This window comes from Anolis carolinensis, chromosome 5, assembly GCF_035594765.1.
Source record: "Anolis carolinensis isolate JA03-04 chromosome 5, rAnoCar3.1.pri, whole genome shotgun sequence".
Taxonomy (NCBI): domain Eukaryota; kingdom Metazoa; phylum Chordata; class Lepidosauria; order Squamata; family Dactyloidae; genus Anolis; species Anolis carolinensis.
Window position 1 is genome coordinate 44,808,137 of NC_085845.1, and position 563,536 is coordinate 45,371,672.

A 563,536-nucleotide genomic window follows, 5' to 3' on the forward strand; every position below is an offset into this window, starting at 1 on the left:
CGGGTTGCTTAGGTAAACAGCAAGCTAGGCTATTTTAATGGTCGGCGGCTTAGCCTGACCAGGGTTTCGAACTCATGACATCTCGGTCAGTAGTGATTTATTGCAGCTGGTTACTAGCCAGCTGCGCCACAGCCCGGCCCTACAACTCCTAGCCGAAATAAAAGTAAAACCATCTGCATTGGGAAACTTTGACAAGCCATTAAGCCAATATTTGCTAAAGCGCAATGTGAATTTAGCTAAATTAAGATCCACAAAGTTGTTAGCGTGCTATTTTGATTGACGAGATGCAGGAGTAAATAGAAATTGTATAGCACCAGGGTCACAAATCACATCTATATATATAAAAGGGTAATGAAATTTCAGCCTAGGACAAAACAACAAAACTACACATCCCAGAAACACTAAACTTGGCAGCACAACCCCTCATCCATGCCTCTACGTTCATACAACAAAAAGAAAAGAAAACTGAAGTCCTAATTAGAGGGAGAGGAATAATAGTTTTTATCCAATTGCTGCCAGTTAGAAGGCTAAGCTCCGTCACGGGAAAACCTTTACCCTTTACCTTAACTACCACCAATACCTCAATACTTTATTTCCGATACCACCATACTTCGACACAGCAACGCGTGGCCAGGCACAGCTAGTTATCTAATAAAAATGCACACAGTTGCCCATCCTGACATTGAAATTGCCAGCCAGAATTATTTCCACAAGGGGAAAATTATTTTCTAAATCTTCAATATAGGTGGTAAAATTTCCCAAGTTCTTAACAACATGTTTTTGAGTTAAGCTGTGGTGCAGTGGGTTAAGATGCTGAACTGCTGAACTTGGTAGTAGTGCTCCATTCAGTCATGCCAGCCACATGACCTTGGCAGTGTCTAAGGACAACGCCGGCTCTTTGGCTTAGAAATTGAGTTAAGCACCAACCCCCAAAGTTAGACACGACTAGACTTAATGTCAGGGGAAAACCTTTACCTATGATGCAAGAGCTTTTCCCCAAGTGGATGCGAATTGCTTGTGCTATGGGGAAAACTTGGGAGCACTGTAAAATCAGTATGCCTAGAAACAAAGGTAGCTAGACCACCAGATATATGTCAGTTTAGCTCTAGAAGCCCTAAAACAATGTGGTAGGTAGGTAGCCATTAAGATTTATATCAATAGATGCCCATATATCCTGTAATTCTGGATTACTACTATCTCACAAAATGAGGATAGAAAATGTGAACCTATATTTTGCAGTCATGCTTCATCATCTGAAAAATGTCTGAAGGGTCATAGGCGCTGACTGAACACCCTTGTGAATTTTATCACCAAACTTGTCAGGATCCAGGGCTCTGCCAGTATGCAGGCAGAGGTTAACCAAACAACATCAGGCTTGTGTCAAAGCTATTTACTTAAAACAGTAATTTAAACACTTGACTGTTTCCAAGATCAAGTTCAAACATAAAGACAGCACACAGCTGAGGTCACAAAGCAAAGTCTCATTACATTGGGAGTACTACAAACACCAGTTCAGGATTAAGCATAAACAGAAGTCAAGGATGCAGTCCAAGAGTCAAACGCTGAGGGTTCACAGAGTAATATTCCAAGGTTCAAGAGTACAAAGCATAGTCGTAGTTCCAAAGGTCAAGCCAGATAATCCAGAGTTCAAGGGAGATCCAAAAAATCTATAGTCAAAAGTCAGTCCAGGTATTCAAGATACACCAATATCCACAAGGAGATACAAGCAACAGAGTTCACAACAAGATTATCACCACGGCTCAAAGTACAGCACAAGAGTTCAAGATACAGGTCAGGTTACCACAATCCACACAAGCAGAGGGACAAACCACTATCATCCACAGCCAAGTATAACAAATACTTTTCTCCCCAAAGCACAGCCCTTAGTCAAACTCTTTTTTTGCAAGCTTACTACAGCTGCATCCCATTTCAGCAGCCCCCCTCCAAATAATCAATACAGCCTGTGAATTCTTACATACAGATTACTCTGACCTTTAGAGCCAGGAGGGAGATTAACTCCTTCCATATCTTTTGCAGCATCAGCACACTGCTAATCATTATCATTTATTATCCACCACCAAACTGCCAAGCTTTACATATACTAACCACCAACAACTGCTGGGCATGCCACTATGCCAACCACCATCAACTGCTGGAGATTACAAAACTGGAAGTTCCAGCCATAAATTTCAGTTCAGTAGTATCTGTATTTTTCATTGGCTTTGTTCCTAGATCAGCCCCACTTTAAATAATAATAATAATAATAATAATAATAATAATAATAATAATAATAATAATAATAAAACTTTATACCCCGCCACCATCTCCCCAACGGGGACTCGGGGCGGCTTACATGGGGCCATGTAAATAATGCTGAGTTCATACTTTTTCCCAACTTCTTCGAGTTCTTATACTCAAACCAATTTTGTGAGGTTGGTGAAGGCTTTTATGTACCAGTATGTGTGGCAGCAACATGGGAAATATAATCTTAGATTGGTGGGACAGGTAACAGGTCAACATATGGGATAAAACAGTCTGCAATATCCTGACAGTGTATTCTTTATGTAAATCTCTTGTTTGCCAGATATTTGGAATTAATAGGAAGGAAGTCTTTGTGATGAGAATCTTGACCTCCAAAAAAGGTACAGGATGAATCATGACTAAACCTTCGAGAGGGACCCAGCTTTACTTTTGTGAACATTATCCAACCTGGCAGAACATAACTAAGAAGAATGCTAGGGAACGTGTTTTGCTATTGGTGATTTGCTTTCAAGTAATTGCTAACATATGGTGACCCTAAGGAGACCCTATCACAGTGTTTTCTTGGCAAGATGTGTTCAGAGAGGGTTTACCTTTGCCTTCCTCTGAGGCTATACTGACCTGTTATTAAATTGAGAAATGGACATAAAGAAAGAAGAAAGACAGCACTACACTTTGAGTGAGTGAATCCAACAATGAGATATAAGGTCTAAGAAAAAAGAGAAAAGGGCTAAATTGAACCTCAGATTGTTAGCCTATTCAATCATGCAAAAATATCGTGCTAGTTCCTCAATTTAATCACATAGCAAATCAAATATGTCCACTCAGTACATTGAATTTACTCCCCAGGTCAATATATAAAAGATCATAGCCCTAAACCTTTTAAGTCACTGGAAAAGGAAAAGGAAATCTCTTGCTGGATGTCTATGTGGGCATATGTATTAAAATTATTCTCCAATTAAATTCTGCATATCCCTGACAGGCCCTTCTTTAATGAGTTCTCTGAATTATTTCCCATGTTCTGCAAACTTTATGTGAAGGTGATTGCTGTGCCAGTGGACACTGAAACAGAGAACACTGTCAAATGGAAGGAATAATTTTTAAAAGAATTGTAATGACTTCATAAAGTGCCTTTCCTCTGAATTTTAAGCAACTGGGACATCTGTTTGATAGTTAATAATATCTGTTAAAAAAAACTTCGCATTTTTATGGTCACACCTGGATTAATAGTTTGTAAAAATATTATCTCCTTGTAAATGGAAAGATAAGTGAGGAATGTATTCCGTAATATTATTGTAGAATACAGGCATGGACTGTGTTGAGTTGCAAATGATCTCTCCTTGGTACTTAGCTCCCAACATGGCTAATTAAGCAAACTTGGCCACCGCGGAGAGCTGCGTTGTTTGCCCATTAAATCAGAGATCCGGTCATTCAGTAGTAGGCTGAAGGACAAACATGAATTCTTAACAACTTCAGCTCCTCCAAATTCTACCTGAAGCCTAATTATTACATGTCAGTCTTCTCATAATCAATTTTTAATTTATGGTAAGATAACTAGTTTGCAGACTTGGCAACTTTTCCAAAGAGGAAATGGTTATATAGTGTTTTTATATTTTGCAAGTATGGGTGCCCTTGAACACCATGTCTGCTGCTTATCAGAAAACACACTAACTTTACAGAGATGCAGAAGCTACATCTACAGTATTTCAGGCCAGAAGACTGCAGAAGATGCCGTTTCATGTAGATGAAAAATTTATGGTCCCTCTTTGTTTCTATATATTACACATTTCTGTAATGCAAGGCTACAATTCCACTTCTTTAAAAAACTTTTTCATATTTAACATCTACATGAAACTGTTGGGGGAGATCATTTGGGGGCATGTGAGGGTACCATTAGTATGTCAATGACACTCAAAAATAGCATCAGCTAAGGATAAGGTGCCTCCATTGAATTAATGCCTCGAGAAGGTAATGGCCTGGATGAGGAAAACAAACTAAAACTGAATCCAAACAGGATGAGGTACTCATGATCAAGGGCCTGAACCTGAAGTTGGAGGTGGATCATATTTCCCCTGAGACTGGTTTCACAGCTTGGCAGTGTTTCTAGACCCATCGCTCATAATGACAGTCCAGATAAATAGGATGGCTTATTTTCAGATCTAGCTGCTACGCCATCTGTACCCCTTCCTAGAGCTGGAGGACCTAAAGGTGGTAGTGCATGCATTGCTAACTTCAAGGCTGCAATGCGCTAGGCTATATCTGTACCTAGTTTGGAAATTTCAATTAGTGTAAAACTTGGCATCCAGATAGGTTACAGGTGTAGCTAGGAGTGTTCATATTCCTATAGTAAAATCATACCATTGGTTGCCAATTAGTTTCCAAGCAAGATACAATGTATTGGTTGGTTTTTTCAAGCCCTACGGGGTCAATAAGATGACCTTCTCCCCTATAATTCACCCCTTACAGACAGGTCTTTTGCAGGACAGTCACAGTCAGCCAGCACAAGGCTGGCAATGATCACCCAGAGGACATGTTTCTTTATCCACCTTTTTACTGTGGAATTACTGGCTAAAAGAGATTTGACATCTAGATATGGCTGTCTGCACTTAAAACAGCATTAAAGACATTTTTCTGGTAGGCCTATCCAAAAGATTTTAAATTGTGAATTGTTTTTAACATGCATGCTTTTTAACTGATGTTATGTTCCATTAATTGATTATGTATTTCTAATTGGTGCTTGTGTTTTAATTTGGCAATGCATATATTTATTGCTATTTTTAAATCGGTTCCTTCAGTATTTGCTGCTTGAGGCAGCTGCCTTACTTTGCCTAATGTGAGGTTCAGGCTTGCTATGAATTTGTCCTTGACCATAAGAGTGACTATGTAGATGAGTACTGCAGTTGGTGCCACATAGCTGTTAGCCAGTTAAGAATCTTTTCTGGTTGTGGAAGATAAGAGGCAAGAACTGAAATGTGTCAAAGATAGTCTAACAGATTCTTTAGATTTGCTGAAACATTCCAGCCTTTCTAGATGCCAAAGAAAAATAATAATTCTCTTTCAGATTGTTTTCTAAATCCTTCAGCAAAAATGACAGGTAAAGACACACACAACTCACAATATTGCTTTTAATGATACCAAAAGCTTATTCTTTATGTCTGGCAGTCTGATATGGCCAGATTATAGTGATATATCATTACACTGTAGATAACCTTAGATCCTGTCCCCCCCCCCCCCCCAAATTTGGTTCATCATTACCCATGCCTTACACACAGTAAAACACTTCTGAAGTTTGACAATGCAACTACACATTTTAAAGGGCATTCCGAACAAAGGTAAGTTAATAGATTCTGTAAAAATTGAGAACTAATCCAAGGGAAATGTATAGCTTTTGTGTTCATATACAACAGCTCTTCCTATTCAATTTCACCTGCATTGTTTTATTTATATTTCACTATTTTTCAAAGGGTCTCAGTGTGGACTAAATATTTTAAAGGCCATGAAGTCAATTAGGCTGAAAGAGATTGACTGCCTACCCCAAGGAAACAACCTTATTCCATTGGGCTTTGTGGGACCCAAAGGCAACTTCCCATCAAGTCATGAAACTCCACGGGCAATCATAAACTTTCTTGGTCTGACCAAGTTCATGAAATCATTATGAGCACAGTGGAGGAGGAGTGAGAACAAAAGAAATTACTTACCCATATGGAAAGTATAAATGTAACTAATTAATAGTCATTATGTGAGCTTAATTGCATAAAGTTTCTTCAATGGTCTCACCACTATTCTGCATTGATTATTAATACCAGACACACAATTAATTAATATTAATACCAGACCCACAACAACTGTATTTTTTCTTAGGATTAAGCATCACAGCATTCAGGTCTGAATACACTTTTCAGTCCCAATGAATTAGAACCCATAGAACAGTGGTTCTCAACTTGTGGGTCACCAGGTGTTTTGGCCTACAACTCCCAGAATCTCAGCCAGTTTACCAGCTGTTAGGATTTCTGGGAGTTGAAGGCCAAAACATCTAGGGATTCACAGGTTGAGAACCACTGCCATAAAAACCCATTGAATAAATAGCACATGCGCAAGTGCTGATGTAACAAGTTCTCATTGATTTAGAAATTCTGCCCAAATCACAGTCCTAGCTAACTGAACCAATGTATCAAAGCAATGACCCTAAATAAATCTGCATGAGCTTGTTAAAAAATATCTGGATCTGCCTTAGCACTTATTGTTATATTAGATCATTTCTCAGAAGTGCCAGGTGGTAATGTTTGTAATGCAGCTGAGGATTTTCATATACGAGAATCAAACATTTTCATGAAAATCTCGGGTTTATTTCTAGATGAATAAATAGAAATATTGCCACGATAGGAGCTGCTTGATATTCCCATTATGCCATTTCATCATCTGACAATATTTCATTTTATCTAAATATATAATTATCCACTGACCTAAATCCTGTTTCAAAAGTCATTTCTACTGGAAACAGATTTCAGCAGGACAAGCGCAGTCCTCTGAACTTTATGATTCTTTTCTAAAAGCTTGATTTCCCTAGTGTCTTTGTACACAACCCAGAATGATTTCATTTTCAACTTCTATTCAGAACTTTCTATTGGTGATTATGACATCTTCTGTCCTATTGTTCTTCATGCTGCTTCTTATGATAGTCATAGAAAATTGAGTGTGGATTAAAGCAGTAATAATATTCCAATCTACTTGCTTTTTAAAACTGTAAAGCTTTAATGGGGCACCAATATTTATCATGGAAGCACTCATAAAATTTGAAATTAAATATTACAAGCCAGGGCTGTGGAACATCCAGTTCCTATTAGACTCAACTAGCCCAGCCAATGGTAGAAGAATGATGGGATTGATTGTTCATTATCATCTGGAGGAATGCAGTTCCCTAGTCCTGTTGTAAACCAACTTGTGAATGCATTTCATAAGTCTTAACTTTCTGTCATGATTCCTACTAAAGAAGGTGTCAAAATTTCTAATCAAAAGTTCTCACCAGAACTGAAACCTAGGGTGCAGAGAAATGAACTTTGTGTAAGAGACAGAGGGTGTACTGTATATATTTACACTGTAGAATTCATGCTGTTTGATACTAACTGCCATGGCTCCAACCAGTCCATCCTCCAGGAAATAATGCCTGGCTGCTCACTGAAGGGAAGGATACTAGAGGCAAAGCTGAAGTATTTTGGCCACATCATGAGGAGACAGGAAAGCTTGGAAAACATCACGATGCTGGGGAAAATGGAAGGAAAAAGGAAGAGAGGCCGACCAAGGGCGAGATGGATGGACGGTATCCTTGAAGTGACTGGCTCGACCTTGAAGGAACTGGGGGCGGTGACGGCCGACAGGGAGCTCTGCCGTGGACTGGTCCATGAGGTCACGAAGAGTTGGAGACGACTAAACGAATGAGCTGCAGCAGCAGCCATGGCTCAACGCTATGGAATCATGAGAGTTGTAGTTTGGTGGGGCACTCTTTGGTAGAGAAGGCTAAAGACCTTGTGAAACCACAACTTCTCATGATTCCACAGTATTGAGTCATGGCAGTTAAAGTGCTGTCAAACTGCATTAATTCTGCAGTGTAGATGCATCCAGAGTCAGAAAAAACCCAGTCACATCTTTCAACTGTCCTGATTTATTGGGCTTCCCACATTTTTACTGCTTTAAAAATTTCACATTCTCTCTTTTGCCCCCAGTTTCATCATTTGTGCTCACTTTAATTCCTGCAGACTGTATTCAAAATGCAAAAGTAGTTTACACTCAGTTAACTCAGAGGAAAGGAGAAGAGAGATCTTGCCCTTCCCTGTAGGGCCAGGCAAAAGCAAATTGCTTTCAGCTTGTGTGTCTTTGCTCATTAATAACGTTTGCCACTTTGTCTAACATTAACATTACTTGACCTTATATCTTCCTCTGGCATATGCCCAAGTGGTTTCACACTACCTTGACCTAAAGTCAGTTCACGGTCTTGGGAAAAAACAGGACAGGAACAAATCTTCCCTTTTCCTTGCTTAAATCTTTTGTTCCCAGACTCAGGACATAGTAACCATAATCTAAAAAAATGTTCCAAGTACAGTGTTCCCTCACTTATTGCTGGGGTTAGGTTCCAGGACCACCCGCAATAAGTGAAAATCCACGAAGTAGGGATGCTATATTTATTTTAATATTTATACATTATTTTAGTAGTTATACACTATTTTAAGTCTTTATCAACCAATCGTGTGTTGATAAAATGCTTCCTTCTCCTCCCATTGCGCTTGGGCTCCTTTTCTCTCCCTTTGGCTTCTCCTTCCTCCTTTCCTTAGGCTGTAAATTGTAATTTTTTATGATTTATAATAGTCTTTTAGAGTTTATTGAAAAAAACATGAAACAGCGAATCCGCGAAAAGTGAACTGCGAAGTAGTGAGGGAACACTGTATTACCTCTTCATATAGTAACACCGGAAAGCATTTACATAAATAGATATCACAGTATCTATCTATCACAGTATAAAAGACAGAACAATGTAAAAGCTCAAAATTATTAAAGATACATCAGCAGCCATATGATTAAGCGCTAATAACAGAACTAAAGTACAACAGTCACATGGTTAATAACCAATAATATGATTAGCTGAGCTGCAGTAGATCCAGTCCTTACTGAAAGCCTCCATTATAAAAACTGATAACACTATATAACATTATTTTTATCCCTGGATTATAAACATTTTCTAATTAGCTCTATCATAAAAATATGGAAAAAGTTTATTAAAGTGCAAAAACTTTGTTTTATGGGACATCCTGCAGTTCATTTGGCTATAGTTTTTCAATGAATATTTTGTAAGAGTCTCAATCAATGCAACATAGCTTGTGGCAGCCATAAAAATGAAATTTCTGGAGTATAACAACTACTTTCAAAGTAAGTACTGCACAATTAAACAGGAAATAACACTTTCAAACCAGGAACAAAAATTATTTCAAATTTTGTTACATAGTGTAATCAGTTGATTGCTATAAACCAGTGCGTCCCAAACTTTTTTTGACCAGGGACCACTTTGACCAGGGACCACTCTCCAACATTAGTACCAAAAAGGTTATGAATAAGTTTAGATTCAGTTTCATTATTTGGAATGCTGCTTCAGAAAATTGCATTGGATAGACTACATTAGCTCTAGTTTCTGATACAGAACATATGCCATCCAGTAGTCGCCATCTGTTCAACTACAGAAAACCATATATAATAATCTAGAGCTGATGTGGTCTATCCAATAACCCCACATAGCCCAAGGAACAGGCCTAAAAATGAAGACACCAAGGCACCCCCACTTCTAGACATCACATGGAACAGCTCCACTCAGGGGGATGAGGGGGATGGGGCCGGGCTATGGCGCAGGCTGTTGAGCAGCTGCAATAAATCACTCTGACCATGAGGTCATGAGTTTGAGGCCAGCCCGTGGCGGGGTGAGCACCCGTCAATTAAAAATAAAAAATAGCCCCTGCTCGTTGCTGACCTAGCAACCTGAAAGATAGTTGCATCTATCAAGTAGGAAATAAGGTACCACTTATAAAAAAGTGGGGAGACAAGGTTAACTAATTTATGACCTGGAATGAGGAAGTGCCGTCAGAGTGGATGATGAAGCAGCTGCTCCCCCCGTGCCAGAATCGAACATCCCCTCAGGAGAAGGTTAATTTGCCTCTGCATCTGTCTGTCTTGGTCTCTGTTTGATGTGTTTATGGGCATTGAATGTTTGCCCTATGTGTGTATAATGTGAACCGCCCTGAGTCCCCTTCGGGGTGAGAAGGGCAGAATATAAATACTGTAAATAAAATGAGAAGGAGAAGCAGCAGTCAGGAGGCTTGTTGTCGTGCCTTTTGTGGGTAGTCAGCCTCTCCCCTCTTGACATCCCCGTTACTTTGGTACTATAAGAGGGTTTCGCGAGACCAGTCATTTTCATTGCAACGGTGTAGTAACGGTGGACCATATTTTAGTTCTTGGGGGACCACTGCTGGTTCAAGGACCACAGGCTGGGAACCACTGCTATTAACCAATGATGAGCAACCATCTGTTGAAAAAGAAAAAACTTCAATAAAGTCAAACATCACAATCATCCAGACAGAATAAAGTGGAGGTGAAATAAGGTGCTGCCAAGTTCAGCCAGTAATATAACACAGGGGCAAAATTACTAATGCTGAACAACTTGAAACCTGATAGCAGTGGGATTGTACTTAATCAGAATCCATCCAGTTCTGGTCTTATTTGTTACCTTGCCCACTCTGTGAGATATTTATAGGCCCTGGAATAATTAGACACATATTATTTGCTCTTGGTTGAATTTGCTACAGATAACTCTTTTACTTATTACTAAACATATATCAACGTTGCTCTTTAATGTCTTAAGACCTAGAAGCTTCATGGACTATCCTTGGTATTTTAAGCAGAAAAACCAACAGCAATAATTTTCCTCTAAAAAGGAAACAACACAGGTCAAAGCAAATAAACAAACAGACACTGTCATTACATAAGAAAAATGTTGTAGGGCACATTCCATTACTTCACTAATAAGCATTCAAGTGTAGTCAACTTGTATTTGAGATTTTCTAGGGTCAGTTTTAAATCCCCAACTTTACCAAATAACCTTCAAGTTCTTATGACTATGTAGTAAAGATTTCTCATATTGTCTTAGCTTCTCATGAAATAATCTTGGTTTCAGTATGGGTTTTTTTCCCCTCAATTGAATGTGTTCAGGATACAAATTATAAAGTTCAGTTTAATGGTGGTAACACTAAAAGTTTTCATTGTATTATTAGAGCAATCCTACCATAGTCAAATTGATTTTTTTTTATAGCTTTAAGACTTTCACAATGACCTAGGTCTAAATGCAGTAAAATCACTTTGACGTATATTCAAAATGAGAATTGCACCATTATTCCTATTTTCTTAAACATCTGATGCAGGATGTTGGTCACCTTCTTCCCACCCCAAATATGCACTTCCACATTTTCTCATGCACCAAATATATTCTGTCCTGATAATTGTGATGTTTGACTGTATTCAATATGCTCAATCCATAATATATTCCATCCCCAAGTAATAGGTGTTCCTCATTAGTCTGTCATCAAAATATCCAGTTTAAGGTTGTAATAACTTTATCAAACGTATTCCAAGCTGTACTTTTTATTCTTTGTTGTATTTATTATTTGCTGTGCTCTATTCTCAAATGTTACTAAAGAACAAAGCACTTTGTTTTCTTAATTCTACAACCTGTTTCTTGTCTGCCTTTTCCTCTATCTATGAAACATCTTCCCACTCATGACTGTCATTAATTAAAAAAAGCTTTTGGTCTTCAGAGACAGTATCATTAGATAGGACAATGTAATATAGTAATTCATTATATATTGGTGGCTTATGTCTGGATATCAATTATGTGATATTGGCACCATAATATTTTCTTATTAGAAAACTCTCCAGAAGTTTTGCCTTTTAATTTAATTGACATTAACAATGTTGGCGTAGGAAAACATCTAGCTCACAGATTTTGGAAGTAATTGTTGTTGCTGTTATATGATTATTATGATTATGATTATTATTATTGTCAAATTAAAGTACAGTGATTAAAACTGCTACAAACAATTCCTCATTATTCACATTTGGCACATTGCAACCTTAAGGAGACTTCTAAGCATTAGGGCGTTATGAAACATTTTATTAACTTTTTATTATATCAGAACAACTGGTATTCTTGAATATATTTGTCTTCTGAGGTTATCTCATTTGAACAATTTCAGTTTACTACTCTAAAAGGAATAGTGGCTTACAACTTTGAGGTGAATGAAATAATTGATGTAACTAACACAACACATATTCAGAATATGTTCTTCAGTGCTGAAAGAGTAATTATAAAATATTTTAGGTCATATAGTAGCAAACACTATCGCACTATCTAGTTACTTCTTTCTACATATTTTGTTTATTCAACAGACTTTATAGCATAGGTTTGACAGATGCCAGCTCCTGGATTTATTTTTGTTTTTAGCAAAATAGCAAGCTCCATCAACTAGAGATAGATTAAAAAATAGTCATGTGCACAGATTCCATTTTTCCCATTTCGTTCATTTCTTTTGTGTCTTTTGTTTCTTCAGGAGAACAAAACAGGAAACCCCCTCCCGCTATGGAAATTAGTTTGACAGAAAAGCAAGCAGGAGCAGGTCCCGATCTCTTACTCAGTATTTGGTTGCAGACCCTGTGTATAAATACACATTCACATAGAACAATAAAAAAATGGTCCAAGCACAAACTTGTGGCTAGGAAGCACCAAGTGAAGAGGCAGAAGCATCATTTTATTCATACTGTACTCATTACAGCCTCCCTTCCTCTCTGGCTCTCCCTCCCTCCCTCTCTTCATTAAGACAAACATATCAGGAATAAAAACCACACAAAATCAACCTACTCATAGTTCATCAAAGCAGACAAGAGCAAAGTGGATGACAGTTTCCCAAAGCAGACAAGAGCACAAGGCATGAGGCACGGAGGTTGCTCCCTTGAAGCCCTAAAGCCCGGTTCTCTTGTGCTAGCACTCGCTCTGGTGCTAGCTTTTAACTCAAAACACTGCTCTTATGTCAAAGCAAACCCTGGACTGAGCAACATCTCTGAACTCAAACACTTGTCAGTTGGGACACTCCTAAGTTGAGGTTCAACTGTACATGCAGTTCTTTCAATCAGTCTGAATCTGAAACCATGAAGAAGTAAACTCAAGAATAGGATTTTAAAACGTTTATTGCAGTAAGAGTTATTGTTAGAAATGTAATGTAAATTTAAATGCCAAGATGGGGTAAATGAAAACATGGGGAAATATCCCCTTTTCAACATGAACATAATCAACATAAGGTTTTTAAAAGTGTTTTAGTACAAACATAATGTAATTCCATTATATAATGTAATTCTACTTCTCATTAACTTCCTATTCTTTGTTTTTCAGCTAGCAAATTTGACTAATTTATTTTCTCTTTCAAGCAAGCAGTTGCCTCTATCATAACTTAAGACATTGTATTGGATGGAAAATTCAGGAGGAATCCTTGTCTTCACCTGCCAGCAAAAATAGTTACCAAGAAACAGAGCAAGTGAGAAGATTATTAATCCATAATAACTAAAGTGGAACAATTCCTTTGTGACTGATACCTGATAACATTTGCAGAGCAATTAACAGAATTGATTTTTTTTTAAAAAAAGTCAGATAACCTCACTGGCCATGACTGAATCTGCTGTAAGGGGAAAACACAGAATGGATAAAGTTTAGCAATTAACTTTCATTAAAACAAGCCAAGAGAATAAGTCTGTAAACCGAATTGAAATGCTAGTTAGGCATTTTCAGTCGATGTACAAGGTTTGGAGTTTGTTCTAAACGTTCTTTCTTCTTTTGTTGTTTCTAGCCTAAGGCCATCTTGGCTCAAACAATTACAGTTCATTCTGTGATCAAGAGTTTTGTCTTGTACAAACATCATACTATGCCATGTTTGAACAATACCATACATTATATTGGGGTTTGTTTTTTTTTACCAATGAGGTCGGCTGGAATGTCTGCATTTTAACATTTTGGACTACCTGATAGAGTGTCCTATGACACAACCCACATGGCTGAGAAAAGCCAGTGTGGTCCATGTAATGCTTCATACAAATCGCAATCTGAGGAGGCAGAGACAATATTACATCAACTGTCATGCATACATTAACCTGTATTGACCATCCTGAAATCAGTTTTCCCTTGCAGGGTCAATTATTTAAAATGTATTTAATTTTATTCTATCTTTGTTATTTGCTTATTTTAATATATTGCACTGCTTTAAACTTTCCTATCTGTTCTATTCTTCCCACACATGGAGGGAAACCAGACAGTTTTTATACTAGCAAAGGGTATATCTGTAGATTTAATGCAGTTTGAACCATTTTAACTGCCATGGTCCAATGCTATGGAATTGTGGAGATTGTAGTTTTACATGGTTTTTAGCCTCCTTTTCCAAAGACTGTAGGTGCCTAACCAAACGACAACTCCCAGGATTCATAAGACTGGACCATGGCAGTAAGTGGTGTCAGCTTCCATACACTTCAACTACCTTGACAGTGATTTTCCAAAAACAGGGATTTTGGAAGCTGAAGTCTAAAACACCTGGAAGACCAGAATATAGACGCACCTAAATTTGGTGCATCTATACTTCAAAACACCAAAATTCCAAAACACCTGGAAGACCACAGTATAGATACACCTAAAGTTGGAGATCATTTTAGATACAGTGTTCCCTCGCAAAGGGTTTTGGAAGGGGGAAAAGGGAGAAATAAGGGAGAAATAAAGAGAGGGGGGAGGGGGGGGAAGAGTTGGAAATAAAAAGGGTTATTTAGCTTCCATTCATCTTCTCTGCCGGTGTACAGTATATTATAACTGCTAAAATAAAGTACAGACTGCATTGTAGTAAGTGGTCTGAGGTTTGCTCTTCTCCACACATAGAATAAATATAGTGTTCCTACTTCGTGGACAACATGCAACTTTCCACATATTATTAGACCTCAAAACACATAATCCCAACTGAGCTGTGTAAGATTGATGAGAGTTGCAGTCAAACAACATCGAGGGGGATACAATTTTCCTGCTCTAGTACATAGGCTCAAAAGAACCCAAATTGTGTTGTTTTAATATGAGGTGGAGGTCATGCACCAGCAGCTGGGGTAATGTGTTAGTCTCGTATAGTATAGAATCATTTTCCTGCAGCGGACAATTTTGTTTCTCAATGATTTAATTTGGTATTATTGCGAAAAAGCCAAGATGAGATAGATCTGCTCATTTCATCAGCTATATCATCAAGTCAAGGAATTAGGTTGTATTCCTAAAAAGGCTCACTAGTTGAGCATAAATTACTGCTTCTGAGTAAATATGTATAAGACTGCTCTGTAGCTAGTTATGATTCTGAAGGTAAGATTTCATATTCAGTGGTAAAACCAGTGGCAGGCTTACAATGATACTGTATGATTATGTCTCTTTTTATCCTTGTCTGCTTTTCAAGACATTTCAGATCTGAATGAATAATGATCACTGAATAACAGTTAATCAAGAATAAGCGATCACTGTGAGAATTCGCCTTTGTTGTGGTAGTTACCCAACTTCTTCAATCTAAAGGCAAACTCTGACACAACCACAAAAGCATAGCTTTGGGGATTCTAGGAAAGTGATTCCTAAAATGAGCTACAATGAACAAATAATTTTGAAAAGCAAACAACAATTCATAAGAATATAAACAGTAGGGGGGAAAAATGAGTGCCCAAATCTCTTCATTAGATTTCAACAAAAGAACACTACAGATATACTTTCACAGCATGGAAAAGCCTTTCAACTAAATTGTGATGGACCAGCATATAATAAAAGCAATGAAGCAAGACAACAGAACAAGCATGTGAAGATTGCCAAGAAAAACATTATCGTTCTCCTATATGGCATTAAGAAAATTTGGAAAGCATCTAAAGCCATAGATGATAAACCCCATGCTGCCTTAGCTTTATACATTTCTATAGGGATAGTTAAGAAAAGTACATACAGTTCTATATCAAGATACGTATGCTTTCCATTAAGAAACCAGACCCCCACAAAGAAGCCAGCAGATGCTACTTCCATTCTCAGTAATACCAAATCTTTAGGATATGTGGAAACTTCTGGTATTTCATAAATTGGGGCATTCCAGAGAATTAATCTTTGGTGAGCTCATAGGTAGAACAAATAGTCTGCAGGCCAGGCCCGTAGCCAGGATTTTGATTTGGGAGGGGCTGGGATTTTGGTTGGGGGGGAGGGGGGCTGAGTCTGGATGAGAGCACGTTTACCCTAGCAAACCTTTTGTATTGTTATCCCAATACCCCCATGCATATTGGATCTATTGAGCATGGTGATCAGATCATGATATGAATAAACATAAGAGTTTAAATAATAAATGTAAGGCCTTCTCGCAGACCACCCTGAGAATTTGGGGGGGGGGGCTCAAACCCCCCCCCCCCAGCTACATGCCTGCTGCAGGCACAGAGTGACTACCTGTTTCAATAGCTGTATTTATCATTAGATACATGTTGCAAAGAGAGGTGAAAGACCTCTACCTGAAATCTTGGGTGTCACTGAGAACAAAGATATACAGACATTATATGGCAAATAGTATAAGGAAATTATATGGGAAGTAGTATAAGGTAGTGCAGCGGGTGAAACCGCTGAACTGCTGAACTTGTTGACCGAAAGATTGGCTATTCGAATCTGAGGAGTGTGGTCAGCTTCCGCTGTTAGTCCCAGCTTCTGCCAACCTAGCAGTTTAAAAACATGCAAATGTGAGTAGATCAATAGGTACCGCTTCAGCAGGAAGGTAATGGCGCTCCATGCAGTCATACCAGCCACATGACCTTGGAGGTGTCTATGGACATTGGACAACGTCAGCTTTTTGGCTCCATTTTTTTGAATGGAGATGGGCACCAACCCACAGAGTCGGACAAGACTAGACTTAATGTCAGGGAAAAACCTTTACCTTTACCTAGTATAAGGTTTGTTTGTTATGTAATACAGAGAACCATTCAATGATCACTGTGGTGGATAGGGTTTAGTGTTCTAGGTACAGTAGAGTCTCACTTATCCAACGTAAACGGGCCGGCAGAATGTTGGATAAGCAAATATGTTGGATAATAAGGAGGCATTAAGGAAAAGCCTATTAAACATCAAATTAGGTTATGATTTTACAAATTAAGCACAAAAACATCATGTTAGACAACAAATTTGACAGAAAAAGTAGTTCAATACGCAGTAATGCTATGTAGTAATTACTGTATTTACGAATTTAGCACCCAAATATCACGATGTATTGAAAACATTGACTACAAAAATGCGTTGGATAATCCAGAATGTTGGATAAGCGAGTGTTGGATAAGTGAGACTCTACTGTACTAGCCTTGAAATCCAACCACAGCTGCAACGCCCTGAAAGCCCAACATAATCACAACAGAATGGAGTGGGGGCAGGGGGGCAATTTAATATCTAAAGCAATTACTTTAAATTCATGTTTGAAAGAGAACAAATTCATGCTCAAGAACACTGGAATTATTTAAAATCTACATCAGTAAAAGCTCACATAAAAATGTGCATCACAAATGAGAAAGTGTATGAACAAACCCACACTGGTGCCAGAGTAATAGGAGCTGACAGTAATAGCTGACAGAATAATAGATACTATAAAAATTCCAAATGTTTCCTTTTTAAAGGAAGACCACAGATTCCAGCAAAAGGAATGGATACTTAAAATAAAGGTGAACAATTATTTTAAGGAGGAAATGACTAATGCCACACAAACAAATAACACGATTTAACTTAAACCTGATGCTCTTGGCTGTCTTTATCTCCAACTCTTACCATGAGAGATGTAATCGATCGCCTCTAGAAAGTGTCAAGTTGGAGAAAAATTATTTAAATGCTCCAGGAGTCAGATGTTAGCCTGTAGAACCAACGAGAAACAATTTGTGAGCATTTACATTATTTCCAAGTTATGATAACCCCTTTCTTGGCACAAGTTGTTGAGAGAGTGACTTGCCCAGGATCATCCATGGGTCTCTATGGTCTCTAGTTAAATCTAATGAGTTGAGTACCAAATAGTTATCCCCTTCTCCACATAGAACTCAAGGTGTTGTTTTGTGAGTTGGTGGCATTCACTGGTGCTGGAATCAATTAATTAAACTGAACTAGTTATATGCTAACTCATTTATCTCCTCTTGCTATGAGGTTTTACAAATTTAACAATTTTCATATCCATGGCACTATAAACAACAGCATATTCAGTCATCAATTAGGTTGTGAGTTTTGTAGTTTAAAAAGAACATTTTTAAAGAAACCCAGAACAAAATATGTGCATCAGGGACAACGAAATATGCCATTCTCTCTAAGTGCCAATTAATTAACCACTAATGATTTAATTATTGAAGTAATCATCAATAATGCATAAAGTTAAAATTCTGTCCTAATGTTAATAACAATTTCTCTCCTTTGCAATGATTAATGTTAATGAATTAATATTGCAATCTAATCTCCCCAAACTGTAGTTGTAGAGCCCTTTGTTGTGTATAAGGGAAACCAGAATCCACATATTACACTATGTAACAAAATTTGAAAAATTCTCTGTTCCTGGTTTGAAAGTGTTTTTTCCTGTTTAATTGTGTGGTACATACCTTTAAAGTAGTTGTTATACTTCAGAAACCTCATTTTTGTGGCTGCCACAAACTATGTTGAATTCGTTGAGACTCTTATGAGATATTCATTGAAAAACTATAACTAAATATGCTGCAGGATGTCCTGCAAAAACAAAGTTTTTGCAGTTTAATAAATGTTTTCCATCTTTTGATGATAGAACTAATTAGGAAATGATATTTATAACCCAGGGACAAAAACTGTGTTACATAGTGTTATCAGTTCTGCCTTTAATATGTCTACATTTTTTGGGGAGTGAATGGTCTTGTGGAATTTCCTTCTATCTACTACAGAGTTTAAGATGTTCCCTTCAAGAATGAATACAGTGACATGTTGAAGCCATTCAGAAGAGAGGAATGGAAGGATGATACTTCAGCATCAGCATGGTGTAGTGATTTGTGTAATGGAGACCAGTGTTTGGTTCCTTGCTTGGCCATGGTGAATTTGGGTGAGTCACACACTCTCAGTTGTAGAAAACCTGTTTTGTTGAGCAGCAGAGGCAGCTAGAGGAGAAGAACTCTATTTTACAACTTCTGCCTGGGGCCAGCCTCACCAAACATACTGGGCATGGCCCCACAGCTGTGCAATCTCACCTCAAGCCACCAGCAGATAAAAAAAGCCATCACTGGCCCTCTGTCACATCCTGTCTTGCAGATGTGCAGCAAGTGGTGTTCGTATTAGAGACTTATCATCACCTTTGTTAGTTATTTGAGTTCTGGGAGTTTTATCATCACCTTTGCAATGGGTTTTTTTTGGTCTTGGAGGTTCTTTTAGGGTTCAGGGTGGGTTGGGCTATTTTAGTTTGGGTCTGGGTTCTGGGTCAGGCAAGATCTGTGGACTAGACAAACTCGAGGGTCTGGGTTCATGTGCAATCCACCTGTGTTAAGCCAATCAATAAGATCTTGGCACTATAGGACTTTTACCAAAATAGAGACACCATGGCATGACAAGAAAAAACACACCCATCTGCCTCCACAAGGTCCTCATACCACAGTTTACACACACCCTCCCACATGACCTGGGCTGCATTTCTGTGCCTAAACAGTATCCAGAGGACTCCTGATTAGTGATGATCTGGGAATCTTTGGGAGGGCATAAAGACTGGGGGTGGACATTATGGGAAGGGAATCAGGAGGCATATGGGGGAGAGGAATGGTAACCAAACCCATATAGGTCCTTTTTAACTTGTGGAATTGTGCAAAATAATAATTCTAATTCAGTTTTAACTGTTTACTAATATTAGATCTGGAGCCTCTGGTGGCTCAGTGTGTTAAAGCGCTGAGCTGCTGAACTTGCAGACCGAAAGGTCCCAGGTTCAAATTCGGGGAGCGGAGTGAGCGCCCGCTGTTAAGCTCCAGCTTCTGCCAACCTAGCAGTTCGAAAACATGCAAATGTGAGTAGATCAATAGGTACCGCTCCGGCAGGAAGGTAACGGCACTTCATGCAGTCATGCCAGCCACATGACCTTGGAGGTGTCTACGGACAACGCCGGCTCTTTGGCTTAGAAATGGAGATGAGCACCAACCCCCATAGTCAGACACGACTGGACTTAACGTCAGGGGAAACCTTTACCTTTACTAATATTAGATCTATTAGTAAACATGTCCTAAATGTTTGATTCATTTGATATTTTTGAGTTGTTCTATAAGTACACCTGATGTTGTTCATTTTATTGTTTATGATTTGATCTGTTTGTTATGTTTTCAAATGTATGCTTGGCATTGAATTTTGCCATTATTATGTTGTAAACCTCTTTGAGTCCCCCCAGGGCTGAGAAAAGTGGTATATAAATGCAGTCAACAAATAAATAAATAAAACCCCATGGGTCACCATAAGTTGGCAATGACTCAAAGGTACACAACAATGACAAGGTTGATACTTTGTGTCCAAGAACATCATCCTACTGTGTTCAATCATAGTTGTTATGTTGATTCTGTTCAAAAGTAACTTTCCAAGCTTTGATCTAGTAGTCAAGAGACTTCAAGGACCATTTTGATTTAGTGCAACAGAGATGGTGTAGGAGTTGACTTTGGGAATAAAGGTCTCTATGTCACATAATATCTAATGTTCCCTGAAGAAGTTCACTGTGCTTAACCTTAAACCTTCCACAGCTGAAGATATTCCCTAAAGAATAGCAGTATATTCAGGGTAATTGGAAATGTCATTGCTACAATTTCCAGGGGGAAACAATAACACAGTGCTGAAATTCAGGAGAAAAGTTGTGAAGCTTTGGTCTTACTGATAGGTAGTATTCCTGATGAGTTATTCCAGGAGCACTCTGAAAAAGGCACCAGGGTATCTGTACTGTACATGCAGTTGCAAAAAATGGGTTTTAATGGATGATTATAACTGGGCCAGCAAAACTGTTTCACAGTGCATTTGCATTATCTGTTTTAAGGGGAAGGCCTCAAGCAACCATTATCTCTTGCTTGCATTTCCATCAGTGTCATCCTTAAAATGCAGCCTTGCTTAGAGCATGTAACTGCTCCAAAGCAGCCAGAAACAGAAGTCATTTTGGGCTCCCCTTATCTGAATCCAACAGACCCTTTAGATCATTTACTTAGCCAAACTACTTGAGGGTTTTTAGAGCAGTAAGTCCATGTTTCAAATCTCCTCAGTGTAGCTCTTGGACTTTAGGCCAGACCCCAACAGCTACTTTTGGCTCTTATGTTTTAAACCCATCAGCTAAATAAAACACTAATAAAAAGGATGAAGAAGAAAGTAAACAACTGTCCAGAACATTATATTCTGGAAAAGATAATGAAAAGTGTGTTATAGTTACGATACTGCTATTATGACTTAAAAGGCCAAAAACAGACTAATAGAAAAATCCTTCCCTGAAGCACAAAGGTTACTGATACCGAGACCTTAGGGAATGGAATTAACTAAAAACTTTGACAGGATGAGACATTACAACTCAACAGGCCCAATAGTGTAAAGACAGCAGCTGCTAAGGTGAAGAAGTGCCTCATTTTCACAGATGACTTTCCCAAATAACTTCCTTGATCTCCACACTCATACAGTTAACTCTACACTCCTTTGGAGAACATCATAGATGAGAGAAAATGTATGGTAGTGCTAGAGCCTGGGGAAAATATTGTATAGGGCAATCTAAATAGTAAAAACAAAATCAGGTGTGTGTGTGTGTGTGCATGCGTGCGTGCATGTGTTTGTATTTCTATGACTGTATCTCCTTCTACATGTTTCTATTGTGTTATCCAAAAAGATATGGAAGGATCTTTCATCCTGCTATTGTTGTCATCACCATCCGCTTACCTATTATTCCTGCTGATGACCTCAAAGACAGCACAGATAGATATCTCTCCACAAAAAGCCATATTTGCCCACCTCTGACTACAATTTAGGGACTGGAAACTTGGAAGTATTTCACAACTTCCATCATACTTCATTTTAGGCAATATTGGGTAGGATCCATAGGAGTCATATGGAACCCTGGTGGTGCAATGGATTAAACCTTTGTGCCAGCAGGACTGTTGAACAAAAGGATGGCAGTTCAAATCTGAGGGAGCGGGGTGAACTCCCATCTATTAGCTCCACCTTCCCATGCAGGAACATGAAAGAAGCCTCCCACAGAATGGTAAAACATCCGGGTGTCCCCTGGGCAACGTCCTTGCAGATGCCAATTCTCTGGCCAAGAAGCAACTTGTAGTTTCTCAAGTTGCTCCTGACATGAAAAAACAAAAGTCATAATCCAACAACATCTGGAGGGTTGTGATTTTCTCATCCCTGATTTAGCATCATCTTGAAATAGTAACCCCATCGAAGAAAAGGACAATATATAGGTGTGATTTGATTTCCCCTTCCTTGTGTTCTAACATATTGTCACACACAAGTAAAATTTGAACACTAGTCTTGATTGTCACAGCGTTGGCCAGAATTAGAAAAATCTCTCAACTACCCAGTATGTGCAAGCTTGCCAATTCAGGTTCTTTGAAGTCACTGAGTTTTCTAAATCAAAACCTGGAGCCTAGGGATATTTCCTGGTAATATCATTAAGTATTATACATAAAGTATCAACAACAGTTACACACAGTTTGTAATTCAAACACATAGAGAGAACATATCTTCTTATTTATAAATTAATAATTAGCTAAAGGGGACATTTCCAGATAAGGGTGAAATGAGGGGATTATTCCTTCTCACCTATTTTGGGAGAAGGAGCCTTCATTCTAGCATACTTGCTTCTAGGCAGAAGTTGGAAGGAAGAAGTTAACTATGCAAATACATAGATCACCCTGGAGAACTATGTATTAGCAATTAATTCTTGCCAGTTGTTACAAGCTGATGTTCCACTAGCTGGAGAACATTTTGTTGATTGGAAACCCAGGGCCAAGTCCTGAAATCTGGCAACTGTAAGTAGGTGATTTCATTGCTCCTGTTCTGAAAAAGACCCAGGACTACAGTCCCACATATTTCTTTTTCCTCCTTGTTATTAAGCACTGTCAAATTGGCTTTAACATGTGGCAACCCTATGAATGGGAAACCTGCATGTAACCCTATCATCAAATATCCTATCCAGGCATTGCAAATACAGAGCTGTAGCTTGCCTGATTGAATCGATCCTTCTGGAATTCAGTCTTCCCCTTTTTCTGCTTCCTTCTATCTTACCAAGTATTATTGAATTTTCTAGTGTCTTCTCATGGTATGTCCAAAATGTGACAGTCTCTGTTTAGTCATTTGGATTCTAGGAATAATTCAGGCTTGATTTGCTTTTAGGACTCATTTATTTGTCATTTTGGCAGTCCATGGTATCCACAGAACTCTCCTCTAGCACCACATTTTAAATGATATGATTCTCTTATCAGTTTTTTTTAATGTCCAACTTTCAAAACCGTACATATCATATATAATAAGGTATGCACAATTTTGACTTCGTTACTTATTGATGTACATTTCCACTACCTGCCAAGTTACAATACAATCATTAAGAAAGTAAGGTGTATTACGAGCCACTCACTCATGTGGATGAAAATAGAAGGTTAAATCTCTTTAAAGAACACATGAGACTACTATGGTTTGAGGCCTGCTTTTGTGAGTATCACGTTTTTAGTAGCTGCTCACTAGATGAGATTTTTACAGTGTTAATGAGGACCTCGGCCACACTCTTTATGATTGCTTGAAGTGCAGAAGAAAAACACAGAACTGATTAGGTCCTCGGTGTAAAATTAGCAACTGTGTGGTAGAGAAAGAGAAGAATGAGAATGAAGGTTTTGGTGAAAATTAATTGTTTCTCATAATACACTCACTGATCTTAGGCGTGAACTATATATTACCAGGTGACAGAAAAATCTATAGTGAGAGGGAGCAAAAAATATAATCACGATAAGTGCTAATGGCATGAGCTATCCTCTAAGAAAGAAAAAGCCACATAGCCAATACCAGAAATACCACAAATCCCAAGATATCATCAAGAGGTTTATTGGATCTCTAGTACTCTTGAACCATGGATGTGCCAGAACGCACAATATATTAGGATTTTTAACAATAGTTGCAATATCCACCACCTTGTGCAATATCCACCACTCTTTGCCTCAGCAAATCAGCTTGTCTGCTGTAGCTGCAAGTCTTGTCAAGTCTTGCAGGCTTATTTCTAGACTGTAAAATAACTCGAGAAGCTGTTCTAAAACTTCATTCCATTCTGACTATGGTGAGTGATAAATCTTTACTTTCTCATAGTTTATGGCTAAGAGAGGTAGCTTCCAGCCAACTGCCATTAGCTGCTCTCTGAAGGTTACTGAGCAACAGCCCATTGCATTGTGTGTATCGAATTGTAAGTGAGCTTGAAAAGAGGAGGCCAGCACTACCTTTGCAGAAATAGCCAGAACCAAGTCTTCCCTGGAGGAAACAAAATCCAAAGGTCAATTGACAAAAGTCACCTGCAAATAGTTTGCAAGGATGTACACAGCCTAATGTGACCTCAGGTGACAATGACTGCAATGCAAGCAGCAGGGTGGGTTTTAAATGTGACTCTGTGAAAGGATGTCTTGTCACCCAGCACCGATTACGGTTTGTATATAATTTTGACCCTCAATAAGTGTGTTTTAAAAGTGTCCATTGTTGTGCCTTTATGTAGTTTGAATATTAATTCAAGAAACTGGTATATCTTTCACTTTTAATCAGGAAGGGAGAGAGTGCAACCCATAGGCTGCATGTAGCTCCTAGAATATATGTGTGTGTGTGTGTGTGTGTGTGTGTGTGTATACACTCCTTTAGTTCCATGTCAGTTCCCTGAACCCATCATCACTGTTATCCATAGTTTCCTGTTTCCATGATAAATTCAGGAATCTATCCCTTGTAGATACAAGGGTTGTTCAATAAACACAAACAAATACTAACACCCAAGCCCACCGAATTATGAGTATGACACACACAAAATGGGGGCAATCATGTGCTGTAGCTGTTGCTATAAGTGAGAACAGGAACTATGTGAGAAAATGTAATGGCTTTCTCTCCAACTTTATCAGATTATTTGTTCATTGTTACCATGTAAACTCTGTTGCTTCAGCACAAGAAATAGTGCGAAGGGTCTTCAGAAACCGGCACTAATGTTCATAAATGGAAACTCTGGAGAACTGCCTGGCATTTGAGGAGGTCATAGGAGTGTTCTCACTTATAGCATACTCATAATTTGGTGGACTTGGGTGTTAGTATTTGTTTGTGTTTATTGAATGTTCCTTGTATCTACAGGGGATAGATTTCTGAATTTATCATGGAAACTGGAAACTATGGATAACGGTGAACTCTATCAAAATGAACACAAGATTGGGGTCCTGGGATAAAACCCAGAAAATATTTAGAGGACAAAAAATGATGTTTAATGTCTCATGTCTTTTGATCCTAACATTGGCATTACAGTGTTTGAGACAGATACCTTTTCTGATCTGGGGTACTATTTCCAAGTACCCTAAATTAACCATAGATTATACAATGCCATGACTTGTCTTTGATGAAAGGTCAAGAAAATTCTGAAAGGAATCTGTGGCTGTATACAATATGGTATCAAGAATATTAAATTTCACATATACTTCAAGATGCATCTCGCTAGAGCAGTGGTTTTCAACCTGTGGGTCCCCAGGTGTTTTGGCCTACAACTCCCCAAAATCCCAGCCAGTTTACCAGCTGTTAGGATTTCTGGGTGTTGAAGGCCAAAACATCTGGGGACCCACAGGTTGGGAAGCACTGCTCTAGAGGCCAAGGTCCTCTGAACACTAGTACAAATATGTACATCAGTCTGGGATTCCATCTCAGGGCACTGACATACTCAGAGTTGGTATTGAACAAGAGATCCTACTTTTATTAAGAAGGAAATGTTGAATGATGTAGAACTGATTCAACACCTCTGAACCGCAGGGAAAAACTAAAGATAAATTGTTAACTGCTTTAACTTTAGTGACGTCTTTACTTCATTTGCTTTTATATAAATATATGTCAATACTAGAATTCAAGAAGAGAGCAGTTTTTGATTGTACTCTAATCTTACTGAGTAAATGATCAGCAAGGGGATGGGAACAGGTGCTGAATTTCTATTCTATTTATAACTTAAATCACTATTTTCATTTAATGCAATGGATATTGAAGAGGAGATGCAAAGGGACAGGGACTGAGCCATTTATTAAATATTGATGGCTGACTACAGGTTACATTTGATTTGTCAGCTATGTATTCACCTGAGGCATGTGCTCAGTGAATGTGAAGGAATGGGGGTAATGGTGTTCAAAATTCAAATATTTCATCAGGCTTTGTTAACTCTGTAGACTAGAGCTCAGGGAATAGGGATTAGATGATATTTTCTTCTAGCAAAAAAGAGAAGAGTTTTCTAGTTCAGTTAGTGTAAAGAATATATATCTCAGAGCCATTTTCTGAGAACCTGCAATATTGGCCCCTCCAGATGTTGCTGGGCTGCAATACCCATTGACACTATAATAGACATTGGTGAGGGATGCTGGGATATGCAAACCAACTGCAGTCAGAGGATGACAAGTTGGCTACTATTTTTGGACTGGAAAAGTGTGTTTCAACGTGTTGGAGCAGTCTGTTATTATTCTGATTAGTAGAATCAGAAGAAACTAATGCCCTGTCTACTACCGCTAACTAATATGTCTTGTCCTTCTGTTCCAAGTTGTAATGTTATGGAAAAGCACCCTTACAACATGTGTGGCCATATTATGGGGGTCTATTGGGACACATTGGGACTATATTATTAAACTCTAAAGTCTATGTATTAGTTGATTTGGCCAGATCCAGAGTGTTATGTGCACTGAGATGTAATTATGGGACTGGCATAGGCAAAATATCCCATTTCTTTTCATTATGAGGGCAAATGTAGTTGGAAAGAAACCAACCTCCACCATTCACACAGATGAAATAGATGGAAGGCTTTCAAGACCGGATACTGCTGCAGTTGTAGATTTCAATGTCCATAAGAAATTATTTACTGCTTCTAGATTAACCAGGTCTGTAGTTGCTGGCAAGAAGTGACATAGAGACTTGGCCACTAAAATGCCCTTTTAGCCTCACATCCTTGAGCAGGAACAGGCTAGCCACATTATTTATATATTTATTCATTTTGTAAGCTACATTTCTGCCAACATGGAATCCAAGGTATCTTACAAAATGCTCAAACAAATGGTAGGCAAGGAAGTGATAGTAGTGGAATCTTTGCAAGCAGCTGGGGAAAGATTGACACTCCATAGCTCTGAGTGTGAGGACTTTATGTGGGTGGGGGAGCTACTGTTCTTCTGTCCAAGGGCAGGCTTTATAATACCAAAAGAAGGAAGTCCTGCATTCCAGACACATTCCTCCTTGATGGACCTTTTGCTACATGGTGTAAAAGGGATCCCCGGTTGGTGGAAAAGAAAGGCTTTGTAAGAAAAAAATACCAATCAGAATCAACCATGATTCACCTATCTGAATTAAACTAATTTATAGGACTTCGAAAAACACTGCTTTTCCAGATCTACACCAGGCAGCCATGCTCTTTTCATTAGACACCACTCTGTCTCATCTTTCCCATTTTCTATCTAGCTGGGGGTGGCGATGGCTGACACGGAGCTTTGGCGTGGGCTGGTCCCTGAGGTCACAAAAAGTCGGTAGCGACTGAACAAATAAACAACAAAACCCCTGTTCCACTCAATAAAGGTCAAAATTCTATGGTCATTTTGGCCTTCTTTCCTTCCCTTGATAATTCTGTGAAGACTTCCCTTAAGGCTTCTACTGGAGTTGGGATGAGTTTTGAGATGTAGACCATTTTGTTCACTGGACTGTGCAGGCTTCTTTCTGACACATACTACTGAGCACTCCGCTGTTTAACCTCGCTTTTGTGCTAATGCTCCTTTAGGCCCCCTCTAAGACGTGGTCCTTTGCTCCTGCTGCCAGGCCTTCAACTGAAGCTCTTGTTCTAAATCCTCTATGATGGCACTGCTGACACTGCACTGTGGGCTTGCCTTGTCTTTGGCGCATTGACCCCTTCAGGCAAATGTACAAAAATAGCTTGCCTTGCTGTTTGAAAAGAGTTGCACCTGCCTTTCTTTTTTCCTTGAGGGAAAAGTGTTGCGATGTGCAAAAGGAGAAGCCAAGGGAGTCTCTAATGAGCGAAAGAGGAGAGTCTCAACTCATCCTAATCTATGGAGTTCCACTTCAAGGCAGAAGAGAGATTAAATATAGCATGAATGAGAAGCACTGCAATTTTCAAAGAAGAGGAGGGGAAAACTTTCTCACTCATAGAAATAGCAGTACTTCTTTTCTTGTGACTTGAATATTTGAGTAGCCATTTCCTTCATGCTTTGATTTGTGCAGCCAGCCCCCAAATGCCAAAGCCCCAGGTTAGCGATGCTTATTCTTCGTTTGAGTGTTTTTTGTCAATGAAGCTCTTATTTCTGCACTACTGACCTGTTTGACATTTATAATACTCAGATATAGACAGATGCCTAGACAGAGTCAGCCTCCATTCTCTGTAGCTTAACTAGGACCAAACCCAATATATTTTGCTCTGCTTACTACCACAGAGATTAAACTTTCAACGGTCTTTAGAGGGATTTAAATTTGGAATATGTCTAACAGACCTCTGAAATCTAATGGTGATTAAACAGTGAAGTGCTTAACATCCATTGTGAGACACCCATCTGCTTGGATAGGCTGTTGAAATATAGTATGTTAAAAAAAAATGTGATAAGTGAATGAATCGATGAGTTGTCCGAAGATCTATACCGTGTCTGCACTGCAGACTTTCTTGGCTATCTTGATCCTTTGGATTGTTTGATCTGTTTGAGCCAGGAAAATTTGTATAACTATACATGCTAATTGATAGTTTGCATGTTGTATTTGTGCTGAATTCCTATTTTGGTTTTTCTTCTTCTGCATCATTCTAACATACAGCCAATTTACTTTCCCCTCTTTCCTTTAGAGCTGTGTGATCGATGAAAAAATGTTTTAAAACTCATTACAACATTAAGGAGTGCTGGCATTTCATTTCTAAAGTGTTTCTATAGTATCATTAATGAAAATTTCATTACTATAACGAGAGTAACAAAATTTTGTTACTTTTTCATTATAGTAATTGCGCAAGTGGAGGAACTTCAGGGGCGCCTATCTCTCTCATTCTTACAGTTATTGGGATGAAACTTGCTACAATGGTAGAAAACATGTATCACTGTTAAACCATCAAATTTCAGAACATGTCACTGATTTTTGGGGAAATTTCAAAGTTATCATAAACAACATTTCTTTTTTTAAAATTACAAGAGTGATGTCCTTGAATTTTCTATGCAATGACACAAGATAACAGGGGATAATTCCCTTAACCTTCAGAAATATTCATACATCTGCTGATTTAGGGAATTTTTATAATGTTTTAACACAAATGTATTTTAAAAAGCCACAACAGCTATCTCATTGAATGTGTCTCATATTAACCAGTTGAACTTCCATTTAAGGATTTCTTCCCAGCCCAGCACAGGGATTTACTTACTAGAAGTATCAGTCAATCATCCTCTTTGCAGATTCAACAATTTATTGGAACTCTGGCTGACTACTGCTACAGAGGGGCAAATCTCTCCCCTTTCCTCATTGGGGATTTCTGAGCAGAATTCTGGAAATGTAGTTTAGGGCAGGGCTTTTTGAATTCTCTGGCATGGGGCTCCTCACCTTCCCAAACTCCATTTCCTAGAATTCTGTGCTTTCTTGGTCTTTTTCCCAGTGAACTCTGCTTTCTCCCTTCTGCTTCCCCTCTCATAATGGTGAGAGGCCATTAATTTAAAGAAGAATGGCAGCCTTTTTGGCTTTGCTTGCTTGCTTGCACTGAAAATGAATCTGACTTTGGAAGGCTTCCAAGGATTACAAAAATTCAAACAAAAAAGAATTGGTTAAGTTTTAGTTCTTAGTTTTTTGGCGCAGGCCAAGCCCACATGGTGGATATCGTATCATAAGTACGAATTTAGAGTTGATTCTTACGAGGACTAACAATAATTTTCCTCTATTAGTCATATGTTACTTTATGAACAAGTACTTCATAGAGATACTTTTATATGTTTTTCCAAATACAACTAAGTGTGTTTCCTGCTAGATTTTTTGTGTATGGTCACATGGGACTGGTTGCTGTTCATTTTCTGTCTTGCCAATTTATTACTCTGCTTGAGAGATCACTCATATTTTTCAACATGATCCTCCTTTATTACAACATCATGAGCCTTTGCATGTCGGCCCAATTCATACAAAATAATATAGAGCCAAAATTTTGCATCACAAGACATAGCTTCATCTCCTGATGCCATTTCCCCAAATCCTATCTTTTAACCAATGCAGTTCACTAAATAAAGCAATTTCTAAGGTGCTGGAGAGTGGTGCAAAGCACCTAGCTCTCTTCGAGCAGTGGACAAGCTGCAATGAGCAGCTACAACACAACACTGTGATCGTGCAAATTCACCTTCAAAGTGAATTGTGATATCAGAGATTAATAAAACTAAGAATGAACTCACCTATTTTGCCCTTGATGTTTCTCCTCCTTCCATACATGTCTTGTTCTCTTTGGTACCTTTCTTGAGGCCTATAAAACTGCAGCTTTTCATGCATCCAAGTTTGAAAACTCTGCTTACCTTATATAATCATGTATATGTCTAGAAAATTTAGCCAATAAATCAACCCTAAAAACTGGATTGAGTTATATACAGGTAATAGTGAGGACAGCACCTTAACTTTTATTTTAAAAAAGGGACCATCTCCTCTGAGTAGAGTGGTGAAAGATGAAAAGTTAGTCCATCCTTGGGGAACCTAAAAGAAGCACCAACAACTTTTTCTTTCTTTACCACCACGCTGCCTCTGGACTTTTTGAGTGTCTGAGAGGGGGAAAAAGTGATGGTGGCAGCATGTTAACTCTCCATTCAAAGAATTATTCAATATTGCCATAATGCAAAGTTCTATGGAATTCTGGAGTTTGTGGTTTAGTGAGACTCAGCAGCTTCCAAAAATCAGAATTGTATTGGATGTTGCCATTGCAGTTAAAGTGAAACATAGTGTTATGACCATGTAGTGTGTTAAGGATATCAGTGAGTCCACTCTCACTGGGAACTAGCCAACAATACTGATAAATACCATAAAGGCATCATATCCCATCTTGATCTCTAAAACCCTTCTTTGTATTTAGATGGGAAATCATCAATGAATATTAGGAGCTTTAAGCTATATTTCTGAGGGAAGAACTGGCAAAAACACCTCTGAATATTCGTTACCTAAGAGGTGCAATGGTTTAAACTGCTGAGCTGCTGAACTTGCTGACCAAAAGGTCAGCAGTTCGAATCCAGGGAACGGAGTGAGCTCCCACTGTTAGCTCCAGCTTCTGCAAACCTAGCAGTTCCAAAACATGCAAATGTGTGTAGATCAATACGTCTACTCTGGTTTTTCACCTTAAAAATGGAGATGAGCACCAACCCCCAGAGTTGGACATGACTAGACTTAATGTCAGGGGGAAAATTTTAACTACCTAAGAAAACCCTATGAAATTCATGGGGTCACCATAAGTTGACAGGCAACTTTCACACACAAAGTAGTTACCTGTTTTCCTAAGTGTTATCTATCTATTCCTATATATCTCCCATGTAGTGAGATGAAGCAAAAATAAATCCTGCTTTAAAGGGACATGCCTGGGGATGGGAAGATAGTAAAAATGATGGGGGTCTTGGCTTATTCAATATGAGCAAAATATAGAAGGAGAACTTTGATCCTTCTTAAGGGAATTACCCAACAAGGAAATAATATATCTAGGGCTTCTCTCCTTAGTTCCAGGTACACATGCTGTGGTCAGCATTGCACAAAGTGACAAAACGTTCTGAAAGACTGACTGTTCAGCACTGCTCTTGTGTAAGTCCCCTTGACTCTGACAAGAAGTAGTTCTTGGTTGATTGCTCATTTATTGCTGGTGGGTTTGACAGTCATACTGAATCTATTGTAGGACAGGAGAGTAATAACTCAGGTAGAAAAGGAGTTCTGGGAAATCTAAAATAGGAAACTATTTATATTTGCATTTTATTTTACATAGCACAAGGGCTGTATTTAACATAAGTTGCTGCTGGGAGCAACTTTTCTATGGCAGGGGGCCATGGAAATTCATGCAGTGTAGTACTTTATTTGTATGATTGATGTATATGTAGGAAGTTTTCTTTAAAAAAATAAAGAGGTTGATGCTGCTGTTGGCTGGTAGTTTTTCTTCTTCTGACAAATCACAAAGAATATCAAGCAGTATAGTGAAAGAGACAAGACAGAACAAAATACTATGTAAGAAGAATGTTCTTTATCAATTTTGTTTTAATTTGAGCTACAGTCAATACAACCAATCCAATCAGATTTCACTTTTGGATGCAGTTAATATAATGATTTATTAGAAAATAATAGAACAGTGGTTCTCAACCTGTGGGTCCCCAGATGTTTTGACCTTCAACTCCCAGAGATCCTAACAGCTGGTAAATCGGCTGGGATTTCTGGGAGTTGTAGGCCAAAACACCTGGGGACCCACAAGTTGAGAACCAATGCCATAGAAGAATCTTTAAACCATTATAAAAATCACCAGAATAAAAGCAATGCTAATAACCCAGAAAGTATCGTAAATACAAACTGAGTTGTGATTAATAAGATGGTAGAGCCCAAAGCTTGGGTATATTGTCTTCACTGGCACCAACATTAAACTAGCATAAATGCAGGCCATCCTTCTAAGTCTAGGGGATTCTATACCTAGGGGAACACATTCCCAAAGTGACTTAACTGGAAGTATAAATTTTCTTGGCCTGACATCATTTTGTATGGAAAGAAACCCAGAAGTGTAGGGTTTCGAGAAAAGCTGATAGTGCATGCTAATCCATGAATGTATATGATACAACACAGTATCTTTCAAAATGATATGAGACCTCATGAATAATCAAAACTGTGAGTATGAAACTCATGAAAGTGGAGAAATGACTGTAATACCTTCTGTCATCTTCGCCACGTTCTGACGTTGCTTGGCCACAATTAGCCTCATCAGATGGGATGATTTTAGCATCCTGGGACACTTTCACCCCATCTGGGGGACGGAGACCCACCAATGTATGACATTTGGTGGAGGCCCCACCCCCAACTGGGGCAAAAGCATCACTGGACACTTCCGCCCCAACACAAGAGACTTCCAATGGAGCCAGTACGGGGCCTCCCTGCAATGGCAACACTTTCCCCATGTGATGAGGAAAGCATTTCCGAGAGGGAGCTTCATGTGAGGTGATGGATTCACCCTTCTGCTCCTTCTTTTCTTGTGGAAGCCTGGCAAAGCAGGACATTTCGTCAGAGCTTTCTGATGAAGTCCAATGTCTTAGATTTCCTCTGTGAAATGTTGGAAGGTATGTGATAGCGCAGTGTGTTAAAGCGCTGAGCTGCTGAACTTGCAGACTGAAAGGTCCCAGGTTCAAATCCCAGGAGCGGAATGAGCACCCGCTGTTAGCCCCAGCTCCTGCCAACCTAGCAGTTCGAAAACATGCAAATGTGAGTAGATCAATAGGTACCGCTCTGGCGGGAAGGTAACGGCGCTCCATGCAGTCATGCCAGCCACATGAACTTGGAGGTGTCTACGGACAATGCCAGCTCTTTGGCTTAGAAATGGAGATGAGCACCAACCCCCAGAGTCAGTCATGACTGGACTTAACGTAAGGGGAAAACCTTTACCTTAACCTATGTGATATACTGATTTGTATTTCCATTTTTAGTTGGTAATATTATTCCCAAATGATTAAGTCACTGAATGTGTGGTGGTAGTAGTGTGCCTTCAAGCCATTTCTGACTTGTGGGGATTGTAAGGCAAATATATCACAGGGATTTTTTCATCCCTTTCCACACTGCCCTATATCCCAGCATCTGATCCCAGATTATATACATTAAATTGGATTATATGAATCTCCACTGACAAATAATCTGGAATATGTTTTACATTATTTTTGTTTAGTCAGTGAATGAGATGAAAGCTCTGATGTATTTTCATGTGATGACCACATGTTCCCTGAATAGGGACAGGAAGCACGGTTGCTCTGATATTTCTCTCTTTTCTCTGTAATTTAATTTGATATCAGATTGAAGTCTATATTTGTATGCATGAACAGAAATCCTGCCTTTTTGCAAGAAAGCTTGTGCATGGACCATGGGACATGTGTGCACATTTTTTCCAGGATGTCAGGCATTGTTCTACTTTGCACCATATATGCAGTAAATATAGACTCATCTAGGCTAAGCCCTGGGAAAGCTAATTCAAATTTAGGTAAACCGTCGTTGATATTTCATCTTTGTATTTCTTTGATTTCTTCCAAAGATTTCTTGGTGGAAACTATGGCCCAAACAGTTACAATACAATATTATTCACACAATGAAAAACTGCATTATTTTCATTCTTCAGTAAATGGATTCTCTCTCTTTTTCTTTCATTCTTTGTCTCCATTGGGGAACCAGATTTGGACCCTGTGTCTTGCTTTTGCATTGAAAGGAAAGTTTCCATTGATACCAAGTGACATTTCCTTTCCAAAGAACAAGATAACACACATGAAAATGCAAAAACATCTGTCAACAACCCTGAAAGTAGTGCAATCTAGCTGTCCTGGTACCCTGCAATAAGTGAATTCGGGTTAATTTTTTTCTCTCTTCAGCTCTCTGTGGATATTTGTTTTTCAGTGCAATCTCTTTTTTCTTTTAGACATGTCCAGCAGTAGTCACATAGATATTTAATTGCTTTAAAACATGAAACAATGGCACTTTAGAGAGGCATTGTGAAGATTAAATGTTTGCAAAGGGCAGGATCCTTTGAGATAAAAGGTAGTGCTCATGAGAAGAATAACAATAAACAGCTTTTTGGACTTCATCAGATTATGCTGGGAAGTGTTCAGAAGTGTTCAGAAGAAGAGAGTTCAGTCTAACTCCATTTCGTAATAAAATGGAGTTTTCCCTACCTTTTAATCACTCATTTGTCTTGTGTATTTTTCAATGAAGAGGTTTCCACACTGCAGACATTTGGCCCCACCCACCATCCCTCTCCGTGCTTTTTGGTACTTCAACTCCCACAATTCCCAACAGCATGGAGGGAGAGAGAGAAAAGGGATGGGAGGGAAACCTATTTGGAAAGGCAACAGCAATGGCCCTCCCAACACAGGACACAGACAAATCATGGAAGGAAGGAATAAAGGTACCCTAAAAGGCTTTTTTTTTGGCAAAGTAGAAGCATTATGAGTTAGCTTACAACCAAACCTTCCTGCTTGAGGGGCAAAAGGAAATTTCCCCAAAAAGTTTGTTTTGATCCCTCCCCCAATTTCTCCTCCCACAAATTGGGTGAGCCTAACCAGAGAGCAACAAGTGCTACTTCACTCAAAATTTAGCAAAACATCTGGAGTTTTGAGAAAAATCCATTTTCTCACCTTTTCCTGATACGTTGGAAAAAATGCTGCCCTCAATATTTAAAAGACTCAAAAACTGCACTTTAGCCAAAACAAATGTGGTGAGCCCAGTCAAATACCAGATTTTAAGTGTAGAACTCAGTGGAATTTAAGTTATGTGATGAAGTGATAGGTGACAGATAAGGAAACAACTATTAGTAGGCACTCATTCTCAGAGTGAATTGGGGTGCAAGATAGCAGCAAGAAACCAAAGAACTTCCTGGAGTTGGACCAAAGCTAATAGTAAAAATAATGAATATTTTAGCTTGCATTTTCCTGGGCAAATAATTTTTTTCATCATTTGAGATGAATTATGGGGCCAGATCTGTAAGAGAATTGTAGTACATTTTGGTAAAATAATTTTAGACAAATTCTTAGTTTTGAAAAGTTAACATAATTAAAATGGATATCAAAAGTTGCAAAAATGGTCATGCAGAAATATGTTTGTTTTTTTTTTTAAAAAAAACCTTTTGAAAGTAAAGAACACCCAATCAATAAAACTGCGGATTCAAACAGATGCCTTAAATCAGTGGTTCTTAACCTGTGGGTCCCCAGGTGTTTTGGCCTACAACTCCCAGAAATCCCAGCCAGCTCACCAGTTCTTAGTTCTGGAAGTTGAAGGCCAAAACATCTGGGGACCCACAGGTTGAGAAACACTAGAAGAATGGCAAGATAAGAACTAAAATTTGGCGATTTCTATTTCTATTAACTAGAATCTTCACAATCAGATTATTTTTTGAGGTGTACAGTTTGAGTGTGGAAATCTGAACAAAACCTAGAATTGCAACATTTTTCTATTTTGAATGTTTCAGTATGCCTGGGCATGCCATTAATTAAGGCATGCCACCATCCAATTAAGTACATCATACTTATTATTCATATGTTTTAAATTTTCAGTCAACTAATATAACATTTCCTATTACTTGACAGCCATAACATTATTTTAGTAGTTGATGTATAGTTTGGAAAAGTTACTTTTCTGGACTACAGCTTTTAGAATCCACCTAGCATGGCTACTAGCCACAACAGCTCTTGAATTCTGGTATTGCTCCTCCACCTTTGTTCATTTCCCAAAGCAGTAGAAACAGGTGTACAAGGAAAGCAGTTCCAGGTATATGGCTTTTCTTGGGTTTCCCAGTTGCCAGCATGGGTCAGCATTTCATTATGTCTGAAAACTTGCTGCTGGCTTCTAAGCCTTGTTTTGTAAAAAGAGAAAGAAAGCATGACAGACAGCTTGGTGTCTTATTACCAGTAGAAGTCAGAGTATTTTCTTTTTAATGATGTCCAAACAAATTAACTGTTAAAAATAAACTGCAGGGGAGCGCTGTAGGAAATGAATTTCAACAGGATGAAGATCAGAAAGAATTAAGTGCCATGGCTCTGGCCCATGAGCCCGTAAAAATTGACTTGACTTGGGTTTAATGCAAAAGAGGGCTGTATTGCGCATCAGGTGCCCCCTGTTGCCTTCTATAAAGTGTGGGAGTACATCCTCCCTGCTGCTGCACATTAACATACCCATGAATATATAAATACAAATTGGTGTTTCAGGACCAGCTGTTCTTTGCAAGATTGTTTTAGGGGTGGATATTTTTTACACATAATTGTAGCCGGACATCAGCTTCAGAAAATGCCTAGGATTTTCACTTAGCCAAAATGATAACTCTTATCGTTTCCATGGTGGAAGCAGATATATTGAATATTTCCGCTGCAATGGTCTTCATTCTCAACATTTTTGAAATAGCTTGAATATATTACTTTTATGTCACAGGTAATGAGACAGTGGATAGGCGATCTGTATTGCGTGTAGAGCTTGGAAAAGCTCTGCACTACAACTTTCAGCCAGTATGCTCTCTCACTATTTGGGATTTGTCTTAAAACAAAGATATAATTTCTGTATCTTGATATGTAGTTTACATACACACATTTAGTATTTATGGATAGATGTGTGGAGAGGCAGAAATGTAAACTGTTGTACATGATTCCAAGAGGACGGAAAATCTGAAGGAAACAAATTGGGATCATAGTGCTATAACGTCTTTTATAAAATTAGAATTTCTTCCTTCTTCTACTTGCTAAATAATTTTTACATGCAGTAGATTCTCAGTTAACTGAATCTCTCAAGCAACCAGCAAAAAAATCAAAGAAATAATACTGTAAGAATAAAGCTGTTTTATAATACAGTAAAATAGTAAACCTGTGTTACATTAAGTTAGGTTTGTCTTTATTTGCATTTAATTATTGCATTTCAGTATTAATATCAAGTCAGCATAGGGTTTATGGTATAGTATGGGGTATAGCAGTCCTGCCCAACTTGTGGCCCTCCAGGTGTTTTGGACTTCATCTCCCAGAATTCCTGACCTTTGGACAAGCTAGCTAGGGCTTCTGGGGGTTGGATTCCCAAACAACTGGAGGGCAGCAGGTTCTGCAGACCTGGAGTATAATATTAGGCCTCAAGAAACCAGAAACCATATTTATTTGGCATTGGCCTATTGAATCAGTTCATGAATATAAGACAACAGAGATAGATCTTATTGATTTGATGAGTCCACTCTAATTTTGAATTGCACTGATCACTTCTTGAGTTGGTAGTACAGTAACTGCTTTGGAAGACGGTGATCAGGCATTCGGACAGTGTGGCCAGTCCAGTGGAGTTGATGGCATAGGAGCATCGCTTCAGTGCTGGTGGTCTTTGCTTCTTCCAGCACACTGACATTTGTCCGTCTGTCTTCCCAAGAGATTTGCAGGATTTTTTTTGAGGCAACACTGATGGAATCACTCCAGAAGTTGAATGTGATGTCTGTAGACGGTCCATATTTCATGCGAATATAACAGGGTTGGGAGGACAATATCTTTATAAATAAGCACCTTGGTATCCCTATAGACAGGCCTGTAGCGAGGGGGCGGTTTTAGGGGTTCAACCCCCCCCCCCAAATTTTCAGGTTATAAAAAAACCTGGTTTACTCATGAATTTTAACTGGTTAACCAAATCCCCATGCTAAGTCTATGAGACACAAAACATTAAGAGTTCCTCCAGGCACTATCTCAAGCAGATATTGACAGGTTTGTAGCGGGGAGGGGTGTGTGCTAGGGGTTAAACCCCCCCCCCCGAAATTTTCACCCCCCCCCCCCGAAATTTTTTTCTGGCTACGGCCCTGCCTACAGATGTCCCGATCCTCAAACATTCTCCTTCATTCGGAAAAATGCTGCACTCACAGAGCTCAGGCAGTGGTGTATTTCAGTGTCAATGTTGATTTTTGTGGAGAAGTGGCTGCCAAGGTAGCAGAAATGGACAACATTGTCTAAGGTTACACAATTAAGCATTGAAGAGGGATTGGCTGGTAACTGTTGAAAGAGCACTTTGATTTTCTCGGTGTTCAGTGAGAGGCTGAGCTACTCATTTGCTCCATGGCATCAAACCACAATGCCATGGAGGCTCTCTTCAATACACGTTAAAACTTGATTCTTCCAACAGGCTTTTGGGGAATGAATTTCTCATCCCTATGACAGACCCTGTCCCGGCGACCATTTCCTTATTTGTTGCACTTTACCTGCTCTATCAGTTTGATAAAGCCACATGGCCCACCCCATCCCAAGCCGTTCTCTCATTGATTGTAGCACTTTAGTCAACTATCTTAACCCCTGTGTTTACAAAACTCACTAAGTGCACTTTGCCCAGTTGTTTTTATGACGTTTATCTTGGTGCCTAAATCATGTTTTATTATAGTCACCTTTTCACTTTATTATGGTAATGTGTAAATTTTATATTTGTGTCTCTATTTTTCTTTGACGTATTGTATTTTGTTTACTGTAATTATTCGGGCTTGGCCCCATGTAAGCCGCCTGAGTCCCTTTGGGGAGATGGAGGTGGGGTACAAAAATAAAGTTATTATTATTATTATATCTTTTCCAGTGAGCTTTAACCATAATCACCAGAAGTTCGAGCTTGCATGAGAAGTCAATGCATGTAGATTCCCACTGAAGATGTCAGCACACAATACATGGGCTTAGGCAAGTCACATAACATTGGTGCAAGACTAAAAGTGTAACTCTATTTGACCTGAATCACACAAAGTCCACTTTCTCTAACTGATGTATGAAGAGTCTATTCAGTAGTGAAACAGCAAGAGGTTAACTCTGGGGCCAAGGCTGAGGACCCTGAAGACTGAGCCTCCCAGTAAACAATATTGGTGGAGAAAAGCATCAGACTCCCACAATAGGAAGCTCAGGTCTAGCATGGGGCTGCTGGACTCCACTGTTTACTACAGCAGCCTCACAATTTTCTTCTTATTTTTAAAAATAATATGTGAGCTGCAGCATACACAGTGACAGATGCTTGATTTATTATCTGTATGTTTTTTAAAAGCAGATGTCTATGGGAACTATGTTTTTTAAAGGCCAAATTTTCCAAGGATAATTAGATCATGCATTAAAAATGTTATTCAATATCAGCTACTTAAGTTGTGTGGAGCATAAATATTGAAAGCAGAGGAAAGACCTTTACCCTAAAATAACAATATCTGTGATAAAAAACAAATAGCAGTGCATTAAATGGGTGGGTTTTAAAAAAGTTTTCCTGACTGGCTTTCTTGGGTTATTTTAAAGATGTGCAAGGAGTGTTTCTTACAAAATTCCACACTCTTTAATAGTCTGAGTAGATGGGCTCCTTTCTCCTTCCTTTCTGACTCTCTTCCCATTGAATTTATTATGGCTCATGTCCTGTTAGGTATCTGCGCAAGAGTAAAAAACAAACACAACAACACAGGGATGTGGACAGGAATGAAGGTATTTTAGTAGCCATCAGGAGACAGAGGTTGGTGACTCCCACCTATTTTTCCAATGTCTTTAGGATGAAAAGTCCTTGGAGCTGAAAAACACTCCTTGAAAGCTGGCTTGAAAAATTGTGTCCAGTGGCACAGGTGCCATATTAATAGTGCCCTAAGAGTAACTGGTAATGCAATTACCTTTGCGGGTATAATTAATAACATTTACTAATTGAATAACAATGAGTAAATATGTGTTGTGGAAGGCTTTCATGGCCATAATTACTGGGTTGCTGTGAGTTTTCCAGGCTGCATGGCTATTTTCTCTCAAAAGAGAATGCTACTGGAACATGGCCATACAGCCTGAAAAACTCACAGTAACTCAATTTGTAAATACATAAGAGGTGGGGTTACTTTTTGAGGGCTTTAGCCATTTTTGTATTTCCTTTAGAAAGAATTTTAAAAGCATAATTCAAAAAGTATACAATGACCAGAATGCATTAAGGTTAAAGTAAAAAATGATGCATAGCATCCCTAAACTGAATTTTCAGCTTGATAGGACCCACAGGCAGTTCCCTCAAACAACATCTTGTGGGTAGAATCCCTGAGTGAAAGGAATAAAAATTACCATGGCTACCAATTTTTTCATGTATATCTAAAATATGACTGGAGTGTATCATCTTTTCTTTTTTTTTACTCGAAGCTATCATTTTTAAAATCAAGAACATGGAGTGCTAGTATGCTAGATTAATTGGCTGCTTTATTCTTTCTGCTCACACAGGAATTGGCAGATTGCATTAGTGATTGGTGAATCTTACATCCCTTTCTTAAAGGAACAGCTCTATGGCTTTATTAGCTGAAGAAGTAACTCATTACAGCAAACACCGTGACCTGCAATGGGTCACCTCCAAGCTCTGATCTAGAGTAATAAAGTAACATAATCTTAATGAGAAGAATTAAAATTGCATACACAATTCTTAGACATTCAAGAACACCAGCAGGGCAACGGGAAAGGTTGATACATTCACATTTTCCCTTTTCTAGAACTCAAAACAGATACATCTATCTTTAAGAGAGATAACTGACAAGCTAGAAAACATACATAAATATTTGAAAAGATGTCATAAGGAAAGGGAGCAGGCTTGTTTTCTGCTGGCCTAGAGATTAGGGTCCTTTCTACACAGCCATATAGACCAGACTATCAAGGCAGAAAATCCCACAATATTTACTTTGAACTGGATTATCTGAGTCCACACTGCCATATATTCCAGGACAAAGCAGAAAATTTGGGATTTTATGCAGTGGTGTGGAAGGGGCCTAGGACTGAGAGGACTGAGTTCAAATTACAGGACAGGAGATTCCACCTGAATATTAGGAAGAACTTCCTGACCGTAAGAGGTGTTCAACAACCTTGGAGTGTGGTGGAAGCTCCTTTTTTGGAAGCTTTTAAACAGAGGCTGGATGGCCACCTGTCGGGGATACTTAGATTGTTCTTCTCTTGCATGGCAGGGGGTTGGACTAGATGGCCCATGTGGTTGCTTACATCTCTATGATTCTGTGATTCTACACCAGCACAGGCACCCCAATACACACTCTTAAAGAATACAACTATGAATGATGGTATATGTAATCTTGCAATGGTCTGTGTGACTCCATGAGATTGAATACTCTTGTTTTTCAACTCCATAAGTTTTACTGTATTTTTAAATGTTCGTGGTTTTGTATGTTACCATAAAATTCTTTTTTTAAAGGTGGTCCGCTGGAAGGCTCTCCTCTGCATCAGTAAGGTCAACACCTGGTGAAAGGATTTGGAAGAGGATTTTTTTCAGCCTGGATCCCTTTTTGTGGAATGACATGCTCCAGAGGCTTCATTTTGATGGCAGATAAAAATGTCACACTGGACCCAATCCTGTATTCTGATTTCATTTCTGATTTTATAAGAGCTTGAGTTACCTTTTACGATACCAGCTCTCCAAAGATCCTGGCAGCATGGCCACTAGTTTCTGGATCTTAGGGAATGGATGCAAAAAAGTACATTTTCCAAACTCTGAGTTTTATGGTTTTCCTGGAGAAATATTTAAGACTGAGAATAGCAGCAAAAATATGGATGATCCTTATAAAGGTCAACATTCTAAGCTGTATTTCAAACAACTCAGCAGCGTATACACATTGCTACCCATTAAATCCCATCTTAACCCTCACTTACTGAGCAGCATCCACTGCAATCGATGGGGGTCTGATTCCTTGTTAAATGGGGAAGCAGCTGACTGTTGATTAGGAAGCAGCTGACCATCACCTCTTATGAGTGATATCCCAGTGCTACCTTCATAAATAGAATCCCTGGCACAAATCCCCTTTGCTTTCCTCACATGGTATCAGACCCAATTGATCACAGTGGTTTCTGCCTAGTAAATGGAAATTAGATGTGTTTCATGCTAAGGTAGGAATCATTATAATTACAACATTATAGCATTATTAATTCATAGTTTTGTGGCCAGTTTGTGACCTGGATGCCAAGCTTTTGGTAATGGACTTCTTTTTAATCCTCTTGGCTGTTTTTTGGGGCAGTTGATATGGAGCCTACTTGTGGGATCATATTTGAATACTTTGTAGAAATAACTAGAACATTTGTGCTTTGTAGAGCTTTGAAGAACCTAGGCAACCCCTAAGGCATGATGAGGCACAGAGTAAAAGAACTGTAATTGGTCAGAATTCACTCATCACTAGGCTCTAAAGTTACCCATTTGTGACTGCTTTGTATTGATTATCCTTCTATATTCTCTAATTTAGAAGATACATGAGAAAATATTTCAGTCTCCACTTATCAGGCAGCAGCAACTGTGATCAATGGGGATCACTTGGAGATCAGCTGCTTGGTGTTCCAACTCAGATGTTTTCCAGCTCAAGAGAGAGTTGTGACAAAGGCCCTGCATCAGCTCTTTTCTGATCAACAAAGGATCAGACCCAAATTGATCACAGTAGCAGCGGCATGGTAAATGGAGATACTACCACTGTGTACTTGACAGTACTGTAATGACATTGCTGTGTCGTGAATTCCAGCATGACCCCCCCCCCCCCAAATCCTCACTTATTGGTGAATAGGTGCTGTAATTGATACGATCCATTCCACTATCCACCAAGAAGCAACTGCTTGATACTGCCACTCTCTCCTGTGAGCAACAGGTGCAAAAAGGACCACTGTCTTAACCCTCTCTCTCTCACACACACAAATGCACACTCTGGGATTCCCACACACACTGAAGTAGGTTTGGATGGAAGCTTCAGTCTGATGATTTCTGACTGGAAAAGGGACCAACAGACCCATTGATGTCAACAGCTGCCTACTGGCTGACCCAAGCATCTGATTATCTACATAGCCCCTAAACTAGAGATAATGAATATATAGCCGTTCTGAACGCATAACTGTAGGTTACATATTCACAACTGCCCAACAGGTTTCTGGCCAATACATATTTCTCCAGAATAGGTTATCTTGAAGAAATGTATGTTTACCAAAAACCTGTTGAGCAGTTGTGAATGTGTAACCTATAGTGATGTGTTCACAACTGTTATATATTCATGATCTCTAGTTTAGGGGCTATGTAGGTAATTAGATGCTGGGATCAACCAGTAAGCAGCTATTGACATCAATGGATGTTGTACTTTCTCCACCACATGTTACATGAAGGCAGGCAGACAGGCAGAGAGATTCCTTTGAAAACACTTAATTTTGTATCATGCCATTAAGTTCCTGAGATAGCACCACACCATTGCAATACTTGTAAGGTATGGGGAAATGGCTGCCACTGTTCCTAGGTGCTTTGGTGAGAAGAGCTATTCAGACTGGCATCAGCCAATCTGAATGAAAATCGGTTGCATACCATGCGAAGAAATTGTGGAAACTGAGGATATTGGTTGAAATGTTTGATTGCAAACATCCGCCAGCATTGGTGATGGAAATAGGACTACAGCATGATAGTCTACTGCTGGCATTGAGTAAATGCTTTCTATTTGGAATGTGCACTTTGTTATTTAGCTGACTTGTTCTTCCAAGCGGTAACCTGTTCTGTCTCCCCCTTTCCCTTTTGGATCTAGTTCACTGATAAAGAGATGGTTTTCTTGGCAAAATATCTGATATTCACTTTTTTGCTGGATTTGCAGCCATAGCTCTCCTATCCATGTGGTCACATGCTACTACTATGAAGAAAGAACTTTGGTAAATATCTGTCATTGGAGATTGCCTGTGGTGAGAGCTTAGGGGTAGCTGAGGGCAAAGTGGAGATCCTGGTCTGTATTTTTCCTTGATGTGGAGGAGAAGATCATCTTGCAGAGATAATGGTGTTCCTTTGATTCTGTAGAACCTGCATCAGACATTAAGAGTCTGTCACTGAAGTACATGGATGACCTGCTGAGTGTCCAACAGCAGGAAGCATTGCAGATGGAAGAAGAACCAACTTCAAAGCATCACTACTGTGCAGGGGGTGGAAAAAACTCAAAGGAAAGCAGGAGTTCACTCTTTTTCAGGTATTAACTGCTTATATACCACCCAACCAGGTCTGAATGTGCACTAGAATCAACAAGCCCATATTTATTTGAACACATGATAAAATGGTTTTGACCTGTCCTGTGTCTGCTGCTCTTTAAGGTATGATGGATGGAAGAAAAGTATGTGGAAATGATTGACAATGATGGGACCAAAGAGTGTTCTGTGCAAGATGCTGAATATATAGGTTCAGCTACGTATGTGTGTATAAAAGAGATTTACAAGGACAGTCAGAGACAAGGTGTGAAATAGGAGACAGACAGCAGACAACAAATATAGTCCCAGTCCAGTCTCTGGCATCTTTGACTAAGATTCATGTTTAAAATCCTGAGAGCTGCTATCATTCTAGATAAAAAACACAGTGGACCAATGACCTGAGACAATTATGGATGTTCAGCATTTTTCTTCTTTGGCACCTTTAGGTCTCAGATCCTATCTGATCTTGGAAGCTAAGCAGGATCAGATTTGGTTAATACTTGGATGGGAGACCATAAATGAATACCTGGTGCTATAGGTCAAGTTTCAGAGAAAGGAATGGGCAAGCCAACCTCTGAGTATTCCTAAGAAAGTCCTTTAAATTTTATGGTCACCATAAATTTACAGGTGATATGAAAGAACACAACCTTTCACTTAACACCTTTATTGATATCTGAGCTTTTCTGAACTTCAACCCATTTAATCAGATAGCAAACCTGTTCTAACATCTGCAACCAGACAGACTATAGGGCTGCAATTGCATTTGTACCATCTTTTTGGTTCAAAAGAGATTTTTTTTCAAAAATATTTATATATATAAGTACAATAGCAAACAAGGAAAGCAGAGTTAATATGTTTACTTTCTAGATAAAATATATAATAGCTTTGATTATATGGGACTGGCTGCTCAAAATGTGGGTGCATCCCCCTGAAAATTGAGTTTTACAAGACAGCATGAACACTGGGTTGTTGTGAGTTTTCCGGGCTGTATGGCCATGTTCCAGAAACATTTTCTCCTGATGTTTCGCCCACATCTATGGCAGGCATCCTCAGAGGTTGTGAGATCTGTTGGAAAAACTAAGCAAGGAAGGTTTATATATCTGTGGAAGGTCCGGAATGGGAGAATGTTGGAGGCCAGTGTGAATGTTGTAATCAATCACCTTGATTAGCATTAATGGCCTTGCCTGCTTCATGTCCTGGGGGAATCTTTTGTTCAGAGGTGTTAGCTGCCCCTGATTGATTCATGTCTGGAATTCCTCTCTTTTCAGAGTGTTGTTCCTTATTTACTGTTCTGATTGTAGAGTTTTTAAATGACCACCCCTTTCTTTCAGAGTCTGAGTCAGCAAGCTCAGGAGGAAGTTGCTGAGATGTCAGGAGCACTGAAGAAATGAAGAAAAAAGCTCTATGTGAAACCTGCAGTCTCCTTTATTCTTGAGCCAGTACTTCAGAACTTGTAACACTTTAGATGATGTGTTAAACATCTGCTTTTATCAGCTTGTCTGGCTTGTGGTGAGGTATGATGAGATAAACTGTTTATTAACATATAGAGGAAAGAAGTTTCTTTCCTTTGCCTCAAGCTAGCCTGTGGCTTCAGTATGGCTGAGGCCAGTGCTCATCTTTTGGACTGAAATAAGATTCAACTGCCTGTTGTACTGGTCTATGCAGTAGGTAGGCAGCAAAATCTCATACATATAATAACAAACATATAATTGCTAGATGTAAATCATCATGGTGAATAAGAAATATACATACATGGCATGATGTTGCCCAAATCTATATTGGAATACTTAACCTAACACAAACATAAAATTCCACATTAGTCACCAATTTATGTGATCTAGTCCAAATGGAATGCAACTTGGAAAACATAAATGAAAGCCTCTCAAAGGGCGTTTTATAAGTTGACCTACTTATGTCTCCAAAGTCCTTCAAGAACGTTGCATCCCCCAAAAAACAATTCTCTGAAGCTTCAGATATGTCACTTCAAGTGACACAAGATATTCCTCCCAGGATCTAACCTTTTCATGCTGTTTGTTTTATGGCGATGGAAACCATTAAAACACAGAAAGGCAAAAAAAACTATGAAAAATAAGACACATTTATTTAAATAAAAATACATGCACAAAAACCCCACACACAGAATGCACAATGGATATGGCTTATACACAGAAACATGTGCAGTTACTAAAACAATAGGCAAAATGATAAAAAAGCCCTATACATGCATTAAAGCTGAATATTCAAAATCCACTGTCCAATTCGATCAAAGAAGTAAGCTATCAAAACATATTTTCATGCTTTCTCCACAAACTATTTAACACACATATTCATCAGATTTTCTCCACAATGTTTTACAATAGTCATTAATGCATTAAAGGAGGGGTGGAAAAATGTTGTTGGATGCGAAGTGCAATGGTGTTGGATAACCACTTGTGAGGTATGAAGTTACATTCCAACAACATCTGAGAGCTATAAGCTGCCCACGTGCATGTGCAGTAGTGATATTCCAGGGATCGTGGCCCCATCTGCACCGAACATTTAATGCAGTTCGAAGCTAGCTTCAAATTGAGGTGGTCAGAAACAAACTCCCACAAAAGTGCACAAAAGAAAGCCCTTAATATACATCAGTGCTTTGTGGTTTATGTAATCACATCCAGACCACAAAATGGTTCCAGGATTTTCTAAGTAATTTACACAGTGAAAACATTTTCTTCAATACTGGTTTGAAACTGCATTGAATGGTCAGTGCAGATGGGGCCATAGTCCAGAGAACTAATTCATTCATGCATGAAAGCTTACACAGGCCTGGTTGGCCATCTAATTTTTCCTCTTGGAAGAGCGCCGCCCCTATTCTCCATATCAAGCTGTGCCATACGTTCCAAACATGGTTTGGCAATCTGTTAGTGATTTAAATTCAACTTATGCCTGTTCGGGTCACTACAGTGGTTTGAATTCTCTATTGACCTCCTAATCTTCCTGATAACCCAATTTACATGTCATTGGGAAACAGGGGGTGGGTGGAGGCAGACCATTGTGGAGTTATGTTTCTATAACTGGAGATACAGCACCGTTATTGATTTCCAGGATTTCTAGAAGACTCTCTAGGACAGTGGTTCTCAACCTGGGGTTCCCAGACGTTTTTGGCCTACATCTCCCAGAAATCCCGATCAGTTTACCAGTTGTTAGGATTTCTGGGAGTTGAAGGCCAAAAACATCTGGGGACCCCAGGTTAAGAACCACTGCTCTACAAAGCCCAGAGGATGTCTTGCTGCTGGTGTCCATATAGGAATGGATCTGGGTGTTACTCCTCTCCTCACCACCAGCTAGTAAATTAGCATTTTGTGGTGTCTGCAGAAGTTAAAAAGTGTTTTTTGGAGCAGGGAAGAGAAACATTTTTGAATTCTACCTTTATTATACATGTATGCTATATCTCCTGATCCTAGATCTTAGCCATGGGTTGATGCATTATGATCCAAGCCATGCAAGTCCTTCTGGGGACTTCAAAATGACCACGCAAAGCTAAACAATAACCATCACCCCATTTTAAGGATGTCTTTCAAGGTGGCTTCCAAAAATGCATGTCCACATCTGCATGCAAAGAGGAATGGGGGTGTGTTTCTGGTAGCACAAAATGAAGGCTTACCATAATATTACAGAAAGGAGAAGGAAAAAAGGTTTCTTAAAAGTCTAAAGGTTTTTTTCGCCAATTTGTTTCCCTACAAGAATTGACCTACGCACATGTGTTATTCCTCTCGTTTAAAATATGCTCAAAGTTTAAAGTATTGTTTTGGCAAGCGGAAATATGCACTTCAAGCTTCCCTTTTTCAAAGACCAAAGAAATAATACATAAGAGGCAAGCACAGTCTTGTGGCATTAGAAGCACAATAAAAACACATTCGCTGGGGCTGCAGAGCACTCCAAACACCAGGGTTCTTAAGCATGCTGAAAACTCTATACAGTATTAAATAATTTAAAAACATCTGTCAGCTGTGCATGCTAACCTAGTAACATTCTGTTCTGGAGCACCATTGAAAATGTACTAAAATTAAGACATACACTTTACAGTGTCCCTCTGCTCCTATTTTTATTTTCTTATGATCAAACAATACTTCCTAATTTCATATAAAGCTTAATATTAAACAATAAATTTCTGCAGTAGTCTCATGAGCTGCACCTTAAACCTCAATCCAGATTTTAATGCATTTATAGCTGCAACATTGTATGGGAATTAACCATATCTAGCCAGAGAATGATAGAGTTGGAAGATATCACAAGGGCTATCTAGTCTAATGCAAGATTACATAATCAAAGCACTCCTGATAGATGGCCATCCAGCCTTTGTTTAAAAACAGTAACAGAGGGAACAATGATATGTTTATAGTATTTTCACTATGACAAACAGGAAGGTAGAAGGGTATTTCATAATATGACCCAAAGAAATTGTTGAAGAGTACAGCTTTTCCCCTCATTCACTTTAATAGTTTGTGCAAAAGAACTCCTTGAGGATTATGCTGCTGACTTTCATACTTGTTTTTCAACCAGAAATTTGTATTATATGTTGCAGTATATGGTGTTTTATTATAATACACAGATAGTAAAGGTAAAGGTTTCCCCCTGACATGAAGTCTAGTCGTGTCCGACTTTGGGGGTTGGTGCTCATCTCCATTTCTAAGCCGAAGAAACAGCATTGTCCATAGACACCTCCAAGGTCATGTGGCTGGCATAACTGCATGGAGCACCATTACCTTCCTGCTGGAGCGGTACCTATTGATCTACCCCCATTTGCATGTTTTCAAACTGCTAGGTTGGCAGAAGCTGGGGCTAACAGTGGGAGCTCACCCCACGCCCTGGATTAGAACCATCAACCTTTTGGTTAGCAAGTTCAGCAGTTCAGCGGTTTAACCCACTGTGCCACGGGGGTTCCAATACACAGGTATGTGATGCAAATAGTTGTATTTCATTATCTGTGAATAAATTCATAATAGCTAAGTTTTATGTAGTTTGTACACATCTTGTATTAATATGCAGCTATGCTTTATACTGCCGGTAATATTTTGCCATAGTATCTTTTACTCAAGATAATATGATGCTGTACTAAACTGACAAGAAATGGGTTTTACTTTTAATGACCACATGTTCATTTCAAGCAAGCATATGGTAACTTGCTGAACAGGACCAATCACGCAAGTATTGGCAGAAATGGTGGGCTACAATCTAACTACAAGATGACATTTTAACAAGGCATTATAGGAAATGTTTCACTCAGAGATCACTTTTCCCAGCCTTAAATGGTTTTTGCAATGCAAACATGTTTTGGTTCATTGTAAGCTACTTACAATGATATATACTGTGTACATGAAGTTGTGTTTTAAATACAAAACACAGACTTACACTGATTTTGAAGAGGAGAAAAGGAAATTTGTTTTTATGTTGATATACCACAACTGTTGACATGCAATAACTGTGTTATTATCTGCCATTTTGATACATTTGGATTGAAGTTAGTACATTTTGTTGACTTTCCCAACATTTCAAGTGAGTGTAGCTCAATCTCCTGCCCAGGTTTCGCTGCTAGGCCTTTTGTAGATTTCAGTTTCAATAATTTTATTATTTGGAGCCAAATCCAGATACAATGCAATTCAGTACAAACACCAGCAGAATCTCCTTGCCTCCTTGATGCTCCCACATCACACAGAGAATAGACTTTAGTGGTCACCATTGGTTTATAATATTGCTTACATGGGTTGCTTCTCAAGACCATAAAGTGTGGCTGCTAAAAATACAAACTCCAGCTTCTAAGTGAATTGCAAGGCGATACCAGGAGTAACAGAAGAAAACCCAAACTTTTGATAAAATATGTGAATGATATATGTAGTTAGAATTTTTTAAAAATGCCCTGAAGGCTATACGACATCACAAATATTTAGTGTAAAGTCATGGAGATCAACACTCCTTTACAAAAGTTGTCATGAATTTAATGCACCACATTCCAATGCAATCTAATGTGGAAGTTGGTGTTAGATACAAGTTCAGGCCCTCAATCATTCCCTATCAAGTCAACACATGGCCATCCACTTTCACATCTTTAATTCTGGTTGACTTTGAGATACAAGTCTAAATTTTAAAAATTAGACATCACTCAGCCTACCATTCTTTATTGGTGTTTCCTTTAGAACGACAGTACAGCCTGGCAAGAACAGGTCCTAGGTAGTACTTTCCTTTTACATGTTCTTAGTTTGTGTGATACACAAAGAGATTTGTGTCAACTAATGAGAATAGCTGTGTGATTCTGCACACTTAAAATAAAAGTTTGCTTGGATTTTGGTCTAAAGCCTAGGTGTCAGCTTTTCCATATGTTCCCTCGGGTGGTCGGTAGTACTTGGGGAAAGCCATCAGCTGTATCATGTTGAAAGCATACTTTCTGCATTTGATATTCTTCAGTACATTCTCTATGCGGCATCCTTCTCTGGTGAAAAGGGGAAAAAAGACAACTTCATGAAACAAAGAATAAATAAATATGTTTTATTTGTACATTGCAGAGTTTCAGCAACAATTGAAGTAAAAATAACAAAGATTCAACTCTACAATATATTCTCCACGAGTGATGATACATCTTACAAAATTAGATCCAAGGCCAGGCCCAATACAGTTATTGCCCTTAGAAATAGGTTGTGGGATTTTCTTTATATATTCATCTTTCACTGTGGTTTGATTAAAGATTAAATACTTTATGATATATTTTACTCTACATTTAGAAATATATTTACTTTAAAAAATTCTTTTAATTTCCCCGCAAATTGGTTTCATTTAGTTTCTGTTGTACATGTTAAAGTTCACATGTAGCCTTAAATGTGCAGGTTTTAGGAGTAAGGCATTTTATTAAGTTTGGCGCTATAGATTTCTAATGGGAATTTCCATCTTTGTCTGGTTTTCAACATGGTCAAGCATTGCAAAGGAAGAAAGAGAAAATGGCTTTCCAATAGCTTGATCCAACTCTCTGCATTACAAAGAAGAGATGCTTCGTTCATACACAGTACAAAAGTCACAAAAGCCAACATGGTGCATCAAGACAGAAAGAAAACTTTGCTTAAAAGAATATAGATGTGTTTTGTAAAAGCAAAAACAACCAAAGCAACAGTTACAAACAGGTTAATTTGGTTACAAAACAGAACTTATTAAATGCCATAGAATGGCTTGACAGAAGAGGGTTAGTTGCAACAAATAAAAAAAAAGAATGCATTATTTGTCCAAACAGAAGTGTACCATCAGCAACTAACAATGACAGCACCACACTGAAAGTTAGTCTTACAAACTGATCTGTCTAGAATACTCAGCTTGGACTGAATTGTTATGTGCACAAAAGAAGGTTTCATTTTTTCATACTTATTGATTATGGACTGACCATAACCACCAATGTGTCAATATATACTGTGCATTTGGCCACCACATTTTCCTACCAGGAGCCATTTATCTCTTGTATTCTCCCCAAATGACAATTTCAATAATGCCAATGCCAGAAAAAAATCATTATAAACTTTGGTAGTTTTCTCCTGTGAGTCAGGGACAGGCTGGAGAACAATTTTACCAAATGGCCCCAAAGGGAGGTAATTAAAAATCACCCAGTAAGGATGGGAATTGGCCCTAAATTGGTGGTGGTGGTGGTGGGGTGGGGGATTGAGGGAAACACTGCTATAAATGAACTTTTGTAAATGCTAATGACAGTGCAAAAAGACTTGCTAGAAATATAAAGCAGATTAAATTACTCAATGCATAGTATGCTTTCTTGAGTTCTGGGCCGTGTCAGAAGGGAAACCTTTACAGTTCAGGACATTGGCTTTGTATGGACACGTTTGCAGGTCTGAAAATGTAGAAATAATACAGCACAATTTTTAAATCTTAAGCTGTTGCTGTTCATAGAAAAGGAAAGGAAAGAACAGAAGTGACCTTTACTGATATTTGGCTAATAATAAAGCAAGACTTAGAATAAGCCACACAACCAGCAAATGTGAGCTGACAAGCAACAAGGCGACAGGATAGAAGTGACGAGAAGTTGGCTTGTTATCAGTTAGACAGCCTGTTTCAGGATCATCCGACTCATTCAGTGCTCCCTGGGTTTGTCTGCTGTTAAACAGGGGAAGTTAGGAACAAACAAGATAGCATTTAATAGGAGAGAAAGGCAACACTCAGGTATTCTAACAACAGATATGCCCCATACAGTATAATATATCTATTGCTCAGTGATTCTTTGACCTCCTAATCAAAAATATTCCACATGTTTAAAGCTATTCTTCAACAAGCATCCAAAAATGTCTCCCTGATATTTCTTAGAACATTAGAGATGCATTCATAGGATAGAAGCTCTTAATGGAACCCGCCAGCCCAAGGGAGTCAAGAAAGCCTGAAATGCCATGAAGTGGAATAAATGGATAAATGTATGATTTCCAGTAAAGGAAACAAGTACAAATCTACAGAGGATTCTGATGCAACAGTCAGCTCAGAGCATCCTCCAGCATTGAAATGATGATGAGGAAGACCTTGTGATATGTTGTCTCCACAATGGAACACAACTCACAAGCCTTAACTCATATTAGGAACGGAAGCTGACATTATACAGTTCCAAGAATGTTTGACTTCCCTCTACTTCGATCCTACTTTGTCAAGGTTACTTGTTCATAACTGTAGGCTGACAGCCTAAAAGTGTGGCAGAGCCTACTGCCCACACATGGCATGAACCTCATAGACTTCCACTGAAAGCACCAATGTCTAGTTTTTGCTTTAATTTTCTACAGTATCCCTGATGTAGCACCACTTCTGGGTATTATGGGAAAACAGAACAGAAGCTAACATCAACCAAATGTTATTTAGACTACTACTGTCAGAAGTGTCCTGCCAGAAGTTATTTCATACCAGATCCCCAAATCTAGAGACAGTTCTGCATAAATTCTAAGTCTGGTTATTTAAATAGCTTAGTTCTTCAATATGATTATTTATTTGCAAATGAGACATATTGATATGTGGGTTTAACTGATAACTGACACTTGGAAATTTCTGCATGCTATTAAACTTTGCCACTGCACTGTGGTTCCTCCTATTATCTAAAATGTTTGCATAGTTATATGTTGGCACCTCCCCCCTCCAGCCTTGGGGAGAGATGGCTAAGAAATGCTAACAGTAGCATTGCTACAAGAAAAGAAATTTCACCCAAACATTAGGAAGTACTTTTTGGAAGTTGAATAGACTGCCTCAGAGGGTGGTAACACTCCTTTGGAGATCTTTGCCAAACTCTCAGGAGTGCTTCAGCTGAGCCCTCCCTAGCAGGAGATAGTACTACATGGCCCTTGCAGTCCCTTCCAATCCTGTGACTCTACATATGACAAGCCAGACTTCCATATAAACCGTAGCAAGATGTATGAAATGAGCCACAGTATCCTGGAAGGAGGCATGTCTGAATAAAATTCTGTTAGAGGTTAAGGATCTGCTATAACATTTTCTTGTGGAATTTACAAGAGCTCTCCTTATTAATCTGTAATGTAGATTATTGCTTTACGTTATCTTAATTAAAGACACCCTATCACATTTACACCACCACTGTAGGAGATGAAATCAGGTCATTGCAAATAGTTCTACAAATCATATTTGTAACATCATCAGTCTTAGCTTCTTGACAGCAAGAATCTGGATTTCTAGTGGACATCTAATTGTATCAGTAAATGAATGTACTGCAGTTTTCAATACTGGTGGGATTTATTCAAGATTACAGCAATTAATCTCCACACAATGGCAAGTTTTTGCAAAACCCGCTGCCAAATAAATGACACTAAACCTGCTAGTGAAGCAATTTGCCTGATGAACATTGCAAACAGCATACTGAATTTTGCTATACAAATTGGTCCTGTTAACAGCCAATTTAAAGTTTTAAAGATCATGTGCAGCAATAATTTACCTTCTTGAAAAGAGACCTCAAATCTGGGTTTTCTGGGTAGCTACAATTTTTAAAAGGTGATCCTTGAGTAATCAGATCACATCAAAACACTATCAGTTCCAGATACTCTACTGATCAAGGCAAATCACAAAGTGACTGGATTCATAGTTGAACCTAATTTCACTATTGCGATTAAAATGCCTGCTACAATATTTTTCAACTCTGCTGTGGTTGGCTTCTCTCTTGAGGCAACAGACAATTTAAACCAGGCAGGTATCTACCTAGACAATGTTGCCCATGTTAAGATTAGATAAATGAGGTCAATACTGTATTGCTTTGACATTGCTACAACTTAAGTATGCATGGCTATATTTTATGATATGTTATATACCGTACATGCTCACATATATGTTGACCTCATATAAAAGTCACAGGTAGGTTTTGAGGCCAACATTATGGATTTTGATCTGACTCGTGGATAAGTTGAAGGTCATTCTGCCAAGTGGGAAACGTGCCAGCTCTGCCTCAGGGGATCAGCTGACTCTGGGTGCTACCACCGGTGCCATTGTCCTTTATCAGGATTCAGGAAGGCCAGAAAGTGGCACCAAAGTGGAGAGAGTAGAGTGGGTTGCTGATTTTTTTAGGCTTCCCCAGGGCATACTAATCTCTCGCTTTCTGCCACTCTACTCAGAGAAGGGGATGATTCCCTTCATAAGAGTTCAAGTATAGTAAGTAAACTCAGGTTTTTTGGGTAGATTTTTTGACTAAAATTTCTAGACTTATACATGAATACATAGGGCAGCTTGCCAAATATATTGTAAACTGGATTTTAGAGTTTTTGCAGTTTTCTAAGCTATTAATAATGATAGCTATTAGTACAACAGATTGCATGATAGACAGAAGGACAGAGTTAATAAAATGCATTCATATATGATGTCGATTCTTGCAGTTACACTATAAATCAGTAAAAATTAAGTTAAGAAAAGTGAGGTACTGCTGCTTATTATATACTCTGAAGACTAATGTCATTAAAATCAAGGACCAATATCAAAGCTGGCGCAAAGGATGAGATGGAATAGGGAGTATTTTTTTTTTGTACAAATAAGTGTCTTTGATGGAATACTAATCTGACTTTAATTCACAATCTTTATAATGCTTCAGAGGACAGAACATTGTGAAAAGAGTTTTGATGTAAAAGCAAAAGTACTTGAAGATAAATTCTGAAGTATACCAAGTAATCTAGCTCATGTAAGAATCTACTGGCTCATTGTTTGAGGTATAGCAAAAGACATCGAAAATCTTAACACTTGATGGTTAGTTCTGGCTATTTTCTTTGAAGAAGATACAAGAACTGAGGTAACAACTAGCCAAGTTTCAGTCGTCAGGAGAGGAGCCAATTGTCTTATATAAAGGTGAGAATCTTGAGATCAAGTATATCTATTTAAATTTATTAGTATTTGAAGACAAGTTCAGTTTTTTGAAAGAAGCCCTAGTCCTATTGTATTGGAGTACAATGTTGCCATCCTGTAACCATTACCCATTATGTTTCTCTATGGCCTGGTTCATATGTAACGTCCATCTGTGATTTATCCTCGGTAATCTTGATGTCTCACTAATGGTCTACAGGTACTCTAGCTGAATGAATGCCAGTTCAAGTTCTAGAAAAGGCTATACAACTGATCTGATTCTGTAAGTCACTAGGCCTATGTCACCAACACCCGATTGCATGAAATGTGAAACTGTGAACCCTTCCCAAATGTGTCCAATTTTATAAGCTATTTTCTAAAAACATATCCTCAACCCCGAACCTTCCAGATATAATTTTCAAAATCGCAGACATTCAGCTCGGTTAGTCAGGATTGCTAGAAACTGAAGTCCACAAATATCTGGGGAACCAAGATTCGATAATCTCCACTCTGCAGTAATCAGTTTGAGAATTAGGGAGATACCATAGCTATAGTTCATAATAGGGTTGAGATACCTTTTTCAGACTAAAACCTATATTCTCATCAAAGCCCCATGTGGATTTTGGCAAAGCCCCAATATTACTTTCTTTCTCACACCAGATCATATTCATCATGGAAACAACTTTTCCTGCATTCTCATTCCAAGTCATGTCCTCCCTACCTTGACACTTAAAAAGCCAATATTTGAGCAGTAATAAAAATAGCAGCTTCCAGTCATGCTTTTTGGTCCCTTCCAAATCAGATCCTCATTGGTAGTATCTAAGAACTGGCTATTACAGATGTGACCAAGAGATGAACAGAGCATATATAGTACTTCAAAAAACAGCGAATAGTGCTGAAAAAGAAAGACTAAAAGAAAGAAAGACTAAAGTCTATTGTTACTAGGTTACTAACTGGAGCCCTGTACAGGAAGAGAACCACTCCCATGTTGCGGCAGCTCCACTAGCTGCCGATCCGTTTCCGAGCTAAATACAAAGTGCTGGCCGTTACCTATAAAGCCCTAAACAGCTCGGGTCCAGGCTATTTGTCAAATTGCATCTCCCTGTATAGATTATCTCGGGCACTTCGGTCAGTGGAGGAGGCCCTGCTCTTGGTCCCACCCCTGTCACAAGCACGGCTGGTGGGAACGAGAAAGGGGGCCTTCTCCGTGATCACCCCCCATCTCTGGAACTCCTTCCCTAAAGAAATTAAAATGGCCCCCACCCTCCTCTCCTTTAAGAAACTGTTAAAGACACATCTATGCACCTTAGCATATGGAGAGGAGGAGGATTAACATAATTGTCTTCCCATAGCAGCTATGGTCTAAGTGAAACTATAACAAGACTGAACATTTTCAGCAACTTGGTCACTTAAATTGGTCCAGGTGTATGCTAGCTCTGTGCAATAATGTTTTTACTGACTGCCATGTTTAAATGTATTGCTTTTTCTCATGTGGAATTTTATTATAATGTGTATGTTATTGTCATTTTATACTTTTGATATTAATGAAGAAATTGTGGCATTGAATGCTTGCCATTTATATGCATGTTAATTGCTCTGAGTCCCTCTGGGGAGAGAGGGCGATCTAGAAATAAAGTTGTTGTTGTTGTTGTTGTTGTTGTTGTTATTTTATTATGACACAGCAAACAAGATAGATATGCTGGATTTCGTATTATTATTCATATTATTATTTGTATTATTATTATTATTATTATTATTATTATTATTATTATTATTATTAAGCTCTAGAGAGGTAGAAGAACATGCTGCATGGTCTGTTCCAGAGAATGATAAAGCTGCCCCATTTTCTCAGACATCTTGGAGATTTATCTGCAGTTTTAGTTGGCAATCTTACCAAGGGTTTTATCTCTGCTTGGAAAGAGGGGATGACCCAGGTTCACTGGTTTCCAAGTTCTTGGTATCATGGGGAGCTCAGAACAGTTAAGTGACAGAGTGGAAGATTATACTACAAATGGTGGAAAGGCTTGTAATGAATGTGACCTCACACAGGCAAGAAGCCAGCAGGATTATGGAAGCTATATTTTGTATTGCACACAGTGTCAGGTGCATGATTATCAGCCTGCTGAAAATTTTTTGTGGGTGAATGCACTCCATTAAAGGAAATGTGTAAGGAAAGACTGATTCCCTAAGGCACGGTAGTTGACCTAGAGCATCTGAAAGGGAAGAGAGCATGATAGAAAAGGTTTTTGGGATGTCATCGTGATGTTTTACTCTGAGTGTGACAATGTCTCTGATGTCAAGGAGAAGCAAGGTGAAATATTGGGTGAAAGGCAACAGAAATTGATGAGTATGCAGTTCAGGGAAATATATTTGTGCAAATATTGACAGGATAAAAACAGGTCATAAGTGCATGGAAAAACTCTGTATAAACAACAACAACAGATACTTTGAGAGCCCTAAAATGGCCAGTTTCAAAGTGCTGTCAGTGTTGCACATATGTATTTTACAAGCTTAAATGGAAACAGGTTTTTGTCAATAGCAGCAGTGATGTTTATGGCAAGCCCTCCCTACCGTCCATAACACAAATTCAGTGGAAAATATTTAGGTACACAACTTGGCCACTGAAATAAGGTGATGTAATTTGACTGTGCTCATGGGCACATAGGTTATTCCAACAACAGAAGATTAGACTGAAATGAATGGCTATTAGTAAAGAAAAACAAGATTTGACTATTCTCAGTTCAAGAGAATGTGTGTGTTTGTTTCTTCTTCTATGATCTTTCTTGCTAACAATCGGATGAGCTGCCAAAATACCACGAATGACCAAAACAAACCCCAAGCTGTACTGTCAGGCTTTACCTTCATTTACAATAGGCCAAACAGAAAGGCTGAATCATTTGGCAATGAAAATCTCTAAAGTAAAAAGTGTTTTTATTGTTCCTGTCTTTCACGTTGGGATAAAGATTTTAACAGAAGAAAATGTATTACTGAAAGTGGAGAAAGAAAATTGACATGCCTGTCTCCTCTTATTTATCTGCTACTAAAAGCAATGGTTGACCACACAATTATTGGGAGCTGGTCCCAATGCCCATACAGAAGAAAGTGATTTTCCAAATAGCAAGCTTGATGTGTTAAAAGGGGGTTGAACTTTTGATCAATGCATCTGAGTGACTAACTTGTTTTTTTGCTGTCCATAGTCATTATTACCACAACAACTATTTGTGTGGTCTCTCCAACAATTCTTACAATTCTACACAAAACCTTTGGAAGGTTTTTAGACAGCCTTTTGTTCCATAGGCAACTACAAAGTTACCAGAATTGCTTTTGTATAAAACATAATGCAGAGGCGAAAACAGAAATTTGCATATTTAATTTCCAATAGCTCAAAAGATCATGAAAAACCAAAGAAAACACTTCAAAAATCTTAAGATAATTTTGGATATTTCCCTCAAACATGTCACATAGCATTCCACTTTTGGAAAAGAAGAAATTAAAAAGCAATTTTTGATATACAACATAAGTCTACAGTCTGAAACTTAAAATGGTTTGAGCCAACTCATAATTGTTTACTATTTTAATATCATGAACATTTTATTTCTGCCCCTTCTTTCTGAATTTAAGTTTATTTTCTAATCTAATTATGTGAAGATTTCTAGGATTTGTACTGGATTTAAATGTCACTTGAAGGAAGAGAGTGTGAATATGAAAGAAGCAAAGGTATTATATTTGATGCAATAGATGGAAAGTTATACAGTAATATAAACAGAAGAGTGGCTTAAAGAGCTGGGCATGTTTAGCCTGCAGAAGAGGAGAATGAGAGGAGACATGATAGCCATGTATAAATATGTGAGGGGAAATCATAGGGAGGAGAGAGCAAGCTCGTTTTCTGCTGCCTAGGAGACTAGGACGTGGAACAATGGTTTCAAACTACAGAAAAGTGTTGGGAATCACCCTGGACTACTCAAGTCTAAATGTAGTCAGATAGATGATAGAGTTAGATTGAGGGAATCCTTTCCCTGTTTCCAAAGCATGCCTAGATAGGCTTTACTGTGTTTCACTCTATCCTGTTTACGTCACATCCCTTACTTTGAAGTTAGTAGAAATGTGAATATCTAGGGACACTAACTTCTCATTGGTCAGAATGTCTTTTATGGCCCCAATAAACTGGACCATGAGGTTGGAACCATTTTGGTTCAGTCTTCTCCCTTTGTTCTTCTAGCTAACAAGCAGCATCTTGCTGTCTCTCCTGGCAAGATGTAACTATTTAGATGTTTGTTATTTTTCCTTTCTTATTTTTCCTTAGAAACCAGTCTAGAGTAGACTAGACAGCTCCCAAGCCTTTCTATCTACAATGGAATTCTTTTTTACCTGAATAAATACTTTTTGAACTTTTACTGAGACTCTGCACTCCATTGCCATCCTAAGTTGAAAGGCTTCTCTTGCTCACCCCATGTAAGTAACTGTTGCATTTGAAAGCTTTTGCTTTTGCTACTCTGCTGCATTTTGGTGGAATCTCCCCCAGAGAGGGTTAAATTGAGTCTAACCGCTCAGAGATTACCACAACAAAAAGAAGATTCCACCTGAACATTAGGAAGAACTTCCCAATAGTGAGAGCTGTTCAGCAGTGGAACTCTTTGCCCCAGAGTGTGATGGAGGCTCTTTCTTTGGAGGTTTTTAAGCAGAGGCTGGATGGCCATCTGTTGGGAGTGCTTTGAATGCGATTTTCCTGTTTCTTGGCAGGGGGTTGGATTGGATGGACCAGGAGGTCTCTTCCAACACTATGATTCTATGAAGATACAAGGCATTTCCTTGCATTTTCATTGGAACATTATTCTATTTCACCTATACTGGGCTCAATCCATTCTCAACTCTACATTAAAAAGGTGAGAATATATGGATTAACAAAAGCCAGTCCTTTTGTCTTCAAGGCATGAAGTTCGACATCATATTAAGTATCATTGCCAATCCTTCTTTCTAGCAGACACCTTGGAGAAGTGCCCATGTCCTCACATTAATTGTTGTAACTCAACCATCTGTACTACAGCAGGAGTTGGAGTTTGATTCAGAGTCTAACTCAGATTTTGGGCCCATCCAGAGTCTGACTTGGATCACAGCCCAATGCCTCTGCAGGTGCCCGAAGTTGTGGTGCCAGAGAATCTGCTAATTGGTGAGCATTCTGATCCTCAGTCAAGGTTGGTTTTGCCAGATGTTGTTGACGCAGGGGAGGATGCTGCTTTTAATCGGAGAAAATATTTTGTGAAGGAAAGGAGTCAAAGGGAGGGGGTGAGACGGAGTCGACGTTTGGCTCTCAGGCGCACTAATGACTAACTTTCCTATGTGAAGTTCTGTGCGTCCCAACTCTCATTGACTTGTAGCCTTGAGAACTCCTTAAAGGTGTTTGACTCCCTGCTCTGGTTGTGGTGTCAACTTTGCTATCCTTGGAAGAAGATTCTATGCTCCAGTCTCCTGCTCCTTGTCTTGTTTCCGTGCCTTGTTTCAGGATTTCCAGTCAGAGTTCGTGCCTTATGCCTTGAGTATATCTTGCCTTGTGAACCTCGTTTCCATGATTCCTGGTGTTTGCTTTCCATGTGGATTACAGCTTGTGGATTTTACAGCGTCTTGTTCCTGACCCTTGCAACTTCTGGCTGATCCTGTTTTGGACAGTGTTTACGGACTAACTTTGACTTCTTAGTGGCACTAACGAGTTCCGTTGGTGGATTACAGTATCGAAAGACTTTATTGGACTTGCCCTTGAACAGTTAAGGACATTATATTATGGACTATTACCTTTATTGACTCGCTATGCTATTTGCTCGCATATATATATATATATTCTACAATAAACTGCTTTGCTTATGAATCTGGCTCCAGTGTGGTTTTCAGGGTGCTCTTGCTACCTTGGAGTGTAACATTAATGTGCACAGGAGTGGAAGATTATCTTCTAGCAATCCTGCTGTGCTTCCAATACTATCCCAACAAACATTAGCATCCAGCCCACATCATTATTTAAGATAGTATTCTAAAACTTTGGGAATTTGGGCTTCTATTTTTGTATTATGCAAGGCGACATTAGAGAACCACAGTACAGAACAGGGGGGAAATAAAAGATATCAAGACTGAAGAATACTTGCAAGTTGCTCAAAAGACAAACATCATCAGGGTGAGATAAAATTCAAGATTCTCGGGGCTACCCATATCTGAGTGAGAATAAAGTCTAATACTTCTCCATCTTCATTAGAGTTTCTCATTTAAATTATAAGAGACATTTGCAGGTACAGTCTCCCAAAGGAAAACTCTACTGTGGAAAAAGGGCTTTATGTAGAAAAATGATGGTAATATTTGTAGTCATTGGAAAGGGGTGTACATGTAAAATGTAAAGCAGGAAAAAACTATATTCCTCATTTCTAGGAGCAAAGGGCAATGATGTTTCAAGTCTGTTATTATCCACCAAGGGAGGGAAATGCAAATTCCACATTCAATGGATATTCAGTGCCTATATCAATAATTTTTCACCAACATATTCTACCTAGTAGTTGACTCCTCACTTTCCTATCCTAAAGTACCACCCTGCAGCATTTGTGAAAAGAAGTCTCACAGTCTCAATCACCAGATTTCTCTTCACCTAGAGATCCCAACTCCTCATCCAAGTCATCTTGTGCTAACACAGATCCTCCCATCAAGGGGAATACAGGTACAGTAGAGTCTCACTTATCCAATACTCACTTATCCAACGTTCTGGATTATCCAACACATTTTTGTAGTCAATGTTTTCAATATATCGTGATATTTTGGTGCTAAATTCATACAGTAATTACTACATAGCATTACTGCGTATTGAACTACTTTTTCTGTCAAATTTGTTGTATAGCATGATGTTTTGATGCTTAATTTGTAAAATCATAACCTAATTTGATGTTTAATAGGTTTTTCCTTAATCCCTCCTTATTATCCAACATATTCGCTTAAGCCATGTAGGTCTTGCCAAAGCAGTTCAGAGAACAGGGACCAAATGCAAATGTTTCCAATTGACAAAGTCAGTTCCATCTGCCTGTGCTTTCTTTGGTATTCACATATCGTCTATTTATAGACCCTGTATGACAGACACAGTTGAAATAAATGTTGTAATACGGATGGCTTCCATTGTCAGAAGAAATAATGGAATTACTTCAAAGTGTCAGCTTGTTCAGGTAAAACTACTTATGTGGAACTATCTATGACATACACAATTGAATTTGTTCTTTGTATTCAGCACTTCATACTCAAGTTAAAAAGTCTATCAGAACATGCAGCTAGGTCTCATGTAATTATGGGTTGGTATTTCAAGAAGTCAAAAGCTGTGGGAATGAACTTGCTTCACATATTTTCCTTTGGGCCCTAGTCAGTGCCTGTCTTCTCACTTCTTGGCTTTCCTGAAGACACGGGTAGAAACAAACTACTGCAGCAGCTTCTGTGTACAAGAACATATTTGGGCAAACACACAAAAAACTATTTTTTTTTCAACCAGGCCTTTGCTTCCTCATGAGAGCTAGAAATGTGCTGAAGCATCTGGGAAGTAAAGGACTTCATGGGAGTCATTGTGCCATGATTTGGAAGTGCTCATGTCAGATCATGGCAGAGAAGAGCCCGCAAAACTCACAGCACCTGTTGCATCCTTCAAGTAATATAGGCATATGTCAATTAACAAAGCCCATGACAAAGAATCTTCTATTTACAAAGTCTTTTTATAACCCTGCAGTATGAACCTTCTTATTTTTGCCCTCTTCCTAGCTAGAGGTTATTTTAGCAGCAGTGGCACTGGAGGGATGATGAAGAGAGGTTGTGTTGCATGTCTATAGTATTCAACTGAATATAAGTTTGAGTTGGGAAACAATGGGATTCTACTTACAATTAAAAGCTAGATAGATTTTTGAGGAGTGTGCAATGCATTATCATTACATCCTCCCACAAATTAAAATGTAACGACATGCAACAATTACAATAACAATTAAGTACTTAAAAGTGGTAATGAGTAATGGTAGCAAATTTTTCAAAATGGTATTTCCTTTAAAAATAACTTTTCAACTTCTGTGTCTGATTAAAATTTATTTCATAAATACTGTATAATAAACCACAGAGGTTACTAAAAAGAGGTACATTGTTTCCCGTTAGTGTGGGGATGGACTGACATATCAAAATGTACTTATGAGAATGGATTTATCAAAATAAGCGTGAGGCCCTAGATCTGAACTAAGTCATGGTTGTTCTACTATGCAGTCTGCAACTATCAAAATGGGTGAAATTATTTATTTTGACTGATGTTTACTTATGTTATTTAGATGGAAGAAGTAATTCCCGAAGAAAGAAAATAATTTTGTATCATTTTAGCAATCTGAGCTCGGACAGGATATAGGTGCCTTGAATATAAATTAAAACTTTCCTAACTTGGTGTTCATTGAAAACTTGTGTTTTAGACAATCCTGCTAGTTTGGGCTAATGAACATTGAAGTTAATAAAAACTTGGTGAGAAAGAGATTAGGGGAAGGTTAAGTAGAAAAAAAATCACATTTTTTTCCCCTGGGTCTTTAGCAGTATTTTGCAACCTGATTACACCGCAGTTCTTTAAATAGCGAGTAGAGACAGGTTATGACACCCTTTTCCCTATCTTAACTCTAATTTCCCCAAAGTGGAATAGGTTTCCTGTACTAGATTCTCCTTTAGTTTCAAAGTTTAATAGACTTATTTTGTGTTAATTTATGTGTGAACTACAATGGGTCCTGTATTAGTACAAATTGTGTTCTTATATGACACTAATAGAAAGCTGACTCCATGCTCCTGGGCCACACAAATAAACCTCATAAATAAAATGGTGAAGTATTTATCACCTTGGAGGACAATTTACAGCCTCACAGTCATTTATAAAAAGAACCAGTGCTCTCAATGGTATGTGTTGGAAAGAAATGGGAACAATAGGATGTTCAGAATTGACAGCTAACAGGAGGGTACCAAGCTAATGAATGACCCCATTGTTTCCAGTAAGGAAATAAACTCTCCTAATTTCAATTTGGCTCATTAATTAGACCATAGCAGAATACGCTTGAGAATACACACTCGGGCAGCTTTTGCTCAGTGATTGCTGAAAACACTGGAGTAGGAAGAGTGCTTGGGAACCACTGCAAAATTTATCTTTGAATGGACAGCCCACCCAATTGCTTAGCATGGAGAACAACAGATTAATTGTTTTCCTCTATAACCTGTATCCTGGCTATCAAGAAAGAATTTGAATAAAAATGTCTGACACGGCAATCCTATAGCTGTCTAGTTTAAGATAAGTTCTACAGAATTGGGACTTACTTCTATAGAACTAGGACTTACTTCTCTGTCAACGAGTACAAGACGGCAACCTTAATATCCTTTAAAGATAAAATAGGCTCTAATACTGGCATGTTTTCAGAAGAGGCTTCTAAAAGTTGACAGTCTATCATTTGAAAATTAGATTGATGTTTTTGCTGTTTGATACAATTCTCTCTATCCCCCCCCCTCCCCCAGCTAAAACAACAGTTAAATAGAAATGGCTCAACCTCATTGTGTAGTAGTGGTTTTAGTGTTGGACTATGATTATGGAAAGGAGCCCCAGTGGCAAAGTGCGTTAAAGCACTGAGCTGGAGACCAAAAGGTCCCAGGTTCAAACCCCAGGAGCAGCGGGAGCGGCCGCTGTTAGCTCCAGCTCCTGCCAACCTAGCAGTTCGAAAACATGCCAATGTGAGTAGATCAATAGGTACCGCTCCGGCGGGAAGGTAACGGCGCTCCATGCAGTCATGCTGGCCACATGACCTTGGAGGTGTCTATGGACAACACCGGCTCTTCGGCTTAGAAATGGAGATGAGCACCAACCCCCAGATTCAGACATGACTGGACTTAACGTCAGGGGAAACCTTTACCTTTACCTATGACTGTGGAAAACAGGGTTCAAATCCACTCTGAGATATGGAAATCTACTGGATGACCACCACATTGAGCAGCACCCAGTCCCTATAATTATGCATTTTTTCAGTTTTTTGGTGTTATTAAAATAAGATCAATGAGGCTAACTATACTTGTTAAGACTTCTTGCCAAAGATTTATAACCACACCTGCATGTGGATTCAGTCAGATTAAGTATACTCTTATTTTAGCCATTAGTGTAAAGGGTGATTATTGCAAAATAAAAAGCCTTTTGAGAAAGGTGTTTATCAGATCATGATAAGTGATTTAGTCTGATCATATATCCTGTCCAGCAACAAGAGAGAATACAGTACTACGCACTAGCCTCTCACATCTGGATTTACAAAACTGGTTTCAGTATTTGAAATGCCATTTTATTGATCCTGATTTTCTGCATTTTTAGACACTGACCCTCTTTTATTTTCCCCCCAGAAGGAATAGCCACTCTTTTAAAAGCAATAATGGTGTTATATTAGAATTGATTATTGTATAATAATTTTGTGAAGACTAATGTAATGTATAATGATAAAAAATGGGTAGCTACAATTAAGTTTATAATCGCAAAATTGCAAAACCTGCCATTCTAGTATGTTTTAGATTGGTTTAGGAAAGAAATATTGTCAATGAGATGGATAAGTTAATATGGATGTCACAAAATTAAATTAGAAGTGAGAAGGATTTGTCAGTGAGACAGGTCATTTCTGTGTAATATTGGAATAACTAATTAAACATTTTCTAAATTAGAGGAGCAGTTGTTTCATGTTTGGTAATATATGATTTTATTATATTGAATAAAGTCCATTAATGACTTCTTTCCCCACCTCATAGTGATTTAACCCTTAGCTGATGCATAAAATCTGAACAATGCTGCTGCTTTGCTTGTACCAGATATCTTATTCCTTTCCATTCATGCCTTGTAAATACATAAAATACTCCTGCTAGATTGCATCAAAAGCATATCTATTTCAACATTCTGTTTCCATAGTGGATAGGTCATAGTCCCAATGGAGAAGACCAGCAAAACATGAAACCATCTATACACTCACACCAATGCAACTCCCAGCTGAAGAGAGCATCAGAAAAAGGGAGATCACAGAAACCTATAAGAGTCTGCTTTGCTTGGTGGCAGAAACAGCCCAGAAAGTTTGGGTTTTTACACCCAGTGTTCCTGCTTTACCTAACTTCTGGGCTACAGTATAAGAACTTCTGCTTTTGGACCACCTTGGCCAGCAAACTGGGCGAGGCTCTTGTATAACTTCTGCCAGAGCAATCCAGCCTTCACCTCCCAGCTGAAGGGAGCCGCAAAAGAAAGAAAAGGGAAACCACAGAGGCCTGCAGGAGCCTTCTGGGTCATCTTGTTGGGATGGGACTAGGAGGCACTGCCTTACAGTGGCTCTAGTCCTTCCTGGAGGATCGTACCCAGAAGATGGTGCTGTGGGACTCCTCTTCAAATCCCTGGCTGTTGACCTGTGGGGTTCCTTAGGGTTCCATTTTGCTCCGCATGCAAAATGCATGCATGAAATCCCTGTGAGAGGTCATCCGGAGTTTTGGAATACGGTGGCACCTATATGTAGATGACACCCAATACTACTACTTATTTCCATCTAAAGCCAAGGAAGCTGTCCTGACTCTAAACCAGTCCCTGTCATCAGTAGTGGTCTGGATGATAGCAAACAAATTGAAACTTAATCCAGACAAGATAGAGGTTCTCCTGGTCAGCCAGAAGGCAGGCCAGGGACTAGGGATCCAGCCTGTGCTGGATGGGGTCACACTCCCTGAAGACACAGGTCTGCAGTTTGAGGGTCTTCTTGGACTCAGCGCTGAAGCTTGGAGGCGCAGGTATCGGTGGTGGCATGAATGGCCTTTGCACAATTAAAACTTGTGTGTCAACTGTCCCTGTTCCTTGAGAAGCCATATCTGGTCACGATGATACATGCCTTAAGTTACATCCCATCTGGATTACTGTAACATGCTATAAATGGGGCTGCCTCTGAAGAGTGCTATACATGGGGCTGCCTCTGAAACTTCAGCTGGTCCAAAGAGCTGCAGCCAGGTTGCTCTGTGGGGCTGGCTACAGGGAGCGGACCACCCCCTTGTTGCAGCAGCTCCATTGCCTGCCAGTCTGTTCCCGGCACAATTCAAAGTGCAGGTTATGATCTTTAAAGCCCTAGATCAGTGGTTCTCAACCTGGGGTCCTCAGATGATTTTGGCCTACAACTCCCAGAAATTTATCAGCTGTTAGGATTTCTGGGAGTTGAAGGCCAAAAACATCTGGGGACTCCAGGTGGAGAACCACTGCCCTAGATGGTCCAGGCCCAGGCTATATGACTGACTGCATCCCCCTGCATGAGCCTGCCCGGGCTCTGAGATCTCCAGGAGAGGTCCTTCTCTCAGTCCCACCTCCCCTCTTAAGCTTGGTTGGTGGGAACGAGAGTTGAGTGGCTGCCCCTCAACTCTGAAATTTCCTGGCCATGGAAGTCAGAATGGCCTCTTCCCTGCTGTCCTTCCGGTGGCAGGCAAAAACTTTTTATTCAGCAGGCTTTTAAAGATGAAGGTGCTTAACATCTAATTAGGATGTGCTGTGGTTTTTAACTTTGAATATGTTTTGATGGATTTTAACTATGATTTTTTTTAGTGCTGTTTGTGTTTAGTTGTGTTTTAATGGTTGCTTATTTGTATATTTTAAATTGTATACTAATGCTTTTATATCAAGCCGCTTTGAGTCCCTTTGGGGAGATAAATTGGGGTATAAATAAATATAATAATAGTAATAATTCTCCAGTAAGTAAAATTCATATTACCTCTCACATAAGAGGAAACAAACCTGTTTGTGAGTTTTTTTCTAGTTCCTCATCCTAATTTTATCTCAATCTATTTGTCTTGAAACTTTAAAAAAAGGAAAAGGAAACAAAGTCCGATAAATGAATAAAAACACCCACGACATGAAAAACGAACAACAACAATAACCAAGTGGAGATATAAAATATTAAATGAATACATTTAACAAACATTATATAGATGCACGTAATAACATTTATAAGTATAAAAATTAAAAAACAATTCAATCTCTAAAGTATATAAATAGAAGAATAGCTGAAATTGGTCTTTAGGTAATACTGTGATCAATACCTCACAGGGGAAATGTCCAAGAATATGCATTTTAAGAGCAACACAAGTTGTTCTGTAGTTAGCATTAGGAAAAAATGCCTACAGTACAGAAAATTTACTAGCGGGGATGGACAACTGATATGGGCCTGGGGTCAAATTTTTAGACTTCGTCTTCATCTTGGAAAGAAGTGATGAGTGGAGTGCCACAGGGTTCTGTCCTGGGCCCGGTTCTGTTCAGTATCTTTATTAACGACTTAGACAAAAGGTTAGAAGGCACGATCATCAAGTTTGCAGATTTTTTTTAATTTATTTTTTTTGTGTCAGGAGCAACCGGAGTTGCTTCTGGAGTGAGAGAATTGGCCGTTGCTTCTGGAGTGAGAGAATTGGCCGTCTGCAAGGACGTTGCCCAGGGGACGCCCAGATGTTTTGATGTTTTACCATCCTTGTGGGAGGCTTCTCTCATGTCCCCACATGGAGCTGGAGCTGATAGAGGGAGCTCATCCCGGGTGGGATTCAAACCTGGCAGCCTTCAGGTCAGCAACCCAACCTTCAAGTCACAAGGCTTTTATCCCCTAGGCCATCGGAGGCTCCAAGTTTGCAGATGACACCAAACTGGGAGGGATAGCTAACACTCCAGAAGACAGGATCAGAATTCAAAACGATCTTGACAGACTAGAGAGATGGGCTGAAACTAACAAAATTAAGTTCAACAGGGACAAATGCAAGATACTTCACTTCGGCAGAAAAATGGAATGCAAAGATACAGAATGGGGGACGCCTGGCTCGACAGCAGTACATGTGAAAAACATCTTGGAATCCTCGTGGACAACAAGTTTAATATGAGCCTACAATGTGATGCGTCTGCTAAAAAAGCCAACGGGATTCTGGCCTGCATAAATAGGGGTATAGCGTCTAGATCCCGGGAAGTCATGCTACCCCTCTATTCTTTCTTGGTCAGACCACACCTGGAATACTGTGTCCAATTTTGGGCACCACAGTTGAATGGAGATGTTGACAAGCTGGAAAGCGTCCAGAGGAGGGCGACTAAAATAATTAAGGGTCTGGAGAACAAGCCCTATGAGGAGCGGCTTAAAGAGCTGGGCATGTTTAGCCTGCAGAAGAGAAGGCTGAGAGGAGACATGATAGCCATAGTACAAGTATGTGAGGGGAAGTCATAGGGAGGAGGGAGCAAGCTTGTTCTCTGCTGCCCTGCAGACTGGGACATGGAACAATGGCTTCAAACTACAGGAAAGGAGATTCCACCTGAACATCAGGAAGAACTTCCTCACTGTGAGAGCTGTTCGACAGTGGAACTCTCTCCCCCGGGCTGTGGTGGAGGCTCGTTCTTTGGAGGCTTTTAAGCAGAGGCTGGATGGCCATATGTCGGGGGTGCTTTGAATGCGATTTTCTGCTTCTTGGCACGGGGTTGGACTGGATGGCCCGTGAGGTCTTTTCCAACTCTACTATTCTATGATTCTATGACTGACCAGGTACTAAAAGGTTTCATTTTTTCTTTTAAAAGCATGTTAAAGCTAGAAATTAGAAGCATATTACTAAACCTGAAGGAAACTAAAATTTAATTCACCACTAAATATTATATAAAATTATAAAATTAATTTATGAACAATATACAGGGTAGTCATATCATGAGAAGACATGACTTGCTAAAAAAAAAACAATAATACTTGGTAAATTAAAAGGTAGTAGAAAAAGAGGAAGATCGCATTTCAGATGTACAAGCTCAGTCAAGTAAGCCACAGCCCTAAATCTGCAAGACCTGGGCAGAACAGTTGATGATAAAGTGACTTGGAAGTCTACCATTCATGACACTGCCATGAGACAAAGATGATTTAACAGAAGTTAGCAACAAACACAAACACACTTTTACAAGTCTTATTTGTGATCCCTCAAGCACCACTAAGTAGGGCAGGTAGTTCCCAAACTTTTGTTCTTCATGTGCTTTGGGCTTCAACACTCAGAAGATCTAGAACAGCTTAGCCAACAGTCAGGAATTTTGGTAAATGAAGTCAAAAACATCGGCAGGACCAAAGTTTGGGAATGACTGGTTGGTTTAAGAAACTAATCACTGACATAAACCACCAGCAATATGAGATATAAATGCTTCCTCTACAATGTTACATGTGTCCTACACCTACCCCAGCCAAAATAAACAACTACCAACTAATAAATCACCAGACCTTCGCTTGGAGCTCTTTTTTAAGAATGTGAAAATGTATCTATCCTTAGCAGACTCTAACATCTTAGAGCAAGCTCCTCAACATATTTTAAGGGGAAATATTATAATCACAACTATAAACTACAAAGTAACAACAGGAAACACAGGCCAAGGTGCTGAAAGAGCAGGAATTAATGTGTTTAAAAATGTCCTCCCCGCCTTCACAAGTGAAAAATTACATCTGCAGTTAAACTATCAGGATAGATAGCATGCTGTTCTCATTTATTGTTGAACATGGGAAACAGCCTTAATACCAATTAAGATCAATTATTTTCTCAGCATTGAGACCTGATATTAGTTGGAATGTTTAGTTGCCCATGTGCTGAGATTGCTTTCTAACAAATAATTATAGTATGAGCTGAAGCTTTGACAGTCTATTTAGCCAAGTTATCATCAGTTGTCAAGAACTCAACCTGCAGAAAATAATCATTTCCCCATTTCCCTGTTTTTTCCCTTTCAAAAATGAGCCTCTTTGAGCCTACTCTTTTAAATAACACTTTCCTGAAGAAATCACGCAGAGGGTATGTTTCGTAAGACACTCCCCCCCCCCCCCATTAATGCTAGACTAACTTTGTTGTGTGCCTTCAAGTCATTTCACTCAAAAGTGAACCTATCACAGAGTTTTCTTGACAAAATTTTCCCTTACCTTCCTCTAAGGCTAAGTGCGACTTGCCCAAGCACCCAGTAAGTTTCCAGTGTCCTAATCCAATACACATACCACTAAACAATACTGGCCCTTAAACTCAAAACTACACTTATGAAATTTCACCAAAGAACTGTGAATACTGCAGCCTAATTCAGTAGTTAACTATAATAGGTCCAACAATTCTATGGGAATTTGCTATGTCAATGTTTATATAAGTTCCACTGAATCAATGCATCTATTATAGTTGAGCCTAGCAATTAGATTTTGGTCGGTAAGCTTTACATTAGGAGTTTAATCAAGATCTTTCTTTCTCAATGTTCCATCCATGTTTAAGTCAGGTACAAAGCATCTTTCCTGGTCACACACCATTCTGACTATCTCTTAAACGTATCTCCTCAGAGCAAGACTGAACTTCAGCCAAAAATGAAGGTACATTTCCACAGACATTTATAGCAATATCACATGATCTGTGGAAGAGTTATGCAAAAGTCAACAAAATTTGTCATCCTGCAGAGGAAGGAGCAAAAGGAGCAAAGTTTGAGGAAATATAAGTTCTGAGTTTGGTTTATTAAGCCAAGACATGATGGTCTAACCCAGTGGGTCTCAATTTGTGGGTCCCCAGGTGTTTTGGCTACAACTCCCAGAAATCCCAGCCAGTTTACCAGCTGTTAGGATCTATGAAGGTCAAAACATTTGGGGACCCACAGGTCTAACTAGTTATGATAGCTAACTAGATCTTAGGTATTAGCTTTTCAGTTAATAAATTCTGTGGTCTAAGAACAACCAATATCTACTCTTATTCTAGCTTCTTGTTAGATTCCTGGAGACATTTGGTTTGATCTTCAGGATACGGATTCTTGATGACAATCATCTTCTAGCTATGGGTTTCAAAAGCTGTGCCTATTAAGAGTTATCTTACGGATTTATCTGTTACAAGAAACTAATATTTGCATTCTTATGCTCTGAATTCTACCAAAAACTGTTGGTACAGGTATAATCCATAACTATGCTGATTTAGGGACTGTAACAGTTGATTTTCAATTTGAACACAGGGTATTCTACACTAGAAAAACTTCCAAAGGTGGAATCCTTTTTATTCTAAACAAAGATAAACTATGCTATAATTTCATGTTTCTGAAGAGGACTGCAAGCTTATTAAGAAATTCATAGCAGTAGGACCATGGATAGAAAGTAAAATTAAATATAGAAAATACATTTGTAATTAGTAGAAGCACATTCAAGTGTGAAATCTAACATACACATACACTGCCCATCAAGACTGAAAAGCTGTAGAGATGAAAGAGCACATGGGCAATCATGTTATTTATGAAATGCATGTAAGTGTAAATGCAGCATGATGCAACAAGTAATTTTGAAGTAAGCTAAACTAAACTGTCCTCCTGATTTACTACTTTAACCTTCAGCATATTTTTAAAACACACAATTCATGCTTATTTTCAAGGGCATATTGTGAGCTATGAACCAGATACCTACCCTCTCTTTGAGTTATTTAATTAGTATTTAAAAGAATTCCAGAGTAGGAATTGTTGTGGATTGTAAAGGTTAAAACACCCCTAAATACATCTTTCTTTGTTTTAAGATTATAGTAATATGACATTACAGGCCATTCCTGTTTTCTAATGGGTTGCAAAACATAGTATTAACTATCTTCGGAGAGATGCTTTATAAATGACAATGTGTAAAATTTAATTATAGAAATGCTAAGCCACCAACTGTATACAATCTTTATTTTTAATCTTAAGTACTTTTCAGCACTTGCCTAAATTATTAGTATGTATAAAACCAGTTCCTTTGAACAAAGAAAGTAATGAATTAGGGAGGCCAATTTTACTGTTATTTAACTTTAATATAGATAATTAAAACATACTGTATCTCCTGATTATACATGTTTAATTAATTTCATCTTAATCTTTGCAAAATTACACAAAAACTGTTTTCATTTATTTATTTCCAAAAATACCCCAGGACTACTAAACAAAAATGCCTGTTAACATTTATCTCACCTGCCTGATAATTTATATTTCATTAAAGAAATTAATGGAAACAACCAAGTGAAACAAATTAGATTTTTAAAATTAAGTATTATTTACCAATTTTAAAACCATTTCAATGAAAATTTAGTATATTTAGGGGGAAAGGGCTACATGAAAAGTTTGAGATAGTAACCTGGGATTATGTTAATAATGGAAAACTAATTAACTAAAAAGAACAATACCCACCATCAAAATCATTTTGATGTAAATATGTTAGAACACATATAGCAATCTGAAAACTGGAAACACAAGAAAGGAATTAAAAACATACCTTCTCATACAGTCCAGCGCTCGAATAAAGAAGTCTTTGTGCAGCTGATGTTCATCTCTTAAAATTGAACACTGTTCCAGTGTCACTGACATTGATGTCCTATCTTTGGCGCTTTTACAGCAGGTGAACCGAATTCCATTTAGCTTGCGGCAAATCTATAAAGCACAAAGAAATTAAGTGAGCAATTGATGCAATGTCAATCATTTACATATTGTTCTTGAGAATTTTCAGGATGCTTTAAAATATCAGGAATGTAAATGAGAATTTAATAATGAAATTAATATCTTGAACTAACTTGTTAATTGATTGAGTACTCTACCTCTCTTCCAAAAGATGGCACTGACGTCATCCAACAGTGGCAAAATCAAATGAAAGCAAATAGTCACTAAGTACCAGACTAAACATATGAAGCAATGAAGTTGCTAAGTACCAGACTAAACATAAATTAAGGACACATCCATAAAAAGAAAACACAATTGATTTGATCGAAGATCCCTTCAATAATAACCCAGCTTAGTGTTTTTCTGAAAAAAAGGTATGTTTGCCTGTAGATAGAAAGACTGTTGAAGTGGAGAGGCATCAATGCTGGTAATTAGTGACAGGCAGAGTTCTAGAGAGTGTGCCCACCTTTTTATGTCACCTCTCAATTCTTTCTTTGATCTATGCATTGGATCCTTTTTGCTTTCTTCAGGCCTGCACTTCTTTGTTTCAAAAGTTAGCTGTGTTTATTCGTTCAGTTGCTTCCGACTCTTCGTGACCTCATTGAAAAGTCCTGCTGGCTTTCGCCATCCCTAGCTCCTTCAGAGTTGAATCAGTCACTTCAATCCATCCACCTTGCCCTTGGTGGGCCCCTCTTCCTTTTTCCTTTCATTTCCCCCAGCATCATTATCTTCTCCAATTATGTAGAATTAAGTATTTCACCTTTGCCTCTAATATCCTTCTCTCCAGTGAGCAGTTGGGCTTTATTTCCTGGAGTATTGACTGGTTTGATCTTCTTGCAGTCCAAGGTACTCTCAGAATTTTCCTCCAACACCACAGTTCAAAAGCTATCTTATTTCCCTCAGCCTTCCTTATGGTCCAGCTCTCACATCCATGGAGAATACCACTGCTTTAACTATGCAGACCTTTGTTGCCAGTGTGACTATTAACTATTTTATCTTTCATGTCCATTTGTCTAGGAAGTATGGATGCATGAATCTCCTGCTTCAGGATGGCTTCTGCTCACACATGAGAGGCAGTTTAAAGGGCTTTTCTATTAAAATATAGGTACTCTTCTTTTACTGGTCTCCTTTTCTCTCCCAGAAGGATTTCCAGAAACAATGAATGTAAGTTTTTAGTCTTACAAGTGCACTCTAGAGTATTTCTCTCCTGGTTTTCTACAACAAGCTCATATTGCGCTGGCTAGGATGCACTCTACTTGATACTGATAACAAATATTCCCTTAAGGACAACAGGTCATGGTCAGTTTAACGTCCCTTTGAAAAAAGTTAGAAAGTCTATGAATGGTCAGCAAGAAAGTCTTGCATTAGGCCAAGCAAACACACACCATCATCTTGTTTTCAAGAGTAGCATCGAAAAAGGACCTCTCTGGAGATTTTTAAACAGAGGTTAGATGCCTTCTTTTGGGGGTGCTTTGATTGAGTATTCCTGCATGACAGGGGCTGAACTGGATGGCCCTTGCGGTGTCTTCCAATTCTTGATTCCAAATATTTTGATCTTCAGTGGGGGGGGGGCTTTCTTTTGTGCCCATAACCCCTACAATATTGTTTGGTGAAGTCATGGGACAGAGCCTTCTTAGTGGCTGCTGCTAAACTATGGAATCCCTTCATAAGGGAAGCTCAGTTGGCCCCATTTCTTTTTGGTAGTTTAGTGTTGAAACACAACAAATCCATTTATACACATATTTTTTCAAGCAAGAATAACATTCTAGTGGAAATTTCCCCATATTAATTAAAGCCGTGTCAAATAATGACAATGTATAATTATTATCACTTTTAGAGTCAAAATAAAAATGTTATTCTGAAATACTGAGATTTGTTGTGCTGAGCACAATACTCCACGATCATCTCCCTTCATCCATATCAAGCTGCAACAGCCTCATAAAACATGCATTTTGCTTATTAACATTACTGTTTGCAGTGTAATGCATACTTTAGAAGTATAGCTTCCAAATAAAAGCAGAGTCCATTTAGACCCATCTAGGCCAATAACGATGATGTGACTGAGAGTTCACATCATGACTTTGTTGAAAACAGACATACAAAGTAGCCTCTTCACTGAATTAGAAGGAAGGAGCTCTTGGCAATTTCAGTACATAAAAAGCAATGCAGTGCAGTAACCTTCAGTGAATTTTGCCTTTCCAAACTGAAGTGCCACAGCGAGCATTTCTAGAGGTTGGAGTATCACCCTTCTTCTGAAAATACAGCTAGAAGACATCTAAACTGAGAAGGCTGAAGGATGTCAACAAGTGTTTTAACCTATTTTTCAGCCTTCTCAGTGAATCATGGTTGCTATTTATTGGCTCCTGCAAAAATTAGTTTTCGAACTGGAGAAAGGTCTAACCAAAAGAAAACAAAAAATAACAGTAGGCTGGAACAATGCTTCTAAGAGGAAAGGTTATAAAGTCAAGAGCTTTCAGAACAAAGGCAGAGGAAAGGGGAAAATGACAGAAATGTATCAAACGGTGCATGGTGTGGAGGTCATGAACAGAATTTCTTCCTCTCACATCACAATAGAGCAAGGGCAGGGAAAATACATATGCATGAAGTCCCTGCACCTCACTTTTGCAGCCCCAGAAATCTGCAGTTTTCCTAAGCTCTGCAAGAGCTCCCGTTGTATTTAAATGACTTGATATCTGGACCATTTTCAAATTTAAAAAAGCTGCCAAACATGCAAAACTCATGTACCCATCACCTAAAATATATCCAGCATTCCTGTACTGACAAACAACTCTGTTTTCATTAGTATTCTGTTGTTATTTTGAGAGAGATCTTGAAGAAAATGGATTATTTTGGCACATGGAGGGAGAGTGTGGGATGTCTGGAAGAGAAAATGTGCCACTGACTCCTGTACAATGGTGGAAAGAATTTCAGTCATTCAATGAAGCTGATTTGTGGAAGATTCAAGAGAGACAAAATTAAAACACTTCTTCACATAGCAAACAGTTGATGACATGACTTTAAAAGCTTAGATGGCTTTTAAAGGGAATTGCATACATGGGTGAAACACAAAAAGTAAGATTGTTAATTATAATGCCTACATGTTGCTTTCGTGTTCAGAGGTAGTATGCTTTTCCACAAAAGTACCTGAAGCCTGTGTGAGGTTTACTGTCCTGCTTATGGGGTTTCCTACTTGGTGGCATTCTTGTTTCCTATTTTGGAGGAAATGATGCTGAACTACAAAGGCCTTTTGGTTTAATCAAGCATGGGTTATTTTGTTGTATTGACAATAATGATTTTGTAAAGGGTTAAATGTAACAAAACACTCAATTATTATTCCAATCAGGAGGTATGTAGGAATCAAAGTAAAGGTAAAGGTTTTCCCCTGACATTGAGTCTAGTTGTGTCCAACTCTGACGATTGGTGCTCATCTCCATTTTTAAGCCAAAGAGCCAGTGTTGTCCATAGGTCATGTGGCCAGAAGGACTGCATGGAGCGCTGTTACCTTTCTTCCGGATTGGTACCTATTGATCTACTCACATTTGCACATTTTCAAACTACTAGCTTGGCAGAAGCTGGGGCTAACAGCGGAAGCTCATCCTGCACCCCACATTTGAATCACCAACCTTTCAGTCAGCTAGTTCAGCAGTTTAACCCGCTGTGCCAAATTTAAGCCAACTTAGGTCCCATCTACACTGCCACATAATGCCATATAATTCAGTTTAAAACTGGATTATATAGTCAATGTAGACCCACACAATGCAATTTAACTACATTAAACTTCACAATATGAGCCTACAATGCAATATGCAAGCTGACAATGCAGTTTAAATCCATTATATGAGCCTACACCGACCATATAATGAAGTTTTAAACTGCACTATATGGCAGTGTAGATGTAGCCTTAGAAAACAGAAACTAATCCCAAGACAGGGAAGCACCATCACCCTACAAATACTTCAAATTTTTATATTACAATTCATGCCAAATGACACGTCACTATCCAAAGCAATAGTAATACAGCTACTTTTTTGTCTACCTCTTGCAACAACTATCACTTATATTTTATATCCTTTGAAGTTTATGCTTCTATTTTAAACATACATTCAAATCAGCATCATTAAAGCGTTCCTGATTAAGCTTACTAAATTAAAACATAAAACTTCAAAGAGGCGACAATTGGACAGAACAGATGTTGAAGAACAAAGGTTTTGGCAATAGAACAGAAAAGGGATAAGGAAGATGCGACACACAGGGGAAAAGTGACATAAAATGTACTTTGGATTTTACTATTAAAAAGGGATAAAAAGGCATGAAAAATGTTTGTACCTAAGCAACAGTCACTTAGTCTATGAAATCTGTCACCCAGCCTGTGGATAACAATTCCCAAGCGAACAATGATTTGGGGGCTGGAGAGCTATAGAAAGCCAGTGGAACTACACCTTTTGAAAATATCAAACATGCCATGGTCTTTGCTGCCAACGTAATTTTAGTAAGGCAGATTTTTCTAACACATAAAAAGACTCTTCCAGACTGGTGGAAGGAAACAAAAAGCTCCTACAACAGAACTGCTTATTTGTTACTGGGTGTTGATGGCTGTTTGTTGATGGGTATTGCAGGAGAATGTCTCTGCTACCAGTCACTTCTTTCTAGTACAAGGAAGAGTGTTCTAGAAACCTAGTATGAATTGTGACATATTAGGGAATTTAAAACAAAATGTTGCACCGAACCACCAGCAAATCCAAGGCAACAGAAATATCATCTGGTTATTTAAAAATGAGAATTATGGCCACAAACACCACAACATCCAGAAACATTTCATTTGTCGGGAAGATCTCCAATCCAGCAGCTGTGGAATGCAATGGAATGATTCCAACGTACAAACAATCCAATTCCACAGAATTCCTTGTTTTGTGACTACAAATGTCTTTAATGGTTAGAATATAAACTGACTGGCTGTATCTTATTTTACCCAATATTTCCATATTTCTGAATATGTATATTACATCACTGGTGTAAGAAATAAATAAGGGAGCACTTTTTTGGCCTGTTTGATTAAGTGAGAAGCTAGCCCTCTCCATTTCCAGATATCTGCTGTCACCAACATTGCTTAAATTCTTGGCATCTTCACCTTAATTGCCTGTTGAAAGGGACACAACATTACAGAGATTCCTTGTATTCAGACAGCATACACTGAAATTGAAACATTCAGGCCCAATGCAGACATAGAGCCTTAAATTTGCGAATTTTCCCCTTTTTTCTTTAATGCTTTACTACTGTGCCTTCAAGTTGATTCTGACCTATGGTGACCCTAAAATGAACCTATTACAGGATTATTTTGGCAAGATTTGTTCAGAAGAGGTTTGCCATTGCATTCAAATATATCAATGGTTCTCAACCTTCTTAATGCTACGACCCCTTAATACAGTTCATGTTGTGGTGACCCTTAACCATAAAATTATTTTCGTTGCTATTTCATAACTGTCATTTTGCTACTGTTATGAATCGTAATGTGAATATCTGATATGCAGGATGTATTTTCATTCACTGGACCAAATTTGGCACAAATACCCGATATGCAAAAATTTGAATACTGGTGGAGTTGGGGGGGGGGGGGGTTGATTTTGTCATTTGGGAGTTGTAGTTGCTCGGATTTATAGTTCACCTACAATCAAAGAGCATTCTGAACTCCACCAACAATGTAATCGAACCAAATTTGGCACACGGAACTCCCATGACCAACAAGAAATACTGGAGGACTGCCTGTAATTAATTTATAAGCAGGTGATTTCTAGATCCTTTATCTGAAAAATATTTACATCCTTAATTACCCAATTAAGGAATGTTAATTGCATAAATGTATAACTGTATGTGTTTGTGGTGTCAAATTCATGAATACAAACAACAAGCACCTATGTCTTGCATCATGCCAACAACTTGTCAGATTTTACAAAAATAAATGCAGAATCATGATGAATAATTAAATATTTGGCTGTCCTTAAATGTGAAATTATAAAGCAGAATGAAGACACCATATGTTCATTGTTAAAAGATCCTGCTCATTCGCACACTGTAATACACAACAAAGCTTTATTTATTTATCGTGTCAGAAGCGAAACCGAGGTTATAGTTGTAATGTATTTAAAAACACAAACAAAGTTAAAAACTTCACATTATACTAATTGTCCTTTGACCAGTAGCTGGTCACTTGGAATGCTGTTGGTATTGCTATAAGAAGGTCCTCCATAGTGCATGTGGCAGGGCTCCGACTGCATTGTAATAGGTGGTCTGTGGTTTACTCTTCTCCACACTCGCATGTTGTGGACTCCACTTTCCAGCCCCATTTCCTGAGATTGGCTCTGCATCTGGCAGTGCCAGAGAGCAGTCTGTTCAGCACCTTCCAAGTGTGCCCAGGAGGGAATCTCTCATTCGGTATCAGCCATGGCTTGAGGTTCCGGGTTTTAGCCTCTCACTTTTGGTGTCTCACTTTCTGAGGTGTTCCTGCAAGTATCTCTATAGATCTTAGAAAGCTATTTCTTGATTTAAGGCATTGGCATGCTGGCTGATATCTGAACAGAGGATGGGCTGGAGATGTCACTGCCTTGGTCCTTTCAACAAAGCTATACACTTAGAAGGACCTGCATGATCTATTCTAGGGTACAACCTGAACATCCTTCCAGAAGTGGTTGAACTTCAAGTCTCAGAAAATCCAGCCAGCAATGCTGGGTAATGCTGGGAGACGCAATATAGAAGGTAATGATTTATATTCTGATCCATTCCAAAGTATCTAACATTCTTTGAGAGCCAGCATTTCATAAAAGGAACACTTCACCCAGCTTTTAAAAATGGTATTTCCTGAGCTAGAGCTATTTCTGAGGCAAAATTCAAAATGATTTACCAAAAAAAATAGAAATTGTATGCTCAGAATGATTCATTTACAAGTTACTTCAATGTGATGGGCAGAAGACACATAAACTTGGAAAGTGCACACAAAGAGACATAGAACTGTTCAATGTACAAGAAGCCTGAAACAAAATCCACTCTTATTTCTAACTTTTCAATAAACAGTACTCACATTTCTAAATACATCTCCATTGCCACGGAGGGTGATATACCCCTTTCTTCAAGTATAGAATTTGGAAGAATTGCAGAACCCCTTATCAAAAATGTTTGGGACCAGAAGTGTTTTGGATTTCAGATTTTGGAATACCTATATTTGCATATGCATTTGTTTGTGTACCCTGAACCAAGGAAGCAAAGAGGTCTATCCCTGCAACCCATATGGGTGATTTTGGACCATTTTGGATTTCAGAATTCTGAATAAAGGATGCTTAACCTGTATTTATTTCTCACACTCAAATTTTACAATGGTAGTAGATCTCATTACCAGAGAATAAATTCAAAGGGACATCTCCCTTTATGCAGAGTTTTCTCATATCCTTCATATCTGTTATATCATGCCTTTTTAACATTTCTCTAATTAAAGGTAATCTGGAATGCAAATGTGCAAAGCTCCCATGACTTTCACAAAATGGCAAAATATTTAACAAATGATATGGGATAGTCATTACATACAGTAAACTATTCCAAAGCAATTTCTAATCTAATATTAGACAAGTTTTGCATACAGGTCCTTGGCCACATCTGGAATACAAGGGACTCAAAGAGTTACTTTTTCAGATACAAGCCTGAATTCTATTGCATAGCCCAACAAAAGATGATTATTGATGTTTTGATTCCTGGGGTTATTTGGGGTTCTGGTAAAAAATATTGCATTTGATAGATCACAGCAGCTCTCGTTTCATGAATATGGTTATCAAGATTTTATATGGGTGAACAATGAAGACTGGTAGATGGCATATGTTATGTATCCCAAAAAGTAGAGCTGATAGGGGGAAAACTGCTGCCATTTTTGGAAACAGCAGTTCAAATATATCCAAAAACAAGGCTAATACTTGAGACACCAAAATGTGTGTTGGCCAATCTTTTTTTTCTACCCTATCAAAAACCCACTGAAACAATGGGATTTTCTCACTATGTTGAATTATCATTTAATAACTGATGTTGTATTTTTACTTTGCTGCAACTAACCACTATTCAGACCATTAACTATCAGAATCCTTTAACCACAACAGAAAGTCTCCATTGTGGCTGGGAGATTTTGGAAATTGAGGTCTGAAAAAATAATGTAATTGGAGAAATTGGAATAGTGGCTTGTGAAGAACAGCACAATACTCTGATGGAAATGTAAAAGTGATTATGGAAAATGTAAATGGAATTTAAATGAACTTCTTAGGACTCTATAAAACATAGGTGTTTGCAGATTAAAAGGTCTCTGTGGTGAGAGCAGACCAGAAATATTTACATGGAGGAAAGCACTAGCCTGAAATATTTTAGTGCTCAGCATTAATGTTAACAAGACACAACAAAACAAGTGGGATTCCTATGAAACAAGCCTACTTACTGTTGCAGCCAACCACATGATTTCTACATTCTTTCTCTTTTTAGCGTGAATATTTTGATGGAGATTTTCTAGTAATCGCTTTAAGTCATTCTGTTCTTGAAAATGCGGTAGGCCTGAAAAGGAGAAGGAAGCAGTTAGTGACAAATTGTATGCTGAGTTGAGGATTTTCTTACTAAAGAAAAGCTGCAGCAGCTAAAAACATCATTTCAAATGCATGAGAATTTTCATCAAACATAGCAATATCACACTATCATTTAATGATTGACCAAATGGTTTGGGATTTAATAATACAGGCACTGCTATCTATGGATGTCTTCTGCATTACATGGCCCCCTCCATACATATTTAGTTTAAATTGAAACAGGAAGTATTCAATGACCTCTTCCATTTATCTATTACTTCATCCTCTTTCTGTTCTTTGCATAACTGCACAAAAACCAAAGCACGAATGAAAAAAAGAAACTGATTGTTGTGTGTGTATATATGAAGAACTGCAGAAAATAATAACAGTGCTCTTTTTTTAACAGAAACACTGACTGATTTTAAATAAATATTAAATATACCTAACGGAACCATTTATACTTTATTTGTAGATATACAAGCAGGCTTTCCACAAGCTACTTGTCAGGATTACAAATTCCAAAATCCTTCTTGCTAGCCAAAGAATTCTGACTGATGTTGCCCAAAATAAGTAACTTTCTCAGTCTCTTTTTTAATCAAACAAAACATAGTAATATCACACTATAATTTAATGACTGACCAAATGGTTTGGGATTTAATAATACAGGTACTGCCATCTATGGATGTCTTCTGAAGTACATAACATCCTCCATATATAGTTTAAATTGAAGATGAGGAAGAACATTATATAAAACTTAGTATAAAATCTTAAGGGGCCCCTGGTGGCACAGTGCGTTAAAGCGCTGAGCTGCTAAACTTGTGGACCAAAGGGTCCCAGGTTCAAATCCCAGGAGCGGAATGAGCGCCCGCTATTAGCCCCAGCTCCTGCCAACCTAGCAGTTCGAAAACATGCAAATGTGAGTAGATCAATAGGTACCGCTCTGGCGGGAAGGTAACGGCGCTCCATGCAGTCATGTGGGCCACATGACCTGGAGATGTCTATGGACAACACTGGCTCTTCGGCCTAGAAATGGAGATGAGCACCAACCCTCAGAGTTGGTCACGACTGGACTTAACGTCAGGGGAAACCTTTACCTTTGTACCTATAAAATCTTATTGTGGTCAACGCCTGAAAGCAGACCTTTATTCAAAGATACAATCCTGAAAGAATAAGACATTAACTCTTTATGAGTACTGGAACACACAAGTTTATATCTTGCGATGATGACTACCTGGAAACAGCTTAGTTTATTGAAAGCACAGTTCAAGTCTTGTCAAAGACCCACTGATCAGTGCCTGATCTTTCCCTCAAATCCCTGCCAAATTCCTTCCTTCTTGCTCCCACTGACTTTCCGCTGCTTTTCCCATGTCTGTGATGCCTCATGGGCCTTGTAGTCCTGCTCCTAGTGCCATCGTGACAGATGAAGACGAAAACATGGGGTTTTCACCGGTTCAACAAGAGCCGGAATCTTTCCAGCTGCCGGATGTTTTCGCCCAAGAACCCAGTAAAACAGACCTTGGGCATTCCTCACCCCCGTTCCCTAGGAGACAGTCCTATTCTGCAGACAGGGGAGTGAGAGAACAGACTCGCAGGAGCTTACGGATTGCAGCTAAACAACAGGCTGATTAGCCATGCTTCCCTTGGGAAATTCTAAGGAGTTTCACATCTGGACAAAGTTGGGTTTCGTTTCCCGTTCTCTAGGGAAAGAGGTTGTTGGCGGGAAAACGAGACCCCAATATAGGTGCCTGGCACGTTAGAATTGTTGCGGAGTCAACAGAGCAGCTCCAGAAGCAACTTCGTGTTTCCAGCCTTGTGTGGACTTCGCAAAGTCCGCAACCCCAGTTCCTTGCCTTCCGGATCAAGTATTCAAGATTTGCCTAGCTTCGTTTTAACCACGGACCTTGTTCTTAGAATCCCTGTTTCGCCTTGTTCCTAGCCGCGGACCTTGTTTAATGATTCAAGTTTGTTTCCAGCCTTGTTCTCAAGCTACCTTGGACTTCAAAGACTCTGGGCATTTTCCCCACACTATTGCTTGGCAATAGTGTGTGTTTCGGTTATTGGATTAAAAACTTTGAACTCTAATATCATTTATTGGACAATACATTTTTGGACTTTATTTGACCTCATTTGATAGGTCAGCTTCTGAACTATATTCTTCACTTGTTTTTATTACTTTTATATATTTACTTAATAAAGATATTAGATAGATATTGGCCTCTGCGTCTGGTTCTTGGTGCTCCGTTGCCTCGGGCGTGACAATGTCATTGCTGTTTTAGTTATGACCACAGGAAATCTTGGGAAGCTTTGAGGGGAGAGAGGTCATTGCACCAGATATGCTGCTCCATTGTGTTTGACAAAGAGCTCTCTATTATTTAAAAATAGTTAATATACTAATTAGCAAGAGATTGTTCTAAAGGTACTACTGTAATAATGCTAACTCCAGGCCAGGATAGTCACTGATGTAGGATTCAGGTTCCTCTTCAATGAGACATGCCTGTGTCAATCAGCAAAGTCAGAACATAACAGCAGTAGAATAAAGTAAGTTTCTGATTAGCTAGCTATCATAACTGAGGAAAAGTGTAACATGAGAAGTATAAATTACACTGGCAATTGAAGATCTGAACATTGAAAAAGTAAGAAAATAAAACCCACTCATCTGCTTGGAGTCTAGTTGTTAGCAGCCAGCAAATGCATATTTGTTTCTATTCCACAAGTGAAATCAAAAAGCATTGAATCAGAACTTACACTTCACAACAAAGAGGCACTTTAAAGCAAAAGTAATGATAGTAAGAACATAGAAAAATGTTGCACTGAACTAAAAGTTACCTCTTGTACACTCATTCCTGTTGAATAATAACAATTAAAAATAATTTGTAAACCATCATACTAATGTTGGTGCAAATTGAACTCAAACTAGGGATTGTCAGCTCTCAACACAGAATGTATTTTTGATAGAAAGAGCACAGTAAGAAACAGGCAGCCTCATCAGTGAATAACCAAATGCAGTGAGTTAGAACCCAAAGGTTTCTTTTCAATGTTCTATACTCAATCCTGTATTTGTAATGTTCAGATACCCAGATAAAAGCCATGTTCCAGAAGTATTCTCTCTTGACGTTTCGCCCACATCTATGGCAGGCATCCTCAGAGGCTGCCTGCCATAGATGCCTGAGGATGCCTGCCATAGATGTGGGCAAAACATCAGGAGAGAATATTTCTGGAACATGGCCATACAGCCCAGAAAGCACACAACAACCCTATGATTCTGGCCATGAAAGCCTTCAACAACACATTGATCTGGATCAGGGTTTCTCAATCAGGGTGCCCAGGAAATCTAGGCTTCTGTGAGAGATTGTAGGGGTTCCTCAAGACAGCATAACTAAGAAAAAATTAAGTATATTTGAGTTGTAGACATATTTTTAAAGCAGGGATTTCCTTAGGGTTTATCCACAATAAAAAGGCAGAGAAAACATAGACTATATTGTTAATGGGGAAGAAGCTGGTAATGAATCTTTCTTCACTGTAGGCTGTAGTTCTCATGAATCTGGACCAAATATTAATGTGTGGACCTAACAGTATTGTTGCTCCTAACACTAACAACTGGCTTAGACCTCGGTTTAGAATACCTGTGCTTCATAATCACAGGTCTGCCATTAAAATATATGCTGCCAAGAGCAGGTTATACTAACATTCTTAATTTTGCAACAATTAGCCCCTTGAAAATTTGTTTATACCTCTGCAAGTATTGTTTTTCCTCCAAGCATGGATAGTACTTTTTAACCTATATCCAAATAAAAACTTTGAGATCTGTATTCAGGAGGATATTACTGAAAAACACTCAAGATGTTCATCATCCATGCTAGTTTTAAAGAGATTCTAATGAAACAAAATAGCTTCAGGTGATGAAATTGATTAAATTATTTATATCTATTTATTTTTCAATCTAAACGATTTCTTGGCTGGTCTAACTGACAAATTTAAAGAAAAATCAAATTGAAAAAAAATCAAAATTGAATTACCTCAAATACCAGCTTTTGCAAAACAACGAAAAAGAAAAACCCTCAGCAATAAAAATAATAGATAGAAAGAGAGTTATGGTAAGTCAACAGTGCAGTATGAATAAAAAGAAATAAAATATGTGCTTCTATTTGAAAATAGTGCCATTTTGCCCAAAACCTCACTAAAGATCTAAAAAAAAGGTCAAAAACAAAAACAATAAAGCAATATTGTTTTAAGCTATTTTTCTGCAAAGGTATTAACAAAGCTAAATGAAGTCAACATCTATATTGCTAACATATTGTGATTTAAAATTGTGTGGGTGTGGTTTTGTTGCCTAAAAAAACCAACATTCTGATGTATGTTAGCTTAATAGTCCGCTAATAAGTATAAAAAGCCCATTGAAAATTAATCATCTTGTGGTCCTCAAATAACTGGTTTTTATGGAACTAGCTTGAAATTATTACTGGTAAATTACATGCTATTTCAGGATCTACTATGATTTTATGCATTATAAGAGATGAAATATTTTTATTTTGTAAAGCAGTGTCCATGTACTGATGTTATAATACAGTACCACTAACCTTCTTCTCAAAGCAACAACATACTTCACACAAAAAAGTTCTTTAAAAGAAAATCAATCGTAATATCAAGAGAAGAATGCTCTAAGCCTTTGTGACAGCCAGTTAATGGCTCCATTAAGGCTACTGAAGATTGTACTGTGTGAGGTCTAAAGTACAGGGGAGTTATATGGATTATCAGATGACCTCAAGCTCAGCCTGACCTTCCAATAGCACCCATTCTTGGAATCAATCTCGCTTCATGTTTGAAAATTTTTAAAAAGACAAACTAAAGTGGTACTTCTCGACTTGTGGGTCCCCAGAAGTTTTGGCCTTCAACTCCCAGAAATCCTAACAGCTGGTAAACTGGCTGGAATTTCTGGGAGTTATAGGCCAAAACACCTGGGGACCCACAAGTTGAGAACCACTGAACTAGAGCATGAAAAAGTCACTTTTTGGACTACAACTCCCAGAATTCCTTAGAGAACACGACCACTATTTCCAAGGTCTGGGAAGAAACTAAATTATCTCAACATGCAATGAAAGAAGACAGCAAGGCACGGCACTGTGTACTTCCTCTTACAAAATATCTCTAACAAAAGAATGAGCAACTGTGAAGATCAAGAATCCTTTGGGTAACATGTACATTAGAAATGCAATATGAGGACTTTGAAGCAGAACCCAAATTGCCCAGGCCACTAATACGGCTCACCAGGACAAGACTGATGAAACAGCGACATTCAGTACTATAATCAAGTTAATTAGTATAATCATTACACTTGAGGACAAACTGTAGGAGATAATTCCATAATTAGACTAACTGCAAATCTATGAAAACATCATTTCAATATTATTCCATCTAAACCTTCAGCCAATTCCCACTGAATTACCAGTGGAAAATTTTAGGTCAATTGAAGAGGATTTGGGAGAATGGCTGGGGCAAGTACTTGCAATTTGCTAAAAAACCAAAAATAAATAGGCCAATTATTAGGTTTGTGATGAGAAGCTTTTACTCACTAATGAAGGGAAATGTCTTTATAGACAATATGTATGAAATTATTTTTTAAATACTTACAATCAGGAGGCATTTTTTCTGTGAACAATCTGTAATACTCTTTAAGTAATTCTAAATTTTCCTGGTTAACATTTTCTTGCAAGGAAGTATCCCCAAATCTAAAGAATAACAAAACACAGATGGTTATACTTGTATTTCTCTACAGACGTAGACAGATCATAGTTAAACATATGGAACAGAACTCCAACTCTGATTTCATTTTAAAATGCAGATTATTGCGTTAATTATTATTGTTGTTGTTGTTGTCGTCGTCATTGTCTGAGCAATCCCATACAGGTTTAATCAGAAGTAAGTCCCAGAAAACTCTATGAGGCTTGCTCTCTGTGTGTTTAGAATTGTAATTCTACTTTATTTATTTTACTACCCTTACAGGTTGCTCATTAATGTATATTTCTATGACCACAATAGCAATATGAAATCCCGAAAAGTACAATAAAACTGAACAGAAATAAATGATGCCTGCATTATAATACCAAATATACTAATGAAAAAGTCATGCACAAGATCTAAATATGCACAAAAAGTGTTAGGATTACAAATTAAAATTATTGAAAAAAATAACAAGTCCTACAAGCCGGTGCTGTAAATATCCCAGGGGATATTTTCTGCACCATACAGCTGCTGGCTTTCATGTCACTTGGAGAGAAGGATCTCCCCTCAAGATCTCAAGACACAGGACTGGGAGAACAAAGTCCTTCAAATAAATGGGATCTAATCCAAATATGGCTTCATAAGTCATAACCAGTACTTTGAACTGTGATTGGAAACATCTTTGAGTTGCTAAAACAAGCATCCAAGTCTTGACTTCTGGTATTAGTGTGATATCATAGGTAATCCAATGGTATTGGTGTGATATCATAGTTAATCCAATGGTATTGGTGTGATATCATAGGTAATCCAATGACTCCTGAGTTCCTTGGGCAGCATATCCAAACAGGGAATGAAACAGAATCCTAATATAACATACCTTTCTGCAAGTGTTTGCTGTTCATTGATTCCAACATTAAAGAGGATTGGATATACATGGAGCAGTTTCCCCTCTTTAATTTCTTGTGGTAGCAACTCAAACATCTTTTCTGGGAGCTTGATATCTATTACATAATGTCCCCTGGGAAAACAAAAACATAACTAATTTGTGCTGTGTAAAAATTAAATTCTTTTACATGTTTATGTATTTGTAAAATTATATTTGCTGCCTGCGCTTCTGATGAGCAACAAAAGGTTTTCACATCAAACAGGTGCCCCTGGATGCAGATTTTAGGTGCAAATAATTAAGTGATTTAATCTGTTATCATAGAATCAGAGTTGTACGAGACAAGGGCCATCCAGTCCAAACCCTTGTCATGAAGGAACACACAATCAAAGCTGACATCTGCCTCATGTAGCAAAATAATGTGGCTGGCTTTGATTACTATGCAACTTGACCTGAATGGGGAGGAACACATTTGTTGCTTTGCCTCTTAAATATCTGACCACTTGAAGATACATCATGCCTGTCAACATCCTTGAGGAAGAAAGGTCAGAGGAGCTGGACATTGTCCTGTAGGTATGCTGACATTTGTCATCAGCTTAGCAACAAAGACGGTTCACACTCAACCTGTTCATGGTGCACTGAATGGGGAGAGTTGAGGTACTCATAGCTCCGTTATGGGTCTCTGAATTATAAGGAGGTTTTAGCATACAGATATCAAATCCTGTGTTTCCCTCTCAAGGTCTATCTATATTATTCTCTCATTTAGAAGTCTGTATATTTACGTCACTAAGCTCCAAAATGAAAGAAACAGTAATGCTGAATCTAGAAAGCAAAATTTCTTTAGTGATACATAGAAGCGCTTTGATTCCAAGATATTAAATTTTATTTTTATCTCTAGAATGCAAAGTTATAAAAATGGGATCAGTTATTTAATTACAGTCTATTCAATAATTGCTTCTTCACTGAATTAAAAAAAAACTGAAATGAAAAGCAGCATAATAAACTTTTCACCTCTTTGAGTCTTCTATAGCCTAAGAGAGGATACACCAGGCTTTAAAGGGCATCTACAGAAACCTGGTTTGGTTATGACAGTAATTAACTGAAAGTTTTGTGCATTCCCTTTCTTTCACTGGCTATAATTCTGTTTTGTGAGGGAAATACTGTCTGATGAAAAATCTGTTTGATGCAGTAGAAACAGTCTTTTGAAAAACTAGAAGTCAATCACAAAGCTGCTGTAGGTGACCTGAAGAGGCATATGAGCTTAAGCTCTGTCACTTAGGCTGGTTCTATATATCTGCTTTGAACTGGATTATATGACTCTACACTGCCAGATAATCTGGGATAAGCAGAAAATCTGGGATCAGATCCTGAAATATAGGCCAGTGTAGATCTAGCCTTAGTGGTTGTTTATGTATTGGTATTAATGATTTGGTATTAATAAGAGAGTGCAACCACCATCTTCTATGGACAAGTTACAAGTCTTCTGTTTTTATGCAAAAATTATTAAACCAAAGTGAAGTACACTTATGTTCTATTGACACAAATAAGGGGAACTTTTAGGTTTTGTCTACAGTATAGTTTTATGCACAATTTACATCCTAAGAAATGATTTTTCTGCTGTTGCAGCAGAGAGTTCTACAAAGTATGTGAGTATTTTGTTTGTGAAATTAAAAAGCAATTTTAATCTGCCATCAAAGTGAGATATTACTGGAAGCAGATGCAGCATTTTTAGACGAGAAACAAGAGGCCCAAAATATGAAGTTCAATTTCTTTGGTGCAAAACTTCTATTTCCACTTTGAGTGGAAAGTCTTCATTGTCACATAAGCATCAATTCCAGTACTTTGATTGCAGCTTCTTTACCAAATGTCAATGGAGAGTGAAAGCTGTTGATCTTCAAATGCTTTTGGATCATGTAATCCCTCATCATTGCCTACGTTGGCTAGGGCTGATGGGAGATATGGACCAAAGACATCTGGAAGGCCACAGCTGTTCACCTATGGTCTCGGTTCTTGCTTGTACTAACTCTGCTTAGACTAGGTGTTTTGTTACTATCTTCAGAGTGACATACATCTACGGATTTGGATACATTTATAGGACTTAAGGTTGTGCAAATGGGATGGCTGAAATGGACTCAGGCCAAGGAGCTAGAAAGGCATTTTCTGTGAGACAACTTTGCTTTCTGAAGGTATCTATAACCTGACTGTCTATGTAGCATTTAAGAGGGTACTGGGGATGCCATAGGGACAATAATAGAAACACTTCCTCTGTTAGTCAGTTGCACATATCTAAATATGAAACCAGTAGCATGACTGTGATACCCTATGTCTTACACTATTTTTCATTATTTTATTTCCATCCCATTTTCACTGACATGGAACCTAGGTCCTCTTTTTTTTGTCACAGGACTACTATGGCTAATATTCAAGATATTTATTTCCAGTGTCCATTAATATTGATGCATTTTCGACATGAAGCTGATTTTTTACCAAATTCTAACTAGTCAAGAGATATGTGTTCTTTGGAATTTTAGAAATTCAGTATTCTTCAGTCATGTCTCTTGGCACTGTTATCTTCTAAAAAAATAAGTTCATTTTGTAGGTCCTATCTATCTATCTATCTATCTATCTATCTATCTATCTATCTAATATGGACTGAGAAGCCACTGTTCATTTTAGACTTTAAAAAGCAGTAATGGCATGTAAACCATGATTTAAAAGGTTTGCTCATCTCTTAAGGAAATTGATTTTCAACAGGTCCGTCCTTGAAATCACTTTATTATGAATTACTTTTGTTATTGTTTGGATATGGGTCTATAGATCAACATTTTATGCTTCCTTGAAATCACTTTATTATGAATTACTTTTGTTATTGTTTGGATATGGGTCCATAGATCAATGTTTTATGCTTCCTTAGGGAAAGCATAAGCAAGAAAGCCCCTGGGCATGTGAAGAAATTTGTTGGCTGATAGTTCACACTGCTAGAACTGTCCTAAGAAATAGTATTTTAAAATTGACACCATCAGGTTAATGGTATGTTCCCCCAGTGTGCACTGTCTGAAGAAATTATGCTTTAAAAAAAGATTGCTTGCATTTCTGTGTGAAGGGTTTTTTTGTAGACACAAGCAGAAAAGTTGGTGACAACAGACTAGTATTGAATAAATATATGACAAAGTCAGTATAAGAAGAACATGATTGCATTGTACAGTAATCTGTGCCTCTCAAATGTGCTGGTAAATTTTGAAAAGTCTATTATCTTTACAAGTCTCTCCAGAGTATTTATTTTCCCTTTTATTTGTTGCAAATTTTAGTTACTTGAGTAAGTTAGTTTAGCATCCAGAAAAACTTCAGACGAGCTTCTAATTGATTTTTCTGAAACAGCATCAAGTTACGCTGCTGTTTCAAAAAATAGATAATACTTACCGTCTTCCAGTTATAACAGGCAAGAGGTCATCTGATTTGGCTTCCGTTATTTTAAACATGACTTTCTGTAAATCTGATATTCCCACAGCCATGTCTTCTAGCATTCCAATTTCCTCACCTACACAGAAGAGAAAATGCATTTCAAAATAAAACAAGAAAGGAAACATGACTAACAAGGGCATTTGAATTAAAATGATCTAAACTTGGTGGTCAGCATTTAATGTTGAGCAATCATAACCACTTTCACCATGTGACTTAACAAGAAAGTCCAGAATACTGAAGGACAGGGTAACATTATCCATAATTAGTTTAACTGTTTGTTATCTTTTCAGTCTCAAAGAACAGACATGTCTCTAACCATTTTAATGCACAAATGAATCTTTCTTGTCTATGGAAAGCTTTAACTACATAACATCGAATGCATTCATATTCATTTTGTTCTTTTTTGAAAGAACCAGTGAGAGTATTTGCAGTTCTGCTGCCTGTTTGGGCTACTTATCCATGATGGCAAACATATTATATGCACTGGTGCACCCCCAATATTACAATATCTGTTTATTTCAGTTGTGAAGCAAAAGTGGTGAGAAATGATTAACATTTCCAGTCAAGTAAATCTGCTTTACTCAATGGACTGTGTGATAGACCTGTGTCTAAGAAATTGGACAACTTGTTATGTGAATTTTGTTAACGGCATCATGCTCATGTGTAATGTTCATGGCAAAAATCACAAATATGTTACCAACCTGCCTTCTGCAAAAAGTATGCATTGGTGTTTATTGTTGGTTTGCATCTTAGTACATAACATTGAGTGTATAGGGTCTTCCAGAATCAAAATTTGGACCTCATCATATGCAGTGAGAGAAGCATCTTCTCCCTGCTTCTCTCCACTGTTGATATGGCATCCCCTGGAGCCCATCACATGACGCAGGGCTATTTCCAGTGAGACTCCATGGGGGTCTGTGCCAGTAGTGTTGTGGCAGGGGAACCCAAAGGAGTTGGGTGTACATCCGATTCCTCATACAACAAAGCAAGAGAAGATGAAGAGGAAGTGGGGACAGACTGGGAAGTGTTGAGGGAAGGGAAACTATGGACCTCCAAAGGTAGGGAACAGTTAGACAGTTCGCTTCACTGTCTCACGATTTCCCCTCTCTCCCCTGCTTTAACCATGGCTGTCTGATTATTTCCTAAATGTTGTCATGAATATATAGCATGCAGCTGTGTCTGTCCTTTTAAAAAAACTCATCAAAAACACAGTATGAGGTGTGTGGGTGCAGCTATAATTCTTTGCTCCTTGCACACTTAAAAAAGGGCTCCATATGCTGCAATGTCATCTTTCCCCATGCAAATTGCAAATACCGTGCCCTCTTCCCTTCTAATCAAAATTTCACAATGTTTTAGAGTGACCTGCCCTGCATGTCATGACTTTGGCCTCTTTTAGGGTTTCCTACACTTACTTGTACTCATTTAGAAGCAGGATAAAATAGTGGATTATGTAGGTAGTAAATATAACTTTTGATGACATTTTTGGGGACAAGGAACATAAAAGTGACAAGATTTTACACATTAATGATCAGATATTTATTTAGATTTACAGGTTGCAAAGGCACCAATGTAGTGTAGTGGTTAAAGCACTGATGTATGACTCTGTAGAACGGGGTCCAAATACCTGCTCATCAATGAAACTCACTGGGTGACTTTGCATAAGTCACACTCTCTGAGACACAAAGAAAGGCAATGGAAAACCTTTTCTGAACAAATCTTGCCAAGAAAACTCTGTGAAAGTGTCTCCATAGGTCAGAAATTACTTGAAGGCCCACAACAACAACATAATCAGAAAGGGTTACCAGTGAAGCTGATAGATAAATAATAAAATGGCTTATAATGTTTAAAATGTTTATAGTTTGTACTAATAAACATTTACTGATGAGTACAAACAAAAATTGAAGTCAGCTTGCACATTGGCTTCTGTAGCTTACTGTACAAAACACTATTTCTGAGAGTCGTAAAACTTTTTGAGAAGACATAAATTATACTGAGAAGAACTCATACTGGAAGGATGAATAGATAGAAACCAGTGAGTCAACATCTATTCACACAACAAGCTTTTTGTATCTCAGCTATTAATGTCAAGGTACAGGCTATAAAACATAGCAAGGGAAACAGCAATAATAACAAACTGCTTGACATTCCAAAGGCCTTCTGAAAATAGCATAATACTAAACATGTTTACTCAACCCAAATTGAACTAATAGATCTTACCATTTCACATAACCGGGATTGTGAAACAGCACAAAAATACTACATAACTATTAAGGAAACGTCAAATGATAAAATAGGCTTACAGCTCTAGAATTCTTTAAAATTATTGTTGTTGACTTGAGGTAGATTTTAAAAAAATCTAGTACAGACATTGAAATAAGAACATGTTCAATAAGAGTCATGATTTGAGATGTTCACAATGTTTTAATACAGCTGACTGAACTCAATACTTACTATATGTGCTGAGGAGTCCTTCATACTGAACAATTAACCCCACTGTATGAAGCTGCTGCAGGAAGCCTGGGTCACGTAAACTAGAGTGCAATTTGATTATAAACCCACAGACCAATCCAGCAAGCTATAATAATAACCAAAGCCATACAGAGATATTAGTTGCATTAGCAAGACTTCTGGAGAGAGAAAAATCAATTCACAAGATGACACAAATAATCTTCAATAAATCCTGTTTCCCAAATGAATATTGGAAGGTACTTTCCATCAAAACAGGGGTGGCCAGACCAAGGCCCAGATTCCTATGAGCATCAGCATCCACAATATTTCCTCACAGGACTATGCAAAATGATGACAGGAAGTGCAGACATTTCAAAAGTGTCTGCAAAAAAATTGAGGATATTTGGAATAGATGAAGTTCTGTGATTTTTGGGCAAAAACTGTATGTAAATCACGCCATTTTAAAAATTTGAATGGTTGGGACTTTGGGAGACTGGTAGAAGTCTTCATGAGGTCTACAAAAAGAGGTAGTATGGCATAGGTTACAGACTTTAATCATCCCTGATCTAAAACCTTTTTTTCTTAAATAATACTACAGAAGGAGAAGAAACGTTACTGATCAAAATGTTCCTAAAATCTGCTAAATTAATGGTGCATTTTATTGGATAAGACAACAAGAATAGATCTTGTCATTCTGGAAATGTGAAGAGTTCAAATCTGAACTAGTGATCTTGGGAAAGGTTTATCCTTACTTATGAATTTAGCTATTAAAAAGAGAACACAGCAAGAAAGGAGCAAAATTATGATGATTAACCGCCTACCATCCAGCCATATGCCATTGTTCTAACAAGAAGCAATATAAATATTGTTGCCACAAAGCTCCAAACAATTAATGTTCCCTTTTCTGTATACACCTATTGAAAACCAGGGTGGTGTAGTGTTTTAAGAATTAGACCATGTCTCTGAAACACAGAATTGGAATCCCTGCTCAGTGATGGAAACCAACTGAGTGACTTTGGGAAAATCATGTAATATCTGCCAGAGGGGAAGGCAAAGGCAACCCCCTCTCTCAATGAATCTTCCCAAGAAAACCCTGTGATAGGTTCACCTTGGCTTTTATCATAAGTCAGAAATATCTTGAAGGCACAGAGCATCAAATGCGCTCATCATGGTATCAAAACAAATCTCAATTTTCTTAACACTTCTCCATACACAACCTTCCAAATCATTTATGTCTTACAGAAACATAGTTAGATACACTGTTTCATTAGAAAGCATTCACTGCAATATGTGACCTGGATATACCAATTTCTAGATCAACATTCTCATCACTATGTTACATTAAATATCTGTTGTGATTATTCATAGCAAAAAATGTAGGCTGGCATTCACTACTGCAGTTATGAACATATAAACTAAAGCTATGCATCCGCAACTATTCATGATCCCTATGTAGTCACAATCCTGGGGTTTGGTGAGACACCGGATCACTACAAATCCCAAGATTCCACAGCATGAAACTAATGGAAAAAAGTGCTATCATTCAGTATTTTGACTGGGTCATGATTGTGTCACTGAGTGGATGTCTTCAGAAAGCAGTTACTTTCTTCATTGTCACTTGGATTGCACACTATGTTTTTATACGGCTATGGGAACTAATATGGGTTTGCTTAGGGAAATTTCAATACATTTCAGATTTATGAAATTTAAGAAGCACCTACAGCTTGACTGAAGACAATATCTCTTCTTAGAGTCAGCATTAAACATTGTGGCAAACTACATGCAAGTTCCTGAAGCAGAACAAAAGACATTGATTGCTTTGCTCTTGTCACCACCTCTCCAATACAGTCTTTCAATGTAACAGTGAGTGGATACAGCTGTTCGTACCAGTCACCTGAAACAAAATAAGAAAATCAAAAATAGTGATCAAAGAACAGAAAGTGTCCTTCTTAGACCTAAGTTAGAAACTCAGGGGAGAATGCCTCATTGCCATACACATATATCTAATGGGCACATGCCTATTTGTAAGGACTCAAATATAATTTTCTCCCATTTTGCTCTTCTCAGTGCAGCTCATTTAAGGATGCTCCAATTCTAATTCCATATTGTAGCCATACTCGATAGCAGTGATTCTCAACCTGTGTGTCCTCAGATGTTTTTGTTTTCAACTCACAGAAATCCTAACAGCTGGTAAGCTGGCTGGGCTTTCTGGGAGTTGTAGACCAAAACACCTGGGGACCCACAGGTTGTGAACAACTGCACTAGAGGATTTGGGAGCAACAGCCCCCAATAATAACCTTTTCAAGCCTTTGGGGAAAATATCCAACTTTGAATGGTAGAGCAGACCACAAGAAAGTTAAAGCAACCTCCACCCCACATTCCTCAAATGATTGAAATAGTGTGCATAACATTTCTAATCAAAGTTTTAAAAAATATTACAGGCTAATCTATTATGAAGTCAAATGCTAACTTTTAAAAAGAACGTCGCATGTGTACTTGGGACTACAATATGTCTGCTGGCAATAAAAGGATATGATGAAGCAGAAGTTATCACAGATAGTCTTGAGAAACAGCTGAGCCAAAACAGTAAATATTTGGTTCTGACACAGATTAGGGAACATGCCAGTTTTTGACATAGTGTTGTTTTGGTACCAATGTCACTATATTTTTTAAAATGTCAATTTTTCCACTCTACTATGCCTTAATAGAAGTCAACAGGAAGTACAGTGCTAATGTTACTTAACAAAATTTAGTTCTTATCAAATTTATGTCTTCCACTATTTTGCTTCTATAGAAAAAAACTGAGCATGATAGGGGCAGGATGAAGTATCGTCATTCAGTTATGAATATTCTTGTCTATGCCATCACTGTGAACTCCTTCAACTTGTCTTTTTTGCTTTGTCACTTTCCATCTGCTGTCTCCTGGAAGCACCATTTCATGGAGGAGAAGGAAAGCACCAGAGTGAAGAAAACTGGTTGAAGGAGGTGGTGACCATAGCAGAGAGAGGGTGTTCAGAGTACTCCTCAATCAAGCCAAGTAAATGATTTCTGAATGAACTCTTTGCATTGCCAGTAAGTGGGGGACCTTTCTGACATGAAGACATTGTGGATTTACAAACACATTAAGGAAAAGTGGGGGGGTGGGGAGAAAAAACAGTAGTATTTCTTGATGATACCACTGGTTACTTCACTTTGTCTGCACTCGCTGTCATTGATACCACTATCACTATTTCACTATATCATTGTCACTGGTTTCACAGATGTAACCATCTGGAGTTTTGGACCATTAGTGATTTATATTCAAGCCAATAATGTAAGAATAAGTGAGTATTGTTGAATAAAGTGGTATGTTCTAAGCACTGTTGCTCTTGTAACAATGCTATTGTGATCCTATTGATGGCAATTTAATTCAGTCAGTTCATTTGGAATTGCTCCCAGATCACCTATCACTACAGCTTGACTGCAACAACAATCAGTAGCTATTAAACTGCTATTTTATTTATATTATTGTCATGAGTATTATTATCAATCCCACAAATGTTATGGGTTGGTCGGTGACAGTATCTAATTATGATTTCAAAACAGGAAATATGATACCATCTCATTTTATAAGAAACCCTGTATAGTGATTTTTCCCCAAATGAAATTATTGATGTGTTAAATACAGCTGAACAAAAAAGGACTAATCAATTACAATTTTAATCAGTAGCATAAAGTAGATTGCTTCTCATCAATCCAGTTCTCCTCATCATCGCTTCCCAACACCCAAAATATGGGGTTTTCAACCATTTTTGAATACTTCCAAATATTTTTTTAGTGTGCTATCCAAATGCTATCTTCAGCAGCTGCTAAATCATGAATACATGCTACATTATAAAACCAGTATAGAACCATGCACCCAATTCACTGACATCCTAAGGAACCTCACAATGTGATATAACATTTCGTATAACATTTAAAGTGGAAAGGGATATTTTGAGATCAAATACACTACTAATGCTGGTACATCAAATGGGGCATGCATAATTGCTTTCTCTGGAAATTGTCCAGGAGAAATGAAAAGATATGCACAAGGTATGTGTTCTTTCCTAAAAAACCCTGGTATAATCTCAAGATCTCACAGTGTTCAAACATTTAAAAGTCCAAGGGCAATGACCCCTCAACTCTTATTTATATACTGTAATAATCCAAATCGTACTGTGTCACAAGCAGAGAGCAGACAGATAAGCAAACAGTTCAAGATTATTCAAGCAAGATAATCTATGGTGTGCAGTCTAAGTCTTATCTCTCTCAAACAGCAGACCAAGTGGTAACTGGTTAAGAACTGTTCTCAGTTATTAACTCTAGCTTTCAGGTGAGAGTTTACTTTATGTTATGTTCCTTCATGGAGGTGTTTGAACTACAAACAGAAAGTAGCACAACATGGAGGCTAGCCCAGAAATATACTCCCCACGCTTAATTGTCCATGTTCTACCCTAGTTTTCCTATATGGAGAACACTCAGATATATTAAAAAATCTATCTGTGGTTTGAAATGATACAGTTGAGACAGAAATTTACTACCATAATCTGCTCTTTGTGGGAACCAGGAATGCTTTCACAACACACAGTTCTAGTGCTATGATTTCATATTAGCTGCCAAGGCAACATCTTGTGATATCTTAGGATGTGATTTTCAGAGAGAAATATTGAGAATTCTCAGTCCGACAACTGTACTGACTCCCCAGACTATGCATATGAGGATACCACAGTATATTGCCATGACAGTTAAAATGGAATTACACAATGCCATAATCATTTACTCACTATGATATATCTAAAAGGCCATGTGTGTTAAGAATTTTCTATTTAAAATTAGGAGATTTTTAAAAAAATTATCTGATATGTTGCTGCCTACTCAACAATGGATTAATGCATTTGGGATTCTGGAGTAGTTCCAAATATAGGAACTTTTTTGTGCACATATGTGGACAATTTCAGTACTGATGGAACAGAAATTAAACAAATGAATGAGCATTTTTAAATAAAATGCAAAGTACAATAGACAACACCATGTGTTTCCTATCTGGAACTATTTTCAGCCTGCGACTTCAGTGAAACGAATAGCCTGCTCTCATGCAATTAGAGTCAGTTATTCGAGAAAAATGTTGCTATAGATGATAAAGTAAACTGTGGAAGGGTTGTGAAGGGACTAGAAAAGAAGAGGAAGCAAACCAGAGAGCAGCTAGAGCCAAGAGCTCTGAGGCATTGATGATCCAGTTCTGTGCACTTTCTGGCAGTTTCACTGCCTTACTATGATATCTCACATTTAAAACCACAGAAGAGTGAGCTAATCTATGCCAAAGTAGAACCTGCTTAATAGTTTCTAAAACATAACAAGGGTAAGTAAAAAGCCCACCAATGACTTGGTGGGCTATTTTTAATTTCACTGCATGCTGATTACTGTTTCCTACTCACTTCATTGCAAACAATGCCAAAATAGCTACCAGCTGGGGAATTAAATAAGTCAAAGGATGAAAATGATAGAAGAGATATTGTTTAATCCACTAATTAAGCAAGTAAGAACAGTCTCAAGAAAAGAAGCTGGAATAAACCTCAATATATTACAAAATAATGAGCTGTTACACTTTGAACTTTATGAGCTAAAGCTCTTCTAAAAGGTGCTCAGAACCTTTATAAAAACCCCATATCTTAGTTTTACTAACACGATATAATGTCAATTAATGATTTACTTCCTGAATGTAAGTCCAGTGGAGCCATTACCTAAATTATTTTGAATGGATTAATATCTTCTCCAATATTTGCACAGCACTTAATACAACAGAACACAACCAATAGTCCTGCAGTTGATTATTTTTATTACCTTATTTTATGTTGACTGAAATAACAGTAATTGCTATGACATTTTCTCTTATTGGAGATGAATTCAGATGGAATAACACAGTTGCTATCCTGAAAGTATACAGCATTGCTGGTACCTGCTGCATAATAGCACAGCTTATAAAGTTACTTTTTGGACTCCAGAACTCCACAACCAGCATAATAATTGTAGTAGTGATAGTGTTTCCCCGAAAATAAGACAGTGTCTTATATTGATTTTTGATCCCAAATATGCTCTAGGTCTTATTTTCAGGGGATGTCTTATTTTTCCATGAAGAAGAATTCACATTTATTGTTGAACAAAAAAAATTGAACATTTATTATATACTGTACAGTAGTTGTCATCACAAACCAGCATAACCAGACAAACTGAATCCTGTGAATCCTATCAAGAATTTCTTGTTACTAATTTCTTGTTACTACCACTATTGCCATGTACAACTATCTATGGTACATACATTTATCGATCCTGCATGCTCTGGTGTTCTGTTCGTTGGGCATGCTTCCAAACAAAAACTTTGCTAGGTCTTACTTTTGGGGGAGGCCTTATATTCATCAAAACCTCTACTAGGTCTTATTTTCTGGGGATGTCTTATTTTAGGGGAAACAGGGTAGTAGTGGTGATTATTTTTTTCTAACTCTGAGCTGTACTCCCTTAGTTCTATGGGATTTTCAAATTTCCATCCAATTGTATTGGATCTCTAGGAAAATCAGAATAGTATCCCTGGTGTCAAAGAGGTTTCCCAACAACACCTACATAGGTTTGCACACAAAACACTATTTGTCACCTGCCAATTAAATAAGGAGTAAAGTAAGACTAATGTCAATGATGCAGAGAGTGCAGGCTACACCAAGTGACATCATTAAATGGGATGGCACCAACCCTGTGGAGAGAGGAGGACAAGGAAGGAGGGAGAGCAGCCAAGTAATGCTGAATGGCCATCTTTGTTCCCTTGGTTCATTGAAGGCTTGTGAGGGAGAACTTTGTCCTTCCCAGATATGGCTGGATTTCTTTACAGCAGATGAACTTGCCCACTCCCTTGTGTGTGCCCTCTGAGCTTTCATCCTCTTTCCCACACACTTACACAGTGTTTCCTCACTTCACTGCCTCTCTTTCAACACACCCCTTTTCGTAAAACAAACTTTCAGCAACAGCAGCTTGTGTGATTTCCCACTGTATGCCAAAACACATGCTTTTGTGTTGTGTGCTTTGATCTGTGATGATAAATATGGGCTTAATTTGCAATTCTGACTGCTGAGAGAATGTTTCATCCTGCTGAATGGACTGCATACATTTTAAATTCCTCGTTCTTTCCCTACTCTCTTGCTAGCTGGGCTCACTTCACTGCTGCTGCTCCTATTGCTGTCCCCGAGTGCCCTCTGTGTGAATGTGTGTACACATGCACAATCTCAGAATGCAGAAGAGGTGTGTGTGTGGGGGGTATGGATATTTGAAGGCTCTAGTATTTTAGGTACAATATTGTAGTATACTGAGGTATTGTCAGATCCCTGGCTGCTGGGCACCAATAACCTTACACAGAGGCCAATCTCTATCTAATATCTTTATTAAAGAAATATATAAAAGCAATAAAAACAAGTGAAAAATATAGTTCAGAAACAAACCTTTCAAAAGAGGCCAAATATAGTCCAAAAATGTATTGTCCAATAAATGATATTAGAGTTCAAAGTTTTAATCCACTTGACCGAAACACACACTCTTGCCAAGCAATAGTGTGGGGAAATGTCAGAGTCTTAGAAGTCCAATGAAGCTTGACAGCAAGGCTGGAAATAAACTTGATTCTTGGCTAGGTCAGTGACTGGAACAAGACAAAACATGAAGCGTGGAGCAGGGTCTGTGGTTAAACTGCAAGGCTAGGCAAGGCTCGAAAACTTGATCCGGGGAGCAAGGAACTGGGGTTACGAAGTCCACACACGATCTCTCTCCTCAAGCTGATCAATTGACTCCGCAAAGAATCTCTCGTGCCAAACCCCTATATTGGGTCTTGTTTTCCCGCCAACAATCTCTTTCCCTAGAGAACAAGAAGCGAAACCCAACTCTGTCCAGATGCAAGACTCCTTAGATTTTCCCAAGGGAAGCAGGCCTAATCAGCCTGTTTGTTTGGCAGCGATTCTTAGACTTCTCCGATTAGCTTCTCTGACTCCTCTGTCTTTAGAATAAGATTCCTTCCTGGGAAACGGAGGGGAGTACTGCCCAAGGCCTGGTTTACTGAATTCTTGAGGGCAAACGTCAACATCCGGCAGGTGAAGAGACTCCAGCTCTTGTTGAACCGGCGAAAACCCCATGTTTTCATCTTCATCTGCCACAATAGTACTAGGAACAGGACTACAAGGCCCATGAGGCATCACACTATCCCCGCCCCCAAGGCCCCCCTCATTCAGGGCCCCTCTCCGAGAGTCGCGGGGCCACGGCTTGGTAGGGTAGGCCTGATGGAAGCGGCGGACTAAGTCAGGGGCATGGACTGTGGAAGCATCTTCCCAGGAGCGTTCTTCGGGGCCAAAACCCACCCAGTCAATGAGATACTGAAGGCGGCGGCGATGGAAGCGAGAATCCAAAATGTCCTGAACCTCGAACTCCTCCTCTCCGTCCACTAGAACAGGGGCGGGGGGCGGCCGGCTCGCGTCGGGGCGTACACCATCCGCCGGAAGGAGCAGGGAACGGTGGAACACCGGATGAATGCGCATGGAGTGCGGAAGTTGGAGTTTGAAAGTCACGGGGTTAAGTTGCGCCACCACTGGGTAGGGACCAATGAAACGGGCATCTAACTTCCGGCAGGGACGGTGGGAGGGCAAAAAACGAGTGGACAGCAGAACCCGATCTCCTACCTTGATCTCGGGGCCTGGCTGGCGATGGCTGTCAGCGTGGCGTTTGTAGTCCTCCTTGGCTTGATCCAGTTGCTGGTGCAAGAGTTCTTGTACTGCTGTGAGTTCCTGCAGCCAATCCTCCGCTGCAGGGACTTCTGAGGTTTCAATGACAGAAGGAAAGAAACGTGGATGGAAACCGTAGTTTGCAAAGAACGGGGTTTCTTTAGTGGAATTCTGGACACCATTGTTGTAAGCAAACTCTGATAGAGGCAATAGTGAAGCCCAATTGTCCTGTTGGTAGTTTACATAACAGCGAAGGTATTGTTCCAAAGTGGCATTGGTGCGCTCAGTTTGCCCATCCTTTTGGGGATGGTGAGCTGAAGATAAACGAGAGTCTATGTCCAATAGTCTTTGTAGTGCTTTCCAGAAACGAGAGGTGAATAGAGATCCACGGTCAGTGACCAAACTTTTGGGCAATCCATGTAGTCGAAAGACATGCTGAAGGAATAAATCTGCAGTCTCTTTGGCCGTGGGGAGGCCATCGCAGGGGATGAAATGGGCCAACTTGGTAAAACGGTCCACCACTACTAGAATCGTGGTGAATCCAAGGGAGGGTGGTAGATCAGTGATAAAATCCGCGGAGATTATCTCCCATGGGCGAGAAGGAGTGGGAAGGGGATGCAGTAGCCCTGACGGCTTCTCCCTTCGTGTCTTGGAACGCTGGCATACAGGGCAGGTATTGACATACTTCTCCACATCCTTGCGGATCTTGGGCCACCAGAAATCTCGTAGGATCAAGTGCATGGTTTTAAATAGCCCAAAATGTCCTGCTGGCTTGCTGTCATGACACAGATGAAGTGCCTTTTCTCTGCCGGGGCCTGGAGGGATGTAGACATGATTCCTGTAGCATAGTAGCCCGTTCTTAAGTGAGAAAGGGAAACGTAGACCTTGGCGAATCTGTTCTTGAGCCCAGGCATCTGTCTGTTGACTGGCTCTAATTTCTTGAGTGAAAAGGGATTCTGGGTTAGAGGGAGTTGGCTCAATTGAAGTGGATTTGATGTTTCCCACTGTGAGCGTGGCAAAGTTTTCAGGTTGCAGCAATCGAGATTCTGAGGTCTCTCTGCGTCCTGCAGCATATTCTGGTTTCCGTGACAGGGCATCTGCTTGCTTGGTCTGGGCCGGGGTCACATAATGGATCCGGAAGTCAAAACGTTCAAAGAACAAAGCCCAACGCTGCTGCCTTTGATTTAACTTTCGTGCGGTCCTTAGATGCTCTAAATTTCGGTCATCAGTGTGAACTTCAACGGGAAATTTGGCCCCTTCTAACCAATGCCTCCAATTTTCAAAAGCAGCCTTTATGGCCAAAAGTTCTTTCTCCCAAATAGTGTAATTTCTCTCTGGGGCTGTTAGTTGACGGGAGTAATAGGCACAAGGGTGAAGATGTTCTCCCACTGGTTGCATGAGCACAGCCCCAATTGCCACATCGGAGGCGTCAACCTGCACAACAAAAGGGGTTTTAGGATCAGGGTGCTGTACAATTGGCTGGGTCGTGAATAACTGCTTTAGCTGGTGGAACCCTTTCTCTGCTTGTTCCGTCCAGTGGAAAGGCTGTTTCCCTCGGATGCAACTGGTGATTGGGTCAGACCAGCGAGCGAAGTCTGGGATGAATTTGCGGTAGTAGTTGGCAAACCCCAAGAAGCGCTGTACTTCTTTTTTGTTGGTTGGCGCCCACCATTCCAATACTGCTGAAACTTTTGCCGGGTCCATGGAGAGCCCTAGTGGCGAGACGCGGTATCCCAGGAAGTCTACCTCTTGCAAATCAAACGCGCATTTCTCTAATTTGGCATATAGTCCATGATCCCGCAATCGTTGTAGCACCATTCTGACGTGTTGTTCGTGTTCCGATTGTGATCTAGAAAACACCAAAAATCGTCGAGGTATATGATCAAGAATCGATCTAGATAATCTTGGAAAATATCGTTGACAAAATGCTGGAAAGTTGCGGGGGCTCCGGATAATCCATAATTCATGACTAGGGACTCGTATAATCCGAATTTGGTCTGGAAGGCGGTTTTCCATTCGTCCCCTTCTCTTATGCGAACTAGATTGTAAGCCCCGCGAAGATCCAGTTTGGTGTAAATCTTGGCCCCTCGGAGTCGGTCCAATAGGTCTGAGATCAATGGCAATGGGTAGTGGTTCCGTTTTGTGATGTTGTTCAGTGCCCGATAATCCACAACCAAGCGTAGGTCCCCTGACTTCTTTTTCACAAACATCACTGGGGAAGCGGCTGGGGATTGAGAGGGTCTGATGAACCCCTTGCGAAGGTTTGACTCTATAAACTCCCTGAGAGCTTCTTGCTCTGGTTCAGTCAGGGAGTAGAGATGTCCTCGCGGAATTGGGGCCCCCTCCACTAGGTCAATGGCACAGTCATAGGGTCTATGTGGGGGTAGTTTCTCGGCTTCCTTTTCATTGAAAACATCCCAAAAGTCCGAGTATTTCTTGGGCAAGGTGATGATGGGTTCTGTGTCTGTGGCATGGCAAACCTTGGCTACTAGACAATGATTTTGGCAAAACCTTGAGGCGAACTGCAGTTCTCTGTTAGTCCAGGAGATGTTTGGGTCGTGGAGTGTCAACCATGGGATACCCAAAATCACGGGGAAATGGGGAACCTCGGTAACAAAAAAGGAGATTTCCTCCATGTGTTCTCTTATCCACATTCTGGTGGGCTCGGTCCATTGGCTTACTGGACCTGTCTTCAGGGGTCGGCCGTCTATGGCTTGCACCACCCGGGCGTTCTTGAAATCATGATATTGTAGTCCCAGAGAGTCAGCATAGTCCTTATCGATGAAGTTGTTTGTTGCCCCTGAGTCTATCATGGCATGGATCATGACGGGTCCTTTTTTCACTGACCACAGCGTGACCACCAGGAGAAATAGGACCCCCATTTGCGGCTCTTGAGTGGAGTTTTTGACCGGGTTGGCGAGCCAATCTACGCCCGGTCGCTGGCTTCCCCCGCCGGCTTTGTCCCAGCCGCCTCGGCAGCCTCCGCCTCCGCGGAGGACGCCGCCGCCAGACGGGCGGCGGGCTTCTTTTTGGCTGGACATTCTCTGGCGAAGTGGCCCCCGTTTCCACAGTACCAACACAGATTCAAACGTTGGCGGCGGGCCTTTTCAGCAACATCTAATCTGGGGCGCACGTTGCCCAACTGCATCGGCTCCTCCTCGCTTCCCATGGGGCTAGGGGCTGGCGGTGGGGATCTCCATACTGGACGTGGCTGGACACTGGTAGAAGTGGGGGGTTTTACTCCGGCTCTTCCACTCTGGCCTCGGAGCCATTGTTTTTTGTTGGCAAGCAGGACTTCAGCCCGTAAACACTGGTTGATGAGTCTTTCAAGAGTCCCTGGGGGGTCTACCTTAGAGATTTCTTCCTGCATCTCGATGTTGAGGCCCTCGCGAAACTGTCCTCTGAGGGCTATGTCGTTCCAGCCGGTGTTCTGAGCCAGCACCCGGAACTCGGCTATGTACCGGGACAACGGTCTGTCCCCTTGGAAGAGGCGTCCGAGTTTATGGCCGGCCGCCTCCTCGTCGTCCTCGATCCCCCAGGTTTTCCTAAGGTGGTTCAAGAATTGTTGCACGGTGTTTAGATGCGTGGAACCCGCATCGTATAATGCCGTCGCCCAAGTGGCCGCAGGCCCATCTAGGAGACTGAAGATCCACGCCACCTTGACATCTTCTTGGGGAAACTCGGCTTGGCGGGCTTCTAAGTACGCCTGGCACTGGCGACGGAAGACATGAACCTTGGAGGCTTCTCCAGAAAACTTGGTTGGTAGCGCTAAGGCAGGGAGACGGGCTCCACGTTCCTTCAAGCCCCGTATTTCTCCCTCCTGCGTCCGGAGTGTGTCCCGGATCCGATTGAATTCATCGTGGGAAATGGTATCGCTGGGTGGTTGAGCTTGGGCGTCCGCTCCGGTTCCTGTAGACATTCTGGCCTTGGGTTAATTGGTGCTTAGTTGGCGGAGTCAAACTGTCAGATCCCTGGCTGCTGGGCACCAATAACCTTACACAGAGGCCAGTCTCTATCTAATATCTTTATTAAAGAAATATATAAAAGCAATAAAAACAAGTGAAGAATATAGTTCAGAAACAAACCTTTCAAAAGAGGCCAAATATAGTCCAAAAATGTATTGTCCAATAAATGATATTAGAGTTCAAAGTTTTAATCCACTTGACCGAAACACACACTCTTGCCAAGCAATAGTGTGGGGAAATGTCAGAGTCTTAGAAGTCCAATGAAGCTTGACAGCAAGGCTGGAAATAAACTTGATTCTTGGCTAGGTCCGTGACTGGAACAAGACAAAACATGAAGCGTGGAGCAGGGTCCGTGGTTAAACTGCAAGGCTAGGCAAGGCTCGAAAACTTGATCCGGGGAGCAAGGAACTGGGGTTACGAAGTCCACACACGATCTCTCTCCTCAAGCTGATCAATTGACTCCGCAAAGAATCTCTCGCGCCAAACCCCTATATTGGGTCTTGTTTTCCCGCCAACAATCTCTTTCCCTAGAGAACAAGAAGCGAAACCCAACTCTGTCCAGATGTAAGACTCCTTAGATTTTCCCAAGGGAAGCAGGCCTAATCAGCCTGTTTGTTTGGCAGCGATTCTTAGACTTCTCCGATTAGCTTCTCTGACTCCTCTGTCTTTAGAATAAGATTCCTTCCTGGGAAACGGAGGGGAGTACTGCCCAAGGCCTGGTTTACTGAATTCTTGAGGGCAAACGTCAACATCCGGCAGGTGAAGAGACTCCAGCTCTTGTTGAACCGGCGAAAACCCCATGTTTTCATCTTCATCTGCCACAATAGTACTAGGAACAGGACTACAAGGCCCATGAGGCATCACACAGGTATAGAAGGAGACTCATAGGGATGACATTATGAGTTATTGAACTGGTTGACACCAACCCTAGAGACACAACTGCAATTGTTTGCTAACAGTAATTCCACAGCATTATTTTTTTTGTTCTTTTTTTTTTTATAACCAATGTGTCTAACACAATTTCTATTGTTAATGATTGTGACAATTAACAAAATATGTTCAAATCACTTCAAATAGAAGAAATTAGCATTCTGAATTCGGATATGAAAAATATTATAATTAATTTTCTATATCAAGCACAAAGTGTACTACAGCTTTACAACGTTCTTCTTCCTTGAAAACATAGGCTTTCTAACATCTTTATTCTGCAGTGAAATCATGATGCTGTGTTAATGACATCTTAGATGGTTACTGTGGAAATTGACATCATAAATTCATCCTTAAGAAGGACTCCAGGATCAGCTTTTAGGACAGATAACAGAATATATGCTAACTGAGTAAAATGAGTTAAAGCAAATGTGTGTGCATATATAATTTTACACACACACAGCACAGCTCAAAATTGTTTAACCATGAAAACTGTATCATTATCATCATCATTTATATCCCACATTTTTTCCAATAATGGGATTCAAGGTGGGTAAAAATATTTTGAAGACAATATGCGACTAAATGAGTTTTTTTTTACAGAACTGAACAAAGAGCTTTTTTCAGGACTGTATACTTTTTGAGGGCTCCAGGAAGGCTGTAATCACTAAGAAAATCCAGCATTCTCAAAGTAGCCAAAAACTAGCAGACCAAATCAGGACACATCATTTCTGGCAGCCAAGCCCAGAGTGGGGTTTTAGGCACTGAGCAGGTTAAGGCTCAACCAGGGCTTCTACTTCCCAGTTTCACTGATCCCAGTAGAGCCAGAAGCAAAATAAGTAACCAGAGAAAGCAAGAAATTTAGTCTAACCAAAAAGCAACTAGGAAGCAAGGGGAAATTATCATTAAGTGATCTGGGTAAATGTGGGGCAGTGGATGCATGACTTGTTGAGTGTTCACATGTGTTTGACAAATGAATAAGCAACAGAAATCAATCATAATAAATTTGCCCTCTGCACACTTGAGTATCCCTTTATCTCCTTTCGGGAACTAATCTAATCCTGCAATTTGAGTTATCTACCAAAGTTAATTGGGTCCGACATTTGCTGAGTGATAGAATAAGCCAAATTGATTAACAATGGAAGACTCCATTCTTCAGGATGGCTCCAATGGGCAAGAATTCGCAACAGGCTAAAAGGAAGCAATTATTCCTGTCAAGGACCAGGGGCCAGAACAGATGGCCCAGGAATTGTCATTGGGCAAGGAAGACCTGACAATCCCACACAGGATATTGGTCCTGGATCAACCTGCAGCTTCCTCTGCCAGAAAATCTCCAGCTGGGGATAAGAACAGTTCTATGTTCCTTGACAACCCCACATTCTGGCAAAAGGTGTGCAGTAATGGAGTCAGCAACTATCCAACTGGCAGGAGAGAAGGCACACTGGGCAAATGGCAGGTGGAGCAAAGGAGCCATGGGGTATTGCCACCGGCTAGTGGAAGGCAGCAAGGAGAAGAGGGAGGCATGCTCATTCTCCATCACAAAGCTCAATTGATGACTCATAGGGACACGGGGCCAGTGAAGAGACCAGCCCCAAAAAAGTGCCAGGACAGGCAACAGAAACAATGGAAGACTGCCAGGAGGTGATATGAGTCAAGCAGTTTAGAGAAATCCAGTGAGTATCTTCATCTGATGAGGGAAAGGGTTTTGGAAATGGAGAGTACTGATCTTAGGGGTGACATTCCAGAAAGGCCTTGAATTGTATTTTAGTCTGCTAGTTTTATTTGAAATTTCTCTTTTTATTATTTTTTATTTTTACATTGTATTATTTCTTTTGTTCTCTTTACCATTTTGAGAACAGTGCACTGCTAGGTAGCCAGTAAGGAAATTAAATAAATAGAAGTTCGGGTATTTGGCATGTGAATATTGATTTTCTTGGCAAATATGTTACAATGGATTTAAAAAGCAGTCTCCAATTCCATTCCTATCCAATCCAACCCCCATTCCCTCTCCATTTGGTCATCTTTTTTTTTTTGGCACACATAGAAGTAGTAGGAAGCATGCTTTCAGAACAGAACAATACACCTAAACCACAACAATTTTTACTTGGAATGATTAATATAAAGCTAGGAAAAGATAAATATACCCTTTTCCAGTACCTAACTACCACGGCTAGAATAACATATGCCCAACATTGGAGCACCGAGGAACTACCAACACTTAAAGAGAATGGTTAATGAAGATAGTGGAAATTATGAGCACCGACGAACTATCATACTAGTTAACACACAGCCAAAACAAACTTAGATTAGAAACAGACTGGACATCTTTGAAGAAATACATGGAACAAGAAGAAATGAAGACACCAATTTGACCCCCCCCCCCCAAAAAAAAGAAGACCCAATGGGAATCAACAATTGAGAAAGTACTACTGCATTAGTACTGTAATAGAAACTATAGATTATTATTATTATCCAAGAACTAGACGATTGGAAGCACTCTATTCCCCCCCTTCATTCTCTCTGAACCCCCCCCCCTCTACTACCCTTCCACCATCCCCCTTTCTCTTTTCTTTTCTTCTCCTCCTCCTTTTTTATTCATCCCCCCTTTGGAAATACCTACATTTTTTAAAAAAAGACAGAAGTATAAATATACATTCCACCCAGGTTTTCTAAAGGGACTAATCTCCAAACTAGTCTACACTCTATGCCAGAAAACTGATTCCTGAGGAAATTTGCTATCAATTTATGTATGTGCACAAATGTGAGCATGTATGCGGTGCACACATGCATGCATATGTATGCAGGCACACACTGAAGAATCGATTTCTGCCACTGCTGCCTTGGCTTGGATCAAAGACGTAATAAGTTGTGAATACTTTCTGCAAATCAGCCAAACATGGCACTTAACCTAGTTGAACAATGGTATTCTGCTCTCCTTTGTTATCATTACATTTCTGATATATTTACAGTATTGATTTCTAACCTACTTTGTCAGGATTAAGATATGAACAAAAGCTTTTAGTGAAAGTATAAGGTCAAGAAAAGGCTAAACTGGAACAACAACAAACAGGACTTCTAGCATCTATCTCGCTACTCTCACATTGATCAAAATGTTATTTGACATTTGTTATTTTGCCTCCATTCCATTCCTGCTGTATAAGTATAAACATTTAATGGTATGGACTATGCAGCCTCTTGCAGATATAATGCTAAATTATGGTTTAGTGTTGTTATCACTGAGTTGTGAGATTGTGTTTTCTCCTTTCCTTCTCTCCTTCGGGTTAGGTGTTAATTCAATGCTTTCCCTGCCCCATTTTCCATTAACTACAGTTTAGTGTTATGTCCATGATGCAAATTGTGCTAATATCTTCAGTACAACACTTAAAACTAATTACAGTTTGCCTGTGATCAACAGACTGATGAACTATGATAAATTAAAGACAGAAGTAAAAATGTATCTTTTTCTCAAAGCCATGCTAGAAAAAAGAGCAGAGGGAAAACAAAAATCTGAGGACCGTTACCTAACACTAAACTAGATATGGGTGGGCACTATCTTCCCAAGATTCAGCAATACAGCAGTGACAAAAGGTTATCTTTTCTTGCACTTGTGCTTTAATACAAAGCACACAAACAATGTTTGTGCCCTGTTTAAACACATCCTCTCTTACTAGCCTCTAACTTCAATTCTTGTTACATTTGAACAAACAGGCAATTTAAAGGGTAAGTGGACAGTGTACATGTTGGTGAAGGTGGGAGTCAGTAGAAACAAGAGACAGGGTGCCAATTGGTAGCAAAACTTAATGAATAGCCTTCAAAATTATTCCATTTTTGTACAGACTTTCTCAACCTAAGAGTTTCAAGTGTGTTGAACTCCAGCATCTTCAGAGAAGTATTATGGCTTTATAGTTAGTCTGGTGAAAAAAATCCAGGTTGGAAGAAGGCAACTTGTGGCTAACACAATGTACACATTAATACTGACAACCTCCCTGTCAATCTCTGTTAATCCAATGGCTGTTTTCAAAAGTAACCTTTTAAACAATGGGTGAGTCAAAGCTAATTTGACTAATTTAAAAATTCAATTATTTGTGTTAGTGGTAAAGAGTTAATATCCAATTTCCAATGTTAAATACCTTATTTACTTGATTATAATATGCACTTTTTTGACTATGCTGTTTAGCCAAAATTGGGGTGTTTATTACATTAAATGGCACATTAGAATCGTGCCTAAACCTGGCCCCCCTTCCAGAACCCCTTTAAATCCAGATGTTCCTCTCCTCCCCCTTGCCAAATGCCCAGGCTTTGTGTACCGCTGCAGCACTAAGCTCAAGCTCCTACTCTTCATCAGGCATGTAGAGCCACACATTTGTCAGCAAATCCTATTTTGGTTTCAGGGTCTTAAAAACTGAGGTGCACATTAGATTTGAGTAAATATGGTATTTAACATAACAAGTCTATAATAATGAAGTAACTTTTTAAGAAATGAGGCCACACCACATTTAATAGGTATGGCACACAAGCATTCAGTACACCAGTCATCTTTTGTTATAGGATTTCCTGCTTTCTGCAATTTAAATAATATATTATTTTATATTACATTGTATTATAGGATGGATTCAGAACCATTTCACACTGCATAATTATTGTGTTATGAATCCTTTAACTGCTGGTGTATGATTTTGTGGAATCCTGAGGCTTTTTTGTTTGGTAGGACAGCAGAGCTCTTTGGCTAAGAATTCAGAATCCTCCTCCCTAAATTACAAATACCAGGATTCGATCAGATGATGCCATCAAAGTTATAGTAGAATTATAATGGTATAATTGTGTCATGTGTCTTGTCTGATTCATGCTTGGAGTCCGCCACCTGAAATCACTAACATACACCAGTCAAGACAAATGTATCTCTTACTCATTTTAGTGACTCTATGCTAAGCATGTTTACATCTATCCTATGACCCCAACATTTGCACAATATAAGATTTGTGTTCTTCTGCTGTCAGAAAGGCTATTGTTCGAATAACAGAGGGAGGCAGAATTTTTCTAGCACATATTTTTGGGTGGTGTAGGGACCTGTAGAGAGAAAGCCTCTGGTGCTAACAGAAAACCACAAACATGATGGTAGACTTCAGTCAAACTTTGTATGTATAAATTGCACAGGTATTTTTTTTATTTTGATAGCATGCAATTTATTTAAAGAAGGTATTGTGTTTCCCAACAAGCCTGGTTGGCAAGAGTTAAGTGTGTGCACTTGACTCTTCCTCTAAATGCTATTTTCAGGGAAAGCCTAGAGCAGATTAAAATGTATCAGAAACTTCAAAGCAGAACACTGTTCTTTCAAAGAGGTTTTCATGTCGCGCACACATAAAATGAGCACAGCAAGCAATTCGTGACTATGTGACAGAGATGCAATTTGATAAACACTCTGCTAAAATTTAAGGTCAGATTTCTGCAAAACTGTACTATCAGCATGTTCATCCTCATCTCTCTGTACTGCAATTTTTAATTCAGCTTTTAAATGATACAAAAATGTCTTTCTTACCACTTATGTTGGTTGCCACATGTTCAACTGGTGGAAGGTCATTTTCATTTTCCTTTGTGATGCTGGGTGAGTCTTTTTCAAGCAATCTATCCACCATTGCAATAATGCAGTTTAAACTTTTTCCCACGTTGGCCCACACCCTATCCTGAAAAAAGTATCAGTATTACTGCTCAACATTAAAAAATATAGTAGAATTAATTAGTCTTATTATATTGTAGCACAATGAAAAAGACAGCACAAATATTGCAAAGAATAGGGCTCTATTTTATAGAAGATCTTCGCCACTAATTTTGAAGGAATAAGACTAAAAAGAAAGTCTAAGAATTACCACAAGTTAAAGTAGTATAGCCACGTTAGTCACTTGCAGTAAAACCAAAAAAATCTGAAGCACTCTAAAGATTATTGTTTGTATTGTGATATAAACAGTCACAGACCACAGTAAGCACAGACATTTAAATGTAAAACAATGAAGTTGTTTGTTCAGAATTTAAAATACAGTGGGTCCTCAATATCTGCTAGGGTTTGATTCCACGACCCCGCATGGATATCAAAATCAGTGGATGCTCAAACCCCATTATATACAACCAAAATGGCATCTATAATATAAAATGGCAAATAACCCAAACAAGTGATGGGGAAAGCCAGAGGATCTGTGAAATAGTGGGAGCTGTAGTTGGATGAACCTTTGGGTGCAGAAAGCATAGATACAGAGGAACAAATGCACACAGATAAGGTTCAGCTCTCATTATTTAAATTTGTTTCCTGTCATAGACCTCAGGGTACAGCCAATAAACATCTTAAATCAATGTAAATATAATGTAAACATTTTTAAAAAGTTCACCTTAATAATAATAAAACTTATATTACAACAGATCAAGGCAAGTGATGATTATTCAGATGAGTGTTAACTTGGTGTCAGAATGAGATCAAAATTGGTGACTCGAAGAGGGTGCATCCCATAGCCAGGGCATCACAGCCAAGAAGGCCTATTCCAATGGGTGAGAAACAGCAAGCTTCCTTGGGACATCTTAATGTTTGGGCAAATTCATTTCAAATGTTCCATAATATTCCATTATCTTTCAGACCTTCCCCGCAACCCAATTAAAGCAGAGATGATAAACACATACAAACATTTAAGTAAACACCTACTCAAAATATTATGTAGATGTGATTAAAGCATCAATATTTAAAACCATGTGAAGCAAAATGATTAAAATGCCAAAAGATTATAATCAGTAAAACAGCACACTTTGCCATAACTTTCCGCAAACTTGCTGGAATAGAAAAAATTCCCCTGCTGATAGAAGAAGGGAGCTATTCTAGCCATCCTGAGCCTAGAGGTCTCAATGTGTTTAGGGTATTAATACCATCACCAGCATTTTGAGTTTAGATTGGGGGTATACTGGTTACCATAACTTGGTTTAAAACTGGCACATTGTAGTTTTTCTCCGATACTCTGGACAGAAATCCCTCTGTATCATTCTTCATTAGCCATAGCCTCTGTTCCCAAGGACAACCTTCCAGAGATAACTGCAGCAACTGAAATGGGAAGCTATCAGTGCATGAACTACTGTGGCTGCTTTATCTTTGTCCAATTAGGCTAACCAACTGGCCAAAAGCATTTTAATGAAAAGAATAAATCCAGTATGGCTTCCAAGCTAGACACCGGCTCCTTGCAGAAAAAGTAAGTACATCCAAAGTAGGCCAGGTCCTCAACTTCAGGCTTAAAACCCTATAATCTAGAGCTTCCTTCATGTCAAGATTCAGTTTCATCCTCATCTACTCCACTATATAGTGGCGAGCATCTTTACTCTGATGAGTATTTACTCATAATACTCTGATGACATTGAGAAACAGAGCTGGCTAACATCTGTATACATGTGACCAGGCCTGTAGCGAGGGGGTGGTTTTAGGGGTTCAACCCCCCCCCCCCAATTTTTCAGGTTATAAAAAAAATCTGGTTTACTCATGAATTTTAACTGGTTAACCAAATCCCCATGCTAAGTCTATGAGATGCAAAACATTAAGAGTCCCTCCAGGCACTATCTCAAGCAGATATTGACAGATTTGTAGCAGGGAGGGGTGCGTGCTAGGGGTTCAACCCCCCCTCCCGAAATTTTCAAAACCCCTCCCGAATTTTTTTTCTGGCTACAGCCCTGCATGTGACATACAATTCTAAAATCCCTGATGATCTCCTCCGGTATAAATATTAAACAACATAGGGGATGCATTGGAAATTTATGGTAACCCATAATTGAATAGTCACATAAATCCCCAGTTTCCCTTTGAAACTCAGGGTCTCGGGTAAGAGTAAACCATTGTTAAGTCCTGCCACAAAACAAACAGTTTTTCAGGTTCTCCATAATACTTCATCAGACTTAAAACAAGAACTGGAAGAAAAAACCCGAAGTCAAAAATGAGGAGGGACGTTACAGTCACAAGGACCGCTGATTAAATTTAGTCTTCAATTGTAGATGAATGACACTGACAAAATTCAATAAATTGTGACTGACAGTTGTTATGGGTACCACCAGATAATGTCTACCTAGGTGTGGGGATAGTAATAGTTCATCTCAGTTTCTGAAAACATACATGCTAAAGAGCATTCACATCTGTTTCTTGCTTTTGGGATGATCATTATGACCTATAGGTCTCTGTTTTATTTTCTTTTGACTAGATTTTTGAGATTAGAGGGTTTAAAAAAAAAAACAACAATGTGTTTTTCAGATTAAACCATTTATCACGATGCAGTTTAAACCATCCACTCCATAATATTTTACAATGAAGTTGTTTGTTTAGAATAAAAGATTTCCATATATACTTGAAAAAAGAATAGTTACATTCTTAGCCCACAAAATATACAAATATAACACAATGTATTTAAAAAAATGACCACAAGGTCTTGTTCCTGGCAGTGCTCAACAGCAAGTGGAAAGTAATGTTTAATAGCAGGCACAGATGACGCATAGGAAATTTGTTTATTATGTTTACATAAAGCCAACCAATACCACTGCTTTCTGAACAGCTTGCAGCATGTAATATAAGAACAACAGGAATTTTATTTTAGTCCACTTCATGTTATTACCCCATAAAATGCATTTTTCTGAAGAGAGTAAAGTCTACGAGCACTGAGTCAATGTGAAGTGCAGGTGCTGGGAAAGTAGGAAGAACTGCAGTACAAAACTAAGTCAAGATTAAAACAACTGTGTTTATCAACTGTTCCCCAACAACAGGTCTTATTGACAAAGGGAAATAGGAAATATGTTTTATAGAGACAAGGGAGCAAAAGATGCACAGCAGCACTTTCCGGGCACAGACAACTTGCAGTGATATATCAGTCTCAGCCACAATCAGATAACTGTTGTACATGTTACAGTAATAAATTCACCATATGTTGCAATTAACTCAAATAAGCTGCTGCTCACTGCTATCATTTGAGTAGATGAAGAAATTAACTTACAAAGTTCCCACTATGCCACTATGATATAGTAAAAACACATGGCTGGATTAGAGAGATAACTGAATTTTCAGTCATTCATTTCTATCCGGGCTGGGCTGTGACGCAGGCTGGTTAGTAGCCAGCTGCAATAAATCACTATGACCACTCATGAGTTCAAGGCTAGCCCGTGTCGGAATGAGCACTCAACAATTAAAATAAAAAATAGCCCTGCTCGTTGTTGATCTAAGCAACCCAAAAGACAGTTGTATCTGTCAAGAAGGAAAATTTAGGGACCACTAATGTGGGGAGGCTAATTTAACTGATAATAATAATAATAATAATAATAATAATAATAATAATAATAATAATAATCTTCTTATACCCCGCTCTCGGGGCAGCTTACATGGGGCCAAGCCCAGTCAACAACAATATAAAAACAAGCAGTAAAACAAATCAAACAACAATAAAACAAGTTATAAAAACACATACAATACATAATGATAAAATCATGGATAAGATCTGTAGGAAACTGGGCCAAAGTGCTAGTTATGTCGATATCATCAGGGAGGAGTGGTTATCCAAAGTGTCATAGCCATCAAAAGTGCTAGGAGAAGCGTACATACAGGACTATTAGTGGAAGGCGACAGGTCAATCTTACTAGATCAGTTGTCAAAGGCCTGTTGGAAGAGCCATGTTTTCAGGCTCTTCCAAAAGGAGAGAAGGGTAGGGTCCTGCCTGATCTCCCTGGGGAGCGAGTTCCAGAGCCGGGGGGGGGGGGGCGACGGAGAAGGCCCTCTCCGTCGTCCCCACCAACCACGACTGTGACGGTGGTGGGAGCGAGAGGAGGGCCTCCCCCGACGAGCGAAGAGATTGTGCAGATTCATAGGGGGAGAAATGCGGTCACAAAGGTAGGTGGGTCCCAAACCGTTTAGGGCTTTGTAGGTAATGACCTGCACCTTGAATTGGGCTCGGAAAATAAATGGCAGCCAATGGAGCTCCTTAAACAGGGGAGTAGAACGCGCCCTGTAATTTGCTCCGGTTAAAAACCTGGCTGCTGAGCTGATTTACAACACCATAAAAAAGTCCAGCAGCCTGCATGCTGGATAAGGAAGTAGACCATCAAAAGGACTCGTTGTCACAGTGGATGATGAAGCAGCAGCTCCTCCTGTGGCCGGAATCGAGCATACCCTCACAAAGCCAGAAGCTGGGAAGTTAAATAGCCTCTGTGTTTGTCTGTCTGTGTGTTGTTTGTTTAATGGCATTGAATGTTTGCCATATATATGTACATTGTGGTCCTCCCTGAGTCCCCTTCAGGGTGAGAAGGGCGGAATATAAATACTGTAAATAAAATAAATAATAAATATCTAACCAAGTAGTGCCAAATGAAGATGAATGATGATGATACTGGAATATTTCTAAAGTGTGATGAGAGGGATAACTACCGTATTTATTCGAATCTATCGAATGTAATGTGTACCTCAATTTTCAAAACCCTGAAACCAACAAGCATATTTTCTGGCAAATGTAATGCGCAGCTGCAAAAAGTGCAGCTTTTGAAATTTGGCCAAAAATATGTGCATTACAGTTGCTGCCTGCTTAAAGCTGCTTCTTTAAAAACAAAGGGTTAGGACACCAAATTTTCCAGTAACTGAAAAGAAAACCAGAGAAATAGAAAATTCTTCCCTTAAGGAGCCTCTCCTGTTTATGCTGCCTCAGCTTCTTTAGGTGAAGCTATGCTGTAGAATGAATGCAGCTTAACACCACATTAATTGCCCTGGCTCAATGCTGTGCAATCCTGGGAGTTATAGTTCTACAAGCTCTTTAGCTTTCTCTGCCAAAGAGGGCTGGTGCCTCTCCAAATTATAAATCCCAGGATTACATACACCGAATAATGGAATTCGCCGTGTTATCAAATAGTAGCAGTATAGGATAGGTGCATCTTAGGTGATTCCAAAGTCCTTGGGTGAATCTGCACTGGAATTAATGCAGTCTGACATCATTTTCACTGCTATGATTCGATGCTATGGAATTATGGGGGCAGTAGTTTACAAGGTTTTCAGCCTTCTCTGCCAAAAATGCTGGTGCCTCACCAAACTACAACTCCCAGGATTGCATAGTACTGAGTTATGGCAATTAAAAGTAGTGTCAAACTTCAGTGTAGATGCATCCTAGGAGGTCTATGCTAGGGTCCTAGACTTTACCCCCCAAATCTTCTTAGAGCTGCAAAAGGGAACCACAAGCAAATCTCACTGAAACCCCCCGACTTACTAAAAGGAATTACTAAATACTCCAAAGGCAATCACTCCAATATGCGCATTTCAAAGCCAAAAACAAATGTGTTTTAGATTTGAGTAAATATGGTAGATTTCAGGGTTAGTTGTCCCAATAAATGGAACAAAGTGCCCACCAGAAAGTGGAGTACTAGAGATGGCAAAAGGCATCCCCCCCCCCACCCTGGGCAGGTTAACCCGTGCCAATAGTACTCAGGAAAGCAAGGTTCCTTAGACTGCACAAAGGAAAGCGTATGGGCAGGATGATTTAGGAGAGGTCACCTACATATCTTTTGCTCAATCATTATTTTATTATTGTATTAGTTGATATTTTGCTAACTTTAATAATTGCCAACTGCCTCAGGATTATTATACAATATTCTTAAAGTTACCAGAAATTTGAAAAGAGCAATTTGTATCAACCTGTTTCTTCTTTCCTACCTTCCACAGTCATGAAAATCACAACAGAGGGCCTCATCCACTAGGGTTTGGGACTAGCCCCCCCTTCCCCCAATGGATACCAAACTCTGTGGATGTTGACCTCCAATTACATGCAACGATGTAGTAAAACTGTATCCCTTATCTTAAAATCAAGCATTTCCTTTTGGAATAATTTTTAAAAATGCAAACCATAGTTGAATCAGTGGATGCAAAATCTGTGGATACAGAGGGCTGATTGCATTTACATTTTCATTGACTGGCCATTTAAAATGTATGTGTTAAGTACAAAAATATTTAATATCATATCTATTTTGGTTCATAATAAGCTCTTTAAAAATCAACATGTTAAATAACATCTTACCTGAGTCAACTATCAGTTTGATTAAATATACTGAATACAGCAGCTATTGGTATTGGTACCTACACCTGTTGATAAACTCTACAAGTTAGCTGGCATTGCTCCTCCTGACGTGGGACGGGAGGTTGCTGCTAACTGTGAGAGAAATAAGGTCGAACATTGTGAAAGCCACCCACTGCATGACTATCAGCGTCTTCCCACCAGACTCAAATCAAGGAAGGGCTTCATGAGAACCACCACTCCTCTTGACGGTCCTCCAGCAGCAGCAGCTAAACCTGGCAATTCTAACTGGATGGCCCACCATGAGGGTCCTCCTCCAGGGGCAAACCAAGAATGGGCAACTTGGAAGTCCCTAAACAGACTCAGAAGTGGAGTGGGCAGATCTAAAGACAACTTGGCAAGGTGGCACTACCTGGAGGAATCCTCCACCTTGTGTGACTGTGGAGCAGAACAAACAACTCCGCATTTGTATGCTTGCCCACAATGTCCTGCCTCATGTACAGAGGAGGAGTTGTTTAAAGCTACAGATAATGCTGTTGCAGTTGCCCACTTTTGGTCTAAAACTATTTAGTTGCTTGTAATTTCCTTTTTTTCATCATTTTAAAATGTATTTGTTATGCAATGCTTTTGACACGAAATAAATAAATAAAAGCAGCTATTGGGCATTTGACACATTAAAGAAGACTGTTATCATTAGTGTCAGATGCAGTGTACCTCTCAGTTACAGCTGTTGGAAAGCATAAGTAGGAGGTTGTGGCAATGCTCGTCTGTGGCATAACCAGTAGAATAATCTTTTCTACCATGTGAGAATAGAACATAGGATTAGACTATCCTTTAATATTTATCCAACACCATTCTTTCCATTAATTCAGTATCCACTAAACAGCTGCTCTACGTGTTTTTGAGCACAACCCAAGGATTTCTGATCATTAGCTAAACTATTTGGGTTCTAAAGGTGTTTCTTTTGTGTTGTTCCTCCTGTTCCTGCAGTAAGATAAAATTACTACTGTAATTACTTCTTACCTATAACAGGTGGAAGAGAAAGGTGAGTCAAAAAAAGAAAAAAAAGAAATGCATCTCATAAAGATCAAATTTAGGTGGACTAAGGGCACATCCAGACAGTGCCCAAATCTGCACCAAAGTGGGTTTAAAAACCCTGCTTTGGTGCAGATTTGTATCCCCAAACCCCTTCAAAAACACGGGCTTTCCTGGGGTTGCAGGTGTGGTGGGGACATTTTCCCCCTAAAAGTGAAATAAAACGTACCTAATTGCAATAACTTTGATCCTTGCACCCTCCTGGTGCGTGGAAATGACGTGCCAGGAGACACCGGGGGTGGGGGGTGGGGAGGGAAAATCCTTGCCCCCCCCCCCATCTTCTGGCGCATCATTTCCTCATGCCTGGAGGGAACAAGGAGCAAAGTTATGGCAGCTAGGTACTTTTTATTTCATTTTTGGGGGGAAATTGAGTTTGGGGGGAGAGAGAGAGTTGTGTGTTCCTTCTCAATCTTTTAGGCTCCAGGAACCCAAAGAACCGAGCTGGCTCTGTGGATTGGGCCCAGAAATTGCATGATGCAGTCCCCCGGTTCAATCCCCACAGGGCCCACGCCTGGTAAGACCTGGATCTTACCTTATGATCCAGGTATTACCATGTATTTAATTAATTCAGAACAATCTAGGGAAACCCTGGTTTGTTCCAAAAAATTTTTTTTACTGGAGACATTTTTTGGATGCCTTCAGTAAAAACAGGTTCCAGGATATGGGCCAGCCTGGATGGGCGCTAAGCCATTTGATACATATGAATAACTTCAGTGTGGATATTAGCAAGAAATATCTCTATGGCTGAAATATAACATTCAATTACCTAGGGGTAACACCAATTAATTCAGTGCTTCTGATTTAACAAAGATAGGACTGCATTATAGTAGAGGGAAGGATCCAGACAAAGGTGAATATATGGGATTTAGAAACAAGTGCTACAGAAACAAGAGATTGAGAGGACAGTTATGTTTGGCAATTTTGTTTTCTCCACATTTGGAATTAGATCAGAATGACTCACATCTCCCAAATGAACAATATGCAAATCAGGATAAAGTTATTCTAGCAATTTCACACTTCTCAACTTTTCAAAGCAGCTTTTGGATTTACATATGAAAAGTGGGGGGAATTATCCCTAAAGGTGATTAGGGAATTCTGCCATCTAATGAGTGGAGGTGTTATTGCAAATTACAGACAGATTTAACAGACTAAAATTAATTGATTTTAAAAACAAATAAATCTCAGGTGCATACTTTAAAGTATTCAGGCCAAATCCCATGGTACTGGACCTACATCAGAAACATACACACACCTGGAACATATCACATTTTATTCTTATGTACAATGCCATCTATTACAAATGGGTTCTATAAGAAGCTGTCATGTAAAAACGTGACTAGAAACATGTACAGGAAAAGCAATTGGGTCTCCAGAGTTACAGGAAGAGTAGAAAGCAGACTATCTGGAGCAGATGTAACTCCAGAACAGCATTTGCAAGAAAGGAAGCAAAAAACTAGGTATGAATAGAAGCAAAAGCTCCTATGTTGGGAAGAAGTTGCCATGTTGAGAAAACTGTTCTCTAGCAATTTGGTCCTGGATAATGGTTCTAATTCATCAGTTACAACTGGCTCAGTGCCGCCACCTTGCTTCCAGTTCCATGCAAACAGATGGAAATGAGAACTTCTCAGGGTTAGTTATAATTGTGGCAAGGTTCAATTTCCCCACATCAACAAATTAAATTGAAAACAAGAACCAGTTGATCCATAGCTTCACTAATACAGGGCAGATAAACATGCGCTCCTTGAGCCGCTCTAAAACATTTTTGAAAAATTTCAGGTGTCACATGCAAAACAATAGTTCTGCTAGTTTTATAATAAACCCAAACAAAATGTATGTTTTACTGTAAAACACATAGAAAATAAGTATTTATGGTTTAACACATTTAATAATAATAATAATAATAATAATAATAATAATAATAATAATAATAATAATAATAATAATAATGTAATAACACTTTATTTTTCTATCCCGTCACCATCTCCCCGAAAGGACTCTGGGCGGCTAACATGGGGGCGCAGCCCAAAACAGAACAAAGTATAACAGAACAAACTTGTGAACAAAACAGAACAAAGTTTAAAACACATGTCAAAAACTAAAAACTAAAAACAAAGATACAACAATAAAATAAAACGGTCGATTAAAACATTACATACAATAAAACATATAATAACCAAGCAAGTGAAGTAATAATACAAACATCAACCACTATGGGTAAAAGGGGGTTGGGCCTAAGAAGATACATGATTTCAAGGCCTTTTAATAAAGTGCATGAACAGCGTCAAAGAGTCGGCTGAAATAATGTGAAATCGGGTAAATAGGAAGGGAAACAAAGTGCTAGGAGGCAAAGTGTCTGAGATAAGGGTCTATCATATTGATGGCTGTTCAAATGCACACTGAAAGAGCCATTTAGAAGCAGAATTTTGTCCAACAGAAGCCAAATCATGTTTCCAACATTCTATTTTAACATCTTAATGCAGAAAATAAATAGAAAAACACAGACTGTAATTTTTTTTGCAACCAATATTTTACCTCCTAAATAAACCAAAAAGGACATTCATGTTGCATACTAAATGTTACTGCCTTTATTGGGGCATAAACCCTGAAGTGTGTTTTATTCTGCGAATAAATGTACATTACAATATATGTGCTGTCTGTGTACAATAAATTTGTTTCTGTTTGTTATTGCAATTGACTAACATGGGTGGCCCTTGAGAGCCTTTTTTCAAACAATGAAAAACATAGAAAGGTACAAATAATTGACAATTTGTGACTGCATGCCTGTAGCACAGGATTTCTGAGAGCCAATAACGTAATTCTGAAGCTTACCCACTCTTCTTCATCATATTCTGAATGGTGGGGAATAGAATCTTGTCTCTTGATCTGAACAGGATGGTCCTGAATAGGCTGATCACTATTGTCTTCAACATTACTCCTTGGCACTGTTGGCTTTTTTAGGACACAGCCTGGACGAGCTGTGTATAGAGCTAGAAGGGCACTTCTGATCAGTTGATCCTTAAATGCATGCACAAATAACTCTGTCTAGAATGAAAAAGAGTGTGCAGTCAACAACATGCCAGAAATGTACATATAATTTACAGTATCATTAGAAACAGTCACAATGGCCCCCAGAACTAAGGAATAAAATACAGTGTGTTTAGATAACACATCTAAACTTGTACTGGTGAGACATTATTGTACGTTTTACAGCAGGATTATGTACAAACATATCCTGGAAATAGTCAATTTAATGTAGTTTACCTTCCACTCCATCTGCATAGGAATTTGGTATAAATTACACAACTTGCAAAACAGAATGATAGAAGGCTGTTTCTATAGTTAAAAACCTCTTCTCTTTTGTGTTTTACATTACATTCTAATTGCTTTTGAGAATCAGAAGAGGATTACAAAAATTGCAAGTAAACACAAATCAAAATAAATAACTTTGGTTGCTCCTAGCTAATACATTTTATCTACAAACATTTGCTGAATGAGTTTCTTACATGCACAGATGTTTTCAAAAATCTAGCAAGTTAATGAAAAGATACAAAATGTATCATCTGAATAAATGGGTTGCTTACCTATAACCATGTTTCTTCTAGTGGTCATCTGTGAAATTCGCACATATGGGTCTTATATGCAAGTGCAAGACAGGTCGGAATTCTCGAGAGATCTTAAAAACCTTCTGGTGTTAGCCCCACACATTCCCAAGTATATAGCCAGCTGTAGGGGCGAACACATCAGTTCTTCAGCTGCTGTAGCAACAGCTTAAATGAACTGAGGCATGATGAGCAGTGGGGAGGATGGGAAGGGATGTGCAAAATTCACAGATGACCACTCGAAGAAACATGGTTGCAGGCAAACAATCCATTCTTCTTCATGGTCTCTGTGAAATCACACATATGAGTGACTAGCAAGTTACACAACTTGGAGGAGGGGAGTCATGTCATGGAAGAAAAAAGCACCACTCTAGCAAGGGCACTGTATCTCCTGGAGAATTCATCCAGCTTGTAGTGAGACACAAAGGTGAGTGGAATCGACCACATCACTGCCCTGCAAATGTCCTCAAGAGGCACTCCTCGTAAGAAAGCTTAAGAGGTTGCAATAGCTCTGGCCGAATGCCCCCTGAGCTGTTGTGGAGGGGATCTGCCAGAAAGCTGATAAGTGAGCTGGATGGTGGAGGTGATCTAGGAAGAAAACCGTTGGGAGGAAACTGGACTGCTGAAGGCATCCTGGCAATATTTCAGAAAGAGCCCGGGGGACTTTCTGTGAGGATGGGTATAGACCACATAAACGCCAAAACCCATCTGACAACAAGCATATGGAGAGAGCATTCCAGAGGGGAAATGAGATTCTGAAAAAAAAAAAGCCGGTAGAACTATGTTCTGACACATGTCAACCTGGGACACGACTTTTGGCAAAAATGCAATGTCAGTACGGGGGACTACCTTGTCCTCGTGAAAACAAAGATAAGGGGGATCCACTTTGAGAGCACAGAGCTCACTCACTCACTTTGCTGATGTAATGGCAACAAGGAATTCTGTTTTCCATGGCAGGTAGGCAAGATCTGTTGATGCCAAAGGTTCAAATGGGCTGCTGGGAAAGCACAAGCTCCAAACTCCACCCTGGAGATGGAGGACAGATTGGTGGATTAATGCTCTTGTAACCTTTTAAAAAGAACTTAATGAGGGGGTCTTAAAAACAGGAGGAATGCCCTACTTTCTGCTGGTACCAGGAAATGATGGCCAGATAACATTCAGGGAAGACAGGGAAAGAACCCACTTAGGAAGAGACCCGAGGAAATCAAGAATTATGGTAGTCGGGGAAGCCAAAGGGTTACCACTTATAAGTGTATGACCGCTTCGTGGGAGGCTTATGGACGGCAACAATGACAAGTTCTACTGAAGGGGAGAGAAGGCTTTGGGCCATAGCCTCCATGCCATGAGATGGATGGTGAGGATGTCTGGGTGAGACACCTTCCCAGTCTGGCATATTAGGAGATCCAGTCTGCAGAAGAAGCGGTGAAAGTTACCCCTGAAGGCTTGTATCAGTGGGGTGAACCATGGTTGCTGAGGCCACTAGAGCATGATGAGGATGCAGTCTGTTCTGTCTACAAGGATCTTTGCCATCACCTTTGGAATCAATGGGCATAAAGGAGCCCCAGATACCATGTGAACAGGAAAGCATCGCCAAGACAATCCTGATCGTGTCTTGCTTGGTGACACGAACAAAAGAGGGGACACTGTGCATTGAAAGGGGAAGTGAAAAGATCTACTTGTGGCGTCCCCCATTGACAGAAGATGGTGACGGCCTCCTGTGAATGTAACGGCCACTCGTGAATAGAGGAGGTAGCCCTGCTGAGTGTTTCTGTGAGGTTCCAAGCTGTCTTGCACTTGCGTACAAGGCCCATATGTGTGAGACTACATAGAAGAACTATCATTCTAGAAAATTATGGTTCCAAGAAATAACTGACAGAAGAGGCTGTCAAGAGCTAAGAAAAGGAAGCATAAATACATCTTTTGGAAAAAGGAGAAATTAGTAATCAACTAAGACTTCACAGAGGGCCCTTCCTCACAGACTAAAATCTTGAGAGAAATTTAAGTCTTGAGATCGAGACCACACAAAAGCCCCAAACCCCAGGATGCATAATGGGTAGCTACATGCACTCCCGGGTCGACTAGAGGTCCACCCGGGAGGGCATCTAGGCAGCCCCCAACTCCCCCCCCCCCCCCCCCGTTTTCACTCCAAACTTACTGGATGGGCCTGGCTGCATCCTCAGACCCCTTGGAGAAAGCTCCTGACACATCATGTCACAAGCTTACTCCAAGGGGCCTGAGGATGCAGCCAGGCCACTCTAGTAAGTTTAGAGTGAAAATGGGGGGCTCGGAGGGGAGGGTGGGAGTGCCATTCCACTCCTTCAGGCTCTTAGAACCCAAAGAATGGGATGGCAATGGGGATTGTCCACCAGGATCATGGAAGGCGGCCCAAGAATCAATCCCCTAAGGCCCTTGCAGTAAGGACTGGATCTTTTCAGGTGTGTCTTTTTAATCCAGAGTAAATTGAGAAATCCCAGTTTACTCTGGATTAATCTGGATTAATTTGAGGCATCGTTTGGATGCCTCAGGTTAATCTGCAATTTGCCATGGTTTTGGGCCTGTGTGAAAGATACCAGAAATATTCTGAAACAGAAATAATAAGTACTATTTATTTTAGAAGAATTGTAATATATATGGTCTCATCTTCAGCACTATCTCTTGTCTCATTTTGGATTATCTCTAAAAGAAGTGTCATAGCAAAAGGCTTCAGGAGTGGGATACCATTGCCTTATTTTGCATAGTACTAGTTTCTTTAAATATAGCTTTAGCAATTACTTAGTTAGCTATAGTACCACTGCCACAAGAGTAAAAACTTCCACCAAAGTTATGCCCCCCCCCCTGCAATATTGTACTGTTCTATTGCACACAAACAAAGTGATGCTCAAGATTTTATGAGAAAGTCCTTTACCATATATCAGTGGTTCTCAACCTGTGGGTGCCCCGATGTTTTGGCCTTCAACTCCCAGAAATCTTAACAGTTGGTAATCTGACTGGAGATTTTGGGAGTTGTAAGCCAAAAACACCTGGGGACCCCAGGTTGAGAACCACTGCCATATAGCAGTAGCAAAAATGTCTACATATACTAAGAATTATTCCTTAAAAAATAAGAGTTCATTATGCCTCAAAAATAATAATCATATATTTTGGTAGTTTTACAGTTTACATATAAAGAAACATAAAAATATGTTGACATAAATGTTCTACTCTCCATGTTTATGACCTACACAAATATCTGAAAATCTTCCAAAGAAGACCAGAAGAAGGCTGCATTTAGTTGATAGCTGTCATTATTGACGTGCTGTAAGTTTGCACATCACAACACCTACATTTAAATTTATTAGAAAGGCAATGTCACTTTCCTATGGCAGTATCCGGAAGCTTGTAGCCTCCAGAAAAATTTAACATTTCCTCATACAAAGGAAACTAATTTATGCTGAGTGCAGTAGCAGCTGGGGATCTGGTAGTTCTAGCTGCCACTGCAGGGACCATTTTTGAATCTTACCGTTTCTGAAAGCATCTTTAACGAATTCTTCAAGCTGTCTGGCAAGTGCTGCCTTGCAGAATTAAGCAGCAGGTCTGCGTGGCTTGATATGAGAGGCTGGAGATGATTGATGTTACTGAGAACTTCTTTTGCCTTAGTTGTGTTTTCAGGTGAATAGTAAATACATTGGTATCCAGTACTGCAGAATGAGAAATGCAGAGATGAAGGAATATATATATTTTATAAAGTCAAATGTTAACCAAGTTTAAGGGCTAGATGGCAAGTCATTATCTGTATGCAAAGGCTCTCACTGGCACAATAATTAATAGGAAAAGGTATTCTAAAGTTCACTAAAACACATTTATGTTCATAATTTTAAAACCCAACTTGCTAAAGGCTAGAAAATAGACCTTGCCGAAACGGTAAGAAATTGTAACCTTTCCTTTGATGAACACTCCAGGCAGCACTGGTGAAACTAATTACCCCCTGAAGTTTTTTGAATGAACTACTGTAGGTTGCACTATTACAACAAAACAAACAAAACATTTAGACATCTTTGAATTTTATTGCTGTGTTGAAGAAAACAGATATTTATGTAGCCATGAGTGGCATAAATACATTTCTCCTCGGCCTCTCTATCCCACTTTTGTCCTTTGCCTTGTTCTATCTGCCTAATCTCATTTTTTACATTCTGGCTAATGCACTAAAGAGGATTGTTACTGATCATTGGCTCAATTGTGAGTTGGTCGATGTCTAGTAGACACACGTTCAAGTCAACCCGCACATTTAGCTGTAACAAAATAAATTTGTGGCTTTATTTTTCCATTCCTAATTTGTGTGTGGTCTGCAAAGAGTATGTGACTTGAGTAAGATGACCCAATGGGTTTTCATAGCCTTGCATATATTCCAACCCTCATTTCCTGAAATCTTAGTCCAACCAGGCTGGTTCTCATGCACTTAATCATACATACATTAATCATCACCCAGCTGTGTCTATACAATGCTGCCGTGATGCTCATGGTGATGTAGTTGCCATTCAGAATAGAACTCACTGAATTCTTCCTAGCCAAATCACAAATCATTGAAAAGTCTCATATACAAGGAAACAGGAATAGAGAAGAGAAGAAAAGGAGCTGATGGAACAGCTGAAGTGACGGTGCTGGTGGTCGTATGGGGATCCTGTGCCCCTAACCCCCATGAAAGGTGATGGCCAACTATATTTGAAAGCATATGTGAGCTGCCAGTCACTGCAAACTGGCAACCCTCACATTTAATCCTACAAGCTTCTTTGTTCGTACTGCATACCAGAAAATATTTAGCATTTTAAAAAGTAGCACAACTAATGTTAACATTAAAGCAATTCACATGTTCTGAAAGCATATATTTTAAATATATCCCCTCTTACTTATTTTCACACACATATATTTTCACACAAATACAATGAAGCTTGATACAAGGCCTGTGTGTTCAAGGTCATTGTGAAAGTAAATTCTAGTCCCACTTTTGAAAACAAGAGTTTAAGCTGCTAATCTTCACATACATAAGAAATGAATAATTGAAGAATAGGTTTGTGAATAAAGCTGACAGAGAAGGTTTTCACTGGAGTGAGTACGGATATAATAGTTCAATGCTCAGTTATTTATAACAGAAAAAAAATCAAGGATAATGTGATAGCTCCTGAATATAATCTTATTCATATTGTTTAAAAATCCTCTTGATATATGCAGCCTATAACTAAAGATATACTATATTCAGAGAGTCTATAATTATATCCTCTGGGTAAAAAGTTTTTTCTCCCTTTTGGAGTTTAGAATGTCAGTGTTGCCATTAATCTCACATGTGCACATGATTTCAAATAACCTTTCTTACTAGGTTACTTTAAATTTAATGTGTCTAAGTCAGAGCATTCAAATTCCACACTACATATTTCACAATACAATTCAAGTAAGTCATGTATTGTTATATTGAGTAACCTTCACTGCATAGATTTCCTAATATGCTATGGCCAGGGGTTGGTCTAGGTGGCTCTTGCAGTTTCTTCCAACTATATGATTCTGTGATTCTGAGAAGTAAATTTCACTAGTGAGTGACCTGTGTAAATGAGTTAAATTGTTATCACTTGACAATGGTTGAAGTTTCTTATGATAATTCTTGGTGTTTACATACTGTAGAAATGGAGTTGGGAGGAGCTTCATACAAAAAACCAACGGTGCTTCCAGACAGGACCAAAATCCGTGTCAGAGCAGGTTTTAAAAATCTGCTTCACTGCAGGTTTCAGTGCCCACTGCTCTCCAAAAACCTAGGCTATCTCAGGGGTGGGTGGAAGAGGCTACATGCCATCCCGATTAAAATACGGATGGCATGCAGCCATCGCAGAACCCCCAATTTTGTCCCCCAAATTAAGTAAAACGTACCTGGCCACCATAACCTCCCTCCCCCCCCCCCCACTTTTCTGGCACAGTTTTCCTTTGCACCAGGAGGGCGTGAGGAGGAAAGTTATGGCATCCAGGTATGTTTTAATTAACTTTTAGGAATAAATGGGAGGCTGGGGGCGAGGGGGTGGGTGCCATCCCGCTCCTCTCTCTTTTGAAAGCCTAAATAAGCAATATGGCTGGGGGGCTCAACCCCTGGTTAGTCCCAGGACTTCCAGGAATTGAGTCCCACAGGCCCAATACTCCATTAGGCCCAGACCTTTCAGGAAGACTCAAATCTAATGGGATATTTAATTAATTCGTAATAAATCAGGGGAACCTTGGTTTGTGCTGAATTAATGCGTTTTTACCGGAGGCATTGTTTGGACATCAACGGTAAAAAGTGAGACAGGTCCTAGGATATGGGCCTGTCTGGATGGGCCCTAAGTCATGAACCCACCAATTTTACATACTATATAATACATTAATACTCTTCTATCTCTCTATCCCACATAAATGCATAACACACAGTTTGTGCTATGGTGAAGGACCAGCTTTGAAACATGGGCCTTCAAGAACACCAATCATCAGTTGTCATCAGTCATTTTACACTATACTATTATAGACCTATATTCTACTTCAATAGCCACGGCAACAATGGTAGTTCATCACTAATATAAGCTATAATTCTTGATATATCCAAAATGAGAAAATGTGAATTATTTTCCATTTACCAACGAAGAAGTTAAATTACCTCCAAAGGTAAGGAGAAGAGGGAATGTATGGTCCCAATACTTTGTTGTTATTTGCCATCAATTCAACGTTGACATATGATGGTCATGTGAATAAGAAACCGCCAAGAATTCTGACCTGCAGGATCCTTGATTTAATTTAATGCATGTTCTACTCTTCCTACAGCTTTTCAATTGCCTAATGGTCACTCCTTGAATAAGCTAAACTACATTTTGGTCAGCTAGAAATTTAAGTCTGGACATGACCATTGCAAGAAGGAAACCCTGCGTTAATGTTTTGATTCATTTTGTTCTTTCTGTAAAAAGTCATAAATAAACTCTGCAATATATTACAGTAATAAATCAAAACTAATATTAGTTTAAAAATAATCAACAAGCATACTTTAAAGTCCCATTGGCTAAATTTTGCCTTTGCTGATCAAAACCCTTAAGAAAATAAGTGATCAAAAGTTTAATTAGATTAGTTCATTAAACTACTGAGCGGATTATATCTTGCAGCAACAATTAAAGTATTTTTTATTTTACATTACTATTAAAAAATAACAAAATTATCCACTATAAAATGATATTATTTTAAATCAATATTTTAATGAAGATATTGAATAATTAATGATGTTAATAATAGTATTGTTGTTCATACTCTGGAATTAAAACATTGATAGAAGAAAATAATTTATGACTTCTACCAATTTAACAGATTGTCAGCAAGTGACTTACGTAAGGCATAAAGGAAAGGGGACCTGAACCCAAGTCAATGCTGAATATTCTGTTTATTGGTTTTGTCCTTTATTTTTGTAATATGCCTTTGGGGACAGTTCTGGTTTCTTTGAGAGTTTGTAATGGGGCATTAAAAACCTCATAATAACAAGCCTGTGTATTTTTGCTTTAACACATCTCCTCTGATTAGCTTTTGAATGAGAATGCAAGTCTTTGGTGTATTCTGAGAATGATTTATGGACATTTTAAGCACTGGAACGCAGCATCAATTTAACTTACAGCCCATCAAATACATGTTGCTCTACAATCTGGTCTTAAAAATAATAATAATCTAGGCTTTCATCCACTTTAGCTGAAAAGAAGAATCTTTCAATTTACAAGATGGAACATTCTATATACAGTATTTGCAGTGTGGAACAAATTAAGACCAAGCTTGGACAATTTTAGTGTGTGTTCTTTGTGTACATTTTGAAGGCTACTGCCAACAAAACCTCAGGACAATATAAATCAATTTGATTCCTACCTGTCACGTTATTTTTTTATTGTAGATACTATATGCATCTTTTAAAAATAATGAACGAAATGGTAGAGAATGGGTTGTATATTTCAGGTGCCTCTTTTTTCAAATCTGGGAACATTAGTGATTATGCAAAATCTCTGAAGAGCTTGGAAAACAATTTGTTAATATTAATTGACCTACAAATTTAAATTCTTTATTTTGTTGATATTTTATTGCTAATTTCTTAAATTAATTCCCAACAACTTTAGGTGAATAGTTTTAACACATTTTAACAAACTAACTGAAGAATTGGTGCCCCTGGTGGCACAGTGTGTTAAGGCACTGAGCTGCTGAACTTTTGGACTAAAAGGTCGCAGGTTTGAATCCGCTGTTAGCCCCAGCTTCTGCCAACCTAGCAGTTCGAAAACATGCAAATGTGAGATCAATAGGTACCACTCCAGTGGGAAGGTAACAGTGCTCCATGCAGTCATGGAGTCCACATGACCTTGGAGGTGTCTACGGACAACACCGGCTCTTTGGCTTAGAAATGGAGATGAGCACCAACCCCCAGAGTCGGACACGACGTCAAGGGAAACCTTTACCTTTAGTAACTTAAGAATTACATTTCTTAATGTTTAAGAGAAATAAATCAGTCTGCTTTGATGATTTGTCATATTTGTACAGTACTAGCACTGTGCCGTGTTTGCAAAATGTTTTATGTTTTATATAAAGGGGAAAGGAAAGTTGTGAACCTGAGACATATTACGCCTGCTCCTTCCTTTTGTGCCAACCAATGAATTGATCTAAACATCCCCACAGAACATTCCCAGAGCATCTTGCCTAATTATCTGTCTGTGGCTGAACAAGAGTATACTGATTTTAGAATGCCCACTAGTTAACCATCAGACTCCATCTACTTCTTTTTTTGAAATAATTTTTATTGAATTTATTGAATTTTCAGGTGGGTGGGGGGAGGGGGAAGGGGTAAAAAAAACGGAAGGGAGAAAAAAGGGGGCAGTGCTACACAATGTAGTGGTAGATGTACCAGGTGAAACAGGTGTGGTTTTCCACCCCTAACTCTGGAATGCATCTGGAGTCACCTTTATCAACTTGGGGTTACCTTAGTGGCCACCTTATGATGATAGTTAAACTGGATGTGTTGAGTTAACATCCACATTCCACTCACACCTTCTCAAGTATTCAAATTTTAAGATGTTTAAATAGGAAATGATTGGGCTATTTGGCATTTTAAGGCTATTTTTATAAAATCTATTCATACAGAAACATAGCATTCATCTAGGGAGAACTTCAGATATAGTAATGTCTGGACACTCACAATGGAGGCAAAAAAGATGCAAAGTATCAATTGCTGTCATTGTGTTTTTCTCACTGTGTAACATCTGTGTGTATTTAATATTTTAAAAGAACATATGTTATGAGAGTACTTATCTAAACTGTTTGAGAGATCTACCCACCCATCTCTCATTCATCCACAGACTACCTGGGAAGGTAATCTCCTCTACTCTTTCAAATTTCATACAGTGAACAGCTGCCATTTTTTAAACTATTCACATTACATTCTGATATATCAACATTGTTTTTGCCAATCCAGATTTCAGGGAGGAGTTCTCAGTGTAAAACATGGCTCTGGAAAATGTTAAATGGTCTCAAAGCATCTTTCAGCTGCTCAATAAATCTGTATACGTAAAAAAACAACAAGTAATCACTGCCATGGTGAAATAATTTTCTTAATTTAGAGCCTTAGAAATTATTCTGTTTCATTCTACTACTCAGGAAGACTATTAACATGAGATTGACTATGTTGAGATTATTTGGGGAGAGGGAGGGTGAGGTGGTATTATTATTATTATTATTATTATTATTATTATTTATTTTCTATTTCTAAAGAAAATTTTGTGAAAAAGAAAGAAGTAATGAAACTTTTAAAAAAATCCATTGGTTTTGCTAAGTTTTCCTCACATTAATTTATCCGTGGGACTCCCACTGTGGAAGAGACGTAAAGGAAGCAAGAGGGACAAAGATGTATGTGACTATACGTGCCATTAAGCAGGCTCATGAGAGTGTGCACATGAGAACTTCCTCGATGTCTGAAATTCTAATTCTTTTATATTTTGCCAACAGATATAGGTTTAATTAATCCCCTGCAGTTTTCTGCATTCTTATCCATTACACATGTGAGCTTAAATTGCTATTTGATAATGTCTCTCTAAGATTAAGTTTGAAAATAAGTAATTTCAACAGTATCGACAACCATTCTATTATAATATATGGTAATCACAAATATTTTGTTAGAATCCATATTTAGAAAATAAACTCAATTCGGATGTTGTAATGGACCCCTATGAAATCACCAGTGTGACTTTGCTGGTATTCAGGGAAAACAAACATACTACTGTTATACAATTCAATTGATGAAAACTTTATTAAAGTCTAAAGATCCAAGGAGCAAAGATTCTGTTGATTATTTCTGTTTGAAATTAAAAACAAAACCTTAGGAATGACCATAAGTTTTATGTTTATTTTAAGGTAAATTGTGTTTTCTCCTAAGGATTAGACAAATCTACTAATTTAAATTGTTCAGTTCACCATTTTTCCAAAGCCCTAAACTTTGGAAATTTACCTGTTTTAAATCCAGGCTTGGACGATGATATTTAAATTTCACAGGAAAACATGTCATGTAATTCTGTAAAATCTTCTCCGAATGCACGCATTTTAAATGCAATTTTACCTAAATATCTATTTTTACACATAAGTTTCCTAATTTGATTCACTGGAATAATTTATATTTTCTGATATATGTATTTCTGGTTTGCACCTTCTTTGCAATTATGCAGTTTTGTTTTCTTTTAGAAAATGTAAAGTTCCAATGGACAGCTTAGGGAAAATCTGTGTATTGCAAATTTCTAAGGGGGAGTTTCAGTTCACTTATTGGTTGAAAGAACCTACGTAGTTCAAATGTAAACTGAACAAACATTTCTTATCCACGATTTCTTATGTGGATTGTGACAGTAATGGCCATTTACAGTTTGAATCCTAATTACTTCACAGAGCAGTTCATAAAATCTAACCCTAGATGAACTCCCATTTGAACTTATGCAAATTATGAAAATTATGTGCACCGATTTTTACATAAGCTTCTCTGCAAGGTGAGCTTCTGCTGTAAAAATGAGAAATATCTTGTATACTGAATTTCAAGATGCCCTTCTCACATTGTCGTTTGCATCTCGATCACCAAATTCAAATCATTACAGCACTATTATACAGGTTGCATGTATGCTTTCCTGTATGTGAAAGATTTTAAATTAAAAATGCTAGATTTAGTTCCATCATTTACATAGTTGCCACAAACCACTCTATACTTCTAATGTATTTTAGCTGTCTAGACTTTATGATGTGGTAATGTGTGTGATGTGATATAACATGTTTATTTAAGTCTTTTAATTTTTGGTTACTTTTTGGTTAGTTATTATAAATTTATATTGAGGTTGTTTTATTTACTGTTTTTGATTGGATTTGTCTCCTGTTTGTTTATTATGGCATTGTTATTTGCCCCAAGCCCACTTGGGGAGTTAGCGGGGGTTACATATAAAGTCTTATTGCGATTATCATTATTATCCAAGTGCACAACTGTATGTTTATATTTCACATTATAACCTCAATTGCTACTCATTTTTCTATTACTGCTTTTATATTCATGGCCCTCCTTGACCATACACATTACTCTTCTCCACCAAATAACTCTGGAAATTAGGCTGAGGGGAAGAGTGACTGGTTCAGGGTCGCTCAGTGAGTTTCATTGTTCAGTAAAAACTTGAGCCTGGATCTTTCAAGTTCTCATCCAACACTTTTTACTGTGGCCCAATGAATATCATCAGCATCATCATCATCATTTAATTACTTATTAATCGCCCTCCATCCACAATGTTCTAGGCGATTAACAAGATAAAATTGTAAAGGATAAAAATACATACATACAAATATTGATAAAATTAACATAGATTAAAAGCTCTAGTAAAGAGCCAGGTCTTGAGTATAATGATGAAACTAGCTTTCCTGTGATTCCATTGATACTTAGCAATAGTCACTTGCATACCTTGTGTATTTATTGAAAATACTGTTTATCTAAGTACATGTGCTGTTAATATTATTGCATCCAACTCACAATCCTTTATACAATTTTTATATATATTGTTAAATAACAGGGAGTACTGAGATATGCTTACTTTCATAGTGAATTACTGAGAACAACTTACTTCCGTCTTTCTGCTTCAAATTTGTTCAATAGTTTCTGAAGACCACCATTTTTAAATCCCTGAAAATGCGCTGCGGGGGCTCCTACTGTGATGACATCATAAAGAACATCTGAAATAGGAAGAGACGAATATTGATATTTGAACACCTATGTGAAGATCTAAGGAAACACTGCCAATTTATAACAGTGTTCCTTATTGGAAACACTTGTCTCTCAATTCAAAATGCTAAACTAGAGCCACATCTAAACGAGCCTTTATTCCCAAAGAGGTGAAATCAGTTCCATGGTGGCTACTCAATGCACACAGCTGCTTTGGATTGACACGAACTTGAACTGTGTTTACAAAAGTCATTGGCTACTACAAATTTCCAAGAATCCAGAGCAACCTGTGACTTTAAGCCCATGTAAACAGCAATAGTTCTTTACTAACATGACTTAGTGTGGCACAATATTATTGACAATTCAGTACATTCTCCTTCCCAGATTATTCTATTACATGCCTCCTTCTTTTTCTTTCCATTACTACCTTGACACATCCCCTTTTTGACACCAGTTCTAGATAATAATTGGATGAGTTCTTAACATTTTGAAAGCAAATCAGTCACTTAACAAGGTTTTGCAACAGAACCTGAATCAAATTCCTAATCAGATTATAGTTTACCTTTCAATCGAGGACTATGCACGTACATTCTTTGCAGATGTAGATTGATTGGGACAAATTCTAGAGTTTTTTCTCCTTTACTACAACTTGATTTAAAGGAAGAACCTGGAAAACAAAGTTTTAAAAAATAATTACCTGAAGATATTCAATATGTATTTTTTCTCAGTTAACATGGCAGAATAAAATCACCATGTTGCCAATACTTTAATTTACTTGTATTATTGTGTTACTGTGCATTAAGAAAACAGTGGCTTGTTGATTATCTCAGTATGTAACTTAAAAGCAGGTGATGATTGCAGGTGTGTCAGCAATGAAGTTGAATGCCTGGACTTCTGTTGTATGTATTTTTTTAAAAAAACCAAGGGGGAAAAATTCGCTAAATAGAACAAATGTAATGACTCATCCAGCAAATCTGTGGAAAACAATTTTAAATTTGTAATGATCAGCTTCAGTGCCACAAGCCTTAATCTAAGCTTTTAAACCCACCAAGAAAAGGAATGTGAATTACTTTGTGACCTACATGTTCAGTCAGGGCAAATATAATTTCTGGTACTGAATGCCTGCAGTTTTTTTTTACATCACAGATGAAGCAACCTCAAAATAAGGTAATTCTCTTAAGCCAAATACACTTCAGTCTGGCTAGAAATACATGGACCTGAAGCCACCAGAGGACTCTCTTGTTACAACTGTCAGCTCTTCAAAGGAAGGATGGGGATAAAAGTGAAGTGTGCATGTACACTCATGAAATAAATATGCAGAAAACTTCCACTAAATATGTAAAAAATAGGACCAGTGGAAATAAGCAAATTACATATGTGAAATATTTATGATGAAATATGTAATCATTATGCACCAGTTCAGAAGTGTCAACTCCTTCTGATACTGATGGTCACATTTTGGGTTGAATAAGTGCTTGAGGATCACATAGTCACAGGCATGACTCAAGAGGAAGGGGCAGAGTTTAATGAAGCTTTTAAAGAAAAATATACAAAATTATAAACAGAAAGTAATGTTTTGAGTTATAACTCTCTTAAAGGCAGGAACTTGCAGCTGCAGCTTGATGACAGCCTTGCTGCCATATAAGCTCCCCAGCTATTTGGCACAGGAAGAGGTAATATTTCCATTATTTAAGAGTAAGAATCCCCTGTTTGTTTCTGAACTAATCTGATTTTTGGATAAGCATTTTAAAAAAGAGTAACTTTCTGAAATATAATTTTCTCAAAAATATCCAAGTACAACTTTGTGATACTACAGTAAATTTAGACAATGAAAATAACATTTATGTAGTGAAGTGGTCAGTTGTAAAATACAGGGTGATGTGAATTTGCTTCTCCATCTGGACTGAACATTTTTATGACATCAGCTATCTCATTTAGAAGCAGGCAGGCAGCCTTGCACAAACACTGATGGCCTTGTCATGGCAATAGATGAGAGAGTTCTTCCTGAAATTAACTTAGGGCCATATGGCAGTGTCTGTGTGAGCTGGAAGATTCTGGGAGTTGTAGTCTCAAAGGCAATGTCTCCAAACTCCATATAACATTTTTGCCACTTAGAATAATTTGAAACAATTTTTTAAAAAAAACTTTGCTTAACTCTAAAAGAAAGAAAGGGCATTGCCCATACACATCCAGAAATGCCATCTCTGAATGTCGCATCATCTCTTCTAAAAAAAAAAATTTACCTGATGGCAGCAACTGCAGACACTTCCCCTTTTCAGAAAATGAATGCGAGTACTGGTAAGGTGATAGGGCCAAACAAATGCCAATTCCAGACATTAATGGACTTTCAGACAACTAAATCAGAACACAGATTCAAAATGACACATTTAACCAATGTCCTTCATCCCAGGTCACAAAAGTTGCAGTTATATATACCAATGTAATTCACTTAAGTTTTGTGAAAATTTCTAGAACCTCTGCAGTACAGCCATAACACTATCAGCTTTTAATGACCTGGGATAGACATTTAGGAGAGAAAAAGTGATGGACACATAGTTGTTTGAGTGTTGTATTTTGGAGAAAAGAGTGAGTGAACCATTGTTTATTTCAGTGTAAAATCCTGGAACCAGGGAGATCCTGCATACAAATAAGTTATGGAATACCTAGTTCACTCATCCATTTCTTCTTGTATTAGAAGAGGAACAGAAATAGGCAGTGAAGGGTGCATATCTAAGGTCAACAGCAGACATCAGTTGAACTGGTCTATCCCAGACTATTATGCATAATGAAAATGCAACTAATCATTATTTCATTTATTAAGCAAGAATCCTATACCTGTATGTTTCCCAAGTTCTGCAAGCATATTTTGATAGAAAGTCAACATCTGATCACAGTGTGTAATGACACTATTACGCATATTGTCCCAATGTGGAGCAAGTTCCCCAAGTTCTTTAAGTTCCTGATTCCTACAGGAAAACAACAACAATGGCATGAGTCCAATTGTTTGAAAACGTCAACACTAAAAAAAGGTGTTACAGCTAAGTAACTTCTATCTTTTTTATCTACTCTATATAATACTTCTTATCCATTTTTTAAAATTAGCCTAAGAAAATAGTTTTCTCCCCCCCCCCCCCCCAATAACACAACATATCAGAATGTATAAATGTCCTGGTTAATCTTGACTCTCGCAATTGCATCAGTTAAAGGGAAATGTCAGTGTCATGAAAAACAACCAAGTTACTGAGATTTGAAAAAGGAAATCCATCACTACATTACAAGCTTCCCTGTTTGTGCCTTTGGAGGCCAAGATGATGGAAACAGAATTTGTCAGTATTGTCTAAGAGCACACGGAATTTATTTTGACTGCTGACACTGTCACAGTTTTACAATACTTAACATAAGATGGCCACAGACAGTTTTTTTGTCCTATTGTATTGTTCACACGTGATGACACAAGAAACAGAACACTCTGTAATATGTCTGCTTGAACCCTGAGCTGATGAAAGCTTTCATGATCAGGAGCAAAGAAAGCTCTTGAATTGGCTACTGTTAATTCTAATCCACCTTCAAATTCTCACTATTGTGAGATTGTTGCACAGAGGAAAAACATACATCAAAAGACATTTAGGAAATGTGTGAGAAGAGAAACAGAGAGATGCAACTCTATTGATTATTTGGAATCACTTGGCAGATGTTAGTACCATCAACAATAGTATTTGCCTAGACTTTTCTGCATGGGATGTAATATACTGTTTCATGTGTCTGTTGGGGTATGTGATCACCAATCTGCTAATAATTACCAGTTAATTAATTTATTCAAAATATTTTAATTTTATAATCATTTTCTTTAAGGTACCAAGGTGGTTTATAAAATGTGATAAAATATAAACTAAAAAACCACATCAAAGTACTGCCATCCTCTTCAAAAGGGGTAAGAAAATCTACAAGCATGCCGAAGGCTTTCATGGCCAGAATCACTGGGTTATTGTGCATTTCCTGGGCTGTATGGCCATGTTCTAGAAGCATTCTTTCTTGACATTTTGCCCACATCTATGGTAGGCATCCTCAGAGATTGCAAGGTACCTCACAACCTCTGAGGATGCCTTCCATAGATGTAGGCAAAATGTCAGGAGAGAATGCTTCTGGAACATGGCCATACAGCCTGGAAAATACACAACAAGCAAATATTTCATCTAAATCTAAATGACGTGGACAAATAAATAAGGTTTGACCTAGAAGCAAAAAGAATATAATGCCAGTGTTAACTGCACCTGCATAGGGAGGATGATCCATAATGAGTGTGGCACTATAGGAAAACACCTATGTCTCTCTTCATGTTACCAGGTACAGGCACTCCCCAGGTTACCAACAAAGTAGGTTGTGTAGGTTTGATCTTCAGTTGAATATGTATGTTAGTGGGAACAGGTACATTTTTAAAGTGTAACTCCAGCTTTGGATAGCATAGGGAAGGGTTAATACCCATGTGGTGCAGTAAAGGTAAAGGTTTCCCCCTTGATATTAAGTCTAATTGTGTCTGACTCTGGGGGGTGGTGCTTATCTTAATTTCTAAGCTGGCGTTGTCAACAGACGCTTCCTAGGTCATGTGGCCAACATGACTGCATGAAGCGCTGTTACCTTCCCGCTGGAGTGGTACCTATTGATCTACTCACATTTGCATGTTTTCGAACTGCTAGGTTGGCAGAAGCTGGGAGCTCACCCTGCTCCCCAGATTCAAACCTCTGACCTTTCGGTCAGCAAGTTCAGCAGCTCAGTGGTTTAACCCACTGTGCCACCGGGGACTCTGGGGAACTACTTGTACTTAGAAAAAAATGTTTAACTGGAGAATTTGAGACTTGGGCACACTGAAACTGTGAGATACTCCTTTTATTCTTAAATTTATTATCTTGCCACAAACTATAAGTGATATGAAATTACTACTATTTTGAACATGTGTTTGTATTAAGCAAAAGAAAATGACCAACTATTACATTACCCTTGCTTGCATTTCCTGTAAAGAAAGGGAATTTCATTCCTTTCAAGTTATAGATGTGTAGGATTGAACCTGAGAACTTGGAAACAAAAGATAGTCTTTACTACTATGGACTGGAAAATGCAAATTCAAGTGACACACTGGTTGCTAGTGAATGTCAAAGTCTAAAGCTAAACAGTGCAGTCCAAATCCTTGCTCTGCTAGAGAAGGTATAAAGCAGTAGTTCTCAACCTGTGGGTCCCCAAATGTTTTTGGCCTACAACTCCCAGAAATTCCAGACACTTTACCAGCTGTTAGGATTTCTGGGAGTTGAAGACCAAATCATCTGGGGACCCACAGGTTGAGAATCACTGGTATGAATTGTGTGGACAGTTGCTACAGTACCAATTTTATAATTATGTTTTTTTTTAGTGCAAGAAGTAATTTTATGCACTCTGTGTTAATTCTAAAATCCCTAGCATCTGTCTTTGACTGAATCCCATAGACAAGATTTATATGAAATTTTCAAGCAATAGTTTTTAAGTGAAATTTGTAGGTTTCTCAGAAAGCAACCATTTTAGAGGTTAATCTTTAATCATGAGCAGGTGGCTAAATCTCGCATATAACTATGAAAATCCTCTTTGTATGAGAGCTAAACCCTTCTTTCAACACAGATGCGTTGCATGCTGTTCTCATTAACTTCTACCGGGAAGCATCTACATATTTCTGATGGAAGGTGACAGCTCTCAGTATCTTCTTAAAACACCTCTTCTATGATAACTTCTCTAGATTTATATCTTTGGCTTTATGTACAGCTTGGTTGGCATATCCCAGTGGACTAGGATGAGCATATATGCCTAAAGTATTTCTTGTCTCATAAGCAAATATTAAAAGATGTTATGGAATAAAGGGAGAGAATAAATAGAACAGAGAATTCAGCTCTAAATGAACCGAGCATTTCATTCCAAAGTTACTTTGATATGGAAAAAAAGCTTGCAGTTTTCTTTCATCTTAATAAAAAAGTCACTCATGTACACTTAGACGTTCATAACCTCTCCTTTGTAGTTTTCTTAAGGCAATTCATTAAATTATAAATTATAAATGGAAATGTCTTGTTAACAGCTGTGATAACCAATATATTGCAACTACGGTGCCTCGCTGTTAGCCCCAGCTTCTGCAAATCTAACAGTTCGAAAACATGCAAATGTGAGTAGATCAATAGACGGGAAGGTAATGGTGCTCCATGCAGTCATGCCGGCCACATGAACTTGGAGGTTTCTACGGACAACGCCAGCTCTTCCACTTAGAAATGGAGATGAACACCAACCCCCAGAGTTGGACACGACTAGGCTTAATGTCAAGGGAAAACCTTTACCTTTACCTTTACCTTTATTGTGGTGTCTTTAGCAATGTTTAATGGTAGTGTACATTAACTATGGGAGGTAGCATGGTTTAGTGGTTTGAGTGCTGGACCACGACTCACGAAACTGGGGTCCTTTCCACACAGCTGCATAAAATCCACATTGAACTGAATTATATGGCAGTGTGGATTTAGGTAAACCAGTTCAAAGCAGATATTGTGTATTATCTGCCTTGATATTCTGGGTTATATGGCTGTGTGGAAGGGCCCTAGGTTTCAAATCTCTGCTCAGTCATAGAAATCCACTGGGTGACCTTGGGCAAACCATACTCTCTCAGCCTCAGAAAAAGGCAAGGGCAAACCCATTCTGAAAGTATCATCTTAGGCCCCTTTTACACAGCTGTATAAAATCCAGATTATCTACTTTGAACTGGATTATATGGCAGTGCAGACTCAGATAATCCACTTTAGAGCAGATAATGTGGACTATCTACCTTGATATTCTGGATTATATGACAGTGTAGAAGGGCCCTGAGTGAGCACCATAACTTGGAAACAACAATACAATCTCCACTATTTATTATTATTATTTTTTATTTCCGGCATTTATACCCTGCCCTTCTCACCCGGGGGGACTCAGGGCGGCTTACAACAGTTGGCAACATTTAATGCCAAGAACATAATAATAAAACAAAAACAGTACATATCATCCATTAAAACTATAAAAATACATCATTAAAATACATTATAACATTTAAAACATATGTAAATTAGATCCATTTGTCTAAAAACCTCATGCTTCAGCCTTCAATCGGACCATGTCGACGTTATCGTATTACTTGTTAAAAACTTGTGCACACAGCCATGTTTTCACGGCCTTTCTGAAACCCAGAAGGGTTGAGGCTTGTCAGATTTTTGTGGGGAGGCTGTTCCACAGCCGGGGAGCCACCACCGAGAAGGCCCTGTCCCTCATTCCCACCAGCCATACCTGCAAGGCAGGTGGGACCTAGCGCAGGGCCTCTCCAGATGATCTTAGGAATCTAGCTGACTCATATGAGAAGATACATTCAGATAAGTATATTGGGCCAGAACCGTTTAAGGCTTTATAGGTCAAGACCAGCACTTTGAATTGGGCTCGGTAGCATATCGGCAGCCAGTGGAGCTGGCTTAACAGGGGAGTCGTACGCTCCCTGTATGCCCCCCCAGTTATTAATCTGGCTGCTGCCTATTGTACTAATTGGAGCTTCTGGGCCGTCTTTAAAGGCAACCCCACGTAGACAGCATTGTAGTAGTCCAAACGGGATGTAACCAGAGCGTGGACCACCGTGGCCAAGTCAGACCTCCCAAGGAACAGGCGCAGCTGCCGCACAAGTCTTAATTGTGCAAATGCTCCCCTGGCCACCGCCGAGACTTGGGGCTCCAGGCTCAACGATGAGTCCAGGATCACCCCCAGACTGCGAACCTGTGTCTTCAGGGGGAATGTAACCCCGTCCAACACAGGCTGTAACCCTATTCCCTGTTCAGCCTTACGATTGACCAGGAGGACCTCTGTCTTGTCTGGATTCAATTTCAATTTGTTCGCCCACATCCAGTCCGACACAGCGGCCAGACACTGGTTCAGGACCTGAACAGCCTCCTTAGTGACAGGTGGAAAGGAGTGACAGAGCTGGACATCATCTGCGTACAGATGACACCGCACCCTGAAACTCCGGATGATCTCTCCCAGCGGCTTCACGTATATGTTAAACAACATGGGGGACAATACAGAGCCCTGCGGGACCCCACAAGACAAAGGTTGTGGGGCCAAGCAGGTGTCCGACCCTCCAGGAAGGACCGGAGCCACTGCAGAACAGTACCTCCAAGCCCCATCCCGGCAAGGCGTCCTAGAAGGACCATGGTCAACGTTATCAAAGGCCGCTGAGATAGACATTCTTATCTTTCAAGTGAAAAGGAAACAAACAATTCAATCCAAATACCAATTGTAACAATAAAGCCCAACAAACTACAACTGTTATTTTAAGAATATCTGCTTGGAAGTAATTCCCAGTGAAACCAGTAGAATTACTTTGGAGTTATCAAGGTTACAACTAATGGACACAATTTGTAATTTTCAATCTCTATGCCTATTTACTGTGGATGTCTGTTCTAGGACATAGCTGAGTTATGCCTCTCTATTCTTCATCTGAAAGAGTGTAAATAATTATTAGTTTGGCATATTAATAATCATTCACTGCACCCCTGTTTATTCCTCCTCTGCGGCTGGATATACATTGCCATATAATCCAGTATTTGATCCCAGATTATCTGATTTGAACTGGATTATATGGGGGCCTTTCCACATAGCCATATAACCCAGAATATCAAGGTAGAAAACCCCATAATATCTGTTTTGAACTGGTTTATCTGAGTCCACACTGCCATATATTCCAGTTCAAAGCAGATAATGTGGGTTTTTATTCAGATATGTGGAAGGGGTCTGAGTCTACACTGCCAGATAATCCGAAATCAGAAACTGGGTTATATGGCAGTGTAGAAGGGCCTGAGACTCCTGACACAGTTTCTGGTTTCCACCTCATCCCTGAGCACCATCTACACTGCCATATAATCCAGACTATTAAAGCAGAATATTCACTTTATGTACTTTGAACTGGATTATATGAGTCCACACTGCCATATGATCCAGTTCCAAGCAGGTAATCTGGATTTTATGTGGCAGTGTAGAAGGGGCCTGAGAAAGCAGCAGCTTTGAAGTCCTATCGGGGAATTCAGGGGTTTCAATCAACTTCTATTATTTATGTCATAAAAACAGTGTTATATCTGACTTCTATTTTGTCACAGTTTTTCCCTTACCTCCTCATATCCTCCTTTATGTGCAGGCTGATGAGTTCCTTGGGGATATGAAAAGAAAGAGTGCTCTCAGACATCTGTTCTCGTACACACATCCACTTGTTGTCAGATGTGGGGAATCTATACAACTTACAGATCGGGTTTTTTAACACTGCAAAAGGGAAAAAGAATGATGGCATTGCTTAATTAAGGTCTGCATTTCTGTTCATTACTCAAGCCATTTATCTCTGTCTTTGTCTTCCTGTTCCAAAAGCTAAAGTCCCCAAATAAATTTACCCAGCCTTTAATTTATTATTTGTATTTCACCAAATTAAAGGCAGAGCCCCTTAGGTTGTGCTTCCCAAATAGAAGACAATTAAATTCTACTTAGTACAGTAAATGCTGGATTTATCACTTCAGTTTCAATAAGATTAAAAGCTCAGGACGACTGGCATAGATTCCTAAGATAAAAGAAAACTTAGCTGAGAAACAAATAATGGAATCTCAACAAACAGCTGATACTATTATGACCATATATTAAAAATGGAAATCTTTTTCCCACTGCAAATCCAGGTGATAACAAAGCTGAGTACACTGGATTCACTTGAATATTTCTTTAAAAGACCCTAATAGGAGCCACCATGTGTAATGGTTTGAGTGTTGGACTATGCCTGAAGATCAGGGTTTGAATCCCTTATTAGCTGCGAAAACCCAATAGGTAACCTTGGGCAAATCACATTGTCCCAGCTTCAGAGCAAGACAGTGGTACACCTCCATTGAGCAGATCTTTGTCAAGAAAACCACATGACAGGTTCACATTAGGGTCGCCATAGGCTGGAAACAACTTGAAGGCACACAATAATAAATATAAATATTTTTTACATTTCTGCATAACTGATCTGATGAGACTCAAAAGACTTTATCGGCATTAAATGAAAATAAACCACTCAGTTTCCCATGTTTTCTGGTACACTAGATAATAACATATAACAGTCATAGACTTCTGAAATATTGTGAAACATAATGAACAGGTGGTAGCACCAGTAGGCTTCCATACTGAAAGGTTTTGCTGCCCAGAGGCCATCACATCAACATATTGCAGGAAGCAGCAAGGGTAATCATGAATTAATGTGCAGGATGACCAAATTTACCACACTCCTTAATCAATCAATTCTGGGAAGCATCATGAGACTGATGCAATCAGACAGCTGTGAATTTACATTATTAATAAAAGGAAACCAATTCTACCTTCCCAGGTTCCTCAGCAGTTGAAATATACATATGTACTTCAACACAAACTAAAAATAATTTTTTTTTATTTGTGTGTGTGTGTATCTGAAAATTCAGAACCTTCCAGTCAAAGCATTAAATTAAAAACTGTTTTCATATAGCCATGTTGCTAATGGTGTGGGCAGTTTTTTGTAGGTATGTATCACAATTGCAGGCTTCAACAATGCCATATTGCTATACTGAACTGATGTTTCAGTAGGATGTGGAAATACTATATTAATTGTTTCAAGCATTCATTATATACTATGGAAATTGAGAAGGGGTTAGGGAGTAGCAGGAGGAAATCAGGAAGCAGTACAGGCATGACACCTGGTTGCTTACTGCCTATGGAACATGAAGTCACTTGTATCACATCATCATCATTCCAGTGAATGATATTTTTTTTATTTTCCTTGGCTTTCAGTTTGAATGCTTGAACATGATTTAGAGTGCAGCTACACTGTAGAAATAATATAGTTTAACACTACTACTTCTCAGGGATATTAGATCAGCCTCTTTTCTTCTCTCCTGACCTTTGGTAAGCAAGTGAAAATGTGGCTTTGGGATCAAGCCTTTGGAAAACATTCGTAGTGCAATAGATGGATATGGAATTATGTACAATGACTACTGAAATGGCCTGGATTATGATTGCAGATAGCATGGTTAATAGTGAATGTAATGTTTTAAAATGTTTTAATGTGTTTTAAATTGTATTTAAAATGTTTATTTTAATTGTACATTGTTCTAAGGCATCAAATAATTGTCTATGTGTAAAGCCGTCTCGAGTCCCCTTCAGGATTGAAAAAGGCGGGGGGAAATAGTGTAAATAAATAAAATTTCCCCTCAGAGAAGGGAAATATAGATAATAATAATAATAACTTTATTCTTATACCCTGCCCCATCTCCCCGAAGGGACTCAGGGCGGCTTACATGGGGCCATGCCCGGACACAACAGCACAAAATCAAAACAAAAACAACCAGCAAATCAACCAACAATAAAACATCAACATGGATAAAAACAGTCATAAAAGGTCAATATACAAAATAAAATGTTAAAATCATGAGTTGGATTCTGACAACTACTACAGAAGAGACTTCCCAACCAAGCCCAATCAACTGAATGTTTGAAAAACCACATTTATACTGGTTAGTAGTCACTGTGAATGCCTCTCCTTAATCCTGACAAAATTAATAACAAGAAATGGCAGGAGATACACAATTCATTAATTAATCTGAATAGAATGACGATGTAAATCAAGACTTTGATTAAAAGGAAGGTGAAGATATAGTAGCGTCAGAGAGGAGGAGAACAGCAAAAACAACAATAATGACAGGATTCAGTATTTAGAACAAAATTAGAAAACCTGATGGCCTCTGATAGTTGCTCAATGGTCAGGGATTATTGGAGTCATAATCCAGAGGGTGCTTTGGGCTTACAGGTGGAGCCTCCAAATAACTGGCCAAAAGAAAGGAGATTTTTTGGCACTGAAGACAAAGAACAAATATCTGCCCTCCCGATTTCGGGAGGCTCAATCAAAACAGATCGGGGGCCCCACTGAAAGCCGGGGCACGGACTGGATCAAGATTTGCCCCAGATGCACATCTCTATTTCATACATCAAGTCTACATGTTAGTGGGTTGACTGTACTTGGGGCTTACAGCTGAATTTGGGCCATATTCTTATAAAGCCTAAAACAACTATTTTAATAAAAAAAGTAATGCATGGAGCCTCAGACCTAAAATAAATTGCAACATATGATTTATATAGAACCCATGAACCTGGAGAATTGAACAAATTTTACCTTTATTCTGCATTGATTTCATTTTCAATTTTACATTTTAATATCTAATTCAAGTTCTCCATGTCTTCCACTGGGTTTTGTTTTGTTTTGTTTTGCAAGGTATACACAATTAAAATCTGCAAAAGATTTCCTGCTGAAACATTTCAGTCCTTTACAAGGCTGGAAAATATTTGATTGTACTGTGTATCCAATGCAGTATAAATCCTTTGAATACTGTACTGATCCCTGAAAAAGGTCTTAGTTTTAACACGACATGCAAAAAATGGATCTAAGCACTTATATCACCATTACTCATTCCCGTGGGATGTAATGCTTCATTTCTGCTATGCATCCACTCATTGATCTATGAAGCACATTTAACAAAAATATGAATAATGATGTGTGCATACACTTAAATACCAATACATACAGAAGATTATACACTTTTGAAAGCAGAAGAATATGTTCTTGCACTGGTGTTGCAATGATATGAGGAAAGTGTTTTGGGAAAAGGAACAAAATTCCCAGAGGGCTTCCCATTTCCCTTAACGTGGTCATAAAGTTTCTCTCTTTATTCTTTTATACACAGTTACATTTAAGAAGGAGATCTTAATTCAATGTTACGATTCTAAATTGATGTAAAACTAAGATATAAAACCTCAAATGTCTTGAGATAAAAATGGAATAGTGATAAGCATCCATGAGATTAGCTAGTCACTTGGGGCTTGTGTTCTGTATATGAAGAGGAGTATTCAAGGAGAATGCCAGTAACTTTCTCACTATATAGAGATGTTATGATTCACAGGGGAGGTTTTTCAAACTATCTGCTCTACTCTCAGAATCGCAAAGAATGCAATTATCAGGTCAATATACAGATCCAAATCCAATGTTAAGCTTGTGCAGCGGGATATTCTTTTTTCTCTCCTTACCACTTTTAACCTTTTGGGATAACCGCAAACATTTCCTTTTGAAACAAAAATACAAGGAACGTGAGGCAGTGCAGCCTTCAGAGATTCTCTTCTCTCAATTTTGTCAGTGGAAGCCATCACTAGATCAACGCCATTATATTCTGGCCATTGTTGAATGGATGGGTGGAGTTTATCTATTGAAATGTTTACCCATTTTGAATGCTGTTGTCTGTTTTGGGTTGTTGTAGCCTTTTAACCTACTGTGTTACCCTTTCTTGTAAATCATCCTGGCAATATGATTTAAGATTGGTAGCTTCTGTGTCAGAATTATCATGTCTAGACTGGACAAAGCCCTTGTAGATTGGTTTTAATTTGTCGGAATGTTATTCAAGTTGACACGGAAAGAACTAATTTAGAGATGTTTTCTTGACAGAAATCATATCAATACACATTTAACCCCTTGTTCTAATTATATACATCTATCTATATATAAATGTTATGTTCGTTTTATTTTGGAATAAACAACAAAGCCACTGAACCAAATCACACCAAATTTGGCCACAAAAGACATAGTCATCCAAAATATGTCTTAAATAAAAAAACAAGAAAAATAAAGTCCTAATTAGAGGAAGAGGAAGAACTGTTTTTCCCATTACTGCCAGTTAGAAAGCTAGGCTCCGCCCACTTTGTCTCCCAGCAACCCACTCAGCCATTTAATGATGCCCAGGGCCTCTTCAATCAGGCCTCTTCCACACTGCCTATAAAATACAGATTATCTGATTTGAACTGGATTATATGGCAGTGTAGACTCAAGGCCATACCACACACCTATATAACCCTGAATGCCAAGGCAGGATAATCTGCTTTGAACGGGATTATCTTGAGTCCACACTGCCATATAATCCAGTTCAGTGTGGATTTTATACAGTTGTGTAGAAAGGGCCTCATATAATCCTATTCTGGGCAGATAATATAAGATTATAAATATAATATGTAATAATTACTGTGGTATAATAATACAGAATAATATAATCTCTAAAATCAGGACAGTAAATAAAGAACAACACTCAGAAGATAGGGGAATTCCAGACAGGAAACAATCAGGGCCAGCTAACACCTCCCAACAGGCAGGAAGCAGCCAGGCTTTGAAGCTGCAAGGCCATTAAATGCTAATCAAGGTAACTAATTGCAGCATTCATACTTGCTGCACTGAGACTATTCATTGCTATTCGACCTGGCCAAACAAGAATTCTACAAGGTAGAAAGTGGCCATGCTTGCAAGTAGCAAGGCTATTCAGTGCTGTTCAACCTGGCCAACCAAGGTTTCCCCTAGATAGAAAACCCTTAGGTTTTGAAGCCATGAGGCTACTCCGTTCCATTCAACCTGCCCAAGGAAGGATGCCCCTATATAGAAAGCGGCCAGGCTTTGAAGCAGCGAGGCTATTCAGTGCAATTCCAATTGGCCACAACAACGCGTGGCAGGGCACAGCTAGTATAGTATAAACATAAACATGTAATTACTCTTTCCATTTAAGATATAGAAACATACCTGCGTTTAATAAAGGTAAATTCTCTTTACTGCTGATATTTTCTGGAGAGGTACACTCATGAACCAAGGCACACTACAAAACAAAAGTTAATTTTTTTAAAACATTTTTAATGTAAAAGAGAATATATAATTAAAAACAGACCAGTCATAAAGAAGTTCATACTGAAATAGGCAAAACAGATACATACTTTTAATATAAATTTAATCCTCCTAATATCTTTAATATACTGGATCACTTTTCTGAGTAATTTCTCACAGATGAAGTTATAGACTAATCTCTTAATATAATTGGCATTTATTTACAAGCTTATTCAGAACAACACATCAACAATGTTTTAACTAACAGAAATACACGTGATCATTTCATCTAATTCCATGTTTTAGCACATTGCCAAAATGTCCTTCTTTTTGGGTTGCTGTGAGTTTTCCAGTCTGTATGGCCATGTTTCAGAAGCATTCTCTCCTGATGTTTCACCCACATCTATGGCAGGCATCCTCAGAGGTTGTTGAGGTTTGTTGGAAACGAGGCAAGTGGGTTTATATATCTGTGGAAGATCCAGGATGGGAAAAAGAACTCTTGTCTATTGGAGGCAAGTGTGAATTAATCACCTTGATTAGCATTGAATGGCCTTGCAGTTTCAAGGCCTGACTGATTCCTGCCTGGGGGAATCCTTTGTTTGAAGGTGTTCGCTGGCCATGATTGTTTCATGTCTAGAATTCCCCTGTTTTCAGAGTGTTGTTTTTTATTTTCTGTCCTGATTTTAGAGTTTTTTTAATACTGATAGCCAGATAGATGTGGGCAAAACATTAGAAAAGAATGCTTTTGGAACATGGTGATATAGCCCAGAAATATCACAGCGACCCAGTGATTCCAGCCATGAAAGCCTTCGACAACACGTGCCTCTTTTTCATTCTCTTTTTTCCCTTCATCTGAAAAGTTAATTCCCAATTCACGTTCACATTATTTGGTTCACTGAAGTAACCATATTTTGAAAAGTCCCTGACAAGAAAAGTGACCAAAATTAAACAGTTCATATATTACATTGCTTAAATCTTTTTAAAGACACAATACTTTTACTGATGAAGAGGCTAGCATGCCAAACCAAGAGCATCAAGAAGATAGCAACAAATTGACTAAGAAGAGATAATGGTCCATATATTTCTTGCTACAGAATCTGCCATTAAAATGTCACTTTAACCAAATAGGCTATTTGATTCAATAAAACATGAAGAACTGAAATTATCTGCCGCCTAGGACTGGGTTGCAATCCCTTCCAAGATTTCTGTTTTAAATTCTTCCTGACAGAACTGTTTCAATATATTCTTCTAGTGTATTCTTTTCCAAAAAGTACTCTTAGGCCCCATCCCTTTGGAAATATTTACTTGGCTAAAATCCTTATTTATCACTCTTCCCTTTATCATTCACTAGACAATCCTTAAAAGAACATCAGGAAAAAGAGGAGACATGATAATTATCTTTGTGAGAAGGGGATATAATATGTTCGATCTTTTTAGAAAAAGCCATGCAAAGAGACTGAGAGTTTCTTTAAGAACATCCCATTAACCACTACAAACTGGATTTAGACTAAACACTTCCAAGGTTTTGTTGGCCGAGGGATACTAGGTGTTTCAGTCCCAAAGGGAACGTTTTAGAGCTCTCCATTTGCTTCATTTTATTATGGAGTCCCACAACAAATTTTGCAGAGGGGAAAGTAGCTGAAGCTATGGTTTTGATTTCTGAGTCAAAATTTGCATAAATCTCAGGGAATTCTTTCCAGAGTAAAGGAATTATTAACTATTAAACAAAAGACTTAGATTTTTTTTCTGGGCACAAAGCAGTCCTGTCAATATTGAAACAGAACAGACTGTTTCAACTTATCCCCAGTGCTTCATCACAAGATAAGTTATGAAAACATCCTGACAAAACCTATTTGTTCTTCACCATCATATTGTGGTCTTCCTTTCCTTTGTTGTTTATACAGTTTTCTAACTCCGATTACTAATCTCAATTAAAGGAGACCCACTGAATCAATGGGATTTATATAAGTCTTGATTTACCATTAGCAATTGATTTAATCCAGCTCTAGTTGGGACTTGGAATTGGATTTAGGCCAGACAGTTTTAGCTGAACTTTCCTCCACTTGCACTACATATATATTAAAATACAGCTCTGACCTATATTTTACAATCTACACAGCAAAACTAACAGAATATTCATCTTAAAATGTATTAATAAATAATGTCAGCTGGCTATGCAGCAGCTAATCCACTTCCATGCCTTTTAAAGGGTGATATTTAAAACATACTTTTTTGTACTTGGGTAGCAGGAAGCAAGGCAGCACGGCAGCACTTCAGTTCATACTGTTCTAAGCTCATTATACTTAACTGTTTTTAAAATCAGTGCCTTAATGCTAAATTCTTTTGCAAAGAAAGCTCCAAAACAAACTTGCATTGCAATCACATTTTAGTTTGGGGAGTTGAACACTCACATTATACTTTATTCTCCAGATGATAGTTTCCTTTTTTATTTTAATATCCAACTTTAAAGTCTATTGTGGTTAACTTAATACACAGGCACTGGGCATATGTGATCTTCTGAATTTAATTCGTGCACTCGGCTGGTTTCCTACCTTTTGTCCTTTCACATCTGTTGTGATGTGATCTGCCTCCCCGTCCTCTGTCTCCCCCATCTTCACAAAGCTGACTTCTATGGTGCCAAATGTCTTTCCACCATCCAAACTCCTGGAAAGAAATGTATGAAAGGGAGGTGGAAGCGGGAAAAGAGGCTTATTTTCCATTTCTGTGGCAGTACCATAGTTACTTCTTTCAGTCTGAAGATGTGTACATGGAATATTGCTTATTTGCAACTGGCACCTCCAAAAATGCAACTGTTATATACATATTCTGAACTTTTGCACAATTTCTAAAGTATGATACACTGACACAAAATCCACTTTTATAACTTTCAATCCTGTAAAACATTTTTAATGATCTGTGTTCTACAATAATAATTTTAGAAAAGAAAGGATGGTAAACAATCTGCCCATGCCAGTCTTCCTGACTCTAAACTATTGAAAACAGCTGGACGTGGAGGAGAGGCAAAAAGACTTTCCCAATGGTTGCACCTACATTATGGATTTTGTTTTGTGCCCATATTAGCATCCTCTGTGATCCTATATAATGTCCAGACCAACCATTTATTTTAAGAGTTAATCCTATTATGTTCATTGTCCTTTGCTTTTCTGATACTAGGGAAATCCAGTCAGAGAGAACAACACATAAATGAGAATGTCACAGTTTTCCTCCCATTCAAACGTCTCAATTTTTGGGGGAGATTTGGGGGGGGCGGGGGAGAGAATGTCTGAACAAAAGATGTCCTAAATTCATGTTTCCAGAGATATTTTTTGCTGTTTTGTTTTTATAGAGAGAAACATTTTACACATTAGTAGCACTTGTTACTCTCGCAGAATAATTACTTTTCTTTTGAAGTGATGTGTTTTACTGTATCAGCACTATTCCACAGCCTTGTATGATAGAAAATTAGAATTGGTGGTCAGTCACTTAATGACAATTCAAAGAAACAAGTATTTGGCTCCCAAAAGAAAGTTACTGAAAGGGACATTATCAGTGGAATCTTAAATATATGTTTAAGTCTATTGATGTATGTTCTTATGGCATCGAATCACTGCCTGCCTATATATGTGAGCTGCCCTGAGTCCCTAACAGGATGAGAAGGGTGGAGTATAAATATGGTAGTAAAAGGTAAAGGTTTCCCCCTATCGTTAAGTCCAGTCGTGTTCGACTCTAGGGGTTGGTGCTCATCTCCATTTCTAAGCCGAAGAGCCAGAGTTGTCCGTAGACACCTCCAAGGTCATATGGCCGGCATGACTGCATGGAGTGCCATTACCTTCCTGTGGTACCTATTGATCTACTCATATATCATGTTTTCGAACTGCTAGGTTGGCAGAAGCTGGAGCTAACAATGGGAGCTCGCCCCACTCCCCGGATTCAAACCTGCGACCTTTCAGTCTGCAAGTTCAGCAGCTCAGTGCTTTAACACACTGTGCCACCAGGAGCTCCATAAATATGGTAAATAAATAAATAAATAAATAACGAGGCTCAGCATTTCCTAAATAAGTAACGTATTGATGCTTATTAGGAAATCTAGAGTTGAGTGCATTACTATTTATCAGGATTTATATATTTCCCTACATGAGCCTGACCAGGCTCTACAGAGAAGACAGCGGGCTTAATATGGTTCCTGTAACAGCCCAATTTAGCAGTCTAGGTGCAGCATTTTGTACCTGCTGAAATTTCCAAATGATTTTCAAAGGCAGCCTGACACAGTATGCATTTTATTACTCTAAATGGGATGTAATCAAGGCATGTGTCACTGTAGCCAGAGTTAACATCTCCAGGAATGGATGTATCTGGCATACTTGCTTTAACTGTGCAGCTAAACTGAAATCACCCTTGAGTCTAAATTGAACTGAATTCCACTATACACTCCATATACAGTACACATTTGCTTACTAGGTTTCTACAAGGAGACAATGACATACTCCAGGAGTTGTTTTAACAGAAATGTCTAAAGTCTCTATTGGGTTATTTGTTTTCAGAAGTTATAAATACACACCATACATTTATAAAGGGAAACCATGCCGGTATACATTTAAATAATGCAAACTGATGTTGTTTTAAACTTGGCACAGGCAGCTTGCAGTTACATCCTGCAGAGCCATTTTCTGTAGTATGTACCATTTCTCCAAAAATTGACTCACAGAACTATTACTTGGTATTTACATACATTTGAAGCCTAGCAAATATGCCAAATCTGTCCCACAACTTTCAATTTACAGACAGTATTAAACAAATGTTATGAATAAATGTTAGGAATTGAAATTCTGTGTTCTATGTAATTAAAAAAAAACCCATTCTGTTCATCCCTAAAATCAGTTCCATCTGACACAGAATAGGTGCCTTCATGTTGCCTGTTGGCCTATGGTGATCCCATTAATTTCATAAGGTTTTCATAGGCAAGGAATACATAGAGGTAATTTTGCCAATTCCTTCCTTTGAAATACAGCCTGCAGCTCCATCAAAGTACTAACTATGGCTGACACTGCTTAGCTTCCAAAATCAGATGGGAGCTAGTGCTTTTATGGTATTTATGTTATGGTTGAGCCTCATGGCTCTACTACTGGGAGACGTGGGCGTAAGACTCCTCGAGAGTCAGATACTCTCGAGGAGCGAGAAAGGAAGCGGCTGCGAGATATCTTTGCAGAACCATCTGACGAGGATTCTTTTGAGGGGTTTACTGAGAGAATGGAGGAAGAGATGGTTAGCTCGGAAGAGGATGACATGGAATGGACTCGTGTAAGGGAGGATTTGGGTGCCACTGGCAATGATAGTATGGAAGGCGATTGGGGACCTTCAGGATTAGACCCGTGGACAAGCTGGAGGGATGGGACGGGATCCACAGCTGGGGATGCTGTGGGGCGTAGTCAAAGGTGTTCCAGTTCTGATGAGGAAAGTGATGAGGAAACGCCCGGGCTAAGGAGAACAGCTGATAGCGATGAGGACTTGTAACTGGCATAAAATGGGGTTTGGGAGCAATAGCAAATTGCGTTGGGCAAGGTAATCTGGACGAACGCTTGGGATCTGTGTGGGAAGTTTTCCTGAAGACGGGTGTGATTCGTTTGCTGACTACGTAAGTTATCCTGGACATTGGGCTCAGACGGCGGGAGGAATTGTGTGGGGTTTTGTTGTGCAACCTCTGCTTAATCTTAATAGCTTTGACCTTCCGTCGTCTTCTTGACGGACGCCATCTGCTTACTCTGGACTTACGGACTGAACTGACTACGGCCTCGGATTCTCCTACCTGTGTCTATCGTTGGAACGGGTGAACTACAAACGTCTGCATCTGCCTTACGACCTTCAGAACGGATTGGGACTTCGCTGACTGCTTCTGCCCTCGTCTGCTGTGTTTGTATCGGGAAATTGCCTGCTGTGTGGAGGAGTAACCTCTAAGTTACTCAAACATAGCTCTTGGCAGCAGAGAAGCATCTGCTGCCAATTAGTTGCATTCCTTTGAACTTTTTGTTCACCAGCTTCTGTTTGTTTATTCCCAGGCTGAAGCAAGCTGTTTTGATTTAACCCGGATTAAACTCCGGTTTAATCCGGTTTATCTTTTGAACGTTTTTCTTGTCTCTTTTTACTTTTAAGGCCAGTGTTTGCCTAGCCCTTGTCTTTTACGGGCATTTTTGGTTCTGTAACTCCAATAAACTTTGTTATCTTTTATCTTGTGGTGTTCTGTCTTTGACAATTTAGGCCCTAAGTTGTACATATCAGCCCTCAGTTACCAAGAGTAAAATAAATCCAAATTAAAAATTGAAAAACAATATTAAATGAGAAGTAAAACCAATGGTGGAGAGAGAAAGAGATTAATATTTTGAAAAAACAGTGTATGCTTTACCAGACGGTCAAGAAATAATGATAATGATGCCCCTTGAACATAATTCAGCAAAAATTCCATAGCTGAACGTTTGGTAGTCATGTTAAATTTCTAAAGCCCGAGAAGAACCACAGAAGATTTCAGTGAACTGGCAGAGTCATGTGTGAAGGCAAAGGCTGTCTTTTCCATATCAAGGATACAATATAGAATGTTACTGCCACGAAGAAGGATAAAGAAAGAGCAGAAATCTATTATATCTCTAAATCAAGCTCATGTATAAAAATAGACATCATCCTCAAAGCCTTGCCATAATTTCATTTTACAACACTGTGGTGCACGCTAGATATAAGGAATTCCACATTAAAATACTTGGAAAGATCATTCCAAGATCATTCCAACTACAAGATACTTTGCAAACTTATCACTCTGTATGGATGTGTACAAGGAAAAGATGTTACAGCGATGGAGTTCTGAGTTTTTTACCCAACTTCGAATTGGTGAGCAAATTCTACCAATGAATTTGAACCGGCGAGTCTTGCAGACTGTATTCTGTCTTCCCAGTTCTACTCTAAACTATTTATGAAAGTTTCTCTTTTATGTGAATGGCTGTACTTGTAAACGTCTCTTTATCTCACCATTGATATGAGATGTGCATGCTGCATTAACAAAACAAACTACCAGGTCCCATATACTTTTTTAAAACCCAATTGTCACAACAGACGCACTGCTTAAAACTGTACCCAGTAACCTCCAATTAGAATGTTTCAATGAAAATATTGAAAAGCTGGCTCATTACCTATTTGTATTAAATATCCAACTATTAAACTATGAATTTTGACTGTTGCAGGCATAATCCCATCTGTTGCTTTGGATTTCAGTAGAAATAAAACTGTATGCAACCTGTCACTCATCCACCAGACAATTACAGGTTAAATTGCATATTTGCCCTTGATGTGAATGGGAACAGGAAATTAATTTAAGAAGAAACGAGCTAGGTGTATTTGATTTTATTTCATTTAGAAATGAACGATAAAAGCAAACTGAAATGTGTACTCTCTCTAAATTATTTATTCAAGGCATATTTACTTAGTGCAAGCCTGACTTTCCCTTGGTAGTAGAGTCCCAGCTCCCCACTTAACCAGGACTACCATTTCCATTACAAAGTGATATAGCACCACATAATGCAAACCTACTTTTTTTTTCATGTCAGGAGCGACTTGAGAAACTGCTTCTGGTGTGAGAGAATTGGCTGTCTGCAAGGACATTGCCCAGGGGACGCCTGGATGTTTTACCATCCTGTGGAAGGTTTCTCTTATGTCTCTGCATGGGAAGCTGATGGGAGCTCACCCTGCTCACAGATTCAAACGACCGACATTTCGGTCAGCAGTCCTGCTGGCACAAGGGTTTATCCCACTGCATCATCGGGGGATCCTACCTAGTATCTGATACAGTTATATTGCCTGTCAAAGGATGTCTCTACACTATAGAATTAATGGTGATTGATACCACTTTGATTGCCATGACTCAATGCTATAGGATCATGGGAGTTATAGTTTGATGAGGGACTAGAACTCTTCGGCAGAGAGGCTAAAGACCTTGTAAAACTCTGACTCCCTTGATTCCATAGCATTGAGTAATGTCTGTTAAAGTGGTGTCAAACTGTGTTCATCGTACAGCGTGGAAGCACCCAAAGACTCCCTCTCCAGCTTTCACACATTTTGCTTTGGCTGGTGATTTTCAGAGATGTAACAGTAGTAGTAGGAAAATAAAATAGCCTTTTTTTCCTCTGGTCTGTCTGGTTCATATTTAACAGGACCCTCCATGCAGTTCAGCTTCATACAGAACTAACTGAATTGCATCTTTGACTAATCTAAATTTGCCTTGTGTAATACCCATTGCTGATTAACCAAAGGGCTCTCAGAGGAAGTAGATATCCTCCAAGATATTCAGGACTATTGTAGTTATTACAAGCAGGCACACAAGTTCTGACAGGCATTACAAATGACTAATGCCTGTTTGATACAAGTTACAGTAGAACATGTTGTTGCTAACTGAAACCAATCAATACGTTTCACCATCTATGCTCCTTCCCCATGGCCAAAATATATTGAAGATACCATGCAAGACACCTCTTTTATTTTAGTGTTTTTGATGGAATGAAAACTGAAATCTACACAGAGTGCATTTTATTGATTGAACAGCTAGAAGTTTCCCATAGTCCTTCTTCACTTGGGGAAAGCAGTTTAAGAGCAGACAGAAGGTGACTTGAATGTAAATTCTGAATTATGGTAGATTTCCAAATGTTCTACTGCCACAGGAATTACTCTTCCCTATTGTATAATGCACACAACTAACTCTTGCAAGCTAATAAAATATATACATTACTTTTAGCTGCAATTCCTGGTGAAAAGAACAGATTTTTATTTTTATGGCAAAATCATTTTACAAGACTACCATTCCCATGTAGATTTGCTGATTAAAACTGTGAAGAGCCTGTGCCTTTGAGACAATTCTAGTGATAAATAACATGCCACTAAACAACAGATTTTGCAATGCCTTTTGTTCACCCTGTTATAAAAAATATACATTTTGCCAAAGTTTCCTTCTACTTTTGTGGAGGGCTGCCTAGTTTGTAAAGCAAAGCTGACATCCATCTGCTTAATTGTTGCAAGCCACAATCAGAAAGAGATGGGAGGTCCAATCTGTATGTTAGCTGAACTGAGCTAATTGAGTTTATCTGCAGGAGGACAGGCATGCTGATCTTTTTATTAATTGGTTGTGTTTGCTAAGGAAAGAGAAACATGCATTAACCCACTAACATTCTTCAAATGTTTTGAAAAATCTTGTCATCAATTGCCCATGTATAAGTAGACCACATGTATAAGTTAAGGAGGTTTTGGGGACCAAATGATGGATTTTGATATGATCCATGGATAAGTTGAGGGTCATTTTGTGGAGAGTGGAAAGCGCCAGTGTCACTTCAGGAAGCCAGCCAAGCTTAGAAACAACAACAATCACTTTCTTTCCCAGACATTCAAAGAAAGCCTTTCTACACTCTACTCAGAGAAGCAAATGTTCTCCCTTTTTCTGATAAAAGTTAAGGTACAGTATTAACATTTAGCAAAAAAGAAAAGAAAAAAAAGAAAAAAAGGAACCATCCCCTTCCCTGAGTGGCACTGTGAAAGGCAAGATCTTTGTCCTAGGAGAGCTCGTAAAAGCATACAAAATGTGGTTAATATTGAATACTTTTTCAACTGTGTTGCATATCTAAAAAAAATCTAATGGTACCGATGTATCTTTCATGTAAATATGAACTAGTTCAGTGGTTCTCAACCTTCCCAATGCCGTGACTCATTAATACAGTTTCTCATGTTGTGGTAACCCCCAACCATAAAATTATTTTTGTTGCTACTTCATAACTGTCATTTTGCTTGTTATGAATAATAATGTAAATATCTGATATGCAGGATGCATTTTTATTCACGGGACCAAATTTGGCACAAATACCTGATACACCCAAATTTGAATACTGGTGGGAATGGGGGGTTGATCTTGTCATTTGGGAGTTGTAGTTACTGGGATTTATAGTTAACCAACAATCAAAGAGCATTCTGAACTCCACCAACGATGGAATTAAACCAAACTTGGCTCACAGAATTCCCATGACAAACAGAAAATACTGGAGGGTTTGGTGGGCATTGACCTTGAGTTTTGGAGTTATAGTTCAACAACATTCAGAGAGCACTGTGGACTCAAACAATGATAGACCTAGACCAAACTTGGCACAAATATTCAATGTGCCCAAATGTGAACATTGGTGGAGTTTGGAGAAAATAAACTTTGACCTTTGGGAGTTATAGTGTTTTCTGATGGTCTTTGGTGACTCCTTTAACACCACCTGCAATCCCCCCCAGGGGTCCTGATCCCCAGGTTGAGAAACATTGCTCTAGTGGAAGCATTACAAACTTTGTTGGCCTAAAATGTCAATGTCTTTTTAAACCATAACTAAAAGGAAACATAACCAGTTTATATTCTAAATGGTAACACTGTCCATTTGATGTTATTGTGCTACTCTTTTTTGAAAATCTAGTAAATTCATGTTATAAACATAAAGGTTTCCCCTTCACAATAAGTCTAGTTGTGGGTCTGACTCTGGTGGTGGTGCTCATCTCCATTTCTAAGCCGAAGAGCTGTTGTTGTCCGTAGATACCTCCTAGGTTATGGGAGTGCCGTTAACTTCCTGCCAAGGCAGTACCTATTGATCTACTCAAACTTGCATGTTTCTGAACTACTAGGTTGGCAGAAGCTGGGGCTAACAGCGGGAGCTCACCCTGCCCCGCGGATTTGAGATGCCAACCTTCCGATCAGTAAGTTCAGCAGCTCAGCAGTTTAACCCACCGCGCCACCATAGTCCCATAAAAATTCATGTTAGAGATGTGTTAAAACTACTTGCCACTTGAACCCCATAAGCATCCTGACAAGATAGGAATGCTCATGTGTCAAGGACGGCAAGACCAAAGATGTCATCCAAGAAAAAGAACCTGATTGTATCTCTAAACCCTTCAAATTTCGACTATAGTTAGCAACCCGTCATGAAGGGCTGTTAAAGACATATAACTCTGCCTGGAAAATGGGACAAATTCATCAAAATGGAGGGAAGATGGCTCATCGTTTGAATAGATATAGCATTCAATGGCCAAGCTATTAATCCCTAGAACAGCTACACAAGATGGCACTTTGCAGAAACAATTGCAGCAGTTAAAAGAAAGAAAACACACATAACCCATTGCCATCAATGCTATAACAGTCTGACAGGCCATGGACATATAATTTTTATATATCTGTTAACTAAAATGTAGCACATATTGCCTCTGACTCACATTATCCATACAGAAAAGGAATGTAAATAGTATCCTGTTTCATACTGAATCAAAGAATTATGGGGTTAGAAGAGACTTCAAGAGTCATTGAGTCTAATTCCTTGCCATACAGGCATACACAATCAGAGCACTCCCAATAGATGGCCATCCAGCCATTGTTTAAAAACCTCCAGAGGAGGAGATTCCACCACACTTTGACGCAGCACACTCCACTATTCCTAATGTTTAGGTACAATCTCCTTTCCCGTTGTTCAAATCCAGTGCTCCATGTCCAAGGGCCTGTCTACATTGGCCCCATACCCTGAGTTTGAGCAGAAGTTGCTCCTGGGCATTGCGAAAATATCCAGGGATTTCTAGTCCCAAGCGCAGAGCAAAACTAGCAAGCCTGATTTTACCCTTTATTAGGAAAAGGAGATGAATGTGCCAGAGCTTTCCTGAAGCTCCAGAACTGTTGAATGTGGACTGGCTCTGACTTTTGGCTCAATTCTACTGGCCCTGTTGTAAAGTACACACTGTGTTTTACTGTTTTAATTGGGTATGATAATGGTTTTTAAGTATGTTTTACGATTGTTGGTTTTTACTACATTTTGTATTATATGTGGCATTTAATTTTGCCATTGTGTAAGACTGCTCTGGGTCCCCCTGGGGGAGAAGAGTGGTATATAAAATAAATAAATAAAAATAAATAATAAAACTCTTTGGGAAGGAGAGTGAACAGCCAGGCCAGTTCTGATCTGGCAGTGGAATATGATGCCTAGGAGTCTGGTGGAGTCTCCTTCTATGGAGGTTTTAAGCAGAAGCTGGATTGCCATCTGTCAGAAGTGCTTTGATTGTATTTTCTGGATGTCCTTTGAGGTCTCTTCCAGCTCTATGATGGAACTGACTTTGCTGTTCACATGGACCAACTTATTTAGTATAAAGACAGAATCTTAACTCGCATCAAAAAAGAAACTATTCCTTTCTCTGAGTTGACTGACAAAAGGCAAGAGCTTAGTCCATCCCAGAAGAACCTAAAACCTTTATTCTTTCCACCATGTTGCCACTTCTGACCTTTTTAAATGCCTGGTTGGGGAAATGATGATGGTGGACAAAGGCAACTGGCTCCCTGAGATGGCATTGATGCTTTCTTGTCTTTGCGAATGACCCTCGATGAATCCATGGGTCATATCAAAATACCCTTGCGTATTCTGAGTATACAGTAGAGTCTCACTTATCCATGCTAAACGGGCCGGCAGAACCTTGGATAAGCGAATATCTTGGACAATAAGGAGAGATTAAGGAAAAGCCTATTAAACATCAAATTAGGTTATGATTTTACAAATTAAGCACCAAAACATCATGTTATACAACAAATTTGACAGAAAAAGTAGTTCAATACGCAGTAATGTTATGTTGTAATGACTGTATTTACGAATTTAGCACCAAAATATCACGATATATTGAAAACGTTGACTACAAAAATGCATTGGATAATCCAGAACCATGGATAAGCGAGTCTTGGATAAGTGAGACTCTACTGTACATGAGTCTGACTTATACACAAGTATATATAGCTAGCTTTGTTCACTGTGAAAACAGCTGCATATGAATTGACCACTTGATTATAGCACACACCCTTATATCTGAAGAACCTGTAGGAATTCTGGCATTTCAAAACACAGCCAATCATTAAGTGTTATAGATTCACTAATCTGACATGACTTGCAATTAACACAGAGAGACCTACCTCAGGCTAAGAGTCAGTTGTTGCTCTTTTGATTTCACCAAGTCGCCTACTTTAAATGTAGCACATCCCAGGAAACTTCGCTAGAAACCAAAGAGATGAGAGGATAGATGAGATGGGATCGGGGAAGTGGAGAACATTTTCATTACATATCTCAAATTTGAATGGTTTTTCTTTTTCATGATCAGAGCAGCAAATCTTCACCAGATAGCAAGACAGAAGGAAATATATATTGGAAATTACTCTTAATGTATTTTTCTGCAGTATGCTCACATAGATCAGTGACATTATTATCAATAATTTGTTAGATTGAGTCAGCAACTTCTTTTTCATTCACAACCATCAGAATGACAACTTGACAAAAACAGTGTGCAGAAAACATATAGCTGTAATTTGCTTCTTTTTCTTCTTCTTCTTTAATATCAGCTTTATTCTTCCTATTTGGCTTCTACATTGCTAGTAATGCTAAACATGCAGGATTTTATTACTGTTGTTCTTGCTGCAATAATTTCTCAGTCTTGAAGGCAGCACCATCCTTACTTGCCAAGGATAGGTATATTTGTCTTCCACAGCTATTTTTATGTATCACTTAGAACATGGTATTAATAACAATGCTACATTTTACAATTTCATCACATTGTTTGGGGAAATTTGTTTCCTTGTTTCTTTAAAGCAAAAAGCTAATTTAATTCCAGTGCAGATGCAGGCAAATGTATTCATCCAACTGTGTCAATAACATTGGCCGATGCTTTCCCCTGCATTTGTACCTACGGCAGCATTATTTTGAAGATTTTTCAGTGTGATAAATTTAAGACACTTTTTCCCCTCCCTCCTGAACTTTTTTCATTATTGTTTCAAGACAATATTTCAGTTTTAAAAGAACATTTTAACACCAAGGATTCTTTTATTTCCTTGGCTGCAAGACTCTTGGGAAAGCAATGAGCTTTTCCACCTCCCTCTGGACTTCATCAGAAAGAAAGATAGATGTCTCAATTTTACTGAATGTATAGTAGTCTTACCACACATTCTGTTTACCTGCACCCTCTTGTGTTGCCTATCAACTGTCTTGATGGATTCTTTTCAGAGGGATTATACACCTCCCAACCCCTTACAGAGCCCTACTGAACTCACTTTTTTGGGCCATGCCTCAGAGATTCCATAATACAAAACCAATCTTTTCCATTGTACAAACTCTCTCAAAGGACTATATATTTTCTCAAGCTAGGCTGTATTCTAGAATGTATGGCACCCATAAGGGATGAATAATTAGGAGGAGAATAGCACACTATGTAAATAAGGTTAGAGGATGCATAGGAAGAAGTTCATGGAACAGAAGTCTCTGTCATGGCCCCTGAAATAATCTCAAGTGGCTAGGGCAAAGCTAAACAATATGGCTATACTTCAAGACTCATTACTTTCTGAACATGATCTAAGCAGACATCATGAAAGAATTCCATTATATTTAGATCATTTTGCCATCATACTAACCTACCATAAGTTCATCATACTGGTAGGATTTGTACAAAGGTGGAAAAATGCTCATTTTCTCTCTCACTGCAAATAAATGGTTATGCATTCAGTTTTATGAGAACTAGCACAGCCTATGTGGGGTTGTCTATGAAGACTGTTTGGAAGCTTCGACTGATCCAACAAACAGCAGCCAGGATGCGGCATACAGGGAGTACACAATTCCCCTGTTGCGTCAGCTCCACTGGCTGTCAGTCTGCTTCCGAGCACAATTTAAAGTGCCGGCTTTAGCCTATAAAGCCTTAACTGGTTCTGGCCCAGCTTACCCGTCTAAACGTATTTCCCCCTATGAACCACTTCAGAGATTTAAGAGCATCTGGGGAGGCCCTGCTCTCAGTCCCGCCTGCTTCACAAGTGCGACTGGCAGGGATGAGAGACAGGGCCTTCTCAGTGGTGGCCCTTCGACTGTGGAACTCCCTTCCCAGTGACATTAGATCAGCCCCCTCCCTACTTAGCCTTCAGAAGGAAAGTAAAAACTTTGCACTGGGATAAGGCATTCAGAGAATAAATTAGTGCAATAATGAATTTGGCACATGTGCAATGACTACGGAATGGCATATGATTTCTGGATGGCATGATTTTAATATTGAATGTAATGTTTTTAAATGATATTATGTATTAATATTAATTCAATCTATTTTAAGCTTAATTTCGTATGTGTTAAGGCACTGAATAATTGCCACATGTAAGCCGCTTGAGTCCCCTTCAGGGTACAGAAAGGTGGGGTATAAATAGGGTAAATAAAATAAACAGTGGTTTGAGTATTGGACTAGTATTTTGAGGTCCAGGATATGGATCCCTTCTCAGCCATGACAACCAACTGAGTGACTTCGGGCATCTCAGAGGAAAATAATTGCAAACCCCATCTGAACAAATCTGCGACAACGTCTTAAGATGAGCATAACTTGGAATTTTTTTATCGTGTCAGAAGCAAATTGAGGCAAGTCATTTCTGGTGTGAGAGGATCAGCCGTCTGCAAAGGCTTCGCCCAGGGGATGCCCAGATGTTTTATCATCCTGCTGGGAGGATTCTTTCATGTCCCCTCATTGGAAGCTAGGGCTGACAGATGGGAGCTCACCCCAGCTTGTGGATTCGAACCGCTGACCTGAAGCAGTTCAGCCAGCACAAGGGTTTAACCCATTGTGCCACTGCGGCCCTTGGAAATTATTTGAAAGCATATAATAACGAATTCAGTTTATGGGTAGGTACATAGGAGGAGAAGGAGAACACAGAGAGAGAAGAGATTGAGGGAGAGAACATTAAAGCCATTCTGAACCTATTCTGTTTTAGAAATTCCTATATGTATTTATTCATTAGCTTAACAGACTTACCCCAATATCTGTTCTTGGTGATTCTTTTTGGTCCACCAAGGTGCTGGCCCGGCCCTAGAAAAAAAAAGTGTACTTTTTTATAAGACAGTATTAGGATATGCATACTATTGTGTCCAACAATGATTCTGAACGTATCAATATCGATTTTAAAATAGTAGTATTAATGGATGACAACACTGTCAAGCAGCAGTCAGCACGGCCAATGGCCTGAGATTATTCAAACTGCAGTCCAAAATATCTGCAAAGCCCCAGGTGGGAAATAGGGATGTGCACATTCATCCATTTCTCTCTTTCCAAATCTTAGACAAATTCAACCTAATGGAATAAATTATAGCCTAAATGAACTGATATAAAATTCTGAGTCATCCCTGTTTGAGGAAGGCTTTACTTGATATTTCCTAAGATTATATACATCTAACCAGTCAAGGCTTGATAAACTGTGGTACACCTTTACAAAGTATACATCAATAAAATATATATAGAAGTTATTTAATATCTAGTAAAAAGACATAGGATGACAATCAACAAGACAGCACATCACTGAAAGCCTATTGCAGTCAATTTCTAAAAGCCTATGGGAATAAAAATGTTCTCACTTGCTAGTGGAACCAATTCATACAGACTGGAGCTGAAATTGGAGTACCCAAACCTTTATATAGAGATATGCTTCATTGGTTCCTAAGATCAATCAACAATGTGAAGTTTCTTGATTGGTTATATCACATACAAGTGTTAATGTCTAGGTTTTTGTCCTTGTTTGGTCAATAAATCAGTTGAACAACAATTCCAGATCTTAGAGAAGTTTCTATTTTACTGCAAATGTCAGAATTTTTTATTCAGCATGAGAAATGGCCATGCTTGTTGCATGATTCTAGAGGTCATGAAGGTTGGACTTCTATTTCCAAGTTTTGGAAAATTTAGCTAGAACTCCATCATCCAACATCTTGATTCTGCAAAGGAATATATAAGCAATAGTTGATTTGGGTATGGGGACGACACTCATTGCATAAACCTGATAAAATTCTTGAGAATAATTGGAATACATAACCCTTAGTACCTTCCAGTTATATAGTTCTATGATTTCATTTTCACTCATTACTACGTTGGATTGTTGTGAATTTTCCGGGCTGTATGACCATGTTCCAGTAGCATTCTCTACTGGAACATGGTCATACACCCCAAAAAACTCACAACAACCCAGTGATTCTGGCCATGAAAGCCTTTGACAACAATGTTACATTACTTGTAATGACCTCCATATAGCAATTTGGTAAAAAAAAAACAACAACTCCTTTTTATATATTAAAGTAGAGAACATTTGTTCATTTATATCCTGCCAGTACATAATATAATATGCAATTCCAAATTTAAATACATTATTTAAAGCCAACTATAAAACTAATCTGAAATAGTACAGTACACAACATTAAAACAATATGCTCCCAGCATTAGGTGACAATTCAAATGCCTAGTTGAAAATTTATTTTTAATCATTGCAAATACTCAACAAGATGGAGGATGGCCACACTTCTTATGCAGGAAATTCTATGGTGACTACCAATAAAGCCTTAGCTCAAGTCATCACATCATGGACTACAAGCAGGGATTTAGGGAGTTACCATTTTGTAAACTTTCAGATAGTAACTCAATTCCTATTCACCATTTTACAGAAATTAAGAAATCATCCACTACAGCAGGGGAAAAGAATAAAAACTGGATATAAAGGCACAAAGATTTGCACAAAGCCAAACATATGAACAAACAGAAACACTGACTTACTGAGATAGATAAAGAAGAGTGAAACAAATTATCAAGACAGTAAAAACTACAAAAGTTGGGGTGGCTTCACTCAGAGGCTAAGAAAGTAGGAGTATAGTTCACCCTTCCAATTCTGTGCTTTCTCTTTTTAATCCTGAATTCTCAACAGAAACAGCTTGATATCTTGGCTCATCTGAAAAATCAGCACAGTAGGGCTCTGATGGAAAAGGATGATGTAAAAAGGAAATCCTCAGTTGAGGCCATCTGCAATATCAATGCAGACACTTGATAATGTATGCTACCAAAATTTTACAGAGAAAACATTTATGCAAGAAAAACAAGCACATAATGCCCAAAGATCAGATATGTCATTTCAAATCAACTGCTGGTGTTGACCTTGGAAGTTCTTAATGCTTTTGATATTCAGCAACATTTAATGATGTATATTTCTGTGTTCTAATTATATCATATATAGAAAATACCTGTGCAGAAACTCCTAAGATCAGTGGTTCTCAACCTGTGAGTCCCCAAGTGTTTTGGCCTAGAACTCCCAGCAGTTTACCAGCTGTTAGGTTTTCTGGGAGTTGAAGAGAAAATATCTGCGGACTCATAAGTTAAGAATCACTGTCTTAGATCATTATCTCATGAGAAACTCTATTGAAGTAATCTATACCAATTAGCATGATCACTTACATATATTGCAAACTTTGGAGATGGCAAAAAAGTCCCCACATTTGTATTCCCAAATGATGGGAATTTCAGTTGTGGCAAGCATGGTCAAAGATTGGGGATTCTGGGAGCTGTGGTCCAACAACAGCCAGGAACCCAGGACCAGCAACCACATTATAGGTAAAAACTAAGACAAACTTAACCGAATGTAAGTTTTACTGTATTATACATGCATTTACATTTTTATGTAACTTATTTCTTCAGTTTTTTTCACCAGTTGATTGAGAGTTTTGGTTGCTCCAATCTCACTTAACTGAGACTCTACTCCCAGAAAACCTACTGTACATTTATTCCCTCTCCCATTTTCTAAGTAAACCGTAAAGAAATTTAGAATGCAGGATAAATAAGACTTTTAAAATACTGTTGGCCTCTGTATCCATGGATTCTATATCAATGGATTCAATCAAATGCCATCTTACTATGCCATTGAAAATAACAGAACTTGAACATCCATGAATTTTGATATTCACAGGGGGTCCTGGAACCAAACCCCAGAAAGTACAAAGGACCCCACTGTATGTTACATTATATGGTATATCGTATAGTATACAGTGTTCCCTCACTTATTGTGGGGGTTACATTTCCACCCACAATAAGTGAAAATCCGCCAAGTAGGGACGCTATATTTATTTTAATATTTACATATTGTAGTAGTAGTTAGGTAGCCTTTCTCTCCTTTAAAAGCCTTCTTCCTGCACTTCTACTTGGCGGCTTCCTCTCCGGCGACTGCCAGTTTCCATGTGCCTCCCTCTCGTCAGCATTTAGAGTGGCCCAGCTGGACACCGACGAGAGGGAGGGCGCATGCGAAAAAAGGGAAACTGGCATCTTCTGTGCATGTGCCACCGCTCAGATAAAACTGTGAAGCAGCGAGGGAGCGAAAAGCGAACCACAAGGTAGGGAGGGAACACTGTATCTTGTTTAATTTGATAAAATATTCACTGGCTTTTTCAAGTAGTGCATAAGGAAATATAACTACCCTGTTTCCCTGAAAATAAGACATTCCATGAAAATAAGACCTCGTGGAGGTTTTGCTGAATTGCTAAATATAAGGCCTCCCCTGAAAGTAAGACCTAGCAAAGTTTTTGTTTGGAAGCATGCCCGCCAAACAGAACACCAGAGCATGCAGGATCGTTAAATGTATGTACCATAGGCTGTTGTCCCCCTCGATGGATTGTCACCTTGCCGTGGTGAGGGGGCTTGCGTGTTCCGATGAACCTGTGGGCAGAACCATTGGAGAACCACAGGAGTGGCCGCAGGGGAGGTTCCAGACCAAGCACAATCCGAAGACCCAAAGACCTAAACGGCGGAGCAGGCGGAGGATAACATGGTACATGTTACAACGGCTGTGGAGGCGGAAGAAGGCTGCAACAGACCGAGAAGCCACTCTCGTTGTGTTAACCACACCACTGCTGGAACCTCACTCTGTGAAGACTGTGTGTTGACCGGCTGTGCACCAATCTCCACACATTAAAAAAAAATCACGCACAGGCGTCTTCCAACAAAAATAAAAACAAACCTACAAAAGCCCAATGGCGATCAGCGAGTGGCGACGGGGGCAGGACTGTGAAATCTGGAAGCCCCTAGTCACAGACTGGCACATGGGCGGTGGATATGGATTCAGTCGTTCTACCTCAAGGACCAAGGCAGTTGAGTAGTCCGGCAGCTGTATCCATGACTGAGCAGCCCTTTTTAGGATCTGCTCTGCTCACCCCACACAGGAAAAGGGCTAGAAAAGGTGCCCTAAACATAGTCTGCCTCTCCTACCCACTCTGCGGCCAAAAAAGAAAAATGAACTTTGGAACATGGAACGTACGGACACTGTTGGATAACACTGACAGTAAACGCCCCGAACGCAGGACTGCTATCATTGCAAGGGAGCTAGGACGCTTTAAGATCGACATAGCAGCCCTTCAGGAGACCCGGAGAGCAGGAGAGGGACAGCTGAAGGAAGAAAAGGGAGGCTACACCTTCTTCTGGAAAAGACTGCCTGAAGAAGAGCGAAGAATACACGGAGTTGGCTTTGCTATCAGAAACGACCTGGTGAAGCACCTGACTGAAGCACCCACTGGCATCAATGAACGACTTTCAACCCTCCGAATTAACCTTGCCAAAAACCAACAGGCAACCATCATATGCGCCTATGCACCAACTCTAGATGCTGACGAAGACATCAAGGAAAATTTTTACTGTCAGCTGGACACCATCCTATCGGAGATACCTAAGGAGGACAAAATCATCCTCCTGGGGGACTTTAATGCCAGAGTCAGAAGGGACTCCGACCTGTGGCCAGGGATCATAGGAAAAGACGGGGTCGGAAACAGCAACTCAAATGGCATCTTACTTCTGACCAAATGCGGAGAGCATAACCTTGTCATCACCAACACGTTCTTCCGCCAGAAAAACAAGCTCAAGACATCATGAAAGCACCCTCGGTCAAAGCATTGGCACCTCTTGGACTATGTTATTACACATGCCAGAGACCACCGCGATGTGCTTCTCACAAGATCCATGACAGGTGCTGATGACTGCTGGACAGACCACAGGTTAATCCGATCCACGATGGCTATCAATATCGTCCCCAAACGCAGACTCCAAGGAAGAAAAACAAGGCGCAAAATGAACACCCAAGCCCTTCAGGAGCCCTCCAAACGAGCCCTTCTCCAAACAACACTCAAGGATCATCTACCCACAGAACACCCCGAAAATGTTGAGGAACATTGGAACAAACTGAAGACCTCCATCATCACAGCCTGCGAAGAAACCATTGGATACAAAACTAAGAAACATCAAGACTGGTTTGATGATAACGACAAAGAGATCCAACAGCTAATTGATAACAAAAGGAAAGCCTTCCAAACATGGCAGAGAGACACCAACTGTGCTGCCAAGAAAAAGATCTATGCCAGTGCAAAAGCTGAGGTCCAAAGAAGGACCAGAGAACTCAAGAACATCTGGTGGACAAAGAAGGCTGAAGAAATCCAACACCTTGCAGATACCCATGACACTCAGGGATTTTTCAAAGCCACAAAGATCATTTATGGACCAAGAAACCATGGCATACAGCCCCTACGCTCATTAGATGGAACCAAAATTCTGAAGGACAAAACATCAATTGCACTACGTTGGAAAGAGCACTACCAGAACCTGCTGAATCGCAGCTCCAATGTGGCCGAAGAGACCCTCTCACAAATCCCGCAACAACAAACCAGGGATGAGCTTGCAGCACTGCCTAGTTTGGAAGAAGTCAGCAATGCCATCAGCCAACAAAAAAAACAACAAAGCCAGAGGACCTGATGGGATTCCTGCTGAAATCTTCAAAGAGGGTGGACCTGAGCTGATACAACAACTCCACCAGCTCATTGAAAAGGTGTGGATGACCGAGAAAATCCCAGCAGACTTCAAGGATGCCACCATCATCACCTTTTCAAAGGGGACAGAATACACTGCGGGAACTATCGTGGTATCTCCCTTCTAACCTCCGCCAGGAAAATCCTTGCAAGAATCCTTGCAAACCGCCTTCTCCCTCTCTCAGAAGATACCCTCCCAGAATCCCAGAATGGCTTCCGCCCCTCCAGAGGAACAGTGGACATGATCTTCACTGCACGACAGCTCCAATATAAATGCAGGGAACAAAACCAACCTCTGTACATGGCATTCATTGACCTTGCAAAGGCATTTGATACAGTGAATCACAGCGCTCTCTGGACCATCCTCCAAAAAATCGGGTGCCCTGACAAATTTGTGTACATCCTGCGGCTCCTCCATGATGACATAATGGCAACAGTCTTGGACAGCAACGGCTCCTAAAGTGACCCATTTAAGGTGGAATCAGGTGTCAAGCAGGGATGTGTTATTGCCCCCACCTTATTTTCCATCTTCATCGCTATGATACTTCACCTTGTTGATGGGAAGCTTCCCAACGGAGTGGAAATCATCTATCGGACAGATGGCAAGCTATTTAACCTCAGCAGACTGAAAGCCAAAACCAAGGTCACCACAACATCTGTTATAGAACTCCAATATGCTGAGGACAACGTAGTCTGTGCGCATTCAGAAGAAGACCTACAAGCCACTCTAAACACCTTCGCAGAAGCATACGAGAAGCTCGGCCTCTCACTGAACATCGAGAAAACCAAAGTGCTCTTCCAACAGGCACCAGCTAATCCCTCTGCAAAGCCAGGAATACAGATTAACGGTGTAACATTAGAAAACGTTGACCATTTCCGCTACCTTGGCAGCCACCTCTCCACAAAAGTCAACATCGACACTGAAATACAACACCGCCTGAGCTCTGCGAGTGCAGCATTTTTCCGTATGAAGCAGAGAGTGTTTGATGACCGGGACATCCGTAGAGATACCTAGGTGCTTGTTTATAAAGCCATTGTCCTCCCAACCCTGCTCTACGCCTGCGAAACGTGGACTGTCTACAGACGTCACACCAAACTCCTGGAGCGTTTCCATCAGCGTTGCCTCAGGAAAATCCTGCAAATCTCTTGGGAAGACAGGCGGACAAATGTCAGCGTGTGGAAGAAGCAAAGACTACCATCATTGAAGCAATGCTCCTACGCCATCAACTCCGCTGGACTGGCCACGTTGTCCGAATGCCCAATCACCGTCTCCCAAAGCAGTTACTCTACTCCGAACTCAAGAATGGGAAACGGATGTTGGTGGGCAGGAAAAGAGATTTAAAGATGGGCTTAAAGCCAACCTTAAAAACTGTGGCATAGACACTGAGAACTGGGAAGCCCTGGCCCTTGAGCGCTCTAATTGGAGGTCAGCTGTGACCAGCAGTGCTGTGGAGTTTGAAGAGGCACGAATGGAGGGCTTAAGGGAGCAACGTGCCAAGAGGAAGGAGCGTCAAGCTAACCCCGACGGGGACCGCCTTCCACCTGGAAACTGATGTCCTCACTGCAGGAGACTATGCGGGTCAAGAATAGGTCTCTTCAGCCACCTAAGAACCCACCCCCAAGACACCAAGGATGGAAGACAATCGTCCTCGAGCTACGAGGGATCGCCTAAGTAAGCAAGTAAGTAAGTAAGGCTGTTGTCCATGGAAATAATGGTAGTAACAAGAAATTCTTGATAGGATTCACAGTTTGTCTGGTTATGTTGGTTTGTGATGACAACTACTGTACAGTATATAATAAATGTTAATTTTTTTGTTCAACAATACATGTGAATTCTTCTTCATGGAGAAATCAGACATCCGCTGAAAATAAGACCTAGCGCAACTTTGGGAGCAAAAATTAATATAAGACACTGTCTTATTTTCGGGGAAACACGGTGGCAAGAAAACCCAAGCAAGTAAGGCATTGTTTATATGGCATGCTTGAATTTAAAAAGTCAGTTGGATTATCACTGCAGATTAGATTTAAAGCCATAGTTTAAAAAAGATAAAATCAACATATCGAAATTGACTGTGCTGAATTTGTATTGCTGTGTCTGACATGTTTTAGATAACCCCACATGACCTGTCATTCATCTTAAATATTTACAGTTCTAGGAGAGTAGTCTATTTTTAATACTAGCATAAATTAATGTGTTGCTTGTTCTGGTATGATTATTCTTGCCTTATCCTCACCAGGCAATCATCTACTGCAAGCGTTTTTGGATTAAGTCCACTAGCTCCCAATTTAAAGCAGTGAAAACTGACTCCTTTCAAGATACAGTTTCTATTTACTCGACACACTTCCCCACAAACATGCACATAAAACGGTAATGATAAAAGCAACTTTCTTAAAAGTGATTTTTGAATCAAAAAGCAGACTGTGGATTTACACCTAACTGAAAAGTGCCAATTGCAACCGATCTGACTCCCCAGAGTGTCCTCTGCTGGAGCAGAGAATTATATTGCTTTCAACTAGCATATTTTTGAGAAGAATAGTAAAAAGCTGCCGTGTGAATGCTGAAATTTATGCCACAGCCTTGCCAGTATCAATTTGGATCACACATCCCCCAATATTTATGTGCTCTTTAGCAGAGAAAGGCATCCACTGATAGTCAGATCAATGTCTGCAGAACTTCACTGCTGCTTATAGTTTAACATCTGAAAACTTATAAACAATGGTTAACTACAATGGGTGCCTTCCACTCACTGAAGGGATGTCTCACATCTCCAACTAGAATATCGTAGCATAAAAGAGGAGATGGATCAAAAGGATGTTATTATATATTTATATATGCAGTGCATTAATGTATCATCCCAGTTCTAGATCAATTTATGGGTCCTAAAACAAGACAAAATAAATCGATTTGTTACAATTAATATGAGTTACAGTATAATCTATCACCATTATCAATTCAGCCATTGGCAGAAAGAACAGGGAATCATACATAAATATTAAAGGACCTTCAAAAACTATTAAAGGATTTAGCAAATAAAAAGGCTTTCATATGAAAGAGGATGTGCTCAAGCTTAGTGTCAGGTAAAAATCTTTTTAGCTATATTACAAATAATTTTGACATTATCAACATGAAGGTTGTTTCCTTATTAGTTCTACATTTCAATTTGGAGAAATCTAAAGGGCCTCTGGAAAAGAGCTTTTGATAGATTCAGAGTACAGCATGTTGTCCCCAACATATCTAGGTCTTACGTCTTAAAAGGTAAAAACAAGCACTTCACATTGTGCTCAGAAATTGACTAGTAATCAGTAGAGTTGCTTTAAGAATAGCACAGTATATTCCAGATGACTGATCCCAGTTAGTAATCCAGCAATTGTAGTTTGTACTAAAGGAAATTTCCAGGATGTCTTCCCTCACACAGATGAAATGTTGAAACATTAAGTGTGACCAGATGCTCCCTGCTTTTTTTTTGAAGGAGCATGTTGATGCTTTAGCCATTGCAAATGGTAAGAGATGATTTCTGCAATCTATTTGACCTCAATCACAGCAGCACTCTCAAATAATGAACCCAGTTCTTTAGCCAGATAAAATGTAGGGGATGGCCATGGTAGCCTGTGGTAGCAAAAATCACAAGTGGCTCTTGTGGTTTATTACTGCATCAAGATTTCAAGGACTTTTCTCTGCAAAATCTTACCCCATAATAATTCTCATTCTTTAAGGATACAATTAATGGTATCAGAAGAAGCTTAATCTCTTCATAGAGAACGAAGCATTTCAATGAGCTTTATTTCGAGGGCTCTTCAAAATACTTAGGAGCATTCACATTTTTTTTGCATTTCACAAATCAACTAGGGCTCTAAGCTGCATGTACTGAAAATTCATCTTCTTCGAGGGATGGACCATCTGATGAACTTGCAGGCACGCTATCTGACAAGAAATATGTCAATCAGAAATCCTTTACATCCAGATTATTACTCTCCTTTCCAGAATAGAAGACCACTTCTAGAGTGTAAGTTACACTGTGCATCGCAGTCAATTAAATACTGGAATAACCTTATTTGTCACACTGCCCCAGGAAGCCCTGAGTTCCCTGACAAAATAGCTTTGGATGAGTGTTGAATATATCCCATTCTATCACGAAAGCCCAATAGTAGGAAAAAAACTGAATTTTGGAACTTGGCCAGGCAGAAACTCAGAGGGAAACCTTCAGGGAGATAAAACTTTTATGCTCTTGCATAGCCATGGAGATTATGATGGCCGAAGACTCATCCTAGTGCTACAGTTAGATTCATAGGGATATATGTTCTGTATGTTTCAGAAATGTGTACTAGGTTCATGATTAAATTGTATCCCCCCCCCCCCCCCCGGATTTAATCATGCATTAAATCACATCATCCAGTGCAGATTCATAAGGCAGCTCTGTGACAATGCAGGAAATGTAAAGGGAACATCTCTCTAAGGTCTATTTGACCCTTGTGAAAGAAGTCATACAACCTCCAGTACAGATGGAAACAAAGTTTCTGTAGATTCTGCTTTGAGCACAAACTTTTGTTTGCAAATATTTGTGGAACACAACAGAGAATAATTTCCTCTTCACGACTCCTTATAGCTAAACAAATGCTTTTCCTTCAAAGGATCACAATCTAAGGTGATGTGGTGATTAAGGACTTGACGATTGGTACTCAACATGCAGTACTACGGAATGATGTTTCATTGAGATTAATAATATTTATTTTGGTGTAAAGCATTTGTGAATAATATGTATGCATGAAATACAATTATGTGATTTCTGTCTGAGGATGAGTCATATACTTATGGAATATACTCATGCATCAATTGAAAACAAATTGATAAAAAAATCACCCCCCAGAACCTGGTTGACTTATAATCAACTCATCGCTGTAATCGGGACACAGCAGAAAGGCAGTGACAAGAGGCAGAGGCAAGAAGTTCCCATCACACTGCTCCTCCCATCCCCAAATTGGAGAAAGAAAGGTAGACTTTACTCCTTCCTCACCTTTTCAGCATAAACATAAGCTTCTCTGTAGAGAGAGTATGGTGGCAATTTTTGATGGCAGCTCTCCTATTAAATATGGCCCATTGCTGTCAAGGACAGAACGCCACAAGATTCAAAGTAACAGAGTTTATTAGATTACAGAACTCAAAAATGCCCGTAAAACACAAGGGCCAGGCAGTTTTTGCCTTTAGGAGCAAAAAGGGGCAAAAGTAAATGTTCAAAAGATAAACCGGATTAAACCGGAGTTTAATCCGGGTAAAAACAAACTGCTTACTTCAGCCTGGGTATAAACGAAACGAAAGCCAAGGAACAAAAGATACAAAGAATGCAACTAATTGGCAGCAGATTCCTCTCTGCTGCCAACACTGTGCTTAGAGTAACTTGCGTCGCTCCCCCACACACACAGCAGACAGGATCTCCAACACGAGTAATTCAGCCAAGGATTGTAGCAGTTGAGTAGACCAGTTCCGTTCCGTAGATCAAAGCCAGAAGCAGACGTTTGTAGTTTTTCCAAGTCCAAGAAGGGGGGGGAAGACAAGCCGTGGTCAGTTCAGTCCGAGTTCTCAAAGCAGGAGATGGCGTCCGTCAAGAAGACGACGGAAGGTCAAGCTAATAAGAGTAAGCACAGGTTTGCACAAACAAATGCCCACACAATCCCTCCCGCCGTCTGACCCTGGATTCCAATCAACTTACGTCACAGCACAGGAAAGCACACAAGTCTTCAGGGAAGCGTCCCACACACACACGGATCCCAAGCGTTTGCCCAGATTACCTTGCCCAACGCAATTTGCAATTGCTCTCAAGCCCCATTTTATGCCAGTTACAAATCTTCATCACTGTCAGCTGTCCTCCTTAACCCGGGCGTTTCCTCATCACTTTCCTCGTCAGAGCTGGAACACCTCTGACTACGCCCAACAGCATCTCCAGCTGTGGATCCCGTCCCATCCCTCCAGCTAAACCATGGGTCTAATCCTGAAGGTCCCCATTCATCTTCTGTCCCATCATGGCCAGTGGCACCCACTTCCTCCCTTACCCGAGTCCAATCCATCTCATCCTCCTCTGAGCTAACCAGCCCCTCCTCCATTCTCTCCGTAAACCCTTCGAAAGACTCCTCGTCAGATGGTGCTGCAAATATGTCTCGCAGTCTTTTTCTCTCTCGCTCCTCGAGAGTATCTGACTCTCGAGGAGTCTTACGCCCACGTCTGTCAGTAACAGAGCCATGAGGCTCAATCATAACAATTGCAGTCTCTCTGCAGAGCGACTTATGAAAACATGCCCCATGGCTCCCCCATGTTGACAAAGAAGGAAAAGGAGCTGTGTATCTTTCTATGTTTTAGGCAAGGGAGGGGTAATGGGGTGGGAGTTTCTCTCCTCTGCCTTCTGCCACTGGCTTTGCACTGGGTACTTAATAGAAGCAGGTTTTTTCATTATTCTTTTTCCCATGCTGTATTCTCATTCTTTGACCTCATTTATATTTCCTTCCTTACACGTACAGTAGAGTCTCACTTATCCAACATAAACGGGCCGGCAGAACGCTGGATAAGCGAAAATGTTGGATAATAAGGAGGAATTAAGGAAAGGCCTATTAAATGTCAAATTATGTTATGATTTTACAAATTAAGGACCAAAACATCATGTTTTACAACAAGTCTGCCACTTGTTTGGAAGTGTGGCTGCACTTGTGTTGCTGTTGGGCATGTTGGTCTGCTGCACATTGCTGCCTAGAGAAACAACTGTGGATCCGGGCGGGAGGCAAACTGCGTTGGATAATACAGAATGTTGGATAAGTGAAAGTTGGATAAGCAAGACTCTACTGTATTTGTATAGATGCAGACATATTAAGATAAGCAATGCAATCCCCAGCCTCACTGTTAACCACAAATAAACAGATCCTCTCCTTTGCTTTAGCTCTTCCTAAGTATGTTTCCTCTATGCACTTTTAAAAGAAGAGTGAAAGATTTAATCATTACATGCCATACAGTGTTCCCTGTGACTCATACACAGGACAAAGCAAAATCCCTAATTTTGTCCCCAAACATGTCCTTGGCCTATACGTAAAGGCAACTTATACATGGCTATATACCAGGCACAGCTAAACTTGCTGGTGGCATGGAGGCAACCTGCCTATATGGAGTTTGATCTTGGCCAAAATCTGATTCAGAAGGCAATAGGCAACCCAGGTTAAAAAAGCCATACCCTTTTTCAATGGTTTGTCAAATAGCAAAATAAACCCAGTAATACTTCTAGAACATGGCCATGCAGCCCGGAAAACACCCAACAACCCTGTGATTCCGGCCATGAAAGCCTTCAACAACACAAACTGAGTAATTCCCACATTTACGGTCATTCTCATTAGGGTTTGTATCCTGCATGGCCTTACTTATAGCACAGATGAATACATTTTTCCAAGATTTTGCTTTGGATTTTGGAAGAACAACCACCAGTCAATAAGGCGTTTACCACTGCCTGTGGTCATGCAAATGTGAATGTCTGCAGTTGGACTTTTGCTAGTTCACTGGGACCGCACATGCTACCAATTGAATATTAATGATCACTAACATGTTCAACAGACCAATTAATATACAATCTGTTCGATTTCCTATCAGAACAGAATCCACTTTAACTGCTAAGGCTCACTGGGATTATTATTTTATTATTATTTTGTGACGGAATAACAAGAGTTGTGGTTTATTGAGGCACCAGTGTTCTTTGATAGAGAAGGCTAAAGAATGCATAAAACTATATCTCCTGTGATTCCATAGCACTGAGCCATGACAGTTAAAATAGTGTCAAATTGCATTAATTCTATGGTGTAGGTCCACCCGCAGGCCCCAACAGGCAGAAGTCGACATGACTTACAATTAAAGGAGTTTTTTGGTTTTAGTTTCGTTCTTTCCTTTTCTTTTGGAAAAGTAGCTTTGAGGGACAACAGCTGGGAAGAGAAGAATGGCAAAAGGAGCCACTGGTGATATCTAATCTCCCTGTGGATAGGAAAGCAATGGAGAGTGGGGAGTATTTTGAACAAAGAAATGACAGAAAGGGCAAAGTTTCTCCTGGCAGCTGTTTATGGCTGCTTTTCATTTATACACTCATTCAGAAAAAGAGGCATGCAACTGCATAACATATCTCATCTGGCCTTCAACTCCCTGACAAAATCTATGCTTGAAAGAAAAATGACTCTGAAGTCATAAGCCTGGCAGCTTTCCATTCTGTCCGATAAAAATTGATATTCAAAAAGAGACAGAGTTATTCACATTTCTAATCTTGCAATCTACAGCATTACATGTGTTAAGTATGTCAATAGCAAAACAATCATTTGTATTTTATCTAAATCAGCACTGCTTCAGTCAACTGTTGCTAAGGACCACCACCTGTCAATTCACCTTGAATACTCTACTCTTTAAAAGATAAAGTCATAGCGTATAATGGATTCCATTTGAAAAATAATTCTTATTGATATTTGCTCAGCATGTCTTTGCAAAGAATTGCCTCCACATGAAACACCAGACTACTTACTTATTATACATTGCAACAGGAAATGAAACTTTTTCATGTGCTATTCCCTGGTAAAGAAAAAAAAACAGCAGATACCTTTTAAGCTCTACCAATGTGATATACTTTTTTAAAAATGCAGTAATTTAAAATAGCAGTTCCCAAACTATGTTCCATGGAACCCCAGGGTTCCGCAAAAGCATTGTGGGGGTTCTGTGAAAAATCTTTATAATATTTTTAAATCTTTTCTGTGCTGGAGTATGAAGAACTTATTGAACTTCAATTGATCTCTGCTTTAAAAACAAGAATTTTATCTGTACCACTAAATGACTATCAGGTGGGACTGACAGACATTTAGCTGTCAGTAGCAAGAAAGACTATCTGACAAATACTCCTCTTCATATCAACCTATCAAAGTGAATCAGACTTTTCACCAAAAGCAAATTTAGGAGTAAACAGGATGCCAATCTGGATTTACATATTCAGCTGTCAGTTATAAAGCCCAATTTCAGAACTTTGTATATACAAAAATGAAAAATTTTATTCATCGCTTCACATGTCGCTTGACATCCATCGAAGACTAGGAATAAAAGCAATCAGCAAGATATTGTAGGAAGCAAGACTAAGGTGGTACAGCCATATCATGAGAAGAGAACCAACATCAATAGCACAAACAGCACTACATTTGGGGATTGCAGGACGGCAACCACATGAATGGCCAAAGAAAAGATGGATAGACACCATCAACGAAGATATGTATGCTGCCAACCTGAGGGTTTTGTTTTGGATGCCCAAAACAAAACTCTGTGGAAACCACTGTCACAATGCTAACCCCTCCATTGGGAAAATAGCTTAGAAAGAAGACTTTGGGTGTGAATCCAATAGTTCCCTGTAACAAAATGAACATTTGTGGTTCTATCTAATATTTTCTTGTACTAAAATAAAGATCTGTAGTTCTATTTAAAATGTTTTCTCTTTTTCAAACGTACTACATTATACAAAACACTCAGGCAATAGGAACAGATGAAAAAAGGAAGAACTTGTGGTTTCACAACGCTTAAGGACAGAGTTAGGGTTCTGGCAGGGGAGTCTTCTGAACTGTTCCATGGCTAAAAAAGTTTTGGAAACAGTGATTTAAAGTACATGCAACACAGAGAAATAGCAAAGTGCTTGAATGCAAAAGTTAAGTGCAAAGTTATGTCAACATGTAAAATTAATGGAAAAGCCTTTTATGTCTCCTTTTCTCTAGACACATGTCAATATAATTGGGTAATAGTTTCCTTATTAAAATTGGACAAAAAACTTAAGATATTTGTACTTATGATTACATAGAGCCATAGGAATATTTTGGCTTTTGAACAAATCTTTTGACATAAGAATGAACTTCCTTTGATTTTGATTTGCATGAAGGATGAACAATACAGAGGAAACTTATGCAGCAAGTAAATAAAGTGGGCTCTTCAGCAATCTGAAACTGAGGCTGGATCTACACTGCCCTATATCCCAGGATCTGATCCCAGATATCTGCTTTGAATTGGTTTATAAGAGGGCCCTTCTACACTGCTATTAAGTAAAGGTAAAGGTTTTCCCCTGACATTAAGTCTAGTTGTGTCAGACTCTGAGGGTTGGTGCTCATCTCCATTTCTAAGCTGAAGAGCCGGAGTTGTCCGTAGACGCCTCCAAGGTTATGTGGCCAGCATGATTGCATGAGGCGCCATTACTTTCCCACTGGCCATATAATCCAGAATATCAAGACAGACAATCCACATTATCTGCTTTGAACTGGATTATCTGAATCTCATTGCCAGATAATCCAGTTCAAAGCAGATAATCTAGATTTTATAGTTTTATATTATCCAGAATACCAAAGCAGATAATCCACATTATCTGCTTTGAACTGGATTATATGAGTCTACAATGCCATACAATCCCGTTCAAAGCAGATAATCTGGATTTTATATGGCAGTGGTAGAAGGGGTTTGAGGGACCTTTCACACAGCCTTATAACTCAGAACATCAAGGCATAAAGTCTACAATATGTACTTTGAACTGATTACACACTGATATATAATCCAGTTCAAAGTAGGTAATGTGGGATTTTATACAGCTGTGTGGAAGTGGGCTGAGTCTACACTGCCAGATTATCTGGGCTAAGCAGATAATCTGGTATTAGATCCTGGTATACAGGGCAGTGTAAACCCAGCCTGAGTGTGCAGCTGGGTAGATGGATGAGATTAAGCAGTGACACTTGACATTAGAACTGCATGCATTAATCATATCTGGATTCTCATATGTGAAATACTGGAGGGCATGGTTTAGCAAGACAGAGAAATGAAGTAGCAATTAAAATAGTATAACAGTATTCAATGAAATCTTGGGCGTATTAATTTTGTATGACTAGTTGTTAGAAACACTATTTTTAAACATTACTTTTGAAGTATTCAGCAAAAATATATTGTATCAAACATTGTTTCCATTTCTAGATTTTCATTGTTTTCCATTAGGTTTGATGACAGAAAATATTCTCTAAAATTAAAGACATCCCATCCCAATTTCACCTTCTTTTTCATTTTCATCCTTTTATCTGACATTTCATACTTTTATCATTAGATGCAACATTTTGCATTTAAACATTTTGAAATAATGAACCCTGCTTTTGAGATTCAAATTTTGTGCTACTAATGATGAAGCAACCCTATCTGCTCTTAGACCTAAGTCAACAACCTCTGGTTTGTATATACAGTAGAGCCCCAGTTAACCAAGCTCTGGTTAACTGAGGCTATGGGTTATCTGAGGCACTGCCGGGGGTGTCCCACCCTCTCCCCCTCCTTCTCTCGAGTTCGAGAGAGGGAGGAGGAAGACCTGGGCCCAGGCAAGCCCCTTGCCATCACTGCTGCCTAGACAACAGCTATGGTGGGGCACTTCCCAAGGGGCATGGTCTTGCCCAGGGACATCCCTTGGTGAGACCTGGGCCCAGACAAGCCCCTTGCCATCACTGCTGCCTAGACTGCAGCAATGGCGAGGGGCTTCCCAAGAGGCAAGGTCTCACCCAGGGACGTCCCTCGGCGAGACCTCGCCCTATCCGAGCCCTTCAGTTATCCGAGATGGGGCCCGCCCCTTTATCTTGGATAACTGGGGCTCTACTGTATCTTGAAAACCAAAAGAGATGATTAAAAATTTTGCATCCTGGATTGGACTACAAATATAAATTACTTTGCTAATCTATATATAATGGAAACTGTGGTTTGCCCAAGCCCAGAAGCAAGGGACAGAAAATGGAATGAACAATATAAAGAAGACAGTATGCAAACACAAGATAAGAATGATAAATAACACATTTGTCTCCAGAACTTAAGAACTCCCTCACTTTTCTAATCACTGTAATAAACTAGCATCAACAAACAGACAAACAGGTTCTATGATCCTGTGATTTTACAGGATTTCCTGAATTGCACATCTGGATTTCTTGGCAGCTATACAAAGTTGAAAAGTTTTCCCTTATTTATGAAAGCAAACTTCATCTGAAATGTTTGTGCATTAAAATAAGGCACATTAATCTGAAGGGAAAGTGAAAACAAAAGTATCTAACACATACAGACTGCAGATCTGCCTCTTGGGAAAATATCAAGGGAAGTGGAACAAAATACAAATAAAAATGTAAACATGGTTCTATGACAGAGCCAGTATGTAGCAGCAATGATCAAATTAATCACTACCACAGTTTTAATATTGCTCATGTTCTGTTTTGCTGCTGCATAGCAACTAAAGAAAACAGCCATATACTGTAAAATTAAAATGTCTAATTTACAAAGTAAACAGGAAGGAGGGGATTTTTTAAAGGCTCCAGTTTGATGATTTTAAGAATAGTGCTGCCTGTGGGCATTCCTTTAGGCTCATTTTGTTTGTTGCCAGCAGAAGATAAACCACTTCTCTCTTACCACTTTGCCAAACAAATCAAGAAAACCTGTCTAATATAAAACATAGAATTTAGCCTGAAACAGCAACACAGGGCATGTTAAAACCAGGGAAATGTAGCAGACGGTCCTGCACAGATCGTTTCTGGAAAAAAAGATGACACAAACCACATTTGTGCATTACTTTAAGTCAGCAGTCATGGTTCACTGAGCTACAGTGTGAATGACTGTAGTTTTGTGCAGACAGCCTGCCCTGTTACTCATATTTGGCTTCTCTTTTTTATTAGAGTGGATAAACAAACCAGACATGGATAGCTTATCATGATGTCCAAATCCTGAACTGTACTCAAACTTACCAAACCAATAATAAAACATGGTTTAAAGATGGGTTATGAATCCTAGTGTGTTTAGACACAATCAGTCCTAATAGTGCCGACTCCTAGTTAACTAAACTCAAGCAACCAGAACTTTCAAGCAGCTGGCAAGAAATCAATGAAAATATGCATAATGCAATGCTTTTGTTCTAATACATTAAATTAAGTGTGACTTGGGTCTTAATTTGTTTTTAATGACAATATTTCAATATTAGTATCAAGTTAATACAGAGTTTATGGTATGGTATAGTATGAGATATACGGTAGAGTCTCACTTATCCAACATAAACGGGCTGGCAGAACGTTGGATAAGTGAATATCTTGGATAATAAGAAGGGATTAAAGAAAAGCCTATTAAACATCAAATTAGGTTATGATTTTACAAATTAAGCACCAAAACATCATGTTATACAAAAAAATTGACAGAAAAAGTAGTTCAATACGCAGTAATGCTATGTAGTAATTACTGTATTTATGAATTTAGCACCAAAATATCATGATGTTTTGAAAACATTGACTACAAAAATGCATTGGATAACCCAGAATGTTGGATAAGTGAGACTCTACTGTAGTATTAGTTAGGCCTATAGATAATAATAACTCCCAAGCAATCAGAAATGACATTTATCCAACACCTAGCAAAGGATAAATAGCAAAGGAAGTGTAACAAAATGCAAATACAAATGTAAGCATGATTCTATGGCAGAGACGGTATGTAGTAGCAATGATCAATGGCGCCAATTAACTGTGCTAGGACTCAACATCATATTCAGCTTTCCTTGCCTGATTTGCTCATTTAATCATTGCAAGCAGAACAAACATATGGACTGTGTGAGCTTACCCAATCTAGTGTACACTGTATCTTCAACCAATGTATGACATTGATCACTGTACTGTGTATGAACTAAGGATGCAATTATTTATTCTTTTCCTTCAACTGAGGAAATGAGTCATTTTGGGAATTTTCTTCCTACTGTAATGCAAACCTTGGAATACAGTTTTTTTAAACCTATTTGCAATTTGGGACTTATTCCGTGCACAGCTGTTTCGCATAGAAAATAGTATTTCCTGTGAAGAAAATCCTGTGTATGCAAAACAAACATGTATGAGTTTTGCAGAGTAGGTCCCACTCTGTGAAAATTCTGGTCAGTCCAGGTTATTGTTTCAACACTCAAAAAATGTTTTTCAATAATACTGCAAGTATTTAAAATCTCTTTTAACTATTTTAATAATACTCACTTTTACCAAAAATATCATGCACATTCAATAGAGTAAAACTCATTCTACTACTCAACAGAATTTTAAATTAAATATTGATTTGGCTGAATTTTTTTACATAAATAAATGCAAATTTCAGAATAGAGACTGAACCAATGCATCTTATATCAAATCAGAAGAGAGAAAATATGGAGCAACCATTTGCCAAAGTCTCTAACAAAAAATATTGTGCTTCAACACAATACAAAAGTGAAAATAAATTGTTAGGAAACATTGTCACTTAACATCATTTAGAAACTCTTCATGTATCTGATTAAGTGACAGCTACCTAGAACCATCTGCTGTTATTTACTATATGAAAAACTGTCGAAAGCTATTACATAATCCTAACTGTGAGCATGATGTGAATCAGAGTGGATTACAAAGGAGAATTGATATATGTTTACTTCACATTTCAGAAACTTTTAATTTGAACAAAGTGGTTAGAGGGATACAAGTAAAGTTTCAGTTAAAATAATATGAACATTAAGTGGCTAGAATTTCATACAGAAGAAATTTTAAGTTTGACATAAATTCAAGATTTCCTTTTTCCTGAGTCCCAAGTGTAATGTAATACAACTTACAGCTTTCTATGCTCCCTTTTGCTATTAGAAACCACTGTTTCATGCTAGACCAAAGGGAAAAGGGAACACATTTAATTTTCCTAGTAATGAATATTCCCACAGACATGGTCATTCATTAGATTTCATGCAGAATAAATAGACTAGTTTTTAAACAAAATAATGGACCTAAATCAGACATCAGACATAGCAATTACCCAAAAATGAGCTATGGAAGTTATCAACCTCATAGGAATCTACTTCAAACTACAGGTTTCCCATTCTTCAAGAAAAGAACATCCAATACCCAATTGATTCGGTAGTGCTCATTTATTCTCACAACAAGAATAAAACCAATGGAGATAGAGAGAGTTAAGATTCGTTTTATTAGTCAAAGTGCTTCTCCTTGGAGACAGCAGATATTCTTCCCAGCCTTAATTCAATCGCTAACCCACAACAATGTGTTACCAGCCTTCTGTTCTTTTTAGAAGAGAATATTTACACCATGCTAGAAATCTGTTGTCATTAATCTGCAAGGCAAGCAGCTTGAAATTAAATGAGTGTTCCTCAGCATGGACTGTATTGTTAGTGCACATGACCAATTGTTTCATTACAAAAACCAGACTTCAAGAGACTATTCATTTTGATACATTCTTTAAATTATATTGTTCTTGCAATAAGTTTTTTATAATGTTACATGAATATGACTGGTCCTGTAATTTTGGGGAAATAAAACATAGTTGAAGGAGGAGTCAGCTCAAAAGGAGAGCAGAAGTTACGCCCTTGTACCCAAGCTGATGTCACTCCAAGTAAGAAGCAACAGACAACCGCCATTAGCAGCTGCTACACTGAGAACAGGAGGGGGACAGTGAGTTCCATCCTGTGTTCCTAAGCTGCCCAAGCCTGGAGAATACAGAGTAACTGCATAAACAGTTTTGTTCAACCCCGGTGGTGAAGTGTGTTAAAGCACTGAGCTGCTGAACTTGCAGACCAAAAGGTCCCAGGTTCAAATCCCGGGAACGGAGTGAGCGCCCACTGTTGCTCCAGCTTCTGCCAACCTAGCAGTTCGAAAACATGCCAATGTGAGTAGATCAATAGGTACCACTCCGGCGGGAAGGTAACGGTGCTCCATGCAGTCATGCCGGCCACATGACCTTGGACAATGCCAGCTCTTCAGCTTAGAAATTGAGATGAGCACCAACCCCCAGAGTCAGACATGACTGGACTTAACGTCAGGGGAAACCTTTACCTTTACCTATATCAGAACCTGCTTAATGGACCCAAAATCACAGTTTGCTTCAAATTCTGGGGAAAAATTTGGAGCAACCCATGAATTTTTAAAATGTGGTCCAAGGTCACATTAAATGACTTTGGCACACATTAACCTGAATCAGCTCAGTATATCATACAGTCACCACAGACCTGATCTGTGACTCTTTTGGGACAAAGGGTCAGTGTAAATGTGCCCTAAGCAAAAGTGCAATCAATAATAGCAATCAACTGTGGAACACCATTCCATACCTAGTTTCCTATAATAAAATTTCCCAGTCTTCTATTTATGTACAAGGTTTTGTGGATGAATGGCTCAAGTATTTTGTATTGTTTTAAATCTGTATATTGCATATTGCTAATTTATTTGTTTTTAACTGCTTATGTTTTATTCTTTTGTATTGTTGTGTATTGGCATCGAATTCTGCCAGTTTTGTAAGCCTTTAAGTGAGAAAGGCGTGATAGAAATGATGGAAATAAATTACTTTATTAGTACCCAAGGACCACCATTTGGACCCATGTGTGAAACAGTGGCTTGGGAAGGCAAATGCAGAGGAAAAGAAAAATATATTCCTGGTTATTTATCTTTCTCCCATATCTTGTTTTTGATATAAAAAGTAAAGCTCCTACACAATTTTTTCACATAGAAATCTACTTCTTTCATCCCCAGGTTGTCATGAATTCAGTAGCTTGTTTTTGCTGTCATTAAAACAATGGGACTTGCTTATCTTCCTCAAAGTACTCTGAGCAGATCAAGACTTAAACCACTACTCTTTCCTGTTGTCACAATTCTGCTTGCAACTACCAGTCTCTTCTCTCCTGGAGGATCAGGAAGAGGAAAGACAGCGTATCCTTGCAAATATCGCAGATCTGCAGAAAAACCATCCAACAGCCATCCTTCCCTTTACCCACTCACTGCCTCAGGGCCTCCCGTTTCTTGAAGAAGTTAGAAAACTCATCCAGAGTTCTAGTAAACATTAAGACTTCATGTGAGGACATGATGACTACAGGAATTTACAAACTAATATACTACTGTGTTTCCCTAAAAATAAGACATTGGCTTATATTTATTTTTCCTCAAGAAGACACCCTATGGCTTATTTTCAAGGGACATCTTATTTTTATATCCATGGCCAGTACTCAAGCGCTCAGATGGTGTGATGGCCAGATGTCTCCCTCAGTCCAGATGGGGCTGCTGCTCCTGAGAGGGAGGGAACGCTGCGGCAGTGAGAGAGGTGGCCCAGCAAAAAGCACTCCAGCATCCTCCTTCGGCAGCGAGAGTGCCAGGGAGGAGCCCTGCAGCTGTGCTGTGGGCAAGGTGGGGGCTCGAGTGGGTCCCTCCCCCTTCACCTTCTTGCAGCATTTTCCCTTCCGGGGCTTGCCACTGCTCCTGCTTGCTATATCACTGCTTCTGATATAGAGCTGGTATGTTAGCCGCGGCCATGGCAAAGGGAGTGGTGGTTGCCTCGTTTGCCGCTCCACGCAAGTACGCTGCATAGCCACACCTATCACTATGTCTTGTTTTTAGGGTATGGCTTATATTGGGCAAATGCTTAGAAATCCTGTTATGGCTTATTTTATGTGTATGTCTTATTTTTGGGGAAACAAGGTACAGTAGAGTCTCGCTTATCCAACCTTTGCTTATCCAATGTTCTATATTATCCTTTTAGTAGTCAATGTTTTTGTATTCAATGTTTTCAACACATTGCGATGTTTCAGTGCTAAATTCGTAAATACAGTAATTACTACTGAATGTTACCGTGTACTGAACTGCTTTTTTTGTCATTTTGGTGTAAAACATGATGTTTTGGTGCTTAATTTGTAAAATTATAATTTGATGTTTAATAGGCTTTTACTTAATCCCGCCTTATTATCCAACATTTTTGCTTATTCAATGTTCTGCTGGCCCATTTATGTTGGATAAGCGAGTCTCTACTGTATATCAACCAACTGCCTCAATTTTGCAGGGACAATCCCAACTAATCCTCTATCACCTCACTTTCTTAGATGCCAGTTTTTATTCTTTCCACTTTCCCATTTTCTCCCTTTATCTTCATCTTACTTCAATAGCTGTAAACTGAGTTCAGCTTGCAGAAGGAGTTTGTACTCAATTAACTCACAAAAACAGAAAAGACAAGAAGACCTGAAATGAAGCTTTCCCCGCAGATATAGGCAACAGCAAACTGTTGGAAAATTTTCCATCTTATGTGTGCTCCTCCATTAAAAACTTTTGCCATTTAGATCATATTCTGATGTGCCTTGGCCTTACATATACCAGTTTTCATGTGTTGGAGGAGAGTATGTTAGAGAGTATTACAAAATATTTTGCTTTTATTAATGATTCCAGTATACTCAGTACACACTATTAAAAGTAGACACCTAAGCAGATGAGTAATTATTGGACTTTAAAAAAAAGCTCAAAAAAGATACTTTCATATGCTGGTCAATGCCATTATGAAGGGTGCTAGCTTGATGTTGAGTCCCATATATTTTTGTACCAGGAGAATATCTGATATTTTAACAAGAGTTTGAATACTGCTCAGCTTTTTTTTTTTTTTTTTTTTTGCAATCAAGCTGTTTTAAAGTTGTTAATGATTTTCGGTTTTACTTGACTGTTTTATTTATTGATGACTCCTTAGCTCCTCTGGGTTTCAAGAGCAGGGGAAATGTACAAAATAAAATAAAAATATAAAAATAGTAACAGTTCAAAGATGAAAACCACAAACACGGAGCAACAGCAACAAAATTAGTAAATCCCAACCGAGTCATTTCAGAAAAGGCTATAAAATGGGTTATGCATTTATTCATCACACCTTTTCCTCAGTCGGAAATCCAAGGTGGCTTATAGCATTGGTTAAAACAAAATACAGCTAAAATAGAAACACACAAAATTAACCTTTAAAAAAAACAACAACTTATTTGAAACAAAATAGTGAAAAAGCATATCTAATCCCTTTCTGCAGCAGTAAGTTAACAGTCAAAGGCCTTTCTAAATATGAAAGTCCTTATCTGCTGGAGGAAAGAAAAACCAGATAGGGCTCCAATATTGTTTGCTATAAGGAAGAATTCCATATTCTAGGAGCAGTGGTTGGGGGTGCATCTACACTGTAGAATTAGTGCAGTTTGACACCACTTTAACTGTCATGTCTCAATGCTATGGAAACTTGGGGTCTGTAGTTTGGTGAGGCATCAGCATTTTTTGGCAGAGAAGGCTAAAGATCTTATGAAACTAGAACTCCCACGATAAACTGCATTAATTCTACATTGTGATGTACCCCGAAAAGGCTTTCTCCCTTTTTCATATCAAAGATGCCTCCAGCCATTACAATGAAACACTCAATCTGAGCCATATCTGGTGAAAATAACAGCTCTCTCAAGTGCAAGGCTTCTCTAGACCTAGGAAAGAAGGCAGCCTCCTACAAAAAGTGCAAACTTTAGATAGACTTGTGTGGAAAAAGGAAATAAAAAGAATTTGCTTTTCCTAGCAGCATCAAGAAAGATTACCAGGTCATGCTGGCAAATGGAAAGTTCAACATTGTTTTGAGACAGAAAGCATTTCTGTTCCCCACCAGAATTCAAAAACAATGGGAGCCCTGGGCCATGACTGTGTACATTCTACTATAGTATGTCAAGGTTGCCAAGTCACTACTGAAAAGCACATAATCTGTGAAAATTCCATAAAGCTAAGCTAATATGAAGCTAAGCCAATATATTCAATATAAGTTTTGACTTCTAAGCATCAGTTGGGTCATGCCAATATATTGTAAGGTAAACGAACTGTTCAAGTCCTTGTTATATAACCCATTTTCCAGTCCCTTGGCATTGGAGGTAACAAAATATACCAAGTAACCTTCACAGTGTCATCTTGGTCTTATGGGAAGATTTCCCTACGGCCAGGACACACAAATAAAAAAGACGTAAGCAGTATTTTGGGTTTAGCACATGTGAAGCAATGTTAGTTTCTCTTTTAGCAATCTATTTTTGTGTGTGTTAGGAGCGACTTGAGAGACTGCAAATGACTTCTGGTGTGAGAGAATTGGCCGTCTGCAAGGATGTTGCCCAGGGGATGCCCAGATGTTTTTACCATCCTTGTGGGAGGCTTCTCTCATGTTCCTGCATGGAGCTGGAGCTGATAGTGGGAACTCATCCGCACTCTCCCCGGGTTGTATGTGAGCTGGCAACCTTCAGGTCAGCAACTCAACCTTCAAGTTATCAGTCCTGCCAGCACAAGGGTTTAACTCACTGCGCAGATGGATTCCACCTCATCAAAAGTCCATTTCTAGAATAGCTAAAACCTTAAGAAATCCAATGTGGTTTAGAATTTGAGTGCTGTATGAAAACGATGGAAAAATCAGGCTCATATCTCTACTCCGTCATGGAAGTCAACTTGTCAAATGGGTTTGGACAAACTGCATTCTTCCAGCCGTATAGGAAGGCAATAGCAAACCTCTGAATAAATCTTGACAACAAAACCCTTTAATAGGGTTGTCATAAGATCAGAGTCATGTTGAACATGCATACGAAAAACAATGATTTTAGGTAGTTTCAGTCTTTGATTTAAAAATACATATCAATCATTATATATATATATATATATATATCAGACTGAATTGATAAACAACTGTTAGCAATTGCCCATCATTTTCAACCTCATCAATCTTCACAAAAAGACAAAACAATTTCCAGGTATTATGAGAAAACGTAGATTAAATTCCCAAGAAACTAGGAAGTTTTACGTTTGAAGCTACATGAAATGTTTATTTTGCACATGGACATTAATTAAAATACAATATTCATGTACATTAATCATGGCATACAGAAAGCCATTTAGCTCAGCAAACAGACCTAGGAAAGACTTAATATACCTTAATTATATATCATATTACTTTAAAAAAAAAGACCAAATATTTAGTAATAGATGCCGTCTCCATATTAATAATGTTGGAGTAATAGTTTTTCCCAATTAATGTAATTAAGCAGCATTTTTCAATTAAGCTATATGGTATAGTATGTAATTGCACCAACATGTAATTTAATTGTGGGGGTACTTAAATTGAATACTTAATAAATCTAATAAAATGTTATGAGCATCTTGTTCATATTTAAGGAATACACTAATTAGAAATAGTTTCTGCAACCCTCCCTCCTCCTCCCCAAACCAATGAAAACATCATCATTGATCAAAACAAAATATAATGTGGAATCGCTATTTGAAATTGCCACCTTGGCAAAACGTCATATTAATGTTGAAGGGTTTATTTGGAGGATCATTTCAGTGCTGGAAAAAAAGTGGGCCAATCTTCACACTTGGAAGGTGCATTGGAAATACTTGCTATCTCTTTCTATTTCCTGAAATACACTAGACCTTTTACAATTCTAATTGTCAATACAACCATGAGTTCTATGGCAGATGAACAACTTTGGGAGAAGTTCCCTGACCTAACATTGTGCCCCAAGTATTTTGTTGCTTAAAGCCAAAATGATAGTTCCCGTCTTCATTCCACGTATAAAAGCTAAACAAGCTGCCAGTTGACTTCTTCTTCAACGTATGTGCTGAAACTGTTACATCACACTTGAACCTTGCTTAGTAATCCATGTGGCACACAGCTCTCTCCTTCAACTCTTGCCTCATCAATACTGTCTGATGAAGCTTGTAATGTAGGGATGACAAAATTTGCTACTAAACTACCCAAATCCAGTAGCATGCATTCACCCTCACTAAAATTTTAAAATAAGCTTCAGACTCCCTGCATGCCTTACTTTAATGATAGTTCAGCCCATTTTCTGTTGGTGTCAAACTGAGAAGGACAGAGTGCTGCCATTGACAGGAACTGCCTAGGTAAACAATAGTATTTGGGGATAGTACCGGATTTTGGACTGCTTGGGGGCATGAGTATAGGTCCTTCCATATGATTTTTCTGGATTGAGAGACAGATTTCTGCATACATTAGAGACAAAACTGGACAAAATGATGACTGGAAGTCAGAGAATGTCATGAAGGTTTCCCCCATTGTCCTCAAAGTGTACTTTGCTTATTGGCTTCCTCAAAAGGGGTCTTTCAGAAGTGTTGTTTTAAAATTGCCTTTCCTGGATCTCATTTTTTTTCCTGAAGAAAACATAAAGTCCATAATACAATTGTTATCTGGAGATAATATGTCTGGAAATTGTCTGGCTAGGAAAGGCAGTCTTAAAGCATAAGATTTAATCTTGCAGCCTGTACAATATGTTTTGTGACTGATTTGCACTTCATGTCTCCAATCTCCTCCCTGGCAATACATACATTGTTCACTCAGTCTTGAAACTCCTTGTTAGTTAAAGAATAATAAGGAAAGGTGTTAAATGTTAGTGAGGAATAACATATTTATTTCAATTATAGGTCAGGGCTTTGCATGGGCAGCAATAGGTGGATGGCTACAAAGAGTAGTCAGTGAATTAAAGTAAAAAATTCTAAATCGCAAATGCTCTGAATAACTTTGAAACATGCAGAACTTTTCTCTGCACAGTTACATCCTTTCAGAAGTATGGTCTGAAAAGGTCAAAGGCAGAATACATGTTGCAGGCAGAAATTCCAAACTCACCCACTGGCATATCTAGTTTAAAAGATCAGGTATCTAACAAATCTCTCCACTCTCTATATTAAACTTCCTTGTTTAAATCTCTTAACACTGAAATAAAGTGACATATGCACTTTTCATTTTATTATCTGTCTCTTTTTCACATTAGATGTGAAATGTTTGCAGCAAAGATTCAGAAAAGAATGAAAGTAGTTGAGGGACTTGTGCGATTCAAGATCATTGAAACAGTGCCACACATTACACTGACCCTTGCAGATTCTCAGTAGCCAAGCCATAGGGATGGGTAAGGGTTTCACTGACTGAACCTTTTGCTACCAGATTTATAGCTTAAAACAGTGTGGTCCAACCCACGGGCCACGGGCCGCATGCAGCCCATCAATACATTGTTGTTGACCCTTGTCCTTCTTACTGGAAAAAATATTTTAATTATTTAATTCAATATTGGTATTTTAATTATGTAATTCAATATTAATTATGTAATTCGTTTTCTTTCTGGAATGTCTCTGACCCTCACATTCCTATACTAAAGTTTGATTGGTCCTCGGGTAACTGAAGGTTGGACCACACTGGCTTAAAACATACCAAATGCTAAAAATAGGATCCATTGAAACAGAGGTAATGAATGATAGAAAACAAAATATGACGTAGCAAGAAAATGGAAGTGAGAAGGAAGAATGAAAGGGAATAGAGGTGAGGGAAATTTATCATTTAATTGTACAAGAACCCAGCACTGTGTGAATACTAGTCATGGGCCTGGTTACCGTCTCATCTGTTTAATTCATGGTTTTGTACCATTTCGTTCATTCGGAAGGCACAAAATGGTACAACCCCTCCGGTACTGAAATGTCAGTGAAACGAAAGAAAAGTGGGAATGGTAGCTGTTTCGTTGGCTGATTTTCGGCGCTTGGCTGCAGGACCTGGCAGATGCAGATGCTTTGGGCCTGCTCACCACACACATTATCTCTTTTCAAAGAGTGTGTGTGTGTGTGTGTGGTGAGTAGGTCCAATGCGCCAGCGGCTGCTAGGGCCTACAGCCAAGTGCTGAGTACCTGTTACTACAGCCGAGGGCCTACAGCTGAGCGCCAGGGCCTACAGCCAAGCACCCAGCGCCTCTTGCTCGGCGCTTGGCTGGGCCTAGAGCCAAGGGCCTACAGTCAAGCGCCAGGGTATATAGTCAAGCGCCTCTTACTTGGTGCTCAGCTGTAAGCCCTGATGCGTTGCTGCCAATGGGCCAAAAATGTTAATTTCTTCAGACCTTGGACAAAAAAGCTCATTCAGAAAGGCACCCATTTTCGGGAGAGGAGAATGAAAATGGGGCGTTACGAATGAAAAAAACAGGAATGGACAGTGATTCTATACAAGTGCACAAGACCAGTGAATACACTAAGGGAATACAAATGGTTTCATTGCAAACAAACACAATATCCAAAACCAGAAATTAAAATGAATTAGAAAAGTACTGAAAAAACTATCTGCAAGGCAATAAGTAGATTAAAGCAGAGCCTTGAAATACAGTAGAGTCTCACTTATCCAACATAAACGGGCCGGCAGAATGTTGGATAAGCGAATATGTTGGATAATAAGGAGGCATTAAGGAAAAGCCTATTAAACATCAAATTAGGTTATGATTTTACAAATGAAACACCAAAACATCATGTTAGACAACAAATTTGGCAGGAAAAGTAGTTCAATATGCAGTAATGCTTTGTAGTAATTACTGTATTTATGAATTTAGCACCAAAATATCACGATATATTGGAAACATTGACTACAAAAATGCGTTGGATAATCCAGAACGTTGGATAAGCGAACGTTGGATAAGTGAGACTCTACTGTACTTACCTCCTAGTGCTAACCCTTCTTCTGAGACCCTATCATGATGCTTTCTTGGCAAGATTTGTTCAGAGGGGGATTGCCTTTGCCTTCCTCTAAGCATGAGAGTGTGTGACCCGCCCAAAGTCACTTGGTAGTCTTCCATGGCCAAACCTTAGTCTCTGGAGCCATAGCCCAATGCTCAGATCACTATGCCACACTAGCTCTCAAACATTTTACCAATACATACTTTACATAGAATCATAGAGTTGGAAGAGACCATATGGGCCATCCAGTCCAATCTCCTGCCATGCAGGAAAAGCACAAAGTACCCCTGACAGATGGCCATTTCCAGATTAAATCTACCTCCAGAGATTGTAAACAGAATACAGTAACCAGACCTTACAAACACCTAATTATCCTCATTTATTTCCCTAAAGATGCATATTGGGACCTTAGACATGTTCAAATCTCTTCCCTTTGTGTTTCGCAAATAAGATGTTGCTTTGTTGCTCTGTTGTAACTTAGCTGAAAGGCAACCTTGGGTCACAGAAAAAATGTCACATGTCAGGCATGGATAAACTTGACATCTAACCACAAATTGTAAGACTAATAACTCGACAAATATTTTCAGTCATCTCCTTGCAACATGTGCCCCTCTTCCCAGCTATTTTCCAAGTTCAGTGTAATGAGAAATCAGGCGTTCCAGAGCAAGTTAAAAATACAAACCTCTAGTGCTTCCCCTTTTGTTGTTGTTTATTCATTCAGTCGCTTCCGACTCTTCGTGACCTCATGAACCATTCCATGCTAGAGCTCCCTGTCAGCCATCGCCACCCCCAGCTCCTTTAAGGTCAAGTCAGTCCCTTCAAAGATCCATCTTGCCCTAGGTCGGCCCCTCTTCCTTTTTCCTTCCATTTTCCTCAGCATCATTATCTTCTTCAAGCTTTCCTGTCTTCTCATTACGTGGCCAGAGTACTTCATCTTTGCCTCTAATATCCTTTCATCCAGTGAGCAGTCAGGCATTATTTCTTGGCGTATGGACTGGTTTGCTATGGAATCTAACTATTCTGATATAAAATGCTGCCTAACAGAGTTGTATCAGCACATCTCTTTTATATCCAATAGTACTGTACTACTTCATGAGACATATATTCATCCATTCACTTTCTATGTGTATGTGCCTTGAAATCCCTATTGACTTATGGTGACCCCCTGAATTTGTTGGGTTTTCTTAGGCAGAGAATACTCAGTTCCTTTCTCTGAAAAATTGTATGGGGTATGTGATGTCAGTCTCCCATCAAAGTACTAACCAGGGCTGACCCTGCTTAGCTTCCAAGATCAGACAGGATCTGGTGCCTTAGTGTGCGCTTTAAAAATGTGCTGATTGCAAGATTTCATGAATAAAAACATATTCCTTCCAAAATTAATCAACTAGGTATATGGAAATAACTATCTCCCCTCCCTTCATATATTTCCTAATTTAGGAAATTTACATAATAAATAGCTGTATTTAGTGAAAAAGCTAGGGTTGGTGGTTTGTTTGTTTTTTGCCAAAATACTCTTCAAAACAGTCCAACAGCCTTTGAAGAGAACTGGTGGACATTTATTGATTACTTTTATGTCATTTTTTAAAAAATAATTGTGATTAAAATATTTGTGATATAGATTTAAAAGAAGTGAAGTACAGTAAAATTTTAGTTCCACTATGATATGTTTCTTCACTAGAAAATTCATCTTTTTCAGGAATTGCAATGCATGGCTCAATATTCGATAGCGGTTACTATGCATTGCTCCAAAGAGAGAGAGAAGTATTTTCTGTTATGACATCTCATCTCCCTAACCCTAATATATTATCATGTAGTTGCCACATCAGACTTGTCACAATCTTTTATAGTGTTTGTGTATGCCTTTGATCCAGAAATGTATTTAAAATACTTTTAAAATACGGCTATGAGGTGTAATCTCTACTATGTATTTTCACATGGTTTTGTTATCATAAGTATTTGTTTTAATATGGTGTTCATGGACCTGGGATGAGTAATTCTAGTAGGTTAGCCAACAAATCTTTCATAACACAGAAATGCTCGCTTTTAACTCTAACATTCCACACAATGACTCAATGCATCACTCCAAAACTCATTTCTTCCTCTTGTGTGTTCAAACCACAAGATAGTTTATTTATATCATGTCTTATGTTTCTATTCAGCTGAAGAGAAGAGCACAGTGCATGCCAATATTCTATTTTCCCAGTAGACTGTGTGGCCTTAAATAAAGCCTAAATAAAGCTACAAGTTGTTTTTCAAGGAAGGTAAAAGAGATTTTATACATATATTGGGATTATTATTATTATTATTATTATTATTATTATTATTATTATTATTATTAATATCCTGCCCTATCTCCCCAAGGGGACTCATTACTTTTTTTTGCTAGATGAAGATATTAGAGAATAGAAACATAATGAATTAACAAAAAATTAATATGATGACATGATGCAGAACAAAATGTATTTACATACATGAAGTTGTTTATTAATAAATTCTAGTTTAAAGCTGAAAATTGACTTTCACAAAAGGAGAAGAGTAAAAAATAGCAACATACAAGCTGCTATCGAATATAGCAACTGAACTGTGTGTCTTCTTGACCAATCATAGGCTTCCATGAACAAAACTCAAGTCCTCTGTATCATAGAAAATATAATCTGAGCCTCAACTATTTTTTAAAAAAAGAAGAAAGAAAGGAATAAGGAATACCAAGCAGGAATATTCATAATAAGATTCATAATAATTGCATGTAAAAAAAAAAGAAACAAGTTCCAGAGACTGGAACAACAAACACGCTATCTAAGGGATTCTGGAACTAGGTGGTCTATGATACATCATCAAAAGAAGGATGACAAAGATCAATCAAAAACAAAATGAAAAACAACTTTGGAGTGACTTTAACATTTCTTTTAAATGCTTCCTTACACACCGTTCTTTACTTTGTTTTTTAATATGAGCTTCTGCCTATTTAGAAAAGGGCACTGCCACAATAATTAGTTCTTCGTGTTGGTGGTTTTTTTAAATGAAAACTAACCAAAAGCTAAATGAGGAAAGCCTATTGCTAGGATTATGGCAAAATGATTAACACTTATAAAGAGAATTGTTTGTTCTGCTTTACAGAATTTTCTGCAAACAACTTGTGTATTGACCTATTTTTCTTGTTACCAAGAGACCAAAAAGTCAAGGGGCTGTGCTTCATCTCACCATCCCCTTTTCTACCACCTTTTCACTAATTGCCTCTGGGAATGCAAAAAGGGAATGGCAGTTCAGAGTTTAGAAGTCCCTAATGAATTCCAGCTGTTATGTATCTCTACACAAAGCCCCCTTTTCACACCTCTGATCTCTGTAAAAGAAGTACCAGTCTGTAGAAATCTACCCTTTTGCTCTCTGAAGTAGATTAGAAAGTAATTGTACTTAAAGAATCACAGAACTATGAAGAAAAAAGGAATCCTAAGCAGTATCAATTTATATACTTATAGTTAGAAATGTGAGTAAATGCATCAGGAAGAGATCTCAATTGCAGCACCTGGAAGGTGAACCCACCTTCCTTTTTATTTCCATGCCTAGTCATGAAAGCTTGTCATATGACATGAGCTCTTACATTTTTACCCATAAAGGCACAGATACATTGGTTTAGTTCACACATTTAAATATCGGGACGGCACTGGAACTGTATATACTCCTTCTCCATCCTTCAACCCTTTAATTCCTGTACTCAGAAACCTCTCTTCTATCTGACATACACTTCATACCTTCCTAATTTTGACTCATGGAGAGGACTCACTCAAGACATTCCACCAGAAGTTCAGCCATTTCCACTCTACCAGAAACTATCAGCTGAATAATTTCACTTTCTGGACATCACCCTACAGCTACACAACAGGCACCTAAGAACTCTACTGTATTGCAAACCTCTGACTGCTGACATGGCTCCGGTTTCCACTTTGAACACACTACCAAAACCGTAGTATAGTGTCAAAATGTCCAATGCAAGAAAAGAAAAGCAACCAACCATGGCTCCAATGGTGATAAATGCCTTGGAAGCAATCCTGAACAAATTGGCAATACATCTCAAAGAAGTTGCCATAATAATACAATTAGAAAAAGTGCCACTACTTGGAACATATCATATAAGCTGACAATATCTTAATATCTCTTAGATTCTTTGACAGAATTTAAATCATTCATGGCTCAAAATTCCAGTAACACCTGGTAGACTGTGAAACAGAAATAATAATAGATTGTCAGTAGCAACTCATTCATCCATAATGTTAGCTACCTCAGTATTTCACAAGAATATTTTTGCTTGTCATTGGAGTTGTAGTTTCAGCTCAATATTCCAAAAGAAACAAAAGAAAAAAAGCTTGTTTTTTCAAAGCCATTTGACCATAATATTCCACTACTGAGTGAATTAGGGATTTTTACTAAAAGTCCTATGTTACTTAAAGGAAGCCAGGTGCCAATGGCGGTGCCTTGGGTAGAACAATTACCTATGGAACTTTACAAACCTTACACTGAGGAAAACTGTATGTAAACACAGATCCGAGCCACTATGAATAATACTAGTTTAATTCAGTCCTACATTGCTAGTGCTGATCTACTGCAAATCACCAAAGTCACCAAGAGATCATGATCTACAACACTGCCTTTCAATCAAGGTTGCCAAAGGATATCTAAACAAGAGTTACAATAAAAACATGAAGATGGAATTAAACTTTTAAACTAATCTATCTAAGATGGCTTATGGCAATACATGGAGAAAATGTTGGGGATGTGAAAAGACATGTCAGTACAGATTTTTCAGTAAAGCACATCTTCCACTACTTTAAACACATGGCTTTTCTTGCTAGTTCACAATTGCTATTCCTGTAACTGTTCTTTTAAAGTGTATTAGCAATGCAAAAATAATTGTACTTTTGTAAATTATAACTTTGGCTCTAGTGATTTAAAGTGCTGGCACTGAAACCAAAGCATGCTAAATATAAATGAACAGTATTTTGTGGGTAAATAGAATCAAATGTTTTTCCACAATGAAACATTCACAGAACTGACCTTAATCAGTCTTAAAATCTAGTATTATAGCAACAAAAATCCAGAAGCAAATTCAAACAAAAAGCCTTTTGTTTTAGCAAAGAAACAGCAACACGAAATGTTGCTTCTGCATAATAGTAACTTCCCTTTTGTATAAAGTGTAAAACACACTCTAACCATCATAACACTTTAGCAATTACCTGCTTATTTTAAAAAAATAAATGTGTTTGAATTTTATCAAAGCTAGGAAATAAAAATGCTTAAGACATATTATTAAAATTACATATTGCTAGTCCTTTCAAACTTTGCGCTGGAGGAGAAAACTCTAACAACTAACGTTAATGAACAGACTATAAGATAGCACATGGATATATGTTGACAAAAAATTCTTAATAAAATACTGTACTCCTAATATTTAGATTTCAAAAATCCTCCTTGATGAACTCTGCATCCCCCTCCCACACACATGTAATTATAAAGCTACTGACAGGGATCAACAATGTGAGTTTCAATTTGGGAATTATTATTTCAGAATTTTATTATCCCTTCTCTCTCTCAAAACAGTATCAGACTTCAGTGTTGTTCAATTCTTACCCAAATAGAATTCTATAATAAACAACAGACTTCTAAAAAGGTTATTTTGTTTCTTGCCTATTTAATCTATACCATATGTTGCCAAAATATCATTAATAACCCCCCCCACACACACACACAATTTTAACTCTTTCTTTTCTCACACAATTGAAACTGCAGTTCCCTAAGGCAGCAGAAGAGAGAAAACTTAGAATGCCAAAGAATCAAAAGCAACCAATGACAATATCAAACTTCGTTTACCAAAAGAAGCAGCAAGGAACGTACCGTGTCTTGAGATTTATCCTTGACATCATAGACTGTTAGTTTTATTTTAGTCTCCTCATAGATGGGGTAATCCGGTGGGAACGTCACACCAGTCAAAAACAGTGGGTCTCTTGTTCCCTGCATAGCACAAGCACATAACTCAGATTTAGCAAGGTAGCAGCTGTGAACCATGTTGCTTTCAATTATGGTCAACTGCACAATAGCTTTGGGATTTTCCAAATGCAGTATTTCCGACACAGGGTAGACAGATCTGGATTGCCAGAACCAGAAGCACGAAATGCAGTAGTTCTCAAACTGCACAGAAATGTTTCACAGAACACAGAAGTTGAGTTCATGACCACGAACTGCTCCAGGCGATTATGTCGTCATATACAGCAGAGCTCCTCTAATTAAGAACAGCAATTCATTCATTCATTCATTCATTTATAATTGAAGCCATGGAAATCTGCATGTACTTTCTTTAACTAGTCACATGTTATAATTCATGCAAAAGGATTAAAAATATGGGAGGCACTAAGCAGAGGTAGAAATAGCTTCCTGGGAACCAGAGCGTTCAAGTTTCCTTCTTCCACTTTCATACAGAGACTTTTGTATCTTTTTGTATCTTCATGTTCAATCAATATAATAGTAAAAAAGTGGCTTCCCACTAGCAAAGTTGTAACTTCAGGAAAATTGGAGTAATTTAAACCCACAAATTTGGACCCTGATGCAAACTGGAGACTATTTATCAGCAATTTGAGGCTTTACCTTCAAGCAGTTGAACAATATTTGATTTATTTAAGAGAACAGGAAAGAAGGATAAATTTAACCAAAAAATGACTCATGGCTGAATTGTTCATGTATGTTTATATTATATGGACATATGATTTTAACCAGGTTCCTTATTCCATAACATAGCATCTCTTTTCTGGGATATATAATATTGAATACTAAAGGAAAATGCATTCATGCATGATATAGCTTAACAACTAAAAAAAAAATAGAAAATGCTACAGATGATCTGGAACAAAAGTAATCCAGGGCAGAAAGTGTTCCCTTCTATGAAAGGTTCAATTGGGTTCATGTCTGCTCTCTCTGTCGACAGGCAAACACCTCTTTATTTAGGCAAGCGGTTGGTGCTTTAATTATGTACTGAAAGGAGTTCTGAATGTGGTGTGCTGTGCTTTTATGTGTTAATTTTGTTTTAAATATGTTTCAAGCTGTTTTAGCTTTTTGCTTTTAAACCTTTTTTAAAAAAGATTTTAGTTGAACATTAATTTCAGTTTTGGGGGGGAAAGTGAGATATTAATTAAATAAGCAAATATGGTCAGTGTAGACCTATATAATGTGTTCAATATAGTTAAACTGGATTATATGGGTCTATACTAACTATGTAATGCAGTTCCAAACTGGATTATGTGGCAGTCTAGATCCTGCCCCAGTTACAGGTTACACAGAATTGGACCAATATCAACAAGGTCTCATTTTTTGGTATCTCAAGATGCAATTTCCCCCCTTAGGTTAACAGCTCAGTTCCTGCACTGAACATTAACTTATTTTTGGATTCTGAGCTTCACTGTAATTTGTTTAATCATTATACAAAATATAGTATGGTCCGCCTATCATTAAGAGGTTTTTATTTATCTACATCTGATAAAATATGTCCTCTCTAGGCATTTTATAGATCTCCAGCACCATTCTATGGTATTTTCTTTCATTTAATCATGGTTTTGTGTATCTAAGCAAAGTCCAGGAACCTATCCCCCATGGATACAAGGACTGGACTGTAATTCTAACATTATACACATTTTATAGCTGCATAGATGTCATTTGGTTAATGGTAATCTTAGACCCCAAGAGTCACTTGGGGATTCTATTTCACAGATTGCTGTTTTTGCTACCTCCTCCACTGCTGCTCTAAATATGAGCAAAAAACATGCAAGTGAAATCATATGTTATCTCTAGGCATTTGTACATCCTCCAGAGCAATACTATGGTATAATTCCATTGGAAGCTGACCACAGAATCACACTGGAAGGCCTATACATTCTGAGACATAACACTTCCCTAGGCATTTCTAGGTAACCCAGCATGATTCTATTGTCAATTGCCAGCACAAGTCTACCTCATAAACATGATATAGAACCTAGGTATGCCTGCAAAGGTGTTCTCAAAGGTTAAAAAATCACACATTTATTTATATTTGATGCGTGTCCATTTTTGGAGGGATCTTCTACCCACAGCCTCTACAAATGTGGAGACACGGCAGTATTCACTACTTGAGAGAGCAACCTGAGTAGCTTCTGGTGTGAGAGAATTGGCCATCTGCAAGGATGTTGCCCAGGGGATGCCTGGATGTTTTGATGTTTTTACCATCCTTGTGGGAGGCTTCTCTCATGAGAACAGGCCCTATGAGGAGCGGCTTAAAGAGCTGGGCATGTTTAGCCTGCAAATGAGAAGGCTGAGAGGAGACATGATAGCCATGTATAAGTATGTGAAGGGAAGTCATAGGGAGGAGGGAGCAAGCTTGTTTTCTGCTGCCCTGCAGACTAGGATGCGGAACAATGGCTTCAAACTACAGGAAAGGAGATTCCACCTGAACATCAGGAAGAACTTCCTCACTGTGAGGGCTGTTCGGCAGTGGAGCTCTCTCCCCCGGACTGTGGTGGAGGCTCCTTCTTTGGAGGCTTTTAAGCAGAGGCTGGATGGCCATATGTCGGGGGTGCTTTGAATGCGATTTCCTGTTTCTTAGTGGGGGGTTGGACTAGATGGCCCATGAGGTCTCTTCCAACTCTACTATTCTATGATTCTATGATGTCCCCACATGGAGCTGGAGCTGATAGAGGGAGCTCATCCGCGCTCTCCCCGGGTGGGATTTGAACCTGGCAGCCTTCAGGTCAGCAACCCAACCTTCAAGTTACAAGGCTTTAACCTACTACTCCACCGGGGGCTACTCAGGTTGCTCCTGACACGGAAAAAAAAAAAACCTACTTGAGGGGCCACTAGTATCTTCCCAATGGGAGATAAATAATCGAAAATAAATGCAAAGCAAGATATCTTGATTGCAACCAGATTCCCATACAACCTTTCAGTAGATTTTTGCTTGAATAATCTGATTCAATAAATACAGCACAACACACTCTGGCACTCTGTCCTAATCCATCCCATTTTACAGGCTACTTTAGTTACAGTTTTAAGAGTCAAAGCATAACACCTAAAGTTAGCAGCCAGATCATACCAAAAGCATTCCTTGGATGCATCAGACAACCTATTTAAATTGGAAATGGTTTCAAGTTGGCAAGGTTTTTAAATTGTTTCGCTCAATATATATTTGTGAAACTTTTTTTGCAGGATAACATATAACTTTTTTACACTATGGCATCACCTTTATATTCCTCAAGGTAGCATTTGGATGAACAGACAGAGCAGGAAGCCATTAGGTGAAGTCGCAGCATGCAACATTTGCTGAAATAAGTTAAGCCCATAAATATTATCAGTATAAAGTGGAGCATGCATTTTTCATGAACAGAAAAGCATTGTGTTTCAGATCACTGAATACATATTTCTGCACTAACATTTTCTTCATCAAAATCCCATATTTTAAATCACTTCTATCATTTTTGCTTGATTGTTTTGAATCAAATGAGAACCAATAGTTTCCGCAAAGGCTTTACTTTTAAATATCAAAAGCCAAGCAATTTCTTCTATGTCCTTTTGCAGAAACACAACTTTCGTAGGCAGCAGCACTGCAGCTGTTTACACTGGTTAAATGCCAACAACTTCTTGCTTTGCTTTATAGTAGCTTCTTTAAAAAAAAACACAGGAAGAAAGCATGGCATTTGGTGACTAATGGTGGTGGAACAAAAGAAGGAGCTCACCTCCACAATTTCTGTGCTTGCGTATCTTGTCGAATTCTGCTCTCCTGGATGCACCACTGTGATCTGCACAAAAGTATTCAGTTTTCGATCACGAGTAGGAGCCACAAGATCTTTACATCCTGGAAATGGCACAGGAAAGGGAGGGAGAAAAGGGGGGAATCTCTATAAAAAACGAATCACAGCAAACATATTGCTTTGTGACAGGGAAGACTGAGCTCTGTTTCTGATTTAAATCTTTGCAGACTTTGGCTGATTTAACAGAGGAAGTTTCTTGGAAGTAAGTTAGAGAAATAGGCAGTCACATGTTTTGCAAGCTAAATGGAGTTTTCAATTCTACTAACCATCTATACAGTTCTTACAAGGCTTCCCCGGGGGAGTTTCTTCAGTTATTGTATATGAATATAACTAAAGATACACATATATGCACATGCATGACAGGCTTCTTGTTCACACACCTTTTCTATACATTTTGAATACACACACACATCCATTAATACCCCAGCCCACATACCCAACATCCTGGCAGATGTATCATAGCCTTCAGATAAATTGCCATGAAATCAATCTCTGGCACCTCAACTTAAGTCATCATTTATTTAACAGACTGTATAGCATTTAACTGTTCGAGGAAGTCAAATTAAATGCTGCCATTGGCTATGCTGATTTATATGCTTTAGCTTGACATGATAAAATGTGTTGATAAGGCTAATCACAGCTTAAAGCTTCCATTTTAAAATCAGGAGCAAACACCAATGGCAACAATTGACAGGGGCTTGCCAATTCCTACCCCCCCCACTCCCCCCCCCGCCATGAAAGAGTAGTGCAGTGCAGTTGTAAATCCATTTTTACCAGGGTTATATTTCTTAATGTAATCTCTATGTTGAAGCCACATCAATAGGGGAACTCTGATTCTTATTATGTCATATCTTTTAAAGCAAGTATTGGAAAAGTGTGGGCCTCAATTCTTTGAGACTTGTTGAGCTGCCATTGGTCTGCCACTTCTAAAAGAGCGAATTGACTTTCCTGGGAAGCTCAAGGTACAACAATTCACATTTTTATTATGTGTACCCACAATCTCATTAAGATCAGGAAATACCTGTTTTATCCACACACACAAAAAAGGTAGACTTCCCACCATTTCTGTTTTATTTCCTATCATTAGCAGAAGGACACAGAGGCAGGAAACAGGCTCTCGGGTTGCCACAACTGGCCATTCCAGTGTTAAAAAGCTGTTGTTGTGTTAAAAGTAAGTGTTTTCTCTGCATGCTAAAATACAGAAAACATTTTTACATGGCTAACTTACATTTTTCAACTTTTCAGCAGCATTTGAACTCTACTACTAAGAGGTGAAAATCAAATGTTACAAAGAGCTTAGAACTGTGTGAATGGCTAATTGTAGATGAATGATATCATTAACAATATTGCTAGGTTTTCAAAAGGATATTAATTTTTCAACAATTCACAATGAGTGCTATCCCTTATCTCTTCCATGTGCTGGAGTTTTAGTTTAAGGTATATATGAAACTGAATAATTTCTTCGGCCCTAAAAAACAAATCACAAGCTTATCCGATTGGTATAATATGTGCTCAAATATGGTGGTACTTGGATTGATGCTGGTCTGCAAGTCACTGGCTGCCAGTCTGCAGTGTGTTTCCAAGACAGAAGAAGTTGCAGTCAATTGGGCATAAATATAGCGCCTAACACAGTGCGGGAAGAAAACACCTACACCACCAGATTACTTAAAAGGACAAAACCAAAAAGAAACACATCTGGTGGAGGCAAGAGCAGCTCATGGTTTTCACAGACAAAGGAAAAGGGAAAAAATAGAGTCGAGAAGTCACTTTAGCAAACAATGCACTGGACTTCAGTTCAAACTCAGCAGCTGAATTATAACACATACACACCAATAAGAGAACTATGAACCTACATGAATACAGTTCATAATTTCAGGAAAAAAATCATTTTCTTTGTGGCACTGTTACTTACTCTTGAGTTACCAGTTCTTTGTGTATATACATTAAAAAATAAGATGCAAACTTCAGTAGAACGAAGAATAACTTATATGATGTGGCAAATATTCAAGGAAATACAAAATAATGTAACTATAAAATTCTAGAATTAAACAGGAAAATAATCTGTGACTACAGATTTTACTAATCTATATTTGTTTACAGTTCTAATTTAAAATGTTCGGTCAAGGATTGCTGTCTGTGATATAATTATTCTGTATTGTCACAACAAATTGGCCAAGTTATGAACATTAACTTGACTTGGCAATTAAAACAGTTTCCACACCAATTCTTCAAGCTAAGACACAATCTAAATTCACACACATAAAGTGACAGGAAGCCAACTTGTTTTGGATCAATACGTATTGATGAATAGGTAAGGACAAACCTTTTCAAGTGAAATCAGTGGGGAATGTAACACACATTCTGCTTTTTTATTGGCCATATATCAGACAATATGTGTGTATACTGCTTGAATTACAATAGTGCCCTTGTCAGGATTAGGAACTTAAGAAAAACAGAAGAGGTACAAACTCTTAAAGGGAAAAGTAAGAAATGCATCGAGGCTCAAAACAACTAACCATCCAAACTGCCTGTATATTTTAATTCTGATGATGAAGCAAGGTGGGAAAGGGGGAGAGAGAAGCCATCCTGGCATGCCTTATGTAAGTCAGTATAAAAAGTTGGAAGCTATATTGTATGTTTCCTTCCTCCATGGAGCTAATAGGTAACATCAAGGTTGGATGGATGGCAAAACAGTAAAATCAGAAATTACCCCAAGGATAACCAAAACAGAATGAGTTCCTCTATTATACATGATAGCTTTATACCGAGAGTTGCTTTTATACTGAAGAGTATTTTACTGTCTTATAACCATTCCCATCTTAGTTAAGAGCAGGGCTACTGTGGAAAGAAAGAGATTGATAACAGCTTTCCAGGAGCAAAGTAGAAATCCTGCATGTCACATTATTATTCAGTGCAAGCTGCCAAGTCCAGAAAATTGCACGAATTGGAACGGTTTGAATTCTAGGAAGCTGCACAATAAGTCAAGTGAAGCTAACGGATTGTCTAAACTGAAGATAGATTCAAATGCATAGCTGAGCTGAAAAGGCCCTGCCATAGGGACTGCTTGTTTAAATGCTCTATCACATCCTAGACAAGTGCATTTGCAGCAGGTCTTGCCTGGAACAGTTTCCAGCAGTGATCTCACCACTTGTCTGCAATATGTCAAGCACGTTCAAACAGATGGTTCCCAAATGAAAAACAAAAGGAAGATTGATGAAGATATTCAGTACTCCTTGTTGTTTGTAGCCTTTCACATCCATACTCATACTAATTTATTAATATGAAATGAGTCTGAAAACATTTCAGACAGGGAGAAAAATCAATTTTGTGAAATAATCCATGTCTCTGGGGAAGGCGTCTGAAAGTGGACTTTTCCAGTCACTTCTAATAAAACTTGATATGATAAGAGGGTCACTTCCTATTTTTCAAAAAATGCTTATTTATTGGGGGGCTCAGTTTATAGAAGCATTATGGATACATATGCAGTTCTCCAGTTATGGTCCCTTTTTTAACCATGGGTCATCTGGGAAGAGTCTAATGGCAGAAAAATTGTGTGTATATATACTGTATATGTCATGCACCATGAAGACCCTCACTGTTTACCTCTAATTAAGCCCTTTTTAGTTAAGAGTTATTAATATTTTATTTACAGTTTCTGGGGTCAGTCTAGGCAGCTTCTTTGCATTTGAAGCTCCCATCATCCTGCCCCTTTAAGAAACCCCTCATAGACAGAGCCTCAGGCAAGACACTTCTGGTTCTTGGAAGAGTCAGCCTTTTTATGACTAGAAGGTGAAGAGAGAAGCAGGCCGGAAAGTCTGCAAAATAAGACATCCAGTCGGAGCTAAATTCAAGTCCAGTCAGAGTTAAATATTGAGACCGTCTTTGAGACAGTTGAACACCATACAAGAAAGAGGCAATAAGAAGAAATAAAGATACAAGAGTCTCAGTTCGATCAGAACTGTGTCTGTCTCTCAAAGACTTTACCTCTCCTCATAAAGACTCAGGAGGAGAGAAAGTTTAAAATTCTTGTCAGTTAATAAACTCTTGTTTGATTAAACTATATAGTCTCCGATCTGTTCCCTATGCAGCCAGTACACTTTCCAGGTAGTTAATATAGTGTGGGGGCAGAACAGTGTGTGTGTGTGTGTGTGTATGTATGTATGTGTGTGTATATATATATATATGTCTGTGTGTATGCAACCCACAGGATACATGATTTCCACTCGTCCAGTAAAAAAAAATGTCCTTAATCTGCACAATTTAATATTTTAAGCAACCATCCATGAATCATGGGCACTCACCCAACCCCAGACCAACAAAATTCTCAAAAAGCTGAAAATTAACAATTAATAATATGCAACACCAATACAGTAATCTGTCTCAGACAATGCAAATATTTAAATTCCTAATATTGTGGCATTTTCATTCCTTTCCTGTTTCAGTCATTTTTTCATGACTTCGGAGGTAATGAAGATAGCCTAAAGCTGCCATCTCATTAATTGACCTAGAATGTCAGAGGAAGAAAAAAAACCCCTTTACCACAAGATGATAAAAGCTGTCAAAATACTAATCATCTTCCCCCAAATCAATGGCTTATGTGAGCTCTGAATGTCACACTCAAAAAAAGGCTTCCAAAACCAGCAACCTGTATGGAATGTCACATTCTGTTTCAGTCTCTTTAAAGGTCAAGTAACACTTATTTGTTCAAAGCAGAACACTGACCATGCCTATAATATTTTATTTCTATATAGGCACATATTTTGATCTCACTATCAGTCCTTCTTAAGAAATTTATTTTCTGGAATACACAAAAAATATACTATGCAGCTAAATCATCAATAATGTATTTGCTTGGATTTAAAAAGCATGTTTTCAAGTCAGAGATGCTTCTCCTCGTGCTCAAGAGCAACACTAATTTCTGCTGTATAAGGAAAAGAAATGCCAATTTCCTACAAATGTTCTTCAAGCATTCCTTGTGGACTTCCATGTCCCTTTATGAGTATCCCAAGATAGTCAAATGTGGCTTTCAACAAGAAGCAAGTAGCTGCAGCAGGGGGTCCTTCCAGACTGGTAGAAAGAATTGAGAACTTCAGCAGTAGAGGTTCTCAGCTACTGCCAGGAAATGTTAGTTTGCGCTCCTTCTGCATCCACTCACAAACACTCATAATACACAGCTTTTTTATTGTATGAATATGTTTTGAAGTTATTGCCAATTGATGGTGAACCTAAGGCAAGTCTATAATGTGATTTTCCAGGACCCATGGTCATCCTGTGGGTTTCCATGACCTAGGAGGGAATTGAACCCTGATCTCCAGAGCAACAGCCCAGTGCCCAAACCATGAAACTGCACTGGCTCTGGCTTTGAAGTCCCTGTACCCCAGAAGACCAAGTGTATGGAGTGGGTTATATGGGAGAAGGTAATCTCATAGTTAACCTGGACCCCAAAGCATATAGGGTTTTAAAGACCATAATCAACACTAGTGTGCCCAGAAACTGACAAGTAGTGAAATGGTTTAAATATTGCTGTAATATAGTAACTGCTAGATGTACTAGTAATCAATTAGGCTGCAATGTTATGGACTAAATAAACTTTCCAAACTTGTTACATAGTTAGTCAATGTAACAGTATGATGCAGAAGTCTAGTCTTAAAGTTATCAGGATGTAATCTCACAATCTTAAAATCATAAGACCACAGCAAATATACACAAAAAACAATAATCAGTTAGAATCTTGGTTTGGTAGCTAGAACCCAAAAGACTGGGGGACATGGCCAGGTGTTATCTGGACACAAAAATAAAGCCAGTGAGAATGTTAGCCATGCCTGAAAAGGGAGAATTTTTCTAAACGTATAAGCAAGTCAAAGGGGGCATCTTCATACAATAGTCCACCCTCTATAGTTATGGAATTAGTCCCCATGGTAGGTCTTAATGCTTGGGGTTTAAATATCACTTTGCAATCCGAACCTGGATTGGAAGTGTACTGGAAGCCAATGTTATAAAGCTTTTACATGATGATCCCAAAAGTGATCTAGCTCCATTGGCTCCAATGCCTGGGTCAATCTCAAGGCCTGCCCTGTATAGAGCATGTTGAATTTGCAGCAGGGTAGACTGCGGTTACCATTACTTGACATGAAAGTACTAGGATTTTATAATGATAGTGGTCAGTGTGCTTTTATTTCTCTTTTAGTTGCATCTCCAAAAGTCTACTAGACCACACAGGAGGAGACAGCTATACGGGGATAACTTCATCTGTCAAAATGTTTTTGTTATATAAAAAACAATCTGCTGTGTTGCACAGCATGAACCAGGTATTTTAAAGAACCAAAGTCGTATCTTGTGAACAACATGAGTCAAGTGGCAAGGAACCCTCGTGTCTAGGAAAGCCAATGCTAAATTAACTGCCCAGACAACTTGTCTTCATTTTACAGGCAATTGTCTAAAAGCACATGTTGTAAAATGAATTTAAAAATTCATATAATTAATAGTGGCATCATCTCTCGGTGGCTGGATCTACACTGCCCTATACCCCAGGATCTGATCCCAGATTATCTGCTTTGAACTGGATGATATCAATCTACACTGCCAGATAATCTGGGATGAGAAGATAATCTGGGATCAGATTCTGTGATAGAGGGCAGAGTAGATCCAGCCTGTGAGAAATGTGATCATGCTGCTAAACCACTGGTTTCCAACCTGTGGGCCATGGCCCACTGGTGGGCCACAAGACCTAAAATAAGGTCCTCAAGACATGTGGGGAAAATCAGCTCTAGATTATTAAATATGGTTTTCTGTGGGCGAGCAGGTGGCAACTACTGGATGGCATATGTTCTATATCACAAACTACAGTTGATGTGGTCTATCCACTGTAATTTTCTAAATCAGCACCCCAAATAACCAAACCGAATCTAAAGTTGACCAAAATTCATAACCCTTTTGGTACTAATGTTGGAGAGTGTTCCCTGGTCAAAGTGATCCCCAGTCAAGTGGTCCCTGGTAAAAAAAAAAAAAAAAAAGGTTGGGAACAACTATGCAGAAAGCTTTATTGCCTTGGAGACAACAATTAGTTAATGAAAGAAAGCATAAAGCATATCATGCATGGTTAAAAATGATCAAATGTTACAGAGGGTACAAACAGTAGACTGTGTAGCATGAACAACTAGGAGAAATATAAACGTAATTATGCTTCATAGTACTACAGAGGTGACGAAAGAACCATGACAGTTCAAAGAACAATATTTTTGTAAGATTTAGTGAGTGGGCAGAAGGAGTCACTAGAAAAGTTGTTAATGGAAATTGTTGTATTTCTCTAATTTCACAAGCCACTTTCTTTTGGAACTCTTATGAAAAAAGTAGGATACAAATTAGCTATCTAAATGCAAATGAGGGTCCTTCTCCTTAAGAGATTCCAATTTCATATCTAAATCTTAAATTTGACACATGGGAAACAACAAAGAAAAGACAGAACAGTATGCGAGTGGGGTGGTGTAGGAGAATATGATATTGCTTCAGTTACATGTTTGTAGGCTTCACTATACATCAATTAAAGGGCTTTAAGGAGAAATTATATATACTTTAAATATGTTAAAGGAAGAAATATATGTAACAACATTACTCAGTTCCAAATGTGGAAGGCAGTAAGTAAATGAAAGTGGACTTTTTGTGGGGGAGATTATTTTCAGACAGTTCCTTGTCATGGAGCTCAGGTAGTGAAGGTCATCAAGGCATGAATCTGGGATACCAGAGAGGAAAGGTTAGAAGTGAAAGTCCAGAATAATGAACATGCATTGGAAGCCAATTAAAGACAGATAAAAGGAAGGAAATTTAATCAAGAAGAGAAGAGTGATTTCGGCAGCTGAATATTGGAAAGATAGGAGAAAGCCAAGGTGGGACAATGGAAGACCAGAGGGAGAAAAGAATAGTGGTCCTTATCCAGCAAATAACTTGGCCACATACAAGGCAAAGTCCAACTTTTCACAAAGTTCCAAAGGAGCAAAAAAAAAAAACCTGTCAACATGCTTTGTATCCCCTTTGGAGAGATAAAGCAGGGTAATAATAATAATAATAATAATAATAATAATAATAATAATAATAATAATAATAATAATAATTCTGGAGAACTGAATGATTCTGGAGAACTGTAAAAGCCGAAAAGCTAATCTTCACATGACGTGGATTGACTACAAAAAGGCCTTTGACTCACTCCCATACAGCTGGATCATCAAGTGCCTGGACGCCATCGGGATTTGTAAAACAGTTGGCACCTTCATTGAAAACATGATGGAGCACTGGAAAACTGAACTGTTTGTTGGAAATGAAAGCTATGGACTTGTCAACATCAGGAGAGGAATTTTCCAGGGAGACTCATTGTCCCCTCTGCTTTTCATTATTGCCATGATCCCTCTGTCAACAATCTTACAAAAAACAAATCTCGGCTACCAAACATCTAAGAATTCTCACAAAATTTCGCATCTGATGTACATGGATGACCTGAAGCTGTATGGAAAAACGAAAACTGAAATCCAGTCTCTGACTAACACTGTCCGAATTTTTAGCACTGATATCAACATGGAGTTTGGTTTGGACAAATGTTCGACAGTGGCATTGAAGAAGGGGAAAATCATTGAAAGTGAGGGCATAAATATGCCTAATGGCCAAACAATAAAGTGTCACCAGCCAGAGGCCTATAAATATCTGGGCATATTACAGCTGGACAACATCAAGCATGAACATGTGAAGACTGTGGTCAGTAAAGAATACACACAAAGGGTCAGAAAAATTCTCAAAAGCAAGCTCAATGGAGGCAACACCATCAAGGCCATAAACACCTGGGCCATGCCTGTCATAAGATATACTGCTGGCATTATAAACTGGACACAGATGGAACTGGACAATTTGGACAGAAAAACAAGAAAACTCATGACCATTCATCACTCACTGCACCCTCGCAGTGATGTTGACCGGCTATATCTGCCTAGAAGATCAGGGGGCAGAGGACTCTTACAAGTCAAACAAGCAGTCAAAGAAGAAGAACATGCCCTGGCAGAATATGTCAAGCAAAGTGAAGAACCTGCTTTGATTGAAGTCAAAAATCAGAAACTCCTCAAAGCACAGCAGACAAAAAACCAGTACAAGAAAGCCACACTACAAACTAGAGCTGACAGCTGGCACAACAAAACATTGCATGGAAAGTTCCTTGACAAAATTGAAGGAAAAGCTGACAAGGAGAAGACCTGGCTCTGGCTCACGAATGGGACCCTGAAGAAGGAGACAGAAGGCCTGATCCTTGCAGCCCAGGAGCAAGCCATCAGAACAAATGCAATTAAGGCCAAGATCGAAAAATCAGCTGATGACCCAAAATGCAGACTGTGCAAGGAAGCTGACGAAACCATTGATCATCTCCTCAGCTGCTGTAAGAAAATTGCACAGACAGACTACAAACAGAGGCACAACTGTGTGGCCCAAATGATCCATTGGAACTTATGCCTCAAGCACCACCTCCCAGCAGTAAAGAACTGGTGGGATCACAAACCAGCAAAGGTCGTGGAAAATGAACACGCAAAGATACTGTGGGACTTCCGAATCCAGACTGACAAAGTTCTGGAACACAACACACCAGATATCACAGTTGTGGAAAAGAACAAGGTTTGGATAATTGATGTCGCCATCCCAGGTGACAGTCGCATTGATGAAAAACAACAGGAAAAACTTAGCCGCTATCAGGACCTCAAGATTGAACTTCAAAGACTCTGGCAGAAACCAGTGCAGGTGGTCCCGGTGGTGATGGGCACATTGGGTGCCGTGCCAAAAGATCTCAGCCGGCATTTGGAAACAATAGACATTGACAAAATTACGATCTGCCAACTGCAAAAGGCCACCCTGCTGGGATCTGCACGCATCATCCGAAAATACATCACACAGTCCTAGACACTTGGGAAGTGTTCGACTTGTGGTTTTGTGAAACGAAATCCAGCATGTCTATCTTGTTTGCTGTGTCATACAACATCGTTGTGTCAATAATAATAATAATAATAATAATAATAATAATAATAATAAGGCAAACAGAAGAGAGAAAGAGGAATAAAAAACAAAGTATGTTCATAGGCTGTTCAAAGTATGTTCATAGCATATTCAGCAGTCAGTAGAGTATATAAAAACCTAATATTTGGGAGAAAAGAAGATATTTGGTTCAGTGTATTACATCCAGAAAAAAACAACAAGCATCTAAGAAGAAATATTAGAGGAAGCTCAAAAAATAAAGTAAGTATTCACTCCTTCCAAAATCCAACACATTTAAAGTGACATGCTACTAACACAGTGTATGTATATGTGTACTGGTTGTGTGTGTGTGTGTGGTTCTAACATGCATTTATTTCACTTGTCCAATGCAAGAAACACAGACACAGCAGCAGGAAGCAAAAAAATAAATAAAAAGGAAGGGTTCAAGAGGTTACTGAGGAATTTTGAGGACTGGGAATAAAAAGTTGTCCTTTTGTTTTATTTTTTCTATGATTGTTATCATTTACCTTCAAGTCATTTCTGATTTATGGCAATCCTAAGGCAATCCTATCACAGTGTTTTTTGGGGCAAAGCATGCCTAGTAGGTTTCCATGGCTCAGTGGGGAATTAAACCTGGTCTTCAGAGTCATAGTCCAATACTCAAACTACTACATCACACCAGCTCTCTTAGAACCAAAATAATACTGGACAGGAAAAGAACCATCAGAGTACAGAATCAGATAAAATGTGAGCTTTTAAGAGCGCCAAACAAGAGGCTATGTACAGCCTTTTAAAAGCAACAACAAGCAAAGGCACCATAAAAGCTATGATGAAGGGGGTCCAAATAAAGGCCTTATGATGTTGATGTTACAGCCATAATCTGGACAAGGCATTTGAACACTGGAAAACATCCAGGTATCCACACATAAATCCTGGGCTCTTTTTCTGCTTTCATTACTGCAGTTTCCTTTTGTGCTTGATGTGATTTGCATTTGCTAAAGCCCATACCCTGTTTGCATTTTAATATATGTTTCAATAACAAGGAGCCCCCGGTGGTGCCACGGATTAAACCACTGAGCTGCTGAATTTGCTGATCAAAAGGTCAGCAGTTGGAATCTGGGAAGTGGGGTGAGCTCCTGCTGTTAGCCCCAGCTTCTGCCAACCTAGCTGTTTGAAAACATGCAAATATGAGTAGATCAATAGGCACTGCTCCTGTGGGAAGGTAATGGTGCTCCATGCAGTCATGCCGGCCACATGGCCTTGGAGGTGTCTATGGACAATGCTGGCTCTTTGGCTTAGAAATGGAGATGAGCACCAACCCCCAGAGTCGGATACGATTAGACTTAATGTCAGGGGAAAACCTTTTAAAAATCATTTACAGAGATTAACCAGCAAATACTCTAAAATTCTTTGTCAGCCTTTGAAATTTGACTTGAATAATAAGCCTTTGGACTATGACATAGAGGTGATGGCATGGAGTAAGTCAAAATGATGGCATCAATGGCCAACAGAGTAGTATTATCTCCACTGGTTTGGCTGAGAAGCCCGCTGCAATTTCACCCCTCTTTGCTTTGAACTTTACTCCCTCAGCAACCTTTCCAAGTGGCTAACCAGAGGGCGAGACAGGCAATAGTGTCTACACTGGATGGATTAAGTGGTCTATACCATTGGCTAGATGAGGTCAACATATTCCTGTTTAAGGAGAAAACTTGTTATCTCCCTTTAGATAGCAATCTGTGTGGAATTCTTAGTAAATTATGGATGTTTAAGAGGTTTTTTAAACGTTATCAGCACTTGATCATAAAAATACTTTCCTCAGTAGATTTTTTTAGCTAAAGTCAAGAATGTCTTTGAAATATGAGTTAGAGAACCCCATTAATATACTTATTACATAGACCAAAAGAATAAATAAAATTCATATCCATGGTGCAAATCAGCAGAGTGATATGTTCATCCAGTGGAACTTGTTGTCAAGCTAAGCCAAAATCCAATTTAGAACATATTAAAAATATGCAAAATAAGTCAGACACCAGACATAACAAGCTAAAATGCTTAGAAAATAGCCTGTGCTTAAATAATTCAGTGTATAATAAAGAATTTAAACACCAAGCTTCTTCAGTCTACCTCTCAAAATACTCAGTTCCTTCTCCTTTGTTGGCTATACCATCCCTTGATCTCCTTTAATAAAAAAAACACTTTGCTTTTTTTTTTATCCAAATACAATCCCATTATCTGGTGCATCACTCCAGAACAAGAGTGATAAAACTTTGCCTCTGAAGAACAGTTAAATGCCAGCAGGGCTCTTTCAGCTGTTAAATAGCTTTTCAAGCCCAGATATCCACATGCTCTCCACTGAACAGTTTAACTATAGCTACCCAAAATAAATCCCTGAAAATGTGTTTTTAGTTCAAAACATGCAAGTAAAACAAACTAGAAATTGTCTTTTATTTTTTCTGGATTCAAAAGGAAACTTCCTCAGTAGCTATTTTTAATAAAGACAGACCTATTTCTTCACCACGGTTTCTCTAACTAGTTCAGGCTAGAATTATTCATCAGAAAAGCAAAAGGATCATTCGGAAATAAACAGAAGATGATGTATATGAAAATAAAAGAATGAGGGAAAGTTGTTTAATACAATATGACATTTGCACTTTGGCCACTATGCACATCTCTCTTACAGCATCGATGTTCTGTTATGATAATTATATGCTATGCTTTTGCCACTTATGTTGGTCTCTTTCCCACATGCTGATTCAGCACAAGAGGAAAATGGTATGGGGCATGCAGGTAAGCATCTGTGTACCTCATTATGCTGAGGAATAACAACTGCATAGAAAGGAACCCAGTTTCATCTTTATGGTCAGCATCTGTGTTTGAATTCATGCTGATTTGATTTCCCAGTTACTATTAATGTGAAAGGATGCTGTGCTAGAGGAAGCGGCAGTATTTAGCAAAAATTGAGCGCCACTTGTTGTTTTGTGCCTTCAGGTCATTTCCATCTTATTGCAACTATAAGGTAAACCTATCGCAAGGTTCTCTTGGCAAGATTCATAAGGGCATTGCCCTTGCCTTACTTAGAGGCTGAGAGATGTGACTTGCCCAAGGTCACCCAGCGGGCTTCCATGGCCAAGTAGGGTCCCAAACCCTGATCTCCAGAGTCCAGTCCTCAAGCCACTACACCCTTGCGCACCACAAGAAATCCAGTCAATTTCCAAAAACAGGAGAGAAATTAAAATAAACAATCATTTTATCATTCACATATATCCTCCAAACATAGAAGTGTAGGGATGCAGTTCTACATATGCATCCCTTGTGCAATTCTGTGCATAGCATGCTGCTGTAGAATAATGCACTAAATGTAAACCATCGACATTTTAAAATATGTGCCTCTTTCTGAAGAATTTGTTAATTTCTTCTGCGGGAACAGTATTCTCCAATCTGAGGCTCACAGATGTGCTGATTCCCCAAATTCCCATAAGCATGACCACCATGCTAGTTGGACAAAATGCTAAACTGGTAGTAGAAACTCTACAAGATATTCAATCACTGAGAAACTAAAGCATAATGTGCTACAGCAGGATGTCCTTCCTGCAAAGGCCAAGTTTTTGCAGTTTAATAAACTTTTCCGCCAAACTTGGTATTGACCATACTGAATGGAGGATGATGGAAACTATAAACCAAACAAACAAACATCCCTTTCCAAACTCTGAAAATAACTAGATATTCTGAAAGCTGTGGAAGTCAGTTCAATGAAACACGAGTGGTTGTATTTCTTTAAACCCATGCTTATCTTAAGCTACAAGGACATGTTCAGCTAATTAGCATGTTTAACTGATTGAACTTTTTTTACAATGTTACATGCACCTGAATAAAAGAATGACATGTACCAATTAATAAGATACGCTTTTTCAGAGAGACATTTGGTTTCAAAAGGTAACACTTAAGAAGTTGCTGTACCTTGAAATTAAAATCTTACCTCTAAATAATTCTTATGTGCATATATTAATTATTTCAACATTGAAGGCCCTATCTTTTACAGAGCCAGAAATATTCTAGAGGTCAGAATTCACAATTTCTCCTTTATCAAGTCTGAATTGTATTAATTAAAGTCTGAACCAGTTCTCCAATAAATATAACCTCAACTAATTCTAATAAAGAAATGAGACCACTTTTTACAAGGCTACTTCACAGAATACTGTTTAGAGATACATTCACTGTGTTTCTCAAGAGGAAAGTCATAACAGTTTTTAAAATACACACACGTTAGTTTCAATAAAATGGTATGCTCTGTCTTACCAAGACTGAATTCAAACTTTGGTTCACATAGAGTCTTCTTAAGACCTGTTGGTTAAAAGAGTACTTAGTTAATAAATGCACTGCACTCTTTCATAAATTACAGAATGTGAGTCGTATTTTTATACTAAATGTATCACTGGAACATTGGTACTAACTAGTCAAATGAGAGTTTGGGGCTTTGTTCCAAGTCAATTGCCCTAATGCTAGCCATCGCCGTTAGGATGAAAAGGTTCAGGCGAGAATAACGAAGGCAGTAGTCTTTTGTTAAAAGTTAGTCAGATGAAGTGTAGCACTGTCTTTTTCTTGTGACAGGCAGGATGGAACTAAGGTGAGGCAACTAGCTCTCCCTCGCTTCTGAGTCCAGTCATTTTTCGATACCTAAATTTAATGTTACCTCTTAGGGCAGTGGTTCTCAATCTGGGCCCCCAGATGTTTTTGGCCTTCAATTCCCAGAAATCCGAACAGCTGGTAAACTGGTTGGGATTTTTGGGAGTTGTAGGCCAAAAACGTCTGGGGACTCCAGGTTGAGAACCACAGTATTAGGGCAATGAGGGGAGCTATTTATATTTTCTAGCACTCACTGGAGGGAAGGTAGGATATGGATCTAACTAATAGATAAAGGTCTGTAGCATATTATACAAGAATCAATAAAAGTTAATGGAAATATCTCCAAATATTTTAAAACAAATAGAAACACTAATATCCTGTTTCCCTGAAAATAAGACCTACTCCAAAAATGTATGATTTTTCAGGATTTTGAGGATGCTTGAAATAGGACTTCAAAAAATAAGCCCTAGTTACAGTTCATTAATAAGTAAATTTGGAAAAATAAGACATCCCCTGAAAATAAGTCCTAACACATCTTTTGGAGCAAAGGTAATATAAGATCCTGTCATACTTTGGGGGAAGCAAGTTACCTGTACCAGCCAGTCAAATGTATCTAATTTTCCACTAGAAGCATGGTTTATGGATCAGGTGTAAAAAAATGCATGCAATACATTCTCAGTACCCTATTCACTTCACAAACTATAGGTTGATATCCACTGGATATCTAATCTGTCTAAACCAAGGTGTTAGAGAGTAATGACTTCCCGCTCCTTCCAATAGATTCACATGATTAAAAATGCAACAAACAGCATGCTTACCTGCAAGCTTAGGGTCTGCAAGGCTCTCTGCCTGTGCTGATGGAAGAAACTGTTGTACTTCGTCTGCTGTTCTCTCTTCCTTGATTTCCATGATTAGTGTCTGGAGCTGCTGGATTTTATTACACAGACTTTCAGAATTTGCCTCTCCAAGTGCCACAGCCCAAGATTCACAATCAGACCTCGATGCAGCTTCAAGGTAAATATCTGGTTCTCCACTTTGAAACTCTGCATTCAAAACAAAATGGACAAATAGGCATTAAGCCAGGCATTAATAGATGTACTTATGATGATTGGAATGAGATGGATATTTGCAGAAACACAGAATATCATACATATAATAAGAAGCTAAACTGTTGTTGCTCTGTATTCAATGCAACTCAAATGTTAGAACTGCACTTCTGCTGCTGACAACTAAAACATGTTACATTTTAAAAGGGTAAAAGTTCAGTATTAGAATTAGAATAAGAATTAAACTGCCAACATTTAAAAAGAATTAAAATGTACAGTAGAAAACTATAATTAAAACAATTTTAAAGTACACTTCATAAAATATAAACAATACAGTACCCTTCTAAAAACTTACATTTTTTAAATGTAATGTAATTTTAAATGTAATTCTCAAAAGCTTGTCAGAATAATAATAATAATAATAATAATAATAATAATAATAATAATAAAAATAAAAAAAAACAAATCTCGGCTATCAAACATCTAAGAAATCTCACAAAAGACCACCCTACTGGGATCTGCACGCATAATCCGAAAATACATCACACAGTCCTAGACACTTGGGAAGTATTCGACTTGTGATTTTGTGAAACGAAATCCAACATATCTATCTTGTTTGCTGTGTCATAATAAAATAATAATAATAAATCCTAGAGCAATTAAAGTAGCTCAAAACTAGGTGGCAGTATCATTAAACTGAAATAGTGAATGCTCGTTTACTGCTTACTTGGCAGATCAGAAAGTTCCTTTAAAGTTACTAAGGTAAGTACTAATCTGAAGTAGCAGTATTGACAGGCAGAACTCTATCAAATGGAGCTGTACAAATCATTTGAGCAAAGCATTTCTTAGTTGCTTTCATTGCTTTCATTACAACTGGACTCCATGCACTTGGTTCTTGACTCTTGCCAAAATACTATTCACCATTATCTGGCAATAATTCAGAATGAATTCAGAATTCAGATGTACCAACAAAATATACAGAGAATTTTCTGAACTCAGTAATACCCATGAGTCTGCTTTAGAACTGTTAGATAACCAAGGACCTGTCCAGACAGGGCCCTGTTGGACCTTTACCTGACACCTCAGGTAAAAGAGGATTAATTTGGGACAAAGCAGATAAACCCTGCTTCGTCCCAAATTAATTAGATACCCCATTAGACCCAGGCCTTCCTGGAGAAACAAAAAGAGCACCCCCAAAGCCCTTAAAATAAGAAGAAACTTAAAATAAGATGAAATCGAGTGTCATTAGGCCTCTCCGGCAGGCCTCCTACTGCGTAGAAATGACGCACCACGAGGTGAGGGGGAGGCAAATCACTCCTTTCTTCCTGCCTCCTAGTATGTCATTTCTATGCACTAGGATACCATAGGAGAGGCCAATGGCGCCCAGTAAGTTTCTTCTTATTTATAGGCTGGGGGGGGGGGGTGTTCAGTGGCCCCATGACCTCCTGGAAGTTACTGGGAGGGCATGGGGAGCCCCAACCCTTCTAGGTTTCAGAAAGGCTATGAAAACATGGCTGTGTGCACAAGCTTTTAACGAGTAATACGATAACGTCAACATGGTATGATTTAAGGCTAAAGCATGAGGTTTTTAGACAAATGGTTCCCTAGAAGATTCAACTAACAAAAAGGGTCACTCATCTGATTGGTATTCACGAAGAAAATGGCTTCTTCCGAGTATTTAAAATTCTGCCATATTGACAGTTTCATTTAGTTGTTGCAAGCTCAGCATGACATTTAGCACAATATAAATGATCGGAAACAAAGTAAGCAAGAAGTAACAAAGAAATCAATGCTGCTTTAACAGAAGACACCAGCAGATTTAACTAGGTATCCATAGGTATAAAATTTGTTGCTGTCTGGTTTTGCGGCTCAGGTGTGTATACAATATCCCTTCCCAAATAGCAAAAAGTCTATTCTTACTCTCTGGAAGGAAAGCATTAACCATCACTTGCTTATTGATGCCACTATAGTTACTGTCCCTGGGTCTTGATGTTTCCATTTTAAAATATGCACCTTAAATGGAAAAATTGAGAACCACTAGCAATGGAATATTTCACAGAATGGAATATGTCTTTAAAATGATGTTATCAGTAAGCACATACTTTAAAGGCATATTGAGCAACTGAAAGCTTTGAATCAGAAATGGTAGGTAAGTCCATAGAATTCTGCTAATAGCCATATATTCTATTTTCATAGATCATAAAAACATACTATTCTCGTATTTGTGTCAGTTATTTGTCTTGATGTAGGATGCTTAATGATACTGTATAATCTCAAGAACTAGATTATTTTTGGTTCATACAAACCTCCTTAATACACCCAACATTTTCTTTCTGAGAACGGTTCTATACAGTTCTACACAGACAATATAATGCAGTTTGAAGACAGCTCAAGGGATGTCTTCACCAATGTGTGCTGTACTCATTAAGTGTATTAAAACTCACTAGAATGTCCATAATAAACCAAAAAATGCATTGAAAACAATTGAAGTATATTCCACACAGGGCTCAAATCCGAGACTAAAAAATGTAGCGTGCTTGTCAGACACTGCTGATATGACGGACTTACAAAATACTGAAATATAGCTAGCTGGCAAAGTTTATATAGTGGATGACATAAATATCTCCCGTCCACCCTCCATCCAGAGGATGACCTGTGAGGATGGCTGAGGACCCAATCCCGGGACTGACAGGTCTCTGTGTGGACCTGTTCTCAGGTCCCAGGATTTTTTGTCTTCTATTTAAAACTTGCATTTTCGTGCTGTCTAGAAGCCCCTTAGGTGACAAATGTTGCCAACCAGTGAAACTATTTGGTACATTTTGCAAGTACCTTTGGAAACACCAATGCTTATGAACTGCTATCACAGAAGCAGAAAATGCTTGAGAATATCAATGAACCTTTGCTAGTCTGAAATATAAAATACTATAGTTCAAATAACCATATGTTATAACAAAAGCAGAATGGAAGCTTTGATAGATAAATTGTGTCTGCATGATATGCCTAATATAGACATCACAGGCTCTTAATTCACAAAGCCAACTGAATATTGAATTCATGTTTCAAATTAGTACTGATGAAATGATCTCTTGCTTACTGATGATGCAGGGTTAATGGTCCCTTGAATGTCAAACTTTCAACCATACATAAAGAATTCAATTAACAGTCAACTTCAATTCTCCCTCAAATTAACTCATTTCTATTCCACCACACTTTTAGAAGTCCAAGAAATTGCTAAAATAATGAATTAACTGTAGAAAGCAAAGACAGTGGCAAGAAGAGGCCAATATGAAATAAGTTCCATGTTGTAGATAGCTATGAATATTCTGGGTGCTACTAGATAAGGCTGCTTAATCGAACAGTATCATTTTCCACTTGTAACACTTCCATGTTCTTCACAAAGCTTTGTAGTTTACTATTTTGGACTAAAATTCCAGGCATCCCCCCTCTCTTAGCATTACAACCGACTATGCTTCCTGGTATTTCTAGGGTTTGCAGTCTCCACAAAAAGTTACAATTTTAAGCTCTAAATAAGGAGAGCAGAGCACAGAACTTTTGGAGCCTTGTTTTCCCAGACATGCCTTAATAATGTAATATCAATATCTTAATATTTTGTTCCTAGTTAGGGACAGAATTGCTATGATATACAAAATACTCCTGGTGGCAGGTCAAGTTGATTATAATACACTGGGAGCTGGTTCTTAATTTTCCAATTTGTTTTTAGGCACAATTTGGGGAAATACAACTATTTTTAATGAAACAGGTCTGGCATGGTCTTTAATTTTGGAACATTGAGCTATTATATGTACCACATGATTTTAACCATTGTTGTTCTGCTAAACAGCAGACTTTATTGTGTCAAAACATTTAAAGAAATAGTAAATATTATGACCAGGTGATACTAAGGAGTGGGAGGAAAGTATGGAAAGTCCTACACTCTTTTACCTGAGAATAAGAAACTTAATATAGTCTACAGAATTTATTTCTGAGTAGAAATAAATTGGATTGCATCATGAAAGCCTTGCGTTGTTTGTCACTTACTGAGCACTACTGCAACATCTGCTTTATTCTTGAATTCCACAATACAGCACCGTTCCAGGATTACTAATTCAGAGGGTTCACAACTCTGCACAAAAACAAAAATAGTTTTAAATGTTATTTAAAATACAGGCTTCCCAACTTGATTATGTCTGTACATTCATGTTATTCCACAAGATGGAACAAACATATCAAAGTGCCTAAATCAAATAACTTGCATTAAAATTCTGAGGGCCAGCACTGAGCAATCTGTTTTACTGTTTCAAGTAACTTGATCCATTAATGATTATTAATTTTGGTGTGTGTGTATTCAAGTTGTTTCTGACTTCTGACAGCCTCCAAGGTGAAAATCTCTGCTCATTACATCTTCCACATTGGAGTCAACTTGAAAGCACACAGCAATAGCAAGACAAATATTAGGAAACAGTATTATAAATGCTGTAGCAGCTCCTTCTAGGCACAATATCTTTTTCTTGAAAAAGGACAAGTGGCACAGAAGAATCTTTATACACTCAAAGTCATTGCTAAGTGCCCCTTTTGCTTTAATATTATTTAAAAGTGAAATAGCTTTCCCAACCATAGTGTCAAAAGAACAATCGTTACCACAGTGAAACATTCACAACCACTGGATTCTTCTGAATTTTATTAACTTTCTGCCTCAGTTAGGCTTTACTAGCTACACAATGTAAAGAAATTAAAAGATCTTTTGAGAAACTATAAAACTTTCTCTGTATTACGGAGTCAGTCATAAGTTTGAAAAATAGTTTAAACCAGAAACACAGGTGACTTTTTACATCTTGAACTGAGTGATGACAATTTTTCAGACATTACCTTAAGCAAAAGGTCATGGGAATTGGTTGGTCAGACGTTTTTTCAAAATATGTTTTGAACTATTTTTGGTTGTGAGGTATCTACTTTTCACTATTAAGCTGCAGAACAAAGCTAAGAAAATCAGTATACTACGAAATTCTTCATGCCAGAGCATTCGATTACGTTTGTATGCATAGTAGAGTCTCACTTATCCAACATAAATGGGCTGGAAGAATGTCGGATAAACAAAAATGTTGGATAATACAGAGTCTCCTGTCCGATGCGGCACTAGACATCAAAAATACTAACTTCAGGGACTCAAAGGGTTATGGCAAGGCAATGCCTCAGGGCTAGAGCGGCCCAGCAGGAAATGCCCGGATGCAGAAGAGGAGTGTGGAAATCACAGAGGGAAGGAGGGAGGATGCTTCCAGTTCCAGTCCTATGTTTTTTCCTGTTTCCTCCCTCCTCCTCCTCCTCGTCTTGCCTTTGTCATTATTGGGAATGGAGAGAGAGGTGAGGAGCACTCCTTTAATTGAAGGGGAAATGCTGGAGGAAAAGGGGGTGATGGATAAGTGTGTCGGATAAGATGGAATGTCAGATAAGCGAGACTCTAATGTACTGGCAATCCATTTTTTCATGACAACTTTCTTAACTAGTTAATCATATTTTAGAACATCTATGTTAAAGTGGTTATCACATCAAAAACAAAAAAAATCTCAGCTGGAGAGAAATCAATATACCTTAGGGTTTACAATTTTAAAAGATCTGCAATCCAGTTGGGAAAGGGACTTATAAGATCACACTAAATGCTAAATGATAAAAATTGTGCTGGTACAGCTGTACCAGAACCTTCTACTTTACTTTATTGCTGCAAATGTTTGCATTCATAGGACAGGCCACCTGTCAATCACCATTAAGTTTGGTTCTGCCCCTTGTTCAGGGCTCTGGGAGGGAAGGAGTCATTTTTAAGTTAGTCTCACTTAGGAAGCTCATCTATAGGACGTAGACCAGCTCATCCCGTAAAAAGCTTCATATTTCAAGACCACCGGGGATAAAGAACACCAGGGATATTGACCGTCCGAGGATACAGAACAACAGCGCAGAAACATCTGAAAGTCTTGGCTGGTAGGTCCACTCAACAACCAGATGAACTTGGGAGTTGGCAGTGGTTCCCAGACCAGCTAGGCTCAGATAACAGATAGCCTGGGAGGGGTTATAAGAGGGTTTTCACAGCTATTCAAAGCCTATCACCTGTCCTGTGGGGACAAGACTCCTTGAACATTTATTATTTGTTCGTCAATAAAGACTTTGTTATTTCTTTTAAAGACTTCAAGGCCATCTTTTCAGGAAAATTTCCTCAACAACCTTTCTTTAGGCCCCTGGCTTCCTGCTGGGCATAAAGCGTACGTCCTATATAATAGACAATCAGTCACAGGCCCAGCATGTGACAGAACAAAAACAGAAGAAATGTGTGGACTGGATGAGACTGCTCCAAACAAAAATACACTACAACATTTCTGAAGGAAGGAAGGAAGGGAAGGAGGGAGGGAGGGAGGGAGGGAGGGAGGGAGGGAGAAAAGGCCACAATTTATTGGTGTATGATGGACCTAGCTCCACTATGCACCATCAACATCAACACAATAATTCTATATAAGACCCACAATTCTATCTCTCCAAGATAGATATTGAGTACCTAAGGCAACACTTTTTGAGTTAATTGTATATGAATCAAATAAGGCAAGAAGATACCTATTCACTCCCTAAAGTTTCTTATAATAATAATAACTTTATTTTTATACCTTGCCAACTATTTCCCCGAAGAGACTCGGGGCAGCTTACAACCGGGACCAAGCTCAGAACATACAACAAACACAGCAACTAAAACACAGTTAAAATATAATAGCATATAAACAATCCAATTAAAACAATTAAAAACACACCAGGGTATAAAAACATCATTGAAAGTAAAACAAATAAACTCAATAACCAGAACCAGGACTAGGGCGTGGGTAGATTAGAGAAGGCTGGGCTTGACTTGAGCAAGAGCAGAATATAACACCAGGGCTAGGTTAAAGTGCCAGAGGGCAAAACATGTTCCCTAAGTAGTATATGGCATTATTTCCATTATATTTTGGAGCTATGGTCTAAGCTGCCATATAAATGGAATTTTGTAATCCACGTTTATTTGGCTGGGTCTTTTAAATGCTTTTCATACATTGTACTGACTCTTGAATTCGAAAAGAGCAAGGTATACTTCTAAAATAAAGGGACATTTGCAGTAGGAATATACAGTACTTTTAGTCACTCAGCAAACTAGGAAGTGCTTTCCAAGACATTTTGTACTTGCCAGTTAACTTTAACATTAATATTGCTGTGGCCCTAGAGTAATTTCAAACTACCTTCTTAGAATCTTAATATACCCTTTCCATCATAAAGAATGGAAAAGTTAGTAGGAGCATTAAAAATAGCCAAACAGAACCAAAATGTCAGTATTTTTCTTTTATATACGTATATATTCCTGTTTACATGCCTTGATGTGTCACAGAAAAAAAAATGTTCTGAAGTGAAAAGGTAAAATTCTCTCAAGAGACCTTCAAAGATGGTTTTGATGTCATCGTGGAGAAACTCTACCCAGAGCTGTTTTAAATGCTTATATATCTTACAACTACAGTGAGATTCCTCAATATTTTTTTCACAACGCTTGAGCAACAGTTTTTATACAGAAAGGAATGCACTTCTGAAATTTTTAATACATGCACGTCCACATTTCTATGTGTTTTGCAAAAAAAGAGCTGTTTTCAGAAGAACTGTATGTATCCAGCCATAATCCACTTGGAAATGGCACTAATTTATACACCAGGGAAAGAAATGCACACTTCCAGTGGAGCCAAAGAGCAGAGTTGGTTTAATGAATCACTCCAGGCATCTAACCACGTGCCTTTCACTTTTAAACTGGCACACAAAATGTTGCCTCATTTAGGGAACTATAAGGAATGCTCAGAGCTCCTTGCTGAAAGGAACAAGTCTCAATTAAACATGCAAATAGTTTCTTGGTTTTGCAAGATGGGTAGGATTCGAAATCGAAGTCATTTGAGATAAAACTGGATTTGCTGGTAGATATGTGACTCCCTAGACAAACTGTCTTTAGACAAAATCCATCTATAAACACAAAAGACTCATGTTTTCTGGGCATGAATTAGGCAGAAGCAGGATTAAATTCAGTAAATACATCCCTAACACTAGTGTACTCTCTTGGCACAACAATACATATTGAATGTGCTATATTATTGCTCATCTAATGTAAAGCTAGCGACTACATTTTAAAACAAAAAATAAATAAAATGGCATCAATGTGTTGTCAAAAGCTTTCATGGCAGGAATCATTGGATTGCTGAGAGTTTTCTGGGCTGTATGGCCATGTTCCTGACTTTCGCCCACATCTATGGCAGGCATCCTCAGAGGGTGTGAGGTATGGCATCAGTTTCTTTGGAGCCCCCAGTGGCGCAATGGGTTAAACCCTTGTGCTGGGAGGGTTGCTGACTTGAAGGTTGGGTTGCTGACCTGAAGGTTGCCAGTTTGAATCTGGAGAGAGCACAGATGAGCTCCCTCTGTCAGCTCCAGCTCCCCGTGCGGAGCCATGAGAGAAGCCTCCCACAAAGATGGTGAAGCATCAAACATCTGGGCATCCCTCTGGAACGTCCTTGCAGACAGCCAATTCTTTCACACCAGAAGCGACTTGCAGTTTCTCAAGTCACTCCTGACATAAAAAAAGTTTCTTTCACAAATAAAATTGGATAAATTAATATTCATTACTATTGATCTAATTCAATAATCTGTTATTGTTAATCCTAATTAGAGTAGCCCTTTTAAAACAATGGATCTTCTCAGATTGGGAATACCAATAATATTCATGCCATTAATTCTCTCAAAGTCAAATTACTTACTTCTTCCCATTTTGGCTATTAGTTGTCTTACCCAAATAAGAAATTAATAAATTAATAAAAATAAATAAATGAAGCTCCCTTTCATAAAAGCACTATTTTTCTTAAGATTTAATAAAAAGTGTAATATTTTTCAAAATTCTGACAATCTGGATCAGACACTTTTTTTCTAGTGAACTATCCTGCCAATAAAAAGAACAGTAGATATTCTAGAAGAAATCTCTCAACATTTATTCCCCATTTATTTAATTATTTGAACATGCAATATGACTTGGGCTTCTCATAACACCAGGTTGCTGTACACTGATAATACTGACTAATATTACAAACTGATAAATCTCCACCAAGAGATGTAGTGGTTTGAGTGTTAAACTCGGACACTCGGAGACCAGGGAGGGTTCCAATCCTTGCTCCGCCATGGAAGCCTGTTGGGTCACATTAGGCAAATCACACACTCTCTGCCTCAGCAAAAGATAAGAGAAAAACCCTTCCGAACACATTCTGCCAAGAAACAGTCTGATAGGTTAGCTTTAGGCTCACCATAAGTTAGAAATGACCTGAACAACAACAACAGCACTCCACCATTGTGAAGGCCATGCTCTATATTGCTAGCAAAAGAATCAATACAAAACCAGAAAGAGCGCTTGGGGAATTTACTTTTCTGGGGTGCTCCTGTCTGAAAAGCAACGTTTATATGTAACATAAAGCATACTGCGATGTCACAACATGACTTAAATTCAGCCAGACTTCACAGCATGGAAAATAGAGTTAAGAGGACGTTGCCATTCTAGGAGGAAGCTGCATATTGTGGGTAATAACCAGCTTGATCCTATTATACACCTTCAAGTCACCTGCCAACTTAATGCAACATCATGAACTGTATAGGGTTTTCTTAAGCAAGATGGTTTTCTCAGTGCTTTCCTCCAAAATCTAATCTAAAGCTCCTGATACTAGTCATTGGCGGTGTCCTATCCAAGGGCTAACCCTGCTTAGCCTCCAAGATCTGATGCCTTTATGGTATTCAGGCATTTACCTGTCCTTAAATGTGTTAAAATTCCATGCTCATATATTAAATGTTCACCTTGTAAGAAGCTCTCTCAAATATCAATCAGGATTATATGAAATACTAGCTGTGCCCGGCCACGCGTTGCTGTGGCGAAGTATGGTGGTATGGGAAATAAAGTATTGAGGAATTGGTGGTAGTTAAGGTAAAGGGTAAAGGTTTTCCCCTGACATTAAGTCCATTATAAATGGGTTATATAGCTGCGTGGAAGAGCCTTGAGTCTACACTGCCATATAATCCAGTTAAAATCAGATAATCTGTATTTTATAGGCAGTGTGGAAGAGGCCTGAGTCCTAACTCTGCCTGTCCCCTGGGTGAGTGGGTTGCTAGGAGACCAAGTGGGCGGAGCTTAGTCTTCCAACTGGCAGCAATTGGATAAAAACAATTATTCCTCTCCCTCTAATTAGGACTGTGTTTTTCTTTTCTTTTTGTTGTATCAACCTAGAGGCGTGGATGATGGGTTGTGTTGTCAATTTTTGAGGTTGTGGGGTGTTTTGTTTTGTTGTTTTGGCGGTCTCCAGGATTCCATCACTCTTTTATATATATAGATGAATATTGATATTGTTATATCACAACATATGATTTATGGAAAGCTTTGAATCCCCTTTGTAGAGATGAAGTGAGATATGAATAACAACAACAACAACAACAAGGATTATGTTTTTTTTAAAAAACAACAACAGTGTTTGAAGATATGGTTAGTATATTTTGCTTTGGAAAAAATGTGCAAGTCATAGTAAATTGCAAGTACTGTGAGTTTTTAGCTCCAGGCAGTCTGTTGAAATCAATTTTATATAACCATAGTTACAGCAATCTGAAGATTCAGTACCGTCTGATCACTTTTCTATTACCTTGCTAAAATGAGATAATCTTCTCTTTCCAGTAGTCTGGACAAACGTCTGCATTTCACAACAGACAGCAAATAACTGACACTTTATTGGCAATATCAGCAGAAACGTTAAAAAAGATATAATAGCCAGCAATTCAATATCGTTTGCAAGACAGGGGAAGAATACTACTCACCCAAATAACAGTAAGGTTTTCATAAGTGAATGTATGCAAAAAGGACAGCCAGATTTCAAGAATCAGAAGAGACTAGAGGAGATTAATACGAAGTGACTGCATTCCCATTCTCCTCCCCTCATTGCCCAGCTGAATAATGATTGACATATCTGAAAAATACACTAGTAAGGGCATTCTCCATTAAGCCTATTCTAATGGGGTAGACCTGACTTGGTGGGGAGTGGTGTTAATGAGCCCAAAACTGGGAAAGAACCCTGCAATTGGCTGTGCAAATTTCTTTAAACTCCTAAAGCACAGTGGGTATTTTTGGGGGCATAAAAGGGACAGATTTCAGAACACAGACTTTCTCAGCATGTGTATTTTTAAATCCCTATGCTAAGTTTAAAAAAAACCTTCTGGAATACTGTTACTAGCTATAGGATCCATGAGCCTTTGGAGCCATCCATTTATGGAAAGTGACCCAATTGCCTCTATCCAAATCTTGGCCTCAGAGAGATTATCCACCTTAATCCTAAACATCTTGAGAACATGTGACTTGAAAGATATACCTTCTCTGATAAAATACAAGGCATTGCATCATGTCTGATCTTGGAAGCTAGGTAGAGTAAGTCCTGTTTAGTGCAGGTGCTATATGCTATATTCCAGATGAAGAAACTGGCAAAAACCGCTTCTGTGTATTCATTGCTTAAGCATGCACTATAAAAATCATGAGGCTGCAAGAAGTGGACACAAGCACACATCAGCTACCCTAAAAAAATTCAGAGGTCCACTTAGTGAACTAAAGTGGTTCCCAACCTTTTTTGACCAGGGTCGACTTTGACCAGGGACCACTCTCCAATGTTAGTAGCAAAAGGGTTACGAGTTTTTGGTCAACTTTAGATTTGGTTTGGTTATTTGGGGTGCTGATTCAGAAATTGTGTTAGATAGACCACATCAGCTCTAGTTTGTGATACAGAACATATGCCACCCAGTAGTCGCCATCTGCGCAACCACAGAAAACCATATTTAATCATCTAAAGCTGATGTGGTCTATCCAATGCAATGGTCAGCTCTGTGGAAAGGAGTGGAAATAAAGTTGAAAAAAATAAAATAAAGAGGAAGGAGGTCCGTGGACCGGATTTTTGTTCTTGTGGCCTACTGATGGGTTGTGGCCCACAGGTTGAGAACCACTGAAGATATGCAGGGGATGGGGAGCTTTTTCTTAACATCATCCCAGGAAGGTTTATGAGGCCTCTTCTACACTGCCATACAATTCAGTTTGAACTGAATTATAATGGTCAGTGTAGAGCAATGGTTCTCAACCTGTGGGTCTTATTTTGTATTAAAACTGGTTTATACAGAACCCCCACACCTTTTACGAAATTGCAAGGTACTTAGAGAAGTTTTATGAGAGAGAGTGGTGCACAAACACCACAAATATGAGAATGAACAAATGAAATTCAACTCAACATTTCCCACTGTCCAGCTTGAAATAATTCAGCACAAGCTTATTTTCAATTATTTCATTATGGGTTTTGTATTTTACATGGTGATAGCACCCATGGATTCAAAAAAAAAAATCAATCCTTTGATTTCAATTACAACTTGCAATTAGATTTCCATTTTGGTGACTGTTCACTTGATTCAGTGATTAGATTAGGAATTCTCTTTTTGAAGGACTGCTGTCTAATTTGTATTTTGATTTTTGCATAGTTCAAACGGCCTCAGTGTGCCCTCAAGTTTTCAATTGGCAAATGTCAATAAAATGTAGTTTTAAGAATGCAATTTGGCAGGTAGATTAGCCAATGAATTTTTTAAAAGACAGAATATTTTCTCCAATATGATACTCTGATCAAAGAGAATTGGAGACTAGGAATGCTAAGGCATCTCCCAAGATGCCTTCTCCCATCACTTCTAGCTATCATCCTAATACTTCAGACAAAAATAAAACAGCTAAAAGTTTATGAGGACACAACATTAGGAGTTGCTCCAGCTGTCAATGCTTGTTCAGATGAAGGCTTTAATGCATCCTTATAACAGACCACAGCTTCAGAAAGATAAACAAACATCTCTCTTACACATAAATCATTTGGTGCCATCCTGATTTACTTTTATTACCAGTCATTAAAGGTAGGACTACTCACTTGCTTTGCTCCCTTGACAGAAGGGTTTTAAAATACAATTGTTGTATTTATCTGCAGCTATTTAACAGTCACATATGTTAACACGCCTCAGAAGCATAAATTATCAAACTGACCACAGAAAGGAGGTAGGCATAAACATTACAACTGCTGGCTCCAAGGTTATAAACACTTGTAATATAATCTCGTGCTTTAGATAACTTTATAGCCTCACAAGTGTATTATGATCTCATACAGACACCAGAAAATATTATAAAAGGCTCATAAGCCAACAGCTGTTTGGCACAGATCCGGGACATGTGCTACATTTTTGTAATTTTTTTTAAAAAAAATAGCAGAACGCTCATTTTTAGAGTTTCTCTAACACTTGCTTAAGCCTTCTCTACTACATGACAATTGCAATCAACATGATAAATTATATAACTTCATTTGTTAAAAAAATATTGAGTCTCCATTCACACATTTTTGTTAGAGTTTGCAAATTCAGCACTTTTTTCCAGTTGTGTGAAGTAAAAGGTTCTATTGAGACTAGTAAAGGCACGTTTCTGAGAATGCTAACACAGGCAGTCCTGAGTTACAAATATCCGACTTACAAATGACTCATATTTAAGGTGTGAGACAACAGGAAAGGGAGATATCTACCCTTCCGAAGGGAAAGCCACTTCTAAAAGTGTTATCATGGGGAAAATGTATCTCCTCTGAAGCTTTCTCATATGGCTGGCATTACACTTTAAAAATGTACCTGTTCTGACTTACATATAAAAGCAACTTAAGAACAAATTTACAGAATCTATCTTGTTTGTAACTTGGGGACTGCCTATATCCTAAAGAAAGTATAAATATAGAAGAAATTGTGAAAATAACGTGTAGTGATATCCCTAAAGAAAAAAAATTAATCTTATGCTCTGCCATAGGCAGAACGATACAGAAGGCTATCAAAATTCAATTACAGAGACACATGCAAACCAGTGAAAAACTGGGAACACAACATTATTCGGTTTTGTACTGCTATGTTTTGTATTTCAATAGACTGTACATCACTTGGAGAACTCTAATTGATAGATGATTTAAAAGTGCTAAATTAAATTAAATACAGGAAAGAGAAAGAATTCATTGGAGAGCACATATAAAATATGTCTCCACAAAAAGAAGAGTAATAACATTATAGAAGAGTCCCTGCTTAAGTTAAGAAGAGGCACTCATGCCTCCTGCTAAACTAAAGTAGCCAAGGGGAGAATCGGCCAATTGGTCTGAAAAGTGGACAAATAGAGAAAAACTTTACTGCACTTTACTGAGGAAGGATTCACTAGGCACTTGGCTACATTTGGTGTCACATTTTTCATGAAAATAATCAAGGATGGTCTCTCTCATGGTTGCTGAGATTAATATGTTTAAGAAGTCTGGAATGTCCTACATATGCTCACATATAAGTATCTCAAGGATGGATTTTGGATTTTGCTATAACCTGTGGATAAATTGAAGGTCATTCAACAGAGAGAAGAAACATCAGCACTAACTCAGGGAGCTAGCGATCCCTGTCCGCCACTGCCCAGGCATTCGCAGTATCTATACATCCTATATAAATCAAGATCCCAAATTATGGATTTTTTAGACAACCCCTGGATAAATCAAAGGTTATACCATGTAATGAAGAAAGCACCAATGCTGCCTCTGTGGACTAGGTGCTCACAGCTGCTATCATTTCCCCATCATTCATTCAAAAAGGCCAGAAACAATGTCATGACAGAGAGAGTAAGGGGTCTGTGCATCTTCCAGGATGGACCTTAGTCCACCTATCACCTTTCACCACTGCACTCTGAGAAGGAAATGGTTCCTATTTTGATAAGACTAAGATACAGTAGTTAACATGGAACCCATGTTAACTCAGTTTTTGGGGGGTGAATTTTTGACTAAAAAATTTAGGTATATATATGAGTATATACGGAGCCCCTGGAGGCACAGTGTGCTAAAGCACTGAGCTGCTGAACTTGCGGACCAAAAGGTTGCAGGTTCGAATGCAGGGAGCAGAGTGAGCACCCCAGTTTCTGCCAAGCTAAGTTCGAAAAGATGCAAATGTGAGTAGATCAATAGGTACCACTTCTGTGGGAAGATAACAGCACTCCATGCAGTCATGCAGGCCCCACATGACCTTGGAGGTGTGTACGGACAATGCTGGCTCTTTGGCTTAGAAATGGAGATGAACATCAACCCCCAGAGTCAGAAACGACTGGATCTAATGTCAGGGGAAAACCTTTATCTTTACATTTATGAGTATATACAATAAGTTTCCAAACTTTAGATTTAGGTAAACTTCCAAACTCTAGGACAGTGGTTCCCAACTTTTTGTCCTCCAGGTGTTTTGGACTTCAACTCCCAGAAATCCCAGCTATTAGGAATGATGGGAGCTGAAGTCCAAAACACCTGGAAGACCAAAGAGACCTCTGCTCTAGGGTCTCTACTCTCCATACTTAGCTGCACTAACCTAACCCCAAGGATAGTGTCTCTGCCCATCTCTAGCCATCTTCAATGTTTTGAAAAAGCTTTTAGACTCCATACATGAGAACCAGTCTGTCTTCATTCCTGCCTGTTTCCACATGACTCTCTCTGCTCTTTTCAGTTTTGATTGACTTTTTAATGAATCCTGTAGAGGTTCAGCTTCTGTATCAATGGTACTTTACAAACAAACATATTTGGTGAAGTGGATTCTCATGAAAAGTCCACTTCATTGCTAGAATAAACACACTAGATTTTAAAAGGTATAGGACTTGCATGTTTTTGCTGCTATAGTTGACAATAAACATTTTCCATTACACTATGTAGCAAAATTTGAAAATGTCTCTGTCTTGGTTTGGAAATATCATTCCTGTTTAATTGTTTGGTACTTATTTTGAAAGGAGTTGTTATACTCCATAAACTTCAGTTTTGTGGTTGCCACAAACTACCTTGAAGTGGTTGAAACTCAATGAGATATTCATTGAAAGATATAGCAAAATGTGTTGTAGGATGTCCCAGAAAAACAAAGTTTTTGCAGTTGTATAAACCTTGTCCATGTTTTTATGATAAGAAACAATTATGAAATGACATTTATAACCCAGGAACAAAAATTGTGTTACATGATGCTATAGTACTACAGATTTGCCCCAACACTCTGACAGCAAGGTGTATATATTTTTCACCTTGCTTTAAAATAAATTATTTTCATATATTGTAGTTTTCAGAAATCTATGCATCTATGCAAGTACAAATCAGAAAGCATATGCTGATTATATTTTCAGACTTCTAAAGTACAATATGATCCCTGTATCCACGGGATTAGTATCTGCAGTTTAACTTACCGTGTCCAGAAAATAAGTTGTCTCTAGGCATTTTATGTTTATGCTAAAGTAACACTGGAGGACCTAGAAATCCTAGATAAGTGTTTTCTGTACCCTCCATTTTATGGTATACTTCCACCAAAAGTAATTCATTTCAATAGCATTTGCTATTATCTGTGCTTTTGTATTTCCAATGTAAGACCAGAAAGGTATCTCTCATTTGTAACTGTAATACAAATGTGAGAAGGAGCCTTGGATTATTTTTTCTAATGAACTATTGACACTAAAGATCTGGAATACCGTAACTGTAGGAATGCTTTGGAATATTCCCTCCCAACATCAAGTGAGCTTTGGCTATCTTCATATTTTGAGGGAACAATGAATCAATGTATAAGACTGTTATGAAGTTTACAAGAATGGAACTGCAATGAACGCTATAAAATATTACATGAATAGGATTCATATGAACTGTTTCATATGCAAAGAAAGTTACAACATAATTAAATGATGACATTTGAAACCATTTTATTTAATGTGTTGTCAAAGGCTTTCATGGCCGGAACCACTGGGTTGCTGTGAGTTTTCTGGGCTGTATGGCCATGTTTCACAAGCATTCTCTCTTGATGTTTCACCCACATCTATGGCAGGCATCCTCAGAGGTTGTGAAGTCTGTTGGGAAACTTTGCAAGTGGGGTTTATATATCTGTGGAATGTCCAGGGTGGGAGAAATAACTTTTGTCTGCCTGAGACAAGCGCGAATGCTGCAATTGGCCACCTTGATTAGCACTGAATAGCCTTGCAACTTCATAGCCTGGCTGCTTCCTTCCTGGGAGAATCCTTTGTTGGGAGGTGTTAGCTGGCCCTGATTGTTTCCTGTCTGGAATTCCCCAGTTTTCTGAGGTGTTTTTATTTAATTCTATTTAATATTGAGACAATCAGTGTGGCATAGTGGTTGAAATAATGGACTACGACTCTGGGAGACCAGGGTTTGAACCCTCACTTGGCCACTGAAACCTGCTTCAAGTCACATTCTCTCAGTCTCACAGAAAGGCAATGCCAAGCTCCTCTGAAGAAATCATGTCAAGAAAATCCCATGATGGGGTTACCTTAGGATTCCCAGATATTGTAAGGGACTCAAATGCATGCAACACAACGAAATAGAGAAATAATACATTTTGTATGACTGCATTGCTCTTTCATGTGTCAGAAGTGTCAAGAGGTAAGGAAACAACCATGCAGAATTGTTATATTGAGAAGATCTGATACACTTCATGCTTAAAAATAAGCCCAATACAAAATCATTCATACAGATGAATTGTAAAGAGAAGCTCAAAATCTAGGGCAAAAACAATAAAACATCCAAAGGTGAAAATGATTACTAGGTTCTTGGGGAAATCTGTATGCTATGATCTGAAGTTCAGGTCGGCAGTAAGAACAAGCATAATTCAGACAAAGCAACAGCAATTTGTGAATATGAATGACTAGGGCCTTTTAGTGTCCTAATATAAATTACCATCCAATTTGCAAGACTGAGATAACATTAATGAGATTATAAACTAGGGATCTCATTAAACAAGAACATAGGTTTTAGTGCTTCTTGACTACAAAGTATCTGAAAGGGCTGGGTCCACTAGGAAATTCTGTAAATCACAATTTTGGCTACTGCTTGACCATATCCTCCGTCTACAGCCAAGGAAACAATTAATCTTATTTCAAGTTGGAGTTCTGAAGTAAACACTTCAAAAAGGTATTGGGCATGTTTCCTGAAAGATAGTATACATATTGATTAAAATGCCATCATGTTGCTGCTTGTGCACATTTGGGAAATTTATGCTGGGAAATATCTCTTCCATAAGTACTAAGCTGACATTTTTTTTGGACATTATTACAACATGATTTAGAACTTCTTAAAATTTTGAATGTGGGTAAAAAGTGCCATCATTTTTAATGAGAAGGTTTTCAATGTGTTTGAATGAAGCTCACTTTTTGTGACAATTCTTAAATCTTGTAAAAACAATGAACTGCTGAGAAATCTTAAAAATACACACAGAGAGACTCATAATTGAAATCATTCATACTTCAAGAACTTTAAAATTAGAGAACATTGAAGGCACAGATTTACTATATACTTTAATGAGTTGACTTCTATACATAACTTCTTGTTCATTTACCTCTGTGGTAGGAGAATAAACCTGGATTATATTATATTGATGTGTTTTTTCTGGAGTCTTATTGTTATTTTTTGGGCAGACATGAAACTGTATCTCCTTACAGCTTTTGCTACATCTTGCTTCACTAGTAATTATACTTTCTTACTTCTTTAATTATCATGTCCAGAGTAAAACACTGAACTTATTTAACTGAAAATACCCCATTCTTGTCAGCTTTATGGCCTTTCCATACAGCCATATAACCCAGAATATCAAGGCAGAAAATTCCACAATTTTCTAGATTGTGGACATCAACCTAGATGTTCTGGTCATCTGCAAACCCAATCAACAATTGGGCCACACAGTTTACAGAAAACCTACAAACACAGATAGATACCTTCATAAAAACTCCAACCATCACCCAAGTCAAAAAAAAAAAAAAAAGCACAATCAAAGCCCTGACAGACCGTGCACAAAGAATCTGCAAACCTCACCTCCTCCAAGGTGAACTAAACCACCTAAACTGGGCTCTACAGGCCAATGGATACTCCACCACAGACATCAGAAGAGCTGCAAGGCCAAGAACAAGCCATGAGAGTCAAGACAAAGATCCACCCAGAGGAAAGGTGTTCTTACCATACATCAAGGGAACCACTGACCGCATAGGCAAACTGATGAAGAAGCACAACCTACAAACTATCTACAGACCCACAAAGAAAATCCAACAAATGCTACGGTCAGCGAAAGACAAGAGGGATCCTCTCTCTTCTGCAGGAGTCTACCGGATACCATGGAGCTATGGACAAGTATACATAGGGACCACCAAAAGCAGCGCCCAAACAAGAGTCAAAGAACATGAAAGGCACTGCAAACTAATTCAACCAGAGAAATCAGCCATAGCAGAGCACTTGATGAACCAGCCTAGACACAGTATATTATTTGAGAAAACAGAAATGCTGGACCACTCCAACAAGTATCATGTCAGACTACACAGAAAAGCCATTGAAATCCACAAGCATGTGGACAACTTCAACAGAAAGGAGGAAACCATGAAAATGAACAAAATCTGGCTACCAGTATTAAAAAACTCTAAAATCAAAACAGTAGATGGGAACCAACACTCTGAGGGCAGAGGAGCCCCTAGGACGGCGAATGGCTGAACAAAGGATGTCCCCCAGGCAAGAGACAAAACCTTTCCAATGCTAATTAGGGTGATTAACTGCAACATTAATGCTGGCTTCCCAGTGACAAAGGACTCTTGCCACACCCTGGACTCTCCAGAGATATATATTCTTTCCTTTCCTTACCTAGTTTATTCCATACCTCACAACCTCTGAGGATGCCTGCCATAGATGTGGGTGAAATGTCAGGAGAGAATACTTCTAGAACATGGCCACACAGCCCAAAAGACATACAACAACCCTGAAATTCCACAATGTCTGCTTTGAACTGGGTTATTTGAGTCCACACTACCCTATATTCCAGTTCATTTTTATACCGTATTTACTCAAATTTAGAGTGCCATCTAATCTAATGCACATCTCGATTTTCAAAACCCTGAAACAAAAAAACCATATTTGCTGCCTTTGACATGGGAGACCCTTACTTCACTTGAGAATGCGATCACAGTGGCATAGAAAGGTAGTGACAAGTAAATATATACTTAATATTACAAGAGATATTTCAGTCCCAATTTCCAATCTTTTTTTTTTTTACATTTTTAAAATTTGGTTATAAATTATAACATTGTCACGGTTACCATTACTATTTTTTCCCATATATTCTCATAAAATTCTAATGTTTCCTGTTTTCCTATCATTTACATTTCTTTTCTTATCTGCAACTTATACATATCCAATTCCTCCCCTTCTCCCTCCCTTTGGGAACAGTTGTACCTATGGGTTGCTGTGAGTCTTTCAGGCTGTATGACCATGTTCCAGAAGCTTTTGGCCATACAGCCCGAAAGACTCACAGCAACCCAGTGATTCTGGCCATGAAAGTCTTCAACAATACAGTTATGCCTCTGCTCTTTGTATTATGTTATTTGTTTGATCAAAAATATTTTTTAATTCAGTTCCTTATATTTTCCTTTCCCCTTTCCTCTGGCTATAAGCACTTTCCATTTTGATTCCCAGTTCTCCTTAGTATGTCCATTCGTATGTTTAATTCTCCTTTCAGTGATGTAATTTTTAAGCATATAATCAGATGAATATTCATCCCATTTTTTAAGTTCCCATCTCCTTTGCTCTTTCCATCCTAAGACTACCATTGTTTGGGTTGCTGCTATGTATTTTACTATTTTGCCCCATTCTTTATTTCCACCTTTACCTTCTATTTTCTGAGTCAAGACTGTGACGGAATGAAAAATCAAAATGTGTAGCCTACGTCTGATCAGCCCACACACTGCCTTGCCAGAAAAAGAAAATATATGTGTGTTACGCAAGTAAACAAAGAACACTTAGGACCATCTTGGGACTGGCACTTCGAGAGCTCTCAAAGTGCCCAGACAGCCTCCATGCACGCCACACTAGAAGTACGCCAGTACAATTTTGATGTGTTTTTGATAATATGGCCAATTGATGTGGGCTTCAATACCATTTTGTGATTTTTTAAAACACTGTGTTTCCTTAATCCTTAGGTGTTTAATTTGTTTAGTTACCATTTTCCAATCAATTCTAATTATAGACAATTATGAGCTCAACCTTGAGAGCAATTGTAAACATCAGCCATTATCCCACTCTATTAACTGTCTGAGAAAGATAACTTAATTGCCAACAAACTTACATTCTTTAATATTAGTCATTTTGGTAGATGAAGAAAAATATGTGTCATCTTCTTTCTATTTTGTTGCCATTTATACTTGTTAGAATATATCTGTCTTCAACAAGAAACTCTTTTCTTGTCAATATATGTATTAGCAAGAAAGGGTAATTTTGCATCCAAGCAGGTTTTTAAAAAGTGTCTCTGCAATAGTCCTTACCCCTGCTCTCAAATTGAAAATAGCACCTCTGAAGGTCATTTAGTTGCCACCATCCACTGATATTCCTGACATGACTCAGCAACACAGTAGGAAGTTAGTTACCGAGGGCTTACTTTAGTTTTCCTACATCTGCCATTGAGAGACTTTTCCTCCCCAGGTTCCCAAGTGGCAGATGAGAATACTATACACACACAGAAAAACATGTGAAGAAAATGGAGAAAAGAGGAGATCTTTAAAGGAAAGCTTTCATTTTAAACAAGCAATCTTGAAGTAGCAAAAGCTTAATGTGGCAATCAGGCATTACAAATGTGTTTTAACCCTAAAAAGGTATGAGATCTGTAACTCAGAATGTTATACTAAGTCATATCACTCTTGTTTCTGTTGTATTCCTTGGTGTACATTTAATTTCAATTGATAAAGTGTCAGTCATATAGTACAGAATGTCATTTAAAATGTTTAGAAATGATTCAGTAGTAATTAATGGAAATGAACTATGTTCCAAGAAGATGGATGCAGTTCTGGTAAATGTCCATCAGTCATAGTCTCATCCATTTAAGTACTGGAACAAAAGAAGCTTTCAACAATACATATTTTTCAGTAGGTCATGACAGAGGACATTTTTCTATACATTTCTTTTTCACAGCATAAATGAAATTTTATTTTAAAATAGCAGTTGTAATTCGATTTATTTCAGTCCATCTCTCCAACATTGAATTAAAATTCTGTTTCCTTAGATTCGGGATTGGAATTCCCTTCCATAATCTCCCTTGAGGATTGTCTTTTTAAAATGTTTATACCACTGAAGCTTTTAAAACACTGCATTATTTCTATGTGAGATTTCTTTCATGGACACTCCAAAAATGAAACATGCTTAGTAATGAATAAAAATGTGTGCATCTATTGAAAAAACAAACAAACAAAATGATCAGCATTTTCAAGAATGCATCCACTTTTCCAACAAACTGACACTGCCCTAAGAAAAACAGCATGCGTGACGTAAGTAACAATGCAGATTAGATTTGTATTTCTTGATCCAAGCCAATGTAAAATGAGCAGTAGACCAAAGATACTTTTGCAACTACAAATATTTCACAGATTAAAACTGGGAGACATGTGACCAAGTGAAATCAGAGTGTGGTCAAAATAGCAAATGAATTATTAATGGAGATGAACATAAAATCTAGGACAGGCTGCAACCATTTACTTTTACCTGAGTCTACAGGGCAGGGCCAGTGGCGCAGCAGGTTAAACCACTGAGCTGCTGACCGAATGATCGGCAATTTGAATCCGGGGAGCAGGGTGAGTTCCTGCTGTTAGCCCCAGCTTCTGCCAACCTAGCAATTCGAAAACATGCAAATGTGAGTAGATCAATAGGTACTGCTCTCGTGGGGAGGTAACAGCGCTCCATGCACTCATGCTGGCCACATGACCTTGGAGATGTCTATGGACAACGCTGGCTCTTCAGCTTAGAAATGAAGATGAGCACCAATCCCCAGAGTCGGACATGACTAAACTAATGTCAGGGGAAAACCTTTACCTTTACTGGGCAGGGCAGGGCAAGAGCCCACTCTTCTTTTTCTCTCTCTATACTACTTACCAATTGTAAGTTTTTAAGGTGTTGAATTGTGGTCAATATGTGAAGCTGCTCTGAGTCCCCCTCAGGGTTGAGAAGGACGGGGTGCAAATATGGTAAATAAATTAATAATACATACTTGCATGGAAACTACTTTTACCCTTTAAACTCAGTTTTCAACAACTGAAGTAAGACAAAGGAGATAAGTGGGAGAAGAGACAAACTGACATTTTTGAAGTAGCTGAAAAGCAGAACAACCAAGTATTAATCCGGATGCTCTGTCAAATTGGGGCAGTTAGAAAGGATGCTACTATATGCTTCTGGTTTGTACTATACCCAGAAACAAATTTATCCAGTGCCTGTTTTGCTTGCTGCATGGGAGGTGTGGGAATGAAAAAACTGTCATCTTTTTTTCAACTGTTAGTATCCTGTACTTTGAGTGGGCTCTGTGTTGCATTCTTGTGAGATTCAGGCACCATCAGCCAATTCAGTGATAGACTGGCTGGTCTGAAGTATGACTTTTGGAGTGAATGTGAAGACAAGACCTTTTACCTGGAGGGTTTTAAAAGCACTCTCTGGGCAAATCAGTGACCTGTTCTTCGCCAGATAGCATGAAATGCTAACCACACCATGGCTATCACTCTTTCTTGTGCATTCACTCTGGACACTGCATAGTCTGGGGAAGCTTTATAGTATTTCCATTTTATTTTCTTTGCCACAGTTTTGGTGTCTAGTTGGCTTTAGAAAAATACCACGGCACTTCCTGGGGGCTAGATGACAACCCCCACTCCAGCTCTTCTATATGGGAAGCATACATCCCACACTACAGAGGAAAATGGAGGATTTGAGGAGTTATACAATGTTTTACTGTGCTTGTGGAAGCATTCTTAAATGTTTTCATGAGTTTGGGAAGGTTTCTGCAAGATCTGGGGGCAAGAATTGCTCAACATTTATGCCCATTTAGCCATATTTGGGGAGCTAGTGAGACCTTCAGAAATCATAAAAGTGGAGTCCAATGGCAATACTATGAAACACAGATTTTAATGAATCTTGAGGTATAGTTGTTTCATGGCGGTGGTCGAGGGTAACCACCCCTGTATTAGCTTACATAATATGGGGAAAATGCAGTGACTTTTACCATGTGTATCCCATTAATTGTCATAATGTGATTTTCCTAAACTGGAAAGTTGACGTGAGCAGTTTTTAAATTGGCATACAGGTTAGCTAGATAATGCCTCTGAACTACTGCGATACACTGAGCCAACCAATAAAATTGTTTCTTTGAACTCAATCAAGACTTCTGTGTACTGTTTATTGATTTCCTTTCACCCTGTTTTCCCCGTTTCTGCTAGTGTGGCAAAATACATTCCTGTCCTCTAAGAATCTTAGTTTAAATGAAGATACTGCTATATAAATTTAAGGAGCATTCTATCCATATACACTTGCTTGTTAAAGGGCAGGTTAGATAGAGGTAAATACTGTCCCCATCTTCAAAAAGTGCAAAAAGAGGACCCAAGGAACTACCAATTCATGAGTTCAATATCAACACCAAAAAGATTCTAGAACAGATAATAAAAGTCAGTCTTTGACTACTTAGAAAGAAATGCTGTGATTTCTAAGAGCCAGAATGGACTTCTTAAAATCATGCCAAATTAATTTTAACTCATTTTGACAGAGTTACATGCTAAGTAGATTAAGTGAGTATATCTTGATTTCAGTAAGGCTTTTGAAAAGGTTCCCTGTGATATTCATGCAGAGAAGGTGGTGAACTACAGACAAAATTGTGCTATTGTTAGGTGGAGTTGTAATTGATTTACTAACCAAAGCAAGAGATTCCTCACTAATGGCTTCCGCTATAGAGAAGTGACTAATTCTGAGACCAGTGTTATTCAATATCTTAAGAAATGACAAATAACCACTTCCATCTCGTCTACCTCTCTCCTTCACACTGCTCTGTGCATTTTTTTTGAGTAACATTAATGAGAAAGCAATTAGTACTGGAGTTATCTGTCATAAAACCCTACAAAGCCTAGTGGAGCCCCCGGTGGTACAATAGGTTAAGCCAGGAATCCTCAAACTTTTAAAGCAGAGGGCCGGTCCACAATCCTTCAGACCGTTGAGGGGCCGAATTATCATTTGAAAAAAAATACGAACAAATTCCTATGCACACTGCATATGTCTTATTTGTAGTGCAATACAACAATAATAATTAAAGAACAATACAATATTTAAAAATGAAAACAATTTTAACCAACATAAACCTATCAGGATTTCAATGGAAAGTGTGGGCCTGCTACTGGCCAATGAGATAGTCAAGTTAATTAGGATTGTTGTTGTTGTTGTGTGACTTCAAGTCATGTCAGACTTTGGGCGAGCCTAAGTCTAAAATTATTTATTTATTTATTTACTACCTTTATTTACTACATTTATATCCCACCCTTCTCCCGAAGGGGACTCAGAGCAGCTGTATGTGCAAACAATCTATATATATAAAAGAGTGATGGCATCACGGCAGCGGACAAAACAACAAAAGTAAACATCCCACAACCTCAAAAATTGACAGCACAACCCCTCATCCATGCCTCTAGGTTGATACAACAAAAAGAAAAGAAAAATAAAGTCCTAATTAGAGGGAGAGCAATAATTGTTTTTATCCAATTGCTGCCAGTTAGAAGGCTAAGCTTCACTCACTTGGTCTCCTAGCAACCCACTCAGCCCAGGGGACCCTTTACCTTAACTACCACCAATTCCTCAATACTTTATTTCCCATACCACCATACTTCGCCACAGCAACGCGTGGCTGGGCACAGCTAGTATATTATATTATTAGCATAGCACAATATTAGCATTATATATTACTATATTGAACTATACCACTATAAGGTAAGGGTAAAGGTTTTCCCCTGATGTTAAGTCCAGTTGTGACCGACTCTGGGGGTTGGTGCTCATCTCCATTTCTAAGCCGAAAAGCCAGCGTTGTCCATAGACATCTCCAAGGTCATGTGGCCAGCATGACTGCATGGAGCGCCGTTACCTTCCCGACGGAGCGGTACCTATTGATCTACTCACATTTGCATGTTTTCAAACTGCTAGGTTGGCAGAAGCTGGAGCAACAGCGGGCGCTCACTCTGCTCCCCGGATTTGAACCTGGGACCTTTCAGTCCAAACTATACTGTACCACTATACTGTAATATTATATGTAATATATAACATTTAATTAATATTATTATATGGTATTATTATTAGTATTATATTGTATAACATTATAATATTTTTATCAATATTATATGTATATACAATATATTATATTATTAAAACTGATATAAAATATTTTATTATAAAACTGAGGGCGAGGGCCAGGTAAATGACTTTGGAGGGCCGCATCCGGCCCCCGGGCCTTAGTTTGGGGACCCCTGGGTTAAGCCCTTGTGCCAGCAAGACTGCTGACCGAAAGATCAGCAGTTCAAATCCAAGGAGCAGGATGAGCTCCTGTCTGTCAGCTCTAGCACCCCATGCGAGGACATGAACGAAGCTTCCCACAGGATGGTAAAATATCAAACATCCGAGCATCCCCTGAGTAATGTTCTTGTAGATGGACAATTCTCTTGCACCAGAAGCGACTTGCAGTTTCTCTAGTCACTCCTGACACGAAAAAAACAAACAAAGCATAGTTACTAGGTGAAGATTTTTGTCAAACAGTGATTTTAGAGTACATTTATTGTAAATTCTAAAAACTCCTACCCACAAACCCTGAATTTTATGCTTGAAAATGAAGCTGAACTAGAGAACTTTTCATTGACCAAAATCCAGTCTGGTATTATCTGCTAAGAAAACTGATACCATTGGTAGATAGTAGCTCCCTGTAACTCCAAAAACCTGCTCCAGAAGACCAGGAAACAATTCAGAGATAGCTATTCAATGGCAAGTCAAGCCATGTCGATGTATGCGATTCTCCCTATGCTCAAGAAATGGGAAACAGGTAACAGTGAGCAAGCTCACCATGCCAATTCTGTTCTATCTCACCCTAACAACACGTTTCTTTATCAATTGATATATTTAAGACAATCATTATTCACTAGTCCATTAATATTATCTTACTTGAAAAACCTAGGATGGATTAATTATTTTGCATGCAGTTCTTCCATTTTTGCCTTCTTATTCATGACAGAGTTTATGGAAGCAAAGCTGTGAAAATCACATCGACTTTTAAAAATAATAAATATATCTAGAGCTGAGCAGCCATTAACTTTACTATGTACTACCCATACTGCTTTCTATACTTGCTATGAGGAGAAGTGTCATACCCAAATGAGAAGGAGTTCCTAAAATGAGTCCTTTGAAACTATTTCTGTGGGGCTCATTTCAGAAATGTCTTACAGTTTAAGCATGTGTAAAGGCAATGTCTGCTTTACAGCTGGGTTTTTCTCTCTCAAGACACTGACACATTTTCTAGCAGATAAATATATCCCGGAATAAAAATATTAATGAACATATATGTATATCCCACCCATCTCCAATGCCAGTCTCAATACAGAGAAACTAATATCAATTAATATCATAAACTATCTAATTTTAGAATTTAGATCATTAGATTTATTGGGTTATCAAATAACAAAAGATAACTAAATAGTTGTCTCTCTTCTACCCAATTTCACATGTAATAATAATAGCAATAATACTTTATTTGTAACCCGCCCTATTTCCCTGGGGGACTCAGAGTGGCTTCCAGCAGAAGTGACAAACAATAATGCCATAATAAACAAATAGGAGACATATCAAATCAAAACCATGAATAAAACAACCACAATATAAATGTATAATAACTAACCAAAAAGTAACCAAATATTAAAAGACTTAAATAACACATATTTACCACATAATAATGCCTAGACAGCTAAAATACTTTAAAAATATGAAGTGGTTTATGTAACATGCCATAGAAAAATACCCTGCAGTCTTCAGGCTTGTGCTTGGAACAATTCACCATCCAACAATACAAGACTGCCAAGGAATGTCAGGAGGCATAACACCGTAACTGGGTTTTATTTATTTATTTTAATGAAACCTTCATGAAGAAGCCAAGTGTATTTGGCAGAAGTGGTTGGAAACAAACTCTTCACAGTGTCTTCAAGCATTGCTAATTTGTTATGTGGATTCTATATGTCACCATCACAGGAGCATTTCTGTTTGAGTGATAACACACATTTACAGTGTACAAAACTCAATACAGTTCAATTGGGAAATAGTTTTTCTCCCTTAGTCAGCAAATATATAAAATTTATTATTATTATATATAATGTGTTTATCTAGCTGTTACATGTGCATCTCTCTCTCTCTCTCTCTCTCTCTCTCTCTCTCTCTCTCTCTATATATATATATATATATATATATATATATATATATATATATATATATAGACACACACACACATCTATATCTGTACACATAATAAAAGTGAAAAATATGTCTGTGTGTATGTGGTGGAGGTGTCCACTTATACAGACAGCCTCCCGCCTCCACAAACAGCTATAGTTCCCACTGAGCAGGAGTCACTCATAGCCCTCCCTCCACTGACATGCAGGTTATAGCGAGCACCATGAACATGTAGCCCAAACATTGCCAGTGTCCTTCACAAACATCATTTTGCCTCTCACCCAAGTGAAGGCTTTCATGCAGGGACCATTTCATCCTAGATGTTGTTTTTCCTCCAGAATGGACATCCCAGGGTTCCTTAATTTGCATGACCCTGCCCACTTTTCCTTAACCCTTTCCTACCCCTTCCTATGGCACAGTTAACAGAGGAATTGATCAGCAACTGAACAAGAGGTTTGGGGATAATTCACCATGATTTACAGGAGTTGTCGTTGACCTGCATCCAGACAGCACTGTTATCCCAACCAACGATGGATCTGGTCTAAACTTGCATGGATGATGGGACTTGTAGTACCTTCGCTGACACCGGGACCAAACTTGGCCCAGAGAAGCCCCATAACCAACTGAAAATACTGCAGGGGTTTGTGGGAATGGACCTTGATTTTGAGAGTTGTAGTTCACCTGCATTCAGAAAGCACTGAACACAGCTGACGTCAGATCTGGATCAAATTTGGGACACAGACCCAACATGGCCAATTGTGCATACAGGCCTGGTTTGGGGGTGATTGACCTTGGATCTGGGAGTTGTAGTTCACCCTTATCCAGAGAGCCCTGAACCAAGCCGATGACGGATCTGGATCAAACTTAAGTGATGGTCCAGATCCAAAACATTCCAAAACAAACAATACCTTCTTCTAATAACCCAGGCACTGCTAGGTCCCCAAGCTAGTATTATTGTATATATATAACATGACATGACTGGCTTGCATTATTTTGGATAGTGCCAAAATATGACTTCTCTTCATTATATTATGCACTGAGTGCTGAGAAAAGTTACTTTTTGGACAGCCATTCTTAAAAATCCCCCTCCCATAATATGGTCACTGGCCATTCTAGCGGGATGATTTATTTATACTCCGGTTTATCTCTCAAAATGGTAAAAAAGAGTAAATTTTCCAAGCTCTAATTATGTTCTGAGTCTGAACCTTTAAAAACTTACAAATTATAATAAATATATTTATTACTTCTTTTATTTATAGCAGTAAATGTAATAATGTCTGAAAAGAGAGTAATAATATAACAACTGTACCTCAATAAGTAGCAACTATGTTTAGACACAGATTTTAATTTTTACTAACCTGTGCAAGCTCTAAGATCAAGCAGTAACATTTGGTCAACATTAGTGGATTATTCTAAGTAAAAGAGATTTTTTAAAATCTCTTTTAAATTTAAAGTTTATATGTGGAGGATTGGTTTGAATTAAAAGGTCCTGCACAGCAATATATTTCCAGAATTAGAATTGCAAAATTTATTTTCCCTGCTCTTGTATATTTTTATACAGGAAAGATGTAATGAATCAAAACCAACTGTCTCTTGCTCATATGTCAAAACAAGAGTGCAGTCACAGAGGCATGATTTAATCTCTCTTCATTTTACCTGACTGAGGGGGGTGGGTTGCTCATGGACCAAAAACAAATGAAGATCAATATTCTATTTTTAAGACCAGTAGCAATATCCTGATTTCCTAAATGCATCTGCATAAATCCAGATTCAGAGTGCAGAAGTCATTTGGGAGAATATATTAGCAAAGGCACAGGTAACTATAATTATAGCTCTCTGTCAGGAAAGCTATGAATCCCAATAACATTTTAGCACAAATAATCAGTTCCTGCCCTCTTAAGTATTTTTGTAGGATTTATGCAGCTATGGAAAATCAGGTTTAAAATAATTTTTAAACTATAGATGAAAGTCTAATACGTAACTTGCAAGCATTATCCTGTAATATCCTGAATTAGTGCCTGTGACTTACCACCCAATAGTTACAATCCTATACCTTGCTGACTCAAATGTGGAGAATTTTTTATATATTAATTACAGTATGATAACACGCTCAATCTGCCCCATTGAAAATATCATAATGAAGACCCATACTGTTACAAACAGAACAATAAGTTAGAATGTGTGTTCTTCCATCTTTATGTTATGAATAGTGTCTCCTAGGAAATTTGGAAGAATGGGGGGGGGGGGTTAAATTACTCTGATATTTCAAGAAAAGGCTTGTCAGTTTTTAAAATATTCTCTGCTTTTACTGAACCTACAATTTACTTTAAGACCACCTGTCTGTTACACTTTATTCTAGGAGAGTGTGAAAGAATAAGGAGGTTTATTCCACTGGCCCATTACCTCTCAATCAAGGTTGACTTATTTTTATTTCTGGGGTTCCATCCATTTGTGGGACATTTCATGGAAAAAATGGAAACTATTAAGGGACTAGGGATGTAACTATTTCATCTTAGCATGCAAGGATGAATAATTTTTGAATTTCCTCTCATTGCACAAGAATAATTAATACTTCTGTATTCTCCCAGTTTTTGAATGTCTTGCTGTAATATGGAGGAATTATTCTGTAGAGAAATGTACATAGCATTTTTGCGCATAGATTTTCTGCACTAAGAAGCCACATACATTTCTCTACAGGATAGTGTCTCTGCAACATTTTGTAATATTGAAATAATGTGCAAAGGAAACTGCACAAAGCTCTCACTGTTGCAGTGTTATTAGAATAATAGAATCTTAAGAGTTAGAAGGACCACAACATCTACTCCAACACCCTGCCATATAGGAATACACTACTAAAGATAACTAAAGATGGAAAGGCTACCACTCCCTATTTATTTATTGTATCAGAAGCGAATTGAGGGTACAGTTGTAATGTATTTAAAAACACAAAGTGAAAAGTTTGGCAATATACTAAATTTCCTTTGACCAGTAGCTGGCCACTTGGAGTGCCTCTGGCATTGCTCTAAGAAAGTCCTCCATTGTGCATGCAGTAGGGCTCAGACTGCATTGTAGTAGGCGGTCTGTGGTTGGTTCTTCTCCACACTCGCACATTGCCACCCTCTGAGGCAATGTATTACACAACTGGACAGCTCTCACAGGAAAAAATGTTGTTTCTAATGATTAGGCAGAATGTATTTTCTTGAAGTTTGAATCCACTGGTTCATATTTTAGTCTATACAGCAGCAGAAAACAAACTTACTCTGCCTTTTACATGACATCCTTTTAAAAATGGCTATCACCTCACCTCTCAGTATTCTTTTCTCAAAGGTAAGCACACACATCTGCTTTAGACATTCCTCAGAAAGCTTGATTTCTAGACCATCTTTTATTGGACATGTTCCAGTTTGTCAATATCCTTCTTGAACTATGGTGCCCACAAGTGGACACAATATTCTAGGTGAGGTCTGATCAAAGCAGAATAGAATGACACAACTACTTCCCTCGATCTGTACATTTTTCAACCTGGCAATGAATACTCCTGTTGGCACAGCCCAGAATTTCACTGGGTTTTTTGGCTGCTGCATCATACTATTGATTCATGTTTAGCTTGTGGTGTCCTAAGTCCACTAGACCATTTTTGCATGTACAGGCAGTCCCCAAGTTATGAACAATATAGGTTCTGTAGGGTTTGTTGAATTTGTTTGTAAGTCAGAAAAGGTACATTTTAAGTGTAACTCCAGCTGTATCTGTCTATATATCTATTAGATTTGTCTTTGCCCCAACCAGAAAATTTCAAACCTCGTTTTCTATCCCTGTGATAATTGGATTTTGAAAAAAAAAATGCTTGTTGTGAAAAGAAGGACTGGTGATAAAGCTTCTGTAGAGACTCCTTTTCCCCATGATAACCCTTTCAGGAATGAATTTCCCTTCCAAGGCATAGATTTCTCTCACTTCCTGTTGCCTCATCCCCATTCTTAACTGAGTCATTTGAAAGTCAGATTTTTGTAACTCGGGGACTGCTTGTACTGCTTTCAGCCAGATGTCATTCACCCTATATTTGTACATTTCATTTTTCCTGTCTAGATGTAGGATCTTTCATTTATCTTGGCTGAAAGTCATTCTGAATTCTATTTATGTCATCTGGCATATTCACTATTGCTTTCCCTAATTTGTTGTCTTCCCAACAGGGTTTCCCAAAAGTTAGAAAACCCATTTTCTTTCTGGAAATGAATAACTGTGACTATTCGTTCCATCTCTATAAGTGACATCTATTCTAAAAGATTCAGTGCTGGAGAAAGTGTTTATGAACAGTGATGGCTTTTCCCCCTTCCTTCCCTCTTGGTGGAGAAGCAGCAGGACTTGAGTGGCTAGTTTACAATTGCTGATGCTATACCAAGAACATTGGAGGCTTTAGGAATTAACTGGAAAACAAGTTTTAAAGAAAATTCCTCTCTTCATCATAGACCTCAAATGTTGGCATTAAATTATGAACCTCAAAACTACAACAGATGGCAAACACATGTGTGCTTTTCTGATCCATCTACAGCATTCAAAAAATAGGTCAGATGACCAACAAGGTATGTATTTGAAAGAAAACCATTTCAAAACATAAATAAAAAAGCTGTCACCCTTAGCCCACAAAAAAAAGAAAAGAGAAAATTCAAGTGAGCAAATCCTGTGCTACAATTCTGAAATCATTTCAGGTCAAAATTAATGTAGAGTGATAACACAATGCAACAAAATTTGAAAAATATTCTGTTCCTGGTTTGAAAGTATTATTTCCTGTTTATTGTGCAGTTCTTACTTTGAAAGTAGTTGTTATACTCCAGACACTTTGCTGTTGGGCCTGCCACAAACTATGTGGAATTGATAGAGACTCTATGAGATATTCACTGAAAAATTATAGCTAAATGTGCTGTAGGATAGTCCACAAAAACAAAGATTTTGGAGTTTTGTAGTTTAATAAATGTTTTCCATGTTTTAGTGATATAACAAATTAAGAAATTACATTTATAACCCAGGAACAAAAACCGTGTTACATAATGTAATCGAAGAAGAAATTGCAAGTTCCGTATGGCAGCCGTAAATAATAAATAATAACTTATATCATCCATTTTATGGTCAAGACAATATAGCATTCCACAAACAAAACTGCAATTAGGTATTTCAGTTTTAAAAATCCAAAAGAAGGTGTGGGTGGGACACATTCTTTTCTTTCTGTTGCAAATCTAGATCACTGGCAAAAGTAATATGAAATACACCTATTTGTGCTACCCTTAGATTTGATATGATATATAAGATTTGGGATATCTCTGGAACTTTGGTGCTAGACAGCAATTTTTCACTCTGAAAACACTTCAAAAATATTTTTGCAAAAAAGAACATTGAAATCCAAACACACACAACCACTATTTCTCTTAATATAAAAGCATATGATGGAAATTTGAAGCTATAACCAGACTGCCAAATTACTGGTAATATTTTATGAACTGCCAGTGTTGTCCGAATCAGCAAGGTCACTGCTGTAATATAATTTTATTGTGAACTTGAAGTTACCTAGAAATATAAGAGATTCATACCTGTCAGACTCTGTGCTATTGCCTCCAAATGATTTAATCTTGTACTCAACTACCTCATGTGAAATCAAACTTTAACAGCTGCCTTTTCAATGAAAACACAAGAACCAGGTTCACTTGCAGTAAACAGAGCTGGAATTACTGCAAAACAGCACAGCTCAGCTTGTTATTGTAAGCAAAAACCAATTCTGGAACAATCAGTTGCATCCTTCAGGTAATCCTGGCTTTGACAGGGCCTTCATTTATCTGCAGTGAAAAGACTCTGGAGTCATTTTCCTCTCTAGCTCTCAAAGACTATGTAAAACATAGAAGAATAAGAAATATTCACACACACATATACATGCTATACATAAAAAATTCATCCCAAAATGTCAGGAATTTCATCCTAGATGGTCTACAGCTCTCCAGGAAAACTCCAGATAAATGATACTTGCTAAGGATAAGTGAATAGCCTCACATTGTATGAATGTCTTCATGACTGACATGCTATCTTTGATCCGTCGGGCTGTGCGCAAAACCAGCGTTAAGCACCCCATATTTCCCACATTACCCCTTCCCCATCAAATGCGGGAAAGCGTTGCTGCCCGGCTTCCCCCTGTGTTTAAGTAATGAGGACATGGATAGCCACCCTTGTTCTCAGGACTCCATCCTATGATGCTTTCAGAATGGAGCCCCACCAGAAGTACCCCTGTGTCATGTGATGGGCTCTAACAGGCTCCATCCTAGAAGCATCATAGGATGGAGTCCAAGCCCCATGTGATGAGGTCATAAGACATCACAGTTACCATTCTGAACTAAATGCCCTCAGGATGGATTCCATTGGCAAAGGGCTGAAAGGGGATTTTGTGAAAGCTCATCTATGTCTCCTGTGGATTTAATGGGGACTGAGGGTTCTCATTTCACAGCTCATCACTTCATATATTGAGAAAAATGTGTCATACCACCATATTTGTACTTATTGGTCAAAGTTTGGACAATTTTCATCGCTTATAATTTGAGCATTTCTGTTTTTTTAAAACTTCTGATCAAAACTCCACCTACACTCTGTCTCTCATACATGGATCTATCTGCTTATTTTTACCAGGTTATTATTTTTCCTCCTAAAACTATTTTTGAAATTATCGCCATTTTGTTTGTTTGTTTGTTTTTGCATTTTATTATCCTATGTCCCACATCTAGCTAAATATCACTCTTTGCTATCATACTTTTCATGTTTTATTACTCTATGTTCTTCATCTAGCTAAGTATAACCGTTTGCTTTGATGGTGACATTCATAGACCATGAGCAATTCACATGTGGTATATCTTACCACATGTGAATTCAGGGAGGGGGAAAATATGTGGTAAGAACTGCACTTCAGTTGATTTCAGTGTGGAGACAGCAGTTAAGTATTATGTATCCCCACTATAATCTACTGGCTCAATGGCCATGTTGCAAAAGTGGGTACTCAGTTCACATGGGGAGGACAACATGCAAGGGAGTAGTAGGAAGGATGTCCTGCACATTCTCTTGACACCCTCATCCAGCATAACAAATAATTGATTACGAGTCTGGGGGGGGGGGGGGGGAATGACTTAAATAGGTACAATAAAGCAGGGCAACCTCACCATGTCTGCTCGTCACACAATTCCAACCAATTAATTTGTGCCTAGAAAGCTGTGGAATTATCTCCCATAGGAATATAGGCTGGCCCTTCTCTCCTTTTGTTGCCTACAAAAACATTTTTATTTAGACAGGTCATTGACTAGATATTGCAGAAGGGTCTTTTAAGGTGAAAGGCTATGCCTTACTGTCATTGTTGTGTTTTAACATTCAATTAAACTGTTTTAAACTAGTGGTTGCTTTATTATTAGGGCAATTTTAAAACTTTGTAATTATAATAATTGTTTCAGCTGTTTATATTTTTAGGCTATGAACCATCATGGGTCCCATAATGTTGGGAGGGGAAAAAATAAAATAGTGCTGATCGGTACTGAAAGCTGCTATGTAGCATGGCTCAGAGGGCAAAGAGGGTGGACCATGCAATGGACCACAAAACGGAGGGAAGGGAGGTTTGTATCTCTCCATTCCCACATGCTGTGATGGGTGGGATTCTGCCATGCGCAGAGGGAGTTGTGTGTTGAGAATGCAGAATGTGTCTTAGGTGGTATCTACACTGCCATATAATGTAGTTTCATAATGCAGTTAATCGACATTCTGAAATAACATTATAGCAATATAGGTAAAGGTAAAAGTTTCCCCTGACGTTAAGTCCAGTCATGACCGACTCTGGGGGTTGGTGCTCATCTCCATTTCTAAGCCGAAGAGCCGGCGTTGTCCATAGACATCTCCAAGGTCATGTGGCCAGCATGACTGCATGGAGCGCCGTTACCTTCCCGCCGGAGCGGTACCTATTGATCTACTCACATTTGGCATGTTTTCGAACTGCTAGGTTGGCAGGAGCTGGAGCTAATAGCGGCCGCTCACGCCACTCCAGTATAGATCCAGCTTAAACAAAGAAATGCATGGTGGGGATAAAGATTGGCCCTGACCATGATCTTTGTCAGTGTACTTCTATCCTCAGCTATCTCCATCAGCAGTAATTGCCCCCTCCCCGCCCCCATTCATCATCATGCACAACTCATAAGGACAAAAAGGCTGTGCAGTTCTGATACAAGACTGAAGAAATTAATTATTCAGGAATTCAAATATTAGAATTTGTCCAGAAGTTGGGGTTTTTGGCACCTGAATGGCCATGCAGTGAGTAGAAACTCAGGATTCTAAAAGAATTGTCTCTCACAGAAGCACATCTGATTTTGGATTTGTAAGGATGATATGACAATATGCATATCATTCAGTCTAAAAGTTTAGTGAGCCTTCCCAACAGAATTCATGACAAGTTCCACAGAACGAATAAGTATACCATATTTTATGTTTTTATTACATAGTTACTCCTAATGAATTTTGTTTATTCTCTGCAGCACTGTAGTAATTCTTTCATCTCTGAAGAGTAATGAGATTAGCCGCCAGCTATTTCTAAATGTGTGGCAATCCTCATTCAAAAAAATAGCTCCATTTATGCAAAGCGTTTCATGGCCGTTTAGTAAGAATCTGCTCTTGGACCTTCAGCCATCTCAACTCTTCATTTCAAGCAGAAATACTCAGCTGAAATCATTCAGTTTTATTAAATGCAATTATTCAATATTGTTTGGCCCCTCCTACTAGGACTGATAAAACAGATACATGTGTTAACATAAAAAGTAGCAGCAATTGCATTTGGATGTAATAAAAGAGGATTCTTGATAAAAGGGGTCTTAGGTGATCAAAGTCAGCCAATCTCTCTTTTAGTACAAAATACACAAATGTTCAACTAGAGCAAAGAATGTACATATTCAGAATTTGGGACATCTTTTTAATTGGAGTACAAAGCATCGTTTTTCCTGGCCTTTGATTCCAAATTATTTTCTTTTCTAAAGTGACAGCCCACAACTTACATACATATTCACCAATTATCTTTGAAATTAAATCCTCAAAAAACCTTAAAAATCAACTGTTGGAAAAGTAGCCTAACTAAAGTCCTTGAGTGTAAAAATTGTATTAAAAAGAGACTGTGCAATACAGATAACTCATGTAATAGATGACAGCCTGTGTGGGACTGCAAGGGGTGGTTATATTCTTATAGAGAAGAATGAAGAAGAGACCTTCTCATCTCCTGCTCTGGTTGCTCAAAATAGCAGGTGGAAATTGGGAATTTCTCAGGGTTTTCTGACTGGCTGATCCTTACTTTTTAAATCCCCCTTCCCCACTGACATCAATGGAGAGGGATTAGTTATGAGTAAATACCCTAAAGGCAATAGATCCTATCTGATCCTGGAAGCTAACCAGAGTCATCTCTAGTTAGTACTTGGATGGGAGACTGCCAATGAGAGACTGCTATATTTCAGAAGAAGGAATTAGCAAAACCAACTCTGAATATTCCTTTTCTAAGAAAACCCTATGATATTGAGGGTGACAGGCAACATGAAGGCAGATACATACACAGTTATACTGGTTCTGTATATTCAACGTTAGCTCCTCTTTATCCATGAAACACACCAAAAAGTACCAATAGAGTTTCTCTTCAAGATGTTTTAAGAAAAGGTAGGTAGGTTTAATATCCTCGGCACTTGATATTCACTGTGTACTGATATTCTCTAGCTGAGATTTTAGCCCCATCTTTTTCTATTTTTCCAATTCCATTTCTGAAGTGCTTTAAGTAATAATTAAACCTCCACATTGAAAGGTTTATATTCATATAGTACATTAAGACTCAGAGCTACATCAGATTTTAGTTGTGTCTAGGATAAACTTACTGAGCCAACTGTTGAACAGTAACTCAACATTCAGGTGGGTCTACAGTAGCTGAAACTAGGAATTAGATTCAGTCCAGTGATTTTATATCTATTTACAGTATATCCATTTTTTATCTTTCTGTATTTAAAGATATCTGCAGATACTTTACACACATATATAAAGAGAGCAATAAAACCAGTGTATTTTAACCTTTAAAGTTATTCCCTTATTATATACACTTATATAAAAAAGTAAGTTTATTATATATAAATGCCCTTAAAAAAGATTTACTGGTACTTATCATGAGACAATCTTTCTCGATATTATACAGCTACCATTATGTACTGGTTATCCCACCCATCTGTTCTGACTGGCAGGATCCTGATGAATTGGAAAACAGTTTGTTTGCTCCCTTATGGAAGGATGATTCATTGGTACCCATTCTTGTGAATGAATGAAAAAGACTACGTGGTAAATGCAAAGAAGCTGAACCAATTGAAAACAAAGACAAAACATTAACATTTCAAATGTAAATTTTGTGCAATTAGAACCATCAAAGAGAGTGACTACTTCAGAGGAAGGTAAAGCCAAGACTAGGAACAGAGGTATGGTTGTGTTGTTGAAGGCTTTCATGGCTGGGATCACAGGGTTGTTTTATGTTTTCCGGGCTTTATGGCCATGTTCTAGAAGTATTCTCTCCTGACGTTTTGCCCACTTTTATGGCAGGCATCCTCAGAGGTTGTGAGGTATGGAGAAACTAAGCAAGGAAGGTTTATATATATATCTGTGGGAAGTCCAGGGTGAGGGAAGAACTCTTGTCAGTTGGAGGCCAGCGTAAATGTTGCAGTTAATCACCCTAATTTGCATTGAATGGCTACATCTACTAGCTACTTTCTGCCTGGGGGCATTCTTTGTTAACTGCCCCTAGTTCCCATGTCTCAGAGTGTTGCTTCTTATTTACTGTTCTGATTTTTGAGTTTTTTTTTAATACTGGTAGCCAGATTTTGTTCATTTTCATGGTCTCCTCCTTTCTGTTGAAGTTGTCCACATTTACGCTGGCCTCCAACTGACAAGAGTTCTTCCCTCACCCTGGACTTCCCACAGATATATATAAACCTTCCTTGCTTAGTTTCTCCATACCTCACAACCTCTGAGGATGCGAAACACCAGGAGAGAATACTTCTAGAACATGGCCATACAGCCTGGAAAACATAAAACAACCCAGTGGTATGGTTTCTCTCCTTCTTTTCAGGGAGAAAAAATATCTTTGACACGAGCAAGGAGATCCACTACAGATCATGACCATCTCACAGTAAGTGCCTAGGTTATTTCTCCCATTGTAGGAGTATCCTACAGTGGGATGTCCAAATCCTAAGTAAATGTTGTTCAATGAGGACATACATGATAGATGCTGCTGTAAAGACTCACACCATTCACCTCTGAGGAAGAAAATCTCGTTGGTCTACAAGTTATTATAACACCCTCCTACTAAAAGACCATTCTCCAGAGACAAGATCATCTAATGCAGTGGTTCTCATCCTGTGGGTCCCCAAATGTTTTGGCCTTCAACTCCCAGAAATCCCAACAGCTGGTAAACTGCCTGGGATTTCTGGGAGTTGTAGTCCAAAACACCTGGGAACTCACAATTTGAGAATCACTGATCTAGTGTATATAGAAGTGATTCTGGTGGAAGTGGAAGTTAAATTATATGTTGCAGCTCCACAGATGCCCACAAGGGGTGTTTGTTGGAAACGTGGCTGAAGTGGTCATGCTTTTGCTGGAATGAGTCATAATGCCTTGTGGGTCTATCTGGTCACAATGCCTATGGCAGGTTTTACTTAGTCCATCTGATCAAAATATTCTTAGAGACTTTGGGAATGCAAATAAGTCAGAGAGAATCTGAATGAATTTTTTTTAGTTCTGGCTTACTGACAGAACATACATGTAAGAAATTAATAAAAATTATTCATAAACACTCAATTAGATAATCCCCTCAAAAATCAATAGGTTACTTCACATAGAAAAAGGCAAAGGATTCTAATCTCATCAATGATACTTTCATTCATTTAACATTATGTTCAAAGATGCCCATAGAAAAGCATCACCACACATGTGTAAAAACAACAAAAGGTTATTTATTATTTATTTGCTTTATTTCTTCTCCACTCTTCTCACCTTGAGCAGCTTACAAGTTTTGGCAAAAATTTAATGCCACTGTTATACAATAAACACAATAGACTATTAAAATCAATAAACATATACAATTAAATTAGAATCAGTTAAAACACATAACTAGTTAACCCAAATCACCAATCCTGAAATCATCCTCCTGATTATTTCTTATGTCAGGTCTGTGAGAGTCTGTTGCACTTTAATCTCTACTTGCCAAAGACTTGCTTCCACAGCCAGGATTTAACAAATAAGATGCTGTGAAACAAGAGGTCAAGGCCATTTTAAATTGCACTAACAAGAGCAACTTTTCCATGGCTCAGAAATAATAGCATCACTCCAGAACGCATTAGTAAGATCTCTTCTGGAGTGCTTTGTTGAATGAGAACCACAGTTCAAGGAGGAAGTTGACAACCTGGAAAGCATTCCACAGAGAGGTATGAAAATGACAAAAAAGCTCTAGAGAACAAAACATATTGGAAAGAAGGCTGCAAAAATTCACTGGGTTATTCCAGAGAGAATTAAGATTAAATGGCAAGTTGTGGGTTCTTCTCATATATTTAAATATAACCTTACTCCCAAAGTGAAAACACAGTCATTCATTTTCCAAAGATAAAAAAGATTGCGTATAAATTACAGGTTGTTTGTTAGTGATATAATTCTACCAAACAACTACAAGAGCAACATTAAAAGGAGAGCACGGAAAAGGTTGCAGAAATATGTGACTTTTTGAGAGTTTTAGTACAAGCTGAAAGGCATCTACATATAATTAAATGCTAGACTCTATACTAAAGATAACTGGCAGCAACTGCCTTTATGAAATGTCTGTAATAATTCTTGCTTCTTGGGAAATGATGGAGTCAGCAAAAGGCTTGTTTGCTGGACAGCTTCTGTGAAAATTGAGAAAGTTGTCCGTTTGCCTGAGAGGAAACCCTTACCAAAAATCAGGGGCAAGAGAAACACACAAAGCTGTCATGGAGGAAAGAAATGCTGATCACTACCACCTTACATATTGCACAAAAAGCAAGATATTGTAAACACTCTCACACTTAGCCTAATGGTAAAGGTTTTCCCCTGACATTAAGTTTAGTCGTGTTCAACTCTGGGGGTTGGTGCTCACCTCCATTTCTAAGCCAAAGAGCCAGCATTGTCTGTAGACACCTCCAAGGTCATGTGGCCGGCATGACTGCATGGAGCCCTGTTACCTTCCCACCTGAGCAGTACCTATTTATCTACTCACAACTGCATGTTTTCAAACTGCTATGGTGTATTTTAATCCTACATGAATCTCTCTGGGTGACCACAGACCAGCCTCTCTCAGCCTCAGTCATCTCATTAGGCTGTTGTAAATGAAAGCAAAAGGAATAGGACAACCAGTTATGCCACTAAGAGCATGCAAATGCAATTAACAAATAAAGCTTGGTATAATGAAATGAAGAAATAGTGTTTTACTGTCTTTATGTTGACACACTGCCACAAGAACTACGAGTTGAAAATCAAGCATTTGTTCTGTCCAATAAAAGGTATAAAATCCCAAACATGTAAACCACGTTCATTTAAATACATATTTGGGTCACTAAAAAGCCTACAGTATAGAATATCTCATACATACTTTTTATCTCCATTTCAGTTTGGTGTGCAGGATTTCTTTGTGGGTTTCTAATCCCCTTCTCTGAAAACATCCTTGTATATGCCAATCCTAGCACATCAATTTATTGCCATGATTCATCCTTCTCAGCACTAGAGTGTTTATATATTTAGTGGAATTATTCTTCTGACAACTGATTGCATGAAGGCACTTCAGCATGTCAAAATGTGATATGATACAGCTCCAAAAATTCTAATAACTTATGTTGTTGTACGTATGATGAATGGCAGCATTTGTTCCTTTAGGAAGTTATTAAAGAAAACAGATGAAAAGCAGAAAAACCTGCAATATATTGCAGTGCCATCAACTCTACAGAATAACATTAAACATGCAACATCAAGTGAATCTAGTAAGTTTAGTCTAAACAGGTTAAACTAAATAACTTTCATTAAAAGAATGGTGATGCTGTGCATTTTTCAAAGCCTTAAGCAAGGTTTTTCATGTCAAATTCAGCCATTAGGCATTTTAGAGTAAACCTGCTGATATCGATAGGAATTATGTTGGCCAAACAAAACTCCCATGTTTGTGGGAAAACACAATCAGAACAGTAAATAAAGAACACTCTGATAACAGAGGAATTACAGACATGAATCAATCAGGGGCAGCTAACACCTCAGAACAAAGGATTTCCCCAGGCAGGAATTAAGCTTGCAAGGCCATTAATGTCAATCAAGGTGATTAATCACAACATTCACACTGGCCTTCAACAGACAAAACTTCTTTCTTTCTTTCTCCCACCCTAGACCTTCCACACATATATAAACCTCCCTTGCTCAACTTTCCAACAGACCTCACAACTTCTGAGGTTGCCTGCCATAGTTGTGAGTGAAATGTCAGGAGAGAATGCTTCTGGAACATGGCCATACAGCCTGGAAAATGCACAACAACCCAGAACTCCCATGGTTAGCCATATCTTGGGTTAGCTATGACAAACCATCATTGACTCTAAAGGTAACACTCATTAAATACGGATCAAATCAAGCCATAAAGCCCACCATATCTAGCTACAAATCCCATATATCTGCTTAGCAAAATCTACCAAATGAGCAAGCATGAAAGAAGAGCACTTTTTGGTGGTCACGGCATCACTGTGGAATATCATAAAACAAGTGAGCTTTTAAGGTTAGTAGACCTTAAAGATCGAACCCTTGCAGTCCCATGTGAAATGAATGAATTCAGTAATTATTGTAAAGGCCATCAGTTCTTACTTTGAGGTTATTCTGAATGTTTTATGTTGATGTTTTATTTAACAGTACATGTTTATCTTTTATTGTTTTACAGTTTTATCTTGCAGACATCCTTAGGGAGGCTGTGCCTGGAAACGATTCTGTGGAAGATATATATAATGTGCAAATGCAATTTTTTTTAGTTGAGTTTGTGTCAAATACTAGAACTTATAAATTCTCATTAGCTGGATGATATATCTGAGAGTAAATACAAAATGAGATTCATATTCCAAAAGCAAAGGGCTCCTACCCAGCACTGTTCCCGCCTGCCCTTGGTGGCCTCTTGTCACTTCAAGAGCAAAAGTAATTAATGTGAGAATACTTTTACAACTGCTTTGATTTTTCAAATGGTAGAGGGGGACATGGTTAGATCGATACATTTTAAAACCACTGCCTTGCTAGATAATTTCTTGTCAAGTAAAAGCTTCTGTTTGGAGAACTTGTCATATGTTTTGCTCTGTGACTGATTACTCGGCTGACAGTGATTGACTGGAGCTCAGCAATGGCAAAGATGTCAAAATATGGTAAGATTTACAGTCCTTTTAATTTGTATGTGACTTTTTTCTTTCTGTAGTGCCTGCAATAAAGTTTACTTTAATGAAACAGAAGGGCTGAGATTTCAATGGACATTTGGGATTAAACCCATATGAACAAAGTAAAACTTGCAAAGAGTATGCAAGATAAACCTGCAGAGGATTGCTCTGTAAATGTTACAAAGGAGCATTGAGCTCTTGTGGTGCTGGGTCTCTGGCAGTCTTTGACAGGAACTGATTTATAAGAATCAGGAAGAAGGGGTAAATCTAGGAAAGTGTCATGCAGATGGCTTATTAAACCACAGGGTCACAGAATGCTGTTACACAGGTGAGAAGTTGGTCTAACTGTGAGGCACTCTCAAAACTACTTGTTGCCAAGCCTTTAAAGGCCCCTTCTACACTGCCATATAATCCAGATTATCAAAATAGATAATCCACATTATTTGCTTTGATTCTGGACTATTTATTTATTTATTTATTTATTTATTTATTTATTTATTTATTTACAGTATTTATATTCCGCCCTTCTCACCCCGGAGGGGACTCAGGGTGGATCACATTACACATATAAGGCAAACATTCAATGCCTTGACATAGAACAAAGACAAAGACAAATGCAGGCTCCGAGCTGGCCTCAAACTCATGACCTCTTGGTCAGAGTGATTGGTCTCAGCTGGCTGCAGCTGGCTGCTCACCAGCTTGCACCACAGCCTGGACTAGAAGTGTTTTGGATTTTTTCCAGATTTTAGAATACCTGTATTTGCATTTACGTACACAGAGATATCTTGAGATGAGATCCAAATCTAAACAAGAAATTGATCTTTCATACACCTTGTACATATAGCCTGAAGATAGTTTTATGGACAAAATGTTAAATAATTTTGTGCATGAAACAAAGTTTGTATACACTGAACCATGAAAAAGTAAAGATGTTAGTATATCAACCCCCCAGATGATTAATGTTAGATTTTGGAGTATTTTGGATTTCAGAATTCCAGATAAAGCGTACTTCACCTGTAGTTCAGAAGCACTTCTGAAACTCAGGTGAAAATAATTGAAGCTCATACTAAAATTAATCAGCTTTAAAGATGCCACAATATTCACTTTCCTCTTTTGCTTCCCTACTTTTAATTATCAAGAGGCGTTCATATTTCACAAAACTACCTACTTTTAAAAAACTGAAAATATAAATAAAATCAGTTTATCCAGCGGCAACAAATCCTAAAACATATTTACCCAGCAAGTCAAAACAAAACTGATTTAGACTGCCTTAGCACAAATTGATGCATGGCTACGTTTACATTCAGAAAAATTAGTAGTGAACAGAGCTTAAGCACAGAAATATCCTGGATTTGGTCTCAAACTCCAGAATGTCACTCTGATCAGATGAGAAACAGCAAGGATGTGTTGTTGAAGGCTTTCATGGTCGGAATCACAGGGTTGCTGTGTGTTTTCCAGGCTGTATGGCCATGTTCCAGAAGTATTCTCTCCTGATGTTTTGCCTACATCTATGGCAGGCACCCTCAGAGATATATACACACAACAACCCAGCAAGGAGGCACTTTGAATTTGGAGAGAAATGGGTGTGAAGGGTAAATGGAAGTAGCCTTGACTCAAAGTAGTCTGGGAAACTCTATATTGGCTTTGGGAAGTTGGAAGCAGGATAAGCAATTTCACAGAATAATCAATTTTGATGCTTGCTTCCAGTCTATCCCTTTGCATTCTGTTTGTTTCCAATAGTATCTGTTTGCATAATGAAATAAACATTGCAGAGACACCATTCACTGTTTAATGCTTTATTAGCACAAATGAAACAAAAACTTTAGAATATCCTCTCAATTTTCTGGGATAGATATTGAACTTTAATATGACCTATGTCAACATTCTATAAGATGATATTTAATACATATCAACAATTTGAAAGTTTTTAATAATTGAAACATGAGAAGTATCAAATATTTTGAAAAAGGTTTAAAACAAGGAATAGATCAAGGATTGGTTGTGATTTGTTACTTTTTAAGAAAAATTCTTATTATTTTTTCTTCTTTTTGGAAACAATGAATATTCTGTTGATACTTTTAAAAAGCAATGGAATGTTTGATACCAGTGTTATAGGTCTTTTTATAACAACTCATTCTTACTCATCACTTCTAAAAAGTTAGAGTTGCTTTTTGGGAGTGGGGGGGATTTACTATTTTTATTTTATTTTTTACAATGTCCATAGAAGCAAATTACTTCTTAAAAGTAACAGTCCAAGTCCTATTTAGAACCCAAAATTGTGATCCAGAGAAGAGAATCTGATTTTTTTATCGGGTAAAAAGCGAATTGAGGCAAATTCACTTCTGGTGTAAAAGAATTGGCCGTCTTCAAAGACGTTGTTACCATCCTGCAGGGGGCTTCTCTCATGTCACCGCATGGGAAGCTAGGGCTGACAGATGGTAGCTTACCCTGTCTCATGGTTTCGAACTGCCAACCTTCAAATCAGTAGTTTAGCCGGCACAAGGGTTTAACCCATTACTCCACTCTTCTAGGCAAGCAAAAACAATTCATTGTCTCAAAACATTTAATTATAATTTAATTTTGTCATTTTATAAGGACAATTTGTAAAGTCCAGTTTGCTTTCCTTATCATTATCTGAAAATCAGGTGTGTTCAGTGTCAGGTAGGAGCCACCGGTGGTGTAGTAGATTAAAGCCTTGTGATTTGAAGATTGGGTTGCTGATCTGAAAGCTGCCAGGTTTGAATCCCACCCAGGGAGAGTGCGGATGAGCTCCCTTTATCAGCTCCAGCTCCATGTGGGGACATGAGAGAAGCCTCCCACAAGGATGATAAAACATCAAAACATCCGGGCATCCCCTGGGCAACGTCCTTGCAGACGGCCAATTCTCTCACACCAGAAGCGACTTGCAGTTTCTCAAGTCACTCCTGACACACACACACACACACACACACACACACACACACACACACACAAAAGTGTCAGGTATATTACAAAATAATCTTAAGCAAAATCTTACGTCTCTTGTGCTTTAAATCCACATAATTTAAAAATGATGAGGATGGATATTTGGATTTTAGAGACTACAAAATGTACGACAAAGCTATCCAAAGCTTGTACATAGTAGGTACGTAAAGTCTTAACTATTTTGTCATTGTAAATAAAGACAAATAGTTACAGTCAATTTATCTGAACTTCAGGAGGAAACACACACCATTTTCCCTAAACACAAATGTCCCAAAGTGCTTCAGAGAAATAATTTCATTGAAAAAAAACAAGCAGGGATTTTATGTACACAAACATACACATAATCCAAGAACAAAGGTTTCTTGCACAGCTAATTCATTTTATTGGTCCTGAAAACTATCCCACAAGACTTCTGAAATGTTTGCAAGCCACTGCATAACAGAACTTTTAGCAACAGTTGTTTTATCTATAAATCAGTATTTGTATGACAACAAGAAATTCTGATTAAGGCTGTTTCATCTACCCTTGAAATACCTTCAATATTCAGTGGAATGAGCCAGATTGCATTTTATTGTTTTGCACAATGTGCATTTCAATCAGATAAAGATACATCAATATACACATTTCACTGTTTCATAATTTAATCTCAGAGGTATAAACCTTGGCTACATTACTCCATTTCTTTTATGACAGTAGAAAACAAATGTTTAAATGATCTGGAAAACAGTTTTCCCTTCAGTTGCTTATTTCTATCTATTTAACATATTTTGAGATGCTTGCTGCCACCCTCTTGTCAAATAGTATTGTAATACGATTAATTTTCACACAGTAGAAAGCTATTTCAGGTATAAAATATTAAATGTATTATTGGTTAGCCTTTGACGAAAAAAATACTGTAATGCTCAACCTCAAGGAACTGATTCATATACAGAGAAAATATCAACATAGAAAGAATATCAAATTAAGCAGACAAGGGTATCATCTTACTATATGAATTACTTCATTTTATTTCTAAATTTGATCATATAGTTTGTATAATATGACATCTTGAGTGTTACAGGCTGTTAGAGACAATATCAATTTATGTGTGTGTGTGTGTGTGTGTGTGTGTGTGTGTGTGTGTCATTTCAGAAATTGGATTATTATAATAGGCTTTATGTAGGCCAGTGATTCTCAACCTTTTTTTGACTAGGGCCCACTTGACTACGGCCCACTCCAACATTAGTACCAAAAGGGTTACGAATCAGTTTTTGGTCAACTTTAGATTTGGTTTGGTTATTTGGGGTGCTGATTCAGAAAACTTCATTGGATAGATCACATCAGCTGGTCAGCTCTGTGTGGCTGGTCAGCTCTGCGGAAAAGAACAAAAATAAAATAAAATAAAATAAAATAAAAAGGAGGTTCATGGACCAGATTTTTTGTTCTCGTTGCATACTGCTTGGCCACGGCCCATGGATTGGGAACCACTGATGTAGTCCCTAACTCTGAAGACTTGCAGTATATTCTCTATTTGCCTCTGACACGATAAAAATAAAATAATAAAAACTCTGAAGACAGGGCAGGAAGTTTTTATCTAGCTTAAAATATGGTTGAAATGGTAGGCGTGAGCATTACCTGCCCATATTAGCCATTCGTTAATGACCTTCATTCGAAGTGCTACTTGTTATTTTCAAAGTTCTTAGTAGCCTTGGACTAGCGTATTTGCCCACTTCTTGAACTCTTGAAATGAGGCTGCTCTTTGTGTCCTGCTGTTGGCACAGCATGAAATCCAGGACTTCACAGCTCATCAAGCAGTTAAGACAACAGTCATTCTCAAGTGTGGATTTCTTTAAAAGAAATGTGCAATGCCTTGCAGGAATATTCATCACTCCTCCTTTGACTTTTCCACATTTTTATGTGTTAAAACCAAAACCAGAGTAGATTTAACTGGCATTATTTCCACTTACGGCACATGAGACATTCAACACTGTGAGGGTGAAAAACGTTTTTACTGCAATACAAAAATCAAGTGAACAAAATCCAGGACATGCTAGAATAATGCCCCTTGATCTGGTGCAACATTATAAGCTCCGGAGCAACTCATTGCCTTCAAGAATCACCTGATCTCAAGATCTCCAGTTCCTATTCACTGTTTTGGATTAAGACCCTTATTTCAAATGAATTGAAAACAATCTTGGGGTTATGGCCCAATTTACTACAGGATTGTGTTGTTGCAGAAGACAGCTTAGACTGCTGTGACCTGTACTTTTGGGCTGAACAACTTGTCCTGCTGGCCCTTCTCCCCATGTCCAATTATAGGTACTGTAGTCCTCAAGTTACAAACATTCATTCGGCTTACAAATGATTTATCATTAAGAACAGGGTGAGACAACAGGAAGTGAGAGAAATCTACCCTTAGAAAGGGAAGCAAGCTTCAGATAGCATAGGGAAGGGTTAACACCCTTTTGATGTTTGTTGTGTTGCCTGTGCCCCTGTTAGAAGAGTTCACCTCACTAACTGTCCCTGTGATAATTGTATTTTGAAAATTTTGGCTTGTTGTGGAAACAAGGATTGGTGATAAAGCTTCAGTGGAAACACCTTTTTCCCATGGTAACTTTTTCAGGAGTGATTTTCTATGTTTATTTATTTGTTTGTTTATTTATTTGACTGGAGTTACATTTTAAAATATAACCATTGTGTCAGATGTCCATTGGCATATAGGGATGTACTCAGATTCATATTTCACTTTTGGATTAGTTTGTAAAATATTGAATCTAGTCGCAAGGGCCTCTCATTTCTCCTGTCTGAATATGAGACCATAAAGAAATGTCAAGCGGTACCTAATTTCACTGATCTGCTAATTTAGAACAACAATCTATAGCTATATTAATACAGAATGTTCAACCAAGATTCCAGCAAATCCTGACTTAAATTGAACCAGGTATATGCTGCTTCACCTAGCATTTCCCTTGGCTCCTGTGATGACTCATGGGCCTTGTAGTCCTGTTCCTAGTACTATTGTGGCAGACGAAGAGGAAAACATGGGATTTCTGCCGTTTCAGCCAGAGCCGGGGCCTATCCACCTGGAGGATGTTTGTCCTCAAGAATGTAGCCAAACAGGCCTTGGGCAGAATTCCCCCCCGTTTTCCCGGAGGGACAATTATAATAGAGATAGGGGAGCCAGGGAGGCAAATCGCCGGAGCCTGAGAATCGCTGCCAAACAATTAGCTGATTAGGTCTGCTTCCCTTGGGAAATTCTAAGGAGTCATGCATCTGGACAGAGTTGGGTTTCGCTTCTCGTTCTCTAGGGAAAGTGTTCTGTCAGCAGGAAAACGAGACCCAATATAGGTGCTGCTCGCAAGGGGAACCTTGCGGAATCAATTGTTCAGCTTGAGGAGAGAGATCGTGTGTGGACTTCGTAACCCCAGTTCCTTGTTTCCCGGATCAAGTTTCCAGCCTTGCCTTGTTTCACTGACTTCTTTGGACTCTGTTCATGTTTCATGTTGCCTCGTTTCAAGCCTTGAATCTAGCCAAGAACCAAGTTTATTTTCCAGCCTTGTTGTCAAGCTACATTGGACTTTAAAGACTGTCATTTCCCCGCACTTTGCTTGGCAAAGTGTGTGTTTCGGTCAAGTGGATTATAACTTTGAACTCTAATATCTTATATGACAATACATTTCTGGACTATATTTGACCTCATCTGAAAGGTCTGCTTCTGAACTATATTCTTCACTTGTTTTTATTGACTTTATATATTTCTATAATAAAGATATTAGATAGATTCTGGTCTCTGCGCATGGTTATTGGTGCTCTGCAGCCTGGGTCCTGACAGCTCCACCTTGGTGTACGAACTGTGGACCTCATCATACTAATATAGAGAAATGATACATCTCTATGCATCTCGTTGTTTATCAGGGCTGGATACTCTATACATATGGGATGTATACAAACCTCATCACACACTTTTCTTACATTTTGAAATTAATCTGCCTTGATTAATTTATCATCACACCACAAAAGGCTTGCTCCTCTCAATCCGTTTGATACCTCAAACGTCACTCTCTTGCCTTTTCTTCCCAATGTTTTTGGTAAATATTGCATAGTTATGTAGCCTGGAAATCTCGATGTACTGGTATCATGAGACTTGGGAAGATCTTGCATCTGCGCAGTATGAGAGATCCCTGATCACTACCTTTTGGCACGAACCAGCAAATCAACAAAATTGCACAGATTCAGTGTTTGGATTTGGGGTTTTTTTTGTTTTGTTTTTTAAAGGAAATCTTTAATTAGTAAATTGTCTTTGTGAAGGTCTTTCCCTGGCAAACACTGAAATGGTGGCTGTTTCCCTCATATAGACTCTGGGCGTCAGCAGAATGAGCCCCCAAACATGACCCCATGGAGAGATCATAGCTGATGAAATGCATACAGGGTGTAGGATCACAAAAGAAAAGCTGCTCCTCAGAATCGATTTAAGGTTAACCCCCCCCCTCCAAAGATTTTAATTCAATTTCATTTCAGACCGTTTCAAACAGGTTGCAGACAAAAGGGGACAAACATCATGTGATGGGACATCACATGCAAATCAGAAAAAATGGAGTATAGGTTAATGTGATGAGTTGCTGCGTTTATCGAGATCACAGTAAAATACGATTTTAAGTTCATGCTTCATGTCAAATTCATGGAGCAACAGGCTCCATGAAAGAGTAAGTGGGCTTCACCAACATGTATCTAATTCACAGAAAGCCAGGCTTTGCCACAACTTTTACCTATTATTCTGTGTAATTCTTACGTGTTAGCATTGACCAATTCTGAACTTTTTTAAACAGGTCGTAATTAGGATTCATTACTGAAAATTATTCATACCTCATACTGGTTTTGCTACTTATATATTCCTTTTATTCAAATCACCTGCTAGCTTCCTTTTTTCAAATGGATCTTTTGAAATTTGGTTAGAATTGACATTCTTTTCAGAAACTATTCTCCTCCTCCAACAAATCTTGTAAACACATTCATCCTCATCATGTCAACACACCTTTTAATTATTCTATCAGCAGGAGATCAGGGAGAAAATGGAAGTGCATCCCAAATGCTTTGTCTGCTGATACTTGCTTATTTCATGTCAGACATTCACTTTTTAACAAATTCAATACAGCTGCAAAGCCATTCAGGTATTTGTGGCAGAGGACAAAAGAAAGCAGGAAGACCACAATTTAACAGGTGAGAGGCAGAGTGTACTACAGGAGTCCCCAAACTACCCCAGGGAACCACATGCGGCCCATCAAAGCCATTTATCCGGCCCAGGCAGTGGCAGCTGCCTCCTCCTCTACCGAGGAAAGCACGTGCAGCACCTTCCCCACCTCCTCTCTCGCCTGGTGCGCGCCTTCCAAAGCTTTGCTTGTTTATAATGTATTTTAATTATTATTTAATTAATTATTAATTATTAAGGGGTGCTTTGCTAATGCTTTTGGTACACAAAGGCAGAAGAGGGCTGGACTAAATGGCCCAAGGGGTCTCTTCCAACCCTCTTTACTCTTATTATTATTATTAGTATTATTATTGACAGAAGGACACAGTATAACACAGCAAATTAGATATATATGCCGGATTTCGTATCACAAAATCACAAGTCAAACACTTCCCAAGCATTTAGGACTGTGTGATTTTTTATTATTATTATTATTATTATTATTATTATTATTATTATTATTATTTTATTATGACACAGCAAACAAGATAGATATGCTGGATTTCGTATCACAAAATCACAAGTCGAACACTTCCCAAGTGTCTAGGACTGTGTGATGTATTTTCGGATGATGTGCGCAGATCCCAGTAGGGTGGCCTTTTGCAGTTGGCAGATCGTGATTTTGTCAATGTCTATTGTTTCCAAATGCCGGCTGAGATCCTTTGGCACGGCACCCAGTGTGCCCTTCACCACCGGGACCATTATTATTATTATTATTATTATTATTATTATTATTATTATTAACAACATTGAGGCTGGGTGGCGATCTGTCAGGAGTGCTTTGCTTGTGCTTTTGGTGTACAAAGGTAGAAGGGGGTTGGGACTAAATGGCTGAAGGGGTCTCTTCCAACCCTCTTTATTATTTTTATTATGATTATTATGATTATTAACATTGAATATTTGTTCCCGTTTTGTTCTTTTACTTCAAAATAAGATATGTGCAGTGTGCATGGGAATTTGTTCATAGTTTTTTAAAAAAACAAAAACAAAACAATAGTCCGGCCCACAAACGGTCTGAGGGACCGTAAACTGGCCCCTTGTTTAAAAAGTTTGGGGACCCCTGGTGTACTACATAAAACTATATATTTTGATGATGAAATTATTCCCCCCCCCCCATAATGTCTTATTTTGATCATCACATTAAAAGGCCCATTTGCTCTATCAATGTACAAATCACTTGATAAATAATTGGACAAAGCCATACAGTACCAAGTTGTTTTTTTTTCATGTCAAGAGCGACTTGAGAAACTGCAAGTCGCTTCTGGTGTGGGATAATTAGCCATCTGCAAGGACATTGCTCAGGGGACGCCAGGTTGTTTTTAATGTTTTTACCATCCTTGTGGGAGGCTTCCCTCATTTCCCCGCATAGGGAGCTGGAGCTGATAGAGGGAGCTCACCCGCACTCTCCCCGAGTTGGATTCGAACCGGTAACCTTCAGATCAGCAACCCAACCTTCAAGTCATCAGTTCTGCTGGCACAAGGGTTTAACCCACTGTGCCACCAGGAGCTCCAGCAGAAAGTAATCCATGTAATAAAATGTGCTTCTCAGAGTTTTTGACACCTTCCGCTTATAAATTCTCTTGGTTTAAAGTACCATTAGAGGAGATTACTTGCTAGCAGGGACGGAGGATGTGTAATGCAAAGTTATGAATCAATGCAAAGATATAAAGCATTTGTAAATATTCAACTATTAAGAATGCAAGAATCTGTAAATCTAACCTTATCTTATTCTAATATAAACCATAATTGGAAAGTGGGGGTGGGCAACTGGAGCAAGGCTGATAGTCATGTTCAGGCATGTGGGACTACTTGGAAGTCAATCTTTTAAAAAATTATATTTTGGAGTGTTTGGTGGAGTTCTGTTTCAAGGGCATTAAACAATGATGATTCAAAGTAGGATTTCTTTCTTCTGTAGAAGGGCCCTATCTTGTTTACTTGTAATGAATCGAGACCTTGCACATGACCCCTTTCTTCCAGATAAATTTTTATTTAAAAAAAATGGTTTTATAGGTATATAACATAGTATAAAAACCAGGCATTTACTTATAATAAATCAGCATTTGCAAGGCTTGCGAAACAGGCTGATTTTTTTTCATGAAGTACAGCTGAAGTATTTTCTGCACAGTCCACTGTAAACATTAAAGATTGTTGATAATAGGTTTGTGTAAATGTCTAAAGCAGCCACTAGACGACATTCAGAAACTTTTTGCTGTTGCCACATTTTTCACAACCCACATTTCCAGTTACAGCGACCCCATTTGGGTTTGGACTCACAGTTTAAGAAACATTGATTTAAAGCAAGGATCTACTGAAAACAGTTGTGCAATGAGGATTTAAAGCCAGGATTAAAGCAAAAGAGAATGGAAGAGGGGGTGGAGTGTTTGGAGAGACTGACAAGAAAATTTCCAGCGAAGAGGAAGAAAAAGTAGCAAAGTTAAGTAGGAACTATTGCAAGAAGGTGCAAGAAAAGCTTAGGTTACGGAAGGATTAGTTATAAATTATGATCTGCATGGACATTTTTGGCAATCAATGCTTAACTAGGGGTCCTTCCAGACAGAGGAGAAACCTAGGAGGAAGTGGGTTATTTCATCCCATTCCTCCCGGGTTTTTGTCCCCACCCCACAACACAAACCCTGAGCTTTCCCTTGAAGTGTGGACAGATGCCATCCCGGATCAATCAAAGGTTGACCCAGGATGGCATCCAGCCCCCCTCCAGCCCTCCATTCTCCCCAAAAAAAACTTAACGGAAGGTTGCCAGCAACACAGGCCCCTCTGCAGAATACTCCCAACACACACAAATTATGTGTCAGGAGGTCCTCCCCACCTGCCACGTCATTTTTGTGTGCAGGAGTACTCTGCAGAGGGGTCTGTGCTGCCGGCAGGTCTCACTGGTAAGTTTTTTTTTGTGGGAAATGGGGAGCTGGGGGGAGAGGGTTGGCACCCTCCTGCTCCTTAAGGCTCGAAGAACTGGGATGGCTCTGGGGATTGACACTGGCTTTAGGTCTTGATCTTTCCAGGTGTCAATTTAATGTGGAGTAAACTGTTATCTAGGGGCCCCTGGTGGCGCAGTGTGTTAAAGCGCTGAGCTGCTGAACTTGTGGACCAAAAGGTCCCAGGTTCAAATCCCGGGAACAGAATGAGCGCCCGCTGTTAGCCCCAGCTCCTGCCAACCTAGCAGTTCGAAAACATGCCAATGTGAGTAGATCAAAAGGTAATGCTCCGGTGGGATGGTAACGGAGCTCCATGCAGTCATGCCGGCGACATGACCTTGGAGGTGTCTACGGACAATGCCGGCTCTTCACTTTAGAAATGGAGATGAGCACCAACCCTCAGAGTCGGTCACGACTGGACTTAATGTCAGGGGAAACCTTTACCTTACTAAACTGTTACCTATAATGGGTTATTGGGCTTGTGTAGAAGAGCCCTATCTTGTTTACTTGTAATGAATTGAGACCTTGCACATTGAGACTTTTATTCTGAAATCTCTGTACGATAATATTAAAGCCATGTTTTGCCCCACCCAGAGGTGTTTCTTTCATTCCATGTGAAAACCCCCAAGTGAGGAGTAGTTAAATAAAGGCACAGGAGCAAAGCAAAGAAGACACAACACATTAGCAAGGCAGGGAATTTGCACAGACAGAAGAAAAGGAATGTTCCCCAAGCCAGAGAAGCAGAAATCTCCAAAATCTCCTTTATCCAGAATCGGCTTCTCAATCCTATTTGGATTTATCTTCAATGAGGAAATATGTGTATGTATGAAGCCCCGTTAAATTTAGCTGCCTCACTCGTAGCCTCCTTAGATTATTCAGGAGTGCAGTTTTTAGCACCCATCATTTTATTTTGAGGAACAACCGATAATGAACTGTTCTGTTGGGTTTCTACTACATTATGTTTCTTTCTACTTAAAGAAAAAAAATTTTGCTTTAAAACCAGCTCTTCCTCAACCTGATATTTTCCCTTTCTTGGAACCACTTCAATTAATTGTGCACTTTAACGCCTTTAGCTTGAAAGGCCATGCAGAAAGTAAGTGCCCAGGAGAGTTTTTTCCCTAAACCAGTAAACCCAGGCATTGCTTTTATAAGATGCTCAGTAAGAGATGCTTCCTATTTCAAGTAGTGAGGGTCTCTGCTTTTGCAGGGGGCACTCCAAAGGCTTAGAGAGCTTTTGTCCACCCCTGTTCTAAAGCAATACTATTAAATGCTAAGAAATGCTATTGGGAAGAGTATAGCTTTCTCTGTTATGGACAAATCTCTTTTTGCTCATTCTTTACTTTCCCTTTTTCTTTTCTCTCTCTTTTAAATGTGCAATTATTATTTCACATAGCAGGGGATATTTTTACTATTTTTATGAGATTTCACATGGCCAACTATTTCTTCTATTTTCACATTAATATGATATTGCCAATCAAATATGCCAATGATATTGCCAATCAAATATGTCTCTGAAATTCTGAACACTCACATACACAGTTTTAACATTAATTTTAAACTCTAAATCAAATGTTTTGTCCCACTGTACATGCAAATGTTAACCTGAATAACAAAAAATAGCTTGAATTTGAGTCAGTGCAGCTGATTGATTTAGAAATAGCATTTGGATTTAGTTTCAAGACTGCAAATGCATTATGCAGAAGTAATGTCCTGTTGATTCCAAATTAACTATACCTGTTAATTATTTTGAATCAGGGCAAATCATATTTTCATGTGTTTGTATCATATGTTTGTTTTAACTGTTGTAACCTACCTTGGCCCTGAACTGGAAAAAGAGGTAGAATAATGAGGATGATGATAATGGTAATGATGACAAAGTAATAGAAATGATGATGATGATGATAGCAGCACACCAAAAACCTTTTGTTTAAACAGATTTGTTTCAAGAATCTACAAACAGATTTACATGGAACAATAATAACCTAGATAAAATATTGTATTGGCCTTCTGAATCCACAGATTCTGCATCCACACATTCAACCATCCATGGCTTGGAAATAAAATAACCAGATTTTACAATATTATATAGGGGACACAATGTTACTATTCCACTATACATAATGGGAATAAGAATTCACGTATTTTGGTATCAATGGGGACCCTAGAACCAAATCCCAGCAGATATCAAGGGCCCACTGTATACTGTAAAATAGTTTCAGTTTTTTGTGAAGTAACTTGATAATAAAACTGTATAAATCTATTTGACACCCTGAAGAGGTGGCAGAATGATGTGGCAGGGAATACATAATAAATATTTATTTAAACCTGAATGCATTCATTACTATGCAAATACTGTATATTTGCACTTCTTTTCTCCGATGACAAGAAAACCTGCCTCTAGCACCTGCTCCGGTGACTTAGGGAACCATAGTTCCTTGCTAAGCAAATGAACCTGCACAGGCCTTCTGTTTCAGCTTTAAACAATTTAATTGATTTCAAATCCAAGATTGTTTTCACTAACCACTGTTTAAACTAGACACAATCCCCAACGGCCACCACAGGAAAGCAATTTGTTTAAAAGGAGATGTAGAGCTTTTGATCGGTTTCCTGACACACAAAAGAGAGAAGAGATGGGAGCATGAGAGTCAGGCACAATCAGTTTTGAGGCAAGGGACTATGGTTTTCAGACACAACTGAACAGAATTAACTTGCTACTTGTTAAATCTCTACAAAGAAAAAAGAAATCTCTTTTATCATCATTAATTGGAGAACTATATGGTAAAGGTTTTTCAACAATAACTTCCTAAGAAGATGGCATAAATAGGGAAGTGTGATGCATCCTGCCAGATACAATGGTAGATAGATCCAGCAAACCTGTATCATAGTCACTTGGCATTTTGGCACAGTTTCATCTGCCCTATTAATCAAACTCTTCCATGAACTATAGCTTTATACTCTAGTATCTTTCTGATAGTAGCAGTGGGTTAAACCCTTGTGCCTGCAAGACTGATGACTCGAAGGGTGGGTTGCTGGCCTGAAGGTTGCCAGTTTGAATCCAACCGGCATCAAATCCAATCTATCAGCTCCAGCTCTATGTGGAGATATGAGAGAAGCCTCCCCCAAAGGTGGTAAAAACATCAAAACATTTGGGCATCCCCTTAGCAACGTCCTTCCAGATAGCTAATTCTCTCACACCAGAAGTGACTTGCAGTTTCTCAAGTCACTCCTGACACACACAAAAAATCTTTCTTGAAGAAATTGATATCACCAATACATCAATAAATCAAGCTTTAAAGGACACAGAAAATGTGCCTTTTATATGTGCTTGCAATATTCTCTCTTTTATAAGAACAGCTATAAAACCAGTCTTTAGAACTTGATATGGGGAGAAAATGTTGTTTCTTGCCCACTGTGTTGCTTTATCCATCCCACAAACAAAAATATTTTATTGTAGCAGTGCTTATTTACTTACAGCTAGGAGACAGAGAGGAAAACAGCTGTAAATATTTCATAAGCATGAGAATATTTGCTTCACATTACTGCACCCCATAATTTAAGAACTGACAAAAATAAGAGTATCTAGAGATTTTGAACAAAGAACTCGACAACATTCTTTAGAGAAAAATTACATTTCATACCAGAGAGAACAGTTCCATTGGTTTTACCAACTTAGTTTAAAGCATTGCTGTCAGCCTCTCCTATTTTAATCACTACTCCCATTCTGGAATTGTTCAAATTGGTCTCATGTTAATACCAGTAACATATAATCTCTCTCACACACAAACAGATTTAAGCTACACAGACTTCCACTTCAAAGATACCCATTGACAATTCAGAGGCCAATAATAAAATTCTTGAAATTAGTTGTGAGCAAACATGGATTCAGTGTCTGCAATGTAATATCAATGGGAGGAAGCATGGTGTTGCAGTGAAGACCCTGGTCTTCCTGACCAGATTCTAATCGATCATGAGATAAATCCATCCTGTGTGGTGTGTTCAAGTTGCTACTGCAGCTGACTGACATATCTTTTAGAAAGTACTTGATTCAATCTAGCACCTTACAACATTTTATCAGTGTAGTAATTTGAGCATTGGCCTATGACTCTGGAGACCTGGCTTTGAATCCTTGTCCAGTCATGGAAACCTCCTGGGCAACCTAGGGCAAGTCCCCTTTCTGCCTCAAAGGAAGTCGAAGGCAAACGCCTTATAAACAAATGTTGCCAAGAAAACTCCACAATAGGTTTGCCTTAAGGTTACCATAAGCCAGAAATGACTTGAAGTCACATAAAACAACACAATGTTGATGCTGTCTGGCAATTATCTTAAAAGGTTGCAAGCAATTTTCTTATGAAGTTTTGAATACTACATTTGAAAAGGAAAATAGAGAAAACAAGAAAGAAGCAATAAGCTTGTTTTAAATTGCCTTTTTTGAGAGGTGCAATGGATACCCCCTCCCAAACTATTCTACTTATGGATGTGAAAAGAGTAGTGGTAGTGAGAGTGTAGATTTGAGAGTATCTAGGGATCAGAAAAATAAGTTGTTAGAGCTGGCAAAGCTGTACTTTCAACAGCAGCAGCAAAAACAAGGGCATTAGAAGGGCAGAAGATATAAACTGTTGATAGAAGTAAATAATGGAAACAAGAGAAACATTGAGAGGAGGTAGTACAAAGATGAAAAGCAGAATGAAGTACTATGACAAAAAAGGTAGGAATATGAAACATAAATCCAAAACAATACAGAAACCAATATTTTAAGTGACCCACCTGGCTTTTCCTGGAATTTCTTTGGCTAGTATGGCAGTATTACTCTCTCTAAGTCCTAAAAGTCACTGCATACTACAATTCATCATGTAAAGAATTGATGTTGGATACTGTGAGCACAAGAATTTGCTCAACAGTGAGCCGACTTACAGGTAAATCTAGCCCACTATCATCAATGGAGAATTGCCCTTATTGTACTTCCTTCTTTGTAATTATTAGAGCATCTTACCTCACAAGGTCTAAAGAAATCCTATTACACAGCAAATATTTTTCTAAATTCTCAACCCTTTCCCTTCTGCTTTTGACTACCTCCGCCTTCTCAAATACAGCTGACAGCAAATGCCTTAATATTCCTAAAAGCCAACAAAAACAGAAGTGTCTTCAATTGAAACATTTACTGCTGCCCTCTAGTGTCAACTTTCATTATGAAATAGATTAAACCACCAATAGCAAGGGCTGCTGCAAATCTGACATTTGTTCAGCAATAATGTTCACCATCACATCCAAAAATACAGAACTTGCCATTACTGCTGCAAAGTAATGTGTTTGGATGCCACTACATACTGATGCTCACAGATATCAAAATGCTGCAAAATACATGCTAAGGTCATTTTCACACAACTGTGCATACATGGGCATGCCTCATAGAACACAATGGATATCTTTCCATGTATAAGGAAAAGTTTGATAGAAACTTCGTAATTCTACAGCAATAGAAGAACTTTTCTGGGCCTTAGCACAGCTGGTAAATCACCGGCAGCAATAAGATCTACCAACAAAATGGTTGCCAGTTCAAAGCCCCGGGTCGGAGTGAGCAGCCCAGGTCTCTGTTTACCTAAACAATTCGAAAAACAGCTTAGAGCTGTAAGTAAAGAAATTAGGTACCGCAAAGCGGGGGAGATATTTTATGACACCATAAAAAGAAAAGACCAGAAAATGCCTGGCAACCAAAAGAAAGGAGGAACTCCTGATGGCTCTTCGTCATAGAGGATGGAGCACAACCTCCAAGGCGCCAAAAGCTGGACATCAATACAACATACCTTCTTTCTGTCTGTTTTGTCCTGTCTGTCCAAACGGCATTGAATGTTTGCCGTACATATATACTGTGATCCGCCCTGAGTCCCCTCAGGGAGATAGAGAGGAATATAAATAAAGTATTATTATTATTAAAAGGAGCCCCGGTGGCTAAGTGTGTTAAAGCACTGAGCTGCTGAACTTGCAGACCGAAAGGTCCCAGGTTTAAACCCCGGGAGCAGAGTGAGCGCCCGCTGTTAGCCCCAGCTTCTGCCAACCTAGCAATTCGAAAACATGCCAATGTGAGTAGATCAATAGGTACCGCTCTGGCGGGAAGGTAATGGCACTCCATACAGTCATGCCAGCCACATTACCTTGGAGGTGTCTACGGACAACGCCAGCTCTTCGGCTTAGAAATGGAGATGAGTACCAACCCCAGAGTCAGACATGACTGGACTTAACGTCAGGGGAAAACCTTTACCTTTACCTTATTATTATTATTATTATTATTATTATTATTATTATTTTATTATGACACAGCAAACAAGATAGATATGCTGGATTTCGTATCACAAAATCACAAGTCGAACACTTCCCAAGTGTCTAGGACTGTGTGATGGATTTTCGGATGATGCGTGCAGATCCCAGTAGGGTGGCCTTTTGCAGTTGGCAGATCATAATTTTGTCAATGTCTATTGTTTCCAAATGCCGGCTGAGATCTTTTGGCACGGCTGTTGTTGTTGTTGTTGTTGTTGTATTATTATTATTATTATTATTATTATTATTATTATTATTTTCCCCACCTGGTATCTGGAAATGTATTATAGATAATATATTATTATTCCCAGGCATTAGCCATTGTGTATTGGGATGATGATAGTTGCACTCTTACACATCTCAAAATTCCTGGTGGGGAAAGATTGTTCTACAGGAAAAAAAAAATAAAAAATGAAAGTTTCGGAAGTAACTGTTCTATTGGGAAACTGTTCACTTAGAACACATACCTATAGCTACACAGTAAATGGCACTACAGGTGTAGATACTGGGGGGGGGGGGGGGGGACATGCTAGGTGTGCATGACTTTTAGGAGATTTCAGACATCCATAATATATGAAATGGCTTTGGCACTGGTTTATCTTTGCAGATTTTCTGCATCCTCCCTTTTTGCTTATGGTAATTCAAAATCAGTTAAGCATCTGGAAACCATTGCTAGATAGCAGGTTGACAAGGAGGATCATCAGGAAATAGATTATCAGACACTGTGGCTTAGGGCCCTTCCACACAGCCATATAACCAATCCAAAAACCAGCCAGGCAAGGACACACAATCAAAGCACCCCTGACCGATGAAAATCCAGCCTCTTCTTTAAAATGACCAGAAGAAGACTTCAGCAACTTTAGCTCTGGAAACATCTTTTTAGGTCCTTGGACCCAGGGAATGAAGAAGGAGTTTATCCTTGAGGCTGAGCTGGAGGGTTGCTGTCACATAGAATCATAGGTCTTGTATAGAAGTGCCCTAAGTTTACATTCCAGTAAGTTATAGGGCAAATAAATTAGCCCTTATTTAACACACCTTTCTGTGTCAGGTCTACTTAGCAAGCCCAAGATAGTTTGCTTCCTTAGGTGAACAGCAAAGTAAAACAAAACAACAGAAAAACACACATGACTTATTTCATATACAGAATGCTGGAATCTCATTTCTGCTATTGGTTGCTCCAAGTTACAAACAAGTGTAGAATTCAACTCTCCCTCAACAACCTATGAACATTTTCCAGCAAAAGAATGTTCTCTTAAAAGGGCTAGTAACTAAATGGCAGAAAGAAGACAGGCAAGAGGCCCCTCTCAATGGGAGTATTGACAGAAAGAGTCCCAAATGACAAATGTTTTTCTGATGCTCAGCTCTTTCAATCTTTGGAGAACAGCAGGGTTAAATTAATTTGCTATTTGGGCTTCTTTTCAGGCACTTGCAATCTGAATGCCTTTCAAAGCACCTTCTGCAGTGCAGCATCTGCTGGCTACTCAGGTCAAAGTGGACATTTGCACTTCAAAGCTCTGAGAAAATAATCTGTGTAACACCCTTCAATGCCACAGCTTAGTTTCTGCATTGGGGAATGCCACTCCACCTGCAGGAAGTGCTCCCATCTGTTAAAGCATATTATACGTCTGTCTGAAATGAGACTGGCTTGCACAGTTCAAAAGTTTTTACAATGCTATAAAAGAGTGTACAACAAAATATCAAGGTCCAAGGCACAGCAAGCCTGCTCCTTACAGATTAGCTATGAGCACAGAAGCTCCTCAAGTCTAGGGATTTCTAAAAATGTGATGGCACTAGAACTGAACTCATTTTAAAATTGAGATTTTAAAGGAAGCACAGCCAAATCCTCTTTCGCTACTCGTATCATGATCTTTCCAAAAAAGAGGTCTTCAAGCGTTTGACAAATTGGAATGCAAGGCCAACACACACACAGATTGAGAGAGAGAGAGAGAAAGGTTTGAAAGTTTATATATGCAATTTGCTGCTTCAGTGCTCTATCACATGATGTTTCCTCTCCAGAATTTATGCTTTTGCAACTCAGAATCTGTGTGTTCTCTCATAAAAACTATTGAACTATATGGAGGTGAGCCTAGAAACTCACTACAGAATGATAAGGGTTCACACAATAAGTACTTGTCAACATTACGGCACGGAGAAAACTACGAAGCGGGATGCAATTATCAGTGCCCTCCCCTTGGCAAATGCAACCTTGTGCTGCAGGCCAAAGTCTGACATCTAAAATTACTTAATGGATCACGTACGTACAACAGCTCCATTAGACAACACCAGCTTCACAGCTATCAATCTAATTATATGCAAGTAATGTTTTCAAATGAGCATTGGCTTTTTACACATTTACAGGAGTGAGCAGCTCAGAAAAAGTTCCCTCCTACGAGATACCAGCTAAAATACCAACTGACTAACTGGCTTGGATTATATATACTTACTCTCTCTTTTGGTTCCACTGAGAAGTTAACTGTATTAGAATGGGATAGTAAGAAATGTAATAGTAAGAATGTATGGATTCTTTGAAGGCCTATGTTTGATGTAATGTTTTCTCAGTTATATTTCAGTTATATTATTAGACAAACCAACACTACTCCATTTGACATTAGACACTAACTTAATTAAGGTATTATCAAGCTTTTAAAAATGGTCTGGAATGACATAAGCTCCTTTTTCTCTCTTAGCTAAAGGGTTTGTACCTCATCCACTATACACCATGATAGGCTCCATCTACACAGCCATATAATGCAGTCAAACTGTCTTATACGGTCAGTGTAGACCCATATAATCCACTTGAATGCAGCTAAACTGCATCATGTGAGTCTACACTGACTATATAAGGCAGTTTCAAACTGCCGTATATGGCAGTGAATATGGCATCGTGTCTTAGATAAGCATATTAGGGTGGCAAATGAAAAAGGGCTCCTATACCTTTAATAGCATCATCGAAGAGAGAATTTCAGTGGGTGGAACCTGAACGCATGATGTGCCTCGACTTAACTGTAGAAAGATTATTGCCTGTGAAATTCAGACAGCACTTTTTCCTTGGCATACCATGAAAGCCTGCATAACAATTTCACAACTCTATTGATGACTACTAAGCAAATCATAACATAACACTTAAAATAAAGCATTATACTCCCATTTTTCTCCTGCACATAATCTGTAGTTATTGATCTACAAACCAATCAACTATTTTACTTCTATGCTTTTCTGTCAACTCCTAACAGTACATTAAAACATGTGATATATGCTGTAGTTTATGTTAAGCTTTTACAAACTCTGCCAGTGCGCCTGAGGTTACCGGCAATGCAGATGTTTCCATTCATCTTGCTACAAGCATTTCTACAACCTAAAGTACAACCATTTTACAGAAAGACACTCTCTTACACAAGAAGTGATAGAGTGCTACATTCCCTCTTGTTTTTAATAAATATACTTGATTATTAAGTATACTATAACATTGAGCTTTCCAATATAGTTCCAGTCCAATTTCATAATTCTAGGAGGCTTAAATTTTTACCATATAAATTCTCAGCAGCCTGAATATGTCACACAAAACTCGCTTTCAGAGAGTACAATTTTAATGGTTGTTGGTTAAAGCAACGTTTGGCAGCTCCATGTACATACTGGGAACCCGATCTGAATGCCAAGTGAAACAGAATTCAACATTGCCTAATGTAAACTAAAAATTATGGCTATAGCATAAATTCTCATTTGCTGTTTTTAACAAGTTAATTTACATAAAACACACAAATTAACTTGAAGTAATCTCATAATGCATGTTTTTTATTCTTACACAAATAGTCTGAAGTTTCTAAGCAATATAAATGTATCATGCATGCGCAGGGACAAATTGACCTAATAGATGAGAACAGTTTGCACTGCTGCATCATTAAGCTGCAAACTAAGAAGGATATACTATAAGAGACACTAATGATTACTTTAAAGAAATTACTGCAGCCTATTGATCACAAACCCCTTTATAAATAAAAGTATAAAAAGCAGGTTTTCAAATATGCACTTCCATTTATTCTGATTAAAATGGGCTCCATGGAACTATTACTCCATTGCATGACCATAATTAGGCTTCATATTTCTTTTGCATATGAAATGTCAGTTTGGTGAAGGAAAGTAAATATATGTACAACAAATGTTCAAACTAAAGATACATGGAATAGAAATGTGAAGGAATAAGGTTTTCTGTGAGATCAAATGTCCAAAGGTGAATTGTTTTTATGAGGGGGAAACCATAGGGGCCTGCTATATAGACAAAATCAAAAGTATCAAAATACTCACTCATTTCTAACTTATGGCAATCCTAAGGCAAACCTAAGGCAGTCATGCCGGCCACATGACTTTAGAGGTATCTACGGACAATGCCAGCTCTTCGGCTTAGAAATGGAGATGAGGACCAACTCCCAGTCGGACACGACTAGACTTAATGACAGGGGAAAACCTTTACCTTAAGGCAAACCCATCATGGGATTTTCTTGGAAAGACTTGTTCAGAGGGTTTGGGGTTTTGTTTTGCATTTCGTTGTTTGTTTGTTTGTTTGTTTTTTGGGGGGGGGGTTGCCTTTGACTTCCTCTGAAGCTAAGAGAATATGACTTGCCCAAGGTCAGTGGATTTTTGTGCCAGAGGAAGAATTCATGAAAATTGACCCTTGACATTGGATATTTGGCACAGCAGATATTAAAATAGTAAACAAAACTAGGCATTACATATTGGTAGATGGATGCACATACTAACTACAGGTGATCTGATATATTTCAATACTTCCAACTCCATTGTTAATTTGAAGGGGAAACAAAAGATTAGTTTATATCTGTAATTTGCAATATTGACAGTAACACTAAACTACTATTTTTCTACATAAAGCCCTAAAGCTATCTCGTATGAATATCAATAACAAATAGGAAAACAGAAAAACCATCAGTGTATGCATATCTAGAGATAACCTTTGCCCTTTTACAATGTGACACTCCTTCAGATAAACATAGTTCCATATCTTTACTCCATTTCTTAGCCTCAATATAATTAGGTGGACAGGAAAAGAGATTTAAAGATGGGCTCAAAGCCAACCTTAAAAACTGTGGCATAGACACCAAGAACTGGGAAACCCTGGCCCTTGAGCGCTCTAACTGGAGGTCAGCTGTGAGCCACAGTGCTGCAGAATTCGAAGAGGCACAAATGGAGGGCATAAGGGAGAAATATGCCAAGAGGAACGTGCATCAAGCCAACCCTGACTGGAACTGCCTTCCATCTGGAAACTGATGTCCTCACTGCGGAAAAACATGCAGGTCAGCAACAGGTCTCCACAGCTACCTACGCATCCACCGCCAAAACAGTACACTTGGAGGACCATCATCCTCAAGCTACAAGGGATCGTCTAAGTAAATAATGAGGTTTATTAAATGTCCTAAACCAGAGTTGACGTTACACAAGCCACTAAATGTTATTCCAGTTAAGTTATACATATTGATGTGATATCTGATATAAACCTTCAAAAAACAACTGACTTCTTGTTTTTAAGTGCACCTTTAAAGGTATTTCTAGTCTTCAGAGGAGCAAAAAAGTACTTGAAAGTATTGATTTATTACATAGATGTAATTGTGCCACAAGTAATGAAATTTGCTTTCTGATAGAAAATAATCTTTCTAGGTAAACAGTGATGAAAACATTGAGGCAGAAGAAAACAAAATGAGTGGATTATTTCAAAACATAAGATATAATTTTAATTATTAAAAAGATCAATTTGTTCCCATTCCTTTCATGAAGGAAATCACCGAGTATTTCTCATTTAAAAAACTAATCAAATAAAATTGTGATAATCCCTGTTGAATTCCATCTTAACATTTCTGTCTTGAGTGTTCCCTCCAAAGCCTAGATGTCAGAATTTAATCAATCAAAATACTAGATCTTCCCTATTGTTACAACTCCAAATTTTACTGCACAGTCGAGGTTTAATTCTGTAGTCTCCAGATATGTCAGTTGTTTAAAATATTGGTCTCACTTCCATGAAATGCAGTCTGGTTAAAAAAAAAACTCCTAAGATGAACGAGCTGCTTCCTTGTGCATAGCTCTCAATTTGTTCTTGCTTTACTCCTCCCTTTGTAGCAGCAGATAATGCAGATATAAATAGCTTCGTGTGCTATTCAACTTGGAATCATCCCTTACAAGAGTTTATTACACTTGTTGTGTCCTACAAGAAGATCTTAACATAGGTTTTTCTGTGAAGATGTTATGTGGCATCAAACAAGGGGCTATTCTATACATGAAACCGGTGGGAGAGGTCATCTGTAGGCATAGGGCTAGGTGCTATTAATATGCTGGATAACACTCAAATATATTTTCCATGCCTTCAAAAGTACCTTTAGCTAAGGTTAGTATGTCTTCTCTGAATGGATGCCTGGAGGAGATAATGGGCTAGATCAGTGTTTCTCAACCTGTGGGTTCGCAGGTGTTTTGACCTACAGCTCCCAGAAATCCCAGCCAGTTTACCAGCTGTTAGGATTTTTGAGAGTTGAAGGCCTAAAGATCTGGGGACCCACAGGTTGAGAACCATTGAGCTAGATGAAGAAAAACAAATTGAAACTGGGTCCAGATAAGACTGGTGGTGGTTGCCATCAAAGGTCCTAACCTGGGAATGGAAGTGTATCAACCAGTTCTGGATGAAGTTACACTCGCCCTGAAAGACTGTGTTTGCAGTTCCTGGAACCATCTCTCCAAATGTCAGCCAAGTAGATGTAATGGACCAAGACTGCTTCTTACCAGCTTTGGCTGATATGCCAGCTGCATCCTTTCCCAGATTTGGAAGACTGTAATCTCAAGGTTGGACTTCTGAAATGCGCTTTACAGTGGGCTACCTTTGTACCAAATTTGGAAACTCCAATTAGTTCAAAACACAGAAGCCAGACGAAATACAGCAACATCTAGATGTGAGCATATCACAACTATACTAAAGTCATTCCACTGGTTGCCCAATTAGTTTCCAGGTCTTGGTTTTCACATTGACATCCTACATGGTTTGGGTCCAGGTTACCTATAAGATCATCTTCTCCCGTATAATCCACCCTTTAAGACACTTAGGTCCTCTGAGGGGAGGCTACTCCAACCAGCTGGAACCCAACTGGCAACCGTCATCCAAAGAACCTTTTCATCAGCTGCCTCATGACTGTGGAATGACCTGCTGAAAGAGCTCTGACAGCTAAATCGGCTGTCAGAATTTAAGACACAACGTAAGACCTATCTCTTCTGGCAGCTTTACTCAGGCAGTTTTTAACTGAGTTTTAAATTCACATTCAATATTTATTGTATTTTAACCTTTGTTCCATATGTTTTAATACATGCATTTTATTGAATGTATTTTATATGATGATGATGTATTTTAACTGTGTTGTTAAAATACATCACATCACTGCCCATCCCTATTTTACTCATAGACCTTACTCAGAGTTCTTGCACTAATCACCCTCTGTACATAGCAATTGATGTCTTGGTTTTAATAATTGTCATGTTATGTTGTTTTATAACTATGTTATTATACTGTGTTTTAAATTGATGGATTATATGTTAATTTATGTTGTGGTTGGATTGTCTTCTCATGTAAGCTACACCAAGTCCCTTTGGGGAGATGGAGACGGGGTACAAGAATAAAGTTATTATTGTGCCCTGCCTTGAGTTGGGAAAAGTGGCAGGTAATAAATTTAAAATTATGTTGTTGTTGTTATCTGGGGCTGAGAGTATATGACTCACCAAAGCTCCCAGTAGGAAATCTTGTAAAAAACAAATGTGTATGAATGGCGAATTCTTTAGTTAGAATTTATAGAGATCTTGGGAAAGTGGCATTTTAGAACTATAATTCCCAGGATTTCTGAATCAGTTTTGCCAGTTACTCTTATGGCTAGAAAAATTCTGGGAACTGAAATCTGAAAATGTAATTTAGCCAAACTCTGGAATTTTTTACTTTTAATATACAAACAGAGCCTATAAGATTTTCACTTAAAATCTCCCCTCCTAAACCCACAATTGAATCAAAATTAAATGTGCAGTAAAAACTAATTCTAAAATGTACCTTCTTTTACTTTTATTGATAAACTAAAACTGATGTGCACCATTGCTTTCTTCTTGAGAATATCTTAAACAGCGTATTTCAGGATAAACTGTCCCAGAAAAGCCTTACAGAGATCTGAAATTCCATCTTTACATAATAACAATAGCAATTGAAATGTAGATCGTTTCAACTATGTAACAGAATTCTACTAGAGTATCTGAACTGACATCTTTTATACATCAAATTAGGGCACCATTTGGCCTCAAGTCATTTCTGGTGCAGCCAATCAAACATTGCTGATGCTACTGAAGAATGTCTCACATTTTTATAAAGCAGCTATAAAGGCAAACAGAAAACAACATTTGGGCTAATTCAAACAATACCATATATAAAACCATGCCAACAAAGCAAAAACAAACAAACAAATGTGTGAAGGAAAGACACAATATGTAGGGAGAAGAAAGATATAAAATTAATTACCTTTGTCTTATTTTTCATTAGAAAGAGTAGATTTCCTTTCAGACGACACCATGTCTCCCTTGGCTCTGTATGGAGAAGAAAAGAAGTATTAATTTATTGATTAAACAAAATGACAATAAAATAGTAATACACTTTGCTGCTCATCTACTGGTTCTTCCAGAATCAGTGTAGTGGGTAGATGCTGGGTAAGGGGGGGAGGGGAGGGGAGGGGGGAATCATTAATGAAAAGTCAGCTTCACTTGGCAGCTGATGTATAACATGCTGCTAAATGCCAGATAAACTTCCCGGAAGGTTGCCGTTATCCTGTAGCTGACAAAATTGGAGTTTGATGCAGCTACTCCACTAGGTTTTCTTTCTTTTCTTTTTGCAAAGGGAAATTTGAAACAAATGCAGCTTCACCAGATAAACAAAAATTTCCTTGGAAAATGACAATGTTTGTTGTTGCATCAGATTATATTTCTATTGTAAATGCACACAAGAAAACATGCAGGTTGGGTTATCTTTACCACTTCGGAAATAGCTTGAACACAAATATGGTATGGGGTGCACTGCATGATAAAGTGGATGACTACTGTTGCATTAATACAGTTCGTTAAAAGAAAACATAGCATTCCACACACTAGATTTATTAAAACTGATTTTCCATGTATTATTATGTTCAATATAATGCTTTTTTTAGAAGAAAAACTCACTAATCGAACAAAACTCAATTGCACTATATGAAGTGTATTTAATTTCTCAAGAGGGAAAGGTAATTTGCAGAAATCTGTGCTTCGTGGCTGCAAATATTCTACAGCTCTGTAGAAACGCAAGTCACATCCAGAAAGTTCTGCCTTCATACTAGTAAATAAAATCTCTCAAATTTTAATATGCTTCCTGGAGGCAAGAATTTGGGAAGTACAGAGCTTCTCTCTACAAAATAAACAGGATATTTCCAAATGCATCAGGGATGACTTATTGTTGTTTTTTTTTAACTGAAATGATATATACCATCCAAAGATGATCTCCCCAGTCCCACTCCAAAGAACATTGTCAAGGATCTAAAACTAGTATCTTTAACTGTATGACAGTACTCCGTACCCTGTTGATAAAGGATAGTTCCAGTTTACCAGTCTCTGCATCCTGTAAACAATTGCGCCTATATATATGTTTTCTTTTTCATTATGCCATTTTAAAATATGCTAGTTTGAATTTTTAGTCTACCACACTTTATACCCACTAGCCCTACAGAAACTGCTGGGCTTCAATTCACAGTAGCCTTAGTCAGGATGGTCAATAGTCAGTGGTGATGGGAGTTCACCACCACCATTTGCAAAGCCCTAAATTCCCTCTTTCTACAATGTTAGCTTTCTCAACCTGCTTTCTAGAAGTTAAAGATTTGATTATGGAAAGGAGTGGATCTTCTCTCTACTGTAGGGGTGTAAAACTCATTTTCATTGTAGAACACATCAGCCTTATGGTTCAAAGGGCCTTTGAATAAATAGGGGACCAACTATAACTTCTTTTACATAATGATCTGCTTTCTTTAGTGTCTACCTGTCAGGACCATGGGCCAAAAAGAGGATGAGAAGGAGAGGGTTTGTCTCCCAGCAGCCAAGTCGGAGCCCATGGTTGAAGAACATCTGGACATGTCTGAGAATGATACTGCTGTGCGGGAGCCAGACTCTGCAGTAGCAGCAGAGTCAAGTAGGATGAAACCTTTCCGGAGGAATGCTCACCACCTGGTTACAGCTAAAAGTAGATGCAATTCAGCTGTGCTGGTCAAAGGGATTGGCCCAACAGAAGAAAGACCAGCTGTTGGTGTGTACAGAAGCAGTGTAACAGAAGGGTGTTGAGAACACAACATTGCTGAAAGGAATAGTTGTATTGGATGTTTCAGCTGGTGACTTTGACCCTTGGAGCTTGCTTTGTGGATTGTGGATTTTGGTGAGCTGTTGGTGTGGTTTGATTTTCAGACTGGATACTTGGATGATGTTTGCTACCTGCCTTGTTTGAACTAGCTGGTGAGTCTCGTATCTATGTGACCTTCGGACGGGATTTTGGTATTCTCCGCTGCTTTAAACTCTGTTAAGGCTACCTCTGTGCTGACTGTGAACTGCCCTGCCTCCGCTTGCCAAGTTTTGACTGCAGCATCTAGACACTACTCAGTCTGCATCCCCAGATGTTATTTGAATCAGCCCCTGGTGGCATAGTGGGTTAAAACTCTTATGCCAGCAGGACTGCTGACTTGAAGGTTGGGATGCTGACCTGAAGGTTGCCGGTATGAATCCAACCCAAGGAGAGTGCAGATGAGCTCCCTCTATCAGCTCCAGCTCCATGCAGGCACATGACAGAAGCCACCCACAAGGATGGTAAAAACATTTTAAAAACATCTGGGCATCCCCTGGGCAACATCCTTGCAGATGGCCAATTTTCTCACATCAGAAGCAAATTGCAGTTTTTCAAGTTGCTCCTGAAAAAATTGAATAACAACTCATCACCATATCCCTGGATTAACAGGTTTGTGTGTGTGGACCTGCTGCCAGTTCCTGGGATTTTTAATCCCACTTTTAAAACATTAATTTTGGCGTTGTCTGGAAGTGTCCTTGATTATCTGCTAGGTGGACTGGGTATAGTGAGAATTGCAGTCCAACCTCACCTGTGGTTCTTAAGTTGGGGAATGGACATCTTAAGGTCTAACATCATATCCACAAGCTTTGTGTCACCATTCAAAACCCACTACAGTAGAGTCTCACTAATCCAAGCCTCACTTATCCAAGCCTCTGGATAATCCAAGCCATTCTTGTAGTCAATGTTTTCAATATATCGTGATATTTTGGTGCGAAATTCGTAAATACAGTAATTACAACGTAACATTACTGCGTATTGAACTACTTTTTCTGTCAAATTTGTTGTATAACATGAAGTTTTGGTGCTTCATTTGTAAAATCATAACCTAATTTGATGTTTAATAGGCTTTTCCTTAATCCCTCCTTATTATCCAAGATATTTGCTTATCCAAGCTTCTGCCGGCCCGTTTAGCTTGGATAAGTGAGACTCTACTGTATCTTGATAAACACAACAAACTGCAACCTTCCAGATATTACTGTATCACAACTTTCATTAGTTCTACTCTTTATGTCTAATGATGAGGAATATAGGAGTTGTACGAGTTGTAGGCCATCATCTAGAAGGCCAGCTAAAATGACATGATGGGCCTTGAATATGAACACGTGAGCTCTGATAGATCTTCCATATAAACTGAGTATGGCTGAATGCTAAGGTACTACATTCTACTATGTCACAATGCATGCTGTTGTTGTTGTATTTTGAACTGCTGTTAACATGTTATTCTGTCTCATACTTATTAAAAGAACCATCACTCTTTTGCTTGCAATTCTAAGAAGGCTACAGGATGTGCACAATTCAATAAATACAGCATGTGTGAAAGATTATGTGTTGTGGAAGATCACAATGTTATCCTTTGCATGATATCCAAATATTTACAAACAGACCTTGCTTTCATTTCTGAAATGGTGAATGGAATTTCTAAAATTTATAAACTGCAATATAGATTCAAGTGTTAGCGAAGTTTCCAAAAAAAGAGGCACCTTTATAAGATTGTTTAGTAGTTCAGGGATTTTTTTGCACTTGCTTATGAGTGAAAAGACAAAGAAACATTGTATAAAATAGACTAATAGATGGAAATTGGCTTAATTTTCCAAAGCTACAGTTTTCATGGTACATAATTTGTTGTCTCCATGAAAAATTCTGATTTTGTCCATTCCTTAGCAATGCTATAGTATCAGTATCAAATCAAAAGGAAAACTGTCTGTAAAAACAAGAAGCAAACATGCATAGATTCCAGAGATGAAGGATTTTTACAGCCTCAGCAAAAACCAGCTTCTCTCCTGAAGTCAGGAAGCATGTCACATTTTAAGTAGTTTGGCCCTAAAACAAAAGTAGAAAGATAACTTCTCCTATTGCCCAATGTAAATTAGTCAAGTTAGCATCCAACAGCAGGGATATTACTTTCATCTTTGTTTATATATACCAGCAAGAGTCTAATTCACCAGAGCTTTGGCAGAAAAGCAATTACTTAGAAAGGTGTTTAGTAGCACTCAACCATTAGCAAAGAAGAAAACAGATTATACTGGAAAATCTGTGAATACTAAAGCAATAAGCTGCCAACCGCTGCCAAATATTCATGCACAGGCAACTGCCAATGTGAATTACTTTTACCTATAAATTTACCATCCCTGAACACTCTGCATATCTTCAGATCTCCTTCCTTGTCAAAACAAGATGATGGACTTCTAGCCAATGAAACCAGTTCCTTAGCATTGTATCGCATCTGGCTGTTCATGAAGATGAGGAGGAGGAAGTGGATGATAATAGGGATGTTAATGAATTGGTCGAAAGTGTGCAACTTCTAGTCAACAGACAAGATCAGCTGCAACATTAAAACAAAACAAAAAAAGAAAATGTAGTAATGCACAGTCACAACCTGATATCTTATTTCTGAATTTTTTCTTTGGGCTAACAACCAACTAACAATATTGATGTAAATTCATCTTATGAAGTTTTATGGATCAAGTTATTGATTCAGGTTGTCTAAACTTCTGAACAGAAATTGCAGTACTAGCAGTTTAGTGAAGCAGGGCTCACAAGGATCAAAGCCCTTGGACCTTTTGATTGATATCATCTGCCAACCTTTTCAACCGTATTCCCACAGTTCTGGAAAGAGGCCTGACTTCCCCGCAATGAGGTATTGTCATCAGTTTACCATGTGTGTATAGACAGAAAGAGAGTGGGTTAAACTGCTAAGCTGCTGAACTTGGGAACGAAGGGTTGGCAGATCGGCTCTGGGGAGCGGGGTGAGATCCCACTGTTGGCCCCAGCTTCTGTCAATCTAGCAGTTCAAAAACATGCAAATGTGAGTAGATCAATAAGTACTGCTTGAGTGGGAAGGTAACAGTGCTCCATGCAGTCATGCTGGCCACATGACCTTGGAGGTGTCTATGGATAATACCGTCTCTTTGACTTAGAAATTGAGATGACCACCAACCCCAGAGTCAGACATGACTGGACTTAATGTCAGGGGAAAACCTTTACCTTAACCTTACCCTGTCATAATTATTTGGAGGTGGCTCTCTAAAAATGTTCCTGGTAGAAATAAAAACTGCTAGAAATTATTTTAACTCAACACAGCAACTCACATTTTTGGATGCTCTGTGAAGATGTCTCTATAGAAACTGTCCCGATGATAGCCTGCACTTCAGAATTTGCCAGAGCTTCACTGCCTGTACCACTAGAATTCAAATAAAGAGGCTCATTTCTTTGTCTCACGTAATGTATGGATGTATCGCAGATGGCGCCAACATAAATGAGCCTGCACCTCCTGTGAGAGAGAGTAAGAGAAATGCCTCTTGCACAGTAGTTCTGCCACCTGCGGTTCCTGTATATAGAAATAATCAACTTTGTAAACCTATGCTGTAATCAACTTTTTAAAATGCTATCAAACTGTTTTTAGGCACAGTCTAAGAGTCACATATCCTGAACAGATTTAGACTTGCTCCTAAGGAAATGTCTATCAGACTGCACTGATTAATTGAATACTTCTAGGGCTTTCTTTCTCTTAAAACTGAACTTCCTAAAAATGAAAGGAAAAAGGAGAGATAGAAAACCTAAGCTGAAGGAAGTCCAATATTTCACATATAATCAGTCTACTAAACCAACTACAGTCTTGTATAATCCTAACAGTTCCTACAGAGGGAGAAAAGACTTGCACTATTTTGAGTTCTTCAAAACAGTAGTGCTGTTAAGGTGATTCAATAATGGCTACAAGCAAAGTGGAAAGAAGACATGATTATATGGCTTTGGACCAGGCTATCTGAATCAGAGTGTCTTCTTCTAAACCAATCTCCCAATTCACTACATTTTAAATATATGACTTTTTAGATTAAAGTGTTGTGTAAATGTGTTGTTGAAGGCTTTCATGGCTGGGATCACAGGGTTGTTGTATGTTTTCCAGGCTGCATGGCCATGTTCTAGAAGTATTCTCTCCTGATGTTTCGCCCACATCTATGGCAGGTATCCTCAGAGGTCGTGAGGTATACCTTATGACATCTGAGGATACCTGCCATAGATGTGGGCGAAACATCAGGAGAGAATACTTCTAGAACATGGCCATGCAGCCCGGAAAACATACAACAACCCTGTTGTGTAAATGTATGTTATTGTTTTATATGCTTATGTGGTGTGTATTTTATGTGAGCAGCCCTTTGGAGTGCTTTTCTGAATCTCCCAGAGTCCCTTCAGAGAGATGGTGGAGGGACATAAATGAAGATATATATTCTCTTTCTCTTTTAAGCATCTACTTCCCTTCGGATAGTTAGGCAGGGAAGTTATCGGAAAGAAGCTGCAACTACTCAAAAGGCCCTATCTTTGGAACGTCCTTCCAAATAGGCTCAACCGTTATTATCACTCTAGACATCTAGGAAATACACTTTTTTGTGAGAAGATCTGCAGGGCTTTGTTGTTGCTACTGCTAATTTCTATGATTATTATACCGAATTATATTCGATGTTATGAGAATTTCAATGCTATTTTATGTAAGTACCATTGGACATTTGCTTAGAAGGTCATTCGCTTGAGTGACATTGAAGTGGTTGCTAATGGTTTCCATGTCAGTAAGATGGTTAATGTACAGGATTGCAACTCATCTGTTAATGAACTTTCTAAAGTATTAAACCAATCTTGGGTGATAGGCTTCACCATGTTCAATCAATTGTCTACAGTTCAAATTAAAACCCAAAGCAAGTCAACACTACACTGACATAAGTGTCACAAAATGATGCTGTGAGTAAACCACAGGGCTGTAAATTGGTAAGCCTTTGAGGTAGAGTGACCAACTCCCCAAGTTTGGAGAAGAGCACACTAGACTCCCCAGAAACCATTGAGTCTACAATGGTCTACTACTGAAATTGCTATAATTTTTTTCAGTGATCTGAAGTCATTTAAACCTTAATTATTTTGAATGTATTTAAGGAGAAAGGTAGCTAAATCTTAAATGCAAAAAACCAATCAACAATGAAAACTCTGAGAAGCACCTTGCAGTCTTAAAACCTCCTGCAGTACCATTTACTCCTGAGCAGACACCGAGTAATAAGGTCAGCACACTCAGGAGAAGGGATGTTCAAACTGGTGAAAATGTCACACAGGGACAGAGCCATTATCCTCATCATATTCTAGATGCAGCCTTCATAATTTAATATGTGCTAGAGCTTTGCAGTCATGAATCTTATCACTCTATTAATAATCTGCTATAGTTCACTAAACACAAAAATGTCAATAATGGGACCTTCTTCTAAAATAAGGCTTTCCTATGAGTCAGAATATTTTTGTCTTTGTAATTTGATTGATTGAATGACTGGACTGGAGAAAGCAGGGGACAATTTCATATATCATAAGAACATAAGAAGAGGGGCATTCGATCAAACTAAAGGCCTATCAAATCTGGAATTCAGTTCCTACAAAGGCTTCCCAGATACCTATAAGAGATTCCCAAGCAAGACATGAATGGGAAAGCACCACTTCAATCATGTTCCCTAAGAAATAGTATAGGGGTCACTTAGGATATCTTCACTCGGCCCTTTCGGGCTGTGTTGTTGTGCTGGCAATTTTTGGTAAAAGGGAAGGCACGCACGGCAGTTTGTGGCACCCCATATGCCCTCCCTCCTCCCGTCATCACATGGCGTAGATGGGAGAGGGTGCTTTGGCACCCTTTCCGATGTGTTGTCCCCATTGTAACATAGTAACAACTGCCCTACAGTGGGAACAACCTAACACCCTCCCCCCCAAAAAAACCCCTTTAAAATGACATAAAAACTTACCGGGCTGCCATTATGTGTCTCTGGAGCTTTCTGGCACATACTAACATTGCACTAGGAGGTGGAGGGGGGGCAAATCACCCCTCTACCCCCCCCCCCACTGCTTCCCAGAGCAACATTGGCATATTTGCCATTCTACACAGAGAAGGTAATAGTTCCTTTTTATATAAGAGTTAAGGTATAGCGCTCACACTGACCCATGGATTAGTCAACCCAAAAAATCTGGGTTGATTTTTTAAAACAATATTTCTAGAGTTCTTCATGAGTATATAGGGAAGACATCCAAAAATGTGTCCTAACTGTGCATATTGCCACAGTTCATTTGATAACAAGACATCTATGTTGAACATGGAAAATTTTCTTATCTGGGCTATATCAACCGATCAAAGAATAAATCCCATAGTCAATCAATTTCTTTCACCAAAAACATTTTTCACAATCTTTAAATTAGGATTATCCCATAGAGTTATCTCAGCATGACCACATTAGACAAAATTATAATTGACAAGATATTCTATGCAAAGCCAGCCTGGAGGCAGAGACTGCAGGGAATATCATTCCTTTCTTCAAAGTGGTATGGTTGTAATTGTTAATGTCCCTACAATGCACTGTAGTGCTTTTCAGCTAAGCCAATGCAGGAGGAAAAAATGCTAAAATACTGTATGTTTTATAGTATCTGCATTTCTAAAACACCAGTTTAGCAAAATATATGTTAATATGTGTGTATATGTCAGTGAGAAAAAGTATTTTCAGTTGCATATTGAATTGTTTGAATGGAAAATCATATATGCCAGTGGTTCTCAACCTTCCTAACTCCGTGACCCCTTAATACAGTTCCTCATGTTGTGGTGACCCCCAACTATAACATTATTTTCATTGCTACTTTATAATTGTAATTTTGCTACTGTAATGAATCATAATGTAAATATCTGATATGCAGGCTGTATTTTCATTCATTGGACCAAATTTGGCACAAATAGCCGATATGCCCAAATTTGAATACTGGTGGGAATGGGGGGGGGGGGGGGATTATTTTGTCATTTGGGAGTTGTAGTTACTGGGATTTATCGTTAACCTACAATCAAAGAGCATTCTGAACTCCACCAACAATGGAACTGAACCAAACTTGGCACACAGAACTCCCATGACTGACAGACAATATTGGAAGGGTTTGGCAGGCAGAGAGATCTTCAGCCTTCTCTGTCAAAAGGGTTCTTTCCTATGACCATCAGAAATATGTGTTTTCTGATAGTCTTTGGCGACCCCTCCAGAGATCCCGAACCCCAGGTTGAAAAACGCTGATATATACAAGTTCTCAATTTTTGATTAAAAAGTTTTATATTTGAGCACAACCTTTTATTTGATATACTTTTTATTAATCCAGAGCAAAGCTGCCACAAATTGGCCAATTAATAACACCTATGGAATCTAAATCGCAACATGCAAAAATATGAAGCAAACAAAGATATTTTGAATATTTAATAATAATGACACAAACGTTCCAGTTGCTACTTTGTAAACCTATTTCAGAAGGAAGCTTCCAAGTAAAGCATAAACAACCCTACCTGAACTGTTAACAGAATGTCAAAAGCTATGTATCTGACATCACTTCTCATATGGAAGGTGTTAGCACTGCTTTATTAATCCTCTATTTTTGTACATCTTTTTGTTAAAAGTGGCATTAATAGCCCGTTTACCTGTCTGATGAACATTACATGCTGTTTTCTCACTCCTGCCTTCCTCCTGTGTATATTCCATCTGCTTGTCATTTTTAATTTGGTTGTCCAAATAAATAAAAAGAAAGCTAAAAATAGAACTGCAAGAGCATCTGAAGTAACAATGGTGTCGCAGGGAGTAGGGAAGAAGGGCAGTGCAGGGAGAAAGGAGGACAAGAAGGATGTTTATCAGCAATAGCTCTTGCTCTTTCCATATGCCTCACATTGATTTAATTTCTCTTGCTTGAAATTTACAAAAAGGATTTATTAGCATAGAGCAAAGTTTCTATTTTAGACTTGCTCTGCCTTTAGTCTGAATGAGTAAAATGACTCATGCTGTTCTTGAAGACAATTTTACTAATGTGTTCTTTTGTGGGTGAAGCAGCTAATGCTCTGACAAACAGTCAGAGCATTCGCTCCAAGGGAAAAGAATCCTGCGAAGTAACAGCAATCTTATGCAAAAATTATGGATTTTCATGGTGTCCTGGTTGCAATTTTTCTTCTTAAATAAGAGCCACATTATTAATCTAGATAGAAACTGTGTAGCTTTGAACAGTGATGAGGCAGCAGTTTCAGGAAATTGCAGGGAAAATGCCCATAATGAAGAGTAGTTTTAAAAAAAATGGATCGTTGTGATAAAGTCTTTCCCCAAAACCAATTTTCTACAGCTAGTGTCTCCAATGGATATTCCCAGTATCCAACTCTTCAATATTTATTTGGCCTCACTCTAGGTCAGGGTTTCTTAATCAGGGTTATCTGGAACATGAAGCTTTGCTTAGAGCAGGGGTGTCAAACCCATTTTCACCAAGGGCCTCATCAGCCTTACGGTTGCCTTCAGAGGGCCAGTTATATAATATAATAATAAATCTTTCTTTGTACCTCACCACCATCTCCCCTAGGGGACTCAGGGAGGCTCACAGAAGCACTATAGTGCCGCATATAAATCACAATACACAGTACACAAGTATAAATATATGAAATAACTATAAAAACAATACATGTAAAATCCCAGTAAAATTGTAAAAATTATAAAATTCCCTAAAATGCAGTAGAATCTGCAAATAAGCTGGCTATCTGCAATAACAAAGTGTGGAGTGGCAGTTGGTAGGTCATCTAGCTGGCTAGATTACACAGGCTCAAAGGCCTGTCCGAGGAGCCATGTTTTTAAACCAGCCCAAAAGGCTTGAAGGATGGGGGCTAGTCTAATTTCTTTAGGTAGGGTATTCCAGAGCTGTGGAGCCACCGAGAAGGCTCTCTCTATCGTCCCCACCAACCACATTTGAGATGGTGGTAGGACCGAGAGAAGAGCCTTCTCAGCAGATATCAATGCCCACGCCGGTTCATAAAAGGAGATGTGGTCTCAAAGATAGGTTGGACCCGAAGCATATAGGGCTTTATAGGTAATCACTACACTTTGAATTGGGCCCGGGTCTTAGAGTTACAGTTATAATTGTAAGACTATATATCATAAATGTAACTATGTTGCCCTGGCTTTGAATGCCTTGAGGGGCACATAAAATGCTGTGGTGGGCCAGATTTGGGCCACAGACCTTCCATTTGAGATGTGTGCCTTAGAGGTTTTTAGGGTTCTGTGAAACAAATATTTTCGGCTATATAAAAACTAATTTTATGCAGGGATTTCCCTGAGACCTGAAAATTATTTCAAGGTGTCCTCCATGGCAAAAAGGCTGAAAAAAGCTGCCCAAGGCAAAGAGACTTCCAACAACAATAACAGGAGCACTTGTCTTACTTTCTAGGACAGCTGGAAATGAAACTTTTTAGTGTCTTCAGATGATTGCAGTGTGTAACCATTACAAAAGGCCCTAGCTTTAGGTGTTTCTTTTATTACTGTTGATATAAATGCTCTCTTCTCTCCACTAAAATTTATAGTACCTTCTCTGTTGCAAGGGCAAAAATAAAAACAAATCCCCATATTCCCACCACCACATCCCAAAGCTATTTGTCTTAAGAATCAAAGTATACCTCACAGCAAATATGCTACTCTTGAAATCCTATAAACGGTAGATGTACATTTCTCTTTCTCCTGCAATGGAGTTATTTTCAGAAGATGCAATTAAAACAGAAACACAGTTGAGGGACAGGTACTTGGCCATTTCCCTGTTTGTGGTTACACCACTCTTCATCACCACTTTATAAAGAAGGTTTCTTGCACAAAATAAGAAAAATGTAATGTTGGGATGCGGCTATATACAATTGCTACTGTTACTGGTGTTGTCGTTAACTTTGTTTACATCATGTTTTTCCCAAAAACTGTACTCAAGACAGATGCATTGGCCTTCTGGGCACACCTGGGTGTTCCCATTTCATATGTTGTTGGGGTTTTTTTTAACTTTGTTTTATTCATAGAATCCTTCATTTACTACAGCACTATTGACAGATTTGAGTGGACAAAAGACGTCAGGGACCTAGAAGCTTATCTGGACTTGGGGAATAATGTTCCAAGCAGAGATGAATGGCTTTTACTTTCCCACAATGCCTCAGCATAATGCTAGATGCAACCATCAATATTTATTTATTGTGTCAGAAGCGAACCAAGGGTACAAATTATAATGTATTTGAAAACACAAACAGAGTTTTATACTAAATGTCCTTTGACCAGTAGCTGGCCACTTGGAGTGCCTCTGGTGTTGCTATAAGAAGGTTCTCCACTGTGCCTGTGGCAGGGCTCAGACTGCATTGTAGGTGGTGGTCTGTGGTTTGCTCTTCTCCATACTCACATGCCGTGGACACCACTTTGTGGCCACATTTCTTAAGGATGGCTCTGCCATCAGTAGAAAATAAAATGGTCTACAGAGCAATCAGCACTGGGCCCAAGTAGCCAGAGTACTTATGGTTCCTCAAGTATGCCAAGAGCTAATCCAAGACCATGTGTACTGACTCTTCTGTCGAGCTAAAATGCTCATATGAGATGCATTCTGAGGAAAGCTGAAGTATTTGCAATACTGTATTCCAGTCTCTTTCCATGATAATCCACATTGTCCTAAAAAGGCTTCATGTGCAGTTTCTTCAGGTTTGTTCCCTGTTTATTCTGCCTATTCTGATAGTACATTATTTGAACAATGTTTGACTTTCTCTACAAGCTACCTGTGGTCATGCACTTCAGCAACCCCTGGTTTTGAAAAGCTGCCTCTTGAGATTATAAAAGAAGCACTATCCGGCCCAGTCAGGGGAACTCTATGGAACATAATAACTACTTTGCTTCCTGCTTCCAAAATGTAGGATAGGAGGGGTGCTATGTTTCCTTCCCTGGAACTGGTTGTTGCATTAGAAGTCAACCAACATCCCCAAGACATTTCCAGGTGTGGCATGAGTACAATTTGGGATTAATTTTTTAAAATCATAAAACAATTTCAACAACACCTCTAAAATGTTATTTTAATGTTTAAATACAGGTTGGGTATTCCTTACCCAAAATGCTTGAGACTAGATGCATCTTGGAGTTTGGATTTTAAAATACCTATAATTGTACATATATACTTAATGCCATATCTTGGAGATGGGACCCAGGCCTAAACACATCATTCATTTATATTTCATATACACTTTATACAATAACCTGAATGTAATTGCATAACATGTTTTTAATAATTTTGTGTATGAAACAAAGTCTCAACCATCAGAAACCACAGGTTTCTATTTTAGTCACCCATGTGAACAATTATGGATTTAGAGACTCAAGGCAGACTCAAACTATTAATAGTTTAATTAATTTGATTTCAACCAATCAACATTAACACTAACATTTTCATATTTTGCAATGTGCACTCTCTGTTTTGGTCTTTGATGAGTTTGTGCTATAATACAGATGTTAATTCTTGCTGATTGTAATCATGCTACCCTCAACTGGCAAAAGCACCTTCTGATAAGCAGTACAGCTTTCCACAGTAGACTTGCAGGTAAGCTTGCTAAGTAAGATGCCATCAGATCAGAACGGAATCTTTAACTAAGGCCTCAAATGCAATATAACTGGCCTGTCATATTTCAGAGTCAGCAAAATAATACATTTAAGGACCTTTATAATAATAAAAAACACACAAAGGACCACAGACCAAAGTCTAAAATTATGTTGCTGTATAACTATTCATAAGATCTAAGAAATCATGAAACCTAAAAAGGGGGGGGGGGGGAGGCAAGCTGAAAATAATATGATTTCAAAATAATGTGACATATTCCAAAATACTAATTCCACATCTCTTAGATGCCTTACCTAAGAAAGGAGGAAACAAAAATCCATAATTAGGTATCCAAGTGCCACAATATACTGAGAACCTGAAAAAGCTATGAACTAAACTATGCAAACTTCAGAATACTGTATCTACTACCTGCTTTCTAATTAAAATGATATTCACTCCTGAGAACGCAGGCAAGCAAATAAATCTGAAAAATAGTGTCTCTGCATCATTATATTAAGGGAGAGTCATAAATCATTTTAACTGCATTGCTGCAATAAAAGATACAATGTTAACAGGCAATGAAAGTCTCAATTTAACAAGGAATGCTTATCACAAGGGGGGAGCATTAGAGAGGAGTCGTGGGAGGGAGAAAAGAAAAATTGGGGCATGTTAGTAATTTTAAAAAAATACAAACTTGCCAGTCTATATATATAAAAGGATAATGAAATTTCGGCCTAGGACAAAACAACAAAACTACACATCCCAGAAACACTAAACTTGGCAGCACAACCCCTCATCCATGCCTCTACGTTCATACAACAAAAAGAAAAGAAAAATAAAGTCCTAATTAGAGGGAGAGGAATAATTGTTTTTATCCAATTTCTGCCAGTTAGAAGGCTAAGCTCCACCCACTTGGTCTGCTGTCAGTTAGAAGGCTAAGCTCCACCCACTTGGTCTCCTAGCAACCCACTCAGCCCAGGGCCACTTCAATCAGGCCTCTTCCACACTGCCTATAAAATACAGATTATTTGATTTCAACTGGATTATATGGCAGTGTAGACTCAAGATGAGCACCAACCCCCAGAGTCAGACACAAGTGGACTTAATGTCAGGGGAAAATCTTTACCCTTTACCTTAACTACCACCAATTCCTCAATACATTATTTCCCATACCACCATACTTCGCCACAGCAACGCGTGGCCGGGCACAGCTAGTATAATACGAAACACATATTGCTATTTAACATACAAACCTGATTCTTAACTGAGGGTGCTTCCACATATTTCAGAAATGTGTGCCAAAGTGGGTTTTTAAACCGGCTTTGGCACACATTTCTGTCCCCACCCCAAAAATTGGGCTTTCCCAGTTGGATGTCCCCATGCCCTCCTGGTAGCTTTTGGAAGGACATAGGGCCACCCAAACACCCCCCAAAAGCCCTGAAAAAAGCATGAAAATTAAAAGAAAACTTACAGAGACACCATGAGGCCTCCTGGCATTTAGAAATGACAAGCCAGGAGGTGGGAGACAGGAGCGATTTTCCCTTTCCGCTGCCAATTGGCACATCATTTCTACACACCAGGAGACCTCCAGAGAGGCCTAATGGTGACCCGTTAAGTTTTCTCTTTTTTTTAATGGCTTGGGGAGGGGGGGGGGAGGTTGGGAAAGGGATGAGCACCCTCCTTGCTTCTCTGGGTTTTTGTCAGCCCAAAGAAGTAAGATGGGTGTGGAGACTATACCCCATCAGACTCAGGCCTTTCAGAAAGGCCGGATCTAAAAGGGTATCAAATAAATTCAGAACAAAGCAGGGTTTTCCTGCTTTGTCATTAATTAATCCTCTTTTACTGGAAGGGTTGTTAAGGGAAGGCCTTTAGTTTGACAGAGCTGTACTATTTCACCTGAAGGGCAACAGAGTTATATCAGCAAGATTAAAAGGTCTCCATATTTGTTGCTTTAAATTTGTGTCTACTGAACTATACTAAAATAGGGAGAACGTTATGACCGGAACCCTGTTGAACTTGCCACTGTGCAAACAGTCTTATTCATTTCATGGTTGGCCAATGTCCTATTGTTTTGTCTAAAGTAGAAGCATAGGACAAATTATATTTACCTTTTCATTGACTTGCTATTCAATTGATTCTGTGTCTGCTGATTAACTAAGGATTCCAACCATGTAGTTGCATCTCCTGGCATGGTGCCTATCTAGTCATCATTGCTTTCAACCTATTACTTTGTCCACTGGGACAGCAGAAACAGGCATGATATGTTCCCAATTCCATAATGGGAAAATAAGCAGGCATACTGGCAGGTGCACAATTTGTTGAACAATTGTGACATTCTGCTTAAGTGGTATATTACAATTACTGTATAACCACATCAGGCAATATGCAAACCTAGTGTAGAATCTTGACTCATCTTTCTGCTTTCTTTTGTTCCCTTTCAGATCTTACTCATTGGAAGGGGCACAACACAATTGTAATTGACACCATCTCTGCTAGATGTATACTGACATGGCAACCACCTGCTGCCTCTCTTTAGGTCTTCACATCACAGATCATTGCAAGTATACCTCAGGTGACAAAGTTGGTATGTTCCTCTTTTTTTTTTTTTTTTACTAAATATGCTGGTACCAGAAAAAGAATAAAGATATGTCCATACACCCCAAAACATGAGCATCTCAAATATTTTAGCAAACCTTTTATCTCAAGTTAACAAAATTCACCTGTGAAATGAAATACCCAGTTCAAAAACATTTTGAACCTTCTAGAAACCTCTTGAAAGCTTATTCAAAAATTCATCTTTCACCACCCTCCGTTTTCCTATGTCCATTTTTTAATGGCCAAATTTACAGATCTGTGGTTTGTTAACACTGGGGAAGAGCGGCCAATTTACTGCCCACCTTTTTCTGTTTTGCTGCCACAAACTCAGTAAAGAATTATGAAGGCAGCTACTGTTAACTTTACCTGTTGTAGGCAGCTACATGAGGGGCACTCAAAATAAAATGCCACTCTTTCCCAGTTCAACCTTTGTTTACAGCAGACATACTGCTGTATCCTGACACTGAAAGTCTGTGTTTCTCCAGTACTTCACCATTTTCCCATTGCTGGCACTGCTAAAAAAACTGCATAGCTAAACAAAAGATGAAGAGAAAGGGGATACAGAACACTTTTTAAAAGGGAGCTTCTTTATCAGCAGTGTTTTAAATTGTGGTATGCTTGTATAATATTAATTTGTAGTTTCTTTTCTCTTGTACACATTTAACTGGATTGGCATAGTAAAGATCATCTCATAGTAATAATGTGTAAATTAGATGTATTTATTTAAAACATTTCTAATCCACTTCTCTCCACCACAGTCCAAGACATTTCATGTAAAACACCTGCACATTCATATAAAATTCAGTGCAAGAAACACCAAACATCAATAGCAAGAACTACAAAACAATATACTTTAAAGAAAAGATTTGGTCCCTCAAGAATAATAATGCAAATGCCAATTAGAACTCTCAAGGTGCATCTGCACTGTAGAATTATGTAGTTTTACACCACTTTAACTGCCATGGCTCAATGATATGGAGCTGTAGTGTTACCACGTCTTTAACCTTCTCTGACAAAGAGTGCCTCACCGAACTACAGCTCACAGGATTCCGTAGCACTGAGCCATGACAGTTAAAATGGTGTCAACCTGAATTCATTATATCGTGTAGATGCACCCTTAGGCAAATGCGTGGTACATCTATACTGATCATGTAGCTTGTTGTGAGGTCAGATCAGCTCCATGACAGCTACATGCAGCATGGGGCTGATCTGGGTTAGTCTTGTTGCACTGCTGTTCAATGGAGGACTGTTTGAAAAAGGGGTCACTAGATAGGTAAAGGTAAAGGTTTCCCCTGACGTTAAGTCCAGTCGTGATCGACTCTGGGGGTTGGTGCTCATCTCCATTTCTAAGCCGAAGAGCCAGGGTTGTCCATAGACACCTCCAGGTCATGTTGCCGGCATGACTGCATGGAGCGCCGTTACCTTCCCGCCGGAGTGGTACCTATTGATCTACTCACATTTGCATGTTTTCGAACTGCTAGGTTGGCAGAAGCTGGGGCTAACAGCGGGTGCACATTCTGTTCCCTGGATTTGAACCTGGCACCTTTCGGTCCGCAAGTTCAGCAGCTCAGTGCTTTAACACACTGTGCCACCAGGGGCCCCTGGTCACTAGATACAAGTGTGCAAAAAGTACAACCATGGCCATAACCTAGATTCATGCTGGCAATAACGTCTCAACAGGGCTGTGTCCTTTATGAACAGGCAGTTCCGTATGGGAAACGATACCTCCGAGATATTCTCCAAGTGAATAACAAGGTATCGTCTCTCTATCCTGTGCATCTCACTGTATTAGCTAAACAGCACCACTCTTCTGAAGCAGAAAGAATGGTGAAGTTTCTTTCCAGGTCTTACCTCTTTCCCACATACAACAGAAAGTCCTAATGCTGTATGAAAATGCTGTCCTGTTTTGTTGTGCTTGAAAATAACTCATTCCTTATTCCGTTCCATACTGTATGAGTTTTCATTAACTGGAAGTAATGAAGAAACATCAGAAGTACAGAAAGAATCACCATGATAGATTTTATAATATTGTGTAAGTACTTTAGCAGTAAATGTGGATAATTACCTTGGTTATAAATATTGACTATAAATGATAACAACTAGGTTTTCTGCATTCCTAATGGATGAGTCTTCATTTCTCTAACACAACCAAGGTCAGTGTCAAGTGCCAAATTACTTTGCAAACATCCCCTCTTTCTCCTTCTTATAAACCTTTATTTTCAGATGGCGTCAATAAAAAACATGTCTCAAAGATACCTCTTTATTCCTAGACCAAATTATTTTTGAAAGCCTCGGGGCTAAAGAAACCCCAATGGCTCCTTATTATTTCTGAAATGTGATTATCCATAATAAGACACAATCTAGAAGTAAATATCTCAAAGTCAAAGCTATATAAGAATATGTAAAGGTCAGTCTGATTCACAGGTATCTTATCCCTTCCAACTGTGATGCACTACAGTAAAAATAATGAGCCTTTTAATGTTCTTTAAGTTTAACTAGACTTCTTGCTGGAATACTGCCACTTCCCCCTGCATACTGTGAAATGATTTCCAAAAAGTATGAGGACACAAACATCCCTCTCAATTGATGCCCTCAAAGCAAAAAATACGTGCTGTACATGGTTCTATCATTCTGTTTCAAGATATTCACAGTTGTACATGTTTCTTTTCCTAAAGAGAGGTAAAAATTACTGGGGCATGTGCAATTTTCAGGAGAAAAACAAGTTGTAGGAAGAGTTTAAAAGCCTTCTCTCCTCAAGATAAGTTCTTTCTTCAAATTGCATAGGCAACAAGGGAAAAGTCAAAATAAGCATGTCACGTGTAACTTCACCCTAGGATTCCAAAGAGAGAGTTCTAGTTATTTTCCCAGGTTTTGTGCAAAAGCAACACAGGTTGACAAGGACATACATTGCAGCACAGGAATTTCCTATTGGTTTTTATTCTATCTCCCATACTATCCTCCATAACTGTAGTTCTTAATACATTGTGAATGCCAAATCTTTAAAAATGTTTTTTGTTGTAAACAAGTTGAAAACATCATAAATACAATACATAGAGAAGAAGAAAAAAATTAAACCAAGATATTGACCAACACAGTGTAAGTAGATGCAAAAAAAAGTATCCTCACCATGTAAGTGCTAAAAATCACAGTTCAGCATAAGGAAAGAGTGTATCTTAAATAAAACTTTGTAAAGCTTGTGAGAACTGAAAGTTGAAACCAAGTGGTAAATAACAGCAATATGGGTGCCAGGGAAACTTTACTTGAAAGAAGATCAGAAAGACCACCATTGTTCAAGACTGAAAGTAGCACCACCGCCACAAAAATTAATATTGCATACTTCAGGCCTTACAATGGGGGGACACTGAAAGAAGAGGTGCATGGACTACATCAAGGGCCCTTCCACACAGTCATATAACCCAGAATATCAAGGCAGAAAATCCCACAATATATGCTTTGAACGGGGGGCCCTTCCACATAGCCATATAACCCAGAATATTAAGGCAGAAAATCCTACAATATATGCTTTGAATTGGGTTATCTGAGTCCACACTGCCATATATTCCAGTTCAAAGCAGAAAATGTGGGATTTTATTCAGCTGTGTGGAAGGGGCCTAAGTTGCCTTTCAGATATTCTTCCACTCCAAATCACAGATTTCAATGTTGGCTATGTTAACCAGGGCCGCTAAGATTTGAAACCCAACAGTATCTCAGATGTTCATGACTCCCACTTCAGCTTAAAGATATACCGTAGGTGGCTGTTAATGAGAACCAGCATGGTGAACTTTTAGTTTTAGTGTTGGTGTGTGCCTTCAGGAGACCAGAATTCAGATCTCCATTCAGTCATGGAAATCCATTGGGTGATCTTGTGCAATTTACATTCTCTCAGTCCCAGAAGAAGACAATTGCTAACCTTCTCTGAGTAAATTTTGCCAAGAAAATATTGCTATAGGTTCACTTCAGGGTCACCATAAGTTGAAAGCAACATGAATACAAACAACAACAACAACAAGAAGAACAACAACAAAGTTTTAATGGGGCAAAGTATTCTAAAAGATATTAAGATCCCCAGAGATATACTGTTAATTCACTGCAGAATAGCTGACTGATGATACCACAAAGGGCTTTGTGGAGGAAAGAGATATATCACTCAGTGCACACCAATATCAGCCATTTTATTTATCAAATGATCAAAGGTCTGGAGAACAAGCCCTATGAAGAGCGGCTTAAAGAGCTGCGTATGTTTAGCTTGCAGAAGAGAAGGCTAAGAGGAGACATGATAGCCATGTACAAATATGTGAGGGTAAGTCATAGGGAGGAGGGAGCAAGCTTGTTTTCTGCTGCCCTGCAGACTAGGACGCGGAACAATGGCTTCAAACTACAGGAAAGGAGATTCCACCTGAACATCAGGAAGAACTTCCTGACTGTGAGAGCTGTTCGGCAGTGGAACTCTCTGCCCCGGACTGTGTTGGAGGCTCCTTCTTTGGAGGCTTTTAAGCAGAGGCTGGATGGCCATCTGTCGGGGGTGCTTTGAATGCAATTTCCTGCTTCTTGGCAGGGGGTTGGACTGGATGGCCCATGAGGTCTCTTCCAACTCTACTATTCTGATTCTATGATTCTATGAATGGAATCCCCAAGCCAGCATGGTCACTGAATGGCTGTGTTGTCTGAGGGACTATGGGAGTTGCAATCTCAAAAAGCAACTCTGCCAAGTTCTTCAACATAGAGATAGAGAGGTATGGAAGGAAAAGTATTAAGAGTTGATGCAATTCCATTAGATAGTTGAGAGGGACTTATGTCACTGATACAAGACACAAACAGGCATACAAAGTTTGATACCCTATGAATTGATAGTTTTAAAACAGATATTTCAAAACGTAGCTGCCACTTCCTGGCCATGTATCACTAGCATGATGGCCCATTCCAACTATACATAATGGGAGATTTGTAACCTTCATATACTCCTGGACTGTAAGACCCAGTAGCCCTAGGCAGGATAACCAATGGCAAAGAATGCTCAGTATTACAGTCCAGCATCACCTGGAGAACTATACTTAGACAATCATCCATGCACTGTGACTAGACCAGGGCCGGGCTGTGGCGCAGGCTGTTGAGCAGCTGCAATAAAACACTCTGACCATGAGGTCATGAGTTCGAGGCCAGCCCGTGGCAGGGTGAGCACCCGTCAATTAAAAATAAAAAATAGCCCCTACTCGTTGCTGACCTAGCAACCTGAAAGATAGTTGCATCTATCAAGTAGGAAATAAGGTACCACTTATTAAAAATGTGGGGAGGCAAGGTTAACTAATTTACGACCTGGAATGAGGAAGTGCCGTCAGAGTGGATGATGAAGCAGCTGCTCCCCCCTGTGGCCAGAATCGAACATCCCCTCAGGAGAAGGTTAACTTGCCTCTGCGTCTGTCTGTCTCGGTCTCTGTTTGATGTGTTTATGGGCATTGAATGTTTGCCCTATATGTATATAATGTGATCCGCCCTGAGTCCCCTTCGGGGTGAGAAGGGCAGAATATAAATACTGTAAATAAATAAATAAATAAATAAATAAATAAATAAATAAACCATGCATACATTGTTTTTAGTACCCTAGGTCCCACTAATACCATCAGATCCTGCACTGTTAGCACTCTCTCCCTCTTAGGCCAGGGTTGGAATGATCCAGATATTAAGATGTCCACATAGCTAATGATGAAGGATGGTGGGACTTACAAGCCAACTGAAGGGCCGCATATTTCCTGTTTCTCCCACTAGCCAGTCATATTTTTAAGGAGCTATTTCTTTCTATACATTCGCCAACTGCACTTAATGCTGCCAGCTGCTTAACTCCCAGCTCAGTTGTTCCATTTGACACAACACAGGGTTAACAGTGACTAAATTTCCTGAACGTGTTGTTTTGCAAGAAAGCTCCCCTGTTGCTCCAGTCTGCAGTTCTATAGCACGCCAGCAATCAGTGCGGAGGGTGAAAGCACTCTTTCTGGAAAGCAGGGAAGAAACCAGTCAGGCAAAATAACACTGCTTTTACACACACCACTGACTATGAGGGGATGCTATGCTTACCACAGGAACAGAGGAAGAAAAATAATATCCCAATGAAATTGAGCAGGTGGAAGATGAAAAGAAAGAAGTCGAGGTGAAACAAGAGCCACTAAATAGATCTGAACCTCAAGACTGACTCTTTAATTAAGTAAACATGTTTGAATTTAACAACTAAAAATTTTTTTTTTAAACGTGTTAGTGGGAGGAAAAATTGCATTTTTTTCCACTGGCAACAGAGTTAGGAGACCACAAAAGAGTTTCAGTTTTCAAAAGAGATCAGAACAAAACAAAAAGACCACCAATGCTATGTTAAACTCTGAGCTGCTCTTGTTGTCAAGATGTTTTGCTCTGAGTTCAAACTACAATAATTTTTCTTAATATAAATTTGTGTGTGCGTGTGTGCGAGCGCACACGTGCACACATGCCTTAAAGTCACTTCTCAAATAACAGTGAACCTATAAATTTAATAGGGGTTTCCTAGGCAAGGGACAGTCAGGGATAGTTTGCCATTGCCTTCCTCTGAAATATATTGAGGGCTGTATCCTCACATTAACCACCATGATTATGGAATACTATGTAATTCTGGAATTTGTAGTTTCATGAGATATTTACCATTCACTGTCGGACAGTTCCTGTGCCACAACAAATTTCAAATCCTAGAATTCCAAAGGATGGAGTCACAACAGTCTGAGGGCCCTTCCACAAAGCCCTATATCCCAGAATATCAAGGCAGAAAATCCCACATTATCTGAGTGTGGACTCAGATAACCCAGTTCAAAGCAGATATTGTAGGATTTTCTGCCTTGATGTTCTGGGTTATATGGCTGTCTGGAAGGGCCAAAGAGGCATTGAACTGTTATAACTCTGCAGTGCGAATATCTCCTTGAGCATCTAATACTCCTTGGTGCCCCCCCCCCAAATCTGTACTAGCTAGGGTTGACCCTGCTGAGTTTCCAAGATCATATAGGATCTGAAACACCTTCAGGGTGTTTAGGCTTCCTCATTACAGGTAGTCCCTGAGTTACAAACATCCGACTTACAAACAGCTCACAGTTAAGAATGACGGTGAGACAACAGGAAGTAAGAGACATCTACCCCTCACAAGGGAACTTCACTCCTGAAAGAGTTATCATGAGGAAAGAGTATCTCCACTGAAGATTTCTTACCAATCCTTGTTTCCACAGCAAGCCGAATTTTTCAAAATCCAATTATCACAGGGATGGAAAGTAAGGTGAAATCTTCCAAACAGAGGCACAGGCAGCAAAATAAATGTTACAGGGGTGTTAACTCTTCCCTATGCTATCCGAAGCTAAAAGATATATATTTTGGCTGGAGTTACACTTTAAAAATGTACATGTTCTGACTTACAAACAAATTTAACTTAAGAACAAACCTAGAGAACCTGTCTTGATCATAACTTAGGGACTGCCTGTATATCCATACCTCACAACGTCTGAGGATGCCTGCCATAGAAGTGGGTGAAACGTCAGGAGAGAATACTTCTGGAACATGGCCACACAGCCCGAAAAACATACAACAACCCTTTTGGAAATTAATTGTTAGCAGCTTTCTACAAATTTTCACCTTCAAATATTTTCAACTACAGCTCTAGTCTGCCAAAACTGTAATGCCTATGATGACTCAGGATAATGGGTGCTGTCATCCAAGAAATTTGATGGGCACCAGGCCAAGCAAGACTCTTGTCAGCATTCTTCAATCAAAACAAGAAAAAGTGTAGCTCACCCTTGCATATGCTCGAGGGTGTTGCATGTCATGGATAGTACATGTGAGATTTCTTGACTTGAGCACCCAACCCTGCAATTTGCAAAAATGTAGTAGGTGCAAACAGCAACAGACAACAAAATTGGGAAGAAGGGTGACATCAAAATGATTGTCTATAAAAGTTTTGTGCAGTGCTTCAGCAGATTTTTAAAATAAATAGCCAGAAGTATATTTTTGTAAGCTCAGCTTTCACTTACATGTATGGTATATATATAAAAGCTTTAGATAGCATAGGGAAGGGTTGACACCCCTGTGGTGTTTGTTTTTTCGGCCTGTTCCCCTGTGCAGAAGATTTCATCTCACTTTCTGTCCCTGTGATGATTGGATTTTGAAAAATTTGGTTTGTTGTGGAAACAAGGACAGGTGATAAAGGTTCAGTGGAGACACCTTTTCCCCATGATAACCCATACAGGAGTGATTTTCCCTTCCTAGGGGCTAATATCTCTCACTTCCTGTTGTGTCACCCCCTCCCTTCTTAACTATGAGTTGCTTGTAAGTGGGATGTTTGATAATTTACTTCTTGAACCTTCTAGGGGGCTTGCATTTTCGTCATAGCTGTCATTATTAATCAGTTAACAAGCACATTTCAAACCACATATTATTGTTCTAGTTGATGCTGGTTTTTAATATTCATTAATTTTATCACTTATTCAAATTTTAGTACAATATTGCAGTTTTAGTTCAGTAATCCATGCTATACTGTCTGGATTACTGCACTGGGGATACTAACCCTAGTCATAAAACTCAATTTGCAAGTTTACAATTGCCAACAAATTTGTTCTTTCCAATAGTTTACACTTATATGCCAACAACCCCACACATTTCTGTAGTTTGTATGCCACAATAACTAAAGGAAAGAATTTTAATTTACACGGGTGCCATCTATCAATACAGGACAACTGTTTTGGAAAGGTTTGTTTATTCTTTGAAGAATAGCTGCTGTTTTCCTGCTATCCCAACACAGCATGCGTAAAATAAAAAAAAATTATACATGCACATTTTGGCCTCATTTTAACAAAAATTTGCATGATCATTTAAAAATAGCTTCTCTTAAAGACAGAAGCAGAATACTCTTTTGAGATTATTTTTAATCAAGATGAGGAGAGTAAAGAAGAGGCCACAATAATGATTTTTTTTGGGGGGGGGGGTGTTCAGTTTTACTTCTCCTCCATCCTCAGGTTTATTTATTTCGTGTCAAAAGCATTGTACAACAAATACATTTCAAATAATGGGGGAAAAAGAAAAAAGAAAAAAAAAGAAATCACAAGCAACTAAATAGTTTTGGACCAAAAGCGGCAACAGCAACCGCATTGTCTGTAGCTTTAAACAATTCCTCCTCCGTACATGAGGCAGGGCATTGTGGGCAAGCATACATGTGCTGAGTTGTTTGTTCAGCTCCACAGTCACACAAGGTGGAGGATTCCTCCAGGTAGTGCCACCTTGCCAAGTTGTCTTTTGATCCACTTCTGAGTCTGTTCAGGGACTTCCAAGTTGCCCATTCTTGGTTTGCCCCTGGAGGAAGACCCTCTTGGGGGGCCATCCAGTTAGAATTGCCAGGTTTAGCTGCCCAGAGGGACACCCTTGCTGTTGCTGGAGGAACATCAAGAGGAGTGGTGGTTCTCATGAAGCCCTTCCTTGATTTGAGTCTGGTGGGAGGAGGGTGATAGCCATGCAGTGGGTGGCTTTCACAATGTTCGACCTTTTTTCTCTCACCATTAGCAGCAACTTCCCGTCGCACATCAGGAGGGGCAATGCCAGCTAACTTGTAGAGTTTATCAACAGGTGTAGGTTTAAGGCATCCCGTGATGATTCTGCATGTTTCATTCAGTGCTATGTCCACCTGCTTTGCATGGGCAGACTTGTGCCAAACAGGACAGGCATACTCTGCAGTTGAGAAAGACAAGGCCAGAGCTGAGGTTCTTATTACTTGTGGGTCTGCTCCCCATGCGCTGCCAGTCAGTTTCCGCAGGATGTTATTGAGTGCAGTTACTTTGTGCTTGGTGTTCATGCAGTGTTTCCTATATGTTAGTGTTCGGTCTAAGGTGACACCAAGGTATTTAGGATGGAAACAGTGTTCGAGCTCTTGGCCTTCCCAAGTAACTTTCAGTTTCCTGTTGGCTTCGCGGTTACGTAGGTGGAAAGCACACACTTGTGTCTTGGAAGGGTTAGGCTTCAGGTGGTTCTCCTTGTAGTAGCTGGAGAGATCTTCCAAGGCATTGGTGAGTTGCTTTTCAACTGTTTCAAAATCTTTTGCTTGTGTTGTAAGGCCAAGGTCATCAGCATATATAAAGCTCTTTGTGAGTGGTGGTTGTGGCTGATCGTTCGTGAAGATATTAAATAAGGTCGGTGCAAGAACGCTGCCTTGGGGTAAACCATTCTTTTGCCTCCTCCATCTGCTTTTCTGGCCCTGAAACTCCACATAGAAGCTGCGGTTTTCTAAGAGGGTGTGGACAGTTTTTGTAAAGTCAAAGTCCCGGGTGATATGGTAGACTTTATGCAGCATTTTTCTATGTTGCACCGTGTCATAAGCTGCCGTAAAGTCCACAAAGACTGTTCCCGTAATGCAGCCTTTCTCATAGCCTTCCTCGATATGCTCAGTCAGATGAAGAATTTGACCTGTACAGTTTTTCCCTGGTCTGAAACCTGCTTGTTGTGCAATAAGCTTGGGTTCGATAACAGGTCCTAGTCGATTTAATAGCATCCTCTCATAGACTTTATATAGATGACATAAGAGGGAGATTGGTCGGTAGTTCCTGGCATTGGAGGCATCTTTACCAGGTTTTAAGATGGCAATGATCTTAGTTTTCCTCCATGTTCTGGGAATCTGTTTGTGTGCCAGGCATTGATTGTAGAATTTCAAAAGCCAGTTTTCAGCTTTGGGCCCCAAGTGTTTGATTTGCTCCATCATCAGGTCATCTAGGCCAGGTGCTTTACCAGTCTTACATCGCTTGATGGCTTCTCTGAGTTCTTTCAGGTTTAGAGGAGAAGACAACTGGTGGGTTTCAAGTTCTGGCACCCTGTTGATTTTCATCTTTATTCTGCTGGAGTTGGTTTTCCCATTCTGAATTAGCTGGTGAGCTATCTGATTTGGTGTCACGTTCGCGTGTCCAGGGTTGACCAGAGGGTCACTATCAGGGCCGGCCCCACCATAGAGGCCACGGGGGGGCGCTTTTCCCCAACCCCTGCGTGGCGCCGGCGGGGGGGGGGGGCGCTTTTCTCCACCCCCGCTTAATATTTTAAATTATCTCCGGCCGGCCCTGGTCACTATCCAGGCGTCTCAGCAATTGCCAGGCTTTTCGGCTACTCTTGGACATGTCCAGGTTCTCAAGCAGCTCTATCCAACGGTCTTTCTTAGCATTAGCTAAGGCTGTAGATAGTTTTTGGCCTGCTGCTATAGTCCCATCACTGTATGGATTCTCTTGAAATAATCTGAGATATTCTTGTAGCTGATTTAGTGATTCTTCGTTTAGGCCTGGTAGGTAGCTTGTGCGACAGCCTCTAGGGATTGAGAACCTTGAGAATCTTTTCACAGCTTCTACGAACAGGTCATAATTTTCTATAGAAGGTTCTATATCAGAAATAGCAGCTTCCATGGTCTCTGTAAACTTTGTCCAGTTAGCTTTATTGAAGTTATATCTTCTGCGGAATGGGACACTTTTCGGTCTTACAGCTGCATATGCTACGCAGCATATTGATCTGTGTTGTGTGTTAGGTATTGGGTTTAATACCCTTTTGGTGCATTGGCGGCTTATGCTTTCCTTTACAAAAATCAGATCAGGGTTATAACCACACTTCCATCGGCCGCTATTAAATGATGGTGGTAATTTACTGTCATGGAGGAGGCTCATTCTACTATTGTCGGCCCACGTTAGAACTGCTTCGACATTTCTATCATCTTCGTCATAGCCCCAGACACAGCTGTGGCTATTGAAATCTCCCACAACAAAATGGGCTTCATGATTGTGGCAACTGGTTGGAGGTGTAAAATAGAAATCAGCCCCAGGTGGTTTATAGAGTGATGATATGGTGCAACTATCAAGTTCCACATATAAGATTTCAATGTTGTTCACTTCTGTGAGGGAAGTTGCAGAGATTGCTACACCAGATCGTACAAAAATGGCACTGCCATATTGTCTGTGAGGTCGTTCCACTGCCAGTTGCATTCCAAGAATTTTTGGTCTTCTCATTGTGATGTCTCTATGTGTTTCCTGTATACATAGGATGTCACACGAGATGTCCTCAGACATTTTGGCTAATAGTGGGGGACACGGAAAGAGCCTCCCCGAAGATTGAGTGAATTCAGTCGGGCGTCCCCTGGGCAATGTTTCTTGTAAGCGGCCGATCTTTCCAAACCCAAAAGCATTGGATGAATGGATGAATACCAAAGTCCTTTTTCAAGACCACTGCTAACGATTATGTCCATCCTCAGGTAGCAGAAGAGCTTCGGTCATGGCTATTCATCAGCCATTGCCCCACAAGTTCTGCTAATAGATCTATTTCCATCAGTGGATCTAGAAGGGTGCCCCTCTCAGTCCTTTCTGTAATACCACAAATCTATTATAATTATAATAGCTGTTGTTGTCATTGTTGTTGCTGTTGTTGTTGTTTATATTTATAGTCTTGTCTTTCTCCTTATGCAGGATCCAAAGTGGCCAGTCCAGAGGGTTGGCAATTTCCCAGAGCCAGTGAGGTGGGGCTAGGGATGGAAATAATATTTGCAAATATTCAAAAATTGTTTTATTTAGTGTCCACAAACCATGATGAAGAGAAAATCTTTGCAGTTTGGCACTTATTTTGAACTGAAAATGAATTTGCGTATGTGTTTAAACACAAAAAAACACGTTTTTTTCTGCAAAGAAAATATAATGTTTTGTTCAAAAACACTATATGTATTTTTGGCACAGAATAAAGCCTTAACTGTAAATTGTATTCAACAAATTTTCACAGTCACAACTCTCTCACAGAAATGAGAAAAAGCATACAAGTGTTCATTTTTGTATGTGGTAACAAAATCTACAACTATTTATATTCCTATTTGGTGTAGAAAGTGAAATAGGGGAGAAGAGAGTACAAGAAAGTAACATTAAATCAGCAAAAAGGTGGTTTAGACCATTTTTTCCTCCAAAAATGGCATGCTTAAACACAGTAATATAGACTGGACATCAGGCACCACTGGTGAAAGGACCAACAGAATACACAATATTACGCACACAAAATGCAAGGAATTGTAAGGGATCTCTCATTCAAATATAAGTGAAATGAACACACAAACACATACGTGTGGGAAAGGGGCATAGGAGCACAGTTAGGCAAACCAAATGAAAGCTCAGGAAAAATGTACCAAGAGCACTGTCTGAACACTACCATGGACAAGCACTAGCTTTTGTGATTACAAAACACAGCCACCCATAATACAGTAATTAAGATGCTAATTTTTAGTTTTCTAGCACCAAGGGAATATTGCACTGGGGCCGAAGCTTCTCTTTAAAAGAAATTAACACAACAGACTGAGAGAGCACCTGTTACAAATAAACAAATGCATGCATTAATTAATTTAGCGGGCAGATTAATCACATCTCTATTGGGTTCCATTTGGCCTAAGGCACTCCCAAATGTGGTTAGGCTGGCACACGTTGACTTCCAAATATATTCCATTGCGCAGAATTTTAATACTCAAGAATTTGTTAAACACAATAGGAAGCTCCTTATCTGATTATACCAGTTTCACAAGCCATAGTAGAAACCATGCTCCTAGTATCTGGCATTCTCTGAAATACAACATCTGAATGAAAGCTTGGAAAATCTATTTTGGGGGACTACAACTCTCAAATAGTAACAACTAGCTGGGAATTGTAGTCCAGATTATATTAAGATATTGCAGATATCAGCCTGTGATCTGTTTTCAACAGAAAATCTTTGCACAGAAAATTACCAGTTCTGAGAAGCTAGGTTCTCAAAATTAGATTTTAATACAATGAACTGATACAATGCAAACTAAATTGGGGACTGCTTTCAAGTAGCACTAAACATCTGGGCATCAAAATGTATGCTGATAGGAGCCATACTTAACATTTTCAGTATTGTTTGAGGTTTTCAGCTCCTTTTTTCTTCTTTATTTTAAAGTTCTGGCACATAATCCTAAAATCCAGAGCCAGTAAGCAGTCTGGCAGCTACTGAGCTAACTGTAGTTTCTAAACAATCTTCCAAAGCAGCTGCCTTTATAGAAAACTACAGTGACCAATCCTAGATAATGGAAGATGTGCTGCCACCATCCCAAAGAAATCACACTTCTTAAAAGTATTCTGTGACACAATAGCTACACAGGCCTCCAATGACAAACTTAAAATGTCCAAGAAGAATGCGCTGTCACGGCTTGTATTTTATGTGCTCTAATAAAAAATAATAATTCCCTTGTAAAGCTTTGGTTTTATTTGAATTTAAACATTTAAACAACATTAAGCACCGCTTCTTGAATTTCTGTTCCCAGTCACGTCTTTCAGTTCAACTACTTTAGACTACTGGGGGAAAAACCAACACAAGACATAAAGTTAATGTGATATACGTCTCAATCTGTGATTAAATACAAGACACAGAGTTGGAAGGAATTACAAGGACCACTCAATCCATCTCTCACCATGAAAGCACTTCTAAGACATGGCTATTGTTTCTTGGGAGTACTTTCAGACTAAACTTAAACCTGCTCTTGTAAATGAAAAACACATGTAGACTGACCCCATTAAAATGTGTTGAGTCCCCTGGAAAAACCATCTATGTCAATGGCTATCATGTTATCTTCTGGCAAGGTATTTCGAAAATAGTCACATTTATGTGAAGGCATGTCTTTCTTCTTTATTTCTTTTTATGCAAAAACACACAATTCTGCTTCCAATCATTTGGAGGCAATTCCAAATGACTAGAAGCAATTAGAAATCAAGGATAGGACCTCAGCTTTCTCTTTCATGCTGATGTTGCGAAGAGTCTGGCAGAGACTACATCCATAATGGCACTGTATCTCAGAGGCTATACTAGAACAATAAGTTCTTATACTTTCTGGTTCTGCCAATGGAAGCAAATCCATTGAGAAATAACATTGCTGAATTTTAGTCTATTTCACGACAATCAGTATTCAGCTTGGATCATGGTATCACAAAAAACATATACCTGAATACCAGTTTTATAAGGTAATGGCCTAAATGTAATTGTTAGTCCTATTGACAGATCCACTGAATCAATGAGAAATTGATCCCTTTTGTACGTTCATTGACTAAATGGGTTTACTCAAATTGGGAATTTAAGTCAAAAGATTCCACAATTGTGTATTTTAAATTTACATCACACTTCAATAAATTTATTGCCCCATTATTGTTTTGAGTGAATAATCTAGAGATTGTAAATTCTGTCAAGTCCTATATATATATGAGTCTCCTGTGGAGAGAAAAAGTGGGGTATAAATAAACATCATCATAATAATAGATATTGTTTTAAATATACGTGGCATATGAGGACTGCAGTTTTATTTGTGTTGCAAGAAAGTATGAAATTCCAAGCATGTATGTTTTTAAAAGTACTAAGAGTTCACATTCTCAGAAAAGGTTTGGGGAATTGTTTAACCAAGGAAAATATATGCATGCACTTACACTCTAAAATGTGTAGGGAAGGGGGAATTCTGCCAACTTCCTCCAGAAAGGTTGTTTCTGAACGAGGTGGCTTCTCATTTTCTTCCTGCTTAGGGGAAAATGTGGCTCCTAGGTTTAAAAAACCTGGAGGGAGATATGGATAAACTACTCCTATGTGCTCTAAGGCACAGATCCTTAAACTATGGGTCAGGACCACAAAAAGCGTAATCATAACTGTATGTTAGGATCACCTTCCCTTCTCTCTCTCTCATGCATATTTCCCTGGTTTCCCTTCTTTCCCTTGTATGTATCTCTCCCTTTACCCCCTCCATCCTTTATATATTTTGAGTCACGTAAAAAGTACTCAGGTAAAAAGTCATCACAAGTAGAAAAAGCCTTTATAGCTCTAGAGAGGGCATGGGGATGTTCTGAATAAAAAGTAAATGAAAATTGGAGTGTTGTGTGGCCAATATGCTCTTACTGCAAACAACCCAAACTATCCTACAGCAAACATAACTGTAAATCAAGTGATACTGTTTGTGGGAAACTAAGAAAATTAAAAAAAACCTAAAAAGCAGAAGAACATCAAACATCTTGCTACAGATTAATTTATTTTTTAGACACAAAATCTCTCTCAATGGCACATAACACTGTCTTTTCATAATTGCAAAGAATATCAGATAGCTACTGTTCTGCAGAAAGAGGGAAAGAAGGAAAGAAAAGCCACAAGTGCTTCACATTTCATAATATTTGTTCTTTCGAGTTAATGCAATCTTTGGATTTGATGAAAGACTCCCAGTACTTTATAACAAGTGATGAAATATTATTACTGTTTTGACCTCTATATTGCTCCAAGCAGTAGCAGAACCTTGAACACACACAGTACAAACAGCCACAATAATGCCCCACAGAATTGTTCATGTCATGTACCCAAGTGTTTACACATCAGAAGAGGAGTGACTTGGAGACCTTTAAGAGGCATATATATATACATTTCAAAGAATGATGGATCAGCCCTATTCCATCTATAATAAGAAATATGTTCTAGGATCCACACTCCTTTGTTTTATGATATGAAGTTACAATATTTATAAAGTCATGTACACCAAAGTATGGGAACTATACATTAAGAGCTCATCTTAGAGCTCATATTAGTCAGGTATATCACAATTACAGTAGGATAATGCTGTCCTTGGCTGATGCTTTTCTCATGATGTCATGTCTCTCTAATTACTACTTTACATTTCAGTCATAAGTGGAACACACCTTTTCATTGATGGAAACACAATCAATGATTCCTAATATCGCTGTTGTTCTAAAACTGCCTTTGTGTAATCTATCCCTTCTGCAGCAGTTCCAATATTCCAGCAATCATGTGTCACAAGTGGGCATATTATCCTCCTCTCCCCCAAGCAGTGTGAAGTTGTTTTTATTCCATGTTTCTCTCTCTCACACACACACACACACATATATATAATCTTTCCTTCCTTCTTTCTTTTTTTTTTATAATTTTGCTGTATTTGCACCATTATGGCAAAAAATAAATTTAAGAAATCAAAAAGTGCTCATGTGCTGTAGGGAAATACATGGCAAGGGAGGGAGGGTTAGCAAAGCCCTGCAGAAGCGTGACTGGGGGACCATGCACTGCCAAAATAACACTATAATGTGAATGCAGAGAACTGTCAAAGTGATTGTTTCCATATTGGTACCTTTCCATTTGCTTCAAAAATATGCTTTCTACAAGCCAATAGCCTTGCATAATAAAATGTATATTATCACACTAGAATGTTAAAAGTATTGTTTTTTCCGTTGCTGCAATTTAGGGTTGTTCCAATTCTTGCAGTTTGGAGAGGGGGCTTTAAAATTCTCAGCTAATGAGTTTCTGGCCCTCACTAATTTACAAACCCCACATTTCTCAGGAGGTAGCCATAATACTTAAAGTAGAATAACAGTACTTTAATCATGTAGTATGATAATCTCCTTAATCCCAAAAGTAAACTTATTCCATTAGTGCAGCAGACTCCATATAGTCCTATTTTCCTGAGATCTTTTACTTTCAGTTCCTTTCTTTGCAGGTTGGAGGCAACACTGAGTGCACTGCTGTGTCAATCTTTGAAAATTCTCATCACTTCTAAATAGACTTCCCCAACTCCACTTTCGGTTATTGGAACAAGACCTTTAGCCTTCTCTGCCAAAGTGCTGGTGCCTCATCAAACTACAATTTTCCCAATTTCACGGCATTGAGCCATGGCGGTTCAAGTGGTGTCAAACTGCATTAATTCTACAGTAAAAATGCATCCTGGGAGGCAATTTTAAGGAAGATAGATGAGCTGCAATGGAATGAAAGGAGAGCTTTATGCAAGCTCTCTTCAACCCACAATTGAAGCCCATCTTTAAATCTCTTTTCCTGCCCACCAACATTACGTTTCCCGTTCTTGAGTTTGGAGTAGAGTAGCTGCTTTGGGAGATGGTGATCGGGCATTCGGACAACGTGGCCAGTCCAGCGGAGTTGATGGCCTAGGAGCATCGCTTCAACGCTGGTGGTCTTTGCTTCCTCAAGCACGCTGACATTTGTCCGCCTGTCTTCCTAAGAGATTTGCAGGATTTTTCTGAGGCAACACTGATGGAAACACTCCAGGAGTTGAGTGTGATGTCTGTAGACCGTCCACGTTTCGCAGGTGTAGAGCAGGGTTGGGAGGACAATGGCTTTGTAAACAAGCACCTTGGTCTCTCTACGGATGTCCCGATCATCAAACACTCTCTGCTTCATTCTGAAAAATGCTGCGCTCGCAGAGCTCAGGCGGTGTTGTATTTCAGTGTCAATGTTGACTTTTGTAGAGAGGTGGCTTCCAAGGTAGCGGAAATGGTCGACATTTTCTAATGTTACACCATTAAGCTGTATTCCTAGCATTGCAGAGGGATTAGCTGGTGCCTATTGGAAGAGCACTGGTTTTCTCGAAGTTCAATGAGAGGCCGAGCTTCTCGTATGCTTCTGCGAAGGTGTTTAAAGTAGCTTGTAGGTCTTCTTCTGAGTGCGCACAGACTATGTTGTGTGCACTGTTTTACACAGATAGCATGTCCATCTTATAAACAAGAGAGCTGCAGATCAGAACACTGAAGCATCTTTTAAAACTACTATACATCCCCGAGAATTCCCTAGCCAGTCCAAAAAAAATTCTAGCTTTTGTTTCATACTTAAAATAGTTCCTTCATTGCTGTTGGCATATCTAGCAGGTCAGCACATTGACTATGTTTTTACTAGGTCATACAGTTTTTCAGGGTTGCTTTATAAAATTTAGTGTCGTTTTTTAAAACATCCATACAGACTTTTTAGGGTCTGGTTGTTTAAAAAGCTGAAAAGCAATGAAATAAAATTGCTCCTACTACTGCCTTGATGGGTTTGATTACCAGTCATGCTTCCCTACTTCTATTTATCTTCAGGGTGATCAACCAGATGGCTCTCTTGTGATGCAGCCGCTGCAAAACAACTTGCTTCTAATGTCTTGAAAGTACAGACTGACATTTTAAACACACCTTTGAGGCATCCCCTTCTTTATGAGTAGCTTCCCAGGTAATGGCATAAAGATTGGCATAGTTTGGAACTTTAAATAGGAATATCTCTGAGAAGAACCTATCCCTGTAATGAAAAGGTATGAAGTTTTTTTTTTAAAAAAACCATTTGACTTCACAATTAAGCAAGTGCACAATTAACTAAAAAAAACCAATACTTATTTACTGCACACAGAACCTTTTCTCCAAGGTTCCCATAGCAGTTTCAGACATTAATTAAGCTTTGCTATACCCTTGTGAGATATGTAACACATGCAAAGTCAAATTAAAATGGAAATTGCTTGAAGATGAGAGTTAAGTATGATCCTCAAATGAAGAAGCAACAGTATGTGCATCATGAAAAATGTTATGAATTGTTATGAATGTTTTATAATTTGTTCTCAGTGTATTCTCTCTTACTCTCTTTGTTTCGTGATACATTAGGTGCAAATAAGCTGCAGGGTTTAGTTTTAAACAGGAAGCTGCTTTCTTTCTTGAGATTCATACCATGTTTTCGTTGAGAGACCGGTAAAAATGAGTTTGTGAATAAGGTGTCCTTTTTTAGCTGCTCAAAAATGCATTCTTCCAGAAAATGGGGCAAGTCAACTAAGTTCTATTAAGATTTTATAACTATTCTCTAATACTTTACATTGGTCACAAAGATTGGGGGGAGGGGTACTACTCAATAAAAATTGTGAAAGGTATACAGATTTTATGAGTACAGAAAAACCTCAGGACCCTTCCACACAGCCATATAACCCAGAATATCAAGACAGATAATCCACAATATCTGCACTGAATTGGATTATCTGAGTCCACACTGCCATATAATCCAGTTCAATGTGGATTTTATACAGCTGTATGAAAGGGGCCTGACTTTACTATCAGGTATCCCCTTTCAAAATGGAATTCCTTGCCATTCTGGGAATAATGAAATTAATGGTTCATTGTGTTTTCTCAGTAAATAGAAGGCGACAGGCTTTCCAGTATGTGTGTGTGTGTGTACACAAAAACCATAGAAACACTTTGAGTTAAACTGTAATCAAGGCTGGTGTGAACCCAATACAGCAAGTCTTGGATGTGTGTACTCCCACCTTGCTTCTTTTCTTATTAAAACAAGGAAAAGTTTCCTGTATATATACCGTAACTTGCTGTGTGATCCTCATCCAGAATTATGGTAAACTTCAAATTGTGCTTTATTTAAACAAGCCAGTTTCATAGCCTTTGGAATTTTTGGAGCCCCCAGTGGTGCAGTGGGTTAAACCCTTGTGCCAGCAGAACTGATGACTTGAAGGTTGGGTTGCTGACCTGAAGATTACCGGTTCACATCCAACCTGGGGAGAGTGTGGATGAGCTCCCTCTATCAGCTTCAGCTCCATGCGAGGACATGAGAGAAGCCTCCCATAAGGATGGTAAAAACATCAAAACATCCAGGCGTCCCTTGGGCAATGTCCTGGCAGACGGCCAATCCTCTCACACCAGAAGTGACTTGCAGTTTCTCAAGTCACACCTTACATGAAAAAAAAATTAAAACCTCATCTAACAACTTTGCTAACTACAAATAATTCATTATTTAAAGTCAGATAACTTCCGTCTTAAAATTGAAATTACTGTTGGGAAAAAAATCACACAAAATGAATTGTATTATGTTTGTTACCTTTTTAAAGAGTTGGTAAGGAAATGTACAAAACTTTAGTGGGGGCTGCTCAAAATGCTTTAAAATGACATTTAAAGGTAACACATTTGTTTCAGCATAATAAATTCTGAATAAGTAGTCCATGAAAGCTTATGTTGAAATTAGTCTGTAAGGTCTCTACTTTTCATACTGAGAGAAGCAGGACTATTTCTCTAAAATGTCAAAAGGAACTAAATAATACTTTCTGTTGAACCCTCCAAAGGAAATGCAGAATTGTTCTGATTTATTATTTTCCTTTTGAAATGTGGCTTCACTATATTTCCATTAGACCCTCTTCCAAAAAAGTAACAGCTGATTAGTGTGAATACTGGACTAGGACTCTGGGAGATTGTGGTTTTAATCCGTGGTGCTTTGAAGGCTTGTCACTTGGTGCAGCAATACCATGGACTCATCTCATACTGGACTATACTGCAATATTGAAGACACAAGGCAGAGCCAGACCATCAATTTGATACAACGAGGAGCTGGCGGCAATGAAGCAAGTGAGATAGAAGCTAGAGCAATGTTGGCACCAGACTCATAGTGAATCCAACAGAGAACAGGATAGAACATACAGTAGAGTCTCGCTTATCCAACGTAAACGGGCCAGCAGAATGTTGGATAAGCAAATATGTTGGATAATAAGGAGAGATTAAGGAAAAGCCTATTAAACATTAAATTAGGTTATGATTTTACAAATTAAGCACCAAAACATCATGTTATACAACAAATTTGACAGAAAAAGTAGTTCAGTACACAGTAATGCTATGTAGTAATTACTGTATTTACGAACTTAGCACCAAAATATCATGATATATTGAAAACATTGACTACAAAAATGCGTTGGATAATCCAGAATGTTGGATAAGCGAGTGTTGGATAAGTGAGACTCTACTGTACTTAAAAGCCTATTCTGTAGCAATGGAGACAGCAGAAAAGTCTTATGTTCCTGCCAACATTGCATCCACAAACTGGCCTTCCGTGCTGTTCCAAGTGGTCAGAGGATTATTACATCCTACCCCACAAGGGGCATCCTCTGACCAATCGGTGACACATTGTGAGGAATTCACGCGGCACTTTGTAGATAAAGTTGCCTGAACCCGTTCCAAGCCGGACACCAGTTTTAACATAGTGTCTATGCATGTGACCCGGGCAACTGCTTGTCCAGTTTTAACAGATTCCTTTCAGTTGGTCCAATCTGAGAATGTGGACAGGATCTTTGGAGAGGTGAGGACTACCACGTGCATCCTATACCCTTGCTCTTCATGGCTGATAAAACAAGCCTAAGGGGGACTAGCAGAGTGGGTAAAGAAAGTGGTCAGTGGCAGATCTGAGATTGTATTTCGAAGCAAGTGCCCTATTATGGGTCAGAGACTGGACCAAATTGGAGAAAGATAAAATACTAAATTTGGAGGGGATAGGATTAAGATCAGGTTGGCACTCATATATATGGTATGAGAAGGGGAAAAAAGAAAAACTTTCGGAAACCACTTTGTAAGATTAGCTATTTTAAAGATTTGGATGAAATATAAAAGTAAGTTCTATGAAAAAAAACTCCACTTTGGCTATCACTCCTAGAAGCTGTACAGAGGAGAGAAATGTGCTGGAAAAATTGGCCGAGATATAAAGAACTAATGGAAAAACAAGAAGAGGAATGGAATTTGAAGACGCAACAAGAGATGAACAAATTAGATAAGAATATAACTTGATTCCAATACTGGCAGGTAAAAGACAAATTCTCAAAAGATAAAAAATTAGGATTTGCAGAGAAAGAAACAATTTGGGATAAAATAATGATCTCAGGAAAGGAAATAGCTTTTCCTCTGTTTTCACTTTTCCATAACCACTGTTTGCTGTGCCATCTCTACCCAGAAATGAAAAAAGAAGGGAGAAGAAGAGAAACCCAAGAATGACTTGGGTCTCATTCGCATCATGCTAATAAAGGAACATCAAGCTGCAAGGAAAATTTGATCTATGGCACCTCTGGGTCAAACCTGACCTTTTGTTCTTTCCCATTTTCACCAATACAACAAATTTGCTTTTTTTTTGGGGGGGGGGGGGGTCCACTGGATACTTACAAATTAACATACCAGTAGTTTTCTCTCTGGAGGTCACTGGAAACAAACAAGTTTTGCACTTTTTGTTTAGTCTGCATTCTGCTAAATCCAGTAGTGAATAATTTATCCTGTTTATGGCATTAACCTGGAGGCACAGAGGTAACTAAAAAACCTGTGCAATCTTAAGTATAGGAACAAGGCTTATTGATTAAACTCAGTGGGCCTTGCAACCAAGAAACATGCGAAGGACTGAGCAACTTTGTAAACCTTTGCTTTTCAATATAAATAGAGCCGCTGGGGTTATAATGAAACATAAAGAACAGACAGAAGATACAGCTGCAACAAAACATCAATAAACTGTTGCATATTCTATGTTTTTGTGAAGCCTTCCCTTCATCCCCTTCTCTTTTTTCATATATTATGTTTACACTATGCAAACTGAAAGGCATTTAGATAATTTAAAACTGTCTTCTACAACGTGTTTGCCTCCAGAGGTCCCAGAGTGCAACCCCCATAATCCTCCAGCCAGCATAACCCAGTACATGTGGTCTTGGAAACTTTGAAGGTTGGGGAAGGCTGCATATAACCCATTTAAATAGCTAATTATGTTCCTTGGAGCTTTTTCCCATTTCTCTTTGTATGTGTTCTCTCCTTTCCTGCTCTTAGGTGGTCTAGGCATTGTACAAATTATACTGAAATACTGCATTATACAGAAAAAGACTTTCTCTACTTTCACCAAAACAAAGGTCTGATGTCATATTTATATATATAATGAAATATTAGAGGTTAATTTTTAAAAGGATTGATTAAAAACAAAGACAACCAAACTCCTATACTGGGTATGTGTTAAAATATCCCAACACTCTTCCCATGTTTCACTTTTTTTCCTTTCTTGGCACAAACAGTTTTTCTTCATGCTTAATAACCATTTCTGTTTAATCCTTTATATGAAAACTAGCAAAAAGAGCCTTGATATTGGGTTTGATGTCTTTAGGCAATGAATTCTACATCTGGCACCCAGCCCTAGAGGACTCAAACATCCACAAACATATCTATGCAGGTTTCTTATCACCATGAAAAGCAGTTGCCAGGGGAAAACCAAAAGTTATATGCCAGTTTCTAAGGAGATTTGGAGGTTTAGAAACCTGGGACAAAAAACAGAGCATTAATCTCTGATATTATTTATTTATTTATTTATTTACTGTGCTTATACCCCACCTTGCTTATCCCCAAAGGGGGGCCCAGGGTGGCTTATGAACTATGCAATAATTCAATGCCAGATCCAGACAATAACAATAAAAGTAAATCACACTATTATAAAACTATAAAAACATATACATATCAATTATAAATAATCTTTTAGATGATTAAAACATATCAAAGGTCTAGCAGCACCTGAGCTTTATAAACATTACATCTACTGCTTTCACCATTCTTATACAGTTGACGCCATACTTATGGGTCATATTAATCCCCAAAGGCTTGCTTAAATAGCCAGTTGTTAAGATATAAAACCAAGGAAACCCACCTACAAACACTCACACATATGGGCACTTTTGCTACTTTATTAATAGTTAAATTATTTATTATCATTAACCCACACTGTGTGACTGAGTTTTCTACCATGGATGATCCAAATAGTATCTAGGAATCTATGAGGAATCTATGAGGTATCATTGGATAATGTGGGATGTTCCATGTAGGATCATTTCTTATAATTATGGAATTGTACTCCTGTCTTTGGTAGTTTCACTCATTCTCGTCAGCCAATTTGAAATTGCTCTCAGAATAACTACAATTATGTTCTTTTTCTGAATATGCTGAAACTCAATTTGATATTTCATAAATTTTCCTTTTGTCTTTGATTCTTTTCCTTGTCTTTGATGGCATCATCACCATCACCGCTGCCACCTTACATTTAAAAGACCAAATACTATACAATTAAATTTACAAGAACAAACCATGACCTGTTGCTTTATCATATGTAGAAAACAAAAAGAAGAGGAAAGGAGATGGAGAGGCAGAAAAAAATGGGCTCATGGTTCAAGAGACAGTTTTTCAATGCTGTTTAAATTGCTGCAAGGGATGCGGGATGTAATACATTTCAGATGAAAAGTGGTGATAAAGAATAAATAAATGTGTAACAGAAGGAACAATCCAAAATTTGACAAGAGGGAAGAACTGATAGATCTAATAGACAAAGATATCAAAATAACAATAGATAAGTGTTCAAAATACAATGTACAAGCTTCTGCGAGCACTTCCAGACATGACTTAAACCTGTGCCAAAGCAGGTTTTAAAAAGTCAAATGAAGATGAACAGATAACCACTGAATGAATCTTTTGCACTATTGAATTTTGTCTTTGACCCAATCATAGTTAAATTGACTTTCCCTGGACACTCAAAGTAAACACGAACTCTGGAAAGGATTTTACTGTCTACCACTTGGGCGAGTACAACTGGTAGGGAACCCTTTTCTGAGTAAATGCACTCCCTTATATGATACAAGGGAATATAGGACAAACACATTTTATTGTCAGCATGGGAGTAGGGGAAAGAAACTAGGAATAGGAACAAGAAAGAACTGAAATGGATTTCTGCTGATGTTAACAGAGAAAAACCAGCTACTGCTGTTTGAAATGGTGGGCATGAGCGCTCCTTTCTCAGCAGGATAAAGAAGAGAAAAAAGAGTTCTGCACAACAGCAACAGCAAGTACGATCTTGAGATTCTGTCTTGCCTCCACCTCCACTGGATTACCTGGGTCAGATGCCTAACTCAGCAAACACATGCTCTCCCAAGTTCCTTCATTTTGCTCGTATATATTGATTCAGCAGATAGATCTGTTCTTTATTCCCTGGCAAGGGCTGCTTCAGCTACATGGTCACTGACAGATAGAAGGCAAGCAGAGAATGCTAGAAGAAAGTAGGAGAAAAAGAAGAAAAGTGGAGCCAGGCATCATGGATTCCTGACTCCTTTCTGATTCCTGAGTTGTAACAAGGTAAGCAGGCACAGTTTTAATAGACAGGTTTTACTGAGGAAACATGAGGTATTTTACCAGAAGCATTCAATTCACTAGTCTTCTATCAGTCTTCCCAACTCTGGTTTCCTCTAAATTATATTGAACTATAGCTCCCAGGGAGCGGAATGAGCGCCCGCTGTTAGCCTCAGCGCCTGCCAACCTAGTAATTTGAAAACATGCAAATGTGAGTAGATCAATAGGTACCGCTCTGCCAGGAAGGTAACAGCGCTCCATGCAGTCATGCCGGCCACATGACCTTGGAGGTGTCTACAGACAACGCCAGCTTTTTGGCTTAGAAATGGAGATGAGCACTAACCCCCAGAGTTGGACACAACTAGACTTAATGTCAGGGGAAAGCCTTTAACTTTACTATAGCTCCAATTATATTATCACAGGCTAGTGAGAACTGTAGTCCACACCATCTGAATGGCATCATTAGATTAAAAGCTAGTTTAATTGACTTCAATAGTTTTTAAGCATTAAAACTATATTCACAACCAGTGCTAGTAGCTAATATATCAGAAAACAGAATCACAATTAAAGATAAACGTAATGGATTGGGATACTGGGCAAATTTTTTCTTTAAAAAATTAAATGACATAAAATATGGATCTATGTTGGCTATCTTCATGGAAACAGAGGAAAGAGGAAAGGAAGAGAAACAATAGAGAAACGAAGACAGAAATATGCACAAATAGAGGATAGAGGACATGTGGCTCAACAGGAGTACATGTAAATTGGATCTAGACAAATCTAGGCTACAGCAACGTAAGTGTCCAAATCAAGGAAAATATGGAATATTTTCTGGAATGTACTCAGAAGATGATAATAAAACTGAAAAGGGTATAAAAATGAAGTCTTATAAGTAACAACTGGAAGAATCAGTTATGTTTCCCCTAACAAGAAGAAATGATCAAACAGCCGTTTTTAAATAACTGGGTATCTGTGATATAAAAGATGGAGAAAGCCTATTTTATGTTGCTACAAATAATAGGGCCCAAACAATGTATCAAAATTTAAGAAAGGACATTTAGGACATGTTTTACTAAATATTAGAGGAGAGGTGGACAAAATGTGACCCATATGTGCCCCCAGAACCAGTTTTGTGACACCCAGGATCTCCAGAGTCATAATAATTTTGCAAAAGGGTGTTTGGAACCACTTTTGGAGGTTACCAGGAATAAATTAATACTAAACTGTCCAAAATTCTTTTGTCTAAAAATTCCTCTAAAGTGTGGAGGAGCATTTTCAACATGCTTGGGGGTCAATTTAGTCTAATAGAGGACTTTTTTTGAAATAGAACGTAAACAAGAAGTGACTTTGCTCACTTCCTGTTGCTAAAATAGCCTCAATGGGCTTAATGCCCTTCATGATCTTTAGAGATGGAAGCATTTGAGAGCACTGATTGAAATGAGTGCAGTGGGAGTAGTGAGATAGTGGGTGATGGAGAACTGGATGCATCAAAGCTAATGTGGAACTGGATGCAAAGAACCTAATGCTGTCCACTCCGGAGTTACAGCTATTTAGCAGCGGAATGGACTAGCTAAGAAGGTAGTTTCTCCACTGACATTTGTAAACAAAGACTAAATGACCATCTTCTGAGGATGACTTAGCTGTGAATCCCAGAACTACTGAATGTGGTAGAGAACTAAGTGACTATTGGGATCCCTTCCAACGCTAAAGTTTCCTCCTGTGCTACAGCTAGAAAGATCCAGAAGATTATCTATGCTCCAAGAAATCCAGCCCATCAACCAGAAGCTAAAATAACTGTTATAAAAGAGAATATTAGAACGCCAAATCTTCTTCTTCCAGCACAAATGCAAATAGATTGATTGAAACAACAATGCACCAATAAAATCCAGCATACAACTGATGCACCTGAGAATTTCACTTTCTACCATTAGAATAGTGTATGCTGCAACTAAATATGCCAGTACATTCTGCTCAGTATTCTATTAAAGACCCATTACTGCAATCTTGATTAAACTCAGTAATGGTGAACTTACATATAATGTACAGAGAACCACTCCAGCTCATAGAGACCTCTCTCAAATCGATAGCCATTAATAATTCAGCTGGCTGTTCTACACAAGAGGCAAAACTCACCTGCATTAAATTGGCAGGCAAAAAGAGAAACATCGCACCACCACTTCTCCTGTCCCCAATTCTATCAATCTCCTTACAAGGAGAGTGACATCTGAAGAAAAGAGCTTTCCATGCACATATAGGTTATCTATGCAGAGAGGAAATCATTGGGGGGGGGGGGGGCAATCACATAGAAAGTGCTCATGGAAATAGAAACCTAGTGAAAGTGTAAATTAAATAAAAAGGGGGCTGACTTAGCATACTCCCCTTTTTGTACATTGACACAACATATTTGTTAACAAGTCAATAGTGTTAAGTATAATGCATCCATACACTATTGTCTAAGACAACAGTGGCTCTAATTCCAGAACTGGCAGGAAATCCAATCCTTTATCATCTAGAGTTTAGAAAGTTTTTTTAAAATGCTTTTACTAGAATTGCCTATGCCGACTGAGAGATTCTGAAAGCTGTAGTCCAAAACAACTTTTTGGTGCTATACTGTATATCAATTTTTTAGTTCAGACTGTGAAGCATAATGGATTTTGTAATATTAACAGGCATAAATAGGAAGCAGTGATACTGACATCACAGCGCAGTTCTCTTGTCACTTCTCAAGTGCCTCATATATCACTCAAATGCTTCATCTTATAATTTTTACAAGTACTCACAAAGTGATTACTGGAGTTGATTGCATCTAAATGCTGCTTATTCTAATCCAGAGTAGTGGACTGAATTTCAGGAAGTCTCTCTAAACTTTAGATTTTTGAGGCTTCATTAGGTTTCTGTCACTTTTAACATTTTTCAACTATTATTATTTTTAAAAAAAATTAGGAACAAAAAACAAGAAAGAACAACTTCACAGAACTTTACAGTTGGACAAAGATAACAAAATCTAGTCTAAAAGCTAATGAAAATAATTAGAACAAGTAATATCTAATTTAATAGCTGGGTGAAACCTATGCATAAAATCTTTATGCCTCTACCGTAAATGCCCATTGCCACTGTATACACTTGTAGTAATTTTTGCTTTAAAACAGTTTTAAAATCACAGTAGCTATATGACCAAGACTATGTGGATGTTTAGAAAAAGGGATTGTTTGTTTATCTATTGCAACAAATTGATGTTGGAACAAGGAAATACAAAACAATAGGGAACGGAAGTAACCAAAATGTATTATATTGAAAGGTGTTCATTTTAAATTCAAGATTTCCTTAGGGGTGAAGAAGAGTTAGGAAAACTAATAATAAGGTAACCCTAACCTGCTGAATAATACATTTTCAATGCATATACATTTTTAAAGACTATTGTGCAGGTTGCAAAGAGCGACCTGCAAGAAAAAAATGCCCTATTTATAGTTTTATGAGTGCAAATGTATTCAGGTTAGCTTCTTTGGTTGTAGGTTATGAAACGGTATGCAGGTGGAAAGCTGGAGGAAAAATTTCAAGCTGATTATTTTGCCCTGCCTGAATAATCAGACGGTGTCATACAAAACTGGAATATAATAGCAGAAGACAAAACAGTCAAACAGAAGAACAATTCTATTCAAGCACTTCATATCTGGGGTCTCATTCAGTCAATGGCTTCCTCCGTGGTTGGTTGAACACTGTTTCTCTTATTGTAACTTTCCCAACCCAATGCCATACAAATTCAGGAACCTACAGCTCCCTGTATTCAGACCATGAGCCATGCAGGATGGAGATGTTGGGAACTGAAATCCAAGAATGCCTTTACATTTCTGTTCAGGTTGTACATGAAACTTGCTCCTCTCAATAGCCAGTTCTCACCAGTTCCCAAAGTCTTAAGAGTTTGGGGATCATGAAGAATTTCTTTACAAAGGAAGATACAATATGCAAGTTAGTTAATGGCATAATCCAGAGTTAAAGCTAGAACTATATGGCATATATAATAAGTGAGATAAATCAGAATCTATTGGAAATTTTCTATTTTCTGTAGATTTCCAATGATTCCTGCTCTCCAGTGGTTTAATAAGAGCAACAAGAAATACTGATGTGTGCCAATTATCATAAAAACATGGACTTAGAAAAGACCACAAGGCTATTCAGTGACCTCCTGGTTCTAGCTGCTGTACCTTGATACTGCAAGTCTAAACTGGATAGTTTTACATACAACCCCCACTAGTTAGAAAATGTGAATATGAGAATACTAGATTTACAAGTTACAAGAGCAATGCAAGATTACTTGAGTAGACACTAACTATATACTTATCCTCAGCCAAGCAAGGATAATTTCCTACCTATGATCTAGAACAGGCATGGGCAAACTTCTGCCCTCCATGTGTTTTGGACTTCAACTCCCAGAAATCCCAACCAGCTTACCCACTGTTAGGAATTGTTTGCCCATGCCAAAGTTTGCCCAAGCCTGCTCTAGAGAGAATTATCCAACAACAAACCATATCCTATAGTTCTTGACCTTGTGTCATCAGTCTCAGTTTGAAGGCAAGGTAAAATCATAAGACGGGACCTATATATGTCAAACGAGAACAGAACTGGCAGCCTAGTCAGCAATTTCATTGTCACTGAGTGCAACGTTTCTAGGAAGCCAACAAAAGCACTATATCGTGGGAAATGAAGTGTTTTCAGCAAGCAAAGTCAGTGAGAAGTAATGGGTATAAACTGAAGCTAAATACATCAAACCCTAGCAATAAACAATAGAACTTTTAAGACCTTCTGCCTATCGCCAACCAGATCTATGCAAACTTTCCTGTATCAAGATAAAGGTTCAGTCCACTGTAGTTGAGTTAGTCTTTTTAATAAATACAAACACATACACACATGTTTGCATGTCTGTGTGTGTTCATAAAAACTTTGGAATCAATGTTCCACAAGTATAGCTTCTGATGTGTGTTGCATATTTTCTTTTCACATTCAGCCACATTCCTTTTACAAAAATGAAAATGCAGGTTCTAATGGCAAATACATTCCATGAGGTTGGCCCTCACTGGTATAGCCATGTATTTATAATGCTCCTAGCTATGGAAGCTACATTGGAGTGGTCTCTAAGCTGTATCATAGGCTGCTGCATACAAAATGTCAGCTAGGGATAATGTTATCCGTTTTTCTTATCTTGTATGTATCCATTTAGCTAATGGAGCCCTAGAAAAATTAAAAGCAACCAGAAAAACCTTTGCAAAATAAGAAAACTGTGTGCAAGTTGTTCAATTCTTCGACAACTATTCAAAGACAGAGTTGCCTCTGGTTCAAAGACTGAAAGCATATATTTGTGAACTGCTTGAGGAAAAGGAACAGTCCTGTTTGGTGAGGGAGCTCTCTGGAGCCTTTGCAACCTTGTCAATCATCTTTTCCAAAACAACCTGAGAGAAAAGCCTCCTTGGAGACTTCTGTCTTCCTGTGTGATCTGAATCTGATAACTTTTCCACTGTTCAAAGAAAAACCTGGATCAAACTGAACTAACTACGGAGAAGAATCTCATAAAACCCCTTGTCCTAATTAGGAGCCCCAGCCTTCTGTGCATGCATATAGTACATCTCCAACAAGTATGAATCTTCTTCTTTTCACCTCTTTTCTTTTCCAATGATTTTTTTTTAGACATTTGCCTTTTGTAAAAGAAAGAAGGGCCTCTGCTTGTAATGACTGAGTCATCCATTCATTCATCAGTTTACCTTTTCCCCAGACTGGGAGATTCAAGGTGACTTACAAAAGAGAATAAATATAGATTTAGAATAAAACACATTAGGCTAAAAACTTCTATAGTTGAGATTAAATGGTATTAAAATAATTACATAATTCGTACAAAACGTTACTTTGAGACAAAGAATAAAAGCAGTCCAGAATCATTAAAAGTTGTTTTCTTGTAAAACAATTACTTTCTAACAACTTGTTGGAATAGTAAAGAAGTAGCAATTCTAACTCCCCTAGGGGGAGCACAATATCTGGAGAAAACCTTCTCCTGTATTCCCACCAAATGTACACATGAAGGCATTGGGTTAGAGCAGTAGTTCTCAACTTGTGGGTCCCCAGGTGTTTTGGCCTACAACTCCCAAAAATCCCAGCCAGTTTACCAGCTGTTAGGATTTCTGGGAGTTGAAGGCCAAAACATCTGGGGACCCACAGGTTGAGAACCACTGGGTTAGAGAGAAGAACTTCTCTTTAAGATCTTGGAGCTCAGCCATCCTCATATGGAATGATATCCACACCTAGGGTCTCAGACAGAGGTAGGGAACATGTGACCATGAGATACCACTGTGCTGCAAATTTCATAAACTTTAGCTAGCATAGTCAACAGTGATGGATAATGTTCAAGATCATTTTGAAGGCCACATCTGCTCTCAAGGCTGAGAGCTGACTTATAGCCATGTAGGCTGACAGATTATGGGAGTTGTCATCCAAGAAAGTAACCTTTCCAAGCTCTGATCCATACACACTCTCACAGGTTAATGGTTTATTATAAACCACTCTAGTAATGTGCTCTTTTCAGCCATCAACTGTATAATCTTTATTGTAAAACAGGAATGGGGTTTCCTGCTCCCCCGATTCCACAGAAGTCAATGAGACAGAAACAGCACTTTTTTGTGGTAATCTTCTTCAAAGAGAAATGCCAAAAATCTTTCATGCTACCTTCTCCAAATGATTAATTTCATGTCATTTCTGAAAGAAGGATTGTGCTTAAATAAAACTGATAAGGGCAAAATAATCTGATGTGATCCATCTCATTTTTGTCACAGTAGAGAAGGACTCAGGATGGACAGCACTTTAGACAGGTGAGGGAAAGTGACACTTCCCCTTCTTCCTCTGCCTCATGCCAGATGGAAACACTGCCCAAAGCTGTGGAGTTTAGAGTAACTTGTATTAATGAGAAATTGGAAGAAAACAGTGAAGGGCAAATGGAGGCCTCAACATTTCTCCTTCTGGCACATATCACTACTCCCCTGAAATGGTTCACTAGCCAACCCATTTCGCATCCACAGTACTCGACTACAGCAGCAGCTCAGGGCCAAACATGTCCAGAGTATTATAAAACTGCTTGAAGCCAGATTCATCTCTTCATGACTCAAGTAAATTATCTGGTGCCAAACAAATGGCATTCAGATGCAAGCCAGCTATATCCCTGAGGTTCCCGTTGCCAATGGCATAAATGGCAAGCCATCATTATATTAGAATTTTCAGCCTGTATCTCTCACTTGCTCACACATACACACACACAATTATTTCTTCCAGTTTGGATTATGCTCTTATGACAAAATATGGCAAGTAAATTGAGTTAGTGACGGTCACAATACATAGGCTTAAGCAAATGTCCATCACAAAGAGTTCTTTTTAAAAAGCAAAACACAGCTAATACAAGCATAACAAGATTTTTAAAGTGACTTCAATCCTGAACCATTTCTTTTGCCACTTCCAGACCCTAATGCCCCTAATTATTATGTTTCAAGCTATACATTCCCTTCCCATGAACCTATAATTAATCTCAGAATGTAACTCCAGCTTTTTGGGAGTTTCCAGTGAAATATAAATCACAATAAATCCATTAGACTATCCAGTTGTTTTTTAGGATAAAATAACTAATTGATACATTCCAATTTTATTTTATTGGAAATACAAGGTGCCATTATTGATCTACAACAGAACAAGGGTGACCATATTTCCATTTAAGGTACATGTGGCAGCACTGGACACAACTGATGAACTAATGGACAATTTAGAACAGAAAAATCAGTCACCTCAATCATATATTACACTTTCTTCAAATTTTAAGTAAAAGGTCTGTCTTAACTGCAAAACAAAATGTGTTTGGGCACTGTTGCTTAAATGTTAGATAAGCACTTTAAGGGAGCATATAAATGAACTGAAAAATCTCTGATTTTCTTCATTTTCTTCCAATTTCATACCATGCAAAAATAAACTGATCCCGGAAGCTGGTTTAAGACATCTTTGTTTGTACTGGGACCTGACAGAAAATATTCTGGAATAACCAAATCGTGTATGGGTTGTCAAAATAAAACTGAAAGGAACAGAAACAGAATCTGAAACTTCCTGGTCTTTTTAGTCAGTCTGGATGCTCCCTAAATTGACTTTGAGTCACAGTGGGAAACACCTACCACAATCTTCATACAAGCATGGGTCAAAAAGTTTTGCCTCCTGTATCATAAAGGTGTTATGAATGAACGTATAAGAAGTTGCTACAGATCTTAGCCTGAAGTATCCTTTACACAAAACTACCGTTTAACATTGTCACCATCAATTTGTACACATTTATCATTTAACCCAGGCATCAAAACCATTTTGGAAAAATTCAGGGATTTGCTTTGTGACCCATGATTATAAAACTGTTTTAACGTCATTCTAATCATTGACTCTGAAACCACGTAGGTTGTCTTTTTGGACTTCTGAAAGACAACCTACGTGGTTTCAGATTCAATGAATTGATGACATTAGAACAGCTTTAAAATCATGGGTCACAAAGCAAAACCCTGAATTTTTCCAAAATTGTTTTGATGCCTGGTTAAATGATGGTGCAAATGTGTACAAATTGATGGTGACTATTTTGAACGGTAGTTTTGTGTAGAGGATACTTCAGGCTATGATCTGTAGCAACTTCTGCTATTATATGTTCATTCATAATGTTTTTATGACACAGGAGGCAAAACGTTTTGACCCACCCTCTTATTACAGAAGATTTACATGATAAAGATGAAATGAATTTCTCTTTTATTTTTACCTGCAGAATGTTGTTTTGATTAACTGTGGAAGACAGTAGAGAGAGAAAAACCAGAACACTGCTTCAGGCGAGATGCCCAACTATGTCATTCTAACATAATGTGCCAAAATTGATTATGTTGGAGGTGATTTTATCATATTTAAAAAATGAGCAAGCATCATTTTTCCTGTTTCCAAACAGTCCAGTAATTTGTTCTTTTGTTTCCACAAACCTTAATAAATATTCATGAGTAGCTCCATGACACCTCATTAGTGAGCTGTTAAACATGTTGAACCAATGCTGAATTAAACATTTATAATGAATTGCTGCAGTTTCCTAATGTAATATGGAAACATTTATTTGTAAATAGAAAAACAAATTTATTTAAGTAATTCCAATTTGAAAACACAACAGTGCTTGCAAAGAACTTAATCTGTGTTGCTTTTCTTACATTTGGAGGGCATGGGGAGAGAGAGAGGTTATTCTTTTATTCAGGCCAAGACAAACAATGTAGAATTCATGGATCTGTACCATGGTGGTCATCTACTGGCATTAGGAGCATCCAGTGCTACAAAACCACTCAGGATAAAAACTAAAGAATTACTTCAGTTTGTTAGCTTGGCCTGAACATTCAGCAGCCCCATAAAAACAAACAACCAGAAAGATTTCCAAGATGGTCATCTCTTCTGAACACAACTATATTCACTATCAATACAGAGATAATACATTGCTCATAGTTAAAGCATTTTTTTTTACAATTGCTAGCTACAATGGGCTCTTGGTGTCCACTGTGATTTGATTCTAGGACCACCCTTTGATCCCGAATACCAAAAGCCGTGAATGCCCAAGTCCCATTATATACAGTGGCATAGTAAAATGCTACCCCTTATAGCAGGTCTGCACAACCTGTAGCCCTCCAGGTTTTTGAGCTTTCATTTTTCAGAAGCCCTAGCTAGCTTGTCCAATGGACAGGAATTCTGTGAGCTGAAGTCCAAAACACCTGTCTGGTCACAGGTTGTGGCAGACCTGCCTTATATAAAATGGCAAAATCAAGGTTTTTGAATTTTGGGGAAAACATCAAGATGTGATGGATTTAATCCATAGATATGGGATTCATGGATACTGAGACAGAACTGAAAATATAGATCCACAACAAAATATCTAAAAAAAGCTGGAGACATTGATTTCAAATAATTCTGAAGACAAAGGTCATTATGTTAGATCACACTGGTAAAGTAAAAGTCTCCATCCACATATTTACTGGAGGCATTAAGGGCAATCATGGTGCCTCTTTTGGAACAGTAGCTTCCTCCTCCACAGCTGTGTAACAACAGCTGGAGGGTTGCCATGTGCAGCTCTGTCTCCCTGTTGTGTGAGTTTGCCTGTGCTCATCAAAGATGCCCCTTGAGATTGGGTGAAAGGTGCTTTTTTCCATTCGGGTCTAGGAGAAGCCACTATGAACCTCAATATACTCTTGCAGTTGACTGATGGTCAGGAAAATGGAACTACAACCAACTCCATGATTCTTTGTGTTTAGATGGGAAGGTGGCACTGGGAAGTATACATACAGAGCAATTACCTGGTCAACAACAGCCCACAATGATCAAACCTGAAAACCTGAAGCTGTGTTAGTTATGCTGCCAAGGACTAGTAAAATAAAAACCCTTGGCTAAGCGACTGAACCCAAAGGGTGCTCACCAATGCGTCGTCTTCATCATGGAAAGAAGTGACAAGTGGAGTGCCGCAGGGCTCCGTCCTGGGCCCAGTTCTGTTCAACATCTTTATTAACGACTTAGACGAAGGGTTAGAAGGCACGATCATCAAGTTTGCAGACCACACAAAACTGGGAGGGATAGCCAACACTCCAGAAGACAGGAGCAGAATTCAAAACAATCTTGACAGACTAGAGAGATGGGCCGAAACTAACAAAATGAAGTTCAACAGGGACAAATGCAAGATACTTCATTTCGGCAGAAAAAATGGAAATCAAAGATACAGAATGGGGGACGCCTGGCTTGACAACAGTGTGTGCGAAAAAGACCTTGGAGTCCTCGTGGACAACAAGTTAAACATGAGCCAACAATGTGATGCAGCAGCTAAAAAAGCCAACGGGATTCTGGCCTGCATAAATAGGGGTATAGCGTCTAGATCCAGGGAAGTCATGCTCCCCCTCTATTCTGCCTTGGTCAGACCACACCTGGAATACTGCGTCCAATTTTGGGCACCACAGTTGAAGGGAGATGTTGACAAGCTGGAAAGCGTCCAGAGGAGGGCGACTAAAATGATTAAAGGTCTGGAGAACAAGCCCTATGAGGAGCGGCTTAAAGAGCTTGGCATGTTTAGCCTGCAGAAGAGAAGGCTGAGAGGAGACATGATAGCCATGTACAAATACGTGAAGGGAAGTCATAGGGAGGAGGGAGCAAGCTTGTTTTCTGCTGCCCTGCAGACTAGGACACGGAACAATGGCTTCAAACTACAGGAAAGGAGATTCCACCTGAACATCAGGAAGAACTTCCTCACTGTGAGGGCTGTTCGGCAGTGGAACTCTCTCCCCCGGGCTGTGGTGGAGGCTCCTTCCTTGGAGGCTTTTAAGCAGAGGCTGGATGGCCATCTGTCGGGGGTGCTTTGAATGCGATTTCCTGCTTCTTGGCAGGGGGTTGGACTGGATGGCCCATGAGGTCTCTTCCAACTCTACTATTCTATGATTCTATGATTCTATGACTTCATAGCTCCTGTTCCTAGCATCTCCACACTGCCCACTATTATTATTGAACACAAAATGCATTACTTTTTAATATCATGAAGTTTAGGGTTTAATTATATTTGTACATATTGCTCAAGTTCTTTCTTACCCTACATGTCTCTCATGTGAGAAATACTGTCCAGACTTGATCACCGCATTCATTTACAGAGAGACTTCTTTCCCTTATGTTACATTAGTCTATCAGACAGTATTGGTGGACCTGTCACATTACACATCAACGATACCTTGCAGCTATGCCTGGGTCCTTGAAAAACAGAGATAATGCAAGTGCATTTATATATATTATTTTTTATTGTAATTACCTGTAATAAACATACCTGAACAACAATTTCCTTTACATAAGGTTCTCAGCACTGTACACTACCATCTAGTGTGCAGTTTTATTATAAGCAGACCAACCCTTTCCAAAACACTTGACTTTTAGAATGCACATCACAGCACCAGACACTTTGTTTTAACTATCTCTTTTTAATTATTTAACATGAAGACCATTTGAATTACTTCACTATCAGGATTAGATGCAGGATTATGAGATACCAGTTCTAATCTATTTTTTATTTCATTCACCAAATATTCATAAAGAGGATTACTGACAACAAAACTGTCTACAATGGAAGGCAGCTAATGCACCGTATTCAAAATATTATTAATTAACAGGTATCTTTAAAAAACAGAGAGATGCATTATTCACAACTTGATTCTTTTTCAATTATAAGTTATTTCATTTCTTATTAAACTATTAATCTGACATGCTGACTTATCAAATAAGAGAAAGGAAGGAAGCTGAGAAAATACAGAATGCAGAGAGTTGTGTGTATTTTTTAATAAAGCTCCCATACGTTTTCCTTCTTATTTAATATTCTGGATATTAATTGAAGCCTAATAATCGCATTCTGCGTTACTTTACTTTAAAAATAGCAGCAAACAGCATATGCTGATTCCTGGGAGTGTGCTTGTAAGAAAGAAGAAACAAGATGAACTGCTTGCATTTATTACATAGGTAATTTCATATACATTTCAAATTTTATGTATTTGGGCTTACGTTCCACCTGTCTTTAATGGGAGGTGATGGAAAGTGTTAACAAATAATGCAAAAAATGTAAACAAAATAAATAAAATCTCAGGATAACAGAAAATCCCAGGTAGGACAGAGAACACAAAACTAGAAAAATCCTGTCCAAACAAAAAGATTTTGTTAAGTCTGGAAAGCTGGGAAATTTGAGAAGAGTAGATATTAACCACAAATTCAGGCTAGAACTTATTATTGCTTTACAGTTTGCTGGTGTTAAAAAGTGAAGACATGCCACAATTCATGACAAAAGATGGATGTTGTCATGGTTTGCAAAGGCACTGTGATGTGTGTGTTAACTGGAAAATGAAGTGTAGGAAGCCGATTGGCTGAACCTGCAAAGATCTGGGGATTGATTTGATTCTGCTGCATAGAACCAGTTTGGACAAGTGTTTTCAGTGCTGACTGAGTACTGATAGTGAAGAGAGCAGTGTACTCAGAGAGGGGCCTTGCTCTTTTGAGGCCTGTTTGTTGCTGAGAAAAGAGAGTGAAGAACCAGGACCGTATTCTTCTCTGAATCAGATTTGTGGACTGAGAAAGGACTGCTTATGACTTTGGACTTCTGTAAGCGATCAGAGGGACCATTGTAAATACAGTAGAGTCTCACTTATCCGAGCTAAACGGGCCGGCAGAAGCTTGGATAAGCGAATATCTTGGATAATAAAGAGGGATTAAGATAAAGCCTATTAAACATCAAATTAGGTTATGATTTTACAAATTAAGCACCAAAACTTCATGTTATACAACAAATTTGACAGAAAAAGTAGTTCAATACGCAGTAATGTTATGTTGTAATTACTGTATTTATGAATTTAGCACCAACATATCACGATATATTGAAAACATTGACTACAAAAATGGCTTGGATTATCCAGAGGCTTGGATAAGCGAGGCTTGGATAAGTGAGACTCTACTGTACTACTGTTGTTGTTTTTTTGATCTCTTGGAATTAGTAAAGTTCCTGTATTTTTGTTCTACAACCCTGAGCGGCAAGTTATTGTTCTGCGGATGACTCTGGGTCCTGGGCACCCGTAAGAGCTTCCACTTATCATCATCAATCCATAATAGATGTGAACTGATCACATTGGTTCTTTCTGGTTTGGGGAGACAAGCAAGTACTGCAGACCACAAGCCAAACAAACGCCTGGATGCTTAACTTACAAGATCCATTAAGAACTGTCTGAAAGGCTCGTAAATCTACAAAGCTTGCTTGTAGAAATATATCAGCCCATTATCCAGAATGGCAGGCAATAAAGTTGCATCATGTAAACAAAAGATGCAAACCATACAGAGAATCTGATGAACGGTTGTGGGGAAAGTGCCAATCTTGTAGCAGTTTATTAATTTAATGGATTTTTGAGAACCGAGTGTTGAAGATGGATCTGCAACAATTCAATTGGATATCTGACATAGTAGAAAGCCAATATAGTGTCATAGTTTGAGTACCAGACTACAGTTCTGGAGGTAAGTTTGAATTCTTGCTTGGCCATGAAACCCATTGGGTGGCTTTAGACACACTTTTGTCTTTAGAGGAAGGCAATGGCAAATTTCTGAACAAATCTTGGCAAGAAAACGATAGAATAGGTTGTGCCTTAGGTTAGAAATGCCTTGAAGGCTCACAACAACAAAAACAACAATAAAAACTGCAGCAGCAACAACAATCATCTAGAACCAGAGCAACTAATTATAACGTCCTGATAAACTGATGCTCAGGTTCACCTACATTTGAATTCTTCCCTAGCCCTCAATAACCAATAGAGATGTAATTCTTCACTAAGTTTCCACTCAAAGGAAGCAATAGCAATTTTTAGCAATTTTCTTTGCACTGCAGAAACTCTTCAAAAACTACACTGCTTTCAAAGCTTGTTCATAATTCAAGACTTAATCTGCACAAAATTCACATGTGGTTATTTCCTGAGCAGAAAACACTGTTTTCTGTGTAAATCACCCATGTGGATTTAGCGCAAAATTAGCATGCAATTACAGATCTTTCCATGCGAGAAACAGCAAGAAATACTATTACTCCACAGAAAATGCTATAATTCTATCTTCTATGCAAAATAACCACATGCAAATTTTGCATAAAGTAAGTCCTGAACTTCAACTATTCTCATCAGCCATGGTTTCTAATCAGAGCCAACTGGGCGCCCTTCCAGACAGGCCCTATATCCCAGGATCTGATCCCAGGTTGTCTGCTTTAAACTGGATTATATGAGTCTCCACTGCCAGTTAACCGGGGATAAACAGAAAACCTGGGATCAGATCCCAGGATATAGGGCCTGTCTGGAAGGCCCCTGGGTTGTAATGGGAATGTGAAGGTCAACACTAAGGCTGGAACATACAGCAGCCCCCCAAAACCAGGCGCACACACAGACACACACACGGAGTGGATCAGGGGAGGGGGCTCTCACCCTCGGATTTGCCTTTCCCCCAAATCCAACCAGTGCTATTGCATTCCAATGTCATTCACTAAGGGTCTTTCCACACAACCATATAACCCAGAATATTAAGGCAGAAAATCCCACAATATCTGCTTTGAACTGAGTTATCTGAGTACATACTGCCATATATTCCAGTTCAAAGTAGAAAATGTGGGATTTTATTTAGCTGTGTGGAAGGGGCCTAAGACAGTCTATTGTAATGCAGCCTACAGGTGGGAATTGTGGAGCCTCTATAGATGTTCTTGAATTGCAGCTCCCAGCATCCCTTACCATGGCTTACAAAGGCCATGCTAGCTAGTAGGTGCTACCTCTGCAAAAAGAGTGTAGACATCTCCCCATGGCTCTGTAGATACCACAGAGTTGCAAACAGGAGCCTTCTGGTAACTGGAAGTGGAACAGGACTGTGGTGAATCCCAAGTGAATGAAATCAATTGTTTTTACTATATTACATAGTCAAACTTGGTTTGTATTCAGCTTGGGGAGAAGAAATAATCTGTATATGTGACACCACAATTCAGTCTCCTAGATCTACACTACTCTACATTTACCTTGCCAGCATCAGCATCTTCCTATCTGGCCGAATCTGATGACTGCAGAAAGACTATCTATCTATACCTGAAATGAATCTACAGGAAAATATATTGGTGCTACAGCTTGTATGTGGGAATTGTATAGTACCTGTTCTGAACTACAGGTCTGATTCCCATGCAGAATAGGGATTGTGGTACATGCAGTCATATAATATCTGGAGGGTCACTTAATTCTTGCCTCTGCTTTTGAATTTAAAACTTTTGCTGACATTGAGAGACTCCTACGTTGGCAATCTGCACCCTAGATCTCCACTACAGAACCCCTTTTATATTTATGGTGAACCTAAAACATTTAATGTCCAATGGAAGACAATACATTAGTACCCTCTCATTATTCCATTTACAAAAACCAACAGGACCAACTGCTGAATATTTAACACCAATGACAGAATACCACCATACATGAAGCAGAAGGCTGGCTCAGCTGCCCAGGTTAAGACCACACTGAATACACAGTTCTGACAATGGGAGGAAAAGTAGGGGTCTAGTGAGAGATCAGAATCAGATAAAGTTACTGCTTGTGCTGACTCCCATTCCAAACATCCTGTGATTGGTCTAAATCAAAGACCTAGCATCTGTGACCAGATACATTAGAACCCACATACCTGTGGGACAACCTAAGGTTTCACCTATTTGCATCTGACAAAATATGTTGTCTAGATTGGTAACTGGGGTTGGCTACAGGAAGCATGAAACTCCCTTGTTGCAACAGCTCTACTGGCTGTCAGTGTGTTTCCAGGCATTGTTCAAAGCACTAGTCATGACCTATAAAACAATATATGGCTCAGATCCAAACTATTTGACAAATCACATCTCTTTGAACAAAACTGTCCAGGCCCTGAAATCCTCAGGAGGGGCCCTTCTCTCAGTCCCACCAGCAAACACAGTTGCTGAGGACACAATAGAGTGTCTTCTTGGTAGCTGCCCCTCAACTCTGGAACTCCTTTCTGAGAGAGGCCAGAACAGCCCCTCTCCCTGTTGTCCTCCAAGTGGTAGTTTTTAAGAAGTGGCCACAGTTTGCTGCATGGTATTAGGAAATGTTTTTAACAATTTTTCAGTTGTTTTGATAATTGGAATATTTAGTTATATTTTAATATTTTGTAGATTGTTAAATGGTATAGTTTTAAGATTGTGAGCTGGTCCCAGACCTGGGATAGGATACAAATAATAATAATAATAATAATAATAATAATAATAATAATAAGAAGAAGAAGAAGAAGAAGAAGAAGAAGAAGAAGAAGAAGAAGACCTGGCTATGGCTCACGAATAGGACACTGAAGAAGGGAACAGAAGGTCTGATCCTTGCAGCCCAGGAGCAAGCCATCAGAACAAATGCAATTAAGGCCAAGATCGAAAAATCAGCTGATGACCCAAAATGCAGACTGTGCAAGGAAACCGATGAAACCATTGATCATATCTCTGCTGCTGTAAGAAAATCGCACAGACAGACTACAAACAGAGGCACAACTATGTGGCCCAAATGATTCATTGGAACTTATGCCTCAAGTACCAGCAGCAAAGAACTGGTGGGATCACAAACCTGCAAAAGTATTGGAAAATAAGCACGCAAAGATACTGTGGGATTTCCGAATCCAGACTGACAAAGTTCTGGAACACAACACACCAGACATCACAGTTGTGGAAAAGAAAAAGGTTTGGATCATTGATGTTGCCATCCCAGGTGACAGTCGCATTGACGAAAAACAACATGAAAAAATTATCAGGACCTCAAGATTGAACTGCAAAGACTCTGACAGAAACCAGTGCAGGTGGTCCCGGTGGTGATCGGCACACTGGGTGCCGTGCCAAAAGATCTCAGCTGGCATTTGGAAACAACAGACATTGACAAAATTACGATCTGCCAACTGCAAAAGGCCACCCAACTGGGATCTGCACGCATCATCCGAAAATACATCACACAGTTCTAGACACTTGGGAAGTGTTCGACTTGTGATTTTAGGATTCGCTAGCATCCAGTTTTCTGTTTCCACAGTATGTTCCATAATGTATTCCCTGCAGATACAGAGGTCATATTCTGTAGAACAAAAAAGCCTTTCCATGAGCAAACAGAAGATTAGCTAGAAAACCAGCTTGTATGATTCTAATAATGCACTGTTGTTAATGCTACAGACAAAAAGGAGAAGGCAGAAATAGCTGTGCATCCAGTATTTGTGAACAACTACTCCTCTTCTGAACAATTTTATCATTAGACCTGCCACTCTTCAATGAGAAAACAAATCTTAGAATCTGAAACACAGGCCCCTGTATCTGAAAAGAAAGGGAATACTTGCTGTGCAATAAATGGCGATAAAGATATTTCTTTTCGCTGAAATTACTCTCCCTACCACTGTTACCACCAAGGAACACAGAGATTAAATGCCCAGAAGCGGTGGGGGCTAGGACTGCTGATTGGACATGCAGAACCACAATATATGTGACTAGATGCATATATACCATATTGGAATGTTTAATACTGTAAAATGTTACATCTGGGAAATTGTAAAAATTCAAGTATATACAGAAGACTGTAGCAGCTCCCTCAAATTTATCTCATTATGTGAGATTCACCAGAACAACAAATTAACCATACATTTTCTTACATGTTGGCAATCTACCACCCACCAAAGACGAGAGGTATTCAACTATGGGGCAACAATGTGAAACCATCTAAGTTCTGTGCTTATCTAGTGTGAGCACGCATGAGAAATTATTTGTTTTGAAAAAAATCCAAAAATAAAACATTAAAGTGAATTCCTGAGAAATCCTAGATCTGTGTGATGGGGAAAGTGAAGCATACATTCTTCTACCACCTTCAAGACCTGGACAGCTCATACCAGTTATAGGCTAGGAGTGAGGAATAGTATTTCAATGATCCTGTCAGCCTAGTAAATGCCCATATTTGCTCTCCAACATAAAAACGAACAGGAGTTGGGGGAATCAAGACATTAAAAAGTTCCTCCAAAATAATTTGACACTTAAAGGTTATGCTGTATGTTTTGTTTTCTGTGACACTTAGGCAGGGCCGGCCGGAGATAATTTAAAATATTAAGCGGGGGTGGGGAAAAGCGCCCCCCCCCCCCCCCGCCGGCGCCGCTGCTCGCCCTGATCCCGCCTCTCACGCAGCGATCGCGGCCTGGAGGGACCTCCGCTGCAGTCTGGCCAGCTGGAAAAGGCCAGACGGGCGAGCGTGAGTAGCGTGGGAGGCGGGGCCAACCCTGGCCCTGCCTCCCGCGCTACTCCCTGCGTGAGAGGCAGGGCCAGGGCACACTGGGCGGGAGGCGGGGCACCGCCCCGACGGTGCCCCGCCTCCCGCCCAGTGCACCCTGGCCTGTCTGGCCTTGCCCAGCCGGCAGCGGCCATGTGGAGCTCGCTCATCGCCGAACAGGCCTTCCTGTTCACCGGCAAGCGAACCCATGGTCCTGACGGCGGCCCCCTGGGACCTGCGCCCGAGGCGGCCACTTCACGTGGCCTCCATGGTGGGGCCAACCCTGCACTTAGGTTATTTAGCAAGGAGTGGATAATGGTTGTACTCCTCAAACGAGATTGTACAAGACCAAGTACCCTATAGTCCAGTGGCTCTCAACCAGTGGGCCACGAGACCTAAAATAAGTTCCGCAAGACATGCGAGGAAAATCAGCTCTAGATTATTAAATATGGTTTTCTTTGGGTGAGCAGATGGCGACTACTGGATGGCATATGTTCTGTATCAGAAACAAGAGCTGATGTGGTCTATTCAATGCAGTTTTCTGAATCAGTACCCCAAATAACCAAACCAAATATAAAGTTGACTAAAACTGATTCGTAACCTTTTTTGTACTAATGTTGGAGAGTGGTCCCTGATCAAAAAAAGGTTGAGAACCACTGCTATAGTCAAAACTTCTATTGGATGTAACAGCTTGGACACATTGGATCTGGAAACAACAAGCATGCTACTGGTTGGAAGGTTCAAGAGATTTATTAACAGGCACAAGTGTATATTTGATAGACAATTCTTCTGTGTAATGTAAGTCCTCCTAAAGCATGTCACATATTTCTGTTCTCCCTGTTGGAAACTGCAACAAACAACAGCAAAACCATTCTTAGGCCAGGGATGTACAAGACCATGCTTGTTTATCTGGCCTGCACAGCGTTTACTTAAGGCAATATGATAGAAGTGGGTATTATATGCAAATAAAATAGGGCTCAACACGCTTATGCAGTGGCAAAATAAGTCTTACCATCAAAAATGAAAATCCAACTCAATAAGAATCCATAAGAAAAATGCAAATTATCAATTGATAGAGATGTATAAACATTACCCTCCCTCCCCCCCCCCCCCCACACACACACCAATCCATACAATGTAAAACATTCAAAATCTATGTCCAATTCTCAGGATTTCAGATTTGAATTTTTTGTTAAATGTTTCACAGTCAGGAACAAGCAACTTGGAGCCAAACTACAGAACCTGCCATAGAGCACTTTTCAAAAACACCCTATGCTAAAGGCCAGAAATAGAAATGTAATGGAATATTCTTTCAAGCAGTCCAAAATCTATCTCTTGAACAAACTAAACTCCAGAAATAGCCCATTCTGGAGTTGATGGAAAGCATTAGCTAGTTAGTTATCCTTATATCCTGCTTTTTGTCAAATAACCTCAAAGAGGTCTACGTGGCTACCTTGTTACCTATAGTAGTTTTACAATCCTGTAAAGTAGGTCTGGTTAAGGAAGAGCATTGTCCCATGGTCATTCAGTGAATTTCATGGCATGGTGGGGGCTTGAACCTTGATCACTTGAGCCCCACATTCTAACCATAATATTGGCTCTCATATGTGCACATATTCATAAGGCCTAGTTCATGCAGATGATCTCAAGAGTCTTAACTCATCTCACTCATTCTCTCTTAAGAGTCTTTATGATTGTGGAGACAAGTTTGAAGATTAATTGGATCACCATCATTACTGTGAACCTCAGAATCTATCCAGTTGCCTACCTCTAGATTAAACTATACTTGTAGAACTGTACTAATGAGTACTCTTCTGCTCAGACACATCAACCATCACCGCACAGTCTGAACCAAGAAATCCTGCTTTCTTCTCTCTCCAGTATTGCAACATCTTCCCACAGGGCTAATTCACAAGGAGAATTCTTGTATCTAGATAATGACTAACCATATTATAGCAGGAACCCCATGCATAAATCACATGTGCTTCCTTGGATTCCAGAAGCGAGTACAGAAGCTCATCAATAATGTAAAAACCCCAATCCTATAAAGACTTCCATGCATGCTTAATTTGATGCACTGTGAGTAATCCCTCCACTCTGGAATTCAATGCAAGATGACATTGGCTCCAATCCTACACACATTTGTTTTCATCTAGTTGTACTAATTTGGCCTCCCATACTTGCAAACAAATATACGTACAAGAAATCCATTATATAACACCCTATGTAAAGGAAGTCCAATGAAGTGCTACTGTGAACAAATTCAGGAAAATCCTGAATTTGGTTTTGTTTTGACCCTTGTTCTTTCTAACAATTAATTCCCATTAACAATTTGTTCCCTTTACTAATTAATGGGGGGAGGGGGTGAAACACATCTGTGATACCTTGGTGACTGGTTGTCACCAAGATTAAGAACATTAGCTCAGTATGACATGGGATTTTTTCCCTTCCTTATGACAGTCTTTCAGTTTAGAGGCGAGATGCACATGAAGACACGCACATGCACACACAAAGCACTATTTCAGTATCTACTGCCAAAATGCTATGAATACCAAGCTGATTAACAGCACAGTGTTTAATATACTGCATAGCAATCTACAGACCTTAGTTTGCATCTTTAGCTGTATCATGAACAAATAGGCATGTTTTTTCCAAAGAAGGAAGCCTACAAAGGGGTTGCGACATATGGAATGATACATAACAGTTTTCCCCCCAAAGCGCTCACAAAATTCTCTCCTACTACTTGCGTGCTCCAGACAATGAATGTGAGCTTCATTGGCATTTTAAAGCATCTGTTAAATGCACCATCATTGTAACCTACTTAAAGGAAGACATGGAGCTCCCTTATTTGGGTACAGCAAATGACATCTCGCCAACTTACTTTTCCAACAGACCACCGCTTGAGATCACAACGGTTACATTCATTTGAGATGTCAGAGACAGTCAGGGGCATGCCAGGTAAAGCCTTATAGGTGTTTTGGGGGAAACCTGCTGTGCTTCTCAGAAGAACTAAAGACGGCTCTAAGATGTTCCGCAAGAAGGAAGATTAAGGAATAATCAGCTTCGTATTCTTGCCTTTGGGATTGGTTGAGAGTAAAGACAAAGGTCTACCCAGAGGAAAAGTGCTCTTACCATACATTAAGGGAACCACTGACCGCATAGGGAAGCTGATGAAGAAACACAACCTACAAAGTATATACAGACCCACTAAGAAAATCCAACAAATGCTATGTTCAGCAAAAGACAAGAGGGATCCTCTCACCTCTGCAGGAGTCTACTGTATACCATGCAGTTGTGGACAAGTCTACATAGGGACCACCAAATGCAGCAGCATTACCCAGACACGAATCAAGGGACACTGCAGACTACCTCAGCCAGAGAAGTCAGCCATAGCAAAGCACTTGATGAACCAACCTGGACACAGCATATTATTTGAGAACACAGAAATGCTGGACCACTCCAACAACCACCATGTCAAATTGCACAGAGAAGCCACTGAAATCCACAAGTATGTGGACAATTTCAACAGAAAGGAGGAAACCATGAAAATGAACACAATCTGGCTACTAGTATTACAAAAACTCTAAAATCAGAACAATAAATAAAGAACAAGAACAACACTCTGAAAACAGAAATTCCACACATGAAACAATCAGGGACAGCTAACACCTCCAAACAAAGGATTCCCGCAGGCAGGAAGCAGCCAGGCCTTGAAGCTGCAAGGCTTTTCAATGTTAATCAAGGTGATTAATAGCAGCATTCACAAACAAGAGTTTTTTTTCTCCCACCCTGGTCATTCCACAGACATATAAACCTCCCTTGCCTAGTTTCCAACAGACCTCACACCCTCTGAGGATGATTCTCATAGATGTGGGCGAAACGTCGGGAGAGAATGCTTCTGGAATATGACTATACAGCCAGGAAAACTCACAGAAACCCAGTGATTCCGGCCATGAATGCCTTCGACAACACAGCGTAAGGAATAATCAGCCTTTGGGACTGGTTCAGAGGTTGGTTGGTTGGTTTGTTTTTGGCAGGCTGGTGAGTTCTTCCCAATCCCCTTCACCAGCAGAGTGGCGGTTCACTTCGCTGGAGAGCCTTTCCCTCTCGCCTGACCCTCTGCCCAAACTAGGAAGGCGGCGTTGCCCGCTCCTTGCCAAAGACCCGCAGGATTTCAAGGCGACCGCCTAGTAAAACTAATCCTGCCTGGTCTGCGCTAGTCTCGGCTCAGGCGTCCGCAGGAGGAAGAAAGGGCAGGCGCCTGCCATCCGCCGCAATCCAGGCGCAGAGAAACTGAACTGGAGCAGGGAAAAGAAAGGGGGGGACCACGCAATGGAAGGGGAGCCTCAGGATCCCCTTCCTTCCTTCCCTTCCCACAAACCAGGAGAAAAAAAAAACTCCAATCCTTTGTGAAGGGGAACATCACAACACAGAGGTCCTAATTAAGGACACCAACAGCTCCCCCCCCCCCCCATATTGTCCAGTGCGGCAAATGGAAGACCCCATATACTTTACATCCAAACCGCCGCCAAAGTCGCACCTGCCGCAGCCTCTGCCTCTTTCCGGCGAGCTGCAACAGGGAGAAAACTTGAAAGAAGAGGAGGAGGAGGAGAGTTTCGCCTCAGACGGTGGCGAGGAGCGCAGCAAGAACAACAACAACAACAACGCACCCGCCACTGTTTCCCTCAAGTGCCTTTGCTTCCCCCCCCCCCTCTCTCTCTCTCTTCCTCCTGCTTCCCAGAAACTCCTGGAAGCTGGCAAGAGTCGGCAAGGTTTGGGGCGCGTCCTTACCTGGCTGCTTTTGGTTTCCCCGTGAAGGCGAGGCGGAGGAAAAGGAGGAGGAAGCGTTGGGAGCAGGGCTGCCTTCCCGGTCGGTGGCCCTCGCAATGACTCTGTCGCCTCGCGCTCTCCGGGGCTATTTATAGTCCGCCGCTTCGAGCCACGGGCGGGAAAGAGGCGCAGCAGAGAGGCGAGGCGCCTTCGCCAGCCAGCCAGTCCGTCCGCCTGCCCGTCCTTCGCGAGTGGCCCGCCTCGCCTCGCCCCAGGCAGCGGGGCGCCGGGGAAACAGGCAGGCGCGTCCCTCCGCGCCGAGTCCCCGCCTCCTCCCTTCTCCTCCTCCTCGCCCTCCCCTCTCTCCCGCCACTTCCGACAATGTCACCGCAGACCCCGGGAGGCTCCCGAGCGGAGCAGCAGCAGCAGGAGAAGCAGGAGGAGGAGGAGGAGGAAGGCAGGCAGGCAGGCGCGCGCACTCACTCCCGGAGCGACAGCGCGAGTCAAAGGGCGCACGCGCTCCAGGAGCCCCGCGCTGCCTCGCCACCCCGCTCCTCGCTCGGTCTCTCTCTCTCTCTCGCTCTCTCCGGCACCGCTCAGAGGTGACCCACGGTGGCCGGAGAGAGAAACAGAGAGACACACACACACAAGCATGCCGTTCGCCTCCCGAGGCCCAGAGGGAGCCCAGCGCCCTTGGAAAGGCAGACCCACCACGGGACAAGCAGGCATGGCAAACTCCCCACCTCCAACTTCGAAAGGTTGGGTCCTTGAGAGTTCTTTCCCCCCCCCCCCCCTTTGGAGGATTTTTTTTTTTTTTTTTTTTACAGTTACCTGGCCTGCCACCGTGAAACAGAAAGCTGTGCACATGCAGCTATGGGCAAGTCTACATAGGACAAGTCTACATGTAGACTTGTCCATAGCTGCATGTGCAGTAGCCAAAGGAGGGGGGGGTTCAACCCCCCCCCCCAAGTTTTCAGGTTTTAAAAAAACCTCATGAATTTTAACTGATTAACCAAATCCCCAGGAGCCCTGGTGGCAAAGTGCGTTAAAGCACTGAGCTGGAGACAGAAAGGTCCCAGGTTCAATCCCCGGGAACAGCATGAGTGGCCGCTGTTAGCTCAAGCTCGTGCCAACCTAGCAGTTCGAAAACATGCCAATGTGAGTAGATCAACAGGTACTGCTCCGGCGGGAAGGTAATGGCGCTCCATGCAGTCATTCCGGCCACATGACCTTCTAAGCTCTTCGGCTTAGAAATGGAGATGAGCACCAACCCCCAGAGTCAGACATGACTGGACTTGACGTCAGAGGAAAACTTTTACCAACCTAACCAAATCCCCATGAGGGTCCACTGAAGTTTATTTATTTATTTATTTACAGTATTTATATTCCACCCTTCTCACCCCGAAGGGGATTCAGGGCTGATCACAGTACACATATAAGGCAAACATTCAATGCCATAACATAGAACAGACACAGGCACCAGGCTGGCCTTGAACTCATGACCTCTTGGTCAGAGTGATTTGTTGCAGCTGGCTGCTAACCAGCCTGCGCCACAGCCTGGCCTATCTGTCTTGAGTGTCCACTGAAGTTTATCCATGGTGCCTGATTTATAAATTATTTTGCATTATGGAACTACTCTTTATGATTCACTAAAAAAAAGTTTCAACAACCCCCCCCCCCCCCCATTTTTTTCCTGGCTATAGCCCTGAGCCCAGCACCTTTGAAATACCAAGGAGGCATGGCAAACTCCCCGTCTGGACTCCGAGGCCCCATTCGCACAGCTAAATAAAATCCCACATTTTCTGCTTTGTACTGGAATATATGCAATGTGGACTCTGATAACCCAGTTCAAAGCAAATAGAGTAGAGTCTCACTTCTCCAACATAAACAGGCCCGGCAGAATGTTGGGTAAGCGAAAATGTTGGATAATAAGGAGGGATTAAGGAAAAGCCTATTAAACACCAAATTACGTTATGATTTTACAAATTAAGCACCAAAACATCATGCTGTTGTTTATTCAGTCAATCGTTTCCAACTCTTCATGACCAGCCCACACCAGAGCTCCCTGTTGACCGTCGCCACCCCCGGCTCTTTCAAGGATACCATCCATCTATCTTGCCCTTGGTCGGCCCCTCTTCCTTTTTCCTTCCATTTTCCCCAGCATCATTCTCTTATCCAAGCTTTCCTATATTCTCATTATGTGGCCAAAGTACTTCATCTTTGTCTCTAATATCTTTCCTTCCAGTGAGCAGCCAGGCATTATTTCCTGGAGGACGGACTGGTTGGATCTTCTTGCGGTCCAAGGCACTCTCAGGATTTTCCTTCAGCACCAAAGTTCAAAAGTGTCTATCTTCCTTCGCTCAGGTGAAACATAATATTTTACAACAAATGGACAGAAAAAGCAGTTCAATACATGATAATGTTACGTAGCAGTTACTGAATTTACAAATTTAACACCAAAACATTGCAATGTATTGAAAACATTGACTACAAAAACAGACAGAATTGCATAAAATAAAGACAGTATTGCATAAAATGAATTTACTGTAACAACATTGTCAGAAGTTAAATCTGTAAAAAGTTCAGTCCTGTGAAGATTTTTTAAAAAATCTGTGATTCTTGCTTGCCTAGAGAAACAGCTGTGGAGCCGGGCAGGAGGCAGACTGAATTGGATAATACAAAACATTGGATGAGCGAAGGTTGGATAAGCAAGACTGGGGGATTTTCTGCCTCGATGTTCTGAATTATATGGCTGTATGGAAGGGCATGGAGAGGTTGGGTCCTTGAGAGTTCTTTTTTCCCTTGGAGGAGTTTGTTTCAGTTTTTTGACAGTTACCTGGCTTGCCACTCTAAAACAGAAAGCTAAAGTTTAGATACTAAACTAAAGTTTAGATGGAATCTATTTCTTGTGACAATGGTTATCATATTACTTGCTGGATTTCTCATCGCCAACTTAAGCATCCTCCTTGAATCTGTCCAATATGGCAGCGATTGGGACATCTTATTTGAGTGATAGTTGAACACCTATCTGATATTTTGATTCAGGTTGAGCATCCCTTTTTCAGCATCCCAAAATTTGAAGTATTCTAAAAACCAAAACTGTCCACATGAGTAGTTGAGATAATGACACCTTAACTTCTAATGTTTCAGTATACACAAATTCTGTTGCAGGCCCAATATTATTTAAAAAATTGTATGAAATTACTTTCAGGCTTTGTATGAGGTGCATATGAAGCTTAAATGAATTTCATGTTTAAACTTGGGTCCCATCTTCAAGAGCTTATAGGTATTATATGCTTATAGGTATTCTAAAATAAAAATTTAGAATCCAGAAAAAGCATTTCTAGTCTCAAGCATTTCAGATAAGGAGTACTTAACCTGTTTTATAAAATAACAGCACCCTCTTGTGACACATTTTGCTGCCTGGGGGCTCCACCTCACCCTGTCTACCAGTTGGTAAGCCCTGTCACAGAAAATCTTCCTCGAGGTAAGCTTGTGTACAGCAAATGAGCAAAGGTTCTCAGTGTGCTGCCTTGGAAACAAAAATACCTCAAACACATGCTCTGCACATATGAATCTGCACCGAGGGACTGACTAATATTTCCAGAATGTAATGATCTTGTAGGAGATGTTGCCAGGCCAAAATTTCCAGAAAGAAATATTCCACTGAGGATTATTACAGATGTAATTTTTTTTCCTATGGTAGTAAGCATTACTTTAAGGCGGGTTCATATCAATACCATGCTTCTTGAACATTTCTTACGGTGGCACTTCCACAGTGAAACATTGCTAGTGCGCACTGTTCCTTCCATAGAGAAAACGTTGCAGCTTTCACAGATGTTATGCCTGTCCTCACAACAGCTGGCGGTGTGTGTAGAGAAAGCCCTACTATTATGGAGAACACACGGACTTTGTGGGGTGGGATCTGATCCTATTTGTTGAACTGTGGCTCTCCATGCAAATGTGTCATTGTGGAAAATTGAGGTCAATTATGCAGAAACATTTTGTAATATGCAAAATAGAAGAGGGCAGGGAATTCATATGTTTACCATGTGACATATACCACCCATTAGTAGTAGGGGAACGTTTGACCTTTTAGATATTGAACCACACTCCAAAATGTCATAGGATGCAACCAAAGCAGTTAAAGTTTAATGATGGTGTCATAGACATGTTAGCTGTCAGACTCTCAGAGCTGTAGTCCAAAAAAGTAATGTTTCCATGCTCTGATTTTGATATCTGCACAGAACAAAGAGGTTGTATGAGATAGGGAATAAGCTCAGAAGTGTTTAAAGCACTATAGGCAACCCTGCTTTAAAATTTTAAATGGCACTCCTGACATTGCCAAAAGGGAAGAGAGCAAGCAAGAAAGTCTACTTGAAAGAAATGACTCGTTGAGCACTGAATCCTCAAAGAAGAAAAGCAGTTCTTCCAACTCCCAATGGTATGGGCAAGGATGAGACTGTTTGTAGCCCTACAGAGGATGGCAATTAAATATTTTATATCCCACTCTATATCCAAAGAGTTCAAAAGAACCCTACAATAAAGTCAATACACACACACACACACACACCCCAATAAAAACGATATACATTCTAAATCATGTTTAACAATTTAAAATACATTAAAATGATGGACATGTGCAAATTAGATGAAAACACTAGAGAACCCAAATGCTCTAATAAAAAGCTGTGATCTAATTTGGTGCTTAAATGTAGGTGGAATCCATACCAAACCAGCCCTAAGGGGAGAGCTTTTTGCCACTTCATCACACAATCTATAGCTCCAATTCAATGGACACAGAGCAGAGACTCTCCAGTGGAGCTCAATCCTCTGGCAGACAAGTATTACGAGAGGCACTAAACCAAGTCCTAAGCCATTTAGAGCTTTACATTTTATCCCCAGAATATTCAGTGAGTATGGTTCATCAGACAGTTCAACAGCATAACCAATTATAAGAAATGCTGGAAACTACAGTTCAACATCTGTAGGGTGACATGATCCACATATTTCATGGAGTGAGAAAAAGTAGCTGAATTTTTTATCATGTCAGAAGTGACTTGAGAACACACTGCAAGTCGCTTCTTGTGTGAAAGAATTGGCCGCCTACAGAGATGTTGCCCAGAGGATGGCCAGCTATATTACTGGGAGGCTTCTCTCATGTCCCCGCAAGCTAAAGCTGACAGACGGAAGCTCACCCCTCTCACAGATTAGAACCAGCAACCTTCAGGTCAGCAACCCAACCTTCAGGTCAGCAGTTCACATTACCCATTGCGCCACTACGGCTTCTTACTATCTGAATAGTAAGAAGAGAGATGGGACAGAGAAGTAACAGAGATAGTCCTACCATTTGGCCAAGTAAGGCAACCATGTCAAATAGCAGATTTTGGCTGTGTCACCTAAGAACAGCAAACTGTAAATTAATTAATATTTTGCTATTATATTTTTAATACTAGGTAAAAAAGTCCTCGTGAGATTTTCTGCATCATGCACCAACATGATGTGAGCAGCTTTGGGCATTATATATTTTGCCTTTATTGATTGCAGGACACTTGGTTGTTGTGTGTCTTCAAGTGGCCGAGCTATCACAGGATTTTCTGTAGATGAGTTTGTGTGATTAGATGCTCTCCAAAGTTGTAGTTCAACACTGAGGGCCCTTCCACACAGCCATATAACCCAGAATATCAAGGCAGAAAATCCCACAATATCTGCTTTGAACTGGGTTGTCTGAATCCACACTGCCACATAGTTCAAAGCAGAAAAATGTGGGATTTTATTCAGCTGTGTGGAAGGGGCCTCACACTGCATTTCACACTGTCCCTGAGAGGGACAGCTAGTGGTATGTAATTGTGTGAGATACCTCCTCTATGACTTTCTCAAGATTTTGGTGTGCCACATGTATGGCTGGGAGCTCCAGCCTTTCCATCTCTGAAATCTTTTTTTATCCTTGCTACAACTATAATTTCACCAAATTACTGCTTACAGCATCATGGACTAGGTTTCCAGGATGTGATATTGACAGTTCGGGAAGTTATTAGAATGGATAATTAAACTGGCTGCTTATCTGCTTCATGCAGTTGACAGTAGTTAATATATAACTAGAGAAATGCCTGTCATTATGATGGGTGAAGGTTAAAGAAGAGGTCTTGGAAAACTGTAGAAATTGAGTACACATGCACTCATACACAGTGCAAAGGAATGCCTTTCAGCTGAGTTTAAGCCACACAATTTCAAAGGTCCAACAATTTTGCCAGCTGTGGGCTGCCAACCTTTTCTTTTTTCCTTTAGCAGTAACCTGGAATGAAGAATTGTAAAGCCTCTGCCATTATATTTTGTGTTAAAGGGACAGGACCGGGACAGGAAAGTAGTTGGCAACCCTATCAACTGGAGGAAGAGAAATCTTTCTTCCCCAGACACTGCCATATAACCCAGCATATCAAGGCAGATAAGCCACAATATCTGCATTGAACTAGGTTTTCTGAGTCCAAACTGCTATATAATCCAGTTAAATGTGGATTTTATACAGCTGTGTGGAAGGGGCCTAAATAGCCATCTGTAGGACTGTGTTAATATGTGATTTTTAAAAAGGAGCAAAAGAGTTATTCTGTGTGTGTGTGTGTGTGTGTGTTAATGTTATGTATGTGTAATTATAAACATAATTGATTTATGTGCGTGAAAGAGAGAAAGTATGCAATAAAACAGATAGAACAGTTACTGATATCTTCAGAATTCCTTTAATCACTCGTAGGATTAGAATTCTATATATGATTTGATCTCCTAATTAGTTTTTCCCATGTGAAGATTATCCTTAAAACCCTAAATTAAGCAAAGCAAGCAATTTTAATAAACAACAAACACTGATGTTTGGTTTATATGTTTTTGTTAACTTTCCACTAAACAAAACGAGAAAATGGAGAACAATATTGTGTTCTGTAGTAAATGCAAGCACTGGGGACTTGGGTGTTTTGCCATTGCCATTGTATACTCATTTATTTATTTATTTGATATCCTACATTTCTCTCTAAACAGACTCCAATGCAGTGCTATTCTATTGACCTTTTCAAAAAACATTGCTTAGTTCATTTTTTTGCCATTCTAATTGTGTGCATATGCTTTCTTCTGAAGTAAAGATTCTATCGTGTTTTGGAAATGTGAGATTTAGCCCATTCTACACTGCCATATAAAATCCAGATTATCTACTTTGATAATCTGGATTATATGGCAGTGTAAACTCAGATAATCCAGTTCAAAGCAGATAATGTGGATTATCTACTTTGATAATCTGGATTATATGACAGTGTAGAAGGGGTCTAAATAATCTAGTTTCCCACAACAATTTGCCAATCCATTATTTGTAAATGAGAGAGTCCTTCTGCCTGTAAAATTGGGAAAGCCATACTTTGATCAAAGAAAGAACTTAAAAATGAGTATTTCTGCTTTGGCAATCTAAAGTCCATATAATGCACCATATAATGCAGTTCAATGCAGTTAAACTGCATTACGACACTGCATTATTTAGCAGTTTATACAGGACTATAGAAGGAGTGCTAGCTGCTGATGAGCCCTTGCCATGGATTTTTATGTTTCTATGCATATGTTTTGATAAAATAAGTGTTCATTTCAGTGCAACAGTGATAACAAAGTTGCTCTACCTGTTATGTTAGGAAAAAAACTGTAGTTTTTACTGCCAGATCCCACTCAGTTTGGCTCCTCCCAGACATGAATTCATTGCACAGACTTGTCCCATTCCTTATGAACAATGTATTCAAAAGGGCAGGGGGAAATGCCTGGTTTAATGTAAATAATCACATTAACTGGTGAGAAAGACATATTCCAAATATAGCAAACAGGCATGTCTCTAAGAATTGTGCTACATCATTCTAGTTTTCTGTGTTAATAGCGATAATTTTGTTCCTAATATGAAATATCTATACACATAATAAAAGTGAAAATGTGTGTGTGTGTGTGTGTCGTTGGAGTGTCCACTTACATAGATGGGATCCTGCCTCCACAAACAGCTATAGCTCCTACTACCCAGGAGACACCACTGGCCCTCCTTCTAATGACATTGCAGGTTATGGTGAGCATCATGAACATGTCCAAAAGCTCTGCCCATGTCCTCCACAAACACCATACTGCCCACCACCCAAGTGAAGGCTTTCATACAGGGACAATTTCATCCTAGATTTTATGTGCTTCTTCCACCACAGACATACTAGTGTTTCTGACTTCCTCAATTGGTGTGGAATTTGCATGACACTGCCCACTGCCTCTCCCATAACCCTTTCCTATTCTTTTCTATGGTACACAGCAAACAGAGGAATTGAGCAGCAACTGAACATACTAGAGAGGTTTGGGGAGAGAGAATTCACCATGATATATAGGAGTTGTAGGTACTGGGATATATAGTTCTCCTGCAATCTAAGAGCACTCTGAACTCCACCAACGATGGACCTGGAACTCATTTGGAACACAGAACCCTCATGACTACCAAAACATACTGGAGGTCTTTGGAGGGATTTTCTAGGATTTGTAGTTCACCTACATCCTACCCCCATGGCAACTCATCCTACTGGAGGGGTTTGAAGGGACTGACTCACTATAGTGGGAGTCATAGTTTACCCTACAGCCAGAGAGCACACTGAACCCCACCCATGATGCATCCAGAGCAAACTTGCCCAACATACCAAACTTTAAGTACTGATGGAGTTTTTTGGGTTAAGCTGGCATGATGTGAGTTGTAGTTCATCCACAACCCTATGTATTTTATACAGTTAAAAACTGTTGGTTTTTTTCTCTCAAATAACCCAGGTAATGCCGAGTACCCAAGCTAGTAGTTAATAATTGTCATACATTATGTCACGGTCCATGGACTACTTACTACACAAAATTAGCTGTTTTAGTCTCTAGTTATAATGACTTCCAAAATAAAATATGTAAAATGGCTCCTTCAACTATAAGGATTATTCATATACATCTTCAGTTTAACTAAACCTATTATCAGAACCTATAGTTAATGGAGGCCCCTAGTGGCTCCCCCTCCGCTCTGACATCGGAGCCAATCAGCGCAGAGCCAGCCGGTAGGTGGGAGGTGGGAAATTCAAAACTAGACATGTATAAAAAGTGCATGCTTTGCTATGTTATGTATCCCAGTCTATTTTTGGTGAACTATTGCAGGCTGGCATCACTTTCAGCTGAAATTAAATAAAATTCTTTGGTGGGTTCTGCTTCAACTTGGTGAGTTATATTCTGGAAATTATTGGCTTCTATTCTCACCAGGTCTAACCCACAGCTTGGATCTCACTATCCAATGCTGCTCTAAATTGCTCTACAACAATAGGAGAAAGGGCAAAGCAAACTGCTGTGGAGCTTTTATGAAAACTTTACTGCGGGGGGGTGGGGGGGTCAAACTCATTTTCCCTGAAGACCAAAACATCCTGAGGGTTTTCTTCAGAGAGTCACTAAATTCATGGACAGTGAATCTGTGGATACTGAGTGACAACTATCTATTCATCTATCTATTTATCTATATATATCACAATGGTTGTAGCTCATTAGTTTTTACCCGATTTGGGTCTCCAGATATTATTGGACAACTGCCATCCCTTTTGATTATCCACCATGCAGACTGGAGATAATGGGAATTGCAGTCCAATAGCACTTGTGGTTCTGAGGATGGAGAAAGGTTACAGAACATTTTAAAGTCAGACATCATAGCTATAATCTTGTATCTTAATTCAAACCACACTATCATTACTAAACAGATCAAACTGTAGCATTCCAGATGTGTATCACAACTCCCATCAGCTCTCGTCATGATGTCTAATGATGAAGAATACAGGAGTTGTAGTCCAGCATTTGGAGGAGAGCCACATAAAGTGACATGGCAGGCAGGATTCGGCCTGTGGGCCTTGAATTTGAAACATATGCCTTACTGCAGTATCCAGGCATGCAGTCCTTTGTGAAATCTGTGGTCTCTCGTTGCACTTTTTATGACAATCTGATTTAGTGGGTGATAAAACTACAAATTTCATTCATGGCATTATATTGCACAAGTATCGTTTGGTAAAAATGTAAGATAAGCTGTTGTGTTATTACTGGAAACTTAGATATTACAGCAATAATAGGAAACATATCCAAACAATTTCCAAGATTTTATTGCTGATTGGGTACCTCTGTGCTTCCTTCCTTCCAATATTCAGTCAGATTAAGACTGTAAATGCCTCTATAAAATCCCTTAAAATGCAGTAGACTGGTTTGAAGAAAAGCGGGGTCCAAAGTCAATCACCATGCTGGGTCAGAGCCAAGCAGTCAAACTAAAATAGTGCAGGCAGATTAGACATGAAGCTAAGGGGCTAAGATCCAAACCAAAGGCAAGCAGTGTTGAGAAATGGGAGTTCAAATAGGAAACATGTCAATGAATCAATTTAAGTTTAAAACAGTTCTGGACCACTATATGAATCAACTTCATAACAGCAGTTTACAAGCGTTAAAAATAGACCAGAAAATAGTAGTTAAAATCAAACCCAGTAGAGTAGTAGTAATTCCTGAAGGTCAACTGCAACAATCCAGTTTCTGTCTGCTTTCAAGAAGTAGGGAGGAAGTTATTTGAAATGCTGATAATGGTGCTCCTGAATAATAAAAGCCTCATTCTTACTAATGCTGGTCTCCCACCCTCCTAGTGGAACTTGAAACAGTGACTTATTGGCAGATTTCTAGTATTTAAGTACTTTATTTATTTATTTAAATTTTCTTGGTGACACCAGTGGCACCCCACCACTAGCCTCACAGTTGTCACAACAATTATGGTAGGCTAATAAAAGTCTGGCTGCACCATGGGTTTCCATCCTTTGAAATGCCTTCACCACAGCTGATGGTTGAGGCTGACATGGCATCACTTTGGCACCAAGATATCACTTCATATCCATAATTCCTCCACCAATGAATCTTATGATCCTAGGCAATACTGAGACACTTAAGACTGGTTGCCTTCTCACAGACCTCAGGAAACTATCTGAAATATTTTAAATCAACGATAGAAAATTAGTAATACTGGGCAAGATAATTGAAGTATATGATTTAGAAGCCAGAGTGAGTGAATAACCAGTGACCTTAACAAATTTCAACATCTCTAGCTATTGACCAAGCTGGCTGCATCTGAAGGTAGAATCCAACAGCATCTGGAGAGCCAGAGGTTGTCCAATTTAGTGGGTTGTAGACCTTTTGGGATCCTACCAAACTCTAACCACAACATAGAACAAAAGCTGCCACATTCCAATTGAAGCAGAAAGAAAGAAAAAAAAAGGGGGGGGGGGGATGAGGCAAAGGAAGAGGCCAACATTGAATTATCCTAAGTCTCAGTAAGTGATTGAGGGTGTATTGGTTTAGAGCAGCACTGAAGATAGCTAACCTATCACTTCTCCTCAAAAACAAAATCTGGAGGCAAGTTTGAAACAGGTTGTTGTTGTTTATTCGTTCAGTCGCTTCCGACTCTTTATGAGCTCATCATGAGCTCATCTACTAGCCCACACCAGAGCTCCCTGTTGGCCGTGGCCACTCCCAGCTGTTTCAAGGTCAAGACAGTCACTTCTAGAATAACATCCATCCATCCATCTTGCTGTTGGTTGGCCCCTCTTCCTTTTTCCTTCCATTTTCCCCAGCATCTTTCTCTTCTCCAAGCTTTCCTGTCTTTTCATTATGTGGCCAAAATACTTCATATTTGCCTCTAATATCCTTCCCTCCAGTGAGCAGTTGGGCATTATTTCCTGGACTGGTTTGGTCTTCTTGCGATACAAGGCACTCTCATAATTTTCCTCCAACACCACAGTTGAAAAGTGTCTCTCTTCCTTTGCTCAGTCTTCCTTATGGACTAGCTCTTGCATCCATAGGTCATTATGGGGAATACCATTGCTTTAGCTATGCGGACTTTTGTTGCCAGTGTGATGTTTCTATTCTTCATCATTTTATTGAGAATGGTCATTGTTCCCCTCCCAAGAAATAAATGACTTCTGATTTCCTGGCTACAGTCTTCATCTGCAGTAATCTTCACACCTAGAAATACAAAGTCTGCCACTGCCTCCACATTTTCTCCCTCTATTTGCCAATTATTGATCAGTCTGGTTGCCATAATCTTGGTTTTCTTGATGTTTACCTGCAACTCAGCTTTTGCACTTTCTTCTTTCACCTTGGTTATAAGGCTCCTCAGCTCCTCTTCACTTTCAGCCATCAGAGTGGTATCATCTGCATATATAAGGTTGTTAATGTTTCTTCCAGCAATTTTAACTCCAGACTTGGATTCATCAAGCCCCACACATCGCATGATGTGTTCTGCATACAAGGTAAATAGGTAGGGTGAGAGTATACAGCCCTGCCGTACTCTTTTCCCAATCTTGAACCAGTCTGTTGTTCAGTGATCTGTTCTTACTGTTGCTACTTGGTCATTATACAGATTCCTCAGGAGACAGATTAGTATTCTACTAACTGAATGCTGTTTACTGAACCATTGTTTCAGATGAACCCCAAAACTGCCAACATTTTTCTATCTTCCTCTAGTCTTCTCTTCTACCTTCCACTACTGACACAGTGGCTTGATTACCATCTTCATTTTCTTTTCTCTTTATCAGTGACCTTCTTCTGTCTTTCCTTACAGAGTCTTTCTTAGACCAAGCAAATCCTAAAAGAAACCCCTGAAGGCCTTGCTCCACACTCATGCAGTTAATCCCTGTGAACTCCAGTTGCATGTTTAAGTGATGAGTTATGGGATCTAGCTCCCAGTTTCTTCTGCAATTCAGAAGGACAATTTTAAAGCAAGAGCAGTAATATTATAATATTATCTCCATATTTCAGGGCACAAGGAAAGTGCATCGAGATCTTGTATCCTGAAATGAAATCACATGTGGCAGGGATAAACCGACTTTACGTAGCACACACCATGATAAACAGAAGCATGTTTCTTTGCAATCATGGGAAAATCATCCGATGAATATAATGCTATTAAGTGTGCAGTATCCCTGATGAAGTAATTAAATTCAAATTAATTCCTAATAAAGCCAAGTTATTCAAAATAGATTGCTTTAATACTGATTAGCCAACGAGGCCACACTATTATTTCAGCAAATAATATTTGGTGTTCATTTGTTTAATACTCAGACCTTTTATATTGCCTTTTTTGCAGTTTCTTAGGCAATATAGTGTTTCTAATTAATGCTTTATTATTAGCTTATGATACCAAAGGAAATTACAGAAGCAAAAAGTACAGAAGCTCAAAGGGCAAGTGGCAAATATCTTCATTGGGTATGTGTTATTTGCAACCACTTCCTGTCCTGTTGAGTGTTACACAGATAAGGGTTGCCAGTTTTCCAACAGTTTAAAGTGTTATATATAAAACTGCATAAGAATGCAGCAATGGATTGTGAATTCCAAGGAGCAAAATTGCAAAATATAAAAGCAATAGATGTATTTTCAGTACAGTGTAGGATAAAATGTCAAATGACCTCCAGTTTCTTTCAACATGGGAGTGATGTTGAAGTCACTTTGCTAAAGCTAAAGCACAATTGATCTTGGTTACGGGGTAGTTGGGAGCAGAACTGGGACAGGTTGGGGATTTTTAGAGTACAGATCCAAGTATTCCCCAGCTGGGATTGACAGCAGTCACCCAGCTGACCATTTTGGGAGCTGCACCTCAAAATATAATTTTCTAAACTCTGGATAAAAGTTGCAGCAAGAGATGAACTTGCATGTCTTAACTCTCATAGTCCCAAGCATGCCTTGCACATATGGGGCTGTGTTCAGTGAAGGACCTGTTGTTTTTGTTATGCACTTTCAAATGGAATCCACTTTATGGGAACATGATGACCATAGGCTTTTCTTGACAAGATTTATACACAGGAAGGTTTACTATTGCCTCCATCTAAGGCTTTGATGGCTTTGAAACTTGCCTAATTTCTACCATGTATCACTAGGGATTCAAACTCTGGTCTCCTACATTCCTAATCTAAAATTCAAACCACTGTATCACATTGGCTCTTACAACATCCTAGCAAAGAGAGATATTAGCATCAATTAAGATTGTCAAATATTGTAGACCTAACACGAAATCATATAAGACCAAACCAGGGTCTCAGATAATGTGGATGTAATCCAAAATATGAAATGTATGAATGATTGTAAATTTTCCAAACTCAGAATTACATTCTCAATTTGGGGGTATTTGGGGGCATTCATTGCAGTCACTAGTAACTTTCCACAGCAGGAAAGAAGCGGCAAATGAATGGTCAAAGCCAGCAAATTAATACTTACCACACACCCTATTTATTTATTTATTTATTTACAGTATTTATATTCCACCCTTCTCACCCCGAAGGGGACTCAGGGCGGATTACAATGAACACATATATGGCAAACATTCAATGCCAACAGACAAACAACATATATAGACAGACACAGAGGCATTTAAGATTTTTTTCCAGCTTCACGATTCCGGCCACAGGGGGAGCTGTTGCTTCACTGTCCAGTAGTGGCTGTACTTCTTCATTCCATTCCTCGTGTTTTGCTGGCAGTTTTATGATGTTATAAATTAGTTAAATTAGCCTCCCGCATAAAGCGTGCCTAAATTTCCCTAATTGACAGATGCAACTGTCTTTCGGGGCTGCATAGGTCAACAGCAAGCTGGGCTATTTAATAGTCGGGGGCTTAACCCGACCTGGGCTTCGAACTCATGACCTCTTGGTCAGTAGTGATTTATTGCAGCTGGTTACTAGCCAGCTGCGCCACAGCCCGACCCAAGTACATTTATTTTCCAGACTTACAATACTGGACTAATTCAGCCATCCTGATATTAATATTTTATTTTGTATGTGTGATATGCTCTGAAATATATAGTGTATGACAGTGTTTTAGTGTATTGGATTCGCAAGACAACCAAAACATTAAAGTATGCATTCACATGAAAGATGCATGTAATTTGTTTTTATCCTAACACATTATGTGTCTCCTTTGCCCTCACAAACATTCCATCTGTGGTTTTGAAAAGAGGACCTGTGCCCTTTATAAATCAGGCACTTCTTTATTGAGCTCTGCAAGCCTTGACAACAGTATGTAATAAATTTACTGTATTTTATGACACATTGACAGGTTGTTAGAGATGTCCCACATAATTTGCAATTGGGCCCAGAATCTTTCAAGTCACCAAAGACTCCAGAATAGACATGGCAATCATCAAATAAGACCACAAGTATATGAATCAGAAAGTGGTCAAATAGAAAGCAAAACGTACTTGGACAATTTAGATTAGACAAAAAAAGTGTACTGTAACCAGTTATATAACTTATTCATGAATGTTCGAACAGATAAGCAGAAAAGTAAATGCTAAATGCATTTCCTCACCTATATTTCAAAGAGAGGAAGTGATAGATTTACAACTCCTTCTTTTAAATTTTAAGGTGAAGAAAAGGTTCCAGACAAACACAGCTGCCAAAGCACGGTACCAAAGGTCATTTTGTCTTTGGCGGTTATTCAACAACTGCTTAGCTTAGTCACTTTCTGTATTATTATTTGTTTGTCACCCTCAGATCTTGTGATATAGATGCAAATATTGAGCTAACTAAATACAATTTATCATCTCTATTGGCATACCGATGTGCATTACTTAAAAGGTTTGTGTTTATTTATTCTAGATTGAAAAGTCTTTTAAAATTATTAAATCAAAGTGTTCTTAGCAAGTAACCTAAAACATAAATGACGGTTAAACCAATGGATATAAACTTAGTTTGCAGACTTTGAATCTTCTGGACAAATCATTGGTGTACTTGCCGATATTAAGTAATGACAATTTGAACCAAACAGCCCGAGGTTAAAAGCTCCCAAATTATACCTCTCATTTGTTTGGACAGATGATCACTTTTTATCATATATTTCATAATATACAATTTTCCATTTAATCCTAAAGAGAATTAAGCATTTGTTTTCAGCCTATATTATCTACAGCATGTCTTTTCTGTCACATTCCTTCAGGCATAATCCTTTGGGGCACATAAGTTTGTTCTGGACAAGGCCAAAACTAGTGGCTGGATTCATAGAATCATGGAGTTGAAGGGGCCCCATAAGCCATTGAGTCCAATCCCACTCAAGGCAAGAAATTCAGCTGGAGTATACCTAGCAAGCAGCTGTATGGCTCCTCACTGGGCAACTGGTTCCATTTTCAAATCTTTCTTGCTGCCAAGAAGTTCCTTCTAATGTTTAGTCAAAATCTACCCTCCTGCAAACCATTAGACCTGTCCTCTAAGGCAGCGGAGAACAAATCCACACCCTCCTCTTTGTGACAGCCCTTTAGGTATTTAAAGAATGTGGTTATATGACTTCTCAGTCTTCTCTTCACCAGGATGAACATGCCCAACACCATCAGCCTTTCTTCCTATGTTTTGTTCTCCAAATTTCTTATCATTCTTGTTATCTCATTCGGATTGTGCATACTCCAGACTGTGTTTAGTTTAGTAAATATAATGCAGGATGGAGCCCTTCTACAAGAGTTATGTTTTGGGACTAAAGAAACAAAATCTGTCTTTGTATTTTCTCAGTCACTGCCCCATACTCTTGGAACTGCCATCCTGAGCATTTGCGGATTGTTGTTTCCCTTGCTATTTTTAAACTGTGGAAGGCGCTGAACAGACTGTGCTCTGACACCACGAGATGCAGAGCCAATCTTAGGAAATGGGGCTACATAGTGGAGTCCACGACAGGTGAGTGTGGAGAAAAGCAAACCACAGACCACTTACTACAATGAAACCTGAGCCCTGCCTCATTCACAATGGAGGACCTTCTCACAGTGACACAAGAGGCACTCCAAGTGGCCAGCTTCTGGACCAAGGAAATCTATTATTACTGTATCTTCAATTAGATTCTAACACGATAAATAAATAAACCTCATTTGATTTTTTCATTTCCAAAATCTTGTGCGATTTTAGTTTGATATTTAGTAGTCTTATATATTTTAATTGCATGTATTGCCAATTTGCTTTGCACGATACGTATGTTTATTATCTGCATGATTTACTTTGCAATTGTACTGTATAGTTTTGTAATTTATTCTTTCACCTTCCCATTGTATGTGTTTGTACACATATATGGGTCTTGCTTGTTTTATCATAACACATCATATATATTTAATGGTGCTATATAAATAATAATAATAATAATAATAATAATAATAATAATAATAATAATAACTGTTTGGAAGCCACATATATAAAAATATACATATATTTATAAGAAAACTTTGAATCCATCCACAAAGGATGTTGCAAAATTTACTGACATTTCCCTGTCTATAAAAATTCTTTGCAAGTCCCTAGAACTTTAGAAAATGTTGGCGAAATTGATAGTTTGTGCAATGTTTAACTCATTTCCAATAAATTGCTTCTCAAAGATCTATCAGCATGAGTCAGAAAGGCTGGATAGCAGCAGCATTTCTTTTAAAAATATTGAAGGAAAAGACAAAATAAAACACAGAAATGATGTCCTTCCCTATGTAAACTACCAAAGCCTGCATCTGTATAATGTCTATCCACTACCACCACTACTTGGTTTGTGAACCAAGGTTAGGCTAGAAGTTTTCTTCAGACAGAAAGATGTTGTAGCCACTAAGGACTGTGCCCATCCAGTAGAAAGCTGCACAAACATGGTTGCCAACAAGAGTAGCAACTTCTGCTGGTTATGAATTTGGATGTCAAAATCTTCAGGAGAAAACGTGGAGAATACTGTCATTTGCAAAGACCCATGAGGGGCATGTTAAGAGAAGAAGGCTTCGCTTGTGTTACTGATTGTGGAATGTGCTCCCTCAAGAACGGTCATCAATTGTCATTCACATTGCTTCTGGGAAGAGTGTGAAGAATTTCTCTTCCAAAACTGTCTTTGAAATGGGAAGCTGGCTAAGCCAGTTACAGCTCATGGAAAGCTGTTAGAGAAGCCATGAAGGGTGAGTGGAGGCATATAACATCAGTAACCTGTCTATGAAACTATCCAATATGGTCAGGTAGGTGTAGAAATGGGGACAGGGGCAGGTAAAAATGAATCAACTCTTGAGAAGATCAGAAGTAAGTTTGAAAGAGTGGGGTTGATGAGATCTGAACAGGTTTTGCAAGAGCTGAGAGGGTGGAAAGAGTTCAAGGAGAATTTTCCATTTGAAGTTGAAATGTTCCAACATGCTATGTATGAAACCAGCATAGCTCTTTATTTTATGGGTTACAATAAATCTTTTTCTCTCTCTCTCTCTCCAAATTCTCTCTCCCCTTCAATTTCCAACAGGCAACAGTAACCCAACAACATCATACCTTACATTCTAGATATCACTTGAAATGTGGCAGTTGGTCCACTGTTTTATTAGATCGCCATCAGGCAGGTAATAGCCTTTTGCAGGCAGCAACAAAGAACAGATATCTACTGAAACAGAGAGACTCACTTGTTAGCCATTGGTACAGCTTTTTGTCACCTCCAGATCCAAATTGTTTTTAGTTACTGTAAAAAACTGCAATCATCATTCACTTCCCATGAAACTCAGCAATATCTCTCCTCAGAACGCTGGTCCCTTCGGTATCTTTTCACTGAGCTCCAGTCTTCTTTATTTAAACAAAAACAAAAAGAGTTTTGAAAATCTTAATGAAAGAGTAAGGAATTCTGTTTTACATCTGTCCTCCAAAGAGTAAAGAAGAGAAATGGCTGGGGGACACATATGAACTATTAATATAGAGCCATACGGTTCTTTGGAATTTGTGTGTGTGTGTCTGATCTGTACTGGATTTTATTTTAACACACAAATGTTAAAATCAGGTCTGCAGTTGTTATAGCTTCTATTATCAACAAAATTGAAATTCAAATATAATCAAACCCCCCTCTCTTTGTTGTTGCCAATATGCATGTCTTGAAAGGATCCTTCTCCTAATAATTACAAAATTATATATTATTTCTATGTATTCACAGTACTTCACTATGGCTATTTGGAGTGCCATACTATTTCTGTCCCAATCTGATTATCGTACTGGACAGAGTTTTTGATGTAAGATTAAAACAAAAAGGTATTGGCTGGTTTGGCAGTGATTGAAGAATATGAAATATCTTCCTCTTTCTCTGGAAATTCAAAAAGATAAATATGGGAATGACAATTTGGGTTTCAGTTTACTAAGACTGTCTTTAAATCTAGTTTTCAAGCTCTCAGTAGCAAAATAAAGATGGGGATTTTCGCTTCATCTTGTTAGCTGGAACCAACTGACATATCTGTATATGTGTCCTTGATAGTTTTGCTGATAGGTTTGAGGATTTTGAAGTTTGCCCTATAAGCAACAGCCTTTCTCTTCTAATTAAAATGGTTTCAAATATTCCTATCATTGGGGAAAATATCTGGTATGGTTTTCAGAAGGGACTATCAATGCAATCTTTGTTGATGCCAGAATTCATTTGTAGAATGCAAATTTTGATGTTTGTAGAAACAGTTTTGGTTTAATATCTTTATTCAATTACAAAATAACTTTTTAAAAAATTCTAATTTTGATATGTTCATCTGTTGATTTGCATTTGTATTTTTCCTGCGATAACAAGATTGGTAGTGTCAAGGTTTACTTGACAGTGACAGTTGCATCCAAAAAGATAACTATGTGTGGACAGATTGGTTTGATGTTGAAAGCTGAAAATGCAACCATGAAATTAAGGCTGATCTCTCTGAATGAGATTTTACTTGTGTCTGTGCATAAAAACAACTCTTGCATTTTAAGATGTTTTGTTAGATAAAAAATTAATATTTGAAGTAAATTTTCACAATTAAAGATTTAATGTTTTGAAAAATAGACCATTCTGGTTTTGGAACAGAATTTTCAACCATTTTAGGAAGTGTTATCACTGAGTCTAGTCACAGCTTTCACAGCTACCAGTATTATGTTTCTCTTGTTTCTTTTTGGTCACACATTTCTTTCAAATATTAAAAAGTTTGCTTGGCTTAGTGGCAGCAACATTCTTGGCAATATCAGAACAATGGCTGATGCATTCAGCTGGTCTGTGCAATTTGATGGAAGCAGCCAGAAGTCAAGATCTAACTATATCTGAGTTTACATTGCCTCTGGAAAGGGGACCGATTATTATATAAACAAGGTACACTAAGCATTTATTATCTCATTGGACAAGTGGATCAGCTGACTAAGTTTGGAAAGAGATAAAACAAAGCCAAGAAGAAAGAAAAGTCACGCAACTGAGATCTGCCTCCACCATTTAAAGAACACTGTTTAATAACAGCTGTACTGTTTCAAGTCATGCTGATGAAGAGAGACAATACTCATAAGAATAATAACTAGGATATATTAAATAAATATATTTCCCTTTCTGTGAGATATAGTAATGGATGCTGCTAGATAAAGCAATGCCCAAGGGTTTCAAACCCTTGGATGCCTGTGTTTTCAAAGATGCCTATTTAGAGATGTATAATCCTTCAACAGAGTATATTCTTTGATAGAGATATGGCTGAGCTACATTGTTTAAAAGAGTACGGTTTATGCATTTTAACTATAGAGAATCTTTTTGAAGAGACACAGTGATAAAAGTTCAGTCCTCTTGAAAAAGCACCATCTTACCTGAGACATACTGGAATGTAAGGAATGTTTGTTGTCTTATAACAATGCAGTATAATAAAATGTGCCCAGAGATTGACATGTTCCCCCAAAGGGGAATGTATGTGCACACACACACACACACACACACACACACACACACACACACACACACACGCATGCATATTTGTCAGTAATAAGTAGCCTAAATGATTAATAAAGCACCTTCTCATTCTCCCTTAGAAATAGTCAGAGAATCCAATACTTGAGAATACCTAAGTAGAATGTTTGTAGAATGACATGATATCAAGTTGGATGCCCAGATGCCCAAAAAGTGATCAAAGGATCCCACACAGAAACAGATCAACTGACAAAAGACAAATGGCCTTCAATCTCCCAGTCTAAAGAGGCTGGGGTGAGGAACCATGCTTGTTTCAGGATTACAGCTCTTAAAGTCATGAATGATATGGCTGCAATTATCTGTAATGAAATTAGACCACTGATATGCCAATCTAATAATAAAAAAAAGGAAATACAGTAGAGTCTCACTTATCCAAGCTTCACTTATCCAAGGTTCTGTATTATCCAAGGCAGTCTGCCTTTTAGTAGTCATTGTTTTTGTATTAAATGTTGCAATGTTTTGGTGCTACATTCGTAAATACAGTAATTACTACATAATATTACTGTGTATGAGGGGCCCCTGGTGGCACAGTGAGTTAAAGTGCTGAGCTGCTGAACTTGAGGACCAAAAGGTCCCAGGTTCAAATCCCGGGAGTGGAATGAGTGTCCGCTGTTAGCCCCAGCTCCTGCCAACCTAGCAGTTTGAAAACATGCAAATGTGAGTAGATCAATAGGTACCGCTCCGGTGGGAAGGTAACGGTGCTCTATGCAGTCATGCTGGCCACATGACCTTGGAGGTATCTATGGACAACACTGGCTCTTTGGCTTAGAAATGGAGATGAGCACCAACCCCCAGAGTCGGTCACGACTGGACTTAACATCAGGGGAAACCTTTACCTTTTATTACTGTGTATTGAACTGTTTTTTTTTTCTGTCAATTTCTTGTAAAACATGATGCTTTGGTGCTTAATTTGTAAAATCATAATATAATTTTACGTTTTAATCCCTCCTTATTATCCAAGATTTTCGCTTATCCAATGTTCAGCCGGCCTGCTTATCTTGGATAAGTGAGACTCTACTGTAAGGACTGGTTCATTGATGAACCAGTGAGATTTGGTGTCCATATCCCATCCCTTTTAATTGCTTTGTACATACAAATCGGGTTTTCCATGTTGTTCTTAGAGAAATAGAGCTTTTTGGAAATGTTTCCACATAGAAGACTCTCAACATTGCAATGCACCATGAAGCTATTCTATCTGTTTATATTTAACAGTCTGCCCAAGGTAAGGGAAAAATTAAAGATATGATAGAAAAACAAGAGAAAGTAGTGAATGGATGACATTGTTGTGTGGAGCCCTCATAAAAATCAGTGAAAGAGGAAGAACGGTGTGATAAAAACTACATCTGCAATCACCTCAACTGCCAACAATTATGAGAAGGAGGGGAATTTTCTTTCTTCCCTTCCACAATTGCAATTGCTGTAGCAGCTGTGGGTTGCAAAAGGGTTTATAATATGAAGGACTATAGGATTGGCTTGACCATGCTTCTGAAAATGGCCATTTACAGTCAAGGACACTCATTAAGCTTTGCTGATTTATGACCCCTGCCTTAGCTGCTGTTGTCTCAAGACCACAGAACTAATTGCCTCCTTCCTCTCAAGGTACAATACCTGAGCCAAGACAGAGATTTAGTTATGACTGTTTCCTTTCATAACAGATACAAAGTTTAACAATAGAGTCATTTTAAAATGTGACTATTTAAGTGTAGCAAGAAATAAAGGACTTCATCCCATGGGATAAGTAAAGTGTTTGGGATCATTGTTTTTCCCTTAAGCTTCGCAAAGCCCAGTTTTGAAATTAAATGGATGATTTTCCTATCCCCATCACATGGTTTCCCTCTTTCTGCTTTCTTTTTTAATTATCCGTTTGCCTTCTCATCACGCAAAAGACATATCTCTGATCCCACTGTCTCCTCCCTCGTTTTCTTTGGATATTGTAATTTTTCTTTATAAGTACAAATGGCTCTAAATTCAAAAGGTAGGTCTATTTTACATTTAAAAAGAGATATAAATTACTGTTCCTTCCTTCTCAGTTTCAAAATGGTAATGGTAGAAGAAAGGAATCAATACTGTCCATCTCGGCTCTTCATCATTATCTTTACAAGCGGGCAAGGGGGAATTCCCATCACATGGTAAATTGGGCGCTTTTACACATCTCAATGTAGGGAATTGAAAAAGAAGTCAATTACCAATCAACTTAGGAAGTGTAGGGAAAAAACACACTTTAGAAATGGTGAAATAGCTGCAATCATCTGTATGAGCTTGTGTCATGTGATGGGCTCTGTCGGTTACCGTTTCTTAAATATGTAGAAACACTGATTTTACTGCATGTGATGAAGTCCAAAGTTATAATCTGATGTATATATAATTCCTATTTGAATCCATTTTTCTTGTTATTTATCTTGAATTCTTCCAGAAAGTCCTACTTTGCCATTTTATCATGATGTTGAAGCCATCCCCAGGATAATGAAGACTTTGCCAATAGATTGCAAATTCCCCTACACTAGAAAGACTTTAGATGACCCTGATGGCAGATTAAATGTCTGCCATCCAAGAATAAACCTAGGAAAAGTACAAAGAACCATAGAGAAAAATTGTCATATCATAGAATTAGTTACCAAAAGAGAAATTAGCCACAGGAACTATGAACACATAGGTGGCATAAAATAGACTTGAGCTACACTGGCCACAGTGCAAGTATTTATCATTTTATGTGAAACACAAATATTAAAGGTATTAATCATGTCACATTGTTTACCAAAAAAGGTGAATGTGTGGGTGAATTTTAATTATTTATAGTTAATTCACAGGTGCATGGCAGACTAAAGGAGATAACAAATATCCAGATTTGGATAATTAATGTAGTACTTGATAATATTTATACAAAGTAAGCACCCTGGGGTCTAACCTGATTTCATTAATTCTGCTTAGCATGCAATACCTCTATGAAGATATAGTGGAAGGTTTTTTTCTCACAAAGAAGTAATTAAGCAAGAGAGCTGTGTGGCTCATGTATAGCAATGTACAAATATAGCATAGTGGAAAGTAATATTAAGCAGAATTATGGACTAATCTGACATGAAGTACATCAAAGCCCGAATTCTTTGCACATTTACTTCATAGTAAACTCATCAAACTCAGTGGACTGTACTTTGAAGCAAATTTGAATAGAATTAGGTATTAGTAATATGTCTGTACCAAACCTGGATTTCTGAATTCCATATAGATTCTGGCCAGATGCCAAGAATTCAGAATATTCAGTCTCTCTTAAGCATCCTGCCACTTAAAAAAAATCACATAAATGGTCTGATGACTTCTTTACAGAAAGAGTATATTGGCTTATTATAAATGTAAACAATTTATGATTAATTCAATTCATCCTCTTCAAAAGCACGCGCACACACAATAGTTGCTGTTGGGAATAGAAGAAAAACAAAATCTAAAGTAATTGGCTTCAGAAAATAAAGAGCCCTCTCCTTTGCACGGTTGAAAAGGACCAGCATGCTCAGAAACAGCCTAATTATTCAAAGGAAAGATGGAATTAAGAGCTGTCTGCTATGCCGCTGTGATGTGTGAGCTGCTGCAGCTATACTCACCACCCTCATGCTGCTAGCCTGAATCTAAGTACACTTCTGAGCTCCTGTACATATATGAAGAAGCTCTTTTGATTTTACTCAGTGGCATAATTCGAGGCTCAGAAACATATGAAGGGTACTCCCTCCATCCCAACGGCCACTGCTATCTCCTCAGGTGGAGAAAAATAAAGAGCTAGGTACAACTCCATCATGCCTAGAAGCAAAGGAAAGGCCCCCCAGTCCTTCCCAACTGCTACTGCCCTGGCCGTGGACAAAGAGAAGAAAAGGCAGGCACATTTCCATCATGCCTAGACCCAGCAGCAGTTGAAATGTTCTCCTTCCATCCTGGTCTTGGAGCAAGAGAAGAAAAGGTAGGCACTAGGCATGTGCGATAAATTAAAAAAATGTTTCAAAAGTCATTTCAAAATTAGGGGGGCTGGAGTTTTGTTTCTAAAGTGTATCGTTAGTGAAAATTTCATTACTATAACGAGAGTAACAAAATTTCATTACTTTTTGTTATACCGTGTTTCCCCGAAAATAAGACAGCTCCCAAAGATGCGCTAGGTCTTATTTTCAGGGGATGTCTTATTTTTCCACGAAGAAGAATTCACATTTATTGTTGAACCAAAAAATGAACATTTATTATATACTGTACAGTAGTTGTCATCACAAACCAGCAAAACCAGACAAACTGTGAATCCTATCCAGAATTTCTTGTTACCACCATTATTTCCATGTACAACTATCTATGGTACGTACATTTATCGATCCTGCATACTCTGGTGTTCTGTTCGTTGGGCATGCTTCCAAACAAAAACTTTGCTAGGTCTTACTTTCAGGGGAGGCCTTATATTTAGCAATTCAGCAATACCTCTACTAGGTCTTATTTTTTGGGGATGTCTTATTTTAGGGGAAACAGGATAGTAATTGCACATAATTTTGTTATAGTAATTGCACTTCAGGGGTACAATTCTCCCTCATTTTTACAGCTATTGGGGTAAAACTTTCTACAATGGTGAGACACATTTACCACTGTTAGCCCATCGAGTTTCAAAACGTTTTGCATATCTACAGAGTTTTGGGGGAATTTTCTATGTTTTCATAAACAATGTTTTAAAAACTACAAGAGCTATCTCCTTGAATTTTCTATACAATTATACAAGATAACAGGGGACCATTCCCCCAACTTTCAGAAATATTCATACATCTATTGATTTTAAGGATATTTTTTTAAAAAAAAGTTTTGACAGAAATGTTTTTTTTAAGCCACAACAGCTCTCTCATTGAATGTCTCTCATATATTAACCAATAGAAACCAATATTAACAAATTCTACATTTTCATAGAATCCTAGAGTTGGAGGGGACCCCACCCCCAAGGGCCATCTAGTCCAACTCCCTTCTTCCAGGCAGAAGGGCATCATCAAATTACTCCTGACAGTTGGCCATTCAGTCTCTAAATGAATTAATAAGCTTCCCCTATCGAGTTGGAAGGGACTCCCAAGGGCCATCCATTTAGGGATTTCTTTCCAGCCCAGCACTGATTCAAATCAATAAAATTATTACTACTACTACTACTACTACTTACTAGAAGTATCAGTCAGTCCTCTTTGCAAATTCAACCATTAATTGGAATTCTGGCTGGCTGCTGCTACAGAGGGACAAATCTCTCCCCTCTCCTGATTGGGGCTTTCTGATGCAAGCAAAATTCTGGGAAATGTAATTTAGGGCAGGGCCTTTTGCATTCCCAAACTACATTTCCCAGAATTCTGTGCTTTCTTTCCTAGCAAACTCTGTTTTCTCTCTGCCTTTCCTCTCCTCATGGCTAGAGACCATTAATTTAAAGAGGAAAGGCAGCCTTTTTGGCTTTGCTTTGCTTCCTTGCACTGAAAATAAAACTGACTTTGGGAGGCTTCTGAGATTTAGAAAATGGAAATGAAAAAGTACTGGGTAAGTTTTTATTCTTACGTTTTTGGCGCAGGCCATGCCCACGTGTCAGATATCACCTCATAAGTATGAATTTAATGAATTTGATATGACTTACAAGGGCTAACAAAAAATGTACACCTCTAGTAGGCACATCATGCCCAGATCTAAAAGAATATGAAAGGTTTGCCATAATTCCCAACTGCTACTTCCCAGGTCTCAGAGGGAGAGAAGAAGCAGGCATAGCTCCATGTCTAGATCAGAAGCAGCTGAAATGCCCTCCCGCCATCCTGGCCTTGGAGGAAAAGAAGAAGAGGTAGGTGCAGTAGCATCGTGTCTGAAGCAATACCTATTGATCTACTCACATTTGCATTTTTTCGAATTGCTAGGTTGGCAGAAGCTAGAGGTAACAGCAGGAATTCACCCCATTCCCTGGATGTGAACAAGTTCAGCAACTCAGCGATTTAACCCGCTGTGCCACCGGGGGCTCCCAACTGTACTTCTCTTGAGGACAATCAGAGAGAAGGAATAGTGATTGTCACTGCAACACCCATCATGGGCTTTGTCAATGCTCCCGTTTGTATTGTGTCTGTGTTGGGAGCTCATAAAACATTATTGTGTTTCATCAAAGTTTGTAAAATTATTTGTTGATTATAAATTCTACAATTTGTAGTCCAAAACTACTTTTTCCCAAGCTCTGACACATGACACAGAAGTAGTAACTGTAGTGTTTGATCAGTGGTAATTGTATGTGTATATTAGAGTGAACCAGACCAAACTTAAGACTTTGTAATAATTTATTGATGGGTTGCAGTCTAATCTTTTTCTTCTAATCTTCTTATATAACTTAATCACCTTCAAAAAGTAACTTACTTAGCTAGGTTAATCTACAGATGGCTTTGCAATAAATGACATCATTACTACCATGAGATGCCATTTAATAAGACGTTACAGACAGTCCTCAAATGAGCAATCATGGTTAAAGATGTTAGTAGTGTTAATAAAAAGCTTGATTAAACACAAGAAATGTGAAATGCTGCCCTCATATTCAGTCATAATAGTAGAAAATATCTGCATATATTCCTAACTAGGAATTTCATGTGTAATCTGCCAAGCATGAAAATGAAAATTTGCCCGTATGTTTTATACATTAGAATAATTATTTTGATTGGGCTCTGCGGAGCAAAAGCTTTGCATATGATTACAGTCCATGCTGTGATGAGCAGACTCAACTGTAACATCTCCATTTCAGTGTTGCTAGGCAGTTGTGGTAAAAAGTAAATTCTTGTTCCTCTCCTTTCCAAATTAGACAGGCAAAATGTAGCACTGCAACATTTATTCACTGGAGATGACAGCAATCTAACCACTGTTTGTTTTTATTATTCCTTAAAACTGTTAATCTCGTATAGAAATTTGAATCAAATGTACGGCTTGGTGCTTAACTACTTATCTCCTCAAAGTGTTGTATTTGTTTGTGACATTCTCACCAAAGATATTGTGTGTTAGAGGAAATCGGCACAATACAACAATCACTCTCCAGGCCACTATTAAAACAAAAACTTTCATGATGATACCTTTAGTATTGGATTTGGGTTTGGCATGTATACTTAGAAAGACAAGGAGGGAAATTCTGGAAGTGAGAAACAATTGTTCCTTTTCACTGCAAAACGAAACTGACAAGAAACAACATCCTGAATTATAGAACTCATCACTAGCAAACCTGACAGAAGGAATTGCTAGCAAGTCAGTTTATTAAAGCTTCCACAGTTTTTACCTTCCTCCAAAAATACCTTTATTTTATTTTTTTGTTGCAAGCTAATCAGCTGGAAAAGAGATTTGAAGAAAAAGGATATCCTAGTTGATATAGTTCACAAGGGATTAGTTAAGCCTCATGAGTCTGACAGACAACAAATTATTGCCTCAACAGCTCAAATTGGGGCAGCACTTTTCTGTGTCACTTGTTCTGGCGTGTTCTTATTTGTCACCTACAATCAAGGAAGAAATTCTCAAGCAGACCTCTGCAGCTTACCTCTTGAAAAGGCAAGTTTCTTCCTCCACTCATCCATTATTATCGCAGCTTGGATTTCTTGGACAAACGCCCACTATCCTTTTAAAATATTCCTACTCAGAATGCTAATATCCCAGTTATTGATCTATTGAAAGGCATTTTATAGTAATTGGCAAAACCTGTGACAAGAATCCTTACCTTCTTCCTACCAGATGGGGCATTTTACAGCCACAGAGTCATGTTTTATTGCAAAATTACTCGTAACTATGCCTACCCAGAATGTCTAGTTTTCCAACAACATTTTAGGACATTGTCACCTTGAGAGTTTTAAAAAACATCTCTACATTCCGGTTTTTCACCATGTACACATTTTATTCTTATGGACAAAGAAAAGTTGGGACAAAATGTGTCCCAACAGATCTGTTTCTTTTTGCCATTAGGACACTTGTGTGTTCCAGAACTGTGTAACATAGTCACTGTGAATCTTTAAATACCATTGATATTTAATTCTGCTGTAATGTTTGTATATTTATATATCTTAAATTGTATTGAGGTGCTTTGAGTTTTCTTGTGGAGAAAAAAAGTGGGGTATAAATAAACATAATAAACATAACAACAACAACAACAACAACAACAACAACAAAACTTTATTTATATACCGCTCTATTTCTGATAAGGACTCACAGTGGTTTATTCCATAATAATGGAATAAAAAGTGTGGTTGAAACAGCCTGGGTGAGAAATAACCCCTTCTTCTGCTCAAAGATAGTCCTGTCAAGGATTCCAATGTCATCAGAGGCAGAAATCAAAGAATATGGTGAAGACATACAAACTGTTCATTTTAAAGCACTGAAGAGACTAGACTTGTGCATTTCAGCTAAACCCGATCCGTTTCTGTTGGTTGGATACTGGTAGGCCCCCATATCAGTTTTTGCAGGACTCTCAAAAACAGGTGGGTATTTTGATAGCCATTTTCAGCCTGTAGCTGAAGGGTGTAGTTAGATCTGGCCCATTGGAGACAGTGGGCAACTTAAAGGACTCTCCTTGGGAGCCTTTCCATTTTTCCTTCAAAGGAGCCTGGGTGTCAGTAAGGGGGTTAAGAAAGCACCCTATCCGGCCCATTATGCTTGGGGGGACTTCCCACAGGCTCCCCTTCTATATCCTTAATTAAGACCTGGATTAAAAGAATCAGATTTCAGACAACACTCTTTCTGCTATCCTTTCCCTAAAGTCTGTAGAGGAGACCGGGTTTAATGCTTCATTAAAACTGTTTTTTCTACTCTAAAGGAGACAGGCTGCCGGTGTGCCCGCTCTCTCCCTGCACACAGTTTTCCAAGGCATTTAAGGAGGCTTCCCACTTCCCAGGGAAGAAAAAACAATCAACCTGGAGCTATCTCCCTGGGCTTTCTTAAAAAAACTCTCTTTTTTACTCTACTGCAGGCCCTGTCTCTGGATTTAATGCTTCCTAAAAGATGTTTCTACTTTCTACTCTGGAGTAGCGGTAAATAGGTGGTTTTAGTTTTCAGAAAATGAGGGTTTTCTTTTTGTTTCATGAGATTAATTATTATTATCTTTTAGAAATATTTGAAGGAGAAGGAAGGGAAAGAGAAAAATATCTAAAAGGGTCCCACTAAATTTTTAAAAAATCAAGAAAATAAAGGAAAATCAAAGGGATTAAATTGTGGTGCTGAATAGGGGAGGATGAGCCAAGATGGACTGCCATATGGTCCTGTTATGGACAGGAATCAGTTACGGGCACCCGAACAAACCAAAGAAGCCAGATTGGATGAAGGAAATGGCTAAAAACAGATCCAGGCTCAAACCTATTATAGACTATTAAAGCATGGTAAACAAGTTGAGGGCATTTAGGTAAAACATTAAAGGGGATGGATATAAAAGTGTCTTTGAATGGCTGCTAGAACTATAATTCACAATTGCTAAATATTCTGACATAGGAATTAGCTGGTTCAAATGGTATTTATATTTTTACTGCTTTTAGATAGCAGAATAGTTTTTAAATAGTTTTTAAATTTGTTTTTATTAATGTTTATGCTATTGACTAATTTTGTTGTATTAAGTGATAAGTATTTATTGTCTGTATTACATTATTTACTGTATTTGTTTGTTTGTTGTAAGCCACCTGAGTCCCTTCGGGGAGAGGGGACAAGATATAAATAAAGATCATTATTAGTAGTAGTAGTCGTGATGGTGGTGGTAGTAGTATTGTAGTGATAGTGAACCAGTGGAAATATTCAAAAGAGCATTCCAGTTAAGTTGCATAATTTCCCTTGAAAATGTTAATTGTGACCTTATCAACAGTTATAGTAGTAGTAGTAGTTATCATCAGCAAATAATCTTGTGGCAGCATTTTCATGGGTTAGAGATTATATCAGATTCATGAAAAATTGAAAAATTGTCCAAAAATTCAGAAATATACAGTAGATGCGGTTGGGAGTGAGACTGAAATTCTGGAAAACACCATGGTTTTAATGAAATGAGCAATACAAGCAGCTCCTGAGTTACAGACACCTGACTTACATTATACAACTCCTAGTTACAAACAGGGGTGATGCAACAAGAAGTAAGAGGAGATCTACCCCTAGAATGGGAAATTCAGTCCTGTAAGAGTTATCCCCGGAAAAAGCTGTCGCCACTGAAACCTTTTAAGGGAGCCCCCGATGGCACAGCAGGTTAAACCACTGAGCTGCTGAACTTGCTGTCCGAAAGGTTGGCAGTTCGAATCTGGTCAATGGGGTGAGCTCCCACTGTTAGCTCCAGTTTCTGTCTACCTAGCAGTTCGAAAACATGCAAATGTGAGTAGATCAATAGGTACTGCTCTGGCAGGAAGGTAACAGTGGCTGGAGTTACACCTAGAAAATATACCTGTTACAGCCTATATACAAATTCAGTTTAAGAACAAATCTACAGAACCTATCTTGTTCATAACCCAGGGACTGCTTGTAACGCACTAACTGCTTGGGATTCTTTGTTGTTTTTAGTAAGATCTGCCTACTCCTTCTAATTTGGTTGTAGTAGAAGATAGGTAGATAGATAGATAGATAGATAGATAGATAGATAGATAGATAGATAGATAGACAGATAGATAGACAGTTAGACAGATAGACAGATAGATAGACAGATAGGCAGGTGAGCAGGCAAAAACAGCCTCTTCTCAGTCAGAGTCATGAAGTAAATTGGCAAATATGACTGTTAAGCTATTACAGTCCACACTTTTCCACATCCTTATAGAGATAAGAAAATTGGCCCAAAAAGGTCATACCTTTCAACCTGTTTAACAGTACAGAGATTGTACATGTCACCAGATTCTGTACTGTTCTTTAATGTTGGAACTACCTATTACTGCACTGGAGACAGTGGAAACTTGTGACCTTTAGAATGTCTTCCAATAGCTTCATTTAATGGATATTACTCTCTAGGCATATGAGCTTGAAGGTAGAGCTAGCTACCATGGAAAAAATGAAAGGGTAACATTTTTTTGAAAGGAATTCCACAGGAATTTACTTTCCTGTCTGATTTGTTTATATTGTTTGATAAGATGATCCTACTCAACCGGTGTATGCGTTCTGGAACTTAGGCATTTGGTTGCTTTGAAAGATTTTTTTAAATAGTGCAATTAAGCAAATGGGTGTGTATTATAATGACTCATATATTATTAATAAATAACATTATAGAATTGTAAAATCTGTGCTTCAAATTAACATATGCTCACAGAAGCAATGATGGGAGATGCCCAAGGCAATGATGGCAGCTCACACCATCATAACAATGGTATATTTATTTAATTATTTATTTGATTTATAGCCCACTTTTCCCCAAAAGTGAGATCCAAAACAATGTAATGTTTAGCAGCCAGATTGCTGCCATGGTTGTATTCTTTTTCAGCATCAAGTGGAGACTTGAATATTAAAGCTTTCAAGATCTAGAAATCATGGCCTGGCTGGAATTTATTTATTTTACAGTATTTATATTCCGCCCTTCTCACCCCAAAGGGGACTCAGGGCGGATCACGATGTACATATACATGGCAAACATTCAATGCCATTTGACATAGACAGAGTCAAAGACACAGAGGCAATTTAACATTTTCCAGCTTCCAGGCTTCATGAGGGTATGCTCAATTCCAGCCACAGGGGAAGCTGCTGCTTCATCAGCCACGGTGACACCAAGTCCTTGATGGATTGCTTCCTCATTTCTTTCTTTAAGTGCACATGTTATTAAATTATTTGTAATCAGTTGAATTTCAAAACTCTTTTGAATTATTTTGAACCAGTACATGATTTTTTATTTTCTTTGGTTGTAGGACAGACACTAAGATTTATTCTGATACAAGAGAATAAATTAAAGGCTGGTATCCTTGTAGTGATGTCTGCATACAGAAATTCTCCTACTCAAATGTCTGGAGACTTTTGCCTCATGTGCATAAGAAAGCAGCTAAAACAAAGTTGTGCACATGGTAGGTATCACTGTACACGAGAGATGTGCACTGTAGACTGCAATCATGGATTTCACTCAGTTGAACCAAGTTGCAATTCAGTAACACACCATCATAACGTAACTCCTTGAGCATAAAGTTATATCACCTTTGCATTGCAGGTCCATGTCCAACATTGTCAGAATTGTATGAATTTTCAACAAAACAAACAAAAGTACAAATGGTACTAATGTAAACAGCAGATCAACAAAATGTTACAAGCAGACACTTCAGTGGCAACATTATCAACACACGTGAATAGAGCACTATTTTTTAAAAATGTCCCCATATTACTCAGGCATGGAAAGCATAAGTCAGAACACACCGATGATTGAGTAACACCTTGTCATCACCACAGTCAGTGCATATGGTGAACCGTAGGTTGTCAGACTCACAAACACCACACCATCACCAATGAATATAGCTGTGTGTGGGTAACTGATACATGTCATGGCTTTCTAAAGTTGAGAATTCGATTTCTTTGGTTATTTAAACACAACAGCCTGAAAAATACTGCCATTTTTGAGGAAACTAGAAATGAGGAAAACCATCAGTTTTACTTTCTCTCACATTCAGATTTCGCAAAATTATGGTAAACTGTAATTGACAAAAAGATGAACCAAAACTCCTAGAGGCAAATGTACATGGGCATAGGGAGGAATGCATATTAGAATACCTGACTAGTTTCAAATTTCACTCAGAACACCCTATAAGGTAATTTTTATCAGTGTCATCATAATCCTTATCTATAAAAGATGTATTTTTCTTTAATAGGAAAAAGGTTATACAATTTATAATGTTAATTTAGATAAAGATAAAGGTTTTCCCCTGAATACTTCTGGAACATGGCCACACAGAATACTTCTGGAACATGGCCACACAGCCCAAAAGACATACAACACTGTGATCCCAGCCATGAAAGCCTTCGACAACACGTTTTCCCCTGACATTAAGGCTAGTCATGTCCGCCTCTGGAGGTTGGTGCTCATCTCCATTTCTAAGCCGAAGAGTCGGCGTTGTCCGTAGACATCTCCAAGGTCATGTGACCAGCATAACCTGATCTCTTTTTTCGATAGTTACAAGCTAGATAGATGCGGGGAATACCATGGATGTAGTCTATCTGGATTTCAGTAAGGCCTTCGACAAGGTCCCCCACGACCTTCTGGCCAACCTTTTGGTCAGCAAGTTCAGCAGTCAGTGGTTTAACATACTGCGCCACTAGGGGCTCCACAATATTAATGTACAAACAAGTTTTTAAAATCTGTAAAGTAGAATTACACCACTTAAGAACAATGTATCATAAGGATAATCAATAGGCAGAACCCACATAAAAACCCATATATAAAACACCTGATAACCATGTCCCACCAAATGCCCTGGAACAGAGAATGACTGATAACAATGAAGGCAGGTGGGATTCGCCACAGAGAGCATTGTACATGGCTTTGAGGAGCAACCTTTGTTACCAGGCAGACAAACATATGCAAACATAAGAGAATGAGACCAGTGTCAGGACCTGTTTGATAGTTCAGCTAAAAGAAACACTGATATGGGAAACAAAATGTGGCAGGTCAGAACTCAGCTGGAATAAATGCTGATATGGGAAACAAAATGTGGACTTTCAGTGGAAAAATTGTTGCAATGATCACCATGACACAAAAACACTGGTATGATAGATTTTACACCAGCAACTATGGTATCATATAAAAGCAAAGCAAGCAGAGGAGACAGGACAGTCTTCAATTCCACAGACCTCCCACTAATATCTCCCTCTACAGAGCAATTCTCCACCGATTAGAGACACAGTAGCATTTCTCCAACCCTCTTTCACATCCTCTCAGTGTCAATGCTGCTGAAAAAACCATCTAACTAAATAGAAGGTAAAGAGGGGACAGGTGTAGGATAGTTGTAAAAGACTTTTTAAAAGGAGCTTCTTTGTTGGATACTTGCTAATTGAGTTATACTATATTTAGGTGCTTTAAAAGTGGGTGATGGAGAAATTGTGACTATCTCTACTTAGCTGGTCTTAAATTTTTAAGTATAGATCTATTCTACATATCCTGTATAATAGATGTACGCTCAATTAACTGGAGCAACACTGGAGGTGGATTGGAAGTAGGTGAGATAATGTCATCCCGTTTCTTAAATGGCTTTTAGAATGTTCCAGTTTCTTCCTCCTCTTCACATTTCTTTGTTTCTCCTTGGCTTACTTCAAATGCTGCAAAATGACTTCAAAGTGCAAAAGGAGCTTGCATCAAATTAATACAGCAAGGCAGGAAGGAGAGAAGGGGTGGAATTCTGCCATTCCCTTTGTCAAAAGCAAACCGCTGCATCTTTCCTAGCTTGTATTCTTCCTAATTATTAACTTTTGTCAACCTCACCAAACTCTGATGTTGCTGGCCATGTGTGTCCTGGTTTTCACAAGTGAAATGTTGGTGGGTCTGTAGTTTCGTAGCTGTTGCTGTTGTTTATTTGTTCAGTCACTTCCGACTCTTCGTGACTTCATGGACCAGCCCACACCAGAGCTCCCTGTCAGCCATGGATGCCCCCACTTTAAGGATACCATCTATCCATCTTGCCCTTGGTCAGCGCCTCTTCCAGCTGCAGAGCAAGCAAAAGTATCTTGTGGAGCCCCAAGAAATGTTATATGATATTATATTATATATAATGTATACATATGAGGAAACTTTTGAGGAACAATTTTAACCAACATAAACTTAAAGTATTTCAGTTGAAGACTCCAGGGTCATCGAGCTTACCTGTCTAAACATATCTCCCTCTATGAACCACCTTGGAGGTTAAGGTTAAGGTCATCTGGGGAGGCTCTGTTCTCGGTCCCACCTCCTTCGTAGGTGTGGTTGATGGGGATGAGAGACAAGGTCTTCTCAGTAGTGACCCCTTGGCTACAGAACTCCCTCCCCAGCAAAATTAGATCAGCTCCCTCCCTCCTGACCTTCAGGAAAAAACTAAAAAGGTGGCTATGAGACCAAGCCTTTCATTAGTAATTTTCAAACAGTGCAATAAGTGACCAAGAAATAGTTCAATGATGAATGGAATGGCTCTGGGTTATGATTTTGGACTATATGGCTTTAATGAATTGTATTAATGTCTAATGTTTGATGTTTTTAACTTTTTGGATTTTAATGTATTTGTTTATTTATGTATTAGTGTGGCATTGAATTGTTGCCTACTTTCTGTAAGGCTGCTCTGAGTCCCCTTTGGGGTGAAAAGGGCGGGGTATAAATGTAGTAAATAAATAAATAAATCCAGTCTAACCTTCTTCTGCCATGCAAGAAAAGCTCAATCAAAGCACCTCCAACAGATGGTCATTAATCCCTTATAGTAATAATAACAGTATAAGGAGCAACCCCAGGGGCCAACCAGTCCAATCCCCTTCTGCTATGCAGGAAAAACACAATCAAAGCATCCCAACAGATGGCCACCCAGCCTTTGTTATAGAAATAATAATAATAATAATAATAATAATAATAATAATAATAATAATAATAATAGCAGAAACCCCAGAGGCGCTCTAGTCCCACCCCCTTCTGCCATGCAGAAAAAGCACAATCAAAGTACCCCCTAAGCAGTGAGAGGGAAATAGAGTTTTGGAAGGGGTAAAAGATCTGGGCAGCAATGGGGCTGAGGAAAAAAGGCTTTTGGTGGTGGGGGATGGGGGGAAGGCTTTTGGTGGTGAAGTAGGCAAGAGGAGGAGCACAAAAGAGGAGGGAAAGCTTGGAGGATGGAGCGGGAGCAAGAGGAGATGGGAACTGTAGAGCCTCTCGGTATGCTTCATGGAGCCCCAAGGGCTCTACGAAGCACACTTGAGAACCGCTGCTCTAACCTATAAGTGTCAAGAGGACTTCAGTAACTCACATCTTCTTTCACAGACTGCTGAAAATTAGGGTCAGCAAACAATGCTGCTATTAATAATTAATTCTAAAGTCTAGCAGCTGAGAAAGCTTAAAATCATTTATGAATCTGAAACTGAAGTGTTGTTTTCTTTAAACTTTCACTCTTCAGAAAATAAATGGTGAAAGATAAAAGTGTTCCAATTTGTGCCAAACATATAATTACTTCTCAAAGCTTTTCTCCTCAAAGATTTTTCACAACCCTCATTTCTGAATTGATATTTGATTACCACCAGAAATTTGTTCTGGAAAAAAGCAATTCGGATTTACTTGACTTTTAAATCCTGAGGTCAGTAGGATGGAGTGGTGAGCATTAGGAAATATTTAAAGCCAGTAACTCTTATTGATATAATCTTAAACCCTGATAATTTTGACAACTTTTGTCTATTTTTTTTATTTAAAAGTCCATATATCTGTAAAGTTAGTTTCATAGCAACTGGCCAGACTTGGAAATTCTGCGGACACATCTGTTCTCCTTATTTGAGAAATGGTTACTTTTTTAGCTCTGTATGGACTGAACAGTCTTTCTGTGAATTGGGGATCAATTTCAGTACAGGGTGTGGAATGCTAGCTCTGAGGTCTTTTTGCAATAAAACAATTAACAGGAGTGATGAAAGATGATTAGGACCATATCGCAGGAGGTAGGCAACAGTCTTTATTGCACAATACCGTGCTGGCAGTAAAGTGACATCTAGGAATGTTATCTCTTTCTCTCCCTATACCCCTCATTTTTTTTCTATTCCCTAGCTGGCTGTTTTTTGTTGTTTTTTAAAATCATATTTATATTTTTTTAGTATTTTAAAATTCGAAACTGTGAAATTATGCTAAAAATAAAAATAATGATAAGAAGTAGTGCAGGAAGATGGGATAAGTATGTGAGGATGTATGATCATGTGACCATGAATTAGTGGATCAGTGCCAATGCACTAATGAAAAGAGATGCATTACCAAAAGCACTCAACCCAGTATGTATTCCATTAGTAATAATAATGTAATTGTCATGGAATAGTGGGTTTGTGCAATAAAGTGCATATACTGAATCAGACAATTGTTCCATATATTATGGTATCCTCTGCAAATTCAGTGGCAAATCCTATGTCTGAGATCCTCATGTGTGCTTCTAGTTCATACAAAAAGAATTTGGGAAGTTACTTTAAAAAGTAATTAGTTTTCATTCTAAGAGCCGTTAATTGCACTTTGCATTATTCAAAAGTAATTAAAATAGGTACCATTTTAGCACTGAATTTGTACTCTAAACTGGTACAATTAGTACTAGAGCACAAACACCAGAATATGGCTAGACTCTGACCTGTGGTACAAAACACACACCTCTTCAATTCACCCAATTATTGCTTCTATGCCTACAAGAGAACACAAAGCCTAGCAAGATGCTGGAACTAGGGACTTTGTCACACGGCCCATCTGGGCTGTTCCGTCTCACCGGCAACTCATGGTACCCCACGTGCCCTCCCTTCTCCCCTCATCACACATGGAGAATGGGAAAGGGTGCATTGGCACCCTTTCCCACCCTCATTACATGACAGAAAGGGTGGCAACATGCAGCAACATGTGTTGCCCTGCCACCCTTTCTGCCATCATACAATCTTTTGGGGCTTTCCTCCACTTTGGGAGGGAAGTGGGTGGGCCTGCTATGTGTTGTGTGATGGTATACAAGAGGCCCCATCAAAGTTGTGCATGAATGTGGCAAAATGGGACATTTTTGCTCTGTGTGAAGAGGTCCTATGTGAAATTCCTCTGCCACCATTTACTCTGGCACATTCCCATAACTAGAACATAATGAAAAGTTATAGTTAGATCAGAAAAGGAATTGTCTTACCCCTTCTTGAGTAATAGTAGCAATATCACCTAGCTATGCCCCTCTCAGCACTTCCAAAACGCAGGATGAACAAACCTGGGATCTCAGAGCAGGTACCCACACAGACCTGTCAGTCCTCGTCCCCAATTGTTTATTTAATATTATAAAGTTTAAAATAAACACTTTCAGAGAGAGGAGAAGCTCTCTGCTTCTCCTCTCTCGAAACCAGCTGGATATCAGCTGTGTCTCCATGGGAGCCCAAACAGCTGATTAGCTGTTATGAGGTTTTAAAAACCAGAACTGGAGGGAAGCAGTCTCCACAGGGGGTAAAGAGGGAAATCCCAAACTTTACATGACTGCAGAGGCACACAGTCATGGGAAAATCTGGGTGTTTTGGTTTTTTTTTTTTTTTTTTGCCCAGAACTGGGGTTAAAGAGGACCCTTTTTAATCAAGTTTTTCTTCCGTTGCTGCGATTGAGTGAGTATTTAGCACAAACTTCATCTTGCCACACACCCCCTTTTTAACCCATTCCCTCCTGAATTATAGGTACTGTGTGGAAGTGCCCTCTGCCATAGGCATGAAGGAGATTTTAATTTTTAACTTGTTATTTGTAATACGTTATTTTGAAACTCTGCTTTGTATGCAAGAATGTTGACCCATTCCTGCTCTCCTGAATCCTTCTGGGAATTTCTATGTGAGCTCATGCAAAAATGAGAATGACAGAGAGAAGGAAAAAGAGAGAAGATAGAGAATAAAGGAGCTATCCAAAGCTGTAAGCCTTGTGTTCCTACTTCATTTCCCATTGGCTGAGACGTCTGATTGAGTTTTCTCATGCATCAACTATACGTAAGAGAAAGGCTGCACATTCCTGTATGATACTGATTTTCAGTTTGTGAATCAAAATACACCTACTGGGACACAGACTGATCTAAAATATGCCGCAACAACATTAATACTAGCTTACTAATATAGTGTGACTATGTGTACTAATATGGGTATAACTACTACTACTACTACTACTTTATTTTTATAACCCGCCTCCATCTCCCCAAGGGAACTTGGGGCGGCTTACATGGGGAACCAAGCCCAAAACAAATATACAAGGTATAAAATAAAATACATAACAGCAGTAAATTAAAACCAGTTAAAACCAGAGTAAAACATCATAAAATACATCCATGAACATCTATCCCATAAAACGTATCTGTCTGTAAAATTGAAGGTTACTGGTCTAGGATGGCTCGTGGTGGCTTTTGGAAGATTCAGGCAGGAATCTATCACAGTCATGCCTGGTAATGAATAGGAGTTGAGAAGGGTAAAAAAACAATTGTAGAGACCAGCGACTCTTGTACAAAGTGTTGAATCATATCAGAGTCCAGAAATATTACTTTCTGGACAACAAGCACCTGTACCCCCCCCCCCCCCAATGCCATTTTGAATGCAAGAAGGGGAATTCTGAAAGCCATAGTTAAAACAAAAACTTCTCCAGGTTCAACAATAGTTTAATGTTGCGTGTTAAGGTGAGCCTTTCTGTCTGCTTCTTGCTGTTTTCTGTTATATATCACAGTTTCCACTTCACACTGTAGTTGTCTTTAGGGCCTTATCAGTTCTACTTTCTTTCAAGAGTTCCATCTATTCCACTGTTCAAAAACAAATGCTGACAAAGAAAAGGGAGAGTGTGTAAGACAAGCAGTCTGAGATTGCATTGCATTCTACTTTACTTTTACTCCAATTAAGGACAGTCTGCAAAGCCACTTTAAAGGAGACACAATAAGATGAGCCATTTCTATGCACTGCTGCTGACCTTTATTTTAAAGACACACACTTAAAGCTCAGCTCTAGATGTAGGTTAGCTGTATGTGTGCCTTAACAGAGATGGCTCTGATTTCCACTACTGCTTTTTATTTAACAAATGTTTCGCTACATTTATTTTGCTTGAATCTTTTAAATATGTATACCCTTAAGATAATGCTCTCTCATTTTTTTTTGCTCCAGTTGCATGAAATTCAAAGGCCATAGGTTTATTTTGAATCTAAGTAGAATCCTGAGTTCTCGTCCTGATTTACATAAGAGCCTTATGCATCAGCAGCTAATTCTGTGAATGCTGTCTGTCTGAGAGACTGGTTTTGTTCTCAGAATGAAAAGAAAGAAAATCTCTTCTTCACTTTCAAGATGAAAAATGTGGCTGAGGAAATCTTCAAAGTGATTCATTATGGGGAATTAAATTTTATATTATGAGAGTAAAATACACAAGTTCAATGAGTAACTTGTACCTACTCATTAAAAAAGGGAGGGCAGCCATTCCAGTCCACGAGAAAACCAAAACTAAAATTGTTTTCATGTTATCCAGAATTTTTAATCAGGCTAGGCAGCACTGGATGTGAATATAACCAAAGTTTCAAAACAGGCCTATGTAGGAGCAATAATGCTAAGAGACATTAGGGTTAGCTAGTGTGTGGTCCTCTGTCTTGAATACTCTGTTTCTTCCTTATCTAGATTGAAGGCCTTTTCACACTACAGGCTTATAAGACTATGATTTCTTTATCATGACTGACAACATCTTACGGGATTTGTAGTTTGATGAAGCACTAGAACTCCCAGACTGAGAATTCTAAATACCCCGCCTACAGTATGTAAAGCCCATGTAGCCAGAAGTTTCCCAATAGCAGCATCGTATTCTGGGTTGCAACTGCTGCAATCTTTGCTGAGCACAGACACTATTGCACTGTCAGCAACTGAAATAGAGCAAAGCGAGAAAGAAGCAAGCAAGGGAGGAAAGGCTCAAGCGCTAAAGAGCAATCAATGTTGGGATCTGCAGGAGGGACAGTAGTGGGAGAAAAGATTTTAAAAAGAGGAGTGGACCTTACTTGACACAACGTATGTGGCCACAGAAGCCAACCCCTGGTGATGTGCCTTCTTTTATCAAGTTATCTTTGGGCTAAATTATAGTTGCAGTGCTGTGGGCTAGGGATGAGGGAAGGTAACAACTCAATACACTTGGTCATAGCTAGTTAAGCAGTTCCTGTTCTGCAGTCTGGAAGTGGCATAAAACTAAAATTTGTACTTCAGAGAAAGCTTTGAAACAGTTTGCCTTAAAAGAGTGACTATACGTCTGAAGATGAAGACACTACCTGCTAAAAAATGATCAGAATATAAAGGCAACTTCTTCTCAGTGCAGCAGATAGAAGCTAAATTGAAGAGCAATCTCCAAAAATGTGCCTCCAGATACACAAGAAAGAGATGGTTCCTCTGGGCATAGTTCTCCAATGGGCAAAAGACCTTGAGGTGGAAGGACTTCTAGTGTTTAGAACTAGCTGGAAATACTTATTGTCATGAAAGGCACAGACCTGCTGCATATATCCAAAGATAGTTTTCATCATAAAGAAGCCACAGACATTATTCAGGAAGGACCAAGATGAAATAAAGATTCATATGAAGGGACTGTGCTAGACACTTTCAGAGGTTTTTTAGGACTAGCACACAAGACCGGGAAATTGCAATTGAAGCAGGATAATAGCATCTGTAGCTGGTACTTATCACATGTAGTTGTGTCTCTCCTCTTGCCGCTTTGCATTTAAACAATTCATAGAACATATCTTTTCATTGGGACCCCTGGTGGCACAGTGTGTTAAAGCACTGAGCTGCTGAACTTGCAGACCAAAAGGTGCCAGGTTCAAATTCCAGGAGCGGAATGAGCGCCAGCTGTTAGCCCCAGCTCCTGCCAACCTAGCAGTTTGAAAACATGCCAATGTGAGTACATCAATAGGTACCACTCCAGTGGGAAGGTAACGGTGCACCATGCAGTCATGCTGGCCACATGACCTTGGAGGTCATGACGCAGGCTCTTTGGCTTAGAAATGGAGATGAGCACCAACCCACACAACTGGACTTAATGCCAGGGGAAAACCTTTACCTTTACCTATCTTTTCATTGACAGGAAAAATCTACCAATGGCTCCTGATATTTCTTTTTGAGTGAATGGACATTATTCTCCTCTTCTCCCCCCATCCCCTCTCCCTTGTTTTTTTTATAAATGGTAGATTTAGCCCTAAGTAAGGAAGATGGCATGGTTAGTTCCAATTTCAGTTCTCCCCTACTCTCTGACATGGAAAAAATCTCTCTCAATCCAACACTTCCTCTCTTTGGGTCAATTGCTCTGCTACTTTTCTCTCCCTCAATCACCAGCATTGCTGTCCCCTCCAGAAAAGCAAGACATGTTCAAATAGGAAAAAAAGATAGAAAGGTACATGTGTCTATTTTCCATAGATAGAGAGATAGATAGATAGATAGATAGATAGATAGATAGATAGATAGATAGATAGATAATTCAAATGGAAAGACCCATTTTGTGAAGCCTGGGAGGAGAGATAAGAGGCAGGATCTCAAAAGGGAGTAGAGAGAGGAGAGGAGAAGCAAAGAGTAGAGCACAAAAGCGCAATTGCAGACAAGTGTGATAGCGATTTCAAAATGGAATGTCATTAATATGTTCCCATTTGCTTCCGTAATGCAATTACTATGAGACAACAGGCTGGTGTCCTTAAAGCACTCTTTCCCATAGTGTACCTCCACCTCAGTGTTCCCTCTATTGCACATGTATCAATGCAAGTCCCGCAGGCCAAATCCAGCCCACCATGTGGCCCATGAGACTTTCAAGGCCAGGGCAACACACTGTAGTTACATATATACAGTCTTACAATTACAAACAGATCTTTGAAGGCAACCATAAGGCTGATGTGGCCCTCAGTGAAAATGAGTTTGACACCCCTGCTCTATTGGTTAGGGCTGAACACAGCTGCAGACCAGTGCTCCTTTAACCGTATAACCTGTGAAACAAATAGAGAGGCACATTGTGTATTCAGGGCACAGAGCAGGAGAATTGCTTCCAAAGTGGGCATCACTGAACTGAAGACATACATTGAACTACTGCTTCTGGCATAAACATAAAGCCCTGGAGGAATTGTGGTATCTACTCTCATAGTGCTGCCACTTCAGAGGAGCAATGAGCCAGGAGAGATTTTGTGAACTCAAAGGGCACTTGAGGTTTGACAATGAGGAAACAAGTACAGAGTCACTGATTTTTCTGCCTCAGTGCCAAAATAACTTGATGGCCCTTGGGTAAATCAAAGAGCCTTGGATGTACTTTTATTGCTGTTTGTGTGTGTGTGGTTAAGACAGTTACCATTTGCTGCTGCTCCCCAGGAAATAAAAATATCTAAAGATGATCTTAGAAAAAGTAAAAGTAGCCTGCTGGGTGTTAGTATCAAAAACAATATGGGTGTTAGTATCTAAAAACAACATTGCACCCCATATCTATTATTGTTGTTCTATGTTTTCATGACCTATTTGTCTTAAAGCTTTTAAAAATAGCTGTAGCTGAAGCAACACAGGTTGGTCATGGCAGATTAGAACTCAGTTGGAGAGCATCCAGGAAGGTACAAAAAGTGATCAATATAGTGTTGTTCGTATAGATTGCAGGGTATGGCTGATTATATATTGTAGAGTAATTCTACTTCTAAACCACCACCATTTTATCCATAGGGATGGAAGAGAATGAAAAGGTTGTATTATGTGACATAAAGAGGTGATCTATTTCACACATACATATTAACACACTTTAACTAACTCAAGCTTTATGTGTCCTTCTTGAGAAAACAAGTGGAGTTTCAAATCACTTTTTTTTGATATGGAAGAGCTATAATTAGTTCAAGGTTGAAGAAGCAGAGTTGCACAAGCTGCTGGGGATGGTAAGGAGGACAACCTGTTTTCTTGATCCCTGTCCCTCTTGGCTGGTCGTCCAAGGAGGAGATACAGTTCGATCTCAAATACAACAAACTATTAATGCATCTCTCAGGGAGGGGAATTATTATTATTCTGCAATGTGGTGTACATTGGGCTACCTCTGTACCAAGTTCAGACACTCCAGTTAGTTAAAAACATGACAGCCAGATTGGTCATGAGAATGAATATCCAGGAGTGAGCATATCACACTCATACTAAAGTCATTCGACTGGTTGTCAATTAGTATCCAAACAGAGTAAAAAAAATTGGTTTTCACCTTTAAAGCCCTATATAGTTTGGGTCCATATTACCTACAGAATCACCTTCTCCCATATAATCCACCCCTAACACTGAGGTCCTTTGGGGAACGTTTACTCCAGCCAGCCAGGACCTAACTGGCAATCGTCACCCAGAGGATGTTTTTATCAACCGCCCCACAACTGTGGAATGACCTGACAAAAGAGATCCAACAGATGACTGAATTGTCGGAATTCAAGATACAATTAAAGGCCTATTTCTTTTGGGAGGCCTACCCAGTCCATTTTAAATTGTGAATTTTAACTATATTTTATTGATATTGTTCTCAATTTTTGTTCTGCGTATTTTGAGAAATGCATTTTAATAGTATCATATTTTATCTATGTGTTTTACCATGCTATCACTGGCTCATGGACTGCTGACCAAAAGGTCGGCAATTTGAATCTGGGGAGCGGGGTGAGCTTCCATTTGTCAGCTCCAACTTCCCATGCATGGACATGAGAGAAGCATCCCACAGGATGGTAAAACATCCCCTGGGCAATGTCCTTGCGATGGCCAATTCTCTCACACCAGAAGCAACTTGCAGTTTCTCAAGTCGCTCCTGATGCAGAAAAAAAACTGGCCTTGAGCATGAGGAGAGGCGCGTAACAAATAAAAATGCATAATTGCTGTTGTTGCTGCTGTCATTTCTATGAGTATAAAATTATCTTCCATCTCCTATATTTCAGTTCCAGAATTCAGTTTTATATAGGAAAAAAGCACTCAGCCTTTTTAAAAATGTGGTTCTGATTTCTCTGTTTCTGATTTCTCTTAGTGGTGTATCAGTTATAGGCTTCCCTGAAAGACTTCGTTGACTTGACAAAAGAGTGATATTAGCTTAATAATATGTTTCCATGGGAGCTAATTGTTAAGCCATTTTTTTCTTGAATGACTATGAAATTCTGAAAGGGAAGAAAAGCAGGTCTTTACCCTTCCCACGAGAACATGTTCTAAATCTGCATTTGTGTGTATGCACGTATATGTGTAAAGAAAATATCCACAAACTATATCCACAAACACTAGTCCATCAACAACAAATTGAACAGAGACAATGGTTTCTTAGCACACTACATGTATTATAACACTATTTAATAATGCCCCAGTTCTCTTAGCTAGTTTTTCTCAATTCCTTTCTGGATCCCAGTCAGTATTCTACTACGTGGCAATAACCCTCTCTAACATTCATTTGGTTTTCTACTTATCCTGGCTTTAGGTAATATCTTTCCTCCTGCCTTTGTGTCCCCAGTAACCATCATTAAAAAGGAACATCACAATACTGTACCCACAAGGTTTGTATTTCTATGGCTATTCAGACATACAGTCTGCTCATAAAGGTCTATTTCTAGGCAATTCGTGCATCCTACAAAGTAGACTAAGTCTACAAAAGTTTATGCTATGAACTTCTTACTCTCAGGTTGTCTCAAAGGAGCTACAAGATCCCTTTGCATACTGATGTTCCAGCTAACACAGTTATGGCTTTGAATTCCAAACAAATACTATAAAACCCTAACTGCATCAACTCTCCATGATTTCCATTAACAGTATTGCCTGAAAACAAAAGAAGCACTGCAGACTTAAAACGCTTCACTGTTTTCAGAAGTGAGGTGAACCACATACCGGTAACATGGATGCTACAGAAACTACTCTTTCAATAGAATCATAGAGTTGGAAGAGACCTCACAGGCCATCCAGTCCAACCCCCTGCCAAGAAGCAGGAAAGTCACATTCAAAGCACCCCTGACAGATGGCCATCCAGTCTCTGTTTAAAAGTCTCCAAAGAAGGAGCCTCCACCACACTCTGGGGCAGAGAGTTCCATGCTGAACAGCTCTCACAGTGAAGAAGTTCTTCCTAATGTTCAGGTGGAATCTCCTTTCCTGTAGTTTGAAGCCATTGTTCCGTGTCTTTGTCTCCAGAGCAGCAGAAAATAAGCTTGCTCCCTCCTCCCTAAGACTTCCTCTCACATATTTATCTATATATATAAATGAGTGACGGCATCACAGCGACCAACAAAACAACAAAACCTCAAAATTTGACAACACAACCCATCATCCACACCTCTAGGTTGATACAACAAAAAGAAAAGAAAAATAAAGTCCTAATTAGAGGGAAAGGAATAATTGTTTTTATCCAATTGCTGCCACTTAGAGGACTAATCTTTGCCCACTTGGTCTCCTAGCAACCAACTCAGCCCAGGGGACAGACAGATTTAGGCCTCACTTAGGCTTCTTCCACAGATTATCTATTTTCCACTGGATTATATGGCAGTGTAGACTCAAGGCCCTTCCACACAGCTATATAACCCATTTATAATCTTATATTATCTGCTTTGCACTGGATTATCTTGACTCCACACTACCATATAATCCACTTCAGTGTGGATTATGAAGAAGGGGCCTCATATAATCCAGTTCTAAGCAGATAATATAAGATTATCAATATACAGTAGAGTCTCATTTATCCAACATAAACAGGCCGGCAGGATAAGTGAATATGTTGGATAATAAGAAGGGATTCAGGAAAAGCCGATTAAACATCAAATTAGGTAATCGTTATACAAATTAAGCACCAAAACATCATATTATACAACAAATTTGACAGAAAAAGTAGTTCCATGCGCAGTAATGCTATGTAGTATTTACAGTAGAGTCTCTCTTATCCAACACTCACTTATCCAATGTTCTGGATTATCCAACGCATTTTTGTAGTCAATGTTTTAAATATATCGTGATATTTTGGTGCTAAATTCATAAATACAGTAATTACTACATAGCATTACTGTGTATTGAACTACTTTTTCTGCCAAATTTGTTGTCTAACATGATGTTTTGGTGCTTCATTTGTAAAATCATAACCTATTTTGATGTTTAATAGGCTTTTCCTTAATGCCTCCTTATTATCCAACATATTTGCTTATCCAACATTCTGCCGGCCCATTTATGTTGGATAAGTGAGACTCTACTGTACTGTATTTACAAATTTACCACTAAAATATCACAATGAATTTAAAACACGGACTACAAAAACATTGATTACGAAAAGGCAGACTGCGTTTGGATAATCCAGAACATTGTATAAGCGAATGTTGGATAAGTGAGATTCTACTTTAATATGAAATAATTACTGGTGTAGAATAATGCAGAACAATATAATCTCTAAAACCAGGACAGTAAATAAAGACCAACAGTCTGAAAGCAGGGAAATTGGAAATTCCACAAAGGAAACAATCAGGGCCAGCTAACCCCTCCCAAGAAAGGATTCTTCCAGAAAGGAAGCTGAGAAGGGAGTGAAGCACTGTGTATTACCAAAGTCATTATTATTACAATCATTATTATTATTATTATTATTATTATTATTATTATTATTATTATTGTGTTGCGGTCAACCGTGAAAATGAATACAATCTGGCTCCCCTTTAGGAAACACTATAGTGATAGGTTCATCACATTTATTACATTAATTATTGGAAACAAAACACACAGCAGCACATTCAGAACACCAGCTATTTTTTCCATCAAGGCTTGCAAGTAACTCAACAGGGTTACCTTGTCTAATATCATGCAACAGTTTTGTAACTTCAACTTTTCTTTCTGGGATGCTATTTCAGGGAGTAAAACAATAACAGTTGAGGCAAAACTGAATAATGGATGTGTGAGTTCATCCCAGGATGCATAAGCAAGAGGAATTGCTGTGATTTTCAGAGCAAGAATCTTATGCTTGAGGAAGGCTGCAAAAAGCAACTACAGTTGAGCCTTTGGTGTTTTGAGAATACATCTTGGATTAGCGGTTTCAAGTCAACATCCCAGGGGCTGCAGCACTGACCCGCAATGAAGTTGACATGAATGCAACTAATTACTGAAATTCTAGCAGCACCAGCAGACAGCATGCAACCATGGATGAGAGAAAGTATGTAGATTTGTTGTCAGGTCATTTTTGAGAAGATAGCATGAGGAGAGTGGCCATATACGTTGCAAAGAGCCTATCTTGTCACTGAAGTTGCTTTCTAGGATTAGTAAATTGCTTATTATCATAAAAAAGTAGTGCAGCAATTCATGGGGTGATGGGTGAAAAGATCAGCTCTACAACATAGCAAAGAGAAGAGTCTGTAACAGTAGGGACTCACAATCAGAGTCAGAGTTTGGAAAAATTACTTTTTTGGGCTACAGTTTCCAGAAAGTCCCAGCCAGTATAACCACAGCACATGGTAATAGAAACATTTTTGAAGGCGGAAAAAAAAGTACCTGCTCCAAACTCTTGTCATAGGCATTGGAATATAATTCAGAAAGATGCAAGTAGACCCATATTTATTATGTGATAAGCAAATTATCAGTATTCACTTACGGTCTTCCTATTCCAGTTTCTTGTCTTTGTCAAGCAAGAAGAAAACTATAGACATCAGAAATGAGGTTCCAGGGAATGACCACACTGCCTTTCCAAATTTCGTCCACAACAGGGACATTAGGCAGAGTTGAGGCCTCAGACCGAAGATTCTGGTGTCCTAATTGAGTAGGATGTGCTGCTGCTTAGCTCTGTCCTTTTAATGTCAGAGTTGAAGAAGGATGGTATTATAGGATGCTTGTATAACCTCATCTCGCAAGCCAAAGACTCTTCATGAGAAGGATTTAAACCTTGCACCTGATTAATTCTACTGATTTCAGTAGTTCTTCTGCATGAAAATCTCAACATCAAAGTAACTCTCTTCCTAAGAACGTTCCAATTCAATCCATCATGATTACTGGTGGAGCATTCAGCCAGATTATGAAATGATGTAAAATGAAAAACTTCACAACCTTCATTCTTTACATTTAGACAAGCTTTGCTGACTGACTGACTGACTTGTAAGCAGGAAAAAAATAATCTAGGACTGTGAACACCTAGCACTCAACATTGTCCTATACGAAGAGCCAGTTTTTAAGCACAGAGGATAGGTTTTTTCTTTTGTTTCTTTTTTCTTTTCTTTTCTTTGCAGGGGAGAAAGCATCTTTGCAATCTGGTTCCACACAGTGTTTTTTCTTTTAAGGACTCCAAAGCTGTTTCTTTTTTGCTGGCATGTGCCCTGACTCCATCCGAACCTGCCAGCCCATACAGCGGAAAGCAGGACTTTTTACCAAGAGTCTTTTGCTTGAAGTGAATAGAGAACTATTGATTGTTTTCAGAAATAATCTGAAAACTGGAAAACTACATGTTCATGGAAGACTGCTTAGAGAAAGAGAAGTGAAAGCAAGGGCTGGGGTAATTTCTGAATCCAGCAAAGATGGGTTTTTTTATCTCACACAGAAACAGATGACTGTACTCAAAATTCTTTCTCACATTCTCTCTCAGTTTCTCTGTCTCTCACACACATTAATAACAGTATTTTTGACTGCTTGCAAGATCTGCAATACTGATCAGTCTGGCCTTTGGATACAATGAAATTCTCTGTTGTGATAGAAAAGTAACATGACTAGTAATTTTGAAGTTTCTTGTGGAGAGAGGTTGTGCTTTTCCTTGTTCTTTTTCTCCTAGGATCTTCAAACCTGGGTAGGGTCCTATAGAATCATAGAGTTGGAAGAGACTGCATGAGCCATCTAGTCCAACCCCTGATCATGCAGGAAAAGAACAATCAAAGCACCCCCGCCTGATGGCCATCCAATCTCTGTTTAAAGCCCTCCAAAGACGGAGCCGCCACCAAACTCAGAAGCAGAGAGTTCCATTGTTGAACAGTTCTTATGGTAAACAATGTTCAGGTGGAATTTCCTATTTGAACCCATTGCTCCAAATCCTAGTCTCTAGGCAGCAGAAAACCTGCTCCCTCTTCGTTATGACATCCTTTCAAATACAGTAGAGTCTCACTTATCCAACACTCGCTTATCCAACATTCTGGATTATCCAACGCATTTTTGGAGTCAATGTTTTCAATATATCGTGATATTTTGATGCTAAATTCATAAATACAGTAATTACTACATAGCATTACTGCGTATAGAACTACTTTTTCTGCCAAATTTGTTGTCTAACATGATGTTTTGGTGCTCAATTTGTAAAATCATAACCTTATTTGATGTTTAATAGGCTTTTCCTTAATGCCTCCTTATTATCCAACATATTTGCTTATCCAACATTCTGCCGGCCCGTTTATGTTGGATAAGTGAGACTCTACTGTAGTTATATATAGCTATAATTTCTCCTATCAATCTTTCTTTTCTGTTGGCTAAACATAGGAAGGTATGGTTTTTCCTAACAAGAGTTGACTAATTAAATCAAAGATTAAATAATGCATCAACACAAAGATAAATCCAACTGATTTGATTGATATACCCAAGTTGGAGATATCTAACAACATGATATGCACAATGTATTTATTTATTTACTCCATTTATACCCCGCCCTTCTCATCCTGCAGGGGACTCAGAACGGCTAACATATATAGGCAACAATTCAATGCCACGTGAACATACATTCAACAAAATAAACATACACATTAAAAGCACCCATTAAAACATATCAAACATTTAAAACCACATAATTAAAATCACATAATCCAATATCATAGTCTGAGGCCATTCCAGTTGTCATTGCACTATTCCATGTTTACTTATTGCACTGGTAAATTACTAGCTGAAAGTTTGGTCCCACAACCATATTTTTAGCTTTTTCCTAAAGGTCAGGAGGGAGCAGGCTGATCTAATTTCAGCTGGGAGGGAATTCTACAGCTGAGGGGCCACCACTGAGAAGGCCCTGTCTCTCGCCACCACCTGTCGCCCCTGAAAAGGCGGTGTGACTGAGAGCAGGGCCTCCCCAGACGATCTTAACCTCTTCGCTGGCTCATGGAGGGAGATGCGTTCAGACAGGTAAGCTGGGCTGAAACTGTTTAAGGCTTTATCGTCCATGATATATTAAACCTGTCACATTCATCCATAGAACAATGAATAAATAATGGCTAGAAACTGAAGGGAACTAATACATTCTGGACAACAAGGTGACACAGGAACTCTTAGAAGTCCCTTCATTCAATAAGCCTCTAAGGACATCTATCTCAGTTGCAGACAGGGAGCCACACTTCAGAACATTATTTTCTTGAAGTACAATTCGAAGGACACCCCCCCCCCCCCCCGCCAATGAAACACACTTTTCCATATGTTGTGTACAGGAACCTACAATAAAGACTGAATGATAGTTTGAAGAAAGGACAATGTTGAATGGACTGTGATGACACAGAATATACTACAGTAGAGTCTCACTTATTCAACATAAACAGGCCGGCAGAACATTGGATAAGCAAAAATGTTGGATAATAAGGAGAGATTAAGGAAAAGCATATTAAACGTCAAATTATGTTATGATTTTACAAATTAAACATCAAAACATCACGTTTTACAACAAATAGACAGAAAAATCAGTTCAATACACAGTAACGTTATGTCGCAATTACAAATTTAGAACCAAAATATTGCAATGTATTGAAAACATTGACGACAAAAGCATTGACTACTAAAAATGGACAACAAATATAGATAGAATTGCATAAAATGAATTTACAGTAACAACTTTGTCAGAAGTTAAATCTGTAAAAAGTTTGGTCCTTGCTGCCTAGAGAAAGAGCTGTGGATCTGGGCGGGAGGCAGATTACATTGGATAATCCAGAACATTGGATAAGCGAAGGTTGGGTAAGCGAGACTCTACTGTATTTATGGAAACCCTTGGTAGGTCTCCAGCCAAGCACTGGACAGAGCTCTATCTACTATATTTCAACATCATTTCTTATTTTGTTCCTTCAAAGGATGCCCAGATGGGCCTTCACCAACTTTATGTTCTCCAACTTCTATCATCCCTGACTAACCTGAGGCTCACAGGTACTGGGTGGGGAAGGCTGTTCCTGATCATGCTTCTGTGTGTGCAGTGAGTGGCAGAGGAGAAGAAATAAACAATGAATTTATGTATTTATTTATTTATTTACAGCATTTCTACCCCACCCCGCCTTTCTCAACCGGGAGGGAACTCAAGACAAATAGGCAACTATTTGATGCCTTAAAACAGTGTACAATTCAAATGGACAATAAAAGAGAACGATAAAATACATTAAAACAATTAAAATATTTAAAACAATACATTAACAATTAATCACGTAATCCACAAGTGTAATCTGGGCCATTCCAAAAGTCATTGAACATCATTCCATATATGCCTATTGTACCTGTTCTCCAAAGACTTGGTCACAAAGCCACGTTTTCAGTCTCTTACAGAAGATCAGAAGGAAGGGGGCTGATCTAACATCCTTCGGGATGGAATTCCATAGTTGAGGGGCCACCACTGAAAAGGACCTGTCTCTTGTCCCTGCCAATTGCGCCTGCAAGGACGGCAGGACAGAGCAGGGCCTCCCCAGGTGATCTTAAACTATGAGATGGTTCATAGAGGGAGATACGTTTGGGCCGGTAAGATGGGCTGGAAACATTTAGGGCTTTATAGGCTAAAGCCAGCACTTTGAATTGTGCTCGGTAGCAGACTGGCAGCCAGTGGAGCTGACCTAACAGGGGGGTTGTATGCTCCCTCTACCCCACTCCGGTGAGCAAACTGGCTGCTGCCCGTTGGACCATTTGAAGCTTCCAAGCAGTCTGAAACAGCAACCCCATGTAGAGCACATTGCAGTAGTCTATTTGGGATATAACCAGAGTGCGGACTACTATGGCCAAGTCTGATTTAATCTCAAGTTTCAATTTGAACAAGCACAGTTCAGAGACTGAGTATCCAGGATTTTGTTTCTCAGGATCCAGGATTTGGCGGATATATTAAAGGGAAAGCTTCCTCCCCGAGCTTATTTTTACATAGCTGTAAGAAGGAGAGCATCTATAAAAACTTCCTTGGAGTTTTAAATCCCATTACAAGCTTTTTCATTTATCTTTTTATCAGACAATCTTCTGATCTGATGGCAGATTTTAACACCTTAGCTATCCTTCAGCATTTTTTATTTTTAAATAAAATATTTGCTGAAGCTCTTTTGAGCAATGTAGATAAAAACCTGTTCATGTATCTGAACTTGGCAAAAGGAATGTAATTCTGCTTTTTTCCTGGGGAATGACACAATAGTATGCATATCAGAGTGCTGCAGATGTCTTGTTTCACAAAAATCACATTTTCCAGCCTAAACTTTATTTGCCTTTAACACTTTATGTTGAAAGCATTTGTTACTCCCTAATGTCTTAGAGTTATTAAATATCATAACAAGATTATCCATATTCTCAATGTTTGCAGAAAAAATCTAATTCGTAAAATGTAAATGAGAGTTTGGAAAAAATAAAACAGCTGAAGCTGCGAAACAATAAAAAGGCAAGCAGTTTATGCAGACAAAGGTTTGCCCTAAAATATGCCACTGTTGACAGTTCTCAGTGTATCAGAGGGACTCTTTTAGTTACCATACAGATTTCTGAAGAACAATGGAAATATTTTGTATTCTGTAATGCTACCCTGGCAGAGTTTGACAAGTTACGTTTTTAAAATAGTCTGTATTTAAAGGATTTAGTTACAATTATCATTTTCAAGAAAGATCCCCCTGGGTAATTATTATAATTGTGCTTTTTAAAGAACTCTTAATTTTCCCATTTCTGGAAGGTAACTTAAAATTGTTACTTTTTGTTGCCTATAAATACAATTGATTCTTCAGGCTTTTTTCCGTGTAAGGAGCAACTTGAGAAACTGCAAGTCACTTTTGGTGTGAAAGAATTTACAGTCTGCAAGTACGTTGTCCAGGGGATGCTCAGATGACTTTGATGTTTTACCATCCTTGTGGGAAGCTTTTCTCGTGTCCTCACAAGGGGAGCTGGAGCTGGCAGAGGGAGCTCACCCACTCTGGCCGGATTCGAACTCGCAACCTTCAGGTCAGCAACCCAACCTTCAGATCAGCAGTCCGCCAACACAAGGGTTTAACCCATTGTACCTCCGGAGGCTCCTTTTATTCTTCAGGCTACTAACTGGTGATACACAACACATTCTTATTTTTTCTACTTTTTTTTTCTATCTCAATATTTTCAACAGAGCATGAGGCATTGCATAAACCAATAATTGAACAATGTAAGTTTCTTCCTCCACGTTGGGCAAGACCACATCCCTATAATTATAACAGTAATTAAAGTGTACAGCGTACACCACAAATGCCATGAACTTAACCCTAATTAATGTAACATTACAATCATAATGTAACATAATCAGACATCCATGATTGGAGAAATAACTGAATTACAAGTGTGATGCAGAAACTAAAAATTACAATTCTAGGCTGCATCAATCAGAGTATAGTGTCTAAATCAGGGGAGGTCTTAGTCCTATTCTATACTGCTTTGGTAATGTTAGAGTTTGGTAAAGTATCTAGCAGATTCATGGTTAATTGTAAAGTCAGAAGTGCCTAAGCAATACACTAGTTCTGAGTAAATCACAGAGTAATAAGTGAATGAATGAGACCTGAAAATAATAAAGGATCAGCTGCAGTGAGGATGATGTAATGCAGCAGGTGATTGGTTACAAGAAATATACTGAATTAAGCAACCAAAGCATATGGGCTTCCCAAAGACAGAGGTTGTGGACTTCCCTATAGAAGAGATTTTGGTGTGATTCTGTGAACTTGCGAATCAAATATAATCATCATCATCACCTTTATTTGTATCCCACGCCCTCTCCTTGAAGTGTCTCACAACAATATAAAACTAACAAAATACATGATAATAGACATATAAACAATTCAAAAACTAAATAAATGAATAATAACAACACAAAATACATAAAAATTATACAAAACATGGAAATGTAACATTATCCATAAATAAAATGAAATAGAGTACATAATACTTACGTGATGCTAAATGTTGCTTTATAACTAAAAAAAGAAAGAGAATACTGTAAGTAGAAGGAGGAGAACTGTGTATCTATTGTACAAACTGTGTATATTTTGGATTACGGAACTGTAAAGATAAAAAGCCTTCCTTGTTGGAATGAAAACAATGTCTACTGCTTGTTTAATGTTTATACTCTAGAGTTACTAAGATTATCCGCACTCAATTCCCCTGAATAGCCTGAAGATTAATAAAGTATTTAAAGGCAAGAACAACAGGTAAGACTTTGCCTGAAATACTGTATCCAGTTCTGGGCACCACAGTTCAAGAGGGATATTGACAAGCTAGAGCATGTTCAGAGAAAAATGATCAAAATGATCAAAAGATTTGGAAGCCAAGCCCTATGAGGAGCAGCTCAGAAGGTTGAGAAGTGCATGATAGCCATATTTAAATATTTGAAAGGATGTCATGCGGAGGAGGAGGCTGAGTATGTTTTCTGCTGCTCTGGAGACTAGGGACGTTATCCAATGCAGCCCCCCCTCCCCATTTCTAAATACTTGTAAAACATTAAGGAAATGAAGTACAACAGAGTCCACCACACGATGTAGGGAGACTCCCCTCTGTTGTCCATGAAGCTTCGTTAGGCAAGTGTTTTAATAGTGTGAAAAAAACGGGGAGAGGAGATGGGGAGAAATCATCTTCTGAGTTCAGGAATCGCTATGAAACAGGAGAAAATTGTGAAAAATGCATAGAATGGGATCTGTCAGATTCTCCCACATTGAATCAATTAGGTGATGTGGGGGAATGGGCGTTCCAATGGGTGGTGTCCTACAAGATATAATAATAATAATAATAATAATAATAATAATAATAATAATAATAATTATTATTATTATTATTATTATTATTATAATTATTATAATTATAATAATAATTATTATTATTATTATTATTATTATTATATATTGCCCTATCTCCCGAAGGGGGCTCTGGGCGGATCACAGTATACATACATAGCAAACATTCAATGCCTTTTTGGACAGACAGAACAGAACAGAACACACAGAAAGGAGGTATGTTGTGTTTTGAAGCCCAGCTTTGATGCCCTGAAGGTTGTGATCGGAAGTTGTGCCTGGATTCAGCCACCGGGGGGGAGGGGCTGTCGCTCCATTCTCTATGATGATGAGACATCAGGACTTCCTCCTTCCTCTTGGTCACCAACATTTTATGGTGTTGTAAAATACCTCCACTGCTAAATTAGTAGTATCTAACTTATCTACTTACAGATCAGCTGTATTCGAACTGCTTAGGTAAACAATGAGCAGGGCTTGGCAGTCGAGTGCTCATGCCAACTGGGATTTGAACTGGCCACCTTTCAGTTGTCAGATCTTATTACTACAAGTGATTTACCAGCTGTGTTATAACCTAGTCCCTACAAAGCAGTGATGCCCCAGTAACCTTCCAAAATCCAATTGTCTGATCCTAGCACTATATTTTTTAATGAAATGCATTCAATAGAAATTGCTCAACTTCAAGAAATCACTACTTTGCTTTCACTTGATTCTAACCTTTTAAAATTTCATTTAGCTTTTCCATTTTTAAAAAACTAGAGTTAGTGATCCATAAAAAAAACATTGAGAGGGAGAGCAGAAGAGCCCATAGGGGAGAAATTGGGTCTACCTTGATAACCAATCCTCTTATCTCCTTGGGAGTAGGGGCATTGAAAGGGATAGCAGAAGAGCCTATTGGGAGAAATTGGGTCTGCCTTAACAGCTCGTGTGATAAATCTAAAAAGGGATAATTTTGGGAGGAAAGGCAAAAAAACAACACCATGTGATGGGTACTGATAAATGATACTATTTGCTTTTTAATGCAATGGGACTAAACACCATGGTAATATGATGCTTTCCTACCCTCATGGGATGAGGTCCTAGGACAAAGAGCAATGAATTCTGTTCCTATGCACCCCGTTATCTTCTTAGACCATTATTGGTCTTGCACTGGTAGAATCATATCCTGTATAAGTAATGTATTGTGTATAATGGTAGCCCTAGATCAGTGCTGCAATATTGTTAGACCAGAAAAACTAAATTCAGTTCATTGCATTATCCTTCCAGCCCAGAGATAACAAATCTAGCTTCAATATCTCCTTTAAAGTTGGAACTAAAATCGCAGCTGGATTTACCACGCCATTAACATGCAGGCCTCCAGCTACCATTGCTAGAAACCTTTCTTGATTAGGTTTGTTTTTCATAAGTTTGGAAGGGCAGAATCTGGTGATAAGTCTCTATTGCATTGTATACCCCCCCCCCCAATGCTAGACACATTTTTGTACCTGTGTGGACAAGAATACATTTTAAAAAAATAATCTAATTGCCAATCCCATCAATAATATACCTACTGAACAGACAGAAAGCATATAAGTGTTGGCAATTGATTCAGTTGGTTTATTCTATTCAGAAACTGATTCAGGAGTGTCCTTTACTGTTGGGACAGACAACCGGATTTAGCCAGTATAAACCAAATTCTATTTAGCATAGTTATTCAATTACTCAAAATAGTCCAGTCAGTTGCACAAACAAATATGTGATTTCTGATACAGAGTAAAATGCAGTACTGGCATGTTAATTTTAGTATTATTACTTTAGGAATGTGTTACCTTGGCATGTATCAGAAATTGTAGTATTTAAATCTAAAATCACTGACTATAAATAAAATATGAATGTAGCAGCATGAGAGAGGGGTCTTCTTTCTTAAGAAGCAGAAAGCTAAAAGCAATTTTGTAACACTACTTATTTTGTAATACTGAAGTCATAGAATATATATAATCTACTCCTTATTGCAAAAATAGGAAAATTTAATTTGGGATTTCATGAGCCACTCAAAGCACTATCACAAACAATAACTATTTTTTCTATGACTAAAAAAGAGGGGCATTGGATTCTTACATTTCACACAGTACATTCATAGGATATTTAAAGCATAGGCACAACTAGGATGAATGTCTGATTTTTCCATATTGTTGTCGAACATGACACCCTCCAAGGAATTTATAGTTTTCTAAGGACATTAAGACCTAGACAAAATAAAGTGGTGTCCTTTTCTTCACATGAGGTTTTTCTCACCCTGCAATGGACCAGCAGCAGATCAACCTTCTTGAAGGCCATTTCCCCCAAAACTATCATTCCTTTCTTTGTGTTGAGCCCCAAGATATGTGCTGATCCAAACATCAAATATCTCAGCCTTCCCCAAAACATCCTTTCTTTATCTCAAACCCCAAGATATGCGCTGATCTGAACCAACACATAACTCAACCTCCCCCAAGAAGTTCCATTTTTTTACACCTTTGATGAGGTTCTTTAAGCCAAACTGGTCTGGATAAGTGTGGATCACATTGGGATTTGGATGTCTTTAACCCAAAGCTGCAACCAGCCTTGATATGGGTCTCATGGAACCCAGGTCCCTTTAATCTAATTCATCCAAGCCCTGGTGCGGATCCCATGGAACCACATCCATAGACCAGGAATCTCCCTTGTTTGACTTGGCATCTTTAATCCAAGGTTGCAGCCAGCCACCTTAGCAGATCATATGGAGCCCAGTTAGGTAGCTGGAGTTTTTCCCCAAGGACAGCTGAATACAACATTTTCCCAAATAAAACATATATTTCCACTACTATTTATTTATTTACAGTACTGTATTTATATTCCGCCCTTCTCACCCCAAAAGGGACTCAGGGCAGATCACATTGCACATATAAGGCAAACATTCAATGCCATAACTAATATTTCTTCAAAATGGACCTCTTGACACTTTCCACCCCTGACAATGCTTCACTCTATATCTACTTTTTCTCTGAATGTCTGCACCTCTTCTGATACTAATATGTGCACGTACACAGGAGTTAAATAATTAAAAGGAAAAAAAAGCAATATATATCTATATTAATATAAACCCTTTTTTATATATCTGCCTGGTATGCCGCCATGCCTGAACTCCAGGACTCCCCTCCCCTCTTTCTTTCTTCAATATTATGATTAAAAACCATACTTTATCCCTTATATATTAAATATAAGGCAAATGATATGAGCTGCTTTTAACCTCAGCTCAACCCCCAGACAGAGCCAACAATTCCGAAATGTCTTCCAGCACCTCAGGCAAAAGGTGTATTGGGGATAATTATCACTTGGGTGTTATTTTCTGGCAACTGAGCTGATGGCCTTATGATTGTCATCTGGGATCCCCCTCTGGTGAGACCCGAGTCCCTTCTAATCACCCTGAGTCCCTTCGGGGAGAGACAGCAGGTTATAAATAAATTATTATTATTAGTAGTAGTAGTAGTAGTAGTATCAGCCAGACAAGAACCTGGACAAAGAAAATATGATTGCTCTGATGTCCCAGTAGACAACTTGGGGCCCACTCTTTGTTTGTTCTGTCTGAGAACAGACTTGGAAATCACCACCAATTATCCCTGGCATCTTGGACTCAGCATTTGCCTAATCCTGCCATTTGCACAAAATTCCAGCTTAAGATTCCAGATATGTGTGCCACTTCCTGGAAGCTCCTCTCCACCCTTAGAGACACCCCCAACAGCTGATTGGCCACCGCAGGGTTTCCCCACCTGGCCAGGAGGGAATCCCCAACCATTTCATCAGAGCCTGCACCAATCTGGAAGCAAGCTGGCTTGAGCCCGCCTTCTGGCCAATCAAGAGCATGGGGGTGGCTGGCCACCCACAGCGCTCAGCCAATCACCAGCAGGGGAGGGAAAAATCAAATATTAATGCGTAGCTCCTTTACTGTATAAAATTAGTTGCACATCCCATAATGCTTATGCTTGTATTTTTGGGTGCAAACCTACTTGTATCTGCTCCTAGACAGAGAGTAATTAAAGCCTCTGTTTCTCTGTCTTTGACCCGGTGAGTGTGTCATTTAATCTGGAACTGACTGTTAGTGTAAATGCTTGCCAGGCTGGATTCTCTTTTAATTGTGGTCTAAATTTCAACTTCAAATATTACAGAACACTTTTTGAATTTTTTGCTCCCCAAGAAGAATAGTGAATATCACTAACAATTTGACAACATTGTTTGTGTACTCCTCTAATAGAAAGGGCCATTTGCATGTCTTGTGGGCCCAGCAAATGTCTGTATTGGTGTTATGCTTTTAATTTAAACAAAAAAAACCCCTGAGAGATGGAAGGTTATTATAAATATTCATTTATTGCATAAAAATCAAAGTATTATATTAATATATTATGAATTGTTTATTTATTTACATTTATTTACAACATTTATACCCCGCCTTTCTCACCTGAGGGGACTCAGGGTGGCTGAGTTATGTTATGTTATTAATAAATTAAAATATTAATAACCAATAGTACAAGAACCAACAGGCAAAACTAATACAATATGATATGAAAGGCAACAAAGAAAAAAACCAACATTTTACTAGGAATTCCTAAGAAGTGTGTCTTTAAATCAAAAAGATGGTGTTTGTGCCCTATAAAAAGAGAAACGAAGTCAAGATGGCATTCTTGTCTTGAAATAGCACTGAAGGGGGCAAAGAGCACCCTTCAAGATGATTTTGGACTGCAACTCACAAGGTCCCAACTCTCAACATCAGTGTTTTCTGAGTTTTGAAAAAGAAACATTGGCAGACATTTGCCAGTTCTCGAGAACCCATACTTGCTTCTACAATGAATCAATGATTTAAGATGTCAGTATGAAAGCAGTCTTTCCTGCAACTAACTCTTGTGCTCAGATTGCTGTTGCTTTGTGAAAAGTCATGGTAAATGTACGGCTGTCATATTATCTGGCTTTCTGGGTTTTATCCAGTTTTTAGATATTCTAGTCAGTGCCCCTCTGAGACATTAATGGGAATCAGATTTCACCATCAGCATTTTTAATATATGTTTCTAGCCTTTTCAAAGGGAGACGTGAGGCAAACGGTTCTATCCTTTTATGAGAAAGGCACTTCCTAATACTTTCAAGAATTAAGCCAATGAGTGAAGGCTCACACCTGCATAAAGACGTAAATCTCAGAGTGGCTCTCTCAATTCCCTGGATAAATATTGCAATTTAAGGAGCAAGTCTAGTCTGTTTGCAGAGAGATGAGATCCATTTTTACAGAACTGCCTGAGAGCAGTATCTAGAAAGGAACTTAGCCAACTGATGGCAATGAATAAGGAAAAAAAGTAACAGAACAAAGTACTAGGGAGAGAATATAAAATGCTGTAATCCCATGAAAAAGTAAGCAATATTTATGATGCCATCGTCTCAGTTGTTTTCTCTGCAACAGATTTGACATGGCAATATTATTCATCATTACTCAGTTTCAAGGAAAATGTAAGCTCCATTTTGATTTTTGCTAGCTCTTTGGAAAATGAGCTACATGTTACCAGTGAGAAAATGAGGAATTTGGACAATACAAGAAGAGACAGCAGATAGTGGATTTGTAGATTTGTATTTATTTGGAGATAAAAGATAAACTGCTGTATTTCTCGTGTTTTATGGAAAATATTTTCATATAATAAAGCATTAAGAGGTTATTGTCCACATTATTCATCTTGTGCGTATAGCTTAGCCCCTTGAAACAGTTCTATTAAGACAAATGGATCTTACACCTATGTAAATATGCACACAAGATTTCTAGATTGGTTTGTATTAGGAATCCTTCCCATCTCCTACTGCAGCCTAACCCACAGAAGGAAACAGAGCAAATGATGAGGGTAAGGAGGTTTAAATTGTTGTCCACGAAGATGCCAAGATCTTTTTCACATGTATGTTTGTCCAGCCAGGCATTACCCATTCATTATCTTCCATTTCATTTTTTCTGCCTGTGTAGAACCTTACATTTTTCCTTGTTGAAATTCATTTGTTAGTTTTGGCCCAGCTCTCCAATCTGTTAATACTGGAGCCCCCAATGGCACAGTGGGTTAAATCTTTTTGCTGACAGGACTGATGACTTGAAGGTTGGGTTGCTGATCTGAAGGTTGCTGGTTGAAATCCAACCTGGGGAGAGCATGGATGAGCTCCATCTATCAGCTCCAGCTCCATGTGGGGACATGAGAAAAGCCTCCCACAAGGATAGTGAAAACATAAAAAAAAATCCGGGCATCTCCTGGGCAAAGTCCTTGCAGATGGCCAATTCTCTCACCCCAGAAGCGACCTGCAATTTCTCAAGTCACTCCTGACATTTTGAATTCTGATCTTGTCCTCTGGAATATTAGCTATCCCTCCTAATTTGTTGTCATTTGCAGACTTGATAAGCATGCCCTCTAAACCTTCATCTAAGTCATTAATAAAGATGTTGAACAATACTGGGCCCAGGATCGAACCCTGATGCACTCCACTAGTCCCTTCTTTCCAAGATAAAAAAGAACCATTGGTGAGCACTCTTTGGGTTCAGTCACTTAACTTGTTACGCTTGGCTAGTTTGTTTGCAAGAAAGTTATGGGGGACCTTGTCTAAGGCCTTACTGAAATCAAGATATGCGACATCCACAGCATTCCCTGCATCTACCAAGCTTGTATCTCTATCAAAGAAGAGGTCAGATTAGTCTGACATGACTTGTTTTTGAGAAACCCATGTTGACTTTTAGTGATCACAGCATTATTTTTTAAGTGATTGCAAACTGCCTCCTTAATTATCTGTTCCAGAATCTTCCTTGGTATTGATGCCAGACTGACTTGATGGGAATTGTTTGGGTCCTCCTTTTTTCCCTTCTTGAAGATAGGAACAACATTTACCCTCCTCCAGTCTCCTGGAACTTCTGTTCTCCAAGAATTCTCAAAGAGTATTGCCAGTGGTTCTGAAATGCCTTCTGCTAGTTCCTTCAATACCCTTGGATGTAGTTCATTTAGCCCTGGAGACTTGGATTTGTTTAGACTACTTCTTTACTTATTTTGGGTTGCATTTCCCCTATTTCTTCGTCCACTCCATATTGCTGATGTTGAAAACTGATTTCTTTATGTGAGAAGACTTGAGGCAAAGAAGATGTTGGGTAGCTCTGCCTTTTCCCTATCCCCTGTCAGCATTCCACCATCTTCTCCACACAGAGATCCTACAATTTCCTTGTTCTTCCTTTTTCTGCTGACATTCCAAAGAACCCCCTTTTATTGTTTTTTTATCTCTTTGGCAACCCTGAGATCATGTTGCAATTATCCTTATGAACCTTTTCCCTACATATGTTGGTTATTCGTTTGAATTCCTCTTTGGTGACCCCCCCCCCTTTCCTCTTTGGTGATTTCCAGTTAGTTGGATCAAGACACAAACTGGGTTTGAAGGCAAGGGACAGAAGTTTACTTAATCTGGCCAGATAGGATGTTCGTACAGAGTTTGCACTAAAAAGGAACCAACATAAAGGCTACAGAGAAGTGCAAAACATTTTATTCACTTGGATAATCATTCAAATTACCAACGTCCTTCCCTGATTGGCAGAAAAGCCAGCCTGGTTTTGATCCAGGCTCCTGTTGGCTTGGGAATCCCTCTGACATCACTGGCTGGAGGTAGGTTCCCCCATAGCAAGAAAAAGAAACAGTTGTGGTTGGTAGATTTAAAGTCTAAGTCTGTTTAAAGATTCACCCTCACGAGGTGAATGTGTTAGTGCAAAATATAATCCGTGACTGATTTAATGTTCGGTCCAGGTAAACACAAAGAGATAGTCCAGAAAACACAAAAAGGGTGATTGAGATTACTTAATGAAAGAAGGACTGGTCTCGCCTGAAGCGGGTCTGCTCCGATCCCATCAATAGAAACCAGAAAGTTCCCCAGCGGATGTAAGCAGATTTATTAATGGAACAGAGGTTTGTCAATGGGAGAGAGTTGTGGTTTGCATAAACACAATCGAAATTCCATCAATGACGCTTGGGCTCCAAGCTTGCATATATTAGCCAGCTTAGCCCGTTTCCTGTCCCAAGGCATGAGATTAAGCAAGACAGATTTATACATTTGTTGTTTGAAGTTCCAGTTACACCTTAAGGGTTTGATTTCATTTGATTCTATTTCATATGATTTATACAAATTTATAAAAGTGGATTTCATACACAGGAGGAAATATAACTGGCCAGATTTTCCCACAGTTGAGGCAGACTGGCATTTTGGAATTGCAAAATTGAAGAAAAGGGAAAATAAAATAAAATCATATTTAGTTCATCTCTGTTCAATTGTTTAATCAGTGGGGAGGTCAATTTTTTGATAACAAGTGAACAAAAAATACAGGAGATTGGTTTTAAAGGAAACAGTGGGTTTTCTACATCTGACTGTTATTTGATTTGCAAGACATGTTCTTTCCTTCAATTTCCATGCTTTTTGAGAAGGTAGCCATCTTAGTATATTGCAACAAAAGCAACAGAGTCTTGTGGGACCTTAAAAACTTTAAGGAAAAGGGCAAAAACAATGATAGATAGCAGCAGCTCAAGCTATTTAACTGCCTGGGGTGGGAGAAGCGCCACTGTAGTCTGACACAGTTCTTTTACTAAATCTAGTCCTGATCCTGCCAGCTCTGAGTAGTCAGATAGAGATCCTGCTCACATAGAATGGGTGACAGAATGCCCAAAAAGCAAGGGAGAAGAGAAGCTGCACCCATTTTTCATGTATAAGGCACACATGCATATTAGAAGCAATAGCAACCTGAGAAAGTTGTGGGTTGAAAATGGGGGAGCAGAAAATGATGGAAGAGCAGTGTGGAAGGCATCATGGAAGAGGAAGAACTAGAGAAGAGACTCTGCCAAATGCAAAAGATGTGGGGTGAGAATTCATGGCAAGACTCTCTCAGTCATCGCAACTAGCATTCAGCTGTCTGAAGTGGTCACCTCCCTCTGCTGAATGATCACCCTCCCTGTTCATGGACTTCAGTCCACTTCATCAAATGCATGGTGTTGCTTAAGTTGGCAGAATAGTCTACATATATTTGAGTGGGAAGGTAAAATTAATGGGGTGAGAGGAGACTGAAATGCAAAAAGTATAACCACTGATTATTAACTTGCTGATCAATAGACGGTACTGGATATAAGCACAAGCATTCGAGCAAGAATGAACTGGTTAATGCATTTCAATTGGACAAAATTGGGTAGGATTGTGGTGCACCAGGTTAGTAGCCAGCCGCAATAAGTCATTACTGACCGAGAAGTCATGAGATCGACACCTGGGTCAGATTAAGCTCTCAACCATGCTGTTGACCTAAGCAGCTTGAAAGACAGTTGCATTTGTCAAGTAGAAAATTTAGGTACCGCTTTATGCGGGGAGATTAATTTAACTAATTTACGACACCATAAAACTTCCAGCAGTGAACGGAAAAGAATGAGGAAGTACTCCATTAAGGACTTGGAGTCACAAGTGGACGATGAAGCAGCAGCTCCCCCTATGGCCGGAATCAAGCATATCCTCATGAAGCTGGAAGCTGGAAATGTTAAATTGCCTCTGTGTCTGTCTATATGTCCTATGTCTAATGGCATTGAATGTTTGCCATGTATACTGTATGTGCATTGTGATCCGCCCTGAATCCCCTTTGGAGTGAGAAGGGCGGAATATAAATACTGTCAATAAATAAATAAATAAATAAATATTTTCTAGTTAAAATAAAATTCAGTTGGCCCTCTGTATCTACGGATTATGTATCTATGAATTCAACCATTCACGTCTTGATGATACTTTAAATCCAAAAAACTGCTACCAAACCTTGATTTTGCCATTTTATACAAGGGACCCCTTTTTACTATGTCGCTGTATAGAATGGAAATTGAGCAGCTACACTTTCACTATCTATGAAGGGCTCTGGAGCCAAACTCCAGTGGATAGCAAAAGTCCACTGTACCCAATTTGTATTTGAAGGAAATCATCCATTATTTTTCGGCTGCTTGCCCCCACTTTATTCAGACTCCCTCTGAGTCAGATAACAGTGTGTCATTTATGGGGCTTTTTGCGATGTTCTCGTAGACATGCTAATTTTTTAGACAACTTTTTTCAATAAAATGTTGAACACAAAAGCTAAAATGAGGCTTGTATTGTTGAAGAGTAGTGGGTGATTCAAGGTCACACTATACATTTTGAGACCAAATTTGAACCTGAGTCTCCTGTTCCAAGTCTAACACTTTTAACTAACTATGCTGCCTTTCTCATAGTGGTCCTTTATCTATAGAGTCAAAGCTGCACTTGAATGCCATGGGAACCTTTTGGATAATGGTCATGCCACCCCTCGTGATGAATGATAAAACCAAAGCTATTTTAGATAATCTGCTTTACAAGTTTTATTGAATTTCTAAATTTCTTATAACTTTGTGCCTGAGTCTTCTCTGCTGTATTATTATACATTATTAAACACAGAGACACATAGCTCAGCCAGGCTACACCTTATAATATTTTCCATTTCAATTTTTTATTTCCTTTGCAAAATATTTTGAATACATACACCACTAAGAAGTAACAAACTTTTCCCTCCCTCTCTAATGAACATATTTCACTGCTGGAACTGCATTAATGACAAAACACAAACAGAGAAGAGTATTCTTAGCTGGGTGTTTTTTTTAATCACTAAGAGGCTAGCTAGCATTCAAATGTCCTTCATTTAAACTCATCAATTTGTATGTGCGTTACAATTTAAGGAAAATTACCATTATTAAATTATATTGCAACAAAGTACTGGGCATTTTTTTACTTTAATGTGATATAGGGCTGTTCTATATGATTACATCACCAGCTGTCATCCATACATGGTAATTACTAGCTTGTTCCCCATTAGATTGCATAGACATTTAAGAAATTACTCCCAACCACTCATATATTCCATTATGTTTTCTTCTACTGGAAGCTGTCATCAGTTGATAATACAAACCGAAGAGGGGTCTTTTAAAGAAGGCAGAAGACTCTAGTTGCTGCTGATTTGGAGTTGGGGCTCAATCAAAATCTCAACAGGATCATTTATCTTGTCTGACACTAGGCTTGTTCTCTATCCATCGGCAGGTTCCTGCTTGGTGTATCTTCTTCCTAAACAACTAATGTGTCCATTTGTGTCCTATGCCCCAGTGGTTGTAATCATTGCCTGTGCTTTTCTAACAGAGGATGCATTGTCTGATAGAAAATGCCACTCAGCTAAAGCAGCCAGTATAAGATAACCCTCAGCAATATCTAAAATATTGGAAATGGATTCTATAATAATGTTTTGAAGTACTTTAGCTTTCCCCTGGGAGAGAAAAAAAAGAAAAAAGAAAAGAAGAAGCCCTAGGTGACTGAAAAATATTCGGGGGGGGGGGGGGGGAGGCTTTGTCACAGAGTAACTGGAAAGTTCACTAGAATAATGGTTCCATTGGGAATTGTGAGAACAACATAGGTTATTCACAATTTAAATTCACCAGTTTTGTTATTTCTTCAGTAACAAGGTCAAGAGTTGAGTGGAAACAAAAAAATTAAAAATTAAAGACCTAAATATCTTTTAATTATACCTATAAGTATTAGATTTTAAAGTAGTCTCTAGGTAGCAAATGTTTTAATGTTAGAACTTAGAAACTTTCTAACACACTGGGAATAATTCCGCATGAACAGACAGGAAATCAGTAAGAGCTTTGCCAGAGAGAATTAACCAAAAATAGCTGCAGGATGTTGCTGAACTATACTTTAATTGGCATATGGATCAAATGGTGTTTCCAGAAAAGGCTTAGTCCTTCTGTCCATACCATTTTATGGGTGCTCCAGATGGTATCACCATCCATTTATAACCCTCCCTTGTTCATTCCCTGGTTTTTCCATCTTTGTTGTTGTTATTGCATAAAATCCATTAAAAATGAGAAAAGTGAAGAACAGCACAATTTATTTGCAAATATGGATAGACAGACAACTGAAAGCACTATAGGAGCACCTGTCCTTAAGGATGGTAGGCAATACATTGAGAATAGGGATGGCTGCAAACTCCACCATGGAATCAATTTTTCTCTCTTCCAAAGGGGAGGGATTCTCATGATGCCAGACTACATTATCTGCATGGCATCTGTGACATCTGGGAAGGAAGGATCTGCGGCCCTCAACATTTACAAAGATATTTGCATAACTTTTGAAAGTGATGGATGATGAAAGGGATGCAAATGAAAGGGAAGAGAGAGGAACCACATTTTTGTTTAGACAAATCTGTGTAAGTGCCTTTATATTAGTGCACTGTGTTGAAAATATATATTATTTTGCATGGTATTTTCTGCCTAAAATATGTGGTGTGTCAGGGGAGGGAGATCCAGAAAGAAAGCTTTGCAGGAGCAGCTCCTAACCTGATGAAACATCTGTCATGAAGTTTATATTTAAGTTGTAGATCACTACTTAAGAATGCCTTTCTTTTCATTCTTGCTATTACTGTACTTTCTCTTCCAGCCATTTCCTATTTATTTCTCAACTCTGAAACTTTGTGCTCATGGATAAGTTTACAAATTTTAGAAAAAAAAATCAACCCCCAAAACCTGGTTTGACTTATTCATGGGTCAATATGAGCATTGCGCCTAACTCCTTTTTGAAAAAATGAACCATCCTCTTCTCTTGCAAAGGGCAAAACATTGGTTCACCTTAGGACATCCTTAAAAGCACCGAGGCTTTCGAATCTCTCTGCCATGGAGATCACTTCTGGCCTTTTTGAATGTCTGAGTGAATGTGCTGCTGGGCCACTGGCTCCATTTGGCAGCACTAGAGCATTCCCCTCTCCTTAGAATAACTCATGGGTCATATCAAATTCCATAATTTGGCCCAAAAATCTGCCCTCAACTTATACATGAGGTCTAAGTTATACATGAGGAACCCCAGTGGCGAAGTGTGTTAAAACACTGAGCTGCTGAACTTGCAGACCGAAAGGTCCCAGGTTCAAACCCCGGGAGCAGCGGGAGCGGCCGCTGTTAGCTCCAGCTTCTGCCAACCTAGCAGTTCAAAAACATGCCAATGTGAGTAGATCAATAGGTACCGCTCCGGTGGGAAGGTAACGGCACTCCATGCAGTCATGCCGGCCACATGACCTTGGAGGTGTCTACAGTCAACACCGGCTCTTCGGCTTATTAATGGAGATGAGCACCAACCCCCAGAGTCAGACAGGATTGGACTTAACGTCAGGGGAAACCTTTACCTTTACTTAAGTTATACATGAGTATATACTGTATCGTAATACTACTTCAAAATTTTCAAAGCAGTTGCATGGGTTTGCTGATCTGGGAATGTATAACCCATAAGCTGAGGTCAAACTTTTGAATTTCCAACTAAAGCTAGTATGGGCATCCACACATAGTGAGGAACTAAACACACTACATAGATCTCTTGCTTGGATTACTCTCTGGGACTAAACAGGAAAAAACAAGCTATTCAGCCTTCTTCCCCAAAGTGAAGAGTTTGCTGCAGATCAGAACCAGCCCAGATCTGCTAACTCAGTGGTCTCAACCTGGGGTATCCAAATGTTTTTGGCCTTCAACTCCCAGAAATCATTACAGCTGGTAAACCGACTGGGATTTCTGGGAGTTGTAGGCCAAAAACATCTGGGGATCCCAGGTTGAGACCCACTGTGCTAACTGGGTTGTTTTTGGGCATAGGCATGCCCATTTGCCTCCGAGAACCAAGGTTTCCATTTGCACTTAGCCTGGGAAATGTTGAAGCAAAGTGCTTCAGGAAAAGAAGAAGCTCTTTGCAAATGAAGTGAATGAGTGTTAAAAGCAGAGAGAGATCAAACAAGGAACATAGCAGTGATTACCTCCAAGTAAATATTTGTAGTACAGGTCCACAAGCTTCTTCACTCTGGGGTGCAGGCATTCGATTTTAACTAAAGTATCCTGTTTTTCTTAGTCATGCCTTGACATAATTAGCATTAGAAAGTGCTTCATTAATTGTCTCTTAGGGCTTGTCTACACTGATAAGCCAAAAATGCTGTTTGGCATTGCATTTCTCCAGACTGCAGTGACCTTATTAATGTGTTAATATTAATATACTAATGTGGAAGTATCCACACAAATGCACTTTATTAAAAACCTTTTTTTAAAGCCTGGGAAAGAACCACTTCTTGGTGAGAATGCCCTCCCACCAACCAGTTCTACCCATCACTAATACCTCCCTCCAACTGCATAGCTGCCTGGAGTCATAGAACATAGAATCATAGAGTTGGAATCATAGAGACCACAAGGGCCATCCAGTCCAATAACATGGTATCTCCTTTCCTTCAATTTGAACCAGTTCCTCCTACTGAATCTAATCTAGTTACATATCATAAATTTGGATTTTCTCTAAAACAGTGTGGTAAAAGGCAAGGTTAACTAAACCAGATTTATGCCCAAAGAATTAGATTACAAGTAATTTATCAAGCATATTGTGTGTCAGGATTGCAACACCTCTGGGGTGTGCACGATTTTTCCAGTACATGTAGACACACCCTTAAACTTGTTCCATTTCTGCAATGACTTGACCTCAATTTCAGCACTGAAATTACCTATTCAAGGAGATATCTGTGCTCTTTGGGCCTCTTCGGGGGTTTTCCTGAGTAGAATTACAAAGTCACCCAAGTGCTATAAGATGAATATGTGTTTGTGTGTGGACAAGCGAAGGCATAGTTTGTGATTCTCTGCATAAACTAGCAACTTCTCCAAGCAGAAGCACAGGCAAAAGCTATCACATTAAACAAAATATGACTTGCAGTTCCACCCATGACATATATATTATTAGCTGCTAGCTCTTTGAATGCAACATGCAATGTGTGGGCAAGAAACATTACCAATCTGTGCACAAGATTCAGCAACCACAGGTCAGCAACCACTACCAAATAGCTGCTAAACAGTCTTTACAGATGGCTATATTTCCCATAGAAAACATCTGTAAGCCCAGCCCTGGAAAATTTATAGCTGCCACAGGATGCTAGCTATGAACATCACCGAGAAACAAGGAAGTTGAAATACTTTGTGTTTTTATAATATACATTTTCAATCTTTTTTTATTAACTAATTTTCAGACTTTATTGTATTCTACCGGGATCCAGATTCTATATGACAACAGTGTTGCTGGTTGCATTTTTCAACTAAAACAATTGCGGAAAAACAATGTCCAAAGCTATATATGATAGACAAGCGCCAGCTCGGCTGCTTCAACTCAGCCTGGCAAAGTATTAACTGTGGGAAGTGCATATGAAACTAAAATCCACTCCTTTGGCTAGCATGGGGTCTAGAAGGCATCCACAGAGAAAATTAATCTGTTTACTGATTTCAGATATTCACAGGATGAGAAAGTTTTGCAAAAGGTAGTGTCATGGAGCCAAATCCCAGGGCTGGATTTCCAAGCCCTGAATCTGGCTTCATAACATAAAACAACCCTGCAAGCACCTGGCGGGAGAAGATAAAATGAGCCTGGGAACTCAGGGTTGAAAGTATAAACAATTATAATTGATGTAGTGTGTGGGAATGGTAGTAATGTGATCCAGAGGGTGGGGTTTGATGATGATATTTGCGTGTACTATTACGTTGCATCAGAAGTGATAAAATTGAATGTATGTAAACATTAGGTCATTCTCGACTTTTCCAAAGTCATGTATTCTTCAATAAAGATTGGATTTGAGAGCAGCTATCTTTGATCTGCGTTCAGACTGGTCCTTTGAAGTGAGCACGACATTTAAGTCGAGAATCCCGTTCTCACCCTCCTGCGGAATTCGCAGTGAAGTGATAATGAGTGGAGAAGGAGATCAAAGCCCAAATGGAGCAGGGAGGCCTTTGCAAGGGGCCCGGCCGTTGGGAGAAGAGACGCTGCAAGCCATAGCTTCCTCTACGGGGTACCCCAGGCCGGACGGCGTGACCCAGAGGATTCCCAGGGGAGGAAGAGGCGTCTCTGCGGCTGCGGAAACCAGTTGGGGATCTGGAGGAAGCATGCCGGAGACCGTAGCCCTGCGGTTATCCATCCTGGAAACAAATTTATCCAGGCTGTCGGAAACCGTGGGGAGGTTGGTGCCACTGTTGGAAGAGAATCTCCAAAAGGATCCCATCCGATACGGCGCCGAGAGAGAGCCAAGTAAAGAAGGAGATTGGAGCCAGAGGGGCCAGCGAGCATCAACGCAGAGTCCCGTGGCGGCGAGGGGCGAGGGAGATGAGGAATATTGGCAGGAGCTGGAGTTCCGAGACAGAATGGCACGCGAAGTGGAGCGCCAGCGAGCTCTGGGAACTCTGAGGCCGCCATCTCCAACAGAGCTCCCAACCCCCCGAATGGGCGTCGGGGTGGAAAGACCACTGGGGCCAGGGATCGGGTCCAGTGGATTAGCAGACGAAGGCGGAGAGGAGCAGGAGATCCAGGAAGAGGAGGAGAATGTGCTGTACGACGAGGGAGGACGAGATGCGGGGGCTACAGCGAGGCCCGTATGCGGATGGGTGGAAGGGCCGACAGCGGCGGCAGAATTTCGGGAGCCGCGCAGAATGACCACCGGAGTGGGGTGCGGCGTGTTCAGAGGGGCCGTCCAAGGAAACCCGATGCAACCCTTCCCCATGCCTCCCAGACAGCACCAACGGGCCGCAGAATGGATGCCAAGGAGGGAAGATCTCAAACTAGAATACGGAGGGGAATCAGCTGAATTGAACTTTTTTCTAATTAGCATCAGAGGATACATGGAAGACAACGCACACACATTCCCCTCCGAAGCAAGCAGGGTTCGAGCCATCGGCAACACACTAAAGAGAGGAGCTGCAAGCTGGTATGTGCAACTACATGCCAGACGCGACCCATGCCTGAGGTCAGTGCCCCGCTTCCTCGCCGCACTGGAAAACCGGTTCAGAGACCGGCTAGAGCAATTGAGGGCTCGAGACCAGCTTAAAGGAATAAAGCAGAGGGACAAAACGGTGCCCGAGTACGCAGAGGAATTCCTCCACCTCGCGGAAAGGGTACCAGAGTGGTCTGAAGTGACCAAAGTGGAAATATTTAAAGAGGGACTACGCCCCGAGGTTTTCAGCTGGGCAGCGCACAGAGATGACCCCGAAACGCTCCAGGGATGGATTCAACTAGCGGGGCGCGTTGAGTCCACCCTGGCCCAAGTGAAGCGCTTCAGGAGCAGCGGCAGCCAGCAAAGACCGGTGGCAAGAGGCCGAGGAGAAACGAGGAAGCAGGAAAGGTCCGGAGGGAGGCCGGGGATTCCCTCCAGAGGAGACGACAACAAACCTAAACCGGGATGCTTTGTGTGTGGGAAGACGGGCCATCGAGCAGCAGATTGTTGGGCACGGAAGGGGGAGCCGCCAAAACCCTCAAAACCCAAGCCAGCAACCGGGAGGCGTGCGGAGGAGGAGGTGCAAGCCCCAGAATCTTCGGAAAAACTGGTGAGTCGGGACAAACGCATGATAGTAGTGCCAATCTGCATCTCGGGGCTAGAGAATCGGGCCACCTGCAAGGCATTCGTGGATTGTGGTTGTTCTAGGAACATTATAACTCCGGAACTAGCAGGAGCGCTGAAGTGCCAGCAGATGGCGCTTGACTCCCCAATTGCATTTTCGCAGCTAGATGGATCAGTTGCTGCTGGGGAAGTATCTACAAAGGAAATACGGGGGGTCCCATGTAAAATAGGCAAATGGGAAGGAAGAATATCCTTTGTGATAGCCCCTATTGCCACATACCACGTAATATTAGGGATACCATGGCTCGAACAGGCTAATCCTGAAGTAGATTGGAGAGGAAAGAGCCTAGCATTTAAAGAACAGCAGACGCAATGGGAGATAAGCAAAATTGCAGAAGAGGAGGACGAGGGAGATGAAGCAGGTGAAATAGACCCACAGCTATTGCCACCTGAATACAGAGACTTTGTGGATGTTTTCAATCAGAAAGAAGCAAGTAAATTACCTCCCAAAAGGAATATAGAAGTAGAAATTGAAATAACCCCAGGAGCAAACTTACCAAAACCAAAAGTGTATCCCATGTCTGTGCAGGAGAAGGAGGAATTGAGGAAATATATTGATAAAAACCTGGCGCGAGGCTTCATTAAGCCATCCAATTCTCCTCTCGGGGCCCCAGTGTTATTTAGGAGAAAGAAAGACAACTCCCTAAGATTGTGCATTGATTATCGAAATTTAAATGCAATTACTAAGGACAATAAATACCCTATGCCCTTAGTAAAGGATTTAATTACCGTATTGAAGAAAGGGAGCATATTTACTAAACTGGATTTAATTGAAGCATATCATAAATTAAGAATCAAACCGGAGGATACTTGGAAAACTGCATTTTCCTGCGCATTCGGCCATTTTGAATATAAAATTTTGCCTTTCGGACTAAAAAACGGAGGCGGTTGCTTTATGCAGCTTATAAATGAAATACTACACCCATTGTTGTACAGAGGGGTATTCATATTCCTTGATGATATCTTGATTGTGAGCGAAGATAAGGAAAAGCACGTGAAATTGGTCCGGGAAGTGTTGCAGAGACTAAGAGAAGCAAAGCTGTACGCAAAACTGTCCAAATGTGAATTTAATAAAACTCAAATTGACTTTCTGGGGTATCGGATATCTCCAGAAGGGTTAGCTATGGATCCAGCTAAAGTGTCAGATGTAAAAGAATGGGGAGTGCCTCAAACAAGGAGGCAATTGCAATCATTTCTGGGGTTTGCAAATTTTTATAGATCCTTCATAAAAGGCTTCGCGCAAATAACCGCACCCCTTACTGAACTTTTAAAAACAAAAGGGAAAGGGGAGACAGCAAAAGTAAAAGCTCCTGGCGCCAAACTGAGTTGGACGCCAGAATGCCAAAAGGCATTTGAAACCCTAAAAGAATGCTTCACAGAAGGACCCATCCTAAAACATCCCGATATCAGAAGCCCTTTCATAATCCATTGCGATGCCTCAGACTGTGCGTACGGGGCAGTACTATTGCAAAAAGATCAAAATGGGAACTTAAAACCCTGTGGATATTTGTCCCGGAAGTTCAACGAAACTGAAAAATGTTGGCCAATATGGGAAAAAGAGGCATTAGCCATATTAAAAGCCTTAGAATGCTGGCGACACTTCCTCGAAGGAAGCAGAATCCCATTTGAAATTTGGTCTGACCATAAGAACCTCCAGTATTTAAAGTCTCCTCGAAAATTGTCCCCCAAACAAATTAGATGGGCGCAATACTTCAGCAGGTTCGATTTCCAATTAAAATTTTTTCAAGGGAAGCAGAATGTCTTGGCAGATGCTCTTTCACGCATGCCTCAACACGAAGGCATAACCACAGCAAAAGAGGGGACAATATTCTCTGATAAACAATGGGGCTTAGCTGTCAGGACAAGAGCGCAAACCCAAAAGGAGAACACGGCTATTGTTGAACTCGACGGGGAAGACAATTGGGGAAATGAACTGAAACAGTCTTATGAAGGAGATCAGTGGATCGCATCCAACGCAGAAAAGGGGGAGCAGAAGGGAGGATTTTGGTTTGTTAACAAGAAACTGTATATTCCAGCAATATTAAGGATTAAGATTTTGCATCGTTTTCACAATAACCAGAGCGCTGGTCATACAGGAATTACAAAAACAACGAAGGCAATAGCAAAACATTGTTGGTGGCCAGGAATGAGGAAGGACATAAAGAATCATGTTGTTCAATGTGATGATTGTGCCAGAAATAAATCGAGAGGAGGGAAGCCTATGGGATTATTACAAACAGTAGCGGAACCTACCAGACCTTGGGAATGTGTAGCTATGGACTTTGTGGGGGAACTGCCGGTTAGCAAAGGACATCGTTATATTTGGACAGTATTAGACCTGTTTTCTAAACAGGCCCACTTTATAGCACTGACGAAACTACCATCGGCCGAGAAACTAGCTGAATTGTACATAAACCATATTTACAAACTGCATGGATGTCCCAGTAGAGTGGTCAGTGACAGAGGAGTACAATTCACAGCAAAATTTTGGGAAAAATTCTTGGAAATGCTAGGAGCAGAAAGGAGTCTAAGTTCTGCTTTTCACCCCATGACAAACGGGGCAGTAGAACGTACTCAGCAGACACTTGGGCAGTTCCTTCGAATGTACTCTAACATGAGACAAAATGACTGGTCTAGATGGTTGGCTTTTGCAGAACTAGCTTTTAATTCGACTATACATTCAGCAACAAATAAAACCCCCTTTGAAGTAGTTTACGGGTATGAAATACAGCCTTTGCCTCAGTTGCCAAGATGGACAGAGAATGAGGAAACAGAGGCAGGAAAATGGAAAACACAAATGCTAGAATGCTGGAGTCAAGTGACTGCATCCTTAAAGGAAGCGCACAAAAAGTATAAAGCGTTCACAGACAGAAAGAGGGTGGAAGGCGATAAATTGGATAAAGGAGATCTAGTATGGTTAAGTACCCAAAACATCAAATTGGGGCTACCTTCGAGAAAATTGGGCCCCAAATATATTGGACCATTCAGAATACAGGGTGTTATCAATGAAGTAACTTTCCAGTTGGCATTGCCAAAAAGTTTAGGGAAAATACACCCAGTATTCCATCGCAGCTTACTGAAAAAGTATATGGGGACTTTGGACAAAATGGACACATAGAGTTATTGTTTGATTTGTTTCAGGACTATGATGAAAGAAGAACCGGAGAGGAGGACGAAGAAAACGAGGGCGCCATGTCATGGAGCCAAATCCCAGGGCTGGATTTCCAAGCCCTGAATCTGGCTTCATAACATAAAACAACCCTGCAAGCACCTGGCGGGAGAAGATAAAATGAGCCTGGGAACTCAGGGTTGAAAGTATAAACAATTATAATTGATGTAGTGTGTGGGAATGGTAGTAATGTGATCCAGAGGGTGGGGTTTGATGATGATATTTGCGTGTACTATTACGTTGCATCAGAAGTGATAAAATTGAATGTATGTAAACATTAGGTCATTCTCGACTTTTCCAAAGTCATGTATTCTTCAATAAAGATTGGATTTGAGAGCAGCTATCTTTGATCTGCGTTCAGACTGGTCCTTTGAAGTGAGCACGACAGGTAGTAGTGGAGGATCCCCCCTGGCATCATCTCCATTTCTGACATTTTCCTTTAAGAGCCAAGGTCTGACACTTTGCTACCGGAGGCAGAACATCAAACCCTCCTTCCATCACCGCATCTCTTCCAGGCCCATCAAGCTGCAAAGTACTTTCAAGCATGTCAAGTTATTTTATCACCCCAGAGGTCATAAAGTTATTTTATCATCCAAGAGGCTGATGGTTGGAAAAGCCCTTCCATTCAGTTGAGCAACTGTTTACAGAAAGGTCAGTAATAATGCATTTATTGTTATTTTATTTAGACTTCCAGGTATGAAAAAAAAGTGGGACTTTCTGAATATATCTATCTGCACAATCACAGCCATTTGATTCCACTTTAGTTGTCATAGCTTTAGGTTATGGAATCCTGGGGTCTAAACATTGTTAAATTACTGTGGATTTTGTTGTAGGGAGGTCTATTGCATTTCCTTAAAAATCACAAAGCTGAATGGTATCCCTTGTGAAAAAAATCCACACACTTGCAAAACTGGCATGCAGTTGTGGCCCAAGCTCTACAATTGCCACTATGTACAATCTAGTGCCATGTTGAGACAATATGCTTGGCCAGGTGATCTGGAGATTGTCTTTTTTCAGAGTTAATCTCTTAGAGCAATTCCTTGATCAGAGGATCCCTCAAATGAGGGCATTTTGAGCTGGAGCAGCTTGTGGGAGCAGAGAGGTTACATTAAATTCACTGCCCAAGAAAGACATCTTACCATGCTTAATAGTAATATGGTCCCTGCAATCATGTCAAGGATAACACATATTGTCATGTTAGATTTTTTTAATACTCAGGGAGGAGTGGAGAGAGGAAGCATTTTTTGCCTTAGCTGCCCTTCGTATGAACTAGACTAGACCTAGGCAAATACAGTGGATTACTGTGACACTCCTTTCCAATAGAATTGAAATTCTGAAAGTTAACAGCATTTGCCAGTGAGCACAGAAGAGCCCTGGGGCTGGGAGGCTCCTACTTGTGCCTTGTACATGCCTTTACCGCTTCCTGTGTGAACAAGCATTAAGGGTCAAAGATCAACCCAGTGTCTGACAACTTTATCCGCAGCTTATAAAAGAAACACAAGCACTCATGTCAACCTATACAAGAAAGCTCCCAGTACATCCCCTTTCATCAGCTGTCAATTATTTAACATTCTAGTAACATGCTGGTTCACTGGCTTGTTCTGCTGCGAGAATCCTGAGGCTGATTGTGTTCCCATACTGAACAGCAGAAATCAGAAGTGGCTTTACTGTACTCAGTGATGTCATGTGGAATCGCACTGGAGCAAAACTAAAATTAGCATGGAATAAGAAACAAGCTAATTATGTCCCTTCTACGTTTTTGACTCCAGCTGCCTATAAAATGTCAGACTAACAGTAGTCTATTAGAAAACAAGCTTCATCCCCTAAAGGGATAACAAACAAACTGATGATAGTCTAGTTTACTGCTGTGCTAATATCTGCCTTTCCCCCAATATTCCAAATTCTTTCCCTGTTAAAGAAGCTTCTGGGGGTTTGTGTGCTTTGTTCTCTGGATGCTTTAAAATTTCTGGCAGCATTGTTTTTGAGCTTTCATTATCATTATAAGCCACCCAAATGTGGTGTCATGTTATACATTTTTAAATTACTCTATGGTATCCCAACCTGTCTACACTGCTTGATATGAAAAGCAGTGTGGTAGAGGAGTGATTTCATGGCAATTTGCCCTTTCACTTTATTTGAAGCCTGGAAAACCAGGAACACTTATCTATACACATAATAAAAATGAAAATCTGTATGGGGCAGAGGTGTCTACTTAGACAGACAGACTCCCGCCTCCACAAATAGGCTATAGTTCCAAGTGCTGAGAAGCCTCCAAAGGCACTCCCTCCACTGACATTTCAGGTTATAGCGAGCGCCATGAATATGTAGCCCAAACGCAGCCAATGTCCTCCCTAAACACTACCGCCCTTCACCCAAGGAATGCTTTCATTCAGGGACAATTTCATCCTAAATATTACGTGTTTCCTCCACCACAGGCAGGCATCCCAGTGTTCCTTTCTCTCTCAATTGGTGTGGAATTTATATAACCCTACATCTCCCCTATATCACTGTCAGTTCCTCCCAACCCCCTCCAGTTTTTTCTGTTGGTCATGGGGGTTCTGTGTGAGAAGTTTGACCCAATTCTAGCGTTGGTGGGGTTCAAGGAGCTTTTTGATTGCAGGTGAACTATAAACCCCAGCAATGACAGCTACCAAATGTCAAGGTCTATTTCCCCCCGAACTCCACCAATGTTCACATTTGAGCATATTGAGTATTCGTGCCAAGCTTGGTCCAGATCCATCATTGTTTGAGTCCACAGTGCTCTCTGGATGGAGGTGAACTACAACTCCAAAACTCAAGGTCAGTGCCCACCAAACCCTTCCAGTATTTGCTGTTGGTCATGGGAGTTCTGTGCATGTTTTCTTCAATTCCATTGTCGGTGGAGTTCAGAATGTTCTTTGATTGTAGGTTAACGATAAATCCCAGCAACTACAACTCCCAAATGACAAAATCAATCCTCCCCAACCCCACCAGTATTCAAATTTGGGCGTATTGGATATTTGTGCCAAATTTGATCCAGTGAATGAAAATACATCCTGCATATCAGATATTTACATTATGATTCATAACACTAGCAAGATTACAGTTATGAAGTAGCAATAAAAATTATTTTATGGTTGGAGGTCACCACAATATAAGGAACTGTATTAAGGGGTCATGGCATTGGGAAGGCTGAGAATGACTGATCTACATTATTTGCTTTGAACTGGATTGTATGTGTCTACACTGCCATACAATCCAGTTGAAAGCAGATAATGTGGATTTTATATGGCAATGGAGATCCAGCCTCAGTCTCTTTTCAGACTATAGAATTATAGCATTGTGATTCCACTTTGATCAGAAAACCACATTTAAAAAGTTGGTATCAATGTCTGCACTTCAGTCTGGAAGGAGATCTCTAATGTAGTCTGTCTTAGGACCTTTGTTTTTCAACCTTTTTACCATCGATTTGCCCCACAATGAGCTAAAACAGCATGTAAATCAACATGTCAATCAACATCTAAAAGTGAAACAAATGATCCGAAATGCATAAAAGGTTTGTGAAAACATCCAACTCACATTTTAATATAGAAGAATCCAAAGTCAACCTGTAAGAAAAAAACCTTTTAATAAATACTCCATAAACAACTTATTTACATCAGAAATCACTCGGACACTGGCAAGGCGTTGACATAAATATAAATTAATATGAATGACTGTTTTTGTTTTGTTTGTTTCAGTGATGGGACTGCCTTGTTTGTTTGTTTCCCCTCAATAAGTCCGTGGTTTTCATGAGCAAATGTTCTCCCAAGCTCCGGACATTAGCTGGAGGGATAGATGGTAAAGGACAGGACTGCTTTGCGGAGGAAAGCTGGGGGCCATACATCGTTTTTTACTCCCAAATCTATGGAGACTCCATCTCAACTGGTCAACTGCCCAATGCTCTTTTGGCTCATGTCTTCTGGCTGCTCCAGTTATATTCAGGATTGCTCCACTGAGGTATCTTATCCAGGAGGAACCGGTGTTCAAAGAGACACTTAGCATCATGTGGAGATTTCTGTGAAGGCCGGGAGCAAGGATCAGAGACCTGGGAGTGATCAGTAGAGAACATCTGCTTATAATCTTCTCCGGGTGGAAAGAGCGATAGTGGTCAGAAGGCCCCTGGCCATGTTAGCCGATGGGAGGTTGGTGGTCAGACATCCGCCTGAACTCTTGCTGGTGATAATTCTGAGAACGGAACTCTTTGGTTCTTCGCCGCTTGGAATCATGGTGGAGCCTGGACAGGACAAGAGACAACAGCAGAGAGGTATCAGAAGAAGGCACTCATCAACATGGCCCACTTTGAGGTCTTAGGAATTGCATTCCCGTAAATTAGGGTTCTAGATGTTGTTGGACTGAACCTGTATGAGTCCTGGTTAGCAACATCTGGAGGACACCCCCTGCCCTAAAAAAGGAGGCTGACACTTTTATAACCAAGATTATGCATGATCTAAGCCTCAGCAACACAATTTAGGACAATATCCATTTCACCCACCATTCCATTCAGCCTCATTTGACCCAACGGCCAACAGGGTTCAGAGAGCTATAGTCCTAAAAAGTAACTTCCCCAAGCTTTTGGATGGGAGAGAGGACACAAACCCTGTTGAATGCTGAATCCACTCGGAGATGTGGTCGCCGATCTTCAGCAGGCAGCTGTGGATGTGTTCCACCTGTTCTTACCAAGAGAGCCCTCTGTCCAGGTTGACCAGCTCCTTCAGAGCTTTCTTGATGGCCCACATCCTCTCTTTGCGCTGAAAAGGAGAGCAAGCAGAGGGAACGCTACAGCTTAGCCACATGGTGGCCAAGAGTGGGATGGAAGGAGTCAGGGTTATTTTTCAACCTTCGCATTCCATTGCTATTTCCAATATCTGGCTCATGAGAGAAGGCGCCTTAAATGGTTAAAGTCAGAAGGCAGCACAAGTTCTAAATTCCTCCATGTCTTAAACTCCCAAGATCTGGGAAGTCAGTGCCTTCTACTTGCTTCCCTCACTATCCATATTCAGTGAGAGGAAAACCTACTATGATGAAGGTCTCCTGGTCCAAGTCTTCCTCTTCCTCTTTGCCGATTGGGACAGGCTTTTTCTTTGGCTTTTTCTTGATGGGACTCTTCCTGGAAGGAGAGGAAGGAAGGAATCCAGGTTACATTGCAATTGTGATGTAAGGAAATCCAATAACTTTTCTATGAAAAATCCCATAGGAAGGAACTGTCATGACAAAGCAGCATCAAACTACAACAACAACATAGTATTGATCCACTCTGTGGTTATCCTACTCCTCTCAACTCTCGCTAGATGTCGCACGATACTAATTGAGACCATGGGTCCAACTACAGTAGTGTCTCACTTATCCAAGCCTCACTTATCCAAGTTTCTGGATTATCCAAGCCGTTTCTGTAGTCAATGTTTTCAATATATCATGATATTTTGGTGATAAATTCGTAAATACAGTAATTACAACATAACATTACTGCGTATTGAACTACTTTTTCTGTCAAATTTGTTGTAAAACATGATGTTTTGGTGTTTAATTTGTAAAATCATAACCTAATTTGATGTTTAATAGGCTTTTCCTTAATCCCTCCTTATTATCCAACATATTCGCTTATCCAAGCTTCTGCCAGCCTGTTTAGCTTGGATAAGTGAGACTCTACTGTATATTGTCATTATCTACAATTGCCTGGTAGAAGCACTTCATAATTTCAAGCTGAAGTCTTTCCCAGAACTATTCAGAGAAGCCAGAGCTTGAAACAGTGAACCAATGCCCCACCATTGAGTTGCACCAATTGGCAAAGAGCTGGTTGTCACAACCTCTGAGGATGCTTACCACAGATGTGGGTGAAACATCAGGAGAGAATGCTTCTGGAACATGGCCATATAGCCTGGAAAATGCACAAAAACCCATTCTTTCCTGACGAAAAGGCGGAAGAGAATTGAAGAATTAAGTAACACATAAATGAAGAGTAAGGAGAAATCTGCCAAATCAAAGCTCATCCCATTTAAAAACAGTAGTAGGTCCCATTTTAACAACACTTACCATGACTAAGAAATCGGCAGAGAAGTCAAGAGAACAGCGCAAATGGTAAATATGCCTGGAACTGAATAGATGTCGTAAGTGCCAGTCTTGTCAAGACCTCAGTCTCTCACTCTCAAAATCTCTCAACCGCAAACAACCACCGCAAGTGATCTCCTCAACTGACCACCTCAACTGATCACTGCAACTTACCACCTCAATTGACCAGCCACCTTTTCCAACATTCTCCCTGATCTCCAAGGAAACAAAACAAACAAAGTCCATTCTACTCGGTCCCATCTGGCCAATCACGTCCCTTGCAATGGTTTGAACTGTGTTTTGAAAGGTACCTGGTTTCAACTGAGCTGCCCTGGGTCCCAATCCAACAGCAGGGAGACATGCCAATGAAATAAATCAATGAAATATCTATCAATTGTTATTTGAATCAGAGACTGGGCAAGTTGGCTCCATTCTCGGAGAGAAGCAGCACATACATTAATTATTCTGATTCATTTGAGTGTCAGATGTCACCTCTGGAGAAAAGCATAACACAAATGCATTACTACTACTACTACTACTAATGTTATTATTCTTTTGAGATTGTTGTATATATGCTGGCTCTGTATGGCATGATGATGATGATGATGATATTAAATCTTTATTTACATCCCGCGTTCCTCCCTCATGGGACCCAAAGCAGCTTACAATATATGAAAACCACATAAACAACAATCAGAGTACATCAACAATAAATATAAGCATAACAAAATAAACAAATTAAGAAAAACAACTACAATATACATTCAAAATTCATGTGGCAATAATAATAACAATAATAATAATTCTTTTGAGGTGGTTGCATGTAGGCTGGCTCTATATTACAGAATATTATTATTATTATTATTATTATTATTATTATTAATAATTTTGAGGTGGCTGCATATAGACTGGCTCTATACTGCATAATTATAAAATATTATTATTATTATTATTATTATTATTAAGTTTTGGATCTGCCTTTCATCTCCTTCACTTCATTTCGCTCTGTTTAGGTTTCCCCAGTATAGGTTTGCTATGGTAGACTCTCTCTCGCTCAGACTCAGCCCCCTCCCCCCAAATCAAAATCCCAGCCCCCTCCGAATCAAAATCCTGGCTACGGGCCTGGTTGGTTCAGTCCATTTTGCCTGCATCCTGCCTTCTTGCTAGGCTTTCCTTTCTTTCTGCATTAGAGCTACAGAGTTTGAGGCCTGGCAATTGTCTGGAAATCTTCGGCCCAGCAATTCAAACAGGCATTCTTAGCACATATAAACTTCACATATCACCATTCCCAGTGACAGCAGAAGCTTGTGGTCAGCCCCAAGTTTCACAAAGTAGGAGACCAAGTCCTTTGCACCAGAGACTTCCGGAATCCCAGAAAGATGACTGCATTCACCAAATTCTCCATTTGTAATATATTGTTTTAAGTTCTCTTTCAATAGTCCTGGGTGGAGTTAGCCCTTTGTTCTCCTTGTTTCCAGTAAATTGGTTTTGGTTAACTTTCATCCTGCCTAAAGTGCCTCTATGCTAAGGGACCTGATCTCAACAGAAGGCATACAGGTAGTCCCCGAGTAAAGACATTTTATTCTAATTCAATGACCTGGCTGAAAATGTGAGGCTGTGGGAGTGTCGGTAGGAATCTCATTTAACCAGTACTTACACCAGAAATTTTGTCAGATAGTGTCAACTCAGCTGCAGAGATGCAAAACAAGGTTCCAGGTCCTTTATTCTGGGCAAATCTTGTAAAACATCACACTACAGCAGGTGAAAAAAATGATAGTTTCCCAGAGGCTGGGCAGCCATGTTCTCTCTTCAGACAAAGTACAGGCCCTGAGAGAGAAGGGAGGAGCTATTGCATCATAACTAGGGCTACAGAAAGCCAAAAGGGCCAAACTACGAAGCAGCACAGTATGGCAGATGCATATACCATGCCCTGGGGCATAACACAGACACCATAGATCTCCCAAAGGTGCTAAGAACCTGTTTGGCTCTGCTAATTGGATTGCTTAGAGAAAGACAGATCTAGCCTGCTCCCTGGAGTGTGTGAGAGAGAAAGTTGCAGCTTTCCAAGTGCTAAAGACTTGTCCAGCCTGCTAATAGAAAGACAAAGAAAGGCTTCTCCCAGGCGTGTGTGTGAGTGAAAGGTGCAGCGTTCCCTCCCATCTTCAGCAAAGGGCGAGGCTTGCAGCTGCCATCCTTGCAGGAAAGAAGTGTTTTGGCACCAAAAAGTCCATGAATATCTGTGGCTGCCATTTTGTGTTCAACTTTTTCAGATCTTCTTTATAGAAGCAACCAAAGTTGTGGCTGCCATTTTGTCTGCACTAATCTCTATAGGCTTGAATGGTATTAGTGTTTTTTGCATACACTGGAGGAAAGGAGCTAGAAGACTCTTCAACCAATTCCAGTTGATTGTTGCAGCACTGAAATAGCAAAGGTGGTGACAGCAGGAGTTGGAGCAACATGGCAGGCTGTGAGTACATTCAGCACCACACACTCAGTTCTGCCACACACCGTTCACATGTGTCATCTTTCAATAGACGACATTCACATTCCAGTTGTGATAGCGATAGCTGTTCATCCTACCGCAGTTGGTCCTCTTCAATGGCAGCCCAAATAATAGATTGAAGCTCAAATAATAGATTCTCCATGCAGTAGCTGAATCAGCTATGGCAGCCAAGAAGCTTGATTTCTCCCAAATGGAAGCTCAGCAAGCCAAGTGGGAAGCTGAAATGGAAGTCCAGATAAAGGCTCTACAAAGTGAAAAAAATATATTACAAAAGGCCAAAGACACAGCTAAACTAGCTGTCAAGGCAAAGATTCTGGCTAGAACCCTTCAGGACGAGTTAATTCCAGAAAACATTAGGTTGCTGCCTCAAGAAGACATGGACTCCAAGATGACACTTCTTCTCTTTGCTGATAAAGATGTCACCTCCAAAGAACCGAGTCCTATTAAGAACAACTCAATTGAAGTCCTGCATCAAATTCTGTAAACTTGGAAACAAAGATCCACAGGTTCCTGGGAGTGTTTTCCCTCAGTACTTGCCAGGGTTTCCCTCTGGTGTCCCTTAAGCCCAGTGACGGAAGACCTGGCTTACCTTCTCCAGAACTTGATGTGCTCCTGCTTGGAGTACTCTTTCTTTTCTTTTTATAATAATTTTTATTAAGCATTTTTACATACAAGTTTAAAATAGTGGGGTTCAAAAATGGGAGAGGGAAGTAGGCGGGCAGGGAGGGGGGCTGTGGCTGGGAGAGAGGGGTTATAGAAGAAGGGGGAGGAAAAAGGGGGAAAAACGAAGGGGGTGGGTTTGAGGAGGGGGGAGGGGGCTAGAGAGGGGTTCGGAAGGGTCAGTTGAATCTTTAGATGTCAGGGAGTGGTCCCCTTGTGGTGTTAGCTATTCCGTGGGTAACTGTCAATTTGGGTGGGGGGGGGGGGGTCTGTTTGCCTCCTGAAGCGACATGTTGTATTGCTAGGTTTGTGTATTTCTTATGTAATTTCTTCGGGGTATGTCCGTCTTTTCCTTATGTACTTTTCAAATATCGACCAGTCTGTTTCTTTTATTGGCTGTCCATGGTGTTTCTTCATCAGGAAGGTTAGTCTGTCCATGGTCTTTATTTCCCATACTTTTAATAGCCATTGGCTAATTGAAGGGATCTGGTTTGTTCTCCATAATTTGGCGAAGGCAATCCTGGCTCCTATAACCAGATAATTTAGGATTTTTTCCTCATTTGTGTCCAATTTCAAATTTTTGAGGCCCAATAGGTATAGTTCTGGTCTCATATGTAGTTTTTTCCCCATTATTTTTACACATTCTTCATGATTCCCCCCCCCCCCCACACAGTATTTCTTTGTTTTGTGACAGGACCACCACATGTGGTAGAAACTGCCCTCATTCACCTGGCACTTCCAACATTTTGTTTGAATATTTTTGTTGTAATGGCTTAATTTTTTCGGAGTGATGTACCATCTGTCAATCATTTTGTATTGATTTTCTTTTAAGTCGGTTGCATATGTTTTATATTTTTCTTCCAGATTGATTCCCATTCCTCATATCTTATAGACCTTCCTATATCTTTGGACCATTGCACCATGCTTCCCTTAATTTGTTCTTCCTCGGTATTCCACTCCAAGAGTTTCTTATATATCTTTGTAATTAATTTGTTTTCGGACTCTAGAATTTTGTCCCATTCTGAGTCTTTCTTCATAAAGCTGTCTTGTTTATCTTTAATGTATTGTTCCTTTATTTGCCTGTAGTGGATCCATGATAGGTGTCTGAATGATTTCAATACTTCTTGTGATTTTAGTACATATTCATTTTCCTGACTTGTAAGAACATCTCTGTATGTGGGCCAGTTTATTTGCTTTGGATACTCTTCTGAGTTATTGCTAGTGGCGATAGCCACATTGGGGTTTTGGTGAACATTCTTATTTTGTATTTCTCCCATATCTTGTTTAGTGAAGTTCTTATTATGTGGTTTCTGAATATTTTCTTATTGTTTTTGTTTGCTTTGTGCCAAATATATAAGTGCCAGCCGGCTTTTAAGTCGAAACCTTCTAGATTTAAGATTTTCTTGTTTTTTTAGAAATAACCAATCTTTGATCCAAGTTAAGGCACAAGATTCATAGTATAGACAAAGATCAGGGAGGTTCATCCCCCCCTCTTGTTTTGTCATCAGTCAGGTGTATGTATTTTATTCTCAGTTTCCGATCTTGCCATATATATTTGGAAATGTCCCTTTGCCATTCTAGGAAGGCTTTCTGTGAATGGAGAATTGGGAGGTTTTGAAAGAGGTAGAGAAGTTTTGGTAAAACGAATGTCTTAATTGATGCTATTCTTCCCAATAGTGATAGTTCAAGGTTGTTCCAGTTTTTTAAATCTTTCTTGATTGCTTGGAGTACTCTTTCAAGCACTCAGAGATGTGGTCGCTGAACTTCAGCAGGCAGCTGCGGGTGTGCTCCACCTGTTCCTGCACAGAGAGCCCTCTTTCCAGTTTTTCCAGCTGCTTCAGAGCTTTTTGGATGGGCCATATCCTCTCTTTGTGCTGAAAAGGAGAACAAGCAGAGAGCAACGCGACATCTTAGCCACATAGTGGCCAAGATGGGATGGAAGGAGTCGAGGTTATTTTTCAACCTTCCTATTCCATTGCTATTTCCTATATCTGGTTCATGAGAGAAGAAGCCTTAAATGGTTAAAGTCAGAAGGCAGTTCTAACTTCTTTCACGTCTTAAATTCCCAAGATCTGGGAAGTCAGCGCCTTCTACTTGCTTCACCTCACTATCCATATTCAGTGAGAGGAAAACCTAGTATGCTGAAGGTCACCTGGTCCAAGTCATCCTCTTCATCTTCGCCAGTCAGGATGGGCTCACTCCCGGCTGTAATGTGGACAGGGCCCTGACACCGCTTTCCTTTCTTTCCCAATTTGGACTAACTGCCTTTCCGCTGCAAAAGACCAAAATCACGCCGGTGAGTCCTAAAACAAAATCAGGGACATGACCAAATTTCACCCCGATGCAAAAAAAATAGCGGAAGATGGAGTCTTAAATCTGCTTGGTGGAATTCCCATTCTATTAAAAAATAAACAAAGAAGTCTCCTTCTGGAGATATAAAAAGGGGCATTAATAATAATAATAACAAAAACAACAATAACAATAATAATAATAAATCCTCAGCCCCTTATGGTTGTGAAGATATCACTTTAACGTCCAGAAAGGACCATCCTGCCATGGAGGTTTGGTAACCCCAATGCCAAGCAAAAGCAGTTCTGGGCAGAGTTTGGAAAAGCTTTTTGACGCCTAGAGGTTGGCTGGGAGATTCTGGGAGCTGTCGTTCAAAAGTAACTTTTCCTGAGTTCTGGTTCTATGTGAGCTGCAGATAATATCTACTCTTTTTTGTCCTTGGCTTTCTTTCTCTCCTTCTCAACCTCCTTTTCTTTCTTGAGGGATGCCACTTTGTTCTCCTTATGCTCTTTCTTTTGCTTTTTCTTCATATAGCTCTTATCCCGTCAATCCTCCTAGAAGAAGAAGAGGAAAGGAGGAGCACAGGTTACATTGTGATTGTGATTCAAGGAAATTCAACATACCTTTCTAAGCTCCTTGCTCTATGACAAATCCCATAGGAAACCACCACAATGACATAGTATCGATCCACTCTGTGGTCATCCTCTCAACTCTCACTAGATGTCGCATGATACTGAGACAATTGTCGTCATTATCTATTGCCTGGTAGAAGCACTTCATAATTTCAAGCTGGAGTCTTTTCCAGAACTATTCAGAGAAGCCATAGCTCGAAACAGTGAGCCAATGTCCCACCATTGAGTTGTGCCCCTTGGCAAAGAAATGGTTGGCACGATATGGCTCAGATGTACTCCCCCCCCCCCCCCATGGATCTGTCTCTTGGATCCTCTCAGATGTCCTGTACCAGCTCTTTCTAAAGATCAGATGCCCTCCAATACTGCAGCTATTGATTGCTTTTACTGAACCGCGACAGGACAAGCAACGGTGGTGGGACCTGGCGGCTGTCTTTTACCTTGACCTCGCCTTCTTCCGATTGACTGTTCGAATGCCCAGGAGAGGCTTCGCTCCTGTGCTCATCCCTGCCTTTGGAAGACTTTTTGTCCTTCTTTGCTCAGGGCTTCTACTTTCTCACCTTGACCTATGGGAGGGAAGAAGCCCATTTAGGGAGGCAGTGTGACCTAGGAAGTATCCCATCCAGGTGGGAGCATTGGATCATGCCTTCTGTGCATCGTAGGAATCCTTGCAAGCCTTCTACACATTGATATGATTACACTATATAACACAATTTTTGTTCCTGGGTTATACATGTCACTTCCTAATTGGTTCGACCATTAAAAAATGGGAAAACTGTATTAAACTGCAAAATTTTTGTGTTCACAGGTGGGACAGCCTGCTATAGAACGTTTTAAATTATGCATTCTAACGCTGTATGCTTAAGTTTTGCTTTGTGGAAATATGTTTTGATATATGTATTTTATGGAGTGTTTTAAAACATGAGGAACTGTATTAAGGGGATACGGCATTAGAAAGGTTGAGAACCACTGTGTTACATAGTGTTATTGACATATTTAATAAATATGTTTGCTCAAATAATCTCTAGGTCTGACAAGGCAATTTTATGGTCAGGTTCCACCTGAAATTGACATTACAGAATCTAGATTGCTAGAAAAATATTAAAAAGGAAACAGGTTTTCTTTTAATTTGCAGTTTTCCCAGTTTCATAGGGGTCCCATACTCCTCACCCCATTGAAAATCAATTGATCTGTATGAGTCAAAGGCTCTCTAGTTCAAAGTGTTCCCAACCAAACACTCAGAAGGTGTATTGGGATACCAGGCCCACAATTTGTAGTCAAAACAGCCAAACAGCATGTGAGTTGGTTCCAATGGTAACTGTGGCCCAATACATTGGAGTTCAAAGACTGACCATTATATTGCTGGTTGCTCTGTTGTAAGAGGATCCAATAGCAGTTTTTCTCCTACTCGTTCCATAATACAGCATGCCAGAATCAACAATGAGAAACAACAAGGTGCATTTTCAGCAGCACACTGATCTAAAGCTTCCTGTACCTTGTCAGTGAATTTCAGCTCTGGGTCCAATTTGATGAACTCCCAGTTCCGATAGCCATACTCGTAAACTCCCAGCAGCAAATGTGAATCATCCTCTAAGCCCCATTCAACATCGAAATGGGCAGCTTTGGCTTGACAATTCAGAAGAAACATGGACATTTGAGCAAAGAAGAAGAAAATGGATGAGAAGCTGCCTCTTCCCCACCATGGTGGTTCCTTCCTAATGGCTGGGTAACTATGGGATAAAAGTGCCACCAGAATGTGGTGCCAAATGTTGCTGAATCACAGGACTCACTAATTGGTGAGCATTCCGATTACTCCCCAATGCTACCTATGCCAGATGGTGCAGACTTGGGTGAAGAGGGGGCTTTTCATTGGAGAGACTTCGTTACAAAAGATAGAAGCAGGAGAGAAGGGGTGAGAAGAAGTAGAAGATTAGCTCTTAAACTTGATAATGCCTAACTTTCCCATGAGAACTCTTGTGGGTTCCATACTCCCTAATCTTGCAGTTTTGTGATTCCCTTAAAAGTGCCCTCACTGTGTTCTCATTGCGGTGTCAACTTTGCCTTTCCTCGGAAGAGGTTCCGGTTTTCAGCTCCTTGCCTTGCTTCTTGAATCCTTGCCGAGCTCCCAGTTCCAGGCAAGCCACGCTGAGCCGCGACTCCTGAGTAGACCTTGTCTTGTTGCCATGTCTTCCTTGTTCCTGAACCAAGATTGACTTGCTTTATTTACCTTGCTTCTTGATCCTTCTACAGGACTTTTCCAGTGGAATTGTAGCATCTGTTCCTGCTATTGATTCATGGACAAACTTTGATTTCTTGGAGGAAACTATCGAGTTTTCACTTGTGGATTACAATTTAGACATTGCCGAACCTTTCCTGAACTGCAATTGACTATATATTAAGGACTATTTCTTACTCTGACTTTCCACCTTAAATGCGCATAGATATATACCCTGTTTCCCCGAAAATAAGACAGGGTTTTTTTGCTCCCAAAGATGCACTAGGTCTTATTTTCAGGGGATGTCTTATTTTTCCATGAAGAAGAGCTCACATTTATTGTTGAACAACAAAATGAACATTTATTATATACTGTAAAGTAGTTGTCATCACAAACCAGCATAACAGACAAACTATGAATCCTATCAAGAATTTCTTGTTACTACCATTATTTACATGTGCAACAATCTATGGTACCTCTTGCAGTTTAGGTTTCCACGCTGATTTCTCTCTATTCTAGTTTCAATGTAGTCATGAATGATGAATAATATAATATACTATAATAATAATATGATAATATAATAATAATATAATGCTATACAATATATTAATGAGATAATATAATATAGGATATAATAATAACAGAAAATGATAATAATATGGTATTAATAGGATAATATAATAATGGGATATAATAACAGAATAGCATAATAAAATAATAATAATAGGATAATATAATAGAATAATAGAATGGAATAGAATGATATAAAATATATTAATAGGATAATATAAAATGGAATATAATAATAATAACAGAATATGCTAATAATAATAAAATAATAATATGATAATATAATAGAATAATAGTATAGAATATAATGATATAAAATATATTAATAGGGTAATATAAAATGGAATTTAATAATAACAATAATAATATAATAATATGAAAATATAATAGAATAATAATAGAATAATAATATAATGATATAATAATAATAGAAAAATATAATATAATGATTTAAAATATATTAATAGGATAATATAATAATGGGATATAATAATAGTAACAGAATATGATGATAATAATATGGCAATAGAATAATAGTATAAAATAATCAGTTTCATGGCATAGGATAGGAAGATGAGAGGAGAATCCCAATGCGTCCTGTACCTTTAAGGAGCGAAGCCTTGGGGAGGAGTGGAAAGCCCTCTTCCTTCCTTCCCTCCCACCCACCCTTGCCCTGGCTCCAGGAGCCAATCAGAAGCCTCTGGGAAGCAAGGCAGCATGGCCAGGAGGGAGACGGAAGGAAGGAAGAAATGGCAGCAGCCACGGAAGGTTCTTCAAGCCTCGGCTGGGGGACAGGCAAGGCAAGGCAGGCAGGGAGGGAGGCACAGAAAGCAAGCACTTTCCCTCCGGTGTATGAATGAGTGCTGCTTCTGCCCTGCAGCCATGCTTCCCAATGGAACTCTGCTGCAGCCTTAGTTGCCAGGTCTTACTTTCAGGGGAGGCCTTATATTTGGCAATCCCCCCAAAACCCTGCTAGGTCTTATTCTTTGGGGAGGTCTTATTTTCGGGGAAACACGGTATATATATACTCTGCTTCAGTTAACGGCTTGTGTGTTATATTGGCTCTGGTCTGTTTTTCGGGTGCTCGCGCTGCCTTGGGGTGCAACAGAGGATTTCTTAAAACAACATGGTTGTGCCACTTCTGACACCCCTGTATTACGCTTAGAAGGGCGGGCTACCCAGCTAGCCATAGAAAGATCAACGCAATACATGGCGTCTGCCCTTTTGGGCAATGCAGGGGCAGAGGCCGGTGAAATGTCAGGTACCCTCGCCAGCTTAAGGAGATAAGGCAGAGCAGGAAGACCTGTGGTAGAAGGATTCTCCTGTTGATCCGAGGGGGAAAGGGGGTCGTCCACAGGAGCAGGTGGTTTAGGAGCAGGATCATGCGCCCCATTAATGCCACAAATTCATTAAATTCTTCAGGAGGGGGAACTTCAGGATCAAAGTTCTGTACCACCCCTGGGGCCTCAGGTACACCATCAGAAGAGTCAGAGTTGTCTAACTGAACAACTAAGTCCGTGGTTTTCATGAACAAATGTTCTAAGCTCCGGACATTAGGTGGGAGGAATAGATGGTAGAGGACAGGACTGCTTTGGGGGCCACACATCGTTTTTTACTCCCAAATCTATGGCGACTCCATCTCAACTGGTCAACTGCCCAACACTCTTCCCCAACCTTTGGCTCATTGCAAACAGTGCGTGTTTAGTCTGTTCTTGGCAAAAAAGCAGAAAAGGAAAGGTCAGCTTACCCTGAGACATTCAAGTAGTTGGAAAGAGAAGGAAAGCCAAAAGAAGTTACTTTGAAAACTTGTAAGGGCTTCCTTCTACCTTCTTGCCTCCTCCTCCTCCTCTAGTGGTATGGACTTCCTATTGCTATTTATTTTTCTCTCCCACGGTTGGTCTGGAAATAATGGTACAGAAACATATAGATTGACCTTTTTCCCTCACCACATTTCCCTCACTGTATAAAAGTACAAAACCCAATAAATATTCCCCTGCCCTTTGGGTGACATGCCACATTTTCGGAGGAGAAAAGCCACAAGTTAAATTTTTTCCTTCCCAAAGAGTCTTTCTCCAAAACACACCTCTCTTCTTTTGAACACTACTCGGAAACCTTCTTCTTCCATTTGGGGAAATTTCCTTCCCCGTAATCTTTATTTAGGACTGTTTTAAATGTAATTTTTTAAAAACAAAAAACCCTTTTTTGTGTCTATTCTCTTGCGAACGGCAACATTATGGCACGGGAATACAAAATGCACCATCGTAGTAATGTTTCATGACTCAGAATGGCAGGAGAAATGTGCCAATGAACTCATTCTTTACAAAGCACATGTTTTCTCTCTCTCTCTCTCTGTCCCTGCCTTTACAGTTTTAAGTTCAGGGCAATGTGTAAGAAATTAACAAAAGAAAAACACCCAACACCAACTGCCTGATGTCTATTCAGGGGAAATACCCCAATGTCTTTTCTACCAACATAGTTCAGTGAAATGTGGCGAAATTTGGTTCCTAGAATGTGTAAGCCCATGTGTCATCCCTGAAACCCTTTCCAAACGCCGAGGGCAAAATTCTCAAAAGTTTGCACACCTTCTTCTCTGCAGGTCAATCCAACACTTAAGCCTTTTGGAAGCGGCCTTAACAAATGGTCCAAGCTTCTGCCCACTGGGCATACAGTGCATAAGTGTGTGTTGGATATGGAGCAGAGATTGTCTCTCATTTCGCAGGAAAACCGCAACTGCAACAAATTTATCCCAACCAAACCTATCGACCTTAATAAATAGCCAGTCATTGACAGAATACTTTGGAATAGCTTGATGAGTTTCCTTTTTGGATGTTTACACAAACTTTATGCTTTACACATTTTTAGCACCACTGTTATTTAGCTTATACGTAAATGATCTCCCCAAACAGCGGAAGGACTCAGAGGTACATATGCCTAAGCTGTGTAAAACACACTTTAACATCCTACTATATGCTGATGATATGATTTTATTATCATATTTGCAAGTCGGCCTACGTAGGCTGCTGAGAAGATTTAATTCTTATTGTCATAACAATGCTCTAACTATTAATAAATCAAAATCAAAAATAATGGTATTTGGCAAACGACATAGCAGACATAGATGGTTCCTGAATGGTGAACCAATAGAGCAAGTTTGCACTTTCACGTACCTGGGAATTGTTTTTTCTGAGACCGGCTCTTGGCTACCACATCATCAAAGAAGCTCAGTCAGGGCAAGAGTACGTGTAAACTAACAGCTTAAATTAACAAATCACAGCCAACCAGTATCTTTAGACCCAAGGAAATGTCAATGATGTCCCATTGAGGCACATCGCTGGTGCCCAGTTCTTCATGTCTATATGGAAGAATAAAGAGGGGAAGAAAGGGGTGGAGGTATCTTTTTTGGCATGTCCAGACAGGTCTCCAAAATTCATAAGGTCTCCGTCAATCTCCATGAAACTTATTTCTGTACTTGGTTCCTCTGAGAAATTGTAATGAAGGAGATGAGAGAAAAATGTAGGAAGAAAAACAATGGGTTTAGGGAGTGTAGTGGAGGAGTCTCTTTTTTTTTCTTTTGGGAGGCATCACGTACCAAAACAGAAGTCCTAGCAACAAAACGTCTCTGAAGCTGACAGAGGAGTCATTCAAGGCAGCTGCGTCTCCTTCCTGCTATGTCTTTTCTTCCACTTCTTTTGCTTCAAATCTTTTTCGGGGAGTCGCTTGATGCCATTTCTTTCTCTAGTTGCACTTTCAATCTTGACGGACTCCCTCAACTTTCTGCTTTCCGCTCCATCCATGTCCTCAGAAGTCACCCGTCCAAACCACATGAAATGTTCACTGGAGTCCAAGTCAGCCTTCTCAACATTCAAAAACAAAAACCGGCACTGGGAAGTCTTTCCTTCTCAATGGGCCCAGAGGCAGGCCAAGAAGCCAATGCACATCTGGCCATTGTGAGGTGAAATCCAGATGCCCCAACGACGTCCAACTTCGGTATTGCTCCCCTTCAGGAACACAGAGCCAAGAACAGCACATTCATAGTCTCTGGTTCTTTTTTAAAAATAATTTTTAAGTGCTTTTACCATAGACATACACATGAACATCAACTTGTGCGTAAACAAAAGGGTGGGGTGTGATTGGGAAAGGGAAGGCGTAACCACATACCTATAATAATGAGGACAGATAACAACACACAAGAAGAAAAGAACAAAAAAATAAAAAGAGAAAAAAATTCCTATACGTGTGTAGATTTAAAAATTACTTCCATCTCTTTGTAGGGTATGTTTAATAGAATCCAGTTCAGAATCAAATTTTCTTTTAACCATACTGTCTCAGGCGTCACCTTCCTTAGCATAGTCTCTGGTTCTGGGCATGATGAACCAGTGGGCACTGCTGCATGCCGCAGAACAAGAGAGCTCAGAGGTGGTTTTCCCTCTGGCAACATCTCATATCTGGGTTCTTGTCTTCTGGCTGCTCTAGTTATATTCAGAATTGCTCCACTGAGGTATCCTATCCAGGGAGGACCGGTGTTCGATGGAAGACTTGGCATCATGTGGAGATTTCTGTGAAGGCGGGGAGCGAGGATCGGAGACCTGGGAGTGATCAGTAGAGAACATCTGCTTATAATGACTTGACTTCTCTGGGTGGAAAGAGCGGTAGTGGTCAGAAGGCCCCTGGCCGTGGTAGCCGATGGGAGGTCGGTGGTCAGACATCCGCCTGAACTCTTGCTGGTGATAATTCTGAGAACAGAACTCTTCAGTTATTCGCAGCTTGGAATCATGGTGGTGCCTGGACAGGATAAGAGACAATCGCAGAGAGGTATCAGAAGAAGGCACTCAGCAACACGGCCCATTTTGAGGTCTTAGGAATCACGTTCCCATAAATTAGGGTTCTAGATGTTGTTGGACTGAACCTGTAGGAGTCCTGGTTAGCACCATCTGGAAGACACCCCCTGCCCTAAAAAAAGGAGGCTGGCACTTTTATAACCGAGTTTATTCATGATCTAAGCCTCAGCAACACAATTTGGGACAATATCTATTTTGACCCAACATTCCATTCAGCCTCATTTGATACAACGGCCAACAGGGTTCAGAGAGCTGTAGTCCTAAAAAGTAACTTCCCCAAGCTCTTGGAAGGGAGAGAGGACAGAAACCCTGTTGAATGCTGAATCCCAAGTACAACAGAAGTTAATACTCACCGGTCATAGTAGTCATGGTGGCCCCAGTCACTATTGTTCTGCTCATAGGGCCGCTTGCGAGAGGGGCTGTTTGGCCAGTAGCTCCCTGAGCTATGATGAAGTACCCCGCGCGGGGGGCAGTCTCCAAGGTGGTGCTCCTTGTACCAGTGTTGGTTGTATGGATGGTGCCGTTCTCCACCCCATCCTTGCATGGCATTGCCGCTATAGTTGAGCTTGTGGTCCCGGTGCCAGTCGCTTTGGTCAGCAAGAAAGAAAAGGGAAACTCTTAGAGCAATTACTGGAATGCCTTTTATTCGGGTGGCTGTAGTTGTCGCGCTGGTGCCCATGCATCTGGGAAGAATAGGGCTGTGGATGGTGGACCTTTGGAGGAGGAGGAGGAGGAGGAGGAGTGGTGTGGGGCAAGGGGGACACCACAGAATCCAGCTGGACCCAGAGGGCTCCGGGTGAAATATCTTCTTGTGCCACCGGCCTCTTCTTTCTTCTGCTGTTCCAGCTGAGAGCAAAAGGAGGCGTTGGTGACAAACATGACAGTGACCTGGCCAAAAAAGGTTTCTGGACCCTGACCAAATGACCTGAACCATAGTTGGTGGTGTTTCTATTTTTTTTTCCCCTTGATACAGTAAAACCACTGTAATCTGAACTTTAGTAGAACTTCCAAAGGCCTTGCATCCAAAGGGATACAGTTAAGTCCCTGGAATAGTTCTTTAATATTGGAACTAAAAAATACACCCTTCAAGTACTGCCTTAATCATTAAACAGGCTGGCAGTTCCAAACACACACACACACACATATATTTAAAGAGTCCCAAAAGACAAAACCTGCTCCAGGCAAACAAATGCCTGGACATTTTCCTAGAGGACATTTTTTTGTTTCTGGGATTGCCTGCTTGTTTCTCTATGCAGAAGTCTCACACCTTTGCTGCTCATTTACAAGAGTCCCTAGGGCGCGCGGCACCCTCCCCTGTTTAGATGCCTCAGTCTCACCTCCTCTTCCTGGGACCGCTTCTTGTGCACCCTCTTGTACAGCTTGTGCAGCTTCCTCGCATCACATTCCATAAACTTGGACACAAAGATCCACAGGTTCCTGAGAAATTAACGGAGTTAATTAACAGAGTTACTTTTTAGGGGTTCCCTCTCTCCCCAGTGAAAGAAGGCCTGGCTTACCCTCTCCAGAGCTTGATGTGCTCCTGCTCTGAGTAATAATAATAATAATAATAATAATAATAATAATAATAATTAATAAACTTTATTTATACCCCGCCACCATCTCCCCGTGGGGACTCGAGGAGGCTTACATGGGGCAGAGGCCCAAACAACATAGAACAAAACATAGGCAACATAATATAAATCACACTATAAAAAGATAAAACAGTAATACAATATATCAATTAAAACAAAAATACAGGATAAAAAATTGCATTTAAAACACATAAATGGTAACATCGTAATAATCGTACTCTTTCAAGCACTCAGCGATGTGGTTGCCAATCTTCAGCACGCAGCTGCGGATGTGCTCCACAAAGAGCCCTCTGTCCGGGTTGACCAGCTCCTTCAGAGCTTTCTTGACGGGCCACATCCTCTCTTTGCACTGAAAAGGAGAGCAAGCAGAGAGCACCTCTACATCTTAGCCACATGGTGGCCAAGAGTGGGATGGAAGTATAGGTTGCTTACTTGTAACCGTATTTCTTCAAGTGTTGATCTGTGAAATTTGCACATATGGTTTTCCCCAGTGCGCCTGCGCAGTTTTCGGAACCCCGTCCACTCTCCCCATGTAGTATATATGCCCATGGGTGGGGCTATGCCTCAGTTCTCCGCTGCCGACAGCAGCAGAGGCACCAAGGCATGACATCAGCAGGGTAGACTAGGCGAATGGTAGAGGTGATCCAGACAGCTAAGCATTGGGAAGTCACAGGCATGCTCAAGGCATCCTTTCTATACTTGAGAAAGAGCCTAGGTGACTTTCTGTGAGCAGTCCTGCTGATGTAAAACAATTGCATGTGTTGGCTTCGACGCGGTCTGAATTACGGCTCTTGTATATGGTCTGGTGCAGGGGTCCCCAAACTAAGGCCCGGGGGCCGGATGCGGCCCATCGAAGCTACTTATCCGGCCCCCATGGCACAAGGGCAGAAGGAGGTTGGACTAAATGACCCAAGGGGTCTCTTCTTCTCTCACAACCCCTATTATTATTATTATTATTATTATTATTATTATTATTATTATATTGTATGACACAGCAAACAAGATAGATATGCTGGATTTCGTATCACAAAATCACATTATTATTATTATTAACATTGAGGCTGGGTGGGCCATCTGTCAGGGGTGCTTTGCTAGTGCTTTTGATGCACAAAGGCAGAAGGGGATTGGACTTAATGGCCCAAGGGGTCTCTTCCAACCCTCTTTATTATTATTGTTATTATTATTATTATTATTATTATTATTATTAATAATAATAATAATAATAATAATAATAATAATAATAATAAACATTGAGGCTGGGTGGCCATCTGTCAGGGGTGCTTTGCTTGTCCTTTCGGTGCACAAAGGCAGAAAGGGATTGGACTCAATGGCCCAAGGGGTCTCTTCCAACCCTCTTTATTATTATTATTATTATTGTTAATAATAATAATAATAATAATAATAATAATAATAATAATAATAATAATAATAAACATTGAGGCTGGGTGGCCATCTGTCAGGGGTGCTTTGCTTGTCCTTTCGGTGCACAAAGGCAGAAGGGGATTGGACTCAATGGCCCAAAGGGTCTCTTCCAACCCTCTTTGTTGTTGTTGTTGTTGTTGTTATTATTATTATTATTGCTCGGTGGCTAACTATAGTCCGGCCCTCCAACGGTCCGAAGGATCATGAACCGGCCCCCCGTTTAAAAAGTTTGGGGACCCCTGGTCTGGTGGATGAACGGCATAAGCACTTTGCATTGTTTTAAACTTTGTATATTGTATTTTATGACTGTTTAACTGTTTTAACGTTTTAGTTCATTGTATAACAGTGTAATGGCATCAATTGCCACTTGTAAGCCACCCTGAGTCCCCTCGAGTGAGAAGGGCGGGGTATAAATAATTGAAATAAATAAATAAATAAATTGCGCTCTCTTGACATCTAGGGAGTGGAGGGACACCTCCAAGGGTGTGGATGGATTAGGGAAAAAGGCGGGCAACACAATGTCCTGACACATGTGAAAATGAGATACCACTTTGGGCAGAAAGGAAAACATCCATCCGGAGGGTTACTTTATCATCTGAAAATCTAATGTAAGGGGCGTCTGCTCGCAGGGCAGCAATCTCATTCGCTCGTCTGGCAGAGGTGATTGCCACCAAGAATGCAGTCTTCCAGGAAAGGTGGGCCAGGTTGCTGGACACCATCGGCCTCAAAGGGAGGTCTCGATAATTGTGACAAAACTAGCTCTAAACTCCATGATGGAGGAGGCAGGGAACTGGGTGGATGAATGTTCTTGTATCCCTTCAGGAATAAGTGGAGTAGAGTATCCTGAAAAAGAGACGGTTTTCCTGCCTTTCTTCTAAACCAGGACAAGGCAGCTGCATAGCATTTGATTGATGACAGCGACATGTGCTTGGAAGAGACGGCGTCGGAGAGGTGGGCTGTGGCCTGATCCTCCATGTTGTCAGTCGGAGGGACACCACATCTGGGTGCATGATTAGGCCACCCTAAACTGTGAGAAGGTCTGGGCTGCTTCTGAGTCAGATGTAATCGTTTTGTGACACTTTCAGGAGAGTCGCGAACCAGGGCTGCCGGGGCCACCAGGGAGTGATCAGGATACAGTCTGTTTTGTCGGAGACAATCTTGCCCACAACCCTGGACAAGAGTGGAAGCGGTGGAAATGCATATAGGAGTTCTGGCACCCATGAGAACAGGCAGGCGTCTCCCAAACAGCCTGGGGATGCATGAGGGTGCATCCATGTGCAGAACCGAGGGCACTGTGCATTCTCAGGTGAGGCGAAGAGGTCTACATTGGGGGTTCCCCACCAGCGAGTGATGAACCTGAACTCTCTGTGATGGAGACGCCACTCGTGATTGCTCAGTGTCGATCTGCTCAGGGAGTCCGCCAACACATTGTCCACCCCTGGCAGATGGATTGCTATTGGGGAGATGTTCCTTCGAATGCAGCACTCCCAAATTCAGGACGCAATGGAGAGGAGAGACAGTGAATGTGTCCCTCCCTGCTTGTTTATGTAGAACTTTACCGTTGTATTGTCTGTGACCAGCTGGATCACCTGGTTCTCGACAAGGCAGGCAAAGGACTTGAGGGCTTTCTCTACAACCAGGAGTTTGAGCACATTGATGTGGTGCTCCAGTTCTGCTCGTGACCAGTGACCATGGGCAGTCAGGCCCTGAAGGTGTGCACCCCACCCCAGGGAAGACGTGTCTGTTGTCAACGAGAGAAACGGAGGTGAGGACGTGAATGGGAGGCCCGAGCAAACATTGTACCTCCTTGTCCACCATGAGAGGGACTTCAAGATGGCTCGGGGAGGAACTAGGATGTGGCCTTGGTGGTCGCAGAGTGGGATGAATTTGTGGACAAACCAGTTCTGGAAGGGCCTTAGGCGAAGACGGGCAAACGCGGTGACGTTTGTGGTTTGTGGTAGATTGGATTGACAATGCAGTAGTTCAGCCATAATGAATCTTTCTTCTGGCAAGAAGGCTTTTTGGGCATTTGAGTCTATAATAGCCCCAATAAAATCGATGTGTTGGGTGGGAGACAGATGGGATTTCTCCTGATTGACAATAAGGCCGAGGGTCTGTAGGAAAGATAAAGTGAAACGAATGTCAGATTCTAATTGGTGTGTTGAATCTGCAGTTAAAAGCCAGTCATCCAGATAAGGAAAAATTATAATACAGTGCTGACGTAGATAGGCCGCCATCACTGACATGCATTTAGTAAAGACCCTTGGGGCCATAGAGAGGCCAAATGGTAAAACATTATAAGTGTAGTAACGGTTTCCCACTGCAAAGCTATTTACGGTGGTCCTCCCTAATAGAAATGTGGAAGTAAGCATCTTTGAGGTACACAGCGGCCAACCAGGCCCCTTTCCTAATGAAAGGGAGGATCGTAGAGAGCGTCACCATACAAAACTTACGTGGCTTAATGAAATGGTTGATACCACGCAAGTCCAGGATAGGGAGAAAGGCCCCCACCTCGCTTGGTGACTAAGAAGTAGCGGGAAAAATAAGCAAGGTGAACTTGGTGAGGTGGGATTGGGGAAATGGCCCCTTTTTCTATTAGGGACGATACCTCCTCAAGGAGCACGTCTGAAGGTGGGGTGGCGCAGATGCATCCTACGGGTGGAAGAGAGAAGAACTCTATGGAGTAACCCTTTTCCATGATGTTCAGAACCCATGCATCTGATGTAATTTGTTGCCACATGCTAAGGTAAGGTGAAAGTCTATCAAGGTATAGGGGGCAATCATTCGGGGAAAAAGAATGTGGAGGAGAAACCGAATCAAAGGCTAACTGGGCCGCAAATTGAACTGGGGAGAGACAACTGGGTGAAGAAAGGGCTGGGCTAAAAGCGCCATCTTTGTTATCTGCCGGTTTTGGCCCACGGTACTGACCCTTAGGGGTAAGGGGCGGCTTGCGGGTTCCTGTGGAGGTAGGTTGTTGGCGCTGTCTTCCCCGAGAGAATGACAGGCTATAACGTCTCCAGTAGTATTGAGATTGGTAGCACCAACGCAGGTAAGAGTTGTTGGTAAGAGTAGGGATGATAAGGCTGCTGGCTGTATTTGTTAATGGTCTCTTTCATTTTATGGGAGTGCTCAAGTTGGATGTCTGTCTCTGGGTTGAATAGGCTCACTCCATCCATTGGCAAATCTTTGATGAGGGAGCGGGCTGACGAGGATAGTGTGGCGGCCCTCTGTGTCTACACAGAGCAACAGCCTCTGCCAGGAGCTTTCAGAAAGCATCGGCGGTGTTTTTTGCCAGGTCCTTTTGGAGGCTCGCTAGTAAAAGTGCTTCTTGTTTGAATAACTTGGTCAGGGTTTGCTCACTGGGGGAAAGAGAGTCTAAGAAAGGCCCCATTTTGTTCCAAAGGTAGTTTTGGGAGACACTCATATAGACACCATAGTGGGCTATTCTAGCAAATAGACAAGCGGAGGAATAAAACTTTTTTGTCATAGCATCAAGCTTTTCCCCTTCCCTATTGGAGGGAGTAAGCTGTATCCTCTGGGTTGGTTTTGGCTGAGCTTCCTTTACAACTGAGTTGACATTAGGCATTTTCGCGAGCCAAGAAGCCACAGATAAGTCAACCTTGTATAGGTTTTCAGCCCTCTTGGGAGTAGCTAGCACCAATGATGGCGCTGTGCCAACAGTTTTGATGACCTGTAGTAAGTAGGGTAAGGATGAGAGCGCCGCAGGCATCGGCGTTTGTTGCTCTGAGGAAGAAAAACATGGATCTTCCACCACATTAGTGGTCTTTGGTGTTTGCAGATTGAGGGCCCTTGAAAGCCTGATTAGGAGAGCAGTGATGTTGCGAAACTCCTCAATATGCTAGGGATCCTGCTCTGCTTCCGTTTGTGGCAAAGAAAGGGAAGCATTATCCTCTACAGATGGGTCCACATCCCCTTCGTCTGCCACACCATGGGCAGGAGTAGATTGGCCCTGGGCTTGCCCTCCCTCGTAACTTCTGGAGACTGTCCCGGTATTGGGAAGGGCAGCTCTCCACGGTTCCGATGGTAATCAAAATAAAGGTAAGGGGAGGCACAGCCAGGGAATGGAGGGGGGAAATAAAAGAAATTGGGGTAACGATAGTAGGAACCGTGGCCAGGAGAGATAAAGCATGAGTAAAGGGACGCCCTAGAAGGGCTCCTCAAATGCGAGCCCCAGGAGTCGATGGAGGGGGTTCGCTCATGGTATCGAGTCTTCGTTGCGGTACAAGGCTGCCGCTCGCTGCTGCGGCCTTGCCACTAGCTCCTGCTGCCCTCTACCCCTGGTGTCGAGAGGGGCTGAGGGTAACGCATCGTTTGTGGGAGGGAGGACCCCACACTGTGAGCGGGATCCTCGGGCACAGCCGTGCCGTCCGCTCCCTCTAGGACCTGGGTGGACTTGGGGCAGAACTTCCTCAACAGAGGGTGAAACTGGAGAGCCTCGGTCCCGAGGCGCTTCTCCGTCAGCTGGAATCCTTGACGGGGGACTCAGAGGCCTTTCGCCAGTGAGTTGCCTCCCTTTTCTGAGTTTCTTGTGCCCTTCTTTAGACTTAGCCTCTTTATGCAATTTTGCAAGTTTGGGCTTTTTCTTAGGAGCCTCCGCCAGTTGATAATCAGGGCCAGCAAATTCCCCTTCGGCAGGGAGAGGGCTCTGGGAGCTCTGGGATTCCATAGAGGGAGGGGGAGGGAGAAGCCCGGAACATGGCCGTTTGGAGGCGTGTGCTGAATCTGGCGCCAGGGCCTGTTTGTAAAGAACAGCCTTGAGACGAGCCTCCCTATTGCAGTGTGCCTGGGGGGTAAACCCTTGGCAAATCGGGCAGGTTTGAGGGACATGGCCCTCTCCCAGGCACAGAAGGCACATGCTGTGGCCATCGGAGTCGGGCAGTTTAGCCCCACAGGCCCCACATTTTTTAAAATACAAAGTAGACATGGTCTGGCCTGAATCGTTGTACCCGGTCACAGAGAGTGATCGTAGATGTCCGGGTCAGAGAGGTAGGTAGCAAAGAAGCCAAAAACATAGTTAAAAACAGTCCATGGTCAAAAGCCGTTAATTCAAAGCCATTAGGAGTTGATTAATAGAATAGCTATAAAGTTCCTACTGACTGCTGTCGCGCGGAAAGAAATGAAGCGTAGCCCCGCCCACGGGCATATATAGTACATGGGGAGAGTGGGCGGGGCTTCCGCCAAAATGTTTCACTTAAAGGCTTCTAGGCACACTGTGGAAAAACCAAATCGTGCACATTTCACAGACAACACGTACAAGAAGTTGGGGTTATTTTTTAACCTTCCTATTCCATTACTATTTCCTATATTTGGCTCATGAGAGAAGGAGCCTTAAATGGTTAAAGTCAGAAGGCAGCACAAGTTCCAAATTCCTCCATGTCTCAAACTCCCAAGATCTTGGAAGTCAGCGCCTTCTACTTGCTTCCCTCACTATCCATATTCAGTGAGAGGAAAACCTACTATGGTGAAGGTCTCCTGGTCTAAGTCTTCCTCTTCGCTGATCGGGACGGGCTCTTTCTTTTGCTTTTTCTTGGCAGGACTCTTATCCCGTGCATCTTCCTGGAAGGAGAGGAAGGAAGAAGCCCAGGGTACATTGCAATTGTGATGCAAGGAAATCCAATACACCTTTCTATGAAAAATCCCATAGGAAGGAACCATCAAGTCAAAGCAGCATCAAACTACAACAACATAGTATTGACCCACTCCGTGGTTATCCTACTCCTCTCAATTCTCACTAGATGTCGCATGATACTAAGTGAGACCATGGGTCCAACTATTTTGTCATAATTTACAATTGCCTGGTAGAAGCGCTTCATAATTTCAAGCTGAAGTCTTCTCCAGAACTATTTAGAGAAGCCAGAGCTTGAAACAGTTAACCAGTGCCCCACCATTGAGTTGCACCCCTTGGCAAAAATAAAATGGTTGTCACAACCTCTGAGGATGCCTGCCACAGATGTGGGTGAAACATCAGGAGAGAATGCATCTGGAACATGGCCATATAGCCCGGAAAATGCACAACAACCCATTTTCTCCTGACATATTGCCCACATCTATGGCAGGCATCCTCAGACCCCTCTAACAACCACCATATCCGACAACATAGTGAAGCCACTGAAACCTACCAGTATGTGGACAATTTCAACAGAAAGGAGGAAACCATGCAAATGAACACAATCTGGCTACCAGGACAGTAAATCAGGGAAGTCAATAAAGAACAACACTCAGAAAACAGTGGAATTCCAGACAGGAAACAATCCGGGCCAGCTAACACCTCCCGACAAAGGATTCCCCTAGGCAGGAAGCAGCCAGGCTTTGAAACTACAAAGCCATTCAATGCTAATCAAGGTGGCCAATTGCAACATTCACATTTGCCTCAAACAGACAAGAGTTCTTTCTCTCACCCTGGACATTATTCTGCAGATATATAATACTGTGATATGGCCTAAGGGCTAATCAATAAATGTACTACTAATATATAAACCCCACTTGCCTAATTTCCAATAGACCTCAAAACCCCTGAGGATGTCTGCCATAGATTTGGGCAAAGTGTCAGGATAGAATGCTTCTGAGACATGGTCCTACAGCCAGGAAAACTCACAGCAACACAGTGATTCTGCCATGAAAGACTTCAATAACATATCCCTGGGTTTTCTTGGCAGGATTTTTTCATTGCAAATTTCCTATGAGGATGACATTGAATGACTTGTCCAAAGTCACCCAATGAGTTGCTATGACCAAAACAAATGGGGATTTGAGCCCTGGTCTTCTTGCAACCTAATCCAACAACCAAGCCATTATATTAGAGCTCTCTGTTCTTTCAGCACAGCATCTAAAATCTTGAAAGAAGTCACATTCAAGATCTGGAAAAGGCCAGCAAACAACCTCCAAAAAGATAAGGAAGGCCAAGTGAAATTAGGGGGGGGGGGAGGGGGGGGAAATCCGCTATGATTTGGAAAATTATTTTTGGGCATCTTCTTGATAGGTTTCCTTGAACTGCTTCCCTAATCATATCTTTGGTGAAAGGTTACAACCATAGGGAAGAGAATGGGAATATGCATAGGAATGTTATACATGGGATGTTCAAATTGGGCTGTTTTCAAAATTGGTGTATGATGTTTTTACTTGACTATGTATTTTATGTGTTGATGTAGAGTCTCACTTATCCAAGCTAAACGGGCTGGCAGAACCTTGGATAAACAAATATCTTGGATAATAAGGAAGGATTAAGGAAAAGCCTATTAAACATCAAATTAGGCTATGATTTTACAAATTACGCACCAAAACATCATGTTATACAACAAATTTGACAGAAAAAGTAGTTCAATACGCAATAATGTTATGTTGTAATTACTATATTTAAGCATTTAGCACCAAAATATCATGATATATTTAAAACATTGACTACAAAAATGCCTTGGATAATCCAGAACCTTGGATAAGCGAGTCTTGGATAAGTGAGACTCTACTGTATATGTAATTGTGTCATTTAATCCTTTGCACGTCGCTTTGAATCCCACCCATGGGAAAAAGTGGGATAGAAATGAATTAATAATAATAATAATAATAATAATAATAATAATAATAATGTGCATCAACATCTACATGGGATGTTAAAAGTGTTTCCTTCCTCTTTTCAAATATTCAAACTTGCGGTCATCCAAAGAAACTGGCATTTTTGGGGCAACCAAAAAAAGAAGCAGCAGAAATCCACACTGCACATTGTGAATTTAATTTAGCTTTAATCTGGATTTTAAAAGAGCTATCCAAGGTGCTGAGCCCTGGTTCCAAAATAGGTTCATTACCTTGGACAGTTTAAACTAAAATTCAGAGTAGATTCACCAAACCCATTTAAGAGTCATCACCAATGCCTGAAAACACTGATAAGCCACCAACCTCCTTTTTATTGTTAGCATTTCTATATTATCTTTTACAACTCATTAGGATAAATTGACACCTTTTCCTTTTACTCGCATATTCATTACAAAGCCTTTCATTCCTTTCCACATAACAATATTTTTCTTATTTAATTCTAAAATCTCCTTGAATCCCACTCCCAAGCAAAAGGTGGGAGAGAATTGAAGAATTTAGTAACACATAAATGAAGAGTAAGGAGAAAGCTGCCAAAGCAAAGCTCATCCCATTTAAAAACAGTAGTAGGTCCCATTTTAACAACACTTACCATGACTAAGAAATCGGCAGAGAAGTCAAGAGAACAGTGGAAATGGCAAATATGTCTGGAACTGAAGAGATGTCTTGTCAAGACCTCAGTCTCTCACTCAAAATCTCTCAACCACAAACAACCACCACAAGGGATCTCCTCAATCGACCACCTCAACCGATCACTGCAACTCACCACCTCAACTGACCAGCCACCTTTCCCAACATTCTCTCTGATCTCCAAGGAAACAAAACAAACAATGTCCATTCTACTCGGCCACATCTGGCCAATCACGTCCCTTGCGATGTTTTGAACTGTGTTTTGAAAAGCTACCAGTTTCAACTAAGCTGTCCTGGATTCCAATCCAACAGCAGGGATTGGGATGCCAGGACATTTTCCTAGAGGACATGTTTCTTGCTTCTGGGATCACCTGCTTGTTTCTCTATGCAGAAATCTCACACATTTGCTGCTCATTTGCTCATTTGGGAATGAGCTCATTTGCTCATTCCCAAAGGTCTGTGGCACCCTCTCCTGTTTAGATGCCTCCCTCTCACCACCTCTTCCTGGAACTGCTTCTTGTGTGCCATCTCGTACAGCTTCCTCGCATTACAAACTTGGACACAAAGATCCACAGGTTCCTGGAGAAACTAAAAAGGAGTGTTTCCCCTCAGTGCTTGCCAGCGGTTCCCTCTTGCATCCCTTCAGCCCAGTGACGGAAGGCCTGGCTTACCTTCTCCAGAGCTTGATGTGCTCCTGCTCAGAGTACTCTTTCAAGCACTCGGAGATGCGGTCTGCTCCAACTGTTCCTGCACAGAAAGCCCCCTTTTCAGTTTTTCCAGCTACTTCAGAGCTTTTTTGATGGGCCGTATCCTCTCTTTGCACTGAAAAGCAGAGCAAGCAGAGAGCAACGCTAAATCTTAGCCACATAGTGGCCAAGAGTGGGATGGAAGGAGCCGGGGTTATTTTTCAACCTTCCTATTCCATTGCCGTTTCCTATGTTTTGCTCATGAGAGAAGGAGCCTTAAGTGGTTAAAGTCAGAAGGCAGCACAAGTTCTAAATTCCTCCATGTCTTAAACTCCCAAGGTCTGGGAAGTCGGCGCTTTCTACTTGCTTCCCCTTATTATCCATATTCAGTGAGAGGAAAATCTACTATGCTGAAGGTCTCCTGGTCCAAGTCATCCTCTTTGTCTTTGCTGATCGAGATGGGCTCACTCCTGGCTGTAATGTGAACAGGGCCCTGAGGCCGCTTGCCTTTCTTTACTGATTTGGACTCACTGCCCTTCAGCTGCAAAAGAAAAAAACGACGCCGGTGAGTCCTAAAGCAAAATCAGGGACAAGACCGAATTTCACCCTGATGCAAAAAAATAGCAGAAGATGGAGCCTTAACTCTGCTTGGTGGAATTCCCATTCTATTAAAAAATAAAACAAGTCCCCTTCCGGGGATATATAATAATAATAATAATAATAATAATAATAATAATAATAATAATAATAATAATAAATCCCCAGCCCCTTATAGTTATGAAGATACCACTTTAAAGACCAGAAAGGACCTTCCAGCCATGGAGGTTTGGTAACCCCAATGCCAAGCATAAGCAGTTCTGCGCACAGCTTGTAAAAGCTTTTCAACGGTTAGAGGCTGGCTGGGAGATTCTGGGAGCTGTCGTCCAAAAGTAACTTTTCCTAAGTTCTGGTTCTATGTGAGCTGCAGATAATACTTTCTTTTTTGTCCTTGGCTTTCTTTCTCTCCTTCTCAATCTCCTTTTCTTTCTTGAGGGATGCCACTTTGTCTTTGTTCTCCTTATTCTCTTTCTTCTGCTTTTTCTTCTCACAGCTCTTATCCAATCCATCCTCCTGGAAGAAGAGGAAAAAAGGAGCACATGTTAAATTGGGATTGTGATTCAAGGAAATTCAACACTCCTTTCTAAACTCCTTGCTCTATGAAAAATCCCATAGGAAACCACCACAGTGACATAGTATCGATCCACTCTGTGGTCATCCTCTCAACTCTCACTAGATGTCGCATGATACTGAGACAATTGTCGTCATTATCTATTGCCTGGTAGAAGCACTTCATAATTTCAAGCTGGAGTCTTTTCCAGAACTATTCAGAGAAGCCATAGCTCGAAACAGTGAGCCAATGTCCCACCATTGAGTTGTGCCCCTTGGCAAAGAAATGGTTGGCACAATATGGCTCAGATATACTCCCCCCCCCCAATGGATCTGTCTCTTGGATCCTCTCAGATGTCCTGTACCAGCTCTTTCCAAAGGTCAGATGCTGTCCAATACTGCTGCTACTGATTGCTTTTATTGAACAGTGACAGGATAAGCCACGGTGGTGGGACCTGGCTGTGTTTTACCTTGACCTCGCCTTCTTCCGATTGTCCGAATGCCCAGGAGAGGCTTCGCTCCTGTGCTCATCCCTGCCTTTGGGAGACTTGTTGTCCTTCTTTGCACAGGGCTTCCGCTTTCTCACCTTGACCTATGGGAGGGAAGAAGCCCATTTAGGGAGGGCAGTGTGACCTAGGAAGTATCCCATCCAGGTGGGAGCATTGGATCATGCCTTCTGTGCATCGTAGGAATCCTTGCAAGCCTTCTACACATTGATATGATTACACTATATAACACAATTTTTGTTCCTGGGTTATACATGTCACTTCCTAATTGGTTCGACCATTAAAAAATGGGAAAACTGTATTAAACTGCAAAATTTTTGTGTTCACAGGTGGGACAGCCTGCTATAGAACGTTTTAAATTATGCATTCTAACGCTGTATGCTTAAGTTTTGCTTTGTGGAAATATGTTTTGATATATGTATTTTATGGAGAGTTTTAAAACATGAGGAACTGTATTAAGGGGACACGGCATTAGAAAGGTTGAGAACCATTGTGTTACATAGTGTTATTGACATATTTAATAAATATGTTTGCTCAAATAATCTCTAGGTCTGACAAGGCAATTCTATGGTCAGGTTCCACCTGAAATTGACATTACAGAATCTAGATTGCTAGAAAAATATTAAAAAGGAAACAGGTTTTCTTTTAATTTGCAGTTTTCCCAGTTTCATAGAGGTCCCATACTCCTCACCCCATTGAAAATCAATTGATCTGTATGAGTCAAAGACCCTCTAGTTCAAGGTGTTCCCAACCAAATATTGGGATACCAGGCCCACAATTTGTAGTCGACACAGCCAAACAGCATGTGAGTTGGTTCCGATGGTAACTGTGGTCCAATACATTGGAGTTCAAAGACTGACCATTATATTGCTGGTTGCTCTGTTGTAAGAGGATCCAATAGCAGTTTTTCTCCTACTCGTTCCATAATACAGCATGCCAGAATCAACAATGAGAAACAACAAGGTGCATTTTCAGCAGCACACTGATCTAAAGCTTCCTGTACCTTGTCAGTGAATTTCAGCTCTGGGTCCAATTTGATGAACTCCCAGTTCCGATAGCCATACTCGTAAACTCCCAGCAGCAAATGCGAATCATCCTCTAAGCCCCATTCAACATCGAAATGGGCAGCTTTGGCTTGACAATTCAGAAGAAACATGGACATTTGAGCAAAGAAGAAGAAAATGGATGAGAAGCTGCCTCTTCCCCACCATGGTGGTTCCTTCCTAATGGCTGGGTAACTATGGGATAAAAGTGTCACCAGAATGTTTTAAGCAAGGTCAGCTCCCACTTAAATGCTTTCTTTATATACAAAGCCCACATTCACCTGGCCCTCACCTCTCAGTCAGTGGGAATGGTGTGGTGCAGCATCGCAACAGTCTCTTCGTGTTGGATGATGGCTTTAACGTTCACCTGAATCCCAGAAATCCTGATGGTGGGATCGCTCCTCTTCCCTGGTCCTTTTCCTGGTGGACAAAGAAAAAAGAAAAAGCAAATGCGGTCAGGAAACTGGCAACAAATGTTCTAAATTTAGGATTCTCAGAAAATAATTGAGCCTTTGCTTACTTTATTGGGTTATCTTTCAGCTGCTCTTCATACTCCTGCATAGCCAGGGCATATCTGTTATGGAGAAGCTCCCCCAAACTCCTCAGATCAGGCCCCAACTTGTCCACCAGCTCCGCATCTCAGGCAACGCTCTCTCAGATGTCCTGCACCAGCTCTTTCCAAAGGTCATATGCCCTCTAATAATGCAGCTACTGATTGCTTTTACTGAACAGCAACAGAACAAACAACAGTGGTGGGACCTGAAGGTTGACAAAATTGAAGGAAAAGTTGATACGGTTTATCAGCTTCTTTGCACAGTCTGCATTTTGGGCCATCAGCTGATTTTTTTTTTGATTTTGGCCTTGATTGTATTTGTTCTGTTGGCTTGCTCCTGGGCTACAAGAATCAGGCCTTCTGTCTCCTTCTTCCCTGTACCATTCGTAAGTCATAGCCAGGTCTTCTCCTTATTAACCTTTCCTTCAATTTTGTCAAGGAATTGTCCATGCAATGCTTTGTCGTGCCAGATGTCAGCTCTAGTTTGTAGTGCAGTCTTCTTGTACTGGTTCCTTGTCTGCTGTGCTTTGAGAAGTTTCTGATTTTTGACATCAATCAAAGCAGGTTCTTCACTTTTCTTTACATATTCTGCCAGGTCATGTTCTTCTTCTTTGACTGCTTGGTTTACTTGTAAAAGTCCTCTGCCACCAGATCTTCTAGGCAGATATAGCCGGTCATGACTGCAAGGATGCAGTGAATTATGAATTGTCATAAGTTTTCTTGTTTTTCTGTCCAAATTGTCCAGCTCCACCTGCGTCTTTATGATGCCAGCAGTATATCTTATGACAGGTATGGCCCAGGTGTTTATGGCCTCAATAGTATTGCCTCCATTGAGCTTGCTTTTGAGAATTTTTCTGACTCTTTGTGTGTATTTTTTGCTGATGATAGTTTTCACATGTTCATGTTTGATGTTGTCCAGCTGTAGTATGCTCAGATATTTATAGGCTTCTGGCTGGTGACACTTTATCGTTTAGCCATTAGGCATATTTATGCCTTCACTTTCAATTATTTTTCCCTTCTTCAATACCACTCTCATCATCATCATCATTACTTCTACTTCTACTACTACTACTACTACTACTATTATTATTATTTTGAGATTGTTGTATACATACTGGCTCTGTATGGCATGATGATGATGACGATGACGATGATAAATCTTTTTATCACCCGCCTTTTCCCCTCACGGGACCCAAAGCAGCTTACATCATATGAAAATCACATAACAATCAGAGTACATCAACAATATAAGCATAATAAAATAAACAAATTAAGAAAAACAACTACAATATACATTAAAAATTCATGTGGCAATAATAACAATAATAATAACAATTCCTTTGAGGTGGTTGCATATAGACTGGTTCTATATTGCATAATAATAATAATAATAATAATAATAATAATAATAATAATAATAATAATAATTTTGAGGTGGCTGCATATAAACTGGCTCTATATTGCAGAATTATAAAATACTATTATTATCATCATCATCATCATCATCATCATTAGATGGTTACATATAGACTGGCTCTATACTGCAGGATAATAATAATAATAATAATAATAATAATATTTTGAGATGGTTGCATATAGGGTGGCTCTACAGTAAAAGTAAAGGTTTCCCCCTGAGATTAAGTCTAGTCGTATCTTACTCTGGGTGGTGGTGCTCATCTCCATTTCTAAGCCAAAGAGCTGGCATTGTCCTAGACACCTCCAAGGTCATGTGGCCGGCATGACTGGATGGAATGGTGTTACCTTCCCGCCAGAGCAGTACCTATTGATCTACTCGCATTTGCATGTTTTTGAACTGTTAGGTTGGCAGAAGCTGGGGTTAACAGCGGGAGCTCACTCAGCTCCCTGACCCGAACCGCCAACTTTTCCATCAGCAAATTCAGCAGCTCAGCGGTTTGCTGGTTGCATATAGGCCAGCTACACACTGCAGAATTCATACATTCAAATGCCACTTTAACTGCCATGGCTCAATGCTATGGGATCATGGAAGTTGTAGTTTGGTGAGGTAGCAGCCCTCTTTGGCAGACAAAGAAAAAGAACTTGTAAAACTACAACTCCCAGGGTCCCATAGCATGTAGCCATGACATACCATGAATTTATAAATGGTAAAGGATGAGAAGTTGGGTGGACTGGGAACCAAATTGACACCTGGCATCTGATATGCCAACGGAGAAGCGGAGACCTGGAAATCCAAAGTTTTAAAAAGTCTAGATTGTTGCCGCATGTCCATGTCCTGATGGGATAGTTGAGGACTCTAGATCAGGGGTCCCCAAACTAAGGCCTGGGGGCCGGATGCGGCCCTCCAAGGTCATTTACCTGGCCCCTACCCTCAGTTTTATAATATAATATTTTAATATCAGTTTTAATAATATAATATATTGTAGGTACATATAATATTGATAATAATCTTATGTTATACAATATAATACTAATAGTAATACCATATAATAATATTAATTATATGTTATATATTACATATTATATAATAGTATAGTGGTATAGTTCAATATACTAATATATAATGCTAATATTGTGTTATGCTAATAATATAATATATTGTATGTACATACAGCTGCTCTGAGTCCCATTCAGGGTAAGAAGGGTGGGATATAAATGTAGTAAATAAATGCATAGTAAATGCAGTAAATAAATAATTAATTTTAGACTTAGGCTCGGCCAAAATCTGACATGACTTGAAGGCACACAACAACAACAACAATCCTAATTAACTTGACTATCTCATTGGCCAGTAGCAGGCCCACATTTTCCATTGAAATCCTAATAGGTTTATGTTGGTTAAAATTGTTTTCATTTTTAAATATTGTATTCTTTCGTTGTTGTTGTTGCACTACAAATAAGACATGTGCAGTATGCATAGGAATTTGTTTGTATTTTTTTTCAAATGATAATTCGGCCCCTCAACAGTCTGAAGGATTGTGGATCAGCCCTCTGCTTAAAAAGTTTGGGGACCCCTGCTCTAGATCCTCACCCTTGGGGGGTGGGAATCTTTTGGGGCCTTCGAAGAAACCCTGCTGGCCTAGCGTCACCCCCCAACTCAATCTGTGGAGGGAGAGGGAGCAAAAGCTCTACCAGGTTGCCCTAAGCGGTTGGCTTGCTGAGAGCCCTGAGCAAGTCCAGCCTGTTGCCACTCTCGCTCACCGGAAGTCCCGCATGTATATCTCCTACAGCTCCTTCTGCCACTCCTCTTCTTCCGCTATCTTCTGTTTCTCCTCAGGGATGATATCGTCCTAGTCTTTCTGAGATGTCTCCTCCTCCAGGATGAAGAGGAGGACCCAATGGAGAGAAGCACCCTTTGGGTTCAGTCGCTTAACCAATTCCAGATCCACCTGACAGTAGCACTGCCTAGCCCACATTTGACTAGACTGGGGGACTTGAAGAATGAGAGAGAAAGAGATAGAGAAGAATTCCTTGTTTAATTCTTTGGTGCCGTGTTCGCAGAGTATTGCAGACTCTACCATTCATCCAAGAAGTTAGCAAATCACATGTTAAAGGATCCCAGGCACGGTCCAAAGCATTTTCTCCCAAATGGCCACATAAGGACAATAAGGACACACACACAATGGTTGAATTGCTTTTCCTCAAGGTATAACACTATAATTCTGAAAAGAGTTTCTGTGCACCTTTATGTCTCTATGTCTCACTGAGCAACAAAAATATGCCCTTTTTCAAAACCAGGCATGGATTTCTGGCCATTTTTGGTATTATTTTGCAGCTCATATATTTCATTTTCAAAGCTCCCCTCCTATTCCCTGACCTTATACTAGTCCTTTCAAATGGATAAACCGTCCTAAACAACAGCTGTAGAGCTTTCTGGGAGGTAGATCACAATACATCATAACACTGCCAATCCTAAGATTCTCGATGATCAAACGTTTGCGGTCACAATCGTCCCGAACTACTACAATGGTGTATCTAAAACATGCCTTTGACACATGTACTTTGCTCAAACTGCTATCCCATTATGTGTGAGCAAGTTTGCCAACCCAAGCATTTTCGATAGTCAAAATATAGTTTGTTATTCTCCATGGTTTCAAGTATTTACTGGGTGGGTCTTCAACGGAATAAATGCCCAGCAGATCTGGAAGTCATACTATATGTTTATGGAGAGAGGATGCATCTGGGTCTAACCTGGTGGCACAGCGGGTTAAATCGCTGAGCTGTTGAACTTGCTGACCAAAAGGAAGGCGGTTCGAATCTGGGGAGCAGGGTAAGTGCCCGCTGTTAGTCCCAGCTTCTGCCAACCTAGCAGTATGCAAATGAGAGTAGATCAATAGGTACCCATCCAGCGGGAAGGTAACGGCGCTCCATGCAGTCATACCGGCCACATGATCTTGGAGGTGTCTACGGACAATGCCGGCTCTTTGGCTTAGAATTTGAGAAGAGCACCAACCCCCAGAGTCGGACACGACTAGACTTAATGTCCAGGGAAAACCTTTACCTTTACCTTAAATGAAAAGTGTCACAGCAAAGCTCTATTTTCCCCATAAAATTTTAAGAGATGGCAATGTTGAGCTCCAAAGGCAATTGTCTACAAAAATGGCCTTGGATCCCTCATGTTGAGTAGAGCAATGAAAAGTGGTTCTTTTGCCTGCCAACCCCTGAAATAATGAGACAACACAAGTAAAATGGGTTTAAATATGGGTGACTTTATTAATTGTTACCTATTTAACTCTGAAACTGAATGTAACTCTATTCTGGTGGAGAATCTGGTGGAAAAACCCAGCTGAGGTAGTGCCCTTACCAGGCCTATCCATTGGCTGATAAGGGCAAAAACACCTGAATCCTTAGCCTGAATCTGAGCAACCATTAAGGAGAACGTATCGGAGAAGCCTTTCTCAAAGTTGTTGAGGCCAAACTCTCCACATTCCAAGGGCATTTAGTTTCACCTCACCTGTACAAGATGGATACCAGATGAGTGTTTTAGCATATGTCCTTCACCCAAAAGGGGGTGGTGCCCTAGGTGTACACCAGATTGTATATTCCCCTATCAATTTTCCGCCACCAATTGGAGGCAGATGTCTATCTTGTCCCCAACCCCCACCAAATTCCCTAAGAACTCGTGAATTCCTGCCTGTATCCTAGCAGAAATTGGAAGTTGCCCTCATCCGATAGATGGATACCATCTACTTGGTAAAATTGTGTCTTGTTGTGTATAATGGCATTGTGTGATATGACTGACCCACGGCTGTGAGCCAGCATGGAAAGTATAGCTTGAGCTAACTTGAGATTCTGCACATCACTGCCACCTGGCCACTTGAGGCTTGGGATCATTGCGGACCAAATAATATGGGGCCAAGCCTCCCATCTCCAAAAAAGCAGCTTGAAAAAACAAGGACCTGCCTTGAAGCAGGCCTAAATCATTCCTACCAAGGTGGAAGACCAAAATATCAGGAGGGCATATGCTCCTGAACCTAAATAACAAGAGAATCAAACATCCTCTGGGGCCATGCCTCCCATCTCAAAAAAGCAGCTTGATAAACAAGTCCTTACCCCGAGGCAAGCCTAAATCATTCCCACCAAGGTCGATGACCAAAATATCAGGAGGGTGCATGCTCCTGAAACCAAATAACAAGGGAATCAAATATCCCAACGCAAGCCTCTTCTGTCTCTCCTTTCAACTGTAGCAGTGGAGGCGAGGCCCAAATATCAGGAGGGAGCCCACTTCTGGAACCAAATAACCAGGGAAACAAATCATCCCAACATAAGCTTCCTCTGCCTCTCTATTCAAGACCAAAATATCAGGAGAGCCCACTCCTGGAACCAAATAACAAGGGAATCAAACCATCCCCACGTAAGCCTCTGATTGCCTCTCCATTAACTGTAGCGGTGGAGGCAAGGCCAAAATATCAGGAGGGAGCCCACTCCTGGAACCAAATAACAAGGGAATTAAACCATCCCAACATAAGCCTCATCTGCTTCTCTAGTCAACTGTAGGGGTGGAGGCAAAGCCCAACTGCTGGCCATAGAAAGTGCAGCGTGCCTGACGTTCCGCCCTATGGACATAGCTGTGACAGCATATCAGGACCCTCCGTCTATGCGCCAATGAAACTGCAACTGGGAAAAAACAGACATGTAACTATAACAAAGAGGAGCTCACGTATCCCTTGTATGCACCAAAGCTCCACCTCCACAGAGATGTAATCCTGTCCACCCCATAGCCCAGCCGGGCAGCAGTGGATGCAGCTCCAATACAAAAAGAATGAGTCCCAAATTCAAGGTGAGCCAAGCCCAAGATCTTAAGACCCTTGGCTGCAACAGTCCAAAATTGGCATTTTGTCAATGGAGAGCCAACCTGATGGCAAAATAGGAGCCCAGGAGCAGCACTTCTAACTGCTAAAAACTTCGCAGTTTAACCAGGCAAAAGTCGTTGTCACTGCAAATGGCCAGCCTAATGACTGGACTTTTACCCCTTTGATCCATCTTGGATGACTTGATCAACAATTCTAACCTTTCATGGGTCAACAAAACATCTGATAATTGAAGGGCTCGCTGTGCATTGTCATTCTTGGATATGACATCCAATTCGCTAACCCTGAGAGCCCCAAAAAATGCCACCAAGGCTGCTGCAGGAAATAAAAAATGCTCGTATACTGAATAACAAATTTGTGGCCCAATTAGTTTCAGACCTTTCAAAATGTCAGGCGTCATGGGCTCTCTGTCATCCTGGGGCTGGCCATTACCTTATGCAGCAGGAAGCCATTGGCAATATCCCTAAAGCCATTGGGCCTTAAGCCAATGCAACAACATTGCCAATTTAAACCTGATCGAATGCAGTGCCTCCCCTCCTTCTGCAATAAAGGCAATACTGGGCTAAATGCTCATATGGAACTGGAAGACTGTTAGATAAATTATAACATTGCCCAAATTTGTTAAAATCCATGACCACTCTGATGTAAGCTTTTTTGGAGCTATGGGCTAAAGCCATAGCCATTCCCCTCATTAATTCTTTGCTCCAACCAGCCACAGATGGTCTGGCATGGGCTCTGGATAACTGCGTTGGGCGCTAGTTGTCTGAAGCGCTCCATCTGCATACAAGACAGAGCGTCATCCACTGAATTGTCTAGGCCCACAATATGAAAATCACAAAAAGTATATTATGTCTTAGGAAATGAAGCATGAAATGGCACAACGCTCCCATCACCCTGGGGGATTTGATGTTAAGGTGTTAATGGCTTGGACCGTGGCCATATTGTCATACCAAAATTGAATGGTCGCATTTGCAAAACTCTTTACCCAAATGGCAATGGCAACTAAGGATGGGGAAAAATCCAGAGGTCAGGTCCTCAGTTATGCATTCTGCATGCTACTACTGTGGCCAGGCCTCCACCCAGCAATGACCCTGAAAAAACACTCCAAAACCTAAAGGACTTGATGGGCATCTCCTCACATCAAGTCGTGTCTCCAAAAGGAAACACCGTTGAAGTTGGACAAAATTCTAACCACACCAGCAGATCAGATCTGATGGGGTATGCAATTCTAATGCGATGGTGCGGTACTGATACTTCAGCAATCGCATCACATAGCATGCACAAAAAGGCACAGCCTGGTGCCACCACTTTGCATGCAAAATTCAAATGACCAATGATTTCTTAATGTGATAACTGGATCTTCTGTCTTTTCTTCTGCCAATGGGACTCCTGGATAACATGTAAGCCGTCTAAAGGTGCTAAACATGAAAGCACATTCACCACTTCCCTGTCTTCTCATGAAACTGAAATAATCTAGGTAATGGACCACCCCGTGAGGCCCGATCTCAAGGAACATACTGAATTTCTCCATGGCAGAGCATGAGGTCAAGCATCCCATAGGTAAAGCAATGTCCATGTAAAAAAAGACCACTGCACTGAAAATCCCAAAGCTCAAAATCAAGGGGATGTACTGGTAGGAACAAAATGCTGATTTAATATCACATTTTGCCAACCCCGCCACATGTTCACAACTTTAAATCAGCCGAACAGATGCATCAAAAGAAGTATAATGCATGGTACATTGTTCAACAGGGACAAATGCAAGATACTTCACTTCGGCAGAAAAAATGGAAATCAAAGATACAGAATGGGGGACGCCTGGCTTGACAGCAGTGTGTGCGAAAAAGACCTTGGAGTCCTCGTGGACAACAAGTTAAACATGAGCCAACAATGTGATGCGGCTGCTAAAAAAGCCAATGGGATTCTGGCCTGCATCAATAGGGGAATAGCGTCTAGATCCAGGGAAGTTATGCTCCCCCTCTATTCTGCCTTGGTCAGACCACACCTGGAATACTGTGTCCAATTTTGGGCACCACAGTTGAAGGGAGATGTTGACAAGCTGGAAAGCGTCCAGAGGAGGGCGACTAAAATGATTAAGGGTCTGGAGAACAAGCCCTATGAGGAGCGGCTTAAAGAGCTGGGCATGTTTAGCCTGCAGAAGAGAAGGCTGAGAGGAGACATGATAGCCATGTACAAATATGTGAAGGGAAGTCATAGGGAAGAGGGAGCAAGCTTGTTTTCTGCTGCCCTGCAGACTAGGACACGGAACAATGGCTTCAAACTACAGGAAAGGAGATTCCACCTGAACATCAGGAAGAACTTCCTCACTGTGAGAGCTGTTCGACAGTGGAACTCTCTCCCCGGGGCCGTGGTGGAGGCTCCTTCCTTGGAGGCTTTTAAGCAGAGGCTGGATGGCCATCTGTCGGGGGTGCTTTGAATGCGATTTCCTGCTTCTTAGCAGGGGGTTGGACTAGATGGCCCATGTGGTCTCTTCCAACTCTACTATTCTATGATTCTATGATTCTATCTTCAGGGATTGCATCATTCACCGACCTGCCCCTGGGGTATGACAATTGATGAATGAGGCGAGCCTCCCCTGGAGCCTTTTTGGCACAATTCGCAATGGGGAAACCATGAGCTGCAAGAGTAGAGGGCTCTGAGAAGGGACCAAGAACTCAACCTTCCCTCACCTCCTTATCGATTTTTGTTTAACAATTACTTCCATGCCAATTGAAGATTTCAGATTAGGAGACAAAACTGTGGATCTCGGACCTTCCGCTGGGATGCCAAAACTCAACATAAAACCGTTAAGTAAATAGCAAGCCGCATCTCTGTCAGGGTAAACTTCTAACCATTCCCTTAATTGAGGGAGCCTAATTGGACTGGGGCCTTTTGGAAGCAGAGGATAGGGTTGAGACCTTCCTTGTAAATCGGTTCTCCCTCTGATTAGCTTTGGTAAACTTTTCTCTATTGCAATTTTTGGCAGAATGGGCAAAGCAAATGGTGCATGCATGCTGAAATCGACAATTCTTTCGGGAGCAAGCCCCCTGTGCTGCGTATTCCCAGCACATAGGTTTCTGTCTCTGCAACAACTGCTGCAGGGCCGACTGCTAAAAGAACTGCCCATCCTTGGAATATGTATCGAGTGGCCACCATCGACCTTCTCGCCATAAATAGGGCGAGCAGGGGTCATTATCTCAATCCATAGATGTTCATTCACTAAATCCCACTGATGCGTAGGGCTGCGGGCTGCGACAAATCGAAAACGCTTATCATATGTAAGCCATGCATTGCCCACAAAATTCATGTAAGCCCCGTAAATGATATTTAAATATAGAAATAGGGCATTAGCCTGATGCGGGTGGGCGTTAGTGATCACTCCCGCATAAATCAGTTAACAAGCTAGCCAATTCTCCCAATTTTGATCAACCTTTCTTTTCTTGATCTTTTCTTTATGCTCTTCTTCTTCTTCTCTAACTTTCTTAAAAACAATGAAAAAATGTCTATATACTCATTCTTTAGAATTTTATCTATGGTCTTCTATGAACGATGGGCACCCAGCAATGTTGCCTCCATGGATGGAGTTGCTGGCAAGGGCCATTTAGCCGTGCCCCAAAACTGGTTGGCCTCCTCCGCCAGCGCCTTATCAGCACAGGTCAGAGTTTGTGATTCTGCCTGTTGATTGGTTGCAACATTAGTACTGCTGATAGTGCTTGTTGCCATCTGGGTAGATGCACCACCAGTTGCTTGCTGTGACTGGCTTTGGTCCCATGGCCACAGAAATGTTGTGTTTGTACCTGTCGAAGTGGTGGGATTGCTGGTGTCCAGCCCTTGCACCAGGCCAGAGGGAACCGCCTGCCCACTGGACACAATGGGTAAGGCGGGCTGAGCTGATGAAGCCAGTTGTACTGGCTCTGGATGATCCTTGAGTGGGTGTTGCACCTCCTGGGATCCCCCAGGCACTGGAACGGGCTGGCCTGGCTCGTCTCGGGACTCAGAACACCGACCTGCTTCTAGAGCAAATACACGAGAAAGAATAGTATTAAGCAAAGATGTTTTACTTGCCCGAGATGCTGGTTGTGGGCTAGCAGTAGGGCAGCTGCTCCAAACTGCTTCTCCAATGTGCTAACCCTAGCTGAAAGTGTGCTATAGATGTCTGCAGAAATGCCCTCATAATCTGATGAAGAGCTGCTGGGGGGTGGAGGGCTTCTTTGGTGCCCTCCGGTAAGAAACTGAATGGCCAGAAGATTAATCACGGGAGATATCCACCAAGCGACGCATGGCTGGTGTGGAGACCCCAAGCCATAGCCCAATGGCTGCAAACAAAGTGTGCACTTGCTCATGTGGCTCCACACTACCGCTGTCATCCCCCATGCTCATAAGGCTATCCATCCTGCATATTGGATTCAATTACCCTATTCTATTATTGGTATACACAGAAATATATCCATCCATATTCAATTTAATTTATAAACAATTATATTGCACACTTCCCCCTTGAACCTACTGCCTATCAAAATTCATTTAAATGTGTAATTCATTATCAATAATATATAAATACTTCATTCGTTAATATTTAATTAGCTACACAATCAATATTTAAGTCAATTAAATCATAAATTTTAGATTGTGTAAGTTATTTAATTCATCTGATAATATTAGCATTATTACTATTGTAATTTTTTAGTATTATTATTATTATATTAATTTTTAATTAATTTTTATGGAGCCCCGGTGGTGAAGTGCATTAAAGCACTGAGCTGCTGAACTTGCAGACTGAAAGGTCCCAGGTTCAAACCCCGGGAGCGGCATGGGCGGCCGCTGTTAGCTCCAGCTCCTGTGAACCTAGCAGTTCGAAAACATGCCAATGTGAGTAGATCAATAGGTACCACTCCAGCGGGAAGGTAACGGCGCTCCGTGCAGACATGCTGGCCACATGACCTTGGAGGTGTCTATGGACGCCGGCTCTTCGGCTTAGAAATGGAGATGAGCACCAACCCCCAGAGTCAGACATGACTGGACTTAACATCAGGGGAAACCTTTAACTTTTATCTATATTAATTTTATTATGCCTCCCATTGATTACCCAGCTGCATTTAGTTGATTGTAATTCCCTTCATGACACTTAAAATGGCCTCTGGCAGCCTGCACCAATGAAATGGCTGCTAGTAGACCATGCCCATAAAATGGATGCCACTCAATTAAATGCAAAATGGCTGCCTCCCCACCCGATTCAAGATGGCCACCTGCTCTGCTACCAAGATGACTGCCACCTTCATAAAGCCATGAGGGCCCCCAGGCAAAGCAATGGCAACTCACATAAGGCCAAAGAGGCAGGCCCAGCCAGGCCCCAGCAATGCCAGGGCAGAGCTAGGCCCTGAAAAAACAAGCCACTTAGAAAAGGCAGGGGTGCCAATTAAATACATTTAATTATTCTTTATTCATTTATGTATTTATTTTATAATTTAATTTTTAAATAATAAATGAAGTCAAAAAGGAGGGAGGGGGGCAGGCAGTGTGAACCAGGCAGCGCCAGAAGCCCCCTCACCACCTGTCCTGCACCCAGCCAGCAACACAGCAGGGATCCAGGGGGAGTGCAAGGCCAAAGCCCTGCCTCTCCCACTGGTCCTGCTGGATAGACTTTCCTCTGATCCTCTTCCTCTGAAGGTCCAACAAGGAATGAAGCTGAGGGGGCTGGCTGAGCACTAGATCAGCCACGCCTCCTCAAACCAGTTCCAACTGGAACTGAATGTCTCTCCTCGGGGGAGGAGGCAAATCACTCTCCACCCACAGCTTTGCTGATGGAGTAAAGTCCCATGTCTGCCTCATTGGAGAACAGCATAGAATCCATCCAGTTTGATAGTTGATACTACTTTTACTGCCATGGCTCACTGCTATGGAAGCAAGGGAAGTGTAGTTTTCCAGTCTTTAGCCTTCTCACCCAAGAGTGCTGGTGCCTCACCAATTACAGTTCCTGTAATTCTATAGCAGGGGTCCCCAAACTTTTAAAACCGGGGGCTAGTTCACTGTCCCTCAGACTGTTCCGGACTATTGTTTAAAAAAAATCTATGAACAAAATTCCTATGCATACTGCACCTATCTTATGAGCCTGCTTTTGGCTAATGAGATTGTCAATATCCGGTTTCATATTTGATCCCCCCAGGCAGGAATCAGCCAGGCCTTGAAGCTGTAAGACTTTTCAATAATAATCAAGGTGATTAATTACAACACTCACACTGGCCTCTCAACAGAGAAGAGCTTTTTTTCTCTCAACCTGGACCTTCCACAGATATACAGTAGGGTCTCACTTATCCAAGCTAAACAGGCCGGCAGAAGCTTGGATAGTACAGTAGAGTCTCACTTATCCAAGCTAAACGGGCCGGCAGAACGTTGGATAAGCGAATATGTTCGCCCATGTAAGCCGCCCCAAGTCCCTTCGGGGAGATGGGGCGGGATATAAAAATAAAGTTATTATTATTATTATTATTATTATTATTATTATTATTATTATTATTATTATTATTATTATTATTATGGATAACAAGGAGGGGTTAAGGAAAATCCTATTAAACATCAAATTAGGTTATGATTTTACAAATTAAGCACCAAAACATCATGTTTTACAACAAATTTGACAGAAAAAGCAGTTCAATACACAGTAATGTTATGTTGTAATTACTGTATTTATGAATTTAGCACCAAACAACAACAACAACAACAAATACTAATAAATGTATGATAAAGCTCAACTCCGTATTTCCCTTTTTTCAGAGGCCCCTTCCGCACAGCTGAATAAAATCTCACATTATCTGCTTTGAACTGGGTTATATGGCAGTGTGGACTCAGATAACCCAGTTCAAAGCAGATATTGTGGATTATCTGCCTTGATATGGGTTATATGGCTGTGTGGAAGGGCCCAGAGATGCTGTGAGATTAAAATTTAGCTCAGTTTGGACAATAGCTGTTGGTTTGTTTATTTTTTGCCATTTTACTTACATCTGCTTCCATTTTTGATGCTAAAGGTCCTTGTTTTTGAATACAAAGCAATGTCATACTTCAGACATATATCCCAGAATATCAAGGCAGAAAATCCCACATTATCTGAGTGTGGATTCAGATAACCCAGGTAAAAGCAGATATTGTGGGATTTTCTGCCTTGATATTCTGGGATATAGGGCTGTGTGGAAGGGCCCATAATATGTGAATAAAAGTGACTTAGGCCCTTTCCAGGCAGCTGTATAAAATCCCACATTATCTGCTTTGAACTGGGTTATATGGCAGTGTGGGCTCAGATAACCCAGTTCAAAGCAGATATTGTGGATTATCTGCCTTGATATTCTGGGCCATATGGTTGTGTAGAAGGGCCCTTAGTGGCTAAATGCATTGCACAGTTATAGCAGAGTGATGTTGCTTTACCTGCATTGGTTCCATCCTATGGAACCCTGGGATCTATAGTTTGGTTTATAACCATTTCCCATGTTGATCACTTTTGTCTGGACACCTCCCATTGTGTCAATATGCTGTATTTCCTGGATTGACTTACTAGAAGCAGCTTTGTTTAGCCCAGTCTGGGTAAGACGTCTGTGGCTTTTGTGGCCTTTCCTCCAAAAAGTTTGATTTCATATTATTTTGTTTTATGCTGCTATTTTCCCATGCAGTTTTCTATATTAATTTCCAACTTTTAATTTCCTCTTAATCTATTGCAGTGTGGGAGGAAAACTGTATAGTTGTGTTAATTAAATGTTACTTTGGTTTGATCAGTTGTGTTTTCAAAGTGGGAGCCATCTAATTTTAATTTACTTTATAGCAATTTTTGACATGCTCAATGCCCCTAGTTGATTCCTGCCTGATATGGGTTGAAATTATGTGCTTTCTTCTTGAATTGGAAGGCTTTTAGTGACTGTTAAGAAAGGTTGTTCTGAGTTTTCCAGCCAGTATGGTCATGTTCCAGAAGCATTCTCCCCTGACATTTTGCCCACATCTATGGCAGGCATCCTCAGAGCCTCAGAGCCCATGGGTCGTAGTTTGGAGACTCCTGTTCTATAGCATTGAACCATGACAATGACGGGAGCCAAACATTCATTCTACAGTGTATATCCAAGAGTGTTTGGCCTGTGTACAGGTTTATGCCTAGAATACAGTCGGCAGCTTTTACTTCTGCAAATCACCCTTTGTGGAAGGGAGGTCCAAGATTATCATCTAAGTGTTGCATCCATAGCAAAGGTCTGTGGCATCCTACTTTCACAAGCCTCTTATCCCAGTGTTCACACCACTAGTTCTCAGGTGTAATAAACAAGTCTCTCATATGCAAACAATTTGCCGGCGTAGCAACAATGCTGCTTCAAAATCAGCACAAAAAGATTGCCGATTTTGCCCTTTTTGTATTTTTCTTAATTTGTATGCTGCTATCTGCATAATTGGATTTTCCCCTTGTCATTAATAGAGGTATTGTTGATTCCTAGCCTTGTAACATTAGAGTAGACATGCATGCAGAATACCGGTCTAATAAAGTATTAAAAATGAAACGCAAGTCTGGGTTAAAAACCTTAGGGAACCCTGCTCTCAGGACCCACTTGGCTCTAATCACGGAAAGAGATTTTTCTACTTGCCAGCAAGTACAGCACACACAGATATTCATGCTGTTTATTAACATTTTTGTTCTGCCTCTGGAAGCTCCTGACTTTCAGACCAAGGGTAGATTCAGGAACTTGCGAGTCAGACTGCAGGCTAGAAACAGGAGGCCAGGCGGGGGGGGGGGGGGGCTCAATCAAAGCCAGCCATCTAGAGAGGGTGGGCGGGTGAAATCGTTTCCTCTAGGAATCTATAGAAATCATGTCTGAAAATCTTTATGTCAGTTGCACTGGATTGGCCTTCCATCTGCATCAGCTTACTTCAGAACTATAAAGATCCCCAAGAACGGGTGAACAATTTGCATCCCTTGGTCCAATCATTGGCATGAGTGATAAGAAAAGGCTTTAGATACATACCATATTTCATCAATTCTAAGGTGCACTTGTTCCCATTTAAAGGGCTTCGAAATGATGTGTGCCTTAGATTCGGTGATGCCTTAGATTTGCTGGTTTGGGGTTTTCATTAAAACTGTTTTATCTAGCTCTGTCAGCCTTCATTATTTCGTCATCAACCTCATCCAGATAGCTGTTTACCATTTGGCTGATGTAAGCACCACTTCCGACTTCCACTGTCTCCCCAACAGGCCCATAGACTTAGTAAAATAGACTAATGCAGAGGAAATCCCAAAAAATATTTAAACACAATTGTTTTTTCCCCTGAAATTTAATGTTCAGTCATGCACCTCACATTCAACGTTGCCCTAGATTTAGTGAAGTATGGTATAAGGATATGTTTATAGTGTATGGATGCAGAGAATTGATGATGACCTAGCAACTCTAAATATTTCTCTGGTTGCCTCTACCAAAGCAAGAATGAATTGATAATTGATGTCATGCTATAGATACCTTTTCTGCCTGTATATATATATATATATATTTCCAGGTGGAAATGTTAACAATGTCTTCAACAGCACTGCACATCATCTAGTTTCATTTAACTATACTGGATAATCTCATTATATCCATGTATCCCATTTTCCAGTGTCCAGTAAGAGATTTCCTGGCAGTCAGAAAGAATGTCCAGTCAGGAAGAATAATAGCTCAAAGAGAATTTTGTGATATCTTTTCCAGGTATTCAATGTTCTGAATGTTTTGGGGATGTGTTCTGTAAGATAAAAATATTTGGCTTGTGTGTACAAAAACAATCTCTTTTCTGCACAGAAAATGAATTTTCTATTCAGAAAAATGAGTTTCCAGGAGAGGAAATTTGCAAAGAAAATGTGTTTTCTGTGAAGGAAAACAGTTTTTTTTTCTTGCTATAGAATAGTACATCTGCAATGCTTCAGATGCCCAAATACAAGAAAAATACTCTAGGTATTCACAATGAGGAATATTCCTAATCAGGAGAAAACTGTCATAATATATTGTCATTAAATGTTAGGATGATATAGTCAAGACCTTACAATAGTCAAGGATCTAGTTCCAAGAGTGCAGTGACTGACCTAGTAAAGTCCTGTGTATGCATGTTCTTTAACACTCCAGTAATCCATTAGGAACTTCAGGTAACATGTTGAAGCCTGAATGTATTATTAAAAGAAAAGCTTCAGATTGAGAGCCTTTTATATTACACAAAAATGCAGCTTCTAGTATAAAAAGAATGAGCATGGCTAAAGCTGACACAAGACAGCAATGCTTTTTCAGATTCCTGGTAAAGTAAAAAACAAAAAAAAACATAGCTACCTCATCTGTAACAATCTATGATTGATATAAAGTTTATGCTCAAGCTAATGTATGACTCTATTGATCTGTTTGTTTTTTCAGAATGCTTCTTTAGAAAATGTGTACGTGTATAGTGCCTGCCAGAGACATAGCATAGCAAATGATGAAGGTTTACAAATTCATACTTGAAAAAACTAGGGTAGAATTGCAGCTCTTAATATTGCTAGTTGGGGTGTGCAGTTTTTTGTTAGTCATTGTAAATCGTATTAAGTTCATTAAATTTGTACTTACAACGTAATATCTGATGCATGAGCATGGCCCGCACAAAAAAAGTAAGAATCAAAACTTACCCAATACTTTTTCGTTTGAATTTTGTAAATCTCGAAAGTCTATCAAAGTCAGTTTCATCTTCAGCACAAGGAAGCTAACAAAGTCAAAAAGGCTGCCTTTCTTCTTTAAATTAATGGTCTCTTACCATTAGGAGAGGGAAACAGCAGGGGGAAAGTAGAGTTCACTGGGAAAGAAACTAGGAAAGCACAAAATTCTGGGAAATGTAGTTTGGGGGAAGGTGAGGAGCCCTATGCCAGAAAATTCAAAAGGCCCTGCCCTAAACTACATTTCCCAGAATTATGCTTAGCATCAGAAAGCCCAAATCAGGATTGAGGAGAGATTTGTCCCTTCAAAGCAGCAGCCAGCCAGAGTTCCAATAAATTGTTGAATCTGCAAAGAGGACTGACTGATACTTCTTGTACGTAAATCTCTGTGCTGGGCTGGGAAGAAATTGCTAAATGGAAGTTCTATTGGTTAATATGAGAGACATTCAATGAGATGGCTGCTGTGGCATTTAAAACTTTTTTAAAATCCCTAAAATTAGTAGATGTATGACTATTTCTGATTCCCTGTTATCTTGTGTCATTATATAGAAAATTCAAGTTGTTTTTTAAAATGTTTATAAAAACTTTGAAAATTCCCCCAAAATCCGTGGATAAATGAAACATTCTGAAACTTGATGGGCTAACAGTGGTAAATGTGTTCTACCATTGTACCAAGTTTGACCCCAATAGCTGAAAAATGGGGAGAAAGGAGCCCCTGAAGTTTCCCCACTTACACAATTACTAGAACGAAAAAGTAATGAAACTTCATTATTCTCATTATAATAATGAAATTTTCACTAATGACACTTTAGAAGCACTTCAGAAATTAAACGCTCATGCTCCAAATTTTGTAATGAGTTTTGAAACATTTTTTTCATCGATTGCACAGCCCTAATTGCTAGCATTTACAGGGAAAGCACATGCACTTGTCTCCTGTAATAATCAAGCTTCTGTCCTTTGTGAATTTCCTACTGGCGGTTATTGTTATTTGTTTCCTGATGTATCAATGGTCACCTTAAGATTTCTAAGTGTTAATTGAATTTCTATGGGAATCATATGTGTAAAATAGGCATGTTAATGGGCAACAAGTGGCCTTTTAGATACTTTTAGACACCAAATTTCCATCAGGCCATAGCTATTCCAACCAATGGTGAGGAGCAATGGGAATATTTATTTATTTATTTACAGCATTTCTACCTCGCCTTTCTCACCCGAGGGGACTCAAGGCGGCTTACAAAGTCTGGCAAAATTCAATGCCAATAACAAAATTCAATAAAATAAAACATAACACATTTTAAACAGTTAAGCATTACTTAATAAAAACAGTATACAAGCTTAAAACATAAATACTTAAATCCATTCATCCAGGAACCTTGCACATAAACCTTAATTCGGGCTGTGTCGAGTTATAGAGCTTATTCATTAAATGCTTGCACACACAACCATGTTTTTAAGTTCTTCCTGAAGCCCAAAGGAGATGCGGCCTGCTGGATATTGCTAGGGAGGGTGTTCCACAGCCAAGGAGCCACCACTGAGAAGGCCCTAAATAGTAGGTTTTCAGCATTTGGAGGTTCCTACCTTCTCCACTCCTACATTAGAGAATTATTTTAAGTTATATCTGCTCTTTTAAAAACGTATTCATGTCATGGCCAAGATCATATTTTGTTTGATCCCTGAATATTTAGAGATTTCAGAACATGAGAGGAGACTCAAGTGGAAGCTTGGCCTATCCAAACTTGTGGAGAACAGAACATTTATGCAAATTGCATACTACCCACTTAACTCCCATCACTCCTCCTAACTAACAATAGAGTAGACAGGGTGTTTTGACTTCACAAACCAGATATATTTGGCTTCACCTCCAGTGACAGTTTTGCCTATGGTGACTGGACCTTCTGTTCCTGAAGCTCCAGTGGACATCATTCAACACTAGTGCAGAGTTGCTCCTAGGCAGCACAGTTGATGGAGATTTATTTTTGATAGGTAGAGCCCAAAGTCAGAATCCTGAAATAATGTCAGTCTATTAGAGACAAAGACAGTCCAGCCACAAAGCAAGCAAACAAACCTGTCACATGAAACATCCTCCTTTAGATTCTTATATATGTCTCATCCTGTGTCCAAGGGCAAGTCATCTCTGAAATAGCTGACGGTAAGGATATCATTAGAATCACATTTAATTTCTCTTAAAAATCAATATTGAGTTAAAAGGTACGTGGTGACATTTTATGGCAAAAGAGGAAGGCTGTTTTGCCTGTACGTATACAAACCTAAAATTATTCTGTCTTGACATTACTTCATTATCTAGCCCCATTGTTCAACTCTGAAAGAAACATGCTGAAAATTTATTACAGCTCTCCTTAGGGAAAGTGATAAAATCGAGTCAAATGATCATAAAACTAATCACATATTTTAAGAAAATAGGGCATCAGAATCATATCTGCTGCTGCAAAGCAATTTGTCATGTAACAAAAGACAACTTTCAGCTGTGCTTAAGAATCTCATCTGTTCGACTTCTTGTGACCCATTCAAGAGTAAGATATAATTTTACTGTTTTCAATTTCAAAAAGCTTTTCTCATCACTAGCCATGCTTCTTCCATCAGTATCAGAGACAGAACAATTTAGCAATTCTGGGAGGATGTATGTGTTTTTGTGCATTTGCCAGGCATCCTTCAATTCTAAATATCTGGAGTGCTCTTGCCTGTCTGTTCTTCTTCTTTTGTCAATATTACACATACTTCCTGTCATTTAGGTCTGCAGCCCTAACTACGAAACACTTAGACTATAACCTAAAAGTTAAATCACACAATGGTGTGTGACTTTCCTGTTTTCTGTCACTCTATGAAGGTGATCAACCAGGAGGTCAGTTTTAAATGTACAGCATATCCTCCAACTATTCCAGTTTGGCTGAGATGATTCTGATAGATCAGGGGTCCTCAAACTTTTTAAGCCGAGGGCCGGTCCACAATCCTTCAGACTGTTGAGGGGCCGGATTATCATTTGAAAAAAAAATATACAAGCAAATTCCGATGCACACTGCATATTTCTTATTTGTAGTGCAAAAACAACAACAACAACAACAACAACAACAACAACAACAACAACAACAACAACAAAAACAATGAAAGAACAATATCATATTTAAAAATAAAAACAATTTTAACCAACATACATTTATCAGGATTTCAATGGGAAGTGTGGTCCTGCTTCTGGCCAATGAGATAGTCAAGCTAATTAGGGTTGTTGTTGTTGTTGTTGTTGTGTGCCTTCAAGTCATTTCAGACTTTGGGTGAGCCTAAGTCTAAAATTTATTTATTATTTATTTACTGCATTTATTTGCTACATTTGTATCACACCCTTCTCACCCCAAAGGGGACTCAGAGTGGCTTACAAATTATATGTACTTACAATCTATATATATAAAAGAGTGATGGCATCAGGGCAGCGGACAAAACAACAAAACTACAGGCTCCCCAACCTCGAAATTTGACAACACAACCCATCATTCACGGCTCTAGGTTGATACAACAAAAAGAAAAGAAAAATAAAGTCCTAATTACAGGGAGAGGAATAACAGTTTTTATCCAATTGCTGCCAGTTTGAAGGCTAAGCTCCGCCCACTTGGTCTCCTAGAAACCTGCTCAGCCCAGGGGACAGGCACAGTTAGGCCTCACTTAGGCCTCTTCCACAGATTATCTGATTTTAACTGGATTATATGGCAGTGTAGACTCAAGGCCCTTCCACACAACTATATAACCCATTTAGAATCTTGTATTATCTGCTTTGAACTGGATTATCTTGACTCCACACTGCCATATAATCCACTTCAGTGTGCATACTAAACATAAAGACAACCATACAACAGACTTTCAATACCACCACTACCTCAACAATTTCTCACCAACACCACCAGACAACGCCACAGCAACGCGTGGCCGGGCACAGCTAGTATAGTATATTATTAGCATAGCACAATATTAGCATTATATATTACTATATCGAACTATACCACTATACTGTAATATTATTAGTAATATTATATGTAATATAGAATATATAATTAATATTATTACATTGTATTATTATTAGTGTTATATTGTATTACATTATAATATTATTATCAATATTATATGTATATACAATATATTATATTATAAAACTGAGGGCGGGGGCCAGGTAAATGACCTCGGAGGGCCGCATCCGGCCCCCGGGCCTTAGTTTGGGGACCCCTGTGATAGATCCTCTGCCTTCCCATGTTTTCATTAACTATGTCCCATTTTCTTTTTCCTTTTACTTTCCCTCTGTCCCTGACTTATTTCAGTTGTTTTAAAGTAAGTGCAAAAGGAAAATGGAGTTTAGATTTAATTACCATAGCAGGGAGGAGAGGAAAGGGTAAAATGTTACTTTTCCCAGTTTGTTGTTTATTCGTCAATCACTTCCTCATGAAACAACCCAGCCAGAGCTCCCAGTTGGCCATTGCCACCCCCAGCTCCTTTAAGGTCAAGCCAGTCACTTCAAGGATAACATCCATTCATCTTGCCCTTGGTTGGCCCCTCTTCCTTTTACCTTCCATTTTTCCCAGGTACATTATCTTCTCCAAGTTTTCTTCTCTTCTCATTATGTGGCCAAAGTACTTCATCTTTGCCTCTAATGTCCTTCCCTCGAGTGAGGAGTCGGGCATTATTTCCTGGAACATGGACTGGTTGGATCTTCTTGTGGTCCAAGGCACCCTCAGAATTTTCCTCCAACACCAGAGTTCAAAAGCGTCCATCTTCCTTCACCCAGCCTTCCTTATGGTCCAGCTCTCGCATCCATAGGTTACTACTGGGAATACCATTACTTTAACTATGAGGACCTTTGTTGCCAGTGTGATGGCTCTACTCTTAACTATTTTATCAAGATTGGTCATTGCTCTCCTCCCAAGAAGTAAATGTCTTCTGATTTCCTGGCTGCTTTTCCCAGTAGTCTTAGGCAAAAGCAAATTCCTGCAACCTCTTCCAGTTTGTGTGTTCTTCCTCAGGAATATTTTTTGCTATTTTGACTACACTGCCGTTGCTTGGCTACATGTGTCCCAGTGTTCATCTGTGAAATGTTGTATAGTCCAGAGGGAACTACAGGCCCTGGAGCTAAATTTGACCTTCTTCCCCATCTTCAATATTTGAAAGGATGTCATATTGAAGATGGAACCAGCTTGTTTTCTGGTGCTCTTGAGACTAGCTCACAGAGCAGTGGATTCAAAGTACAGGAAAAGGGATTATACGAAACACTAGGAAGAACATCCTAACAATAAGAGTTGTTTGACAATGGAATATGCTGCTTCAGAGGGTGGTGAAGTCTTCTTTGGAGGTTTTTAAACAAAGGCTGGATGGCCATATTTCAGGAGTACTCTGATTGGAAATTCAGGTTGGACAGCCCAGTGGTGCTTCCATGGCTGAACTCTGGCCTTCTAGAGTCCAAGTGCAATATTCAAATCTATTATTGGGCCCTGTACAACACAGGGCCATGCTGTGTGAGGCATCTCCTTTTGTCATACTGAATTTTTAAATACCTTTTATATTTAATTCTGTTTTAGTGTTTGTATATTTGTAGATTTTAAACTGCAGTGAAAGACTTCAAGTCTCCTTGTTAGAGAGAAAACGGGGTATAAATAATAATAATAATAATAATAATAATAATAATAATAATAATAATAATCTGTTTATGCAAAATCCATGGTTATGGAGAACCATCTCTATTTACATTTGCACTGAGATTGCCAAATCAGAAACTATACTGACAAGCATGTTCATTAGTTAATTGTTATTCAACATATCTATTTTTCCTGTCCTATGGTGTTTGAATTAATTATAAACATTTACATACCAGATGCAAATATTTCTATAGCAAGCAAAATTCAATTGAGACCATTCTGAAAGCTTTCTTTTCCGTAAAGTCATATTTTTCTTAGTATGCATTGGCAATGCAAGCATCATCTGTTAGCAATGATAGATTCAATCAAATATTGCTGTACCTTGGTTCACATTTATTTTCTGAGAGGGAATTCACTTTCATCTTCCAGTATCAATTTATTGAAATATTAAACCTATCATTGTGAGGACACTGTACCCTCCTGACTCATATTATGCAACCTACTCCAGCTTATTTTCTTTATAGGGATGAATCCAAGTTTTATATCTTGTAATTATGTGTGCTTTTATATCAAGAATACATGTAACTATTTATTTTGACAGTCTAATGTGATGTGGGACTACAGAGTCCCCCAAATTTATAATTTTATAGAATATTTTGCCACACAGGATAGTAATAAATAGACAAATAAGCCAGCAAACTCTGCCCTTTCTTTATAAAATTGCTTCTGGTGACTGAACAGAACTGCTTGGATATTTCTTCAGCATATCCAAGTTTTGTTATAAAACAGTTGCTACTAATGGTCAGCAAAATTGCTAACACATTTCATTTGAAAACAAAATATTTCATATTCCATTTTAAAACAAAATATACATTCCTATGCACAGTTACTTGGAAAGAAGTGCCATGAAGTAAACATAGATTGCATTGTTCTTATATTGTGCTATTAATGTAGTACAATTCTTTACAGGCAAGGCTGCAGTATTAGTTTATCACAATAAAAGACGAGAAGAAAATCTGATATAGAGAGGGTCTCTATCTATGCCGTCACACCCAGGCACCTTTTTAAGCTTTAGGATGTGCTTCTTCCTTTGCCCAGGTAAACTGCGGGGGCCTTACTTAGAAGCTCTGGAAATCCCAGTAACCAAAGGCACTTCAAGTAGAACAATCAAACAAAATTTTATTTTCATAAAGTCCTTGGCAGACTTGGCACATATAATTAAGGTTGCAAATAAAAACAGTCAACTTATAAAACCTTGCAGATGTTCCTTTCTTGCTTTTCCCCTTTAGTTGCAGGGTTATCCTGAGATCCTCTTTACCCTAGCCCTGAGGTGCTATCAAAAAGGTCTATAACTATCTAAGCTCAAAGCTAGTTTTTGAGGCAAAGTTGGTAGGGCTTCCTCCAGTGGCAAAGAAATCCGGAGATGTTCTCTGCCCCAGTGCCAAAGCTATTAGAAAGAACAGGTCTTTCCCCTATCTATGCTTGGCACTGGTTTTAAAGGCAGGTCAGTACTTACGATGGCCTTTACAGAGTTGGCCTGGCTTGGACACGCAAGCACATCTAAGTTGTTTCTTCTTCAGTCTAGAAGGCAGAAAAGGCTTCTCAAAATGGAGCCTTCTTTCCCCAGTAAAAGGGGCAGTCTCCAGAACAAACTGATACATTTGCAGGCTGCAAGCAGCAAAGACTTTGCTGAGCTGGCTACAAACTCTGCTAATATCCTATCAGACTGCTGCAGAATCTGCAGCAACCCTGGAGCAAATGAAACAGGTGCTATTTTCTATAACTATGAAAAAATGCAAACCAAACCTCTGGGGGACGGAACACTATCCACCTGCAGCAGCCATTTGTCCCCTTGCTCTTCCCACAACTGATAGAAAAATGGCCAACAGTTCTGGTCCTGCTAGGTTTCTAACTAATCATGAATAGTGCCATATAATGCAGATTATCAATGCAGATAATCTAAATAATAATAATAAGAAGAAGAATAAGAACAACAAAAACAACAACAACAACAACTTTATTTATATCCCGCCACCATCTCCCGGGTGGCTTACTCAAGACTATCTGATTTGAATTGGATTGTTTCATCAGTGACTTGCCTGAGCCCCCTTCTACTCTGCCATATAATCCAAATTATCAAAGCAGATAATCCACATTATCTTTTTTCATCTGGCTGTGTAGAAGGGGCCTGACTGTCTATCTGAAGGTCTTTCTAAACTTAAAATACTGTTCTGCGGTTCAACTGGGCCTCAAATTGGTTCCAGGATTTCCTATGTAATCATATTTCTTTTCTTCAGCACCAGTTTGAAACTGGCTTAAGCAGTTACTATAGATATGCCCCAGGTGTTCTTGAATTGTGTATGCCAGCAGTTTTAGCCAGTATAGGTGTTCCGTCCCCCAGAGGTTTGGTTTGCATTTTTTATAGTTGTAGGAATAGCATCTGTTTGCATTTGCTCCAGGGTTGCTGCAGATTCTGCAGCAGTCTGATAGTTTAGTCTTTTTGCAAGTCTTTGCTGCTTGCAGCCTGCAAATTTATCTTTTTGTTCTGGAGACCGCCCCTTTTCCTGGGGATAGAAGGCTCCATTTTTAGAAGCCTATTCTGCCTTCTAGACTGAGGGAGAAAGAGCAGATGTGCTTGTGTGGCCAAGCCAGGCCAACTCTGAAAAGGCCATCGTAAGTACTAACAATTGACCTGCCTTTAAAACCAGTGCCAAGCATAGATAGGAGAAAGACCAGTTCTTTCTAATAGCTTTGGCACTGGGGCAGAGAACATCTTCGGATTTCTTTGCCACTGGAGGAAGCCCTACCAACTTTGCCTCAAAAACTAGCTTTGAGCTAAGATAGTTATAGATCTTTTGATAGCAGCTCAGAGCTAGGGTGAAGAGGATCTTAGGACCTCTTTGCCTTTGGTGGAAGTTAACCTAGCAACTGAAAGGGAGAAAGCAAGCAAGGAACATCTACAAGGTTTATAAGTTGACTGTTTTTATTTGCAACCTGAATTATGTGTGCCAAGTCTGCCAAGGACTTTGTAAAATAAAATTTTGTTGGATTGTTCTGCTTGAACTGCCTTTGGTTACTGGGATTTCCAGTGAGGCGGGAGGTTAAGGAACCCCAGGAAATACCATATATGGGCAGAGATGGCGACAGCTAGCGACCCGGGTGCATAAACTCACAGAAACATGTGACTTCTGGGAAATCATGTGTTTCTGAAGAAATGAAAGCTAAAGATAAACAAACAGCGCATGCGTACGCAGGCGCTCTGAAATGATTTGTGAGCACGGCACAAAAGAGTGCAGCCGGCCTGCTGGTCAGCATTGATTGGGCAGCGTCACAACTCTAAGCCAATGAATTTGCTTGTGGGCGGGCATAACCCGAACCCTGTAGTGTGTATAAATGTTTACTCAGCCTGCCACTGGTCGTTCCCCTGGAGAAGCACTTACTTTGTGTTAGGGGGAACCCTAGTGGCCATTAGCGAAATAAAACTGCTTTCTTGGAATTCCTTCAGTTGTCCGTCCTCCATTCCTCCACTGCGCCCAACAAGAACCGCAGCACAAAGGTTCCGCTACATTTTCTGGTGACCCCGACGTGATTTTCCTATAAGACGGGCCAGGAGATTTGGAGACGGATCCCGTTGGCGGGACGGCCTCAACTCAGCGGTGGGGGCCTGAGGCAACTACCGTGAGACGAGAAGGGGCCCCTGAATATTACGACCGGCTGCGGTGCTTGCCTCTGATGCCAACGCCGACTGACGGTGGAAGCTGCAACACCAGCAAGGTTCCATAGAAACCAGCTAGGAGGAAGAGGATCCAGGGAAAAAAGCCCAGGGGCGAAGGTTGGTCCGACGTCTACAGAAATCTGGCAAGTATAGGGGTTTGCATGAGATATTAAGGGAGCGCCAGCGCTGGGAGGGACAAAAAAAAAAAGTTCCCAGGGAGGTAGAAAGGGGTTCTGTCTTGTGTTTCCTGACGCATGCCATTGAGTGGCCAGGTGCCCAGGCCAGGACAGTCCCCTCTATTAGGCAGGATGGGAGGGAAAAATTCAAAGAGCTCCACTCCCTTACAATGCATCTTAGATAATTTTGGCTCTTTTGCTAACAGAGCCGTAGCAGGGAATCCAAGGGACCTGAGAGATTATAGACTGAGAAATTTGTGTCAGGGAGAATGGCCAGAGTTTGGTTTAGGTTGGCAAGTAGAAGGAACGTGGGATCTGAAACTGATCCGAACAGTGGAAGAATATTGTGCTGTGAATCATCCGAACCAGTGGGTCTATATTGCTACGTGGGAACGGGTAGTTAGAGAAGATCCAGGTTGGGTTCGACAGTGCAGGAATGGCAAATGTATGGTGGTGAAGAAGGAGGGGAAAAAGAAGGAAGTTTTCCAATCCAATGAGGAGGACTACCCAGATTTACAGTTGAGTGTACAGGCTAGACAACAGGAATTATTGCCGCCACCCTTGCCACCGCCCCCCCACCCCAGGGAACAGCCCCCGGTGCACCTACACTAGGAACGAGACCCCCACCCTACTCTTCGGAGTCAACCGAAGCGGCCAAGAAACACTATCCTAGCCTAGAAAAATATCAGGAGGAAACAAAGGAAAAGAAGAAGTCACAACGGATGCCCAGTGATGCTTCTCCGGCACAAACTCGGAGACATGGAGCTCCGGTGTGGTCTGGTGATTCACCGACCGGACCGGCCCTCCAGATGCCCTTGAGAACGGTGCCTGTGATAAACAACAGGAATGAGATAGTTCAAGCATACCAGGTAGTGCCTTTCAGTAGTAGTGACATTTTGAATTGGAAAAATAATACTCCACCTTATAGTGAAGAACCCCAAGCTATGGCTAGGCTATTGGAAGGGATTATGGCAACCCATAATCCCACCTGGCAAGATTGCAGACAATTGTTGAATATGTTGTTCACATCAGAGGAGAGAAGAGCAGTGTTGAATAATGGGGTAGCCATAGCCCAGGTTGGTGCCCCACAAGATGGTGATGCAGCCGAGTGGGGAGCACAGAGGTTTCCTGTGGAAATAGATCCCCAATGGGACACCGCAGAAGAAGGACATTTGCAGAGACTGAGAGGATTCCAGCGTATATTGGTAGAAGCGATAAAGAGGGGCCCGCCGCGACCCGTCAACATTGTAAAAATTCAGGGAGTGGTACAGGAAAAATCTGAGTCACCAACAGCCTTTTTGGAAAGGCTGGAGGCAGCATATAGAAAGTATAGCCCGTATAATTTGGAGGATGAAAACGGTAGGAGGGCGATTCAACAGTCTTTTATCAGTCAAGTGGCTCCTGACATCCGGAGAAAGATTCAAAAGCAACCAGGATTTCTAGGAAAGACTATGAATGAATTGTTGGCACTCGCAGATCAAGTTTATATGGCGAGGGACCAGGTAGAAGAAGAGAAGAAGGACAGGAAGAAGAAGCAGGAATACCAAGCATTAGTTACCATGATGGAACAAAGTGCAAGTGGACAGAGAGGAAGAGGAGGATATGCCAGAGGGGGACAAGGAGGAAGAAGAGGGCCCCCTCGGAGGTTAGGTCGAGACCAATGTGCTAAATGTAAGAAGTTTGGACACTGGAAAGGTGAATGCCCAGAAGGAAGAGAAGGAAGTCAGGAAGGACCGAGAGAAAGAGGAAGGCCTGAGAGAGGAAGAAACCCAGGAAGGGGAAGAGGGCGTGGGAACTACGTACCTTTTCCTGCAAGAGAGGTGATAGCTGCAGCAGCTGTGATGGAAGAAGAATGGGAAGATATGGATGGAGGAGAGGAATGAGGAAGCCAGGCTCTTGTTTTGTTGGACCCCGGGGAGCCGATGGTCACACTTGAAATCGGGGACCAACAATTGGACTTTTTAGTGGACACAGGTGCCGAAAAATCAGTAGTAAATACAAAAATTAGTCCACCAACTCGGGAAACTACGAAAGTAATAGGGGTGTCTGGGAAGACCCAGAAGTGCCCCTTCCTCAAGGAACGCACCTGCAATCTGGCCGGACATCAGGTCAAGCATAAGATGTTATATCTCCCAGACTGCCCAGTCCCTTTATTGGGAAGGGACATTTTATCAAAATTACAAGCACAACTCCAGTTCATGAAGAATGGACAAGTGGAGCTATCATTTCCCATGGAAGAGGAATGGAGACTGTTTCAAGTTAGGATTTTTACTGAAGAAATACAATGGCCATGGCATGAGACTCCTTTAGTGTGGGCAGAAGATAATCCTCCAGGATTAGCTAAATATGTTCCGCCGGTGGTGGTGGAAGTGAAAAGAGGAATGGGGCCCATATGCAAGCCACAGTATCCCGTCAGTCGAGAGGCAGTGCAGGGGATCAGAAAGCATCTAGAGCGACTTCTGCAGCATGGGATATTGGTACCATGCAGTTCCCCATGGAACACGCCCCTGCTCCCAGTCAAGAAACCAGGAGGACAAGGAGAATATCGCCCAGTCCAAGATTTGCGGGCTGTAAATCAAGTCACCGTTCCCCTAACCCCGGTAGTGCCAAATCCATACATCATGATGAGTCTAGTACCAGCATTTGCCAAATGGTTTACTGTATTGGATTTAAAGGATGCATTCTTTTGCATTCGATTGGCCCCTGTATCCCAACCGATCTTTGCTTTCCAGTGGGAATCTCAGCAGTCAGGGCAAAGGACCCAGTATGTTTGGACACGCCTTCCTCAGGGGTTCCGGGACAGCCCGACCATTTTTGGTCAAGCCCTGGCCAAAGACTTACAGGATTTTGTAATACCTAAGGAAGAGGGAATTTGGCTTCAATATGCAGATGACCTGCTTATCGCTTGCCGGACACTAGGGGGCTGTAAAGAGCATTCTTTGAGATTACTCAAGACATTGGAAGAAAAGGGTTACAAAGTGTCAAAGAAAAAGGCCCAGTTGTGCTGTCCCACGGTGAAATATTTGGGGTTCCATCTGACCGAAGGAAAGAAGATGTTAGGAGCTGAAAGAAAGGAAGTTGTTTGTGCCATCCCCACTCCCAGCACCCGGCGACAGGTGCGGGAATTTTTGGGATCAGCAGGATATTGTAGACAGTGGATCCCCAACTACGCCGTGTTGGCTAAGCCACTGTACCAGGCTACGAGAGGTGGAAGAGAAGATCCATTTGAGTGGACAGAAGAATGTCAACAGGCATTTAAGGCATTAAAAGAAGCATTGATGTCATCTCCAGCATTAGGACTGCCCGATTTGGAAAAACCATTCACTCTGTTCGCTGCAGAGCGGGAAGGAACAGCGGTTGGAGTATTGACTCAACCACTAGGTTCATGGCAAAGGCCAATTGCCTACTTGTCAAAGCAATTGGACACAGTGGCTCGTGGATTGCCACCTTGCCTGAGGGCTGTGGCAGCATCAGTAGATTTAATCAAAGAAGCGAATAAATTGACCCTAGGACAGCCACTGACAGTTAAGGTGCCCCATAGCGTTAAGGCACTGTTAGACATTAAGGGACCGCGCTGGCTCACAAGTGAGAGGTTAATGAAATATGAGGGATTGTTGTGTGACAACCCACTGGTGACCCTGGAGACTTGCTCCACTCTGAATCCGGCCACCTTGCTCCCGACTCCAGGAGACACCACGATCCATCAGTGTGCCCAGGTGATGGATGAGGTATTCTCCAGTCGACCGGATTTGAAGGATGTGCCACTAACTAAGGTGGACGACACTCTGTTCACAGATGGAAGCTCCTTTATGGAAAATAATCAAAGACACTCAGGTTATGCGGTTGTTCGGTGGGGGGGAGAGACGCTGGAAGCAGAGTCACTGCCCCCGGGGACTTCTGCCCAGAAGGCCGAATTGATTGCCCTGACCCGAGCGTTGGAATTGTCAAGCGGAAAGCGGGTTAACGTCTACACAGACTCAAAATATGCCTTCACCACCCTCCACGCACACGGAGCACTGTACAAGGAGCGCGGGCTCCTCACGTCTGGAGGAAAGTGCGTAAAACATGCTGGAGAGATTGTGGATCTCCTGGAGGCGGTTTGGAAGCCAAGGCAGGTGGCTGTGATGCATTGTAAAGGGCACCAACGTGGAGACGATCCCGTAGTGCAAGGAAATAGGCAGGCTGATCTGGCAGCCAAAGAGGCAGCTAGGCTGCCCTATATTGAACATCAGGTAATGGCCCTACAGGTAGAATTAACTGAACATAACATTACATATACACCAGAGGAAGAAGAATGGGCCTTAAAGGAGAAGGGTCAGTGGTCAGGAGAACTCATAGTGATGCCAGACGCCCGTGTCTACGTCCCTAAGGACTTGGCATGGCACTTAGTCCAACACATGCACCAAAACACACATTTAGGAAAAATGGCATTGGCAAATCTGCTAGGACGACAGTTGTATATCGATGGATTACATAGCCTAACGGCAGCAGCAGCCCGAAGATGCTGGACATGTATAAAAAATAACCCCAGAGAAGGACCCCTCAAGCCACCAGGAGTCCAACATGTGGGTGGGGTACCCTTTGAAGCTTTAGTCACTGACTTTACAGAAATGCCCCCATACAAAGGATACAAATATTTACTGGTGTTCGTGGACACATACACAGGATGGGTGGAGGCTTACCCTACAAGGACTGAAAAGGCTGTAGAGGTGTCAAGAGCTCTAATGAAAGATGTTATTCCCAGATTTGGCATACCCTTAGAAATTGGATCAGATAATGGCCCCGCATATATTCAACAGGCTGTGCAAGGATTATGTAGAATTTTGGGCATAAAATGGAAGTTACATTGTGCATATAGACCCCAATCTTCTGGAAAAGTGGAAAGAATGAATAGGACATTAAAGGCTCAGCTTGGGAAACTTTGCCAAGAGACAGGACTGCCGTGGACGGTGGTTTTGCCCATGGCATTATTAGGAATCAGATGTACACCACACAAACGGACAGGACTCTCCCCTTTTGAAAGACTCTATGGACGACCCCCTTTGAACTTGAAGGGAGCCTTAGAGACAGGAGCTGAGCAACACCTCATAGGAGAGAAACAGACATTGGCCCAGGTTCAGGCTTTGGGCAGACAAATGCAGCAGTTAGAAAAATACATTTCTGAATTGAACCCACCATTCCCTACCACACCTCTACATTGTTTTTCACCAGGTGACGAGGTTCTGGTCAAGGATTGGAAGATTGAGCCATTGGGACCCAAGTGGCGAGGACCCTATGTTGTGCTCCTGTCTACCCCCACTGCAGTGAAGGTGAAGGAGATTAAGCCGTGGATACATTACACCCGTGTAAAACTAGCACCTGAGGAGTGGCGGACGGAGCGAGTTCCTGGTGAGGACCTGAGACTCAGGATCATCCGGCAACTCCCTAAGGGGTCAACAAGGCCATGAAGCTGATCCCTTCGGGTGCAACGGAGCGTCGGTGGTCAAGTATGTCGCAGCATGGCCCAACAAAGGCGCTCTCCGGGAGATGGTGGCTAGACATTTTGAGAGGAAAAAGTGGGAGACAAGTTATGAGGAGGGGAGGAAAGCGCACTGCGTTTGGTATATTATTTGTGCTGAGTTTTATTCTCTCTTTTGGAAAAAGAGCACATGGGAATTGGATAAAAGAACATGCCAATTATATGTTTGAGCAGCACGGGAAAGAGGTAGCATTAATATATGAACACCCCCTCACCGTAGGGGATTTTTCATTTCTTCCCGATTTAATTGATGAACCACAGATTGTGTTGGAGGGATTGTCCAAGGCTCAGGAGGGTCCACCTACCGTGTTTTCTAGCATACCGCAAAAGATAAATAAAACTCGGTTTCGACGGTTTAGATACCATACCTCCACCAGGGGTTTGTGCTTCTGTTGTGGAGGATCGGGAATATGGAATTCTGAGTGGAAACACTGGGGAACTAGGCAGGCGTTCTTTTCCCGATTAGGAAATTATTCCCATTGTCGAGACCGGTTCTATCTACATGGACGATTTAATACATCTTATGTCTCACGATTAAATCTAACCGCAACCGAGTGGGCTAGCATGTATCCAGATTATCCTACATTTAGTGTGAATGATTCTATTGAGGGCCTAAAATCTTATATGAACATACTGCAACAATTAACCCAACTGAGCCTAGGTAAAAGCCTCTGTCCGTTATGGCAAATTAGGGATCCAAATCTATGGTTTTTCTTCGATAAATGGGCCACAAATTATCACCCCGGCAACTACCAGTGTGTCGGTGTGGGTTATTTGACATTCCCAGTTCAGGTCTTACACAAAAGGCATCAGCGCCTGAAACGGGACATTGTGCAAACAGGCCCTCTAGGACCAGAATGCTCGGATGAGGTCATTATTAACAAGGCCCTGTCAGGTTCAGAAGCCTCCCGTGTAGGAGGAGGCCTGATCACAGGCTTGTTGACACTGGGTGCTTACCCAGGGATTGTAGCTCAAGCAAACCGTAGAAGTGTTCTAGGCCTGACTTGCCGCCTTGAAAAGTCCATAAATGCCACTGGTAAAATTTTCCGGGAAATCCAGTCTGAAGTAGAAGAAATCAGCCAGATGGCCCTACAGCATAAGTTGGCCCTTGACTACCTACTGGCGGCCAGGGGGGGGTTATGCGCCATGGTTAGAGGGCGTTGTGTAGTGAAATTTCATAACTTGAATAATACTATTGAAGATGACATCGAGTCATTACAAAAGTTAATTTACAATAATGTCCAGGAGATAGAAGGTTGGTCTCCCTTCTCCTGGGTGACTAGCTGGTTACCCTCAATAGAATGGTTGAAGAACATATTGTTGGTAGGGATTTTAGGATTGTTCATTGTTCTCATAGTTATGTGTTGCACTCCAATAATGATGCAAATGTGTACTAGGTGTGTCACACAATCTTTACCTGAAAAAAAGATAGCCATACTCCAAGCCAAGCGGGATTGGATGGAACCATAAATGCTTTGCTTCAGCTTTTGTACATGCGCTTCGCAAAAAGAAAATGGGGGAGTGAGGCGGGAGGTTAAGGAACCCCAGGAAATACCATATATGGGCAGAGATGGCGACAGCTAGCGACCCGGGTGCATAAACTCACAGAAACATGTGACTTCTGGGAAATCATGTGTTTCTGAAGAAATGAAAGCTAAAGATAAACAAACAGCGCATGCGTACGCAGGCGCTCTGAAATGATTTGTGAGCACGGCACAAAAGAGTGCAGCCGGCCTGCTGGTCAGCATTGATTGGGCAGCGTCACAACTCTAAGCCAATGAATTTGCTTGTGGGCGGGCATAACCCGAACCCTGTAGTGTGTATAAATGTTTACTCAGCCTGCCACTGGTCGTTCCCCTGGAGAAGCACTTACTTTGTGTTAGGGGGAACCCTAGTGGCCATTAGCGAAATAAAACTGCTTTCTTGGAATTCCTTCAGTTGTCCGTCCTCCATTCCTCCACTGCGCCCAACAAGAACCGCAGCACAAAGGTTCCGCTACACCAGAGCTTCCAAGTAAGGCCCCCACAGTTCATCTGGGCAAAGGAAGAAGCACATCCTAAAGTGTTAAAAAGGTGCCTGGATGTGACGGCATAATAGGCAATGATGATTTAAACTGGCTATTTAAGAATGGAGAGATCAGTGGAGATGCATCCTGCTATTTTCCTGTATCTGGAAGCTCTACATCAGGGATCCCCAAACTTTTTAAATAGGGGGCCAGTTCACAGTCCCACAGACCGTTGGAGGGCCGGACTATACTTTTTTAAATTTCTATGAACAAATTCCTATGCACACTGAACATATCTTATTTTGAGGTTTTTAAAAAAACAAACAAAAAGGGAACAAATACAGCCCCAATGTTAATATTAATCATCATCATCATAAAAATAATAAAGAGGGTTGGAAGAGACCCCTTGGGCCATCTACTCCAACCTCCTTCTACGTTTGTGCACCAAAACATAATCAAAGCACCCCTGACCACCACCACCAACAACAATACTGTAATAATCAGGGTTGGAAGAAACCGCTAGCCTTCAAGAAGAATGAATCCACAACAGGGATGAGGAGTTTTCTTTCAGTCATTCACATTGGTATGACTGAGGAGAAGGGAGAGAGGCACACGTGGACTGCCTGCTTGTCTTGCCGCGCACGCACGGGCCTCGCTCTAACTCTCGCTGTGCAGACTCCCTTCTTGTGGATGCACGTACGCAGGGCAAAACAACAACGGAGGCATGCCTGTGGCGAAAGGAAGAGGCCTCCCTCTTTATCTCACTGTGCAGACTCCCCCCTTGTTTTGCCACACAAGATAAAGAGGGAGGCCTCTTTCACCACAGGCACGCCTCTGTTGTTGTTTCACCTCCTCCATCACCAAGGAAGGCACACACTGGGTGAGGGAGGAGGCGGGAAAGGAGCATGCGGGATGAGCGACGAGGTGGGAAAGGCGCGCGCTTTCTCCTCCTCCCTCGCCCCGTGTGCACCTTCCTTGGTGGCAGCGGTGGGAAAGGTGCGCATGGGGCGAAGGAGGAGAGAAAGGCGTGTGTCTTTCCCTCCTTCTCACCACATTCACCTTCCATGGCGGAGGAGGTGGGAGCCACTGCTGCGGGGGCCGGATAAATGGCTCTGATGGGCCGCATGTGGCCAGCGGACCGTAGTTCGGGGATCCCTGCTCTACATGAATGACACTGGGCTTGACTGAAGGGCCAGGCAGGCTGAGGAGTCTGGGGTGTGTTTTACTATGGCAGCTGTGACTTCTGTGATTGTAGCCCTCTCAAATATTCCATGAGGGGTTATTAGGGAAAGAGTAGATTGTGCTCACAGAGGAACAAAGTTCTTGGAATGAGTTCTGCTACTGGTATGTCATTTTCTAGGGTTCCTGCCAGAATATACTAATCCTTCTTCAGATCCTGCTGCAGCCATACATTCAGTGGATTCACGTGGGGGTGGGATTGTCATACAGTTCTCTACTCTTCTGCCTTGTGCATGTTTGTCTGCAATGTACTTGCAATGTACAGACACATTGAAATGTGCAAATAAGGGGGCAGGGGTAGAACCTGTCCTTTTGCCCTGTAGATGCAGAAGGCTCTTGGAAGTATCTGAAGATAAAAAGGTCAAACTGTGTGTTTTGTACACCAAGCATCTTCTTTCCAGCCTGAAGACATAGCCTGCAAATGTTCTGACTTGGCAGAGACAGTCCCAATTAATACATATTGCTGCTATGAATCCAAGCAAGAAAAGCAGAAAAAATAGTGGCAGAATTACAGTGTTTCTCATAGACAGTAAAGATCACATAACCAATATAGCTAAGAGAGAGAACGAGCGTGCGCAAGAAAGAGATCATAGCAGGAATGAGACAACTCTAAAGAACTAAGAATACTAAATACCCCTATGTGAACTACAAGTTCCAAGCTTCCATAGGATAGAACAATGGAATGTAAACTGGAACCATAGTACCAGGAGTAGCCCCAGGTTTTTGGAAGAACCACCAATTTGAACTAAATTGCATCAGAAACTGATATTTAAGGGGGAGTTTTGTTAACAGTTATAAGACACCTAGAAAAAGGTGTACACTGAAAGTTGGATATATAGTTATTTAATAAATATGTACATACAGTACATATATGTCAGAATATTGAATGTTACTGAGATAGAAAACCCAATATGAGGATGCTATTTTTCTTGTTTTTGGCAGAAGGCCTGTTTTTTCTAATAATCCTAGATGAGCACAATGAGATTTATAGCTTAGCTTTTCTTTAGTGTTTTGTTTTGTTACTACCAGAACTGCAATGAAGCCAGCATTATCCCCAAAAGATTAACCTAGAATAAACCTCTGGGCTATTTTTCTTACACAGTTGCATAGTGGATCAGAATACACCTCAGTAGGTTTATTGGTGTGATGAAGAAAAGCAGGATTTGGTATGTAATTTCACTCGACATGTTATTTAACTGATGTCACAGGAAATAGGAATCAAAGAGTAAATTTAAAGTCAGCCTACTTGCCTATATTGCCAGTTTGACCTCACAGTACAAAACAGAAACAACTAGTAATCATTGTGAATGAGAGGTTAGCCTCTTGCAGTTGCTGCTTAGTTCTGTCTTCTTATGTTCAAAATACATGCAGGCTGAGTAGCATTCCATTTGAACTTTTTGATGTATAGTTTCTGCATGGAATTACAGGTGCCAATGTCTGAGTTGAGATTATGGTTAAAATTTGATAATAAGAGGAAGGCTCCAACTACCACAAAAACACCCCAAAGTCTACCTTCTCATCTGAATAAATATTTCTTTGTTTATGACATAGCTGAACAGGTTGTTCATTCATCTGTCTTTTTAGCAGTCCATAGCATCTGTAGAACTCACCTCTAGCTCATTTCAAATGAGTTGATTTTATTCCTATTAGATTTGAAAAGATGTAATTTTATTCTGACATTATCCAGGGATTTACTGTTTTTGTTGCAGAGCCACAGCACACCCCCCCCCCCCCAAATATTTATAGATCACCAAGAGACTCCAAGCAAAACAGCTAGAGATTCTGGGATGGACCTAGCAGCAGTGCTACCCTTTAAACTCTATCAAATCTAATCCTTCAATAAATATATAAACTTGAGATTTTATGTGTAACTTTTATCTTTTATGTATTGTGTCAATTCTCAAATGTATAAACTGTATCAAATGAATTTATCAATATATATTTATAAGGCCCTCAACTAGCATAATCCCTTGGGAACAAGGATTATAGCCAGCTATTTCCCAAGGTGGATTAATACCATTGTGTGTGTATACAGAAAGATGGTCTTCTTTGCCACCAAGATGGGCTCTGGATATGTATTAATTGAACTTGAGGCTGAGAGTCTGCCACTCCTGTGAAAGAGGGGGCTTAGCAAATATGAATTGATTAACTCTGTGTAGGGACAGCCAAGCCTTTGATTTTCAGAATCACCACCTTTGTCATTTAGGTCTTGTACCCTTTGTTTCATGTGGAACTTGACACTTGGGTTAATCAGAGATTCATCAGCATATCCATGTCACCGTTTCCTTTAGGATTGCACTCTTCCAAGGGGTGTCTCTGCAATTGACTGGCTCATTAAACAGACTATTATCCGTCTTTCTTCCTGCCATGGGAATCTCCTCCTGCAGGCTATGGCATCAAAGATGCCCCAGGCCAATCCCAGTGCAGATCCTAGCCTGCCTCTCTTTTCAGTCAATCAGGGGAGGGAGTGGGATGTTTGAATAGCTATTAGTACTGTATAAGTTGTCATGTATTTTTCTGAGAGTTTATGCTTGTATCTTTGAAGCGTATTGCTTGTACTTGCATCCTATTTGGCCTAATTGTAATAGACTTCTGTAGCTTTGCCTTCTACCTGGAGTGCCTAGACTCTGCCCTGGCTGATCTGGTTTAGCAAAAGCTCACCAGACATGGATCTCTCTATCTGTGGTCCTAGCTGAAATCACTAAACTTTGATATGCCTGTAAAGCAAGGGTGGGCATCCATCGCAGTTATGGAGGACAGTGTACTACTGATATTGGGAATCACATGGACTGCCAAGATGAAAACAAAAAGAAAGCAAACCTGGAAGTAGCAAGAACTCAATATCTTAATGTTGAAAGGGGCAGGACAGAGGAAACTGCAACTTATTGAAAAGGTGAGTTTCTATTCTGAAGAGGTAATCCAAACCCTTAGAGCGAGGGATAAGGGTAGTCCGGGGAATCTGGATAAGTCATGGCATTGGGAGTCACAATCTGCACTTCCTTGTTCTAAAGTGTGCTGCGGAGGCCCCTTCTACACTTCCATAAAATCCAGATTATCAAAGCAGGTATGAGTCTATGCTGCCATATAATCCAATTCAAAGCAGATAATTTGGATTTTGTATGGCAGTGTAGATGGGGCCTGAGGTGTAATGGAATAATGGGTACTTCACACTCCTACGCAAGGCTTTAAGAATTGGGAAGGGAAAGATCTTCTCGAAGCCCTACCATCTTCTGATGCTTGTCTGGTGAGCATAGGAAAGTGGATGTTCTTGGTGAGTTTTCCCAGGTTTTGGAGCTCCTTGTTATGGCAAGCTAGGCTGGTTCCCCCTCTCTTGTCTTCCTGCTGACAGGCAAAGGGGATTTTAGAAATGGGTTTTGTTAGCTGTGACAAAACTTTTATGTAGTGCTATCTATTCTTCTATTGGTGTATTTGAAATGGAATGTTTTTTGAACAAGTGTATTGATTTTACTTTTTAATTGCATTTTTCTATGTAAATGTAAAATGGTGTGAGTGTCAGTCCTGTGAGCAAGGTGGAATATACATAAAATAAAGAGTAAAATTTCCATCTTATGCTGCCATCCAGTGGAGTCTGATGGGTTCCATGTCAGTGAGTTAGTGAACCCAATCCAGGAGTTTTTCAGAATGCTGAACCCATACCCAAAGACGTTTGCTATTTTGTCGTGGATTCACTGCCACATTGACATGGACCGCACATGCATTACCACTGCCGCCATCCTACCAAACCTTTTCCTGGGCAGGAAACTCATATGCTACAGTGGACTTACTTTTGAATAACATACATAATATAGCATTATAAGGCTTGCATTGCAAGCAAGAATGCCATCATCTTCTGATTCAAGATAATAAAAGACAATGAACCTCAAAGGGAAAATATTACATTTTTTCCTCTCTCCAAAGAGCTTGTTGATACCCATATTTCTTCCTTAAGACTACTTTGTCTCTTCGAATGATGTCTTGTTATTATTCCATCATTTCTGCATTGAGCTTTGGTACATTGTGCTGTCCTCTTCTTTCTTTCCTTCCTTCCTTTGGGGCAGCAAAGACCTGTAACTGCCTTGGCACATCCTTCTTAGTAAATACAATCCGGTGTGTCGCCTACAGCATTCTATCAATAATTCACTATAAATCATCAAAGCATAGAGCTACTCTGAGGCTATGTGACTTCTTTGTTTCAGCCCCTTTAACTATCCTCTTAACTTTGGGAAGATGCTTTGACTCACATTTGGGAAGCCACAGAAAACCAAACTGACAAGCAAAATGCAAAGATAATTTGATTATTTCAATACTAATTGCAAATGGTTGGATTAAAATCCCAAGGACTTTGTTCACTGAAAGGGCAAGAAATTTGCTTGATATCCATAGAGAGAACTTCCTATCTGTTTTTCTAATTGTGATGAGAGGTGGCTAGAGGAATATCACATGCATGGTGATCAGAGCCAGAGTTGGACTAGCTACCTGAGCATTTGACATTTCTACTTCTTTTCTGTCCTGGATTTGCTGAGCAACAGAACCAAGAACAAAATACTACCCAATATATGTATGTGATCTGTCCCAAAAAGTAATGAGAATTATTATTATTATTTTGCACAGTGCAGAAGTGCCAAGAAAGGGACGTGAGGGTTGAGGCAGGTGAAAGGGAAACCAAGGAATACGGTTTGAACTTCCTCAGTTCATAACAGTTGATATGTTGCAAAGTGTGTAGTAGTTTCTGTGTCTTGTTGCAAGCAAAAACGCAATGGAGTGGAGCTGTGTCCTACAACTTGAAGAACTGAGAACAATTTGAAAGCTGTTATGTATCCTTTCCACCATACAGCCCTAATTTGGCTCTGTGCAATTTATTTCCTCAAACTGAAAACTCACCTCAAAGGTCATCATTTTGGGACAGTTGAAAACATCCCGGCAGCTGTGATAAGGGCTTTGAACAACATCTCAAGTGAAGGCTTCCTCCACTGACATGAAGAATAGAATCTACTATAACTGCATGTCCATTCAATTAAAATCATTACATTTTAAATCATTTTGATTACTTTTGGGGCAAACCACGTATCTCACATATTGGCAGAGCCTATTTTGAGAAGAGATCTATTGTGGTATAGTAGTTTGATCATTAGACTACAACTGTAGAGACAGGGTTCAATTTCCCATTGGTGAGCTTGAACGAGTTACACATTTTCAGTCTCAAAAAATCTCATGGTTAGAGCTGCCATATGCTGGAAATGACTTGAATGACAACAACAAATCCACTCAATGCACTTAACAGATGGCTGTACTATCACTGATAATAGCAACACTAATTTGTGTTTGTGGACCATCTGCCATTTTGACATTTCCAACATATATTGCAACAGTGTCAAAACAATAGCTTCTTGTGACCCAATTCAGCTGACGAGTATGTTCGAACCCAGGGGCACATGAGAGGGCCAAGTCAAGTGCTGCTGGGTTCTCATAAGGTTCTGAACTCTAAGAAACTGCCCAGTAACCTCAGGTGCAGTTGTCAGCCCTGCTGAAAGTCAGCATGGCACGTTCTGTGGCCTGGAAAGACAAAGGTACTGATCTGTCTGAATAGAACTGTAGTCAGAATCCCACATTGTCATTGCTTCATTCTGCTTTTGCAAATGGCTTTCTTTTTTAAAAAGTCCTCATCACGCTTTAAGAGCTATGTCCCCCTGGTGAACCCTTCACAAATAATTAATAGGGCATGTAACTTACAACAATCAAATACAGATTTGAAGGGGACATTTGGACAGAGGGCAATTCCCAGGTCTATGTTCAGAAGGAGAAGATGAGAAGGGTGGAGGAAGGGAAAGAAAGAAGGTTATTTCTTTTTTAATATCTCTTGAGCCAGTTGTTATTGGTTTTAACCAAAGCTTGGAAACATCAGTGTTTGTTTATTTTTAACTACAGGATCCATAATCTGTCAGGCAGTAAGGGCACATACTGGCTGGAAGATTCTGAAAGTTGTAATCCAAAATAATACTTCTTCCAGGATGTGGGTGTACGTTTACATTTAACTGTGCAGATGTGCTGTTACAAGTTACATTTCCTGCTTGTTCTTTCAGTATCCTGTTGCTCTACTTCCCATGCTAAAATTGGCCTTATGTTTCCATCCCATGTAGCAGTTGAGCAATGAGGTCCAGGAAGCAAAAGAACAGGATCTGCTATCACCTGTATTTAACAGTGCAAATGTGTACATTAAGAAATAGTACTATAAAACTAACTGACATACTTATGTACATAACCCTATATTCTAAAAATTATTTTTTACAATGGTCAGTCTGTTTTGAGGACTGTGCACTTAATACAGTTTCCAAAGAAAAATATGGGTCACTGAGAATGAAGTAATATTTGCTCAGGAGTGGGCAATCTGACTCTATCCAGAGGCTCTTGAGCAGAAATTCACATCACCCTGTCTAGATTGGCCTGAGGTGACCTTGAGCCATTTGTTTCAGAGCCTGATGGTCTGAAACTAGTTTGAGGATCCGGCGGTACCCGGTTTGTTAGAAGAAGGCATTGTTTGTTTTGGTATGTAAGGTAATATTGGTTAAGTTTGGTCCAGATCTGTCGTCGGCTGGGTTTAGTGTTGTTTCGATAAGGATAAACTACAACTCCCCAATTCCCGGGGCAATCATGCCCAAACCCTGACAGTATTCACAGTTGGCCATGTTGGGTCTGTGTGCCAAGTTTGGTCCAGATCCGTCGTCGGCTGGGTTCAGGGTTCTCTGGATAAGGGTGAACTACAACTCCCAGATGCAAGGTCAGTCACCCCCAAAACAGGCCTGTATGCACAGTTGACCATGTTGGGTTTGTAACCAAGTTTGGTCTATATCTGACATTAGCTGGGTTTAGTGCTCTCTGGATAAGAGTGAACTATAGCTCCCAAAATGAAGGTCCATTCCCACTAACCCCTGCAGTATGTTCAGTTGGCCATGGTGCTTCTCTGTGCCAAGTTTGGTCCCAATCCATTGTCAGTGGGGGTCACAGTATCAGTGAAGAAACTGCAAGTCCCATCATCCATGACAAGTGTGGTCCTGATCCATCATTGGTAAGATTCATAGTGCTCTCTGGATGTAGGTCAAGGCAGAGGCGGTCCACCGGCAAGGCCAATTGGGTGGTCGCCTGTGGTACATTATTACCAGGGGCGCCGTCTAGGCGCCCCCACGTTTGGCGGGAGTCCCGGCCCACCTAGGCCGCTCCACATGGCGCCAGGCCAAAGCAATCACTCCGCACGGCCTTCCGTGTCCGTGTGGTCGATTGGAAGGCTTGCGCACATGCACAGGCCCATCACCCCAAAAGCATGGTCGATGGGCCTTTGCGTGTGCGCAAGCCTTCCAATCACCCCCGTGGACGGGTGACTGGCCTTGTGTGCTCTCCAGGGGACTGCCACTGCCGCCACAGCCGGTATTTTTCAGCAATTTGTTTGGGGGGTGGGGGGCACCAAAATTCGGGGGTTGCAAAAATTCTGGTCGCCTACTCCCCAAAATTACTTCAGGACGGCTCTGGGTCAAGTACAATTCCTGTAAATCATGGTGAATTTTCCCCAAACCTTTTTTTTTCAGTTGCTGATCAATTCCTCTCTTAATTGTGTGCCATAGGAAAGGATAGGAAAGTGGTCGGGAACATGCAAATGAAGGAACCCTGGGATGTCCTTTCTGGAGGAAAAACAGAACATCTACAATGAAATTGTCCTCGCATGAAAGCCTTCACTTAGATGGGGGGCAGAATGGTGTTTGTGGAGGACACTGGCAGAGTTTGGGCTATATGTTCATGGCACTCACTATAACCTGAAATGTTCCTTGGGTGGAGAGCCATTGGTGTCTCCTGCTCAGTGGGAGCTATAGTGTTTGTGGAGGCAGAAACCTGTCTGTAAGTGGACACCTCCGCCACATACACACATACACATTTTTCATTTTTATTATGTCTATAAATATTCTCTGATTTCAATTTCCATCTACATTTCTGATATACAGTAGAGTCTCACTTATCCAACACAAACGGGCCGGCAAAACGTTGGATAAGCGAATATGTTGGATAATAAGGAGAGATTAAGAAAAAGCCTATTAAACATCAAAATAAGCTATGATTTTACAAATTAAGCACCAAAACATCATGTTATACAACAAATTTGACAGAAAAAGTAGTTCAATATGCAGTAATGTTATGTTGTAATTACTGTATTTACAAATTTAGCACCAAAATATCATGATATATTGAAAACATTGACTACAAAAATGCGTTGGATAATCCAGAACGTTGGATAAGCGAGTGTTGGATAAGTGAGACTCTACTGTACTTGTATTGCCTTTCTCTGCTTACAGCACTGTGCATTTACCATGACATGTGGCTGTTGAGGAAACAAATATCCCTGAAATTTTGTATATCAAACAGAAAAGGATTACAGTTCACTGATGAAGCACATTTGGCTTTTAATACAGAAGTTCCCAGGTTCAGTCCCCAGTATCTCTGTAGTCTCAGTTCTGCTTAATGACAGAGCTAAAGTATGTAAGATCTTACACTGTTTCAATGTCTTTGTTGCCTACTTTAAAATTATGTAAATCATCTATGGTCATTATTTTTGTTTTCTTGATGTTCAACTGTAAACCTGCTTTTGCATTTTCTCCTTTGATTTTCTTTCCAAGTATTTGCTAGTAGTCCGGTGTTATTTGCAGGTCTTAAACAGTTGGTGTTCCTTCCTCCAGTTTTCACACCACCTTCCTACAAGTGTACATTTGCTTTGTGTATGATAATTTCAGCATACAAGTTAAATAGGATTATAAAATGAGCCTTGCTTGACCATTCCATTTCTCCATGTTCTGTTCTGACAGGTTACATATCAGGAAAATCAAATGAAGAACTCTTGCCAGTTAATATAAATATGGGTTAATATAAATATGGGTATGTTGTATGGCCATGTTCCAGAAGTATTCTCTCCTGACGTTTCGCCCACATCTATGGCAGGTATATACCTCACAACCTCTGAGGATGCCTGCCATAGATGTGGGCGAAGCGTCAGGAGAGAATGCTTCTGGAACATGGCCATACTGCCCGGAAAACACAACAACCCTGTGATCCCAGCCATGAAAGCCTTTGACAACACAATATAAATATTCCTGAGCGAAATGGCCCCAAATGTAACTTTTTATAATGCTGCTTTCCATGATGTTTCTATGTCCTATTCATTCAGAGTTTTATCAAAAAAATTGATCCCTTCCCCTTTTTATATTTTATTATATCACCCCAGACCAGGCATAACACAATAAAAACTTCTCTAGCTATTAGAGAAGGTTATTGAGTCTTGTCCCTTTCTTTCTAGTCAGTCATGTCTCATCAAAGCAAAAACCCCCATTTTAACCCATATTAACTGGAAATGTTAATTACTAAATATTAAATCCACCCAGATGTTAAATTTCTCCCCCCACTTGATGGGAAACCATGTCCACCCCACATGGTTCAACAACACATGTTCACACCCTTTACACTCTTCTTTTGTGATTCTGAGGAAACCCCTGGAGCCAAGATTAGGCAGTGGCTTCAACACCTCAGGATGGACCTTTCCCTCACCTCCCAAGCCCCACCCTCTCAGCCTCAAGATAAATAAAATTTAAACAATGAAATTCCCTTAACTATGTCACACCAAGAAGCACCTACACATACAGATATATAAATATAAAAGCATACATTTATTTAATTAACAAAACAGACACGGCTCTTTCTCTCTGCTGAGTCCACTGGGACTTTCTTTTTTCTTTTTTTCTTTCTAACTTCTTCACTGTTGTGGAACTTTGCAGAATCAAACTGCCAGTTCCAATAGGTTACCATTCTGTTTCTGTAACTGAGCCCCTGCAGTGGACCAGCACAAGATTCATTGGACTCAAGGTTATCAAAAATCATAACATATATCATGTAGTGCTTATGTGACTTTTTGGACTATGTACTTGTCTTGGGAAACAGATTCTTTCAGTTGCCGAGGGGACTCCCTGCTGTGAGATTGATTGCAAGCAAATCCCCAAGACTCATCAAGGACTTTGTTTACCCACTTGATTGACTTTCCGGTTTCCCAAACCTCACACTTTGTGAAGGAATTATTTATTTTTATTTATTTATTTCCAGAATTTATACCACGCCCTTCTCACCCGGAGGGACTCAGGGCGGCTTACACAGTTGGCAACATTTAATGCCAAGAACATAATAATAAAACAAAAAACAGTACATATAATCAATTAAAACTATAAAAATACATCATTAAAATACATTATAAAAATTAAAACATAAGTAATTAGATCCATTATACCAAGCATCCAGAGTTCATTAGTGCAATGTACCCATTCTTTCCGATCTAAACAATAGAGCCTGCACCCCTCAAAAGTGGGCACAGCAACAGACCTTTAATTTTGAACCTCACAAATCCCAGCAGTTCTCTCTTCCTCTGTCTGTGATGTCAGGAGAGAGCCTTGGCCAATGAGAAGGAAGATCCTAAGAGGCATGTCTCCTGACGAACAAGGGAGGGAGCGGAAGATTTGAATAGCTGTCAAACTATATAAAATGTGCTGTGCTTTTCTGCATAGGTCAGTGGTTCTCAACCTGTGGGTCCCCAGATGTTTTGGCTTTCATCTCCCAGAAATTCTATCTGGCTGGATTTCTGGGAGTTTAAACCAAAACACCTGGAGATCCACAAGTTAAGAACCACTGGTATAGGTTATGTCAGTTCTTTTGAGCGGTTATGCTATTCTGACATCCATCTGGCCAGTCAAATAAACCTCTGTTTCTGCTGCCTTCACCTGGTATATCTCCTGGATCCTGAATTCAACATAGCAGTGCATGCCAGGCACTTATTCTCACCAGCCATTTGGGGCAGCTAGGTGATCTCTGTAACAATAGTATTTATTAAGATAAAACTATTTAGTTCCAGCAGATTAAAGTGGAGACAGGTATGTGTTATAAGTTGTTGAAATCTTCTTGTATCTCATTAGCATGGTTTAAAAAAATAATAATTCAGTGTTATGCCCACTCTCAGAATTCAAAAACCTGCATAATTCATACAAGCAAGTATAGGAGTATAAAGTTGGGTCATCTTACAATCTCATTTTCCATTTGTTAAAAATAATGAAAGTGAGTAATGTCTTCTTGTGATTGGCTTCTGCACAGATTGACTCCAGGTTGCTTATTCATAGAGCACACTCTACTGGTTGACTTCCAAATCTGCCTTGCTAACCACTTGCACGAGAGGCTGATGATACATCTTTATATCTAAACTAAGGCTACAACTTTAAACTCATCGGCCTCAGCCAAAATTACTTTTGAATAAACGTTCTTAGGCTTGTGTTCCAGGACTTTGCATTTCTGAATATTAAATACACACAAACAGTATTGTTTATGAATAATGTGGCCGTATATAAATTACATCAAGTAAATGCCACATATGATATGAGATATAGGCTCTTATATCTGAAGTTCTGAAATGAGTACATTCATTTGGTCTACTGGCATAATTAGTAGCATGTATTATGAAACTGTATCTTTCTAAACCACTAATGGTTACATTTCAGTGGAAGATTAATGTGGTCCAATATACAATTTACATACTGCTTTTCAGTATGAAAAACGTTTGTCACTGATTTTCAAGGAAAGAACTTAAGGAACACAATTTCTATTGCACATTGTTGGTCCCTTCATTCTTTTTTAAGTCAAATAATTTCCCTAAATTTAATCATTAGTCTGTTCTTCCTGTAACAACATTTGAACGTAAAGTCTTAGTTTGGTTAGGAAGGTTAGTCTGGCTGATTGCTTCTTGATGGATTCATGCTCATTATTGCTAATCACTGTTTGGTTGTCAAAATGCTTACAAACAGATTTCTATGGTAATGTCTTCCTTGACATTGACATCAGATTGCCTGGTCCTTCATTTTCTTCAAAGAGCTTCATAGTAAGATATGAAATGTTTATAGGTGTGCCTAAAGGTTTCTTTAAATCTCATGTGGATGGGCAAGAAGAGATAATGATCCTGTTAAATCTTCATAAGCTATCAATTATATCCAGGATCAGTTTGCCAGAGAAACAACATAACTAACAGTCTCACGGGATGGCCAAAGGGGCCGTGGTGGCACAATGGGTTTAACCCTTGTGCCGGCTGAACTGCTGACCTAAAGGTTGGCAGTTTGAATCCGCGAGACAGGGTGAGCTTCTGTCTGTCAGTCCTAGCTTCCCATGCGGGGACATGAGAGAAGCCTCCTGGGTGTCCCCTGGGCAATGTCTTTGTAGACTGCCAATTCTCTCACACCAGAAGCGACTTGTCTCAATTTGCCCAGAATTCCTAAGGGTTTCATGTGATGCTATTAAGAGCGACCTTTTGGAGAATGAGTTCTCAAAGCAGTAGCAGCTTCAAAAAGTAGCCAGTCCCACTTCCTGACTCTACTCGTGTAGAGCAGTTCCTTTTGGATCCTACACACTGTCCACTCAATCCTGGGTATCATTACCCATAAAATGGGTTTTGGAGGAAAACCCTTCCACAACCAGATCTTTAATCTTTGGGCTCTCATTACCTAGGACGAGGCAATAACTGCTGGGAAAAAATATTAGACATTCATATACTCCGAGAAAACTACTTGGAGCATTTGAGAGTATGAAACTCCCAGAAAAATACAGTCTGTAAAGTTCAGCCCATTGGTGAAGTAATTTGCCTCTGACTTACCTACATTTACTGTAATTAACCTATAGAATCGCTAGCCATTGTCCTGAATTTAAGCCAAGAATATGAATCAGTGCCTGCTCTGCTTCTGAGCAGAGCCGGCCCTAGGTATTTTTCAAGTGTAGGCGAACAGAATTTTGGCGCCCCCCCTCCCCAAACCAATCACTGAAAAATAAAAGCATTGGATAAGCGAAAATGTTGGATAATAAGGAAAGATAAAGGAAAAGCCTATTAAACATCAAATTACATTATGATTTTACAAATTAAGAACCAAAACATCATGTTTTACAACAAATCAATAGAAAAAAGCAGTTCAATACATGGTAATGTTATGTAGGAATTACTATATTTGCAAATTTAGCACTAAACATTGAACAGGGATATAGGGCAGTGTGGACTTAGATAACCCAGATAGCCCTCAGTATTAAACAAAACTCTAAAATCAGGACAATAAATAAAGAACAACACTCTGAAAACAGAAGAAATCCAGACAGTAAACAATCAGGGACAGCTAACTCCTCCCAAAAAAAGATTCTTCCAGGCAAGAAGAAGCCAGGCCTTGAAGCCACAGGGCCATTAAATGCTAATCAAGGTAATTAATTACAACATTCACACCTGCTTCAAAGAAAAGTTCTTTCTCCCACCCTGGACCTTTTACAGATATATAAACCCCACATACCTAGCTTCCAAGTTCCTACAGACCTCACAATCTCTGAAGGCCCCAAAGGTGGGCTCCCGTGGTGCGAAAGTGGGTCTGCGCTGGCCGGAAAGCCCAGCACGGGCACCAGGAGGCCCAGCGTGGCCGCCGGAAGGCCCAAAAGAGAAGGAGGTGGAGAGTGGTGCCCTCCTCTCAGGACGATGGCGCCCCTGGGACGATGGCGCCACAGGCAAGTGCCTATTTTGCCTTATGGTTGGACCGCCTCTGCTTCTGAGTTGTACCAGTCAGCCTCTTTATCTTATGCAAAGCATATTCCCTCACACTTTTAATGTTGTTCCACTGATACCAGAATCCCTGAGGGAGCAGAATAGTTGAGGTGGCTTGTATCTTTAACTAAGAAGCCCACAAGTACCCCTCCTCTTCTTTTTCTAGAGAATAGTAGTTGAGCAACCTCTATCCTTGAAAGGTAGGAAATCTTCCATCCAACCAAAGTAGCTTGCTAAGGTTGTTCACCATTTACAATATCTAGGATTTTACAAAGTAGACAAAACTCTGTCCTCCAATACATGTGTCATTTGCATTTCTAAGAGCCAGATGCTTGAAGCAGTTGTCTCACTTTTCTGAAGGGTAAAAGTGACAAGGCCCTTTTTTGGTCATCAGTCACCCCAGTTCTGAAGGTTGGGTGACTCAGAGAAGAATGCTAATGGAGAAAAATGCACCAAATATCTTAATGGATTTGTCTTAGTTTCTTCCCATTTCCATTGCTATTGTGGTTGCTCTTCTCTGCACCTGCTCCACTTTGTCAATGCCCTCCTAAAAATGTGGCACCTACAGCTGAACACAATTCTCTAGATGCATCCTGACATACTTAGAAGAGGTCTGCTTCAGAAAGCAAGTAGAATGGTGTCATGGGGCAGCAAAACCATTCTAAATCACACTATTGCAAAACATTCAAAAGATTGTTATAAAGAGGCTTGGCTTGTATGATTTCTAATCCAGAAAGCCAATAACAGCCTGGCTAATATCAATTTTTGGCAACCTACCAGGAGTTCAGTGATGCTTTTGTTTGCACTATTTTTCTGAGACTAAATACATATATGTTGCCAAGCATCTGGCAAGTAATGATACAAGGCTGTCCAGCTGTATTCAGCTTAGTGAATCTCAAGTTGATGAAATCTTGGTATGGAAGAGGTAGGCAACTTGGCATCTTCAAAATGTTTTGGACCACAACTCCCAGAAATTGTATCCAAAACAGCCATTATTCTGGGACTATAGAACTAGTTGCTTGAAATTTCTGGACAGCTTCTGTACATATATGAGCCAACCACCAATTACTATTTCCAAGTAGTTGCAGATGTTAAGTTTAAAATTGGTCACATGGAAAGCAGCGGGTACTGGCTTGTATCACACAGCTGTAGAATAAAAGTTCACATACTGAACATAAGAATGATTACTATATGGTCAGAGAACAACATATTTGCCTGTAGATAGTATTAGGACATGTGCACTTGCTAGAGAGGCATTATTATAGAAGAATGATAGAAGCTGAGATATAACAATATCAAAACTATATTTTTGTTCCATTCTGTCCAATACAGCATTCTATAAGCTTGGCAGTGTTTTCTCTCCTTTGAACAGCTGCTTTTCTGAAACACTAAAAACAGAACCATTTATGAGAAATGTAGCTTGAACTAACCTAATATGAAGCAGCAGTAGTTAAATGGACAAGATTCATTCTGCACCTAAAAGAACCTTCATCAAGTCCAGTCTGCACTGGGGAACACTTGCTCTTGTGCTATATACAGGGGTGATATATAGAATGTCCACTTACCTGCCCCGCCTGCAACCAAAACCAGATTTCAGCCTTAGAATAAGCCTGACATATTTCATTTAATCCCTCATATAGATGTGTCCACAGTTACAACCTTCTCAGTATACTGAAGTTTTTCCTGTGATGTGTACTAGTAAATAGCTCTGCATTTGTGGATGGAACAATGTCTATGACATAGCGACACTCATTTCTGGGAGTATATAACAAACACAATGTTGATGTTCTATAGGTTTCAGAGGCTGGCACTTAACTGCTTAGATGGGTTGGGAGCTTCTATGCCAAGCCAGCTCAAAGGATAAATTAGACAGTACGGTGGAAATACCATCATGATGATTGCCTCACAATGCATCAAGTGAGTGTTATATTGTTGGCATCCCTTCTAGACTAATGTGCTTGAATCTCCATAATATATACAAGGAGTTATAAGGAAAGCTTTGCCTCACTTTGCAGAATAAATGGTGAGACCAGTTCTGCAGTCAAGATAACAATGTGCCAGGAAAGTTGACACTTATCATTTCAGGTTATGGGAAAACATCAGTTACAAAGAAATGAACAACAGCAATGGTTTGTGATTATAACCATATCACCATAAACTTGGAAGTCAGTTTCATAAATATAATGGAATTTACTTCTGAATAGGAAAGAACACAACTATGATACTTATACAAGTAGAGCTTCCCTTATCCAGAATTCTGAAATCCAAAGTATTTTAAAATCCAAAATTGTCCACATGGGTGGCTAAGATAGTGATACCTTTGCTTTCTGATGGTTCATTGTATTCAAACCTCATTTCATGCACAAAATTATTTAAAATGTTGTGTAAAATAACCTTCAGGCTATGCGTATAAAGTGTATATGAAACATACATTAATTTTGGTTTAGACATCAGTCACATCTCCCAGATATCTCATTATGTACATACATTTTGTGTAAATTCAAGGCTTCCAAAATTTTAAAAATCCAAAAAAATCTGATCCCAATCATTTTGGATAGGGGATACTCAACGTGTATTAAAACTAAAACTAAATTTGAAACTAACAGAATTTCTATCAAAGCTGACATGCTTAATGTACTTACTTGGATGGATGTAAACTAGTATTATTTACTTCTGAACAAATATTCATGAAATAAGAATGTTAATGAGAAATACAAAAATGTTTCAATTTAAAGAGGCTTAACACATGAAATAGAATTTGCTGCCTTTGCATCTACTTTGCCCCTTTTTCCCTCCCCACTATCTTTCCACTTGTGCTCCAACTGCAAATGTATTCAATTTTATTTTAGTTCCTGAAAAACATCAGTTGCTAAGATGATAGCAACAGTACTGATATATGTGTTCAAAAGCCTGCTCTCAAGAGCCACAGGGCTCCTTGGGAATTCTGGCAAACAAATAAAGACCATTTTAAAGAGAAGGGGATTATAAATACTGAGAAAAAATAATATATAAGAAGCAAGTGTTGTTTTTATTTTTTATTTTTTTTTAAATAGATTTTTTAATGAAGTATATATTTCCTGATAGAGTATTAACATATATGTTGGAAAAGGGGAAAATGGGAGCATGAGCTGTTTTTGATTCATTGATTTGTACTCTGGAGGCAGAAGAACTAAGCTTGTTTTCTCCACCTACTGGGCTATTATGATTATTGCAAATGTCATTTAAAAACTGAAATGTATTTACCTAAAAAATTTATCTCTACCATTTAGCATCTCTTCAGCAGCAAAGCAAAGATTAACCAATTGCATGAAAGGACATCATACAACCTAGTTATTAAAACAAACTGTAGATGTTGGCACTCTTGCAGCATTTTATTTCATGTGAGTTTTTACTGTAATGGTAACTTGTTTATCATAAACATGGGTTTATTTCTCCTAGATTTATAACCAGAGGCTGTTTTCAAATAAAAGTGGAGGTAGAAACACACCACATAGTAAACAGAGGTAAAAAAGAGATAGGAGAAAGCAGTGTGAGCATATTCTACTCGGCACTTTGTTGGGGAAATGTGCTATTTGTAAATCATTTTGTGGTTATCCTTTTCTAAGTTTGGCTTCAATGGAACTTGAAATAATTCAAAGTCCAGCTGCTTTTGATCAGAGCAAAGCCTCCATTTTTTTTCTAGCCACCTTGTTGGAAAGAGAGATGACCATAAGCTATATTTGATTTTTGATGTTTCTCTGAGATAGGGCACCAGCTGAGCAACAAAAGATGTGAACATTCCCTTGTGACTTCAATTCAACATCTCTTTGCAAAAATTGTGATAAAAGCAATTCAATTTATATAGGCATCTAAAGGGATGAAATATGTATTTGCTTTCACTGACCTAGAAATCTAGAGTACTATAACTGTACTGCTGAGGTGCTAGTAAAAAAGATGGTGGGAAGAAATTTATTTTGCATTTCAAATTTGATCACATGCAAAGTCCGGTCCAGAACGTCATTTTAGACAGGAAATTGGGAAGATGGGATTTAGACTCTCAATAGTTTATATGGGACAAACAAGTTTGTACCGAAACATCATTAACTGGAACACAAACCCAAAGATTTCTCTCAGGCATTGTCAACCAGAAACACACAATGCTGGTTGTAACAGAAGGGACAATTTGAGAGCAAGGGTGTCATAGTAAAGGTAAAGGTTTTCCCGACGGGCTGGCATTGTCCGTAGACACCTTCAAGGTTGTATGGCCAGCATGACTGCATGGAGTGCCATTATTTTCCCACTGGAGTGGTACCTATTGATCTACTCACATTTGCATGTTTTCAAACTGCTAGGTTGACAGAAGCCGGGGCTAACAGTAGGAGCTCACCCCGCTCCTCGGATTCAAACTGCCGACCTTTCTGTCAACATGTTCAGCAGCTCAGCAGTATAGTGGTTTGAAAAATGGACTAAGTCTTGAGAGATACAAGTTCTAGCTCCCTTGTTCCTATGAAACATACAGGTGACCTTGGACCAATTATTCTGTCTCTGCTTGACCTATCTGACAGGGATCTTGTGAGGATAAAGTAAGAGAAAAGAAAAGTCATGCTAACAACTAGAGGTCTCCATAGTGGGATATAACTATAATAAATAATAAAGTATAATATATAATACTAGAAGTATCCCTTTCAACACCACCTGAGCTCTGTGAGTGCAGCATTATTCCGAATGAAGCAGAGAGTGTTTTAGGCTCGGAATATCCATAGGGATACCAAGGTGCTTGTTTATAAAGCTATTGTCCTCCCAACCCTGCTATACACCTGCAAAACATGGACTGTAGACGTCACACTTGACTCCCGGAACCATTCCATCAGCGTTGCCTCCGAAAAATGCTGCAAATCTCTTGGGAAGACAGGCGGACAAATGTCAGCATGCTGGAAGAAGCAAAGACCACCAGCATTGAAGCAATATTCCTATGCTATCAACTCCACTGAACTGGTCACGTTGTCCAAATGCCTAATCACCCTAACCCAAAGCAGTTACTATACTCCCAACTCAAGAACGGAAAATGGAATGTTGGTGGACAGGAAAAGAGATGTAAAGATGGGTTTAAAGCTAACCTTAAAAACTGTGGCATTGACACTGAGAACTGGGAAGCCCTGGCCCTTGAGCGCCCTAACTGGAGGTCAGCTGTGATCAGCAGTGCTGTGGAATTCGAAGAGGGACAAATGGAGGGTGAAAGGGAGATACGTGCCAAGAGGAAGTCACGTCAAGCCAACCCTGACCAGGACCACCTTCCACTGATGTCTTCACTGTAGAAGAACATGCGGATCAAAAATAGAGCTCTACAGTCACCTACATATCCACCACCAAGACACTACACTTGGAAGGCCATTATACTCAGACAACAAGGGATTGCCTAAGTAAGTAAATATAAGACTACTTATTACTGGGCATAGCTGCTACAATTAAGCTGTAATTACAGGTTCTCCCTAAAGCTGTCTTATCTAAGACCGCAACTATCAGGTTTTTTAAAATTTTTTTAGTTAAGTTCAAAATTGAAAAGAATTTACATGCATAGCCGTTCTTTATTCCAGGAGCAATAAGTTGCAGTGTCAAGCACAAGGAACCAATAGCAGGAGACAATAGATTGTTGAAGTCCAGCCGAATGGGCATCCTATGCAGAGGTTAAAACTTCCATAAGCCCTGCAGCATAATATCCAGTAGTCAGTGAGGAATTGTAGCACAACATCTCAAGTCAACAATTATCTACCGTTGGCTTAGACCTGTATTAAATTCACTCCTTTCACACTTTTCTTAGTCAGAATTGTCATTTCTACCTCCACAAATGGGAAAATTGATAGAGATTTCCAGTATCATATTACTTTAGCTACAAATTCTGTATATATACATCTAAAGAGATGCACTAGTACAAGATGAATCCTCTTGGTATAAATGTTTTGACTGCTATGCCTCTAACCTACAGACTAACAAAGCATGTTTTATCCCACTCCCTTATGTGGTAAATGGTATCTAAGCTTATTCATGTTCAGAAGGAGTTAACTTAGCATTCATATCCACATACTGTGCAAATGAAGTGTATTGCATTTCATCTAGACAGTATTTAGACAAGATTAATATATGCTTTATGTGCAATTCAGTCATGTTAAATTAACATATCAGTTTCTTAGGAACTATACTTAGTGAATTGAATTTGAGAAGTATTGGTTCTTATGCTACAAGCTTTCTTCACTGAAAAGATCATATATTTAAGTAATAAAAACATTTCAAAAATCGTTTTAGTTCAGCATTCTGTTTGAGTGGTCAACCACATATCGACATGATGTTTTGTAGAAGCCTTCAGGTCCTTTTGTACAAATATGTGTTTATATATATTTTTAAAAATAATTTTGAAGGCAAAACAAGTAGAGGAGAGTGCAAAGCCAACAAAGCTGGAGAAATCATTTCTATATGAACATGAGGCAACCTGATAATATACAGATATATCTCAGGGAATGAAATAAACATCTTCCTTGGTTCATGAAGAGAAAATGGGATACCAGATGCAAAAAATTAAAAAAGAGAATAGGGAAAGCTTCCTACGTTGCAAAAAAGAAGAGCAGTTCAATGTGTTTCAGGAAACATTGCAAAACTAACAATACACATTGGGGAAAGGAAATGACCAGGTGAGATAAGCTGTGCAAATGTAAATAAAAACATTTTGGATTTTCTAGAGACAACTAGGGAGCTTCTTCCAGAATGATTCCAAGTATAACTTTTTCTTTCACCCGACTCCACTTTGGGTATGATTTTGATTTTGGTAGCCAAACTTGCAGAACCATGCCTGGGGATGGCTAGTGAGGCAGGCTTATCTTCTGTCCTTTTTTCTGTTTTGCTGTTCACACATGCTCAGGAAAGCATTCTTGTGGCAGTTGCTATTTACCTTGCTTGCTGTAGGCAGGCACACACAGTTGTGGTAAGATTAATTAGAGTAGAGTCCTGCTCTTTCCCAGCTCAAGCTTAGTTTATTGCACTGTTTACAACAAAATTTTATGACAGGCTAGTTTTTTTTTAATCCTCTGGTATCTTGAGGAAAAATCATGTGAGGAACTTTAAATGTCTTGGACTAAACTGAATGAGGAGTCATTTAATTCTATACACACACAAATACACAAAGGGATAGAGAAATTCTCATGGGGTTACAGAGGGGGAAATGAAGGCAAGCAAGTGAGGGTGCCTTGTGAGCGAACCATCCAATACAAATGGAATTTATTTATTTATTTATTTATTTATTTATTTACAGCATTTATATTCCACCCTTCTCACCCCGAAGGGGACTCAGGGCGGATCACATTACACATATAGGGAAACATTCAATGCCTTTTAACATAGAACAAAAACAAGACAAACATAGGCTCCAAGCGGGCCTCGAACTCATGACCTCCTGGTCAGAGTGATTCATTGCAGTGAATTGTGTGATAAGAATGATAGGATGATAAGGAAAGTTGTTAGTTCATATGGATATGTGACGATGCATATATTTGCATGCATGCTAGGATGAAAACAAATACAGTTGCTGCGATTGTGTGACTTAAGATAACTTAATACAGTGAATACACAAACAGGTTGCAATACCCTTTTATCCCAAGATAACTTGGTAGTAGGGAGCTTGTGACTTTCAATATCAATTTGAGTTAAAAGGGTTGACGTTAAGAGGACTTCTGTTAATTTTCCAGGTATAGTCCTGTGATCAAACTGGAGCAGAACACTACACACCGAAGCTGGGATATAGTCCTTGTGTAGATTCAGATGGAGAAACAATCTCATGTTATTCAGAGAAACCTCTCTTCCTTCCTTCTAAAACATCTTCATGCTCTATTGACTTCTTTAATGTCAGGGCTCCTGGAGAGTAGATCCCTCAAGCTGGTCTGTAGAGATATATATTTTTTCAAGCAGCAAAATTGGGCAAGTGCTACATTATAGTGCTGACATTGCTTTTTCCGACTTGTATCTGGATTGGGAGGGTGAGGTTTCCACCTCTCTTGCAACACCTTTATATTACAACTGCAAAACCTAAAAATTAATGCAAAGAAGAGATGTTCCTAATATAATTCATTAGATGGTTTGTTTATAATATATTCCTTCATTGAAAATGGTATCAACACAGATACATCAAAAAATAAAGGAGCTTCTGTAATTTATCACTAAAAGGGTATTCCATGGCTATAAAATAGCAACAAGATGGCTTTTGGCATTATTTTTATTTGCCATCAAGTCAACTTCAGCTTTTTACCCTGTGAAAGAGACCTGGTCATCAACTGCCCTGATCAGGTGTTTGAAATTCAGGTAGGTATCTTCCTTGATTGAGTCAAGTCACCTGATTTGTGTCATCTCATGATGCATCCAGAGTACAAAGGTCTTGGTTTAGTTATTTTTTTCTTCTAGGGGAAATTCAAGTTTGAGTTGCTCCAAGACCTATTTATTTGGCCTTTTAGCAATCAATTGTATCTGTAGAATTCTCTTCCAGCACTACAATTCAAAAGAGTTGATTTTCTTCCTGATAGTTTTCTACTGCCCACACATAGAGATTTGAAATACTATGGCTACATGGCATGGATTATTCTGGGTGTCTTTTTTTTTTTTTTTTAAACAGGGTTAGAAAAAAAGAGGTTTCCTGGACTTAAACCAAGCCAGAGAGACAAGCAAATATGTCAATTTTTCTCTATAGATGATTGAAGTTCATTTTTAAAATTCTGAGCTATGGGAAATGGTATGGCCTTCCAGGTCCAGCAGGCCATATGAGTATATATATAATACTCCCAGACCTCAGGCTTGCATTGCTTTGAATTCCTTCCTGTATCCCACATGATTTAACCATTATCACCCAAGTTTTAGAACAAATTGGCCCATCTACTACCATGGCTCATCCAGAACGCAGAATGAATTAACAACCTGTGCTACAAACTGTGAGAAGATGTTAGCCAGCAATTAAGTGATGCCAAGAAAGTTGTTTTGAGCTCTGCCTCCTATATAAAAAGGAAGGTTCTGTTCTCTCAGAGCTGTGTCTTAATGCGTGTTCTGTATGTGTCCAGTGGTGAAGATCTGTTTAGTCATGTCTCCTTTTGGACTTATTCATATAGAAGCACTTGGTAGCTGCCAAGTAATGATCTGGAAGAAAGAGAATCACATGTCGCAACGTGTGCCAAATCAAGCAATCATCTGACACACTAAGCAAGAGAGAGGTGCATTCTTGTGAGTAAAGAACCAGCCATGCAACAGGGATTTTCTGTACTTTTCTTCTTGCTGCATTCTCTTAAAATTGACATAATTCTGTTCCTGATGGTCAGAGACTTTTCAGAATAGTGTGTAATGGAAGAAGAATAAGTACAAAGGAATTATGCTTGTGCTGAAACAGACCCAAGCCAAATAATTGAAACTATCCATCTTTTTGCCACACAGCAAGAAGACATTGGGAAATGGGACTGAATAACTCTGCATATCTACATTATAACACATACCAACAGAATGCAAAACAAGAGCCTTGCTAATCTGCATGCTCTTAAAATGGATGTATTATCTGATTAATGTGCATACCTCTATCCCTCAGGGTTTGCCTGACCATAGTCTTGAATTTCACAGAGATGTTGATGATGATGCTGGGCCAGATGCACTGATGAAGCCTGGCTGTATCTCCAATTCGTCAGAGAGAACACTGGCTAACTAGCTAGCTACTATAGGGATGAACAATTTATGCGGTCCAGGAGACTCCATTGGACCTTTCAGAACACATCAGGTCTGACACCCCCACACTGTTGCCACATTCATCACCACCACCATGGTAGCAGTATTGCCTTATCCATTTTCATATAAGCAAGATATGCAAGCAGCTAAGCAGAATCATGCTCCTGGAATTTTCCACAAAGCACAGCTCTCCTTTTTTAAAAAAAAAATGCATTAAAAGTGGTTTTGGCAGTGGTAAAGCAGCATCGGGAGTCAGGCAAAGGCCATAAGAACAGGTTGCATCTTGCCCACTTGTTATTTAGTAGGCAGTATCTCAATGGTTTTGTTTTTAGTTCGGAGGGCCTGATGATGTGAGTATGTACCAGAGAGGGAATCATGAATACCTCCATGTGTTCCTTGGACTGCAACTCTATAATTCTTTACGATTAATTATGCTGCTAGGGCTGTTTGGAGTTGTACATCTGGAAGACCTTATTTTTGCCATTCATAGTATATAGTAATAAAAACGCAAGCATCTGGAAATGCAGTGGAACTTCTTTCATAGCATCTGATGTTAGGCAGTGGAATCTGGAACTTCGACATTACTCTAAATCAGTGCTTGCAATCTAGAGCTTGAAACAAAATGAAACAAAACTGTAATGATTGCATCTTTCGAGCATTTTTACATTTTCATTAGTATCTCATGGGCTAGATTTGGGTTTATAAGCTTGGACAGTTGTTTTATTTAATTCTTATCAGATGTTATGGGTTTAAAAGCAATTCATTATTAATACTTAGTATTTTTGTAACTGCTTGTTATGTTACTCATTGCATTAAAAATCTTTTAAAAACATAAATAAACAGAATAAACCTCTTAAAAACTGTCAAAACAACTCTAAAATGCCCTTGAAATCTAGGTTTTTGAAGTCACCAAACATTTTTAAAATAACTACAGTAGAGTTTCACTTATCCAAGCTAAACAATCCGGCAGAAGCTTGGATAAGCGAATATCTTGGATAATAAGGAGGGATTAAGGAAAAGCCTATTAAACATCAAATTAGGTTATGATTTTACAAATTAAGCACCAAAACATCATGTTATACAACAGATTTGACAGAAAAAGTAGTTCAATACGCAGTAATGTTATGTTGTAATTACTGTATTTATGAATTTAGCACCAAAATATCACAATATATTGAAAACATTGACTACAAAAATGGCTTGGATAATCCAGAAGCTTGGATAAGCGAGGCTCGGATAAGTGAGACTCTACTGTATTAACATTATCTAGATATGTGTTCTGTTAAAAGTAATTTCACCTCCACTCATTGGCCTGAATTTTATTGGTAGCAGAGTCAATGAAACTCACTTAAGTATAGTATTGTTTTTCCAAGTTACCTTTGATTCAATGGATCTATTCCAGTTAGAATTAACAACAACATTTAGGCCATTACATTGCTTTCCAAATGTGATTACCTTGTATACTGATGTATAAGACTGGAAATTTTATTAAACATAATTAATTCCAAACACTCAAGACAGCTGATTCATGGGTCAGTGTGAGTAGTGGACCTCAATTCTATTTTATTTATTTTTTTGAAAAAAGGGAACCATCTCCTTCTCTTAGTTGTGAAAGGCAAGAGCATAGTTCATCCCAGGAGAGACTACAAGAAACAACAATCCCACCTACACTCTCCAGTAGGAATGGGGGTATTGCAACCCAGCTACCTGCTTGATCCCTTTTTCACCCAAACACCATACAGATCAACAATAATAATAAGTTTATTAAGACAAGAGTATCTAATATAAAAACAGTTTCAGAACAGTGTTCAACATAAGCAGACTAAGCATTCACTAAAGCTCCATGCAGTCATGCCGGCCACATGACCTTGGAGGTGTCTACGGACAATGCCGGCTCTTCGGTTTAGAAATGGAGATGAGCACCAACCCCCAGAGTCAGACATGACTGGACTTAACGTCAGGGGAAACCTTTACCTTTAATCTAAGCATTGTTGCACTTAAACTAGAATTATATCCAAAAGCTTGAAAATATGAACATGATTATAATCCTAAAGGCTTGAAACTTGAAACAAGATTTGTAATCCAAACAGGAGGCATGGAACTTAAACAGGAAAACAAGATACAGACCCAAGAACAGAACTTCTAACTCAGAACTCCCAAGACAGGCAACTTGACACATGGAAATCCAATGTTGATCACCCCACTGAACATTGACTCCACTTCCTTAAGAATATTCCCTCTTGCCCCTGATATAACTCTTTCTCACACTTAGGTTCCCTTTGTTTATCTTTCAGCCTCTGAGAACAATAAATTTGTCTCTGTTTCACACTATCCCATCTGAGCTGTAAATGCTGGGTTATCTGTAACCCTCCTGTTTCCTCCACATTCCTTTCAGAGTCACTCCCTGGCCGTTTCTCATGAGAATCACTGCCTGTTTCTCCGATAACAGATCTTCCCAAAACATTCCCATTGCCTTGAAAAACACTTTCGCTTTCCCCCACAGAAACACCAGGCTCCAACAGAAAATCCCCATCCACATCCTCAGAGTCTTCACAGGCATCAACGGGGAGAGCGGGGAGGTCAACTGCTTGGCCCCCTGACATGTCATTGGAGTTTTCCCCTCTCCTCAGAATGACTCTCAACTTTATATCAAAATCCATAGTTAGGTCCCCAAAATTCACCTTTGACTTACACATGAGGGTAACATATACATGAGTATATACAGTATATTATACCTCTGTTATTGGGAAAGGTATGACCATTGCCTTAACTTCCAAGCACTATATAATATTCAGCCCTGTGTTTGGAGGCAGCAGATAATTCACTGGTGCAGGGTACTTCTCAGTTAGGTATAAAATCCTTTATATGTGAGATGAAGTTATCTGATTGTTTGAGAAGAGCTGGGTATATTCTTACGCAGAAAGAAATAGACTCAATGTGACATAATGAAAGCTTTGAAAACTGTGAACAGGCGGAATACATTAGAAGAAGGCATTCATAAACTACCAATCAGAGGCTAAAAGTGAAAAAGACAGCAGCAAACAGAAAATGTGTGTCAAAGGATTCCATTAAGATACTAATAAAATGATATGGAATAAATTACTGCATAAATGAAGCAGAGAATATAAATGGATACAAGAGCTTTGGAAAATTGAGTACATGAAAGGAATGAAGGGTGCAATGAACAACCAAGAATATTGATCCATTTCCCCCTCTATACTAAACCCAAAACCTGGCTGTTAAAAACAAAATATAATTTGCAAATTTCATGATAAAACCCAGTCAAAAGTTTCAACACAACAAATAATTCTTGATTCCAATACTTCATAAATATCCACACCTTGGTTTTATTATATTATTCCTTGCTGATTATCTAGTACATTCCTTACATGCCAGTTTTATCCTTTTTTCGTGTCAGGAGCGTCTTCAGAAACTGCAAGTCGCTTCTGGTGTGAGAGAATTGGCCCTCTGCAAGGACGTTGTCCAGAGGACACCTGGATGTTTTGATGTTTTTATCATCCTTGTAGGAGGCTTCTCTCATGTCTCCACATGGAGTTGGATCTTTTCCTTTGTCTAGTTAATTTTAAATATTAGCAATACTCACAAGAATTTCCGTAGATTTCAGTCCCAATGCCTTTTTCATTTTCATAGGCCATGAATATTATTTGGCAACTCAGAATAGTTATTGTGCAATGCTTCATCTTATGTTTTTTTCTTCTTCTCTCAATGGAAATGTAATATAATGGCTTCTAGTGTTCATTGTGTGAAATACAATAACATATAATGGTATGTAGAAAACATACATCTTTGAATGACATAATATCTCTAATACAACAAGCACATTTCAGGCAACAGTATGGAGACTTCCATAAGCTGAACTAGAAAAGTTATCATTTTGGTTAACAGCTCTCACCCCATTGGGTATACTGGCTAGTGGGATTCTGAGAGCTGTCGTTCAAAAAGTAATTTTACAAAATCTATCCCTGATCCTGAAGGCTACCAATTCCCTGCATGAAAAGCCATTGGGAAATCTATGCAAAACTTGGGTATAAATGTAAATTTTATGCAAACTCCACACCTCATTTGCTTTTGTCCTCTGTCCCACAGATATTCATTCCCATGATGTAGTTATCTTTTTTTTCGTGTCAGAAGAGACTTGAGAAACTGCAAGTCGCTTCTGGTGTGAGAAAATTTGCTATCTGCAAGGACATTGCCCAGAAGACGCCTGGATGTTTTTGATGTTTTTACCATCCTTGAGGGAGGCTTTTCTCATGTCCCCGCATGGAGCTGGAGCTAATAGAAGGAGCTCATCCACACTCTCCCTGGGTTGGATTCGAACTAGCAACCTTTAGGTCAGCAACCCAAACTTCACGTCAGCAGTCCTGCTGGCATGAGGGTTTAACCCACTGCTCCACCGGGGGCTCCTACCATAGTTATCTTATTAATGGTTTATCATTTCACTTTGAAGCAAGCCATAGAATATGAAACTTCAGCTTGGAGAAGAAAAGCTGACCATGCTTTGAATGCAAATAGGAAACAAGGTTCCTGTTACCTGCAAAAAAAATGCCACAGTATATCCTGGTGTGTACTACCTGCATATGTTGCTGAGAGGTCACTACCTCAGAAGGGAGGGGATCCAGTTCTGGCAACTTTGCCACTTTGGTTCTGCTCTTCACTTATGCTTTACACCAGGCATGGGCAAACTTTTTTGCCTTGGGGCCGCATTGTGGGCTAGGCCAGGAGGGCGGAGCCAGGAGGGAGGGTGGCCTGGTACACGCTGGATGGGACGGGCCCAGGAGGGCCTGGGAGAGGGTAGGGCCAGGAGGGGGCAGGTCATTCTCGGGTTGTCCTCCTAGCATAATGACAGGGCTGCTCACCCCATCCTTATGCAGGAAGGAAAACAAGACATTATTATTATTATTATTATTATTATTATTATTATTATTATTATTATTTCTATCCCACTTTACTCCTGAATTGGGACATGCAACAATTGCACTGATCCTCCTCCTCAGTACTCCTCCCTTGATCTTTGGGCTGTCCTCTTGGCATTGTGCCGGGAGGAGGGCAAGATAGGCGATGTCAAATGCTGCGTGCCTTCCTTGAGCCGTCCTCCCAGCATAAGGACAGGGCCGCTCACACCATCCTTACGCCGGGAGGAGGGCGAGACACATGGTGGCTGAGAGCGTTCCAGAGGGCTCTCAGCTGCTGCATGCCTTCCTCCCCCGTCCTATCTGTACACGGATGCTGCAGGCCACTGCATTCTTATACCGAGAGGACAAGGAAAATGAGGAGGGTCTGAGGTAAGCATCCAGGGGACCTCATAAAGCCCCCAGGCCTTAGTTTGCCCATGTCTGCTTTACACTCTTGTCCCTATTTAATTTTCTGTTTTCTCTTCCTCATACTATCTAACTGTCCTAATTTATCAGGGTTAGTCTTTATTAATCCTCTCTTGTCTCATTTTTGCCAACTAATTTTAAAATGTCCCAGTTTATCTCTCCTCCTCCCAATTTCCCTCTTCATCTTCCAGTTGCTGTGAATGGAGTTCAAAGTGCACCAGTGATTTTTGCACTGTTAATTCAGCAGGGGAAAGAGGAGAGGAGGAGGCTGAATCATACCTTTTTTTGATAGGCTTATGCAAAAGCAAAAATTATTAATGAGGGAGAAGCCTCTCCTTATTTGTTCTTCTTCTCATTAATACGTTTTGGCATCTTGACCGCATTTCAATGTTGTTAGGTTAAATATGCCACAATTTTCACTTGTAAAGGCTGAGAGGTTTTGATTGACTCATCTCTCCCCTTCCAACACATTACAGTCTTGGGTATTTATCCTGATTTCTTTGTTCAGCTCTCATTTCCATCTCTGGATACCTTTGAAAACAGCATCAATGTGAATATAGAAATGACATATCCAGACAATGAGACAGTGCTCTCTGTGCTATATGTCTATTCCTTTGTCCTCGTTGGATTCATTTTTCTCCTTTTTTCTCCATCACCAGAGAGATGATGAAAGGGAAGGTAAGAATGAGAACTGGAGAAAAGGAAGAAACAGACATACAGATAAAAATAGACGTAAAGATGTAACACCCTTCCACAATCCTTCTTCCATCTTCTCCGTCTTTTTCCCCTCTGCTCCAACTTCATTGGAGGTATTTTGAAATTACTTGGTCCGCCACAAGGCATTTGTTCCTTGCCCTTCAATTTCCACCTATGAAGCATATCCCTGTTCCTACTTATTCTGTTCCTACTTATTTTCATGTTCCATGGCTTTGCTGTTCTTTGTTATGTTCTTTCAAGTCAACTTTGATGCCAGCCCTATCACAGGGTTTTCTTGGCCTGTTTTATTCAGAACATAATTGCCTTATTCTGCGTATAGCCTATAGCACCTGGTATTGCCTGGTTTTCTCATTTCCAAATAGTAACCAATTACTCCCTGCTAAGTACTGATAGTATATAAAGTCATGGAATTGTTTTGGAGTTCAATTTAGTTTTGATTTACATTTTTTCTTACTTGTAGTAGTTGTTGGCTTCTGTGTCAATGGAACAGAATACTCTCTCAGTTTGGCAGAGATAGTCTCCATTAATCCTTTAACATCCCACTTTTACAACTGTTTTAAAAATGCCCCAATTTCTCTCTCCTCTCATTTCCCTTCTTCATCACCAGCTTATTTCTGTTGCTGCAAACTATGTTCTAAGTTCTAGGTTTCAGTCAATTAACTCAACAAGGAGAAAAGAGAGGAAAGACAGAAGTCTGACTTCCCCTTTAGACTCAGCCAAAAGTAAACTTCTGGATTTCTTGTAACTTGTCTTTTCTTGATTACACTTTGATGTTTCTTGGCCACAAGTGTCTTTGTTTTCATCTCTGATATGCTGGAGGGTATCAAAGTGCATTCCCTCCAGGTTGTAGCCAACCTTAAAGTAGATTTTCCTATTTGAGGGCCCATCCAGACATGCCCATATCCTGGGACCTGACTGGTTTTTTACCAGAGGCATCCAAACAATGCCTCCAGTAAAAACAAATTAATTTGAAACAAACCTGGATTTCCCTGGTTTGTTCCAAATTAATTAAATACCTGGTAAGATCCAGATCTTAAGGTAAGATAATTAAATACCTGGTAAGATCCAGATCTTAAGGTACGTTTTGGGGCTTATCAGATGTGGCCTTGTGGCAATTGGACCTGGGGACTGCGTCACGCAATTCCTAGCCCCAATCTACACAACTATCTAAGTTTCTCAGGCTCCTGGAGTCCGACTAAGACCCTCCCCCCAAACCTCATATTTTCAACAAAACATTAAATAAAACGTACCTGGCTACCATAACTTTGCTCTTCATGCCCTCCTGGTGCAAGGAAATGATGCGCTAGGAGACCGGGTAAGGAGGGATTGCCCTCCTCCCCCCTCCTCCCGGTGCAACATTTCATCACACCAGGAAGGTATGAGGAGCAAAGTTATAGCAGCCAGGTATGTTTTATTTAATTTTTAGGGTGAAATTGGGAGGCTTTGGGGTGGCTGCATGCCATCCTGATTTTCATCGGGATGGCATGTAGCCACCCCCCCCCCCCCCCAGGAAAACTCAGGTTTTTTGGTGGGAGTGAGAATGGGAATCCATGCCAAAGCAGGTGTGGATTTTAGCGCTATCTGGAAATGCCTTGAATGACACAATTTGAAATAAACCCCTGAGTGAATTCATTGCCCCATTGTCATGGAAGCCACCAGAGTCACTGACATTTCTGTACTTCTTGAAACCTTAGGATCATCCCAGACATGATTATACTATTTCCAATTTCTCAATAGTCCTGTTTTAGCTACAATTGTGTCAGTACTTACCAAAAGGGTCCACTATTACCAAGAACAACGTTTCATTTGACATTACATTATTTGCAGATTTCTGTTCAGAGAAAAGTATGCTAGCTGACAGATATCTAAAAAATTTCAGTGACATTAAGGGGCGATAACTGCCAATTATTCTAGTCCTTTGGAAAATGGCATCTTTGCCATTCACTGAGATTTCTTTGTTCATTTTTTTAAAGCTAGAAGGAAGAAAACTTGCAGGAAGCTTCGATTCTATCTCATGGAGACTTCTTTTAAAAATCAAAGTATTTATCTCGGCTGGACTTCCGCCTATCCTGCCTCCTTAATATGAGCAGAAATACCATGAGATGATATTTGCAGAACTGTGCTATTCCAAAATTGTGCTATACAGCTAATTCAGCTAACATAGCCCTTAAGTTTGTTTCCATTACTACATATTACTATAGAGTCCACCTGTCCATCAGCTGCTTCAGTAGAAGACAATTATACATTGCTTGAGGTTAATACTGTTACATTCATAGAAGTTTTCTGGTAGCTTTTGAGAACAGCAATAAATAAGTTATGGACTTGAAAAATAATGAACTGATCTATTTTTGTCACAACTGACTGGAACAATTAGTCACAAGCATAATGTTTTCTGGGAGTATGCATTTCTTCTTACAGACATCATTACCTTGTTCTTTCTCCAGAACTAATATAATATAACATCATTTTAACTTCTGTAGATCCATACTATTGCATCCTGGGATTTGTAATTTGGTGAGAAATTACCAAATTACCTACAACTCCCAGGATTTCATAACATGAAGTCACGACAGTTATAGTGGTGACTAACTGCAGTTATTATATAGTACGTTATCTATGGTACTTTTAGTACCACTTTCATCTTCAGAAGAACCTTATAGAGTAGCATAAGATAGTATGCAGTAAGGTGATAGCAAGACCAAGCTTTTTGGTTCAGTATGGGATCCAGGCAGATGAAACTGGTAGGCCTAGGGGTTCCTCTACACTGAGTTTAATACCACTTTAACTTCCATGGCTTAATGATATGGAATCCTGGGAATTATAGTTCGGTGAGGTACTAAGACTTTGTGTCAGAGGGCTAAAAACCTTGTAAAATTATAATGATTCCATAGCGTTGAGTCATGTCAGTTAAAAATATGAGAAAAAGCATTAAGTCTACTATGTCTATCTGGGTCTACAAAAGGTCATGCTACAATTTCTTCCTCTCAGTCTCAAATATGTTACAATATCCTAACAAACAAATAAATGAAGGACTGCTAATTGTTAACTTCTGGCAAAACTCAACACTTTTTTGAGAAGAAACTGGGCAGGCCATGCAATGCAATGCAATACAATGCAATGCAGCTCTTGCCAACCTAGCAGTGTGAAAACATGCCAATGTGAATAGATCAGTAGGTACCTCTCCGGTGGGAAGGTAACGATGCTCCATGCAGTCATGCCGGCCACATGACCTTGGAGGTGTCTGCAGACAACGCCGGCTCTTTGGCTTGGAAATAGAGATGAGCACCAACCTCCAGAGTCGGTCACGACTGGACTTAACGTCAAGGGAAAACCTTTACCTTAAAAGTCCCTTTGATCTCACTTTGTTTCTTCTTCTCCTTTTTTCCTTTCCTTTTATTTTTATTGAATAAGCACCAAAATCAATATAATCAAATAAAAATTACTGTTGTCTTCTTTCTGATCCATAACAGCAATTATGTCTTATGATTTCTGATAAGGAGAAGAGAAATCAGTCTATTTTTTCTGTGTAAAGTTGTTCATGTTTTAACTTCAAAGAAATTTGCAGACTTTGGAACGTACAAAGAGATTCAAATAACATTGTCTGCCATCTGCACTGGTTAAATTCTCTCAGTGCAACTATTCACAGTGTGTAAAGAAAAACGTTGCGCCTTCTTCCATTCTGATGTTCAAGATCCAGAAAGAAAAGAAAGGTAGAAATGTTAATTCGGCACTCACATGTTTGAACACACTGGAATTAAGCATTAAAATATGAATGTGGATGGATGGATTCATTGGTTTATTTCCCACATATTTGAATTTTTAAAATTACTGATTTTTCCCATCTCTTACTTTCCATGTCAAAAAAATTACAGACGTGGCAAATTCCATTCCAAAATGAACTTAAGGTCAGACATCTAAGAAGACTACTTTCCGGGTTGCTATGAGTCTTTCGGGCTGTATGGCCATGTTCCAGAAGCATTCTGTCTTGATGTTTTGCCCACATCTTCAGAGGTTGTGGGGTATGTTGGAAACTAGGCAAGGAAGGTTTATTTATCTGCGAAAGGTCCAGGTGGGAGAAAGAACTCTTGTCTATTGGAGGCAAGTGCAAATGTTGCAATTGACCACTTTGATTAGCATTTGATGGCCCTGTGGCCTCAAGGCCTGACTTCTTTCTGTCTGGGAGAATCCTTTGTTTGGAGGTGTTAGCTGTCCCTGATTGTTTCATGTCTGGAATGTCTCTGTTTTCATAGTGTTATTCTTTATTTACCGTCCTTTCAATAGAAAGGAGGAAACCATGAAAATGAACAAAATTTGGCTACCAATATTCAAAAGCTCTAAAATCAGAACAGTAAATAATATTCTGTGGCCCCTTCCACGCAGCTGAATAAAATCCCACATTTTCCTCTTTGAATAGGAATATATGGCAGTGTGGACTCAGATAACCCAGTTCAAAGCAGATATTTTCGGATTTTCTGCTTTGATGTTCTGGGTTATATGGATGTGTGGAAGGGCCCTCAGATGGCTCCAAATCCGGACTCTAAGCTGGGTGATCTATAACTTACCACTTCAGTTGTCTGAGGGTTTCCAATGGTTGGGTTGCAATGTGGGGGTGGACATTGTTGTGTAGCAACACAATTCCCTTAAAGAGGTTTCCTCTTCTTTCAGAACGCATTGTGGGTGTCTCTGAAGCATGTCACAATATGTTACACTTGTGACACTTGTTCCATGTGCCTGACAGTTCAGAGAATAGACCCTTGAGAGTCCCAGAAGACGGTCAATGTTTGTGCCACAAAAAGTGTATGACAGAATGCTGTTCCTCTTTGGTGCAGTGTATAAGTTTCACAGCCATCTTCGCCTTCCCCTCTCCCCTCCTGCCCAGTTTTCATTGGATGAGAGCCTGAACATCCTAAAAGGGATTTCGAGACATTTCATAACAGCTCTCAAACTGTCTCATGGATGTGAAGCATTGCAGTATATTTCTGTGTTTAATTACTCACTGAACAGATGAATAGTAATTACTCTTCTCTTGCTTCAGCTCAGCCTGACATCAGCATCTGACTACCTGCTCCAGGCTTGGCAGTAACTGAGTCAGATAAAGACTGGATAAAAAACCAGAGAAAAAAGGACCGCCCATGCTGTCCTTCTCTTTATCAGTGGGGAACAGCCTGGGGGATATTTACTGAGTTCTTGTCGGTTTTCAAACTCGGTTCAAAGTGGTGGTTTTGACCTTTGAGCCTCCTTCAAAGCTTTGGACCAGGGCACTGAAAGAAGCACATTTTTTCCCATCTGTACCCATTCATACAAGATCAGAAAGCTTTTGCCCTCCAGTTGTTTTGGATTACGTTATTATTCCAAACCCCTTGCCAATTGCAGTTCTGGCTAAGGCTGGGGGGAAACATCTGGAGGGCCAAAAATCTTCCACCTTTGGATTGTAGTGTTTAGCAGAGACCCTTCTCTGGATGTTCCTTCCATTTGAGGTAGCAGAGAAATATTGCTGAAGTGAACAGTGTCTAAAAAAATATTTTTAAAATTTTAAAAAGAATTTAAATTTTAAAGATGATTTATTTGCATAACTCCTGTAAATGGCTGCCTGATGCATATGTTTACTTACTTTATTTGTATCCCACCTTTCTCCTGATATATGGACTCAAGGAAATGAATAGCAAACATGACACAATACCATTTAAATCAGAGCAAATGCATTTTAATAAGGATATTAATTTTTTAAAAATAATTAAATCTTTTGTGTTTTTGATTTCACTTTAGTGCCAAGCCAAGACCAAATACATCTTTGGTACCCAGCTGTCCGTTTAGATGCTGAATGAACAATATCCACCTCCAATGAAGCAAAACATGTTTTAAACTATCAGATGTAAAGTCCTTTAGCCCTTCTTTAAGAATAGAGAGCTTCAAAGAAAGCAGGCCTCTTCCATGAGCTGCTCTGGAATGAAACCAGGTAATATGGGAATAAAAGGGGATGGGGGAATGTCTTGGTTGTTGTGGTTTTTGTGGCTTCCAATTTGGGTACCAATAGGCTCTTAGGTTCAAGTTCTCCCGATCCCTTGGGATTTGCCCTAATACCCAGGTCAGGCCATCATGCTAGGACTTGGGTTGTTTTCCAGTACTGCTGGAGAAGTGGATTTTATTTGTCCTGTCAACCCATAACAATTCAGCTGGAAATACTTTGAATTCTGCTAGAATATCCCTCCGTAGACCTTAACACACACCCCTCAATTCTTTCATTACATCTTATATTGCTATGCTTTTTCTATCTTCTAAATACAACCATGTAGTATGTATCTTTCCTCTATCCTCAAAAAAAGTTTATTTTTCAGCAATGATTGCAGATTGTCAGCTTATTCAACTCAAGTGTCCTATGCATCATATTGTTTAAAGAATTTCGTCATGTCAGATGATTCATGCTTTGCAATTATTTTGCTAGGCTTCTTTTTATAATCATGATATATTTATATTTTCAATTTCTTCTATTAGGAAGCTTTCAGCTAGTTCTGAACTCCAATAAATGTGATATATGCAGCCCTATCGTCCTTGAGGTGGTGTCCCAATACCTGTCAACTGTACTGATTTAGCAAGGGCACTCAGTTAATTCTCTGTCTTCCCACTTTTTCAGCTGTTTTTATAGTGTCTCAATTTCCCTCCCCTCCTCCCACCTTTCCCTGGCACTCCCCTAACTCAGCAGAAGGAAGAGAAAAGGAAGGGAGAGAATCTTGCTTTTAGGTAAAATCAAACTTTTACAGTTCTCCTAGCTTAAATGTTCTTCCTCGTTGATAATGTTGGCTATCTTGACCACGTGTTCATATTGCTTGGCCAGAACATGTCCCAGTTTTCAATGCTGGAGATAACGTGTGCCAACTTAGAAATAAAAAAGTGGATGTTCCCCATTTAGTTCATAAATAGAGGTGTGTGTGTGTGTGTGTGTGATGAGGTCTTCTTTACTGCAACTATTTTAGCAGAGGCTACATGACAATTGTCAAGGAATTAGGCTAAGAACCGAGTGATCTGAAAGGTCCCTTAGAATTTTAAGGTGCAATTATTCTTATAAGTTGGTAGTTTCAGGCAACTGATTCTCAGTTGATCTTTGATACATTTCAGTTGGTGAAAATAGTGCCCCCCCTTTTGCAGCTTCATCAGGTTCCAGTTTGGTTCTCAAAGGGGGCTGATGGGATCAAAGACTAGAGATTATTCTGTGTGCTTTTCTCACATACATAAAAACAATAGGCTGCATTTTAAAAGAACTTCAGATCTTAGGGGACCTGTCTGTTGCTAGGAAACATTTACACATGACTTCAACAGAAACCTGAAAATGACTCCTTCAATCATGATCTAACACAGGTGGCAAACACTGCCCATGGGCTATGTGCATGTTTTTGCAGCTTCCAGTACTTACTTTTCTTGCCAAATTCTGATGCTATGGGAGCAGCAAAAAGGGGGCACAACGTGCTTTTAAAGCAAGGCACATGGAGGGCTTTTCCCACCACCACCACCACCGCCAGATGATTAACCTCCCAGAAGTTTTTGGCATCTTCAAAGGCAAAGTTCAGTTTCCTCTCTCCATTGTTGTTGCAGTGCTGGATTTTGATGGTACAGAAGAAATAAAGTATATAAGGGGCTTAGTATTTGGCTACCACTGAATTAGTTATTTTCTGAACATGAATTATCTTGAAAACAAGATGCACTCACTTTGTGCAGCCTCTTTAAAAGGCCAGTTGCAGTACTCTTTGTTGCTACCATGCCATCAAAATCAAATGGTAGCAGGACAGGTACTCAATGTGTGTTCCCTTACTTTTATAGAAAGTGGCAACCTGTAATCAAGTGCACTGCTCAGTAATATCACTTGGATGTGGAATCTGTTTTCCTGCTTATCTGGACACATTTAGCACAGCAGGTTAATCACCAAGCTGCAATAAATCTTGCCAACCAGAAGGTTGAGAATTTGAAGCCAGGGTCAGGATGAGCTCCTGACCTTTAGCCCAGCTTCTGCTTACCTAGCAGTTTGAAAATAAATGTGAGTAGATAAATAGGAACCGCATTAAAGCAAGGAGGTATTTAGGCTCGGCATTTTGATCAGAAAAAGGAGAAAGTTTATGAATAAAAAAAGCTTTTCAGCAGGGTGATGGAACGACAGAACCCCCGGTGGCCGGAATCGAGCAGAGCCTCTAAAGATGCCAAAAGATGGGAAAACCTATATATACCCCTATCTGTTGTCTGTCTTGTCATTGTTATAATCAGCATTGAATGTTTTCCATATATGTGTTCTGTGATCCGCCCTGAGCCCCCTTTGGGGTAAGAAGCATGTACAGTGTTCCCTCGCTACTTCGCGGTTCACTTTTCGCTCCCTCGCTGTTTTGCGGGTTTTCAATTAATATTAATGTACACATTTATCATGGTATTTTCACTGTTTCACAGGTTTTTGCAGTGTTTTCGAAGGGGGGAAGGGAGAAATAAAAGGAGGGGGGAAGGTAGGGAAGTGTGGGAAATAAAAAAGGGTTATTTAGCTACCATTCTTCTTCTCTGCCGGTGTACTGTATATTGTAACTGCTAAAATAAAGTACAGACTGCATTGTAATAAGTGGTCTGTGGTTTGCTCTCCTCCACACATAGAATAAATATAGTGTCCCTAGATCGTGGATTTTCACTTATTGCGGGTAGTTCTGGAACGTAACCCTTGCAATAAGTGAGGGGACACTGTAATATAAATAGTATAAATAAATAAATAAATAAATAAATTTGCGCTTAATGTAATACAGGTAGTCCCCAAGTTACGAACAAGACAGGTTTGGTAGGTTTGTTCTTAAGTTAAATTTGCATAGAGCTTGAAACAGGTAATTTTTTTAAGTATAGCTCCAGCCAGGTATGTATCTGTGTGCATATCTATATCTATATAAGCTTTGGATAGCATACAGAAGCTTTAATGCCCCTGAGGTGTTTGTTTTGCTATCTGTGCGCCTGTTCAGAAGATCTCACCTCACTTTCTGTCCCTGTGACAATTGGATTTTGAAAACTTTGGCTTGTGATGGAAACAAGGATTGATGATAAAGCTTCAGTTGAGACAACTTTTCCCCATGATAACTCATTCAGGAGTGAATTTCCCTTCCTAGGGGTAGGTCTCTCTCATCCTGTTGTCTCACCCCCATTTTTAACTATGAGTTGTTTGCAAGTTGGATGTTTGAAACCCAGGGACTGCCTGTATATCCTTAGTAACAATTGTTTAAAAATTCAATTGATTACAGAAAAACAAAGCTGAGTGGCAGGGCATTACTAGGCAACAGAAAGATTAGGATGAGTGCTTTGATTTTAGTCTTTATAAAGAGAATTAGCTCTGTTTAGGAAAATTGATTATTTGGATTTCCAATTCTTACTTGAATTGTAGGTATTCTCCATCTCCTCTTTATTAATGTGGCAATATGAAATACATGGGCATTAAACAGAAGCATTCAAACTCTTCTGCCAAAATTGTTATGTCAATAAGTTGGAAAATAGGTCATGACCTGGTTTTCAAATGAACAAGGACAATTTTGAAGCTCTTCACAAAGGGTAACTTAACTCTTTTATTAAGCTTATTAACTTAACATAAATATTCTTTTGAAAATTGCCATGATTCTCAGGCTATTTTACAAATAATTTTTAACAAAGTGTTTGGTTTCCTATATGCTTTAAATATTTTAACAAACTGTGTAGTAAGTTTTCTTGGAAACCTCTACGGTACTCTTAATAAGCTGAATTTCACTTAGTATAAATGTGATCCAATCTCACTTAGAAAAGAACAAAAGATTAATGGTTCAGACATTTCCAATCATTCATCATTGTTTTGTGAGATTAATGATTGTATACAAAAATGCTGCTTTGGGAATTTTTTTCTTTGTACTAGCTAAACACGCGCAGGCTATAATGCAAGAATAGATAAAGTTTGATGCTACCATTGTTGTAGAAACTATAGCTCCTAACATAAACTTTGGCAATGTTGGCTAAGATGCATGTCGGACCATTGTGGGAGCTGAAGAATATCTGGAGGCAATGTAAAAAGTAACAATAGCACACATAAATGGCCATAACTTCACAAATTTAGGACTTCTAAAATGAAGAAATTCCTTCAGGAATAATATTCCCATGTCTCATAAGCATGCACTAATTTACTTTTATTTATTTGCTCTTGATGGGATCCTATATGACCAGCCATGTAGCGGGGGGGGGGGGGGGGGGCTTGAGGGGCTTCATGAAATTCTCAGGGTGGTCTGCGAGAAGACCTTACATTTGTTATTTAAACTGTTATGTTTATTTATATCATGATCTGATCGCCATGCTCAATATATCCTATATGCATGGGGGTATTGGGATAACAATACAAAAGGTTTGCTAGGGTAGATCCTCTCACTCAGACTCAGCCCCCCCCCCCCCGAACCAAAATCCCACCTCCACCCCAAATCAAAATCCTGGCTACGGGCCTGTATATGACCTTTCATTTAATGTAAATTCGCAAACCCCCAACCTGGTTACTGAACTGCGACAAGAGTGCCTATAGAGGCGATGTCCACAATATGGTGAGCGGGGATGTCTGCTGCCACTGAAATGTGTTATATATTTCTTTGCTGCCACCAAAATATTATATATGTCACCACTCACCAGAGCTAGCACACAGAGAGACCCAAAAATGGAGGGAAACTCTGTCTTATGGAGTGGTGGTTAATAAGCAGACAAACCACCACTTTATTATGATGAACAGGAAAACACACAAACATTTGAGGTGAAGTAAAAACAGAAATATGATGTTCATTTGTACTTGAACAGAAAGGTTGTGTATTGGTTTCAATAAAATAACAGGCTTTGCTTTAACAGAGGATGGTTCTTTAACTTGAGTTCCTTAAAAATATGTTCCCTCACAAAGGAATATAAACAGGCATTTTAAACCTTAGAGTCCTCTCTTCCAGAGGCTCTTAACGAGGCTCACTACAATTCTTAGCACTTCTCCTCAAAGGCTAATTTAACTTTTCCCTCAAAGAGGTTGTTCACTAACAGTTCCCAAACTCTTCCTTCCTTCCTCTACAAAACTCCACACCCTGACTCTTCAAACTCCTCAACAAGATTCTGGCCAGTTATTTTTAGCTCTCTCAGCATGAGACACATAGCAATAATACTAAATGGCAATATTTCAGGAAAAATATAGTTTAAAATTAAATCAAAAATTCAATTCAGCACGTATCACTGGGTATTTAATAGTTTTCTGGAAGTGTATACAGAAAATGCCTGTGAATCCCTGATGCGACACTTCACTACAGAAGTGTTTGGTCTCTACTAACCAACGTAGTTGCAGAAGATGAGAAGGAGCTCTTTTGGGGACTTTGCATTGAGAGGATAGTGGTACAGGAGAAGCCTGTGATTCATATAACTTGGACCCAAACCATTTTGTATTAACTGTTGCACCTGATTTTATGGCTAAAGTATAGGCGATTGCCATTTCTATTGGAATTTGTTCAGTTGGGTCCAGAGAGCATGAAAAAAGGCTCTTTGATGTCTGCGTGCGTCCCACAGACCACACTTTGCTGAGCCTGCTTTAAAAATTAAACCTAACACTTTATATTGGTCTTTAAAACATGCCAGCTGCCATTGCAGCTGGCATATTCACTTGAGATGTCTTCCCAGGCTGTACCAATAGCTGGCTGGCTGGATTCCAAATCATCTTTAAAGGTGCATTGTCCTTTAGATGTAGTCATTTCTAACAGCTCTAACCCTGTGAGACACACCAGGAGCCAAAAAATAACAGATTTTGCTGTCAGCCAAAAGCTTTTATAGGAATCAGGCAGTGTTCCATGCTCTTTTCTGGCTACTGCTGTTTAATAGGACCCTTCGATTTTCAAGCTGCAGCCTGATGCACTGTAATTCTCCCATTTTTAAAGAACTTGATCATGTCCACCATCAGGCTATTCTTACCACATACCTTGGAAGATATGATTCACAATTATGAAGAACTTCCTTTGAAGAAATTGGGGAATAAGATACAGGAATAAATGTTTCCTACTTCTCATGAATGTTGTGCAGATGAATTAGAAAAATGAATGTTATCACACAGATCCATGGGAACGTAGTACTAAGCAGAGCTGTGCACAAGAAGCTCAGACAGAGCCAGATTTGGTGATTCAGATATGGGCCTGATTTAGTCCAGGCTAATGGGGCCCAAATGTATGAGTCCTATCCAGACCTTGAATTTGAGTCTTAAATTTGGAAGAGTAAACACTGACTTGCACTAGGAAGTTAAATTGGCTATAACTTCAGTTAAATGTATAAAATGTGGAGATTTAGTAGATGTTCAAGAGAGGGGGCAAATTTCAAATACATTGTTTGGGTGGGGTGGGGTGCTGGGCACCTATGGAATTTCATTTTCTTCAAAAAAAAATGACAGCATCAACAAAAACAGCATCTTTGTTAAAAGCTATTAAATCTTGAGTTTTGGCAGTTTATGCTGGTTTTGTCCTGCTACTGTCCTCCTAATAGTGAGGTATTTTCCTACAATGACTAGAGAAATCTCTAAAGCTAAAGAAATGCACAAAAGAAGAGCAAAGACAATAGAGAACTAGGTAGATGGACAACTTATCAGAAGTGGGCAGACAGAGACAGAGCATCTTCCTTCAGGTAATCACAGAGCATTCGTTAAACTAATAATTGGAAATTCCTATTCCAGCGTCCTTGAAAAGAGAATGTTTTGCTTTGTCAGCTGGCGAGATTCAATGACATAGCAGAAAGAGGTAGAGAATAATGAGAGGCTGTTGTACTAGCAGTCCAGTTACTATGATTTCTCCAACAAATGTCCCCCATTTCTCTAAAGCAGTGGTTCTCAACCTCTGTTTTGGCCTTCAACTCCCAGAAATCCTAACAGCTGGTAAACTGTGTTGTCGAAGGCTTTCATTGCCGGAATCACAGGGTTGTTGTATGTTTTCCGGGCTGTATGGCCATGTTCTAGAAGTATACTTTATCAGTTTACAGCTGGTAAACTGCCTAGGTTTTCTGGGAGTTGCAAGCCATAACACCTAGGGACTCACAGGCTGAGAACCACTGCCCTAAAGGCTTTTCACAATCTAGCCTGGTGACAGAAACATCCATCCCATGGTCCCATGCATCTTCTACTCCATCTTTTCCATAGTTCTCTTCCTAAAGTGAGGAAGAGAGCTGGGAAGCCATTTCCACCAAATAGTTCAGTACTCTGTACCTCTATGAATTTTGTGCCTGAAGCCCTAGCTGTTAATTCCTGGCTCCATCACAGATTCTGTTCATTTAGAGTAAAAAGGCAGAGAGTTTCATTCTCATGAGTAGGGATAAAACAGTACCTCCATATCTCAGCAAGTTTTAAAATAATTCATGCATTCAATACATGAAGCAGTCAGATAGCATGTCAATAAGAGAGCAGAACATCCCTTTTATAATGGCATTTCCCACAAGTGTTTTTGCAGTTAGACAATAGGATGAAATAGATCTTTATCCCATCATTTTCCTATTTAAACTTGATCCTCACAAGTAGCTTTGTATAAGAGGTACATCTCAATAAGCATACCAATGCATCTGTATATTTGTCTAACGGGGAAAAAACTATTTATGCCTCTGCGATGTATAAATAAATATTCAATGTTTGGAGTGTTGTTTGTCCAAGGATTATATAGCAAAATTATTGGCTAAACCAGAGAAGGAGAATTCCTTAATTAGATGCCTGATCTGATCTGCAGATGTTCATGACTTTGCTACCGTAAAGTCCTTCAGGAATGGAGACTGAGTTTAGGACCAAGAGGGAAAATGAGGACTTCTCCTTTGACTTTCTTCATACAGAGCTGGAGTGTAGATGCAGGCTTAAGGTCAAGACTAAGTTCCCAGAATGTCAGCTGAATACAGCCGGCTTCACTCCTCTTTTGCTTTCTTCATGCTGGCAAAGCAAGTGGGAAATATATTCAGCTGGCAGTTCAGTAGCTGGATGACTAAATCCAGCTGTGTTCCCATTTTGCTTTCCTTACAGATTTTAGCTAGTTTTCATTCTTGTTCCACGCCAGTGCTCCAAAATTAAGAATCATGCTTGTTCTTTCTTGACATTGTTTTGATACTCTCTTCTAAGCTACCTAAGCACGTCATTTTTTTGTATCACTTTTGTAATACTTCACCATATTCTAAATCAAGGATGGCCAAGGATATTGACATGGTTGAACAAATCCAGAGAAAGGCAACCAAAATGATCAAAGGTCTGGAAACCCAACCTTATGAAGAATGGCATAGGGAGTTGTCTATGTTTAGCTTGAAGAAGACTGAGATATTATTTCCCTATCTGAAGGGATGTCATGTAGAAGATGGAACTATCTTGTTTTCTGCTTTTCCAGAGACAACATTAGCCAATGAATTTAAATTACAAGAAAAGGAATTCCATCTAAACATTAGGAAGAACATGTTAACTGTAAGAACTCTTCAACAGTAGAACACACTGTCTCAGGGGGATGGGATTCTTTGGGGGTCTTTAAATAAGAGCTTGAGTGGTCATCTTCCAGGTGTACTATAATTATATGCTTCTCTGTGGCAGGAAGTTGGACTAGGTGGCCCTTGTGACCACTTCCCACTCTATGATTCTATGATTCTATGAAAGTGTAGATCTTCAGATATTGTTGGACTACAACTCCGAGCAGTGGCTATTGGTAGCCTCCATGTCACTGTAAATCTGCTTCAGGTTTCAGTCTGAATTTTAAAGGAGCTGTCCAAACTTTGAATTGTAACCCCCAAATTGGTCTGGGCCCTTGGACAACTCAGTGAAAGCAAAGATTAAAACCTGCAGTGGCTTTATCACAGATACAGAAAACAACAACTGCCACAAAGTCCCAGCATTATTCACCATTGCCTGTGCTGGCTGGAACTGATCAATTGCAATCCAGCTGCATTGGAGGGTTACATTATACTCAACCCATTTTTTAGTTAAAAAACTATCTACAATGGCCTTTCTTTCTATTTTTTCCCTAAGGGAAACCTATAGTATACTCTCCCCCACCCCCTTATACAAAACTTCATGAAATTCAGAAGTATTTTTGTAAGTTGACAACTGTATCCCGAGGTTATAATTATTAGATCCCACTTAAAAGTTTTCCACTTCAAAGTCACTATAAACCAATTTTACATCAGATTTTCTAGATTTTTACTGGATACTGTTTTATCCAGCCACAAAGTAGTAGAAGACAAATGTTTAAATGATTTCAACAATGCTGGGCCTGAATATTGCTGTGCTGTTGACTCTGCCAAATTGTATTGCTGTTGAATAATGTTCATGTGTGTTCGCAGTACAGTATCTATTGTTTCCTATTTGAATTGTGAGAGAGGAAATTTTAGTTTCATATAATATGCTGATCTTTTGTCTTTTGTTACTGCAACACTCTTGAAGAGATTAATGGGAAAACACAGAAAGTGCTACTCTACAGTTAATTCTCTCTTGTGGTGCATTCTCTTCCACAAACATGTGGAACCTAGTACACGTCAAAAATGTGCCATGTTAGGCTTTAATGTAGACGTTCACAATCATAGTGCACCTCTGTCTTACAGACAACTTTCTCCATTTGTAAAATGGAATTAACAACATATTACTTCATAGGCTTTTTAATTTAAATGCACTCAAAAATAATGTTGTACATTATAAGAATTTTAAAATATACTATAACCCCCTTTGTGTATATTCTACATACAATCTCAAAATGCATGTATTAAATCCTATATGAAAATTCCTATAGAGAGTCAATGTTTCTAGTATGCTTGGTGTATGAAATGAATCACTTCTGTTAATTTGAATGAGGTATTAATGAAGTAATGTGATGCACCCATTAACCCAAGAACCTGTTTAAGCACACCATTCTTCAAAACAGCATATCTCTGTCTTGGTCAAAAAGTGGTATAATGGATCTTCAGAAGTGCAAAATAAATGGAGATGTTCCATAGAAACATGGACGTCCTGCAAGACTATTGCTGTTGGATGGTGCACATTACGGCAGATAGCCGTAGAGGGTTTCCATCCCTTAGATCTCCCCATTTAATTTTTTTTTCCAGAATCAGAGGTCACTAGGGTCCCTTCCACATGGCTGTATAAAATCCACATTGAACTGGATTATATGGCAGTGTGGACTCAGATAATCCAGTTCAAAGCTGATTTTGTGGATTATCTGCTCTGATATTCTGGGAACCCTTCTACAGAGTGAATAAAATCCCACATCTTCTGCTTTGAACTGGAATACAGGGCAGTGTGGACTAAAATAAACCTTTTCAAAGCAGATATTGTGGGATTTTCTGCCTTGATATTCTGGATTATATGACTTTGTGGAAGGGCCCTGGGTTATACTGCTGTGTGGAAGGGCCTTAGGAGTCTTATTGGAGGGTTTGATAGGCCATACATGACCTTCAGGCTGCCCAGTTCTCACCACTGATCTAACTATGGCACGAAGTGGGTTTCATCCCACTTGTTTTGTTCCATCTTTCTCCAGAAAGAACAGGACTTGGAGGGTAGAGAGGGACTATTGAGGAATCTTTCTAAACCAGATTGCGGACCCTGTCGAACTGCATTAGATCTGCAGGCCAATTCCTCTCTCTCTAACTACAATGTGATAGATAATATTGTGCTATAAAATGTCATACTTCATACATGAGATTTTTCTGAAAGTGAGCTGCTTTATTCTAAATAGCTTTATTTTAAATAGGAATGTGATCTACGTAATGGTGCATAGCTCATCTTGGCATGCAATTCAGATTCAATAAGCTCTATGAGCTTAGTATATGTGCCTGTTGACAAGGCATTTATAATGTTGAGCATTTGTTTTATGCAGGATCATCACACCATTCACAGGAATTTATAAGTAACCTATTTCGGCAGATATAAAAATGAAATACAAAAGACTGCACTCATCTCTGATCAAAAGAAATCTGATAATCAAATTCGTGCCAAGGAACTATCCAAACATCCTAAAGATATCTCAGCCCCGACCCTTCTACTAGCAATCTAGGGACTGAGATGCAGGTACCCTATATATTTTCTTTTCATCTCAGATATCAGGACTGTTAAATGGGAATGTTATTATGTGCTACAGCATTTCATACATTACTTAATTATTTTTGGCTCACAGTTCTCTGCTGAATTGCAATGCGATAAGTATTATTGTTCAGCAAAATGTCACATTTCCATATGTGTTGGTTTATTATGTTTCTATCACATATTTCCGCTCAGAAGCGCAAAGTAGTTTACGAGGTCCTCTTCCCCATTTTATCCTTACAATAAACCTGTGACGCAGGTTAGAAATAGTAACTGACTAAGAATTAACCAATGAATTTCATAGTCCAGTAGGAATTTGAACCTGGTTCTCTTCAGTCCTAGTGCAACGTTCTAACTGCTGTAGCACACTGGATGTTCTCTCAAGGCTATATCTCAATACAGACCCAAACTGAGACTGCATTGTAGATGTTTCTGCAGCATAATACATGTTCAAAAGAGACCAAATGTTCTAGCTGTGGAAAGAAACTTTAATATCTGCTCCACATTAGGGATAGACTGCAGTTCAGATATTCATTTCAAGACAAAGATTTGACAAGTGATTAGAGGCAATGATTAGAGAAAGCCTTCTAAATAGCACACACATACACGTATCCTAATAATTCCTTCTAAAAGCAAACCTCCTGCCATCCTTATTGGTGACATTTGGACTTTCTTCTTCCATCAGTCATTCAGTTGTTTTGGCTTCCAAAGTTAAATCTTCCAAAGTTATTGATTACTTTGCTTTTTATTTTTATGTATCTGTAAAGCAGCCAAGAATATTTGCCAACTGGACAAGAAATACATTAATGAATGGATGGATCAAAAGACCTATTCTCAAGCTGAGACTTGCCTTCTAATTTTGTCATTTGTGCCACAGAGACACTCTTCTCTCTCCATAAGACAAACATAGGTCATGGATTTGCAAGTTATGGAGACATCTCGTATGTTAAGGTGAGAAGAATGGGAGGCATTCTATGTGAAGCACCACTGGGTTATTAATGCTTCTAATTTCTTGTTTTAGCAGGTCAGGGGAAAGTATATTTATTTGTCTATATGGAATAGCCATTGCACTATAACCCTATTCTGATACATACTTTTCTAGTGTTAAGGTTGCTCAAAATGATAATTAGATTAGATCTTTCATAGATAACATTTCATTTCATTCAACATGCTTTTTCTAATACTGTTTCACACACTGAAGTGCTATTAGGAAAGGCAGAAATGAGAGTCAAGCCATCTCCAACCAGATGTATCTACACGGCCATCGAGGCAATTTTAATTTTGTTTAACTTTTTTTTAATTTGGGAGAGGGGATCTGTGTGTTTAAGAAGGTCCTGGCAAGCTTGTGGAATGCTGAGAAGCTGTTGGCACATCATGAACCAGAGTTGCACTTTCCACATATTTGTTATAGTTAAAATCTGTGGTGGTATGAATAATGACAGTTTCTCCTATATGAACAATATCATCTAGAATTCAATTTTCACTCAAAGGAAAATTGGATGCCTCCATCCTTGTGCATTCCTCAGAACCCCAACAACTTGCTATTCAATATGGCCTTCCATTTTTAAAAGTGGCATTTAAAATTGTGTTTAACTTGTTTTTAAATAATGTTTTCATTTGCTTTATTGAATATTGCCAAGGAAAACCTGGTGAGCGGAAAAGCTGTTAAGAAATATAATTGTACTGCTATATATATACAGGGAAATTATACATAAACATGATACATAAAATGCTTATAATAATAATTGAAAACAATATACATAAACCCATTTTATTAAGGAATTGGCTTCCCAAAAAGGGTTTATTAGGCAAAATTACATATAAATTGTTACACTAGGTAAAAATGCATATACTGCAAATGTTTGTGGGACATTTTTTCTCACAAAACAATTACAAATAAGAAGAAACAGAACAAGTAATCTTAAGGTTGGAGAAAAGAAATCTTAGCAAGAAAAACATTGACAGATTTTTCCATCCATTGCTGGTTCACAGGGAAATAACTTCAGTAATGTCTTCAAAATGATGTCAAAGAGAATATTGTATGCTTTGCTCATATTAATGAGTATATTTCTGGCATGCTTAGATGCCTACAGTAAATAGATCCTTTGCTTATTGGACTTTTATAGAAAGGGAAGAAAGAACATATATTCTTTTGAAGACTTTTTATGACTGTCCTGCCGTGACTGACTTAAATCACTCCAGTTGATGATTGATATGGTAGACTAAATTTGGCCACTTTAAAAGAACAAGACTTGTTTGGGAATCAGGTTTGAGGATAAGAATAGTTGAAAATAAATGGAATTCAATTTGGTAAACCCTGCTTTATAAATCAATATCAGTTCAAATTAGAGAGAACACATTGAAAATTGTATTATTATCCCCTAAAGTGGCACAGGATCAATAATGGAGTGTCAAAATTATGCTGGAGAGTTAGGAGACTGGATCCATAAGTGGTTGTTATGTCCAAAAATATAAAAGCTTTGGGAGCCATTAAAAGCACACCCTTCTCATACCATCTATAAATCATTTGGATGATGAACCTTTGACTTCCTGGGTATTTTGAATCAAAATGCCTACAATCCTAACCTTTCCCAAGTTGCCTGGAACTTTTGAGAGTTAAAAGCAAATTGGAGGATCAAGTTGGTCTAACTGTATTATTGCTAAAAAATAAAATATTGCAGATCTCCTTGTTTTTTAAGAAATATAAACCATTTCTCAAATAGGGAAAAAGTACATTTCTACATTTATAAAGCAAGAGGCATAAAAAGCAAAGTGAAGGGCAATCTGTTTTCCTCCCAATGAGATGAATGATTTCTTTGAAGAAATGTTGTGACAGTTGATACATCTTTTGGAACAAGACAGGCCAAGTGTATACACACAATGCCTTCTAGCCGCAGCCTCACCATTAGCTCTTGCACAGTCCACTTCTCCATCTAATTTCTGAGTCACAGATGACTTTCCAGCCAATCTGTTTTTACTATTCTCTGACAAAGAGCTAGATGGACTGATGTATCACACCATTTATATAAACAGGCGATTTCCACAGCAGGTATCCAAGCTGATTCAAATGTATTATTTTTCAAAAAGTGGTTTTTCTATCTATATAGGCTCACTATCCATTCTCTTTAGAGTAGCATTAAAATGTTTCCTTTGTTAAACATGTGTCATTAAATCAGAGAACCTAAGAATAGGACATTTCAAGGAAAGGCACATAATGTTTATCCAATTGCAATTTGATGGAGGAAAAAACAGTATTTATGCAATACAGACATTGCGAATACTGGAGTTAAAATTATAGTAACTGAATACTCGTATGTACAAAATTGGCTAAAAGTTATCTAATACTGCTTGTTCAAATAGAAAATGCTTCCACTTTTCCTAATCTCTTTGACATTTCTGAGCATTAATGTGTTATCTTTGTTAAATATACATGTCATTTAATGTTGTGTCCAAAGTATGATAGCCTTGGTTTTGTTATGTTTGGCTTTTTCTCGGGCTTTGGAGCCCATTTATTTGTCTCCTTGACAGTCACTGGTATTTTCAAAATATTTCTTTGGTGCCCTGGTTCTAATGAGTTGATTCGCTAAATGAATGTATTCTGTTATCACATAGATACTAGTATATCTCTGTTGTATACAATATAATCAGCACCGGACTAGGAAGACAATTGAATGTATCTAAGCTCAGAGGTGAATGCTATTAGTTCAGCAAGACCATGCTCTGACTTATAATAAGCACTGCTTGAATATCAAGCAAAAGTGCTAGAAATAATATCATATGAATGCTGACTGGCACAACCTGAGGAACACAACTAGATATAGTGATGACCTCTGCCCTTGCACTTTGCTACTCTGCTGCTGAATATGCATACCCAGTGTGAATAACATCTCACCACGTTATTACAGTGGATGTGGCCCTTAATGAGACATAGCCATTATCACAGGGTGTCTACACTCTATACCTCTGAAGAAATTATACTGTTTAGCCAGTATTGCACCACCTGATATCCATCGGGCTCGGGAACTAGCAGCCTGTAATGAAAGGACTAAGGCATTGACATGTCTGACCTATCCTCTGTTCGGTATTAGCCAGCATGCCAACACCTTAAATCAAGAAACAGCTTCCTAGGATCCACAGTGATACTCGCAGGAACACCTCAGCAAGTGCAAGTCCAAAAGTGGCAGGCTAAAACCCGGAACCTCAATCCATGTCTGATACTAGATGAGAAACTCCCTCCTGGGCACACAGGAGACTGGGCAACCTGGAAGGTGCTGAACAGGCTACGTTCTAGCACCACGAGATGCAGAGCTAATCTTAGGAAATGGGGCTAGAAAGTAAAGTCTACAACATGCAAGTGTGGAGAACAACAAACCAGAGTCCACTTACTACAGTGCAACAACTGTTTTGTTTTGTTTTTTCTTTCCTGGCAATTTACCAGGGATTGGCAGCCAATTGCTTTTACATCTGCACAGGTTCAAGGACCACTACTGGGATGTGAGTTTGATTTGATTCTTTCTATAGACTTAGGACCTCTTCACACAGCCCTTTTGGGACATGCCGTTTCACCGGCAGTCACTGGTGAAAGAGAAAGCACACGGGGTGGGTCATGGTGCCCCATGCGCTCTCCCTCCTTCCCCCATCATACGGTGGGGATGAGACAGGGAGCACTGGCACCCTTTCCCTGTCTCCATCAGATGGGAGAAAAGACGGCAATGTGCATTGCCCTGATGCCCTTTCCCCAATCATACAGGGAAAGGGGAGGAAAGTGCAGGTTATCTCCATCGGAGATACCCAAAGCACACTTTCCTCCCTGTGGTAGTGCTTCCCCTCTGGTTCTTCCCCTCCACTTTGGAAGGAATGTGCGCAGGGCCTGCTGTGCATCGTGTGATTGCGCCCAGCAGGCCCTGTCCAAGCCGTGAATAAAAGTGGCACACTTTTCTGGGAATTCCAGAAAGCTCTCAGGTGTGGGGCTTGTGGGTGGATCCTGTTGGAGGCAGGGAGCTTGTATGTATCTTCTTCTCCATGCTTTACATACAAATTCAACAGAGCTAAGGCCTCAGTGGAATCAACAAGACACACAAATCATGACCTTGGAGCTAAAATCAGTTGGGATCCAAACCGCAATCTCTCTAGAAACATGTTTGGCACTATAAATCCTCTTTCATAGAGGCCTCTGCAATATATGGTATATGGGCTCTTGGAGCCTCATCCTGGCCACTGCTCACCTGACTGATGGTTGTGAGTCTGCAGCTCTACTTCTTTATGTGGCTCTGGTATTTCTATAAGTAAGAGGTGACTGTTTACATATTGGGCAGATTGAGTTGCTAGAATATTCAGGCATCTAATCAACTAGAACTTGATGGTTAGACTTCAGACCCTCCTGAGCAATTGGTTTTGGTACTAACTGTGGTATTGGAGATGCCTAATACTCTTCCCTCCAATATGTTCCTGGCATTGTGTAGCAAATGATATGATGGGTTAAAGTGGGGCAGGCAGACTGATACCTTCTAAATGTTTTAGACTACAGCTGCTATTGTCCAGTCCCCTACAACTGGTTAAACTGGATGGGCTGGTAGGAACTGTTGCCCAAAGCATCTCAAGAGCACCAACTTGTCTACTCCAGGCATTAAAGGATGCCATCACGGCACTCTTAGCTCAAGGTAGGATGACCTGTGATGTCTACATGTGTGCGTCTGATGTAATAATTGTTGAGTCATCTCTGACACATGACTGTCTCCCTACTCCTGTCTACAACTGTTGTGTGATTGAAGCACAACATCACTACATGTGCATGTAATGGTATGGTTACCAGAAGAAGAAAAAATAAACGGCAGGTTAACAATTATATAAAGAGGGGATGTTTTTCCCTTTTTCACAGAGTAAGCTAAACTACAAGGTGAACCAGAGGTCTGTGTTGCCTGTTCTGTTTCCAGTTACAGTATTATGCAAAGGGCCTTTTATTGCATCTACACATTCTGGCTCATTCGAGCAGTAGTCAGCCAGAGAAATAATCTTTTCAGAATGACAAATGCCTACCTTTTCCAGAGTCTAGTTACATGTCTCAATATAGGTAGCTATTATTTCCACTGTGTATATAGCATAGCACAGCTGAAAATGAATAACTTCCTTAAAGCTACATATTTGTATCTGATAGGTTCCCTTTGTCCCAGCTCTCTCATTTTCTGACTTTATGTCTAGATTAATAACCTTCGAGCCAAGTTCCCCTTTGCTTTCAAATTCCTTTGTACAGTGTATTTACAGTCTCAGTTGGTCTGTGCTACAGATAGGAAGTCATACTGGTAACTATGCTGGAATGCAGTGAAGTTTTTCCAGTAATGGAACTTCTGCAATGGAAGTGATACTGATTGTCTCACCTCCATGAAATCCTCATCCATCCTCAAAATCTATTCCCAAGGGTTGAGAGGTCACTGGGAGTAAAGCCCTAAGCAGCTCAGGACCTGCCCATCTTCGCCAATGCATTTTCCCCTATGAACCCACACGGGCTCTAAGATCTGCTGGGGAGGCCCTCCTCTCGATCCCACCTCAGTCTCAAGCGCGGTTGGTGGGGACAAGAGAGAGGACCTTCTCGATTGTGATCCCCAGGCTCTGGAACTCCCTCCCAAAGGAGATTACATTAGCTCCCACCCTGGATTCCTTCCAGAAGAATCTGAAAACATGGATGTTCAGAGGTGCCTTCTCGTAACTGATGATTGATTGTCCATGCGCTTTACCTAGGCCTTGGCCATTCCATGCACTTTATTACCTTTAGTAGCTCCCATCCCTCGTCATCAAGCAATATGCACTTTCAGGTTTCCATTTCCCCTTAAAATTGCCCATGTCTTATGGTGCTCCAAACTGAATGTGTCCAAACTTTGAGCCCAAGGCCCCTTCTATACTGCCATATAATCCAGATTATCAATGCAGATAATCCTCATTATGAATCTACACTGTCATAAAATCCAGTTCAAAGCAGATAATCTGGATGTTATCTGGCAGTGTACAAAGGGGCCCAAGACATGATGATTGCTGCACCTTGTACCAGAGGCAGTCATATCTAAATAAGATTACCATTACGTTCTTCATAATTAAGTGTGTATTCTAATTTCTTTTAGATAGACTCTAGCTTGGAACATATCAAATTTAGAGTATCCTGGGTTAAGAATATTTGTTTAGCAATCAGTTCATAAACAGATATAGACCCCTTATGCTCTGTAGAGTTAATTACACTGCTACTTTCAGCATCTATTTTCCTCTTGTCTTTAGTTAACGCTTCATAGCAGCTATTGTCAGAGTTATCTTGAAGTAACTCATATTTATTGCTGCAAAAAAGGTCAGATATAGAATCGTCCTTTGGAGAAACCTCTCCTTTCTTTAGCAGTTTACTTGCCTTACCATTCTGTTTGCCTGGGGGAGGTCGTTCTCTCTTCCTTTTTCCCATTGCAAGTTAAAAGAGAAATAGTCAATATGTCTTGCCAGTGATTAAAAGCTACGACCAGAAAAAGAATAAAATATAAAAGAATAAAAACTCTTTGCCTCCACGTTTCTTGTAGGTAAACAGATTGAACCATCCAGTAAAGAAGGGACAAATCTTTACCTTGCCGCAGATATCTGTAGGAGGACAACTCAAGGGAGACACTGTGTCTTCTGATAAAAGAGTTCTTCAGAGTTTCAAATTAGCTTAGATAATTGTCACTCCCTTTCGTAAAAGTCAGAAAATTATCTTGTTAGCATGCCTCAGTCTTCGGACTGATTAGGATTCTTAGTTTTAGAAATTCTTAGTCAGTAACCCACAGAGCTACGTTATCAGGGTGTTTCACTTGGCGCCACCTTTTTTCAACATCCCAAGAAATGAGAGATTTTGTGTTTGGGGAGAACAAATTGTGGAAGATATCAAACATTTTTTGGTTGACCGCCCAGCATATACTGAACTTCGATACAGATATTTACATCCTTTACTATCTAATTTTAGGTCCCCCAACAGAAATGATCTTCTGACATTACTTTTGCAAGGACAAGAAAGATCCACCATAATCAGAGTAAGCCTTTTTATCCTGAAAGCTATCAAGAAAAGAGCACATTTCCTGAAAGAAAAATCAGGAAAATAAGATTTTGACTGCAAACAGAAAGTCAGCTGCTGTTCTCCCATCCTTTCTGCCTTGTTTTTATTTGTGTTGTACTTTGAAATGGTCATATGACTGGTCAAATAACTAAATTATTATTATTATTATTATTATTATTATTATTATTATTATTATTATTATTATTGTTATCATCATCATCATCATCACTGCCTTGGTCATAACTAAGTGGCAATAAAATGAATAAACATTGAAAATGTATGTGGAACCACAGCATCCTAAATGCTTTTTGGCTTCCCTGAAGAAAGTGAGATCTTTCTCTCCTGACATTTTGCATGTCTCCAGGCAAACTATTCCTTGTCCTAATTTGTGCTCAGCATCACAGGGCATTGAATGATCCCCATATCAACAAGACTAGTACCTACGGTTTTACCAACTGACATCTGCCAGAATTCCTCTCTGGGAATTTTGCAGGTCTTCCAGGTGAATCCATGTCATTTTATGTTGCTCTCCAGATGCTGGACAACTCCTGTTGTTGTCCAGCATTAGATATCATGACTAGAGCTTATGGGAACGGTGATACAGTAACATCTGGAAGGCCGTCATTTGTTCTGTTTAGTCAGGGGTTTGAATTTAGATACAAAGCTTGTGGATATGATGTCTGACTTTAAAATGTCCTTTAACCTTTCCCTAGCCTCAGAGCCACAAGTGCAGTTGAGTTGGACTTCCCATCATCCCCAGTTCACATAGTGGGTAATCAAATAGGAGCTGTCATTCAATAATATCTGGGGACCCAAACTGGGTCTCAGTGAAAATGAGTTTGACACCCCTGCTCTGTCTTAACATCTGGTGAAAGTCTTTGATTTTAATAATGTTTGCTACAACCCATGACTTCCTGTTTCCACTGTAAGTTTAAGAATGGATATGGGGCCATATTGTATGTTATATTCCTAACCTCTGTTTAATATACTCATTTGGAAAAAAGTTCATATGGAAAGACATTCAGGATTATGAATAATTAATTCCCCAAGGAGTCAGCACGTCGCAGTGTTTGAATGTTGGTTTATGACTCTGGAGACTCAGCCATTGAAACCCACTGAGAGACCTGAACAAGTCTCACTCTCAGCCAAGGAAATGGGAAACCTCCTCCGAATTAATCTTTTCAAAATCTCATGACACCATGTCAGAATCAACTTAAATGTATATAACAGCAATAGAGTAGTTCATCCATTGTATCATAGCAAATGCAATTTATCAAAAAAATCTGTTACTAATTTTCAGTAAAGTGTGACAGCCCTGTGGGGGTTTTAATTTAATTTTTTTACACTGTCAGTGACTGTTCGAAATTCAAGAATCTTTTAGAAAACTATTGTGCATTTTAATAAAGAAAACGACATCTGTTTTATTATGGGTCAAGTACTGTACCTATTAAGTGGAAACTTGCAAGATAAATTCATGAGAACTCCTGGGTTTGCAGTGAAAAGGCTTTAAAGTGAACTGCCAGTGACAGTTTTGTGGTTACTTTGGGGAAAGAACAATTAAGCCACTTTGCTATTTTGTCTATAGAGTCTGCACATACATGATACATTGACTTCCAGTGGTAATTCATGTTTTACAATGAAAAATGTCAGAGAAAATAAAGCTTAAAGCTCCAGGCTCCACAGGTACTCAGCCACCAACAATGCCATTATCTGCTCCCCTGCCTGAAAAGGAAGCTGAAGACCTGTCGAGGTGGTGGGCTTGCTACTGGTGGGGTCACCACTGAAGAGTTGCCCTTTGGGGGAAAGAGTGAGAATAACAGCCAGTTGCTCCTTTGTGAAGTTGAGAGGAGGGCTTTCTCCTTTTAAAAATCCTTATTCTTTGAACTGTCCTGCTGTGAACTAAGCACGGAGCATGGGAGGAAGACAAGCCAAGGGAGCAGCCATTGCAAAATGAATAGGCAGAGGAAAGTTCAGATTGGGGAGACAAGAGGCCCTTTCCACACAGCAGTATAAAATCCACATTGAACTAGACTGTAGGGCAGTGTGGACTCAGATAATCCAGTTCAAAGCAGATATTGTGGATAATCTTCCTTGATATTCTGGGTTATATGACTGTGTGGAAGGGCCTAGAGTTATTAACATAAGAGAAGGAGAGACACAGAGTTTTAGTTGCCCTCAAACCTCAAATAGCCTGCATGGCATTGGCAAAAGGCCTCCTGGGCTAAAATGACTGCTGCTTAATGCCAAGTTGGTGAATGGAAAAACATGTCAGAAATATTAAAAATTAACTAGGTATTTTAAA

General features: G+C 39.5%; 3 protein-coding genes and 1 long non-coding RNA gene across 10 annotated transcripts; 1 reads left to right on the forward strand and 3 right to left on the reverse strand.

Annotated features, from left to right (window-relative positions):
- Window positions 1–46,807: 46,807 nt before the first annotated feature.
- Window positions 46,808–360,163, reverse strand: inpp4b (inositol polyphosphate-4-phosphatase type II B). Of its 5 annotated transcripts, XM_008111861.3 has the most exons (28): window positions 359,694–360,163; window positions 299,428–299,609; window positions 298,451–298,661; window positions 294,230–294,294; window positions 228,453–228,537; window positions 224,187–224,411; window positions 223,042–223,086; window positions 208,675–208,793; window positions 204,818–204,934; window positions 168,786–168,839; window positions 165,931–166,010; window positions 155,501–155,612; window positions 152,871–152,943; window positions 147,388–147,535; window positions 141,044–141,174; window positions 138,771–138,875; window positions 138,111–138,219; window positions 129,479–129,656; window positions 125,210–125,422; window positions 114,778–114,922; window positions 97,306–97,478; window positions 95,588–95,711; window positions 93,095–93,212; window positions 89,669–89,809; window positions 88,702–88,799; window positions 82,953–83,065; window positions 74,331–74,485; window positions 46,808–51,193 (listed from the first exon to the last, which is right to left on the reverse strand). In XM_008111861.3, exons 3-28 carry the CDS (start codon window positions 298,572–298,574, stop codon window positions 51,061–51,063), a joined length of 3,183 nt encoding a protein of 1,060 aa, XP_008110068.1. In that variant the 5' UTR covers window positions 298,575–298,661; window positions 299,428–299,609; window positions 359,694–360,163; the 3' UTR covers window positions 46,808–51,060. The 5 variants fall into 5 exon arrangements, with proteins under 5 accessions (XP_008110068.1, XP_062836971.1, XP_008110069.1 ...); XM_062980901.1 differs by lacking the exons at window positions 46,808–51,193; window positions 299,428–299,609 and adding an exon at window positions 51,236–52,848 and having other exon boundaries at window positions 359,694–360,153; XM_008111862.3 differs by lacking the exons at window positions 46,808–51,193; window positions 298,451–298,661; window positions 299,428–299,609 and adding an exon at window positions 51,236–52,848 and having other exon boundaries at window positions 359,694–360,153.
- A 23,773-nt stretch (window positions 360,164–383,936) lies between these two features.
- On the forward strand, window positions 383,937–390,135 carry LOC134299131 (uncharacterized). 2 transcript variants are annotated; one of them, XR_010006276.1, is made up of 3 exons: window positions 383,937–384,381; window positions 386,151–386,250; window positions 386,324–390,135. It is a non-coding gene; the product is annotated as an uncharacterized LOC134299131 (long non-coding RNA). The 2 variants fall into 2 exon arrangements; XR_010006275.1 differs by having other exon boundaries at window positions 386,151–390,135.
- A 61,672-nt stretch (window positions 390,136–451,807) lies between these two features.
- On the reverse strand, window positions 451,808–466,847 carry LOC134299132 (chromodomain-helicase-DNA-binding protein 2-like). The gene is made up of 6 exons (XM_062980904.1): window positions 464,814–466,847; window positions 458,132–458,262; window positions 457,659–457,758; window positions 456,675–457,167; window positions 454,651–456,265; window positions 451,808–453,382 (listed from the first exon to the last, which is right to left on the reverse strand). Exons 1-4 carry the CDS (start codon window positions 465,009–465,011, stop codon window positions 456,964–456,966), a joined length of 633 nt encoding a protein of 210 aa, XP_062836974.1. The 5' UTR covers window positions 465,012–466,847; the 3' UTR covers window positions 451,808–453,382; window positions 454,651–456,265; window positions 456,675–456,963.
- Window positions 466,848–469,019: 2,172 nt separating this feature from the next.
- LOC107982949 (chromodomain-helicase-DNA-binding protein 2) lies at window positions 469,020–472,843 on the reverse strand. 2 transcript variants are annotated; one of them, XM_062980905.1, is made up of 4 exons: window positions 471,244–472,843; window positions 470,912–471,146; window positions 469,873–469,994; window positions 469,020–469,366 (listed from the first exon to the last, which is right to left on the reverse strand). In XM_062980905.1, the coding sequence occupies exons 2-4, from the start codon at window positions 471,068–471,070 to the stop codon at window positions 469,138–469,140; spliced, it is 510 nt and encodes a 169-aa protein (XP_062836975.1). In that variant the 5' UTR covers window positions 471,071–471,146; window positions 471,244–472,843; the 3' UTR covers window positions 469,020–469,137. The 2 variants fall into 2 exon arrangements, with proteins under 2 accessions (XP_062836975.1, XP_016849689.2); XM_016994200.2 differs by having other exon boundaries at window positions 470,912–472,843.
- Between the last annotated feature and the right edge of the window lie 90,693 nt (window positions 472,844–563,536).

Excerpts from the sequence above, each read along its gene's own strand:
- LOC107982949 (XM_062980905.1), bottom strand. The coding sequence starts at position 471,070 with ATGTCCATGTTTCTTCTGAATTGTCAAGCCAAAGCTGCCCATTTCGAT. Across the intron at positions 469,995-470,911 it reads AGCTGAAATTCACTGACAAG|GTCAAGGTGAGAAAGCGGAA; the intron begins GTACAGGAAGCT and ends TCCCTCCCATAG. Across the intron at positions 469,367-469,872 it reads CGGAAGAAGGCGAGGTCAAG|GAGGATGGATTGGATAAGAG; the intron begins GTAAAACACAGC and ends CTCTTCTTCCAG.
- LOC134299132 (XM_062980904.1), bottom strand. The coding sequence starts at position 465,011 with ATGGTTCCTTCCTATGGGATTTTTCATAGAAAGGTGTATTGGATTTCC. Across the intron at positions 457,759-458,131 it reads ATCGCTGAGTGCTTGAAAGA|GAACCTGTGGATCTTTGTGT; the intron begins GTACGATTATTA and ends TTAATTTCTCAG. Across the intron at positions 457,168-457,658 it reads AGCGGTCCCAGGAAGAGGAG|CTGGAACAGCAGAAGAAAGA; the intron begins GTGAGACTGAGG and ends TTTTGCTCTCAG.
- inpp4b (XM_062980901.1), bottom strand. The coding sequence starts at position 298,574 with ATGAACAGCCAGATGCGATACAATGCTAAGGAACTGGTTTCATTGGCT. Across the intron at positions 208,794-223,041 it reads AAAGTTTGAATTCAGTCTTG|GATGTAAAGATCTTGTGGCT; the intron begins GTAAGACAGAGC and ends TGCCATTTCCAG. Across the intron at positions 114,923-125,209 it reads AATATGATGAAGAAGAGTGG|GATAGGGTGTGGGCCAACGT; the intron begins GTAAGCTTCAGA and ends TACTTTTTTCAG.